Source organism: Oryctolagus cuniculus, chromosome 9, assembly GCF_964237555.1.
Source record: "Oryctolagus cuniculus chromosome 9, mOryCun1.1, whole genome shotgun sequence".
NCBI classification, from domain to species: domain Eukaryota; kingdom Metazoa; phylum Chordata; class Mammalia; order Lagomorpha; family Leporidae; genus Oryctolagus; species Oryctolagus cuniculus.
In genome coordinates, this window is record NC_091440.1 from 11,314,124 (window position 1) to 11,890,839 (window position 576,716).

A 576,716-nucleotide genomic window follows, 5' to 3' on the forward strand; every position below is an offset into this window, starting at 1 on the left:
GAGAGAGGAATGGGGGAGGGGGAGAGAGGGAGAGAGAAAGAGAGCGAGCACAAGCATGAGAGAGCACTTTTAACCACTGGGTCATGCCCCAGATGGCTGCAGCAGCCACTCGGGGCCTGGTTGAAAAGCATGAACTCCGTCCCCATCTCCCATGTGGATGGCAGGGGCCCACTTGGGCCATCAGGTGCAGGTGATGTAAGCAGAGAGCTATGTAAGAAGCAGAGTAGCTGGGACTGGAACTGTCATTCCAATGTGTGATGTGAGGAACACGAGTGCGGCCTAACTTGCTATGCCACAATGCCAGAGGCAAGAGGACCTTTCCTGCCAGCTATCCAAGCATGTTTTATAGAGAAAATGCTTAAACTGGAATATACTGTGTGCACGAGTAGACATCTACATTATACCACAGAAATGATATCTCCAAAATTTACCTTCTAAATTCAATAAACTTTAATGGTTATGGTGGGCTATTTGGTCAACAGTTTTCTTAAAATAAAATTAAATGACTCTTTCACTTGATTCCAAAGCCTAACTAAATTTTAGGTTAAATAAAGATTGGTACAGATTTATAAGTAGAGATATGTTGATAGAAAATACACAAGATAGATGGAATAAAAACAATGTGAAAAATCCCAAAGATGCTGAAGATAGAGCAATAGGTAAAACAGACAGTCTTTCAACTAAATTAACAGTCTATGCTTAGCATGGAGTTGGTCCTCTGTATATAAAGTCAAACTAAAAATGAACCATAATGAAGTAGGAGATGGGAGAGGGAGAGGCAGGTGGGATGGGAGTGGGGAGGGGAGGGTGGGCATGGGGGGAAAGAACCACTGTATTCTAGTCTAGCAGTGCAGACAATGAACAAATAATTGTGTAAAATATAGAGAAGGGGAGGAGCATTTAGCCTGGTGGTTCAGACTCCAAGTGGGATGCCTGTGTCCCATATCAGAGTACTTGGGTTCAAAACCTGGTTCCAGCTCCTGACTCCAGCTTCCTGTTGGTGCAAAACCTGGGGGGATGGGGGCGGGGGAGCAGAGATGGCCGGAGCAGTTCCGTTTCCCCCATCCATGTAGGAAACTAGGACTGAATTCTTCGTGGCTGTCTCTAACCCCGCCAAGGCATAGCTGTTGGAGGTGCAGAGCACTTAGGGGAGTGAAACAGTAGATAAGAGGTGTTTTTTCTCTTTCAAATAAATAAATTATTTTAAAAATTGTAAAAATTATGTGTGAAAAGGTAAGGGATACAACAATTTAAGCTAAGGAATAAGAAGATTAGAAGCAATGAAATTTTAGGTACGGCTCATGGGGAAGTTTCACTGAAGAGATAATATATGGGAAGTGAAGGAATGAGCCCAAAAGACCTCTGAAAGAAGAGTACTCAAGAGCAAAGAGTGAGTGCAAAGGCCCTGAGGTAGAAGCCTCACCTACCAGTAGAAGCAGAAGATAGGATGATTTGGACAGGATCTGACAAGAGCTGAGAGTGTGAGATTAAGTAGCAAAAATGTGGGTTATATTTTCCCAACATTTACTATGAAAAATTTCATAGTAAAACTACAAGAACTGTACAGTATTCTCCCAGACACACACCAGCTCGATGATACCATTAGCAGTTTCCTATACTTGCCCTATTACATACCCATCATTCCTTATATACATTCATCAATCTATTTGGTTTGTGACGTATTTCAAAGTAGCTTGCAGATGTCTATAGCTTTCTACCTAAATAACTCAGCATACATATGAACTAGAGCTCAATTTACAGTTTATTCTTTAAAGTCTGCATAAAGAAATCAGTTAAATATTCAGAACTCCCCAAATCTTCCTCCATGCCCCTTCCCAGCCAATGCCTCCTGTATCTCAGGATGAACCACTGTTTTTATTTTTTTCATCACTAATTTTTCTTGTTCTTAAAAAATGCATATTGATTGAGCCATGCGGTAGTAATGTTTTGTTTAAAAAATACAGTTAAATGATGTAATAGCAGTCAATTATGAAATAACCAGCCTGGAGTTTATAGCATAATTAAAATTCCTTCAGTGTCTTGGACCACAAAAAGTACAACAAAGTTACCATGCCTATGTATTCTCCATTTGCCATCCTGGTGATAATTATTTTTATTATTTTATCAGCTGTTTTATTTATTTCTAAAGGTCTTAAGGAATAAAACCTTACAAAGCAAGGAGGAAGGAGAGGGAAAGGGGGAGGGGGAGAGAGGGTGATTTTAAAGAGTACCAGCCTTAAACGGTAGAGTTAGAAACATACCAGGGGATTCCAATTCAATCCCATCAAGGTGGCATGTACCAATGCCATCTAACTAGTCCAAGTGATCAATTTCTGTTCACAATTGATCATAATGATAGGACTAAGAGCCAAAGGGATCACATAAACAAGAATAGTGTCTGCAAATACTAGCTGATAGAATCAAAAAGGGAGAGAACGACCCAACATGGGAAGCGAGATACACAGCAGACCCATAGAATGGCAGATGTCCTAAACAGCACTCTGGCCTCAGAATCAGCCCTTAAAGCATGTGGATCCAGCTGAAAAGCCCATGAGAGTATTACAGGCATGGAAAGCCAAAACACTCTGGCCAAAAAAAAAAAAAAAACCAACAACAACAACAACAACTAAATCAACTAAATGAAAGACCTCCACGAGTGAGATCCCAGTGGAATGAACAGGTCATCAAAGAAGGAGGTACCTTTCTCTGAAGGGAGGAGAGAACTTCCATTCTGACTACGACCTTGCCAAAATATGATCAGAATCGGTGAACTCAAAAGGCTTCCATAGCCTTGGCAACTCATGACAAGAGCCTAGGGTGATTACTGATGCCATAAACAAGAGTGTCAATTTGTTAAGTCAACAATAGGAGTCACTGTGCACTTACTCCTCATGTAGAATCTCTGTCCTTAATGTGCTGTACAGTGTGATTTAATGCTGTAACTAGTACTCAAACAGTATTTTTCACTTTGTGTTTCTATGTGGGTGCAAACTGTTGAAATCTTTACTTAATGTATGCTAAACTGATCTTCTGTATATAAAGATAATTGAAAATGAATCTTGATGTGAATGGAAGGGGAGAGGGAGAGGGAAAGGGGAGGGTTGCGGGTGGGAGGGAAGTTATGGGGGGGAAGCCATTGTAATCCATATTCTGTACTTTGGAAATTCATATTCATTAAATAAAAGTTAAAAAAAAAAGATTACCAGCCTTGAGACTCCGGGAGCTGAGTTTGGAAGATTCCTAACCCCTAACCGCAGGGATCGGATCCCACGCTCCAGTGCAACCACCTCAACCACGCTGGATGACACAGGGTCTGGTCCCTCAGAGGCATTGGCCTTGTGCAGCTTTGCATTGACTCTGCATCACAAAGGATAAGAAATTGTTTGACAAGGCTTCCGCTGTGAATGAGAGAAAATGAGAGGGAGCCAACACTTTCACTTAGAAGATGATTTCCACACCAAGAGACTAATGTTCAGAAGCCAACTGCCGTGGATGTGCTGTGAACAGGTGTGTTAGAGTAAGACGTCTGCATTTCAAATCTGCTCTAAAGTTGCCCGGCTCTGTGGAGCAGCGACTTGCGAGCTGAATCATACACTACCCGGGAAGTGCTACGCAAGTACCCACTGATGCTAAAAGATCCCGAATGTCTCTCCACGGATTTCATTTCCCTACATAGAAATGCTTTGTTTCTGGTGACCAGATAATCCAATCATCTGATTGGAGGAGTTTGAACGTCTTGTTTCGATCCACATTTACGGTTATCTGGTAGGTAATTGCGAATAAAACTCTTATTTTTATTTGCCTGTTTACATGATGATTTATTTTATTAGAGATCACAGTTTAAGGAAAAAGCCAAAGATCGTTTGAAAAAATCAGTCATTGATGTCAGTTTGTGTGTTTTAGCAAAGGTTAAGCATTCTGCCAGAACACCTGTAGCAGGTGTACAAGCAGACTAGGGCATAGCATGAGTGACTAGGAGATGCCACTTCCATCCTTACTAGTTCTTACAAAAATTGTAGTAATAAAAATACTAAAGGACAAAGTAGCGATGTTGTCAAAATCACTAAGAATTTCAGACATTTTAATTCCACCTTATAGCACATATTAGGCATTGTTCTATTAAATATATTTTTGTCACTAAGTAGAAATGAATCTAGAAGAACTAAACATGTTTTGATGGACCCGGTTAGTGGAGCTATTTAAGACACATGTTGTTTCCCGGGAGAAATCAGTTCAGGCTTTTAGAAGCAGCTATGCAGATATGCTGTAAAAGACAAAAGTTGTGTTCAGTGACCTCTGTTTTTGAGAAACAGGTGGTCCAGGTTTTATACAGTAGCTACTGTTGAAAATAACCATCAAAACTAGACAAAATATGAGAATTAAAAAAAAAATTCTAGGCACACAGCAGGTGAAGCTACCATTTGGGACACTGGAATCCCATTTTGCAGTGCCTATTCGAGCCCTGGGTCTACTGCTAATCCAGGTTCCTGCTAATGCATCCTGGGAGGAGGTAGATGATGGCTCATGGGATTGGGCCACTGCTATTCATGAGAGTGGCCTGGGTGGAATTCCAGGTTCCTTTCTTTGGTCTCTTTCTCTCTCCTCCCTTTCTCTCTCCCCTTTCTCTCACTCTACCTTTCAAGTACATAAAAATAAACAGACATTCAAAAAATATTCTTCCAAAGCATGGCTGGCACTGTGGCATAGCAGGTAAAGCTGCCACCTTCAGTGCCAGCATCCATCATGGGCACCAGTTAGAATCCCAGCTGCTCCACTTCTGAAACAGCTCCCTGCTAATGTGCCTGGGAGAGTGTCGCTCCCCCTCTTCATGGAGGAACGACACTAAGCCCTGCCTAGGCTTCACATCCGAGTCACGGCACCATTATGTCGCTCCCCGTCTTCGTGGAGGAACGACACAGGACCCTGCGCTGTTCTTTTGTCTGCTCGGCCCTCCCCGGGTTTGCTGCTGGTTCTTCCCGGGTTGGCTACCGATCCTTCCACCTCCGTGGAAGGGCGGTTCCCCCTGCCACATTCCCCACTTCCGCGGGGGAGCGGCACACCGCCGGCCGGCTCTCTCGGGGGCTGCACAGGTGTTCCTTCAGCTAGATGTTCCCCTTAGATGTTCCCGGTGCATGTTGTCTCTCTCCTCCTTTATAGTCCTCTTCCGCCAATCCCAACTCTGCTACCCACACACCGAGTACGCTGCTCTCCTCCAATCAGGAGCAGGTCCTGCTGCTTATTGGTTGAACTGGAGGCAGCTGTGTAGAAGCTGTTTCTCCCTTCTCAGCGCCATATTGTGGGAGAGCAGATGCATAGAATAAGTCTTAATTCCAGTAACTTAGTCTAGTCCGAGTTGCTCCCAGTTGCTCCCCACAGGAGAGCAGAGAAGATGGTCCAAGTGCTTGTGCCCCTGTACCCACAGGGAGACACAAAAGAAGCTCCTGGCTCCTGGCTCCTGCTCCTGGCTTTGGCCTGGCCCAGTCCTGGCCCTTGTGGCCAATTGGGGAGTGAACCAGCAGATGGAAGACCTCTCTCTCTCTCTCTGCCTCTCTCTCTCTTTCTCTGCCTCTGCCTCTCTGCAACTCTGCTTTTCAAATGAATAAATAAATCCTTAAAAAAATTCTTCCTAAAGCCATCAAAGAATTGACCATACAGTACTAATCATCAGGCCAAATGCAGATACCAAGAAAGAAACCCATTTCTACCATAAAAGAATTTGCCCATCTGGGTGAAACTGAACTTTTGTTGTCCAGCACACGGGGTAGGAGAGCAGAAAAAGAAGCCTCAGATTTGCCATTGGATTCCTGAAACTTAGGAAGCCAGAGGACCTGGAGGAAAGTTGTCCTGAGTAGGGGGGAAGCACTGTGATCTTGTGCTAGCACAGCGTTGCAGACTAAATGCCTCCCTGTAAGTGATACCAAAAGCTATAAGCCAAGGGGTCGGCATGTGGCATAGCTTTAATGCGTGGGACAGCTGCATCCCCTATCAGAGTGCCTGGGTTCGACTCTCACCTTCTCACCTCTGCTTCTGCCTCTGATCCAGCTTCCTGCTAATGCACACCCTGGGAAGCAGATGGCTCACTTGGGTCCTGTCACCATGTGGGAGACCCAGATGGAGCACCTGGCTCCTGCCTTTGGCCCAGCCCAGCCCTCACTGTGGTGGGCATTTAGGGAGTGAAGCAAGTGCAGTAGCAGATGGAAGACCTCTCTCTCTCCCTCTCTCCCTCTCCCCCCCCCACTCCCTTCAAATGATACAAATGAACTTTAAAAAAATTTTTAATAATCTAGAAGTCATGAATTTTGGTCAAACTTGTACTGTGGACTATTAGTGTCTTTAGATGTTTGACCAAAGCTACCACAAATCCTCTCTGGAGAAATCTTCTTCATTTTAACCTTCAATAATTTTATGAGGAAACTTTTTTCCAGAGAGTTTCTAGTGAAAAAATAACCAAGCTACATGGGGAAAACAAACTCCATGAGAAAGAATTCGCAGAGAAAACAGATGGCAGAAACAGACTTATAAAATTGTCAGATGTTGGAATGATCAGACATATATTGTAAGAGAATTACATTTAATATGTTCAAAGTACAAATGAAGAGCAAGCTAAAAAAAATCTGTTGGAAATAGAAAACTATAACAACTGACCTAGCCATGTAAAAAAAGAATCAAATAATAATTGAAGAACTAAGCAAATAATTAAAAGAAATAAAATCATTGGTGTAATAGTTGATTTGACATAACAAGGTAGAAAAGTGATCTGGAAAACAGGACAACCTTTTCAAATGGTTTCATAAAGAAAAAGAACATAGGCTGTATACATTCAGATGCATACATGAAGAACAATGTATGAGGGGATAATACACATTTAAGTTGCAGTCTCTGAAGGTGAGGAGAAAGACTAGGAAGAATAAGTTAATAACTTTCCATGGATTCCTAAAGTCTAATAAATCTCAAATACAATAAATAAAAAGATATCCACATATAGATCCATCTTGGAAAACAATGTAGAAAACTGAAGATAGAGCCAAAAATTTTAAACAAGCAGAGACAGAAAAGTAGACAGACTTCAACAGAAAAATATCTAAGTGGAAATTATCAGAAGATAGTGGAATATTATATTCAGTGTGCTGAGGTCACATAAGCACTAAGCAAGACTAGTATTTCATGTAACAGAACAGAATTATCATTTTGTTAAAGATTTATTTATTTAAAGTCAGAGTTGGAGATGGGGAGAGAGGGAGAGAGGGAGAGAGAGGACTTCAACTGCTGATTCACTCCCCAGTTGGCTGCAACAGCTGGAGCTGAGCCTATCTGAAGCCAGGAGCCAGGAGCTTCTTCTGGGTCTCCCACGTGGGTGCAGGGGCCCAAGCACTTGAGCCATCTTCTACTGCTTTCCTAGGCCATAGCAGAGATCTGGACTGGAAGTGGAGCAGCTGAGACTAGAACTGGCGCCAATATGGGATGCCGGCACTGCAGGCAAAAAGCATTACTGTATGTAAAGTCACTTTGGACTGACAAGTTTTGTTTCATTGGGGAAATATAGCAATTTTAAATCGTATGCACTTTGTAACATAGCCTTGGATCATATAAAGCAGAAAAAAACAGAAATACAAAAAAAAAAAAAAAAAAAAAAACCTAAATCAAAGTGGGAGGTTTTAAGACAAGTGGACAGAGCAAGCCACCAAAACCTGAGTGAAACTTTGAAACCCTGAACTGCCTGACCCCCAGTCCTGATCTGCGTGATGCAGGTAACACACTGTGATGAGCCATCTAAGGGATCCACAACATTCCTGTCGGATATGTGGAGTTTCGCTTCATCCTGATCCCGCAGGGAGATCTGGAGAGGAATTATGCACAGAGGTGGTTCACCCAGAGACTGGAGGGCTTGCTTGTTATTGACCTCAGACTTCCCTAGCATTGGAATTATATCTTCCCAGGTACAACCTCTCATTCTTGAGGGGTCACTGTCCGAGGAAAGGGACAGTGCTGAGAAGGTGGCAGTAATCCTAACAGTGGCTCCATGACAAGTGCCCTGGCTTAGCAAGGAGCACCCTGGTGGGGTGTCCATAGCACTCAGCACTGTCTGCACCTTGCCTCCAAGGCTACTCACCCCTGCTGCCCCCTCACAGTAACTGTGTATTCTATCAGTGGACGGTTTCCCTAGAAGTCTTGCTGGTCCTGGTTTCTGGGAAATGTAGAAGAGAACTAGTGAGCAACAGCCTTTCCTGCTGCTGGCCCCAAATCCAAATTCTTCTTCTCTTCCCTCCCCTCCTCTCCTCTCACCCCTTCTGAATCCCTCTCTCCCTCAGCACTTTGGGTAACCTGTCTGGTGGAGTTACCCTGCCAATCAATCCTGAGCGCTCTGAGCCCATTAATTACCATGCCTTTACTAAGATATTTTACACAATAAATGAGCTCTTCAAGGTTATTTGTGGAACTCAAAGATTTACTATCTGGTAGCAGCTTCTATTAAGCTGTCAAAATATGCATCATTTTATTACCGAGTGACTCACTGGAAACTTGACCTTTGTCGCGAGAAGTCCACCAGTTCCCCTGGGCAGCTGGTTCAGCTGCTGCCCAGCACAATGAGGCCGCTGTTTGGCTCCCAGAGTTTAATGGGTATCACTGTTTTTTTCCTCCTAAAATCTAGTTTCCTCTGAAAATATAACCCTAAAATAGAACAAACCGATGAGGTAGGAATTTTTTCATTAACTCTGTAAAGAACGGAGTGGGACTCACACTAACTCCTACACCAAATGTTTTTCTAAGCCCAGTGTGTCCAGGGCGTTAACAGGTTACCTTCCCACAAGAGAAATCAATTGCTTTTCTCGCTGCAATGCATTTCTGCCCAGGTTAATAGTCACAGCTCGGGCCAGCACTGTGGCACATCGGCTAAGCCGCCATTTGGGATGCCCACATCCCACTCCGGAATGCCGGTCAGGACCTGGCTGCTCTGCCTCTGATCTGGCTCCCTGCTAATGTGCTTGGGAAACAGAGAATATGAGCTCAAGTACTGGAGTCCCAGAAACCTATATGGGTGACTCAGATGGAGTTTCTGGCTGGTGGCTTTGGCCTAGCCCAGGCCTAGCTGTGTGGGCATTTGGAGAGTAAACCAGAAAATACATCTTTCTTTGTGTCTCTGCCTCTTTGCCACTTTTCCTCTTGAATAAATCAACACATATTTTTCAAGAAATCACAGCTTCTACCTCTGAATTTTAGCATCATCTTTCCATGGACTTATCCTTCTTTCTCTTATTTCCTGCTCATAGGGTATCTTGAAGAGAAAGCCGAACCTACCCCCCAACTGTCACTGGCTCCAGTTCGGGTAGGAGCTACTTGAAACATTAAACGGCCACATGACAACCTTGCAAAGACCTCAGCTCTGAAGCAGCAGATGGCCTTTTACCACCTAGTTGCACTCACACATTTTTAGTGCTTCACATAACACAGCTACAGCGTAAGTGCAGGGTCTACAGGGATTCCAGAACTGGTCCAGTGCTCAGAGAATCACAGAGGCACATGGAACGCGCAGGAGCAGGAAGGGGCAGGCAAGTCCCCTCTGGCCTGTTAGGAAGAGAATGCCTGGGAATGGACAGCACCCACTGGAGCAGTGTCACCCCACGCTGCCCTTGTTTATGAAGACAGGTTCTCCATAGCTGCTTGTAGCACTCCTGAGATAATTAGCACAGGCATATTGAAGATGGCCCGGGTGATTGCTATTATCAGAAAACCGAGACAGCTCCACTTGACTATGAGCTGTCTTCTAAAACTCTGCGATGTTGAAGTTATGAATACATGCTGTGTGTGTGTCTAGAAATACTGACTCATGAGAACCTGAGTCTCAAGGTTTCTATCTAGAGCACTGCTGGCCCATGAAGACCCCCTACCTACAAGCTCCGTTGCCAGGAGAAACTCCTCTCATTGTTCTCTCAAGATCCCAGGCAGGCTAAGTAGGAGGAAGTTGGTCTTCAGGGCTGCAGGCACTAAGCTCTATCTCCTCTGCTTTCTCCTCCTTTTCCTCAGACACATTCAGTATCACGCTCCCTGCTGGCAGGGCTGGGAAGCGAATTCTGATAATTCTCCCCAAACCCTCATCAGATTTATCTCCTCTGCGCACATCAAATTCTGTACTCTGGAATCCATGGTAGCGAGACAGCAAGCAGGAGATGCCTCCTGGTTAGCCTCTTTATAAATGAGTCTTCCAAGGCTTAATTTTCCCCTGTCCAAAATGTCTCTGACAGAGAGTCCACAATATCAACATTTGGAAGCTAGTGAGCCAGGAGCAGTGCATACTGATTAAAGCCAATCTTAACAAGACTCTCAGCCAGCGCTGAGGCTCACTAGGCTAATCCTCCGCCTGTGGCACCGGCACCCTGGGTTCTAGTCCCAGTCGGGGCGCCGGATTCTGTCCCAGTCACTCCTCTACCAGTCCAGCTCCCTGCTGTGGCCTGGGAGTGCAGTGGAGGATGGCCCAGGTCCTTGGGCCCTGCACCTGCATGGGAGACCAGGAGAGGCACCTGGCTCCTGGCTTCGGATCAGCGCAGTGCACCGGCTGCAGTGGCCGTTGGAGGGTGAACCAATGGAAAAGTAAGACCTTTCTCTCTGTATCTCTGTCTACTCTGCCTGTCAAAAAAAAAAAAAAAAAAACTCTCAAAAAATATGAAACCCAGAGTAGTTCCCTGTACATAACCTCCCCATCAATCACATCTAACAAGATCTTGTTGCACAGATTCTTCAAAGTAGAATCTGGTGTCTGCATTTCCATGGAGCATGTGGCACCCGAGGCCCCAAACCCCGTGACTGGCTATTGCCTTCTCAGTCACTCCCTATGCTGTCAAGTGAGTTCTGACGTTAGGCAGAAATAAGTGATAGGAGCAGATGAGTTAGTAAGACATAAACATCCTGTTTTCATTACATTCTAATGTAATTAATTACATTAATTCATTCTAATTCATTACAATCTAACTCACATTTCATAGTTACTTCATTCAAAGCACCAGTTGCACGGATACGGTGTTCTCTCTTCCATAGGTTACCGTGTTGTTGGTAACCTCTTCCATAGGTTACCGTGCCCTGGCTTCAACGTCCATAGAGTAAAGCTCCTTGGATCAACTGCTTCTGTTTGGCAATGCTCCTTCCCCCAGACTTAACTGCGCGGGTTCCCATTTGCAGACAGCTTCCACTAAAGCAGGCTAGGGGCCAGAGGCTGGGTGGGTAGGGGCAGATGGGAAGTATTTACCTGTCTTAAAAAGGTACAGGATGTCTGCACCTGCTCCCTGGCACGTGGCTATTCAAGCCTGGCCTGGCCAGATCTTCCTGCTTTTCAAGATAAACTAAAAATCTCCCAGTCTTCAGATGTTGGTAATTTATCTTGATTTGTCAAAAATGCAGTGCGAGCCGAACAAAACACACCTGTGAGTTTGGTTGACTCCACAGGGCAGCAATTCCCTTTAACTGGATTACAGCAATGGGTGAAGTTCTGGTGTCTGTGGGGCCTGGAAAATATTCTTGCTCATGACCCCTATGTCTACTGTTAAGAAAATAGGTTCGTGATGAACAGGTAGAGGAAGTAAGATGGTATTTCAAATACAAGCATTTGCCTTTTAGGATGATGGTCTACCTTCATATGCAGCCGGGTGAAAGAGCCAAGAGTTCTTGTGTGGTGTGTACGCCAGTGCACAATGGCTTGAGCTGTAAGCAGAAATAACTTTATTGAGTTGCACAAGCCAGGAATGAGAAAGTCTTATGATAAAAAACAGGCTCCCCAGAAAGCCAGGAGGAGCAAGTGCACAGAGCTTGTGTCTAGGGAAGTTATACATAACTAGCTCGCTTTCTGGCAATTTGGGATGGGACGGGACTATTCAAAAGCAATGGGTACACATGCCCACCAAGTCACACACATTGTGTGCGTCCCAGGTCCAGTTGGAGGTGGAGATCTCAGCCCTATAATGAGAGGAGCTGGACTTTTCACATCGAGGGGTGAGCTGAGCGTGCCCTTGCTGCTTGTGTAGATGCGTCCTAAGCTGGACACAGATGCAGGCTCTTGAGAAGAAACGCCAGCCACTGCGCTGTGTCTTCCTTCAGTCCAGCGCCTGGTGCTACCTGCAGCAATGCCTGGTGATGTTGGACTTGGCTTTAGTCACGTTGATTTTATATTTGGAGGTGGAGGGGACACATATCGTGGATTCTTACAGACTCCAGGACGTGTGTGCTGAGCTTCCTTGAAACCCATGGATTCCCCACGCCTGGCTATATTATACATAGGGTATTTGGCTTCCAAGCAGGAATTCACAAAATATATTAAAAATAGGGTAAATATTGCATGTTAAGCACTGTTCAGGCCCAGAGGACATTATCTCACTCAGTCCCACTCTCTAAAAGGTTTACTTAGGCGCTAGTATCCCTACTGGAGTGTTTGCGTTCAAGTCCAAGTTTGGGCTCCTGACTCCAGTATTAATAATGCACCCTGGAGTGGAGTGGTGACGGCTGAAGTAACTGGGGCTCTGCTGCTCATGGGGGAGACCTGGCTTGAGTTCCTGGTCTCAGCCTCCAGCCTGCACAGCTCTGGCTGAGGAGGCATTTGGGATCTTTCTGTCTGCCTGTTTCCATCTCTTCCTCCTCCCTCTCTCTCAAATAAAAACAATATATATGATATATTATTATTAATTGCTAGACCAAATGCCTGCCCTTCCCAAGAATAAACTGCAGATACTTAAGCAGGGGTGGTTACACCGCTGACAAAGCAGGATCTGAGGTGCCTGTTTGGTGGGAGTGATGCTGAGCTCACTAAAAATCATCACCTTTTAAAGCATTTGTAAACATCTCCTGCTTAAATACTTCATTGGTATGATTTTCTGATAACTCTAGCTTAGTGAATTCCAAAGAAGGATATATAGCCACACATCTGAAGATACAAACTGAAATAAACTAGTGTTGACACCAAATCGCTGAGAACAGTGACTTCAGATGATTAAACCAATTGGTAAAGTTTTGTAAACTAGTTGTACATTTACCTTGTTTAAATTATTTGCGATTTTGTGTGCTGTGGACTGATTTAACCATTTGTTTCAAATCTAGCTGCTTAGATAGCCTTTCTGAAATCCAGAGAAATGAAAAAAAAGCCCACATAGTTCTTGATGTCATGAAATCCCAATTCCTTTACAAACTTTGTTTTGGGAGCTGGAGTTTAACCTAGTGGTTATGACAGAGGCTAGGGCACCACAGGCCCTTTCAGATTGCTAGGGTTCAACACCTGGCTTCATGTCTTGGCTCCAGCTCTCTGCTAATGCAGACTTTGGAAGGCAGCTGTAATGGGTCAAGCAATTGAGTTCCTGCCACCCACATGGGAGACCTAGATTGAGCCTTGGCCCCGGCTTCTTCCCTGGTCCAGCCCTGGCTGCGTGGGCATATGGATCGTGAATCACAGGATGGGAGCTCTCTGTGGGTGGCTCTCTCTCTTGCTCTCTCTCTCTCGCTCCCCTTCTCAAATAAGGACAAAAAAAATTTTAAAAAGCGTCTTTTAAACAGAAGAGTGCTAATATGGATTGTGAGTATGAATGGATTGGGAATAGATGTCTTTAGATGGTAACTGAAACATTTGTAACCAGAAAACACATTTCAAAAATTGTGTACAATTTACTTCCACCCCTTGGGGTACAACAGTCGCTGACAACTGTCTAGGAGTTCTCTTTCAGGGGAGCTTCATTCGGCTTTCTCTCTCCCCTAATTCGTGTGTCTCTGCGGGATGTTTGAATCTCTGCTCAGGAGCTCCTCATCGATTTTAATATCTGACTACGGGGCAAGATGCCAGGCCTGAGGCCAACCTTTTAGAGTGGGGCTGAGTGTGAGGGGAGGGCTGTCCCCTAGATCTGAGCTTGGCGTTTAGGAGTCGAGATTTCCCTAAACCCGCCGACCCCCTGAGGCATGGGGTGCCTGACAATCGGGGAGTGGGTTATAAGCCTCATGCACTGAACAGCACCTTTCAATTTTCAGGGAAAACGCAGACACATTTAGAAGGCTTTGCAAGGCAGGCGCTGGCCCGCATCCTGGGGTGCTGCCTCCGGCGGGACCCACGCGCGCACACCGGGCCGGGGCCTCCACGCGGTGGCCTCGCGCGCACCCGCGCACGCCCGGCCCCTGTGCACCGGGCGCCCGGTGAGCCTGAGAGCGCCGGCCCCGCAGCGCCCAGCTGTTGCTGTGACACTGATTTGCCGGTGGCCGCCGGAGAGAGGCCCCGCGGGTTCCGACCCGTGCGCTCGCCGCCAGCTGCAGCGCAGCCTCCTTGGCCTTGCCCTCCGCGCAGCCCTGGGCATCACCGCAGCCCGCGCAGCAAAGCCAACTAAAAAAATCCCTGAACCCCTCAACACCTCGCCGCCCCTCCCCGCCCCGCTCCGGCGGGATTGACTGACGCGCCGAACGCGGCCCGGCCGGGCCGAGCGCGCCGACGGAGCCGCCGTAGGTGAGGGGCCCGCGTCCCCGCCCGCTGTGGGCGCCGCGCCTGGCACGGATCCCGCGCGCCCGCCCGCCCGCCGCAGCCGCCGCCGCCCGCGGGCACCATGACCGCTCTGAGCGCTGGGGTTACAGGTTGGTCACTGCCGCCGGCGCCTGGGAAGCGGCGGTGCGGCCGTGCACCGCGCGGGAGGCCCGGGATGCGCAGGGGCTGGGCCCAGGCGGGGCGGGAACGTTGGGAGTGCGAGAGGGAGCAGGGGGCGCGGGCCCGGCGAGGTGGGGGTGGGGGAGAGGCGCGTCCCCACCCAGCCAGCCCTGTGGCGGAGCGAGGAAGGGGGACCCCGGTGCCGCGGTGCGCCCTCCCTGCTCCTGCGCCCCGGCTGCCGGGGCTCCTGCTGTGGGATGCGCCTCGGTCGGCCTGGGGAGCCAAGGGCCGGCCAGCCCTGGGGCCTGCCTCCCCCGTTGTAGCAGGTGTTGAGGCTGGGGATGAGGGGCAGGTGCCTGGGGTTGAGGAGGATGCGCTGGGCTAACCGCGGCTCCTCGGGCCTGGGCCACTGCCTGGGTAACCTCAGGGCGAACACGCAGGTGCAGGGCGGGGACCAGTGCTACTCCAGCGGGTTCTAGAGGAGCCCTAGGGTTCTGGGGCCTGGCTCTTCCCTGTGCCACCCTCGTGCGCCCAGGGATTGCTGAATATCCCTGGTTTTGTCAGTCGGCCCTGTTGAACAGCTGTCATCAGGGTGGCCGCACAGTAAGCCCGGAGCAGTATCCGGACAAAGCAACACCATTTTGTCACCGAACCTCTGAGGGCCCAGCCTGGACTGCCTGGCTGGAGTCCCGAGGCAGCTAAGGACAGTGACCAAGAGGTTCTAGGGCTGACTCCAACACCCCTCCTTAGGGTGCTGTGATGCCTCCGAGGTCCTGAAACCCCATCGCACAAACCTTCCAGTTAGAGGCACGGTGGGTAAGGGACGGTATCATTAGGGCTCAGGCCTAGGCAGGTCTCCATCTCCTTGGTGTGTGGGGTCATCAGCCAGGCCCGAATTTCCTGGTGATGAAAAAAAATGGGTGAACGGAGGGCTAACGATGCCCGTGTCTGTGGGTGGTATTAAAAATTAACAGGTGGCTGTTCTCACGTTTACGATTCAAGTTTTCATGGCTGCAACTGTGATTTGATGTCGTGTGGGAGCAGAGGTCGTGGACTGCGCCCCTAATGCCAGAAGCAGGTGCATAGGGCCAGGGTGCAGACTGAATATTCACCTCCAAGCGTTCAGCTCCTGTGCTCAGCTCTGCACAACAGCGTCACAATGCCGCTTCCTCAGCGGTTGGCTTGCCTTCTGTATTATGCTGGGTTTATGCTTTCTTATGTTGGGGTTTTCATTCTTCCATAGTGTATTTTAGCCCAGCTATTGCTAAAACCAAATGGTGTGAGGGGGAAAATCGGGTGCTGGAATGAGACTAACAAGTGAAGAAGCCCACTGGACCCTCCTATGTGCTCATAGAAGAAGTGACAGCTTGGTGAATACTTGTCCTGTAACTGATGAGGACCACACTAGAAACTCTACAGAAGTGAGGGGCCGGCGCTGTGGCGCAGTGGGTTAACGCCCTGGCCTGAAGCGCCGGCATCCCATATGGGTGCCGGTTCGAGACCCGGCTGCTCCACATCCGATCCAGCTCTCTCCTGTGGCCTGGGAAAGCAGTGGAAGATGGCCCAAGTCCCTGAACCCCTGCACCCACATGGGAGACCCGGAAGAAGCTCCTGGCTCCTGGCCTCGGATCAGCACAGCTCCAGCTGTTGCGGCCAATTGGGGAGTGAACCAGCAGATGGAAGACCTCTCTCTCTCTACCTCTCCTCTCTCTCTATGTAACTCTTTCAAATAAATAGGCCTAAAAAAAGAGAGAGAGAGAGAGAGAAAGAAAGAAACTACAGAAGTGGAAGAGGGATGGTGGCAGTAAAGTTTTAGCCTTTGTTATGAGATTATTAAAAGAGCAAAAAATGTATTTTCAAAAGAAAGAAGAAAAACCTCTTCAAAAAGTATCATTTGTTTGTAGTTCACCGAAATGACATTTTTAAAAAAGATATATTTACTTATTTGAAAGACAGAGTTACAGAGAGAGAAAGAGAGAGACAGACTTTTCATCCACTGGTTCACTCCCCAAATGGCCACAACAGCCGCAGGTGGGCCAGACAGAAGCCAGGAGCCAGGAGTTTCTTCCAGGTCTCCCAAGTGAGTAGCAGGGACCCCAGCACCTGGGCCGTTAGCAGGGAGCTGGATGGGAAGTGAGCAGCCGGGACATGAACTGGTATCCATATGGGATGCCAGAAGCAGCTTTACCCGCTATGCCACCACAGTGGCCCCCTGAAATGCAATTTTAAGTAGCATTTTCTTCTGCTCTGGGTATAGCATTTCTTGTGTTTTAGTTGCTTCTTTCTCTTTTCTGAATGTGAGTGTTTACGTATGCTTGGGTACCTGTGCACCCATGTGCACATTTGTTTTATAGCATAATCAGCGACACCAGGATGATTTTGGAATTTTGATGAGTGTATAAATTTATCCCAGGGGAAAAGAGTTGCAAATGGATTTCAAGTCTGTGAAGGAAAAAAATCGTGTCTGTACCAAAACCTTAGTATAACCCAAGCACTGAGCTGGGAGTTCAGAGAGAAAAAGAAGTTGACCTGGGCCCTAAAAATCTGTTAGAAAAGACAAATAGGTGAGCAGGTAGATGGATGCACAGTGAGATGTCTCATCTTCTGATTCTGGGTTGGAAACTGTGGTTTTGGCGTTAACGACGCTGAACTGCCTCCCGAAGTGCTGCTGACATCTCTGAGTTAGAGGCTGCAATCCCGTGATTCTTACGTCTCAAAGGACCTGCCCGAGAGGCGTGTACACCTACAAAGCACGTTCCATGAAACAACTTCAGTTTTTAATTTACTTTTGAATTTTAAAATAAGGATCATAGAGTTTTAGAGAAGAGACTACTCACACGTATTTCTGACCACCTAAAACAAATGGCCACATTATTCTGTAGTCTTTTTAAGAACTTGATTTTATTTAGTTGTTGTCAAGGTGTTGTATAATTTTTATACTGGTTTTTTCCATTTAAATTTATCATAAGCACTTTTAATATCTGTATAGTTTTCTTACTTAAACTTTACAGATGGTTATAACACTATTCACAGAGAATATAGCCTCACATATATATCCCTGCTTCTATCATTGAACATTTTCTGCTCTCCTTCCAATTTTTTACCATCCTAAACCGTGTCCTAATAAATTGTTATAGTGATTATGTGTTTCCATTTGATGCTTTTTAAATGCTAAATTGAAATAATATTTCTGAAAAGGAAGTATCTAAATGCTTATGTATAGATTATATGTTTATACATATATGTCCCTATATATCAGTCTTCAAATGGGCTTTCTAAAGAATTCAGATTATAATTTTGAATAATATGCTTAAAATCCTTTAGAAGTAAATTTGCCCCCACACGCTCCCCCCCCCCCCTTTTTTTTAGTATTTCTGGAACACTTTTCCCCTTTACAGGAATAAAAGAAGATAAAATAATAACGTGGGCTTATGACCTTTGCGCTATATAAAGATTTGACCTTTCACAATTGCATCTGAAAAACAGATGATAAAAAGCACCTTTTTAGAGCAAAACCAAAGTAGGAATACTTTAGAAGTTGAAAGCGTAGGGGGGCAAAAAGGAAGTAAATGCCAGATCTTTTAGGGAAGATGGCTGGTTCGTTCAGGAGTTTTATTTTGCTTTTTGCTTTCCTACTTAGACTTCAAATAAAGGATCAAAGCAATTCATGTAGTGAGAAATCTGTACACCCACAGCTAATGGAAGAGCACATTTAGTTCCCAGGCTGTAAAATCCATTGCACTTCTGGTGGATTCCGTGGACCTGGAATTGCACCGATGGGTAAAACTAAGTTTGAGTTCACAGTTTCCTTCCTGTGTGAGTGGCACGGGAGCGCTCCCGACGAACCCCTACCAGCAAGGAGTGAAGGCTGAAGTTGGGCTGGGCTGTGGCTAGCACGGGTGCTGGGTTCAAAAGCATTTTCTGCAGCAGATCCCAGAGCAGTCACAGCTGCACCAGGGGAGGGATTAACCTTGTGCAGAAGCCAAGATCAAGGCAGGGATTGGAGAAAAACTGGAAGTATGAAAGGCCAAAGGCTTCGTATAGTACTGTTGAGGAGCAAGAATTAATTATGCAAAGGAAAAAGATGAAACAGGACTTTGTTTGGGAAGAGGGTGATATGAGTGGAAGACAGCCAACAGACACACAAATAAATGCTCTCCCTAACAGAGAGATCAGAGCACGTGGAACACAGCCATGTTTCAGATGAAAGGAGAGGTCACATTTACTTTTAGATTAAAAAAACCCAGATATACAGATTAGGTTATATGTACCAGGAAAAATTAATAAAGCAGAGCTAACGTCTGGTGAACATTTTGCATTTTAAGAATAATAAAAAGTATTTCATCGGCATCAGACCAAGTGTTTTTAAAAACTTACCTATCCATGAAGGGAAAATATAAACTGATTTCAAACATCCTCTCCAGAATTATCAGGAAACAGTAAAATAATATCTTGAAAATGTGTAGTCCTAAAAAAGTCACAAGCTTATTCTCTGGTGATACTGAATATGAGTCAAAGGTGGAAAATAAAAAGGTGAAGATGCATGTACTAGGCAAAGACTACCAAATCAACAAAGAAAAAGTTGAGGCAAAAAGTAAGTAAATATCAGAACAGCAGTTCAAAAAATAATTAGAGGGAGCTGTCCAGCGTAGTGGTGAAGAAGCTGCCTGGGATCCGTGGATCCCTTGGCAGTTCGAGTCCCAGCTCTGCGACTGATCCTGCTTCCAGCTAAGCAGGTGCCAGGTAATGGCTCAAGTCCTTGGGTCCCTGCCAACTGTGTGGAGACGCAGACTGAGTTCTGGGCTCCTGGCTTCAGTCTGGCCCAGCCCTGGCTGTTGTGGGCATTTGGGGCGTGAACTACTGAATAGAAAATCTCTGTTTGCCTTTCAAACACAATGAAAATAAATACAGATTTTACTATAAATAAATAAACCATACATCTTCTTTGTCAAAATTTTGTAGAATCACATTACAGAATTAAGCAATCGCAAAAAATATCTATCTTTGGTGTTCCGTAACATTTAATTACATAGCAGGCTTTAGAAACCACTGATCTGAACTATCCACTTTCTTTGTCTCACCTTCGCAGATTCATATTACAACATTGAGCGACCACAATAAAATAGATACCTCTTTTTCCAACTTTCCATCATGTTGACAGTAGCAACTCATCAAATAAAACACCCGTCACTGGACTGCTGTGCGAGGAAAACTTTGAAGTCTCCATACTCACGGAGGATGGGCAAAAATTGTAGAGACTGCTCTGAGAGAGGAAATTTAATTTCTTACAAGATCACACCATCGACCTGTGGTGACATTTAACCCTGGCATTCTTAGAAAATTTCCTACACCTCTGTTGTAGCTAGAATAATTCAAAAATATATAAGTGTGTGTCTTTTGTGAACTTGGAGAGAGTGACAAGGGCTTGTTAAGCAGATTGACTTTTCTAAATAGAGTCTGAGAGAGGCTGCTTAACCTATATGCACAACCTGATTACCTCGATTTATAGTCAATACATATCTAAATGGTCAAATGCATAGAAGCAGAGAGTAGAATAGTCATTTCCAGGGGCCAAGGGAGACACAAATCAGTGGGTATAAAGTTCACATTATGCAAGACAAATTCTATTGAGGTGTCCAGTGTGCCTCTAGTTGACAACATTGCATTGTGCACCTAAAAATCTGTTTAAGAGTGTAGCTCTCATGTTAAATGTTCTTACCCCTATGAAATAAAACTCAAATAGTACCAAGATTTAGGTCACAAAAATACAAACACAACCTCATTTGCTGTCCTAGTGTTGGGCCACTTTAGCTTGGGCACAGAAGGTGGGTGACCAGAGGTTACTGGAAAACTGGAGTCCATCCTGTGCTCCTTTTTTTCCCCTTAAGATTTATTTATTTTTTTATTTGAGAGTCAGAGTTTCACAGAGAGAGAAGGAGAGGCAGAGAAGAGAGAGAGAGAGAAAGAGAGGTCTTCCATCCTCTGGTTCACTCCCCAGTTGGCTGCCATGGACAGATCTGTACTGATCCGAAGCCAGGAGCTAGGAGCTTCTTCCGGGTCTCCCACATGGGTGCAGGGGCCCAAGGCCTTGGGCCATCTTCTACTGCTTTCCCAGGCCATAGCAGAGAGCTGGATTGGAAGTGGAGCAGCTGGGACTAGAACTGGTGCCCATATGGGATGCTGGCACTGCAGGCGGCGGCTTTACCTGCTATGCCACAATGCCAGCCCCAATCCTGTGCTCCTTTACAAAGGATTTTTAAAGGTCCAAGAAAACTCCATTTTCCACAATACAAAATGAGACAGAACAGAATCCTTGGCGAAGTAACAACACTGTTTGGGGGTCTTGAAAGAAAGATCCAGCAAAGAGTGACATGCTGCTTTTCTTTGGGTTTTAGAAAACAGGCTCTGTATAAAAAGTGGGAAATCATTTTCTGTTTGTAATCAGGGTGTTGACAAAGGGAAGAGAGAAAAGAGCCCGTTTATGGAGCTGGTCCTTTGAAATGTTCGACTTCCTCTCTGTGGTCACCCCTCTTGTGTGGCCACTGCGGTCCTGCTGGGACAGGGCCCTGCCCACAGGGTTTTGTTTTTGCAAGGCTCCATCTTGGCTCTGTGTGGGCCAGGACAGAGTCGTGCACGTGTCCCAAAAGAAAAGTGACATTCGAAAGAGAGAGAGGAGGAAAAACAATCAGCCCACTCAGGGCGTTTACTTCCATCAGACAGAATCGGCCCCATAATGCTATGACTGCAGAGGAAAAGGAGGCGGCTGTTAGTTGTGGAGACAGACTTCTGACCCTCAGGGGTCAAAATTTCGATGATGTCTTAGTTCTGCTGCTAACATGATGTTCTCTGCTATGTTGCCAAGGGAGACGTAGGACTCCAGGCTGCCTTTAAGAGAGAAAACAACTGAACGGCCTTTCCTCCACGCAGAGGCCAGATTAGAGGGGAAGATGCAGCCGGCCCATTAAAGTTCATAAGCAGGAATCCCCCTGAGACTGCGGCCAGGCTCCCTGGAGAACCCGGAAGAACTGGCATCGCAGGCTTCAGGCAGGTGCGCTCTAATTGAGTTTCATCCCTTAGATGTGGAGAGGCAGGAATTCAGAGACTGCCGTCTCTGTCTCTTTCTGGAAAGGAAGAAGGTCTCGTTTTGCCTTAGAATGATCAGATTGAAAGATGCGGACAGCAGATTATCACGGGGGCAAAAAATCAGAGAGACCAGGCTCCCTCGTGGCTTGCCACAGACCTGTGATGTGAGCCCTTCGAAGGCACCTGCTTTATCCAGACCTCAGTTTCATCCGCAAAATAGGAAAACAGAGACACTGCCTCCTGGGGCATGGGGAGAAGTGGGGATAATAATGAGGCAGAGCTCTTAGCCTCACTCAGGGTAAACCCTCAGTAGATGTCAGGTGTGAGCCGTTTAATCTTAAATTGTTAATATTTTCAGTTCCAAAGACAAATGGTAAGTTGTTGCTCCCCCTCTTCGTGGAGGAATGACACAAAACCCTGCCTAGGCTTCATGTCCGAGTCACGGCACCATTATGTCGCTCCCCGTCTTCGTGGAAGAACGACACTAAACCCTGCATTGTTCTTTCGTCTGCTTGGCCCTCCCCGGGTTTGCTGCTGGTCCTTCCCGGGTTGGCTACCGATCCTTCCACCTCCGTGGAAGGGCGGTTCCCCCTGCCACTTTCCCCACTTCCGCGGGGGAGCGGCACACCGCCGGCCGGCTCTCTCGGGGGCTGCACAGGTGTTCCTTCAGATAGATGTTCCTCTTAGATGTTCCTGGTGCATGTTGTCTCTCTCCTCCTTTATAGTCCTCTTCCACCAATCCCAACTCTGCTACCCACACGCCGAGTACGCTGCTCTCCTCCAATCAGGAGTAGGTCCTGCTGTTTATTGGTTGAACTGGAGGCAGCTGCGTAGAAGCTGTTTCTCCCTTCTCAGCGCCATATTGTGGGAGAGCAGATGCATAGAATAAGTCTTAATTCCAGTAACAGTCTAGTCCGAGTTGCTCCCCACAGTAAGTGAAGCACATGGTCATTGCAAAACATTTGGAAGATATGAACGTTCATAGGGCTAAAAACTAAGAATAAAATTCTCTGCCAGTTCTCTCTGCACTCCCACCCCTTCTTGTCTCCATTCTCCCAACAGAACAAACCTCAGACTTGGATTCTAAACTCGATCCCAACTCACGTGGATCTGGGAATGTCTGCCACGGGCTTTAGCCTATAGTGTAGCTAATATCAAAAACTGTTTCAGAGTGGTGTTAAGTGCTGGGAATAGTTCATGACATGGAGGAGTAAGCTTGCATGAAATGTTTGTTGTCATCTTTCAAGTAAAAAAAAATACTTGCTGCCTGTGCTTGCCTCTGTTCTGCTATGCAGAGTTTATGGACGTCACTCAACCTGGGAGATGATCAAACGCGTAAAGATACAGGCAGCTTCCAGAGCATTAATAAACGTTCCCGCTGGAAGTCAGTCTGCCCTCATTCCTGTGATCTTCCGCGTGTGTGCTCCTCCATTCTGAGGGTATTTCCATTCCTTGGAAAGGAGCTGACGGTGTCTCATGGCAGCCCGACACGTTCTCACCAGCAAGGTTCAGGTTCTGTAGTTGTTTGCAGTGAACAGATAGCCACACCTTAGCACCTTCTGAGTGGTAACATTCATTTGGTCTCTCCTTCCTTGTTGGAAGAGAGGAGAACAGTAGCATAACAAAATGATGATACTGACTGTGGCCTGGGCTTTGGAGTTTGAGTGTGACAGATGGACTGCTCTGAAAAAAATCTGTATCCAATCTCTCTCTCTCTCTCGATAATACATATATATATATATATATATATATACATACACATGCCTTCTTGTTGCCCTAGTACAATCTCTGTTGGAAAAACATATTCTTTTGGCCACATATCATAAATGGAATCTACTCTCTAATTTTCCCATTCTTAATATATTCGGTGGAGAATTTATGGGACTAAAATGAAGTCTATGAAATTAAGAAATCTGTCATTGTAAGAAATGAAGAAATCCATTTCTTTAGTAAATGATGTAGGATTATCATATAGGAGTTAGTTGATGTGTTTTTCTCATTTTTTTAATTTATAGAAAAATGAAAGCATGGTATTTCTAAGATTCACCCTAGGGAAAAGGGTTAAGTGAATGGATAATAGCTCTGGAAAAGTGGAAGGACCATTTAGACAAGGATTTCATGAAATGTTTGAGGATTTCCTGGAAAAAAAATATATACTTTTATAATATGTAGCGAAAAACTATAAAAACTGCAAAATAAATTATGAAATAGAAGTGGATTCAATTTTAGGAGATGAGAAATGCTGTACTATTTTCCCAACCAATAACTGATGCTCAGAGACTTTATCATCACCAGGTTGGATTATTAAAATACATCGAAATGTGTTTTTCCTCTAACAAGAGGAAATTGCATAGTATGTTTGATTTTCCGCTCGATAGTTCTGTAAGCCACACTGTGTGGGTTCACAGGCTGGCTCACTTGTCTCAGTTCCCTCGTCTGTGAAATGATTCTTACAAGGCTTGAGGGAGGTAATGTATTACTTGCTTAAAACAGCCTGGCACATAACAAGCCCCCAAGTAGATGAGTTTAGTGGAAGGCGTCTGTTTCTACCTTGCAGGGAAGAAGGCAACCAATAAGATCGGTGTTTTAGAATGGGCACTTCGGTGCCCCTAAACTTGGTCACGTGTGTATGTATGTGCATATGTGCATGCATGTATACTTGTGTGTTTGTGCTGTTAAAAGTTGGTTTCCTTTAGACAAAGCATTGTGATTAGGGGATAGCTTTCAGTTTCATGCCAGAGTCTGTCTTCAGCATGTTCCCGTAAATGATTTTTGGTTTTTGTTTTTTTCATTGAAAGTCAAAATGCAGTCATGGAGCAGCCATTATACAGGAGACTAAGGGTTGCTGGGCTTTAGTTTGGGATAGTGCTGTGTGTCCCAGTCTGGAGGCTGTGGAGGCTCACACATGACCTCCTGGAAGGAGAGGCAGACTCATCTGGGCTCTGTGCAGGGGTACAGATGATCTGGGCTCAAGGAAGGTGGGTTTCAGCCATTCACGATCCAATGAGAGGACACGTCACCAGGCAGAGAGAGGGAAGGCGTCCAAGGCTCTGATGCTCAATGGTGTCCTGGGGTTCCGGGAGGGTGAGTGAGCCGGAACAATGAGGCGTGGAGCAGGAGAGAGGATACTGGAGAGAAGAAAAGAAGACAAAACTGTAGGGTGGTTTTCCTAATTTGAACTATGGCATACAACGTAAAATGCGTTGCTCATTTGCCCAGAATGGACATGTGTTCTGAGAAGAAATTCAGCAAATGTAGTGAACCGTCTGGCTTTATGAAAACGATGACCTTCTGCTGTGTCTGCATCATGAACGAGCATCCCCTTTGGTTATCAGGTTTGCACTGAGGTGCTCTGACGTATGCTTGGATTTCAACCTTGTACGCAAAACGATAAAGATATCTTTCCATTCCATATTTCCACAAACTTTGTGAAGCCCCCTTGTAGAGAGAGGGAGAAAAGGCAAGATGCTGTTATTGAAATAGATACTAAGGGTTTGCTATTTTGAGTTCTGTGGCCATTTAAGGAAAACAGAGGTGGGCAAAAATACTTGAAATAAGAGCTAAGATCGTAAATCTGAAGTCAACAGATGATAACATCAAATTCAATGGCCTCCCTAAATGTAAGGAGACAACTTGCTCAGATACAAATTAAACATTGTGAACATAATCTGGAAAGATGTGCTTGTATCTGTTTACCTCACAAGACCTTGTACATTAAAGAATGTAAATGATCTTATGCGTGGAAGATAAAGGGAGGGGCACTGATGTTTGAGGGGGTATTTATGTGGATTTTCTGTGCATACATCTTTATTGATGGAGAAGAATGTTCACATGATACTGCAAGATGAAAAGAATCTGGTTACAAAATGATGTGGAAGCAACTATTTAAAAATAAATGTATTCATGGAGAAATGTATATGCCCAGGCATATATATGTACATATACATATACATATACATATATGCCCAGGCAGGTCCTAAAAGAGATTCCATTCATGTCCCATTGGAGAGAAACTTCCCAGCTAAAGAAACTTCCCGGAGGAGAGAGACCATATCTGATCCTTACTTTGTCTGCAGTCCCTTAAACAATGGCTGACACAAAGTATTTGCTCAACAAATGCTTTACAAGAATGATTAATCTTTACAAGTAGAATTCCTGGTGGCTTTCACTTTTCTACAATGAACCAGCATGGTGTTTTTTTTTTTTTTTTTTAAACAGGCAAAGTGGACAGTTGAGAGAGAGAGACAGAGAGAAAGGTCTTCCTTTGCCGTTGGTTCACCCTCCAATGGCCACTGCAGCCGGCGCACCGCGCTGATCGGAAACCAGGAGCCAGGTGCTTTTCCTGGTCTCCCATGGGGTGCAGGGCCCAAGCACTTGGGCCATCCTCCACTGCACTCCCGGGCCACAGCAGAGAGCTGGCCTGGAAGAGGGGCAACCGGGACAGAATCTGGCACCCCGACCAGGACTAGAACCTGGTGTGCTGGTGCCACAAGGTGGAGGATTAGCCTAGTGAGCCGCGGCGCCGGCCCAGCATGGTTTTGTTAATGAAAATAGAATTGTTTCCTTATAATTTGACTTGACGTTAAGGTGTAGGTATTCGAGGTCTCCCAGAGCACCAGTCAGCTGTTCTAGCTTGAGTCAAAAGGTTTATTTTGCCTGATAGAACAGAGGCATGCTGGGACTCAACTGACGCATGTCCCTCACCCACAGAGGTGGTATGGAGCTTGTAATTGGGGAATAAATGAGTAAGAAAACCCCTGGGTGGAAGCCGAAGACTAAGTACATCATGAGAGACTCTCTCCTTTAATTAATTAGTTGCTCTACCTTTAAATTAGACATATTACCTGCCACATTGTAGGAACTGTAGGAAGGAAGTGACCAGATATATTTTGGGCCTTCTTTTATGAAAGCAATTTTGTAAGCATAAATGAATTAAAAACTTATATTAGCAATAGTGGTTGCTCTTCCAAAGACGTGACAGTAAAAGCTTGGAGCAAGCAAGGATATTATTGAACATTTATTTTCTCAATTTTCTTCTCAAATTGTAAAATAGATACTAAGCAATGGTATAAAAAGCCTACCATTAACTGTGTGTGTGTGTTGTGAATAGGACAACAGGTAAACAATTTCATTGGCACTCTTAGCTGTGCCCAGGTGTGATCAGGGGATTGCTTATTGATGTTGCTATGTTGACAACTCTAATGACACCTAATGATCAAAACTAAATCTTGACTTCTGCTGTCCTTGGAGACTTTTTAGAATAAAATAAATGCTATGAGTTTACTTAAATGGTATATTTCTCTTGTTTACACTTCACATCTCAAATATTAAATCTTTAACTCATAACAAGTAAATTACACACAGAGACACAATTTCTCCATGCATTAAATCAGGGAAGAATGAACAAATGAGATGGGATTGGCAGCAGATAACAAAAAGCACACAATTGTAATAAAGGCAAGGAGTAGTTGAGAGAGAGATGGTGAATAATGATACATCCAGCTAATTGGAGTGGAGTATGTGACTATAAATGTCAAAGGAAGTGCAAGTGAAAATCCCTGGGACTTAGTGACCTTGCAATCTAAGGTTAAACAAAGGAGGTCATTTGCGAACTTAAGGATGCCTTTGTTGTTTATTGCTTCATATTCAGCACCTACCACAGTGCCTGATACCATAGTGGGTGCATAATATTTATTGTGTAACTGAATGAATGAATGAGAATGAAAAACAAGATGGTAGGCTGAGGTTTCCTGGATCTCAAGACAGACTGTATCAGAATGTTAGGAGGTTGCTTTTTTCTTTCTTTCTTTTTTTTTTGACAGGCAGAGTGGACAGTGAGAGAGAGAGACAGAGAGAAAGGTCTTCCTTTTGCTGTTGGTTCACCCTTCAATGGCCGCCATGGCCGGCACACTGAGGCTGGTGCACTGCGCTGATCCGAAGCCAGGAGCCAGGTGCTTCTCCTGGTCTCCCATGGGGTGCAGGGCCCAAGCACTTGAGCCATCCTCCACTGCACTCCCTGGCCACAGCAGAGAGCTGGCCTGGAAGAGGGGCAACTGGGACAGAATCTGGCACCCTGACCAGGACTAGAACCCAGTGTGCCGGCGCCTCAAGGTGGAGGATTAGCCTATTGAGCCACGGCGCCGGCCTGGGAGGTTGCTTTTTTTAATAATCATTTTTCTCAATCCATGAACACAGAATATATTTCACTTCCTTATTTCTTCTTCAATTTTGTTTTCAATGTTTTGCTTTCATATAGAAACCTTATGCTTCCTCAATTAAATTTTTCCCTTGTATTTTGGTTTTCTTTGTAGCTACTGAAATGAATGGGATTGTTTTCTCTTTTTTTCTTTATTTTTAGTTATTTCTTATTATTTTTTCAGATAGTTCACTAGTAGTGTATAGAAATGTTGAGGATTTCATACATTGATTTTGTATCCTGCAGCTTCACTGAATTCATTTATTAATTCTAGTGTGTTTTTTTTTATTGAGTCTTTAGGGTTTTATATATGTAAGATCCTGTCATCTGCGAATAAGGGCTATTTAACTTCATCCATTCCAGTTTTGCTGTCCTTTTTTTCTTCTCTCCTGCCTCCTTGTTCTGGCTAGAACTTCCAGTACTTTGTTGAGTAGCTGTGTGGAGAGTAGGGATCCTCGACTTAATCCGTATATTAAAGGAAAAGCTTTCAACTTCTCCCAGTTCAGTATGATGTCAGCTGTGAGTTTGTCTTTTATGGCCTTTATTGTGTTGACACGCATTTTGTCTGTACCTATTGTGTTGAAAGTTTTTTTTTTTTTTTATCACAAAGGGCTGTTGAATTTTGTCAAGTGCTTTTTCTGCATCAACTGAAACGATTATGTGGGAAGTTGAGTTTTATATAAATGAGAGAATGTAAGAGGCATGAGGTCTGTCCTAGAAAGAAACCTTGAAATAGGGGTAAAATGAAAGGGACCATTGTGTTTACATGGAATGAAGAAAAAGTAAAAGTACTCGCTCCTGAGAAACTGTGATGAGAATCTTTTGTGGTCATTTCAGCCACAGGTGGGGGAAGCAATGAGTTCAGGGCAGTAGGTTCTGGCACAGGAGAGGAAGGAATGAAAGTTTTTCCTGTTGTATTTTAAGTAATCATGGTGTGGGTGCAGCACCCCCGTATCCGAGAATCCATGACTCAATAAGAGTAGACACCAACACATGGGAATAGAAACTACCAGAACAGATGATCATTTAAGGGGTTAAATGCAGAGGCGAGACAGCCACAAAAGGACAGGCTGCAAATCAAATTTAGAAGATTCTAAAGACTTTAATAGAGACCCAGAGAGTTGGAAGGATAAGAGATGAGCTATTGTGTTGCAAGCACCTCACAGTTAATGAAAGCTGAACAGAATATTTTCATTCTCGCTTGATCAAGAAGCACTGGGATGAAATAGTAAAGTATCAACATATGTCAGTAGAGACCAAATTGCTATCATAGAATGAAAACCTGGATCTTAACCATTTAAAAGAGAGCAATGAACCAGAATATGTTTTCTCCCTGAGTTGCTATGAGTTGCTTCTGAGTGAAAGATTTATCAATGAACATATTGTAACTGAGCCACTCTCTCCCAATATTGAATTCTTTAAATAGCAGCTACTTTTAATAAGTGTGAAAAAGCTGTTGGGAAGCCACATTTTTCAAACGTAATGCACTGTCTTATCAGGGACACTGCAGTAAACAGAAAAGGCAGCTTATAAATATATAATGGTGATAAGGCAAAGATATACAAAGCCATTTCCTATCAAAATATTGAGCTTACCTAGGAAACTTAAATATCCCTCCTGGTCCCTATCAGGGAATAATAGCTCTTTCAGTGCTCAGTTCTATTGACTCAATATGACAGTGTAAAACAACATTTCTGTGTATATAGGAAAATCATTACAACCACTGCCTCAAACTAATTTTAGATTCCTAATGTCTGTAATTCATTCACTTTACTGTTTGAATACTTTATGTTGTAGTTAGAGTTATTAAATCAGTCAGGATTTCTGTGACTCAGAAGCAATTTTTGTGTTGTAATGTGTGCAAGGATTCACCAGGTTTCCCTGGAGCTTAGGCACATCATTTCATGGACGCTCTGATTTGGTGGCTTCCTGACAGCAGGTCAAGTGAATGACAGCTAATGTCATTCACTGATAGCTGCACTGTTTTGACGGGACAAATATAGCCAAGTGGAGATTTTAAAAATAGATAAAAAATCATGGATGTGTGCTTTTCTCAATGAACAAATCAATAATCAAAGCTCCATTTTGCTTCAAGTGTTATATTGATATTAAGAGGTACATGGTATTCATATACCCATGAGTCTTCATTAGCTTAGTGGAAAGGGGCCTGTGTCCAGGTCTACAACAACTGTAAAATTTTTGAACTCTTTGACTCTTTGGCTTCTTTATCTGTATTATATCATCTTGAAGGATTTCCTAAAGATTTTGCTTTCAGTCTTAGGAGAGTGTCATTCAAGAAGCATCCCAAATTGAGGCCACCAGATGTTTTCTCCCCACAGTAAATCTGATAACTGCGTCATTTGAATACTCTGCATAGAGTGACATAGGATGTCAAGAGTCCCAGACTCCAATTAGGTACATAAATTTAATCAGTGCAACCCAACTGCAAAACCCAGTGTCCAGGGCAATATCAGACTGGGCATACCTGGCACATTGTGAAGCCAGTTGGCCTTGCTTCCTGTCGGAGGGAGCGGCAGCAGCAGCCATCCAGGTGGATCAAGGAACACACAGCAACAGGTAGAGCTGCAAACAGGAAAGTGGACTCGCAGCTGCTTTGTCCCAAGCGTTCTGTGTTCTGTTCTCTTTCCCAGTGAAAACTGCAGTTGCACATATTTGCACATACTACAAACACATTCTTGTTCTTGCACTCCACTGAGGGCTGAGCAGACCCCATTGTCCTTGGTTAGATTTCTCATCTAGATCCATGAAGCTCCAGGAATAGCCTGTGGACCTGTCAGCATCAGAACGTCTGCGTTTTCCTGGCCTGGCATTTCCACTGTTGTGCACTGCCTGAAGGCTGCCATTCTTTGTTACCTGCCTTTGGAAATTCCCCTAATGAGCCTCAGCTCAGCGAGGTCAACTCAAACTCCTTATGCTTTGTAATCAGACAGAGCTTGTTTGAAGTTTCAGTTTTGCTTGCGTGGTCTTGGTCAAGTTCTGACCTGCCTTGCGATCGGAATTTCTTATGCATACATACAAAGACTAGGTATTTTCTGCGTTAGGTCTGTTTTGAAAGTTAAACAAATTATATTTCTAATTGCCCCAAACGTAAAATAAACCTTGAAACGTTAGCTCTTCTCCCTATAAGACTTAATCCAGGTGTTAACCAAAAGGGAAGTCTTTATGTTTTTTTGTTTTTTTTTTTTTTTTTTTTTTATTTGAAAGAGAGAGAGCGAGCTTCCATCTGCTGGTTTACTCCCCAAATGGCTGCAACAGCCAGTGCTGAGCCAGGCTGAAGCAAAGAGCTTCTTCCAGTTCTCTCAAATGGGTACAGAGGCCCAAGGACGTGGGTCATCCTCCACTGCTTTCACAGGACATTAGCATGGAGCTGGATTGGAAGCAGAGCAGCTGAAACTCAAACCAGTGCCTGTATAGGATGCCGGCACTGCAGACAGTGGCTTAACCTGCTGTGCTATAACCCTGACCCCAAGTGGGAAGTCTTAGTGTAGACTCAGAGGTAATCAGACTCCACCTGTCATTGTAACACCTCTTCTCACATTATATTACACTTGGTTGCTATTTGTTTCCTGAAGGACAGACATACAGACAGGCTTCCTCTAACAAATGCTGAATCGCTGAACGTGGTGGCGATAGCTGTTGGGTAGGGACATGTACATCAGACTGTGGATGGCTACAAGTTGTGAGAATTTATTTATTTATTTATTTTTTTATTTATTTTTGAAGATTTATTGGGGCTGGCTTTGTGGCAGAACAGGTTAAGCTGCTGCCTGCATTGCCAGCATCCCATATGGGCACCAGTGCAGGTCCTGGCTGCTCTACCTCCAATTCACTTTCAAGCAAAATAAATTTTTTTAAGTAAACTTACCTTTTTTTAAGATTTCTTTTCTTTTCTTTTTTTTTTTTTTTTTTTTTTGAAAGCCGAGTTACAGAGTTGGGGGAGAGACAGAGAAATCCTCCATCCACTGGTTCACTCGCCAAGTGGCCACAAACACCAGCAGTAGGCGTCTGAAGTCAGGAGCCAGGAGCTTCATCTGGAACTCCCGCATGAGTGGCAGGGGCCCAGACAATTGGGCCATCCTCTGCTGCTTCTCCCAGGCCACCTTCTCCCAGGCAAGCTAGACTGGAAGTGGAGCAGCCAGAACACAAGGCCATATGGCCACTATGCCACAATGCTGGCCCCAGAGTTTTGAAAATTTAGGTCCCAAGTTTGTACATCCTCTTCGTCTTTAGTGGAATTTCACAGATGTACTACACAGTAGCTGGAAATAGTTAATCACAACTTCATCTAGAGGGAGTTCTGTTGCATTCTCTCTGGCCTCCACCCCAATCTGAGAATAATTAGATGAACTTGGGAGCACCATTCAACTAAAAGATGACTGTGAGTGTCTTATTACAATATCAAAAACAACATCCCAGGGGGACCATGGTATTTCATTTGGATCAGTCAGCAGTTTTCTGACATAAGCTATCTTGGAGGGGAGACTGCTGAGGGTATATGGACCTGTATCTCAGACTTCCCTAATAGAGTGTATATCCTAAGAGGCCAAGTACTTTACCTAACTTTTACGCCATTGGGTTGGGAGGGAAAAAATCAAGCTTTTATTAACTTTGACTCCTATTTTTAAAATGTCTATTTACATGCATTTATTTACACAAGAGAGCAGTACGCATGTGTAGACTACAGATGCACAAACCTGCATGGAGGACTCAGTCTCTTTGATAAGGGAAAAGATGGCTGAGGTGACAGACACAACTCTCTCTTTCTTTCTGCAGACTTTGGCTTTGCACTTGCTCCCCCAAGCTAACTTCAGCATGCTCAAAAGGAAGCAGAGTTCCAGGGTGGAAACCCAGCCCGTTGCTGACTTCGGTCCTGATGAGTCTCTGTCAGACAATGCGGACATCCTCTGGATTAACAAGCCAGTAAGTTTCTTTTCTAAAATTACGGAGGAGCACCTGCTGGTAGAAGGGAAATTTGAGTCATAACTTCGAAGATCATAGACCACTGGCTTTGAAATGTCTCTTTGAGCTGTAACGGAATATAGATGAGTCTTGACTACTGGAAGTTGAGAACGATTCGATAAAAGAATGAGTGCCACTGTGAGTTATTCGCATGGGAAGATAGGCCAGGGGGTCTGGTTCCCTCCCCTGCCCATGCTGTGCACGTGTGCTCAGAGGCACACAGTGTAGAGATGTCACTGTGTCCCACTCTGACCACAGATGGTTCCAAGAGGAGCGACCAATTCTTCACAAACATCCTTTGCTTTACTGTCCTTAACAAGCCTGAATCTGCGAGATGATAAGCGCATTTTTGGAATTAAAGGTTTCCTTCTGAGCTACAAGTTTTGGGCAAAAGTAAAGGTTAATGAGATCGTGCATAGTGTCTCTGAAGAACTTTGTCACCTTCTCTGCCTAATTAAGTTGATGAGAACTCGGAGAGGCAGGTCTGCTCTGCTGGGCAGCATTGTTTACCAGGAGGCATAGCAACCAGAACTAAAGGGAAATGGCAAATTCTTCAGTCTTGGAAGCTCAGCTCTGCAACACAAAGTAGGATTGATTTCATTGTTAAACTCCTAGTAGATGTTGAAGGAATGAAACAAAGTAACCTGTTGGCCTCTTGTCAGTGCTGGTCTTTCCCCTACTGTGGCAGAGAATCTGCTGGGCTCTTCCTGCCCTAATCAGTATTTTTCTTTCTTTTTCGTAAGCCTTTTTAATATTAATTCATTTGAGAGACAGAAAGTGGGAAACAGCCAGGCAAACAGACAGAGAGAGCTCTCATTGTTTCAATCCGCCTGCTTCAGCGGCTGTGGCTGGACCCTTGCTGTGGCTTGAAAGCCCAATCAGTTCTCCTATATGGGTGTCAGGAACCCAAGTACTTGATCCATCACTGTTTCCCAGGATCTGCATTGGCAGAGGAGGGTGGGGTTAGGAGCCAGAGCCCAGGATCCAATCCAGGCACTCCCCTTGGGGATAAGGGCTGAACTGCTGTGAGGAACACTTGCTCCCTCTAGTGTGTGTCTAATCTGCCCCTAGGCTGCTTCCCCAGCCTGACACATACCTCTCCCCACATCTCTGTTTGTTCGGTTTCCCTTCTGCTTTGCAATCACTGAAATCTCTCTGCTATCTCCAGCGCAAGTGCAAACCTGTTGACGTGGCATTCCCGGCTCCTTGTACTCTGGCTGTAACCTGGCCGGCCAGCTCACTGCCTCTTTCCTTCTCCCACATCCGCCATCCACTTGAGCCACATCAGCACGCCCCGCTCTTCCAGGTAGCCTGGCTTGTTCACACTGATTTCCTTTGCTCATGCAGTTCCCTGGCCCGGAAGGCCCTTTCCTGTTTGTCCGCTGCTCAGATCCTCCTTGTACACCGGCACTCACCAAGGTGCCACCCCATCTCCATCATCCTCCTCATTCGAACTCCTTACCGCAGACAGCATGGACCTCTTCTCTTTCTACTTCTTTATTTTGTATTTGTATACAAATACCAGTGTGCATCATATATAACACGTACTCTTTATATGTGTATATATATTATATACGTACACACACACACATATAGATACACGTATAGAAACACACACACATTTATAGTCACACTGCAAAGTGGTTGTGGGTCAGAGCTGTGTTTCTTCCATTTTTGTGTCCTTAGAGCTCAGATTTCTCAAGCACGGTGGGCTTACCCTTACAGGGAACCGAACAGACCAGAGAGGAAAGCTCTCGCTTTTTCTGAGTGTTTAGCCCATACCAAGCTGTCTGAAAATTTCTGAAGAAGGTAGCACTTATAAATGTGGCTTCAGAGGACTTAATGAAAGTATCATTTTTTAAAAAAATCTTTCTTCAAATTCAAAATGGAATTGGTGTGGAAGAACCCATCTCTTGTGGTTCTTTTGTGTCTTTAGATTGTTGATGGTAGGGGTCCAGATGGGGCTTAATTCACATACTGATTTTTTGAAGGCCTCCAAATCGCACAAAAAGTAGTACATACATCCTAAAAAGAAAAAAAAAAAGAACATTAACTCATCAGTGACTTGAGTAGTATAGAATTAGCACCACTATGTCTTTATGAAATATTATAACTGTCAGATAAACATTATAACCCACTCATCAGCCGACAAGTGCCTGAGCCTCCTCAAAGTTCTGACACCTTTTCTGCTTCCCATCCTGAGTGGTGCAAGATTGCATAGCTGCAGAACCCTTCTACTGCAAAACTGAAATGCTCTTGGGGACTGGGGTGTATTAAGGAATGAACGTGCCTTGGGGCCAACACTGCGGCACAGCAGGTTAAGTTACCTCCTGCTGCTCAGGCAGCCCATGTCAGTCCTGGTTTGAGTCCATTTCCAATCCAGCACCCTGCTAATGCACCTGGGAAAGCAGAGGAAGATGGTCCACGTGCTTGGGCCCCTACTTCCTACGGGGTGGACCCAGCCGGAGTTTAGGGCTCCTGGATTCAGCCTGGCCCAGCTCCAGCTGTGTGGTTAACTGGGGAGTAAACCCGAGGATGGAAGATGCCTCCTCCCCCTGCTTTCTCTCTCTCTTCCTTCTCCCATCTCTCTGTAACTCTGCCTTTTAAATAAATGATCCTTAAAAAGGAGAGTGAGCATGCCAGCATTTCTATGCAAGACAGTCAATTAATAACATACTAACTATGCTTAAGAATTACATACTGGTTAATTCTCTAACCTTAATTATATGTTTGGCATGTAGATGCAATGAAACAGTTTTTATCCGAGCTATCAGTTTTCATAGTGAAATATTGTATGTGAATGATTACATGACCTGTATATACACACATGGAAATACACACACATCGACTTGTCTTTTTAATTCTTTGTTATTTTAGGGTAAAGCAAAATCCTTAGTCAATAGATGGAGCACACAGAAACTTTTTCTTAACTCTGAAAGAGCTACCTAGGCTAAATTTGTATAAAATGTATTCTCTAAAATAAAGAGTCCATTTATTACCTTTTTAAAATGTAATATGAGTCCAGATTTAAAAAAAAAAGATTTTGTTTAAATACAAACAGAAATCTTCATATATGAGAAGTGCTATATATCAATGGAATTAATTTAAAAAAGTATTTGTGATTTGAAAAAATAAGCCCGTGGGGTAGATCCTGGGGAAGTTTTCTAACTGGAATATGGTCCCTAATTCTAGGTGTTAATCATGTAAAAAAATTTAAAAAGGTAAAAGTAGTAACACAGATTTCTACATGAATAAATTACAAGCATATATTTTATTTGAACCAGAAAATGTTTACACTGTGATTTGATGTTCTGGAAATTGTCAGATTTTTTTAGGATAACCTGGCCCATTTCAGATTTTAGCATTGGCTGTTATTAGTGGGTAACCACAGAAATGCCTCTTAACCCTCCTAAGTCCTGGTGTGATAATTAAGCAAAGTAAATGGTAAAAACGGTTAGCACATTATGTGTGCTTAGCAGATGCTGGTTTGCTCCTTCCCTCCGTGTTAGTGAGACGTTTTGAGCTCGTGTGAAGCTTTGTACAGAGTGTGGTTTGTCAGGGTTGACGATGCGGTGAGCATCACACAGTAACTTGAACCGTTCTTCCAGTGGGTCCACTCTTTGCTGCGCATCTGTGCCATCATCAGCGTCATCTCCGTTTGCATGAACACGCCAATGACCTTCGAGCACTACCCGCCTCTGCAGTATGTCACCTTTACTTTGGATACTCTACTGATGTTTCTCTACACAGCAGAGATGATAGCAAAGATGCACATCCGGGGGATTGTCAAGGTGAGCGGACATCCTAGTCTATTTATGCTTTCATGTGAATTTCAATAAAGCAAAGCAAATCTTTATATTGTCCATTACTTGAAATCCTTTTACAAAGGTCGTAACTTCAGACATTGGTAGAAATAGGTTGCCTAAGAATATTTTTAAAGTTAAAGGAATTTCTTGAGCCGTAGAGCCTTGGCATTTCAGAGAAGAAGCCGGGAAGGCTGACCACTGGTTTGTGAAGTCTGCAGCGGGGTTTTTCCGAGGCTGCGTCCATGACCCAGCACAGTGATCAGCCCGGGGGAAGGACCTCGGCTTGTTGCTTTACAGAATGTGGGATAAACGTTGCACAACAAGTGTAGAACCTTGTGATATTCAGCAGGATTCCATTAACCTGGGTGTTTTGAAAATATAAAAGGGTGGAAAGAAAAGAACGCAGATGGAAGGGGATCTGGGGCACTGTAAGTAGAAGAATGTGCAGCATCGGAAGGTAAAAATCAATTTTAAAAAAATGTAAAAAGGAAAAAAAAAAGACTTTCTTTCATAAGATCTCTCTTTCTTTTGTAGCACAAATGTTTACAGAGGACAAGACTGTGTAGATGGTACTGTCCCTAGAGTGTTTTTCATTGTACCATTTAGGAAGACAGGGCTAAAAGGAAACAGAGTAAGGGCTTAGGTTTGACAAATGACAAATTGGATGCAAATCCTAACTCTTCATTGGAAGTTGGATCAGCAGCTCAGATGAGGGGACATTGGGGGAAGTACTGCATTTGTACAAGGATTTTGAGAATTTCATGAGATAATAAAACAGTTACTGGTCAGCTTCGTCACTTCTTTTCATAGATGGTTTGTTGTGTGCTATCCTCAACAGAGAACACTCCGGGGCATTCAGTTAAGCTGCAGCTTGGGACTCTGCATCCCATATTGCAGCCTAGGGTTGAATCTAGCTTTCACTTCCAAGCCAACTTCTGACTCATGCACCGGGAGGCGGCAGATGCTGCCCCAAGTACTCAGGTCCCTGCCATCTGCGTGCGACACCTGTATCGAGTTCCTGGCTTCTAGCTTGGGCCTGGCCCAGCCCTTGCTATCGTTGGCATTTGGGAAGGGAACCAGAAGATGGAAGATCGTTCTGTCTTTCCCTCTGTCACTCTGCTTTTCAAATAAATAAGTATTTTTTAAATGGAATAATCATACTCAATGTATACAGTGTTCATTTTCAACTTTTTATTATGGATTTTTAAAAATTTACACAGAAATAGATTATAGTACCTAATCCCTATAATTCAGCATCAACAATTATCAACATTTGACCAGTCCTGTTTCATTTTATGGTAAATCTGAGAAATCAAGGCATTTCAGAAGTAAGCCTTGGGACAGGCATTTGACCTTGCAGTTAAAATGCCAGTTGGGATGCCTGTATCCTATAGCATTGGTCTGGTCTCCAAGAAAGGAACACTGAGTAGGTGGGGGTGCCCTATTCATTACTGCTGTAGCACCTTGGTGGATGATTATTGTTATTGTTTGTTTGTGCTTTGCATTCCCCTGCAATCTGCAGCCTCAGCCCCACCCTACCCCAGCAAGGCAAGATTCTACAGAAATGGCCGTTTATTCTCAGGTTCACTTTCTGAGGTTTCTGCTCGGGATCCCACTAGGAATTTCTCTTGGCTCGCAGGAGGGATGGCCACCACCATGACCTCAAATGAAAGGATTTCAAGATGATTCCAAACTTGTCCCTGTCTGCCATAGAGTCAGTTGGCCAGTGTTTCTAAACCCTGGGTTTAGATAAGTGTAGGTTCAGAAAATGGGTAGCTGTCTCAGGAGTTAAAGTTTGGGGGAAAGTTGGTGTTGGGACAGTGCTGAAGTATCTTTTAGGCAACGGTAACTTTGCTCCCTTGGACATTGCCCAGCCCTAGCTTCCATTCTGTGAGTCACAAGGGCCTTGGATGACCCTGTCACTTATGTGTGTTGGTCATCGAGACTAGAACAACTCTGCCCATGCTCTGTAAGATCTGAATATTCCGGGTGGAGCACTTTGTGACTAAAAGCACCACGTGTGTCCTCCTTTAAGGTTCCAATGAAGCCATAAAACATTTTTTAAGTTTAAATGAAACAAACATATTTCCCTGGAATAAATTGTTTCTTAAATCTTTTTGATGAAGATTAGGATTTCATATCATGAAAATCCTACCATTCTGTCATAGTCAAATGATAAAAGGACAGAGATGGACCTAATACAAAAGTTATATATTCATTCTGAATGGAAGAGCACTGAATGGACAGATATTTGAAAACTTTAAATATTGATAATTGAAGCAATAGTTAATTAAGAAAAATTTAATTTATGACCAAGTTGTTTTCAAAAGGCTGTAAAATATCCATATCCAATATTTTCTTATTTCTGTCAATATTTGGATGATAAACTATTTATTGAAGCCAAAAAGGAATAAAAATTAAAATCACACATGTTTTTCCATAATAAATATAATAATTGGATTAAATACATATGTAATGCAAATTTTATTATATTGAATTGTTCTTTTTTAAAAGATTTTATTTCAAAGTCAGAGTTGGAGAGAGAGAGAGAGATCTTCAATCCAATTGTTCGCTCCCCAGAAGGAAGCTGGAAGCCAGGAGCTTCACCCAGGTCTCCCACAAGGGCTTCTACTGCTTTTCCCAGGCCATTAGCAGGGAGCTGGATTGGAAGTGGAGCAGATGAGTCACAAACTGGCACCCTTACAGGATGCCAGCATCACAGGCAGCAGCGTGACCCTCTATGCCACAATGCCAGCCCCAGTAATAGTGAATTGTTGACATTATCTCAGAGTAATCAGCACAGCTGTGTGTCTCATTAAAACTGGTATTCAGTATGGCTACATATGAGGTCTGAACCAAGATTTAAGGGTATGATGTCATTGAATTTTCATCATCATGGTCCATCCTTATGATTAGACCATGACAATTAAAGCAGAGCCCACTGTCATTTTCACAATGTGAAATCCAAGTTATAACTTCATCATTTCTGTCACATGCTTCTTCAGACATGTATGTCATGGCAGACACATATCAAAGACTAAATTGGGCTTGAGATTGCATTTTATGTTTAAAACTCAAACTTTTAATCAGCCTTAGTTTTATCACAGTGTCACCTGTCACATTAAATTTACGTCAACTTAAATCTTAACAGCTTTGTTTTTTTGTATTTGTAAATTTGGTTTTGCTTTAAAAGTTACGTAAGAAATATATACATATTGGAAGTTACATTCTAATAAAAATGCATCAGTCCACATGGGCTTTTTAGAGAACCTCTTCCATTGCTGAAGTTTGAAGGGTTGTGCTGTCATCAGCTAACCCTGCAATATTTTTTAAAAGTTTTAGTAAACACCTGTCTGTTAATAAACTTATATTTTCTACTTTTTCTGCCTTCACATTTTCCAACAGCTCTGAAATCACTTCTTACTTTTTTTTTTGTCTTCACATTCAGCATAATTTATTAGCACATGCTGTGCTCATTCAGTTACAGGACTTTACTTGTGTCTGTTCACACATGTATATGGACCTTATGAATATTTCTATTGGGTCACATACTCTTTGGTGAATTTTCACATTGTTTATTGGAATACAACTGATCAAACATTCAGTATTCAATGTGTCTTGATTTTCGACTAAAATATTTCCAAGATGTGATCAGATTTAGTTATTAAGTGAGCAACACCAGACTGCTGTGTCTACTGTGTGGATGCGTTTGTGTGAGTTCATGTGTGTAGATGTCAATGACTTGAATAATACCAGCCTTTTATTTGTAGAAGGGTGTTTCCCATGCACAAAACTGTAGTATTCCATAAGAAAATATTTAGAGAAGCAAACCAGTGTATCATTGCCCATCCATCATGCAGAGCTGCTTAATGTTATACCTACCCCATTTTGGTAATATTATGGTATACCTAAAATTCATGCCTAATGGTTAAGGCAGTGCTATCTTCTAATAAATAACATAAAATTTCACTGTGGCTTCCCAGTGTTGACTACTAATCGCATCGACATAGTTGTTTTCCTAGTATATTAAAATGTTATATATAAATAGAAAATAGTTAAGATACTAGTAGTTTAAATATATTTATAGTATAATGTAAATATAATAGAGCATTCTACTCTAAGCCCAAGTATAGTTTCCAGGTTTTCCTTTAGTCACTTGGCCACCATTTATTAAACCCTGGCAATGCGCTCATCACTGCCATAGGGGAAGGGAGATGGACAAAACCAAGCAGAGCCTCTGACCAAAGAAATCCCAGCCCACGTTGTGGGATAGGTTTTACAGGAATCCTCATTTTCTCTAAAGAGTATATGGCTGAAAACATTTCGGAGAACACATTGCTAGAAAATAAGAATCTATATTCCATTAATATAAATGGGAAATCTAATAATGTATTACAGGGCAACTGCAAATGTCACTAAGTTACTCCCTTAAGCCTATGTAAAAGTACACCTGTGTATTTCTGCATAATGAAGATCCATTTTTACACCACTCAGGCATTTATACTTATCACACAAATAATTTTATACAATTATTTACTTATAAAATATTTTGTAAAAAAAGAAGCCAAACAACATGTTAAATTACTGCCTACCATATTTCATAAAATTGCTGGTGTCTTCCATGGGGAGAAGAAAACAGCACTGATTTGCAGATTCACAGGTCCTTAAAAAATAGTAAATGCTGTGAATTACACTTCGATTTAAGACTGTAATTGATCACAAGATGCATCCTGAATTAGGAAATGTTAAACTGTATTGGGAATGGGGGGTATGTTTAAGAATCAGTTAGATACACTAAAATGGACCTGGATTGATTGACCCAAGTTCTAGTCTCATGAAAGGCTAACTGAGAAGAAAGGTAGGAAGAAGAGAGTGATGCTTCATTATTAAAGTTTAGTTTAACAATGTAAGATTTAGCCCAGCGGAGAACAGCAGAGACTACTGCGTACTGCCTAAGTTGTCCAGGATTCATGCGCAACTTAAGGTCTCCCCTGGTGCAGATACAGAATCATTATAGTGGCTCTTGTAGTTGCCTAGTGATTTGGGTGCAAATACATTTGCAACTATTGGTATGGTAAGAATCCAGATAATGAACAATAGGCCAGTGTTTTGTGCGAGTGTCTTAATAGTGACCTGTAAAAACTACAGGGGAAGAGAGCACACTCAAAAGAAAGAGAGAAAAATAAGCTTGGGATGTCTTGAAGGAAGAGGAAAGTGAAGTGATGTCTTCAGTGATGAGCCCGTGTGGTCGATGGCAGGGCCGGAGGAAGACCGAGGGGGATTTCACAGAGAGAGAACGAGGATGCTGAGACAACACAGAACTTGGAGCAGCCTGTTCTGGGGAGTGCTGAGTGCTGAGCAGTCAGGAGAAGCAAGTGGGGCGTGCCCAGTGAGCAGCTGGAGAGGACTGGGGAGTACCCTCGGCCCGGTCCTGAATTCATGCTGTGGACAGTTACGTGCATGGGGGACTTCAATCTGAGCATGTTGCAGTCTGATTTATGTTTGAGAAGTTTACTCTGGAGGTGACACGCCTGATGCACTGCTGGAGAGAGAAACTGAAGCAGTAAATCACACCAGCAAGAAACGCCTTTAAACATTTTTTTGTTAGAATTTATTTGTCATAAGAATTTCCCAGCTTATAATATTCCCCAAGTCTGAAGTCATCGTCGATTAATTGCTACTCCCCAGCAATTTGTTTCTAACTGATTTCCGCTGATTCCTTTTCCTGGAAGCATGCTAGCTCCCAAGCTCCCCAGCGGTAAAAATGAACCGTCTGGGTGATGTATGCCTGGGCTGTTGTGGGGCACCCTGTGTCTTTCAGACTGTGGATTCTTCAGACAACTCGCAGTTGTCTATTTTTCACCTGGCAATAGACCGAGGTGGAACACACATCCTTTGAGCACTCCCGAAGACACAAATAATAATGCTAAGACACAGTGACAGATGGGCTGTGGGAATGTGGGGCAGTAAATCGCGGGCTCACAGAACTATTCCAGAACATACCACTTTGTGACTAGATATCGCCCTATGAATGCGTTTGGTTTCTCTACTTCTAAAACTCCTGAATGGCACTTGAAGTTACTCCCTTTTAGCATGTAATTGATTGGCAGGCGCCATGCTTTCACCTTTATAAAAATGGACAGATGGCGCTTGAATGAGAGCTCAGCCAGCAATCAGCTCATTTTTGCCCTTAGCTCAAGCGCCCCTGCCCTCCATTTCTTGTTGATACAACAAATTAAAACCTTCCTTTCATATTTGAGGTGTTGAAATGTCTCAGGTACCACCAGGAATTTGTGTGTGTTAGGTCCTGGTGACAAAGTTTTAGAAGCAGGGAATAGAAATGTTATGATTTGCAAATGTTATAATTCAGTCATACAGCAGGATTTTGAAGGATCTGGAAAGAATTTACAAACTCGATCTTAGCAATTTGCTATCAGTTATGGTTAAGGCCCTTGAAAATAAAAGTGGAAAAAGAGATGATTTAATAAAATGTCAGACACAGAATGTGATCTAAGATTATATTTCAGAGTCCTAGTTTTCAAAGTCTGTTTTCTGTTCATTAGTAAAGAGTATTTAAGCTTATTGAGCCTTCGTGATTATTGGCTATGATTAATATGGTAGTCATTTTAGTTCCTACCAACTCAACTGTATTTCCAGCTTCATTGTAATGCACAAATACATAAGCCTTGAACCTCCTCCTGTTTGGGTGATATTTTCAGGTTTGCATAAACTTTCCCAATCCAGGAAATATCCAAAATCATGCCACAGTCTCATCTGTGGTCTCCCATGACCATATAGGAACAGTGTTTAGTTTATGACATTAACTGGAAGGGTATTACATCCTTCTCTCTTTGCCAGAAGGAAATTATTTTTTTAGAAGCAAGGATAGTTTCCATGGATGGAATATTAAGCATATTAATTGATTTTGTTCTGTATACATTGTAATCTACAGATGTCCTCTGTTTAAGACATTGTCCACGTGCCTAACTAATTTACTTAATGTCTTCTGTGTGACACACAATGTACTATGTGCGCGGAGGATCTTTTTTTTTTTTTTTTTTTTTTTTTTTTTTTGACAGGCAGAGTGGATAGTGAGAGAGAGACAGAGAGAAAAGTCTTTTGCTGTTGGTTCACCCTCCAATGGCCGCCATGGCTAGCGTGCTGCGGCCAGCGCACTGCGCTGATCTGATGGCAGGAGCCAGGTGCTTCTCCTGGTCTCCCATGGGGTGCAGGGCCCAAGCACTTAGGCCATCCTCCACTGCACTCCCTGGCCACAGCAGAGAGCTGGCCTGGAAGGGGGGCAACCGGGACAGAATCCGGTGCCCCGACCGGGACTAGAACCCGGTGTGCCGGCACCGCAGGCGGAGGATTAGCCTAGTGAGCCGTGGTGCCGGCCTGGAGGATCTTTCTAAATTGTCAGTATTAAGGGAGAGATCATAGAAGCTAAGAGAATAGTGGTGGTTGTCAGAGGCTTGGCAGGGACATTGCGGGAGAGTTGGGGAAAGATTAACAGGTACCAAGTTATAGCGAGATGGGAGTTAGGAAATTCAGAGGTCCTATTACACAGTAGGGTGACTATAGGTAGTGATAACATACTGCATATTTCTCTGGAGAATAACTAACAAATAGGATTTTGGATGTTTTTCCACAAAGAAATGTTAAATATTTGAGGAGATAATATATGTACCTTGAGTGGATATTACACAATATATATATATATATATATAAATCAAAACATACAGTATTTCATAGATATGTACAGTTTTGTGCTTGCTAAAATTTTTTTAAATGCTAAAAATGTCTCAAGGTGTCACATGCATTCAGAACAAATACTGACATTTACCATGGGAAATAGACTTTTTGAAGATATAACACTGGAGGATACACTTGGAGAAGATTTAAACGGGAAAGTTGGAGGGACCAGAGCATAAATTCTTGAAGCAAGCATTAGGCATTATGAAGGAGCATCGTGAAACAGACTGATTGTTCTCTGAGTGGTAGATCGTTGCACAGGGTGTGAATTAGGAAGATGATCAGAGTAGACTGTGCTCAGATCAGAGATTGGAGGGAAAAGCTGGCATAAATTTGGGAGAATTTTTCTGAAGGATAGGACAGTGTGGAGAACTGTGAGCACTCAGAGAAAAAAGGGAAAAAAGGGTGGGGAACGCAGTTTGTGACAGCCTTTGCTTCCTGAGACCTTGTACCACTGCTTATTGGTGCTTGGAGACAGGAGTTAAAAAATAATGTGTAAAAGGTATGCCCATATTTTTGCAGGAAAATAAAGAGCAGGCAGTTCTGATTGACTGCTGAATCCCATCTGGTGTGTGGTGGGCTTGTTGGTGCTTGGCAGGGTTGTTGATCGCAGGTAAACACCACTATGAATTCGTGGGCAGTCTAAAGCAGAAAACATTCTGAACAATGCAACCAAAATGACTTCTTAATCTGGAAATACACTTCTAGATAATACCGTAGAGGTGTCATTAAGCATGTTTTCATAACCTGAGCTTGTTTGAAATTAAAATGTTTGTGTGCTTTTATTATAGAGTTCAAAATATAATGTGGGTCAGCTTTGTAATATCCATTTCCTTAGCAAACAAAATTCATATAGTAAACAAAAATTCAGTCACATCTGTTACTGACAAGTTTACACTATAATTTTATAAGGCTCACATTTTTAAAATTTGATGCTATTTTTGCCTGTTGAAGAAGTGATTTCTGTGAAATCTATAATGTTTACATTTTGAAAAATTTAATTTTGAAAATCCATTCTTAAAAATGTATCAGGTTGGGGGCTGGCGCCGTGGCACACTAGATTAATCCTCCACCTGCAGCGCCAGCATCCCATATGGGCGCTGGTTCTAGTCCCGGTTGCCCCTCTTCCAGTCCAGCTCTCTGCTGTGGTCCGGGAGGGCAGTGGAGGATGGCCCAGGTGCTTGGGCCCTGCATCTGCATGGGAAACCAGGAAGAAGCACCTGGCTCCTGGCTTCGGATTGGTGCAGCTCTGGCCTTAGCGGCCATTTGGGGGTGAACCAACGGAAGGAAGACCTTTCTCTCAATCTCTCTCACTGTCTATAACTCTACCTCTCAAATAAATAAATAAAAAATCTTTATAAAAAATGTACCATGTGGAAATTAGGCAAAAAGTTTCAGGATACAATACCAGAAGCAGAACGGTCTTCCACCTCTGCTCCTGGTCACCTGCTTTCCCTCTCAGAAAAATATCCCTGCCTGCCCCCACTTGGTTCATTTTAAATAATCCTCAATATAATGATAAGCTCTCATCCTATATCTTACTGAATTTAGTTTATTACTAAAGCAGTAAAAGAGCTAACTGTATTGATGTTACATATTGTATTTGCAATGACAAAAAATATCAGTACTGTTTTTTTAAAAAATATATAAACTCATCCTATGTGAGTGATTCTATATGATCTTTATTTTTCCTGTCTAACATTTCATTATTAATTGTTCCAGTTTTCAAACAATTCTCTGCTGCATCTGAGAAAATTCCAGCTTTTGTGACTGAAATCCTTTGTGTTTTTTAAAAGGCCACAAGTACATCTAATTCTTAAAGATTAAGAGGTGTTTTTCTTATTTTATCTAACTTGCACATAAAAAACATACCATATTTGATGGTTTAATGAAGGTCAACATGAAAATTTGCATTTTTCTTTTCCTTCATAACACCAATACAGAATACTTACATCATGTGTATTTTACATTTTATTTAATTAACTGAGAAAGTGAGCTACATAGGGCAGCAGTTATTTTTTTCCACGCCTACATTATTGGTTCTTCAATATGGCCTAGATAATAGAGAGGTTCTGTACATTGAATGAATAAATGCCAAGTACAAACTTAAATAACACATAAACCAGTATCTTTTTAAATGCTAAACAAAATTGGTCTCACATGGTATGTATTTAGATTTTGGTTCATTTTGAAATATGAAATTTCACTTTCATATTTGCAATTAATTGTGCAATAAAGAAGCCAAAAATAATGCTTATAGTAAAAGTTGCCCCAGGAAGTTTTGAAAACAGTTATAACACTCTTTACTACCTGTTGCATGTTTAGTATGTGTGTGCATGTTTATATAACTGGCACATCCTATGACAGCGTTTTCCCCTCCTGTGCTACAAGTTACACATGGTAAACAGGACACCTAATGTAATTTGATAGGGTCATTGCCTTGACTACCAGAGCCAAGCCTCAGAATTTAATCTCATATCTCCTGTGAGTCTTATCATATGTCTGGGTCACTAAGTTTGGTTGCTGGTCTTGATCTTGCCACTGATTAAAGCTTTTTGCATACAATCATTTGGGAACTAATGTAGTTTTTTCCTAAACTCTCTGTAGAATTAACCTTCCCATCTTCCTGCCATGTTTATAGCTTTATTAGCCATTAACCTGCCTTATGAATAATGTGAATGTATTCATATTTTTCTACAAAAGAGTGTTGTTGGTGATGTGAGTGTGTGTATTAGCAAGGCATCGTACCTCCTCTTATGGAAAGCACATACTTAGCCAAATTTATTAAGTTGCATTTATACTTCATATCTAGGTCAGCTTTCACTCAGTGTTTTACAATGCTATTGTTTTTGTGAACAATAAGTTATTTCTGAAAACTTCTCAAGGGAATATTTTGATAACCCACTGTTACTTATGGCAGAACATTATGGAAGTTATTTTAGCTTCCTAAATATTCTGAAACCTATCTTACGCAATTTCTTTAAAATCTTGACGTTCTATTCCTATTTGATTTCTTAGCAGGTTCAGAGTTGTAATTATATACGTGACAGAGTTCAGAGTTGAGTTATATACATAAGTATAGAACAAGTGACCTACCAGGATGGTTCTGGGAAAACAAAAAAGCTTTGCTATTTAAGGGCCATAATTCTAATCTCATGAAGGTTTCTTATTCTGTTATTCCAAGGGGAAATGTTTTTGATATTTTCATTTTATTAAAATATGCATTCAAATGACAGGATAGACCCCTTATTTACAACAAAGGTAGTACATCTTTACCTTTCTTTTTCATGAATTTTCCCAACTAAAGTTAAAGGCAGTATACGTTTTCCTTTCAAATTAAGGCAGACTTCTTGAAATTTTTCAGCTTGAGGAGAATTTCTGCTTTCTTTGCCCACCAACGGGTGATTGATCAAGTGGATTTAAAGGCCTTCGTGTTGACGACTGTGCACTTTTGGTTGTTGTAGGAAGAGGCTGGTACAGACGGAACTGGCCTTCCTCTGTTTCTTCAGTGGTAGAACGTATGTGACTAGGACAAAGAAATAGGGCTGTTTTCCCATTCCATTATTTTAAAATTTTACACTCAAAGTTCTGCAGTTGCTTGTGTTCATAAGTTGCGTCCCTTAGGAAGAATGCCTTTTAAATGTTTAAAGTGTTCCTTTTGAAAAACTGTTCAATTATGATGCAGAAATTACAGATAGCTGTTACTGGATTGACACCTGACTATTCCTTCCACAGATTTTTAAAAATATTTGTTTGCCTGAAAATGCCTTGTGATTTTATTTTTAGGGGGATAGTTCCTACGTGAAAGATCGCTGGTGCGTTTTTGATGGATTTATGGTGTTTTGTCTTTGGGTTTCATTGGTGTTACAGGTAATTAAATATTTTTAAACTACAGGGGGGAGTTCTCCAAATGAGTATTGTTTTTCACCGGAAGTCTAAATAGAAATGTTAAAGAATATATATCAAATGTAATTGTGTAATGCCCTACAGCATTATGTTTATTTTAATGGTTGTTGACAGGCAAGTTCAATTTTAATTATTATTGGTTACATTTGTGAATCAGTGTTCAATAGCTGTTGAAAGTCAATGTTACAGGTGATTATTTGTTTTTAAACAGATATATAAAATCTATTCACTGAAATACAGAAAAATGCGAGGTGATATTTCTGTATTTATAAAATAAAAATGGAATTTAAAATTCTAGCCTATTCATGTGACTAAATCCTCATTAAAAGCAGCTAAGTCGATTTAAAATGGGATTCATATTGATCAACATAAAATACTACATTCCAAATGCAACATGGCTTTATAAGAAATGGGGAACATTTCAAATGCTTAAGAGCGGGAGTTTGTTGGAAAATAGTAGAATTTCTTCCCATGCATTCATTTAGGCTTCATTTTGCTCTGAATTTCACCAAAATAAGTATATGTTTTTGATTTGATTTGATTTTGATAAGAAAACTGAATCTGAGATCCACCTTTGTAAAAAATTTTTAAGTGTACGATATGTGAGTGTTGATGGTAGGTACCATGTTACATGGCAGATCTCTAGTGTTTGTGCCTCATTAAATATTCAGAGTGACACACACTCACAGGCTGCCTGCTAGCTCCTCATGGTGTTTGTTCATAAGCTCCTTCCTTATTTTTATAACATTCATCTCTCCAGTGATCTGATTGTGTCCCACCTATTAGTATGTTCATTTTCCATTTAATCATCTTTGTGTTATTGATAAGTATGTTGATTATCATTTTGCCTCTGTCAACAAATGACAAAATTTCTTTTTTTGTCACAGTATTTTCCTATTTTCTCCATTATGGATTTTGAGTTAATGAGGAAGACTTAGTATACTTGCACTTTAGTTGAAGTTACACTTGTTTTTGTATTGAAAGCTGTGCCTCAGTGAATCAGATGAGAGATTAACAAGACGAATGTCCCTTTCATTAGTTTATATATTTCTTTTAAGGTAGCCACAGATTCAAAATGTATGCAAAAGAAACTTAATTTTGGTGGACAGTAATGTAGATTCAGAGCACAGGGTACAAGTCCTTACACTGTTGACTGTATGTTCCAAGACTACAAGCAATAATGCTAAGGGAAAATCTAAACCTGTTCATTTGCACCTTAATTGACAGGTGTTTGAAATTGCTGATCTAGTCGATCAAATGTCACCTTGGAGCATGCTGCGAATCCCCCGGCCTCTAATTATGATCCGGGCATTCCGCATTTACTTCCGATTTGAACTGCCAAGGACCAGAATCACGAATATTTTAAAGTAAGTACTGCTTTTGCCTACACTGGGGCAGGGAGAGCTTCCTGAAAATGTTCTAAGTTTTGTCAACGTTGTCTGCTTTTATCCCTAGGCGATCGGGAGAACAAATATGGAGTGTTTCCATTTTCCTGCTCTTCTTTCTGCTTCTCTATGGGATTTTAGGAGTTCAGATGTTTGGGACATTTACCTATCACTGCGTAGTAAATGACACAAAACCAGGGTAAGTTTGTGAACTGTGATAACATCTGGACGATTAACCAGGGCATTTGAAAATTTTCACAAGTAAAACCTCAGTATCAGAGAGAGAGAGAGAGAGAGAGAGAGAGGAGTGTTTATGTACTCTGTGCTGTGTTTCCTCAGTATTGTTTTGTCCAATTTGTGAAAGACAGGTCTGTAGTCACACCAGATTGAAAAAGGCACCAGATGGGCGAGTAGATGGGGCGCATGCTGAGTATACACTTAGAAAGCCACATCAGTCTGGCAGAAGGGGATACATTGACAAAATTGATGCACCTTTCATGATGTTAGAAGTGGGGTGCATGTTAGAGAAAAAGATCATTTTTATATTTATTGCCTCTGATCATTCTTCCCCAAAATGTTTCCTGAAGGTGTTGTAACCTCATTTCTAGACAGGACATTATGATCAGCTGCATTTCTGTTTTGTACTGTGACCAGGGAAGATACAATGCATTTAGTTAGCTAGTGTTTTTTGTGCAGGGAGAGCCCCTGCTTTTCCTACAAGGCTAACTACTGTTCATGGATGGCACGAGGGGAGGAGTTGTGGAAGGAGGAAGGGAAGGGGTGCTGGCCCCAGGGCACACTGACCGAGTGTCCTCGCAGTGCCTGTTAGAATCTGAGTGAGCACTTACAGGACCACCTAGAGGCACAACAGATGTGGCTCGACCACGTTGTAGGACGTGAGGTTGGAGAGGTGGCAGAATTAATGTTACCTCTGTTTTCAGGCTTTGAGCAGGAATTGGTCTGTTGGTTTACAGGAACTCTTCTATAAATCACAGAAAGAAAATTCTTGATTTGGCTCATAGAAACTAAATAAGAAGCATTTTATTAAGTTCAGTGGAGATTATAAACTGTCATTCATCTTCAAAATATTTTAGTGTGGTTCCTTTACAAACCAATTGAGTATATGAAGATTATTGAGTTTTAAAATCAGTGGAAACTGCTACTTGGTGTTTTCTGTACTTGAAGGTTTTTTTTTTTTTTTTTTTTTGTAAAACATGTATTTCTATGGGGGAAAACTAGGTAAATGGCAGATAATGGCAGATAAAGAATCTTCATATGTTCTTATGAGTATATACATCATGCTAATCTTGGTTCAATTCCGAGTCTTAGTTGTGTGACTTGTATACCTTGTTGAGTTCATTGCTTTGTGAGGTGGGGAGTGTAGCAGCATACAGGAAGGTGAAGTGAGAAAGTGAGCCAAGACATAAGCCCAGTGCCTGGCACACAGGGAAGCCACTCTCTCTATACTGGTTGTCTTGGTTGTCACTCACGCTCATGGTAATTGTAGATTACGTGACTTCTAAGAATATAACGCAATGTCCTGGAGACTACAGATTATGTTTGTTGTTTGCTGTCTCTCTACCCACAAAGGATGTAATTCTAGCTTGATGGAAATTTTTCTCCCCATCTGATTTTTAGCATATGCAAGGTTCTCAGAAAACATGAAAGAATGTAGTGACTTTCAAAATCATTAGGAAAATTTCACTGGTGAAATGTCAACTGCAAAACATTAGGTATTAATCAATGCCCTAATTATTATTTGTTTTATTTGTCTTTGTGAAGTACATGAATGCATGTCAAATATATCAAAAATTATTTTAGGACTGTGAGCAGACACCATGTACTCTTTTATAATATACAGTATTGTGGGGAGCAACTGAAACTAGACTAAATTACTGGAACTAAGACTAACACTATGCATCTGATCTCCCACAATATGGCACTGAGCGACAGCAAACAACTTCTACACAGCTGCCTCGCCAATTTGACTGGTAAGCTGCAGGAGCTGATCCTGCTCCTGATTGGAGGAGAGCAGCGTGCTCGGCGTGTGGGTAGCAGAGCATGGATTGGTGGAAGAGGACTATAAAGGAAGAGAGAGACAATATGCACCGGAAAACATCTGAGGAACATCTGAGCAGCCCCCGAGAGAGCCGGCCAGTTGTGTGCCGACCCTCCACGGAAGCGGGGAAAGTGGTGGGGGTGCTGCCCCTCCGCGGAGGCGGGGGGCCGGCAGCTAACCCGGGACGGCGTCGTTCCTCCGCGAGTGGGGGAACAGCAGCTAACCCGGGAAGGGCCGGGCAAAGAGAACAGCGCAGGGTCCAGTGTCGTTCCTCCGCGAGAGGGGGAGCAACACAGTATCATGTTGAAGTAAAGGACCTCATTTTTTAATCCTTTAATATAATTTTAACTTGGTACCAGGTGAGTGAATTATTTACTTAAAACTATTTTTAAAACAACAACAACCACTACCCCACAGTGCCAGCCCCGATACATTTTGATTTTCAAAGAACTTACTTAGATTTCTAGATTGGAGGGAAGAAATTGTCTAAAAATGTTCTTGCTGATAAGCAGTTTTACTCTTCTGGTCAGACAGCAATTTCTGTAAATCTTCAACATTTAAATTTTTTTTTATCTTTTTGTACTTTTTTTCCTTTTTTTTTTTTTTTTTTTGCTTTCAAACTTTTATTTGATGAATATAAATTTCCAAAGTATAGCTTATGGATTATAATGGCTTCCCACCCATAACGTCCCTCCCACCTGCAACCCTCCCCTTTCTCACTCCCTCTCCCCTTCCATTCACATCAAGATTCATTTTCGTTTCTCTTTATATACAGAAGATCAGTTTAGCATACATTAAGTAAAGATTTCAACAGTTTGCTCCCACACAGAAACTTAAAGTGAAAAATAATGTTTGAGTACTAGTTATAGCATTAAATCTCAATGTACAGCACACTAAGGACAAAGATCCTACATGAGGAGTAAGTGCACAGTGACTCCTGTTGTTGACTTAACAAATTGACACTCTTGTTTATGGCATCAGTAATCACCCTAGGCTCTTGTCATGAGCTGCCAAGGCTATGGAAGCCCCCTGAGTTCACTGACTCTGATCATATTTAGACAAGGCCATGGTCAAAGTGGAAGTTCTCTCCTCCCTTCAGAGAAAGGTACCTCCTTCTTTGATGGACCATTCTTTCCACTGGGACCTCACTCGCTGAGATCTTTCATTGAGGTTTTTTTTTTTTTTTTCCATGCCTGAAATACTCTCATGGGCTTTTCAGCCGGATCCACATGCCTTAAGGGCTGATTCTGAGGCCAGAGTGCTGTTTAGGACATCTGCCATTCTATGGGTCTGCTGTGTATCTCACTTCCCATGTTGGATCATTCTCTCCCTTTTTGATTCTATCAGCTAGTATTTGCAGACAGTATTTTTTTTATGTGATCCCTTTGGTTCTTAGTCCTATCATTATGATCACTTGTGAATAGAAATTGATCACTTGGACTAGTGAGATGGCATTGGTACATGCCACCTTGATGGGATTGAATTGGAATCCCCTGGTATGTTTCTAACTCTACCGTTTGAGGTAAGTCAGCTTGAGCATGTCCCTAATTGCACATCTCTTCCTTCTCTTATTCCCACTCTTATATTTAACAGCGATCACTTTTCAGTTAAGTTTCAGCACTTAAGAAGAATTGTGTATTGATTACAGTATTCAACCAAAAGTATTAAGTAGAACAAACAAAAAAAATACTAAGAGGGATAACATATCAAGTTGCTCATCAACAGTCATGGTGAGGGCTGATCAAGTCACCGTTTCTCATAGTGTTCATTTCACTTTAACAGGTTTCCTTTTTGGTGCTCAGTTAGGTGTCACCTATCAAGGAGAACAAGTGGTATTTGTCCCTTTGGGATTGGCTTATTTCATTCAGCATAATGTTTTCCAAATTCCTAACAGGGATCACGTTTCAGTTAAAATTTAAACACCTAAGAATCATTGTGTGTTAATTACAGAGTTCAACCAATGGTACTAGAACAAAAAAAAATACTAAAATGGATAAAGTATTACATTGTACATCAACCGTCAGGACAAGAGCTGATCAAGTCACTGTTTCTCATAGTGTCCATTTCATTTCAACAAGTTTCCCCTTTGGTGCTCAGTTAGTAGTCGCCGATCAGGGAGAACATATGATATTTGTCCCTTTGGGACTGGCTCAATTCACTCAGCATGATGTTTTCCAAATTCCTCCATCTTGTTGCAAATGACTGGGTTTCATTGTTTTTGACTGCTGTATAGTATTCTATAGAGTACATGTCCCATAATTTCTTTATCCAGTCTACTGTTGATGGGCATTTGGGTTGGTTCCAGGTCTTAGCTATTGTGAATTGAGCTGCAATAAACATTAATGTGCAGACAGCTTGTTTGTTTGCCAATTTCATTTCCTTTGGGTAAATTCCAAGGAGTGGGATGGCTGAGTTGAATGGTAGTGTTATCTTCAGGTTTCTGAGGAATCTCCAGACTGACTTCCATAGTGGCTTAACCAGTTTGCATTCCCAGCAACAGTGGGTTAGTGTCCCTTTTTCCCCACATCCTCTCCAGCATCTGTTGTTGGTAGATTTCTGAATGTGAGCCATTCTAACCGGGGTGAGGTGAAACCTCATTGTGGTTTTGATTTGCATTTCCCTGATTACTAGTGATCTTGAACATTGTTTCATGTGTCTGTTGGCCATTTGGATTTCCTCTTTTGAAAAATGTCTATTGAGGTCCTTGGCCCATCTCTTAAGTGGGTTGTTTGTTTTGATCTTGTGGAGTTTCTTGATCTCTTTGTAGATTCTGGTTATTAACCCTTCATCTGTTGCATAGTTTGCAAATATTTTTTCCCATTTTGTCGGTTGTCTCTTCACTCTCCTGTTTCTTTTGCAGTACAGAAACTTCTCAATTTGATGCAATCCCAATAGTTGATTTTGGCTTTGACTGCCTGTGCTTCTGGGGTGTTTTCCAAGAAGTCATTGCCGGAACCTATATCTTACAGGGTTTTTCCAATGCTCTCTAATAATTTGATGGTGTCAGGTCGTAGATTTAAGTCTTTAATCCATGTTGAGTGAATTTTTGTGTAAGGTGAAAGGTAAGGGTCTTACTTCATGATTCTGCACGTGGAAATCCAATTTTCCCAGCACCATTTATTGAATAGACTGTCCTTGCTCCAGGAATTGGTTTTAGATCCTTGATCAAATATAAGTTGGCTGTAGATGTTTGTGTTGATTTCTGGTGTTTCAATTCTGTTCCACTGGTCTATCCATCTCTTTCTGTACCAGTACCATGCTGTTTTGATTACAACTGCCCTGTAGTATGTCCTGAAATCTGGTATTGAGATGCCTCCGGCTTTGTTTTTGTCGTACAAGATTGCTTTAGCTATTCGAGGTCTCCTGTGTCTCCATATGAATTTCAGCATCATTTTTTCCAGATCTGAGAAGAAGGTCTTCGGTATCTTGATTGGTATTGCATTGAATCTATAAATTGCTTTTGGGAGAATGGACATTTTGATGATATTGATTCTTCCAATCCATGACCATGGAAGATTTTTCCATTTCTTGGTATCCTCTTCTATTTCTTTCTTTAAGGTTTTGTAATTCTCATCGTAGAGATCGTTAACGTCCTTGGTTAAGTTTATTCCAAGGTATTTGATTGTTTTTGTAGCTATTGTGAATGGAATTGATCTTAGAAGTTCTTCCTCAGCCATGGCATTGTCTGTGTATACAAAGGCTGTTGATTTTTGTGCATTGATTTTATAGTCTGCTACTTTGCCAAACTCTTCTGTGAGTTCCAATAATCTCTTAGTAGAGTTCTTTGGGTCCCCTAAATAAAGAATCATATCATCTGCAAAGAAGGATAGTTTGAGTTCTTCCTTCCCAATTTGTATCCCTTTAATTTCTTTTTCTTGCCTAATAGCTCTGGCTAGAACTTCCAGAACTATATTGAATAGCAGTGGTGAGAGTGGGCATCCCTGTCTGGTACCAGATCTCAGTGGAAATGCTTCCAGCTATTCCCCATTCAATAGGATGTTGGCTGTGGGTTTTTCATAGATTGCTTTGATTGTATTGAGGAATGTTCCTTCCAAACCCAGTTTGCTTAGAGTTTTCATCATGAAAGGGTGTTGTATTTTATCAAATGCCTTCTCAGCGTCTATTGAGATAATCATATGGTTTTTCTTCTGCAGTCTGTTAATGTGGTGTATCACATTGATTGTTTTGTGCACATTAAACCATCCCTGCATACCAGGGATAAATCCCACTTGGTCTGGTTGGATGATCTTTCTGAAGTGTTGTTGCATTCTATTGGCGAGAATTTTATTGAGGATTTTTGCATCTATGTTCACCAGGGATATTGGTCTGTAATTCTCTTTCAATGCTGCATCTTTTTCCGTGATGCTGGCTTCATAGAAAGAATTTGGGAGGACTCCCACTTTTTCGATATAGTTTGAGAAGAATTGGAGTCAGTTCTTCTTTAAATGTCTGGTAGAATTCAGCAGTGAATCCATCTGGTCCTGGGCTTTTCTTTGTTGGGAGGGCCTTTATTACTGTTTCAATTTCTGTCTCAGTTCTGGGTCTGTTTAGGTTTTCTGTATCTTCCTGGTTCAATTTAGGTTGGTTGCATGTGTCCAGGAATCTATCCATTTCTGATAGGTTTCCCTGTTTGCTGGAATACAAGTCCTTGTAGTAGTTTCTGATGATTGTTTTTATTTCTGTGGTGTCTGTTGTTATGTTTCCTTTTTCATCTCTGATTTTATTGATTTGGGTCTTTTCTCTTCTTTTTTTAGTTAGTTGGGCCAATGGGGTGTCAATTTTGTTTATTTTTTCAAAAAACCAGCTCCTCGTTTGGCTGATTTTGTAATGTTTTTTGGATTCAATCCTGTTGATTTCTTCTCTGATTTTAATGATTTATCTTCTCCTGCTAGATTCGGGTCTGGTTTGCTGTAGGTTTTCTAGATCCTTGAGGTGAATTGAAAGCTCATCTATTTGGTGCCTTTCCAATTTCTTGATGTAGGCACCTATTGATATAAACTTTCCTCTTAACACTGCTTTTGCTGCGTCCCAAAAGTTTTGGTATGTTGTGCTGTTATCCTCATTTACTTCCAGAAAATTTTTGATTTCTCTTTTAATTTCTTCTATGACCCATTGTTCATTCAGGAGCATGTTGTTCAATCTCCATGTGTTTGCATATGCTCTAGGGATTCCTGAGTTGCTAATTTCCAACTTCATTCCTTTATGGTCTGAGAAGCTGCATGGTATGATTCTAATTCTTTTGAATTTGCTGAGACGTGCTTTATGGCCTAGTATGTGGTCAGTCCTAGAGAAGGTTCCATGTACTGCTGAGAAGAATGTAAAGTCTTTAGCTGTAGGATTGAGAGTTCTGTATATATCTGTTAGATCCATTTGGACTATAGTGTCGTTTAAATCTACTGTATCCTTGTTGATCTTCTGTCCTGTTGATCTGTCTATTTCTGAGAGTGGAGTATTGAAGTCCCCCAGTACTATTGTATTGGGGTCTAAGTGTCCCTTTAAGTCCCTTAACAAATCTTTTAGATAAACCGGTGGCCTGTAGTTTGGTGCATATACATTGATAATTGTTATATCTTCCTGTTGTATTGATCCCTTAATCATGATATAGTGTCCCTCTTTGTCTCTCTTAACAGTTTTTGTGGTAAAGTTTATGTTGTCCGATATTAAGATGGCTACGCCCGCTCTTTTTTCATTTCTGTTGGCATGGTATATCTTTTTCCAGCCTTTCACTTTCAGTCTGTATGGATCTTTGTTGGAAAGATGTGTTTCTTGTAAGCAGCAAATAGATGGGTTTTGTTCCTTAACCCAATCAGCCAATCGGTGTCTTTTAACTGGACAGTTCAGGCCATTCACGTTCAATGTGACTAATATAAGTGGTAACTTTGCCCTGCCATTTGCCAAAGATAAGTTCTAATATATGCTTTGAATTCCCTGTGATCTTTTGCTGTGAGGTTTCCTTCCTTTACCTTCTTTCATATTGATGACCGTGTTTCTGTGTTTCTGTGTGCAACACATCTTTAAGCATCTGTTGCAGGGCCAGACGAGTGGCCACAAAGTCTTTCAATTTCTGTTTGCTATGAAAAGTCTTTATTTCACCTTCATTCACAAATGAGAGCTTTGCAGGATATAATATTCTGGGCTGGCAGTTGTTCTCTCTTAGTACCTGGCCTGTATCTCACCATTCCCTCCTAGCTTGTAGGCTTTCTGATGAGAAGGCAGCTGTGAGTCTGATTGGAGATCCTCTGAGAGTAATCTGACGTTTCTCTCTTGCACTTTTTAGGATCTTTTCTTTATGTTTCACTGTGGAGAGTTTAATTACAACGTGTCGTGGTGAGGGTCTCTTTTGGTCGTGTTTATTAGGGGTTCTGTGAGCTTCCTGTACTAGGATTTCTCTGTCTCTCAAACCTGGGAAATTTTCTGCTAATATCTCACTAAAAAGGCCTTCTAATCCTTTCTCCCTCTCCATGCCTTCAGGAACTCCTAGAACCCGAATGTTGGATTTTTTAATAGTATCCTGAAGATTCCCGACAATATGTTTTAGATTTCTAATTTCCTCTTCTTTTCTTTGGTCTGACTGTATCCTTTCCTGTTCTCTGTCTTCTAAGTCCGATATTCTCTCTTCTGCTTCACCCATTCTGTTTGTAAGGCTCTATAATGTGTTTGTCATTTGATCTATTGAATTCTTCACTTCATTATGATTTCTCGTCACTATCACAGTTTCCTGTTCTACTAGTTGTTTCATTTCATTTTGATTCCTCCTTAATATTTCATTTTCGTGAGAGAGATTTTCTATCTTGTCCATTAAGGATTTCTGTAGTTCCAGAATTTGTTTTTGAGAACTTCTTAATGTTCTTATCAATTTTTTGAGATCTGCTTCTTGCATTTCTTCTAACTCATCATCTTCATAATCTTGAATTGGGGTGTCTTTTTCATTTGGGGGTGTCATAGTGACTTCCTTGTTTTTATTACCTCGGTTTTTGCGTTTGTTATTTGGCATATTGGAGATATTTGGTTTCTTCACTGTGGTGCTTTTTCTTGTTATACTATGACTCTAGATTAAGTGGACTGTCTGTTTTTGATGGAGCCTTAGAGGCTTGAGATGGGTGTGGCCTGAGAGCTCTGTTTGGTGTGCCAAAGGTGACACTCCGAGGTTAGGTGTGGTAGATCTCTCTCTCTTTCTTTCTTTCTTTCTTTTTTTGATTCAAAAGGGAAGCTGAATGAAGTTGGAGGTAGTTAGCAGGCAAATGATACACCCACAGGAGCCAGAGATTGGAAGCTCTTTCCCAAGGACCACGCAGGGAATCTGTTTGGCCCTCAGAGTGGGCTCAAATTCTCCTTCAGTCTCCCACTGGGTTGCCAAAGTTACGGAATTGTAGCATTTCTGGAGAGTACTCACGTGAATTCCGTGAGTTCTCTCCCCCACCGTCTCTTTTTTCACAGTCTCGGTTCAGTAGCACCACAAATTCACTAGGTCCTTATCTCCTGTTAATTCACCCCGCCCAGAGTCAGGTTTTTCTGCTAGGCTCAGGGCCAGTGCAGACCTGAGGTCGCTCTGCTTATGACGTATGTCCAAGATGGCGCCTGCTCTTTGTCTTGCTTGCCTTTGAGAGGTGAGCGGAGAGAGAGAAACCTGTGTCCGTATCAGTCACTTTTGTTTCTCTCTCTCTCTCTCTTCTAGTTAGCCTGGTGAACTTTTCCCCCCGGGGTCGTTCCCTCTAGTCTCCTCTTTCCGCTTGCCTGCCGGCATCTCGGGCTATTGAGGTTCGGCTCACCTCGCGTTCCAGCACTGGTGTGTTGAGTCTGCCGCTGGTGTCCTGAACTGTGGGCTCCCACGCTCTCCACGCAGGTCCACTGTGAATCACGCGTTCCGGAAGAGTTTCTTCTGCTGTTTCCTCCCCTACTCTTCCTTGAACCTGCAGTATCTCCACTTTTATTAAACTGTCTCTCCCCGGACTATCAGTGTGCTCCCTTCCTATTCCACCATCTTGAGAGAACCTGAAGATTTAAAAATTTTTTAAGAATTGCTTTAAGGACCAGTTTCTGGTCTAACTTATTGAGAATCCCATGATAATTTGAGAACAATATGGAGTCTGCAGTTTCTGAGTGTAGGTTTAAATGCCACCACCCATGTTGAGCTGGCTAATAGTGGTATGCTAGATATTTCTATCCTCAGGTTTTATTTGTCTGTTTCATCAATTACTGAGAGAGCTGTGTTAAATTTTTCACATATTGCAAGGAAAAGGAGTACAAATTTGTGCCACCTCACACAGGGCACCAAATATAAGGAAAAGGGTGCACCAAGTGTGAGAGAAAGATCACGGACCAGAGAGGAGACAGAATATGAACTCACAGCCAGACCAAATCGATTCAAAGAAAATAAACTCGCGGAGGTCGACCAGCTGCCAGCATGCACACAGCCCAAACATGGGGCAGAGGGCCAGATCCCAGCAGGCTGGGCCTTTTTATATCTTAGGTGGGCTAGGGGTGGGGGTGGGGGCCAGTAGGCCAAGGTGAGCTTCTCCATACGGCTTCTTCAAGTTTGGGGGCCTTTCAAACCTGGAGAAGAATGCAGGGGTAGAGTGGGGAACAATACAGGGTGTAAGAGGGAACTGGTCTCTTGAAAGAATCCAGGGGTAACAAAGAACCTGAGATGACTTAGGCTTACTATGCTATCACATATCACCAAAATGTTCAGTTTCTCTTTTAGTTCCGTCAGTTTTTATTTTCTATTATTTGCAAACCAAATAATGTTGCATAAACATAAAATGCCATATGTCTCTCTGATGAGCTAACCTTGTCATCATTATACATCTGATTTTTTTTTCTGAAGTAGCTTCTGGGTAGTCATGCTTTGTGATGAATCAAGAACATGACCTTTGAAACCTTTGAAACAAATGCTAACAATAACAATTAGATTTTACAACTCTAAAATAACTAATTTTCATTTAATCAGCTCTTATGAACCCATTGATGTTTTCCTACAATTAATGAAAATTAAGTGTACTTTGGTCCATTCCTATACTGACAATGAAAAGAAGCACATGGCAAATTCTTTTTAGTTTTAAAGCATGAGCTATAGAATTCTGAGACCAGCATGCTGATGATGGAGTTAAACCCATTGACAGGAGCTAAAATGAAGAAGAAATTCAGAAATAGTATTCTAGACTAGTTGATCAGCAACTCTAATTCCACTGTTAAAACCTTGGAGGTTTGTTTGTGCTTGTTTTGGTTTTTTTCAAATAAAGGAAATTAGTCAACGACCCATGAATACTAAATTTTTTTTTCCTCCCAGGCACACTGTGTGAAGGTAGAACTCCTACACAGCTTTGATGAGAGCAGAAAATGGTACAATTCCTTTAAAGGCTGGTTTGGCAGTTTTTTCCAAAAAGCTCAACAGGCACCCACCTCATCTCCCACTCATTCCACACTGGGTGTTTAATCACGGAAAGTGAAAACATATGCCCAAACAAAAATTGACACACAAATGTTCATAGCAGCTTTATTTGTGACAGCCCAAACTGTTGACACCCCAAATTTCCATAAATGGTAAATGGACAAACATTTTGGTATATGTTATATAATGAACCATGTTTAACAATAAGGAAGAATGAACTGTTGATATATATGACATCTTGGATGAATCTCAAAATAATTATGCTGAGTGAATGAAACTAGATAAACATTATGATATATTGTGGGATCCTATTTATGTAAAATGCTAGAAGTGCAAACTCATCTATAATGATAGAAATCAGCGATAACCTGGGAATAAAGGGTGAGAGGGAATAAGGAGTTACAAGGGGCACTAGGAAATCTTTAGCATGGATGGATATATTGATGACCTTGATGTTGGCTTTTTATATATGCCAGAACTTACCAAGCCTGGCACACTCACATGTGCAGTTTATCATATGTCAGGTACACTTACTCACACTGCGTAAAATGTTTCAGTGTGAAGTAGAAATCTAACTTTTCACGTGGTTTAGCAGTTGTTCCAGTATCATTTATCATGTTCTACTGTGTTACCCACTGAGCCACCTTTCACATTTACTGAATCCCTGTCAATACACCAGTCTGTTTTATTGTGCTTGATTGATCTATTTTATTATCCACTTATCAGTATACTCTATAATTGGCCTGCATATATAAGATTGTATTTCCAGCTCTCAGCCGTACATAAGCTCAGGATCCTGCCTTAGGATGTTAAAACCCAGTATTGGGCAGGAAGAAGGATACATGGCCCCCATTCATGCCGCCATTGTGTCAACTCCCATCTCTTCTGGCCCTACTCAAGTACTTCCTTCTCTTCTATGAATTGACATTTTTCAATGTATTTTTATTTATTAGGGCCTAGATCTACATTTTTAAATGCTCTATTTAACCAGTAGATCTAGTGGTAGTGGAAGGAGTAAGATTTAACATGGCTCATCTTGCCAGAATTAGCACTCTAGTACTCACCATCATCCCCCCCTCCCATTTTCTTCCTATACTATGAGGTCGTTGAAGACAGTATGGAGAGGGGCAGAGAGGACATTGTGCTACAATCATTTCTTCTCCCTAGTTCCTAGGACCCTAGCACAGAGTAGGTACCTAGTAACTATCAAATGCATCACTGATAACATTTTATATTTAGATGGATAGTGTAATAATAGGACAAATTGATAAAGAAGCAGAAATAAAAAAGAAGAGAGGAAAGTAAGTAAGTCACTAAATACAGGTGAGGTGCAGTGGTTAAATCATATAAAAGCAATGTTCAAAGCAGAAAAAAAAGGCAGTGAATCAATTCAAATGCAGGATGGGAAAACTGAAGGAGCAGTGAGTAAGGGAGTGACTGTGTGGGTGAAGGAAGAGACAAATGTGTGGAAGAAAATCTGTAGGCAGTTTCTGTTTTATTTTTTAAGTGTATGTAGGCTGTAGAATATGTCTAGATTGTTCCATGAGTGGATATGAAAATTGAAGATATTGTGTGGGTGGAAGACAATGGATTTGGAGGTGAGGAACAGAGGCAATCTGCAGATAAGAAAGTAGCTGTGTTCTCTCTGCAGTGAGCACAGGAAGCTCTTCACTGTTACTGTTTTATTAAAACCTAGTCAGAATGTGTGAATTATGAAACCTGTTAATTCAGCTAGATCAGGCATTGTGCCAGCACACTGACAATGACATTGACACATCAGCTATCAAACAAAGTGAGAAGAGGTACAGAAGTGCCCTCTGAACTCACAGCCCTTGAGGCTCTGCAGTCATAGACTTTGCTAGCTGCATGCCATCTTCAATACTAGAAAATTAATATCACTATGAAAAGGCCTCTTGTACTCTGAATATTGTTCAGGCTCCTTGTACTAAGAGAGAGTTCATCATGAGGAATTTCATCAGTGTTGGCAGAATGCTCAGTTGCTGGAGACATAACAGTTTTGGTGGAATATTTGCATTTTTTCCTCTTTCTCAGTTTCATAAATTCTGCCCAATAACATTCCATATATACATATATTTTGTCTTCTTTGTGTATGATTTTTTTATGATTTGTTTTTTGGTTTTTTGAAAAGCAGAGTTACAGAGAGAGAGGGAGAGACAGACAGACAGATACATACACAATACAGAGAGAGAGAGAGAGAGAGAGAGAGAGAGAAGAAAGGTCTTCCATCTGTTGGCTCTCTCGCCAAATGGCCGCAACAACTGGGGCTGGGCCAAGGCAAAGCCAGGAGCTAGGAGATTCTCCCAGGTCTCCTACATGGGTGTAGGAGCCCAAGGACTTGGGCCATCTTCTACTGCTTTCCCAGGTACATTAGCAGGGAGCTGTATTGGAAGTGGAGCAGCCGGGATTCAGACAGGTACCCATATGGTAGCAGCATAAACCACTCAGCCACAACACCAACCCCACTGCTTATTAATTTATTATTTCAGAAGAAAATAATTCACTAGCCTCATGATAGTAATGTTATTTATAATCAGAATTTTCATAAATTTAATGATTCATTTCAAGAACCAGTCACTTAGAACACTTATCTTTTAATTTACAACTTAATATTACTGTTATAATGTCCCATGCATAAGCAGGAAAAGGTTCCAACAACACTATTTTGCCATTAGTTCTAAGCCAGACATCAATTTCATATTATTTTTAATTATTATTAATTATTTCATATTATTTTAAATTTATTCATATTATTTTTAATTATCCAGACTCAAAACACAGGAAATCTCAATTTTTAAAAAATATCCATTTTTTGTTTCCTTTTATGGCTTCTAAACTGTGAGTTTAAAAAGATCAAAATCCTGTCATTTGCTACAACACGGATGAACTGGAGGACATTGTGTTAAACAAAATAAGACAAACATGGCATGGGATGACTTACCCTTGGGATTTCAGAGGGATCCACAGAAGGCAGGGTAGAGCAGTGCTTAGCGAAGCTAGGGGTAGCCGGGGAGAGGGAGAAAGTGAGAGAAGATGGAGTTTCTGGTTGAAGGGTTCAAAGTTTCTACTGGACAAGAAAATTAAGTTTTGGGATTTAATAGTAGTGTATATTTCAAGATGACTAAATAGGCAAATTCAAAAATATCAACACAAACATGTTAAGTAAGTGAGGTGACGGGTAGATCAGCTTGATCTGATCATTCCACATTGTATGTTTATATCAGAACATTGCTGTGGCATACCATAAATGTCCTACAGGTATGATTTGTGCATCAAAAATAGTATCAACTTTTCCCACAGACATCTCCGAGTCAGATATTAAGTTATGGTGTGGTCGTGGTGTTGCCAGTACTGCTGTGACCTCCTTTCTCTTAGTCATGTCCTTTAGCAATGTCCCAATGTCTGCCTAACTGACTTACACACTCTAGGGGAGTTTTCCAACCAGAAACCTGAACTCATCTTTGAGGCAAACAGGATTGAATAAGAAAGCAACTCAGTGTGTGGGGGTTTTGCTTTTGAATAGAATCTCTTTGGTTTAAGGTATCCAGAAAAGCTTCCTAGGCTGTCTTCAGTAGCGTTACTAGTTAAGCTTTAGACCCCAACTGGGAATGAATGGCAACCCGAGGCAATTATGGGAAGAGTAATGAGATTTGACTAGGCAAAGCAGTTCATTTCCCGAAGAAGGTTGAGAGGAGCAATGGCCTGTGGCAGAAACAGGTGCTGCGAAATACCAAGTGTGAGGGCTCCTGTCTCCCTGGAGCTGAGGAGGAGCCTGCACGCGGGAGCTGGCAGGCGAAATAGAAAAGATGAAGACTCCCTGATACCTTATTATCCTTCCTGGGGAAGCAGGGGACTGCATTCATAGCTTAGTATCAAATAATGGAATCTCATTGCCAAGAGAGAGATAATTAGAATGACTCAAAGGCAAATGTTAAATATGGAGAAGTTTAATAGACACAAAGAGGATTCAGACAGGAGTTCAGGTAAATACGTGTGATGGCAGAGCTGCTACTTCAAGACCGAGATGTGATGTGACCACAAATCCACAGTGCCCAGGACAACCCGAGCTATCCCTGTTTTTCCAGTGATCACGCCTAGCTTCCTTTTCCAACTTCAGGAATCCCAATACAGGCAAAAGATTCTATAGGAACTTGGAGCAGCTTTTAGAAAGTGACCATAACTTATAAAATATCATTGAGGGCTGGATCAGAGCCAGTATGAAATTGGAACTTGGCTGGTTTGCTGTTGGTGGTTCAGATACACTTTTGGTTGACTTCTGATATCCTTGCAAAATAAATGAACTACTGAGTATAAATTCTGTGAACAAAATAATGAGTTTTTTTTTTCTTGACAGAAAGATCAGGAAAAATGAAAAGAAGGAATATAGTAGAATTGAGAGTGTTCGTTTTAAATTAATTCATTGATTAATTACTTTAAAAGGGAAAGAGACAGAGTACTTCCATGCACTTTATTTATTTATTTTTTATTTTTTGTTTTTTGACAGAGTAGACAGCAAGAGAGAGACAGAGAGAAAGGTCTTCCTTTGCTGTCGGTTCACCCTCCAATGGCCGCCGCAGCTGGTGCGCTGCGGCCGGCGCACCACGCTGATCCGAAGGCAGGAGCCAGGTGCTTCTCCTGGTCTCCCATGGGGTGCAGGGCCCAAGCACCTGGGCCATCCTCCACTGCACTCCCTGGTCACAGCAGAGAGCTGGCCTGGAAGAGGGGCAACCAGGACAGAATCCGGTGCCCCGACCGGGACTAGAACTTGGGTTGCCAGCGCCACAAGGTGGAGGATTAGCCTAGTGAGCCACGGCGCCGGCCATCCATCCACTTTTAAGCTCTCCAAATGCCTGCAACAGGTGGGGTGGGCCAGGCCAAACTTAGGAGCTAGGAACTCAGTTGGAATCTTGCATATGGGCGGCAGTAACCCGTTTACTTGAGCCATCACTTCTGCCTCCCAGGATGCACATTAGCCAGAAGCTGCATTGAGAGCAGAACCTAGACTCAAACCCAGGCACACTGACGTGGGTACAGCATCCCAAACAACGTCATAACCGCTGCACCCAATGTCCATCCCTTATTTTTGAGTTTCTCTGGACTTATCAGGAGATAATTTTCTAAAACATGTTAAATCATCAGTGCTTCGAATTCTGCAGTGGTCTATGACATCTTCTTGCTTTAAGTTTAGATTACAAGTTCTTTGGAAAGGATGAAGGGCAAGAGAAACTGCTCCATCTACTTATTGGGCTCATGCACAGTTGCCTGCCAAGTAAGAGACAGGAAAAGATGTTTGCATAACTGCCTGTTGGGAAGACTTTATTTAATTTAGATACAAAAATGTGAGGGGTTTGTGTACTTTCTAATGAAATTGCTAAGCGTATTTGTTGAATATATCTCAGGTATTTTGCATTTATGTCAGTTTTCAGAACAACCAGGAAAATTATTCCTTCTAGTTTTGCAGTCCTAGAGAGGTTAAATAACACATTCAGCTGTTAAGTAGAGAGCCAGGGCTTGAAGTCTAAGTTTCATGCTTTCTTGCTTGTTCTACCATTTGAACAACTCCTGTAATATTTTTTTTTAAATTTATTTATATGAAAGTACAGTTACACAGAGAAAGAAGCAGAGAGAGAGAGGTCTTCCATCCGTTGGTTCACTCCCAAATTGGCCGCAATGGCCAGAGCTGCTCCCATCTGAAGCCAGGAGCCAGGAGCTTCCTCCAGGTCTCCCACATTGGTTCAGGGACCCAAGGACTTAGGCCATCTTCTACTGCTACCCCAGGCCATAGCAGAGAGCTGGATGGGAAGTGGAGCAGCTGGGTCTCTAACCACCACCCATATGGGATGCCGGCACTGCAGGCTAGGGCGTTAACCCACTTGCGCCACAGCACTGGCCCCTCCTGTAATATTTTAATTTGACATCAACAAACCTGTGTGCACATCCAGACCCACACCCATATACATAAACTCCTTATAATAGATATAGAATACTGTCCATGCATAAAAGACAATGTTCCTATAGTACTGGATTCTATCCTTATGCAGAGGCCACATCTAGGGGATTCAGACTCATCTAAATATATGATGTAGTGATAGGTAATACGCATTTAGGACCCCATGTTATCTTTTGCTCTGTGTGTTGATCTCTAAGATGTGAGCCACCTGAGCCACCAGTAAAGTCAATCTTTCATAAATAGTAAGTTTTAATGTAACTATAAGAAAATATTTCAGAATATACTAAACTTTCATATGCAAGTTAATATCAACTTGGTTTGCATCACAATAGCAAAATATTTGTGAGAGTCTTTGGTATAAGAAGAAACCCTTGCAGTCTAAAAGGAATTGAATAGTTTATTTTGATAGATTCAACTATAGCATTACCTTCTTTTAAGATGCATTTTATGTCAGAATTACAGAGATAGACGGAAAGAGGGAGAGAGAGAGATCTTACATCCACTGGTCCACTCCCCAGATGGCCACAATGGTCCAATGGTCCAGCACTGGACCAGGCCAAAGCCAGGATCCTTGAACCTAGAGCTTTATCCAGGTCTCTCACATGGGTGGCAGGAGCCCAAATATTTGGATCATCTTCCACTGCTTTTCCATCCACAAGGAGCTGGATCAGAAGTGGAGCAGCCAGAAGAAAACAAGTGGCACCCGTAAGAGATGCCAGCCTCGTGAGGCCACAGCACTGGCTCCACATCTTTTCTTTTTATCTTAAGTAGATATACTATATTACCTTAGAAGATAAAGTAGTATTACACGTTGCAAAACCTTGATTTATGGTTGTGGTCAGCAACTTTTCTTGAATGATTGTTATTTTATCTTCTCATTTCATTCCATAACAACCTGCTAAGTTGTGTTCTATTATCTTCTACTCTGTGTTATAGCCAAGGAGGGGAAACCCAGTAAGATGAGAGAGATGGCCAAGAGGAAAGAGGTTGAGAGAGCCAGAAGCAGAGATCAACACTGCTGTCCCTGCCACAGATCTCTAAGCATTCAGTCGTAACTATTTCCATAAATGAGATGATCCTCCACATATGTATATCCAAAATGTTTGGGTAAAATATTTAGTTTCCCTTTGATTACAAAGAACACATATTTTGGAGACAAGTTCAAAATGAAGTGCATGAGTAAGTAGTTAAGATTGTTGACATGGGGGCCGGTGCTGTGGAGTAGCCAGTAAAGCCACTGCTTGCAGGCTGGCATTCTATATGGGCAACTGTTTGAGACCTGGCTGCTCCACTTCCTATCCAGCTCTCTTCTGTGGCCTGGGAAAGCAGTGGAAGATGACTCAAGTCATTGGGCCCCTGCAACCACATGAGAAAACCCAGAAGAAGCTCTTGGCTCCTGGCTTTAGATTGCGCAGCTCTGGCCATTGTGGCCAGTTGGAGAGTGAACCAACAGATAGAAAACCTCTCTCTCTCTCTCTCTCTCTCTCTCTCTCTCTCTCTCTGCCTCTCCTTCTCTCTGTGTGTAACTCTGACTTTCAAATAAATAAATCTTAAAAAAATTTAAAAAAAGATTGTTGACATGAAGACTAAATTTGGAAATGATGTACTAGAACTTATGAACATAATTTGTGGATGTGGATTTTTGAAGATTTATTTATTTGTTTGAGAGACTGAGAAACGGAGAGAGGGAGGGAGGGAAGGAGGCAAGGAGAAACAGAGAGAAAGAGAGAGTTCTTCTGTCTACTGGTTCACTCCCTAAACGACTGCAATGGCCAGGGCTGGGCCAAGCTGAAGCCAGGATACCCAGACTCTATCAGTATTCCAAGTACTGATATCAGGTATTCCAAGTGAATGGATGAGGTCCAAGTACTGGGACCATCTTCTGTTGCTTTCTCAGGTGCTTTTGTAGGATTGCAAGCGGAGTAGCCAGGACTTGAACTGGCACTTTGAGATAGGATGCCAGGGTCCCAAGCAACGGGCCTTACCCACTGAGCCACAATGCTGGCCTCATGAGTATGGATGGAAGAGCCCGACCAACTGTGGTCCTCATAAATAATCATTGCTATAGTTGCCTTCCTGGAAATCATATCCAATATAATTTTGGTATTGCAGCTCACCAGCCTGCTTTTCCCCATTATAGAAACCATAATATCATGCAACAACTATTGAAGCACCACCAGTAAATTTTGAAAATTCATTCCCAGGGTAAAATCTCTGGTAGAGGAAAATCACCTGGCAACTTTTAAAACTGATGATTCCAAGCTGCAACCTCCTTGACAGGTGTGGAATTCTGAGAGTGGGCTAGGTTAGAAAACCAGGAAACCCACCAGCGCTGCAGCTCAATAGGCTAATCCTCTGCCTTGTGATGCCGGCACACCGGGTTCTAGTCCTGGTCGGGGCGCCGGATTCTGTCCCAGTTGCCCCTCTTCCAGGCCAGCTCTCTGCTGTGGCCAGGGAGTGAAGTGGAGGATGGCCCAAGTGCTTGGGCCCTGCACCCACATGGGAGACCAGGAGAAGCACCTGGCTCCTGGCTTTGGATCAGCGCGTTGTGCTGGCCGCAGCGCGCCGGCCTCAGCGACCATTGGAGGGTGAACCAACAGCAAAAGGAAGACCTTTGTCTCTGTCTCTCTCTCTCTCACTGTCCACTCTGCCTGTCAAAAAAAAAAAGCCAGGAAACCCATTGAAATGAAATGTACACTATGAGAAACAATGGCTCAATTAGCCCTTGTCCTGACTGTCAAGGAACAGCTTACCATTTTATTCTTTTTAGTATTTTTTTTGTTCTACTTAATACCATTGGTTGAACTCTTTAATTAACACAATTGTTCTTAGGCATTTAAATTTAACTCAAAAGTGATAGCGGGAATAAGGAGGGAGGAGATGTACAGTTTGGCACTTGCTCACACGGACTTACCCCTAATGGTAGAGCTAGAAATGTGCCAGGGGATTCCAATTCAATCGCATCAAGGTGGCATGTACCAATGCCATCTTAATAGTCAAAGTGATCAGTTTAAGTTCTTAATTGATCATACTGATAGGTCTAAGATTCAAAGGGATCACATAAACAAGACTAGTGTCTGCTAATACTAACTGATAGAATTAAAAAGAAGAGAACAATCCAAATTGGGAAGCAGGATACACAGCAGACTCATAGAATGGCAGATGTCCTAAACAGCACTCTGGCCTCAGAATCAGCCCTGAAGGCATTTGGATCTGGATAAAAGCTCATGAGAGTTTCTCAGGCATGGAAAGCCAAGACACTGTGGCAAAACAAAACAAAACAAACCTAAATGAAAGATCTTTGTGAGTGAGATCCCAGTAGAAAGAACAGGCCATCAAAGAAGGAGTACCTTCTCTCTGTCTCTCTCTCTCACTGTACACTCTGCCTGTCCAAAAAAAAAAAAAAAAAAAAAAAAAAAAAAAAAAAAAAAAGGAGGTACCTTTGTCTGAAGGGAGAAGAGAAATTCCACTTTGACTGTGGTCTTGTCTAAATAAAATCAGAGTTTGTCAACTCAAGAGGCTTCCATAGACTTGGCAACTCAAGACAAAAGCCTCTGGTGATTACTGATGTCATAAATAAGAGTGTCAATTGTTAAATCAACAACGGGAGTCACTGTGTACCTACTCCCCATGTAGGATCTCTGTCCTTAATATGTTGTATTATGCAAATTAATGGTAAAGCTACTACTCAAACAGTACTTTGTGTATCTGTGTGGGTGCAAACTGTTGAAATCTTTACTTAGTATATACTAAATTGATCTTCTGTGTATAAAGATAATTGATAAGGAATCTTGATGAAGAATGGGATGGGAGAGGGAGTGGAGATGGAATGGTTGTGGGTGGGAGGGAGGTTATAGGGGAAAAGTTGCTAAAGAAAGTTGTACTTTGGAAATTTATATTTATTAAATCAAAGTTGGGAAAAAGCATTACTTAAAACTGTGGTTTTGTGTTAAACTTCCAAAGATATGTTACAGAGCAGAACACAAAATCTCATGGCTTTTTAGAGGACAGCTCTTGAGTCTTCAAATAAATGTGCTTGCTTCTAGCTGACTGCTTAGGTCTCTGCCTGGGGAAAATTTGAATTTCCTCTTCTACTAAGGCTTTTTCCCTAGAGATGTCTAAGGAACACCAGAGGAAATTAGAGCCACCTGTCATTCTCAAACAAACAAAAACAAAATAACCAAGTTTGTCCATGTGCTCTGGAGACTGTAGGGCAACCTTCTCAAAGTTATTCATCCCAGGGATTTTAGATATTTTTATTTCCAGCTGGTTTGAAGGGCCAGTGGTCTTGATCATTATTTCACATAGGTTGGGAGAGATATCTCTCAGGGTAATGTGAACAACGCTAAGTAGAGGGCTTTATGGCCCTCTTGGTGCAGGGTGGGAGAGATGCCAAGGTGGCTAAGGTTACGAGGGAGGTTTAGGGAGGTGTAGGAGGAGAGAGGCAGTTTTAACTTTGGCTGTTGACTCAGAGCTAATGATGAAATATCTATGAAATGCTCACTTATGGGACCAGAGAATGTAGGCATTGAGGAGACCTGGCAGGTCTGCTTGGTATTCAGTTACCCATCAAAAGACCTGATCCTGTCTGGCTTGCTCATTATAAAACAGAAGAGCCATCAAAAGGGTAGGATAATTTGTTCTGTTGTGAACAGGGAGCTCAGAAGGATGGGATCACCACTCCTTTGCTACTCTTATGGTAAAATTGGAACAGGATGGGGAGGGCCAAAGACCAGTTGGAGGACTAGGGCCAGAGGGTGAAGGCATGGAGACAGCCCCATTCCCAAACTTGCCTTTACTTCTCTGGGAGGAGGGTGTTGGAGAGGATCATTGATAAGGCAGGGGGAGTAGATTTTGAACAAGGTCTGGTTCTGAGATAATGTCGGAAGAGCTTTAGAAGTTAAGAGAACGTGAGCCAGAGAAAGTTTAGAGCTGAGATAGGAGAAAGCTTAGACATAGGAAAATTTTCCACTTTCCCAAATGCTCATAGAAGTGATAAAGATGTTGAATAGTGTCAGGGTCAAATGTGGCCTGGTTGTTGAGGTAGGAGACAACCAAGAGGAGAGTTAGACGGAACACAGGACCGAGAAGCTCCATGGCAACCCAGGGAGGCAGACGGTGGATATTGAGTGTTCCCAAGATCACGGCCATCTGACTCATAGGGTACATGAATAGAAAGTGGGAGTTGTCACCCACGCAGCCACTGGAGCCCCAGGCCTAGAGCTCTTGGAAGGCATAGAGCCTGTGGAAAGCAAAAGATCCGTGGAAGGCAAGAGCCCATGGGAGGTTGTGGTGCCTGGTACCAGGACTTCCAGACAAAGCAGAGTGGATCAACAACCTGTGGTAAAGACCACCTGTTCTGCGTCTTACCTCAGGATTTGAAAAGCCCATGCGTGGATGGAGATCACAGAGCATTCAGTGACGTGAAAGGAGGTCTGGGGGTGTGTTTTGTGACTGACAGAAATCCAGAACCCCAAAGCAATTCAGAGATCCCCGAGGGAGAGCAAGGTCAATGGGGGAGCCTGGATCTGCGTCATGGCACCAATGTAAAGACACTATAAAACACACCAAACACCGGAGTAGGGGAAGGCTTTATTGTTGGGTGGGGAAGCCCGATGGAGGGGAGCAGGGGAGAGGGTGAGAGAGTAAGAGAGAGAAGGAGAGCATAAACGAGAGAGGGTACATGTTCAGAAACAGGTCCCATTAAACCTTTGCCGAGGAGGCAGGAAAGTAGGAACAGCAAATCCCATTAGGGTGAGGGTGGAGCTGACACCAGTGGTTGGGCCATGGGGCTTCAGACCAAAGCCTACTATGCAAGGTGGCAACAGGGGCCAGGGCCCAAGATGGCATCTGGGGCATAGATGGTGCCACAGATAAGACTGTGCCATTTTACTAACTTGGGGAGAGAGTGTTAGGCAGCCCCAGTTTCCAGATTGGAGCTGTTGAGCACACCTTTGGTTCCTGACACCTTACTCCCCTGGTGCTGAGCATGTGTGCCTGTCATTGTCTGCGATCTACTGCCGTCTCCTGGCTCCTGTCAACCTGCACTCTTATCCATATTGACAAAGAGTGCATGACATAAAGGAGTGAACTTGGAGGAAATACATAATTAAAAATAAAACCAAACTACTCAAATACAACAAGATGACAATTTCAAATATTCGTAAAAAGAAAAATCATGCATTGCTATTAAATTTCATAGTCAAAATATTTCAAAAAATTTGAATTTTATCATTTTTGTCCTTATCTATGTTTCTTTATGGATTTGCCTACTCAGTCACTCAGGAATGGGTGAAGGAGTGGAAAAACCATATTAGAATGCTCAGTTTAACAATAAAAATAAATTATTCTCTAGAAAACATGCCAGATTTCACTTGTTTATAAAAAGAAGTGTGATGTCAATGTCATTCCTGCCACAGACAATTTATCTTGTTTTGCAGCCCCACCAAATGTCTAGATAGAACCATTAATAGTTTCCAAAAATCAATAAATAATTTATCTCTGCAAATAAGGTCTTTGCTTTCCAGGGTGGGGTTAGTTCTCTGAAGCATCCAGTACTAGCATCAGCCAGGCCAACTCATGGGCGGTTTTAATTAATCCTGACACGAGGAGGCTAAATAGAGGTGAAAGTGGAGCCAGATGATTTTCTGAAATGAACCTGAAGCAGCCAGAGCAGGTTCTCAGTAGGCACTCACGGTGACAGAGACAGCCTCTCAATTCAGGGCCAGCTCTCAGCAACAAAACCAACCTCATCTTCATGCCTGCCACGACAGGCAAGACAAGTACCACTTAAGGTAGCAGAGGCCGTTTGCACTGTTAGGAAGATTGTGTGTACGGGGGGCAGGAATGGGTGTTGAGAGAGGGAGGGAGGTTTTCTGCCCAATGGCTTTAATTGGAATTTGGCTGTTCTGTTTCCAGTGTCTCCCTAGGACATACAATGTAATCAGAAAGGAAATGCTACTGATGCAATAAAGAAAGTGCTCTTTGAGCTGTGCAGGGTTAGGTGTAGCATGTGGATTTGTTGTGCTCCGTACTTGCTTTGCATCATGAACAATTGCTCACAGATTGCCATCTTCAGAAATATGTGGTAGCTTGGCCTCTCGGAATGTCTTTTCCAATAAATGGATCAAATTTGGCTAATTAAGAGCTCAACATTATTCTGCTTATCTTCAGTTTTTCAAGGAACAAAACAATGTAAATGAAACTGCTGTTGTTATGTACAAATTCCTATCACAGGGACAGTTTGTGAAAATCTACTAAGTACATTTAGTAATAACTTCTTTGGTTTTGATTTTTTTATTGTTGTTTGTTACCTTTTTCATCTTTCTTATAAACTAGGGATAGCTTGTGGCCAGCCAGTCATCTATGGTACATCAGTGCACAGTGTCAGTCTAGGGAAAGCACGTATCCTTGTCTTTATCTCCAATTCGTAAATCTCTGAGAGCAAGGTTCAAAAATTGTTTGATATGGTTACACTTTCTTGTTGACAACTCCCAAGGAAGAAGACACCAAACAGCTGATCCTACTGGTGGGAATGGTGAATCACCCTCCCATATTTACACACAGGCTTTGCAACACTGTGTATCCCATCCTTAGAACGCCTGCTTGTTGATCGTTTAATAACGGTCACTCCAAGCAAGACCAGTGGTTTTCCCAGTGCTCACCATCCACCACCCAGAGTTACATGTCGTGTTTCCACTTTGTGCATCAGTAACCCCGTGACCATGTAGACAGCTCTGAAAGCATGTGTCTTGCTTTCCTGTGGACACTGCTTTCCTATTCTCTCTCTCATGCTGAACAGTGAAGCCCATGGGTTAGAAATACCTGCTTAGGGGCCGGAGCCGTGGCACACTAGGTTAATCTTCCACCTGCAGAGCCGGCTTCCCATATGGGCACTGGGTTCTAGTCCTGGTTGCTCCTCTTCCACTCCAGCTCTCTGCTGTGGCCCGGGAAGGCAGTGGAGGAGGGCCCAAGTGCTTGGGCCCCTGCACCCGCATGGGAGACAGGAAGAGGCACCTGGCTCCTGGCTTCGGATACGCACAGCTCTGGCCATTGTGGCCACTTGGGGAGTGAACCATCAGATGGAAGACCTTTCTCTCTCTCTCTCTCTCTCTCTCTCTCTCTCACTGTATGTAACTCTACATGTTCAATAAATAAATAAATAAATAAATGGATAAGAAATATCTTCTTAGCCATCTCCATTCCCAGTGTGTTGTGTGGTATAGAGTAGGCCTATAGAAATAACTATTTGAGTGAAAGACCAGACATATACATGAAATAAAGTGGTACCACTAAGAACACAGGAAAAGCAGCTTCCAAAAAGAGGCTAAATAATCATAATCATAATCATAATTATGTTCTTTCACAACAGTAATTACAAACTCCATTCAGTAGTTTGATACCATCAGAAAGAGATGACGTGGTGAGTGGCAAAGAGAATTTGAGTGGAAAGACTTGAGCTATTGCATATAGCATTGGTGAGTCTAGCAAATAGACAAAAACTGCACCTCATGAGCTATACGTTGAATTATGAGACACATGGTTTTGCTCCATTTCTTTATTTTATGGAAGTGTGATCAGATCTTTCTTTGAACTATCTTTTAAATAACTGGAAGGTGTCTTTTTTATGTTTGAGGAAACTGAGGCTCAAATGTTCAGAGTGAAATGGCCAAGGTAATTAAGTTGTTTGATCAGTGAGCGGAGATGATTATCTTGTGTTCCAATATACAATTCAATACCCTGTGCCATTACAATTAACCATTAACTTAAAATAAAAAATACTACAAAGTCATGAGATATTATGGGGTTGTTATCATAAAGAATTTTAGCAACAAGATCAGAGCACTTTTTTTTTAAGAAGTAAAAACAAGAAGTATAAACTTTATTTCTCCACTTAAGCTCCATTTGTAAGTGGTTAAATAGCCACTTAGCTCATTCCTAAAGAACTGAAGGTATTTAGAATCTAACATATTCATGTAGTTGTTTTTATATTGTTAAGAAAATGGTTGTCCTTGAAATATTTTTTAAATATTAAGAAAAATAAGTGAGAAAAAAATCCAATCAGAATAAGTTGGATGTCTGATGATTTCTCATTGAAGCTTTTATGCAGTAGCCCTGGTTTGATGTAAGGAATGAGCAGGAACGTTGATGTGGTGGAGGAGGACTTTCAGGCGGAGACGGAGCAATTTTCTGCTGAGGCCTTGGATGGCTTCCTCAAAACACTCTCCTAAATGCAGATGTTAACATTCTTTGTCTTCCAAAAAGGCAACAAGGAAAAATGCCTTGAACAGCACCAAAGCTCCGCTGCCATGACCTTTCCTCTTGGCCGGTCTGCTTTTGCTTTGACTGGATCACGTCCACCTCTTGACAGCCATTGCTTTCACTGTGCTTTGTCTTCAGGATCCTCCTAATTAAGCCATAGTTCATCCGTTGTTCCAGTTCTCTGAAAAAGCATTTCAAATCTTGATTGTAATTCTGAAAAATTTCCAATGAAAGCTCCCCTGTTGTCTTCAGCTGATCTGAGCACAACACTTTGATGCCTATTGAAGACAAAATTGGCTCCACTTTAATTTTTCAGTCAGAATTATGTAAGTCAAGCCGGTTGAGATGGCTAGGGTGTTGGCTGTTCTTTCTGTGACTAACTGTTGCTTCTTTTCAATTAGGGCATTAACACATTACTTTTCTTCTTAGAAATTGATGTTGATGGTCTGCAATTGTAGGCTTCATGTTCAGCGTTGTTTCTTCCCTTTTTAATATGTTATCCATTTGTAAACTATGGATTTCTTTAGAGCATTGTCACCATGATCTTTTATAAGGTGCCATTCTTCCAACCAAGCTGCACCATCAATTTGATGTTTGTTCTTCCTTCAGTTGTAGCAGTTTATGTTACTCTGATGAGGGCTATTTTCAAACTGATATCCTTCATAGTGCCGCAGACCAGATTCTGTTCAGACATGTTAGACCAAGTTAGTGTGACTTTATTTTGATGCAAAAACTATCATGAAATACATACAAAATTTTTTTATGATACACATTTTTCATGATCTTCTTAAAGACACCTTATATACACAACACACACACATATACCTTCTATTGAACTAATTAAAAGACATGAGATAGATAGATAGATAGATGGAAAAAAAAGAAAGAGAAAGAGAAAGAGAGAGAGAGAGAGAGAGAGAGAAAGGAAGGAAGGGAGGGAGGGAGGGAAAGGAAGAAAGAAAGAAAAAATGTATTTTAAGTAATTTGCTGACATGGCTCTGGGGCTTGAAATTCCAAACTCTTTATGACATGCTAGAAATACTGGCAAGCATTGATGTCATGGGCGTAAGTTCAAAGGCAGTCTGGGGGCAGGCCTTCTTCCTCTCTGAGGAACCTCAGTTTTTTTTCCGTCAGGGTCTTCGGCTGATGAAGGAGCTGATGCTCATGGAGGGCCATCTGCTTTACTCAGCGTCTGTTGATTTAGATGTTAATTGTAACTAAAAATGCATTAAGAGCAGCATATGGACTGATGTTTGACCAAATAACTGTGCACCATAGTGTAGCAAGCAAAGTTGGTATAAGATGTTAGGCAAGCAGACACAGAACTGGAGGTTGCCTGAGAGCAGTCGAGTTTGGGATCATCTGATGAAGGTACGGCCATGCAAACATGAATTGCACTTGTTCCATGTGCCAGACACGCAAGGGAGGTACTTTGAGAAGTTAAACCAAGGACATCTAACCCAGACTGAGGGGTCTGTAGTGACTTCCCTGAGAAAGGAACACTCAGGCTAGGGCCTAAGGACTAAAATTGTGGTGAATTGAGAAAAGATTTCCAAGCAGTGGAGAAGATTCTGAAGTAGATGGGAGCAAACCGGGATGAGGAAGAAGACCAACAAGGTCAGAGAGTGGGGAATACCTAGAGGAAGGTGCGCAAAGGGATTCTTACACTGAGGGAGGAACCACATCTTCAGGATCTTGTGGATCTTGTTCAGCTCTGCCACTGTGAAAGTAGGACAGTGGTTATGCAAGGCTCTCTCTCTAGACTTTGTGCTAAGTGGATGGGAAACGCTAAGGGTGGGCTGCAGGGTCCTCAGGAGGCTGGCTGACGGAGAGAGTGGCATTACATCAAAAGATACTTTGGTGGATTATTAGGGGAAAACGATGGCTTCTTATGATGACTAAGGGAGAGGTAGCATCAAGGGTGACTGCCCAGCTTCAAGCTCTCTCAGCCATTTGGATGATGGTGCTGTTTGTTCTGAAATGAAACGTTCACTATGGAGCATACGGAGCTGGCTGTTCCTGTGGTGTAGCCAGCAGGAGAAACTTCACAGGCAGTGGACGTGTAGCTCTTGGACTCCAAAAGAGATGTCTGGGATGAGAGAGAAGTGAAGTTATGAAAGTGGATGATATTTTACAGAGAGAGAGATTGTGAAAAATGAGAAGGCGGCCAAGGACTGAACTCAGAGTGACTCAGTGATAAAGATCAGTCACAGAGGGAGAAAATGGAAGAGCAAGATGACCTGAGAAATGTGGACCAAACCAGCATCTTCAAAGTCAGCATAATTGCATCTTTCTGGATCTTGCTCCTGCGGTCACGTCTCTTTCTCACCACAATTAGTCGAGGTTCTCCACGTTTAAGGACTCATGTGATTACGTGGAGCCCACTTAGATAATCCAGGGTCATCTCTCAAACTCAAGACTTGTGTCTTAATCATGTCTGTAACTTTAGTTCCTTTTCCCATGTAACGTAATATATTCACAAGTTCCAGAGAGCAGGTGTGGACATCTTTAGGGGGCCATTACTCTGCCCCCCATAGAAACAACCGTGCCAAGAGTCAAAGAAGATAAAGCATCTTCCAGGTGGGTGCAGCATATGGAAATAAGCCAGAGTCATTCAGCGGTTTACAGCTCATGTAAGTGGGCTGACAAATTAAATTAGATGGGGTACAAGTGGGTACTTTTCCAAGAAATCTGGGGATGAGAAATGCAGGATTTACAGCCCATTTAAGCACAAGTGCATATTTATTTTGACTGAGAGAATCATTGTCAGCACCTAGGATTTGCCTGGTGGAGCAAGAATTCTACTCTGCCTAATTCCTGAAATCCTCTTGTTCTATCCAGAGGATCTAAGGGAAAATGAATGAGGAAATAATTGTCATTAACAAATCAAAATAAAATCTGGAAGATTCTTGTAAAATGAAAAAATGAAACCAAGGTAAATAGCAGATATATGAGTGCGTATTCTGAAACTCTTGATGCTCATTTCAACTTTAAGAAAATGGTAATGTCCTTGTGGTTTAGAACAGTTAATCACCTAATAAATAGGTCACTAATGAGCATGTGCCAAGTAGTTAAGTTCTTGCCACCTCCATGGGAAACGTGGATGGAACTCCTGGCTCTTGGCTTCAGCCTGGCCAAGCCCTGGCTGTTGCAGCCATTTGGAGAGTGAACCAGCAGATAAAAGATCTCTATCTCTCTCTCTCTCTGTCTCTCTCTCCTCACTCACTCTCACTCTACTTTTCAAATATGTACACAAATGCATACATAAATCTTTTTGTAAAAATGATATGCAAAGCCAATATGAAAGAGAAACAAATGGAATAAAAAAAGAAAAACATACTCTCATATAAAAGTTAATAATTATTGAGTGAATAACTTATTCCGGGTGTCATTCTGAATTGCTTACATTAGCTCATTTAGTTATTACAATACCCCAGAAATTGGTTGTAATAGCTCTAGACATTTTAGGAGTGAAGAACCTGAGGCAGCACACACAGAGCTAAACTTTCACGGAGACAATGTATGAATTTCAAACCATTGATAAGTAACAATGGACAATAAGTACCACTTACTGTGTACAGACTTTGCTTTGCAAGTACCTTTAAGACATTTTCAGTCCTGCCCTATGATGTGGGCACTTTCACTGTGTCTTGCAAATGGCCAGGTCAAGCTGCACCTGTAAGTCATTGAACCAGAGGTTACGCAAGGCAGACTGCCTGCAGGGGCCAGTTTCTTTCCCAAATACCTGAAACATTGACATTTTGGGAACTGTCTCTTAGAGTGTTTTCTCAGACACTTTTTCTCGTGATCGACTTAAACTATTTGAAATGAGAAAAAATGTTAATTTTGACAAATGAGTAAACTTTGCCTTCTCTGAACTTTCACTTGTCTTCTTCAAGTATAAAAGAAATAGGTGGACCTGTGCCACGGCTCAATAGGCTAATCCTCCGCCTGCGGCGCCGGCACACCGGGTTCTAGTCCCGTTCGGGGCGCCGGATTCTGTCCCAGTTGCCCCTCTTCCAGGCTAGCTCTCTGCTGTGGCCCGGGGGGGCAGTGGAGGATGACCCAACTGCTTGGGCCCTGCACCCCATGGGAGACCAGGAGAAGCACCTGGCTCCTGGCTTTGGATCAGTGCAGTGCGCCGGCTGCAGTGTGCTGGCCACGGTGGCCATTGGAGGGTGAACCAACGGCAAAGGAAGACCTTTCTCTCTGTCTCTCTCACTGTCCACTCTGCCTGTCAAAACAAACAAACAAACAAAAAAAATAGGTGAACTATAAAATATATTTCAGCTGCACCATTCTATGAACAAAATGCTTTCAGCATTGCTTGCCAAAATTTCTTCTCTTCACAGTTATTTATTCTTGCATTTGTATATACTGGGACTTATGCTAAATTCTATTATTGCAATAATTAATCATCATTCATAATAACCATTTATTGATACTCACAGCATGTTATGTGCAGCACTTGGTTTATTTCATATAACCACCAAAAAAGCTTCACTTTTAATTGTGATTACTGTTCTTACAAATGAAGAATCTGAGCTTAGAGAGGCTTAGAACTTTATTCAAGTCACAGGACCAGTATGTGGCTAAGCTGTGCCCAAACCCAGAAAGCCTTGCTCTGAAACGGGGCCCACTCTCTTTCCCACTCATTCTGCTCTCTGGTTGCAGATACCATATCTGAATCATTGAGACAATTAGACCTGAGTGAAGATGGATCATTTAGTGTATGTGTGAGAATGTGAAATTAGGAGAAAGTTTGTGGAAAGATAAAACTTGAAGATGAGTTTATTTTGGTGTGAAACTTTTGAAATCTATATAGAATTTTTCATAATACACATTTTCCCTGAATTTTGGAAGACCCCTTGAATATATGATTGGAAAAATTTTTGCACCAAAATAAACTAATCTTTAAATGTGAATTTTTAAAGTACGCTTGTAAGTAATATCTGCCTAAAGTCATCTCTCTGAGCTGCCTAAGTGATGATTTCCATAACTGGGCCTTTTTCAGTGTGTTTTACATGTTGGGTCCAGAGGATCACCTTACAATATGGTTAGAGGAATCAATGGTTTAATCACTTTTTCCCTAAACATTGCAGACACTTTTTAGCAGCTCTTTGGCAGCTAGTAAAGAGAAGAACCCAGTAGGAATAAGCATAGAGTATCTGAATTGTGTGTGAGTCTTGAGCCTTGTTTATGATTGAAAAGGAGCTGATGAGAGATGATCAGGCATAGTACATGGGGAGCCAGGAGTGGGGAAGGGGGCCTAGTGTAAACTGTGTAAGTGGTGACCTAGAACAGCTAAGGGGTTACACAGAAGTTGTATATTATATAGAGGAAGGAAGCAGTAACTGAATGCCAAAGAGAAAGTCACTCACCAAGTCTGCCCCAGTGTGGCCATTGGCTGAAGGAAGCAAGGCTGTGTGCTGGCTGTTCTGCACGTAAGAAACTCCTAGAGCCTAGGGAGGTTTCTGAAGCCATAAACAAGAGTGTCAAATTGTTAAGTCAACAACAGGAGTCACTGTGTACTTACTCCTCATGTGGGATCTGTCCTTAATGTGTTGTCCAATGTGAATTGCTGCTATAACTAGTACTCAAACAGTAATTTACACTTTATGTTCTGTGTGGGTGCCAACTGATGAAATCTTTACTGAATATATATTGAATTGATCTTCTGTATATAAAGATAATTGAAAAAGAATCTTGATGTGAATGGAATGGGAGAGGGAGTGGGAGATGGGAGGGTTGGGGGTGGGAGGGAAGTTATGGGGGGGGGAGCCATTGTAATCCATAAACTGTACTTTGGAAAATTATATTTACTAAATAAAAGTTTTAAAAAATAAAAATAAATAAAAATAGATTGATAAAAAAAAAGAAACTCCTAGAAACACAGGTGCAGTGGCAAATGACTAGAACAAAGTCGTTGGCCTGGAAGGCTTGTGAAGTCATCCAGCCTGCACTCTGGGCTCCACTCTGTGCATATCAGCTACCCTACGTGGCAGTGATGGGGGCCCACTTTTCAGGTTGGCCCAGAATGAGTCTGAAGCCACCAGTCTGGTGATTACCTGCACTTGTCACAAGAAAGCCATGTCTTTTCTAAAACGTTCTACACTTACCTTATCCCCAGCCTGTCCGTAACAAGGATGACAGGCAGGTACGTCACCGTCCCCTAACAGAACTTAAGAGTGCAGAAGCTATTACTCAGTTAGTTACTTTATCATCTCTGTTCTAAATTCAGTTCCTCCAGTTTCTCTTTGGTTTTCTTTCTAAACTGTCAACACAGAAGACTAAATGTCATTTATGAAACTTGCGGCACTTATATCATTCAAAAAATGCAAACATCTCTTAATGTTGCTTAGAAACAGAGAATAAAAAATCATGCCTGTGTTGGGACAGGATGTTGTGAATAACAAGGAATCTCTGGACAAGTCAATTCTTTGAAAATATTTTAAAAATCCCTTCCTTCATTTCTCTAGATCTGTGTTTAATGACAAAAACAGTAGTGATAATAATATTCTCAGGAAGTGCTAGGGTAGACTGAATCGGGTATCATTTGGCAATGCTTACTATGTCATTAGAGTAACAAATACCATCCGCAAATCAGGAGTCTTCAATTGGTGTTCATACATGGCAGTTATTAATGAAAAGTATTACGTCATTCGTTTTAGTCAACATTTATGCTTGTTGAAGTTGTCTAACACTTTTGTATGTTGTTCACAGGAATGTAACCTGGAATAGTTTAGCTATCCCAGATACACACTGCTCACCTGAGCTAGAAGAAGGCTACCAGTGCCCACCAGGATTTAAATGCATGGACCTCGAAGATCTGGGACTTAGCAGGCAAGAGCTGGGCTACAGTGGCTTTAATGAGATAGGTCTGTCTTACTGGTAAAATACATTTTCAATTTTTATTTTATGATGTTTATGAAATGGGGAGAATGAATGTATGATTGAGATTTCATATTATCACTTGCTATGGTATAAAAGAAACACAAACAAATTTTAAATGTATGCCTTTATTATAATATATTCTACCCTATGGTCTGTATCATACGGACTGTGTATGATTCAACAATGTCTGTATGGAGTTAAAGATCTGTATTTGTTTAATACAGTCGGGGTTGACCCAAAGACAAGACTTGGTTTCTTTCCACATGTAACTGTGCATGTAAAGTGAGGTTAAGTCTTAAAATCTGTAACAGTCGGCATGGATGCATATGAGATTTTTTTTTAAGATTTATTTAATTTATTTGAAAGAGTTACAGAGAGAGGTAGAGAAAGAGAGAGAGAGGTCTTTCATATGCTGGTTCACTCCCCAGATGGCCGCAATGGCCAGAGTTGTGCCGATCCAAAGCCAGGAGCCAGGAGCTTCTTCCGGGTCTCCCACGTGGGTGCAGGGGCCCAAGGACCTGGACCATCTTCTACTGCTTTCCCAGGCCATAGCAGAGAGCTGGATTGGAAAAGGAGCAGCTGGGAGTAAAACTGGCACCCATATGGGATACCAGCGCTTTAGGCCAGGGCTTTAACCCACTGTGCCCCAGCGCCGGCCCAGCGTATGAGATCTAAAAAGTGCTCCTGGAACAGAAGGTGGCTAGTGGAATAATTAGTGAGCATACATCAGTGATGTACTAGAGACATGAACTTAACTGTGCATTTTTCTTGACACAACTGTACTTAAATGTGTACATTTCTTCTTGTGCTGTTAAGTCCTGAAAGGTGCCATTACACACATAACCAGAGAAGTCAGCATCTGCCACTTAATTGACATCATTGCATTTATTATATTCCATACAAGTTGCAAATAGTTAATTGCTAAGGCAAAATGACATGGACTTCTAAACAAATGTTTTATTCATTGAGAATTGTGACTAGAATCTTTTTTTTTTTTTTTTTTTTTTTTTTTTTTTTTTTTTTTTGACAGAGTGGACAGTGAGAGAGAGAGAAAGGTCTTCCTTTGCCGTTGGTTCACCCTCCAATGGCCGCCACTGCCGGCGCGCTGCAGCTGGCGCACTGCGCTGATCCAAAGCCAGGAGCCAGGTACTTATCCTGGTCTCCCATGGGGTGCAGGGCCCAAGCACTTGGGCCATCCTCCACTGCACTCCCTGGCCACAGCAGAGAGCTGGCCTGGAAAAGGGGTAACCAGGACAGAATCCGGCGCCCCGACCGGGACTAGAACCCGGTGTGCCGGCGCCGCAGGTGGAAGATTAGCCTAGTGAGCCACGGCGCCAGCCTGTGACTAGAATCATTTTTAAAAAATCAAATTTTCTTTAAAGTTTCAAGATCCAAGGCATTTAAGAGAGTTGTGGATATCTTTTCAATGACTAATATGTGTAATAGGATGGTAGTTGTGTTGTTTTTGGCAGCCAAATTATGTCCTGGTGTTGATGTGGTGTCACATCTCAATGGGCAACTGTACAATGGTGGATCCCATAGCCAGACAAGAACATCAGCCCCTCCCATCCATAGATGGTAACCACTGTGACCCCAGCCAGTTGACCTTCCAGAATCAGAAAAAGTGGATGCTGAATCTTGTTCCCACGTTGCCTTTCAGCCCATAGCAGCTCCAGCATGGTGTGAGGAAACCTCCAAAAGTTTATTTTGAAGTTTTCCTTAATACACATTTTCCATGAACATTTTGAAGGTGCCTTGTATAGGTGGATCTCAAAAATTTTTGCATCAAAATAAATTTATCTCTATTCTATTTTCCCCAAAACGTGGTGAGGTACCCTCATGCTTCCCTGATTTGTTAATTAAACAACAAAGGAACAACTGCTTTTGAACAGAATATTGCACTGAACTTGGACTGAGAACCACAAACATATGATAACCTTTAAGTTCATTTTGAAAATAATATCTTAAACTTTCTTTTGAGCTTTTAAAATATATTTGAGAGGCAGAGAGACAGAGGAGAAAGAGGGAGGTCCCATCTGCTGGCTCACTCCAAAAGCGCACATGGCCAAACTCGAGGGAACTGAGTTCTGAAGCCAAGAGTCAGGTACTCAATCCAGGTCTCTCACATGGGTGACGGGAACTCAGTTACCTGAGTCACCACCACTGCCTCCAGGGTCTGCCAGCAAGAAGTTGGAGTCAGAAGCCTGAGCTGGACATTGAAACCAGATAATGCCAATCTGGGACATGGGAATCTTAACCGTGTCTTGACCACTAGGCTAAATGCCCTTCCCTTAACATTTGTGTTCCTGTATTTCAGCATGCCCTCTTATTGCGTCTCCAGAATTTGTTAGATGATGTTCTTCCATCTCTTTGAACAATAATATTCTTTCCTATTTCATAAAACTTCAGAAGCCAACTGAATGAAGCTTTTCAATTTGTTGTACTCTTAAACTTTATCTGAATTTGCAATTGGTCCTTTCCTATGTCTCAAAAGTACAGAAGCCTCTTAGATTATGACAGTAGCTTTCAGTTGTGAGCAGAAAATCACAAGTGTGATATGGGAGATGATGCATAGAGGCTGCATGGAAGAAGTTCCAGCCATCCTATCAGATAGGCTATGGAGACTGGCCTGTATTCAAGGGGTAGGCTGCCCTTCGACTAAACCATCTCCAATCTTTTGAAATAATGCTAAAGCAAATTACACCCTGGCCATTTAAAATGGAACCATTGTGTCTAAATTCAAAATGCTGCCTTTTATTCAAGTTGGCTAATTTTTTTCTTTACTGTGATATAGAATGACTTAGACTAATATAAGGTACAGTCTCTCCTTGAGAAAGCCTTCTTGCAAAGTCTGTTGGCTTGAGAGGTCCAGTTACAGGATGGCATTGCCCTGAGGGAAATGGGCCTCTGCTAAGGCATTGATACTAGGTAGCTGCACTGTTGATTTGCACATTTATCTCCCTGGGAGTTAAGATTCTTGAAAACAGGAAGTGCGTCTTTCATCTTCATGTCTCCAGGGCCTTCAATGCCTGGCTCATTGCAGCCTCTATAAATATTTACTAATGGATTGAAGAAAGTGTATGTTCTTTGGAATTCACTTGTAACCAGTCATATTTGTGTTAGGAGGAAGGGTCACAATAGAGAATTAGGTTGTTTTCTTGGTGTTCTTTTCCTTGGCTTTGTTTTTGTTGGAGACAGTCACTGCTCTTCATGAGTGTCTTTTCTGTACGAATTGAATGTAGTCTCTTTGCTTCTGTTTCTCAAATGACAATTGAACTCACCATCCTCATATGACTGATGGGTAGATAATGAAATGCTGACTTTGTACTAGAGTCAAAAAGATTTTTAAGTGGACACTGTAGTTTAGATAGAAATTGATAGCTACTTCTTAAGAGTATATAACTGTAGATATACAAATTGGTATATTTTTAGGAGGTTGTTTTTAAACTTCTTATAGAAAAAAAAAAAATAGTGTTTTCCCTAAAATGAGAAAAAGAAATTACCTTTATTAGACATTTGTGATCAGATCTTTATGCGTGTAGTTGAATTTAAAACATAATTAGGTGCCTAATTGTGCACATGAATTTGGCCAACATGATTTTATATGTAAGTTATCATAGTTAGCTAATAAGGAGCATATTTTCTTTTCTTACTAATCAAATTGCTGTAAAAATATTGTCTCAACTCATTTATAAATTTTCTTTTATGAGTAACTTTGCCTCATTAAATTTTAATATTGATTGGATTGAAAAACTCTAGTTTTGAAATACATTGTAAACCAGGATCATTAGGTGGAAAAACATTACAAAGAACCCCTGTTATAAGATTGGGGAGTAAAAACTTCTGTGCCTTTTTTTATGCCTAAAATCATTCAAATACAGACCAAGAAGTCTGAGAAACACACAAGCGATTTCCACTTAAGGACTCTGAAAATCCTGTAAGCACAAACCACACCATCAAAGGGCTGGTGAATACACAGAACTCCCTCGCAGGATTTTGTCTTGCGTGGATCATAGAGCCAACAAGACCCCCATCTGAAATGATGCATGTCCCTGAAAGGCACAGCAGGAATGAAAGAATCCTGCAGCTCCAAGGGGAATCGTAAAGTTGAAGCCCTCCTTCCTCTAAGTGATTGGTAGGTAGATAGAGTAGAGGAGAGACTCAGTTTTGAGGGGCCCCAATGCTAGCAATGGGGGTTGACAACAGCAAGATACAAAGTAAGCAATGGGGCTAGCATTGTGGTGTTGTAGGTTAAGCTACAGCCTGCAGTGCCAGCATCCCACATGGGCAGTGGTTTGTATTCCGGCTGCTCCTCTTCTGATCCAGCACCCTGCTAATGCTCCTGGGAAAGCAGTGGAGGATGGCCCAAGTGTTTGGGTCCCTGCACCGACATGTGAGACCTCAAAGAAGCTCCTTGCTCCTGGCTCTTGGCTTCAGTCTGACCCAGCCCTGACTGCTGGTGGCCATTTGAGGAGTGAACTAAGAGATGGAAGATCTCTATCTTTCTTACTCTGTCTCTCCCTCTCTCTGTAACTCTTTCAACTAAAATGAATCTTTAAAAAAAAAAGTAAGCTAAAAGATTGCAGATCTGACTATATCTTAGGATGTCTTGGGGAGCCTTTTAAAACATACCAATTCCCAAGCACCACTCGTAGGTGAATTAAATCAAAATCTTACAGTGATCCAAGGTATAGGTGTTTTTGAAAAGCTCTCCTGGTGATTGTAATGTGTGTGCATGCAGAATTGTGAGCCACTAGACTCAAGCAATGCATACATCTACACACACACACACACATATATACACACTTCCTTATAAAAACCTTTATGCCATCTGTCATAGTCCATTCCAGCTGTTCTAATAAAATACCAACTGGGTGGCTTGCTAATAGCAGGCTTTTGTTTATCGTTGTTATAGAGGCTGAAAAAGCTAAGATCAAGACACTGGAAGATCGTGTGTCTGTTGAGGGCTCTCCTCCTGGCTTACAGGATGGCACCTTCTTGTTGTGGCCTTGTATGGTGAACAGGTGGTGGGATATCTCTCAGAACTCTATTATAAAAGCATTAATAATGTTCAAGAAGGTCATGTGTTCATAGCATAATCACATCCCCAAACCCCTACCTCCTATTATATCAATGAGGGCTTATGGTTCCAACTTTGCAGCTGGGGAGACTCCAAGCTTTCAATCCATTACATTATCCCACATGACCCAGCTCCTTGCCTATGGAACAGTGACAACATCTGAGCTCATAAAAATAGATTCAAAGGTGAGTAATAATTAAATATAATCAAGGCTGTACATATCTGTATATACTTTTAGGTACACTTAAAACTGAGAAAAAAGCAAAATGCATGCTCATAAAACATGGAGAAACAAGGAACAAAATATACATATTTAGAGGGCACAGCCTGTCTCAGTAAATGAACACAGAGCTGTCAACACTGAAATTTAGCTTGGTAAAGTTGCTGTAATTCAAGGCTGAAGAAAACATCTACTGGGAATCCAGGGAAAGAAACGTTGAAGTTGATTTGTGTGTGTATGTTGGGAGTGTGGGAGTCGGAGATGGGGAGGGGAACATCAAGCTTGAAAGCTTCCACATTCAATTCTGGGATGAAAATGACAAAATGTTTACAAATCCCTTAAGGGAATAATGGGTCAAACTCTTAATTAAAAAAAAAAACAAAACAACAATTCTTTGAGAGGCACAGAAACAAGCTAACAGACAGACAGGTCTCCTTCCACTGATTCACAACCCAAATGCTTACATTGGCCATGGCTGAGGCCAAAGCCAGGAGCCAGGAACACAATCCAGGTACTCACATGAGTGGCAAGAATTTAATAACTTGAACCATCATGTGCTACCTCCAAGAGCGTGTACTGACAGCAAGCTGGAGTTATAAGCCCAAACTGGGATTAGAACCTACTCATTCCAATGTAGGAGGCAGGCATCTTGACTTCTAGACCAAAAGTCCTTTCCTTGTGGAATATTTAAGGGTAAACAAGACCCCATGGACTGTATTTTGCATGAAATCTTCTTAGAGACATTCAGCCAATGAAGAATGACTGGTCATGAGCCTTGTCTCTAGTATCCATTCACTGTAAGTCCGGAGCTAACACATCTGTGGAATTTACAGAATAAATTAAATTTGACAAATGACAGTATGCAGAAGAAAGAAAAAAAAAGGGGGGGGAAGGTAGTATAATGAGGTTTATGTCTTTTTAAAAATATTTACTTATTTATTTGAAAGGCAGAGAGAGATGGAGCGAGGGAGAGATGGAAACAAAGAGATCTTCCATCCGCTGATTCACTCTCCAAATGGCCACAACAGCCAGAGCTGAGCCAGGACAAACCTGGGAGTCAGGAGTTTCATCTGGGTCTCCCACGTGGGTGGAAGAAGCCCAAGCACTCGGGAAGTCTTCTGCTCCTTTTTCCAGGCCATTAGCAGGGAGCTGGATCAGAAATGGAGTACCTGCACCTGCGTAGGAGACCTGGAGGAAGGTCCTAGCTCCTGGCTTTGGATTGGCCCAACTCCAGCTGTTGGGGCCATCTGGGAAGTGAACCAGTGGATGGAAGACCTCTCTCTCTGTCTCTCCCTCTCTCTGCCTGTAACTCTGCCTCTCAAAAACACAAATCGATCTTAAAAAAAATCTAGGGCATACCATACAAAACACGAGAGAAGAGGCTGTGATTTTCTGTAACAGCTCTGAAAATAACAGGAAAGTAGAGCTGAAAAACATAATGTAGTCGTGTGTTTTATTCACACAGCTCTACAAGCGGGGAAACTCTCTGTAAGCAAGCAATGTGAGAGTTATACAGAGACTTACAGCACAGGCAAGGCTAAGCTCCCTCACCAGGACCTGCAGAACCCCACTAGAACATTCTGTCCTCAGCAAGCCTTTTCACCTCAATGTTTATTTAAGAAAATTCAAAGCATACGTTGCAAAGCTTAGTTTTATTGTTAATTTTGCAGTAGATTGTTAGATACCTTTACTGAGATGCTGATGGAAAGACCGCAGCCCAGACAGATGCATTATTCCAGGTAGAGAAAAGCAGCACCACATCCATCATACATGGGAAGAAGTCACAGCAAACACCATTACACTGGCAGTTTATGTGCCAAAATCATTCAAAAGAAGGTAAGACGGATGGTAGAGGAGATAAGTACAAAGCTATTCAGGTGCTGTTTTGAACCTTCCACTGATTTTATGATAAAGTAAATAATACAATTTTCCAGTTTGGATTAAATAACACTATGAGTGTCTTTTGATGATAGAATTCATCCTGCAAAGCCACTTAGGAAGTAAATAGTTGCCAAGCACTGTTTTGTGTCTTTAGAATCATAAGAATAAAAGAAAAAAGCCCAATTTTTAAAAATCCAGAATAAACTAAACCTGATTGAAACAATTTGTATCAAGGGAAGCGCCTATGCCAGATCAATGTGTAGATGAAGACATTCTACAGATAACCAATGGAAAAGATATTCAAATAGTGTATTCTTTCAATGCTAGATATACAGTGGGCTCCTTTGCCTATTTTCTAAATGCAACCATCAAAAGTAAGACCAGTGAATAAGACACTGTGTTCTGGTGACTAATTGTCCAACAGAAAGTGTCTAGTGTTGTCACTATGGTTATCACATACAGCCATTGCTGTCATTTATTGATTGCTTGCTATGTTCTGTCACCGGACAAGTTTTCTATCCTTTGTGTTTTTCATCTTCTAAATAAACCCAGAAGATATCACTGTGAACCCATGAACCAGTGGCAAGAATGAGAGGAGAAGGAGTTAACTTGCTCGGAGTGAGTGGCCTGTGTTCCTGTGGCTTGTCAGGACTGCTGGTGCATCAGAGTTTCATTAGGATCATGGAGGGGTGCATCCCCAACAGAATGACCCACCAGATGTCTTTGCCTTCTTGTCTTCTGCCCGAGTGTTTAGGAAGGAGGGATGGATGAATGGGTGCAGCTGCTGCTGCAAACCAATAGCCCGTCTAAATACCTATAATATAAATATTACTATACAAATAATATAAATATAAGATAGTACAATATTATAATATGTATAACTTTTATACCACTCACACACACCTGGGAGATAACCTAGTTTCCCAAGATACTTTATTGAGCTATTGACAGAAGAATAAGGATTTCAGCAAAAGATTGCAGACAATGGCAATAAAAATGAGTAAATGCTGTTCTTTTTTTTTTTTTTTTCCTTTTCATTTGAGAGGCAGAGAGACAGGGAGGATTCTTATCTGCTAATTTACTCCCCAAATGCCCACAACTTCAGACTGAGCCGGGAGCTGAGAAGGCAGTCCAGGTTCCCACAGGAGGGGCAGGAACCCAAGGATTGCTGCCTTTCCGAGACGCAACAGCAGGCAGCTGGGGTCAGGAGCCAGAACCAGGAGTGAAACCCCGGCACTCTGATGTCAGGTGTGAATGAAGGAATCACTTTTTATAATTCTTATTTATTTACTTTTGCTTTATTTGAAAGGTGTCAGATAGATACAGATCATCCATTCACTGGCTCACTTCCTGAGCTCCTCAAAACAGTCAGGGCTGGTCCAGGCCAACGCTACTCAGTTAGTAAATATTTAAAACATCATCTGTTGTCTCCCATGGTGTACATTAGCAGGAAACTGGATCAGAAGTGGAGTAGCTGAGACTGGAACCAGGCACTTGAATAAGGCATCTTAACCACTATGCCAAATGCCCATCTCAGGATGCTAGCTAGCATCTTTATTGAAATCTTAACTCTAGACTAAACACCCACCCCTACATACTGCTTTTGATACAAAATTAGATAGCAGACATTTACAAATCTGGCTACAGATTTGAGTCAGGTTTACACTTATTTGAACTAAATTCAAAGCACCATTTAAAAATATATGTGGGATATCCAAGAAGTTTACAAAAAGTGTGTATTATGAAAAAATTGATATGGATTTCAAACTTTTTATACCAAAATAAACATTTTAAAAATTTGTATTAATATAAAGAGAAAAAATTTCATGTGTTTCATAGGTACAAAATTCTAAGAAGGTAACCATACTTCCCTTCCTCCCTTTTTCCCTCCCTCAATCCCCCTCCTTGTCCCTTTCTTTGTTTTCTTTAAATTTTGCAAAAACATAATTTCAGTTCTCTCTGTAATCAGAGGCTCAATGCACCACTAATCCTAATATTCAACAAAAAAAGATAAAGTCCACAGTTCCACATGAATATAAACAAAGGATAAAACAATTATAAGATGTCCATTTCATTCTTACACATTTTTTTGTATTCTATATTTACTGCTTCACATCAGAGAAAACATGATATTTGTCTTTTGGGGACTGACTTATTTCACTATGCATAATGGTTTAATTTCCTGTTTTCCTTATCCTTATGAAGTGGCCATATATATGTTTACTGTATGTAATTGATAGCCTCATGCATTTATTTCTTCTATGTGAATTTTGTTTGCTTTTCATTTAAGATGTGAATATTTCATTTCCTTTCTGAGTTCCTGCAAATAAACCAATAATTTTAGCTTAGATAGTTTTAGTAGGGCATATTAGTTATATTTATTACAGCTGTGACAGAATATATGGTATTTGTCCCTTTGGGACTGGCTTATTTCAATACATGATGTTTTTCAGATTCATCCATTATGTTACAAATGACTAGATTTTGTTTTTTCAACTGCTGTGAAATATTCCATATTGTACATACCCCATAATTTTTATCCAGTCTTTGGTTGATTGGCATTTAGGTTGATTCCATGTCTTAGCTATAGTGAATTGAGCTGCAGTAAATGTGGGGGTGCAGATAACTCTTTAATTTACTGATTGCATTTCCCTTGGATAAATCCCCAGGAGTGGGATAGCTGGGTCATATTGTAGGTCTATATTCGTATTTCCTAGGTATCTCCATATAGTCTTCATAGTGGCTTTACCAGTTTACATTCCCACCAACAATGGATTAGGGTACCTTTTTCCTCACATCCTCACCAGCATTTGTTGTTTGTTGATTTCTGTATGAGAGCCATTCTAACAGAGGTGAGATGAAACCTCATTGTGGTTTTGATTTGCATTTCCATGATGGCTAATGATCCTGAGCATTTTTTCATGTGTCTGTTAGCCATTTGGGTTTCCTCTTTTGAAAAATGTCTGTAAAGTACTTTGCCCGTTTCTAAACTTGGTTGTTTGTTTTGTTATTGTGGAGTCTCTTGAGCTCTTTATATATTCTGGTTATTAATCCTTCATCAGTTGCAGAGTTTACAAATAATTTCTCCCATTCTGTTGGTTACCTCTTCACTTTCCTGAGTGTTTCTTTTGCAGTACAGAAGCTTCTCAATTTGATGTCATCCCATTTGTCAATTTTGGCTTTGATTGCTCATGTCTCTGGGGTCTTTTCCAAGAATTCTTTGCCTGTGCCAAAGTCTTGCAGGGTTTCCCCAAGTTCCCTAACAATTTGATGGTGTTGAGTCATAGATTTAGGTATTGAATCCATTTTGAGTGGATTTTAGTGTATGGTATAAGGTAGGGGTCTTGTTTCATACTTCTGCATGTGGAAGTCTTATTTTCCCAGCACCATTTGTTGAAGAAACTGTTCTTGCTCCAGGGATTGGTTTTAGCTCCTTGGTGAAATCTAAGTTGGTTGTAGATACTTGGATTGATTTCTGGCATTTCTATTTTGTTCCATTGGTCTAGCCATCTGTTTTTGTACTAGTACCAGGCTGTTTTGATTATAACTGCCTTTTAGTATACTTTGAAATCTGGTATTGTGATGCCTCCAGCTTTGTTTTTGTTGTGTAAGATTGCTTTAGCTTCGAGGTCTCCTGTGCCTCCACATGAATTTCAGCATCACTTTTTCTAGATCTGAGAAGAATATCTTTGGTATTTTGATTGGGATTGCATTAAATCTGTAAATTGCTTCTGGAAGAATGGACATTTTGATGATATTGATTCTTCCAATCCATGAACATGGAAGATTCTTCCATTTTTTTCATATCTTCTTCTATTTCTTTCTTTAATGTTTTGTCATTCTCATCATAGAGATCTTTGACATCCTTGGTTAAATTTATTTCAAGATATTTTGTAACTGTTCTGAATATGTTCCCTTCCGACTCTGCCATCTTAATTCTTCTCAATAACCTACTTTGTATTTACTTTATATGCACAGGCTTAAAGCTCCATTAAATAAAGAATTCAAAAAGTAAAGAGTAGAAAACCCACTGTTCTGCAGGAATATAGACATGGGCTATCAACAATAATCAAATCATGTGTGTCATTTTCACTCATATACTTTAAGGTTTTATCAGCTACCACAAATCACAGAAAACATGATGTTTGTCTTTCAGTCTGGAATATTTCACTAAGCATAATGCTTTCCAGTTGCATCCATTTGGTTGCGAAAGATAGGATTTCATTCTTTTTCTATGACTGAGTAGTATTCCATCATATATATATGCATGTATATGGTATATATGTGATATATATGGTATATATATGATATATATGCATGCATGCATACATACATACGTAAAAATTTTTAAAACATCATAAAGCCTTCCATATATGTGTATATATCCTCCTTAAATCATTACAGAGAACAACTACAGGTCATCAGCTTCATAGACCTTACAATGTGGATCAGTGATGCTTCTACAAATATAAGGCAATGACTTGTAATGTTTGTAAAATTTCTTCCAGCAATGATAAATTATTTGTGCCTTTCAAGAAAATATAGAAATTTGGAGTGCCTGAACCAGGCACTCTCACCACTGCTGAAGCAGGAGGTCATGGATTTGACATTTTGGACTGCAATTGTTCTCCAAAGGGAAACTTATTTTAGCTGTTAGTTACTTTTGTGGTAGTTTCTTCCTTTAACTTTGGCTGGTATTGACCATAAGATAAGGACTCAGCTCTCTGTACAGGTCATGAATCAGTTTTATTAAATATTGGTGAAAACCATCAGTGACTGATTTCCTCCCTGGTAGAGTTGTTTGCTTGGAACTGTCTCTGTGTCTTGCTGAAATAGGATTCACGATGAATGAACCCGCCTGTACAGGGCTTGTATTTCATTTGTAATGCAGAATTTGCTTGACTTTCAAATTCCTGCCTTATATTTTTTCTGTTGGCATTATATTATTTTTATAATTTGTCCCTTATAACAGTTGATATTAAATGTGGACATAAAATATGATAAAAAAATTACTTTTATTCAAATGATAATGGAATATAAGCTGAACTTTGTTGATGTTGCTGCTGCAAATTGGTTCATCAGATTTCAGTGATGTTCAGCCATATTTCATGTTACCTTGTAAGATATCAGATGAATCTATACAAATGAATATAAATAGAAAACTATTATATATCTATAACTGTGATTTATTTCAGAGTGTACATTTTTATTGCAGATGCATAACAAAGCCACAGTAAAAACTGGTTTGTAAAATATATAATGGAGATTTATAATGCTTTCTGGAAAATAGCAAAGGATTATTTTCCTTGCTTTTGTCTTTATATTTAGCATTGCCACTGGAATTATGTATCAACTTTCATGAAAAATACATATGGAAGAGAGAATACATGGCATAGAATTCAACCAAAGGTGATTAATATAATCTGTGATAATTCTGTATTGAGTCTGTGATAGAATTCCTTTCTTGTGGAATAAGGAAAATCTGACATTTCACAAGAGGAATAGCTGTGAAAACCATTAGTCAAATCAGCAAGAGTTTATCCCTATGGCACAGGGACAATGCTTTCAAGTTATATACTTAGGTATATCTGTGATGGGTTTCAGACTCAGTCTTGGGTTTCATTGGATTGTCCTTCAGGGTCACAGACTAGATTAAAACTGAACTTAGATATACATTCTTCAGAATCCTAGGAAGAAAAAATGTTTAAAGGTTGAAATTCCAAATGTACTTTAAAAAGAAAAACTGGTGTCCAGCCAATGTGCAGCAGTTCTTGTTGAATGGATTCAACAAGACAGCTGCTATAGTGAGTTTTCATCAGACAATAGAAGGAGATTTTTTAAAGTGGAATTTGAGGTCATAAAATGATGATATTTTATATTATATGTAGAAGACAATACTCATTGGAAATATCCAGTGGTGTCTAAGAAATGCCATTTTTAGTTATATTTTAAATATTTATAAATTCCAAAAAATGCTTCAAACAATATGAGAGATGTAATAAATAAATGTAATCTATCTTCTATATATCATGCCTTACTGCTCTCCTTTTAAAAATTATTTATTTATTTATTTGAAAAACAGGATTAAGGAGAGGCAAAGGCAGAGAGAGAGATTTTCCACCTGCTGGTTCACTCCCCAAATGGTTGAAAGGCCAGAGCTGTGCAGATTTGAAGCCAGGAGCTAGGAGTTTCTTCTGAGTCTCCCATAAGGGAGCAAGGGCCCACGAACTTGGGCCATCTTCTACTGCTTTCTCAGGCCATAGCAGAGAGCTATGGATGGGAAGTGGAGCAACCAGGTCTTGAACCGGCACCCATATGGAATGCTGGTGCTTCAGGCCAGGGCGTTAACCCACTGTGCCACAGTGCCGGCCCCCTGAGGCTCTTGACATGAAGTGCCAAGGCTATGGAAGCCTTTTGAGTGCACAATCTCCAGCATTATTTAGACAGGGCCATAAGCAAAATGGAAATTCTCTTCTCCCTTCAGAGAAAAATACATCCTTCTTTAATGGCCCTTTCTTCCCACTAGGGTCTCACTCACAAAGATCCTTCATAGAGATCATTTTTTTGCCACATTTTCTTGGCTTTCCATGCCTGAAATGCTCTCATGGACTTTTTAGCCAGATCAGAATGCCTTAAGGGCTGATTTTGACGTCAGAGTGCTCTTTAGGGCATTTGTCATTCTGTGAGTCTGCTGTCTGGACTGCTTCACGTGCTAGAATATTCTCTCCTTTTTAATTCTATCTATTGTTATCACAGATACTTGGTCCTATTTATGTTATCCCTTTGGCATTTAATCCTATCTATATGATCAATTGCATATTTAATATGATCACTTTGACACATAAGATAGCATTAGTACCATTAGCTTAATGGGATTTAGAATCCCATGGCAAGTTTTTAGCTATACCCTTAGTGATAAGTTCGTGGAAATGTGGGCCAAACTGTACAGTTCCTCCCTCTCTTATCCCCACTCTTATTTTTAACAGTTATCTATTTTAAATTAGATTTATACATCTTTGAATAATTACATGTTAAGTAAAGAGTTTGACCAATGGTATTAAGTAGAAAAAGGAAATAATAAAATAAGACGATAAACTGTTTCTTGACAGTCAAGAAAACCACTGTTCAAGTCATTGTTTCTCATAGTGTCAATTACACTTCTACAGGTTTCCTTTTAGGTCTCTGTTATCACAGATCAGGGAGGACATATGGTATTTGTCACTTTGGGACTGGCTTACTTCACTAAGTGTGATGTTTTCAAGATTCACTCATTTTGTTGCAAATGACTGGATTTTTTTTAAACACTGTGAAGTATTCCATAGAGTACATATCCAATAATTTCTTTATCAAGTCTTCCGTTGAAGCGCATTTAGGTTGATTCCTTGTCTTAGCTATTGTGAATTGAGCTGCAATAAACATGGAGGTGCAGATAGCACTTTGTTTACTGATTTCATTTCCTTTGGGTAAATTCTGAGTAGTGGAATGGCTGGGTGGTTGGTAGGACTATATTCAGTTTCTGAGGTATCTCCAAACTGTCTTCTATAGTGGCTTTACCAGTTTGTATTCCTACCAACAGTGGGTTGGGGTACCTTTTCCCCACATCCTCCCCAAGGTTTGTTGTTTGTTGATTTCTGTATGAAAGCCTTTCTAAACGGGTTGAGGTGAAACCTCATTGTGGTTTTGATTTGCATTTCCCTGACAGCTGGTGATCCAGAACATTTATTGGCCATTTTGATTTCCTCCTTTAAATAATGTCTATTTAAGTCCTTGGCCATCCCTTAACTGTGTTGGTTGTTATGTTGTTTCGGAGTTACTTGATCTCTTTGTAGATTTGGTTATTAATCCTTTATCAATTGCATAGCTTACAAATAATTTCTGCCATTCTGTTGGTTGCCTCTTCACTTTCCTGTTTCTTTGGCCATGAAGAAACCTCTCAATTTGAAGTAATCCCATTTGTTAATTTTGTCTTTGACTGCCTGCACCTCTGGGGTCTTTTCCAAGAACTCTTTGCCTATGCCAATATCTCGCAGGGTTTCCTCAATGTTCTCTAATAATTTGATGGTGTCAGGTCATAGATTTAGATCTTTAATCCACATTGAGTGGATTTTAGTGTACAGTGTAAGGCAGGGGTCTTGCTTAATACTTCTGCATGTGGAAATCAGTTTTCCCAGCACCATTGCTTAAAGATACTTTTCTTGCTCCAGGGATTGGTTTTAGCTCCTTAATCAAATATAAGTTGGTTGTAGATGTTTGGATTGATTTTTGGTGTTTCTGTTCTCTTCTGTTGGTCTGTCCATCTATTTTCATAACAGTATCAGTTAGTTTTGTTTATAACTGCTGGTAGGATGTCTTGAAATCTGGTATTGTGATGCCTCCAGCTTTGTTTTGTGTGTGTGTGTGTGTGTGTAAGATTGCTTTAGCTTCAAAGTCTCCTATGACTCCATATGAATTTCAGCATCATTTTTTCTAAATTTGAGAAGAATGACTTTGGCATTTTCATTGGTATTGCATTGAAACTTAAATTGCTTTTGGAAGAATGGATATTTTGATGATATTGATTCTTCAAACCATGAACATGGAAGAGTTTTCCATTTTTTTGTATCTTCTTATATTTCTTTCTTTAATGTTTTGTAATTCTCATCATAGAGATCTTCGTCATCCCTGGTTAAATTGATTCCAAAGTATTTGATTTCTTTTCGTAGCTATTGTGAATGGGATTGATCTTAGAATTTCTTTTTTTTTTTTTTTGACAGGTAGAGTGGACAGTGAGAGAGAGAGACAGAGATAAAGGTCTTCCTTTTGCTGTTGGTTCACCCTCCAATGGCCGCCACGGCCGGAGCACTGTGGCCGGTGCACTGCACTGATCTGAAGGCAGGAGCCAGGTGCTTCTCCTGATCTCCCATGGGGTGCAGGGCCCAAGCACTTGAGCCATCCTCCACTGCACTCCCTGGCCACAGCCGAGAGCTGGCCTGGAAGAGGGGCAACCGGGACAGAATCCGGCGCCCTGACTGGGACTAGAACCCGGTGTGCCGGTGCCGCAGGTGGAGGATTAGCCTATTGAGCCGCAGCACCAGCCTGAATTTCTTCCTCAGCCATGTCTTTTTCTGTGTATACAGAGGCTGTTAATTTTTGTGTGTTTACTTTTACACACTTGGTCTTAGCCAAAAGGCCGAGAAGCAATTGTGTGTTTATTTTATATCCTGCTACTTTACCAAATTCTTCTATGAGTTCCAATATCCTTTAGTGGAGTCTTTTGGATCCCCTAATATATAGAATCACGTCATCTTCAAATAGGAATATTTGACTTACTCTTTCTCAATTTGTATCCCTTTGATTTTTTTTCTTCTTACCTACTGGCTCTGGCTAAAACTTCCAGAACTAGTTTGAATAGCAATGGTGAGAGTGGGCATCCGCTTCTGGTACAGGATCTCCATGGGAATGCTTCAACCTTTTCCTAATTCATTAGGACTCTAGCTGTGGGTTTGTCATAAATTGCCATGATTCTGTTGAGAAATATTCCTTCTATACCCAGTCTGCTTAGAATTCTCATCATGAAAGGGTGTTGTATTTTATCAAATGCTTTCTCTACATCTCTTGAGATAGTCATATGGTTTTTGTTCAGCAGTTTGTCAATGTGATGTTTCAGATTGATTGATCTGTAAATGTTGAACCATCCCTGCATACCAGGGATAAATCCCACTTGATCTGGGTAGATGATCTTTCTGATGTGTTGTTGGATTTTTTGGATAGATTTTGTTGAGGATTTTTGCATTAATGTTCATCAGGGAAATTGGTCTGTAATTTGCTTTCTCTGTTGCATCTTTTTCAGGTTTAGGAATTAAGGTAATGCTGGCTTCATAGAAAGAATTTGAGATGATTACCTCTATTTGAATTATTTAGAATAACACGAGAAGAATTGGAGTTAGTTCTTCTTGAAATGTCTGGTAGAATTCAGCAGTGAAGCTATCCAGGACTGGGTTTTTCTTTGTTTGGAAGTCCTTTATTACCAATTCAATTTCTGTCTTGGTTATGTGTCAGTTTAGGTTTCCTATGTCTTTATGGCTCAATTTAGGTAGGAAACTATCCATTTCTTTTAGGTTTGTTGCCATGTAGCTCTTTGTAGTAATTTCTGATGATTCTTTTTATTTCTGTGGTGTCTGTTGTTACATTTCCTTTTCATTTCTAATTTTATTGATTTGGGTCTTCTCTCTTTTTTTTGGTTAGTTGGGCCAATGGTGTGTCAATTTTGTTTATTTTTTTCAAAAACCAGCTCTTTGGTTTTTTTATTGAATTTTGTTGATATTCTGTAATTTTCATTATTTCTTTTTTTCCTTCTCGTTTTGGGCTTGGTTTGTTGTTGTTTGTCTAGATTTTGAGATGCATCAATAGCTCATTTATTTGGTGCTTTTCCAATTTCTTGATGTAGGCATTTATTGCTGTAAACTTTCCTATTATCACTGCTTTTAGTGTATCCCATATGTTTTGATATGTTGTGTTGTCATTTTGAATTGTTTCCAGAAATTATTTAATTTCTCTTTTGTTTTCTTCTGTGACCACTGTTTAGTCATGAACATGTTGTTCAGTCTCTGTGTTTGCATTTGCTTTAGAGATTCCTGAGTTGCTGATTTCCAGCTTCATTCCACTGTGGTCTGAGAAGACACAAGTTATGATTTCAATTTTTTTGAATTTGCTGAGACTTGCTTTATGGCCTAGTATCTGGTCAATCCTAGAGGATGTTCCATGCACTGCTGAGAAGAATGTGTATTCTGAAACTGTAGGATGAAAAGTTCTGTAGATTCCTGTTAGCTCTATTTCGTCTATAGTATTGATTAACTCTGTTGTTTCCTTATTGATTTTTGCCTGGTGTGGGGAGCAGGGCCCGTCGCCCGGGAGACAAATAAATACTGAGGACAAATACTGAGATTACCGAGACTAGACTAAACTACTGGAACTGCTAAGACTAACTCTATGCATCTGATCTCCCACCATATGGCGCTGAGAGGAAGTAAACAACTTTCACACAGCTGCCCCACCAATTCGACTAACAAGCTGCAGGAGCTGATCCTGCCCCTGATTGGAGGAGAGCAGCATGCTCAGCGCATGGGGAGAGAACGCCAGCAGAGTTGGGATTGGTGGAAGAGGACTATAAAGGAGGAGAGAGACAACATGCGGAAGGAACATCTGAGGAACCCCTGAGAGAGCTGGCTGGTGGTGTGCCGCTCCTCCGCAGAAGCGGGGGAAGTGGCGGGGGTGCTGCCCCTCCGCAGAGGTGGGGCGGACAGCAGCAAACCCGGGAAGGGCCAGGCAAAGAGAACAGCGCAGGGTCCGGTGTCATTCCTCCACGAGTGGGGGAGCGACAGCCTGGTTGATCTGTCCATTGCTTAAAGTGAGGTATTCACATCCCCCAATACTACTGTTAGAGTTTAAGTCTCCCTTTAAATCCCTTGACCTTTCTTTTAAATAGCCAGGTGCCCTGTATTTAGGTGCATTTACATTCATAATAGTTACATCTTCCTGTGTAATTGATCCTTTAACATTTTATAGTGTGCTTCTTTGTATCTTTTAAGTTTTTGTGTTAAAGTCTATTTTTGTCTGATATTAAAATGGCTACACCAGCTCTTTTTTGGTTTCTGTTGGTTTTAATATCATTTTCCATACTTTCACTTTCAGTCTGCATGCATCTTTGTTGGTGAGATGTGTTTCTTGTAGGCAGCAAAAAGATGGGATTTGTTTTTTAATCCATTCAGCCAGTCTGTGTCTTTTCACTGGAGAGTTGAGGTTATTTACATTCAAGGTGACTATTGATAAGTAATGACATGGTCCTTCCAGTTTTCCAAAAATATTCATATTTTGTACTTTGAATTTCCTTTGAACTTTTACCGAGAGATTTTCTTCCTTTATCTTCTTTCATAGAGATGACTACGTTTCTGTGTTTCTGTGTGTAATACATCCTTAAGCATCTTTTGTATGGCTAGATAGGTGGTGACAAATTCTTTCAATTTTTGTTTGATATGGAAGGTCTTTATTTCACCTTCATTCATAAATGAGAGCTTTGCAGGTCATAATACTCTGGGATGACAGTTTTTTTCTCTTAAAATTTTGACTGTATCTCGCCATTCTCTCCTAGCCTAAAGAGTTTCTGATGAGAATTCTGCTGTGTCTATTTGGAGATCCTCTGGAAGTAACCTGGTGTTTCTCTCGTGAACATTTTAGAATCATCTCTTTATGTTTTAATGTGGTGAGTTTGATTACAGTGTGTTGTGGCAAGGATTCTTCCTGGTCATGTCTGTTTTGAGTTCTATGTGCTTCCTGTACTTGGATGTCTCTTTCTTTCTCCAAACTAGGGAAATTTTCTGTTACTATTCCACTAAAAAGACCTTCTAATCCTTCCTGTCTTTCTATGCCTTCAGTGACTCCTAGAACCTGTTATTGGATCTTTTATAGTATCCTATAGATTCCTAACAGTGTTTTTTGGTTTTCTAATTTCCTCTTCTTGTCTTTGGTCTGACTGCATAATTTCCTGTGCTTTGTCTTCTAAGTCTGATATTCTTTCTTCTGCTTCACCAATTCTGTTGTTGAGGCTTTCCACTGCATTTTTTTTTGTTCTGTTGATTTCTTCTTTTCATTTTGATTTCTCTTTAAGATCTCAATTTCATGGGAGAAATTTTCTTTCATGTCCTGTACAGATTTCAGTAGTTTGTTTATTTGCTTCTGATTACTTCTGTATAATCTTATGATCAATTTTTTAAATTCCATTTCTTGCATTTCTTGTATTTCATCATCTAAACAATCTAGTTTTGAAGTGTTTTGTTCTTTGGGGGTTGTCATGTTGTCTTCCTTATTCTTGTTTCTTGAATTGATGTGTTTATTGTTTAGCATTTGTGGAGTTTGTTTTTTTTTTTTTTTTTTTTTTTTGCTGTGGTTGCTTTTATCTTTGTGCTATGACTCTGTAGAAAAATGGAATGTCTTCTTTCAGTAATTCTCTGGAGGCCTGTAGTGGGTGTGGCCAGAGAGCTCTGTTCAGTTCTCCAAGATTAAGGTTGTTCCTAAGGTGACACACCCAGGTTTGGTGTGATAAATCTTCCCTCTCTCTTTGTTTTTAATCAGAAGGAAAATTTATTCTGATCAGCTGAGTTCCTCTCTTCAATGGAGACCAGTGCCTGAGCACTAGCCCCAGTGGATATAATATTGATCCGCTCTGTCCCAAGGACCACAGAAAGGATCTGGGCAATCCTCAGTGTAAGTTCAGATTCCTCAGCAATGTCTCTTACCAGTTAAACTGGAAGCCCTGAGGGTGTAGTCTCCTACTGTGACTGCCCAAAGTCCCAGCCACACCGTGAGTCCTCCCACACACCCTCAGTATCTTTCACAGTCCCAGTACAGAAGCCTCACATAGTCACAAGGTCCTAGCCCCCTGTTAGTTCTCCCCACCAGAGTCAGGGGTCTCTACTTGGCCGGTTGCCAGGCACAGACACGAGCTGGTGCAGCTGTTATGTATGCCCACAATGGCGCCCACTCTGTTGGCCTGTTACAGGGACTATTGTAAAGTGATTGGGGAGAGAGAAATGTGTCTGTCCCATCATTTTATTTTTTTTTTTCTCTCCTTTAGTTTAGCTGGTACACTTTCCACCACAGGGCTCCAAGCCATGTTCCCTCTAGGCTCTTCCTGCTGCTTTATCGCCAGTGGTTTGGGCTGCTGCCTGCACCTCACTTTCCAATGCTGGTGCATAGGCTCCCAGCTGCTGGAGTCCCAAGCCATGGTGCCCATGCCCTCCACGTAGGTCCACCATGTCCCTCTCCTGTTTTCTCCCTAACTCTTCCCTGAGACTACACTCTCTCCACCTTTTTAAACTATCTTCTCCTGGGGTAGAGCAGTAAGCTCCCTCCCTACTGCACCATCTTGGAACCCTTGTAAGTATTCTTTATTACAGATTCTTAGAGATGATTTGTAGATTAAAGGATATGCACAGTTTTGACATGATAACTGGTGGCTTTTTTTAAAAAAAGATTGTAAGAATTTGGAGTCCCACCCTTATTGTCTGAGAGGCATTTTTTAAAAAGTATTCATTTTAATATGCATAAATATTGAAGGAAAAAGGCATTCTGAATTCTGTACTCTAGTGAACACCAGTAGCTCTTTTTGCTCTTGAATGTGTTCCTCACTTCCTACCTGAAATGCCTGCCTCCTACCCTATCGTCTTAATGAGTCACCTTTCAGAGCCTGCTCACAGTACTTCTCCCAGGACACCGACTCCACTCATGTCTCTTCTCTCTGAACTGTGATGGCAGTGTCTGTGCAGGAAAGTAAGCACTTCTCTCTACTGTGTCCCACACTCATGCTGTGTGTGTGCATGTGCGTGTGTGTGTTTCCACCCAGGTGCTTCTGTGATGTTTAAAGTCTTAAGAACTTCTTTTAGTGTCCTTTCTAACTCTCACTGAACTGAGTCGATATCAAGGAGTGGTTGATCGCGATTAGAAGAACATCATAATAGATACATTAGATATGCTGCCTTTTAAAAATTAATTTTGTGTTCAAAAATTTAGAGAAAATGTAAACACAACTCTAGCATTTCTACTGTTACTTAATTGGTTTCTATGTTAAGGTACAGATCCTTACAGGAAGCAAATGTGGATAAATGAGCACACAGATTTCCTGTGGACAGTCAAGGAATTTTCCCCACTGGTGATGGCAGCCTATGGAATACAAGGCCCTTGACACTCTATGAAATCAAGTCAATGCAGCTCACTAACCAGCTGTCACAAAAAGGAATAATGTCATTTGGGAGGAGCTGAACGCAGCTCTTACCTCAAGGCTAACGGAAGTCAGAGAAGACAGTTCCTTGCTGTCCTAGGCGTCCCCGTTCTAACATGTGAGTCCTGTTTCATCAAAACTGTTCAGGAAAGGAATTCTTCAGGCCTTGAAAAATTCCTCCTAGCATGATCCAAGTGGGGTTATGAAAAATAAGGTTGTATCTGTTCTGCCCTTCCTCAGCAAGCACTGGGTGTGCAGAGCCCTCGTTCTTTCTCTTCGATTCTTCTCTAGCCCTCAGTTCCCACACCAGTGGGGCAAAATATACTAACTATGCTGATGTATTATACAAAAATGAATAGGCCAAATGAACTTAAAACTAAAATCAATATACTAAAATGCATCATAAATGGCTAATAAATATTAGCTGCCACTTTTAAAAATGATAACAAATACAATTGCTACAAAAAGATTAATATTGGTCAGTTTTTCTTTAGATAAATTGGGAAATTAGATCTATATATTTTTATGAGAATGAAGGAAATGAATACTCATAGTAAATAGAAAATGAGATGTATTAAGTATTCAACAAGCATTTATTTTGCATTTACTGTATTTACTGAAAATATAGTGATGGAAATAAGTATAAGCCAGTTTCTGCCCTCAAACAGAAATGACAAAATAAGAAATGAAGACCTGATAGACTCAAAAAAAGGGCTGATTTTTAACTTGTGGAAGATCCATTGGAGTTATTCTCAGTGTTCAATGATTGCCATTACTTGTTTACAGCTGTGTGCCAGATTCAGCAGTGCAGGTCTGAGCGTGGGCACCTGTGTACACTTGCTTTCAAACGCTTCTTGGATATGAATGTGTTAAATTAGAACTTGAACATTTCAGTGCACATTTTCTTACTCACCTGTTTCTTACAACCTATGAAGCACATTCTCTTTCATTAGTACTGGAAATGGAAAGTTCTCGCTCAAGAATGATATTCCACTGTGGTTTCTGTCCTGAGTGCCATCCACAGGGCCCTGATTCCATGCCCAGCTGCATTTTGTTCCTGACCAGGTACCATCCTGCTCTTTTATGCAGTTTTCTGAAGGTGCTTCTACTTTATCTTATTTTTGATTAATAACTTGATTGAATGTATCATTTTCAGTTTATATTTATTTTCCCTAAAACCTTTGAAGTTTTCACTTACATTCTGTAACCTATTATGGTCAGTAATAAGCACCCTTTGGTTTCTAAATTCTTTTTTCTGTTTTTAAACAAATCTGAGTTTTTTTCCTCTGTTAGCTTTTAAGATTTATCTTTTGTCTTTGCTATTTTATGCTATCCTTATGTGTCCAGGTGTGAATCTTTATTTTTCGGCTGCTGGAGACTCATTATTTATACATGTGGTGTGTGCCTTTCTCCCATCTGAAACATGCTTTAAGTGTTCTCTTCTCAGGTCATCTCTCCTCCACTCTCACTGTATTTTGAGTAACGCTGATCAGTTGTTTGTTAACCCTTACTCTAGCGTTGGTGCCTCTAAATCTTCCTTTCTAACTCCCATCTGCTCAGTTTGCTCTCTGGTCCCCTTAGTAGGTGTGTGATGCATCTTATATTATTCTCTGTGTCTCCTAAGTTTTTTGTTTTTTGCATATATTCTGGCTCAACTTCTTTCCTGAATGCTTCATAATTTTCTCTCTTTTTTTAATTTTTTGACAGGCAGAGTGGACAGTGAGAGAGAGAGACAGAGAGAAAGGTCTTCCTTTGCCATTGGTTCACCCTCCAATGGCCGCTGCGGCCGGCGCACTGCGCTGATGCTGATCCAAAGCCAGGAGCCAGGTGCTTCTCCTGGTCTCCCATGCGGGTGCAGGGCCCAAGCACTTGGGCCATCCTCCACTGCACTCCTGGGCCACAGCAGAGAGCTGGCCTGGAAGAGGGGCAACTGGGACAGAATCCGGTGCCCCAACCGGGACTAGAACCCGGTGTGCCAGCGCCACAAGGCGGAGGATTAGCCTATTGAGCCACGGCGCTGGCCTCGTAATTTTCTCTTTTAATATCCAGTACACTTTCCAATTCATTCATTGGATTTTTAACTTCAGCATTATAATTTTCAATTCTGTTTTAAATTTATTTTTATCTGTCCTATTTTTGTCACTGTCTTTCTAATAATTATCTCATTAAACATTGCAAATATGCATATTTTAGAATCTCTTCTGATTGTTCTGTATCTTCTATCTCTCCATAATAGCTCACTTTCTCGAGTGGTTTGTGATGTTTGGCAGTGGGTTCGTTTGTAGCAAGGTTTTCTCTCAGGGGCTCTGTGTCCTGAACTGTCTCGTGTGTTTGCATTTACAGTGAGCTCAAGAATCTCAGCTCCTGGACACTTGTTCTCCTGTTGTCACTGTGATGAGGGAAGGAGAACTGCTCAGAGTGCTAGCTCTGCAGGGCACAGGGCACTGTTAGATGACACAGTTCACCTGGCCCAGGCTTGGCCTTCCAGTTTCTCTTAGGAGAAGCTTGTCTCCCAGGGACCTGGAAGAAGTCAGTCAACTCTGGTTTCCTGAGCTGGAGCGTACCTTCCAGGCGCCATGTAGAATGTAGTGCAGCTAATTGTAAGTTGTGTCTGCACAGAGATACCTCAGGGCCCACCCCAGCACCTTCCCTGCCAGGTAGTGGGAGGCCTTATGGTTTACATGCACACCAAGTATGTGAACCTGTGAACCCTCGTGACCTTGCCCCTGCCCCCAGCTCTGATTTTATGTCCTCTCAAACTCTCTGATTACTGTATCTTTTGCTCAGGCAGTTTTAATTTGTGCATTCAAAAAATTATGCTCTTGTATTTATTGTCTTGTGTCTGGATATGGCATGGGCTGTGTAAACAAAAAGGTGTTTAAATTAGCATAGCCAGGCAAATTGCTGTAAAAGCCTTATTTTATAATTTTCTTATAATGCAGTTTTTGTTTCTTGGACATTACACATTTATGCTTTCATACTCAATGCACGTTATACATTTTTGGCATTAATTCTTAAACTTCAAAACTAAATATTTAAGAGAATTTTTAATTTTATAAGGATTCTGTTTTCTTATTGTTATTATTTTATGCTGAAGAATCGTTTTACTAATCTTTGTGCAGCCAGTATACCAGTAGTTAATCTGTGTAGAAACAAAAAAATAGAGAGACTAGACTATAATAATAAGTAATATCAATTATTAAGCACTGAGAATAATTCTAATGAATTAAGATTCTGTGTGCTTCTTAATATTACTTGCAGCAAATATTCTAAAACTTTCATCCTCCATATTAAGTGCTTAGCAAATAAATAAATAAAACCCCTAATCCAAGAATAACTAAACGTGAAGCATATTTATTTTCTTGGGCAATTTTACTGTATCTAATAAAACAGTACTCTGTATTAGTGCGTGAAGATATATTATTTCATTTACAAACAGTTGTGACTACAAATCTTGACACGACGTGAGGTTGAACTGAATCCAGCTTTCACGTAGTGTGCTAGGTGCAGGGATACTGAGACACAGAGAGCAGAAGTAGCCCCCAGGGGCAGGTTCAGGTCTTAGTGATGGCTGTATTCAGTGTCCCCAGTGCAGAGCCACAGTCCTGGTATTCTGTCGGTGCTCAAGCCCAAATAAAAGAGGACTCTGTTTGAGGACACAGTCAGCATCTTCCTAGATGGGTGCTGTTAGACAAGTTGCTTTACCTCTATCCTGTAAAGTAGGGATAAAAATAATACACATCTCAGAGACTAGTAGGAAGATTAAATAGACTATTCTAATTCTCACACCTAGTGAGTTCTCAGTAAAATTTATAACAATGATTATACTTGTAATCTTTATTAAATATATGTTTATTACATAAGTGAATGAATGGAGTATAGAGAACTCAATCTAGGACGATACACATCAAAAGAGGGGGAGATGTGAGCCAATTCCATACAATATCTGTGATATTTCCACAACATCAGATAATATCCTTTCAGTCATAGGAAAATACTTAGGATCACATACCATGATTTTAAAATATTCTCGCATTTCACTGTGCTCATATATGTTCTGTTTACTAGTATATCCTCCCTTCCAGGGACACTTCCATTGTCAATAAAACATTTAAATACTGTTTCCTGCTTTGAGAGGCTGCCAGCAGATGCTCCCTGAGCTGAGATACTCTGTCCTCACAGGGCTCCCACAGAGATAAGAAATGCTGAAGTTGGGCATTCACCATTGACAAGGGCGGGGACTGGTAAGCATGGCCGGTGGGTCAAATCCTGCTCATGGCCTGTTTTGTAAATACATTTACTGCGACCTTATGCCCATGTGTTCATGCCCAGCCTGTGGCTGCCTTCCTCCAACAACAGCTGAGGCCAGTAGCTCCAAAAGAAACCCCAAGGCAAAGCCCAAGAGACTTACCATGTGACCCTTTAAAGAAAAAGCTAGCCAAGCTCTCAACTGGAGTGAAGGTGGGAAAAGCTACTCGGCCCATATTTCATTTTTATTACTTCTCACAGCTTAGAACTCTTTGCAACCCTTTTCTTTGTCTCTTCTCTGTACCCCGTGGGTCTAGGAGGCTCTGTGGCCACACCATCTCAGATTTTGTCTAGATTCATGAAAATCCAGTGTGACCCACCTTCCCTGAGTCGATGATCCTTAGATTCTTTTTTTTTTTTTTTTTGGACAGGCAGAGTGGATAGTGAGAGAGAGAGACAGAGAGAAAGGTTTTCCTTTTTGCCGTTGGTTCACCCTCCAATGGCTGCCGTGGCTGGCGCACTGCAGCTGGCGTACCACGCAGATCTGATGACAGGAGCCCAAGCACTTGGGCCATCCTCCACTGCACTCCCGGGCCACAGCAGAGAGCTGGACTGGAAGAGGGGCAACCGGGACAGAATCCGGCGCCCTGACTGGGACTAGAACCCCGTGTGCCGGCGCTGCAAGGCGGAGAATTAGCCTATTGAGCCGCGGCGCCGGCGATCCTTAGATTCTAAATAAGAAATTTTTGAAAAGGGTTATCGTGGAAGAACACAACCATGAAAGTCACCACCTTTCTTCTACCTCTCACAAATGCAAAGGCTCTGGCCCTCACATCTGTTATTTGCTTTATCTCAGAATGTGTGAAAACCGGATGATAGGCCAGACACGGAATCTACTGAACCTTGCTTAGAGATTTAATCACATAAATATTCTTTAGTATGGAAGTAACAGCCTAAATCAATGGTTAAAGAAATTCCTCAGAAAATTATAGTCAATTTGTATATTAGCCCTCTAATGCTTTGTTTTAACCCCAAAACGCTGTGAAAATGATTGATAGAGGGGGAGAAAATAACTGTCTTTACAAAAGACTAATGGAAATAAACCAAACTATTGTTGTGTGCCTTCTAGTATTCAAGTAGCCTAATGATTGCTTCCTCTCGTGGATTATTTTCAAGAGTGGAACAAGAATTCTCCCTTTCTGGGAACCGTGCCCCATTTGCCACATGGCTTTGGCTACACTCTTCATTGCTATGAATCTGGCCTCTATTACTTTCTCTGCCCACAAGAGTGTGGATGAGAGGCCTGGTGTAAGTTTTGGAGCCAAGGGTTCCAAAAGGCCCTGTGCTTTTCTCTGCTGTCCATCTGAGTACTACCCAAAGATGACTGTGGAGAGAAGCTGATCTAACTTAGAGGAGAGCAAGGGGCTGCAGGGAACAGAACTCTTGCTTCACTTGACAGGCAGCTCTGAATACCTGAGATATGTGTGAAGTCTCCTCAGACAATACCACCCCGATGTCCTACAACATCCAGCTTAAACCAGCAAAAACCTTACCCATCTGACACTAGACCAAATCACTTCCCATAGAGTTATGACTCAATGTATGGTTATAGTTTTAACCCACTACACTTTGCAGTGGTTTGTCATACAGCAACCTATGATTGAAGTTCCGCTCATTTTACCAGAAGCTGGGGGATCTTGACATTAAGCACATTGGATATAGTCATTCAGGAATTTAGACTCAAGTCAGCTCAATTAAAACTTCATACCCTAAGCCAATGCTCTCTACCACATTCTATATGTCCCCCAAACTAACTGGATTTCAACCATTCTCATCTCAGAAGACAAAGGTCATCTAAGAGATGTGCTTTGCTGATCACTATGTTACACCTATTGGAATTTTTGAATCAAGAATGTTCTGGAAAACCTGAAATGTACAGTCACCATCTCCAAGAAGTGTTTTCAGAGAAGATTGTAGGTAATCCTTTAAAGTTCATTCATTCACACATTCATTCAGCAAGTGGAGACCTATTATATGTTAGGCACTCTCTTTACTGCAGGAAGGCCCCAGACAAGTGCTGATACAATGACTATTTAACTAAAAACTCATTCTTTCCTATAAGTTGATTTTCTTATTAATGACTGACTTGTTTCAGTTTTGGAACATCAAATGGATATTAGTTTTTTGGCTAACCTAAAACATGTTACCAGTTTTTTTAGAAATAAACTGTCAAATACAATTTGCCATTGAGTTTTTTTTTTAAAGGAAACTTATAGGTAAAAGAAAAAATAAAATGAAACATAAACTGTATAATTAATAAGAAAAGATAATGTAGACATCAGCAGAGTTTGATTAAATCTCAAGTCTCAAACAAGTTTCTATAATTAAACTCTTTCTGTGCTAATTTTTCTTACTGGTTGTGAATTGCCGTCTATAAAGCACTATAAAAGGAGGCCAGAGGAATAGAAATTGAGTCAAAAGGATGGATGGTACATCTTATGTATTCCTACCATCTTGTGTCCTGGCCACACTATATTTTAACCCAAGTGGGGCACCTGGATGGGTTAATTAGCTTGCAGCTGTCTGATTACTCTACAAAGGCTACAAAGAAAACCAGTCCTAAGAAAGCAACTAGACAATGACAATGACAATGAACAATGTCATTGGACAATGAACAAAGACATGGAGCAGCTGGTAGGAAAAGCACATTTTGGGCCAGTTTGGATGATGGACAGTACAGCAGCTGACTGCTTTGTGTGAGGGCAAGACTCAGGAGGACTTAGAAATCGTGATAGGCAGTGACCATTCACTAGTGTAGCATGGAAAGAAAAATGAACATTGATTCATTGCCAACCACTGAAGAGGCACTTCCACCCAGGCCAGCTAACAATATACACAGCAACCCTCCAGTGGAAGTGTAGGCCCCTATGGGTCCAGGGTAGCTTGGCAAACAAAAGCACCTCTAGTCATCTCTGTTTCTCCGTTAGTTTGAGACATTTCATAGAATCAGTGAGTGCATCTGTTAATTTATCTATGGTCAGTGCTACTTCATTTACAAGATGTTTGCCTTTCAAGAGAACTGTATTCTAATGTTGATCAGTCCTGTGGAGAGGGTGGTAGAAGCTATGGACAGACAGGCAGCGGTTTGGTGTTGCCTGGAACTTGCTTGCCCAGTTTAATTCCACAAGAAAGTTAAGCACAATGGTAATAATCAAAATAAAAATGTGGTTGGGGAACAAAATGTATGTTTTACATACCTGATAAAAACTTTAAATTCTGGTGATACTAATATTTTTAATGTTGTTTTGTTCTTTTTCCAAAAGAGAAGCCCACAAAAATATAGCTGTGTGATACTTTTTTATTGACCTTCAGCAGAGTTGAATGCTTCCTCAGAGTAGTATGAGTTCTGTATTTACCGTTTACTTCTCTGTAACTTAGCTGGGATCTGTTCATGGAAAAATTATTTGTATTGATAATGACTACAAGTTATAGAATTCAGCAGTCTGTATTACTTGTCCATGACGGTAAACATTTGACACTCTGGTTGCATAATTAAGTAGAATTCTATTTATAGTGCATATTTCCAAGTGTTACTATCATACAAAATTATGAACCAGTTTTACTTCCTTGGGTTTGTTATTGGCGATGTGTTTATTTATTCATTTCCAATATGTGCCTCTGTATCACAGAGAAGCCGCAACAACTCCTTTTCCAATCTGCCACATAATAGCAGAAAGTACTATCTTTTACCAAAGCATAAGGCTTCAGACTGTAGATAGATAGGTAATCCACAGCGTCACTCTCCCAGGAAAGGAATTCCTTGGGTACAGTGTTTGCCTATTAGTGAATGGCTGGTCCCCTCTCCTATCCCTCCTGAACTTGTGTAAATTCATAACCCACTCTCCCTGCTAGATTTCATTATAAAAGCCCTATGTTTTTGTAAGTTATGAATTCTACCAATAATTAAGTTGACTATGTTATGTTGAGGCAGATATAAAGGTTAAGATTTACATATGAGACTCCTGATCTTGCATTGAAATAATCATCGTGAGGGAACACAGTCTTAAAAATAAATTTTGAAGAAAATGGAATAATATCTGGGGGCTGTCGCTCCCCCCCTTCGTGGAGGAACGACACAGGACCCTGCGCTGTTCTTTCGTCTGCTCGGCCCTTCCCGGGCCTGCTGCTGGCTCTTCCCGGGTTGGCTGCCATCCCTTCCACCTCCGTGGAAGGGCGGTTCCCCCTGCCACATTCCCCACTTCCGCGGGGGAGCGGCACACCGCCGGCCAGCTCTCTCGGGGGCTGCACAGGTGTTCCTTCAGATAGATGTTCCCCTTAGATGTTCCTCATGCATGTTGTCTCTCTCCTCCTTTATAGTCCTCCTCCACCAATCCCAACTCTGCTACCCACAACGCCGAGTACACTGCTCTCCTCCAATCAGGAGTAGGTCCTACAGTTTATTGGTTGAACTGGAGGCAGCTGTGTAGAAGCTGTTTTCTCCTCTCCCAGCGCCATATTGTGGGAGAGCAGATGCATAGAATAAGTCTTAATTCCAGTAACTCAGTCCAGTCTGGGTTGCTCCCCACAGATCCCCCTTTCTTTTTATTTTTGGCATTGATACACGCCTGTCTTCGGTGCCCCGCGGCACACACTCTGCTCTGCTTGCTAGAGTTGCCCACAGGTGCTTACAAGTCCTATCAATCAGGCAAACCTAATCCGGGTCCTCTCTTCGCCATGTTGTGAGGAGGTTTTTAGGCGCTGATGCGTGCCTGAGTTCGGTGCCCTGCAGCGCATGCTCTGCTCTGCTAGAACTGCATGCAGGTGCTTACAAGCCCTATCAGGCAGACCGAATCCAAGCCCTCTCGTTGCCGTATTGTGGGGAGACTTATTGATGTTAATTCGTGCCTGTCTTCGGTGACCTGCAGCGCATAAGCTGCTAGCCGCCCGCAGGTGCTCACCACCTCCCTAATCAGGCAGATCGAATCCAAGCTCTCTCATTGCCGTGCTGTGGGGAGGCCTTACTTTTCTCTATTTCTCTATCTCCGGGCATTCCTATCTCTCCTATTTTACTTCTATCTACCAGCATTCCTATTTTTCTCATTTTACTTCTAAATGTCTGTTTCTCTTATCCCTGCGGCTTCCCGGAGCCCGCCCCGAGGCTGGTTCTTGGCGCCTCGCCCCGCGGCGGCGGCTTCCCGGCTCTGAGCCGCTTCAGCCCGCGCTTCTCTCATCTGCGCGGCTTCCCGGCTTCGCGCGCGCACTCCGCGGTCTCCGCGCCCCTTCGCGTCCGCACCACAGCCTCGCACCAGCCCCACGTTCCCTATCTATTCACGCCCCGTGCTCTCTCTGCACGCGGCTGCTTCCGCTTCCGCGAGTCACACAGCGTAGCTTACGTTTCTGCCACTAGCATTCAATCTAAGTTCCCCGGGCTAACCTGGCGAATTCAACCTATAGCTTACGTTTCCGCCTTATGGTTTGGCTTCCCGTCTTTTGCTCCCCGGGCTAATCTGACGGATTCCAACCTGGCTTACGTTTCCGCTTCTGGTTTTAACTTTTCGCCCCTTATTCCCCGGGCTGACTCGACGAATCCCAAGGTAGCTTTCGTCTCCGCCTCAGCCTGCCCCCGCAACTTCATTCTCCCTTTTTTTTTTTCTCTACCTGGTATGTTTCCCTAACTTTTCTTCCAACAACAATATTCCCCTCTCATTTCTCCCGGTTTCTCCCCACAGTCCGCATCCAAGTCCAAGCTTCTTATAGGTTTCACTTTCACTTTCAACCTGCAGTCCGTATCTGAGTCTAAGTTTCTTCTTGCTTTCACTTTAAATCCTAACTTCTTTCCCACAGTCCGTATCCGAGTCTATGCCTAGGCTTTCGATAGCTTCTTCCGGCACCTTTTCTGTCTGGCTTTTCCCTAGGCTCTTTGCTAGTCTCTCTCTCCGGTATTTTCCACTTCTTCCCGTTTCTTCCCTCCTAAGTTTCCTATCTGAGTCACGGCACCATTATGTCGCTCCCCCTCTTCGTGGAGGAACGACACAGGACCCTGCGCTGTTCTTTCGTCTGCTCGGCCCTTCCTGGGCCTGCTGCTGGCTCTTCCCGGATTGGCTGCCGTCCCTTCCACCTCCGTGGAAGGGCGGTTCCCCCTGCCACATTCCCCACTTCCGCGGGGGAGCGGCACACCGCCGGCCAGCTCTCTCGGGGGCTGCACAGGTGTTCCTTCAGATAGATGTTCCCCTTAGATGTTCCTCATGCATGTTGTCTCTCTCCTCCTTTATAGTCCTCCTCCACCAATCCCAACTCTGCTACCCACAACGCCGAGTACGCTCTTCTCCTCCAATCAGGAGTAGGTCCTACAGTTTATTGGTTGAACTGGAGGCAGCTGTGTAGAAGCTGTTTTCTCCTCTCCCAGCGCCATATTGTGGGAGAGCAGATGCATAGAATAAGTCTTAATTCCAGTAACTCAGTCCATTCCGGGTTGCTCCACACAGGGGGCCTTTGGAAATAGCATCCAAGAACATATTGTACTTTTGCTGAATTGGCCAAGTTATTTTATGTTGTCCACATGGAGAGCTGAATGCAGATTGGTTGGTAGTGTCAACAGATTATGTCATTAAATTTGTAATTTGGCAAATCTTGACAACACAGAGACGTTTATTCTAGTTAAGGTGAATGGCTGAGGTCTGTAATTATGACTTACTTAAGGCTTGTCATGTGCTAAGAAATTTGGCAAGTTCATTATTTCTAAGTCTCTTCCTGCTATCCCAAATCTATTATAAACATACTGTGATATAATGATACAACTAAGAGAGAACTCTTTTATGTTAAATAAGCATATGCAATATAAAAGTGCTATTTTTTAGAATTTTAAGATATTCAGCCAAATATTTATCTTTAAAAATGTACACATAATAGAAAATTTTAACTAAATTATTTTGGTAATTTTATAACAGCTAAACAGATGGTTTGTGCATAAATGATAAAGGGTTAGGAATGAAACTAAATGAAAGATTATCAATTTCAACCTTCTGCTAAGACATATTAGAATTAAAAGTCACAAAAATATTAAATGGATGATTTCTTTGATAGTCTATTTAAAGGTAATTAATGAACTGAAAATATTTTTGAATTATTTTTCTTTGCCAATTAGCACAAAAACATACATAATCAAGTAGGGAATTTTACACTGATGCTGATGAAAGTATCAACTATTTACCCTAGTGTTTAAATGTTACATAGTTAATGTACATTGTACATTGTCAGATAATTTTACCACTGTCATATGCACATTTATAGACTTTACATTGTAAAATGTATGTTTGTGCATTGTCAATTGATTAGCACATTGAGAACCAGTTATATAAATATAAATAGATTTGTATTAATTTCCTGTATTTCACATGTGTGCTGTGTACTCCTAGATATACAAACATATTCCATGAAAGTAGATCGAATTAACAAAGTCAATGACATTTATAGATTATTAGAAAAAAATAAGCATATAGCTTTCCTTGGTAATTAAAATCTAAAAATATTTATCATATTTTAATATATTTGACTCTTAAAATTTTAGCAACACAATATCAACTTTACAATCTACATGCTTGTTGAATTTATTTAAAGATTTATTTTATTTTATTTGAAAGAGTTGCAGAGAGAGGGAGAGACAAAGAGACAGAGCTTCAATCTGCAGTTCAGTCTCCAGATGGCCGCATGGCCTGGGTTGGGCCAGGCCAAAGCCAGGAGCCGGAGGCTTCATCTGGGGCTCTGACGTGGGTGACAGGCACCCAAACACTTGGGCCATCCTTGGCTAGATTAGCAGGGAGCTAGATCAGAAGTAAAGCCGCTGGGACAGGAACTGGCTCCCCTATGGGATGCCAGCACTGTGGGTGGTGGTTTTACCCACTACGCCACAATGCCAGCCCCTGCTTTTTGAATTTTAAAAACTGAACTATCTACAAAATAATTTCTTTTCTAAAAAATATTAAAATAGCAAACAAGGTCTTTTTTGATGATTCTCTCCAAGTTTGTCCTCTCTCCCATGTCTCCAGGATAACATTATTATGAGTTTTATCTGTAGCCTTTTAGACTTTTAAACTCATTTCCATGTGCTTTTATATATATATATATATATATATATTTCTTAAGTATTATTCCCATGACTAAGCATGTGTCTAGTTCATTTGGTTTCGCTGATATGCATTTGATCCAGTCCTTTTATGATTGCTGGACATCTTTTCCTTTATGCTTGTGATTACTAACACTGGTATATGAAAGACCATTGCATGAGTCTTCCTGTGGAACATGTGAATTGTTCTCCATGGGAGATATCTGGAAGAACTTCTGGATCTGCCAGAGATTTCCAGACTTTTCCATGTGCTCGCATGTATCTGTTTTAATTTCAGAGTGTCAATATTTTACATTGTCAAACTTCTAAGTTTTAGCCAACCAGATGGATGTGAAACTGTATTTCTTGTAACTCATGAGGTTATAAGCAGGCTAAGCATTTTTTCACGTTTATTGGCTGATTAGAATTTTTCTGCCATGAATTGCCAGTTCATATGTTTTGCTTATTGTGCCCTGGGGTTTTTGTTGTTGTTGTTGTTGTTGTTGTTTATTTGTAAATATGTCTATCTACTTGTTCTGTTATTTGTTTTAATGGTAAATATTTTAGAGTTAATGAAAGATTAAAATGCTTAAAACCTAGAACTCAGAATTATACGGGATTCTGGCTTGTGACAAAAAGAAGGGAGGAGTCATCACATTGAATGGTATTGTTGCCTATATCATAACTAAGAAATTAACAGTGCTTCTCTTTAGACTCACGAATATCAGTGCCCTTTTTTTCCATCCCTAAGTGAGTGCTATCAGAATGGGAAAAAATATGACAAAGGATTTTATTAAGAGGGTATTAGAATCAAATAAAGGGGGAATAGATGTAGTAAGCAGCAGATTTGATGGTTGTCTCCATTCTAAGAATAAAAACATAAATAATAATGGGCAAGTTAATTGTGGGAGCCTGTCAGGAGCAAGGACAGAGCTCTGAAAGCTGACTGCAGTAAGTAACAAAAAACCTTTTGAGACAGATTCTGAGAACCAGAAGGACTGGTAATGGCCCCTTCCATATAATCAGTGTCTTGAAAGGCAGTAAACTCTAATGGCATATAAAAATAGAGCTGTTTTTCTTCCCCCACCCTAATATTCTTCTATAAAAAACTAACTTCACATGGTACTCAAAATAATAGCACACAGCAAGAACTATACTTTGTGGCATTATTGAACATCTCAAGTGTCTAAAAGGTACAAGCTAAAAACCAAATGACTGCAGCATGGAAAATGTCCCAAAAGTGGTGATTTTACTTCTAAAGCAGAAATGTATGGAGGAAAAAAAAAGAAAACCTTAATCCAACATCAAAACTAAAATGACAATCAAAGGTTTTCCAGCTTGTATTTTATTTTATAATGCTTAGGACTTGTAATTTCCTTCATTCTTATTAATTTTAGTGAGTTGTAATTTGTGAAAACTAGGAGTGTTTTCTAAAACCCTTCACAGCTGAGAAGTTGTCACATAAATATAATATTTGCTTGGTTGCTGTAACCTGAGGATAGATTTTAATGCACTCAATAACCGTAGTGTACACTGTGTACTAACAGGTGAAAAACAAAGTTGGAAAATAGAACTTATGAGGGTGTCAAGAATATTCGGCTTATGCAGGAACAAGAGATGAGATGGGCAGAAGGACCAGGATCCACTGCGTATCATGGGAAACATAAAAATAGATTTGGTTTTAGGGACTGTGTATTTGAGATTTATTTTTTAAACACCTGTTTACAAATCCACAAATGCTTAGGGATTATGGTTGCTATTTTTAAGATATCATAAACTTTATGTTGATAAATTTTCATAGCATTGAATATCATATAATTGGAAAATTATAACTTGATATGTTTTCTGAATTAAGACATTTTAAGAGGCATCTAAATCCACCCTTATTTAGTCATTACATATATGAAAACATTTTTCTACATAGCAAGTGAGTATGTATAACATATATATGACTTGTTGATTCACGATGCATTTTGTCATTACAAAATTAAAAGTCATGCATTCCGGGAATGTATAAAAATGTATATATTTGGAAGAAACCACTTTGAAATTACAGTTTATGTATTTTCAAAAAAAAATGAAGTGTAACAATTTGAGGCAGGTAGTGTGAACATGATTGACTCTCTGATTCAGCAGGTAATGTTTTCATTGTGTGAAGTGCAGGGTCCCATCCTGCAGAGGTGTGACTCCCATTCTGAGGGCCTTCATACCATCACCAGGTCTGGTGCAAGGTGACGCAAGCCATCAGACTAAAGGGACAAGAATGACAGACCACAGAGGTCTTTGCTGATGCAGTTCATTGAATTTAGAAAGTTGGACAAGCCCTGTTACAACAGAGAAGAGAGTTTCTGAGCACTCCATGTGCTAGGCTGTACCCTCAGGGCTCCAACCGCCTTAGTCTGGGCTTCTTCCATCGTCCTGCTGAGCGGCCAGCCTATCGTGCCTGACTCATGTTCTACTTGGAGTACATTTGATTTTGACTGCAATGTACCCAGTATATTATTCCCAATCTGCACAACCTATAGCACCTTTCAACAGCACTTTACCCCAGTTCAGTATTTTTTAGGTTTTTATTTCCATGGTACAGCTTTTTAGATTTTGAAGAGTAGGTAGGGATTTTTTTTTCTTAAGGATTACTTGTCAGCTGTGATGAAGTCTTCCTTGTGTGAAAACAATGTTGCTTGACATCCTAATCATTCTGAAAAGGCATAATGTTTAATTGTACCCACAGATTTGTTTAAATTTAAGTATTAGTGTGATTAAATTTTATGGATTTCTTATATCTAGTTACTGAAAACGATAGTACTTTCTAGAAAGGTTCTCTAGTATGGACTTCCTTACTCACTCACAATCCATGCCTGAATATCCTACAATTGATAAAAGGTGTATCAAGTACACATATCTTGGATTTAATTGAAGTTTTTTTCTACTCAAAAGCCAAGTCATTTTAAAAAAATCAATCTCAGCTGGATCTCCCAGAGCTGAGTACTATATGCTTCTTGACATAATGAGATTACCCTAATCAGAAACATTGTTTTCTGATGGCAATGGAACATGCCAAATGCTTCCCTCTTCCAACTATGTTCCTACTTAAGTATTCTTGATTTTTCAAGAAAGGCAAATGGAATGATAGGATGATCATTTTCTATTGTTGATCCCAACATGCTCTTATCCTCCTCTTTATATATGAAGCTATTTGAGAATAGAATCTCGAAACTCCTGCATTAATCAGATGTAGATTGCTTACTGCATGCAAGGTACTGCCCTAAAGATGAGAAGTGGGGAGCTACAATGGAGAGATGAAGGAATAGTGCAGATGAATTCAGAATCTAGTTAGGCAAATGGATTTGTGAATATTGTGTTTCTCATTTTACAAAAGCACAAAAGTGGTTTTTTTTTTTTCCCTCAGCAGAGTCATCCCCCCAAAATTGACATGTCAGTGCATACAATATATCTATGTGGAAGATGGTGGGAGTTAAGCATCATTGTAAAATAGTGTAATAATTTGTATATATAGAAGGAATTAGAGAATATAATATTTATGTCAGTTATGTAGGCAGAGATGAACATAACAATAAAATACTGGTGAGGAGGAAAAGCCTGCTTTAAGCCCAAGCCTCCCCACATGGCCCAAGCAGAGCTGGGGATGGCGTCATTATCTCAGGACTCACAGCCACAGGTCTCTCTAAATGATTAGTCTCATCAGTTTTCTGTAGGGACTCCTGGGGGAAAGGGGAGGATAACAGATCAGCTGAGGCGGGACCTGGAGGCTACAGGGAGAGTAAATTAATCAGGGAGCTCTGGTTACCATTCAATTTGGATTTAAACCAGTGGGGTCTAAAAAGGAGGTGTCAGCTTTCCTGGACAGTGGCCCAGGGGGCTTATGTTTCTTATGTAGATCCGTGTACTCATGCCTAACTGGAATAAATCAGATCAAATTTCTGAACTTTTCAATTCTGTGGCATCCCCAGGATATCTAGACCATGACTAAAATTCTTTGTTTTCATCTCATAAAATTATCCTTACTGCATATGCACTTAAAAGATTTTTCACATCAAATTTACTATTGTTATCAACAATTACATTTCCTTAAAAAGATTTTTTTGGTAAAATAAAATCAGTGGAAACAGACTTACAAGATCCAGGGCACCTTCCTAAATATTTGAGCAATTTCAAGAGATAATAGATGTCTATTCAACTTTCCCAAAGCAAAACTTGATGTTAGTTAATTTGTGGAACTCTCTAAAGTGAGGATAAAAGGAGGAAATACAGTAAGCACTGTGTGTTTCAGTGAAGTTTTTGCCATATAGCTATAAAAATTCAGTTTAAGAATTCAAGGTAGTTACAGCTGAATTTATTTAAAAACTGAGAAAGTATTAAACCATCTGAAAATGACATCAAATATTTCATATTTAGCATCATAAAACTTCCTAATTTTCTGCATCTGTCAGTAGAGCAATTTTTCTTTTAAGCTAGTTCTATGGTAAAATCCAGAATGACATAATTTTAAAATTAGTCACAGTCATAATGGCCACCTTGTCCCAACCTTTGAAATATTTGGCAAACAGGATAACTGAATATTTTTTTCCTCTCTGCCATGTGTGCAAGTAATGAAAATAAGAACTTTCTTGGATACAGGTATAAAAGGATATATTCTTTACAGGATGTACTTCATTTAGTATTACTGACAGGTGGATAAACTTCCATCTAAGAAAAATTTGGAGTTTAAACTTAAGAAAATGGAAAATTCCTTTACTGGACCTCACATAGTTTCTTCAGTGATGATTTAAAGTTAGAAAAGATGAATGTGGGAATAAGATGTTCTTGAAAACATGATTTAAATAGGTAAATCTGAGAAATCACTAAGATATTTCTGCCCAGTTTTTTTTTTTTTTTTTTTTTTTTTTTTGGACAGGCAGAGTGGACAGTGAGAGAGAGAGAGAGAAAGGTCTTCCTTTTGCCATTGGTTCACTCCCCAATGGCCACTGCAGTTGGCACGCTGAGCTGATCCAAAGCCAGGAGCCAGGTGCCTCTCCTGGTCTCCCATTGGGTGCAGGGCTGAAGGACCTGGGCCATCCTCCGCTGCACTCCCGGGCCACAGCAGAGAGGTGGCCTGGAAGGGGGGCAACCGGGACAGAATCCGGCGCCCCGACCGGGACTAGAACCTGGTGTGCCGGCGCTGCAGCGGAGGATGAGCCGTGGCGCCGGCCTCTGCCCAGTTTGATAAGGTAGAGTCCCAGTATTCTTAGTAGATGGAGTAAGTGGAGTAAGTGGAGAATCCTCAGAGGCAGCTACACCCAAATTATCTCTTTCAGTGGTTAGCATGAAATGTCTGGATACTTTCCAAGAGCTCCTCTAGGCAATAGTTGCAGTTCATTGAGATTGAGCGTCCTTTTTTATGGGAATAGAATGGAATTTGAACTGTTATCAGTGTAATGAACTAAAGCATCTATTGAAGTGTTGGAGAGGAAGAGGGTAGGACATAGATTTATTTTTATTTTTATTTTTTTTCAGAAAGCTTTTATTTAATAAATATAAATTCTGTAGGTACAGCTTTAGGAATATAGCAGTTCTTCCTCCCAATACCCGCCCTCTTACCCCTACTCCCATCCCACCTCCTACTCCCTTTCCCATCCATTCTTCATTAAGATTCATTTTTAATTATATGCAGAAAATCAACTCTATACTAACTAAAGATTTCAACAGTTTGCACCCCCCCACACACACAAAATATAAAGTACTGATTGAAGACAAGTTTTACTGTTAATTCTCATAGTACAACTCATTAAGGACAGAGGTCCTGCATGGGGAGCAAGTGCACAGTGACTCCTGTTGTGATTTAAAAATTGACATTCTTCAATTGACACTCTTCTCTTCAATTGACACTCTTAAATCAACAACAGGAGTTGTTATTAGCAGACACTTGGTCTTATTTTTGTGATCCTTTGACACTTATTCCTATCTATATAATCAGTTACACAGTTAAAATGCTATCGCTAACTAGTAAGATGGCATTAGTACCATCCAGCTTCATGGGATGTGGGGTCCCATGACAAGTTTTTTGCGTTAATTTTAGTGGTAAGTTCATGAGAACAAGTGCCAAACTGTACATCTTCTCCCTCTCTTACTCCCACTCTTATTTTTTACTGGGATAAATTTCAATTGGATTTAAACACCTATGAATAATTCTGTGTTAAATAAAGAGTTCAACCAATGATATTAAGCAGAAAAAGAAAATAGTAAAAAAAATATATATATAAGCAGTTCCTCGACAGTCAGGACAAGGGCTGATCGAGTCATTGTTTCTCATAGTGTCAGTTTCACTTCTACAGGGTTCTTTTTAGGTGCTGTTAGATCAGGGAGAACATATGAGAACTGTCCCTTTGGAGGTGGCTTATTTCATTAAGTATGATGTTTTCCAGATTCACTCATTTTGTTGCAAATGACTGGATTTCATTTTTTAATGCTGTGTAGTATTCCATAGAGTACATATCCCATAATTTCTTTATCCAGTCTTCTGTTGATAGGTATTTAGGTTGATTCCATGTCTTAGCTATTGTGAATTGGGCTGCAATAAACATGGAGGTGCAGATAGCACTTTTATTTGCCAATCTTAATTCCCTTGGGTAAATTCTGAGGAGTGGGATGGCTGGGTTGTATGGTAGGGTTATATTCAGATTTCTGGAGTATCTCCAAATTGTCTTCCATAGTGGCTTTACCAGTTTGCATTCCCACTAACAGTGGATTAGTGTATGTTTTCCCCTAGATCCTCACCAGCACTTGTTGTTGGTAGATTTCTGTATGTAAGCCATTCTAACTGGGGTGAGGTGAAACCTTATTGTGGTTTTGATTTGCATTTCCCTGATGGCTAGTAACCCAGAACATTTTTTTCATGTGTCTGTTGGCCATTTGGATTTCCTCTTTTGAAAAATGTCTGTTTAAGTCCTTGGCCATCTCTTAAGTGGGTTGTTTGTTTTGTTGTTGTAGAGTTTCTTGATCTCTTTGTAGACTGTGGTTATTAATCCTTTATCAGTTTCATAGTTTGCAAATAATTTCTCCTATTCTGTCGGTTTCCTCTTCACTTTCCTTACTGTTTCTTTTGCCATACATGAACTTTTCAATTTGATGTAATCCCAGTTGTTAATTTTGGCTTTGGCTGCCTGTGCCTCTAGTTTTTTCCCAAAAAGTCCTTGCCTGTGCCAATATCTTGCAGGGTTTCCCCAATGTTCTCTAATAATTTGATGGTGTCCGGTTGTAGATTTAGATCTTTAATCCATGTTGAATGGATTTTTGTGTACAGTGTAAGGTAGGGGTCTTGCTTTATATTTCTGTGTGTGGAAATCCAGTTTTCCCAGTGCAATTTGTTAAAGATACTGTTCTTATTCCAGGAATTGGTTTTAACTCCTTGATCAAATATAAGTTGGTTGTAGATGTTTGATTTCTGTTGTTTCTATCTGATCCATTAGTCTATCCATCTGTTTTTGTACCAGTAACAGGCTGTTTTTATTATAACTACCCTGTAGTAATGTCTTGAAATCTAGTATTGTGATGGCTCCTGCTTTGTTTTTGTTGTATAAAATTTCTTTAGCTATTCAAAGTCTCCTGTGTCTCCGTATGAATTTCAGCATCATTTTTCTAGATCTGAGAAGAATGTCTGGTAATTTTATTGGTATTGCATTGAAACTTAAATTGCTTTCAGAAGAATGGAGGTTTTGTTGATATTGATTATTCAAACAATGAACATGGAATTTTTTTCTATTGTTTGTATATTCTTCTATTTCTTTAATGTTTTGTAATTCTTATCATAGAGATCTTTGTCATCCTTGTTTAAACTGATTCCAAGGTATTTGATTTCTTTTCGTAGCTATTGTGAATGGGATTGATCTTAGAAGTTCTTTCTCAGCCATGGCATTGTCTGTGTATACAAAGGCTGTTAATTTTTGTGTGTTGATTTTTATATCCTGCTACTTTACCAAACTGTTCTATGAATTCCAATAATCCCTTGGTGGAGTCTTATGGATCCTCTATATAGTATCATGTCATCTGCAAATAGGGGTAGTTTGACTTCCTCCTTCCCAATTTGTATAGCTTGGATTTATTCTTGTTGCCTAAAGGCTCTAGTTAAAACTTCCAGAACTAGACTGAATAACAGTGGTGAAAGTGGGCATACCTTTTTGGTAACGGATCTCCATGAGAATGCTTCCACTTTCTCTCCATTCAATAGGACTCTGGCCATGGGTTTGTTATAAATTGCCTTGATTCTGTTGAGAAATATTCCGTCTATACCCAATTTGTTTAGAATTTTCATCATGAAAGGGTGTTGTATTTTATCAAATGCTTTCTCTACATCTCTTGAGATAATCATGGTTTCTGTTCAACAGTTTGTCAATGTGATGTTTCACATTGATTGATTTGTAAATGTCGAACCATCCTGCATTCCAGGATAAATACCACTTGGTATGGGTGGATGATCTTTCTGATGTGTTGTTGGATTTATTGGCTAGAATTTGTTGAGGATTTTGCATCAGTGTTCATCAGGGACATTGGTCTCTAATTCTCTTTCTCTGTTGCATCTTTTTCAGGTTTAGGAATTAAGGTAATGCTGGCTTCATAGAAAAAAATTTGAGATGATTGCCTCTCTTTGAATTGTTTAGAATAACTTGAGAAGAATTGGAGTTAGTTCTTGAAATGTCTGGTAGAATTCAGCAGTGATGCCATCCAGTCCTGGTCTTTTCTTTTTTGGGAGGGCCTTTATAACTGATTTAATTTCTGTGCTGATTATGGGTCTGTTTAGGGTTTATATGTCTTCATGGCTCAATTTAGGTAGGTAGTATGTGTTCAGGCACCTATCCATTTCTTCTAGGTTTCCCAATTTGTTGGCATACAGCTCTTTGCAGTAATTTCTGATGATTCTTTTTCTATTGTGTCTGTTGTTACATTTCCTTTTTCATCACTAATTTTATTGAATTGGGTCTTTTCTCTCCTTTTTTTGGTTAATTGGGCCAATGGTGTGTCAATTTTGTTTATTTTTTCAAAAAAACTAGCTCTTCTGTTTTTTTTATCTTTGGTATTGTTTTTTTCGGTTGAATTTTGTTGATCTTCTCTAATTTTAATCATTTATTTTCTCCTACTAGTTTTGGGTTTGGTTTGCTGTTGTTTTTCAACAGAGATGCATTGATAGTTCATTTATTTGGTGCCTTTCCCATTTCTTGATGTAGGCATCTATTGCTATAAACTTTCCTCTTAACACTGCTTTTGCTGTATCCCATAAGTCTTGATATGTTGTGTTGTTATCTTCATTTGTTTCTAGCAACTTTTTTATTACTCTTTTGATTTCTTCTGTGACCCACTGTTCATTCAGGAGCATGTTGTTCAGTCTCCTTGTGTTTGCATATGCTCTAGAGATTCCTGTTGCTGATTTCCAGCTTCATTCCATTGTGATCTGAGAAGATGCATGTTATGATTTAGATTTTTCGAATTTGCTGAGACTTGTTTTATGGCCTAGTATCTGGTCAATCCTAGAGAAAGTTCCATGCACTGCTGAGAAGAATGTATTCAGCAACTGTAGGATGAAAAGTTCTGTAGATTCCTGTTAACTCTTTCGTCAATAGTGTTGATTAACACTGTTGTTTGCTTGCTGATTTTCGTTCTGGTTGATCTGCCCTTTGCTTAAAGTGGAGTATTGAAGTCCCCCTATATTATTGTATTGGAGTCTAAGTCTCCCTTTAAATCCCTTAACATTTCTTTTAAATAGCCAGGTGCCCTGTAATTAGGTACATATATATTTATAATAGTTACATCCTTCTGTTGAATTGTTCCCTTAATCATTAGATAGTGCCCTTCTTTGTCTCTTTTAACAGTTTTTGTATTAAAGTCTATTTTGTCTAATATTAAGATGGCTACACCAGCTCCTTATTGGTTTCTGTTGGCATGGAATATTGTTTTCCATCCTTTCACTTTCAGTCTGGATGTGTCTGTTGGTGAGATATGCTGCTTGTAGACAGCAAATAAATGGGTTTTGTTCTTTAATTCATTAAACCAGTCTGTGTTTTTTTTTTTATTTTTATTTTTTGACAGTCAGAGTGGACAGTGAGAGAGAGAGACAGAAAAGTTTTCCTTTACTGTTGGTTCACCCTCCAATGGCCACCATGGCTGGTGCGCTGCAGCCGGCGCACCATGCTGATCTGAAGGCAGGAGCCAGGTGCTTATCCTGGTCTTCCGTGCGGGTGCAGGGCCCAAGCACTTGGGCCATCCTCTACTGCACTCCCTTGCTACAGCAGAGAGCTGGACTGGAAGAGGAGCAACCGGGACAGAATCCGGTGCCCCGACCGGGACTAGAACCCGGGGTGCCAGTTCCGCAGGCAGAGGATTAGCCTATTGAGCCACGGCGCCGGCCTCAGTCTGTGTTTTTTAACTGGGGAGTTGAGGTCACTTACATTCAAGGTGACTATTGATAACTAATGATTTTGTCCTGCCATTTTCTCGAATATATTCCTAATTTTTACTTTGAATTTCCTTTGAACTTTTACTGAGAGATTTTCTTCCTTTGCTTTCTTTCATAGTCTTTATTTCACCTTCATTGACAAACAAGAGCTTTGCAGGGTATAATATTCTGGGATGAGAGGGTTTTTTCTCTTATGATTTTGACTGTATCTCACCATTCTCTGCTAGCCTCTAGTGTTTCTGATGAGAAGTCTATTGTGAATCCAATTGCAGATCCCTTGAAAGTAATCTGATGTTTCTCTAGTGCACATTTTAGAATCTTCTCTTTTATGCTTTACTGTGGTGAGTTTGATTACAGAGTGTCTTTGTGAGGATCTTTCCTGGTCATGTCTATTGGGTGATTCTGTGTGCTTCCTGTACTTGCTTCCTGTACTGTCCCTTTCTTTTTCCAAAGCATGATAGTTTTCTGCTATTATTTCACTAAAAAGGCCTTCTAATCCCTTCTCTCTCTCTCCATACCTTCAGGAACTCCTAGAACCCATATATATATATATATATATATATATATATATATATATATATATATATATTTGTAGTATCCTATAGATTCCCAACAGTATTTTTATTTTCTAATTTCCTCTTCCTATCTTGGGTTTGACTTTATACTTTCTTGTGCTTTGTCTTCTAAGTGTTGCTCCCCCTCTTCATGGAGGAACGACACAGGACTCTGCGCTGTTCTTTTGTCTGCTCGGCCCTTCCTGGGTTTGCTGCTGGTCCTTCCCGGGTTGGCTGCCGATCCTTCCACCTCCATGGAAGGGTGGCTCCCCCTGCCACTTTCCCCACTTCCGCGGGGGAGCGGCACACCACCGGCCAGCTCTCTCGGGGGCTGCTCAGGTGTTCCTTCAGATGTTATTCGGATGTTCCCCTTAGATGTTCCTGGTGCATGTTGTCTCTCTCCTCCTTTATAGTCCTCTTCCACCAATCCCAACTCTGCTACCCACACGCCGAGTACGCTGCTCTCCTCCAATCAGGAGCAGGATCAGCTCCTGCAGGTCATCACTCAAGTTGGCGAGAGGCAGCTGCGTAGAAGTTGTTTACTCCCTTCTCAGCGCCATATTGTGGGAGAGCAGATGCATAGAATAAGTCTTAATTCCAGTAACTTAGTCTAGTCTGAGTTGCTCCCCACACTAAGTCCAATATTCTTTCTTCTGCTTCACTGATTCTGTTGTTAAGGTTCTCACTGCATTTTTTTGTTTGTTCTATTAAATTCTTCTTTTCATTTTGATTTCTCTTTAAGATCTCAATTTCATTTTCTATTGAATTCTTCATTTAATTTTGATTCCTCTTTAAGATCTCAATTTAATGGCAGAAATTTTTTTTCATGTCCTGTATGGATTTCAGTAGTTCATGCATTTGCTTCTGATTATTTCTCTGTAATCTTATGACCAATTTTTTGAATTCCATTTCTTGTATTTATTCTATCTCATCATCTCAATCTAGTATTTGAAGTGTCATGTTCTTTTGTGGGTGTCATGTTGTCTTCCTTATTCTTGTTACTTGAATTGGTGGGTTTGTTGTGTGAAATTTGTGGAGAACATGCCCCCCCCCCCTTTTTTTTTTTTTTTTTTTGCTGTGGAGGCTTTTATCATTGTACTATGACTCTGTAGATAAGTGGAATGTCTGCTTTCAGTAAATCTCTAGAGACTTGTAGTGGGTGTGGCCAGAGAGCTCTGTTCAGTTCTTCAGGGTTAAGTGTGTGCCTAAAGTTACACACTCAGGTTTTGTGTGGTAAATCTTCTCTCTCTTTGTTTTTCATCAGAAGGGAGGTTTATTCTGCTCAGCTGAGCTCTTCTCTTCAGTGGAAACCAGTGCCTGAGCAGTATCCCCAGTGGGTATAATATTCATCTGCTCTGTCCCAAGGACCACAGAAAGGATCTGTTCAGTCCTCAGTGTAAGTTCAGGTTCCCCTGCAATATCTCTCACCAGGTAACCAGGAACCTTCAAGCTTGTGGTGTCTCTCACGGAGACTGCGGAAAGTCCCAGTCACACTGTGAGTCCTACCACACACCCTCAGTTTTTTCCACAGTCCCAGTACAGAAGCCTCATGCAGTCACCAGGTCCTAGCCCCCTGTTGGTTCTCCCCACCAGAGTCAGGAGTCTCCACTCAGCGGGTTGCCAGGCACAGATATGAGCTGGCACAGCTGTTATAAGTGTCCAAAATGGCGCCTCCTCTGTTGGCTGTTACAGGGCACCATTATAAAATGATTGGGAAGAGAGAAAGCTGTCCATTCCATCCTTTTTTTTTCCTCCTCTACTTAGCTGGTACACTTTCCTCCATGGGGTTCCAAGCCGGGTTCCCTCGAGGCTCTTCCTGCAGGTTTTTCACCAGTGGTTTGGCTACTGCGGTCTGGTCTCACCTCACTTTCTAGCCATGATGTAGGCTCTGGGCTGCTGGAGTCCTGATCCATGGGTGCCCACACCCTCCACATAGGTCCACCACGTCCTTCTAATTTCTGTAGTTTCCTCTGCTGTTTTCTCCCTAACTCTTCCCTGAGACAACACTCTTTACACTTTTTCTAAACTATGTTCTCCTGGGCTAAAGTAGTAAACTCCCCCTCTACTCCATCATCTTGGAACCATTCAGTTTTTTTTTTTTTTATATTTTAAATATTTATTTATTTATTTGAAAGGCAGAGCTGGAGAGGGAGAGAGAGAGAGAGAGAGAGAGAGAAAGGTCTTCTGTCTGCTGGTTCACTCCCCAGGTGACTGCAATGTCAGGAGCTGCGCTGATCTGAAGCCAGGAGCCAGGACATTCTTTCTTGTCTCCCACGTGGCTGCAGGGGCCCAAGGTCTTGAGCCATCTTCTACTGCTTTCCCAGGCCATAGCATAGGAGATCAGAAATGGAGCAGCTGGGAATGGGATGCCAGCACTGCAGGTGGTGGCTTTACCTGTTATGCTACAGCTCCGGCCCCAACATACAAGTTTTGGTGAGAACATTTGCAGGTAGCATTTTACACATGGAGAGTGGCTTCCTATACAAATGTAAGTCTACTCTAAAGACTAAGCACATTTAATGAGTGGCAGAGCTACAACTGTAATTTCAGCGTTGGATGGTTTTTGTTCTCTTCCAATTGAAATATACTGCATGACATGGAAAGAGACAAGGAGGGAAATTAAACCCTATCCCATCCATTGGTTATTTCAGTAGAGATGTTGGGGTCCAGGACAGATCAGAGCATATTCAATAAGAACAACAACGGGATTGGTAGCTGAAAAGGAGGGGTCAAGTCTTGCCAACTATGAGCAATTACCTAAGGAGTGAATGTTAATTTTTCTCCTCTTAGAAAGAAACTGGTATTTCTAAGTACATACTTTCTAGTCTACATGTTTATTATATTTAAGAAACATTATCTTTTTCAGTTGATGTTAATTATCGCTTAGTGTTAATCATTGCCAAAGGTTAATTGTTATCACTAGAATCAGTTGAATAGGTAAATAAATTTTATTAAAGGCTTTTTTGGAAGATGATATGTTTGTGGCATGGTATGCATATTGCTGTGGATTCGTTCTGAGAGGAGGAGTGTGGTGGGGGCAAGAGGCATGGAGTCACCACACAGACCCCGGGAGGGAGTCGAGTAAAAGCGGGCCAGAGGCGAGCAGCCCACAGACTTGTTTATTTCAGTTGGTACAGCAGCTTAAATAGCCAAGGCGGCCAATCTGGTCAAGGAGTGGTTTATGCCCTAATCAATCACAGCCTGTTGCTAGGCAGTATCTGAAGCCATCCAATCACAGTCTGTTGCCAGGCAGGCTCTGTTTGCCATGTGGTTTCCAAAGCCATCCAATCGCAGCCTGTTGCCAGGCAGGCTCCATTGCCAGGTGGGTTTCAAAGCCATTCCTGAGTAACTGACGCTCACTTGCCAGCGGCCATCTTGGCATGGCGTTCTCATTCCACCACATATGCACCTTCTTTTTTTTACATCAAAGGAACAATTTATTCCATAAATATTTTAGTGCTTAGTATGTGCCAGACATTTAAGATTTAGGGACATAAAGATGAATACATGACACATACTCTGAACCCTGGAAGAAGTTTCAGTTAAGGAAGGGGAAAGTATTCTTCATCCCACACCGTGACATAGGTACCAATAGAATTCCCAATTTACAGATGAAGCAACAGAGGCCAACAGAATCTAAATGATTTTGCAGAAGCCACACATGATAGAGCTAGGATTCAGTCCCAGACACTCCAATGCTGGTGTCGAGGCTCTCCATTACAGTGGTATATTTCCACTCGGAGTTTTGTCCAGTCCCACTACTGTTCAAAATAGCCAAAATGTGGAATCAACCAAGGTGTCCATCATCAGGTGAATGGATAAAGAAAATGTGTGTGTATGCATATGCACACACATCTACTGTGGAGTATTATTCAGCTATTAAAAAATGAATTCTTATAATTTGTAGCAAAATGGTATGCACGTTCTTATTAAAGCAGTTTTCTTCTATTATATCTTAAATTGATATATGAATTTCTCCTTTAATTTCTATACAGAAACTTAATATAGATATGACTGTTAAATCAACTGTGAATTTATATAGGAAGACCTGTCATCATTTAGGGCAATTTCTCTAACTTTTATAAAGAATTAAATAACTTTATTATAAAGAATAAAAATAACTGGCCGGCGCCGCGGCTCACTAGGCTAATCCTCCGCCTAGCGGCGCCGGCACACCGGGTTCTAGTCCCGGTTGGGGCGCCGGATTCTGTCCCGGTTGCCCCTCTTCCAGGCCAGCCCTCTGCTGTGGCCAGGGAGTGCAGTGGAGGATGGCCCAGGTGCTTGGGCCCTGCACCCCATGGGAGACCAGGAAAAGCACCTGGCTCCTGGCTCCTGCCATCGGATCAGCGCGGTGTGCCGGCCGCAGCGCGCTGGCCGCGGCGGCCATTGGAGGGTGAACCAACGGCAAAAAGGAAGACCTTTCCCTCTGTCTCTCTCTCTCACTGTCCACTCTGCCTGTCAAAAAATAAAAAAAAAAAATAAAATAAAATAAAAAAAAAAGAATAAAAATAACTTCCAGAAAAGCATGTTTGGGAGCAAATATAAGGTCCTCGGTTTCATAACATGTTGACTTTGAGGAATGTGATTAGGTTGAAAATGCTGCAGCTGGTGGAATACTGCTAGATAATCTTTTCAAACAGCAGCAAACTGTCGATCCATACATACATACGTATAGAAACATTTTGAAAGGAGAGTAAGTCAGATTGGAATTAATGCCTCCCAATGAGGCTTTGTCAGCTCTCAGAAGTTTCTAATTTCTTTTCTCAGGCTCTGTAGACTCTTCCTAGAATTCATAATTATTTTATAATTTTGACAAATTCTCAAAGCTAAAAATCACATCGTCTTCTTGTTGGCTTCATAATAATTTTCATTCTTACACATTTTTCTCAAGGATTATAATTAATTTACTTGTCATGAAATGATGACTAAACAGATCAATTAAACAAATAAATAATGATGTATTTTGTATTAAGTTTTCCTCCGTAAAGCCTCTCTCTATCATTCACTCGGTGCCCTTTCCATTTGTGAGGCTCATCCTTTGGGTCTCCTTTGAGGCAGTTTCTGGGTGGTGTTACTTGCGCTCAGATTCAGCACTGTCCTCCCTCCACCAGTGGGAAGTCTATGTGACTAATAAGTACCCCCTTAGATGAGAACTGGGATTCAGACAACTCACAGATCTTCCAGGCATCTGAACAACACATTACACTGAAAGCTCCAAGCATCTGCCTTTGTGCAGGGTTCTGCTGCTGCCGGGTTTAATGGGGCTTGAAGGATGAGCCCAAGCCTGATTAGTGGGAGGATCTTTGATGTGAAATTCACTTTGATCAGTATAATTTGCATTTTGAATTCGGTTGAAAAATTGTTTTGTGCATTTGTTGGAGTAGAGAGCAGAGTGATTCTTGGGTTTCCATGGATGATGTTATAGGAATGGGAGATAGAACAGTGCAGCAACGTCCCTCGTGGTTGAATTTGACGAGAAACTAGAGAACTCGCAGTAGTGACACTATGCAGGCTGGAAATTGCAGACACCATCTGCCAGAGAAAGAACACATTAGGAAAATGCCACCTGCTCCTACGTTAATCTAGCCCTTGCAACAGAATTTTACATGTACTCATGTGTGTTTGTGTTTCTCTGATTTACACAGCCAGCTAATGACTAAGGAGATTTTGTACACATATATACATGAATAGCCTATTGTCTGACTAGTTCTGACTTGATTTCCATTGTATGCGAATGTGATTCTATAACTATTTTTCCACCAGTTCCCCTCCTGCATAGTGATTAATGTGAGAAATATTTTCACTCATTGAATATTCAATAATTATTGAGGGTCTATTCTGTACCAGCCATTTGTTCACAGTTATGAACAATCAAGCCAAAATAAAAGATCTTTGCTTTTCTGGAGCTTACAAGTTTGACAAGAGGTGACAGGTAACAATGGAGACAAATAAGTAAAATAAATAGTGTGCTGTATAGCAATGAGTGTTAAGGAAGGAAAGAGAGCACACAGATGAAGAAGGGATACTGAGAACAAGGACTGTGATTTCAGGTAGATTGGCCATGAGTGTTTTCTTTATGTAAACTCATGATGTTAGTGAAAGAGCAAGGCATGAACCCTCTAGGGGTACAGTGTGCAAAGTAGAGAGGGAAACCCACACATAGGCTCTGGAAGAAGTATTTTCCGTATTCTGCTCCTAGAGGAGGAGGCTGGCTTGTCTTAAAAAAAAAAAGTAAGAAAAGAAAAGGAGAGATCAAAAAGGAATGTGGTCAGAAATGCAACCAGGGACATATGAGGGAGCCCCTTCCTGGCCAAAGTAATGGCCTTGACTTTCGTTTTAAAACGAGATGGGAAGGCTCCGAAGGATGTGAAGTGGTGGAGAGACAGTGCTGATCCTAAGCATTGCTCTCTGGGTACAGAGCAGACTCAAGGGAAGCACAGGGGAGGAGGGGAGCAGTTCAGAACCTGCAGTAATAATCCAGGACAGAGACCCTGGACAGGGACCGTGGTGAGGCAGGTTGACGGGAGAGCCTGAATGCATTGTGCATGTTGAGTCCATGGGATTTACTGATAGACTGGCTGTGTGTTGGAAGAGAGAAATTGTTCCAAAGTTTTTGACCTGCATAATTCGATAGAGTTGCCGTTAACTTTCAGAGGAGCATGTTTGGGAGAAAATATAAGGCCCTCAGTTTCACAACATGTTGATTTTGAGGAGTGTGATTAGATTGAAAATGCTACAGCTGGTAGAATTTTTTTCCCTTACCTTTTTATATTAAAACAGAAAACATGATTGAATAATGAAAAGTACATATGGTTAAATTTAGAGAATTTACTTTCTTTGATTCAACAGTGTGTCAGTGAGACTTGTTTAATTTTTGTCAAATACCAAAGTCAACAATGGCTGTGATGTTTCCTGTGAAATAAAATGATCAAATTTACATCCATTTGGCTACACATTGTGCATTGCACTCAAACCACGTGGCATTACTCTAGAATTAGGAATTCTTTCCTAATAGATACAAATAAATACAAGTTGATTGGTGTGCTGAAGCGTCAATAAGCATGTTTTGATGGAAAGATGTGGAAACACATCCCTAGATGTCATCAAGCTGTGTGGTGTCAGATTTGTATCATTGAGATGGCCGTTCTTACGATCATGGATTGTGAGTTCAATGTGTTTGCAGTTGTTTGCCAAAAGGAATATTTCTCACATTCCCTTGCCTAGAATAATAAGGTGCATGCCTAGTACTCCTTTCAAGTATGTGAAATTTCTGTGGATGTATTTGAATTCAGTTGTGTTAGTTTTTTGTATATGCACAATGGTATGAATGTGTATGTACATTATTATTAGGATTTTGCCTTATTTTAACTTTTATTCAGTAAGAAATATTGCTACTCTTTCACAAGCATTTTAAAGTCTTGAAATGAGATAAAGTGTAGCTCTTATTCTTGAGAAAGAATATGTTGAATCATACCATTAGTCATGAAACTAAAACCATATATTTAAAAAGTAAGCATCTCATGTTTAAAGTATCTCCTTTGAACATGTCAAAGGAGCTTTGCAAGTCTTTGTGTGACATTAAATTGTACTTTTTACCTTGTTATTTTACATCAATGAGGAGAATTCATTCTTTGGGCTAAGAGTTTATGCAAAATGTGAATTCCTGTGGTTCAGCATGCCAGTAACTGGAAGTTAACAGAGTGGTTTTGTGAGTAAGAATTTTGCCTTACTTCATTTCCCTCAACTATCAAATCTACCTCATCTATTTGTATGCTATCCCAGGGTGTCTGTATATTGCTTTATAGTTGCCATAGTTTTCCATGCTGACATCCCTTTGAATACCAGCTGTTTTTGAGACTTCGTCCCAGACCCTAGATACTTTGGATACCTAATGGGTGGGACAGAGTAAGCTTATAGACAAGTCCAGCAAGATACAATGTCTCAAGCAGGATGCAAGTTGACTTCTTCTTGAAGTCATAGTCCTGGGTAGGTGGGGGCACGGCTGAGCTCTGCCTGGTGAAGTCACCCCTACATACGGGCAGGTGCACTGGCTCTGCCTCCTCAACACACATTTTCCAACTTCATCATTGTTTCTCTTTTTCTAGAAGATAGAAGGGAAGGGAACACTAAGTCCAGGGAAGTGGCTTAGGAGACCTGAGAGTTGCCTACATCAGGTGAAACTTTGTCACAAGGCCTTGCCCCTCCCAGGAAATACAGTCTCCCTCTGAGCAGCCACATGTCCAGGAACAAGGGAAGACTGAATAGAGACAACCAGCAAATCTGCCACGGGCTTTATAATAAGCAAAGGTAGTGATCTAACCAACTCCGGTTACACCCTACTTTTGATGAAGTAATTTCTCTATTATTTTAATTCCACTCTCAAATGATGACATTTGTATCGTAGACCATCGCCAGTTAGAATGTCAGTTAGGACTGCTGAATGAGCAGAAGGTTCACTCAAAAACACAACAAGGATAACTTTGGGAGTTTGTGTTGTTCTGGTATATTTGCTACATTAAAGTAAGTCAAGTCTTGCTGTCTTAAATCTGGAGTTTGGGTTAGAGTTCTGGAAATATCTACAACTTGTTAGACAATAATCTGAGGAACGTAGAGGGAGTTGAGAGAAAGCAAGTAAATGTTTTCCCCACACCCAAGGAGAAACACAAAAGGACTCTTGGTAAGCCAGAAATTCCAGGAGGAATTTTCCCCCCGCCCTCCCCTTCCTTGGACTAGTCTGTTTAACTTTAAAACAGAATTTTGCTTTCACAAAGTATACCAGACAGGAATGCATTCAGATTCTTCCAAACCAAGCCAAGGAAAGTTTCAGAAAGTTCAGACATGCCTGGCAAAGTGGAAAGAACATGTCTCTGGAGACGAGCATGGATTCATCCTAACACGGCTGCAGATGTCCTGGGTGAACTTGGGGATGTTCCTTAACTCCATGAACCACAAGCAGTCATCTCATTATTAACATAAGAGTGATAAAAATGAACTAGCAAGTGTGGTTGACAAAAAAAATTAAATTTGTTTAAAAAATAAAATAGAAAAATAAATAGAAAGGGCCCAGCGTTCTGTCTGGTAATCTGAGACAGTCCTGGGAGCTCAAGATTATTTTTCCTTGGGTTCATTGCCAGGAGTGGTTGCTGGTGTCCTGGGTTGGAGCGGTCTACTGGAGCCCATACCACCACTGCTGTGCCCAGAAATGAAGTGTTCTAACTGTGAAGTTCATGGCAACGATAGCCCCAGACAAGTGCTCATGTCTGCTAGCTGTGGCTAATGCACACCAAACAGCATGAACTTTGAGCTTGCGTTATACTCTTCCTGAAAGTGAGGACACCAACAGAGCCCTACACTTTACAGCAGAAACCACAGGAAGGAGCCTGGGTTCTCAGAGGCCAAGAAAATTCTTCTGATAACAGCTCCTCAACCTTCTCCACAAAGGAAAGCCTACTAGGAAAATGGGTCTAAGATGAGAGGGAAGGTCTGGGGTCCCACCAGTGGTGCTGCCATGTGACCTTGGTCAAAGGACTGAACTTGCCTCAGCCTCAATCTTTTCATCTACAAATGGGATTAGCAGTACTCCTAGTAGGATGATTGTGGCAATTAAATGGGTTAAAACCTGGCCCCTATCTTTGCATTCCAGTCTCTGGTTGGGATGCTAAGGTAGAGTGTGACAATTTCCTGCCACCTGAAACCATGCAAATGCTGAAACCATTCAAGGGAAGACTCTAAAGAAACCCAGCATAAAGGAGCCAGATGGACAGAGGCAGGAGGAGGGTGCAGGCTGGGGTAGACTTTTGAGTACTGCCCTGCTGGATCTGAAAAAGTGTACCAACGTGGGCAGCAAAGGGTCACACAAGGCAACAAGTGAATTTGTAGACATAGTGGAAGGCAGAGTTCCAGAGAGAAACAGAGCCAGGAAACCCACAAGGACTGGTACTGTGCAGAGGGAGTTAAGCAACAAACAGACAATAAAGGCAATGCAGCATCCTCAGGTAGGCAGACCAAGCCTGCTGCCTTGGCCATCAGCAGCTCTGGCAGCTCTGGCAGCTGGGGTGGGTCACACACTGGCCTTGGCAACTCTCTCTTCACAGGAATTAGCACAATCATCCACTCCTGGAGTGCCTCCAAAGGTGGCAGATGAGCAGAATGGCCAGCCTTCAAAGTCTGCTGACTGTTGTAACTGTGGCTTGTCGTATTCCCCCACATGGCTTTACCTTTTACCTGTGTTTTATCTTCGAATATTTCCACCCTCCCAGATCTACTCTGCTGTGCGATTTTCATTTGCTTAACTTCTATTTTACGTTTTGTCTAAATTAACTTAATCTCTATATTATATGCCAGGCTCTGTCTTGGGCACTGGGAATGTGATATGAAAAAAACATTGGGGCTTAACTTGTGGAGTTTATAGTCCACAAGGAGAAAGGAAAATATAAACCATGAACTCTGAGCTATAAAACCTGGACAACGATAAAAAATGGTAAGTTGCCCAGCGCCACAGCTCACTAGGCTAATCCTCCGCCTGTGGCGCTGGCACCCCGGGGTTCTAGTCCCGGTTGGGGCGCTGGACTCTGTCCTGGTTGCTCCTCTTCCAGGCCAGCTCTCTGCTGTGGCCCAGGAAGGCAGTGGAGGATGGCCCAAGTGCTTGGGCCCTGCACCCGCATGGGAGACCAGGAGGAAACACCTGGCTCCTGGCTTCGGATCAGCGCACAGCACCAGCTGTAGTGGCCATTTTGGGGGTGAACCAATGGAAGGAAGACCTTTCTCTCTGTCTCTCTCTCTCACTGTCTAACTATGCCTGTCCAAAAAAAAAAAAAAAAAAAAAAGATAAGTAATGGTAGAAGATGTATTGAAATGGATTATTGCATCCCCAAAATAAAACTTTTGGGGAAAACAAGACAAAAGATATTATTGGATACGAATTGTCATGCAGATAAACTTAAACCTTGCAGTAATGAGTAGTCAAGAATTCTAGGTCAAGACATGAAGGTTACATGGCTGGAAAAACTTGAAGTCTTAAGAAAATGCCTTTTCATGAAGACGTCTGTGTACCTGACAAAATGTCCATGTGCTTCCTTAAACTTTAATAATTTGTCCATATAGGCAAGAGCAAGTGTGTTTCAGACAACACAAGTGCTGTAGTTGGTCCTTATTTCCAGTCCTTTTCCATCACTGATGAAAGGCAAAGAGCAGGAAGGCTCACTGAGCAAGAGATTGAGAGAGAACCTCCAACTCGATTCCTTCTCATCTCCCACTAAGAGCTGACTGCTCACCTCCCTGATCTTACTGAACTAATCTGTTGATGCAGGCACATGGAAACCACCTGCCAGTTGAATAGTAATAGCAATTTTTCTTTAAGAATAGCTTTAAATGTTTCCTTATATCTTTAAACAAAGGTTATTATTAAAGCTCAAGCAAGTGACTTACAAGTGATTTGTAAGACACGCACAATGTAAAAAACCAGACATATTTCTCTGTGCTGGACTTTAAATGTCTTCCTTCCTTCCTTCCTTCCTTCCTTCCTTCCTTCCTTCCTTCCTTCCTTCCTTCCTTCCTTTTTCTCCCTCCCCCCTCCCTACTTCCCTCCCTCCCTCCCTCCCTCCCTTCTTTCCTTCCTCTCCTTCCTCTCCTTCCTCTCCTTTTTCTCCTTTCTCTTTATTTAAAATGGGGAGGCTGGGAGAGGTAGTCTCTGCTAGTTCATTCCCTAACCAGGGCTGGGCCACACAGAAGCCAGGATCCCAGAACTCCATGCACATTTCCTACATGGGTGGCAGGGACCCAAGTACTTAAACCATCATCTGCTGTGCTCCAAGGTGCACATTAGCAGGAAATTTGATTAGCTCCAGGAGAGAGACTTGATACCAAGCACTCTGATTTGGAGTGCAGGGGTCCCAGGCACCAGCTTAATTCACTGTCCCACAATGCCCACTCCTCTGTCCTTCAGCTACCATTTGCAGGAATTATTTTTCTCCAGTCTTCCTAGTCATGGATAAAAAATTACTATCACCCTGTCAACCCACAGTGCACATGTCTAGTCTCTTGATGATATTAGCCCAGGTACTTCCTAGTGAGTGGAATTGCTGGCCATGCATAACCCAGCAGACCACAGCTGCCCAAAGCTCTCTGCCTTTGATTAAGTCTGTTCTGCTGTTAGACATGCAATGGGCATTTTAACCATATTCCATAAAACACTGGGCTTCTCTTCCTCTTTCACCATTGTTTTATGATTAATGTATTGTCTGTAATCTTGTCTTAGAATTTATTGTTAAAATTGAGCAGAAAGGTAGGCAGGTATCAATGTATAAGGAGAAATTCACAATTCACAATTCAGTCCTACTTTGTGCTAATGATGGTCTTTTCTTCCCTATGCTGTTACCAGTGGAGAGGACAAATTGAAATCAGGCAGACAAGAATATATATGAGCAGAGAACAATGCCTTCACACACATTAATTTAAAACTCTCATTTAATCAGATGTGTTAATTTATCCATACTATTTCTGATTTGCGACTTAAGTCAATTTTGCCTCAATATGTAAAAGGCTTGGAAGTTGTCAGTCTCGTCCTCTCAAGAGAAAATCTGTACCCACTGAAAGTCGGCTACTCTGAAAATCAGCGGTGCTGCTCAAGTCCAGTGGAGAACAGGGATCACAGGGCAATCCACTGCCTCAGAATTTGGAGGCAGGCAAACATGGAGACTCACAGCTCACCAGAAACAATGTGGAGCTCATTCATTCCTGGAGGCTAATCGTGGGTAGTGTAACAGTTAAAAACTCCTCCAGTCTTAGTGGATCTCTGCTTCCATGTGTTCTACCTCCTGGAGCCCTAGGAACCTACTAGGTTCCTAAAGTAAAATTCAGAGAAAAATTCTGGTATGCTTTCAGCCAGAGGTGAGGGAGGGAAGGAAAATGATGGTTTTTTTTTTTTTTTTTTTTTTTGACAGGCAGAGTGGACAGTGAGAAAGAGAGACAGAGAGAGAAAGGTCTTCCTTTGCCGTTGGTTCACCCTCCAATGGCCGCCGCTGCAGCCGGCGCACCGCGCTGATCCGATGGCAGGAGCCAGGAGCCAGGTGCTTTTCCTGGTCTCCTATGGGGTGCAGGGCCCAAGCACCTGGGCCATCCTCCACTGCACTCCCTGGCCATAGCAGAGAGCTGGCCTGGAAGAGGGGCAACCGGGACAGAATCCGGCGCCCCAACCGGGACTAGAACCCGGTGTGCCGGCGCCGCAAGGTGGAGGATTAGCCTATTGAGCCATGGCGCCGGCTCGAAAATGATGGTTTTGAAATAAGTCGGAGCTCTGTGTGCTCCATGAGCATGTGGTGCTTTCCTAGGAAAACGTCCCCAGAACCTTGTGTGACTCAACATAAAGGCAATCACGTGACTGAAGCTTCCTCTAGTCTTCCTGTCCCCCATAAATTGAGGGAAAAGGGCCAGGAAACTCATCTGACTATCACAGCCCAGGGACTCAGACCCATTTAAAAAATGTTAGATCTAATAATAAGATTATAGGATGCCTGCCCTCCCCAGTACCTTCCCATCACACGAAAGGGCTCCAACATAAAACTGGAGACCCCGAAGACACCGATTCTGTTTAGAAGTACTTTCGAGAGAAACTTGAAGACAACAGCGGAGACAGAAACAGAGGAGATGGAAGCCACCGACATTCACAGATACAGCATACATTAAACACAGCCTAACACCTGGCCAGCGAAACAGAAAGCCTCACACTGAATACCTGTTGACCTCAGTTATTGTTACCCAGTAAAATCATCTCCAGCTGTCAACAAAATATTCCAGGACGTGGTAAAAGCCAAATAAAGTCCAGGAAGAGGCAAACTGAAGAGACAAAACCAGCATCTGAAGCAGACAAAGGTATTTCAGGGATTTTGTAATGATCAAATAATTTGGATTTTGGAATTTAAAATAACTCTGATAAATATCTTAAGTGTTCTAGAGGAAAAGGTAAGAACAGATGGTAATGTAAATAGAGAGATAGAAATTACAAGAAAGAATAAAAAATACTGTAAACAGTAACACCATAACAGAAATGAAAAATTCCTTTGTTGGGCTCATCAATGCACTAGATATTGCTAAGCTTTCTGACATGTCAATAGAACGTCAGAAACTGACACGCAAAGATAAAGAGATTAAAAATGGAATAGAATGCTGAAGAACTGTGGGACAATCACAAAAGGTCTGACGTCAGTCATGAGAATATCAGAGGAGAAAAATGTTAAAAATCGAAGAAATATTTGGATAATGGCCACAAAATGTAAAGTTCACAGTCTACAACCCAGTAAAGATCCATCACCAGAACCAGACCACACTGTCACCCTGCACTTGAACTTCCAGTCTTCATAACTGTAAGAATTAAACATCTGTTGTTTGTAAGTCACTCAGTCTATATCATAGTGTTATATTGCTTAAGACATGTACTATCCATGAAGTGGTACACTGTTACTTGAAAGTGAACGTAGTTTAGTGTTAAATATATATTATAAATTCTAAGACTACCACTAAACACATTTTTAAAGAAGTACAATTAGTATGCTGAGAGTAGAAAAAACAGAATCATATCAAATGTTCAGTTAAAATCAGAGATGTCAGAAAAAGAGAAAACAAAGTAAGTCATGAAGAACAAGTAAAATAAAATAAAATAATATGGTACATATGGATGTAGCTATAAAAACCACTTTGAATGTGACAAATATACCAATCAAAATACAGAGACTAAGAGAGAAAATAAAAAAAATTCAACCATATGTTTTCTACAAGAAACCCACTTTAATTACACAGAATAAACCCAGAGTGATTGGGGAAAGGTATACTGTGCTAACACTAAGGGAAAGAATGTCTAGAGTAGCTATTTACATTTCAGACAATGCTGACTTCAGAACAAGAAACATCATCAGGGAGACAGATTGGGATTACATAAACATCTAGGGACTGCGGCAGACATGATGGCACAGTGTGTAGCCTCCGTTTGGGATGCCCACGTCCTGGATCTGAGGCTAATTGTATTCACTTTTCTGCTAATGCGTTCTTGGAGACAGCAGGTGATGGCCCAAATGCTGGGGCTCCTGCCACGCATGTGGGAGTCCCAGATAGAGTTCTGGCTCCTGGCTTCAGCCTGGTCCAGCACCATCTGTTGCAGCAGTTTGGGGAGTGAACCAACAGATGGAAGGTGTCTCTCTCTCTCTTTCCTTCTCTCTCTCTCCCCACCCCCTTCTTTGTCATTCTGCCTTTTGAATAAATAAAACTTTATAAATAAAATAATCCTTGATGTTGTGCCTATTCTGATGTGACCTAGCCAGGTCTACCTTATAGTTAACATTATTTTTTTTTTATTTTCATTGCTCATACATGATGATGCAGATATGAACTGTATGTATCCTAAAATTGGAAGAAAAGAATGTCTTAGTACTTTTTCCAAATACCTGGTTCTAATTTTTGGTCTGTTCTGAAATTGTTATGTCATAACTGCTAACTCACTGAAAGTGACATGAAGTTCTGCCCTTTCTTCCCTGATTTCCTTCGTAATTTCCAACAAATCTTTCCAAAAAAACGAGAGGCAAAGCTAAAATACGCCAAAAGAAACCAGATTTCTGCTGTGGTATGATTGGTATGTTTTTTTGGGAAAATGTAGAAACTTACAATTAACCCCTTTCTGTGCTTCAGTGGCGAACAATATGTACCGTCACCACCCTTGAGCACCCAGGGACACTGAGAGGCCAGAATGGAACCTGGCCGATCCCAAGTCATGTGGATGAGAAGCCAAGCGCATTTAGTCTGGATGTGATAACCACTGGTAGCCAAGGGTTTTGTGGATTTTTTTTTTTAAGTCAACTAATGGAAAATTAATTTCCAAGAAGCATTTTGTGTCTGAAAAAAACTACTCCTCAAAGGCAGAAGTGGCTCTGGTGTGACTTCTTTGCTGCCTTTGCTCTCAGACCACCTGGCAATGGCCCAGGCCAGCAGGCAGGAGGAGTTTCAGTTGGCCTGTGGGCCCAGCACCCTTGGAACGGCTGTGTTTTGAGACTTCCACTTTGTAGCCAAGGTCAGCCTCTGGCCTTGTCAACACTTCTTTTCCATTTGTGAATACTGTGTCAAGGCTTTCACCTCTCCTTTTCTAGAAGTATTTTCTACCCAGAACTTGGAAGTTCATAGAAGTTTTCTGATTTTGAAGAAATACCTTTCAACTAACAATTTTTCTTACTTTTAAAAAGTTTAATTTAAAAAATATATGTAAACATGTACTTTTTCTGTATGTTTTTTTTATCTTATTTCAAAATGTCAGTGCTACAGACAGGTTTAAGGTGATTTACTGATCTCACCTAAGGCAAGATTGTGTAAAGAAAAATTCATCTCAAAACTATAAGGTTCATAATGTATTTTAAGTGCCTAGTATAAAATAAATTCTGTGTTTGTTCTGTGTTCTGGAATTGCAAATCAAAACTGTTTTCTTGCTTTATTTTGTTACTTTGAAAGCCATGTGGTAGTCTTAAGCTGAGTGTGAGTGGCTAATTAGACGAGCATGTAGAAAATTTGTATTGAAGATTATTATATTCATAAGGTCACATCACTGTCAGAGAAAGTACTTGAGTTCATTGTTATGGAAATATATTTTAGTGGAACTCAGTGTAATTCCAAGAAATAGGAAACATTGTTCATAAGGGTTTTATTCATCAGAATAGTGATATCATCCTAAGTAATTTAATTCTGGCTGGTTTGTTGTTCAATAAATCTCTATAATTCAGGGTGGGTTTTCCTTGCTAATGCCTATCTATTGACATTCTCGTTTTATGTATATGGATATATTCAACCTCAGTGGCAAAGGTTTATTATGTCAAATCCAGATGTGTACCTTAAAAATACACTTCTCTTACTGCTGATTCTTTTTGTATTAGTTCATGACAATAGATTTACTTTATTGTAACTACTGTTGGATCAAATGTGCGGTTACTACATAGCCTACCCTGAGGATCTGAATTATCAGCTCATATGAAGAGGTGAATGTGAAAGTTCTGTGTGGGAAGCGTGGTGGGAGAAAAATACATTAGAAAGTTACTGCGACTCTCACTCTGGAACACTGGCTAAAATATTTTAAGAATATGTGGCTGAAATCCACATAAGAGATGTATCAGAGAGTGGGGAGGTGAGAGGGTTAGAGATACAGAGTTCACCAAAACAAAAATCCCAGTGTGGATTTTAGCAGTAAGTGACCTAAAGCTACACATTACAGCTGAATTAGAGAGAGCCATATAGTTCTGAGTCATCACGCGTTGCTTTGAGTCCATCGTTGAGCTATACCTGTGTGCTCTGAGCTGTTTAGCACATGTGTTTTCAGCATTCTGTTCCATGGTGCAAACAACTAGATTGATAAACACGGATTAAGATTTAGTCTGTTTTCCTCTATGCTCTTCCATGAATATATTAAATATCTCATCTTGATTCAGAAGCAAAATCTGGAAAATTGTGTTTGTAGTTTCTCTTGCTATAAATCAGAAGTAATCGTATAATTTTGTTGAAGATTCTGTACTATTTATTTCATTTAAAATATGTGAATTTGCTTTTCAAAATTTAATTAATATACTTGTAATATATCTCATTCTACAAATGAAGATATCTACCTCCTGGAGTACTGGTTTGTCCCATCATCATATTAAACTTCAGGAATCTTAAAAGAAATAAGCTTTTCTCCTAATATGTAGTTTTTGAAATAAGCATAAATATTCATGTAGTAGGACTACTGATCTATCGACTGTGCAGCAAATATTTTACGCAAAAATAAATGGTGTCTAGTCTTTTAGCCTTGAAAACTCAAGGAAAATGTTCACAAACCTAGCAATTCCTTTCTGCCTTTTCACTTCTCATCAAAATTGGCTGCTGCTTGTCATCCACACAGCAAGAAATGGGGCTGATGTGATCTTGAGCTCTTCCTTTGTTTTGACCATGATTTACTTCGTGTAGAGACATTGCTTTTAATTGCAAAAACAAGTCATGTAGGTTTCTAAAAATACAATGTATTTATACTTTTAAAAAGTCTCCAAAAATGAATACAATGCCAAATTCCAGTACAGGTTGTTATGGCTATAGTAAAAAAAATGCATACATACACGTCTCATTTCACCTCAGATTGTTTACTCTCCAAAGTTTTATCAGCCAATGCAGAAATTTTTATAAATATTACAACTACTCCATTTTCCCCTACACAAATTAGGAGATTCAACTCACTGAAAAATAAATATTTAATACAAATTATATGCTGTGCCCTAAGCTAGACAATGCCAGACAGAAGCTACAGGATCGGACCACAGTGAAAACCATGTGAGACTTTGCAGCAGGTGGAATGGGGCAATGTTGCGGACATTTTTGGTTGTCACACCTTGGGGATTGATAGTGCTGTTGGAATCTGGAGGGAAGAGATCAAGATGCTGCCCCTGCACCCTCCAATGCACAGAACAGCCGCACACAGCAAACCATCCTCCATCCCCCAAAGTCACTAGCATCAACACGTTAGAATGCTAAGGTGGTACTCTAACTCTGGGTAATCTTATTTCATGTTGACAGGATTTAAATAACAGTGACTTTGAACTGCATTTAAACTGACAGTACAATTTACCTTTTGGATGGCTTCAGCGAATTTCCCTTTAAACTATTCAAAGCTCTTTATATCAGTTAAGCAGTTCAAGAGGTATTGCTCTATGGAGCAGTTCCAGGATTTAAAAGTAAATTTTAGTTGGAGAATAAGATAAGTTGTATATAAGCAAAAATATGAAAACCAAGCAAAGCATAGCCCACACATCTTCAACAGGAGAAAGTCAGCATTCACGCTAAGGCCTTGTCTGCCCACCCATTCTAATTCAGCTGTCTCAAGCCTACATCCAACTCCAAGTTTCCAGACGCCTTCACAGTAGGTCAAGTGTCATCATCATTTGAACAGTATCACAGATATTTTGTGTTTGGAGGCAGGTTCAGTGCCAGATTTGTTGTTTTTTCTCGGTTTCCACCATAACTTTATCTCTGTCCTTTGAGAATAGAATGATTTCATGTGATGGTGTAAATTATGACTACAAGAAATAAGAGGGAATATCCCAAAATGCAATTTCTTATTTTTCCTAATGGAAAAAGAGTCAGCATAAGGAGGCAAAGAAACAAATTTAATATTAAAGACAATCAAAATAGTTCAACACTATGAACCTTCCCTCTATTTTGTCTCAATATGGGTAGCCTGTAGAATGTTTCAGGGTTAGTATTGTGTGCTAAAATACAGTGTGTGTTTCTTCTTATACAATGAATTCAAATCATGTAAGGAAGACATCAGAAATAAAGGATCGAATTATAAGAATTGACAAGAGGAGTGTCACTGTGGTAGTACTGATTCTTATGAATAACTGTAAGTTGTGCTTTGAGGATGGGAGGCTGAGGAAGTGGTGCTATTCTGGGAGCTTCCCAAAATTTTCCAAATAGAACTCATTGTTGTCTAGTATGAGAATGCATTATATTGCCAGGCACTACTGTGTAATAATTTTTCATTTATTTTCTTCATTTAACAAAATGTCTTTTTAGCTAGAAATTTAGTTCCATAATTTAAAAATATGGTGTATCAATATGTTTTCTTAGAAATTTCCCACATTGGATCAAACATTGGAGGAAGACATTCCTGGTTATATGTAATGTGTATGTGTGTGTGTGAAATGATTTATGAAAATCAGCAAAATATAGTCCGCTTTTTGGAAAAAAATAGTTCCCTTTGTTTCCAAAACATCTCTGCAATATTCACATTGAGGAGTAATTGATTTAAAAAAAAAAAAAAAAAAACAAAATATTTGCATAGTGCTTTCTAATCCTCAGACTAAATGATCATTGTTTAATTTGCCTCTCAGGGTCTGACACAGAAATGAGAGATCCAGTTTCCACATCAGAGTGCTCAAAACTAGAGAGGGAGGCAAAGAAGGTAATAGGATCTGGTTGTTAAAGGACCTGATGCAGGTGGACATGGGGCTCTCCAAGACTCCAGGGATGGAGCTGAGCTGGGCAGCCACAGAGAATCCTGGGGAGATTCTGGGCTGGAGGAGCCCCTGGGGCAAGCAGAGAGGGTAGGAGGAACCAAGTCAGTTGGAGCACCTTCAGTTTTTCTCAGGATCCTCCACTTCTCACAGAAAATGAGTGGATCGTGTGCTTGATTTTGTATCAGTTTAAATATTGGTCAATGAGGGGGAAATCATTGCAAGGGGGATTTTCTTTTTCCTGTCTCTTGCAAAGCCAGAAATCAGAAAGTAAAGAGAAAAGACTCTTGGTCCATCACCTTTGTCCATGCAACCATGAGTACCATCTTCAAAGCCTTTTCCTAGTGCATTCCACATGGATGGGAAACATTTCTCTCAGGAATAAACATTTTCCTGGGGGAGTATTTTGTTTATATTTTACAGACATCTCACCTCACTGAGGCAACAAATTCTGCTCTTTGATCCGGACTGTGGGTCCTTCTTCTCCTCCCTTTTGACAGATTAGAAAAAAATAAAGTCAAAGTTTCCAGACTGTTTGATGGGCTGCTATCTTTTTTTTTAAACCTCATTTCAAATAACATCTTCCCTTGTAGATGGAATAAAAGAATACCTGGGAGGGGGGATTATTTCTGGTGTTTCTCAAATTTAATCTTATTTTGACCATCCCCATATTTTACCTGAAATTGCTCAAGTGGCACAGCTACTAAACTTTAATGGCAGTTCATTGTGGGTTTCTGTAGCCACTTTTCTGTTTCCATCCAAATACCTGGATGAAAATAAGCAGCACAGATCATTTGCATTAAAATTGCCCCCCTCTAGTGAACAGGAACCAGGAATGTGAGTGGGGCATGCTGTTAGGGTATGTGAGTGATGTATGGGCACAGCCTTGTTTCTGCCGGCTTCTGATTTTGCTTGTGCTGTTTTCCCCAGCATCTTAAAGTCACCATGCACCAGTTCCTCAATATAGCATAAAGAGCCATCACACTCCCTCAGGGGAAAAAAAAAAAAAAAAAGAATGACTTCTCAAATTAAGAGTAATGAGGAAAAAATAATTTCTTTGTTTTAGAGTTTTTTAAATTCAAATAAGCTGAACAGATTTCATGTATTTCTTTTTTTTTTTTTTCTTTTTGACAGGCAGATTTAGACAGTGAGAGGGAGAGAAACAGAGAGAAAGGTCTTCCTTTTTCCATTGGTTCACTCCCAAATGGCTGCTACAGCAGGCACTGAGCTGATCCGAAGCCATGAGCCAGGTGCTTCTTCCTGGTCTCCCATGCAGGTGGAGGGCCCAAGGACTTGGGCCATCCTCCACTCTCTTCCCGGGCCACAGCAGACAGCTGGACTGGAAGAGGAGAAACCGGGATAGAATCTGGCGCCCCAACCGGGACTAGAACCCAGGGTGCTGGCACTGCAGGCAGAGGATTAACCAAGTGAGCCATGGCCGCCACCCTCATGTATTTCATAGATACCGACTTAGGAGCATAGTGGTGCTTGCCACACTCGTCTCCCTCCCACATGCCCACCCTTCCACCCTCCTCCTTCCTTCCTTCCTTCCTTATTCTTTCATTTAATTTTATACTGACATACTTTTAGTTTAATAATCTCACTTGTATCAAGGGAAAATGGTAGTAGTATGGTAATCCATTTAGAAAAAACCATTCCTACATGCATGGTGAGGGGTGTGCAGTTTCTGGTTCTGCCACGCTCCACCTTGGGCAGCTTCTCGTCCTTCTCTGTAAACAGGTTTGATAATAGCCACCCTCACTCCCATATCCCCACCTACCTCCCCACTCAGGCAGATTTCCTCAGCATGTGAGTGGGTAAAAGAATCTTGAAACTGAACGTGCTTTGCAAATACCGGTTGTTATGGCAGTGGCTTACTAATGCTAGAAATATGATTCTGAAAGGGAGATGCCAGGCAAATAGGAAGTGACAGTCCATATAATGTACATTGGCATACATTAGCTTCTCCACAGCCTTCTTTCTCTTGGTTTCTGTTTCTCACTTGTCGCCGTTTGCTGCTAGATCATCCTGCTGATCCGCTGGCTTTGGGGCTGCTTGAAGCTCTGGGTCTTTTTCCTTCGTGCTCAGGCTCAGAGAGAGTGAGTTCCAGCCAACTTTCACACCACCCTTCTTAGTTTGGACATGTGGTCCCACATACATTCTAGCCTTAAATATCTGGGGCTGGGGGTGGGGGCGGGGTTCTTAGCGTAGTGGCTAAAATGCCAGGTAGGATGTTTGCTTCTCATGTCGTACATCAGTTTGATTCCCACTTGCAGACCCTGATTCCAGCCCCAGCTCACAGACCCTGGGAGGAAGCAGGTGATGGCTCTAGCAGTTAGATCCCAGCCATCTGCATGGGAGACCTGGGTTGCACTCCTGGCTCCTACCTGCTGCTCAACTCAGTCCTAACCATTGCAGGCATTTGTAGAATGAATCAGCAAATCAGACCTTTATGTGTTGGGCTGTCTGTCTCTGTCTCTCATTGTTTCTCTGCTCTCAAATAAGTAAATGTGATTGCTGTGTGATTAGAAATATATTGGTGGATATTGACTTTATATTCTAATAATTTAGCTCATTTATAGTAGAATTTACTGAGGTACAAATGTTTACTAGCCTTATGAATAACTATGCACCATATTTATTTTATAAACAACTTTTGGTAGTAATTTTTAATTCTATGTTTTCTCATGAAGTAGTATTGAATAATTATTTTCAATTTCATGATAATAACAATGATAACTAGTGAGGTGGCATTAGTATATGCAACCTTGGTGGGATTGTATTGGAATCCCCTGGCACATTTCTAACTCCACCACTTGGGGTCCAAGTGATCAATTTCAGGTCACAATAGACCATAATGATAGGTCTAAGAGTCAAAGAGATCACATAAACAAGACTATTGTCTGCTAATATTAACTGATAGAATTAAAAAGGGAGAGAATGATCCAACATGGGAAGCGGGATACACAGCAGACTCATAGAATGGCAGTTGTCCTAAACAGCACTCTGGCCTCAGATCAGCCCTTGAGGCATTCAGATCTGGCTGAAGAGCCCATGAGAGTATTTTAGGCATGGCAAGCCAAGACACTCTGGCAAAAAAAAAAAAAAAAAAGGACCTAAATGAAAGATCATTGCGAGTGAGATCCCAGTGGAAAGAACGGGCCATCAAAGAAGGAAGTACCTTTCTCTGAAAGGAGGAGAGAACTTCCACTTTGACTATGGCCTTATCGAAATAAGATCAAAGTCGGCGAGCTCAGGGGGCTTCCATGGCCTTGGCAACTCATGACTAGAGCCTGGGGAGATTGCTGATGCCTTAAACAAGAGTGTCAATTTGTTAAGTCAACAACAACTTACTCCCCATGCAAGGTCTCTGTCATTAATATGTAGTTCAATGTGAATTAATGATATGATTAGTGCTCAAACAGTATTTGGCAATTTGTGTTCTGTGTGGGGGCAAACTGATGAAATCTTTAGTTAATATATACTAAATTGATCTTCTGTATAAAAAGATAATTGAAAATGAATCTTGATGTGAATGGAATGGGAGAGGGAGCAGGAGATGGGAGGGGTGTGAGTAGGAGGGAAATTATGGACGGGGGGAAAAAGCCATTGTTGTGGGTGGGTGGGAAGTTATGGGGGAAAAAAGCCATTGTAATCCATAAACTGTACTTTGGAAATTTATATCTACTAAATGAAAGTTTAAAAAAATAACAATGATAACTGAAAAAACCTGAAGAATTTGCCACATGCCAAGGTTTTATAGAAATGAAATCATCTAATGCTGACAGCACCGTGAGCTTTCTGTTTTTTCTCATGTACAAGACAGGGAAATTAAACTATATAAAGGTTATCAGAGGCAAGAAATCATCACAGTTTAATCACGGGGTCTGGTTCCAGAGTAACGGGTCTGGTTCTAGCTCCTGCAGCTGTTATCTGTGTGCCCTGGGACCAGGTGCTTCACATCCACCTGCTTTAGATCCCCATCTGTAAAGCAGAGCATTGTGTTGTCTGATGGAACCTGCTTTTCCCCCATGGCATTTTAGATATTCTTGTGAGCAGAAGTTCAAAAATCTGTCCACACATTTTTAAACTTTATTTCCATTAACAGAAGTATTTTCAAAGAGACAATTCCAGAAAGTCCAAAATGTTGTTTGGTGATTGCTGCCCTACGTTTTGGCATCCAGTAAACACCATGGACTCTAAAGGCAGACTCCTTTATACTCATGTTAGCTCTGGAGCCTAAGATACTTCACTCTTCCGAGAAAATTACTTCGAATTCAAGCTAATTCTCAGATTTGTTTCATTTTGGTTAAAACTATACCAGGTGCTTTTCAGCCACAAGCGGCAGAGTTAAATTGTATATATTCTCTTTTATTATATCTATAGTGGATTCGACAGTTCCTTTCTTTGTGCTCATTATAGATGCACTTAACGGCCGAAGTTATAACATAAAATTATTCTATTGCTAGAGATTGCGAAGTTATACTAGAGAGAAGTCAGAAATAACTTTATCAAAATCCTAACAATATGAATAAAATGCCTTGTGTAATTTCAATGCCTTTAAAGAGGCTTTTATGATTGAGCAAATGAGCAGATAGAGTCTGGAATCCTTGTACACCATGTTAAGTCACTGCTTGTGATACCAGCAACCCATACTGGAGTGTGTGTTTGAGTCCTGACCTCTCCACTTTCAATCCAACTTCCTGCTATTGCACCTGGGAAGGCAGCTGATTCTGGCCCAACTACCTGGGCCCCTGCCACCCACATGGGAGACCAGGATGGATGTCAAACTCTTGGCTTGTGCCTTGTACAGACCTGGCTGTTTCAGCTAATTGGGTAGGGAGCCATTGGATGGAAGATATTCTTCTCTCTCTCTCTCTCTCTCTCTCTCTCTCTCTTATTCTGCCTTTTAAATAAATGGATGGGCAGAGAGAGAGAGCGAGAGAGAGAGAGAGAGAGAGAGAGGATAAATATTGATTGCTTCTCAAGAAAATTCTTCCTTATTTTGAAAGTCAAGTGTCATTCAACCTGCTCTCGTCTCTCCTGACAGGCACCAGCATATTCACAGTCTATGAGGCCGCCTCTCAGGAAGGCTGGGTGTTCCTCATGTACAGAGCCATTGACAGCTTTCCCCGTTGGCGTTCCTACTTCTACTTCATCACTCTCATTTTCTTCCTTGCTTGGCTTGTCAAGGTACTGTGACGTACTTCTGCAGGAGACTGCCTGCACATCTTGGCTCGTTCTTAGTGGCCCTCTACGTCCTCGTTCCCTCTGTTTGATAAATGGGGTTTGCAATTTTCTTTCAGAACGTGTTTATTGCTGTCATCATCGAAACCTTCGCAGAAATCAGAGTACAATTTCAACAGATGTGGGGATCAAGAAGCAGTACAACTTCAACAGCGACCACGCAGGTACAGTGATGTAAGATGATATTTTAACCTGCTGAGACAGGGACACATCCCCTCCTCACTTTCAGTGGGATCCAAAGCAGCTGTGGTATAATGGGCTTCCGTGATGTGACTCAGTTAGGGAGCTGTCTAAAGATACAGGGGCAGGAGCCCGAACCAAGAACCACCTAACTAGACTCTCAGTTGAGAGTAAGAGCACGTGTATATATATATATGTATATTTTCATAACTCCAGGACAGTTTGGATGCAAAACCAAGATTGCAAGTCACATTTATTGCTTACTTTGATTTGATTCTGACATCACAAGCCCTCATAGGGCTTGCAGATAAAACAGAGCGATTTAGAATTTCCCACTTTTGTATGTATTTGTTTATTGCAAGCCTGTATAATGTCATTTACATATAGGATTATGAATTTTAAAATGAAGACATATTTCATTCAGAAAAACCAATCACAGTTGAGGGAAGGCCTTTCAACTCCAAGAGCAAGCACATGTTTCTTGAGGAATCACTATATACTCAGAATGGTTCCCATAAGCTCCTGAGAAATAGGAGGTGGCCTACGATTTTATGAAATGCATAGAGAACTTATTACCTAGGAAACAATTCAGATGCACTGTCTGTTTTTATTTTTGGTTTTATGTGCTTGTTTTTATGATGGTTGAGAAGAGGAAGAACAGGTTTCTATAGCGTATCTTATAAACAAAAGAAAATAAAAAGTTAAATAAGCAAGTAAGTAAAATAAAAAGAATTAAATGATTTAATGCCTTACAACTATTATTTTAATATAAATTCTAGAAGGATATTAACATAAATTTGTAAATGCTGATATAGATCTGTTGAGACAAGGAATCTGTGAAAAGGTCAAGGAACAAATTTGACTTCAAAAATCTTCAAATTGGACTTTTAATAATCATATGTCCAGGACCGGTGCCGTGGCTCACTTGGCTAATCCTCCACCTGCGGCACTGGCATCCCATATGGGCACTGGGTTCTAGTCCTGGTTGCTCCTCTTCCAGTCCAGCTCTCTGCTGTGGCCTGGGAGGGCAGTGGAGGATGGCCCAACTGCTTGGGCCCTGCACCCCATGGGAGACCAGGAGGAAGCACCTGGCTCCTGGCTTCAGATCGGCACAGTGCCGGCTGTAGCTGCCATTTGAGGGGTGAACCAATGGAAGGAAGACCTTTCTCTCTGTCTCTCTCTCTCTAACTGTCTATAACTATCTGTCAAATAAAAAAATCATATGTCGAAAGGCCACTAAGTATCCTAATATTTGGAGAAGGCCTTCTGTGCTATAATAGAATTTTATCACCAATTCATTACAGATGAAACAGTATTGATGTCATCCAGTTTTGACAAACAGTTATCTAAACTTCCATGAAAGATTTTTACATACTGTGAAGGCTAAATCATAGATGCCTCATAGAAAAGCCTTCGAGGGCTCAACCCCATCAAGCTCCTACCTCTTCTCACGTCTTTTAGTCAACTACGGGAAATAGTAAGTTCCCAAGTCCATTCTGAGGTGACAACCTCTGGAAAGGCTGTTTTCTGTTGCAGACAGGGAAACCTACGTGGAACATACAACTCACCATGTAACTTACATACTGTTGTCCTGGACAATGACCTAACATATCTCTAAAACCCTGTTACATTTATTAGATAACTCCATGTATGAAATGACAGCTGGGAAGGTAGTGTTTGGAAAAGCCAGCAGTTATAACAGAGAACTTAAATGGGAAAAGACCTTGAACAAAGTTACTCAAGATTATTTTGAAGCAAAATTGTACTTGATCAGGAGGCATAAGTCGGTAATTCAGTGGGAATCACACAGAGAATTGTGAAAAACCTTCATTAAGAAAAATGCTGGGGCTGAGGACCTGGTTGCCAAGCAACTGAAGCTCCTGCTGTGGGCCTCTTGATGAAACCCTGGCAGGCAACCTAGCAACGGGCCTTCAGGCCCCGCCCACGCCTCACTATCCCCTTGCTGGTGGCCCAGGAAGCTTTCTTGTGAGTGGAAGGGGGAGAGGCTGGCGGTGAGTCTGCTGCATTTGTAAAATAGGACCAAACCCTGTGACGTGGGCTTTTCCCGAAGTAGTTGGAAACACCAAGTCACAGGTGTCTAATACTAATGAAACAAGCTTTGAGGAAATCAAATAAAGATGGCGATTGTAGTGCAAAGCACACAGCTTTAACAGATATGTAGTACCTTCCTGCCATTCTCCAGAACATGGAAAATCTGCAGTTGTTCGAAGTCATTCTCACTGAAGGGATCTCAGTCCTGCTGGACTTGTTGTCTCTAAGTTTGTAGACTATCTCATGACAGCCATGTATGCAGAAAACATACACATACACACCTTAACAGGGCAAGGACAATAAACAGCTGGCTCTGAACTGATTCTGATACGGACCATGCAGAGGCATAAGAGAATCATAAGGGAGAATTGTTTCTTTAAACTAACAAAGCAACATTTTCCAACTGAATGGTCACAGCATGGACACCCACTGCAGAAAAATCATATTAGGGGCCCTGCAGAGACCATAACACAGTCTGTGGCGGGAGAACATGAGAAATGGCATAGAGCATCTCAGAGGGGTGATCCTGAGTCTGCCTCACCTCCAGAGGGGCCGTGGCCTTCATACCTGCATCAGTCTTAGACACTTAGACTCACATGACTGTTCCACTTGCTCAGTTACGAGTGTGGTCAGAAGGTAGAAGATGCACATCCGTGGGCTAAGGATGCCCTGGATCAGCCCATCAACCGCTCAAGCCACAACTTTTCAGGGGTCTCATCAAAGCATAGCGACCCTCAGATCCAGACTTGTATTCCCATGATTCAGACGCCTGTTATCAGTTCTGAGGGCTTCTGCCCTAGACTGTCTCATGCTAAGGGTGAGCTTACTCCAACGTCGCCTTGAGTAGAACTGAAAGAACTTCGTACTTTTAGGGCCACATGGGGCTGCTTTTCTGCTCCATAGAGCATTAAGAGAGAGAAAGCAGATTTCCGGAAGTCTCGCACAGGCCCACCCTTTGTCAGTGAGTCATGGTCCCATAGGATCATTTTGAAGGTTTGGTACATAAATATTCAGATTCTATGAAGAGAGCAATACTTTCTGGATCAGTTATTATCCCTGATTGAATGCTCTCACTGACACATGCTTTTTGAATTAAAATCCCCTAATTAAGACAGAAAATTCATAAGGATAAAGCAAATGCAAGACAAAAAGGCTCTACCAACATTCTTATTTAAGGGTTCCTACAGTTTCTAAAGCAACCTTTGTATAAAGGTGCAATGCCGAGGGAAAAAAGCAGAAAGGCATAGATGAAAAGACACATAATCAAAAATGGAAAGAATTTCTCCTCCAACAAAGTAAAAAAGACAAAGGACAACTTCATGCTCGAAGATAGTTCTTCAGCAATGATTTGTTGACTGTGTTCCAAGACATGGATTTCCACATGAATATAAATCATTAAACTTGAGAAGACAACTACAGTGAGGAGTGCAGTTCAGGGAAGACCTATTCTAGCGTGGTGTAGTAGTGATCTCCTTCCAACAAGAAGCCGCAGTGAGGGAATAATGCAGTCGTCACAGCAAGTCAAGAGTGAGAATTAAATTCTGTGAGGCTGAGTCATTGAATATATTGTTTAATAATGAAATCAAGCCAGGTGCCCACTCTTCTTACTTTGTGTGATAATGACTACCATCTGTTTTTAAATGATTGATTTACAAAGAAATCAAAAAGCATAAAAATTTCAAAATAAATTTTAGATTTTCTCTGCAAACTGTGCTCTGTGTGTGCCTGCATGTGTGTTTTCATCTTGGGCTTCGAATTTTAATTTAGGTGCAGTTGATTCCCCTTGTTAGCAAGATTTTCTCATCTTCTCCCATTAGATAACTTGTTATTGGTGTTGATAATGATTGTGATCATAGTACATTGACTGTAGTAGATCAATCCAGAAAGCGTTCTTAACTACTTTGTATTCTATATAAGCCATTATAAAACTAGCAGTTGCCAACAGACAAGCCTGAGATCATTCTCAAGGCTGAAATCTCCATGAGTTTCCAAAAGATTGTATTGAGGAGAGTGCTCTAGGAAATCCATTTGTGTTGTTATTGATAATAATCCACTAATTCAAAATCCTTATCACAATCCCTAACATACATTGAGCTGCACTGAGCACTGTGTAACCGCTTTACAACCTGTCTTAGTAAACCTTCACAATAATGTTGTTGAAGGAGGTACTATTATTGTGTCTGCTTTGCTGATTGAAAAATGACAAGGGGTTGGAAAGTCAATTATCTTACCCAGTATCACATAGCAGACAGGTGGCAGAACTAAAGCCAGGCTGCTCAGTGGCAGGAGCCTCCAGTTTTACTCAAATGGAGATCACAGCACCTCTTAATTTAGCAAGCCCCACATCAACCTGATGTCCCTATTCTGGCCCCCTCCTCACTTCTCTTCTCTTAAATGGGTAGCATTGACTGCTGGCTGATAAGGATGTTCTCATACATTGTTACTCAGAGCATAAATGGGAACATCCTTCCCAGAAGATAGTTTGGCAGTATATATCAAAAGATTTAGCTGGCGCCGTGGCTCACTAGGCTAATCCTCCGCCTTGTGGCGCTGGCACACCAGGTTCTAGTCCCGGTTGGGGCGCCGGATTCTGTCCCGGTTGCCCCTCTTCCAGGCCAGCTCTCTACTGTGGCCCGGGAGTGCAGTGGAGGATGGCCCAAGTCCTTGGTCCCTGCACCCCATGGGAGACCAGGAAAAGCACCTGGCTCCTGCCTTCGGATCAGCGTGATGTGCTGGCTGCAGCGGCCATTGGAGGGTGAACCAATGGCAAAGGAAGACCTTTCTCTCTGTCTCTGTCTCTCACTGTCCACTCTGCCTGTCAAAAAAAAAAAAAAAAAAAAAAAGAATTTATTCTTGGAAAGATTTTGAATAGTAGTCAAGGCTGTATATTTGAGAATGTTTATGGATGTGTTTTGGTAAATTTGAAAAAATGGTAACATTTGAATCTCAAGCTGTAATTATTGATTATGTTTCAAAATTGCAATAAATACAAACCTTTAAAGTGGTTGAAATTTATTGACATTCAATATACTCACAATGCAGTAACAGAAAAATAGGATCCCTTGTTTTTTGTGTGTGGTATGTGTGTGACGCGTATCTGTATGTGCTTAAGATACTGGAAAGTTACCTCCAAAATATTTGTAGTGGTTTTCTCTGGGGGATGGGTTGAACATTTCCATTTACAACTCAGCTACTTTTCTAAGTCTTCAACAGTAAACATGTGTAATTATACAAGAAGAGGGAGGAGCTCCATCATTAAAATGAAAACATCTTTGGGTATTCTGCCTGAAACCAGCTGAGATAGTTGAGTTAGCTTTGACTGCAAAAGGCAACAAGCCCAAAATCAATGGCTCAGGTAAGGTAGAATTAGAATTATGTTCTCTCTTATGTGAAGTTGGAGGATGCCATTTGGGTGTTGGGGTGATTGTATATGTTCCCACAAATCCAGATCCCTTCACATCAATATTCCAGGTAGCCAGAGGGAGAAAGTGTAGGAAGACAGAGGTTCCTGCCTACATCCCATAAACCAGCATGTAGTTACATGGTTGAAATGAGCCAGAGAGAGAGAGAGAAAGGGAGAGAGAATGAGTTAGCTTTTTTTTTTCTTCTTTTTTTTAGGGGGTAGCCTAATGGCACCGTTGAAAATTCTCTTACCCTGGAAGACAGGGAGAATAGATATAGATGGACACGTGGCGGCTCTGTTACATTCTCTGCAGGATTTCAGAATTCTCAGCTTCTGCAAAGTAGTTCAACTTCTGTCTTAAAGACTGACTGTTACCATTAACCAATCAAAGTGGTGTTTTATAATTCAGGGCACTAAAGAGAAATTGAACATGTTTGCATTTCATTTATTTTATTTCAGACAACGTAGTGACCTTGAAAGAACACTTTTACTGACAATTAAATTGAATCATTTGATTTTGGTCCACTGGAAAAAAAATTTAACAGAGAAAATGAGTCTGCTACCCATCAAAGCAAAAACTTGCCCCGGGGACTCTTTGTGCCATGATGAGAGAGTTTAGGCTGTATCAACAGAGGTTTCCAGTGACTGACAGGACTGGTTTCGTCCTTTGTCCTTAAAAGGTGACACCCAGAAGTTTTCACAAGGACTTTAAAAGGCAAGTTAGCAGATTTGCATTTCCACAGATGTGTGCATTCTCAGAATGACCTAATTGTGAAGAAGATGCTTGATTCTATCACGAAGAATAACTTTAAAGTTCATTTCAAAGGGAATCAGAATCCTGTAAGAGGTGAGGTAAACAGTTGGCCACTGGCATGTTTGGCCCAAGAATCTTGGTGTAAATGTGCACCTTGATTTTGTCATTTAAAACATGTATGTGGCCTGTGCATTTTGGCCCAGGTCTCTCACCGTCTTACTTATTTCAAGGAGAGCAAGTTCACTTTCCACAGGTGATCTGCCACCATTCCTGATGCGAGTTTTGTAAAATTATGATTATAGATTCTAGGGGATGGTATTCTTGCAACATCTCACTCACATTTCCATCAGCAATTTATCCTGTTCAACACTGGGTCAGGCTGGCGTGGGAGCATAAACAAGGATGGCAGCTGAACTGTTGTGTATTTCACAATCAGGAACCTCAGGGAGGAACAACCCAGGAGTGCTTAGAGGTGGTGCCTTCACTGAGGAGAGTACGAATGCTTAACTTCACCCTGTCCCCCTTACTACACACACACACACGTGCACACACCCCTAAGGAACTTGAAAGAAAATCTTAGAAAATACATAGAAGTGAGATTGCCCTCCAGCTGAGTGTCACATCGACAGAGGCATGGTCTTTGAGATAGAGTGATAGGCAGTGAGACCTAGGCATCCAATTCGATAGATTTTATTTTATTTTAGGAGACCTATAGGATCTGGAGTGTCATCAGTTACATCTTCAAAGCCAAAAGAAACCACTTGTTGCTTCATAAATGTGTTACAAAAAATACCTGTTGAGTGGATTAATTTCACCAGTTAAAATAACCACCTAATGTCTCTCAGGTGATGGCAGTCTCCTACTAGTCTCTTCCTTTGCCATGTGCACATTTCTTAGTTATCCTAAGAATATTTTTGTATTCACTAAATGAGGAATGTCCACTAAATGATCATAAAAGCCTACCGCCTAGAGTAAAAATACACCAGACATCATGTTCTAGAATTCTAATTTTCATTTTCTCCAAATCTGATAATAATTAATGTAATGGGGATAAAATACTTTGTTGAGGAGATTCTTTGAGTAATTTTATGCAAAGTCTATAAGGTAAGGTAGAAAGTGTCTGACACAAAACAATAAATTTACTCAATAAATGTGAGTATTGTCATTGTTCTTGTAATCGTTATTATTCACTTTGGTTTTAGTGTTAAAATGAGCATAATTGAAATGACTCATGTTCCAAATATACACCCAGGAAAAGACAAAATTTGATAGCATCAAACTACAGAATGCTGGAGACAGGAGTTGGAGTTCTCAATGTTCCAGGTTAAATGTCTCTGACTCATCTCCCTCTTTGTCTTGAAGATGTTTCATGAAGATGCTGCTGGTGGCTGGCAGCTGGTAGCTGTGGATGTCAACAAGCCCCAGGGACGCGCCCCAGCCTGCCTCCAGGTGCAGTACGATGCCATTTCTAAAACTCTCCCAGCAAAGGTTTCTGACTTTGACTCTAGAGAAAGAAATCCATGGCTTCCCAGGCTGTAGATTCGCCCTCATTTATGGTCCAGAAGTCAGGGACAATGTAATGCTCAAGCTCACGTTCCAGGTCTCAGCATATTTTGTTAAGATAAATGGTAGAGGTTTTGGAGAGCGTCTGATGACTCCCTGATCAGCAGTATCAAATCAATGGATAATTTTGTTGTGTTAAATCTTGTGAAGTGTTCTTCTACAAGGCCTGAATTATTTGGGGGTGGACAGACTTGGTTGCAATTCAATTTATTACCTTGCCAAGGGCCTGGGGAGGAATATTTCCCCATGCTGTGGTCTGTTGATCTGCATCTACAAGCTTGTAGAGTGACGTCATGTGGAGGTGCTCCCTTCACAAAGTGCACCTGTGGCCAACGAGGTGTTGGTAGCAGTAGTCCTGACAATAGTCTCCTGGTGATGAGATGAGCTACAGGCTCTCATCATCTGCTCTGAGCACCTCAGTAGCCCAGATAAACTCCTGCACTTCTTCGGCAGACCACATGGGCATCTTCTCTTGTTTCATTCCCCTTTCTTGCCCCCAAACATCAGTAACTGAAAGTAATATTAACTTAATTAGAGCAGTGTCCTTGACACTCCGTAGTGTCTTCTCTGTCCATTTTTTTTCTTCTTTTATTAATACTTAGGTAATAGTACATGTATTGACGTTGAAAATTATTCAAGAAATAATTTTACATACCTTATTGAAATACAGTATCAAGAAATGCACATAAATGCACAGATAATTGAGTTTTTTGGCCTGATCACACTCATAACAAACATCCAAATTAAGAACAAAACAGTACTAGTAGCCCAGAATTCATTTCCATCTTCTTAAATGGTGAAAACGATCAAGCAGCCCACTCATGAGTAGATAACTGGCTCTTCCTCCTGGAGTATTTTCTTTACCCTCTGTGGTTTGCAGAGACAAATCTTGCATGTGGCAGTGCCACCCCTATCATTTGGGAAGTGTTTTCTCTCTTTCTTTCTCCAGCACAGAAGGATTGGTATGGGAGAAATGACATTGCGTTTGAACCACTAATACTGAGGGCTACATTTGTGTAGCCATTTTGTATCATAGTTATTTGTTTCCTTTTGTTTCTAGTTGAATAGTCTAATTAAGAAAGAACAAAATATGTCAAAGGTTTAAACATGATAGGATAATCCTCCGCCTGTGGCACCAGCACGCCAGGTTCTAGTCCCAGTTGGGGCGCCAAATTCTGTCCTGGTTGTTCCTATTCCAGTCCAGCTCTCTGCTGTGGCCCGGTAGTGCAGTGAGGGATGGCCCAAGTGCTTGGGCCCTGCACCCGCATGGGAGACCAGGAGGAAACACCTGGCTCCTGGCTTTGGATTGCCGGCTGCAGCGGCCATTTCGGGGGTGAACCAACGGAAGAAAGACCTTTCTGTCTGTCTCTCTCTTACTGTCTAACTCTGCCTGTCAAAAAAAAAAAAAAAAATACACAGTGTGAAATGATTACCACAACCAAGCTAATTAACATATCCATCACCTCACATAGCTGCCTCTGTGTGTGTGTGTGTGTGTGTGCTGTTCCGTAAATCCTCATCTTACAGGATGAGTCATTGTTCAGTCATAGTCGTCTGACAACTGGAAATCAGTTCCCTTCGGGTGACAACTCCCTATTCTAACTTACAACCCTGCCCAAAACAATTACCATTCTACCTTCTGTGACTAATTTTTAGACTCTACACATCAACAGTGGATAGGGAATTTGTCAGTCTGTGCCTGGTTTATTTCACTTAGCATAATGTTTCCCAGGCTCATCCATGTTGCACATAGCAAGATTCCTTCATTTATGGCTTAATAATATTCCACTGTGTGTGTGTGTGTGTGTATACATGTTTTCTTTCCCCATTCAGCTATCTACAGACTCTTGGTTGTTTCTTTAACTTGTTGTGAGTAATGCTGTGATGAGCCTGGGAGTACAGATATCTCTTTGAAATACTGATTTCATTTAATAATTTATTTATATATATATACCATATGTATGTATGTATATATATACATATAAAATTAAGTGGACTGTCCTGGGTACATGGTGCTTTGGCAGCTCTATTCTTTACTTTTTGAAGACCTGCCATACTCTTTTCCATAGGGGCTGTACTGTGTTCCCACAATCCTACTTAATGTCCCTAGTAGTGTACAAAGACTATTGTCTCTTCACATTTTTTCCAACGTTTCTTTTGCCCTCTTATTAATAGTCTTCCTAGCAGGGGTGAAGTGATGATGAGCACCTTTTCAAATATCTTTTGGCCATTCATACGTCCCCTGTGGAGAGAGATCTATTTAAGTCCTTTCCCCCTATTTAAATCATGTCATTTGACTTATTTTTTTTCTATTGAGTTATTTGGGTTCCTTGTATATGTTGGATGGTATTCTCTTTTCAGGCACATGGATTGCATTTATTTTCTCAAGTTCTATAGGTTGCCTTTTTACCTTGTTGCTTATTATTATCTATTTGTAATGTGTTGATAATATTAAACATTATCTCATGGTTCTTCTTCTATTCTGTATCTGATGGTAATGATGTCATTAATATCCAACTACAAGAGACTTTCAAAAAGCTGTGGGAAATGGAAATAAAAAAGTGTATTTTGATGGAAAAAATTTTGGGACTCATGTTTTTCATAATATGCATTTTCCACTAACTTTATGAAATTCTCTTATATTGTAAGTATCTCTACTACTACCATCACTGCTAATAGTAATGCAAATTATTGTTACAGAAGAACCTTCTTGTCTTAGAAGCAATTCCGCTTACGTTATTCATTTGCAGGATACCAACTCTGTGCTAGTCGTGACATTGTCCTGAACAAGACAGTCACAGTCCCTGCCCTCACAAAACGTAGTGGACATGAGGTTGGGAGGGAAAAAGACAGCAGTGAGTCACCATCAACCAGAGAAATAGGGACTTTGAAAGAAGAAATATGAGGTGTGGTAGGAACTTTTAATGTGAAGTTCCCTCTCTCCGTGAGATCAAGGATCTTTATGAAAGAAGAGACTAAAGATGAGGTTTACTACAACTCTGTAATACAGAAAGACTGGTATGCATCAGCAACCACTGACCGAAGGTATTTTGGATATTTTGCAATATTTAATGGAAGAAGTGGAGTCTCCCACACTTAACAAATGGAGAGAGTAAGACCATTATCTGGCATCTTCTGGTTCCAGAGCCATGTTTTATCCAACTGGGAAACCATGAAAGAAATCATGCATTTGTGATAGAAATAATCTACCAGGGCTGCTCTGGGCACCAAATCAGAGTCTTTAGAACTTGGAATACATTGCTTTAAAATCCATTAAATGCTTATTAATAGATGCCTCAAAGTTGCAATCTGGAGTTAGAAGGCAAGTCAGCCCCTTTATCACAAAGATTTTGGAATGGCAAGGGATGCACGGTCCAGTGTGATGGCAAAACTGAGAATATAGCAAAGTCAAGGATGATGTGGAAGGGACAGATGTTGGGCTTGAAGAGTATGAGTGTGGTCCCTGGGAGACCTGTGTGCTAGACATGAGTTATGAATAGGGCAGCACACTTGGTAAGTTTTATAAATGGTGACTCCTGTGGCTAGAAATGAGGGATGAAGGGAAGCAGACAATTGAGCATAAAGGAATTTCCATTCAATCAACTTCATCTGCTTGGTCTAAGTCAAGCTTTCCCAAAGGAACCAGTATTCCTGAGTGCGGATGAAAAGTGAGATGGCCAAGAGATCATCTAATTATGGTGACTAGGAGGACCTGTAAATACATAGACAGTACATTTCCATGTCTGAGTGAAAAATCACTTAATTAAAATTTAACCAAGAGGAAAGAATTAACTAAAAATATATATTCCAGGAAAAATGCTCATGAAATGCTTGCTGGCTTTTAATACTGATTAACACTAGGTAAGAGGAAAAATTTTCACCTGAGCCATCCACTTTCTGTCTTGGTCTATAATGATATCTCACCTCCTAGAACAAACAGTAGCACAGGCCACTTCTTTTAATTTTGAAAACCAGCAAAATATAACTATATTCTCATTTTTTAAGTTGACCAATACAATTTAAAAGAATGATTTGCATCAACTCCTTTTCATCCCTTTTATCATTCCACTTCCAGGAGGGAGCAGGGTGGTGAATATTAAGAGTCAGGTTTTCTCAACCTCCTGCATTTGTGGCTGTGTTCACAAATTTTCTCTCTTCTGCGAAAACACGTCTTCCCCCAGGGGCACTGACATTTCACAGAGCATTTCCTCTTCCAACAACTCTTCTCTCCCACTCACCCTTCAGAACTCGCTCAAACATCACTTCAGGAAAGACGTCTGCATTGTCCTCCAAAAATAGAACCGGCACCTCTGTTACTTGTTTCCATATCATCCTATGCTTTTCTTTTGTGTTTCTCATAATTTTAAGAAAATAGGTTAATAGTTTAATTCATTATTTAATGTCTGTGTCTCCAGCCAGGGGAGCTCCGTGACAGTGCGGTTGTTATCCCTGCTCTGGTCATTGCTAGCACTTGCCTTTCACAGGGCATACATTCCATTCCTGTTTGTCGAATGAGAGATGAAATCAATCCAGGGGAGGAATGGTTTGGCACCATCGTGTCTTAGGAAAGTGCTTATTTGGGCCGGTGCCGTGGCTCATTAGGCTAATCCTCCACCTTGCAGCACCGGCACACCGGGTTCTAGTCCCGGTTGGGGCGCTGGATTCTGTCCCAGTTGCCCCTCTTCCAGGCCAGCTCTCTGCTATGGCCAGGGAGTGCAGTGGAGGATGGCCCAAGTGCTTGGGCCCTGCGCCCCATGGGAGACCAGGAGAAGCACCTGGCTCCTGCCATCGAATCAGTGCTGTGTGCTGGCCGCAGCAGCCATTGGAGGGTGAACCAACGGCAAAGGAAGACCTTTCTCTCTGTCTCTCTCTCTCACTGTCCACTCTGCCTGTCGAAAGAAAGAAAGAGAGAGAGAGAGAGAGAGAGAAAGAAAGAGAAAAAGAGCTTATTTGACCTCTCACTTGAAAGTGGCTCTATTTGTTCTTTTGAGCTAGTCCCCAGGAACTAGAAAGTATATGGACTGTGGCCAGAAAAATGAAACCACCCATTTCTGTAAACATCATTTATTTCTATGTGCATTTGGAGTTTGATTCTAGAAAGTACCTCTCAAAAACTGTGGGATCCTGGGTAAATTTAGGTAGATTTGCCACCATGTTGGCAGAGGCCTGATGGAATATGTCTGTTATATCTCTCAGGACCCTGTTGTCTCCCTCAATGTGTGAAATAAAGATGACAGTGTTTAGAAGCACGGCGTTGGGATCACAGAGCTGAAAGGAAGTCAGGCCAATTCCATCTTAGCAAAACCATTTAGTTTTTTGGGATGAAGCGTTGAAACAGTTATAATTCAATTGAGTTTATAATTTAGCAATTCTTGAAATAAACTGGGAAAATGAAGTATTGGTGAGATCTGAGATACAGAAAAACTGGTGATTCACTGTCCCTATTTGACTGTTGGGAATAGTTGGTTTTGTCCTTAGAGTGGAACCGTTTTTGAATTTGGCCACAATATCATAAACAGAGTGTGTTACACAGAAAAACCATGTAATCTCCTCCTCTTTTAGAATAGAATGACTTGGCATTATTCAACTCTCATTTCTACCTGGCCATCATTGGCGAGAGCTGGGTATTGGTTCCTGCCTTAGAACTGGAACTGTGTGCATTTATTCTTGGGTTCACACATTTATTTTTCTCAGGATAGAAAAGTTATTTATCTGTCCAACAGAGGCAAATATTGGGGGGGATACGTGAAGTCAACAGTGGTTGTCCAGATCTGAGAATGAGAATGGGAATTTATCGCAGGTAGGCATAAGAGGGCTTGTTAGGGTGATGAGGATTGCACAACAAGATAAATTTATTAGTCACTGGATTGTGCACTCAGGATGGGTAGATTTTGTAATACAGGAAATGACCTTTCAATAAAGATGTCATGAGTAAAGAAAAAAAATTATTTCTATTTATCCATGTCTATTGTAGGAAAAGAAATAGTCACTTCATGAATACATACGTGTATAACAACTCAGAAATGCATGCATGAATGAACAGAAAATGTTTGCAAGGCATGCTGTGCTTGAAAAACACGATGGGAAATGAACATGTTTTTGGAAAGGTGAAGGCTGTCTCCATGTGTTTGCTATTTCACTCTGGTCCTTCTGTCTCATTTACATTACCTGCTGAGTAACTCATGAAGGATGTTATGATAATATGACTTTAGATCACACAGATGGTACAATAGTAGGACATAAATTTCAACATTAAATAATACTCTTTCCATAAATTTTGTGTCTAAATTTCTAGATTTTAAAATCATCATTCATCATAAATGTAGACTGGCTCAAATCTTAAAAATAAAGGCATTAGGCCAGCACCGCAGCTCACTAGGCTAATCCTTCGCCTGTGGTCCCAGCACCCAGGGTTCTAGTCCCGGTTGGGGCGCCGGATTCTGTCCCAGTTGCCCCTCTTCCAGGCCAGCTCTCTGCTATGGCCCGGGAGTGCAATGGGGATGGCCCAGGTCCTTGGGCCCTGCACCCACATGGGAGACCAGGAGAAGCACCTGGCTCCTGGCTTCAGATCGGCGCAGTGCACCGGCCGCAACACATCGGTGGTGGCAGCCACTTGGAGAGAGAACCAACTTTTTCTCTGTCTCTCTCTCACTAACTCTGCCTGTCAAAAAAAAAAAAAAAAGGCATCAGAAGCCTTTTTTTTTAATCAGGATAAATTTAGCAATTTATCAGGATAAATTGCTTTGGATTCTTTACCTTTCTTCACTGGTATTCTGTCCTAAATTTTCACTTTTTCTTCTGCTTTCTGTATCTATGTCTAGTTTATTGGTTTTAAACATCTATCTTCTCCACCAACTACAAATAATTAGGTAATTTAAAAAAAATAAGATTACTTGATGTGACTGAATCTTCCCTATCACTGTTAAATTCAATATGTGATGTAACTGATGCTTCTGTGATAATGTTTGTTTTATATGAATAGCTCTGTCTGTCTGCTTTTTTGTCTCACAAATCTATTAGGATTTTATGTATTCCAGAAGCAGTGATTAGGATCAAACAATAGCACCCACTTTTATATTGCATCCCTGCATTTCCCAGTGTACGTGCACATAGCTAACTTTATATCTAATGTTTCAATGGTTGCATGTCTATGCCCTCTTTTCCTATGTTGGTTGAGTATATTAGGCCATGCAGCAATCTGGTAAGTCTTTTACAGAATAATATGCTCTATAGAGCCATTTGTGGAAAAAAAGTAAGCACCTTTAGTCTGTGATTTGAAATTCTACAAGTTCATTTGCATTCCAAGACATGAATTATAATTATAATCATAGCTATAATCATAATGGTAGTCCTATGCAAGCATATGAGGAAAGGGCTCAATTTGTCACCTTTGGAGTGGTCTTTTATATTTTTATAATAATGAAAATACACAGACTCACAGATAAAATTGCACAACCCCAAGTTCAGAGTGGGAGGACTGGCAGAACAGTCCCATTAGCTAGTAGGTTATGTGTGGTGACCTCTTTAATGAGTCTTGTTGAAATTTTTAGTTAACCAACTTAATGTTCATTTTGATAGGACATTCCTCATGTTTATCCAGTTACTAACAGAATTCAAGCCATGTTTAATAAGGCTAAGCTTAATAATATACCTAGCCATGGTCAATATCTGCATTTCCTAACAAATTCATTCCTGTGTTTAAAAACAATGAAGCAAATGTCCCGTAGACCCAGAAATACTCCCTCTCGTCCTTGGTCCTGCCTGGATTGTCTTTGTGCTCTGTGCTCCACTCCCCTGCACACTGCTGATGGAGCGCATCATTCAGAGTTCCCTTCCCCCGTCCTGTTCTGATTCACATTGTGGAGACAAGACAGCTGGTAAGGAGATGGCAAAGCTGAGAAATGCAGATAAGCCAAGCCCCATCCTGTTTTTTTTTTTTTTTCCTTTTTGTGTTACAACTCCTCCAAAACATGTCTCCTAACAGGACCCCACTACCTCCCACACCTGCCTCCCAGAATACAGGCATCCTTATCCTCATTTGATAAAGCAATACCCAGTACAACGTCTTTGTTGAAGGAAAATAAATCAGGCTGTTACCACCATTAAATAGGCTCTGGAGACAGATATGTCTCAGCATGACAACTTATTTAATGATATGACCTTGAACAATTTTGTATAAAATGGGAATCATAGTACCTCTTTCTTGGTTTTATGAGAATTACGTAAGTAATTATGATTTAGTTAAGGATTACACAGTTGTAAAGCACAGACCATTTGCTCAGAGAGACCATTTATGGTAGGTATAATCCTGCTTCTCAGGTGACTATACCTTCTGTGCCACCTCTCACTCTCTGTTTGGGCCACATGATTTTGTATCTTTGTTTCTGTCTATGTACCTGCCTCTCCTCTTTTCTTGAATACTTGCTTTAGTCTGGCTCTCGCAAATTACCCAACATGGCACACTGTGACTAAGTTTGGGGACCTCTCAATTAAGGGCCATGAAGAGACTCACCAGAGTGAAGGTGAACCAAGAAAAAGATACTGATTCATAGTAGACACCCCAAAATGGAAGGCATTGGCCAGAAGCAGTAGGGCATGAGGACTGAAGTGGATGCAACTTGTCCATTTAAGCAAAGTGTTGGGTTTTCCAATACTGTAGGTAAATAGTATAAATCCAAAGTACTTTGAAACCTCCCTTCTTTATTCCCTACTAAAACTTTTCTCCCATCACTGTCTGCTCAAAGCACTAACCAACCAACCTCATCAGGTTCATGGAGTGGGTAAAGAAGGGACATAGCTATGGTAATATTAAATAGTCAGATTTGACCTCAGTAGTTTTAACTCAGGGGTAGTTTCCCCTGTTAAACTTTAAAGTCTTACTGGACTTGATAAGTATCATAAGGGCTAAATAGGCAATCATAGTCTGACTTTAAGGTCAGTCATCCCCTTTAAAATAGTTTCTTTAGGGAAATAATACATAATTTCCACGTATTTACAAAGAACAACTTGTAGATTGATGCCATTTCACAATATATTAAATCATTTCTTTGAATTTTAAAAATATATAATTAAATAATTTAGAAATATAAAGATTATGTGTCTACCATTAGAAGTAATAACAACTAATGTTTATTGAACATCATCTATGTGTCAGGTATATTTTTATTAAATTTAGTAATTTACTATTATTAAAAATTTTCTTTATTTAATGCTCACAACATTGCCATAAATGTAGGTAATAGTAGAATGTGTACTCTATAGATGAGGAGGTTGAGTCACAGAGAGTATAAGTAACTAGAGAAAGGTCACATTGCTAGTTAGACTGGGAACTTAATCTTGGGAAGTCTACCTAATATTTTTAATGGCCTTATTTTCTTTACTATACTTTATCCTACCATAAAATATACCACAATTTGCTTACCACCTAATCATTCATTCGTTTATTCATTCGCCCAGTTGTGGGTGTTGAGTTTCTTTTTTTACTGCTTGACTGTCATGAACATTCTCCACATCTCTTTGTGTACCTGTGTGAGAATTGCTCTAGCCTACGTAGCTGGAAGACCAAGTACTGGCTGAAGGATATGAGCCCCTTCAGCTCTCTGAGATATTGCAAAATAGCTCCCCAGATGATAGTGCCACTTTTTATGCCAACTAGTGACTTGTAAGACACGTCCTTGTCCACACTTAGATATCTTGAGACTTCTACAGCTGAAGCTGTGAAATTGTATCTTGTAATGCTAACTTTGCATCGCCCTGATTATAGCCTATAGATGTTGTACATTTTTATATATTCACAGGCCACTGTAGAGGCATAACCAATCTGCAGATTGCTGATTTATGTCCTTTGTTCACTTTTCTGCTATACCTGTTCAATGATTTTCAAAAAGTTTCTATATTTCTGATGGATATATTGTTTCTACCTAAATAAGAAGGCATAAAAATGTTAGGTATAAAGATAAGTACAAGATATTCATGCTTGACACTTGAGCATGTATTTTGTAGCTTTACTAAGGGAATAAGGCAATTCTGCCGTGTAGAATACTTCTACCCACCCATACCACTTAGAAAGTTTCTACAAAGTGTGCTGAAGTGTGAGTTCCAGAAAAATTATGAAGTTATAATGGACTCTCTTGGCATGAAACCGACCAGTTACACAGTTATTCAAATACAATTTCAGCGGAAGCAATATCTGTAGGCAGGGGTCACTGCAGTGCGTGATAAATAGAACTCCATTAAATTGGAACCTCATTCCTTAGGTGCTCCTGTGACAGCCATTCCCCCCTGCCTCGCAGGTGGTTTCCGTGTCTTGACAATTTGACAGATGTGGCTGCACATTTTAAGCCATCTTCCAACACACACCCAGTGATCTATTATCTTGAAGAAAGGCTGGCAAGGAAATGAGAGTATGCCTGAGAGCTGCATGCTGCAGCTCAGTGCCTCCCTGGTAGCATCTCACTGTGAAGAACAAAGCAAATGGGCTCATAAGTAGGTCAAATCGTGGCACAATTATTCCTGTAGTGAGCTGATGCTTTTTGAGAAAGTTTCCCTTGAAAGCAAGACTGAGAGGAGGTGGACTGTATGATAGGTGCATTTCAAGAGATGAAGTGACACCTCAGGCACTTCTTAAAAATGGCTGTCTTCTTAATGAAGCTTCCTACAAACTGGCAGATTATTTCAATAATGGATGGGACCCATGAGAATTCAGGTTCTTCTACAGTAGAGACCAGGGTGAGAAGACAACGTGCTCCAGCTAAGACAGGGTGGCCGAGGGGCCCCTGGGGTAATTTGCTTAATCGCTCTGCCTGTTTCCTTACTTATAAACAGGATATACGCATCTCCCGGGGTTTTGTAAGAGTTTCCTGGCACAGGTGAGGGTACACGGGCCCTCAACATTGCCTTGCTCTCACAGCCCTTGGCACCATCTCTGGGTCTGCTTGCCTCTGCAGGAAGTGTGCTCTCATGGATGCCCGCAGTACTAGGGCTCCCAGCCTTCTCTTCCTGCTCTGCTCTCTTTCTCTTGTCTTAGAAACATTTTGCTACCATGTTTCCCAGGCCTTATCCTAGACACACCAGCCCTCTCCTCTCAAAAACTAGGCTCCCCCCATCTCTCTTGCTCATCCCACAGATCAAGCATGCCTTTCTTGCATTTCCAGAAACCTGCAGGCAAATGAACCATAGTGTTTCTCTTGTCCTCTCCAAATCTAATCTGCCTTCAAGTCTGCCATGATTTCAGCTTTTGCATTTGTTTTCATCATCTCCTCCTCTCCACTGCATCCAAATATCCTGACCTTCAGAATCAGGTCAGACAGCTTCCTCAGCCAAATGATCTTGACTCCTTGATTCTGTTTGGTTACTTTGGTCTCTGTTACCCCTATGACAGCCTTCACATGGTGGGCACTTAGCAAATTCTTGCTGGGTTCTGTGTATTTGTGCCCCTGCAAAACTACACGGCACACAGATCTTTCCTGTCCCCGTAGGCAGGTGCCAAACATCCCCTCACACACACACATGCACACACACTCACATTACATCATACACAACAGTGCACATACTCTCCCACTCATACACTCGCATACCCTAGGCACACAAGCTCACACATTCACACTTACGCAGACACATGCACACTCATATGCACGCTTGCGTGCATCCTCACACCGACACTCCCATGCACACTCACACATACACTCAAACATACTCACCTTTTCTCAGTTTCCAAAAGCAGAACATAAAACAACTGGCTAGAAGAAAAATGGGGAGATGCATATAAAATAATCATTCTATAATAAGTTAGAATGAGAACTAAAAAGAATCAAAATAAAATAGTTAAATGGAAAGAAGCACAAGAAAAGGTGCAAGAAGATAACTGAAAGACAAACTGAAAAGGCATGTGATAGTCTTGAAACCGGCGATAGACAAATCAACTAAAGCGAGGGATCAAGTATATGAATACTCAGTTCTAAATATCCCACATGTATAAACTTGAATATGTTAATATATAATATAGAAAAAATATACCCAGATTTTACATATATATGCATGTGTCAATTGATAATGACATTCAGAATAGATACCAGGAAACCAGACATAATACATTAAAAATAAGATTAAATTATTCGCTATTTTTTATGGATTGATTTACCTACCTTACTGGCAGTTAAATGGTTTGGTCTCTTAGATTTTTGAGCTTCCCTGGGGAAAAAAAAAAAACATGAAATGCTAAAATTATCATGGTTTTGAGTGTCACCTGTAGAGCAATTCTACTATGGCCCTTTATAACTATTCCTTAAAGTACCAAAAAGGGAATGACAAAGACAGACTCACAATGCTGGACACTAAGATTACAAAAGCATTCCTGTCAAAATCCAGTGAGGCCATCCAGTAAGTGTGGTTAGCAGAGCTCCCATGAGAAAGACACAGCATGTTAGCGCACGCCTCTGGCGTTTCCTTTACACTGAATTGGAATCAGAGGGTCATGAGGAGGGACAGCCCAGTGACTGTCACTGGCAGAGGTTCGTTCCCAGAACATGCCCCAGGAGGCCTCCTTGGCTGACCATCACCCCCAAGCTGCTTCTGCTCATGGCGGAATAGTGCAGCTCCTTGAGATGAACAGATAAGAGATGACATTACTCAAAACAACAGGAGTGCATACACCTACTGCAAAATGCTTGTGGAAAATGCAATTAGACGATAACTTTAATTTAGTGCAAAAAAAAAAAAAGCCCATTGAGATCCGTACATAATTTTTTCATAATGCACACTTCCTTTGAACCTTCGAAGCTCCTCTCCTATCACTTGAACTTTGATGTCCTAATTTGTTTTACTCACTTTGTGTGACAACATCCCAACATTAGGACTTGGGTTGGGAGGGCCTTGGAGGCATCTCCAAGTTTTAGGTGACCCTCTTCCCAGAGTTCTTGCTGAGACTCCTGGGGGAAGCTGCCTGTCAGTCAGCTCTGCTAAGAGGACCAGCGTGGCCTCCCTTTCACACAGAGGATAGAGGGATGAACTGTGAGGATTCCCCGAGGGTACTTTCTTTGGAACAAAGTAGAATATTCATGACCAGTTCAGCACTTGAGGGAAGCCAAGTCACAGCTAAGCTGTTGTTGAGTCCAAGGTGCATCTGCCCGTGTGGAAACTCATGACGAGTTTATAGGAGCACTATTCTGAAAATAATATGGGTGTGTGCTAATTTCCTCATGTCCTACTTTTTCCAGACACGAAGGAAGAGGTGAGGGAAATATTGTGGAAGAATTACTTGGATTTTTATTGATATCCATGTGCATTAAGGGAAGCAAGCGCCACACTTCCCTGCTAAAAAGCCAAGATTTTAACATTTTCCTTCCTAATTATTTTTCCAATCCCAATAATACAGTCATGTGTGGACACTGAATGCTTAGTCCTTAGATTGCAATTTTTTTTTTGACAGGCAGAGTGGACAGTGAGAGAGAGAGACAGAGAGAAAGGTCTTCCTTTGCCGCTGGTTCACCCTCCAATGGCCGCTGCAACCAGCACATCACGCTGATCCGAAGGCAGGAACCAGGTGCTTCTCCTGGTCTCCCATGGGGTGCAGGGACCAAGGACTTGGGCCATCCTCCACTGCACTCCCTGGCCACAGCAGAGAGCTGGCCTGGAAGAGGGTCAATCGGGACAGAATCCGGCGCCCCGACCGGGACTAGAACCCAGTGTGCCGGCGCCGCAAGGCAGAGGATTAGCCTAGTGAGCCGCGTTGCCAGCCCTTAGATTACAATTTACTTAACTAAACGGTGTCTGTTTATCTTCACTGCCTTCTCCTTTCTCCCACCAATCCACAGATGTATGGCCACAGAGTATGAGGAAACGAGACAGGGAGAGGGTGCTGTGAGACAATTAAGATGGTGGATGTCCATTATGACACTGCACTCTGGAAGACACATCGTGCTTTAAACTTCCATAAACAAAATGCACCATGGTTTGAATCAATGCATGGACAGATAATTTTATTGGACAGACAACAGGATATATTCTAAGTATTCCTTAACTCAGCAGTTATGTCCAGAGCCATATGTCTGTCCATGCCCAGAAGTGGCTTTTGTGTGCTTTTGATGCTTAGCAAGGCATCAAGCATTATACATTATGTAAATAGGAAATCAGTGTTCCTTATACTCTTGTATATAGGTGTATCTGGTCCAGCCTAGAATAACAAGCTAAAATGCCTTGAAAGAAGTGGGTAAGTGGTCTTCCTTCCTGTGAGGGTCATTTTTTATGTTTAGAATGGCAGTTTTCAAGGACCCCCATGACAAACCACTGCTCCCTGGAGATGCCAGAAAGCTGGGGAAGCAGCGTGGTTAGCCAGTTTGAAGTGGGGAGTCCTGCCTGCATTTTCTAGTTTCCATGGTGTGATTGCTCCCACCCAGGCCAATTTCACATCGCCAGTACAACACTACTGAATGTGAAACTGCAGTGAGAGGCACCTGAAGCTCCAGCACATCACTCGGGGGCACACTGCATTACCCACCCCCTTTAGTCAGATTGCAAATGCGTGCAGACATATGTGTTTGAACATATTGCAAAGTTCTGCTTGCAAAAACATTATCTTTTGATACCTGCATCTGAAGCACCAAGCCTTCAATGTTATAATTCTGAGAAGATAACAAACTTTCCTCACCCCATCCTAGTAATATAAACTGCTCACATCCACCCATACAGTGCTAATAAGATGACTGGTGTAGTTTAGTTCTGTGCCTCAAATGAGGAAACTAGGCTGGTGGGTATATTAGCATTTGCTAAAGCACAAACACCCTTAAACTTAGTGGCTTTTAAGACACCAATTTTCACTGGTGAATTTATGGATCAGATAAGCAGCCCTGCCATTCTGCACCAGTCTCAGCTGTTCATGGTCGAGTTCATGTACACACCTGTGGTCCACTTCTGGACTGAGATGGCTGTGATGTGAAATGGAGTGATGAGGATGGCAGGACCCATGGCCACCTGCACAAAGCAAGACTGGTGGCTCAGGTTTCTAATAGCAGCAAAAATGCATCCTAACACAGGTATGTTCCAGGTGTCTGTGTACTTCACCTGTGTTCCCATCTTGTCCCAGTGATCAAACAAGGCATGGGCTGTGTCCAGAGTCCCCAGTGTGTATAAAGTCCTCCATCAGAGGCCACTAGGCTCTTCCACTTGGACTAAAGAAATTGTTAAGTAGTCAACTCTGCTCAGTGGCACTCCTGGACCACTAAACCTATAGTTCCTATTAAAATCATGTCTGTGTTGTAAAGTCAGGAGCTGGTGATAGACAATGATAAGAATAATGACAAATGTTGGTCACTGGGTAAGGTGGCATCTGGTCTGCTGCTTCTAGAGTGACATGAACAGCATAGTCAGCCTGGCCAAGACATGAGAGGCTGTGACGAAAGCCTCCTTTGCCTTCCAACAACTTGATTTGCAGATGATCTGCATGCCTTTAATCAACCATCTTTTCCAAGAAAGAGAGCAAACCATGGTCAGGACCTGGCAGTTGCAAGGGTGTCCTCAGGTGTCAGAGTCTCAGTGCTTTGATGGAGAATTGCTCGAGGATTCTCTTCTGTCCTGGCAATCCCAGGACAGGCAGATGGGAAGGGCAGACTGTCTAAGCACACCCGGTAGTTCTGGCTTCATGATTGACATAAACACATTCCCTTTTGGACAGGAAGCCTTTGTGTTGCACAGAGTTACTTGCAATATTGATTGGGGAAGTAATGACTCTCCAGGTGTATTCTAAAAAAGGAAAGCAAAAGCTGTACCCCTTGCCAGTGAGAGGCTTATTTTAGATTTTATGCACTTGCTCTTTGCATTGCACTCCTGCTCTTGTGCTCAGGGCGAAGGTGCAAGATGGTTTCAAAGAATTTCACCTGCAATTATATTTTTCTCCAAATGTATTTATTTTGAAATCCAGTTAAAACACAACTTTTAGTGCATGACTGATACAATGTTCAAGGGATAAAATTTTCCTCAAAGTAAGATGTTTTATTTACCCAAGAAAAAATGTGAGGAAAGAATTGATTTCTGAGTGTCTAATTCATTAAATTAATGTATAGTTATTGTGGTATCTAAAGCCACCATTTTGGCTTGTTGGCTATAGAGTTTGTCTACAGAGTCTTTGGTATCTAGAAGGCATAATTTCCTAGAAAGAAATACATGAGAAATGGAATGTAAAGAGTTCCTGTGAAGTGCCGAAGCATTCATACCACCAAAAATGAAATCACTCCAGACTTTTTTGAAAGTGTGTACATTTTCATGTTCCACCTCAAGAATACTTATCTCTTCCACCTGACTTCTCATGTTACACTACCTTCCTCATGAATAACCAATTGTATCTCTATCTTTAAATCCTTGGGTGGCTTCCAATACAGTAATAGCAAGAGTTATTAAATATAAAATGGCTGCTGTGGGCCTTACACTATTCTAAATAGCTCATTTATATTCATGTGATAGTCTAGGGATGTATGTTATCATACCCATTTTCCAGATGAGAAAACTGTGTTACGGAGAGTAACAGAATCAAAATTTAAGCTTAGTTCTGTCTTCAAATTTGGCTTTCGATTACATCATGGCACTCTTATGATCTTAACGTAAGAAACAGTTTGTGGCTTTCAAATATAGGGTTCATGTATGTGTACCTTCTGTTCAACCACAAACTTTTTTATTTTTTATTTTTTATTTTTGACAGGCAGAGTGGACAGTGAGAGACAGAGACAGAGAGAAAGGTCTTCCTTTGCCGTTGGTTCACCCTCCAATGGCCGCCACGGCCAGCGTGCTGCGGCCGGCGCACTGCGCTGATCCAATGGCAGGAGCCAGGTGCTTCTCCTGGTCTCCCATGGGGTGCAGGGCCCAAGTACTTGGGCCATCCTCCACTGCACTCCCAGGCCACAGCAGAGAGCTGGCCTGGAAGAGGGGCAACCGAGACAGAATCCGGCGCCCCGACCTGGACTAGAACCCGGTGTGCCGGCGCCGCAAGGCGGAGGATTAGCCTAGTGAGCTGCAGCGCCAGCCCCACAAACTCTTGATAAAAGATCTGCTTCTACTCTTCTGAATATGTAAAACAGTCTAAAATGCATTCCTGTCTCCCAGTTGTGGGCAAGAGAAGTCCTGTCTTGGGCCCCGAACATCTAACTCTAAGAGCTTTGATCTACTTATTTCTGAAGATCCTGTTTCCCATATGGAAATTGGAATGGCAGAATACTTATCTTGCAGAGTTTTGAGGATTAAGTGATGTCATTACATCAGCATGGTGTCTGCTCAGAATGAAGTTTGGCACAAATCAAACACAAGAAAACACTGGTTCTTCTTTTGATAATGTATCTTGTTGATGTCCATTTTAATTACAGGAGGAGCTGCACTCATGTTTAGCTTGGACCCCATAGTCTCTTGATAGCTCCCGCAGGATGGCTAGGAGCTAATGTAAGAAAAGTGGCCTCTCTTGTTCCTGCTTGAGACTGGACACGGGATCATTGTTCCAGACCCCTGGTTTCATCACATTTTCTGATACAAAGCAAGATGAAAGCTACAGTTGGTATAATAAATATTAAGTTTATAGTAATACATTTTATAGAGATACCTACTATAAATGACCTACAGTGGAATCCTTGTATGTAGACATTTCATAAGAGCCAACTTGAGCTGAAGCCTGTCATAATCACTCACAATGCTGTATTACTTTGCTACTGCTGCTATATCATTAGTACAAATTGATGACTTAAACAAACATAAATTCATTATATGAGAATTCTGCAGATCAGAAGTACAAAACATGTTTCATTGGGCTGAGAGAAAGATATCAGTAGGGCTGATTTCATCTTGAAAGATCCAGTGAGAAGCCTGTTTCTTTGTCTTTTCCAATTTCTAGAGATGACCAGATGGTTGAAAAATCAACACATACTTTTTGTCTAACAGGTTCAATTGAGTTTTGACCTTGGAATTGGGGTGGGAAGGTGTTGTCATCCTTTTTTGTATTGAGGCATCCTAATATAGTGCCATAATATTCCAGCTGACATGAAATTGTAAAGTTGTAGATAATTTTATAAGTCACCAGTTTAACATACCATGCAAGGAGAATCTTCTATGGTCGTACTTCTCAGACTTCAGGATTCACAAGAATCCCCTGTTACTGGTGCAGATTCTGATTCAGTAGGTATGAGATGGGGCCTAAGACCCTGTACTTCGGGGCCAGCATTATGGCATACTAGGTTAAGCCACTGTCTTCGATGCTGGCATCCCATACAGGTGCCAGTTCGAGTCCTAGCTACTCCACTTCTGATCCAGCTCCCCTGGTGGTGAGCCTGGGAAAGCAGCAGAAAATGGTTCAAGTCCTTGGATCTTGTACCCATGTGGGAGACCCAGATGGAGTGAGCACCTGGCTCCTGGCTTCAGCCTGGCCCAGCCCCAGTCATTGCAGTAATTTGGGGAATGAACTAGGGGGTGGAAGATCTCTCTCTCTCTCTATCTCTCCCTCCCTCTCCCTCCCTCTACCTCCCTCCCTCTCTCCTCTCTCTCTCTCTCTCTCTCTCCCTTTCTCTGTAACTGCCTTTCAAATAAATAAAAATAAATCTTAAAAAAAAGATCCTGCATTTCTAATATGTTCCCAGGTACTGATCCAGGGTTCACACTTTGAATAGTAAGACTTAGAACATTACTGACAGATGAGGCTCCCATAGGGATGATTCTGTCATAGTCTCTTCTGTGTATTTTCATAATTACTACTGTCATGTATACACAAAATTACTTCTTGGATCGAAGACAAATAACATATTCAAAACTTGTCTGATTTTTTTTTAAATGTAAACCATAATGGCATTGCAATTGAACACTAAAATAATGGTGCTTCTGTAGGGTGTGAAAAGGCATATACAAAGTATGTATAAATAGGACTACATATACATATATATGTACATACATATAATACACACACTTATATATGTATACAAATATATGTATATATGCTTCTTGATAAATTGATATATAGATGCAGAGAGAGATTCTACATCTACATAAAATCATGCAGTTATGGAAACCTCAAGTTATATAATATGTTATATCACTGATTTAACTGACATTTCCCATTACATTAGTTTTTAAAAGAAAACAAAAAATTGATGGTACAAAGTTGGACAGTCCTACAGATAAAAGCATGGGTATAAATGTAATGTGGCCAGGCCTTTTCTGGTAAGGAAGTGGGCTGGCAGTTCCAAACGCTGGCTGAACCGAATGGAGTTGAAGTGCTCTATGCGAACAGCAGCAACTCTATGGCTGAAGTTACTGATTTTAATATTTAAATTTAGCTTCCACACATACTTATCACCTTCATTCTTATTTAATATTTGAAAGTTATTACTTTGGAGAAATCCAGCTAAGGATGGTGATTATGGTATATCAAAATCTATTGTGAGTGATTGTTTTAATGAATCTGCACCAACAGGGACATGTAGACATTCAGACAAAAAACAACCTAATTATAATGACAGCACCAAAGTGAAGCTGTGACAGTTACAAAACCAATTTAAAAGTTTTCTTGACAGCCACAGCTAAAAGCTTTGTTTGGACCCTTCAGTAATAACAGTTTACTTAAGACATGAATCCATAGCTAAGAAAAATATAAAGTTGTGGCTTTTCTGTCATGCAGGTAAAATGGAAATCAGTTGAAATGTTTTTAATAGAACATTATGTTGAAAAGAGTAGAGAAAAAGAATAATAGTTATGGAATTTAACTCTCACAATACAGGAAAGACTAAATAACAATAAAAATTCTAATGAGAATAGAATCTTGCCAGCTGATTTGCTTATCTGTATTTTGAAGACCAGCAGTGCCCCCAAGTAAATTGACATGCAAATGAACATGTTGATTGGCAGTTCTGGAATTTGATTTTGTATTACCTATAAAATAAAGTCAATGGTAAATTGATATGAGAATGCATCAGTAGCCATGATGACAGGAAGCCTCACTAAAAATCTGCTTTTCCAATAATGTCTCTAAAGTTATTAGTCCTTTATCATTGTTATTTATCTTGTTTTGTTCCGGGCTCAGTCAGATATGCAACATAATTAATTCTTTGACCTTGGGCAGTGACTTTCTCACTTCTAAGCAGAAAAATGCCTGAATTGCATTTGTTTTCACTGCAAATCCAATACAAAATTTGCCATATATAAGCAGTGTTCTAAGTACTTTACAAAAATTCACTAACTTAATGGCCATCTTTAGGAGCAAGTGCTACTATCTGCACTTTACTGATAGGAAAATTGAGACACAGAGCAGATAAGTAACTCATCCTTTGCCAAAGAGCCAGTATGTGCTGGAGCTTCAAGGCTAGGCAACTTGGCTCAGAGCCCAAGCTGCTAATGACAAGTTTGGGGTCAGGAAAAGTCTGTGAAACACATATGTAAATGCACAGGGACCATGGCAATGCCCAAAGGAGGCAATCTTTTTGCTTATCCACTCTTAGATACTTCTTTGGTTAGGCTATCTTAGTTGCAAAGACTGAAAATTTCTCAGGTCAGGACAAACATTGGCTGAAGACTGGATAAAGAAATTATGGGATATGTACACTATGAACTACTACACAGTGAAAAAAAAAAATAAAGTCCTTTTGTTTACAAAAAATGGATGAAACTGGAAAAGATCATACTTAGTGAAATAAGCCATTCCCAAAAGGACAAATGCCGTATGTTCTCCTCGATCTGAGGTAACTAATAGAGCACCTGAAAGGTAAACTATAGAGATGAACTTGGCACTGTAAGAAGCAGTGACTTTGAGCAGCCCTAGTCTCTACTGTTGAGGAACATTTTTTAGTAATATGTGTTGAACTCTTTACTTAGTACACAGTTAATCGTATGTGTATAAAGTTAATTGAAAATAGATTTTAGTAAAAAATAAGAATGGTAATAGGAGAGGGAGTAGGAGGTATGGGAGTGTGGGTGGGAAGGTGGGTAGGGTAGGAAGAATCACTATATTCCTAAAGTTTTATGTATGAAATGCTTGAAGTTTGGGTACCTTAAATCAGTGGTTTCTGGGAGGAAAAAAGCTTAGATGTGGTAGAAAGGAAAGTGGTGTAAGTATAATTAAGGATTCCAGCAGCTGTGCATATTTCTTCCATTGTCCAAGAACCTTATAACCAAGGTTAAAATTAAAAGGAATTTCTAAATATAACAGCATCTTTCAGTCACTAATATAGTTTCCCTCTCTCTCATATAAACACATATCTTTAAATGTTTGCTTTGAGGAATTAAAGGAAGGAATAAAACTAGTGGGGCCAGTGCTGAGGCATAGCTGGTTAAGCTTCTGCCTACGGTGCTGTCATCCCATATGGGTACTCCAGTTTAAGTCCTGGCTGTTCCACTTCTGATCCAGCTCTCTGCTAAAGAACCTGGGAAGGTAGTGGCAGATGGCCCAAGTTCTTACACCCTAGCACCCACGTGGGAGAACAGGATGCAGCTCTTGGCTCCTGACTTCAGTCTGGCCCAGCTCTGGCCATTGTAGCCACTGGGGAATGAACAAGCAAATGGAAGATCTCTCTCCCTCCTCTCCCTATCCCACTATCCCTCTCCTCTCCCTCTCCCTCTCCCTCTCATTCTCTTTCTCTTTCTCTTTCTCTTTCTCTTTCTCTTTCTCTTTCTCTAACTCTACTTTTCAAATGAAATAAATCTTAATGGGGTTTCTGGTTTCTAGCTTCAGAATGGCCTAGTCCAGGCTGTGACAAGCATTTAGAGTGAACCAGCAGATGAAGGATCTCTCTCTCCTCTCTCTCTCCTCCTCTCTCTTCTTTCCTCTCTCCTTCCACTCTCTCTTTAAACTCTAACTCTCTCTGTGTCACTCTGCATTTCAAATAAGCAAAAATAAGATAAATTGACTTAAAAATATTATCTAACTAGATCCAAATGCCTTAAGGGCTGATTCTGAGGCCAGAGTGCTGTTAGGACATCTGCCATTCTATGAGTCTGCTGTGTATCCAGCTTCCCATGTTGGATTTTTCTCTCCTTTTTAATTCTATCAGTTAGTATTAGCAGACACTAGTCTTGTTCATGTGATCCCTTTGACACTTAATCCTATCATTATGATCAATTCTGAACTGAAACTGATCCCTTTGGCTAGTGAGATGGCATTGGTACATGCCACCTTGATGGGATTGAATTAGAATCCCCCGGCATGTGAGAGTATTTCAGGCATGGAAAGCCAAGACACTCTGGCTAAAGAAAATGGCCTACATGAAAGATCTCTGTGAGTGAGATCCCAGCGGAAAGAATGGGCCATCAAAGAAAGAGGTACCTTTCTCTGAAGGGAGGAGAGAACTTCCATTTTTACTATGACGTTGTCTAAATAAGATTGGAATTGGCGAACTCAAGAGGCTTCCATAGCCTTGGCAGCTCATGACAAGAGCCTTGATTGATTACTGATGTCATAAATAAGAGTGTCAATTGTTAAATCAACAACAGGAGTCACTGTGCACCTACTCCTCATGTAGGATCTCTGTCCTAAATGTGTTGTATTATGTGAATTAATGGTATAACTAGTACTCAAACAGTCCTTTATACTTTGTGTTTCTGTGTGGGAGCAAACTGTTGAAATCTTTACTTCGTATATACTAAATTGATCTTCTTTATATAAAAATAATTGAAAATGAATCTTGATGTGAATGGAATGGGAGAGGGAGCGGGAGATGGGAGGGTTGCGGGTAGGAGGGTGATTATGAGGGAAAAAAGCCGCTATATTCCAAAAGTTGAACTTTGGAAATTTACATTTATAAAATAAAAGTTAAAAAAATACAACTTTTAAAAAATATCATCTACCCAACCACTGACAATGAGATGTGAACTATACACAGATGAAATATGTTTTCCATTTTTAATGCAAAGACTCAGACTACTTCCCAGCCATTTGTTAGCTGTCTGAGGAGAAGGACCCCTCCGCTGGCACTCTCAGTAGTAAGGGACATTGACAAACGTCTTGGTAGCATGGTGGCACACAGCAGCCAATCACGATGATGTGGTCAGTTGAAGTCTGAAAACACTAATGATTTCTGTGGTCCTGAGGGTCGGTTCTTTGTGATGAGCTGATCTGTTTTTGCCTCCCCAGAAAATGATGCGATCGTCTGTGTTCCACATGTTCATCCTGAGCATGGTGACCGTGGATGTGATCGTGGCCGCAAGCAACTACTACAAAGGAGAGAACTTCCGGAGGCAGCACGATGAGTTCTACCTGGCCGAGGTACGCAGCTCCGGGGAGGCGAGGGCGAGGGCAGCCTCGCAGGGCTCACACGGACGTGAAATGCATTGCAGTCTGGGGTTACTCAGTTCCCACCCAAGCTGATCTGTTGCCCTTTCTGTGTGTTTCTTCTGGCCACTGTCTTGCTACCTTCCCCTCCGTGTGTCCTGTTGTCTGGGAACCTTTTTTCCGTGGGCGTTACCCTTCTGATGCTTTCCTCTCCACCTTTGCCTTGTTTCCTGTGAAGTGTAAGCAAGCATGCAGTCAGGGGATTATAAATAAGCAAGTCAGCATGCCAGATCCACATGCCGGGGATTGGGAGGAAGTTTGAAGAGATAATACAATGATTATTGCACTAGCAACTGAAGTGTTACAAGCCACACTAAAGATACCAAATCAATAGCAGGCAGGATTAGAGACTGAGCATCACTGTAGCATCTGGCATAACATAGTAGGGGCTTTTGGAATAGTGCTTCTTATCTGTAAGCTCGTTAATATTTGATTCTTCAGCATTTTAATGATTCCTAGACTCCATTATTTTTTTCCATTGTGGAAAAAATGTCGTATCTAAAATCTAGCTCCAGACTCAATGGCTATAGAAGGCTACTTCAAAAAGTTCATGGAAAATGTATATTATCAAAAAACAATGTACGCATCTTGGCTATTTTTGTACTAATATGAATTTAACTTTTAGTTCTATTTTCCCCACATGTTTTGAGATTCTTCATATGTTTTGTAAAAATCAGGTGACATATAGGAACCCATTTATGTATAGTTGTGCTTTACTCGAAGTATCTAATATCTGAGAAAGCTAACTTAAAAGGCAAAAAAGATCTCAGTTTGATTAATTTTATTATAAAAGCATTGTTTACATTTAAAAATATCAGTTTTCTATACGATTGAGATCTCTTGGATACTCAGATTTCTCCCTGTACATTTAGAAATGGGTGAATTTAGAAATGGATTCGGTATAGGGAAAGGCATTGTGGTACAACTGGCTTAGCCGTCATCTGCATTGCTGGCATCCCATATGGGTGCCAGTTCAAGTCCTGGAGGCTCCACTTTTGATTCAGCTTCCTGCTAACACACCTGGGAAAAGCAGCAGACCACGTGCTTGGGCCCCTGCCACCCATGTGGGAGACCAAGATGGATTTCCTCGCTCTTGGCTTCAGCTTGCATTGGCCTGGGCAGTTGTAGCCATTTGGGTCATACAAAGTGGATGGAAGACATCTCTCATCTCCCTCTCCCTCTCCCTCTTCCTCTCCCTCTCCTCTCCCTCTCCCTCCCCCTCTCCCTCTTTCTCTTTCTAACTCTGCCTTTCAGATAAATAAATAAGTCAAATAAGTCTTTTTTTATTGTTGTTTTTTTTTTTTTTTTTGACAGGCAGAGTAGACAGTGAGAGACAGAGACAGAGAGAAAGGTCTTCCTTTGCCGTTGGTTCACCCTCCAATGGCCGCCACGGCTGGCTCGCTGCCGCCGGCGCACTGCAGCCTGCGCACCGTGCTGATCCGAAGGCAGGAGCCAGGTGCTTCTCCTGGTCTCCCATGGGGTGCAGGGCCCAAGCACTTGGGCCATCCTCCACTGCACTCCCTGGCCACAGCAGAGAGCTGGCCTGGAAGAGGGGCAACCGGGACAGAATTCAGTGCCCTGACTGGGACTAGAACCTGGTGTGCCGGCGCCACAAGGTGGAGGATTAGCCTAGTGAGCTTCAGGGCCGGCCTCAAATAAGTCTTTAAAAAAAAGTTCAATCTACTTATGCTCAAGCTTTTCTGAAAAATAATTAGTTGCATGTCCCTATTGAATGTAAACCTCTGTGTGCATATAGAGAATCTTTGAAGGAGTCAGTTACATATCTCCCTTCTTGGAGGTTTGTTTCTTGCAAGGAAATATCCTTGATAGTAAACTCCCACTAGAGGGAATCTCTGTAATATGACACTTGCCTCATGGCCACCTGGTCTAGGGAATTTACAGTCTATCAAGAGTTTAGGCAAGGGGCCTGTGCTGTGGCATAGCAGGTAAAGCTGCTGCCTGAAGTGCCAGCATCCCATATGGGTACCAGTTTGGGTCTCTCTGCTACAGCCTGGGAAAGCAAAAGAAGATGGCCCAAGTCCCACATGGGAGATCCAGAAGAAGTTCCTGGCTCCTGGCTTCGGATCTGCACAGCTCTGGCCATTGTGGCCAATTGAGGAGTGAACCAATGGAAGGAAGACCTCTCTCGCTCTTACTCTCGCTCTCACTCTCTTCTCTCTCTCTCTCTCTCTCTGCCTCTCCTCTCTCTGGGTAACTCTGATTTCCAAATAAATGAACCAACAGAAAAGGAAGACCTTTCTCTCTGTCTCTCTCTCACTGTCCACTCTGCCTGTCAAAAAAAAAAAAAAAAGAGTTTAGGCAATAAACGGTAACAAGATGTTTATACTGTGTAGAACTAATGACAAGGGGTTACGGAGAAATTATATACAGACCAACACCTGAAAAAAAAGAGTGTAATTTGGCTGTAAATCTAGCACAAAAAGAATGGATTGTTATTGAAAGCCAAGGGAGGCTGGCGCCATGGCTCACTAGGCTCCTCTGCCTGTGGCACCGGTACCCCAGGTTCTAGTCCCGGTCGGGGCGCCGGATTCTTCCTGGTTGCTCCTCTTCCAGCCCAGCTCTCTGCTGTGGCCTGGGAAGGCAGTGGAGGATGGCCCAGGTCCTTGGGCCCTGCACCTGCATGGGAGACCAGGAGGAAGCACCTGACTCCTGGCTTCGGATTGCCGGCCATAGTGGCCATTTGGAGGGTGAACCAACAGAAGGAAGACCTTTCTCTCTCTCTCTCTCTCTCTCTCTCTCTCTCACTCTCTCTCTCTCTGTCTCTCTCTCTCTCTCTCTGTCTAACTCTGCCTGTTTAAAAAAAAAAAAAGATGCAGTGTGGAAAGGTGGGCATTGTGTCACTACAAGTTAAGTTGCTGCTTGGGGATAACCACATCCCATATCAGAGTATCAGTTCAAGACCCAGTTACTCTGCTTCCAATCCAGCTTCCTGCTAATGCATCCCGGCATACAGCAGATGATGGCCCAACTACTTGGGCCCCTGGCACCCACATGGAAGACCCAAATTGAGTCTGACTTCTGGCTTTGGGCTGGGGCAGCCCTGGCTGTATCAGCCATTTGGGGAGTAAACCAATGGATGGAACATACCTTGCTCTTGCTCTCATTTGCCTCTCAAGTAGATGAAAATAAATAAATGAACACTTTTTAAAATGACACAGCAGGAGTTGGTATTTAGTTAGCACCTAAGACTCCAGTTAAGACACCCGTGCTGCAAATCAGGGCAGCTGTGTTTAAGTCCTGACTTCGGCTCCTGATTCCAGCGTTATGCCAGTGACAGACCCTAGGAAAGAGCTGTGATGGTCCATGTAATAGATTCCTGCCATTCATGTGGAAGACCTGGATTGAATTCCGGGTTCCAGACTTTGGCCTGGGCCAGCTCTAGCTGTTGCAGGCATTTGGAAATGAACCAGAAGATGGAAACACATTCTCCCAGTCTGTCTTTTTTTTCTCTAGGTTAAATATGGAAAGAAGGAAAGAAAAGCAGAGAATGGAAGTGCAGATGTGAAGGGTGAAATCTCTCCATATGGTCACAAAACAGATGTGATTGAAGTGGTGAAATAAGAGAGCTAGAAAGTAAGATGGTGATCGGAGAGTGGGATCCAGGACCTCGTAATACCAGAATAATTTTGAGTAATCAAATACACAATCTAGGGTGTTCTGTACCAGTGGGTAGCTTGAAGATAATGATGTAACCAAAGCAGAAATGCCAAGGAACTGTCAAAGCAAAGGTATCGGTTGAATCTTCAGCTGGACACTGACATCACTGAGAGTGAGGACAGTGCTTGGAGCAGAGGGAAGTCGAGGGCAAGGCCGAGGGCAAGCGAAACAGCCTGAAGGAGAAATGAGGAGAGCGTAGCTGCAGGGACTATGTCTCCACAGACTGTCCAAGAGTAACAGGTGGGGTATCATTCCCAAATCCACACGAGGGTCTTCAGCAAGTTCACGAAAATGTGTGTTATGAAAAACACTATTGTGCATAGATTTCAAAATTTTTTTCTACCAAAATAAACATTATTTAAATGAATTTTATAAATATAAGCAATGATCTGAATCTCGGTTTAAGTAATAGAAGAAGGGAGCATTTCCACCAGCATTCTCATTTGCTAAATGAAATATATTAACAATGACAAGAGCTACATTTTTGGAAGCTGACCCTCCAAAGAAGTGCTTGAAAGGGACTTGCCTCACTTAATTATCTCATTTAATCCCCCAAACAGCTATAATAACTGTAATTCAAGGTTATGGACTATTAAAGTATTTTAGGAAATAGCATTATGTAATATTTTAGAAAGTTAATGTTTAAAATAGATCACAAAAGGCCATGACCTGTCAGTTCTTTCTTAAATTGACACATATTCTAAAATAAATCATTTAGAAATCCAAACTAAACCACTCTACCCACCAGGAGACAACTCATAGTCTAAAAAACATCCTTTAAGAATAAATTAAGGGCCGGCGCCGCAGCTCACTAGGCTAATCCTCCGCCTTGCGGCGCCGGCACACGGGGTTCTAGTCCTGGTCGGGGCGCCGGATTCTGTCCCGGTTGCCCCTCTTCCAGGCCAGCTCTCTGCTGTGGCCCGGGAGTGCAGTGGAGGATGGCCCAAGTCCTTGGGCCCTGCACCCCATGGGAGACCAGGATAAGTATCTGGCTCCTGCCATTGGATCAGCACGGTACCCCGGCTGCAGCGCGCCGTCCGCGGCGGCCATTGGGGGGTGACCCAAGGGCAAAAGGAAGACCTTTCTCTCTGTCTCTCTCTCACTGTCCTCTCTGCCTGTCAAAAAATTAAAAAAAAAAAAAAGAATAAATTAAAGCTGCTTAGCTTCTGATGTAAAGTTGGGTACTTGTTTTGTGACTTTAATTAATTAACCTAAATTTAGAATTAGTTAAGAAACAGGAAAATAGTTTCTTTTTTCTAGCCAATACATAAACATAACAGACTGATTTTACTTTGTGAGGGTTTTAATTTTTCATTTTGATCTTAGGGAGCACATTATTATTATACATAAATTAATGTGTTTAGAATGAATATAACTGTACTTCAAAATGCATATTCTTTTCTTTTTTTAAAATATTTATTTTTATTTATTTGAAAGAGTTACAGAGAGAGAGTTCCTCCATCTGCTGGTTCACTCCCCAAATTATGGCCAGAGCTGAGCTGATCCAAAGCCAAAAGCAAGGAACTTCTTCCAGGTCTCTCACATAGGTGTAGGGACCCAAGGACTTGGGCCATCTTCTACTGCTTTCCTGGGCCATAGCAGAGAGCTGGTTCAGAAGTGGAGCAGCTGAGACTCGAACCAGCGCCCATATGGGATGCTGGTACTGCAGGGCAGGGCTTTAATCCACTGTGCCACAATGCTTGCCCGCATTCTTGTTTTCTTAATAACAAAATTTAAGCAGTGTTTTCTCCCTATTGTTATACATAGGCTATACATTTAACAAAATGTATTCAATACATTTAATAAAAATTAGGCAAATGCAGTGTTATGTACAAAAAAAGAACAGTTTTAACAGAATTTGCTTTTTAAGAAACTCCCAAATGTAAGGGAGAGACCCAATAATGGAGCAAGCAAGCACACAGAGCAGCAGAGAAGTCTACTGTTTTATTGCCCAAAGTCAACTCTGTTTGTCCTCCTAACGTTAGTCCCAGGTACACTGCCTTGCTCTGAGTCCACCTGAATTGGGAGCCCAGCCCTCTTCCTGCTTCAGGTATTAAGCTTTAATGTGCATTTACTTATGTAGCCAGAGAAGAGAGAGAAAGGACTCGAACTACATGCCCCACAGGAACATAGCCCACAGAGAGGTGTGTCTTCCTCCAGTGTATCTTTTCCTCCCTCCCAGTCCACCTCTGTATCGTCTCATCTCTGATGCAGGCTGTCCCCTCCCCACTCATGCACAGCAATCCACTCCACACCCAGACTTGCATTCCCTACTTCCTCTTTGCTGTGTCGTTTTAAAAAACACTCATTTATTCATTTTCATCTGCTTGAGAGGCAAGTGACTTGGGCACTCTTAGTGACCTACCCCAGGTATTTCCTCCAAATAGATTCAAAGGCTCCCTGCAAATATTTCACATGAAATTCTTCATCTCATTCCATTATAAAGAGATCAGAAAGAAAGGAGTACCTCAGACCCTTTTTACATGCCAATTGTGCTTGGTAAAGGAAAATCAGAAGTGAATAAAGTGAAAAAGACACAGGAAAAGATTTGTGACTCCAACGACTTCTTTTTAGTTTTACAAATTGTGGTTCCATCAGAGTCTTGAGGGATTATCAGTATTATCCTGGATGCAGATTATACCTTAAATTTATATGAACTAAGTGATTTACCCACTATAGTTCATTGACTATATGAGAAAAACTAGATAAAATGATTCCAAGTTAGTGTTTGCTTCAACAAGCATCTATGTCAACAGTTTCATTTATCAAGTCCATGATTTTAATAAATCTAAAATCATAATTTTTACAGTAGAAAGCTAATGTAATTGTTAAATTTATGTCAGAGGTGATCAGAAATAATCTGTCAAATATACCAGCTCTTTGGAAATGCCTATAATAGGGGAGAATTAATGTTTTTTAAACAAACTATTAAAATATAGTGTACATACCAAGAAATGTATTTAAGTGTACAGATAAGTGAGTTTTGGTCTTCTAAGCATACTAGTAGCCAACACCCAAATTAAGAACAAAGCATTACTAATACCTCAAGAGTCCTCATTATCTACCCCCTACATTTCTTTTTTTTTAACATTGGAAAGAAGACTATATTGTCATTTGCATGGTAAGATTCAGTGAAGCAATATTTATAATTAATACCAAATGATTTGGTGCCCACACAGTTTTTATACTCTCTTTATTAAATTCTACAAGTAAGAGAAAATATGTGATGTTTCTCTTTCTGGGTCTCATTTATTTCATTTAACGTAATGATCTCTACATGCATCCATTTCATTACAAATGTCAGGTTTTCATTCTTTTTATAGCTTGATAATATTCCATAATGTGTGTGTGTGTGTGTGTGTGTGTATATATATATATATATATATATATATATATCTCACATTTTCTTTATCTAAATATCAGTTGATGGGCATCTAGGTTGATTCTATATCTTTGCTATTGTGAACTGAGCTGCTATAAACTTGAGAGTGCATATAGCTCTTTCACATGCTGACTAATTTTCTTTGAATATATTCTAAAATTGGATAGCTGGGTCATATGATATACTTATTTTTTAGTTTTCTGAAGAATCTCTATACTTTTTTCCATAATGGTTATACCAATTAACATTCCTGCCAACAGGGAATTAAAGTACCTTTTTTTCCACATCCTTGACAGCTTTGGATTTTTTGTTTTGTTTTGCTTTTGTTTTTTGGGTTTTTTATTATTATTATTTTTTGGATAATAGCCATTCTAAATGGAATGAGGGGGTACCCCATTGTGTTTTTTGCATTTCCCTAATGGATAGTGATCCTGAGCATCTTTTCATGTGTCTCTTGGCCAATTGTACTTCATTCTTTGAAAAGTGCCTATTTTTATCCTTTGTCCATTTCTTAACTAGATTGTTTGTTTTTATGGAATATCTGGAGCACTTTGTATAATCGAGATATTAATCCCTTATTGGATGCATAGTTTTCAGAGATTTTCTCCTATTCTGTCCATTGCCTCTTCATTTTGTTAATTATATCATTTGCTGGGCAGAAGCTTCTTAGCTTGATGTAATCTCATTTGTCTATGTTTTGCTTTTACCACCTGTGCTTCTGGGACCTTAGCCAAGAAATCTTTGCCTGAGCCCATGTCTTGCAGCATTTCCCTTATGCTTTCCTCTAGTAATTTGATGTTTTCGGTCTTAGCTTTAGATCCTTGATTCATTGTGAGTTTATTATTGAATAAGATGTAAGGATGTCTTGTTTCAAACTTCTGCATGTGGAAATCCAATTTCCCCTACACCATCTGTTTAAGCGACTGTTCTTTCTCCAGGGAGTGTTTTAGCTCACTTTTCAAAAACTAGTTGGTTGCAGATGTAGGAATTAGTTTGCAGAGTTTCTATTTAGTTCCATTGGTCTATACAACCTACTTTTGTGCCAGTACCAAGCTGTTTTGATTATAACAGCTATGTAGTATGTCTTGAAATCTGGTATTGTGATATCTCCAGCTTTTTATTGTTTACAATTGCTTTGTCTGTTGTGTTTTCATAAGAATTTTAGGATTTTTAGATCTGTGAAAATTGCCTTTGGTATCTTGATTAGGATTTCATTGGATCTGTAAATTGCTTTGGGTAATATGGATATCTTGAATTCTTCTAATCCATGAACATGGAAGATTTTTCATTTTTATTTCTTCTATTTCATTAACATTTTGTAATTTTCATTGTATAAATCTTTTACATCCTTAGTTAAATTTTCCCAATATATTTAAATTTTTGTAATTATTGTTAATGGGACTAGTCTTTTTTCCATCAGAGTATTGTTGGTGTATAAGAATGCTATTAATTTTGTGTTTTGATTTTATATCCTGCAATTTGCCAAAATCTCTCAAGAGGTTTTGTCTCTTAGTGGAGTCTTTTGGTTCCCCTATATAAAGGATTATGTCATTTGCTTTCCAATTTGAATCCATTTCATGTACTTTTTCTCTCGCTAAAACTTGTGGAACTGTATTGAATAGAAGTGATGAGAGTGTCAAAAATTCTTGTCTGGTTCTGGATCTTAGTGAAAATACTTCCAGCTTTTCTATTAATTTTGGGTTTGGTTTGTTCTTATTTTTCTAGGTCCTTGAGATGCATTGTTAGATAATTTATTTGATTCCTTTCCAATGTTTGATGTAGGTACTTATTATTATAAATTTTCCCCTTAGCACTGCTTTTGCTGTATCCCTTAAATTTTGATATGTTGTATTTTCATTTTCATTCATTTCAAGGAATTTTTATTACCATTTTTTTTTCATTGTATGACCCATTGTTCATTCAGGAGCATGTTGTTCAGTCTCCATGTGTTTGTATATTTTCTAGATTTATTTGGTTGTTAATTTCCAGCTTTAATCCATTGTGGTCAGAAAAAAAAATACATGACATGATTTCAATTTTTTCAATTTGTTGAGACTTCTTTTTTGGTCTAGTATATGATCTATCCTAGAGAATGTTCCGTGAAGATGAAAAGAATGTGTATTCTGCAGCTGTGGGATGAAATATTCTGTATATATTTTAGGTCCATTTGGTCTATACTTTAGATTAGCTCTGTTGTTTCTTAGATGATTTTTTTGTCTAGTTGATCTGTACATTGGTGAAAATGAGGTGTCAAAGTCCCCCATTATTGTTGTATTGAAGTTAATGTCTCCCTTTAGATCCATTAACACTTGAATTATAAAACTCGGTGCCTTATCATTGGATGCATGTACATTTACCATAGTCATACCTTCTTGTTGAATTGACCCCTTACTCATTACATAATGACCTTCTTTTTCTTTTTTAACAGTTTTTGTCTTAAAATATATTTTTTCTGGTATTTGCATATCTACTCCTGCTTGTATTGTATTCCATTTGCATGGAATAAGTTTTCCATCCTTTCACTTTCAGTCTGTATGTATCTATTGGTGAACAGTGTTTCCCATAGGCAGCATATAGAAAAATATTCTTTTAACCATTCAGCCAGTCTGTACCTTTTCTAAAAAAATTTATTTATTTATTTATTTATTTATTTGAGTGGTTGAGTTAGAGAGAGAGGGAGAGACAGAGAAAGGTCTTCCATCCACTGGTTTACTCCCCAGATGGCCACAGTGGCCAGAGCTGAGCCAATCCAAAGCCAGAAGCCAAGAGCTTCTTCTGGACCTCTCACACAGATGTAGCATCCCAAGTACCTGGGCCATCTTCCACTGCTTTCCTAGGCCATAAGCAGAGAACTGGATCAGAAGAGGAGCAACCAGGACATGAACTGGTGCCCATATGGGATGCTGGCAGCACAGGGGGAGGCCCAGCCTACTATACCACATTACCAACCCCATTTGGAAAGTGGAAAATTTATTCCATTTATATTCAAGTTTATTATTGATAAGTAATGCCTTGGTCTTGTCATTTTTTTCATAAATATTTCTATTGTTTGTTCTGAATTTCTTTTGTTACTTGACTTGACGGATTTCTGCCTTCACATTCTTTCATGATGCGGATTGGCGTTCTCTATTTCTGGGTGCAGTACATCTTTAGGTATCATTTGTAAGACTGGCCAGGTGGTGACAAATTCTTTCAATTTTTGCTTGTCTTAGAATGTCTTTAGTTCATGTTAATTTGTGAATGAGGATTTCACTGAATAAAGTATTCTGGGTTGGTAGTTTTTCTTTCTTTTGGGACTCAGAGAGTATTTCTCCATTCTCTCCTGGCCAATACAGTTTCTGTTGAGAAATCTGCTGTCACTCAGATGGGAGTTCCTTTATATGTGACCTAGCATTTCTGTTCTGCAATTTTAGGGTATTCTCCTTGTGTTTTACTTTTGAACATTTAGCTGTAATGTGTCTTGCTAAGGCTCTTTTCTGATCATGCCTATTGGGGGTTCTGTGGGCTTCCTGTATTCAGATGTCCATATCTTTCTCCCAATTAGAGCAATTTTCTATTTTTATTTCATTGAATAGGTTTTCTTTTTTTTCCTTGATTTTGCCAATTTGGGAAGTTTTTCTTTTCTTTCTTTTTTTCTTAAAGATTTTATTTCTTTATTTGAGAGGCAGAGTCACAAACAGTGAGAGGGAGAGACAGAGAGAAAGGTCTTCCCTCTGCTGGTTCACTCCCCAAATGGCTGCAACAGCTGGAGCCGGGCCTATCCAGAGCCAGAAGCCAGGTGCTTCCTCTTGGTCTCTCATGCGGGTGCAGGGGCCCAAGCACCTGGGCCATCCTCCACTGCTTTTCCAGGCCACAGCAGAGAGCTGGACTGGAAGAGGAGCAGCAAGGACCAGAACCAGCGCCCAGATGGGACACCAGCACCACAGTTGGAGGGTTAACCTTCGGCGCCACAGTGCCAGCCCCTGAACAGGTTTCTAAATCATTGGTTTTTTCCCCATACCTTTAGGAATCCCTAAGACTGACATAATTGGTCATTTTTAGTATCCTATAGAACCCAGACACCATTTTCAGTCTCTCTGATTTTTTCTTCTATTGTATCTGAATGAGATATTTCAAAATACCTGTCTTCTGAGATATTCTGCCTCACCAAGTCTGTTGTTGTTTTTATTTGACTTATCAAATACTGCATTTCCATTATCTCTGGGTTTCTTTTTTTTTTTTTTTCAGTATCTCTATGTGTTTGCTGAGTTTCTCTTCCATGCCATGTGCTTATTTCTTAATTTCATTTAACTGTTTCTCTATATCTCTGAGTAAACTTACAAACTTTGCTTTCAATTATTTTTCAGGCATTTTGCCCATTTCTCTGTCTTCACAGTCCAATATTAATGTATTATTGTCCTTGCAGGGAGGCATGTCGCCTTCCTTGTTCATGTTTGTTATGTTTCTGTGTTGATTTTTGCACATCTGGAGTATCTCTTGTTCTGTCTCTCCTGTGGAATAGTAATAATTACTGCTGTAAATGTACCTCTGGGGCTCAGTGGAACACCTAATGCTTACACCTGAGCTCCAGGTTATGCTAAGTGAGGAAAATGAGCTCTGCCCAGGTTTGTGGGTGGGGCGAGAGAACAGAATGACACCCCAGATGGGTGTGGAAAATGTCTCTGGTTATGGTCAGTGGGAGAGACGGTGTTAGAGCCACCTAGTGTGCCAGGGTGAACCGGCTGATTCACAACTTAGAGTGAGCTCACCATGCCAGCTCACTTCACCCACCCAGGTGTGTGCACCGTCCAGAGCACCGACTCACTCTGTAGTGTGCCCCCCAACCCCTCTGTGAGATCTGTCCCCTCTGCTGTCTGCCCTGCAAGCTGCACTATCCCTGGCTCCGGTGGCCTCTGACAGCAGCAGGACTGTCCACTGTCCCCTAGTGAGAACAGAGTTCAGCAGCAACTCTGCATCAAAATGGGTCTGGCGCTTCAGCGTGGGGAAGGGGGTTGGACAATGCAGCCTCCTTTTGTGGAGAAAAGTAGTTGCTGAGATGCCTGTCAGCTCCACAGGCTGGAACTGAGGCCAGTGGGGATGGTGGACTTCTCCCTCAGTCAGAGCTGCCATTGGTGGTGGCCACCACAGCTTCTTCCTGCCTTGTCTTTGCAAGATTGCATTTCCCAGTCAGGATCCAGTGGGAGGATGGAGAGGTGCTGCTGGCAGTGTGTCTGTCCTCGGTCCTCACTTCCTTCCAGAGTCTCTGTTTTGCTCTGTCCATTCTTCACTCAACATTTCTCTCAGTCAGAGTCCTGGGAACGTGCTTCTTCCCTGGTTTTCCTGGTGTCCTTGTGTGACTGAGGTCAGTACAGCTTCTCACTCTTCATGCGTGTTGGAGCTCACTCTCTGAATTCTCATGTTGTCTCTAACAGATTATTGGTCCAGCAGAAGGTGCTGAGACTAAAATAATTGCATTGATAAGATTTGGACAGGATTGGTTTATTCAGATTAGCCTTAATGAATGACCCATGGTTGCTTTGCCAGACTCTGTTCTATAGTCCTCTTTGCTTTGTCCTTTCATTTGAAGTTTTTATCCTTTGAAGTCCATAAACTTTAAGTTCTTTCCTAAGTATCAGATGTTCCATAAACTCAACATGTAGAGAAAACGGTGCGGTCAACATTTCTGTGCCCACCACTTCACTTTTTCAGAATTTCACAGTTGTTCATGTTTGGTTCTGATTCTCATTTGGAAACAAAATTTCATGAATAGAGATGAAGCTCCCTGAGTACCTCCTCTTAACCTCATCCTTCTCCCTAATCAATAGAGAAGCACATCCATCATTCTAAACCACGAATTATAATAGTGTGAAGTGGCATTATGCAACTAGGTCTGCTTGTTCATCCATCATTTTGTTTAGGAATAGTTGTCATATGTAGCATTCATTTATTCTGTATGTAGTGACAATGGATATTTTGGTTGCTTCCTACCTTTTACTGTTGAAGACAATGCTTCAATAAGATACTCATTTGAGTTTTTTTTTTTTTTAAGATTTATTCATTTATTTGAAAGTCAGAGGTACACAGAGAGAGAAGTAGTGGCAGAGAGAGAGAGGTCTTCCATTTGCTGGTTCACTTTCCAATTGGCTGCAACAGCCAGAGCTCGCCTATCCAAAGCCAGGAGCCAGGAGCCAGGAGCTTCTTCCAGATCTCCACGTGGGTACAGGGGCTCAGGGACTTGGGCCATCTTCTACTGCTCTCCAAGGCCATAGCAGAGAGCCTGACCAGAAGTGGAGCAGCTGGGACTCGAACCAGCACCCATGTGGGATGCTGGCACTGCAACGCATTTGAGTTTTAATACCAGACTTGGGGGAGATTTTCCTACAGCATGTAGTCATAAAACTAGGCCTAACCTTGCTAGATGATATAATACGATCACATTCAACTTTGCCAGATACTGCGAAGTTGCATTTCACAGTACTTCTATCAGTTCACATTCCCACGACAATATATGAGCAGCTGTACTTCATGCTAAACGCTTTCTGTTCATTCCGGATTTTCAGTTTTCTCTCAATCTGATTTAAAAAAGAATGGTTACAGTTTTAATAAGCATTGTCTTGAGTAAGGTGGAGATTTAACTTTTTTTATATTCCGTGTGTCCTCTTCTTTGAATATCTTTCTATCTGGATCCTAACTTTTTTGCAGTTATCCGATGATGTGCAGTGTAGACATCTTCTTCCACCTGCAGCTTGCCTCGCCACTTTTATTTGTCATTTCTTTCATGTCATTAATAGCATAAGATTTAGTAGTGTTTCATTTCCGTCTTGGTGCTTTTGGGTAGTGTCTACATTACAGTCATTAAATATGTCTTCCTGTATTGAGATCTAAAGGTTGTAGAGTTGTGCTCTTCTCCTTTTAGTCTTTAGGACATTTGGCCAAGATTAGATGTCTCATTTTCCCCCCATAGAGGAGCGATCGTCCTCAAATTCATTGAAAAGTTCATCCTCTCTTTATGTATACAGTAACACCTCTGATACAGGTCAGACTAATACATGGGTATGCCTCTCCTGGATGCCTTCATCTGTGTGTCCACACATCTAAGATTTAACTGATAAATGCTCTTATAAGTACTATCCCTACAGTAAGCTTTCCTGTGTTTTAGGGAAAGCCTACTGACACTGTCTTATTCAGATTTGTTTTTCTCTTCTTGGCCTTGCTAATATTATTCTACACTATGAAAATTCGTGTTTTACTATTGAGATTTAATATATACATCAAGGGGCCCGGCACCGTGGCTCACTTGGTTAATCCTTCGCCTGCAGCGCCGGTATCAAATATTGGAAGCGGGTTCTAGTCCCGGTTCTCCTCTTCCAGCCCAGCTCTCTGCTGTGGTCTGGGGAAGGCAGTGGAGGATGGCCCAGGTGCTTGGGCCCTGCACCCGCATGACAGACTGGGAGGAAGCACCTGGCTCCTGGCTTTGGATCAGTGCAGTGCTGGCCATGGCGGCCATTTAGGGGCTGAACCAACGGAAGGAAGACCTTTCTCTCTGTGTCTCTTTCTGTCTGTAACCTCTGACTTTCAAATAAATAAATCTTTTTTAACTTTTATTTGGTAAATATAAATTTCCAAAGTACAGTTTATGGATTACAATGGCTTTTTACCCCCCGCCCATAACTTCCCTCCCACTCGCACCCCTCCAATCTCCCCTCCCTCTCCCATTCCATTCACATCAAGATTCATTTTCAATTATATACAGAAGATCGATTTAGTATACATTAAGTAAAGATTTCATCAGTTTGCACCCACACAGAACATAAAGTGTAAAATACTGTTTCAGTACTAGTTCTAGCATTAATTCACATTGGACAACACGTTAAGCAAAGAGATCCCACATGAGGAGTAAGTACACAGTGACTCCTGTTGTTGACTTAACAATTTGACACTCTTGTTTATGGCGTCAGTAATCTCCCTAGGCTCTAGTCATGAGTTGCCAAGGCTATGGAAGCCTTTTGAGTTCACCAACTTCAATCTTATTCAGACAAGGTCATAGTCAAAGTGGAAGTTCTCTCCTCTGTGGGGAGCAATCCGGACTGGACTAAGTTACTGAAATTAAGACTTATTCTATGCATCTGCTCTCCCACAACATGGCGTTGGGAGAGAAGTAAACAGCTTCCGCACAGCTGCCTCCAGTTCAACTAATAAACTGTAGGACTTGCTCCTGATTGGAGAGCAGCGTACTCGGCGTGTGGGCAGCCGAGTTAGGATTGGCGGAGGAGGACTATAAAGGAGGAGAGAGACGGCATGCACCGGGAACATCTATGGGGAACATCTAAGGGAACCCGTGCAGCCCCCGAGAAAGCCGGCCGGCGGTGTGCCGCTCCCCTGCGGAAGTGGGGAAAGTGGCCAGGGGGAACCGCCCTTCCACGGAGGTGGAAGGGACAGTAGCCAACCCGGGAAGAACCAGCAGCAAACCCGGGGAGGGCCGAGCAGACGAAAGAACAGCGCAGGGTCCTGTGTCGTTCCTTCACGAAGAGGGGGAGCGACATAATGGTGCCGTGACTCGGATAGGAAACCTAACTCGGATAGGAAACCTGACTCGGATAGGAAACCTAGGACGGATAGCAAACTTAGGAGGGAAGAAACGGGAAGAAACGGGAAGAATTGGGAAAATACCGGAGAGAGAGACTAGCAAACAGCCTAGGGAAAAGCCGGACGAAAAGGGTGCCGGAAGAAGCTATTGAAAGCCTAGGCATAGACTCGGATACGGACTACGGGGGGAAGCTGGGAGAAATCTCTAAGGTCGAAAGCAAAAGTGAAAGCTAGAACAAACAGACTCGGACGCGGACTGTGGGGAGAGGCCAGGAGAAATGAGGGAGGAATATCGTTGGAGGAAAGCTTGGGGAAACATACCGGGTAGAGAAAAATGTTAGGGAAATTGAAGCCGCGGGGGGCAGGCCGAGGCGGAAACGGAAGCCACTTTGGGGTTCTCAAGTTAGCCCGGGAATAGGGGGCGAAAAGTTGAAACCAGAAGCTGAAACGTGAGCCAGGTTGGGATCCGTCTGATTAGCCCGGGGAGCAAAGGACGGGAAGCCAAACCGTGGGGCGGAGACGTACGCTGGGTTGAATTCGCCAGGCTAGCCCGGGGAACTTGGATTGAATGCTAGTGGTGGAGACGTGAGCTACGCTGTGTTACTCGCGGAAGCCGCCGCGTGCAGAGAGAGCACGGGGCGTGAATAGATAGGGAACGCTGGCGTAGGCCGTGGTTTAGACGCGAAAGGGTTAAGCGTGGAGACCGCGGAGCGCGCGAAGCCGAGCCTCGCAAAGCCGGGAAGCTGCGCAGATGAGAGAGGCGCGCGGGCTGAAGCGACGAGGTGCCGGGAAGCTGCGGGGATAAGAGAAACAGAAGTTTGGAAGTGAAGTAAAAGAGAAATGGGAATGCTGGAAGATAGAAGTGAAATGGGAGAGGTAGGAATGCCCGGAGATAGAGAAATAGAGAAAAATAAGGCCTCCCCTCAACATGCCAATTAGAAGGCTTGGATTCGGTCTGCCCGATTAGTGAGGCGATGAGCACCTGGGCGGCTAGCCGCAGGTCACCGAAGACAGGCACGAATTAACATCAGTAAAGCTTCCCCACAATGCAACAATTAGGAGGCTTGGATTCGGTCTGCCTGATTTAAGGCGGTAAGCGCCAGCAAAGCTCGACCAGAGTATGAGCTGCAGGTCACCGAAGATAGGCACGAACCAACACTAATAAGTCTCCCCCACAATAAGGCAATGAGAAGGCTTGGATTCGGTTTGCCTGATAGGTTTTGTAAGCCCCTGCAGGCTCGACCAGAGCATGCGCTGCAGGGCACCGAACACAGGCACGCATCAGCGCCTAAAAACCTCCTCACAACATGGCGAAGAGAGGACCCGGATTCGGTTTGCCTGATTGATAGGACTTGTAAGAGCCTGTGGCAACTCTAGCAAGTAGAGCAGAGTGTGTGCCGCGGGACACCGAAGACAGGCGCGTATCAACGCCAAAAAATAAAAAGAAAGGGGGATCTGTGGGGAGCAATCCGGACTGGACTAAGTTACTGAAATTAAGACTTATTCTATGCATCTGCTCTCCCACAACATGGCGTTGGGAAAGAAGTAAACAGCTTCCGCACAGCTGCCTCCAGTTCAACTAATAAACTGTAGGACTTGCTCCTGATTGGAGAGCAGCGTACTCGGCGTGTGGGCAGCCGAGTTAGGATTGGCGGAGGAGGACTATAAAGGAGGAGAGAGACGGCATGCACCGGGAACATCTATGGGGAACATCTAAGGGAACCCGTGCAGCCCCCGAGAAAGCCGGCCGGCGGTGTGCCGCTCCCCTGCGGAAGTGGGGAAAGTGGCCAGGGGGAACCGCCCTTCCACGGAGGTGGAAGGGACAGTAGCCAACCCGGGAAGAACCAGCAGCAAACCCGGGGAGGGCCGAGCAGACGAAAGAACAGCGCAGGGTCCTGTGTCGTTCCTTCACGAAGAGGGGGAGCGACACTCCTCCCTTCAGAGAAAGGTACCTCCTTCTTTGATGGCTCCGTTCTTTCCACTGGGATCTCACGCACAGAGATCTTTTATTTAGGTTTTTTTTTTTTTTTTTTGCCAGAGTGTCTTGGCTTTCCATGCCTAAAATACTCTCACGGGCTCTTCAGCCAGATCCGAATACCTCAAGGGCTGATTCTGAGGCCAGAGTGCTGTTTAGGACATCTGGCATTCTGTGAGTCTGCTGTGTATCCCAGTTCCCATGTTGGATCATTCTCTCCCTTTTTTATTCTATCAGTTAGTATTAGCAGACACTAGTCTTGTTTGTGTGATCCCTTTGACTCTTAGACCTATCAGTGTGATCAATTGTGAACTGAAATTGATCACTTGGACTAGTGAGATGGCATTGGTACATGCAACCTTGATGGGATTGCATTGGTATCCCCTGGCACATTTCTAATTCCACCATTTGGGGCAAGTCCGATTGAGCATGTCCCAAATTGTACATCTCCTCCCTCTCTTATTCCCACTCTTATATTTAACAGGGATCACTTTTCAGTTAAATTTAAACACCTAAGAATAATTGTGTGTTAATTACAGAGTTCATACATCAAGGACATATCTATTTTTTGGATCTTTTTTAAAAATAGCTTATTTAAAAATTTTTTTTGATTCATGTGTGTAATACTTGTATATTTGTATGGGGTCCAGTGCAGTATTTCATACTTACATGTGGTATAAACCGGTCAACTCACACTACCTGACTTAGCATTTCCTTATATCCTTGTGTTTGGAGCCTGCCAGCTCTCCTCCCGTTCTTTACACAGTCTGTTAGCACGTTGTTGTGACGTGTGTCACTGCTCTGTGCTGTGGAATTCTACAACCTACTGCTTCTAGTTCTGGTCCCCGTGATCCAGCCTCCCTGCATCTGCCTTCTCCTCACCCTTTCCAACCTATAGCAATCACTTTTCTAAGTTCAAATCAACATTTTGTTTTGTTTAACTTCCACATATGAAAGGGAACATGGTATTTCTCTTCATGTATTTGGCTTATTTGACTGAACAACGTCCTGTCCCATCCATGTTTCTGCTAGTGTTAGGATTCCATTCTTTGCTATGCCTGAATAACGCTGCATTACATATATGTACCATATTTTCTATATCCCTTCATCCACTGATGGACACCTAGGTTGCTTCCATACCTTGGCTATTGTAAATAGTGCTGCAATGAGTGTGACAGTGCAGAAACCTTTCATATGATGATTTCACTTCCTTTTTGTATTTACCTAGAAATGGGTTGACTGGGGTACATGGTAGATGTATTTTTTAGTGTTTTGGAGAGCCTTCATGCTATTCTCTAAAATGGTTTTATTAATTTGTATTCCCACCAACAGTTTACAAGGGTTCCTTTTTCTCCATATCCTCACTGGCATTTTTTTTTTTTGTCTTTTTGATAATAACCATACCAACTTGGATAAGATGATACTTCATGGTGGTTTTGATTTGCATTTCCCTAGTGGCTGGTAATACTGAGCATTTTTTGATGTATTTGTTGATCTTTTCTATTTCTTTTGGAAACTATCTACTTACATGTTTTACCTATTTCTTAACTGGATGGATTGTTCATTTCATTTTATTTGCTGCTGAGGTATTTCAGTTCCTTGCATGTTTCAGAGAACGAATCCTTTGTCAGATGAATAGTTTGCAAATATTTTCTTCATTCTTTTACTATTATTATTGCATTTTATTATTTTCAATAATGATTTTCTACAAATAGTTATACATCTTTTGTTAAATGTATGCCTAGATATCCTACAATTTATTTTATAAGTGAAATCTTTTTGAATTTTTTTGATTATTTGTTATGTAGGAATGTCATTGACTCTTGTATTTTATCTCATACCCAACAACTTTATTGCAATTTCTTGTTTGTTCTAATCTGTGTATAGTTTCGCTTGGAATTTTTATGTAGACAATCAAATGACCTAAAATTAAGGAGATTCTTTCTCTCCTTTTCTAACTCTTATATTTCTAATATTTTTCTTTCATTATCCTGGCTTGGGTCTCTATTAAAATATTGAATTGAAGCAGTGATAGTGGACATCCTTGGCTTGCTTTTATCTTTTGAAATGAATGCCTATTATCTCATCAATAATGTTGTTTATAGGCTTTCATAGATGCATTTATCATCTTAATAGACTTTTATTCCTAGGTTGGTAAGAGCTTTTCTCCAAGAGAAAAAGTTATTTATCGAAAACTCGACTACATATCTTGAACTATCTGCAGATTTTCTTCTTTAATTTCTTTAAGCCATATATTTTCTGATACCAAACTATTTTAGATTCCCAGACACTTGAATTTGTGACATTGTTTTTAACAAACAAATCCGATTTTCAGAGAGGTTTGCCTTGTTTCCAGCTCTGTGCTGTCTCTTTGCTTTCCTGCTTTTCCTAAGATTGTGATGTGTTCAAAGCAGAGGGCTTCATAGAGCATGGACTTGTTTTGCCATCTTGTAGGAAGTTATCTTCTTTAGAAAAGTAATTTCTGTGGTCCTCAGAAGATATTTGGGTTTATGATATTTCTTTTTTAATCTTCTTTTTTATTCAAGTAAAGAGAACAGAGTTCATGTATTTCAAAGGTGAAGTTCTAAGAAGATAACCATACTTCCTTACTCCTCTTCCCTCCCTTCTTTTCATCAATTTTTGCAAAGACATAACTTTAATCTACTCTAATCACAGGCTTAATTCACCACTAAGCATAATATTCACCAAGTTAAAAGTAGGAAGACCACCGTTCCACAGGAATATAAAAAGGGCTAAAACTACAATCCTATATGATATTCCTTAAAGAGAAGTTATGTAAAAGAGCCATTTATTTTAGTTCCAACAAAATTTCTCATAATTATTTCTAAAGGATATGGGCAGCATTTTGCTAGCTAAAAGGTATTACAGTAATGAAGTCTGAACTATTAACTCATCCATCTCAAATTCTGCTTTTTAACTCTGAAATTCTGATGATACACTTTAGGCAAGGGGTAGGGAGTGTGCAGACAGCTTCAGGTAAGCATTTATGGTGTTATTGAACCTGAATTTCATTTAGGAGAATGGGGTTAGTCAAACTGAGTTTCTTGAGATTTGTGTCTTCTGATCTTCTTTTGTGATAAATATGCCTTCATTTTCTCATGAACATCCATTATGTTTCTTTGAAATCATGAAATAGAGACTGCAACACCAATCTTGTAGAAGAGATTTCCGATACCTTTCTACATATGGGAGGTATCTCTGACATTTTATCTTCACAGACCTGCATGGCACAATCAGCTCGTTTATAATTTGTCACCTATAAATGTTCATACATTATTCATTGCATTAAAAGGGCAGAGCAATTTCCATTGTTCCTCTTGTATTGAGCATGTCATTTTCCTTTCAGTTGTTTTTCTCCTTAGCTTCAGAAATTTGGCAATCATCTTGTTGTTTTACCTGCTGCCCTTACAAATCCAATTACAAGTTCTTCTGGAAAACATGCAGCTAGAACCAATTTCTAGAACTTTTCACAAGTTATGTGCTGCCCTGAAAACAAATATACTGCTACTTCCTTGAACAATAACTATTTTTAATTTTAAATCTACATTTCATTAGTGACAATTTTCTTAAGGACAGGAATATAAGCAATAGAATTTAATGTTCAAAAATTCACAGTACCTGTGTTCCTGAGAGTATTAGTTAAACACTGCTACGTTGATTTCAAACCTGGTAAGCCTATTGGCAGGCATTTTATATATATATATATATATATATATATATATATATATATATATATATATATTTGAGAGGCAGATGGAGAGAGACAGCACTCTCCCACCTGCTGGTTTACTCCCCAAATGTCCACAGTGGCCAGGGCTGGCTGAGGCTAAAGTCAATGGCTGGAAAAACAGTCAAGGTCTCACCGATTGGTGGCAGGAACCCAGTGACTTGAGCAATCACCGCTGCCTCCGAGGGTCTTCACTGCCCGGAAGCTGGAGTCAGGACCCAGAGCTGGGGATAAAACCCAGATGCTGCAATACAGGACACAGGCATTTGACCACTAGGCTCACCACCTGTTCCTTGGCAGGCATTGTCAACAGAGTGAAGACACCCTCAAAGGGTGAAACTTGTTCTTGGTTGGAAGGGGAGGCCTTCTCTTATTATGTATAAAGTAGAGATCCATATTCAGAGTACATAAGAGGACTTCAGAAACTTGATGAAAAATAGAAATAAAAGATAAGCATATTTTGATGGAAAAAGATTTCTGAAATCCACGCAGTTTTTCCATACTACCCATTTCCTATGAACTTCATGAAAATTCTTTATGTAAACAGATATATGTGGGGGGGTATGAAAATTCCAGGTGAGGTATTAATTAGAAATAAATTCTCTAAAAGATTCCTTGGAAGGGATGGGTGATTTAAACATGTGTTGGGAACCCTCTCTCAGGGAATGAGAGGAAGGAAATATTCTTCTTTTTCTATGTATTGGTGTCAAGTTTTTTTTTTTTCCAAGTAATGAAACAAAAATATTTGTGAAAATTTTATTACACTCTTAGAAATCATAACTCGTAAAAGATAAGGTTTGACTGTATGTGCTCACAAATGGTGGGATAGTTTGCAAGGCTACCGTCTTAGTCTCTTTTCTGTTGCTAATAACAGTGTCATGACCAGGTCTGGTAGAGAAAGAAAAGAGGTTTATTTGGGCTCATCATTGTGGCCCAAGACAGCAGCCTGTATCAGATGATGACCTTCTTGTTGGCAGAGCCTGGCAATGAATGGCCCAGATTATCACATGGCATGCAAGATGCATAGCCAATGTGGCTTTTATAGCAGACTCACTCTTGGTGAAAATCCATCAACCACTAATCCATCAGTCACATGACTGGATTGACCCATTCATGAGGGCAGAGCCCTACCACCCCCCTATAAAGTCCCTCCTTGTCCCACCTCTTGCTACCACATAATGGGGATTAAATCTCAATGTGAGGTTTAGAGGAAACAAGCTGTAGTTAAACCATCATGGAAATAAAACAGAGGAAGGGTCCCAGTGAGACCATCTTGGTGCAGAGCTGCAAGCTGAGGGCATCAAGGCCTTGGAAAACTGCCAGTGTAGGAGTGATGAGTGCACAGCCGCCCTGCCACAGGCTACCTGTTGACTGCCTGGTGCTTGCAGGAAGCCCCAAGATGATGCACCTGCTCAGGTGATTTTGTGGGTGTCTTCCCAAGAAACTAGCCTCTGCAGACTGCCCAGTTGGCTTCCTCCTCCTAGGTGGCCAACAGCACGACCCTCACAATTACCTCCCTGTCCAGTTACCGTCAAGGTGAGTTCCGAGCAGAGGTTCCTATAGCTGGCCTCTTTGTTGCTTCCACTCAGGTTTGTCTACATTGACGTACTCTCTGAAGTCTTATACTAAACCCCCACAAACTACACTGAAATATTACAATTCTGTCCTTCTAAATCCTGACATGGTTCTTCTCTCTAACAGGATAACCCATAGTTTCAAGTTTGACATATCTGTATTTATACTGTTTTTCCATAAAACCATATTATTATTTGGAGTACAGTATTGTTTTTCAGAGAGCAAGAATGTGACCTTGTGAAAATTAACCAATGTGTTGAAAGCAAGATGTTTGATCCCAGGAGAATCTGATTTCAGATATTCTGATAGGAAAATCAGTGCGAATAAAGCTGTTTAAATATAATCACATAATAGTGTCCTAAATCTTTTTAGTGCCTTGTAGTGTCTTTAAAGAGAATATCATCTTTCCACTGAGTAAATGATAATGCAAATGGACCTACTTGCATATTTTACTGTGAATTGTGATCATTTAAATAAATCATTGCATCTGTCTTTTTGGTAACAAACACATTTAGTAAAGTGATCAATTGTTTATATATAACTAGATCACAATCTATTAGGATCCATTTCAAGCATTTTTTGGTAGTGTGCTGCTTTTTTTTTTAAGTCATTTTGAAATCAATGAGCACTCTTTCCTTGGGATGGAAAGTCTTGGTGTGAAAGTCCAGGTTGGTGCTGGAGGTGTCTGTCGATACTTCCTCTGCTGGTCCAGCAGCCAGATGGAACAAGGGGGTAGGACCTTCCTGATGCACCTGAGACTCCCCACCGTCTCTAGGTGAGAACACAGTCACACAACTCCCCTGTATTATTGCAGGGCCAGCACTGAGAAGCCAGTGCTGGAGAGCGATGGCTGCTTGCTACCTTGCAGCTTCTGGAGCAAGAAGCAGAGGAGCTGCACCTGTCTGCCCGGGGCTTGTGGTCCAGGAAGAGACTACAGAACCCCCTGGGATCCACGGACCAGGAAGAGCACCTCTTCAGAGGCTACATTACTCCAGGATGGGGAAGGGGGACGGAAGGACTCCCCCTGCCCCTGGGAAATGCTGTCACCAAAACACCTCCACCTGATGTCCAGCCAAGGGCCTGTGGTTTGTAGGTCTGTCAGTGCCAAAAACCATGATGCCTTCTGCAGTCCTGCATTTGCCTCTAAGCAGGATCACATAAGACAAAAAAGTTATGTCAAAAACATATGCCATGGTGAAGCAGAGAAAAATATCCTCCCACAAAGGGACTCAGAAGTGAAGGTAAAACTCAGAAATCCAAGATGGCAACGAGTATAGGAGTTCTCCCATCGAGTAGAATCAATGAAAGACAGAGTGTGTAAGGTTTCCATGTCTCAAGGAGTGGCCTTCCGGGTACAAAACTTTGTGAGACTTTGCCTAAAATTTTCCAAAAGATGAGTTTAAAAAAGGCACACTCACAGAGTGCAGTTGTTAAAATTGGAGATCAAGTTGTGAGGATGGATAGCGATCAGGAAGGAACAGTAAAATAAGCCGGCCAAGTGTGTGTGGAGAGAGGCCCTGAAAAAAAAAAAAAAAGGAGCACATAGGAGAAAAATAATAATAAATGAGAGAAGGAAAAAAAAAGGTCCCAAGAGGAAGAAAAGTGTAAATCTGCAGAGTGAAAGGGCTCGGGAATCTCAGCGACATTAAACTAAGAAGAGATGCTTTCCTAAGTGTGTCCTGGTGACCTCGCCTGATAGCAGACATAAAGAAAAAAACTCTTTTAGCTTGGAACAGGCTTCAGTAACCTGCGGAAGCCAGCGAAATACACTGAACAGTGAGCCTTCATTTAAACACCTTGAAAGGAAAGAACTGCAGCTGAGCATCACATACAGCCCAAACCTGCTCTGCCGGTTCCAAAATGCATCTTCAGTGTGAAGGGATTCACAGTCTACAACGCTTGCTGTTTATTTGAGGAAAGCACTCTAAAGGATGCTAATCATAAGAGAAGTAAATCACAGTCTACATATTATATCCAAGAAGATGAAAGGAAGGGAAAATCGATGGGCATTGAACCCCAGCAGCAAGATCCTTGGGGAAAGGAGATAATTGCATTTCCAGAAAGTAGAAATAAATTTGTAAATTCTCTGTGCAAACGCAGACAGGAGTGGAGACTGGGATGACGAATGTGTCACAGGAAGTGTACTTTTGGCAGAGGTGTGAAAGAGGCCTGAATATAAATTATATACGAGAAAATTTTTATTAAAGAATATAGATAATAGTCCAAGTAAATAGAAAACCATGGTGTTGTTCCTAGATATTAAGAATGGATAGTAATCCTATTGAAGTCCTCTTTTATAGCAAAAAGGTAACAAAAAAGAAAAAAATCATAAAGTTGAAGGAAGACATATATGACCATGTGAAAGTTATATTTGTGGAGCTAACAACATGGAAATTAAAAACCAAACTATTGACTAGGGAAGAAGTAGTTGTAGTACATGTAGCAGACAAAAAATTAATTGTCTCAATATCAACAACTCCAAAAACTGGTAACAAAAAATAGCACCATAGGATATTGACAAATTCATGAACAGCAAATTTTAATTATTTTAAAAAGAAATGAAGCCTGCACGACCAATACAAGAACAGATGAGGAGTAATTAGCAACTTTGAGTACACTGGTGCTGCCCTACATCTGGGACAAGAGAAGGCGGCAAATGTTTTACTACAATATTTTGAAGATGATCTCTCAATATTTTTCTGAAAATAAAGTACACTGACCTCTCCTTGCCCCAGCAATGCCAAGTTGGGACATCCATTTGTAGATCTAAGAGCCTCGGTGAAGTCTGACATGCAGAAGGGTGGTTAGTGCAGCCTTGTTTTTGGAGTAGAAGAGACTGAGCCATCTTCCTGGCGATTCCTTCGAGTACCACCTGGTGATGGACTCCAGTGTTAAATAAATGCTGAGCTCTATAGGGAAATCGTGCAGCTGATAAAAGAGTAGGTAGAACCTACATCCTTTATTGGGAGGCACGTGCCTATTTCTCAGCCAGTGAGCAAAGCGAGCAGCAGAGTGTTAGATAAAGAGCAAGCCCTCTCTCGTGTGACCACGTGTGTCCGGGAGAGCAGAGAGATTGCCAGGGGAAGGATGGACAAAGACCTTAACATACAACGCATGAGACAGGTGGGCAAGCAGCCAACTAGCATCCTCGTTTCCACTCAAGGTTATTTCGGGGTCATCATATATTACTTTCTCACATTTTTTAACAAAGGGAAATGGCAATCAAAGATAAAAAGCCACTAGAATCTACAGATATTGTAGCTTTGAGAAGTTATGCTAATTTCCTTCTCATATCTAAATAAACCTTCTGTATAGGTTGTAATGTTCCTTTCCATAAAGTGCTGTGACTTGGCCTGGGAAAGCAGTGGAAGATGGCCCACGTGCTTGGCCCCCTGCACCCACATGGGAGACCCAGAAGAAGCACCTGGCCCCTGGCTTCAGATCGGTGCAGCTCCAGCCATTGTGGCCATTTGGGGAGTGAACCAGAGGAAAGAAGACCTCTCTCTCTCTCTGTCTCTCCCTCTGTCTGTAACTCTACCTCTCAAATAAGTGAATAAAATCTTAAAAAAAAAGTTCTGTTACTAACTCTGTTCTTTTCCACATCTGCCCAATGTGAGCGCAAGAAAATGCCTTCTGATACTCAGTACTGGCCTAGAGAAAGTGAGCTCTCTCCTTTTTTCCTGCCTTTCTAAAACTTGTGTGATGTCTTCTCAGAAGGATATATTATGACAAATCCCAACACTCGCCCTTCTGCCCTTTAACTGCAAGTTAATCTTATATTGCAGATTTTAATTCCAGTTACAACCTCCTTTATAAAATGAGAATTCTTGCCTGCAGGACCAATAAAGGAAAATACCATGCTGCCTTTATAGGTGTGCTGTGTAAGATTGCTGTTTTCTAACAGTAAATTCATAGAATTTATGTTGGCTATTACAAGGTTGAATCAACTGATACTGTAGCTATTAAGTTTTAATATTAAGATTACATATACTTACGTATGCAGACACACACATGCAAATTGCTAGGTATAGAATCCTAATATCTCCACTTGTCATGTGGCCCAAAGCATGAGGGATACATATTTCAATGTTGTTTTGGTTTCAATTTTTTTATAATATACCATATACATTATATAAATTTAATATTTAGAAAAATGTAGTTTATACTAAAAAAGCAGTCTTTCTAGAAATGCAACAATTTCATATATGGCAATTGCCTATAAATGATAATAAATAGTAGATAATAACAAAACAGTGCCACTCACAATCATTCAAAATGCCACTGCAGACATTCAAAATGTTAACTATTTTTCTATTTAAATAGCATTGGTCTACCAAATTCTTGTTGAAGTGTTTCTAATCCATCTTTAAGTAAAATGTCATTCTTGATTGTATAGGGCTCTTCAGTTCTTACGACAGTAAATAAAATTTATGCACTGACAAATACCTGAAATAATTTGAAGCAACTTGTGGTTTGGATTCCAATGTCAATGTCTCTGTTCCTTCAGGTGGCTTTTACGGTGCTCTTTGATTTGGAAGCACTTCTGAAGATATGGTGTTTGGGATTTACTGGATATATTAGCTCATCTCTCCACAAATTCGAGCTGCTCCTTGTGATTGGAACTACTCTTCATGTGTATCCAGATCTCTATCATTCTCAATTCACGTATTTCCAGGTAACACAAAATAATGTCTATTTATCTTCAAAATTATTTTCTTCCCAGGGTAAATATTAGTCACATTCTGTGACTTTATATAGTGATTATATAAAGTAACTGCCTAGGAAGTACGACTTTAAGAGAGGCCCAGTGACCATTTAAACTTCAGGAATAGTGTAGTTATAAATCATAACAACTGTGTTTAGAGCTCCTGAAAATTCAAGTAATGAGTCCATCTATTTTACATATTAATCCTAAATTAGCAGTACACAGATGTACATATTTATATACCTGTGAGATTATGTATCTGAAGTACATATCAAATCTTAAACTCTGAAAGATGTTGGCACAAACTCTGAAGAAGAGGAAATATGGATTTAATTTCAAGTGTATAGCTCCCTCGCTAAAGCATGCTCAACAATGATTTACGGTGGAAATAATAAGGATTTATGAAGTTTACCATTACAGATTTTAGTTGGGCAAATGGTATTTATAAATGCCTATTATTTTCTGTGTGAGGATTAAATGATACTTATAAATATAATAATTGTATATCTATTTTTTCCAATGTGATATATTGAATGACATTGTTTTCTAGTTATTCAGTAATAGTATTTATTGGTTATATAATTTTTAATTGTTGGATAGTTGCAAGGGATTCATTGCTTTTTTAAAATACTTATCATAGATCCTAATCAAAAGCATCCCAAATATAGTCACTTTTCTGACTCCATTTTGGCCATTTATATAAATTAACATACAGACACCCAAATGTGCATTGTTTTCTTCAGAGATATCTTGAATATTTGGGAAACAACATGGTAGTAGAATTTCAATGAAATCGTTTAGAGAAACAGGACTCAACTCTTTAGAAGAGAGAACATGCATTTCGACTTCACTGGTTTCATGTGTTGGTACCAAAGCTGTCTTCCTCAGAATAGTGTAACTCTGGCTGCTAGATCAGGGCTCAGCTCAGTTCTTCTGCTGCCTAGGGAAAGGACGTGAAAATGTAATTCACCAACCATGAAAGGTAGATACCCCCTCCCCTGCCCAGATGGAAGCCCCGCCTCCAGTTGAGCTTCACAGTCACGCATTGAAGCTGCTGGGGGTTATAGATGGTTCACACTTTCCCTTCCCTGGACAGTTTTGGGCGTAAACTCCTCACTCTTTGTTGGTTTCCATGCTGAGGCATCATTATCTTATGTGAGATGACTGGGGTGGGAGAGACATGCGTTTGGAAGTCTTGCTGCAAACCTGCCTTCCTAGTGTGTGTGTGTCGAGATCTGCTCTTGCATAAGCTGTCTGGCTTCCCGAAATCAGCATGGTCATTTAGTACCCCGCGAAGGGCATCATTCTGCATAATCAAGGAGAACATAGCTGGTGAACAGAGCAGAAAATATCCAGATTACAAACCTGTTCATCCCAATTAAGAAAAATATCACTGCGTATTCCACCAAGCGTACAACATAAAACATGTTGAGGGCCTCAAAATCACTGTATCCTTTGACAGGTGAGTTTTCAGTGAAAAGTTATTGGGTCAAAATTTTCTGTACAAAGGTACCCATTTTAGACTTGTGTATGAGAGTAAAAGTGGGTTAAATTAGTTTAAATTAGCTTAGTATGTCACAATGTAAAGTTGACCCTAAAATGAATATGATAAATTTATAATAACTTAGAAATGTTATTGTTTTATTTAAATGTAAAACATTTTAAAATTATATGTAACCACTTGTCATTACATATACGTATATATGCATGTATATAACATATCTATAAATGAAAATGACTGGAAAGAAATAAACCAACAGAAATTGTTCATTATCTTTAGTTTACTTATCTAAAACTAGCTGAAAATTTGTTCAAACCATTCTATATACATAGATAGATTCTATGTATTTGATTCTAGAAAATAATTCATAACATTTTATGGTTGGGTGATTTTCATCTGTGTCTTTTTTTAAAAAAGATTTATTTATTTATTTGAAAATCAGAGCTACAGAGAGAGAGGAGAGACAGAGAGAGGTCTTCCATCATCTGGTTCACCTCCCAATTGACTGCAATGGCCAGAGCTGCGCCAATCCAAAGGCAGGAGCCAGGAGCTTCTTCTGGGTCTCCCACGTGGGTAGAGGGGCTCAAGGGCTTGGGCTGTCTTCTACTTTCCCAGGCCATAGCAGAGAGCTGGATCAGAATGGAGCAGCTGGGACTCGAACCGGTGCGCATATGGGACTCCAGCACTGCAGGTGGCGGCTTTACCTGCTACGCCACAGCGCCAGCCCCTCATCTGTATCTTGCCATCAGTGGCTATGTTTATATTTTTCTAATGAAATAAATAGAAGTTATTTTGTGGTTAAAAAAAAGGCAATCTCTGGAGAAGGTTAGGCATCAGAAATTTTGTTCAGTCTCACATTTGGAGAACGCGGTCTGGGACAGACTGACCCTTTATGAGTCTACTTTACTCTCTCTTTGCCTTGTTGACCTTCGCATTTCTCATTTCAATTTCTTCCTTGTCTGGCCTCAGGTCTTTCCTAACTCAGTTTCACGTTTTTTTACATTTAAATGAAGTAAACCATTTAGTGCAGAATGTCTTCCTTTAAAATATCAATTAGCTCTGTGACAAGTTATTGATAGTTTTTATTTCATTTATTGAAATGATATTCACTGAGCATATACTGTATGCCAAGCACCACTGCAACTACTGACGACGGAGCAAAGGACAAGACAGAGGAGGGCCCCACCTCTGTAAACTCCAGTTCTAGAGGGCAAACCATTCACCAACAGGTGCACAAAGGAATGTAGAAGGCAAGTCATGGGAGTGCCTAATGGAAGAAGCAAGCTGATAAAAAGGATGGAAAATGTGGGATTGGGCTGCTGCTTTAGATAAGTATGCTCATGGAAGCCCTCTTTACAAAGCAGAGCAAAATTCAGGCAGAGACTGAGTGAAGTCGGGGGGCATACCTTGAGTTGTACTATTGAGAACATTCCAGAAAGAGAGAGAACAACACATTACACACATCCCCGGGTAGGAGCAGGATTGATATGAACCAGAAAGGGCACCAAGGCCAGTGTGGACAGGGGGCACACAATGGACAGGGGGCACACAGGCTTATGAGAAATAGGAAAGTCTTGCAGAATTCTGGGTTCTTCCCTAGGATGATCGTGACGATGTTGGCCAGTGTTTCTTGTGCATCTGCTATTTGCCTGGCACAGTGCTGTGTTCATTAAATGCCATACATGTAAATTGAGATCACAAGACCTGATGAGTTGCCCATGACCACATACCTAATAAATGGTGGGGCTGAAACGTATTCCCAAGATGTTTAGATGCAGAGTTCATATTCTTTACCCTACAATTTCTACAGCATCTCACCATGAATCAACAGTGTGATCTTTAAGAGACCAGGAAGATGTGGTTTGGGAAGAAAGTACAACAGGCTTATGTTTGAGACTATGGTTGACCTTATTGTTGTATTTACGGGATTACTAAATTAAAATCAAAACCTGGCTGCTTCGTAGAGTAGTCCGAGTGAAAAACATACTTATCCCTGACTAAGTGAAAAGATACACTTAGAGTCACTGAAATACATTTTTTTTCCTTTTCAAGGATGCAAGTTTAACCCTATGAAAATGCTGCTCAAATCCCCAGTGTGGTAGCTGTATGAAGTTCTGTTTCTTCAAGTTAATGAAATCTTAATGTATCAGAATTTCTCAAATGTGCAGAGGCCATTTTTACTAGAATCCAGGTTGGGACTCAAAATTACCTAGGCAGTCCTTGAAATACCATTTTAGTACAAGTGAAGAAAGTGCATAATACTGAAATCTGGGCTATGAACCAGTTAAATTGTTCCTATAAACTTGTCTGGAATCAGTTTATTCACAGTTAGATACCAAATCACTTAGATCTTAAAATGGAAGAATCAGATAAAAACGTGAAATCTTTCTAGGTTATTTTCTTGGAGATTAATATGATGTTAATTTTGTCTTGTCCCATGTTTTGAACACCCATAAAAACTCAAAGTTGAGCAAATATATGCCATTTTTGGTAACCTTGAAATAAATATTATGTCATTGAAATAGTCACAAAATTTGGAAGTTTGAGACTTAGTGGGGTAAATATTTTAATAGTTCTCATGATAAAGCTGCTTTCTTCTTATTTGGGAAGATGAGCTGAGTGTAGCCTGTCCTGATTTGGAAATATGTGGAAAGAATTATGGCAGAAGGAAACTGGTCTCTTAACCAGGCAATATGATGATTCATTTAACCAACATGATTTCTCCCATAAAGTTTCTTCTTTAAGTATCAGGTTAAGGTTCTTATTAGAAAATATGCATTTCCATACTTCTTCATTTGTGCCATTAGTTGACTTGATAAATGGCTACCAACCCAACCATCAGTGCCCTGCAAACAATAGTAACAGTGCAGTTCACCCCCGGCCCTAATAATATTTAATCATAGTGTAGGAGAAGCTGTGGCCTCATCAAGGCAAAACCCAGATCATAGAACGGTTTCTGGTTTCCCAGGGGTTCCACTTAGATCTTCACTCACCTTTGCTTTGTGCCGGCTTCTTTCTCAAGCTGCCCTTCTCCATGATGCTCCTAGAAGCCTAAGCTTACGTGATGAGTCCAGCAGTACCTACCAGGAATGAAACCCAACAGACCTCTTGGTCGTGTCCAGCGTAAGACCTGAGGGTGACTCGGGTCCCTCTGAGTGCACTGGCTGGCCCTGGGTCGTGGGGTCTGGGGAGTCCCTCCAGGACCGCATGGACTAAGTGGAGGGGGAGTGATTTGCCAGAGAAAAATCTGGAAGAGTAGGAAACTAGGGACTTTTGAAAAGCAAAAGCAAACATGCAATTTTATATACGTAAAACTGAAAATCTAGTTTCTTAAACACATTTCCTGTTCCTTGCTGTATTCCAAGTATAATACTCATCTGTCACAGACAGCTTAACCTCTTCTTGATATGGAATCATCTCAGCCTACCATCCTACATACCATGTTTAATTTATGGAAGGACACAATTTCCTGTTTTAATACCTCCAGACTTGAAGCTTACCTTATAAGCAGTAATGTGTTACACTTTGATTGGCAGTGTTTATATTTCTTAGAAACACTTAAAAAGAAACTGATGACCTCCTGGGTAAACCTCTTTTAAAATGGTATTTTTCCATCCTACCTTCTCTGGCTTTTACTTAAACACAAGGTAAACTTTTTAATCATTTAGATATGCCCTGAAGAGTGTGCCTTTGTATTCTGGTCCCTTTTTAGTAATAACCATTGAGTAATGTATGTCCCAACCTGTGCTTAGCACCAATCATCAATCAGTATTTTCTAAATGAATGAGTGAATGAATGAATTGTGGGTGAAAATTTTTGCAAAATATATACGTGGATAAATATATATTTGTTACATTTATAATGCACCTATACATTTCTACCTATCTATGGTATAGATAATAAGCACATGTCGTAATGATCCAAAATACTATATTTACCTAATATAGAAGTGTGCTTCTTTGCACCAGTTGGTAGAAATCTCAATGGCTGTGTTTCATTGGTCATTTTGTACCCAGTCTGTTGTTCTGGATCTGTCCTGTCGTATACAAACTCCTATTTCTGGTCCAAAGGGCCACTCCAAATGTTTCCATGTCCCGACCAAAGGAATGTATAAAAACTGTCTCCAGGGAAAGCTGCCAGAAGTGGCACAAATCAGTTGCTTCACATACCTTAGGTTTGAGCCTCATTCACAGGAGGCACATGGCTGTATGTGCAGTGCAAAGCTCTAGATTTAGTCACCTGCTAAGCTAAAAGTCAAGACTTTCCACTATTTAAAGGAAGAAAGAGGAAGTGTTTGGTGGAATATCAGCGTCAGCTACAAGACTTTGTTTACTTTTGATAGAACTTTTTCTATTCTTTATAAATATGTAAAAATGCCTAGAAAAATTTAATTTATGAGACAATATAAATGAAAATATTTTATTACATATTTGAACATTAGAAGAACATCAAGTTTGTTCCGATAATATATACTAGTTAGTTAATACCATTTTGAGTGATGACATAATATGATAAAAACCATTTCCCTCCATTTCGACATTTGAAATTTATTCTTGCTATATGACCAACACTGAGTCAGACTGTTATCTCAGTTATTGTATTGTTATGTGTAGTCTCTAGATGCTCCAATGAAAAGGTGTGATTTTTATAGTGTGTGGCATTTCTGTTTTTGTGTGAGCTTTTTAAGATTCAGTGTAAACGAATCATCAAGTGTGTATGGTTTTCTCTCCTGTGAAAGGTTCTTCGGGTGGTTCGACTCATTAAGATTTCACCTGCATTAGAAGACTTCGTATACAAGATATTCGGTCCAGGAAAAAAGCTTGGGAGTCTGGTTGTGTTTACTGCCAGTCTCCTGATTGTGATGTCAGCAATTAGTTTGCAGATGTTCTGCTTTGTGGAAGAGCTGGACAGATTCACAACTTTCCCAAGGGTAAGAGTAAAAAGTGCACTCGTTTCTTTATTATTCTTACTTTGGTAATAATAATTAACATCAACATAACTTCTTTTTGTTAACTTTTATTTAGTAAATATAAATTTCCAAAGTACAGTTTATGGATTACATTGGCTCCCCCCCGCCATAACTTCCCTCCCACTCGCACCCCTCCCATCTCCCTCTCCCTCCCCCTCCCATTCCATTCACATCAAGACTCATTTTCAATTATCTTTATATGCAGAAGATCGATTTAGTATACATTAAGTAAAGATTTCAACAGTCTGCACCCACACAGAACATAAAGTGTAAAATACTGTTTGAGTACTAGTTCTAGCATTAATTCACATTGGACAACACGTTAAGGACAGATCCCACATGAGGAGTAAGTACACAGTGACTCCTGTTGTTGACTTAACAATTTGGCACTCTTGTTTATGGCATCAGGAATCTCCCTAGGCTCTAGTCAGGAGTTGCCAAGGCTATGGAAGCCTTTTGAGTTCACCGATTTCGATCTTATTCCGACAGGGTCATAGTCAAAGTGGAAGTTCTCTCCTCCCTTGAGAGAAAGGTACCTCCTTCTTTGATGGCCCGTTCTTTCCACTGGGATCTCACTCGCAGAGACCTTTCATTTAGGGTTGTTTGTTTTTGCCAGAGTGTCTTGGCTTTCCATGTCTAAAATACTCTCATGGGCTCTTCAGCCAGATCCGAATCAACATAACTTCACCTGAGCAGTGTTTCAAACTATGGTCATATTTTTGATACCTTGATATAAATTTCAGTATTTAAAGTTGTCTTATTTGGGGTGCAGATGTTTGACTACATTTTCAGCACTGAAATTCAGATTATTCATCAATTCTAAAATTCTGGAATTAAACTAGTAGAATTAGGTACTGAAACCAATAAAAATGGGAGGTAAGATTGTTAGCACCTATCGGTTAAAATAGGGAAGAAGTTTAAAGTTTCTGTTTTGTCTTTGTCTGAGTTAGTATTAAATCTGTTTCACAGTTCATGCATTTTTATGTCAGGCATAATCTAGAAGAAAACTTTTAATTTCCAATATGATAAAAATTCATAGACTCTTCAGCTTTAACATGTCATTAGAGTATCTGTAAGCCTTCTACAGTCTCATCAGAATTCACTTGGGCTAATAATCAATCAATGTATAAGTGGTACACATGTAAAAGAAACAGCCCCCAACCAGACGATCCAGAAATTTAACTCCAAGTGAACTTAGAAATGTAAGCAACTATAATGACCAAGAAAAATACTGTATATGTTTATGTTTTCACCAAAAGTTTAAATATTATACGGAAAGAAAAATTCGGGGTAAAAACAACATACAACACTTTTTTTTTAAGTTAAGCTTTGAGAGCAAGTAAGTCTGTACTCCTACTGGAAAGACTAATATAACTGTGATTATTTTTTAAAGTATTTACTAGATTTGTTACTTTAGCTTCCTATGTGGAAATTCCTCCTTTTTATAATGCAGATTTTTCTACAGTGCTTCCCTAAGCATTTGTTGGGTTTAGCCGACCTAGAGCAGGCAGTTCTGGTGAGCCTGGAGACACAAACACAGTAGAGTGCGCCTCCAGAAATCCTCAGCTGAGACACATGAGGCTCTGCAACCTGTAACGAGGGTAGGCGCCAGGCTCCCTGGGAACCCAGAGGCGGAGCCATGACCAGGAACGGAGAAGTCCAGGAAAGGTTGTTGGAACAGGCAGTTACGGAAGAACAGTTGGTACAAACAACTGAAGTGTAAGAGAGCAGTGTTCCAGGCTGAGGGCAGCAAGGCTGACAGTCTCAGGTGAGCCATTTCTTGTTCTGGAACTAAAAGAACGATCAAGGGTAAGAGGAGGAGAGGAGGCCAAGGACCTCTGAAGTTGCGTGCAGGTGTGATGGTGCTGCAGTGTTGATGAGAGAGAGCAAGCAGAGGGGGGGGTTAAAGACCTATGAGGTCAAGGAACTCTGCCCTAAGATTCTGAGGAGATGGGAGAAGGCAGTGTCCGGCACTGGGACAATGACTGGCCTCAGGTGCTGAACTGCCAGATGTGGGAGTGGGTAAGACAAGCCAAACTGAATGTCATGACCGAACTCTGCTCACTTTCTGTGACCTTGAGTGCGAGAGGCAATTCTAGATCTGGCTCCCCAGTGCTGTGTTTCCCACTGAGTGTCAGCAGACGAGTGAATATTGGAGTGGGTGTGGGGATTATTTCCTTGCTGGGCACTCCTGCATTGAGGCATTTGCACTTGTGTGGCTGTGAAGAGCCAAGGAAGAAAAGTGTAGGGGCCAGGAGCGGCAAAGTGCTGAGGCAGAGTAGGGAGGAGTTGCCCCAGCTGCGTCCTGCCATGCAAGGGGCCCTTCCAGTGGAAGCACCTGGCTGGGCAAGCATAGAAGCAGGGCTGGCAGGGGTCTGAGTCTGTGATTACGGCTGACTGCCAGGACACTGCGAGGCCCTGGCCTGCACCAAGGCTGGCATGAGGAGTGCTGTTTCCTTATCCCAGGGGAGTCCCCTGGATACTGGCCAGGCCAAGCTTTATGATTGCCTATGGTTGGTTCTAAAGTCTCACTCACAGGGTGGTGTTGCCCTTGAGCTGTCTCAACAGGGTGGGGTGGTCAGCTCGCTCTCCAGGGCAGGAGAGTTGCAAGCAATTAAGCCCCCCTTCTCCTAGCCTGCCCCCACTGGGCAAATAAAAAAAAAACAGCAATAGCCATCTCGCACACACTAAGACTGTCGTTACCAAGGTCCATCTTTTAGTCCAGTTGAATTCGGCACACATTCATGAAGGCCCAAGAGTCAGCAACTGTTCTAGGCACCAGGAAGCTAAATGAGGAACAACAAAACCTCAGTTTCCTTCTTCATGTACAGTCTTATCTTGATATAAATCCTCGTCTTTTCCCATGTCTTCCCTTTTCATCTCACTGGTCTGTGTTTCTTACCCAAAACCTCTTTGAGCCAGTTGGCTTTCAGGGTTCAGAATGTTCTAGATATTAAAACGGTATAATACCCCAGCCCAGCACTGTTTGAAATCGTATTATGTAATCAACAGATTAATGTTCAGTAGCAAAACCTCACCCTTTAGTCAAGGAGGAATAAATAAATTTTCAGATCAGATTAGATTTTGTAGTTCAATAAACTACCAAAGTAAAAAAAAATCCTTTGAGAATTTTCAGAATGTTTTTAATTTCAGAGTTGTGAACAAAGGGCCTGAATGACAACCACTGCTGCTATGAGTGCACACTCGTGTCATACGAGGCTTGATCTGCATCACTGCTTCACCACCTTCTTAGCTGTGTCAACCTGTACAAATTATTCTTAAAGCTTCCATTTTTCTCAGCCTCCAAAATAGAGGTTAAAAATGGTATTTTTCTCCTGCATTGTGCATCTTGAATAATACCCAAAACAATACAACTGGCCCTAGGAAGCATTTTTTTAAAAGGCTGGATTACACCCTATTTAATACATTTGGGAGTTGGTGGTAGTATCAGCCACATAAAAGACAAGGCTGCTTTGTAGCTTAGCCCTGACTTCGTCCCTCTAGATTTGCTCTCATTTCCAGCCATAATAGTAATCAAGTAGCATTACATTTTCTGATCTCCAATTACTCAATTTTGCCTTTCTGCCTGATTACTCTGACCATCCTAACAAAAGCAGCCGAGTGCTGACAAGGCCCCTAATCAGTGATTCAGCAGCTGACAAGGTTGACAAGCCAACCATGTGAAGTAGCTGGATGGCGTAGACTTTTCTTTGCATATGGACGTAATTAAAGTTCAATCTCTGAAAAAAAAAAAAAAAGAAATTTTGCAAGAAATGTTCAGTATGACATTGACAAAAAAGTCGTTACCATCCCTAATCAAATCAAGTGCCAGCGACTGGTAGTTGTTTCCTGATGCTGGATTTCTGCTCAGGCCCCCATCCGAGGGTCTCCCTTCCCTCACTTGAGCACAATTCCATTTTTATCTTGTGGTTGAGTTCTCAGTGTCAATTGGCTAATTATAGTCTTAGTCAAAGCACAGCACATGAGGAGAACACATTTTCTATAAGAGAAAAACATATATCCCCAGTGAAATGAAAACTTGTTGATATTATCTTGATTTGAGTCTGGTCATCCCAGAGGCTGGCTACCAGCAACTTGTATAGGGCTGTGGAATGAATGATGCAGGAAAAGAAAATGCAGAAATGTTTGTGAGACTTGGGGAGAGCACTCACCCTGCAGACGGGAGGACTCGGGCAGGGGCAGAAAGAGCCTGGAGTGGAAGGCGGGCTCCGTGTTGCTGCTGGGGAGGTGAATTTCCTATGGCAGTTTCTCCAGTGGGATCTTGACTCAGCCATTAGGGGATGCAGGCTATCTATGAAACTGGAACTAGACATACAATTAAAACAGGTTTGATTAGGAGCTTGGACTCCAGCAACCTACTTTGAAACTCTGGGAGGACTTAACAGACATGTGAGGGCGATTTCCCCATCCAGACTCCGGGAGACTCCAGAGAAGCAAACAGAGCAGCCGCCCAGGCATACAAAGTGACCCTCTAAGGGACTCGCACGTGGAAGACCCAGGTACCCCTGCAATACCAATAGGTAGAAGAATCTTCACGGGAAATGAGGCCGTGAAATTAACCCTATTAGGGAATCAGAAAATCCTATCAGAATTTCACCCAAGTGTTTATACGCCAATACTGTCTAAAGGACCATCAATTTCCCATTTAGTTCATTTCTTTAATATTTTTCATCTCCCTTCTTGTTTTAATGGGAAAACGTGTAGATTTTAGAATCACACTTAAGCACTGTTGACTAAGTAGTCATGGGTGATATTGAATTTGAGCTTCACTTGTTTTTAAAATGGTAATATTTGCCTAATATGATAACTGATAGCACCTGTTAGAGATGGTGAACCAGAGGCTTAGAGGCCTTGAAGGCAGCATCTACAGCTCCTTCCAGCTGTTATCAGGACAGTCATGTGGGCCCTGGCAGACACACTGCAAAGTGGTTGGCTTTTCAGGAAATACTGAGTGTCCAGAATAAAAATGTTTATCAATAAATAACCAGAAAGAATGGTTTCTGGAAGAGTTTATCACAAACTAGTTCTGTGGGACCTAATGAAATTAAGAAGTTGGATGAGGCAATAACATTGTTGGAACCCAGCCGGAGGGTGGCGTCAGGAAATTGTCAGGACCTCAGCTGCACCTGGTGCTCCATGTCCTACTAAAGGTAGGACATTCCGGCAGGCACTGCGGCTCACTAGGCTAATCCTCCGCCTTGCGGCACCGGCACACCGGGTTCTAGTCCCGGTCGGGGCGCTGGATTCTGTCCCGGTTGCCCCTCTTCCAGGCCAGCTCTCTGCTGTGGCCAGGGAGTGCAGTGGAGGATGGCCCAAGTGCTTGGGCCCTGCACCCCATGGGAGACCAGGATAAGTACCTGGCTCCTGCCATCGGATCAGCGCGGTGTGCCGGCCGCAGCAGCCATTGGAGGGTGAACCAACAGCAAGAGGAAGACCTTTCTCTCTGTCTCTCTCTCTCACTCTCCACTCTGCATGTCAAAAAAAAAAAAAAAAAAAAAAAAAAAAGATAGGACATTCCAGGTGACACTGGGTACATAGGACCAGAGTCAGTCCAGTTGTTACCCAGAGGGTGGAACTCTCCTAGGACTCCTTGAAAAAACAAAATGTGAAAATGTGACCAATAGATGGTGCACTATATTGGCCTTGGACAAATAGAGATTGACAGATATGTAGGGGCATTTCAAAAATAATAGAGAACTAATCAAGTGGAAACAATGAAAGAATTATTAACTCTCACAAATAGAATGTTCACCTCTACTGGAAATAAGCCACAATCCTAAACTCAACTTATCTCAGTGTTGAATGTGATTTCCACAGTCGCAATGATGTCAATGCTGACTGCTCTTGTGGGGAAAATGTGAAAAGGAGTTCAGAAGTGGTGATGTGATGCTAGCAAGCTTCAATCCTCATCTACTATATCAAAACTCACCATTTTCCCAAAACAAACCACTGCTCTGTCAGTGTTCCTTCTTGTAAAGCAAAGTACCAGCATTTCCTTAGTTGCTTTTTAAGAAGCTTTTTAAGGAATCTCCCCTGCCTCCAATTCCCCTCTCATCTGCTGCCCCCCACCCCCAATCCAGGTAATCTTTGAGTCTTAGCAGGGTTACATCTTTCACATCTTCCAACCTTGTATAGTCAAGCCACCCTCAGGGCCACCACCCTAGCTCAGACCAACATTCTCTCTCACCATCGGTCTCCCTTCCTCTATCGTGATTCAGTGCAACCTCTATCTACAGTAAGAATGACGCCTCTAAAAAGTGAATTGTCTCATGGTGCTCTCCTGTTTAAAATGTTTCCAAGTTCTCCATTCCCTTCAGGCAAAGAACAGACAGATTTGATGAGAATATCCTTTTCAATATCTTTTTTCCTTCTCTGATACTTTTTTCCCTCTTTTTTTTTTTTTTTTTTTTTTTGGACAGGCAGAGTTAGAGACAGAGAAAAAGGTCTTCCTTTTTCCATTGGCTCACCCCCCAAGTGTGGCGCGTTGCAGCCGGTGCACTGTGGTGCGTTGCAGCCGGTGCACTGCGCCGATCTGAAGCCAGGAGCCAGGTGCTTCCTCCTGGTCTCCCATGCAGGTGCGGGGCCCAAGGACATGGGCCATCCTCCACTGCACCCCCGGGTCACAGCAGAGAGCTGGACTGGAAGAGGGGCAACCAGGACAGACTCCAGCGCCCCAACCGGGACTAGAACCTGAGGTGCCAGCGCCGCGGGTGGATGATTAGCCTAGTGAGCCACGGTGCCAGCCACTTTTTCCCCTCTGTAGGCTTGTATTTCCCCCAACACCGCCTTTAAACACAGACAAGGTGTCTGTCTTGCTCATTGAATCCTCAGTGTTTAGTACAATCCTTGCCACAAGTAGATAGTGCGTAGGTTTTTAAATGAAGAATGAATAATGACAGTGTGCCCAAACTGACGTCTATGATCCTTCCACAAAGCAGCTGGCTCAGTGTACCAGACCTCTCTTTCCTTAGTTGTTCACTCCTGCAGGACACCTAATATCCTCCCTGTCATTGTCTTTGCCTTTATCCCATCAAAAAAGCCTACAGAAAAAAGCCTACAGGATTTTGTCCAAGATATGTGGCTCCAACTGGCTTAAACAGTAAGATTTATCCCCCAAAATTAAAGAGATTGGGTAAGTTTCAGGAAGGCAGGTTTCTTTTGGAATGCATAGTGTCCCCCAAAAAAGATATGTTGAAATATTTTTTAAAAATTATTTATTTGAGAGGCAGAGTTACAGAGAAAGAGCAAGAGGGACACAGAGAGAGGTCTTCCATCCGCTGGTTCACTCCCCAGATGGCTGCAATGGCTGGAGCAGGGCTGATCCAAAACCAGGAGCCAGGAGCTTCTTCTGGGCCTTCCACGTGCATGCAGGGACCCAAGCACTTGGGCCATCTTCTGCTTTTCCAGGCCATTAACAGGGAGCTGGGTCAGAAATGGAGCAACCAGGACTCAAGCCAGTGCCCATGTGGGATGCCAGCACCACAGGCAGAGGCTTAACCTCCTATGCAACAGTGCCAGCCCCATGTTGGAATCTTAACCACCAGTACCTCAAAATGTGACTGTATAATGTAATGACATTAAAATGAGTTTCTCAGGTGGACAATATGACTTGAGACTCTTAGAAAAGGTGTCATTTCGACAGAGGCAGGCATGCACAGGGGGAAGATGTAAGTGAAGACAGACTGGGAGATGGCCATGCTTGTGATTGGACTGGCATCTATGAGCTAGGGAACACCAAGCAAGTCTGATAAATGCCCAAGCTAAAATCCCCAAAGGGAGATTTTTCTCTTGTGTTATCAGAGAAAGTATGGCCCTTTGAACACCTTCACTTCAGACTTCTGATCTTTAAACAATGAGTTTCCGTTCTTAGCCTCTCTGAGTGGTTCTTGGTTACCACAGCCCTAGTAAGCCAATAGAGTTGCTTTCTCTATGTGTTAGCAAAAGGGATGTATCGTGTCCAGGCTTCGTGATGATATCTTGAGGATTCAGTGGGTCCTCTTTCCAGGCCACCTCCGTAGGGCCAAGAACACCTTTCCCAGTTTATCCTCTTTGCCTGACTAGCAAACTTGTTCCATGCCTCATTGGCAGGATGTGGTAGTGTTGTCATCCTTAATCCCTGGCAAAATGACAGCAATGATAATGACTGGCTTAGTTTAATCATTTGGGAGGAAGTAGGTGTTGGAAAGACAGCCATAGTAAACACTATAATCGTCAGAAGCAGAGAGAACTTGCACAAGATTTCTCCGCTCTTCCCTCTCCCCTCATCTCCATAGCCCCAATGTGCCCTATATGTGCAGAGTGTGTAAATTCATATGTGATTGAAAGAGGGCTGGAGTTTAATTCCTTGTACAAAAGTGTTTGGTCCTCAGCTCCTCCCACAATGCTTAGATGGCTCCCTGCACAGCAGCCAGCTCACTGTCAGGCATGGAGTAGATGAAGTGAGGATTTCTGCTCCCCTGTTTGTACGGCACTGGCCACTTGCTGTCACACATCATCGACATTTCTGCCCTGGTGTTTTTGAGGTTGGAGGCACTAACCATGTCTTAAATCTCCCAAAGACCTTAACAGTGTGCCATGGGATCAGTAAGTAGGGGAGACAGTAGCACTCAATCCCATGAGACAGAGAAGGCAGGCTTTGATTTTTATGTATTGATATAATTTAGTAAAACAGCTTTGTCTTCTCAAGCCAGTCACTTTCTATGCTAGTTTGGACCTAACAGAGAAACACGTTGCTAAAGAGGAGTGACAAGCAAGATCAAGTCCTGCTGTGAGCCATCATCCAGCAGAGGGGTTTTGTTGGGATGACCGGATGATGTTATGAGCACAGTTTAGATGAGCTTTTCATGAAGGAACAGGCCACTCACGATTGTAAAACAGATGGGCATAAACAAGAGCTCTCTCTCTAACAAAACCAGAAAAATAGATGGCAAGTTTTCCCCTGACAAAAGCATTTTTAAGCTTAGTATTTGATTTATTATTTTGCAAGGTAAGATTTTTTAAAGATTTATTTATTTGAAAGGCAGAGTTACAGAGAGGCAGAGAGAGAGGTCTTCCATCCACTGGTTCACTCCCCAATTGGCCGCAATGTCTGAAGCTGTGCCAATCCAAGCCAGGAGCCAGGAGCTTCTTCTGGGTCTCCCACGTGGGTGCAGGGGCCCGAGGACTTGGGTCATCTTCTACTGCTTTCCCAGGCCATAGCAGAGAGCTGGATCAGAAGTGGAGCAGCCGGGACTTGAACCGATGCCCATATGGGATGCTGGCATGCAGGCGGCAGCTTTACCTGCTATGCCACAGCGCTGGCCAAGATAACATTTTAATTTGCATTATCATCTAAGGCTTAATGCTCCACTAAACAAATAGTTCAACAAAAAAAAGACTGTAGTACAGCTGGAAGGTAGCCAAGGGCTATGCACAATTATCAAAAGATGTACAACTTCACATTAACACCATAGTAGTATGATGAACTCTTAGGAGCAGTCCTGTTAGGATTTTACCATTTACCCTCCATTTATTATATAAAGCAGCTGCCTTGGAGTTATTGAAATAAATGCACTAAAATTCACTATACATCTTTATCAATTCAGTATCTTTATTCTTTCCAGTTTCTTCTATATTCTAAATTAACAGGCCTCATTTGTTTGGGAGTTACTCAAAAGAGGATAGTTTTTATTTAACAAGTAATATACTCACCTCCATAATAAAAATATTTAAGAATTGTTTATTTGATACAGCTTTTCTTAATTTGCATTCTCTAAATCTAATTACTTGCTCTATTGAATTTTCACTTCTAAACTCATGTCCAAAAAAGTAATTATACAATAGAAGCAATAAATGCTATAAAACACTTAATTACAAATTAATTTATTTGCTGCTTCTCACCACCAAATGAGTAATCAAGATTTCCTGCTTTTAGATGTATGGAAAGAATTACTGAGAAATTTGAAGGAACAACCTGCTCCTTAATTTTTTTTATTTACCAGACAGAGTTACATTTTTAATAAATCCAAGAATTATTTCTTCATGGAAAGTATTAGTTGAATTAATACAGCCAACACCTTTGGTGATTTTTGTCTGGTTTTCTATGTTTTAATTTTTTCCTGAAATATTTCAGACATACAAAAAGACATAAAGATTAATAAAATACATTCTCCATGGCCACACCCAGCTTACCAAGCACAAAGTTAGCAGTGGACCTGAACCCTGGGGTGCCTGTTTTCTCACCACTCTCTTCTCGCTTTCTGCCACACAGAACTATTCTTCCAAATTGGATGTTGACAATATTAGGATGCATTCTTTTTATTTATTTATTTTTATTTTTTTGACAGGCAGAGCGGACAGAGAGAGAGAGAGAAAGGTCTTCCTTTTGCCGTTGGTTCACCCTCCAATGGCTGCCGCGGCCGGCGCACCACGCTGATCCGATGGCAGGAGCCAGGTACTCATCCTGGTCTCCCATGGGGTGCAGGGCCCAAACACTTGGGCCATCCTCCACTGCACTCCCGGGCCACAGCAGAGAGCTGGCCTGGAAGAGGGGCAACCGGGATTGAATCTGGTGCCCCGACCGGGACTAGAACCCGGTGTGCCGGCGCTGCAAGGCGGAGGATTAGCCTAGTGAGCCGCGGCGGCGGCCAGGATGCGTTCTTTATGTTTTTTATGTTTATATAAACACCAACTGAAAAGGATATATTTTTGCATAATTTAAATTTGTTTTAAATGGCTCAGGTTGCCCTACTTCTCACTTTTATTGCTCAGCATTGTAAGATTTACCAAATGAGTTCACATAGATCTATTTCATTCATTGTCAATGCTAAAATGAAACTACATATTATATGCCTAGTACACAATTTAGTCTCCTGTATAGAAGATGAATTCTAAGATGATCCTGCCATACCCGTCTTTAGTGTACACACCTTGCGGAATGCCCTCTCACTGGATATAGGCAGGACTTGTGAATGTGATGGGATTTGACTCCTGTGAGCAGGTTGCTCATCTTGTAATGTTGAGTCAATGAAAAGATTATCTTGGGTGGACCTGACTTAATCAGAGGCCCTGGAGGGAGATTTGAAGTGAGAGAGGGTCTTCTGTTGGCTTTGAAGGAATGAGTGCCCACACTGTGAGATACCTACATGGCAAGGGCTGAGAGTGACCTCAGGGGCTGTGAGACACCCCTAATTGGCAGCCATCAAGAAGTCAAAGCCCTCAGTCCTACAACCACAAGGAACTATATTCCTCCAAACCAAATACGGTTAAAAGAAGACCCCAAGCTCCAGGTGAGAGCGAAGTCCCCACTAAAGCCTTGGTTTCAGTCTTCAGAGGCTCCGAGCAGAGAGCACAGCCAGACTGTGCCCACGCTTCTGACCTACAGAGACCATGAGGTGTTCAATGAGTGTTACCTGAAGCTGCTAGATATGTGGTGATTTGCTACACTTCAGTAGAGAGTAAGTGCATCCAGGTGTTGGATGCTTGTTTCTAAATTTGTGAACCAAATAATGCCATTCTGGATATTCTTGTAGATTGTAAATATATATATGAAGTTAATTTTTAGAGTAAGTAGCTAGGATTATAATTATTCTTTAGAATAAATGTCTTTTCAGCTCTAATAGATAATGATAAACTTGCATTCCAAAGTAGTGATGCTAATGTTTCCACTGCCAAGAGCATATGAGAGGGTTGTCTACTGCACGACTCAGCAACACCTGTCTTTTCAGGCCAAGTGCACATATTAGCCCTTCATTTAACCTCATTTAACCTGAATTAATCTGGGGAGCTTCTGTGACACAGGACAGCTTTATTTTGGTTTGGATAACCAGTTCTCTAGTCTGTTCATTCCCTGTGGTTCTGTGTGCTATTTGTGTCCTAAAATGATTCCATTTGTGAGGGCCCACAAGTCACACAAGCTCCTGTCACCTCCTCTGCCGTTGAATTCTTGTTCTGGTCTCATTCCTCTCTCCGAGTCAACACCAGCAAGTACCCAGCTTTCTGCGTGTATCTGTTACCCATCCCACCTTTCCAGTGTTGGTGGCTTTGCCCTTTTCCCTGAGGCAACATTTAAAACCAAAAGTAGCAGAGATCAAAAATTCTCTGGGGAAGTTGACTTTTCTTTTCTCACTAAGTCTTTAGGCTCCAGAGCTTTCATTCCAGGTTGAATATCTCTGATTCAAAATGCTTGGGACCAGAAGGATTTGGATTTTTTTTTTCAGACTTTGCAATATTTGCATATACATAATGAGATAGCTTGGGTATGGAACCCAATTCTCAACATAAATTCATTTAAGTTTCATGTACTTCCTGCACACATAGCCTGAAGGTAACTTTAAATGGTGCTTTAAGTCCACTTGTGTTTTGATTGTAATCAGTCATGTGAGGTCAGATGTGGAATTTTCCACTCATGGTATTACATCAGTTCTCAAAAAGGTTTAGATTTTGGAACATTTCTGATTTGGGATTCTCAGATTATAGACCATCCATATTTTCCTGGGATCTTACATAGGCCTTTAAAAGAATATTTGTTGCATTTTTATCCAGAACCTCTTGGGTTTCTTTTAAAAATTCATTTTTTTCCACCCATGATCAGAAACTGAAGATCACTAATATATTTTGAACAAAACAAAAGTGGCCTCTCTGCATGTCTTTCGGTTGGGTAGACGTTCCCTCTAAGCACAACCTGAGGTGAGCCATCCTAATACTGTGCATCACTATTAGCAGCTTCACGTTTCTTTGCCCTCAGTTGCATTAAGGATTCTGTCTCCTCATTGGCTCTTGTGTCCTCATGGTTATGCCTCCCTAATGGGATAGTCCACTGCAAACCATTTTTACAAAGTGTGACTCATCTGTGTACAACGAAGGGCAAGTGAATCATGCTGAATTTTTGCTGTTATATTGTTAATGTCCTTTACATGGAGCCATGAGGTGGACAGATGCAAACAATGTAGTAAGCAACCACTTTAACTGGAGCATATTCAAGAACCTAAGGGAAAACTCAACTTATTTCTGAGTAGAAAGCATAATAAAGAACTCAAATACGTCAAGAGGTGGAATATGGTATCATACATGTACTCGAGTCTGAAGGGGTAGCAACGATGTTCTGGATGATAATTACAAATTCTGAACACTTGCTATATGCAAGCACTGGTGCTGCCGATTATCTGGTTAAACAAGAGGAGGTGACTGCTTCTAGGGAAGTAAGTTTGCAGAGCTTTATCAAGTCTTGTCTTCGGGAGTGAATGTGTCAGCACAGCAGGTATGGATCTTGGTAATGGTGTTAGATGAGGGCCATCTATTTATAAGCAAAATCTGCAGGAACACTAGAGGAAGACATTACAGTACCGGCCAGAGCATCTTGATGGGTAGAATTATGACATGGGGGGAGTGAGAGAGATGGGGGCGAGTGTCATTGAAGATTTTTGCTTGTTTCTTATTTCTTTTCCAGAAGAACAGCAGAAAAGCTATTTTGGGGAAGGTTACACTGGAAAATGTTATTTCTCTGAGGGGATATTTTCATTGAACAAAATTCATTTTTATTGACCAAAGACCAAAATTTATGACTGGTTGAGAAATTTCAGGTATCTTTGAGGCCTTTCGTTTTATGTTTTCCTGTGAGGCTGTTACTTTGTCAGAGCTTTCACAGTCTCATAAACTTGAGTCCCATCTTGAGTTGTCAGGACAAATTGTTGTCCACGCCTGAACGTGACTGTGCAGTGGAAACTTGCAATGTGTTTTACATTTTGTAGGAATGCCACAAGAATAGCTTAATGTAACTGTCTCCCAAAAAATGTCTTTAAAATTTATTTCCTTTCCGCTGTAACATCAGCTATTTGTTTTGCTCCTATTTGAATCTGTTTTCGTGGTGACTCATCAATGACAGGTGATAAAATAATATCCTGTGTATCGCCTTTTAGGGGACGATATTAATGCTGTATGAGTCACACAGAGATGGTTGCCTTTTCCTGTTTTCTGTGGGTATCATTGATTGGCTGAACTACAATCATCACTTCCATGAATCAAGTGTCCTTATATTCTTAGTCTGTCCCCAGACATGCACTCTCTCAGGAAAGATGTTTTTGTACTTTTCCATGTATTGGCAGTTTTCCACCAATCTTTTTATATCCAGTTCCCCATGTTACATTAACATCTTAATAATCAATTTACTCCGCTGTACCAATGTCAACAGTAAATGAGAGTCATTATTGAGAGTTGTCAATGTCTTAGTCAAATAGGATGAGTTTCTATAAGTTTTCACTGATGAAAAAGTTATTTCTTAAATATTTTGTTGAGTCTTATCTAAGAAAAATAGAGCCTTTCTTCACATTTTTCAAGTATTCTCTTATGACTACCTATAATTGTTCATCAATACAAAAAGGGTAATGGCCGGCGCCGCGGCTCACTAGGCTAATCCTCCGCCTAGCGGCGCCGGCACACCGGGTTCTAGTCCCGGTTGGGGCGCTGGATTCTGTCCCGGTTGCCCCTCTTCCAGGCCAGCTCTCTGCTGTGGCCCGGGAGTGCAGTGGAGGATGGCCCAGGTGCTTGGGCCCTGCACCCCATGGGAGACCAGGAGAAGCACCTGGCTCCTGGCTCCTGCCATCGGATCAGCGCGGTGCGCCGGCCGCGGCAGCCATTGGAGGGTGAACCAACGGCAAAAGGAAGACCTTTCTCTCTGTCTCTCTCTCTCTCACTGTCCACTCTGCCTGTAAAAAAAAAAAAAAAAGGGTAATAATACACAAGTTAGAGGATTGTTAGGATGGTTCAAGGTGATAATAAATGCACATTACACTGTGCCTGCTGTGTAACAGGCAATTAACAACTAGTAGTGACTAGTGTCATTTTTTTAAGATTTATTTATTTATTTGAAAGGCAGAGTTACAGAGAAGCGCAGAGAGAGAGAGGTCTTCCATATGCTGGTTCATTCCCCAAATGGCTGCAACGACCAGAGCTATGCCAATCCGAAGCCAGGAGCTTCTTCTGGGTCTCCCACATGGGTGCAGGGGTCCAAGCACTTGGGCCATCTTCCAGTGCTTTCTCAGGCCATAGCAGAGAGCTGGATAGGAAGCCAAACTCTTTTTTTTTTTTTTTTTTTTGACATGCAGAGTGGAGAGTGAGAGAGAGAGACAGAGAGAAAGGTCTTCCTTTGCCGTTGGTTCACCCTCCAATGGCCGCCGCGGCCGGTGCGCTGCGGCTGACGCACCGCGCTGATCCGAAGGCAGGAGCCAGGTGCTTCTCCTGGTCTCCCATGGGGTGCAGGGCCCAAGCACTTGGGCCATCCTCCACTGCACTCCCTGGCCACAGCAGAGAGCTGGCCTGGAAGAGGGGCAACCGGGACAGAATCCGGCACCCCGACCGGGACTAGAACCTGGTGTGCCGGTGCCGCAAGGCAGAGGGTTAGCCTATTGAGCCACAGCACTGGCCGGAAGCCAAACTCTTAACATGACTAAATTCCCAGCTATAATCAGACAACCCAATATTGAACGGCCTCTCACAAGTGATTGAGGAATTAACTGTACAGTGGATGCTCAGCATTCTGCATTTTAGAGCAAGGTTAAACTTTAATAGTATATTCTTTTCAAACAGTTCTTTGCAACTTTGCACAAAATGCAAAGGATTAAAAATGATTCTATCTCACAAAAGTAAGATAAACTGGCAGATCAATATCAAGATCTGAAGTAGCTTATCAGTAGCCATTTCCTACACAGAGCTAATCAACGGTCTATTTATTGAATGATATATGGACTCATTCCTGCCTCACATCACTTGGATATAACAGAGCCTTACTGAACTGAGTTGGTGAGCTGCCCACTCTCTGCAGGGACTGTCTCTGACGTCTCTAGAAATCACTTTTAAACCTTCGTTTCCCGGAGCATGATGGGATACAGTGTGCGTGCACATATGGGTGAGCGTGCAGGTAGCTGAGCACAGGTACATGCAGGTGGAGGGTGGCGGATATGGGAGCCTCCAGGCTAATGGAAGCTTAGAGTTTGCATCCTATAATCTCACACTGAGCAGCACACAAGGGAAGCAACATCAGGAGCTGGATGTGGACAGAACAGTGGGGGCGAGTTCAGACTTGGGGCTGTGCTGCTGCTACTGTGGTCTTTGTCCTTGCTTGCTTCTGTTGTTGTTTTAGTTTCCCATGGGCGACCCATTCAGAAACCCTGAGAGAAAAGCAGCAGGCAAAGGACAAGAACCCCACACAAATGTACATGATGAACTTCCTGAGCAAAATGACGCATTTTAAATAAAGTATGCCAACCAGAAAGAGAACTGAGTTAACAGTCTAGACACATGTCCTATCCTGGCTCTTAGAATATATCAAGTCATTTCAGGCTGAGGAAAGAGAGGACTTAAAACCACCAGAGGGACTATAGAGAAAGATGGGGGGTGGGGGGGACACCATGCCGGCGAGGGAGGAGGAGCGGTTCTCTGTATTACTCAGCTAGATGAAAGCATTTCATCATATCTTATAGTCTGCCTTGTTCCAGACAGAATATGATGTGTACAATAAGGATTATACCCAAATTTAGCCAGCATTTAAAATAACCTAAAGGGGGAAATAAAAACAAAAGTAAGCTGAAAACAGAAACAAAATCCCAAACCCACAAACCTCACATCTGCGTTTCCTGCTGTTTGGACACAAGCGTGACTGGTTTTTCTAGCAGAGATACTCAGGTAGGTAAGTGTGTTCATGTGTGTTCCACAGTGATATGAAGGGCAGAGGACTTTCTGGAGAGCATAATTATTACTAATAAAGTCTAGAAAGACATTTCTCCAACAGCCATTATTGTTCATGGCAGTTACTGTATATGAGTATTTTTATGTGTGAGGTCCTATTCTAAGAACTTTGCATGGACAGAGTGAGAGGGGAGACAGAGATCATGCTTACATATGTAGATATCCTCACACTTCTAAAGTAATTCTCAAAACAACTCTATTAAGGAATGTTAGACATAAAAAAGACGAGTTAAGGAACATCACTAATAATTGGTGAGAACCAACGAGAAAGCATACAAGTACACAGTAATTTAAAGAGTTAGAGTTAACTAACAAATAAAAGTGCAAACTCTTCTATTCAGTATATTCAACAAAATAACATATTGCAAATAAATTATCACAATGAATGATTAAAGACTAGTGATTATCGGAGAACATTTGTTGACGACTCTAGGGCCCCCTCATGCTATGTACTGAAATATCTTCCTGATGAATTAGAGCAAGGATGCTTAAAGGCTATAAATGTGGGGAGCCAACAGAAAATACAGTATTTATTCTTGAATGGTGAAAGGCTGTCTAGACCTAAAAGAATGAAATAAATTACAAAGAAGAAAGCTAAATTTGAATTTTAAAACAAATAAAAACCAACCACCATAAATATCTTCTAAGGGAAATAGGAAGATGCAACCTTCATTTACTATTCATGTCAGGAGGAAGACGTTAAATGGACAAAGATTCTCTTTTTGTTTTATGTTAGTGATAATGTATACTGATAGCAAGAAATCACAGACAGCCTCATGTATTGCATGTAGCAGTGAAAATTTGTGTCATTTTTCTGGGAATCAGTGTTTCATTATATGTCAAGACACTATAAAGCATTTTTACACTTTGATGTAGTAACTGCATTTCTAGAAATCTATCATCAGGAAAAAAAAATGCATACAAAGATTGACCAAAAAGTGTTCTTTGCATTGTTTTCCTATGATGAAACTGTTGAAACAACTTTAATGCACAGTCATAATGGGATAGAGTAGTGTTTTAGGCAAGGGTACTTCAAAAAGTTCATGGAAAATGGAGTTCGAAGATAAGCTTCTTTTGGTGAAAAAATTTTAAATACATGCATAAAAGTAGTCTTCAAAACCTTCATGGAAAATGCATATTATGAAACTTTACATGGATTTCAAAAATTTTTGTAACAAAATAAACATTTTAACTTTGATTTTCTACCAACTTTTTGAAGTGCCCTCATACTTTTCTCAAAATTGTTTTTACAGAATAATCAATGAGGTAAGTCATGAGTAAGCTAAATTATGCTAGTAAGACATTGTCCTGCAAAGCATGGTATGAAACTATATTTACAGCTGAATTCAGTTTTGTCTCAAGGACATATATATGCCTAGGAAAAGACCTGGTAGGATACCCAAATTCTAGAACAAATTATTAAAAATACACACAATCTGTTTAGATTATGAGTAACTTAATAATACATTTTGATATTTTCAGTTTTTCTACAGTAAATGACTTATTTGTTTAAGAATGGAAATAAGTGGAAGGTAGATAAAGATATAAAACCGTGGTTTGTAATCACACATCAGTAAGAAAATTTTTTTTAAAAAATGGCAAGCATATGAAGAGGTAAAATGTTGAAAGAAAATATATAAGTATACACACATGAACATATGCTAATTGTATTAATAGTAAGATTAACTTAATTTTTGACTTGTAAAATCAGGTTCATTACAGAAAATAATTCAGTTAAACATTTATAAACAACTATCAAGTTTATTTTCAAGGCGTTAAAGTATTGATAAACACAGTCCAGAGAGAAGCACAGCCTTGACATTTATGTTTGTAACAGAAGAGACCAGACAATATAATTGTCACTAACGCTCCTTTTCTGGTGACCTTAGGGAAGAGAAATGAAAAATGAAACAGGATGTTTTTCACATTATTAAAAACAAAATCTCAGATTTTAAAAATGAAGCATAGTTTTTTATGGAACATAAGGACGTGAGCAGAGAAAATAGTAGTTGTGTTTCTATATTTGTCAATACAGGAAGCAATAGGCAAGGCCCATGTCTAAAAAGTAGTTCATTTGCAAAAATGCCAACATTTCACTGACCAAAGTTTCCATATAAAGTTTAATAGAAAAATCTTATTGTTGGCCATAATTACATAAGCAGAGAGGAAGACTAAACAGTGGCTTTCCTAGTGAACCCTCGGGGCATTTTCATTATCAAAATCTTCTTAATAAATTTTCAGTTTGTCTAACAACAGGGCAGACATCTGTTCCAGGAGCACTGTCTATTTTGTGCATGTCACTAAATTACTACTGCAGCAAGAGTAAAATACCAACTTTCATCTGGAGTTCTGCAGCACATATCTGCCAATGAAATGCATCATTTAAATTATGAAAATGTAATGTGATTGACATTAGCAAAATCACTAATTAAGAAATAGGGCATAAATACTCCAAGAAACTTGAGAGTCTGTTCTGTGAAGAAAATTAATTCAGAAGTCCCCTATTTGCATAAATCTCCAGGTCTCATTTGCACAGCTGTTTGTTCTGTCAGCTAGAAGGTTACTTTTCAAAATTATTCTAACATAACCGGTGGGAAGTATATTTAAACCAAAAATATGCTCCGTAAGAATGGTGGGGGAGAACTGTAAGTTCATTGAGTTCATCTTGATATCTTGCTTTAAATGTTTTTAACAGAAATTTTAACATTTGAAGTCTTAACTGACTAAAATATTTCTGTGACTTAAATATATCTTGTAACTTCAGATCACCATAAAAATGAAAAGCTTATGTCTTTTTCGTATGTAAAAATGCTAATGATTGGAGCTTATTTTCACAAAGAATGAAGAATATTGACTATATCTGTTTTTTATTCATCAGTAGAGTATCCTGTGGACCTCCACATATGTGCCCAGTACTGTGCTAGATAAAAGTGATCAACCTGCTTACACATTGCTCAGAATAGACAAGGTCTTTGCTGGTTTTAGTGACTTAGATGGTGGCAAGGGATCAGTAATTATTATGTCTCAAAACATCTTCTCTCTGCAGTTTCTCAAAGGGCAGCAGAAATCTGAGGTCTGCACCCAGCAACACCGTTTGCTACCTGTAAGCTTGATTAGTCTGTGAACCTCAGCACTTTAATTCCATGGCTGAGATGGGCTGTGATACCTACAGTAACTAGTTCGCAGGATTTTTGCTAAGATTACAGTAAACAATAGGCAAGGAAGTGGTTTGCAAGTTGCAAAACACCATGCACAGTGCACATGCTATTCCTGGCTCATAACATTTAATCTTAGCAGAAAATAAATCCCAGAGGACTACACCAATGTATGGTCTTATATACAATTTCTGTTATGATGTTATATGTAGAAAGATAAACATGACCAAGAAAAGAGATGATTGGATACACCCACATATATTTTCATAACTAGAAAAAGACTCACTGGTTTGTGTAAATGAGCTTCTGACATTTTTTTCCTTTTACTCTGGAAATTATATTTAAGTGTAGATGCTACTTAAAGTAATTTGCTGCTGGAATGAGCATAATGTTCTGATGTCTGCTTTGCTTCTAATTACGTTCAAGCTCATTTTGACATTTCAGGCCAATTACATTAGTCTAGATTTGCTAAGGCTTTTCCTTAGTCATCTAAAATTTGACCAGTAAACAGTCTTTTGCCTTCCTCTCCTTTTATTCATTTAAGTGGAATGCTTGGCAACAAGCATATTTTGGGAATTGTGGAAGCAAAATGAACAATGTGGACTAAGTTTAAAAAAAATGCTGGGCTTTTTTGCCAACATAAAAAGGCAGCCATGGGATTAATTGAAACCAAAGTTTCAACTTTATTACTCTCTAAATCATCTAGAATAAAGCATAATTATTTTACAGAGATACTGGTATTTTAAATGTTTTACCTCCATGAAATAAAAGTGACTTATTTCAACAGATCTCTAATTTCAAAAGAATTTACATATAGAGACATATACATGGTTCCAAAAGTCTTATCCTATAAATGTCCTTGATGAGTAAACTCTCCAGGAAGAGCCCTATGACAAAATTAGTGTTCCTTTGTGATTAAAGATTCCAGTTTATTATGACTTTAGATAGAGCAAAGTACCTATTTCACACAGCTCTTTATTTTCATCCCACTAGCAGTAGAAGTTTTAATGTTTGTTTCACTGTACAGTCTGGAAAAATTACAACACCAAAAGGCAATTATTTATTGGTAATAAAGCATTCACTGTATGACCTTTTTCTATCATTTTATTGGTGACTCTTGGCCTGGGAAAACAGACTGGAAAGTGTAGTCTCTAAAAAAAAAATTGTCCAAATGAATGCCATTATCTATTAATCATAAAATGGTAGATACTTATAGCTAGAAGATATCTTTTGAATCATTGAATTCAAAGATGAAATGAAACAATGCCATCAAAACATTCAAACTGTCCAAAACATGTATCTGAAGAAAGTATTTTATTAAAATACTTTATATCGTTTTTAAGCTCTGTAATGTTAGAGTTCAATATTTTATGTGACATAAGAAGTTTAAGTCATGAGAATATGTGGTAAATTTTAGCCCGTGTAATAGAAAATTGTTTCCTTGGGACCATATATTTAAGACAGATCTTAAATTATCACTTAAAAGGTTATTTGTATAATACTTTATGCAGTATTCACACATACTTTGATTCAAAAACAACCGTCAAAGACTGACAAAATGATGGTATATTTTGGCCTCAGAGTGCCTCAGAGTTTTACGGAAGTAACACACTCAGCACTGTGGCTGCAGAGGGTGAGCTCTTGAGACCTGTTTGCGCCAGTGCTTCACAGGGTGCCCTGGTCTTTACTCTCAGCCCATTCGCTCGCTCTCTGACACAGAAGCCCTTCACCTGTGCCTTCTCTTTTGTTGTGAGAGCAGAGATCCAGTGGCCAAAGTTAGATCAGAAGTCTGGAAATGTTTCTGGCTAATAACACACTACAATTTGAATACAGCTGTAACTGAAACTCTCTCAGCAATTTCATCCCTAAAGTCTTATGTGAGTGCTGTCAGGAGAGGAAATTTAATCTTACTATGATGATTGGAGGTGGGGTCTTTGGGGTGGTGCACTATGATTGAATCCTGAAGGCTTTGTAAGGAGAGGGAGAAAGACAATTTATGCTTCCTGTGTCTTGCCATATGTTGCTCTGTGCCACCTCCCGATCTGCCAGTCTGAAGACCATCACCAGGTGTGTTATTTTATGATAGTGGTAAAAAGCTGACACATGCTACATTGATCACAAAGGCTAGCCAGATAATGTTGGAGGCTGTGGGGGATGAGTGTACCTTCCCCCACAGTCTGCCATTCTCTGTGATCCACCTGGACTGGTAGGTACAGCCGTGAAAGTTCTCCTGGGATTGATATTTTCTTCTGAGAGTTTGGCAAAAAGATGAGAATTGAGAAGAATGTGATTGAATTGATAGACCGTGGAATTCCATCTAAACCAGATAAGGAAGAAGTTGGAGTGAAGAAATGGCTACTGTAAATGGCTGTAACATTTCAGTACGGTGCTCTTATTCCAGATCTCAAATCCACCGTGTTTGTATTTATGTACAATTCAGTTTAGTCACAGTAAGTGGTGTCTCTCGGAGATCTACTTACTGTAGGTTTTAGATATATTTAATGCCATTTTTATCAGTTTTTCACAACCCCAATTTTCTATTAACTTTGATCTTTTCAGTTATGACTGCCCATCAATGCAATTTTTAGAAATTAAACTCCAACAGTAGATAGATCCAACATTTACTATATGCATTGCTATCATTTAAAATATTGTTAAAGCTCAGCCTTTGTATACACAAGTAATGCCATGACTGAGAAAGAACTGCTAAGATCAATCCCATTCACAATAGCTACAAAAACAATCAAATACCTTGGAATAAACTTAACCAAGGACGTTAAAGATCTCTACGATGAAAATTACAAAACCTTAAAGAAAGAAATAGAAGAGGATACCAAAAAATGGAAAAATCTTCCATGCTCATGGATTGGAAGAATCAACATCATCAAAATGTCCATTCTCCCAAAAGCAATTTATAGATTCAATGCAATCCCAATCAAGATACCAAAGACATTCTTCGCAGATCTAGAAAAAATGATGCTGAAATTCATATGGAGGCACAAGAGACCTCGAATAGCTAAAGCAATCTTGTACAACAAAAACAAAGCCGGAGGCATCACAATACCAGACTTCAGGACATACTACAGGGCAGTTGTAATCAAAACAGCATGGTACTGGTACAGAAACAGATGGATAGACCAATGGAACAGAATTGAAACACCAGAAATCAACCCAAACATCTACAGCCAACTTATATTTGATCAAGGATCTAAAACCAATTCCTGGAGCAAGGACAGTCTATTCAATAAATGGTGCTGGGAAAACTGGATTTCCACGTGCAGAAGCATGAAGCAAGACCCCTACCTTACACCTTACACAAAAATCCACTCAACGTGGATTAAAGACCTAAATCTACGTCCTGACACCATTAAGTTATTAGAGAACATTGGAGAAACCCTTCAAGATATTGGCACAGGCAAAGAATTTCTGGAAAAGACCCGGGAGGCACAGACAGTCAAAGCCAAAATCAACTATTGGGATTGCATCAAATTGAGAAGTTTCTGTACTGCAAAAGAAACAGTCAGGAGAGTGAAGAGACAACCGACAGAATGGGAAAAAATATTTGCAAACTATGCAACAGATAAAGGGTTAATAACCAGAATCTACAAAGAGATCAAGAAACTCCACAAAAACAAAACCAACAACCCACTTAAGAGATGGGCCAAGGACTTCAATAGACATTTTTCAAAAGAGGAAATCCAAATGGCCAACAGGCACATGAAAAAATGTTCAAGGTCACTAGCAATCAGGGAAATGCAAATCAAAAGCACAATGAGGTTTCACCTCACCCCGGTTAGAATGGCTCACATACAGAAATCTACCAACAACAGATGCTGGAGAGGATGTGGGGAAAAAGGGACACTAACCCACTGTTGGTGGGAATGCAAACTGGTCAAGCCACTATGGAAATCAGTCTGGAGATTCCTCAGAAACCTGAAGATAACCCTACCGTTCGACCCAGCCATCCCACTCCTTGGAATTTACCCAAAGGAGTTTAAATTGATAAAGAAAAAAGCGGTCTGCACCCTAATGTTTATTGCAGCACAATTCGCAATAGCCAAGACCTGGAACCAACATAAATGCCCATCAACGGTAGACTGGATAAAGAAATTATGGGATATGTATTCTTTAGAATACTATACCGCAGTAAGAAACAACGAAATCCAGTCATTTGTAACAAAATGGAGGAATCTGGAACACATCATGCTGAGTGAAGTAAGCCAGTCCCAAAGGGACAAATACCATATGTTCTCCCTGATCGGTGACAACTGACTGAACACCAAAAAGGAAACCTCCTGAAGTGAAATGGACACTATGAGAAATGGTGACTTGATCAGCATAGCCCTGACTGCTAATGGACAACTTAATACATTATCCCTCATAGTATTTTTTTTTTGTCTGTTCTACTTAATATGACTGGTTTAATTCTGTAATTATCACACAGTTATTCTTAAGTGTTGAAAATTAACTGAAATGTGATCCCTGTTAAACATAAAAGTGGGAATAAGAGAGGGAAGAGATGTATAATTTGGGGCATGCTCGGGCTGACTTGCCCCAATTGGTAGAGTTGGAAACATACCAGGGGATTCCAATTCAATCCCATCAAGGTGGCAGGTGCCAATGCCATCTCACTATTCCAAGTGATCAATTTCAGTTCACAATTGATCATAATGAAAGGACTAAGAGTCAAAGGGAGCACATAAACAAGTCTAGTATCTGCTAACACTAACCGATAGAATAAATAAAGGGGAGAGTGATCCAACATGGGAAGTGAGATACTCAGCAGACTCATAGAATGGCGGATGTCCTAAATAGCACTCTGGCCTCAGAATCAGCCCTAAAGGCACTCGGATCTGGCTGAAAAGCCCATGAGAGTATTTCAGGCATGGAAAGCCAAGACACTCTGGCAAAAAGATCTCTGTGAGTGAGATCCCAGTGGAAAGAACAGGTCTTCAAAGAGGGAGGTGCCTTTCTCTGAAGGGAGGAGAGAACCTCCACTTTGACTATGACCTTGTCTAAACAAGATAAGAGTCGGAGAACTCAAGGGGCTTCCATAGCCTTGGAAACTCATGACTGGTGCATAGGGAGATTACTGATGCCATAAACAGGAGTGTCAATTTGTAAAGTCAACAACAGGAGTCACTGTGCACTTACTCCTCATGTAGGATCTCTGTCCTTAATGTGCTGTACACTGAGGCTTAATGCTATAACGAGTACTCAAACAGTATATTTCACTTTGTGTTTCTATGGGGGTGCAAACGATTGAAATCTTTACTTAATGTACACTAAACTGATCTTCTGTAAAAAAAAAAAAAAAAAAAAAAAGAAATTAGCAATTCCCAACTTGACTCTCACTGGGATTAAACATGACAATAGGTCTAATCTGATTTCATCATCATTTAAAAAAAAAATCATCTATTATTTTTCACTTTATGTTTCTGTGTGGGAACAAACTGTTGAAATCCTTACTTAAGGTATACTAAGCTGATCTTCTGTATATTAAGATAATCGAAAATGAATCTTGATGTGAATGGAAGGGGAGAGGGAGTGGGAAAGGGGAGGGTTGTGGGTGGGAGGGACGGTATGGGGGGGAAAGCCATTGTAACCCATGAGTCGTACTTTGGAAATTTATATTCATTAAATAAAAGATAAAATAAAATAAAATAAAATAAAATATTGTTAAAGCTTTGAATAGTTGACTGATACAAGAAAAGGAAATTTACACCAAAAATATTAAAGGATTATGAGATCACTGGATTTTTCAGAAGATAACATTCCCCTACAAATTCTTTCCATTTGAGTTGGAAGGAGAAAGGAGGAAATTGAGTAGGTGAATAATTGAGGCAATTAAAGCCAAAGGAGGTGTCACTTTGGCATTCCATGAATGCCATCAAGGTAAGTCTATTTTAGGGCTGTCTAGGAGTAAGACACAGCAGGGACTCTCTCAGTAAAAAGGCTGAGCTATGTTAGTTGTCAAGTGCATTTCATTCTGAAAGTGATTCTTTTGAAGAGAAAGAGTTCTTAAGATCAGCTAAAGATAAAACAGGTGCAAGTTATATTATAGAATGAAATTTGCACATGGATGATAGAAGTTTTATTCCTCACCATGTTTTCAGTTTCTAAGTTTGTATACTTTCAAAAGTAAAAGATGATTTTACATGTTTTTCACATAACTAATAAAACACATTGAGTAAATGTAATTTTACACACATGTCCATACTATAACTTGGACACCAATGTTCACAACAACATTGTGTATAATAGCAGCAAATATATACAACCTAACTATTAATCAACTATGGATAGGTAAAATGTAGGCTTTCCACACCATGAACTATTATGTTCAATAAAAGAGAATGAAGTGCTGATATATATGCTGCAAAATAGATGAAGCTTGACCAAGTATGATGTGATTCCATTTATAGGAATCTAGAAATAGAAAGTGTGTTATTCGTTACCAAATGCCGGAGGATAATGAGTATACATAGTTGCATTTTGGTATGATAAGAGTTCTGAAATTGAATGATAGTAATAGTTACACAATTCTAAATAAACTAAGAATTATATGCTTTAAAGGGTGAAGTTTATGGTATGTGAATTATCTTTCTCATACTTTAGTTAAATATCCATATCTACTTATATCTATCCACAAATATGTGTGTATGAGTGTGCATATTTTGATGTGTTACTTTTAAAAGTCTTTTTAAAAAATATTTACGCACTTCCCTCATTCGTTAATCCTTTCCATTCCTCAGTTATAAGGTTTATTGAATATGCTTTCAAGCAGTATACACAAAAACATATCTACATTTCTATATTTCAAATGAAATCTCACCGTATATTCTACTTGCTATATATGTTTATCAAAATGTAAGGTATTTATCTGTTCTACATTTTAAAATATTTGACTATGTATTAATATAAATTGATGTCCTCATTCCGAAAAAAATCTCAAAATGTGCATCAGGTCATCAAATTTCAATAATCATTTATGATGCTTTTTTTAAGTTGTGCTTTGCAAAGTCTGGATAAACACCTTCAAGCGACTTGTTTCAGCATAGTAGAAAACCATTGCTTTGTAGTCACCAAACTCTAAGAAGATTCATGAGAGAGATTTGGGGTCAGAAATGAATCCTTGAAACTCAAAGAACAAGAGTTTCTGTTCTCAGTGGTCTAGCTTCTGCCATGGGCTCTCCTTGGGCCTGAGAGAAACATGGTCTAAGAGACTTTGCCCAGCCCACCTAGATCAGTGTTTAAAGGGTGTTAAAAACAAAAGAAAAGCACTGAGAATACCTATTTATTCCCTTTCTCCCCTTTTTGGTGTTATTTTTTATTCAAATCCCCCCCCAATCTGTTTAAAACCAGAAAATACAGCACCAACATACAGAACCACTTAGGGGGAAATGATCAGCTGTTTTAGTAGTGATGTCAAACAATAGTGAGGACAGCTGCAGAACTGAGACCAAGAACCGAACTGGATTTTCAGGCTCCTGCTAGATCAGGTGAAGGTGAGGGAATGAGAAGGACCCGGACATTGCCTGAATGACCTGGGGAAAGGGCTGGTCACCTGCTGAGATCACAGGAGGGACAGGTTTGGAAATAGAAGTTGGAGTTTAAGTTGAATCATCGCATACTTGAAACTCCCGCTAGATGTCAAGGACACGTCTTGTGGAGGTGGAGCTGGAACTATCATGTTGGAATCATCATCAGTACGTGGGTGGAATTTGAGGGTATTAGGATTGCTGAGATCAACCAGTTATGTTGAAGAAAAATATCTGAGAATCAGGCTCTGGACCTCTGCAGATGCAGAGATTGGAGAATTGAGGAGACACCAGGAAAAGAGGCTGGCAGAGGCCTCGGGGGCTCTCCTGCGATGCTCTGGCCCTTGTTCTCGGCTCTTAGAGGTGTGTTCTCTGGTAACATCCCTGTGGCAACTCCCTTCTGCATACTGTCTCTTCTGGCTTTCACTTCTGCACCCTGGCTCTCACCCTGTGCTTTGCACTCACGTACTCAAGAGATACGAGTCAGATTAGAAACAGGGAGACACTAAGCTAGACTTGTAGACTGTTTGCTGAATGTTGGGTGAGAATCACTGCAGTCTCTTTATTCAATACATTTTCTTTCCACTGAACTTGTGTTCATTCAGAGGTTTGCTTCCTCGAAACATCAAGGTGCGAGTAACTGTGACGTCATAATATCCCTTTCATCCCTACTCAACTGCGTGACCAGTCTCCATCCATTCATTCACCTCCAAACCCTACTGGTAACAATGCGATTTTTCCCTGTAGCCTCCACGTTCATTAGAGATGGTTTTGATTATAATTCTCCCCTGTTGAGATAGAGTACCTTGTTCCAGATCATCTCATATTCAAACTGGACCATTCTAGGTTAACTGCTCAGCCCTTGTTCAATTAGCATCATTAGCAGGGATGGTTGATCTCAACAAGTGTTCAGTATGTGATTATGTCATTAGTCATAAAAAGGAAAAGCATTTAATGAAGTTGTTTACCACTGTTTATATCTGTAGGTGTGGACTTGAGAGATAAAAATAGAAAAATCACAGGCTCTCCTTTCCTAAAATCTAAGAAAATGAATAGAACAATGATCAGCTTTGAAACATTACACCAGCATAACTCCATTTAGGAAAAGCTACAGTTTCACATGGTTTTCTTTGAATCGTAGCTACTAGTACAGCAAGGGCAGGGAACAAGGGAGGGAGGGAGGAGGAATGTGAAAGAACAGTGCCTCAGGCTCATCCCATAGGCCTGTATTGTGCAAGAAGTTAAGAAATAAAGTTGGAAAAGCAAATCCTGTAGTGTATGCTCATGCCCCTCAGTGTGGGAAGATTGCAACAAGGGAGTGTGCAGAACTCTGGAAAAAAGACAAGAATGTCTGAGTGTCCAAGCCACTTGCTCCAGAGGCAAGATACATTGCCAGCTCTTCAACATGTTCATTTTCCAAAGCTAAGGAGAAAGCTTAAGCACGGAGGCCAGATTTTATAATTTCTTAGAAGTTAATCTCTCATACAATAAACAACGGCACATCATGAAATTAGGAAAAGAGAGAAACAGAAACCTCCAGGGCAGGAGCCCCAGGACAGAGAAGAATGAGGAGATCTCTGGGAGCTGTGCTGTGTCCCCTCACAGGACTCGGGAACCAAGAGTATCCTGTTGGTGCCCCGCCTGGAGCCTGTGGAACGACAGTGATGGCTTACAAGAGGCCTGGGAGTGACTGGCTCTGGCTGCAGTAGAGGTTCCAGAATGGCTCAGATATCCAAAGCCTGATAGTTCAAGCTTGATTGCCCGTCAAGTTGGCTGGCACTTTGGCCCCTGCACACCACCCCTGCTCATGCAGAGAGAGCCAAGTACGGAGGAGAACCCAGCTGACAGATAGCAACAAGCCTGTGGTCACCAGGCTGAGCCTCTGGGAGCCTAGGAGATCGAAGCAAGAAGGTCAGGAAATGGAATTACAGCTATAGCACGGGCCCAGGAAGCAGGAGTCCCTGTTAGAACAAGGAGAGAGGCACTGCAAGGGAACTATCTATGATGGGAAGAATCTAATGGTTTCTGGGCAATTGAAGGGTTCAGGAAGAGCCTCAGTGTCAATAGTAATTGGATTGATTCTGTACAATAGGCAAAATGTGTGATCTGGAAGCTCTCTCAGGAAGATGGAAGAAAGAATATCTTTTCACAGTGAGACATATAAAAAATAATCAGAAAATCCCAAAAAATAAAATCAAAAGTTGTATAAGAAAGCTAAGATTCAAATAATGCAAACCAAACTGGGCCCATTTCGGGACTCTGAAAGAAGGGAATCCATTTATCCTTGAATATTTCCCTTCTCTAAATGTGTATGTCCTCATATCGGAGGTCAGAGGAGGAAGTATTATTTTGAAACATGACCTTGCTCAACTGTGAGTAGTATTGTCATAGAAATCTTCCTGTGTATTGATTATCAACTTGCTGAGATGGATGGAAAGCCTAATTATGGAAAACCAGGGTGTAAGTATTGTCAGACTTGAGATGTAAATGTACACGTGGAGGGTGGAAAGTGAAAGTGGACAGGAGGGAACAGGATGGGCGGAAGTGCTAATACCTTCACCATCCACAGTGAGGCATCAGCCCTTCTAGTGCATTGCAGTAAGAAACAGATTTGTATATACAATTTGGGAGTGGTCAAGATAAGCAGGGGGCGGGGGGGGGGGAGTGATGTTATGCCTGAATTAAATCTTCATATATCAGAGCAGAAGTCCACATCTAAGGAGAAAATCTAGAAATACCCAGTAGGGCTATGGATGGAACCACTACAAGTGAAGCACAAAAAAAGTGGTGGCCACAAGAAAGTAAAACCAGCATACTTAGGCCTAAGACAGTTGGTAAGGGTTCTTTACTACTTAATGTTTCAACTGTATCATAACAACTTAAGATTAAGACTTTGAAAAATAATAACATTGATCATAACAAGAGATGTGCACAACTATATAACAATTCTTTGTTTAGACTCATGAAGTTGTAGATGGGGATGGATATTTGGCCTAGTGGTTAGGACACTGGTGAAGAGGTCACTTAATTAGGGTTTGTAGCCCTTGCGTATATTCCCACTGAATAGTTCTTTTTACTTGGTGAACTCTTTAGCTAGTGGGTTATTAAAGCTTTGACTATCATGTTAATTTAAAATGTTGTCGTAACAGCTGGGAAGAAAAAGGCAGAGGGAGAGAAAGAGGAAGGAATGCAGGGAGTAAGAAAGGGAAACGTTAGTCTTAGAATAGTATCTTCAAGCTACAATGAATCTGTTCTCTTTGTGTTGATAGCAGATTAACATGAGAATCCTATATGGGGGTACCTGGGTTGGCTATCCAGCCCTGACTCCTGACTACAGCTTCCTGTTAATACAGACCCTAGCAGGTGACAGTGATAGCTCAAGTCATTGGATTCCACCTCAATGGGAGGATGAATTGAGTTGCTGTCTGCTGATTCCAGCCCCGTCTAGATAGCTGTTGTGGGCATTTAGGGAGTGAACCAGTATATGGGAACACGCTCTCTTTCTTACACTTGCTTGTGTGTGCTCCCTCCCATGCCCCACTCTGCCCACCCCCTGCAGTAAAACAAGTTATTTAAGCAAAATAAAAGAATTTTACCACACAGAAATTTAAATTTTATTTTGAAAACATATCATAAATGGGTAGGGAAAACTATGTTAAACATATACTACAGATAAGATATTGGTGTTCCTAGTTTATAAAAAGTTGGTTGAAACCATAAGGAAAAAGAAGATCGACAGGGTAGGATAACAAGATACTACATGAAGAGGTGGTACAGAGAAAAGAAATAGCCTGTGCTGGGCCTTTGTTCACCACAGCCCACTCCAGTGCTGAAAACCTGCTCATCTTTATTGCAAAAAGTCAATTGCCAAGCATTTTCCCAAAGTTGTTCTTGACACCCAAGAGGAACAAACTGGTCCTTCCAAGTACCTCCTGGGTAACTCACCAATGCACCATGCTTTTTTTTCTTCAATGCACCATGCTTTTCTTTTTTTTAGAGCTGGCCATGTACATCTTTTCCTGTCCTTCCTGATAATAAATTTCTTTACTGATCTCAATACCAACACATCAAACTTGTAGTAGATTTTAATAATGCTTGTTTGGATAAAGCTGAGCAGGTTCCTCAAGGAAAACAGATCTAATACACAATACTTGTATAAGTCAGTAAGAGTACTTGATTCACAATCTCAAATGTTAATTGAATTTAAATTTCTGGATAATATTGCAACAAAACCTAAGCACCCTTCAAGCAAGAGACAAATTAATTTTTAGTTTCCAATAAAAGTATTTAATGGCACTGCCTCTTGTTGATTTATTCATGTAAGCAGCTATAAACACACAAATCCCATCGTAATACAAAGCTTTGCTCTAAAATATAATTCACAGCATCTAAAATATGAGCTTTCAGGTGGTTGGACTGTGTGGAAATTTGATTTTTTTTTCCTTCTCAGATTCTGAAGAGTAGACGCTAACACATTTTCTTGTCCACACTGCTTATCTCACAGCAACAGATTGGCATCCCATAGCTCCTCAGTTCTGAGCATTTAATGAACACAAAATAGCTGAGTATTCATGAAAGGTAATACAGTGAATGCAAACAAATCAATTTGGTTTGGACTCAAGACAGCTGAAAGGTACACCTGAGTTTTTGGTCTCTAAGTACTAAGAATGTTGGGCTGAATCACCTGCTTTTCTGTCACTTTTGGGGAAAGAAAGCCATGTCCAATCACATTCTGTTGAGTTTACAGTGGTGGATATTTTGACTCTTCACCTGTTACAGTTGAATCTTTAGGATGTATAAGCCATGCTTTTGCACTGGTGACATATTTGTCAAAATAACAGCAATGTGATATTCTTGTGTGTGAATCACTTTATTTTTTTTAAAGATTCATTTATTTGAATCTGATGATTCAGTCCCCAAATGACTATAACAGCCTTGAAGCCAGGAGCTTGTTCCAAGTCTCCTATGTGGGTTTAGGGGCCAAGCACTTGAGCCGTCTTCTGCTGCTTACCCAGGCACATCAGCAGGGAGCTGGATCAGAAGTGGAGCAGCTGGGACTTCAGTCATTGCCCATATGGGATGCCGGCACTTCAGGTCAAGGCTTTAACCTGCTGCACCACAGTGCCGGCCCAGTGAATCACTTTTAGAACTTGGGTTCCTTGCCTTTGGATGTGATAAATATTCAAGAGAAAACAGAAACAGGGGACAAGTAATTCCCTCCATGATGAATTCTGGCATACCTAGGCTATTATATGATGTGTTAAAAAAATTCTCTCAAGCATTTATAGAATGTTTCTGGTGAGTTGCCTTCGTTTTAGGCACCCTGGCAAGGAGATTATTGTACTGCTATTGGTGACAAAGCAGTCAAGTATCAGAAATAGCGTGTTTCATCCTTTTATGAACAAAGCATTCTCAAGGATAGTGAGGTTATGGAAGATTAACTCCAGGAGAAGTGAAGTGCTTCACACATGGACAAAGTTTAAGTGGCAAAACATATCTGCTAGTTCAAGATTCCCATAATAATAAATTGCTCCCTTAGTCTCATGGGACCACTATGTTCTGAGCAGTGGGAGCTGTACTTCTAAAAAAGTTAATTGTCCTTGAAAAAGTCAAGATGCTAAGAGATTGCTTTGTGACTAGGCCTAGGAAGTGGAAAATCCAAGACTTCACTGAACACAGGATGCTACCACTTGGAAAGTACTTGTTTTAGAGCCAGAGTGCCAGGGTGCTATTTCTGTTGGAGGCACAAACTGATGGAGTGACTTTGGGCTAATCACTTATCTTGAGCCTCATTTTCTTATCTTCAAAAAGAAAGAATCCTGATTAGCTTATCTTCAGGACCCCATTTGGCTCTAAGATCCTATCAGTGTCGCAGGGCTTTTATCTTGAGCTCAGTCCACCTTTCTATTAACCTGGACTTTATTTTCTTGGAATCTCAATACCTGTTCATTCAATTTATGATTTCAATGCACTGAAGATGAAAGACTTTTAAAAGAGTCACTAGGCTCCAAATGTCAACTTACTCTGGACATTGTGGTAGAGTATCACTAAGAAGCAACTATTGGCCACGGATATTCACAGGATACATGAGTCAGGGACAGACATATAGTCATATATGTAACTAGAACAACATGTAAACAGGGGACTACAGAGAGCAGGAGCTCTTTAGCTTCACTTCTGTTGGAATGCTCTACTTTTTTTAGTTCTTGGCTTCTTCCCTGCTCTTGACTCTGTGCCTTGAAAACTTTTTAGAAATCATGAAAAAATGTGTTTGTACTAAGTTGCTGTGCATGGCAATATCATTTAGAGATAATTCTTTTTTATTTAAAGAGTCACATGTTTTTAATATGATAACTGAAATAATTTGGTAGGTATGTACTGCAAAAATATTAAGACTGTTATTCTCTTATATGCTTTAGATAATCAAATGTATCTGATTATAGAAATTTATTTCTCTTAGTTGCACTAGCAAAAAATAAAAAGTTATCTTAGAAATATTAACTGTAGGCTTGTTGGAAGGATAAAAACTGGAAGGCAAATGAAGATTCTAAGTATTTCTGTTTTTTTTTTTTTTTTCTAATTTGCTCAGCAGTATTTACCAGAAGTCTGATATTAATTCAGGGTGATTATTTTAGTGTTCCACACCAAATAGTTATATATAACACTTTAATTTTTTTTTAAGATTTATTTTATTTTATTTGAAAGAGTTACAGAGAGAGGTAGAGACAGAGAGAGGTCTTCCATCCGCTGGTTTGCTCCCCAGATGGCCACAATGGCCGGAGCTGCACCGTACTGAAGCCAGGAGCTTCTTCCAGGTCTCCCACATGGGTGCAGGGGCCCAAGGACTTGGACCATCTTCTACTGCTTTCCCAGGCCATAGCAGAGAGCTGGATTGCAAGAGGAGCAGCTGGGACTAGAACCGGCGCCCATATGGGATGCCAGCGCTTCAGGACAGGGTGTTAACCTACTGGGCCGTAGTGCCAGCCCTTAGATATAACACTTTTAAGATGTTTGTTCTCCACTCTTTCCCATCTGTTGACTCAATACTGATCTCTGATCACTCATGTGACAGTAATTTTGAGGTCAGTCCTCAAACACCATAAACTAATTTTAAATTGAATGCAAGCCTAAAGCTGTTTTTTTCCATTTTCTTCCTCCGTAGGCATTTATGTCCATGTTCCAGATCCTCACCCAGGAAGGATGGGTGGATGTAATGGACCAGACACTAAACGCTGTGGGGCACATGTGGGCACCTGTGGTTGCCATCTATTTCATTCTCTATCATCTCTTTGCCACACTGGTGAGTTCAGCATTTCTTTTCAATTATATCTTGAAATTCAGAATGAGATACACATCAACAGGTATTTGGCCAAGTGTCAATTTTCAAATGAGAGCCAAGGGCAAATGCAGCACAGTCTGGTTGGATAAAACCTCTTAAATTCCAACTTTCTACAAATCAAGTTAACTAGATTTCAGATTTACTCAGTTAAACTTGCCTCTGCCAGGTACAGGTGTTGCAGGAAAAGACACAACAAAATGAGATTCCCACAATCACATACCAATTTAACTATCCCAAAGCATGCATGCTTAGATGATCGAAGGATCAAAGCAGAACTATTTTATCATTTTTTATCATGTAGAGATGTTCTCTGCAATTTCGCCATATCCTCTTCACAACTGTAATTAAACTGAAGACAGAAGCTGGAGACCTCAAGGTACAGTGAGTTAATTAAAAATCAGCACAGTGTTTTTGTGCAATGTGTGACTGCAGAAGCACACGGGAGAAAACGAAACATCGCCACTTTACTGTAAAAGCACAAGGGAACAAAAGACTGAAATCTAGGAAGATGAACTTCTGTCACACAAGCAGATTTTTGCTAAAAACCAGAAAGTTGTGGAGAAGGGATATAACTCTGATTTTTCTAATACCAGATGTACATCTCCAAATAATGGATGTACTCACATGGACTCTAATATTATGTTAGAAGTTACAAGTACCCAAATATTGCCCTTTTCAGGAACACATGAATTAGAAACAGCTAAATATGTAATAAATTCCATTTGTTGACTGACAAACTGTCCTACAATTTTATTCCTAATCCTTAGAACAACCAAGTTAGGTAGTATTCCCAAATAACAGATGATACAACTGAGAATCCAGGAGTGTAGTTATCTGCCTGATGTCCACCAAGTGTAAGTGTGAGAGCCAGAATGTTCCCACATCTCTCTGGTCTCAAAAACTGTAATCTTGCAACTATCTACTGCTTTCCTAGATAAGGGAGCTTAGAATTGTCCATGAAAATGTCTCTGTCAGGTCAAACCAGTAAGAGTCACTAAAATAAAACAAGTGACATAGTATGTCTTCAGGCCCCTCAGCTCTGGATTTCTATGAATTAAATGAGTGCATGAGAAACTAGATGTGCTAACTTAGAAGTTGCATCTGATGTTGACAGTGGTTTTCAAAACTCAGATGTGCCCATCAAAAACCTCATGAGGATAGGTTGTTAAGTGGTGGAAAGTTGTGGGTTCAAACAGTAGAAATAGTTATGGCATTTTTCCCACGCCATAACTTTTTCAAATATTCACAAAAGAGAAAAAAATTGGGGCAGTGGGAATGGAGATCTGGATTCCAGGGTCGATCGGGTTTGCACTGCCATTGCTTGTACAAAACTCAGCCCTGGGATCTGTGCCTCCTCTCAGCCAGGACCTTTAGGACTGTGTCAATCATTCATTCACTTACCCTTTCCTTCCTTCATTCCTGAATTCAGCTAGTGTGCATTAAACCTACTGTGTGTTCAAGTCACTCTGACACTAAAACAGCTTAGAGACTATTGAAGGCCTAAATGCAGGGTAGATTTGACTGAAATCATCCATATAAATGAATAATCATTCTAATTGTTTTCTAGTAATTAATCTAATTTTTCCTATTAAAACTGTGTAATTATTCTCTTTGTTGCAGGCTTTTCATACTTAGTTGTAGATTTGATTCTTAAGTCAGAGTCACAAAATATAAAATCTGGAAGAAAAACTAGCCTAGTAAATCTCTAAGTAAAATAACATTTTTTGAACTGAAATTCATTCTAAGATCATTCATATACTGAAATACAGTATTAAACCTGGTGGGTAATCTTCCTGGACAGTCTAAACCTGCTTTATAGGCCAAAAGCATGGCTTTGATTATGGAATATCTAAGTACATCCAAGGACTCCTGGGGTCCACCTGAAGCTTTCAGAATCCAGGGAGCACAACTGGCATACCCGCTCTATTGTCACCTCTTTGTCCTGCTAATCTAAGTATTTACACAAACTACCTATCAAAATTCTTTCCATTGTGATTCTCAGATATAATAATAAATTAAAACTAAAAACTGAAATCATTTGCTATTTCCTTCAGTTTTTAATCTGTTAATAAGAATTTAAAAGTCTACATATCAGAACAATTTGTATGGTGCAAAGATAGGAATTAAGTCCAGAAATGTAGACTTCAATTCTAGCTCTACTTGTTACTAGAATCATGAGTTTGGAAGAATTGCATAACTTCCCTCACCCCTATGTTTTGTTATATCTGAAAGTAGCCATAGCAGTGCCCAACACACCTAGTTTCCAAGATTGGCGTGTACTTGGGTCTTAATGGTGTGTTTTTGAGGATGTTTTTGCCAGGGTTATAAGAGGATAATCTTAACTATCACCAAAACTGAGCTCCTTTAAGTTTAAATAAGATGGTGTGTGTGTTTAAAGCTATAACGATATATTGTTACATTGATTTATGTATTTTTAATTTATGTAAGTCAGGTATCATAGATCAAGGGCATCACATTGGCCCTTAGCTGAACCAATTCTGTCTCTCTCTTCCTTCCTTCAACCCCTTCACCCAAGCAACAACCATGACAAATTTAGTATGAATCCCTCTTCCAGTTCTTGCATTATAGTTCACTAGATTTAACATGCTCCAATGATAAGAAGACTTGTTTTGTGTAACACTAAGGGCAAAATACAAACTCTACACATAGATAATACAAGTGCATTCCTACTTCAGAGTTGTTGAAACATAAAAGTGTATCTTAAAAATCAATGAGTCTCTGCAGAGACTTCCCACACGTACATGTATTATGAAAAATAAATAGCATTTAAATTTAAGGTTGTCATCCACAAATTTTGACTATCAACATTAGTACTTTCAGTCTGGGAAGCACTGCCCCAGAGCACTTCTGGCCATTTCTGGGGCCGTTTTCTGGCTTATGGATAACTTCTCTCCTTGTAAATCCAAACTGCATGCCAAAGCCAAGTGATATTTATTCATATGTTTCCCTCCTTACAAATCGATAGCAGCAGCAATTTTCAGAATATGTGATGTCAAACTCTCCATATAGTCTGCAGAGTTCACCAAATATTGTTATTTATATCTTACTATCATAATACGTATGAAGCTAACTGGGTCAGTAGTACATACTCACATGATAGCACACTGACTGATTATGCCATATTTATTACTTCCCTTCCTGTTGAGTATTTAGATTATGTTCCAATGTTTTAATCCTTGATGCCGCAATACATTTAGCTATTGTGCCCACTCATGTGAGAATTTCTTTATGTATTTATTTAATGAAAAGAGCAATAGAGAAAGAGGGTTCTTCCATCTGCTGGTTCACTCCCCAGATGGCTGCAACAGGCAGGACTGGGCCAAAGCCAGGAGCCAGTCACTCCATCTGCATCTCCCACGTGGGAAGTGCTTGAGCTATCTTCCACTGCCTTCCCAGGTACATTAGCAGGAATCTGGGATTCGAACCCTCACTCTAGTATGAGATGCCCGATTCACAAGAAGCACCTAACTCACCGTGCCACAGTGCCAGTCTCTGCTCTTGTGAGTGTCTTGAGCTTCTGGATCAGAAAGGATACTTCCTGGTCCCGGATGCCACCCAAATTGCTGTGTGCCAGGTGTCTGCAAACTTAGATACAAAATCTGACCTGTCCCTGTGTTACTGCAGCCTGTGATCTATGCATGGTTGGTACATCTTACATTTTTTTCCTTTTAACTGATGCATAAAAATTGCAGGTATTTGTGGTGTACCAGGTGGTACTTCAGTACAGGTGTAAATTGCATCATGCTCAAACCAAGGTCAGCATATCTATCTCCTCAAGTGTTTCTCACTTCTTTGTGGTGAAAACATCTGAAATCTTCCAGGTTTTATTAAATATACAGTAAACGTACAGTATCGTTATCTCTTCAGGAGAGCAGTGGATGCAGAACATGCTGCTGCTGCTGCTCCTTGACTGTAACTTGGTACCCACTGACCAACCTCCCCCACCCCATTTATGCACTTTAGATGGTTGTGGAAGAAACTGCTCATACAGTATCTGGGCTGTTGCCTTGTGGTTCCCAATGCCTAAAATATTCATTGACTTTAAGGAAAGCTTGTCTCTAGGGAAACTGTACTGCTTTATCCTGCCAGTGTAGTGGCTGAGAATCCTTGTGTTCTTACATTCCCACTTACACGTGATACTGCTTGATTTTGAAGGTGTTGGCAGCCTTCTGAGTCCGTGGTGGCAGCAATAGCCTTCTCATATTTGTTCATTCCCACAACTGTTAACCAAGGAGTGTTACAGAATCTCCAAACCTTGGGTCCACTCACCGGATGGTACAAGCTAAGCACAGACGCTAGGGGCATTTATTTGCCAAGCACAGAGCCAGGAGGCAGGCAACTAGCACTGAATCCTTAAGCTCCTGGAGAAGTTAATGAGGAGACTGGTGCTAGGGGCATGACAGGTGCATGTTCAGCTCACATGCAGGTCGCTGATTGGTCCACAGTGCTCATGGTCTCCTTTTGATTGGTCAGTGATGTTGTGTACTTTGGGGAAACATTTTGATTGATGGCAAAGTGGATCTCCATCAGCCTGCATGCTCCATGCAGGTGGTAGCTGCTTTTTGCTCAGAGCCTGGGGTTCCTGGAAAAGCCCTGGAGACAAGATGGACCATCAAGGCATTATCTAAAGAGGAGGTGACCTTGCAAGTCTTGTGATCTGGAACTCAGTGCGGCCAGTTGTTGATGTGCAAAGAAACTTTAAGGGAGGGAGGGAGGAGGGGAGACAGAGAGACCACAAGAGACTGGGGCCTGAGAAGATCCAGCATTGCAGACACCGTGTAGGGGCCAGGTTCCAGAAGTGCCTCTTCATGTGCTTGTTGGCCATTGTCTTTGTGACTTCATCATTCACACTACTTTTCTAAAAGGTAGTTTGCACTTATAAGTCCATTGGTTGGAGTGACTGATACAAATACCTAGAATTCATATTTTGGAAAATAATCCTTGTGCTTCTATATACAAGAGGTATTCCAAAAGTTTGTGGAAAGTATGCCTTATCTCTTAATTCCATTTTCTACTAACCATTAACTTTTTGAAATACCCTAGTGTTGTTTAAAATATCCTATCTTAGGCAGTAGCTTTTTTTTAAAGATCTATTTATTTGAAAGGCAGAGTTACAGAGAGGTAGAGGTAGAGGGTAGAGGGTAGAGGGTACAGGGTAGAGAGAGGTCTTCCATCTGCTTGTTTACTTCCCAGATGGCCACAATGGCCAAAGCTGTACCTATCTGAAGCCAGAGCTTCTTTTGGATCTAACACAAGGGTGCAGGGGACCAATGACTTCAGCTGTCTTCTGCTTTCTCAGGCCATAGCAGAGCGCTGGATCATAAGTGAAGCAGCTGGGACTCCAACAGGTGCCCATATGGGATGCTGGCACTGCAGGTGGCGGCTTTACCATCTGTGCCAAAGCGCCGGCCCCTTAGGCAGTGTTTTATCACTCTGATTTGTCTATGATGTTTTTTGACATTATATTTTGATTTTCCAGACTCACCTGATGTGAAATTCTAAAAATGCAGTAAAACTGCTAGAGATGGTTTATGGGCCAACATGTACATACATGCCTGATGTAGCAGGCCAGTGTTCCATACACATGATATAGCCTATGTTAACCATTAAAAATCTCAAATCCAGGGATGGGCATTGTGGTGCAGCAGGTTAAGCCACCACTTGCCTGGTTTGAGTCCCTGCTACTCCACTTCCAATCCCACTTCCTGCCAATGCATCCTGGGAGGCAGCAAATGATGGTTCAAGTGCTTGGGCCCCTGCCACCCATGGAGGAGAGCAGGATGAAGTTGTGGGCTCTTGACTTAAGCCTGGCCCAGGCATGGGTATTGCAGGCATTTGGGGAGTGAAGCCACAGAGAGAAGATATATTCTGTTAGTGTCTCTGTCTCTGTCTCTGTCTCTCTCTCTCTCCCTCTCCCTCCCTCCCTCCCTCCCTCCCTCCCTCCCTCCCTCTCCTTTTCAGGTAGATTTGCATAAATGTTTTTAAAATTTTAATCTTTAAGTCTAACTTTAGGCTTGATTTTACTGTAGGATGAAGATTTATTTAAATTGTATGTTTCTTTAAAAAACACAAAGCACTTTAGCCCATATTCGGGCGGCGGGGTCAGGAGGCAAGCCGTGATTGGTCCTCTGTCCTCACTGACCAGCAGCACCACGCTGCCTGGGGAGCCTCTGATTGAGTCTTCTCAGGGACAGGCAGGTGCCAAGCAGAAAAGAAAAAAGGAAGTTTGGCTGCAGCTTGTTCTGGAATAAAACACAGCAGGCCATTTCATCACTCCTAGGGGCACCAATTTGTCAGTCCACAAAGAAAATCAAGCTTGAGTGTATAGCAAATGCATATTCATAACCATTATCTATTGTCTCTAAAATCTCTCTGTTCTCCAGGTATGTAGTCTGTGTTTCTGTCCTGGCTTATTGCAGTTTTCAGTACTCTTGTTCAGTTCTTCTCCCCCTCCTCCGCCCCCCCCACTTTTGCCAATGATTTGGGGATAAGGACTATGGAAGATTTAACCAGCTGAGAGACTCCATGCTTTTTCTTCATGCTCTTTCTTTCATTATTGTTTCAAAGGAAAGCTCTGTGATGTGAATACTGAAAAGAGAGAAAATGTAATTAAGCGTTCATTGTGGATAGTCTTTTTGTTACCTTTGAAGTGTTGAAATTAACACAGCAATCTCCTGATTTTGCCTTGGGAGCGGGAGCTGGCTGAGAATAGTCATATTTTGCTGACAGTAATGGGCATTCCAAAGTGTAAATTAAATATGTTACAAAATTCATTTAAAAGTGCAGTTGTGTTGAAGGGATCCCATGTTACATTGCTCTGATTACACTCAACTTTTTGTTGACCCATATAAAAAATGAAATTGTTTGATGCTATAGGCTGCAAGATGGCTTAGGATAGTGGGATTACAAATGTTAAAAAAAAGAAAAAGTAAGATTGATCAGATTCCTGCTGTGCTGCATTTGTATACTTGAGAATAATTTAAAAAATAGAAATAGTTCATAGTAGCAAAAAAGATTAAAGGTGATATTTTAGTGAAGGTGAGCTTTCAACTAAAGGGCCATCCCTAAGCTATGTATATGGAAAAGAAAATAGTGAAACTAAATGTTATGAAAAGAAAATGGGAAGTTGAGATACTGTCTATGCAGTTAGAATGCAAAATAGACTATGTTGTCACAATGATAGAAACTCTCATCCAGGAAAATCCAGTAATAACAAGGCCATGCTCTTGCAAAACCAGAAGCGGTCCCTTTGAGCAGTCTGAAATGCTCTAACCCCAAAGCGGGTCTTAGGCAGAGAGAAGGCAGTCCAGTGTGTGGAGCAGATGGTTGAAGAAGTCGCTACACTTGTAAACACCACCCCTTCAGTCCTTGATTGAATTCCACCGACATTCATTCTGGAAGTATGAAGAGTATGCCTGTGGTGGCCGAGCTTATAAAATCAAAACACAGCAGATACCTAGTGAGCCCTTAGCTTGGCTGAGTCCAGGCTTTCTCAAGACAGGGGGCAAAGTGGGAGGATGAAAAGGGCAGGTGGTAGAAGAGAAGCCTCCTATAGGAGCCATGGGAACCATACACCACCCAGCACCAGGCAGGAGCCTCAGGGAACTGGGAAAGTGCCAGCCAACGGGAAGGTGAGCCTCACATCAACAATATTGCACCCATCAACGTTCAAAGAGAGAGATTTCTCAGGATACCAGAGACCTGATGGCGTGGCATTTCCCACACCAAACGCACTGGCAATGTTAGAAGTAGCTTGCAACTAACTGTGCATTGTCATCTAAGGAAGAGAGAATTGGGTGTGTGGGACACTTTGTTATTCCCCACCTCTTCATGAAATCGCTGACTGCTGATGTCTAGGTATTGATCCCAAAGTAGAGGGGTTGGGTCATTGTGGAGCTGTGTAGGGCTTGGTAGAAAGGTTGCTGTGTTGCATGTCAGCATCCTCACGTGCTCTGACCTATTGAAAGTGGTAAGTAGTCCAGGCAGGAAGAAGCAGGGTATACAAGGAAAAGGTTCTTGGAAAATGGAAGTAAAAATATATTTTGGTGCAAAAATCTTTGAAATCCACACATCATTTTCTTGCACTGTGCATGCTCCATGAACTTTTAGAAGGCCTTTGTTATACGTGAATCCCTTTTCGCAAAGTGTTGCACAAAGCGCGTATCTCCATGCTAAAAGTCTACACGTGCTTGAGCTGAGGGCAAGAGGAGAACATGAACATTTCCCCTGATACAAATAGTGAGGTAGTACATTGTGCCAGCTTTTTTTTTTTTTTTGACAGGTAGAGTTATATATATAGAGAAAGACAGAGACAGAATGAAAGGTCTTTCTTCTGTTGGTTCGCTCCCAAATGGCCACTACGGCCGGCACTGCACCAATCTGAAGCCAGGAGCCAGGTGCTTCCTCCTGGTCTCCCATGCAGGTGCAGGGCCCAAGCACTTGGGCCATCCTCCACTGCCTTCCTGGGCCACAGCAGAGAGCTGGACTGGAAGAGGAGCAGCCGGGACTAGAACTCGGTGCCCATATGGGATGCCGGCACTGCATTGTGCCATCTTATAAATTGAAATACTATGTAAATCTTAGGCAGAAATTGCTTCATTTAGGGCTGGTCCACTGTAAAAGTGAAAGTGATTCAAGTACATGAGGAAACGTGATTCAGTGTGGCAAGGCCCTGTTAAAATTGCTTGTTGTATCAAGCACATCTTTATATACACCTGTGAACCCCACACAATGGCTCTGGAAAACCTTTGGGCTCAGCACCTGTGGTGCTGACCGTAGGTTTGCATCAACTGAAAGTAAGAGGCAGACACTGGTGAGGCTCGGATGATGAATGTTACTTCAGCTTCCTGTAAGAACAGAGCAAGCAAGAGCATCCGGCAAACTGAGCGGGGGCTTTGCTTCAGACTTAGTCTTTGTCACCCACACCTAGGACATTTGGTGCTGGCCTGCTCCATAAGTCCGATCACACACAGCATTGAGTTCATAAGAAAATGATGGAACATTAGCAATGTAAATAAAATATGCTGGGGGCCAAGCTGCCAGCCTCCCTCCCTCCTGTTTCCAGAGCACAGTGGCCACTGTGACCTTCTGAGAGTCTGAGCAAAGAACCACAAAGTTCTCACCTCCTGCAGTCGGCAGAGACCTCCCGGTGGCTCCTGGACGTTTCCTGCCAGTTCTGAGACAGGAGACGGTCACTGCTCCCTCACTTTGAGTTCCAGGCCATACCTGTCACGGTGCCCTGCATGCTGGGGACATGGGACAAGAACCAACCAAACTCCATGTCCAGAAAGAGCTTTAGGAGTTGTCTCAAGCTTCGCATGCATTTTTAACTAGTTTGTTTTAAATCACTTGTCTCTGCCATCCTATTGTCATGCTGCCCTGGGGAGAGAAAGGGCCTGATAGTTCCCCAAAGTCCATATCTCCCTCACTTTCTAACGGACTGGCAGAACTCCCAAACTGCCTTGCGAGCTATGAGCTGGAATGTCCAGGGTAGGAACAACAACCCACGCCAAAGCCAAGAACATAATGAGTTGAGTGGGAGCCCCAAAAGTGTATGTCTGTGTCTTAACCCCTGTGATGTGTGACTGTGACTTTAATTGGCAAAGGGGCCTTTGCAGATGTCATTCAATGAAGGAGCATGTGATGGGCTTATCCTGGATCATTAGGGTGGACCCTAAAATTCCGTGACAAGTGTCCTGCTAAGAGATTTTGTAAAGATGGAGTCAGAGACTAGAGATGAGCAGGCCTTGGCCCAGTGCCCAGCATCGCTGCATTGCTAACAGGGCCCCTGGGGGGTGGGACTTGGCTTGTGATTGGGGTCTTTGTGGATTACAGAGGCAAGCATCTGAAACTTAAGATTTCTGTTTCCTTCTGTGTTCTTCATTGCTCATCTCTAAAAACTCAAAAAGCCACATCTGTGAGATCCCTCTGCGGGGTCTGGGGACCATCTTGTAATTTTTGGAGTGTGACGGATATCTGGAGCTGACTGGGACATAAACGCCGGAATTTAAATACAGCCGTCCCTCTGGGGAATTGGGATCGGTGTTATTATCACTGCCTCTGTAAGGCGGGACATAAATAGAGCAGGATTTTCGTTGGGTTCTTTGGTAACCTCTCAGATCTTCTCATAATTAACCTGTTTACGGCTGTTCTCATCCTTAGCCGCTAGCAGGCATGAGATCATGTGGTCTCGGGCCTGTAGCCCGGGGTCCCAGGTTGGTAAGTCCAATCCGGGTTAGGGTTGGCTCTGGGGACAGCTCGAGCTGCCTCTGGGGGTCTGTCTGGGGCCTGGCGGTGCATCTCATCTACATGTTGCTCAGTCAGAAGGGCACAGAGACCCTAACCGGACCTTCCACTCCAGCCACCGCCTTCAAGGGTTGCATGGTTCAGGACCGAGTGAGAGGAGGAGGTAGGGTTAGGGGAGGAGGTGAGGTGGGAGGGGTAGGGTGGCAGGAGGAGGCAGGGTGGGATCCAGTGGAGGGTTAGGTGGGTCAGAGAGGAGTCCAGAAATTGAGGCTCCAGAATTCCTTGGGATGGGGGTTCGGGTGGGGATCACCAGTAGGGTCAGGGTCAAGAGCGGATGAGACGAGGGAGGGAATGGCGATGGGGTGGAAGACGTACAATGAGTGTTTTCTTCTCTGGGAGAGCTGGGTAAAGGGAATCCAGCATAGAAGAGGGCGGAATGGCAGCACCTGCCCTGGCTGCCGGGGGCGGGGGGCGGGGTGGGGGCAAGACGGAGGTAACGGTGGAGTGAGCAAAGGGGCAGGTACCTGGGGTGCCGGCTTCTCAGCTGGGGGGAGAGAAGGGAGGGGTGAGGAGGTAGAAGGCTTAAGGGAGGGAGCCAAGCCTTCTTCCTCTGAGAACTTGGAGTGAGGAAAATTGACCCCAAGGAGGAAGAAAGCTTGGACATAAGAGAGTTCTGACCGCTTCCCCTTTCTCTGTAAAATGTCGCGGAGAATTTGGAAATTAAAAATGCCAACTTCTGGCCTTTTTGAGCCACTGTTTAATTTATATTGAGGCCAAATTTTAGTGCAGAGGTTAATGAGTCACTCCCGTTTTATCTCTCCCTTTAGGCCTAGCTTGTGCAAGCTTTTTAAGAGGCAGGCCAAAGGGGAGTTAGGTGAAATGTGAGAAATGTTGGAACCCATGAATTAGGCAAAATACAGCCTGAGGGAAGGGGTCCTTACACAGGCATCGCCCAGGAAAGGGTTATCCCAACCGAGAACCGAAGTTCTGAGTCCTCCTAAGGAGAGAGAGCAAGAAATCCCGAACTTAGACCAGCATCCTGGTTCTAAGTGAGGGAAACCGACCCAACACCCCAGGACCTACCGGGGGGGATGAACCAGTCACAGGCATTGCCCCAGCGTGCTGGAGGTGACAGAGGCCTCTCTTACCAGTCCAATGAGTCGAGAATGAGATCCGATGTTGTGTGCAGCAGTGAGATCTGGCAAAGGGCTCTGGCTGTTTATTCCTCGGGAAATGAGAAGTGCAAGCAGGAGTGAGGGGCATCTCTCAGGGCCACTTGGGTCAGTAGGGACAAAGGTGATTGTAGGAAAGAGAAGGTGAGGGGTGAGGGGTGGGAAGAAGAGGCAGTAAAAAGTGGAAAGAGTGGCCGGCGCCATGGCTCACTAGGCTAATCCTCCGCCTTGTGGTGCCGGCACACCGGGTTCTAGTCCCGGTCGGAGCGCCGGATTCTGTCCCAGTTGCCCCTCTTCCAGGCCAGCTCTCTGCTGTGGCCAGGGAGTGCAGTGGAGGATGGCCCAAGTGCTTGGGCCCTGCACCCCATGGGAGACCAGGATAAGTACCTGGCTCCTGCCATCGGATCAGTGCGGTGCGCCGGCCACAGCATGCCAGCCACGGCAGCCATTGGAGGGTGAACCAACGGCAAAGGAAGACCTTTCTCTCTGTCTCTCTCTCTCACTGTCCACTCTGCCTGTAAAAAAAAAAAAAAAAAAAAAAAAAAAAAAAAAGGAAGGAGTTTAGAAAAGAGTTCAGAGGAAGGGTGGGTGATCAAAACTCTTACCCAGAGAATGCGGCTGGTTTGGACAAGATGCTGATTCCTTGCTCCCCTCCTCCCATAGGGCACCATAAATGTTAGGAAAAGAGGTGCAGAATAGAGAAGAGGCAGTGTACGAATTTACAGCCAGACTGAATTTATTCAGAGAAAACAAATTCGCAGAGGTGGGTGACCAATTGCCACCATGCACATTGATGGAAAACATTGCAGAAGGCCTTGGGCCTTTTTGTATTTTAGGGGGCCAAGTGATGGGGCGTGGTCTCCCAGCTCACAAACCTAATCTAATGGAAGGTAGAGGTGAATTGCTGAAACTGGCTGGGGTCTGGGGAGCCTGGAAAAGAATGCGGGGGCGGGGGGGTATGAAGGCAATAGGGTGTGAGACCCAGTTGAGATTCAAGGGCAAGGAATGCATTCCAATGTTTATCGATCTTTTGGGCAGTGAGCAAGAATGGATGAGGCTTATGTCTTTGTTCCATCACAAACAGTCTGTAAAGGGCACTGAAATGCACTAGTAGTTGCCACATAGCTCACAACTGGCAGAGTCTGTTTGCTAACCCAGGGCTCTTTGTCTAAGCACAATGCTCTTTCCTACAACCCTACTCAGCTATGTCTGGTGAACTCAACTCTCAGCTTCCTAGAGGTGAGTGCCCAGTTATATTTGGAGTCCTAACCATGCAGTTCCTGGTACATCAATGGAGTCCAACCATTTGTCAAATTCAAGTAGGCAGGCATACAGGTCAAAATTGATTAGGTTTGTGAGCTGGGAGACCACGCCTTTGCCACGCCCCTGTGTGACCTCATCCCCCTATCTGGCCACATCTGAGTGCCCACCAGCCAATCAGGTTAATTAACCACTCCCCTTTGGAAGTGGGTTGAAAGCCTGGGACATGGTGTGTCCAGCCCCTCCTCTTCTGTTTCCTGGCCTCTTGCCAGGAGGGGGCTTGCTGTAGCCCAGTGCCTCCAGGGCACATGGCCTTTGGGCCATGCGCCCTAGGCTTCCAGGCCTGGATGCTCCACCATGTGGCTGGTTCCTGGTGCTCTGTATGAACCCCTGTTTACCTCTCTCTCAAATAAAGCTCTCACCCTTCTATGCATCGTTCTCACTAAATAAAAGCTTAAAATGTGCCATGCTGCCTCGTTTATCTGTGCCATTATTTAGAATTCTTCTCTAAATATTAGGCAAGAACCCTCTCGGGCTTATTAATATTGGAGATTTATTAATAAGCTCATGGTGAAATCGTGTGGTACCCCAAATTCTGGTAGCACATGTGGCACCCCAGATGCCACTTCTGGGAAACTTTAAAGGACCACATTTCAGTATAGATTTTAGGGGGTCATGTCTGATTTCAAAATTAATCAAATATCATAACCTCACTGTCCTTATGTAGCCTGCCAGCTGACTAGTGTTAGAGAAATAATTAAAAATGAAACCTCCTGCCAACCCATAAAGATAGAAGAGAAAGAAAACAATTTTATGGTTAAATAAGCACTAACCAGACTGCAATGTACATTGCATGAGACTTTCTAAACAGACTACAAAGAAAGAAGTCCTGCCCTGTTAGAATGACGCATCCCATACCTGTTCTCAAGTGAGCAGACGTGACAGCACCTTTTGTTAAATACAGTTCATCCTAAATTCACCAGGTAATTGCCATGGTCATCTGTGGCAGCCGATTGTCTTTATCCAAAGGAAAATAAAACTCAAACCTCCAAGACAGGTGGGTAGTTCTGAGATTGGAAATGAACCCCTAAAATCTATAGGAAATAAGCCCCTTAAAGTTCCCCAGAAGTGCCATCTGGAATGCCACATATGTTACTGGAATTTGGGGTGCCATATGCTATCACCATTTATTAATAAATCCCCAATATTAATAAGCCCGAGAGGGTTCTTGCCTAATATTTAGAGAAGAAATCTAAATACCGGCATCAATAAACGAGGCAGCATGGCACATTTTAAGCTTTTACTCAGTGAGAGAAATCATAGGAGAGTGAGAACTTTATCTAATGTCGCTCCCTTGCCTGCAAAGGAACGACACTGCTCCCAGCTGATGGGTCTTCAGTAGACTTTTATTTAAACAGGATAGAAAAAGAAACCCTTGAGCAAGGGGAGCTCCGAAAGAAAGGGGAAGCTCCCGTACCATATCACAAACAGCTTATATAGTATAACATTGCAGAAGCATGTAATGCAAGCTTAGTCCATGCTACAGTCCATGTGGCGGTGCTCCAATTGGGTGCCTGATCACGCACAGTCCATGCACTCCTTGTCCAACCATAAAGGTGATCACGTGTCTTCATCCAATCAAGCTCCTGGTCACGTAGCAGGCGACTTGGGTGCTAACAACCAGCTTCCACCTGGTGTTTTCTCAGCCTTGGTCAGTGGGAAAAGAAGTACAGGAAGCCCCAAGGCCATGGTTATTTTGACTCTAGCCTGGGGTTATGAAACGGTCCCAATATCGCAGCTCAACAGAAACCATAAACATCCACACAGCAGTAACTATTGCAAACGGTCAGCAAGCTAAGCCTTAGCATGTGGGCCCATGGCCGGCTCATGGGTCCCCACAATCTAAGAGACAGAGGTAAATCTGGGTTCATACCAAGCAGCAGGAACCAGCCACGTGGAATAGAATCTAGGGCAGGAAGCCTACGGTGGGTGGCCTGAAGGCCAGGCACTCTGGGAGCGCAGGGCTACAGCAAGCCCCCTCCTGGCAAGAGGCCAGGAAACAGAAGAGGAGGGGCTGGACACACCATGTCCCAGGCTTTCAACCCACTTCCAAAGGGGAGTGGTTAAGTAACCTGATTGGCTGGTGGGCACTTGGATGTGGCCAGGTAGGGGCATGAAGTCACACAGGGGCGTGACAAAGGTATCAGGTAGGGTGTGAGGTCACACAGGGGCCTGGTGAAGGCGTGGTCTCCCAGCTCACAAACCTGATCAATTTTAACCTATATGCCTGCCTACTTCAGTTCTACCTGTGTGTAGGTTGAGCTCTCACCTTCCCACCCAGAAGGGGAGAAAGTTTTTGCATTTCAAAGACCAAGCCCCCAGGCCCTGAAGGAAAACATTTCTGACTTGAGAAACTGCTGAAAGGCTTAGTTGGCTTTTTAAAAAGATTTAAATACATCTAATACATCTCGGAAGGAAAAAGAATTTATAATTACACATTTTCTAAAGAAAGTACTCTGAAAAAGAAGGGAAATGGTCTCTTCTTGTTTTTATATCAAGGACTTTTTTTGTTTGTTTGATTAAATGTGTGTTTGCACTTTTCCAGGAGAGAAAGAGGAAACCTGATTAAATTAGAACACAAAGCAGGATCTGCTCAAGGGCCGATGAACGGGACCAGAGGTGTAGGAAAACCCCTGATGTCCAGAGTCTCAGGTGGACAAATCGAGACTTGGGTTGAGGAAGTGTTATGGAGTGATGAAGGCAATCTCGGTTCCTGTCTCACATCAGCATTTCCACATGGACAGGGACAGTGAGCAATGTGAGATTTATTGAAGTGAGAAACCTGCCGCAGCAGTCAGGAGGGCGGCTTCCAGGAAGGAGTTGCCCAGGAAGCTTGTGGGTACTGGCTCTTTTACACACAAAAGTGGATAGCTAGGTTTAACCAACCAGGCAGGAGGAGAATAACAGTTAACACCCCATCCCGAGTCAGAGAGTACCTATCAGAGGACTGTTATTAGCAATCCTGTCTAGCCTATTCTCATGATAAAGCTAAGAAGGGGGCACTTTATCCACTCTTAAAGGGACTCTGCACCTTTTCTCATTCCTACGGGGAACTGACCAATCTGCCTATTAGCCTGTCTGACTCCTCATCCACTGTTACTTTGTAACATCAAGTTCATGGGAAAGAGGCCAAACTTGAACTGTGAGGTGTCCAGTTTAGAACAATGTCTGCATTAGAGTAAGCCAGATGCCAGAGGTGTAGCAAAAATGGTGTGGTCCAGAGAAGTCTCTGGTCTAGACTACTCTGTGTCCTCTTTAAGTTCTGGGCAGATGCCAAAGGATGTGACTATTAAAAAGAAGAGTGTTCCCAAGCCAAGCATTTCCTGTTACTATTTTAATAATATTTAGAGCCTTTTTTCCCCCTTGTCCTGGTCTCATGAAAATTGGAGAGGAGCAGACATTAACTTCTGCATAGTAATTATTTTTCTAGTACTTGAGAGTCAGAGCTAACCTGCCTCAACTTTCTCACCTTCATACTTCACCATCTAATACTAACAACTGCAAATAAGTGGTTAAGAGGGAAATTGAAAGACAGAATATACATTAAGAATGAAAAGGACAATCAAATGAATTTAAGAGTTCAGGGAGAAGAAGGACTGGAAATTAATTTTTACTGTTTTCTTGTTGCTTCTCTCAATTTACCTGTTCTAAAACAAAAGCATATCTTTTTTTTTCTCCTTAATTTAGGAAATGTCATGAAATACTAAAATGTGGGAGGTGGCAGGGAGGAGGCAGGAGGAAGGCATTATTCTGCGACAGAAAAATAACCATTAACACTTCCAAAATACAGGCTTCTAGCATTTTCTCCATTCCTTTTTATACATAATTGAGCTATATAGACTCTTATTTGATAGTGTAATGTCTTATTTGATAGTATAACGAAGCATTTTTCAGTACTGTAAAACTCATGAGTGGATAGTCATCTGTTGCTTTGCAACAAATTGCGTGCATGTATGAAGCTTACCAGCGAGTAAATAATTATCCAACTTAATTCCTGTGAGTCGAAAATCTGAGACAGACGTGGCTGGTATTTCTAGTTCAGTGTCTTATGAGGCTACAGTCAAGATGGGGCCTTGAGGAGCCAGTGTTGTGGTGTCACAGGTAACGCTGCCACCTGTGATGCCAGCATGCCATATCAGCACCGATTTGTGACCTGGCTGCTCCACTTCCGGTCCAGCTACTGGGACAGCAGTGGCAGATGGGCCAAGTGATTGGGCCCCTGCTCCCCATGTGAGAGACCTGGCTCCTGGCGTCAGTCTCATCCGGACTTGGCCACTGCAGCAATGTGGAGAGTGAACCAGTGGATAAATCTCTCCCTCTCTCTCTAATCCTACTTTTCAAATTAATTCATAAATCTTTAAAAAATAAAAAATACAGTGGCCTGGGCTGCAGTCACTTAAGAAAGGTATAGTGCAGCTGAAGCATCCGATTCCAAGGTAGGCCACTTGCAGGCTATGGCAGGTGGCCTCATTCCATTGTCACATGGGCTTCTCTGCAGGGCTGCTTGAGTCTCCTCACAACATGGCACCTGACTTCTGCCAGAGCAGGTGACCCGAGAGAGAGTACAGTGAAAGCTACAGTGTCTTGTGTTGCCTCTTAAGCCACATGCAATCATTTCTGTAACCTCCTAGTTACACAGGCCAGCAATATTCAGTGTGGAAGGGGCCTACGCAGGACTGGGATCACCAGAGACCAAGAGAAATGCTGGCGACCCTCTTAGAGGCTTGCTACCACAAGTTTTCTTTTCTTTAATATGTAGTTTAAGGCAGAATGACAGGGAGAGGGAGATCTTCCATCCACTGGTTTATTCTCCAAGTGGCTGCAACAGTCATGGCTGGAGCAGGCTGGAGCTGGAAGCCTGGAATGCCATCAGGGCCTCCTCCCTGGGTGGAAGGGGCCCAAGTGTGTGGGCCATCATCTTCTGCCTCCCGGGTCCATTGACAGGAAGCTGCATAGGAAGCAGAGCAGCTTAACCAGATGCAACACACCACCAGCCCCCACAATGGGAGTTCTTAGTGGTTGCAGGAATCTTGTCACATTGCTCTGTAACTGTATTCCTGGCTTATACAGGTTGGGTATTGTTTCCAGTAATTCACTGTAACAAATAACCCTCTACCAAGCACCTTTGTATATTAAACTTTTTTTTTTTTGACAGGCAGAGTGGACAGTGAGAGAGAGACAGGGAGAAAGGTCTTCCTTTACCGTTGGTTCACCCTCCAGTGGCTGCTGCAGCTGGCGTGCTGCGGCCGGCGCACCGCGCTGATCCGAAGGCAGGAGCCAGGTGCTTCTCCTGGTCTCCCATGGGGTGCAGGGCCCAAGGACTTGGGCCATCCTCTACTGCACTCCCTGGCCACAGCAGAGAGCTGGCCTGGAAGAGGGGCATCCCGGACAGAATCCGGCGCCCCGACTGGGACTAGAACCCAGTGTGCCGGCACCGCAGGCGGAGGACTAGCCCATTGAGCTGCGGCGCCAGCCATATATTAAAGTTTTCATCAATACTTCACATGACCTCCTTACAACGTGGTCTCAGAAGTGAGATTGTTGAGTTAAAACAACTTTTAGTTTCCTTTTATATTGTCTTCAGAAAGCAAATTATAGTTTTATATTGCTCATTTCGGTTAATATATCCTTTTCCTTTTATGTGCTCTGGTAAATGCCTTAACTATCTAGGCATTGATTCATCACTGAATGTTTATTTTTCATAGAATGAATTCTCTCTCTAATATATGTTGAGTAGATACTCTGTTTCACATAACTAATAATGTTTTACTACTTATGGCATGTGGGTTTTCTCATTGTTGTGTAACCATTTTGTTGTAGATCCTCCTGAGTTTGTTTGTTGCTGTAATTTTGGACAACTTAGAACTTGATGAAGATCTAAAGAAGCTAAAACAAGTAAGTAACATTGGGGATTTTTTAAACCTGCATTTTAAAAAATAAGAGCAAAATGTGCTTATAGGAAATGCTGAGTTTGAGCTTCAAAATAAAAATAATAGAACTTAATAAATTAAGACAAAATGAGTTGTCAGAATGGTATTCTTTTAGCTATTATCTAATATAAACAAGAGAAATGTTCTATTGCTCTATGAATAATCCTAGAGATAGTTTTATGTTACTGAATACAAATGAGATCAGAATAACAGTATATTGGATTTGGAGATCATTTTTTTGCCATTAAATGAATGTTGTTGGCAATTAAATGCTTAGGGCCAGATTGCCGTTTTGCCTAATTGTGTGTTATAATATTTTGTTTTGTTTTGTTTTGTTTTGTTTTGTTTTTCTGTTTTTGTTTTTTGACAGGCAGAGTTAGACAGTGAGAGAGAGAGACAGAGAGAAAGGTCTTCCTTTGCCGTTGGTTCACCCCCCAAGTGGCTGCTACAGCCAGTGTGTTGCGGCTGGCGTGCTGCGCTGATCCAAGGCCAGGAGCCAGGTGCTTCCTCCTGGTCTCCCATGCAGGTGCAGGGCCCAAGCACTTGGGCCATCCTCCACTGCCTTCCCGGGCCACAGCAGAGAGCTGGACTGGAAGAGGAGCAACCAGGACAGAATCCGGCACCTCGACTGGGACTAGAACCCAGGGTGCCGGCGTCACAGGCGGAGGATTAGCCTAGTGAGCAGGGCGCTGGCTTCATACTCTTGATCCTTGATATAAACACATTCAACATTAACTTACCTGACCTCTAGGTACTGAAAGAGAATTTAGTCTGGATGTCCGTTGTGATTGCAAGCCATTAGATAAAATAAATGATCAGATGTGTGCCTAGTGAAGTATGAAGACAGAATGGCTCCCAGGGCAGCAATGACTCTCCCCCCAGAATGGAAATGGACATGGGTGAAGGTTATGTTTTTAATGAAAGAAAAAACACAGGCAGACTTACCATGCCCTGGTTGCTCAAATCTTTGGCTCTTTCAAAGATTCTGGTCTCTATGATAAGTAGAGTTGGTGTGGAAGGGAACACTCCTTAGACATTGCAAGGGTAGTTGGGATGTTAGCAGATAGAAATGAGGCTCTACAAGAATTCTGTCTGGAATCTATATGAAGGCCCTAAATGTTCAGAATTTTCAATAGCTGTCTATATTTTAATAAAAAATAGAACCTATTGAATTTTTTTATATTTGTTTTTAGATATCTAATGGTCACTTTAGACATTTCATTTTATTATTATTTTCTCCAAAGCCTATGCATTTAACCAAGGATACTAATAAGGAAAAAAAGTATTTAATATAAAGGTTCTAATGATGAGAAACTAAGATTTTGAGTTCTTTAATGTCTTGCAGCTACACAGACAAAGAGGTATCTGGTGGGTGGAGATGGCTTCTTCCAGATCTTTTCACTTTGTGTTGGAAAAAAATGGATTCTTCAAACCAGAGTTAGGAGTGCTTTGATGGCATAAATTCATTGTAGGAAAAAACATGTGATATGTGGGTTCAGCATTGAAACTCATCAATAGTAAAATTAGACATCACCAATACAAATCTTTTGGTGTGTATCCATATTAAATCATACTTGACAAATCTTTATACATGTGGATTTTCCTTTGTACCATATTCATTATGCATTGAATTTGAATGTCATCTGATAGAGTACATTAAAATATATACTCTACACATAAAATGAAAATATTCTATTGTTTCTGTGTGTTACTGTCAGGTTCATTATGGTTTTAGAATACCTTTTGCCAAGTAAAACGCTATGCAATTCCAACCCATATTTGTAAAATAGTTTTTTTTAAAAATCAGAAAAATAAATTTATATGTAGCAATTTTTTTCAAATTCATGAAGTCAAACGTGAAAATATTTTCCAGTGTTTTTTCAATATTTTAATTTATTTTTATATAAAAATATATACATATAACTTTATAAAAAAATTTTTTCATTTATCTAAGGATCTATCTAAGGATCACTTTAGGTTTCATTTAATTTTTATCAAGTAAAAAGCTTAGGGCTTGACTTGGAATCTAACTTATTTTCTGGACTATAAAGTGTTAATAAAGTACATGGTGCGTTGAGTATATCATTAACTATAAATGGTTTTCATTTAATCACTTGTTAGATATTAGTGATGCTTTGTTTTTAGAAATTCTGGATTATCCAATTGTACTAACCTGCAGTTTTGAGTGTCTTTGAATATTTAGAAAGACTTCAGCACTGACAACTCCAATCACACATACAGCAGCAATTTCATTTTCATTAGTACTTTTCACATTGTTCTTTATTCATGATTGGACTGAAACTGCCTACCTGTTAAATTCATCTATCAATTTCACACTTGAAATTTGTTGGAACACGTATTGTTATACAAAGTTAAAATATTCCTAGTTTATGTTATTTTATTTTAATATAAGAATGTTTTTATTTTCTCTAGTTATTAGTAACTAATGTACCTGGTTTCCTTAACTCCAGTGAACTTTGCCTAGAGGTAGGGTTCATTTACCTAATTCTCAGAACATGCACACACCAACACATACACATTTGCATGCAATTTTATACATACATGTGTATAATAATGTGGGTACATGAAATTTTACAATGCTTCTGTGTAAAATTTTTTTCTTTTAAACTTCCATTAAAAATGATACCTGAATTAATTGTTTATTTGCTTTCCATATACCAATCCAACCTTTAAGATTTAAATACATATCCTCTATTTTTATTGTTCCCAGATAGAGAATAGAATAGAGGAAATATAAGGGGGAAAAAGAATTTAGTTTTTCTAAACTTTCAAGCTCTAGGAAGCTGTAAGTATTCCAAATTCGTTCTTCATTCAGATCAAACCTTTATTTGCCTTATACTCATTTCTGTCAACGAGTGTATAGGGTATTATGGCTACCAGTAGTACTGTTGAATACTTCCTCATGCAAGGCACTTTATACCTTTTTTTTATTAACAAATATACCTTATTTTATTACATGCCATCTACTGTCTAGAATCTATGGATTCAAAGATGAATAAGATAATTTTTTCTTGATGAGTTTATACTAGCATACACTTTTTAAATTTATTTTTTAATTTTTTAAGGAATACAAATTTCATAAGTATGGCTTTAGGAATATGGTTACTCTTCCCATCATACCAGCCCTCCCACCCACACTCTTACCCCTTCCCCCTCTCCCATTGCCAGTCCAATTCTCCATTAAGATTCAATTTCAATTAACTTTGTACACAGAAGAATAACTCTATGCTAAATAAAGATTACAAGAATTTGCACACACACACAAAAGAAAGAAACTGAGAACTAGTTTTACAGTTAACTCTAAATACAATTCATTGGGGACAGAGATCCCACATGGGGAGTTTAGTGCACAGTGACTCCTATTTAATTTAACAATTAACACTCTTATGTATGATGCCAGTGACCAGCCAAGGCTCTTGACATGAGCTGCCTAGGCTATGGGAGTCTATTGAGTCTACAAACTCTGTCATTGTTTAGACAAGGCCATAAGCAAAGTGGAAGTTCTCTCCTCCCTTTGGAGAAAAATACATCCTTCTTTGAGGACCACTTTTTCTACTGGGGTCTCTTTCACAGAGATCCTTCATGTAGAATATTTTTTGCCACAGTGTCTTGGTTTTCCGTGCCAGAAATGCTCTCACAGGCTTTTCAGGCAGACAGGAAGTCTTAAGGGCTGATTCTGAGGTCAGAATGTTATTGGAAGCGATTGTCATTGTATGAGTCTGCTTCTCATGTTGGACATAATCTCATTTTTAAATCTATCTATTGTTATTACCAGGCACTTGATCCTTGTTATATGATATCTTTAACACTTAATCCTATCTATATGTTCACCTTAACCCTTAATATGATCACTTTAACAATTAAGATGGCATTTTTGCCATCAAGCTTAATGGGATTTGGAGTCCCATGACAATTTTCTAAACTGTACCCTTAGAAGTAAGTCCATAGGAATGTATGCAGAACTATACAGCTTTACAGTTATAAACTTCCTCCTTCCTCTCTTATTCCTACTCTTATTTTTTACAGAGATCTATTTTCAATTGAATTTATACACAAATGATTAATTCTATGGATAAAGACTTCAACAAAGATTATGCAGAACAAAAAGATAAAGAAAATGAAACGGGCCAGCGCCACGGCTCACTAGGCTAATCCTCCGCCTTGCAGCGCCAGCACACCGGGTTCTAGTCCCAGTCGGGGCGCTGGATTCTGTCCCGGTTGCCCTTCTTCCAGGCCAGCTCTCTGCTGTGGCCAGGGAGTGCAGTGGAGGATGGCCCAAGTGCTTGGGCCCTGCACCCCATGGGAGACCAGGAGAAGCACCTGGCTCCTGCCATCGGATCAGCACGGTGTGCCGGCTGCAGCACACTGGCCGCAGCGGCCATTGGAGGGTAAACCAACGGCAAAAGGAAGACCTTTCTCTCTGTCTCTCTCTCTCACTGTCTAACTCTGCCTGTCAAAAAAAAAAAAAAAAAAAAAAAAAAAAAAGAAAGAAACTGTTACTTAATAGTCAAGACAAGGGTAACTCAAATCACCCCTTTTCGAAGTGTCAATTTCACTACTACAGATTTCATTTTAGATCCTCTATTAGTTCTCACAGATCAATGAGAACATAAGGTATTTGTCCCTTTGGGACTGGCTTATTTCACTAAGTATGATGTTTTCCAGATTCCTCCATGTTGTTGCAAATAGCCAGATTTCATTTTTTTTTACTGCTGTGTAGTATTCCATATTGTGCACAGCCCATAATGTCTTTATCCAGTTCAGTTGATGGGCATTTAGGTTGATTCCATGTCTTAGCTTTGTGAATTGAGCTACAATAAATCTGAAGGTACAAATAGCTCTTTTATTTGCGAATTTAATTTCCCTTGGGTAAATTCCAAGGAGAGGGATGGCTGGCTCATATGGTAGGTCTATATTAAGATTTCTGAGGTATTTCCAAACTGTCTTCCATAGTGGCTTTAACAGTCTACAATCCCACCAACAGTGGATTAGGGTAACTTTTTCCCCAGATCTTGCCAGCATTTATTGTTTGTTGATGTCTGTATGTAAGCCATTCTAAATGGGGTGAGGTGAAACCTCATTGTGGTTTTGATTTGCATTTCCATGATTGCTAGTGATCTTGAACATTTTTTCATGTGTCTGTTGGCCATTTGGATTTCCTCTTTTGAAAAATGTCTATTTAAGTCTTTGGCCCATCTGTTAACTGGGTTGTTCGTTTTGTTGTGGAATTTCTTGATCTCTTTGTAGATCTATGTAATTTTATTATCAATTTTTTGAATCCCATTTCTTGCATTTCTTCTATCTCATCATCTTCACAATCAAGTGTTGAAGTGTTGTGTTCTTTTGAGGGCATCATGTTGTCTTCCTTATTCTTATTTCTTGAATTGGTGTGTGTGTTGTTTGGCATTTGATTTCTTTTTTTTTTTTTCCCTGTGGATACTTTTATGTTTGTACTATGACTCTGTAGATAAGTGGAGTATCTACTTTCAGTGACTATCTAGAGGCTTGTAGTGGATGTGGCCAAGGAGCTCTGTTCAATTCTCCAAAGTTAATGGTGTGCCTAAAGTGGTACACCCAAGTTTGACAAGGTGTTTGGCATCTCTTCTTCTTCTTTTTTAATCAGAAGGGAAGTTTTATTCTCATCTGAGCTCTTCCCCTCAAAGGAGACCAGTACCTGAGTGCTAGCCCCAGTGGGTATAATATTTTTCCACTCTGTCCCAAGGACCACACAAAGGATCTGTGCAGTCTTCAGTGTAAATTCAGATTCCCCAGCAATGACTCTCACCAGGCAACCAGGAAGCCCTGAGCGTGTGGCCTCTCCCATTGTGACTGCCCAAAGTCCCAGCCACACCATGAGTCTTCCCACAAACCCTCAGTTTTTTTCATAGTCCTGGCACAGAAGCCTCCCACAGTCATAGGCTCCAAGCCCCCCAGTTAGTTCTCCCCACCAGAGTCAGGAGTCTACACTCAGCTGGTTGCTGGGCACAGACACGAGCTGGCACAGCTGTTACATATGTCCAAAATGGCACCTGCTCTATCGGCTTGTTACAGGATGCCATTGTAAAATGATCAGAGAGAAAGAAACGTGTCTGTCCTTTTTTTTTCTCCTCTAGTTTGGCAGGTACACTATCCTCCATGGAGCTCCAAGCCAGGTTCCTCTAGGCTCTTCCTGCAGCTTTATTGCCAGTGGCTTGGGCTGCTGTGGTCTGGTCTCACCTTACCGTCCAATGCTGGTGCGTAGGCTCTAGGCTGTTGGTGTCCTGAATTGTGGGTGTCCACGCTCTCCAGGTAGGTCCACCGTGTCCCTCTAATTTTGATAGATTTTTCTCTGCCATTTTCTCCCTAACTCTTCCCTGAGACTGCACTCTGTCCACTTTTTTTAAACTATCTTCTTCTAGACTAGAGCATTAAGCTCCCTCCCTACTCCACATCTTGTGTACTAGCATCCTAAGTGCTTTATACTTTAACTTAGTTCTCAGAACAACTATTCAGTGCAAGTATTATTGTGATATCCATGTTATAGACAATTTAAATCACTGGCACAAGGCCACACAGCCAAGTCAAGGCAAGAATTCAGGTCCAGGCAATGTAGACCAAAATCACAGCTTCTCACCCTATAAACCATAGTGAATCAAGTGACAGCAGCATTGACTTCAAGCATGAGCCGTGTGTGTTGTGTAAGCTCACTCAGCAGACTGCTAATTATTTCTAAATAACAGTGCTGTACATGGCAGAGGCCTCCTTGTAGTCACCAAGTAACTGTTGGAGTGAGGTTCCTTTTTCTGAGAAGTGGGGATGCCTTAAGCAAGTCAGTTATTAGAGCTATTCAAAAAAGTTCTTGGCTGGCACCATGGCTCACTTGGCTAATCCTCCACCTGTGGCACCGGCACCCTGGGTTCTAGTCCCAGTTGGGGCACTGGATTCTGTCCTGGTTGTTCCTCTTCCAGTCCAGCTCTCTGCTGTGGCCTGGGAAGACAGTGAAGGATGGCCCAAGTGCTTGGGACCTGCACCCACATGGGAGACCAGGAGGAAGCACCTGGCTCCTGGCTTTGGATCAGCATAGTTCCAGCCGTAGTGGCCATTTGGGGGGTGAACCAACGGAAGGAAGACCTTTCTCCCTGTCTCTCCCTCACTGTCTAACTCTGCCTGTCAAAAATAATAATAATAATAAAAAGTTCTTTGTTTCACCTCAAAATTCATATGGTGTGATCAGAGTCCCTGGAGTTATGACTCCTCCATGTGCTAGCAAATGCTGCCCAAGGTGCCCCTGGGAGAACTGGTCCCTCTTAGACACAGGCATAGTACTCTGGCCACACTTCAGCCTTTCCGTGAGGCATCCAGAGACTTTTCATGCACTTTACTCTGCATGTGCTAAAAACGCTGGTGTTACATTTGGAACTTGGTCCACAGTCATTTTTCAAGAGCAGTAGAAGCCACATTTGGAACTTGGTCCACAGTCATTTTTCAAGAGCAGCAGAAGCCAGAGCCAGTTACTTCTGAAAACACAGCAAACTGAAGCCACAGAGGAGGAGAAAGCAGTACTGATGCCTCGGGGAGGAAGTGCCCCCGTCAGGCTGCCCCGGATGTGAGGTGAGGGTAGGAAGCCTGAAAGGATGAGGGCCAAATTAGAGTGGAAGAGGGAGAGAAAGGAAAGGAAGGCATAGAACCATTATTGGAAGCAGTATGTGATGAAGGGGAAATGATATGAGCAAATCCAGAGATAGGAAGATGACCAGGTCCAGAGGCCAAATGTCAAAGGTCACAGGAGCCGTTCGGGTCATTTGAAGTTCCATGAAGACAGAGATGCTGTGTGTCACCAGTCATGTTCTCCTCTGGTAGAGACAGGACACTGGTACCTCTTCCTACTCTCCTCTGTGCCCTCCTTGTTTTAGGCAGTAGGTTCCAGCCACTGTCCTCATGAGAAGCTGTGCAGCCTAACACTTCGGGAGGGCTAAGGAGAGTCTTGCACTCACAGAATACAAGGCCACACGTGCTAAGCAGAATGCCAGGCTTCATATTCCTGGCCAACAGTCTGCAAGTTGTAGATGGCAGTGCTGTTTGCTTAATTCTGAAGCTCTGAAGTCCCTGCATATTGGCCTTCCTTTAAGAAGAAGAAAGGCAACAGTGAATTTCTCATTGCCTCAAAGCATTTTGGTGCGAAAAAATAGGACTTTTTTGAAGATAGGGCTCACAGGGGAAATAAAAGGGGATGAATTTCAACATCACTGCATATCCCCACCACGTCTTCTCCAGTATATCACCAGTGTGTGCTGTGCTGACCACTAATGCGGCTTTCCTTTTGTCACTCTTCAAAATAAATCATTCAAAAAGCCACCCCAATCAGGGGTCCCCATAAAAATTCCTGTTAAGATACGGTTGATTCTGAGCAGCAATACAGCAGTGGCAATCTCCTGACAGCTGCCCTATAGCCTGTTCAAGAGGCCAGACTTCTGGCTGGCACCATGGCTCACTAGGCTAATCCTCTGCCTACGGCGCCAGAACCCCAGGTTCTAGTCCCGGTTGGGGTGCTGGGTTCTGTCCTGGTTGCTCCTCTTCCAGTCCAGCTTTCTGCTGTGGTCCAGGGAAGCAGTGGAGGATGGCCCAAGAGTTTGAGCCCTGCACCCGCGTGGGAGACCAGGAGGAAGCACCTGGCTGTCAAAAAGCACTCTGCCTGTCAAAAAGAAAAAAAAAAAAAAAAGACCAGACTTCTCCTTTAAGCATTCCCTAAACCCAGTACAAGACCTGGAAAATATATATCTTTAAATGACTTTTTGCATGGTATTGTCTGTGAATGCATAATGGTGGTGAGCTGCTGAGAGGCCAATTCAGTGGGTAGGGGCTTAAAAAAAATAACTCCTGACCTAAAACGGTCCTGTGCACAGAGGTAAGAGATGAAGGTCTAGAAGCTCTGTGGAGTAGGAATAATACTGGGGAATGGAGATGGTGCTTTGTAAACTTTGAATATGAGAATTCTTGCAGCTTTAATGATTTTTGCAAATTCAGTGCAAGACAGATAGAAAGGGTTTTCTTTTAAGCAGTAGAAAATTCATTAAACGATGAGGGGGGAAGAAAAAAACCCACAGAGAAGCCTCGGGGAAAGAATTGTTGAAAAGGGAAGTATAGATAGTCTTTTTAGATTAAAGTCAAAGCTGTGAAATTAAAAGCCGTTTCTCTGGCTTTCTCTCCAATCTCATTTGAATCCCAGTTCAGACTTGATGAAGTGTGGTCTTTGATGGAGTCCAGTGCAGTGGTGGATAGATGGATACAGAAGCTTCTGTCTCTGTTTGACAGTAATTTTTTAAATAAAAACAGCAAAATCTTATATCCCTTTTTTGACAACTCATGAGCTTAGATTTAGTGTTTTTATTCACTCTCACCCTGTGTATGTTGGTGTCACATATCGAGCAGGCTGGTCTAAGGGATCATCACACTGCTGGCCAAATATTGTGTCTGTGTGGGTCTGCAGGGTATTTGCAGAAGGGAATAGCATTTGCATTGAGTAAGGCAGATCCCCTTCCCCAGTGGAGCTGAGCATTAACTCCTTTGAGGGTCCAAATAGAACAAAAGGATGAAAGAAAGTTGAATCCACTCTGCCTGATGGCTTGGGCTGGGTATGGGAGCTCCTGCCCCCAGGACTCTCGGTTTGGAAGCTTCCATATCCAGACTGAAACTTAACACCATCTGATCACGTGCTCTCGGGCATTCAACCCGCAGTGCTGGCTGTCTTAGGTGTCCAGCTTGCAGATGGAAGCTTGTAAGACTCCGTGATCTCCATACCATGAAAGACAAGACCTTCTAATAAATATTTATAGACATACTATTGGTTCTGAATCTCTGGCTAATCCTGACTGATACAACCTGGAGCTTTCGTTCATATTCAGCTACTTCATTCATATTAAGAAGCATATCTAGAAAGTAGATTAAATGAGTAGCTTATCTAATTGATAGATCAGTGTATTATCTCCTTGTGAGTGTATAGGCAGGGAGCCAAATTATAATCAGAGTACAGCTTTGTGAGCCAGGAATCAGTATGGGGGAGAGAGGGGAAATGTGTTTCAAATATGTAATGGTATAGAAGACCATCTGAGATATCCTTTGTACAGTTGATATGTTACTGACCCAGAGACTGAACAAACTCATTTTTTAAGCCTGAGATCTGGATACTGCAGGAATTGTGTTGGGGGCAAGGGACATGTAGTGACCAGGACAGTGTCCCTACCCTCATCTTGTGAGGCACAGGGAGAAAGTGATAGGCAAACATTTTTGATTGAGGGATGATCATTGTAAGAAGTTTTAGAGGCACCCAAGAAGCATACTGAATGCAAACTATAAAATCAGATATATTCTCACAAGTATAGACTGAAATCTAGAAGTTGAGTGATGCTGATCTAGATGAAGGGAGTTAGAGGAAGATGACCTGAAGGGAAGCACTTGAGACCAAGCGAGCAACAAAGTGTGGTGTCTTTCTGGATACTAGTTCACTGTGACTCAGATGTCAAGCAGGTGAGAAAACAGCTGTAAAAATAAGCAGACAAGACGCTGTGGGCGACACTCAGCATTTAAGCCACAACATAATCAGACCTTCATTCTTGCTTCAGTGTGCCATGAAGAGGAGGGCACCTGGAGGCAAGTGGTGATGGCAGCCTGAACTAAGGAGACAAAGATTCCAGAATTCCGGAGAGGTAGAATGCAGAGGAGAGGATTTGGTAACTAGATGGATGGAGGAAGTGAGGAAAGGCAGGAGACAAGGCGATCGCCCGGGTTTCTGAATTCTCCTAGGTGCGCTGAGCATGCAGGAGAAAGAGGAATGGGCACTTTGTTTCCTTTGAGGCATGGCTGTGATCCTATTTTCCATGAGATGACTGGGTTGCATCTATGAGACAATCTCTATGGATAGATTAAAAAAAAATTTAAAGCTTGAGTGGAATATCAGGGCTAAAATTAGTATTGTAAAGGAAAATAAAATCAATGTTCAGATGGTAATTTAAACCATTGGAGAGCATGAGGTCAGCACTGGAAAATGGGTCCCTTTGGGACAACAAATGGATGGTCTGAGCTGGTGAGGAAGACCTCAGGATGTGACTGAGACGTCACAGCAGAGCCAAATGTTTGCCATCAAAACCAAAACTGAAAGTGTTTCATGAGGGAGATTATGATCATCACCCGGAAAGAGTTCAGGCAGGTCCAAGATGGTTACCATGGAAAACAATTCCATGTATAATAGTATGAAAAAGAATAAAATATTCAGAAATAAACTTAACCAATGAGGCAAAAGACATCTATACCAAAAACCAGAAAACACTGATGAGAGAAATTAAAGAAGTCTCCGTTAAATGGAAAGACGTCCAGTGTTCATGGATTGGAGACTTTATTTATTTATTTATTTATTTATTTATTTATTTTTGACAGAGTGGACAGTGAGAGAGAGAGAGAGACAGAGAGAAAGGTTTTCCTTTTGCCGTTGGTTCACCCTCCAATGGCCGCCGCGGCTGGCGCACTGCGGCCGACGCACCACGCCTATCCAAAGGCAGGAGCCAGGTGCTTCTCCTGGTCTCCAATGGGGTGCAGGACCCAAGCACTTGGGCCATCCTCCACTGCACTCCCTGGCCACAGCAGAGAGCTGGCCTGGAAGAGGGGCATCCGGGACAGAATCCGGCACCCCGACCGGGACTAGAACCCGGTGTGCCAGCGCCGCAAGGCGGAGAATTAGCCTACTGAGCTGTGGTGCCAATGGAGACTTTAATATTGTTAAAATGTCCATACTACCCAGATCCATTACAAACTACTACAAATCCATTACAACCCCCATCAAAATCCCAGTGGCATATTTTTGAGATATAGAAGAAAAAGTTTTAATTTATATGGAATCACAGGTATAACAAATTATCAAAATAGTTTTGACCAAAAACCAAACAAAACAAAATTGGAGGCCTCACACTTCCTGGCTTTAGAACATTACAAAGCTGTAGTAACAAAATAATATGGCACTGACATAAAGACAGACCTGTGGAACAGAATTGAGGCTGGGGCTGGCGTTGTGGCACAGCAGCTTAAGCCACTGCTTGCAATGCCAGCATCCCGTATGGGTACCAATTCAAGTCCTGGCTGCTCCGCTTCTAATCCAGCTTCTTGCTTATGTGCCTGACAAAGCAGTAGAAGACGGCCCAAGAACTAGGGCTCCTGCCACCCACATGGGAGACCAAGATGGAGTTTTAGACTCCAGGCTTTGGCCTTGTCCAGCCCTACCATTGCTGTAATTTTGGGAGTGAACTAGGAGTGGACCAGCAGATGGAAGATCTCTCCATCTCTCCCTCTCTCTCTGTAACTCTGCATTTCAAATAAATATATCCTTAAAAAAATAAAGGGTTGAGGGCACACACATACACCCTTACATACACGGCCAAATGCTCTTCCATGAGGGGTCAAGGACACACAATGGGGAAAGGATAATGCACTGGATGTCCATATGCAAAATGTTGAAGTTGGATCCTTACCTTACACCATATACAAAAATTAACACAAAGTAGATAATATAAACCTTATGACACCAAAAGCACAGGCAACAAAAGCAAATCTATGGGAGTGAGTTAGACTTAAAAACTTTAATTCATTAGAGGAAAATAATCTATCATGAAAAGCCGACCATGGAATTGCAAAAAATAATTGTAAATCATAGTAAGCAGTTGATATCAAGAATATATGAAGAGCTCCCTTATATAAAGAGCTCAACTACAAAAAAAAGTTTTAAAAATAGTCAAAGGACTTGAATAGACATTTCTATGAAGATGATGTACAAAAGACCATCAAATAATCAAATATATCAATATTTGTTATCAAATAATAAAATGTTATCAAATAATAAAATAGATGGTCAGTGTCACTAACCATTGAAGATGAAGAAATGCAAATCAAAACCACAATGAGATATCATTTGATCTCTATTAGAGCAGCCAATATTTTTAAAAAGTTAAATAAAAGGTTTGTCAATGATATGAAGAAATTGGGACATTTGTTCAATAATGGTGAGAATGTTAAATGGTACTACCACTATGGAAAACAGTATGGCAGTTTGTTAAAAAGTATACAATGAAATTACCATATGATATGATAGACTTCTGGGTATATATCCAAAAGAATTGAAATTAGAATATTTCAAGGAGGTATTTGCATACTCATTGTAATTACAGCTTTATTCATGTGGCCAAAAGGTGGAAGCAATCCAAATTGCCCATCAATTAGTGAATAAACTAATGTATCTACACACAACAGAATATTATTCAGCCAGAAAAAGGATAGAAATTCTGACCTAAGCTAAATCATGAATGTACCTTGAGTTCATCATAATAAGTGAAATAACAAGGCACAAAAAGGCAAATACTGTATGATTCCACTTAGGTATCTAAAGTTATCAAAATATACACACAGAAGTAGGGAGATGAGTACAGGGACTAGGGAAAAGGAATAAAGGGAGTTAATCAATAGGTTCAGAGTTTTGGTTTTGCAAGATGAAAAATTTTGTATACCTCTTCAAACCAAAATGTGATTATTGCTAACACTGCTAAACTGCAACGCTTAAAAATGGCTAAGATGCTCAATTGTATGTTATGTGCCTTTTTACCACATTTTTTAAATGCTTACAATGATCACCATATTAACATTAAGGAGATGGCTGGTGATGGCAGTAAGGGCAGGCGTGGGGGCTTTGATGGTGCAGAGTTGATTTGCAGCGGATGAGGAGTGAATGACAGGAAAGGAGGCAAAGACGATTTGCCAACCTTTCCTTGCAGACTTACAAGTTTCCAGACAGCACACCTAGTTACTGCTGGATTCTTCATTTCCTTAGGTATGTTAACATCCTTTACCACAGTGCTATCCAACCTTCTGTGCCTGTGGTATGCATAAAGAATGCTATTTGTACAGCATGTTGAGGTCAACAGGTAGCAGCTCACACAGCTGGAGGCAGCAGAGAGCTAGGATTCCTGCTGCTCCAGGAAACACTGTGCTGCCCAAAGAGGTAGAGAATCAATATCCTGAAGAACATAGAAGTCATTAGTGTCTGGTGGTCAGGAACCTCTATGTTTTACTCAGATCTGTGGATGCTGCCCAACTCCGCTTGAAGCCACTCTCAATCTTTTGGCCAGAGAGGATTCTTTGGTTGTCAATTTACTTTTGAGGGTACTAGGAAAAGTTCATGGAAATGGAATTCAAAAGCAAGTTTCTGTTGGTGCAAACTGTTTTGAAATCCACACATTGCTTTTTTTATAATCTGAGTTTCTGTGAGCTTTTTGATGACCCTTGCATCACTGCTCATAACTTTCCATAATATAAGTCTACAAAGAACATCTTTTATGGCACTTGATCTACTTCTGAAATAGCTCCATCCATGTTAGACTTATTTTTTTATAATAAGCTCTTAATGTCACCCAGAGGCATGAGCAGCAGTAGGATTGGTTTAAAGAAATGAAGTATCTAAGAGTGAAAGATCAAGATTTGAGCAAAGAGGTCATAGCAGAGGCTCAGAATTTGGGAAAATCAATTAGCAGCATCAAAACAACCTGGAAGTCAATGTTAAAAAAAAAAAAAAAAAGGAAATAGCCAATTGGATTTTTGGATTCAAATAGGTGAAAGTTGGATATTCAGGAAGTCCCATCAGAAGAGATAGAGGTTAGAATAAATATCTTCCTGATAGGAGTTGAACTGTATACCTTAAAACGATATTCTGAAGCCCTAATTCCCAGTACCTGTGAATGTGACTCAATTTGAAATGGGGTCTTTGCAGTCATAATCTAAAGATGAGCTCATTAGAGCAGACCCAGATCCAATATCATGACTAGTGTCCTTGTGAGAAGAGACACAGACCCAGAGGGAGATGCCACGTGGTGATGGAGAGACTGGGGTGATGCATGTATAAGGAACAGCAAGGACCGCTTGTGTCACCAGGAGAGACCCGGGGCATAGACCTCTTCCCCAGCTCAGAACTTCACAAGGGATCTACCCTGCTGGCATTTGGATCTTAGATGAGTCTGCAGAACTATGGATCACCAGGTTACTCTTCTTTTAAGCCACCCAATTTTTGCTTTGTTGGGGCAGCCCTCTCTGGAAGAAGAAACAAAGCTGTTCTCTGTCGTAAAGAAGAAATGATTCCTTTGGGAACATGAAAAGTCACACAGCTAAGAACTGGGAACCACAGGAACCATGAGTGCCCTTCTAGAATTCCAGACCAGTCCCAAGCAACCTGGAGCAGCTTTCTCAGCACTTGGAGTCATTTTCCTCTATGGCTGGTCAGAGAAATCCCATGTTAATAGGAAGCTTTTAGGGAAAGGGTCTCTTTGTGTCCTTCCAAATTTCCCCTCTGTGTAGGACTGAGATGAACAAGATCACTTTAGAGAATTTTGATTTAGAAAACTAATTCTTTGCCTCATGCACTGGGTGTTAGGAAATCTTTTGATGTTAGCTTAAGTCTTTCTCATCATTGAATAAACAAGAAACTGCACACCTATGACTATGTGTGTTTAGTTTGGTGAGTTGTGGGGTGTATTGTATTGAATTGTGCTAGTTCAGAATCACTAGAGAACTTCACAAAGGTTGTGTACAAATGGAATTACAAGGTGTTTATTTTGGTATAAGCAAATTGGCAATCCATGTGTAGCTTTTGAATAATATGAATTTCCATGAACTTTTTGAAGATCCCTCATACTTTTATTATTTCTTGCTCAGTGCTCTGCAAGATAACTCTTCAAGTGAACAAAATCAAAGTGAGGTTTCTAGGGAAAATGTGCCCGAGCCAGGAGAGAAAATCAAACTTCAACTCTACCAAGTACAGCCCATGGCTCAGCTACCAGGAGGCTCTTTCATTTTACTTCCTTTAGTCATGAGAATAAAAATATTAAGAATAGTGAACTTACTGCACTGTCCTATTAAAAGCAGCAATGGTGATCATGAGGAGTGACTTAATCACTCTTTTTCCCCCAGCTCTTAGACAATGGGAAACTCAGTTGTTATGATACTAGGAAAACAAGTGCAGCAGTTGGGTTTGTTTTATGCAGCATCTGACAGTTGCTGAATCACAAAAAGACAATTTCATAGCTACGTTAAGAAATGATGAAGAGATAGAAAAGTGATTTTTACCTGTGCAGACCTAAATACTAACATGAACACATTCGTGACACTGTCTCTGCCTCGATCCCTGTTGGGCTGTTTATGCAGCCTGCTTGATTGTTTTTTAGTGAGTGGTGGATATACTTTTCCAAGCCACTGGATTAGACCAGGTGGGATAATTGCTAGAAGAAGGTGACATCTTCCTTCTGAAGAATGGTGAGGATGGGAGCAGCATAAACAGGTCCAAGTGCGGCCTTAAGAAATCTGGAGATGAGCCGGCGCCGCGGCTCACTAGGCTAATCCTCCACCTTGCGGTGCTGGCACACCGGGTTCTAGTCCCGGTCAGGGCGCCGGATTCTGTCCCGGTTGCCCCTCTTCCAGGCCAGCTCTCTGCTGTGGCCAGGGAGTGCAGTGGAGGATGGCCCAAGTACTTGAGCCCTGCACCCCATGGGAGACCAGGATAAGTACCTGGCTCCTGCCATCGGATCAGTGCGGTGCGCCGGCCACAGCGCGCCGGCCGTGGTGGCCATTGGAGGGTGAACCAACGGCAAAAGGAAGACCTTTCTCTCTGTCTCTCTCTCTCTCTCACTGTCCACTCTGCCTGTCAAAAAAAAAAAAAAATCTGAAGATGAAGGCCAACCAGAGCATGCCTTCTTAGTTTTCAGGGGCTGTCAAGAAAAATCTGAGATTAATACTTTAGGGACCCCACCCTTTCCCTAGGGCAGTGCAAAGGGGTCTGTCAGTGGCTCCCATGACAGATGACAGAGGATGACGGGAGCCAGAGAGATGCTGAGACAGAGACCACACATAGAGATGCTGCAACCAGAGAGGGATGTAGGAGAATGGCCCAGGGAAGGCAACATTCCCTTTCTCTTAGGAAGCCTTTGGCTTAAATAGATCAAGACTAACAGAAAAGGATCACCATTACATGTGTTGGCTTTGTGGGATCCTACCTTCTTTTCCTGACTGAACTGCACTGGACTACTTTGTAATAAAGTTAACCAAAAATTTTAGAGTTTACCTAATAATAGTGACTAGTCATTTTTCTTTGTTCATAATCCAGCTTTCCAGTCATGGAGCATTAATGGTTTTGCTGTTGGCCTTTTGGTAGGTTCTACTTGGTGCACCTGCTCATGTGAGGTGCAGGAGGAGATGTGAATCCCTGGCATTCTCATGCCCAGCCACATAATTATTGAATATTTTGTGCTCTGATACTAACCAAAGAGTTACTTAGTTTGTTTATAGGAAATGAGAAATGTAATCCCTATGTCCATGTTGTTTTTCATAAAACATGTTGATAAATGGAAATTTTCACAGTGCGCCCAATAAACCCTATTATCAAGGTACACAAAATTTAACAATTTTACAGTCAGCCACAGCATGCTTAGGAGTCACACTTGGAAATGCATGATTCTTGCCAGAAAAGGAATTACTGAAGGGGACAGAGCACTGTTGGGGTCCATGATCTCAATGCAGAGTGTATATCTTCCTATACCTCTAATTTAAAGTGTCCTTTTTGTGTTATGTTAAACACTATTACCTACACATTACCCAAAAGCACTTCAAAAAGTTTGTGGAAAATGAATTAAAAGACAAATTTATTTAATGCAAGAATTTTATAATCTATGCATTTTTTTCATAATATACATTTTCCATTAACTTTTTGAAGATACTTTGTATGTACCAAGGTACAACAAATAAGGAAACTTACCATAAATAATGAAAACCAGTTTCATACTGTCACAAATAGAAGTACAACTAAGCAGAAGGAGATGCTCCAAGGAGGTCCTTGGAGTAGGAGTGTTGGCGTGAACTCACCTTATTTTAAGCTAGGTACACATATAAATACATAGGTATGGTTCTATGATTATGTAAGATGCACAAATACATACATACGTAGGTAAATATATACAAAACAAAGTATAGATATGTGGCGTGTACATGGGTTTATATTCATACATACATTTCCTAGCTCTTTCAACTGAGTGAGGCCAGAAACACCAGTACAGTAGTCTCCCTTTATTTGTAGTTTCACTTTCCTTGTTTTTGGTTTTTATCTGCAGTCAATTATGGTCTAAAAATAGAAGATAGAAAATTCCAGAAATAGTTCTGAGTACCATGATGAAAACTCACACCATTCCATTCCTCCTAACCAGGACCTGAATCATCCCTTTGTTCAGTGTATCCACACTGTATGAGCTACACACTCATTAGTCATCAAATATATTGTCTTGGTATTGCAGTGTTTGTGTTCAAGGATCCATTACTTTACTTAATTATGACCCCTAAGTGCAGGAGTAGTGGTGTTGGCAACTTGGATATGCCAAAGAAAAGCTGCAAGATGCTTCCTTTGAAAAAATATGATAAAGTATTTTGAGAGATAGAGAAACCATTCACATAACTTTTAGAATAGTACATTAAAATTGTTGTATTTTATTATTACTGATTGTGCCTAATTTATGAATTAAGGTCATTAAAACAAGGAAAATTTGAGAAATTATACAGCAAAAAGGAGCATAAAAATGTGTGGCAAAAAAGCCTTTGCCATTGTGAGCATTGGGGGAGTGAACCAGCAGACAGGAATCTCTCTCCCTCCTTCCTTCACCCCCCCCCCCATGTAAATAAAAAGGATACGGCAATGAAGTATGATGTGGCATCATGGGTGACATCCTGGAAAAGAAAAAGAGTTTTCATGTAGTAACTCTAGTCTTCCAAATAATTTCTGCACTGTAGTTAAAAGTATTTAGCCAAGGTTAATTTCTTAGTGTTGCTAAATGGTCTCTGGTTGTGTTAGATGTCACCACAAGCTATATCTGGGTCAAGGGTGTTCAAGAACTCTGTACTATCTTTGCAACTCTTACATAAGTCTAAAATTACTTTGAAATGCAGTGTATCTTTGTAATGGAATAAGAATCTTCTATAGCAAACTCTAATAGCACAATGTATAAATTGCCCACTGTGGTGCCTTGTTCAAAGATGCACTCATCTATGGGGTGTATATCATAAATAAGTTGTATGGAGGTTAGTTAATTGGCCCATTTTGATCTTTAAAAAGTTAGGAGCACACACTTCATCTGGAGCCAAGTGTTTTTTATTATTGTGTTTGCAATAGAAAATTCAGCGTCACTTGGCATCTCTCCTCTTCCATCTTCCCCACTAGTAGAACTCATCACAAACGGGAAGAACCGCTTGTGCTGACTCATATGGCTGAGTCCACACGGTAGAGAACATAGGAAAAGAGTAGCAAGGGATGAGAAGTACCCTCCACCATCCCCTTCAGCCTGTTAAGGAGACTGCGTTGACATTTGCATGGTTTGTACATGTTGTCACTTGAAGTATGTCAATGTCCCATGGGAGGCCACTCAGAGTGCTGTCCTCAATTACGGTTTTGACATGGAGGAAAGACACAAGTCATTAGAAAGCTCTTCGCAGGTGCTGAGCACCAGGGTGGAGAAAACACAGGTTGTCCGGGGGAGATGTGCCTGATTCAGATTAGGGACAGGTCTCCTGGCAGATGTGTCAACAACAAGCGGAGTTCTGTAAGGAAAGTGGGAGAAAACGTTCCATGCGAAAGAAACAGCAGGCACAAGATCGCAGATGTAAGGACATCTATTGCTTGAAAACATTGCTTTCAGTGAGGCAACATAAAAGGATTTTTAGGAGCGCAGGCCCTAAATTCAGAGTCTTCAGAAAAATAAACCAATGAGCAGAGTCAAGAGGATGAAGCTGGAGAGTAGGAGCAGCTGAGCTGGTCCCAGACCAGACGCAGGAGCGGGGCTCGCAGCACATGGGTGCCGTCACGTACCCTGGCCCCAGTGCTCAGATGAATTCATTTTCTTGTGGAGCTGCAGTTCCTGCAGTGTAGCGATAACTCGGGTTCTATAGCACATCTCCCCTGAGTGCTGCAAATTGCAGGCAGTGTGCTATCTCACTTAGATGTCTGGCATTATTAGAAAAAGCGAATGTCCTCATCTTTCATTATGAATGCTGAAATCCAGAGAGCTTAAGAGCTTATAAAACTGGACAAAAACTTAAAACCATGTCTTCTTACTGTTTTTACTGGTTTATCTTTGTTTATTTCCCTTTGGTATGGGCATTTTACCTATGACTTCCTGAATATTCAACCCACCATGTGAACCAAGGATCTTGTTTTCATTGAATGTTAATATGATTTTGTCTGAAGCAGAGCAAAAAATGCATTTTTCATCAAAATGATCATTTGTCTATGACTCAGTACAATCCCTAATGGAACAACTGTCTACATCGAATAACACAAGAGAGGTACAATGGAAAATACAGAGGTTTAGGCCACAAGAAATGAAAACATAGAACAGGAATCTTTATTCATCACCACCGTCTCTAAAAAATAATAATAATGGAATTTTAAGGGGAAATAATATAAGAAAAACTTATTCAATACGATTAGATACGCTAGTTTTTTATAAGATTTATTTATTTATTTATTTATTTATTTATTTGAAAAGCAGAGTTACAGAGAGGGAGAGAGAGGTCTTCCATCTGATGGTTCACTCCACAAATGGCTATAATGGCCAGAGCTGCACCACTCTAAAGCCAGGAGCCAGGGGCTTCTTCTGGGTCCCCCACATGGATGCAGCGGCCCAAGGACTTGGTCCATCTTCTACTGTTTTCTTAGGCCATAACAGAGAGCTGGAGCGAAAATGGAGCAGCCAGGATTAGAACTGGCGCCCATATGAGATGCTGGCACTGCAGGTAGTGGCTTTACCCATTTTGCCTCTGTGACGGCCCCTTCCAACAGAGAGCTCCCATCCATTGGTTCCCTCCCAAATGCACACAGCAGCCGGAACCAGACCAAGGCAGAAGCCTGGAGCTAGGAAGAAAGCCAGGGCTCGCACATGGGTGACAGGAACACTAGTACAGGCTTACAGATAAAGGGGTAGCAGATCAGAATCTGCTGAGAGAGGGAGAGAAGGCAAGACCATGTACTCATAACTGAGATTATGAATTACTTGGAACATTTTCTGGTGCCAGCCATCATATAAAAATGGGACCTTTATGGCCCAGAGGCTAAACAATAAATGAGTTCTTCAATTTACATGGATAGCTGGAGTAAAGTGTCTAAGAAATGGAAAAGCCATTGGCTTTGGAAATCCTGGATTTATTAAATATTTTTGTAAAAAGTGTGGGGAGAATTAAGCACTTCTCAAAGGAAACCCTTTTAAGGTGTCCAGGGCTGTTTGTGCAGGCATGTGAGCCGGCCACTCTCTTCCCACAGCAAAAAAAGGAAGGCTTGCCCCTCCCTGCAACCCATCCCCCACCCCGTCACCAGAAGGACTCTGGGATCACAGGCTGGTGAGGACGGTCTGTCTGTATGTGGAGGTTTTATATTAACACAGGGATGTTTAAAAAAATGTTTGATCATTATTCCAGATAGCCCATCTATTTTAACCCACAAGCTGTGCCATTCGGGTTGCAAAAGACCATCTATAAATTAGCAAAAGAAAGTTCTTGGAAAAACACTAGTTTAGGCACTAGGGAGATTCTGTGTTCTCAGCTGCTGTGTCATGTTTAGATCCAAAAAGAGCAGCAAAGAGAAGTCATCCTTAATTTCCCCACATAACAAAGAAGTCCTCTTTTCTTACCCAACATACTGTGGTCATTTTTCATGTACTATACAATCCAAATATGCTCCAGTTACAGGAGCCTGCAAAGCTATACACATTTTTCAAGCTAGCAAGGACTTGAATTTCAAATGAGACTCTTTCCCAAGCCTGAATGCTTTTTAAATTGTTTTCTTTTCAAGAAAGCACACCAAAAATTACAAAAATTTGTAGTTAATGTTATCCTTCAATTCAGTTATTTGTCACAGTGTTCAGAAAGGGAGTGAGATGGCGTGATGTTTGAATGTTTTAATGGAAGAAAGCAGCGGCTGAGATAGGGAAGACGTAAGCTATCAGGCAGAGCAGGGCATGTATCACGCAGGGCAATTACACCCGAACTCTCTTGAGAAGCCCACGGAGAGCTGTGAGCTTTCAACCACCCATGTGTCGTGGTATCTCCGTGAGGCAGATGTGGAGCCAGAGACTGGCGCTGGGCTCAGATGATTTATGTGTTTTCAAAGTCCAAGGTTTGAAATTTGTTTCTTTGATTCTCAATTCCCCCTTTTTTTTTTTTTTGCAAATGGGTGGCTTATTTTTTTTCCACATGTGAATGTTAGAAAACTATCATCTGATCTACCAGTTATAGCCAGACTTCATGCTCAGTTAAAGCCATGATAAACTCCTTCCTTTGTACTGTTCTTTATAGTAGGTTTCTCAATATGAGGGATAAAACCTTAGGATTCTCTGCCTTCAAGAATCATGATCTTTGAAATATTTTTAAGTGGACAGTTACAATTATAATTACCGTATATTAGAAGGTCTACTTTTGGTGGGAGAGATTATGATGATCTGAATTCATATCCAGTTCTGATGGTCCATACGACTCACTTATTTGTATCAAAGTAAATTTTATCTTGGAATAATCTGTGCTTCAGTGCATGAACGAAGAGACTTTGAATGAAAGGTCGGATCCCAATTTGTTACGTTTTAAAGAAACTTCACACTGGCTTCAACATACATGAAGCACTTTTATTTATGCCAGTGTCCTCCTCCTCGCCTGTGCTGTCCTGTAGACATGCATGCCCAGCTCTCGTGTTCCCCTTTCTTCTTTTTCCACTGTTTGTATCTTGGCCAGGATCACGGGCTGGCAAGGAGAAATGGTCAAGGTTAAGTTGATCGATGGTGATGGAGTAAGAATTAAATGATGTTGCTCAGCTGCGTCATCGGCCCATTTAAAAACCCTTTTCTGAACATAACACCTATTGCTGAAATCTGACAAAATGACACATCCAGCACCCAGGCCAAGACATACTGACTGTGCACTAGCAGCTGCCTCTTGTCACACTTTGGCCACCCTGGGCTGACTCAGCCGCATAGACCAGTGTTGGTGCATTTTGCTTAAGATCAGTGGAACCTCCCAGTACACTGCAGTACCATTGTGTTCTGTGCAGCTTCCTCCACTCAAAGTCATGTTGTGAATTTTACCTGCATCCCCTGTTGACTTGTAGTTAACTCGCTTGAATCTTTAAATAAGCCGCTGCTGATGGGTGCTTGGATGGTTTCCAGTTTGGTCCTCTTCCCAATGGTGCTACTCTGGGCATGCGAGGGCTTGGCTGTAGTGTGGGTATCACCCATTCTGGGGAGGTGTGTACTGCAGGGAGGATTTGCAGGGCCCCGAGTGTGTGACTTGATGCTGCCTCTCTGTGAGCTCTGCAGTAGGAAGCCCCTCCTGGGGTCAGCATTGTGGCACACTGGGTTAAGCCACCACTTGTGACACAGGTATCCCACACCAGCATGGTTTGAGTCCTGGCCTCTCTGCTTCTGATCCAGCTCTCTGATAATGTGCCTGGGAAGGGAGCAGAGGATGGCCCAAATGTTTGGGCCCCTGCCTCCCACGTGGGAAACTTGGGTGGGGTCCAACTCCTGGCTTCACCTTGGTCCAGCGTTGGCCATTGCGGTCTTTTTGGGAATGAATCAAGTGAACCAGCAGGAGGAACCTCCTGAGTCATTAGAAAGAGCTCCTCATTTGCTCCTGGGCGTTTTACGGCACGATGGCTCACTGGTGAGATCTAAGTGACTCACGAACCTTTATTACAATTCTTCTCCCTGAAAGGTGCTGTGAAAGGGCATGTAACATGGAATCTCGCCACCAGGGGGCTTCCTAGCTTTGAGGAGTGTCAATATCGCTAATACAAGTGGAATAAGCTCCACTTAAATCCCTGTAAGCAGGGGCGAGCATTTGACCTGGTAGTTCAGATGCTACTTGGGCTGCCCACATCCCATAGTGGACATTTGAGGTCAAGTGCAGGCTTCTCCCAAGTCCACCTTCCAGCTAAAGCACACCCTGCAAAACCAGGTGATGGCTCAGAGACTTGTCTGCTACCTACACGGGAAACCAAGATGAGTTCCAAGCCTCTGGCTTTAGCCTCACTCAGCCTCCCTTGCCTGTTGTGGACATTTAGGGTGTGAATCAGCACATGAGAGCTTATTTGTTCATTTGTGTTCTCTCTCTTTCTCTCTCTCAAATAAATTAAAAAATATATAATTTTGAACACATGTAAACAAGGTGATTATTTAATATCACTAAGCCTATATATGCTAGATATTACATTATGTGATAATTGATGAAATATAATTTACCACATCCTGAAATGTCCCTTTACAAAATTTTACACCATCTCAACTTAGTCTGCCGAGTCATCAGTTCATGAGCAACACACGTTGGTTCAGGTGTGTCGCAAGAGTGATTTATTCCATTCTGTGAGTCTGTGAGCACCAGAAGTCCACATCCAACACTTATGCCATCAGTCAGTCGATGTTTTATGCTTATCTCTCTACCTTTCAGGATATACCTAAATTCTCTTTAATTTTCCAGTTGTCTGCTAAAGAGTTTAGTTCTGCCACCTGATTCACACAATGACTCAACAAACATTTTCTTAGCTTCCTTTGTATTGACTCAAAGTATTGTGCCAGCTACTGGCTATGGGATGTTGAATAAAATCCCACACAGTCTCAACCCTCACAGAGATTTCTAGTCTTAGGGAAAAGGTATGTATGACATACCATTTCAAATGCTGATGTGTGTGATGGCATTAATAGAGTCCGTCAAATTCATGAGCCAGAACCTCTTCAAGAGACTTTTGGAAATTAGGTCTTTGCAGAGGTGACCAGTTAATTATCCTGGGTTGGGGACAGGTCCTAAATCCAATAACTGATGTCTTTATAAAAAAAAAGAAGAAGAAGAAATTCAGCTACAAAGGCACAGAAACACCCAGGGAAGAGGCCATAAAACGGAGATAGAGCCAGAGGGGCAGAGCTGCGAGTCAAGGACTCCCGGAGCCAGGAACAGGCCAGGAGGGATTCTGCCGACACCTGGGCTTTGGACTTCCAGCCTGCAGAAAGCTACAAGAACACATTTCCCTAGTTTTGAGCTGCAAATCTTGTAGTCATCCGCTGCAGCAGTCATAGGAATCTAATACAATTTATGTTAGGTCGAGCTGAAGAAATTGCCCACTCACTGCTCTGACCCACGTAGACAGCAGTAGGGTATGGTTCACCCTCACTTGTCACGAACGTGTAAGAGGAAGACCTTGTTGTTCAGAGAAGCCTGCTCTGAGGAGTTGTGGGTGGAACTGGAATCTGGAGAGCAAGTAGAAGCTAGTGAAGCTCAAGAGGGAAGGAGAAGGGTCCCCCGCAGAGGGCACAGCAGGTGCAAAGGTCCTGAGGCAGAGGATCTGGAGCATGGCAGAGGCGTTGGCAAGCTGAGGCTGGACACAACCAGGCTGTGGTGTTCAGGCTGCCTATTTCAGATTTTAAGAGGAGTAGCATTCCACGGAAGGGTTTTATTCCAGAAAGCGGGATTGCCGTAACAATATGGGATGGAGAACAGACTGGAAGGCACCCAAACAGATGGGGAGAATGGAACAGGAGCAGAAGGCTGGGTGGTGTCTTGGCCTAGGGAGGCACTGCTGGGAGATGGCCCCTCAGGGGACCAAGAGGTGATCAGGAAAGAGCTCCATCTTGTCATTTTGTGCCATGTCCCTCTGGCCCTTGGTGTCTGTCTGAAGTCATGGGATTCTCATAAAATCTGCGAGCCTGTCCTGGCGCATCGAGAATCCTCAGGTCACTATCATTGCCGCGCGTAGCCATTCAGCTGCTCCAGAAAGCTCCTGGAGAAGTGTGCCTTCGTTTTCTCCCTTCGCCCCTTGCTCTGCGTTCCCAAGCACTCTGTTTCTGCCTCGGCCAGAGCAGGCATAGTATTTTATCATCATCGTCTGTTTCTAGAACCATCTGCTTGGCTACAATACAGCAACTTATTTTCTTTTTTCCCAGAACTGAGCTAGGAACCTGGTGTATGGGGTTGTATTTATAAATGACAGTGTTGGCTGGCACCACGGCTCACTTGGCTAATCCTCCACCTGCGGTACCGGCACACCGGGTTCTAGTCCCGGTTGGGGTGCCGGTTATGTCCCGGTTGCCCCTCTTCCTGTCCAGCTCTCTGCTGTGGCCCGGGAGTGCAGTGGAGGATGGCCCAAGTGCTTGGGCCCTGCACCCCATGGGAGACCAGGATAAGTACCTGGCTCCTAGCTTCGGATCAGCGCAGCGCGCCAGCCATAGCGACCATTTAGGGGGTGAACCAACGGAAAAAGGAAGACCTTTCTCTCTGTTTCTCTCTCCCTCACTGTCTAACTCTGCCTGTCAAAAAAAAAAAAAAAATGACAGTGTTGATGTACAAACAAATGACTGGACAAATGCGTGAATTAACACGTACTTATTTCTGCTCCATCTTATCATGCTGGGTTTGGCCTGAGAGAGCAAATTGCCTTAATTTCTAGTGTGCCTTAGGTTAACTGATTTCTTTTTCTGCATGTTCTACTTACCACTGCCAAAGATTGTTGTACTTGTATCAATGAGCTTTGAGAGGACAAGTCTCATAAACCTCTCTGCTTGCGTGTGAAGTCATTTTTTCTGATGGCCACATCTTTTGGAGGAGCTGGTGGTTTTGTGACATTGAGACCTAAGTTTTGATTGTGGTCGTTGTCCTGATTCTCATCAGATAATGGGGAACGGCCATTGTGCACACATCCAGGAGGGAGGAAGGCAGTGAACAGACCGCTTCCTCCTCTAAATTAGATTATTCTCTAAGAAAGCCAGAAGCCGCCCATCTCATAAAGGCAGCTAAGGGCTACTGTAAAATATTCATGTCATACAGCACAGAATGTCAGAGCAATTTCTACTACCCGATGAGAAACCCAGAAATCGAGGTGTAGACTCTCCCCATGACCCCCCGACCCAGCTGGACTGTATGGGAGTTGGGATGCCTCCCAGTGCTGCACTCATGGCCTTCTATACAGAGGGGAAGGGCTGCTGCCTCTCTCCCTGTTATCAAAGCTCTCTGGCTTCCCAGGTAAATTTTTCCACAACCCCAAGAAAAATTGCAATTCCAAAATAAAAGCCGCCCCAACAAGGGCATGATGAGCCAAGCTAAGGATCCTGGAAAGCTACCTCCCTAACACCCCCGAAGGCTGCCTGCACTCCAGGCACTCTTGGAAGGGAATCAGTACTGGAGATGCAAATGGGAAGATGGGACAGAGCAGGCCTGGAGAGAGGTCCCAGAGCAGAGTTCAGGAGGGGCTGCAAGGGAGGCTACAGGGGAAGGGAAAGGCCAGGGTGAGAGAGTGTGGGAGGAATTCCGTCCTTCTGAGCCCCCGCCTCCCTGAGGGGCAGTCTGCAGAAATGCAGATATGGGGTCTGCAGCCAGTCAGTGAGTTCACTCACTTGCCTCCCATTTCTCACGTCTCCCTGGCGTTTCAAGTTCATAATGCCCGGGCATCTTTACAACCAAACAGAACACTCTTGCTTTATGGACCTAATATATGGCTTCTGTGTTGAGCTTTTCTTTTGACTCTGCCAAGATCACACGACCAGTTTTCTTGGTAGCAGTCAGTCACTCTTTCTAAATATCACCACTCGGCAGGATGCTGTAGCTTACATTTTTAGGTGATATTCTTTGGATTTCTAGTTCTAGCATAAAAATATGTGTAAAACAGTTTTAGTGTTAAATTAAGTGATAGTAAGCTATACAAAGTAATATGTGGGATGAATAGAGATTTATGTTTGGGAATATATTACAACTTTTGGTTCTCTTCTGGTTTCATTTTTCGGGCAGTTTTGGTTTTGTGTTTGTTTCCCCATAACTCACAAGTTTTGCAAGGCAAGCACACGTGGCACCAGGAGACATGTACTTAGTGGGCCTTTGCTGCCCTCCACTGGTCCTTTATGGAATTGCTCACTGTCAGCTTCAATTCTAAAGCTTGAGTTTTCTATCACTTGTGCCATAATGTAGTTTCTCCATTTTACTCCTGTTTTTTCTTTAGTTAAAGCAAAGTGAAGCGAATGCAGACACCAAAGAGAAGCTCCCTTTGCGCCTGCGAATCTTTGAAAAATTTCCAAACAGACCACAGATGGTGAAAATCTCCAAGCTCCCTTCAGATTTTACAGTTCCTAAGATCAGGTATTGAAGTTTTCTTTAGTTGTATATCTGAAATGTATTGTAAACTATGCATCCCGATATGATTCTGCCCTTTTTTCAAACTCATGTGGGTTTGTTTCCATTGTGAAGGTATTGCCTGTATTTCTACTCTCTCTTCCTCTCTTTTAATAATCATGGGAGCAGTTCCTTCCAGTAGAGACAATTTTGCAGTAGCAGTAGCCCCAGAAAGAAGGCTGCTGGGGGTGGGTGGGGCTTCTCCCTGGAATGCGGTTCCTCTGGATCTTGACTTCCTGGGTACCCCTGGGACAGAGGTGCCTCCTGCCACAGGAATACCCCGGGAATGGTCAGCCTCTGGCCTGAGGCCATGTGAGGGTGCAAGGGCGCATTTTTCATGAAATACAGAGATCACACCTGCCAGGTCTCTGTGATACTCCAGCGTATTTTGGAGACAGCCATGAGCAGGTCCAGTAGACATGAGCCTTCCACATCTCACAGAAGACTCCTGGCATTTCCGCTCATATTTGTTGGATTTTTCCGACAGCTTTGCCTTCTGGTTATACAAGTACATAGAAGATGCTTTAAAGCATTAAAGGAAATTCTTCTATTTGTAACTCAACAAACTACAAATAGAGTCAGCATAATATAAAATTTTAAAATTATAATAGTTCTAGGAGGAGGTATCAAAGCAGGACAGAATCCAGTGCCATAGTATTTGAATTAAAATTGCTATATCCTTGCATTTCTGATTTTTTAAAAAGCAAAAGTAATGGAATTTGGTTATTTGAATGGCTGTTACTTGACTTCTCATTATCCTTTAGTGATCAGATGAAGCTCACTTTAAGACACCTTGAAATATAAAAGGGTCCCTCACAGAGTCTTATGATGAATGGAAATTTGGAAAGGAACTAATTCTTTTGATTCTTACAGGGGAAAGTGTCTTGTTACCACAGCCGGATTAAAAATGCATCAAAGTTATTTCAGGGGTACCAATTTATTTGTCTAAACAGGAGTCACTGTGGACTCGGGAAGCTTCCTTGAAATTCAGTGTTCTGGTAACTGGATGTGAACACCACTCTCCCTAGTCGTCTCTGTGGTCTCTTGTCGCTGCTGTGTCATAGCTCAAGCAAACGCATCATTGTAGGATGTCGCTGTTATTGATACTGCCTGATGTGTGTGTGCTTCACTCGCAAAGGGAGAGCTTTATGAAGCAGTTTATCGATCGCCAGCAACAGGATACCTGCTGCCTCTTCCGGATCCTCCCTTCGGCCTCCTCCTCTTCCTGCGATCACCCCAAACGGTCAGCCATCGAGGACAACAAATACATTGATCAAAAAGTAAGGACCCGTGTCTTCAGTGACCAGACTTGTTAAGAGTACGTGTGTCATAGACAAGAATCACGTGGCTATTTGGGGGCCTGAAACCCAAGGCATCAACAGAATAATGAAGGGAACGATTTTATCCCTGGGCAAGTTCCCTAAGCCTAACTTTTAATGTGTTTTAAAGATTTGTTTGTTTGTTTAATTGAAAGGGAGATAGAGGGAGAGACAGAGAGAGATCTTCATCCAGTGATTCAATTCTTAAATGGCTGCTATAGCCAGCTGTTCTTCCATGTGGGTGGCAGGAGCCCAGGTGACTGTGCTGTCTTCTACTGCCTTCCCAGGTGCGTTAGCAGGCAGCCAGACTGGAAGCTGGAGAACCAGCACTTGAACCTGCACTGCAATAGGGGTTGCCAGTGTCCCAAGCAGCAGCTTAACCCACTGTGCCACCTTGCGGGCCCCAATGGAGCATTTTTAAATCATCAATGCTTTTGAATTTTGCTTTGCTACAAGTCAACTTTTGGGCTGTGCCACGTGGTGGCCACATCACTTTGAATCCTTGGAGAGCCCCCCAGTGTCCAGTCCAGGCTGCAGGATGGCGCACCTGTCCCCTCTGCAGGCTATCAAGCTATGTGCAGTTCCTACATCAGGCAGAGAAACTACGGGAGCTGTCTCAAAGAATCTCTCAAGATAAGCCCCTTTACGGAGCGCTTAGTATGTGACAGGAATTCCTCCTGGGTACATCACCTCATTCACGTTTCCTTTTTACCTTTCTCTGTAGCATCTGAAAAGTAGATAAGAAAATGTTTCGCTCAGATTCCACAGTAAAACACGAGGGGAGAACCACAAGCGTACCAAAAAAAAAAAAAAAAATTGGTTAACAGTCTTAAGGCAATGTAATTTTCCCCTTGTTAACATTTAAAAATGACTTAAGACACAAAATGCATTGTCTAGGTGCCACGTATGTGGGGATGTGGGTGTGTGTGTACGTTACACTGTCAGGATGCTGTTTGCAGTAAGGTAGCACGTAATAACAAATCAGGGAAAGATGGGCCGTGAGTACCACGGTGGTCCCATAAAACTCTATTGCCTCACTTCATCAGAGCTGTCTCAGTTTGTGTAAGTGCCCGCCGTGATGGTCACACGATGACAGAATGACCTCGCCGTGCATGTCTCAGACTGCATCCCTGTTGTCAAGGGACACAGGACTATATGTCCGTTCAATCACGTAATCTTCATCCATTTACTAAATCAGCCAGAAAATGACAGATCCACAATAAAGTTTGCAACACAGTGATTGAACCTTAGAGTTTGCAAAAGCATCCAATTCAATTGCATTATTTCACTTTGGAATCCCTAGTTTATTTTCAGTTTCTTAAATCATCACTGCCCTTGTGCTGTTGGTTATAATGAAACCTGCACTGCTCTCTCATCTTGTGAAAATAAAAATGCAGCTCTCATCATTCAGGACCCTGTCTTTCCCTCCATTCTCCCCCACCCCCAGGGACCCAGCGTGGCGTGTTCCCTGCCTCTCCCCCCCCCGCCTCCCTCTCCCCCACCTGAGCCCTGTGACACACCCCCTATTTCTTGCCTCTGCGTCTCCCCCACATCTGAGGTTCTCTGCTGTAGTTCATTTTGTTCTAGATTAGGATGGTGTTTCCCTTGATAACATGCTTCTCCTTTCTCAAGGATTCTCACCTACTTCTTTTCTTTCAGTCTGTGCAGAAGTTACTCCTCTGTCTTACACAATCTGGAGTTCTAGGTGACAAATCTGATGCCAATGTGGGTTGTGTGTGTGTGTATTTTGTTGTTGTTTGTGTGTGTGTATGTGTGGTCATTTCAAAGCAATGAAATTTTTTGGTAGACCAACCTAGATGTTTATGGAAGCTTACAGACTTTTTTTTTCTATCTTTCAAATTCAGAAATTTTATGTTTTTTATCTTTTCTTATCAGAACTGCCCAGACTGGGAGTCAGCTTACAGACTATTTGCTTAGAAACATTTCCATTCTTTATGTGTTCCATTACTACTTTTCTACCTTAGGATTTTCCATCTCCTTCTCTTGTCTCTTAAGATAAACATTCATATCTCTCTCTCTCTCTCTCTCTCTCCCTCCCTCCCTCCCTCCCTCCTTCTCCCCCCCCCCCCCCCGCCCAGCTTTGAGATTTTGAGATTTTTTTTTCTGTGCTTGGTATTCCAGCTAAGATCAATCTTTCCTTTTAAACTTTCAGTGAAAAATTATGAAATATAGGTATGACTCTTAAGTCTCCTTAAAAGGCATTTCCTCTCACTGTTTGGCTAAATGCATCAGCTCTCTTCTGCACAGTTAGAATTCACTCAACACCAAGCACGGGGCATGGGAGCAAAGGTTCAGATGTCAGTGGGCACACACGTGGGAGGAGCAGGACTAAGAATGGAATCTGCAAACTAGGACCCGGGTGGTTTTTGCTTCGCTTTGTTTCTTGGTCCATTTCCTGTGTTCCAGACTATCTGAGACTGGGTGACTGGTAGAGAACAGAAGTTTATTTGACTCCAATTTCTGGAAGCTTCAGGTCCAGTAGCACGGCACCAGTATGTGCTGGGCTGCACGTGAGGCTGACCTGCTGGGCCCCGATAGGACATAGAGCATCTCTTGGCAAGACAGAGCGAACCTGCCAGACACGGCTGCTTTACTCACAAAGCCACTCCCTTGAAAGCTCAACCCATGAATCCACAGGTGACCCCACTTCCGGCTTCCACATACCAATCACCCCCAAGAGCCCACCTGTGAACACCATCCGCAGATGAACATGGGGACACAGTCTCCCACACATGGTGTTTCGAGGACACATTCAACACCGCAGTTTCCATAGAAGACTGAGCTGGCAGTGGGAGAGAACCCCAAGTCTGGCCTGTGTAGTGACCCCCTAACTCCAAGAGCTGATGTCCTTGATGTCCAGAGTGGCAAAACCACAAGTAACCGTGTCCCACCGGAAACTCAGCTTTGAACTGTTAGATCAGGAAAGTTTGTTGTCTCTCTCAAAGGAAATGTGATATTGCTCACAATTCCTGAACAGTGGATTTTGGTTTGGTGAAGAAAAATAAACAGAATCTTGGCAGGTGCGTGTAGGGGAAGGAGTCTAAGTGCCATCCCTGTGTGCACACTTCACCCCTCCTCCATGAACTCTTTGTGGGGCCAGCTTCACAGAATTTAAAATGCCATGTCTGAGCTCTTAAAAGTCCTTATTTTTTGTGGCTCCTTTTAATCTCATCACAACAATTATGTGTAGCTAAATGAAAGATAGCAATTATAGTACACTCTGTAATCTTATACATGCATCTCTTGTAATCTTCTGAAATACAGCAAAGCACTGCTTGGTTGTATCCAAGTTATTTAGTGTCCAAAAGAAGTGAGAACTTTTGGAAGATTGCAGTCAGTCGCTCATCCACACCCAGATCATGGTAAATGATGCCTGGGTCACCCTTCATTCTGTAGTGGCTTAGTTGGCTGTCTATAGATAAGCTACGGATGGGATGGTAGTTTTTTAAAAAGATTTACTTGTTTATTTGAAAGGCAGAGTTACAGAGGGGGAAGGAGAGAGAGAGAGAGAGAGAGAGAGAGAGAGAGAGAGAGAGAGAAAGGAAGGAAGGAAGGAAGGAAGGAAGGAAGGAAGGAAGGAAGGAAGGAAGGAAGGAAGGAAGGAAAAAAATCTTTCACCTGCTGGTTCACTCCCCAAATGGCCACAATAGCCAGGGCTGAGTCAGACCAAAGCCAGGAGCTTCATCAGGGTCTCCCACATAGGTGGTAGTGACCCAAGCACTGAGCTGTGGGGAGCAACTGGGAGCAACTCGGACTAGACTAAGTTACTGGAATTAAGACTTATTCTATGCATCTGCTCTCCCACAATATGGCGCTGGGAGAGGAGGAAACAGCTTCTACACAGCTGCCTCCAGTTCAACCAATAAGCAGCAGGACCTGCTCCTGATTGGAGGAGAGCAGCGTACTCGGCGTGTGGGTAGCAGAGTTGGGATTGGCGGAAGAGGACTATAAAGGAGGAGAGAGACAACATGCACCAGGAACATCTAAGGGGAACATCTATCTGAAGGAACACCTGTGCAGCCCCCGAGAGACCCGGCTGGCGGTGTGCCGCTCCCCCGCGGAAGTGGGGAATGTGGCAGGGGGAACCGCCCTTCCACAGAGGTGGAAGGGTCGGTAGCCAACCCGGGAAGAACCAGCAGCAGACCCGGGGAGGGCCGAGCAGACAAAAGAACAGCGCAGGGTCCTGTGTCGTTCCTCCACGAAGACAGGGAGCGACATAATGGTGCCGTGACTCGGATAGGAAGCCTAGGCAGGGTTTAGTGTCGTTCCTCCGCGAAGAGGGGGAGCGACACTGAGCTCATCTTCTGTGGACTTATCACACACATTAGCAGGGAGCTGGATTGGAAGTGGAGTAGCCAGGACTCCAACTGGCACCCTTAAGTGGCTTTACCCACTATGCCACAATGCTGGCCCTGGAATAGTAATATTTACCCCTATGTATTTGATGTTAAAAAAAATTTATGGGAAAAATGGAATTAAAAGGCAAATTTACTTAGATACAAATTTTTTTTTTGAAATCTGTGCAGTTTTTACATAATGTGCATTTTCTATGAATCATTGAAGACCCTTATATGCATGGATTTCAAATTTTTTTGTACCAAAATAAGCTTCTCTTTTGATTTGACTTCCCACGAACTTTTTGAAACATCCTCTTCGCTTTCGTCATCTAGGCCTGTGCTCCAGCACGGGAGTGGAATGTGGAGAGTGCACCTGCTCGCCCCTCAGCACCAGGGCATCCAGCCAGGGGAGCAGCCTAAGGATATTAACCCTGTTACCATCTATTCTCTCCCAAAGTTTCAACTTCACTTAGGTCCTCAGGAAAGCAGAGGCGATTCCTCTCAGGGCCCACTTGTCTCCAGTTTTAGCTCCTACCAGGTCCCAGCATTCTTCACGCATCCATAGGGTTTGACCTTCCTATTGGGTGCCCCTGGGCCAGGGGAACCTGAAACAGGAAATCCTTTGTAAGTGGATTCCAGTGATGAGGGTTCCGTGTCAGCACACAGGGAAGAGAACGCCCCTGGCATTTGTGTTTTAAATAGGGCAGGCCTTTTCCATTTCTTGTAAGAAACCCTAAGCCCACTGAGAAGCAAGGTTCATATAGGCAAGGAGCAGAAGTCCAGAACAGCTGTTAGCTCCCCTTAAGTAGCAGTTTTCAGGGATTCAGAGATGTCCATTTAAATCCCAGCAGACCCTGTAAGGTGGTGGGCCTGTAGTTCTTCACCCTTCAAGGAAAACACCATCCAAGCAACCATGCAAACTGAGGCTGTATTCCCTTGAAGAGTGGTGAGAAAGGCCTAGATAATGAGGGACAACTTATCAGTGATTCTCACAACATCACCAAAGGCACAGCAAAATAAAATGCTCCTAGACTCATTAAGGAGAAACCGCTGGCTCCACTCTGCTAGCAGGAATCGCCTTTGTCTTGTCATGGTAAACAGAGTCCCCAACCTGCAGATAACAAGACAGGCAGAAGAAACCACTGACAGTGACCACCAAAGGGAGTTTGCTCTGCACTGCAGAAACAGGGAAGCTCGTGTTAGGCAAGACCTTGGCTTTGAACAGGGATAGGCAGTTCCCAGGGCAACCTCTACTTGGCAGAGACTATTTTAAAAAATAGCCCTGTGTGATACATTTAGATCACAGAGTTTCAATAGCTATTCTTTCCCAGTAGACGACAGGCAAACACAAATGTGAACTCGCTTAGCCTTTGTTGGGGCTTGCCCAGGTCCTACAGACAGAAAGGATTCAGACTGAGTGTCCAGATGCCGTGGAAATGACATCCGCGCGAGGCGGTTCCCACGCTCTCTTCCTGCTCCCCAGCTCCCGTGGGTTACTGAGAAAGCATCCTATTCCTGTCCCTGAAAGGAACCACCTGCACATCGTGAGCAGGGCTCATCTAGTTTCTGAGTAGAAAGAAACCAACCAATAACCTTTGCTCACCTTTTTTTTTTTCCTCCTCCTCAATGACGTGAAGCTCTAGTTTCCTGGAGCAGAGCTCTTGTTAATGAACTGAGCTGTGAACTTGGCTTTCTGGGAAGCTGGTAACAAAGCAGCCCACCAGTCCTAGAAGTGAGTCATCCCCTCAAGGGCGAGGTCTTTGGCCTGCGTTCCCTTGGCTTGTGTGAAATCAACACACTAGAACCTCCCAGAACCGTATCAGCCTGAGATACAGGGAGGGGCGGGGCCATCCCCCCCACCCCACCTGCTGCCCTGCACTTCTGCCATTGTGTGTGACAGCCCACATGAGACTGGACAGCAGCTGTATCTCCAAAACAGGACAGTGTCTGCTGGTACCTTTCTGGGCTTCCTTTTTGTTAAGCAGATAAGCTGTTTCCTTCACAACCCAACTCATGTCCCACATGTAGAGGAAAATGTGAATAGAATCACTGGTGTTTTTACCCTTTGTGTTTCCTTAAGTCTCAGCACTCATTCAGCCATTCAGCAAATAGTTAAGGAGCACTTGGAATCCACCCACCACTCTCCTGAGTGGTGGGAATTCAGCAGTGAGCAAGACCTGAATCGGTATGATTGGATGCAAGTGCAAAGTCTTTACAGGACCCCCTATATCCTTGCAGAAGGAGAGCTGGAACAGGGAGGTGCCCTGATCCAGGCAGAGGGTAACCCATGGAAAGGCAGAGGAGGCATGGTGTGCTTGGTGTAACCGTGTGGGAGAAGCAGGCACAACAGTGATGATGTAAGGCAAGTTCTAGTCCTCAGCTATGACATAGCGATAACTCCTATTTTCAGTTTGTTAAAAGAAATACTGGCATATATGTTAAATACCTAGCTCTGCACCTGCCATCACATAAGGTAAGTTGCCCTCAAACCGGGTGAGAAAAGTTACTGGAATGAAACCATCCCCATGAAACCAGTCTCAGCAAATGGACTTCTAGCACCATCAAAGAGAAATAAATGCCTTCTACTTACACAGATTTGACCTTCAGATCTAACCGTCTGATTGATCACCAGATTTTAATTGCCGGTTTTTGTTTTCCTCGTTGGGCATGAGGCTGGTTTGTATCTGAGTTTGATTTTTGTTGGTATTCCGATGCCCCATCGTTCAGTCCGTATCCCAGACTCTCAAGAAGTAAATCAAATTGTTCTAGAAAGATTCACTTTTCACAAAGCCTTGCTGATTGCCACATGTAATTTTCTCTGTGATTATAGCGTGTTGGATGATTTGTTCTAGTAACTGCACACATAGCGAGTTACTCAGCCTGGTCTATAATTTCCAGGATGAACGTTGACTTACTTAAAAGGGGGGGTGGGAGAGAAAGAGAGGAGGAGAACAGCCTGTTTCATCTTTAAGGCTTTTTCTTTCCTGAAAGGATTTTCTGAAATATCAGCATCGTGTCTCCACAATACCATTCGAGGCACACTCCCTGGGGAAGAGTGGGAGATTATGAGAGATACGTGTAACCAGGTGCTGTGTCTCAAAGACACAAAGTCATGTGGCCCCAGGAGGGGGGAATTGATGCTCATCCAGACAGAGACATCCTGAGCATTTTTCTCTTCAACTGCCTTCATAGAAATTGCTCGCTCATTTAGCCGCAGTAAGAGCAAATAAAAAGGTGCATAATGTAAAATCCAAAATAAAAAATTGCACTGATCTTTGCAGTGAATTTTTGAACTCAAAATGTAACTATATATGTGTACTCTTTCATTTCATTTTTTAAAATACTTATTTATTCATTCAAAATAGTGACACAGAGTGGGAGGCAGAGATCTTCTATGTGCTGGTTTACTTCCCAGATGGCAGCAAGAGCCAGGGCTGAGCCAGACCAAAGGCTGGAGCCCAGAACTCTACCCAGCTGTCCCACATGAGTTGCAGGGAGCCAAGTACTTGGGCCATCTTCTGCTGATTTCCCAAGCCATGAGCAGGGAGCTGGAAGTAGAGCGGCCAGGACTTGAACCAGCTCTCAGATACGGGCTGCTCGGATCATCTCAAGCAGGAGCTCAACGCACTGCACCAGGACACCAGCCCCCTCATTCTCATTTTTTCTTGCTTGCTTTCTCCCTCCCTCCCTCCCTCCCTCCCTCCCTCCCTCTCTCCCTCTTCCTCCCTTCCTCCCTTCCTTCCTCCCTTCCTCCCTTCCTCCCTTCCTCCCTTCCTCCCTTCCTCCTTCCTTCCCTCCTTCCCTCCTTCCCTCCTTCCCTCCTTCCCTCCTTCCCTCTTCCTTCCTTCCCTCCCTCCTTCCTTCCTTCCCTCCCTCCTTCCTTCCTTCCCTCCCTCCTTTCCTTCCCTCCCTCCTTTCCTTCCTTCCTTCCCTCCCTCCCTCCCTCCCTCCCTCCCTCCCTCCCTCCCTCCCTTCCTTCCTTCCTTCCTTCCTTCCTTCCTTCCTTTTTTTTGTTGAGGACAGTTGTATGCAAACCGTGTGCTGAGTCCTGGTGAAAAATATATTTTTCTATCTTCCACTAATGTGAGAGTAGCAGTTCCCGATCAGTGATTGTTTTTGCAGAGTATTGAATTGTGTAATCATTTTCTGTCTGGGATTATGTATAATGTGCTCACTGGCAATCAATAGTAAACCAGTCTAGGACTGAGACTCTCCTTGGAGTAATAGGGAAGATTTTTAATCTGGTGTCTGCACTGCCTCCAATACAGTAATCAAAGAGCCGAAGCTGCTGCTCACTCTATTGTTAAAATGTACATTTGCTCTTCTTTTTAAACTTTTTTGAGTACAGTTTTACTTATAAGTTTCTCACTACATGTTATACCAGTCTCAAGGCGCTGCACCTGCCACTGAATGATGATGCTCCTGTTATTTGTCCCTGAAGTTCAAATGCAATTTCAACATAATTAGAGTCCGAGGCTGCTTCCCTGTACTACCGGAGCGCCATGCATTTTAAGTTCACAAACAGCCGCACGGTTAAAAGCATCTGACATTTTCTCTGGAATGGTGAATCCACTCATCGCTTTGTCTCTGCATATATTCAGTCTGTCTGTTTATATGAGCTAGAACCATAAAGTAGTTTTTGTTTTTTCTGTAATTAAAATCTGTGTAGCCTATATCTGCAGTTTCTTTCCATTAAGCACTGCATATTAAACCCATCTAATTTTTAAAAATAATTGAAGATACTGATTTTCCCTGGTTCTGTGGATCATCAGTCATCATTACTGTAGACTGGCGAATGGGTGAAGCATTGGAAATTTGGCTAACTCTGTAGCAATGCCCAGCTGCGACCTTCCTGACTTTGTCACAGAGTTCAAGCACAGAAAGAATCGAAGCCAATTAACTTTCCAGTCATCGAGTTTCCAGTTTTGCAAGGTTTTCCAGTGTATCTAGCAAGTTCACTGATTTCAGAATGGGCAGTTCTCCTTCATAATGTTTATTACCTCACTCACATTCGTTATTTCAAGGATTAACTTTGTGAGGGAAAAAATGGAGAGCAGAAAAGAGAGTAAAGAGGATAAGTAACCTTTAATGTGAGATTGATCCATTCCTCAAATAGATTTGGAGCACCAGCTACGCACAGGGCTCAAGAGTGGGGGGAAATGGAGCAGGTGAGGAAGACCCTGTGCTTACCACATGGAGCAAGGATCTAGTGCAGTCAGAGGAAACAATGCGTTCCACTCAGAGCACGGGGTCCCTTAATGCTAGATGTCCAAAAGGCCATTTGCACAGATGGACTCATATCTGCATAGTTTAACTCTTGTGCCTGGAGTTGTCACAGGATTATGAATTCATAATGTTGAAATGACTTCAGATTAAAAAAAAAAAAACTTGACCCTCATCTAAAACTCCCTTTTCATTAATTCATATTTTAAGGCATATTTCAGAGCTTCATGACATATTATAATGATGCTCACCTTTTTCTACATTTTTGTAAGACTATGTTGATCTCGCTGCCACCTACAGAAATCACCTTTTAAGTTCTTTCTTTCCAAGTGTAATGTCAGTTCCATAAAAAATCTATTTTATAGACGCCTCCTGCCATACATGTGATCTGTCATATGCACTTTGGGATTAACTTTCAGTTCATGGTTGCATGAAAAATTCAAATACAGTCAAATGAAGTACCCCTTTCAACACATGTAATTTAAAGCAATTGCTTATTTCCAACTACTTTATTCCATATGGGAGACTTGGTCAATAAAGTGAATCATTACAATAATCCCAGGACACCTTGCTAGCAGAAATAGCATCCGTCAAGCACTATTCGTGGCAGTTTTGTGTTTTGTAATCATATGTTTTATAACCACTTTCCCATTTATTATTAATCTGTTTAACATTTGCAAAGTTAAAGTCAGAAAAGTAAGGCCTCTCAAACTTCTTCCCAGTTAGAAACAAATATATTTTTAATGCTTCAAACCAAACCTGTTGTCTACTATTAGCAATGTTTGTGCAGTTCTTTATCCTGTTGCTAACAATGAATTCATTCTGAAGATGGTTACCTGGGACGAGCTGATCTCAGCATTGCAGCCTCCTTGAGGAATCTAGTACAACCCCAGTAGGTTCTATGGTTAATTCCAAGGGGCTGCACAATTGAATTAATGTTCTGATTAATTGAATATTGAATACGGTGATGCATCCTTGACTTCAAGGAATCACTAAATGCAAAACATAAATACTGTGCCGGCTCTAGCTTTACTAAGAAAATGTATTGCTCTCTTTTAGTACTTCAGGGATATTATTCTGCAAATCAGTTATACATGGGGAGAGCAAAGCAAAATGGTTGGTTGGTTTAGGTTTTGCATTAGGATTTGAAATAAGCAAGAGTTTGTAATATGCACAGATCTGTGCAATGTGCACAAATCTTTCACCTCCAGCAGTCATTCTGTTACAGCATAGCTCAGGAAATGTCTCTAATATTGCCAGGCGAGTGAAACTTTACAGAGACATCAAGATGTAGATTTGAACATGGAAAATGTATGATCCACAGTTCTAATAATTGTGCAATTTGTTCTTTGGTGAACTTAGACAACCTAATTTTTATGAATCTCAGATTTCTCGTCTGTAAGACATAATCCTCCTGTAAGAATTAGTTTGACGCTTAAATTTAATATATATATATCCATAAAACCAAAAACAGACTTTTAAAAAGCCAAAAAATTATAAAAAGAATGTAGAGATTTTGAAATATCCATGTGATGGAAATTTATACAGTTTTTATTTAGTGACTTGACAATGATATTCTAGATCAAGAATACAGAAATGGTTTACAAACCTTAACCTTTTGTTGCACCATAAAGGATTAGTAAACATACACCAAAATCAATATCCTGGAGAAGACAATATTTGACCAAATGTAATGAAATTAAAAACCCAATAACAAGAAAGTAAAAACCACCAAAAAAAACTCCTACACATTTGGAAACTTAAAAATGACTTTGAAGCATCTAATGGAGCAAAAAGCTACAATAGAAACAAGAAAATATAACTGGAAACTGAAGATCATACTGTATATCCAGGTTGTGGGAAATGGTAACAACATTTTTAGAGAAAAAAGTAGCTTTCAATGTATATCTGATAAAGGAATAAAGGCTTAATGTAATTAATTTTCCAAGCAATTTATTTAAAAAACACCAATAAAACTAAGATGGCCAAATGAAATAAATAGTAAAGATAAAAGCAGATATTAATCAAATCAAAGGAAAGTGGCAATAAATAGTATGAGAAACTGGAATTTCTTCCTTGAAAATACTAAGAAAAGTTACAAGTCAACATTAAAATTCACACAAAAAAATGAAGTCTTCTGGAAAGATTACAGAGACGCACACCTTGGTTTTGATCTTGAATTTTCACACACACAGGAAGGCCATATAACAAAACCCCAAATCTCTATATATAACTCTTAAAGTTAGGCAATCCACAAACCCCCAGATCAAAGTAGTTATGGACAAACTGGTAGCCACAGGATTTTCATGGTGTTGATATCCGCAGGTAGAAACCAAGGCTAATGGCAGTGTCCAGTGAAAGAAGCAGAAACCACTGCAAATTTTCTCTGCAGAAAAACACCCAGCAGCGGAATCAAAGTGGAACAGACCAGGGACAAGAGTACCAAGGAACAGAGCAAATCCAGATAAAACTGAGGGGGTGGGGGAAGATGGGGCTGGGAATCAGAGCTGGAAAATCCAGATAGAAAGCTGCATAGTTGACTGTACTGGTCCACTTTCTGTGGCTGTAACAAAATCCTGAGGCTGGAAATTTCATGGAGAAAACAGATTTCTTTGGCTCACAGTTTTGGGAGCTGGAAGTCTGGGGTCGGGCGGTTCCTTAGGTTTGGCCTCTGGTGAGAGCCTCATGACAGGTGGCATCCTGGTGGCAGGAGCACATGCAGTTGAGACCACACAGAAGCCAGAGAGATGCAGGGCCAGGCCTGGTCTTTTGCAGCACCTCATTCTGTTGTCCCTAACCAGGGCTTGGCCCTGGTGACCTAAGGGCCTTCCCTAGGCCCCAACTCAAAGATTCCAACTCTCCAACACTGCCACTCCGGGAACCAAGCCTCCAGTAAAGGAAGCTTTTGGGGGACAGGGTTGGTGCAAACCTCAACACTGATCATGTCACCTCTGAAATTAGAAATACTGAGGGGCCAGCATTGTCCCAGCTGCTCCACTTCCAATTCAGCTCCCTGCTATGGTCTTGGAAAAGCAGTGGAGGGTGGCCCAAGTATCTGGACTCCTGCCACCCACGTGGGAGAGCCGGGGGAAACTTCTGGTTCCTGGCTTTGGCCTGACCCAGACCTGGCCGTTGTTGCCATCTGCAGAGCAAACCAGCAGATGGAAGATTCTCCCCCTCCCCCTCCCCCTCCCCCTCCCCCTCCCTCTCCCTTAAGAAATCTTAAGAAAAGAAGTGCTGAACTGTTTGGGAAAGTTAAATCTGCATAAAAATAAGCAAGAGAAAGTTACCAAAGCTGAATTCCCTGCAAAAAGTATTACAAGAACAAAACAATCTGTCTCTGTAGACAATGAGAACATGCCAAAGTCATGCCCACCAACAGCCCAAGGCATGCATACTACTGCAAAATTAAGCACTTTAAAAATTATCGATAGTTGACATAGTGACATAAATAAGAATTAGAAAACTCGGAATGAGATGCTGAACTTGGGAGAGTTATGAATAGAAACAGCAAAAGAACATAAAGGGACTAGATACAGCTAATGATGCCTTAAGAGAAATAGAAAGTGGAAAAGAGGAAATTTTTTAAAGTAGAAAAAAAAATTAAGAGATACAAGGGGCTGTCTGCAGTGTTGGCATCCCATGTGGGTGCCAGTTCAAGTCCTGGCTGCTCCACTTCTGATACTGCTCCCTGCTAGTGTGCCTGGGAAAGTCAGTGGAGGCTGGCCCAAGTGTTTGGGTGCCTGTGCCCATATGGGAGACCTGGAAGAAGCTCCTGCCTCCTGGCTTCAGATTGGCTCAGCTCCAGCCAAGTGAGCCAGTGGATGGAAGACCTTTCTCTCTGTCTCTACCTCTCTCTGTAACTCTTTCAAATAAGGTAAAGGGGGGGGGGGCAAATGACTTGCAAGAAAATGACATAAAGAAAATTAGGTCCAAAGTCTACATTTTAGGAGTCCCTAAAAAAGAGCATCAAAGCAAGACATCAGAACAAGCGTAAAACTCTTCCAAAACAGCAGAATATTTGAAACTACAAATGTAGAACAGGAAAATGTCAGCCATGAGTGACCACCACCAAGACTCAGACCAGACAAATTTCAGGACTTTAAACTTGAAAGCAAATTCTCCTGGCGTCTATAAAAAGCACACATGCCTGACGAAAGAAAGGACAGTGGATTATCCTCGGGCTTCCCAGTCCCAGTGCTCTGTGCCGGCAGGAAAGAGAGTCTTATATAGGGGTGCCCAGGGAAGGAATGTGCTGGCCAGGTTCTTTGTAGCCAGGAAAACAACTCTCAAGCTTAAAGGGACAGAGCAATGGTTTTCAAGCTGTCATCAGACACACACTGTGGTATGCAGGTAACATTGTTCCCATGATCCTTTCCTAAGGAGATTACTCTAAAGTACGCTTCAGACAACCCAGTAAACTCCAGAATTGGCTCTACAACATTCATAACAGCTGGGGGCAAACATTCTTTTTTTGTTGTTGTTTTTTAAAGATTTATTTATTTGAAAGGCAGAGTTACAGAGAGGGATCTTCTGTCTGCTGGTTCACTCCACAAATGGCCTCAACAGCCAGGGTCAGGCTGGGCTGAAAAGCCAGGAGCCAAGAGCTTCTCCCAAGTATTCCACATGGGTGCAGGGGCCAAGCGCTTGGGCCATCTTCTGCTGCTTTCCCAGGCCATAGCAGAGAGCTGGATCAGAAATAGAGTATATGGGACTGGAACTGGTGCCCATATGGGATGCCGGCACTGCAGGCAGTGACTTAACCTGGTACACCCCAATGGCAGCCCCAAACATTCTTCCATAATAATTAAGACTATGGAAAAGTACTTCAAAAAATTTTTTTTGAAATCCTCATATGTGAAGAGTCCTGGAAAAGATTGTGGAAAATGAGTATTATGAGAAAACAGTGCATGGGTTTCAAAAACTTTACACACCAAAGTAACTCACCTTCTAATTCTATTTTCTACAACCTATTTGAAGCACTCCCACATGAAGATTGATGTAAGGAGTGTACTGTGTTCTGACTGTTGGCTTTGGCAACATGAGCACAGCACAAATAAACAAATGCAGAGAATGGGAAGAATTCCTTTAAAATAGTAGCTAGTTGTCTTGGTTGTGTTAGGCATTGTTATTCGGAGACCATCATATAGGAAATAAAACTGAGTAATTATGAGATCGTTTAATTCTACTTTCCTTGTGTCCCCAATAATCCAGAGTGTGACGTGTTTGGTGAGGGAGAAAAAGATGTCACACTGAAGACCTTAGGTTGGTCTTGTGGCCTGAACTTAATCTGTCAGATTAAACTCAATGGCCTCAACTCCACGACCCACTCAGCAGTAGTGAGCATTGCTGGAATACAGATATTTCTGGGAACACCACTTCCCAGTAACCATTCCAGGGCTTCTGGGAGATTGTTGATTTGGAACGCGGAGTACACAGAATGACCTTGAAGCATCTGTGGTGCCTGAGATTAAGGAAGCTTTGCCAATAACTGTCAGCGTCATGTCAAAAAAAAAAAACAACAATAGGCCAACTTGACAAGGCTCACCATGCACACTTGAGATCATTTGACCCACAAAAAAATCCACCACATGGGCTTACTGACATTTTAAAAATAGTTGATCACCTGAGGAGGATGAAAATGAGCCATGTAAAAACTGATAAGCCAAGGTGCAGGTAGAAGCATTTATCTTGTGTTTTTCCATATGAATTGTACCACTATGTAATCAAATGACAGAGGAGAGAAAATCCCTCCTTAAAAAATAACTGCATCTGATGAATGAAAAGGGAATGACAGGTTTGCAAACTGAATGGATGAGTGAAGGTGCCTAAGCAGGGACCACTGTTGACTTGGCAACGAGAGACACCCAGAGAGTGCATGCCAGGTTGTGGGGAGATAATATGTGATTGAATAACACCATGGTGTGCACTTAGCAAAACGCAGACTCCCAGGAGCTACTGGGAGAATGGCCCAGGTCCTTCAGTTCTAAGAAGGAAAAAGGGGAACCTGTGGATTGAAAGCCTTTTTAAAAAACGATTTATTTATTTGAGAGTTCCAGAGAGAAGGGGAGAGACACAGAAAGATCTTCCATCCACTGGTTCACTCCCCTGATGGCCGCATGGCTCACTTTGCCACATGCTGACACCTAGATTGAAAGATTTAAAAGACAGAGTTAAAAAATCAGCATGATCCATCCATTGGTGTGTGCTTCAGGTCTATCAAGTAAAATAACTCTATATAAATTGAGGTGACTCTCCAGGATCTTGAGTTCTGTCTTAAAGTGCTCAATTCTGGAAACATCTCTTGAATTCGAAATTTAAGACTGAAAGGTGTTACTGTTGTACTGTTTCAACATGTAAAATGATTTGTTCTTGATCATTAGCTCAGAGAGTTGTTACCTGGTAGTGTTGAATATTTTAGGTTTACAAACAAATCCACAAAGAAGTCTTTTTCAACTAATCCAGTTTGCCTTTAATTTTAAAGGCAAACTCTATGTGTCACTCATACAATTTTTAATAACTATATATACATATTACATGTTTGGATCCAGAATGATCAATAATTATTGACTTGGCATATAGCTGTAATTTGCAGTTTCAGATCTGAAAGTACGTTATGATTAGCTGGATCTTCTGTGTTTTGGTAATTATTTCAAGCAGTTGTCAGTTTCTTTTGCAGCCACAAGAGGGCACTGCAGAGCAGTGCAGCACTGAAATCTTTGACTCACTCGTGGTCTGTCTTTTGCTAAAATACATACTCAGAGCTTTACAAAAGAGAGAAGAAAAAAAATGAAAGGTAACTACATCGTCCCCATAGGCTTTCTCATTTACTGGAAAAATGGTCAGCTAAAATATATGTGTATTTTGTGAATATACACATATAATATATACACATATTATATGTGTATATTCACATATAATATGTGTATATTATTTATATAATATAATAAATAATTATAATATAATAAATATACCTAAGTGCATGTCTAGGGTATCAGATCTGTGTCCATCCCAACCCTGAATCTGAAGTTCTCCTGCTGTAGTTTTTATTCTGCTGTTGGCTGTAGACACTCTTCTCAAGCACTGATCCATCCCGTACGGTATTTGCTGGCGTTCAAGATGAAAGAGACCTGGGGCCTTTCAGCAGTCATGCTTAGAGAAGGTGTTCAGGAGACGACGCAGGAGATAGGAGCCCACAGGGAGTCCTCACCAGAGGGGTCTGCTGTAAGCTCCAGCTGCCCAGCTGCACAGGCAGTGGGTAGGTGACTGAATTCCTGACTCCTTACAGTCAGGGGAAGCCGACCAAAGCCTGCCATAGTCGTTTAACCGAATCCTGTCCTGACTCTTGCTATTGGGGCACCTGTGTCGACCGTGTGTGTGCGTGTGTAGGTGTCGGTCAAGCCGATTGGGGTCCCTCACTGAGTCCTCAGTTGCCAAAGCCACTCCACGTGGCATTCCTCAGGAGGTGCCCCATGCACTCGGGGAAGTCGATCAATAGCACGCGTCGTCGACGTTGGAGGTGTCTCATGGAGCATCTTCGTGACTGATTTTCTGTGCTACTGTGAAACTGTAAATAAATGACATCACCTTCATCCCGCACGTGAATTCACTCTCCTGAGAGTTAGTGGTTCAGTTCCTCTGTTGAAAAAGGCGAGTGTGCGACTGACTGTCCCCTGGGGCGGGGCGGGGGTGGAGGCTGCCAGGGTGTTCAGTGCCCTTCACGAGGGACCTGCTGTGAAACGTGGCTCTGGGGCTGGCCCTGTGTAGGTGGACCCTTGTGGCTACGATTCTGCTGCTTTTCTCAGGGCGTTTGTTTACAATTTTTTGTAGGTTGAGGCTCTGGGGCTTTGCATCTCAACGTATCTAATGCTTGCTGAAAAGAAATTAGGTGGTCTGTTCTCTCTGAATACAGGGTGGTCTGTCCCCTGCTTTCATTTTTCCCTCCCTGGGCTTTGTTTGAAGCCTTGCTGTGTTTCGTCCCCTGGCCTCACTTAGGGGCCCAGGCAGGACAGCACTGATACAGGTAGCTTGCACCAAGTTAACTTGCCAGTGCATGTGGTTCCAACTTCATGTTTAACCCACTATTGCCTTTTCTATAAAAATCTTTACCATCCTTCAAGGCCAATGCAATGTCCACCTCTTCAGTGAAGTCATTGTTAACTATTCCAGATGTCCTGTTTCCCCTCACCCCAAGTACAACAGCCTCTGTCACCTCTTCTGCCGCATAGATGGTTCTGCATTTCCCCATCGACTCTACGACACTTTTCACTCATGATCTCGTGTCCTAACCCTGCCTGCTGATCTGGCCCACTCAAGTGAGAAACCAAGAATGGGGTCTATCTCTGGGGTCCACAACATCATGCTGGGTCTCCAGCAAATCTAATCTGGTCTGTCGACCCAAATGAAGAGGTCGTTCTTCCCGTGTCATCTCAACTCTACCAGAGTTATGCTTCCTACTTATTTCTACTGTGAATCTCCCCACAGTGATGTACCTCTCTGTTCTCTCTCTGCCTTGTTCTGCCCACGCCTGCTCCCTGTACACACGTCAGCAATCTAAATCCCGCCCCTAGCACGTGAGACAGAGCTGAGTTTGGGCCTCTTGTGGTTTATACTCAGCCTCCAGGGTTTTATTTTTTTTTTCTTAGTCTTCCTCTGTGAGGTCATTTTATCATCACTGCACCACTAGGAACCCTGAACACCCTCTATTGTATCCTTATGACTGAAGACAACACAGCTCCCAAAGTTGTCATTCAGATTAGTATTGAGTCAGAGACAAGGACCTGCAGCACACGTAACGTGAATGAGAAAGCATGTCTCTGAACAGCGATGGATGATGAGGCCAACACCCATTTCAGCCTGAAGTTCTTTGGAAACAGTAGGCCAGTTCACATGAAGAATGGTGACGTCACCCGTGAGGCACAGCCCGAGTATCTTCCAGAGAGTGATGTGAAGTGCCACGAGTTTATCTGCAGTTCTCCCAAGTAGAAGTAAAAATAGAAAAGAGTATAAAAGAACAGAAATGGTCGTTTGATGATGCTTTGTGAAAAGCGTTCACATTTGATGATTGAATAATGTTATTCATTTAAATGTTTTTTGGTTTACGATTCCTTTGCAACCCGACTAAAGCCACACTTTTATCGTTTTCAGCTTCGCAAGTCTGTTTTCAGCATCAGGGCAAGGAATCTTCTGGAAAAGGAGACAGCAGTCACTAAAATCTTAAGGTAACACCAACAAACATTGTGTGTTTAGACACACAAAGGGGACTATATTAAGCAAAGAAGGAAATGTTTTAAGTGAACTAAATTTCTGGGCATCACCATATACTTTCTACTAGAAAGTAGACTTCAGTATAGATGTGTTTATAAGAATGTCAAAATTATTCATGTTTTCTGAAAGTAATAACTTATTTATTTTATTTTCATGTACTTAAATTATAAACATCTACGAAAGCTGAAAATAACTTACTACAATTCTTAAAAGTTTTCTATACTTTCTAATAGCTAAAGAAAAAATCATAATCTAAAGGAAAATAGTAAAAAGAGCAAGCTTTTTTGAAGTCATTATGATTCTATTACAATAAATTTACTAACAGTTTATTAAGAGTAAAAAACACACACATCCTGGAATACTTACGGAAAGATTGAAGTTTAATGCTACTTCCTATGACATGCCTTGAAATGAAGTATCAGTAAAGAGAATTAAGCTGCTGTTTGAGAGTATTTTGTTAGACTGTGTCACGAGAGGATATAGAATGTTGTTTGGGGGCCCATATTACACTGACGTGTGAATGACACAAGCAGACCAGGGGCACTGGGGGTCGGACGCCTGCCAAAGCGAACAGACAAGGTCATCTCCAAAGGTGGAGTCAGTGGAGGGAGCTGTGTCCTCTCCTCCCCGATTCCTGGCTGGGAGTACTCATTAAAGCATCCTCCGCAGGATGTATATTACTATAGCTTGGAAAACTGGTAAAGCTAAGTATATGTAATTTTAGAAACTGCTTTTACTTTGTAATGCTCTCTGAACTTTGTGTGCAGAAGACAGTTCCTAACTAATTCAGACTGTCTACTAGGAATCCGCTGTCTGTGTTGGCTGGCAGTCATTCCCAGAGTTGGACATGGGTTGGGCTAGCTCTAACGCGCTGAGAATACAGATTTCTGGGGCTTGTGTATTATCACCCCTAAATATGGTAAGACAAACATAAAGCCTTGCTGACATAAGCAACCTGCACCCCTGCTGGGGCTGGCTCTGACTGGCTGGTCTCTCTAGCCTGATAGGACTGGGAGTTTTGTCACAGGCCTCGCCTGGAAGACCTCCCGGCACTTTGTGATCATCATGGAAGCTGCAGCTGTACCACACAAGTTCACGGTGGCGTCCTACGGAGATGCTGATCCACCTCCTAGGAAGACAAATTCTCCCTCAACCCAGAAGCAGCTGCCCACTGAGGAGGACAGTGCTCTGTGCCTGTGCAGAGAATCTACTGCCAACCCAGGAACAGAAATGACTGCACCCAGAGCAGCTGCCCTCCGGGGACTGGGACTTTGCCCTCAGGGCACCCAGAGATTTCCCAGGCAGAAGCAGAATGGATACTTACAAGGAAGCCCCTCACTTCCCCACACGCTCCCCCCCCCCTTTTTTTTCTTAAGATTTATTTATTTAGGCCGGTGCCGTGGCTCACTAGGCTAATCCTCCGCCTTGCAGCGCCGGCACACTGGGTTCTAGTCCCGGTCGGGGCGCCGGATTCTGTCCCGGTTGCCCCTCTTCCAGGCCAGCTCTCTGCTGTGGCCCAGGAGTGCAGTGGAGGATGGCCCAAGTGCTTGGGCCCTGCACCCCATGGGAGACCAGGAGAAGCACCTGGCTCCTGCCTTCGGATCAGCGCGGTGCGCTGGCTGCAGCACACCGGCCACAGTGGCCATTGAAGGTTGAACTAACGGTGAAGGAAGACCTTTCTCTCTGTCTCTCTTTCTCTAACTGTCCACTCTGCCTGTAAAAAAAAAAAATATTATTTATGTGAAAGTCAGAGTTACACAGAGAAAGGAGAGGCAGAGAGAGAGAGGTCTTCTATCCGCTGGTTCACTCCCCAATTGGCCGCAATGGCTGGAGCTGTGCTGATCTGAAGCCAGGAGCCTCTTCTGGGTCTCCCACACGGGTGCAGGGGCCCAAGGACTTGGGCCATCTTCTACTGCTTTCCCAGGCCATAGCAGAGAGCTGGATCAGCAGAGGAGTAGACAGGACTAGAACCAGCGCCCATATGGGATGCCAGTGCTTCAGACCAGGGCATTGAGCCACTGAGCCACAGCACCGGCCCCCACACGCTCCTTCTTAAAACTACTCTGTTACTTTTCCTCTTCCGTGAACGCTTTTCCTTCTCTGCTCCTCTCTGTTTTCAGAAGAACGGTGAAACTCGCCCACCCGGAAACGTGGGCACGCATCGACCTGGGCTGCAGAGGCTTCTGGGCCGCTGCAGAGATCATGCTCTTGGTGCTTCCTCCAGGGGGCAGGGTCTCTCAGGGCAACACCTTGTCATCCATCCAGCTGATAACTCTTTGGAAACTCTCCTTCCGAAAATTCACGCCCCTTAGCGTTTGGCCTTTGAAATACCAGGGTTGTCACAGGGCGCGTGTTCACATGTTCTTTTAATTGAAAAATCAAGTCAGGCTCTTTCTTATTTATTTATTTATTTATTTATTTATTTAGACAGGCAGAGTGGACAGTGAGAAAGAGAGACAGAGAGAAAGGTCTAACTTTGCTGTTGGTTCACCCTCCAATGGCTGCCACGGCCGGTGCGCTGCAGCCGGCGCACTGCGCTGATCCGATGGCAGGAGCCAGGTGCTTATCCTGGTCTCCCATGGGGTGCAGGGCCCAAGCACTTGGGCCATCCTCCACTGCACTCCCTGGCCACAGCAGAGAGCTGGCCTGGAAGAGGGGCAACCGGGACAGAATCCGGCGCCCCGACCGGGACTAGAACCCGGTGTGCCGGCGCCGCAAGGCGGAGGATTAGCCTAGTGAGCCGCGGCGCCGGCCTCAGGCTGTTTCTAGCACATTCAGCTGAATGCTTGGACAGTGCAAACCGACCGGGTGCACCGTGTCATCCGGCTGCCTGAACTGATGGATGAGACCTCCCGTGCTCCCCAGAGCTTCTGCTCAAGCTCATACCCAGTCGTGCCAGTGCTGCCGTTCAGCGTGGTCAGGGGAAAAATCTGTTGCTTCTTGAATGCATAGAAGTAGTTTCAAAAAATAACTTATGCTGTGTAGGAGCAAAAAAGCATTGTCAGGTTTGTAAGACTATTCAGGAATACGGGCCCTCTCATCGTTGCCCCACCAGTGGGCATCTTGAATAGTGTTTTGCTAAAGCCCAGCCCTCCACAAAACAAGCTGGAGCACCTCGGAAGCATGTGAGTGATGGAGCCCTGTGAACATCGGGAAGTGGCACAGGTACAATTTGAAAACCTGTATATTTCCTAAAATATAAACTTGATATTTAGAAAAGCCATTTTTCTTTGGTAAAAATAGTTTCTACATTGCTGCTGCTCTATATGCTGTGTGAATTAAGGACACAGGCAAAGATATCAAACTGATACTTTCTTTGGGTGCATTTATGTTTTCTTCACTCATAATAGTAGTAGTAAAAAATAAAAATAGGCCGGTGCCACAGCTCAATAGGCTAATCCTACACCTAGCAGCGCTGGCACACCGGGTTCTAGTCCCAGTCGGGGCGCCGGATTCTGTCCCGGTTGCCCCTCTTCCAGGCCAGCTCTCTGCTGTGGCCAGGGAAGGCAGTGGAGGATGGCCCAAGTGCTTGGGCCCTGCAGCCCATGGGAGACCAGGAGAAGCACCTGGCTCCTGCCTTCGGATCAGCGCGGTGCGCCGGCCACAGCGCGCCAGCCGTGGCGGCCATTGGAGGGTGAACCAACGGCAAAAGGAAGACCTTTCTCTCTGTCTCTCTCTCACTATCCACTCTGCCTGTCAAAAAATAAAAGTAATATGGGGCCCAGCATTGTGGGGAAGCAGGTTAAGCCACGGGTTGCGTTGTTGGCATTCCATATCAGAGTGCTGGTTTGAGTCCCAGCTATGCTGCTTCCAGTCCAGCTTCCTGCTAATGTGCCTGGGAAGGCAGCAGAGAATAGACCCCATCACAGTGATGGAGTTCCTGGCTCCTGACTTTGGTGTAGCACAGACCTGCTGGCTGTTGCAACTATTTGGAGAATAAATTGAATGATGGGTGATTTTTCTCTGTCTCTGTCGCTCTCTGTCTCTCTGTCTCTCTCCCTCTCTCTCCCTGTCTCTCCCTGTCTCTCTCTCTCTCCCTCTCTCCCTCTCCTTCTCCCCTTCCCTCCCTCCCAAATAAATATCTACACCTTTAAAAAATAAATAACACAATCTTGCTCACATTGTAATGCAATCCTTTAGTTCAAAAGTGAAGAACAGATTGGGTTTGTGTCTCTGGGTTCATGGACATCGTGCTATGCTGTTTTGCAAAGAACAACAGCAGAAGAAGAAGTTGAGAGAAAGAAACTCAAGCCAAAGATGAGGAAAATATTCATGGAAGCCTCAAGGCCATTGACTCAAACAGCCCCCTTTGCAGAATGGGGAAGTAGAAACAGTTGCCCCCTCTCTCCTGGCATCTTCTCAGGCCCTCTGAGCAGTGCTGTGCCTCCACTGCGACCTTTCTCTCTGTTAACTAAACCCAGCCAGGGGCCTCAGCTGATGTAGAAGGGGCCCCTCCCTCTGCCCTTTGGAAGGCTTCCAAAGAAGGAAAGACGTAAAGACAAGGCATGCAGACTTGGCCTTGTGTAGATGAGCCAGCCTCGGTAGCACAGTTGGGTGGACTGTGGCAGGCTCCATCATTCGTGACTTGGCAAGGATTTTCCGGTTTTCCTAGAATTATTGTCTTTAGTCTTCTCTGAGAGGTTCTGCACAAGAGGCTCAAGTAAAACAAAGTATAGGGAGATAGCAAGGACATCACAGGTTGGCTCTGTCCTGATTTGGATGTGGTTAGAAAGCATGTAAACTGTGATGTAATGGGAGATGGAAGAAGAAGATACAGTGCAGTATTAATGTCTTGGGAATAACTTCCAAAAAAATTGCAAAGACTTGTGAATCTCAGACATGAGGGACGTGGAAGCCTGGCTGTGTGGACAGGCGATTGACTGTCAGCTCTCTCCTTCCTTCAGTGGGAGATGACAGGCAGGGACCTCCACTTCCAACAGGGGATCCTGGATCTACTTCTACCCCCTCTAAAACCCAGAGCAACTCACTCACTCATGGGGCCCTCGGCTTTCTCCCCTGCCTTTGACTGCTCAGAAGGGCCATGGTACAAGGTCATTTGCCCGAGCCAAGAGGAACTGCGCCTTTGTCCAGTGAGGGAGACCACCACCCCCAGTCTTGAAGGGACAAGTCAGGGTGGCTATTCCTAAGTGTCACACCTGATGGAGGTTGGACAGACTTCTTGATGTAAGAGTTTGGGACTGAGCAGCATGCAGAACTGGGAGCAGGTGCTGTCCTGGGGAGGTCCGCGCGTGGCTGTGACAAGACCAGACGGCACACCTGGCCCCTCTGCACCTTCTCTGCCCTCCCCCGTGCTCGGCCTGACGGTTCGGTGTTCACTCACCCAGAGGGAGCCCGCCTTCTGTTGCCCACATTCCTCCTTGATTTGGGTGATTTCTGAGAAGAGGGAACAACCAGTGGTGACTTTGTGCTGACCTCTTCCCGTGTGGGATTTCTGTGGATGTGTGAGTGTGTGTCCTTGGGATTTTTAATGATATACATGGATCACGTTTTGGAAACAAATATCACTGATCTTTGGAAACAGCATTAATAACAGATTGGGGATGGTGTGCGGGGACTTGGCCGGAATCATCATGAATGCTGGTTGTCTGGGTGGCTGCTTTGCCCTGCTGAGTGACCTGTTGTCTCAACAAGGGGCTGGTCCAGTAGTGTGCAGTGCACAGCAATGAAGTTAGGGGAAGACCTGAAGCTGACAATGAAGTTGTTGACTGGTTAACAGCCTTGCCCACCTGGACAGGTAAAGTCCTGGCCATTTAGCTGTGGAACCATCTGTGCTCTCAGGGGACCTGTGTTCCCGAATTCTTCCAACTGAAACGGGATCATCCGCAGAACTCCAGCAAAAAGTGTGCTGGAGGCATTGCCACATGCAGGAAACTCCAGCACCCAGAGGGAAAAGTCTCAGAGAAGCAACTATGGGAATCACATGGAGCCATCCCTTTCTTTGCGTAATCATCTTTAATTTGCGTTCTTGTGCTGCTTTTTCTTAAATTAAGACATTTTGGAAAATAGAAATGAATTCAGAGTACATTTGAGACCTCCTTGATGAGAAACCGAAAGTGGGCCATTTCGACAAATTGTGCTTAAATCCAGGTAACTCTCCGGGCACAAGCAGCCTCTGTGTTGTGTGTTTCAAGACTTTTTTGAAGAGGATTGCATGGGAAACGATGTTCTACTCCCTCAATTATAAAATACGAGGTTGCTATTCAATTTGCCGGTGTTCTGCCTTAGGCAGTCATCGGGCTCCACGCAGAAAGCTGCTTTTCAAGGGGCAGTGACCTTTCTGTGCGTCAGATGAAATAAAAAACAAACAGCAATGGGTTTTCAAAGCATCGCCAGCTCTACTGAGACTCTCTCTAATTCAAAGCCCCGAAACTGAGCAAAAATGTAGTATCATTCCTGCTAGGCTGAATGAATAGGGAAATGTCAAAAGAAAATAATTAAACATTTTACATGATTTTAGAAAGTTCCATCCTTTTGTGGTTTGCTAGGAGTACCTCATTAGCCAGGACTGTATCTTTATAAACCTTTTTTAAATGCTCACTCTATATTAACATTTTCATTTTGATATTTTGATTTATGGCATCATTTTCTTTATCATGCACTTGCATGAATATATTTTCAAAAGTCTAAGGGATAGTCTTTAGTTGAGTGCTATTTGCTACTAAAAGCAAATATTTTCAATGAAATATGTAGGACTGGATTTTAGCTATCATTTTAAGATATTTTTATTGACTACTAATAGAACTTTACAAAGGTACTTCAAAATATTTACAGAAAATGGAATTAAAAGATGTTTGTTTTGGTACAGAAACATTTTTGAAATCCAGGCTTAGTTTTTTCATAACAGGCCTTTATTTATTGAAAGCTTTTATTTAATAAATATAAATTTCGTAAGTATAACTTTTGGATTATAGTGGTTCTTCCCCCCATACCCACCCTCCCACCCGCAAACCATCCCATCTCCTACTCTATCTCCCACCCCATTCTTCATTTAGATTCATTTTTAATTATTTTTATATACAGAAGATCAACTCTATACTAAGTAAAGATTTCAACAGTTTGCACCCACACAGACACACAAAGTGTAAAGTACTGTTTGAGTAATAGTTTTACCATTAATTCACATAGTACAACACATTAAGGACAGAGGTCCTACATGGGGAGTAAGTGCACAGTGACTCCTTTTATTGATTTAACAATTGATACTCTTATTTCTGACGTCAGTAATCACCCGAGGCTCTTGTCATGAGCTGCCAAGGCTATGGAAACCTCTTGAGTTCACAAATTCCGACCATATTTAGACAGGGCCATAATCAAAGTGAAAGTTCTCTCCTCCCTTCAGAAAAAGGTACCTCCTCCTTTGATGGCCCCTTCTTTCCACTGGAATCTCGCTAACAGAGATCTTTCATGTAGGTCATTTTTTGTATAATAGGCATTTTCATGAATTTCTTGAAGATCCCTCAAATACGTGGATTTCAAAATAAGTTTTGCACCAAAATACACTTATTTTTCATTCCATCTTCCACCACCTTCTTGAAGTACCATTGATACTGCTTAAGTGAATAGACAATCACTACACATTAGTAAACTACGATTTTTAAAAATGAGATTAACTGGATCATCTTCCTCACCATAAGACAGTCATTCTTTTGCTGAAGGAACGTTTCTCTAGCATCTTCCACATCCCAGGCATTTTGCCCTGTTTGCGTTTAGCAGCCTTGGATGTGGTCTGTTTGTCCTGCAGCCCCATATTCCAAGCATGACCAGCAAGAGGCCTCTTGCCCCAGCGCGGGGGCCCGTGTATGCGGCATCAGCATTGGACCTCAGACCCGGAGGCAGACCCACCTCCTGCCCAGGGATCATGAAGAGTGTGTGGGTGGGAGGGGGCGCTGGAGGAGCCTGCCTTTCGAGGAAGGACCTGCACCTTTTAAGTCACAATGGGGGCCACCTCTTTAGACAGCAGTGGTTTCTAATGACCAGCACTTGACAGCAGCAACTCAGTTTTAAGGCAAAAAAAAAAGAAGAAAAAACTGGGATTGAATGTCATAAAGACTTATCTTTGTGGCTGTATTAAGGCTGCTTGGTTGTTGATTGTCCTGCCATTTAAGAACTCCTGTAAGTGAGTGGAAGGACCATTTGGAGAAAAATAAGCTGAGGAAAGAGGTGAAAAGCAAGTGTATTCAAAGGACTATACCCTCCAAAGATAAGATCTGTGAATATATGCATTTGTATAAAATAGGAAAGATTTCAAAGTGGCAAAATATAATGGCAGTAGCCCCCATACCTTATTTGCAAATTGCTTTCTGCATTGTCAGGTAACTACAGTCAACTATGGTCTGAAAATATTGCATGGAAAATTCTAGAAATAAGTATGTCACAAGTTTTACATTGCACGTTGTTCTGAGCAGTGTGAGGAAATCTCTTGCTGTCCTGGCTGAGGTGTGAATCACCTCTTTGTCCAGCAGGTCTGTCCTGTACATGCAGCCTGTCTGCCGTCCCCTTAGCCATCACTCAGTTGCTGCCGTGGTATCACAGTGCTTAGGTTCACGAAAACCCTATTTCCCTTAACAATGGCCAAAAACAAGAGAAGTACTGCAAAGGAAACACCAAGCAGGAACCGTGGCAGGACTTCAGGGCCTACGTGAGAAAGCACAGTACTATAGGGTTTGGTATTCTCCAGAGTTAAGCATCCCCTGCGGGTCTTGGGACATATCCCCTGTGACTAAGCCAGGACTATTCTAAATTTAACTAAAAATGTGTTCTAAAGGGATTTTCTTAGATCGCATCTGACTTGACATCAAAATATATTATGTTTTTGATAGTATGATTTTTAGGAAAACTCAAAAGTGATTGTAATAGTGCTACAGATCAAGAAGCCTACTATTGAATTTTAGAGACATGCAGACTTGAGAGAGGTATACAGATTTCTCATCTGTCCCATGTCCCCACATGTGTTTGGTCCAGGTGATGAGCTGCAGTGACATGCCATGATCACACAGGGTCCGAGGTTTACGTTAGGACTGCTTGTGGTGTTGTAGAGTCTCTGTGTGAGCAGCTGTGCCGTGGTGCGCATCTATTGTTACAGCATCATGCAGAGTAGTTTCACTGCCCCACAAATCCTCTCTGCTCTGCTTAACACCTCTCCGTTTCTGGCAGCTACTGTAAACACAGGGAAACTGTCTCCATCGATGTGTAAATACACATGTTGTCTTCATGGACATACATATATGTTCATAGCAGCTTTCTTCATGCGTTGTCAAAACTTAGAAGAAACTGAGATGGAATGGGAAGATATTTTGCAAGACCTTTCTGTTACTATTTTATCATTGGGGTGTAAAGTAATCAGTAATAGAGGAAAATAAAATGCATGCCCATGGAACATTTGGTTAGTATAGTTGCTGCAGTATTTGTGAAATTTCACCTTGATCCTAGTGAAAAGTTTAATCTTTGCATTATAATTCATATATTCCTAAGACAGTGATGGAATTACTAAATTTGAGCCCCAGTGAATAGTGTGGGACTTCAATCACTTGCTGAGTTTTAATAGATGCATCAAAAAAGCATGGGTTTCATATGAGTTAATGTTCTTTTTTGTTTATAATACATGCAAAGAGAAAGACACTCAATGTTTCTTTGATTTTATTTTTAGTTTAAGGTGAGGTTCTCATCACCCATGCATTTACATGGCTGTCTGTGAAAACATTTTTTATGAATAAGGCAAGATTGGAAAGAACTAACCCGCTGTTGCTATCAAAGAGCCATATCCATTTACTCGGGACTAGGCTGTTCAAAGGGGAATGGGGTATTCACCAGGAAACAAATGCAGCTTTTCCCCATCTCAGCAAGAGGCCATTACAGAGAGGCTCACCCATCACCATCCACGGTGGTCTCTGCTTTGGATGATCAGATTGGCACTCTAGTGGAGGCAGGTAAGAGCCACTTCCAGGAATACTCATTACCTAGTCTCTTGCATACAGCCTTACAGTCACAGTTTTACATAATTACCACTGAAGGACTATTTTCCTGTTGTCTGCTGATGTGATTACATTACATTAACGAACATCAGATAATACTTTAAAATGCATTACTTTGTGGGCTCGAGATTTCAGTAAAATCCCTTAAATGTAATGCTCTACAAAGTTAGATTGTAGCTCCTTTGCATGGCAATTACCTTTAATACCAGATGGAATCGTGCATTCGAACTATTCTATAAGTGAAAATAATTTGAAGACTCATAGGTGTTTGCCTCCCTCCCTCCCTCTCCTTCCCTGACTCCTTCCTTCCCTCTCCCTCCTTTCCTTCCTCTCCTCCCTTTTTCTCTCTCTTGCCCTCCTCCCCCCCCTCATTACAGCACGGTAAGGCCTTTCCCACACCCTGTTCTGGAACATTAAGAAACAGACATGGAGACAAAGAAAGGAACCAAGGACCCCCTGCCACTCTGTCTATAAACAACTCATGGTGTTTAAAGGCTAATAAAGCTCCAAAGATCCCTCTTCCAACCATAATATGTGGGCCAATTTAAAAATATTTGAGTTGGAAAAATATCAAGAAAAATAGAGACAATTGCTTAAGACGTGATTCTCTCCCCTGGACCTCCGTAAAAGATAATATATACTCATGTATGGCAGTCATATGAGGGGTGATGGAAATTCCACAGCACAAAGGCAATGCAGGGAGGAAAAAAAAAGACATCAATCTTTCATATTTTTTTTTCAAAGACTTGGCAAGAAACCGAGGGTCATATTTTTGCAACTGGGAGTGTGTGTTTGCCGAAGAACATTCCCACATTCGAATCATCATCAGGGGTCCTCTCTTGCTGTACTTTCAAAGGTAGAGAGGGCATAACATTAACCCCGACTGGGAAAAGGAGAAGGCTGCACTGTAATTCTCCTCCAGGGAGCAGGGATAAAGGGATTACATGTGCCCGCATAATGGAGAATTTCCTCGCTCACCCAAGACAAAAGCCTTCATTATTTTTCACCAGACACTTGAAGCCTTATGCTTCCAGCTTCCAGAAGCTAAGCAGGCAGACCAATTTGTTTTTTATATTAAGCCACTAGATGGAGTTCCTAAGAAACTGGCTTTCCAACACTGGCCGTTACGGAGAGACACAGGAAGATGCTGGGGACTTGGACGCTGGAACCCAGTCAGTCTGCCCCACGAGAAGCAAGACCATTCCTGAAGATCACAGTGTGGTTTTCAGTGTCATCAGCTTTGGTTTCTCTCTGGACAGAAAGTAAATGAACATACTTCTTTTACCCTTGGGAGGCCTGAAGGCATCTAAATCCTTACAAAAATCCAAAGGTGCAGAATGGAACTTAATTGAACATTCATGGACTTCTTCTGGGAGAGTGTATCACTCACTGAGTAGCATTAATGATACAGGTGCCTCTCACCTCATAGGTGAACTATTAGCAGTCTCCTATTCATCTGAAGAGCTTGCCAGTAGATTCCCAGAAGGTAAGCTCCGTGCAGGCCACACCCCCAGTGTTGGATCAGATCTCTGGCTTAAGAAAAGGAAATGAGTTCAGCTGTCAGAGTGTGCTAGGCTCCATCCATATTGGCTTCCTGGTTTCCCAGAAAGCTTCCCATACAACACAGATCAAGACTTGCACATCTGCCGTTGAAAGAAGCAATGTCTGATTGTTTTTTCATTGCTGTCTCAGGATCTCATCTACTCGAGGGGCACAGCCCATTCATCTTGAGTGGCATGGTATTCCAACTTGAGAAAATTTTAAATTATTTAAGGTCCCCTTGCAAAAGCATGTTTTAAACACATTCTGTTTTGTTTGTGATCACTTTCATGCTTCAAAAACATAAAGTGATCAAACAGGAAATGAAAATATTTGATCTTCACAGAATGTCAAGGTTTATTCATTCAACAAATGTTTATTGAGCACCTACTGTGTACAAGAGCTAGGAAATAACAGTTTTAAAGGCAGCCCCTGCTCCCTTAGAGCTCTTTGGAGCATGGCTTATGTGAGGAACCAGAGACATAAGGAGATAGCATAGAGAGCATGAGGTCCCTTCTGGTCAAAGAAGAGACTAAAAAGAGAGATTTGTGGAAGATACACAGGACTTGCAAGCCATACTGAGCCTTTCTCTTAGTCTTTTTCTGAAACACAGTAGGAAGAATAATAACTAAATTAGTTAGCCCTTGCTGCATGACAAATGACAGATTATTGTACAACTTACATGAGTTAAACAACACGCTTTCCCTCAGCAGTTACAGTCTAGAATCTGAGCATCGCGTAGCTGGGTCTCAGCTTTAGGTCTGTCACAAGCTGCATGCATTTGGACTGGAAGGGGACGAATGCCCTTTCATGGTTCGGATTTGGTTCCTTGGGAGCTTTATTTTTTTTTTTTTTTTTTTTTTTTTTTTGACAGGCAGAGTGGACAGTGAGAGAGAGAGACAGAGAGAGAAAGGTCTTCCTTTTTGCCGTTGGTTCACCCTCTAATGGCCGCCGCTGCAGCCGGCGCACCGCGCTGATCCTGGCAGGAGCCAGGAGCCAGGTGCTTTTCCTGGTCTCCCATGGGGTGCAGGGCCCAAGCACCTGGGCCATCCTCCACTGCACTCCCTGGCCATAGCAGAGAGCTGGCCTGGAAGAGGGGCAACCGGGACAGAATCCGGCGCCCCAACCGGGACTCGAACCCGGTGTGCCGGCGCCGCAAGGTGGAGGATTAGCCTATTGAGCCACGGCGCCGGCTCTCCTTGGGAGCTTTAGACTCAGGTGCACCTGAGCTGGTAGCTGGAGGCTTCCCTTTGTTCCTCAATGAGCAGATCTTTCCATAAATCTCCTCTTGGAGTGAGAGAGCAAGAACAAGAGAGTGTTCCAGGAAGAAAGAAGTTACAGTCTTTTATAACCTGTCCCATCACAAGGGCATGCAACCCACAAGGCCGGGATGACTGGGGGCCACCTTAGAACCCTGCCTATCACAGTAACATCACCAACATCTAGTTCAGAAGACACTTGGCTTGGGCTCATTGTACAACACATGCCGCAGAGTGCGTGCTTGAAGACCAGTGAAGAGGCTGTGACACTGGTCCCTGGTGGGCGTCACTGTGGATCAGTCAGGCCAGGAAAGCCTCACTTTCCACGGTGAGCTCTGCCAAACCTGCTGCCCACACCCTGAACTGTGAGGGCCAGCACTGTGGCACTGCAGGGTAACCCACCACCTGTAATGCAGGCATCCCATATGAGTGCCAATTCAGGTCCCAGCTGCTCCACTTCCAACCCAGCTCCCTGCTAATGTGCCTGGGAAAGCAGCCAAAGATGGGCCAGGTGCTTGGGCCCCTGCAGCCCAGATAGTGTTCCTAGCTCCTGGGTCCATTCTGTCCCAGCCCTGACCATTGTCGCCATTTGGGGAGTGAACCAGTTGATTGAAGATGTGTGTGTGTGTGTGTGTGTGTGTGTGTGTGTCTTTCTCTCTATAACTCTGCCTTTCAAATAAATAAATAAATATTTTAAAAACCCTGTACTGTAGAATTTTAACAACCATGACACAGAATACAGAAAAGGAAATAATAGCATCTAAAATTACATTTAAAGTGTCAGTGTTTCCAGAACTCTTTCCCATTTGTAATCATGCTGGTGTCTTCCAGTGCCCTGGGACGTAAGCAGGGAAGGTATTATTATTCTCCACGGTTTACGTGTGGAGGGCAGAGGCTCAGAGAAGGTGTGCCATTTTCCTGAGGTCCCACATGGAGTAAAAGCTGAGGTCAGAAGTGCATATTTCTAAACCTTGTGCTTTCTCAACTCTTCTTCTCCACTGAGTTTCCAGGTGAAAGTAGACCTTTCTATCCATAGCCACCTTGCTGGGATTTGAAATTGTAAACCCACTGGGCTACTGGAAACATTGAAATCTAGCAAGTTCTGAACCAGCACAAAAAGTCCCTTCCCCCTTTCTCTCCTCTCACCCTGGCATTTTCTTTAGTCATTCTGTCCTTCGGGCACTCGGCTGCTGAGCACTGAGCTTCCTGGGAAGATGCTGATGAATGATAAACTGGTCCCTGAAGAGCTTGCGCTCTCGATCGAGGGGTATAATTAATGATGACAAAGTGCCATAGCCTAGAGCCAGCCTGGTGAGTCTCAGGCTTCAAGAATACGCACTGTGCAAGAAATCATGTTTTCTGAGCTTTCACATGGGTGAGATAGCTGTATCTCGCTTTATTTACTTACCAGAGCCCTTTAAGTCAAGCTTGGATTGCACTATGCACATCAGAACATGATTTGGTGGTTCATGGTTTGGGTTACTCTATTTGTATATAAGAAAGTTGTATTGCCTTTAAAAATAATAAAACAAACTTGCACTTTTGTATGAAGCTTGGCACATTGTATTGGAGTCTTTGTAACCTCTCAGGAATTCAGGTCACACCCACTTGATGTTACTAACTTTGCACCAATGCCATTGTTTTCCAAGATAGCAAAATATGTTGCATGACCGGGCCGGCGCCGTGGCTCACTAGGCTAATCCTCCGCCTAGCGGCGCCGGCACACCAGATTCTAGTCCCGGTCGGGGCGCCAGATTCTGTCCCGGTTGCCCCTCTTCCAGGCCAGCTCTCTGCTGTGGCCAGGGAGTGCAGTGGAGGATGGCCCAAGTGCTTGGGCCCTGCACCCCATGGGAGACCAGGAAAAGCACCTGGCTCCTGGCTCCTGCCATCGGATCAGCGCGGTGCGCTGGCCGCAGCGCGCCAGCCGCGGCGGCCATTGGAGGGTGAACCAACGGCAAAGGAAGACCTTTCTCTCTGTCTCTCTCTCTCACTGTCCACTCTGCCTGTCAAAAAAAAAAAAAATATGTTGCATGACCAAAGACTGTGACAGTTTAGGGATGAGGCTGTTTTATTTAAGCAGAAATATTCTGATGTGATGCTCTTTCTACACCTCTACACATGTTTTGATGTCTGGGAAGTTTCAAGAAGCCCATTTCCCACCCCCATGCTCCCATCATCCTCTCCTATCCCAGGATTGCATTCTCCCATCTGAGGTCCTCCTGTTACCCTGGGTTTCTGCTTGTCCCTGCGTAGAATGTAGTTAGGTTCCATCTTAGGCTTTCTTTAGATGAATGTGAATGCCTGTATCTATAGAAAACTTGATTCATCTGTATCATCACCTATTTTTGTAGGAAAATTATTATAAGTAGGCTGGTTATTAACTGTAATGGATGCAGTGCCTAGAAGTGGCATTTTCTTTATGGTCTTAACAATATCCCACCTCTGTACTCAGTAGGGTGAGAAGCCTCTTGGACCTTTCAGATGAACTTCTAGTCACGTGCCACTCCCCACTGCCTACATGCAAGTATTTATTTAGCAATTTTTCTAAGTAAATATAGCCCTTAATTTTCAGCTAAGAAACCCCAGCATTTGCTTGTGGAGTTTCTTAGATCCAAGCCATGGGCACACTCAAAGGAAAGAATGAGATATCAGAGCTCATGGTCCAAGAACAGACATAACAAAACACTGACCATTGAACGTGGGGACGTTTGCCTTTTACTGATCATGGTTATGGAAGAGGAGGCCCAGGTGGGGGCCAGCACAGGAGATTAGAGGAAGTAGAATAGGCAGCCCAGAGTACCAACCGTGACCTCCTAATCCTGAAGTTAGGTGGCCTGACTTCCCTGTGCTCAGATTCTGTGGGTGCCTTTAGGACCCCAGATAGCAAGAAGGAGTGCATACCCCTTCATTCAGGGGACAGGAGGGCTGTGGCAGTGCCTTGTCACTGAGAAACTCTGAGTCATACGTTTGACTCACACGGAGCTCTGTAATCACAGGTTATGAGTTTAGCTGCTGTTAATTTGCAAGTCCAGAGTTACTGAACGTTTTCTTCTTGTTTCCATGATTATCCAGTTTGAAATCATCCTAGCAAACAGTGCAGAAAGAGAAAGGAGAGAAAATGACAGCGGCTGTTTTTGTGTATTGCCACACATTTAAGTAGGACTATGTTAGTGTTTGCTGATGGCTTAGCAAGGTGGAGCTGAAAACCAGTCCCTCCTCCCCCAAAGGAGTGGGTCATATAGAGAACAATGCACAGTGAAAATCCCAGCCTGTTGTGATAGTATTTTCTGAATTCTGTAAAGGAAGCAAATGCCTCTGAGCCAAAGAGGAAAAGGTGATTTTCTCTCCACCATCCCTTTAGCCAGGCTCTTGGAAGAAGAAAAATGGAGCCAGGGTGGGGGTCTTCCCAACAGCTGTGGTTTCTATAGAAACCTGCCTGCCCTCCTTAGCTGCAGAGTCCACCCCAGGGGGCCTGGGCATGGCGCACTGACCTGGGTGCCAGGAGATGCAGTCAGGCTCTGGAGCCAGCAGGTGTAGTCGGAGCCCTTCTCCATCAGCAGACCCAGGCCTGTCCCGGCTGGACAGGTGGAGAAATCAGTAGCAAGCCTCACAACACGCAGCCCACAGCCAGTGGCATGCTCCACTTCCAGCATAGCAGACACACTCACACTCACACTCACACTCACATGGGCTGTTATAATCTAGGTGGATGTATTTTGTTCCTAAGGTCTTTAGGTCTCAATCACTTTATGGAAGAGTCTTGTGAGAAAAACATCAGAGTTGCTAAGATAAAAGCCAAAGGACACTCTTGGTGGTTTACACAAATAGCAGGGGACCTGGATATCCATGCTAGAATAAGTTTGTTCTGAATGGATTTTCAAATGATGTCAACATACTTTTCAGTCCATTGTTCAAAAATCAACCCTGAATGTACATAAGGAGAATCTGCTTTGCTTTTGTCAGCTCCTCTGCACTTAGGAATGTGTCTTCCTGGGTGACGTTATTCTAGAGTCTATATAATATCTCTGTCATCACTGTGTTAAATCTTGGTGTTCAATAAAATTTGACTTGGGTTTATCTGTTGCTTGCTAAACTAAAACTGGTCATTGTTTGGCCTTGATTTCTAGCAATACACTTAAGTTTATTGAACGTGCATGATTTTTTCATGGATCTGCATCATACTTACCTTTATCCACATCCAAAGCACACTGGAGTGCATAAGCATACGCGATGTGTAGGAGCTGCAGTTTTGGGTATGGTTGGAGGTACACACCCCTTTCTCAAAGCTCTTAGCTCTGAGACAGGTGGTACCAACTCAAAGCTATGGTAGAAATGTATTTTAAATGTAAATATGGGAGTGTTAAGAGAAGCAATGGTACAAGTGTTGAGATGTTGAACAAATATGGGATCATTAGATTTTCATATAATGAAATCATTGGTCAGTGATGCTCTACCCAGCTGGCTAGGGATAGTCTCCGTCTGGCACATGGGCCTTTTGACCTCTGTATTGCTTTCTTTCTGCTTGACTTCTGCCTCAGTGGAATTCCTGCCATTCCCAGTTGGACAGAGCCTTCTGGAAAACAAATTTTGCTTTCTCACCAAAATCATTCACACCACAGGTTTTGGGTCACCCAGTCATCTTCACACGTTAGTAAATCTGACATTGACAGCAGCCTGGTGATGATCTAAAAGAGAGCATGTTTTTTAAAAGTCTTCATGATTTTGAGAGTACAAAGTGGTAACTGGTTATCATTAAACCATAAGCTTTACGTAATGATTCCAGACTTTTTAAGTTGATGAAAACAAAAACCAAGTAACATAAAATTTATAGCCTTCACCATTTCTAAGTGTGCAGTTCAGTAGTGTTAAGTGTGTTCACCTTATTATGGATCATTCCAGCTTCAGTTACTTCTCTCAATGGCTCATTTTTGCCTCCAGCTTTATGCTTTCCTATTTTCCTAAAGTTCTGCAAGACCTTGTTGGAACATGTGTGTTATTCCTCCAGGGGCCTGGATGCCCAAATCCTTCCCTAAGGGCTTTTCTTAGCAACTTCCTTGTTTAAACTCAAAACCAACATCAGGACTGCCTGTGGGTAGTCTGGCCTTGTGGCTCACACAATCCTCCTAGAAGCGCTACCATTTTGTATTGGGGAAGGGAGTAAAGGGTCAGGAAGGGACCTTTCTATTTATTCTAGCTCCTCTTCATAGCTGTAACACTTTGCTTTGCACATGTGCTTGACACAGCTTAAGGCTCATTTTCCTTGATCATCACATGTCCCTTGCCACATCATTGGAGTTTCCTTAAAAATAAGAAGAGTAATGAGCAGTTATGTATTATTCATCCCAAGTGTACAAATCAGGCACGTATCTCAGGCTCTCTTTCTCTTCTAGAGCTTGCACTCGACAGCGCATGCTGAGTGGATCATTTGAGGGGCAACCAGCCAAGGAGCGGTCAATCCTCAGTGTGCAGCATCATATTCGCCAAGAGCGCAGGTAACTGCTCCAGGAAGATGGGCTACAGGGACACCAGAAAGGGAGTTTTGTAGGAAGTTCTCACCGTCCACAGCCAACGCCACCAGCCCTTGCTGGCCAGACAGGCACCGACAAGGAGCTGAGCAATAATGTCATTCACAATCAGATTCCAAGCTTTTTTTTTTTTTTTAACCTTTACTTCAAACACCTTTTCCCTGGTGGTGACCAAATTCCCACTTTTGAGATTAGAAGGAAAAAGTTTGAATCTTGTTAGAAGGTTTCCAAGACATTTGAGTGGACTATAAACTTTAGCTCTAGAAGACATGATAGGCTTTTGTAACACTGTACCAGAACAATTGTTGTATTTTATGTCATGGTCGTTGCCTAGGCATCAAAACCTGATGTTGAGTTGTATTGACCAGTTGGTTGTGGTTGCCCTAGGTCACTAAGACACGGATCAAACAGCCAGAGGATCAGCAGGGGGAAGTCTCTTGAAACTTTGACTCAAGACGTAAGTCCTCAACAATGCTTTGAAATTGGGAAATGTGATGATTTACGAAAATGCATTCCAGTGAGTGCTTAGACGATTCCAGCGTCTGCATCTTTTCTGTCGTATTGCCAGCTCTCCTAAGACTTCAAACCACGGGGAATCCGCAAATGCAGGAAACAAATGACATAGCTTCTACCAAAATGTGTCCATTAACTGTAGAAAAATCCAGACATTCCACACAAAGCACATGGCTTAGTTAAAATAGTACCACAAAAATAATATATCAGTTGTATTTGACTGCAAGTTAAAAAGACATGGAAAGCATGTGTAGGGATTATTTGCATCACTAACTTTGACTATTCACTAACTCCAAAATATTCTAGAATATAGATTGAAAGAATTTTTCTGCCAGGAGCTACATAGGATTTCCCAAGAGTTGCTTTGTTTTTAGACTCCAAGTCATGCATACATTTACTTACTGATTTAATAAATGTTTATGCAGTATGTGTTCTGTGCCAGATCATGTTCTGAGTGATGAGGAGTAGCAAGGAAACAAGACAGACTCACTGCCTGCCTGGAGCATGCATTCTGGTTAAGGAGACAAATGACAAGCAAGTCACCAGATAGTGGGGTTTCTGGGACTGATTTCTTTTTATGTTCTGTAGTCTTGTTACTGCTGTGACAGGATTGCCTTGTAAAGTGGAATAAAGTCATGTAAAGCAGTATCACAGGCAGAGATCTGGGGGTAGGGAATTTCGGACAGGATGGTACTGGGATCTGAACAGGCTGTGGTATCAGAATCATGCAGGTGTTTAATCCCCAAAGTCGTAAGTTCATGGTAGCAAGAGAGTGGAGACAGAATCCAGTTGGGGTGCTTCGGTGCCTTGGGTATCGTGGGAAGTCTTTAGATCATTAGGGGTGTGCCACTGGGAGGCGGTTCTCATGAGAGCGTTGCTTATAAAAGTCTACCTGGGCCTTACAGCTCTCTCTGCTCCTTGACTCACTCCACACTCACCTCTGTGGCCCTCAGCAGAGACCCAACCCATAGGGCTGCCTGTTCTTGGACTGTGAACCTCCACAACCATGAGCCCCAAGAGCCTCCTTTTCCTTGATAAAGTTAGTTTCTCTCAGGCATATCACTGGGCTAACAAAAAGCTGACTAGCACACATAGTTTGGGAAGACCCTTCTTCATCAGCCCAGAGATTTAAATCAAGGAGCAAGCCCTGAGAAAACCCAGAGAAGCTAAGGGTTGGCAAACCAGCCATCCTATGCTAAGATTATGTTGGAAGAGTCTCAAAGTACATATTAAATAGGTATCATTTTGTAGAGCCTTGATTGAAAAACAGACTTTAATTTGAATTTAGATATATATCTGAGAAAGCAGTCTTGAATGTTCAGAGCCTGGGGTGGCCCTTGAGAAGAGAAGGCTAACAAGGGAGTGTTAGCAAAGCCACAGCCACTGGGATTTTTCTGTGTGTCTTTTTTTTTTTTTTACCACTTATCTATTATTTTTAAAGAGTTTGTCCGGCATTCAGTATACCACATCTGTTTTCAATCTGCAAAAACTGTTGTGAGGAGACTGTAAACTGTGGAAAATGGAATTAAAAGATAAATTTATTTTGGTGCAAAAAATATTTTGAGACCCTTGCATAGTTTTTAAATAATACACATTGTCCATGAATTTGTTGAAGACACTCATATTTCAATCCAAGTAGAATGACCCTATTAAGTGCTTCAGGTAAAACTGGGAACTAGAAGAAGTTGGTGAAAAGACATTTGACTTCCCCATTACCTGATTGGTGTGGTTCTAACTGGTACAGAGCTGTGTAACCACCACGATTTTTAATACTCAGAGCTCCACCTGATTGGCCACCATGTTTTCAACATGGATCCAACATGTGGCTTCTGTGCTTGTAATCTTGATTTGAGTCAGGTAGATTATATGGAGAAAACATCCAGGTGAACATTCAAACTTCCATGCAGAACTCTGTCCTTCAGGGTGATTCTGTAGAAATGTACAGTGTAAGAATCAGATTAAGGCCGGCGCCGCGGCTCACTAGGCTAATCCTCCACCTTGCGGCGCCGGCACACTAGGTTCTAGTCCCGGTCGGGGTGCCGGATTCTGTCCCGGTTGCCCCTCTTCCAGGCCAGTTCTCTGCTGTGGCCCAGGAGTGCAGTGGATGTTGGCCCAAGTGCTTGGGCCCTGCACCCCATGGGAGACCAGGAGAAGTACCTGGCTCCTGCCATCGGATCAGTGCGGTGTGCCGGCCGCGGCGGCCATTGGAGGGTGAACCAACGGCAAAGGAAGACCTTTCTCTCTGTCTCTCTCTCTCACTGTCCACTCTGCCTGTCAAAAAAAAAAAAAAAGAATCAGATTAAAATGTGGCTTTGAAAATATGTGTTGAAACATACATAACAACAGCTGTGTTTGTATGAAAGTCTCAACCCCAGGGGTGCGCCTCTTCAAAGCTTTCTTACTGTTGCTCCTATAACCCTAGGACAAAATCCATCCTCACTGTTCTCCATAGCAAATGTCATGGGCTCTGGTCACTTCAGAAGACAGCCATATAATTCGTCTCTTCTTACATCACGGGACACATTTAAATTAGACAATTTCAGTCTTCTCAATTACTCCAAATGATAGAGGATACAGATCATTAAGTCCAAGAAATGTTTTCTGTTCAGTTTGTCGAGTTGTTGGAACAGCAACTCCGGCTGGTCAGGACCTGCAGGACCTGCCCCCGCTACCCGCCAGCCTTGCATTTGCCACCCAGTTCCTTGCTCTCTCAGCTCTGCACACACTGGCATCATGGCTACTCCTCAGGCCTACCTCACCTCTGAAAGAACAGGTTCCTACACCTGTTGGGTGGCCTGCACCCTCACCTCTTTTGAGTTTTGGAAAACTTCATCCTGAGATCTATGCTGACCCATGGATTTAGAAGCACAGTTGTCTGCCTCTCTCCTGCTGTGTTTTTAATCAGAACACCATGCATACCCTCACACACTTGCTTATTCTGACCGACTTTTCATCCATCCCCCTCCCCAACCCCAATCCTAACTGGAGCATCAACTCCACAAGAACAGGGATTTTGTCTTTTTTTTCCCCCTACCTCTTGCCAAATCCTCAGCACCAGAAAAGCACCAACACCTGGCACATAAGAGGAGCTCAATAAATACATGGAGGCTTCAAAAACTTTGTGAAATTACAGAATTATGTGATAAATTTATTTTGGTGCAAAAGAATTGTGAAATCCATGCAAAAGTTAATGAAAATGCACATTATGAAAAGTCTGCATGGATTTCAAAATGTTTGCACCAAAGGAAGATTCACTTTTAATTCCATTTTCCCATGAGCTATTTCAAGTACCCTTGTAATAACTTAAATTAAAATATGGTTGCTAAGATGATTGTGGCCATTAAACTGTACATGGGTGTATATGGAAAATAAAGTCAGTGATCTCAATGTTTTAAATGATACTGTTTCTGGCCTTCAAAAAAGCTGTCATGGTGATATGCCTCCTTTTCATTTCCTTCCAGCATTCCAATACAGTGAGATACAGGAACGCGCAGCGAGAAGACAGTGAGATAAAGATGATTCAGGAAAAGAAGGAGCAAGCAGAAATGAAAAGGTAAAGCACGGCAGCGCCCCCTGGAGACCCTGGGGAGCAGGACTTTCCCCTTAGCCTTCCTCTCCTTTCCCTTCCCCTTCCAGGAAAGTGCAAGAGGAGGAACTGAGGGAGAACCACCCGTACTTCGATAAGCCGCTGTTCATTGTCGGCCGGGAGCACAGGTTCAGAAACTTCTGCCGCGTGGTGGTCCGAGCTCGCTTCAACGCGTAAGTACTCTCATTCCAGCCAGGTTTCTGGCCCCGCTCGTGCAGACAGCAGGGGGTTCGTCACAGGAAGAGGGAGGAACATGTACTCCTAATGGGGTCACGCGGAAACCCTGGGTTAATTAATCACGCTGCTCCACCTTGCCTGCCGAGCACCTGACCAGGCTGAAAGCAAGCGAAGGTTGAAAGTAGTTAACATTTCTAGGAAACGCATGTGGCTACAGTGCATAACAGCCTTTCTTTGTGCGTTTTTTGCAGTCGCCTAATGCTTGTGTATCAGTGTTACTAACTCCAGTATTTATGCAGAAAATATATAAGCAAAGGGGGACTAAATGACAGGTGAAGATCACTGTCTGTGTCTTCTATCAGACTTGTAGTTTCTTTACGAGCAAAATGCCCCCAATTGGTTTATTCTAGAATAATGTGAAGTAGAAAGTAAGTTGACTAGTGCTTCTATTACTACCTGTTAGGAGAAGAAAGCTCACTGGCCACTGCTTCTGTGTACTGAGGTATACAAAAGATAAACTAAATTTGCTTTTCTGGAGACCCTAGCCAATGGATGAAGTGAATGTAGGTCAAGAACAACTTTAAGTAGGTATCCTCAAGACATTAAGAATTCTGGAGGAAGTGCAAAAACTCTCCACTTTTCTTTCTTTTTTTAAAAAAGATTTATTTATTTATTTTAAAGTTAGAGTTGCACAGAGAAAGAAGGAGAGGCAGGGACAGAGAGACAGGGGTCTTCCATCTGCTGATTCACTCCCCAGTTGGCCAAAACAGCCAGAGCTGTGCCAATCCGAAGCCAGGAGCCAGCAGCTTCCTCTCGGTCTCCCACATGGGTGCAGGGGCCTAAGGACTTGGGCCATCCTCTACTGCTTTCCCAGGCCATAGCAGAGAGCTGGATCAGAAGTGGAGCAACCAGGTCTTGAACCGGCACCCATATGGGATGTTGGCACTGCAGGTGGCAGCTTAACCCACTATGCCACAGCGCCGGCCCCTCCACATTTCTTTATGTAGCTGGCCATCAGTTAAGTAAAAATTTGATCTCCATTGTTGGAGCCAGCATTGTGGCATAGCAGGTAAAGCCGCCTCCTGCAATGCTGGCATCCAGTATGGGTGCCAGTTTGTGTCCCAGCTGCTCTACTTCCAATCCAGCTGCCTGCTGATGGCCTGGGTAAAGCCTGGAAGATGGCCTAAGTATTTGGGGCTCCTACCATCCATGTGGGAGACCCAGATAAAGCTCCTGGCTTCCAACTGACTCAGCCCTGGCCATTTCAGCCACTTGGGAAGTGAACCAGTGAATGGAAGATCTCTGTGTGTCTCTCCCTCTGTCTCTGTAACTCGGACTTGCAAATAAATCTTTTTTTAAAAGAAAATAATTTAATCAGTAGCTTGTGATAATCACTATCTGTTATGAGCTGAATTGCTCCCTCCCAAAGTCCATATGTTGAAGTCCTAACCCCCAGTAGTCAGGATGTAACTACATCTGGAGACAGGAACTTTAAAGAGGTGATGGAATTAAAGTGAGGACATCCAACCTGACTGGTTTCTGCATTAGAAGAGGAAGTGTGTGGGGCGCCAGATTCTGTTCCGGTTGCCCCTCTTCCAGGCCAGCTCTCTGCTATGGCCCGGGAGTGCAGTGGGGCATGGCCCAGGTCCTTGGGCCTTGCACCTGCATGGGAGACCAGGAGAAGCACCTGGCTCCTGGTTTCGGATCAGCGCGAGGCGCCGGCCGTAGCGCGCCGGCCGTGGCAGCCATTGGAGGGTGAACCAATGGCAAAAAGGAAGACCTTTCTCTCTGTCTCTCTCTCTCTCTCACTGTCCACTCTGCCTGTAAAAAAAAAAAAAAAAAAGAAAAAGAAAAAAAAAAAAAGAGGAAGTGTGGACACATGCGAACTGAAGGAAGACCACGGCAGCATGTCGGGAGATGCCAACCACAAGTCAGCTGGGCAAACCTGCAGCAATCCTTCCCTGGCAGTTCTCAGGATGATCCAACCCTTGACTGCCCAGCCTCTGGAGCTTAAGCAACCCGGGCTGTGGTGCCTTTTTCCAGAGCTCTAGGAAGCTCAGACACACTCTTAGGACATTTCAGACCTGGAGAGGGTCGGAGAGAGCACAGACTATCATCTCTACAACCCTCCTTCAAAAGAATAAAACAGTTAGCTCTGTGGATGTGGAGGGGTTTGCTGGAGAATCCCAGCAGGTGTGTGGCTGTGTCCTGACCACCAGTCCCATTCTCTCTGCTGTTCAGGAAGGCCCTTCACAATCTCAAATGCCTGAAAAGTAATCGTTAAAAACTCCCCTGTGTTCTCACAAAGGAAGACAGCAGGATAGACCTGATTGGCTTCTGAAATGGGTTTTCCATATTGAATTACCTTGTTGGCTACCTCCATGTGAACTTCTGGTTACATATTCCCTCTTTGTTTTGTGTGACTTGGTTCTCTTTCGCCAGCTACATAGCTGAGGGGGAATTGGATGATGAAAGAAACACACACAAAGCCTGTCAGGGACCTCACCCATCATGCTTCACAGACTTCCTGAAAGTCAAAGTTATGAATCCCCCGACCCAGAAACTTACCTTAAATCATTCCATGAGACTACAGTTAAATGCAGGCTGAAAGATTATAGACTCTATTTAATTTATGGAAAATTTAATTAAAGAATTATGAAGAGCTTCCTAGAACTACTAAGGCATAGTTTTCAATGAATATTTTGAAGTAAAAGTCAAAATTTAATTTTGTAATACCCATGTAAGAAATTTTGAATGGAGCCATGAATTCTAAAACCAAGTATTTCGAGTAATCTAAAACTTTACTTTCCTAAGCACCAACTGCAAATTCTTTTTATTTTTCTTTCCTCTAATGTTCTCTGTCTTCCAAAACCACACACAGTTGACACATTCTATGGCAGTCATTATGTAGAGGATGTAGAGATTGCACGTAGGTGTGATGTTTGTTTATACGACCTGGCCACACTCACCTGGCCATACTCTAACATTCTTGCTACATTGCATGATTTCATTTGCCTCTCCCTCTTACAGATCTAAAACGGACCCTGTCACAGGAGCTGTGAAGAATACAAAGTATCATCAACTGTAGTAAGTCTCACAAACCCCACTCACCATGCCCGTTTGAAGTTTTCACGTACTATTTTGTGCTGCATAAAAATATCAAAATTCCCTTTTGTTTTCTTGCTAAGTATAGTGCTATAAAGTTAGATGACTGGAATTTATTTAAAAGAAATGGCAGTGGTGTTCAGAAAGCCACAGACACTAACATCTCTGACTGTTAGCAGCCTTTCCTACAGCATTTCTGTTTCTCCGTCGTGTTCACTCTCTGGCAGTGATTTGCTGGGACTGGTCACCTACCTGGACTGGGTCATGATCATCGTAACCATCTGCTCTTGCATTTCCATGATGTTCGAATCCCCCTTTCGAAGAGTCATGCACGCACCTACTTTGCAGGTACTGCTGCCCCATCTCAGCTCTCAGCCAGCGGGTAAAACACTGACCTGCAATTTTCCCGGTCATTGTGACCAAAGTGCTTCTGCCCATTTCAGATTGCTGAGTACGTCTTTGTGATATTCATGAGCATTGAGCTTAATCTGAAGATTATGGCAGATGGCTTATTTTTCACTCCAACTGCTGTCATCAGGGACTTTGGAGGAGTGATGGACATATTTATATATCTAGTAAGTCTTTGGTTATTTCCTAAATGTAAAATGTGATGGTCTTGTAAAATCTCCTGTATCTCTTACTACAAGAGTGAGGTGTTTGAGTTCCAGAGGCTTTGATGTCAAAGCGAGTTCTTAAATACACTATGAATAGTAGTCATTATATGCACATAAGGCACATGCATGTCATATCTTAACAAAAAAAGCATTGTAACTATCCATTCTTGTTTATAATGATCAAGTGCAATTTTGTGTATGAATGAGACAGGGTTAATTAGGTCTGAAATAGCAAATTTACTTTACCCCGCACAATTCTTTGTGGCTTTTATACTTAAAATATGTGTATCATATAAACCATATTATTGATCATTGAGCCCCTTATTGTTAAAAAGCAAACGAAAGCAATTGTCATTATACCTCTGCCTTGATTCCAGTGCGCAAAATATGTGGCTGTAGCAAGTGCCCATTCAACTGTTCAAATCAGTTGGAAAATTGTAAAAGTAGACTCCAAGAAATTTTACTTTTTGTAATTGTCCAAGAAGGGATGAAGTTAGTGTGCTTTGCTGGTACAAACAGAAGTGTGATCATTACCAGGTGCCATGTGGCAGATCGTTAATAAAATAATAATGATCTTGATGAAGGAATTCCAATGTCATTGACCTTGGCAGAGCTCAAGAGAAGGGACAGAAAAGTGGAGACACAAGACACACAGGGCTCCCCCATTTCATTCCTGTGCACATGCGTTAACCTCCCTTTGAGGCTTCCAACAGGTCAGGATTAGGTACATTCATTAGAGTTAACAGACTCAGTACACAGTCGTGAGTCGTCCCACGTAACACGTGGCATCTCTGCCAAATGGACAGGTGTGGCCAGGTGATTTCAGCAAATGTAGCTAGTCCAGGGTAAATTGTATAAGCTCCAGAGAGATTTCTTTCCTCCTCTAGGTGAGCCTGATATTTCTTTGTTGGATGCCTCAAAATGTGCCGGCTGAATCTGGAGCTCAGCTCCTAATGGTTCTTCGGTGCCTGAGACCTCTTCGGATATTCAAATTGGTGCCCCAGATGAGGAAAGTTGTTCGAGAACTTTTCAGCGGCTTCAAGGAAATTTTTTTGGTACGTTACAGTTACTGTTTGCTTCCAGTTTTCCTTAGTCCATCTCTGCTGTGGTGCTAATGAGGGGGTAGAGTCTTGTTTCTCAAGGTCAAGTCTGTAACTTTGCTTATGGCACCAGCTGAAAACAATGCACACTTTAAAATTTCACCCATGAAAGTTTCTATCTTATTAGCTCATTTAATTCAATGAATATTTTTAGAGAACTGAAGTGAAACTCTGGGAAATACATAAACAGAGAATCCAAAGAAGATTCACTGCTAAATCATTCTTTCCTCTTTATCCTAATTTCCACTCTACATTTTAGCTTCCCATTTGGAAATTAAGGATAAGACGACTCAACACCGTGTACTTCATAAATGTGATTGTGAATTGATGCATTGGGGCTCACATTCTGTATGTCCCCTAAAGCATACAACTTAGAATTTGTGTCTGGATCTTGGGAGTAGTCAAATAAAACACATTTCAACTGGGACACATAGGTATACCCTACTTTAAGTGACTTCATTATACAATAATGAATAGTTAAAGATATGATTGAAAAGAAAAGATTCTTTTAAGTTGGGCAAACATTGATTTAGGACCTTCTAAGAACAGGGCTGGAGATAAAAGAATGAATAAGAGTCTCACTGCTCACAATCTGTTAGAGAGGGATCATTGCCTTACAAAACAGTGATCAAAGCATTCCTTTTATTAGTGATGAATTCTTGTGCATGAAAAGCATGAACTAATTTACATAAGCTTGTTTTGTGTTTTGCTTTCTACAAACACCCCTGGTGAGACAATGCTATAGCTGTAGTTGACCCAGGGGTATTTTAAAGATACTGCAATATTACAATTTTTGTGCCTAATATTTTTTTAAAGATGTGTTTAAAAAGTCCTTATTTGTTCTCTTGTTGCCCACATCTGTAACACTGTGACTTTTCACACAGCTGGAATTGAGGGAAAACAAAATGTCACCTGGGCGTTGATCTAGATGAACCTTTTGATCACAGATTTTAGAAGAGAATCTGTGCCTTTCTCTGTAATTTTAGTATGGCTAAATCAGCTGTTTCAATTCTTCCGCGGTGCTGTTCCGTAGCTTGTTCTGTCATTGCCCCTTTTCTCTGCAAGTCAAAGTCGTCAGCCAGCAGAGGGAGCACAAGTTAATTAACACACTGGCTTTTCAGGACTGAATTAATGACATCCTCTGTGCGTGCATAATACATGCTCTAACACACTAGAAGGCAAAGCCACTGTTGCTGTAATGTCTCCTCTGCTAATGACGATATGCATCCATTTTGGGCAAATGGGCAGAATACAGTTAGTAAGCATTTTCCATTGTTCCATGGACTGCAATAGAGCAGAGTGTTGATTTTAAAGTCAGATACTCCCAAATTATATTTAAAAAATACTGCGTCTTGTTTTCTTATATGAAAGTCATTAAGTTTTCATTTTAAAAATTCAAAGGCTTTTGTTAATTTCCTCCTACTGGCATTTCAGTGAGGCTAACTGAAAGACCTAGGGTGGGGAATTTAAAAGATACTATCAAGCCCAGCAAATTCTGCACAGTGTTATCTGGAAAGCCCCTGTCTATATACTGAATAAGCCAAATCTGATGTTCAGTGTGAAATGAGAGATTTACTAACTCAACAATTTCTTCCAGGTCTCCATTCTCTTGCTGACATTAATGCTTGTCTTTGCAAGCTTTGGAGTTCAGCTTTTTGCTGGAAAACTGGCCAAGTGCAATGATCCCAACATCATCCGAAGGGTATGGTGCCCCTTTCAATCTTTTCAAGTGAAAATTGCAGTGGCTTCCATCCCTTAGGGAGCAGGTGGGGCCAGTGGTAACCAAGGCTGAGGATTCTTTGACCAGACTGAAAATTCTCTTCCCACAGACTCCTTACTGAGAACATACACTCTGCCTCTTCTGGCCTGTACAGGTTTGTCAGGTTGCAATGCCCCTCAGGGACTCCTCCTCTTGTCTCCAATTTCAGGCTCATCTGTGGTGGAGAGATCAGGCGTAGTCACCCAAGATTGCAGATGTTTATAGCTGTGAGCCCTGGACACTTTCCTTTCAGTTCTTCCCTACCTTGACCATCCCTCCCATCAGCCAAAGACTCATCTGAGCAAGCAGCCCGTGCAAAAAGATGCAAGACTCACACCAGCAAGCAGCCCTTACAAGAGACACAGTAGCAAGCAGCCCATGCGAAAAAGATACAAGGGGGGAGTCTGATTCCCACATCCCCTTCCCCTTACATCTGTAGGCTCAACTTCTCCCCTGAGGCAGCCGACCCCTCCATGCGCGCGCTTACCTGCCCAGCGGCTTCCCCTTTATGAAAACCACAGAAACCCCCGCAGAGACCAAGCTGGAACACTTTCACCACAGCCTTTCCGGTTCTTTGCTCTTCAGTCAGTGCTGTGCAGAGGAGGTCAGCTGCTGTAGCAGCCCCATGATGGCAGTAGCTTGGCAGACTGTGGTGTCTGGATTGCACAGCTCTCCTGCACACCACTGCTCAGGGTCTCAGATTTGTCTGTCTTCTCCCCCCACTCTGTGCTGTGTCTTGAGTCTTCCCCCTTTAGCCAGCAGGTACCTCAGAGGGCTGTGGGCTCTGCGTAAAAGGGGCACACCTCACATCAACCTGCATTCCATGGGACGGAACTCAGCATTCCAGGACAGAGGGAGGCTGGGAAGGGTGCTTTAGTGGTGCACGTTGGAGGAAAAACACACAGTCAGGGTAATAGCATGCCAGTCTCTGTTAAAGGATCCAGAGTCCTATTCCCTTAAGCTTCTTTCTTGTTTTTTAAGTAGATTAATAAGAAAAACCCAATACTGCTATTATATAAAATAGTAAAAGTATTTTCTCTTCGATTCAATTAAAATAATGCCTTAATTTCAGTAAAATGTGTGTCTCCAGAGGGCATAAATGCAGCTGAACTACAATATTACATATTTCTAGTAAAAATGGCTAATATAGATCTTATGAAAACATTAGCCATTATTATAAAATGTGAATACAGATAGCATTTGTCTAGTCAAAATACATTCATTATAAATTATGTTAATATGAAGTTTTTCGGGAAGTGCCAGGTAGGAAGAGACATTCCAGAAACCTAAGAAGACATAATAAGGAACATGGTATGAAGGTCATGATGATCCAAATTAACAAATGAAGAGAGTGATACAGAGGACGTTTCAGTCCACAAGTTTGTGTAAGGAAACAAGAGTTATTTTAGATCCACACTGAATAGAAGCCAAAAAGATAATAACAGCATTTCACGACGAAGCCTGCTATGAATCCTGGATAACTCAGTGTACTAATAGTGGCCTAAGAGCGTGATGAGTTTACAGTATGTGCTCATCCCCAGCCCAAGCTGAAGACTGGTGACCCACGTGGGAACAGAACGCCCTGTGGATGAGCAGACTCACAGATATGATGCATTTATTCTCTTTCCTGGAGCAGTGGGATCTGCAGGAAGCTCCTAAGGAGAGCCGAAGGGGACTTGGCCTTTGCAGAGAGAATCAGCACCATGCAGAAATTGTTGGGAAGAAATTTATAAAAAGAGCAGTAATCTGAGTGTTTACATCTTATCTGATCCCAATTAATAAGAGGCTGAGGCCAAGAACGCCATGTGAATGAAGAGGACATCGGTTGTAGCCCTGAGCTTCAGGCCATCTTTCTAAAAGAAGAAAACCCAGGGTCCAGGGGAGACCAGCTACACCAGTGTTGGGATCCGACAGCCTGTGTTGAAATGCCACGAGCCTCGTGCTGTGGGGGCCAAGCTGTCCTGGTGGGAGACTGCCGTATTGTCTCGGTGTTTGCCTTTGCTCTTTCTCCTCTGCTTGTGTTTTAAAACTTGACAGCAGATGTCTTGAGATCAATATAGAGAGGGATACAGAGTCCAGAGCTTAGTCACCAAAGCTCTGTAAAGTAGCTCTGAGGATGCCTCTGACAAATCATTATTCCATAATACCAGCTCTATCCAAGGTACCATGATGGGAGAAATAAAATCAAACCTATAGAAGGCTGTTTGCAACATTCTCTGTCTAGTCAGAACATACGTTTCATGTTCAAGTTGCTGTAATATAGTCTGCAGTTAGAGAGCACATAAGAAGCAGAAATAATGTGCAATCTGATTTTTGTATGGGAACTCGGGTTTCTAACTGCAAGTACCACGCTGGGAAGCCTGTGGTGGGGAGCTAGGACTGGAGGAGAACAGGAGGGGACCTCACAAGGGAAGCAGGCAGCATGAAGACAGACACGGAGCATGCAAAAGTCGTGGTGCGGAAGCAGAGTAGAGGAGGAAGGACACGGGCTTTGGAATCCGGGCGTCCCAGACAAGCACGCTACTTTAGTAGCTGTGATGGCTTGGTCTGGGCACTTAATCTCTCTGGAGCTCTTTCTCTAAAGAAGTCCCACACAATGACACTATGAAGACTCGATGAGCTCACTGGTATAGCCTTCTTAACCCAATCTCCAGCAGTCAGTGTCAAGCTCAGTCACCTCCTATGTAGAGAAGAATTGAACAAGACCAGGGATGTTGGATAGGGAGAGACCCTTGGGAGCCTGGAATGCCAGACCAGGGGCTTGGGATTTCTTGGATGAGAAATGAGAAGCCATGGATTGTCTTAAAAGGAATCCAGCACTTACTAGTGCTCACAAACTGCAAGGCTCTGTCTCTAGGAATTTTTAACCACTCACTGATGAGGAAAACAGGTGCAGAAAGATTACAACTCTTACCCAAGGTCACCCACCTAGTAAGTGAGGAAGCTGGGATTCCTGTCCAAGCAACCTGGTCCCACAGTCTCTGCATTTAACCAGGATGCCAAGCTGCTTCACCCCATCAAAGGTGGGGTCAGAAAGACAGCTTTGTCTTGGCAGTAAGCCAAATATGTCATGGGATACCTTTGAGAATAGTGCCACAGATAAATAAGTATGGTTATGAAAAGATAATTGCAATATATTTCAACACAAAAAAATGAACCATGGAAGGACAAAAACTGTATGATCTTGTGTATGCATAAGAATATATGTGAAACTATTAATTATGTTTGCTTCTGGGTAACTATAAGTTTCTTGCCTTTTGTTTATGCCTTAGAAGTTAAAGATATATTATTTGTGTTACAAGATTTTTATTTTGAAGAATTTTCTTGACAACCCAGAAACAGGTGGTGTTGGCATTGGGATGAGAATGGAGACATGGACCCTGGGGGTGGGGAAGGCCCAGACTTCTCTGAGGTGCAGATGCTGGGTGCTGGCAGCCTATAGGTCCATGGCCAGAAGTGAGGAAGCCAGGAGGAGACATATTTTAGGGATAAAATTGAATTGCAGTTGAGACATCCAGGTGGCTATCAAGAAACCCCGAATGAAGTTAGATTGAAAAAATGATAATCATTGCCAAAGAACTCAAGTTAACAATAACCAAAAGGAAAGTAGGAAATGAGTCAAAAACCTCACAGTCATATTTCATTTTTAAAACATTTTTGACAGCTTTGTTCTAGAGACAATCACATACTGAAGAACTCACTGCCTTCACGAAGGCGCATGCTTTAGTAGCGTAATTAGAATTCTGTAACCATTAAGCATTTACTTGCAAAGTGTTTCCATCACCTGAGAAAGAAATTCTTTTCTTTCCTCATCCCTTTATCACCCACCCACCTACCTCTACCCCTAAGCAACCAATAATCTATTTTTTATCTCTGTGAAGTTTTAAATTACTGGATTCCTATATGAATGGAGTCATCTAACATACAATCTTTTGTGACTGCTTTTTCGTCTGGCGTAATGTTTTCAATGTAGCATATGTCAATACTTCATCCCTTTTGATAGCTGCATCATATCCTATTGAGTGAATGTACCACTTTTGCTTTGCCGTTTGTCCCGTAATCGACAGGTGAGTTGTTCCCACCTTTTGGCTGTTATGAATCGTGCAGGTGTAAATATTTGTGTACATCTTTCTGTGCACATGCACTTTCTCTTGGGTAGATAGCTGTGAGCTGAATTGATGGGTCATGTGGTGACCCTTATTTAGTCATTTAAGCAATGCTGGGCAATTTTCCAAAGTGGCTGTACTATTCTACATTCTTGCCCCAGCATATGAGGTTCCAGTGTGATGATTCTGATTACCTGGCATGCCTGCCACTGCTTATTGTTACAGTAGCCCTATTATCCATGGGAGCTACATCCTGAGATGTTACATGAGTGTGTGAGACCACAGAAAGTACCAGTCCCTACTACAATGTTTTCTCCTGTACCTGTGTACCAATGCTAAGGCTTAATGTATAATGTATGCCCAGTAAGAGATTGACAACAACAACAGCTAATAATAGAACAATTATAACTGTACACCATCATCAAACTTAAGAATTATTCATTTCTTGAATTTTCCATTTAATATGGCCATTTGAGAGTCTCCTTTGGAGAAACGTCTATTCAGATCCTTGGTCCACCTGCTAATGTTTTCAGCATCAGCTTTTACTGCCGATGTTCAGTCTTTGTCGCCACTTGCTGGGTAGGTGTTCTCGTCTCTACTGTTCATTAAAGAGCCTTTGCTACTCCATGTAAGAACTGTCTCTAGCTTTTATCTTTTCTGAGTTCATTTTCTCATTTTCTTTTTCCCCCTCCTTTAGGAAGATTGCAATGGTATATTCAGAATCAATGTCAGTGTTTCCAAGAATTTAAATTTAAAATTAAGACCTGGAGAGAAAAAGCCTGGTTTCTGGGTACCCCGTGTCTGGTAAGCATATCCAAAGAAAATTCCTGAAGAACGTTATAGTTGTCGGTATAAGTTTGAAAATCAGGATAACATGGAAAGGAATTCTGCTAGAGATATTAAAATGATTTTAAGGGGCCGGAGCCATGGCTCACTTGGTTAATCCTCCACCTGTGGCGCTGGCATCCCATATGGGCACCGGGTTCTAATTCCGGATGCTCCTCTTCCAGCCCAGCTCTCTGCTGTGGCCCAGGAGTGCAGTGGAGGATGGCCCAAGTGCTTGGGCCCCCTGCCCCCGCATGGGAGACCAGGAGGAGGCACCTGGCTCCTGGCTTCGGATGGGTGTAGCTCTGGCCATAGCGCCCATTTTGGGGGCTAACCAATGGAAGGAAGATCTTTCTCTCTGTCTCTCTCTCTCACACTGTCTAACTCTGTCAAATAAAAAAACTGATTTTAAGTAATGCGGGACAAAGCACTGGTCTACAATAGGATACAAAAATAACATCAACAAGCCTCATAAACCTGTTAAATAGTACCTCAGTATTTGTCTAGCACTTTTAAAGTATATATGTGAATTCAAATTACTTTTAAAAGTGAGGTTTTTTTAAAATGATTTTCTGCTAAATCAAAACCAAACTCATCCTGAGTTTGTACTATTAAGGGTGAATCTCATTTGTAACAGTCATACAGAACCTAAAATCATAAAATAATTTCAATTTTAAAGCCTACTCACATGGAAAGCTCTCCATGATTGGAATTCTGGAAAGGAATAATCAGTAACACAGTTGTTAATATCTAATTCTGTCTTAAAAATTCATTTTTTCCTGATGTTCCACAAGCATTTCTATCAAAGCCAAAAGTACCTAGGGCCTTCTTTCTCCCCTATTTTTGTTAGTGACTATGAACAGAATCTCCCAGTCTGCTTCGTTGATGAACTGAGTGTTCCATCAACTTCATTTATATCCTTATTGTTATCTATTTTTAAAATTTCTTTTTGGCTCTTAGAATAAGACATGAACGCCAGTGCCTCTGCTTTTGTCACAATTCATGGTTTCTTCTCCATGTCCAAACTCTTTCACAGGAATAGCATTTCACCCACCAAACTGTACGACTCGCTATTTATTACCTTGTCTTGGCACTTCTTTAATACGAAGTTTACTTTTATAAAAAGTGGCTATGCTTTGTATTGAGATTTTACTATTTTACAATGCCTGAGAACTATAAAACAAGATGAATTTTGGATCTGTGGGTGAAGAAATACAATATATGGGGATGCCATCTTTCTCATGCTAGCTGGAAAAGCAGTCTGATTTCCATTAAAGTAAAACAGTAAAGAAGAATTAAAGTGTATTTTTGTCAAATGAAACTACGTTATATCATAAATAATTATGTCAGGGCATCAAGCAGAATTTTTCTGATGTTTTGGAACCTTGGATAAAGCCACAAAGCGAGGTCACTAGCGGATAGAGTATCTTTACATTCCAAAGAAAGCAACTAGAGCAATCCCAGAAGGACTTAGTACAAGATTATCTGCCTCTATCACCCAGTTCTGGTTTATACAAGAAAGCACTACATTTAAAGATAGGGTCCTGGAAGTAACTGAAGTCGGGCATAGGGAGTGCCATGGTTGAGGATGCTTCCTGCTCCAGGAGGGTCATTTCTGGTCAGATATTGGCAAGACAAGAACAGGCCACCTTGCTCTTCACCATATGCAGGACAAGGTTATCTGGCATCCCAGGAGAGTGACACAGTCATCGCCTAGGGCCACCTGCCTGGCCAAGGGTTGTGTGCAGGGGACAGTTGCCTGGAGACAGCACGCTCATCATGGGAATGACACAGTGGAGCACTCCATGCTGAGGAGGGTTCTGGAATTGGTAGAAAATCTGAGCTAGAGGAAGGCCAACAGACCGGGTGACAACTGCCATCAAAAAGGTGGTTCCTCACTCTTCCCAACAGGAGGGGTCACACCACACTATGAAGGCCCCCACAGGGAAGACCAAGGTTGGTCACCAGACAGGCAGAGGCAGAGAACTGTGGTGAAACCTGTATTATGGTTTCCTGGGGCAAGAACAGGGAGGGAGTCAGGCCAAGTAGGCTTGGGGTTGGGCAGCTTGAACAGTTTCCAGCAGGCTCAGGGGCATAGGAGCTGTCCCTCATTGGCTGGTACTTGGTCATGGTGTGGTTAGGGCAGGTGTAGAGTGGCTTGTCACGCGAAAGCCTCACAAAGTAGGTGTTTGGGGCTGTGCACTCTGCGTGGGTTAGTTGGTATTTGAAAGCACACCTCCAGGAGGGAGTCTCCTGCCAGGGATGGGGAGCAGTTGATCAGCAAGGCAGGAGGTTGAGGCAAGGTGACAGTCCAGAACAAGGTGGCTCAATAGGCTAACCCTCCACCTGTGCCGCTAGCACACCGGGTTCTAGTCCCAGTCAGGGCACCAGATTCTGTCCTAGTTGCTCCTCTTCCTGTCCAGCTCTCTGCTGTGGCCCGGGAGTGCAGTGGAGGATGGTCCAAGTCCTTGGGCCCTGCACCCGCATGGGAGACCAGGAGAAGCACCTGGCTCCTGGCTTCAGATCAGCGCGGTGCGCCAGCCACAGCGGCCGTTGAGGGGTGAACCAACGGTAAAGGAAGACCTTTCTCTCTCTCTCTCACTGTCCACTCTGCCTGTCAAAAAAAAAAAAAAAAAAAAAAAGAAAGAAAGAAAGAAAAACCAAAAACGTGCATGTGGGACAGATGTTACAGAAGCTAGGAACATGGTAAAGACAGGGAGTGTTTCTTAGGAGCACACAAGTTCACTGCATGAGAGAGTGACGTCCGCCATGATGAGAGGATCCGTGGCCACAGTCCTGTAGCATCAGGTACACAGTGCTTCCACCCCATGTCTTCAACTCCACTCCTTCCCACCCTAGTCAGGTAATTATGGCCTGGAGAGGAGGAGTGGATCAGAGAGCATGGCCAGCACTCTTCCTCCCCTCAGCCCACGGGTCAGGCCTGAGTGGCTGCAGAGGGTTCTTGTACAGGTTATGAGACCACAGATGTGATGACAAATGGAGTTGACTTTTTTTTTTTTTTTTGACAGAGTGGATAGTGTGAGAGAGAGACAGAGAGAAAGGTCTTCCTTTGCCGTTGGTTCACCCTCCAATGGCAGCTGCTGCCGGTGCGCTGCAGCCGGCGCACCACGCTGATCCGAAGGCAGGAGCCAGGTGCTTATCAACGTGGCTCAATAGGCTAATCCTTGCAGCGCCGGCACACAGGGTTCTAGTCCCGGTCGGGGCACCGGATTCTGTCCTGGTTGCCCCTCTTCCAGGCCAGCTCTCTGCTGTGGCCAGGGAGTGCAGTGGAGGATGGCCCAGGTGCTTGGGCCCTGCACCCCATGGGAGACCAGGAGAAGCACCTGGAGTTGACTTTTAAACTGAGATTCACCTTGAGTCTGAAAAGAGCCTCAGGTCCACCCCCAAGATGTCTGGGAGAAGCTGGAACACGTTGCAAGGCAATGTTCAGAGAAGAGCATACCCACCCTGTGGTGTACCAAAGCCAGCGAAATATAATTTTTAAATCAAAGTTAATTTAAATGGGTTATTTTATGGGAGATCTCACTGGGGATTTCAAGGTTAATGAAATTTTAAAACCGTGAGTATCCATGGAACATTGCTTCCATCCATTTGTCCTGGAAGTTGTGACCTGGATTAGTTGTAATGAAACAAAAATCTTTAGTCTAGTAAATGTCAATTGTAACAATAACTGTGTTTACATTTTCCTTCTTTAATAAGCTAATCAGGCAGAATAACTTTGTAATTTTATATTGGCTAAATTATAATGAAGAACACAGTTTATATCTGGGAATATGCCTAGAGGAATGCTTTGGTAATTAGAAAATAAATATGTACTATCTAATTCAGGAGACGGTCTAGTTTCTATATTCTATCTTGAGATGAATACATTCATTTTCTTCTGAATCACTCAGACTTGATGAGATAAAAAGCACTCTGTAAAATGATTAAACATATCATATATTGTGAATATTGGTGTTGCATTTCAAGCAGAGGTCTGGGATATAGGAAAATAGCCTGCCTGACACAAAATTCAACAGAGTACAATGTTCAGTTTCAAAACATGTGTGGAGTGCTTGCCAGGCAGCAGGAATTATGCTGTCACTGTGACACAGCTTGGTTACACTATGGCCCCTGCCCATCTTGGAGCTCGATGTCTAGGAAAATAAAAAATGAAATAACATGATTTCATAAATGTGGTAGAACACAAATAGGCCCCTATGCCTCCAGAAAAGGTGGCACTTAAATAACCTTGCCTCTCAATTCAAGGAAGTGTGCTATGTAAAATGACAACCGTGGAGTATGTTTGAGATTTATTGAAGTCATCCGTTATTACAGATAAGGTCTCTAACTTTTTGCTAGCATGAGCAAAACATAAATAACCATCATATATTATTAAAACTAAGAAAAGCACTTTTTAAAAATATATATGTGATATATATTTTCAACTATTTAGCTCTATGAGACTACATTTTTGTTTTTCTTGGTTTAGCCTTAAAGTGTATTTGCAAGTCATTCTAACTTCTAAGGAACAAGGTGCGTGGAAGTAGTTTATGTTGCTACAAATGCAGCTAAAAAAGCACTTTTACATAATGAAAATGGATGAGTGAGGAAGTTCAACATCAGAGCTGAAAAATGCCTCACTTGGCTTAAAAACTCCATATTCAAGCAAATTGTGGCAACTGTCAAATCTTGAAATTTCTATCTTCTGTAAAATATATGAGACTTCATTGAAATCCCTCAAGGGACAGGTTGCTGACAAAATCTAAAAGAATATATATTTGGACCTTCATATAGAAATATTAATCAGAATTCCAAAATGTGAATTTCTGAGTGGGGCTGATGTACAATATAGAAAATATCTCCACCAATCAGCCTTAAACCCTTAGATGTTTTAGTTTTGTGTTTTTTCTCTTATTAGATCTCTATCCATTTAGTATTAAAGAAATTCCTACAACAGTACATCTCATGATTGTCTCTGTAGTTTAAAAAGCATAAAAGATGATAGAAAAATACTAACTCAGAATCTTCCTCCAGCTCTTTCTGAATGTTGCTTTTCATGAGTTAAATTTTGATCAATGAGACAGCAGCAGGAAATGATTAACATAGAATTTTGATAGGCACCAATTGTTCATTAGATTCAGGGAATAGATATAGTATTATAGTATAATTTTTTCAGTGTGCAGTTCTAGAAACCTTTTAATTGTTGAAAATATCCTCTAATAATGAAGAAAGGGAGGGAAACACTGAAAGTCTCTTTTCTTAACAACACAAATGTTGACTAACACTGTAATGTTGAAAGAAGAGGCAACAGAGTAGAAAGGATCACTTTTGTAGACGGGAAGAAAAAGTCGAAACCTTCCAGGGAAACCAGAAAGGAGACATCCCCATAGTTAATAGTAACACCGAGATATTTCGAGAGTCAGCTGTGGGGACCATAGGGAGGCTCTGTTGAGAACACTTGGAGTTAGAGAAAAAACTCACTGGGAGAGAATGATTGGGACACACACAGCCTCAGCAAACACTTCTTACTATCTCAGTGACCTCCAAATACATCACTAACGTATAGGATCAAGTTCACAGTGATGACACAAAATGGCCAAATTCTACTCTTTTTACATTTTCTACACGAAGGCAGGAAATTACAATTTATGCCTTTAGGGTTTGCAATTATAAAACTATTTCCAAAGTCACATCCAAAATCCAGTGCTCCTTTGTACAAACCTCTGAAATCATCTTTCCCATCCTCCATGTCATCAGAACAAGGTGGAAACGGGCAGAGGTTCTGGAGCTAAAACTAGAGTTGCTTAGCATTTAAAATGGAGTTGTAAAGGGAGAACACCCCATGGTTACCTAAGGAACATAATTAATAAATTGTTACACATTACTGCATCCTTGTGATTTCCACATACGGATTCTGTATAGCCCCCCTTCCCACACACAGACTGTTCCTACCCCCACCCCCCAGTACCCAGGGTTGGAAAGAGCTGGAGATATTTGCCTTAGGGTGCATCTCATTGGCATTTCACAGGACATTCCTCTTTCTGAATTGCAGGGCGAATCCTCGGAACTTTAATTTTGACAACGTGGGCAATGCGATGCTGGCATTGTTTGAAGTTCTCTCCTTGAAAGGCTGGGTGGAAGTGAGGGATGTTATTATTCATCGTGTGGGGCCGGTAAGCAAGTGCATGGAATCTTTTGAATGCTTCAAGAGCAGCTTTCCTTGGCTTTGATGAATAACCCTCGTTCTCATTTATGCAGATCCATGGAATCTATATTCATGTTTTTGTATTCCTGGGTTGTATGATTGGACTGACCCTTTTTGTTGGAGTTGTTATTGCTAATTTCAATGAAAACAAGGTAAGAATTCTCCGTCTGAACACCACCGGGTTTCTTCTTCTCTAGCCTCTCTCTCTGAGCTCTTTTTTTCCCCACACACGGCATGAAGTCACATTAAACTCTAAGGTGACTGATGTAAATAATCTCCGGGACTATTTTACAAGCTACCTCCTTGCTGCCTTTCAGGCATATGATTTAAGAGTACAATTCTCTTGCTAAATTTACGCTTTTGGTAACAGTGTCATTAATTCACCCACAACTGAGAAGCGCATCCCCCATTGTTCAGATTGAAAGGATGCGAAGCAAGTTATTAAAGTACAGTAGATGAAAGGGATTCACTGATTGCAGGTAATATCACTGTCACAAAATGTAAATTATACGCTTCTTTGTTACTCAGTGGGTGAACTCAGAATTTTGATGGGGTGCAGGGGACAGTACAATTTTAAAATCCTAATTCAAAGCATAAAAAGAGTTTCTAATTTCATGTAAAGTTTACAAACTTCCTGAACTCAGGAAGCACAGAGTCCATAACAGCTCTCATCAACGCAAGGGCTCACGAATGGGAAAACAGCAATGGAGTGTCCTGTGAAAACGTGAGTTCAGGAAAGAACATTCTATTAGCACTCTTTGGAGTGGTGCTTGTGTTTCTGGGCACAGCTGATGTGGCATCTGTTGTACAAGACTCAGTCTTTTAGAGTTATAATCACTGAAATGCAAACAACTTTTGAGAACTTACTGTGGATTAAGATTTGACATATGCTACTATCAGTTCTCACAACTCTGAAATGCACGGTTGGAAAAGCAGCAATCACATCTCTCAAGCTTTTTTTTTTTTTTTTTAAGATTATTTATTTGAGAGGCAGAGTTACAGACAGAGAAAGGAAGAGACAGAAGATCTTCTTCCATCTACTGGTTCACTCCCCAAATGGCCACAAGGGCCGGAGCTGAGCAGATCCAAAACCAGGAGCCAGGAGTTTCCCCCAGGTCTCCCACATGGGCACAGGGGCCCAAGTACCTGGGCCATCTCCCACTGCTTTCCCAGGCCATAAACAGAGAGCTGCATCACAAGAGGAGCACCCGAGATTCAAACCAGCACTCATATGGGATGCCAGTGCTGCAGGCAGAAGCCTAGCTTAGTATGCCACAGTGTCTCAACCTTTTAAGGAGTAAAAACTGGCGTCAGAATTCAGAATCAGTGCATAGTGTGCAGGGTCTCTGACTTCCCCAAGGCGAGCGTAGAAAGATGTCGACTGTTGCTCTGCACTGAATTAAAGCTAGATTGGCCCACAAAGCTCTGCGCTGTTTCACGTCATTAATGGCAAGGCCTGATTCCCATGCATACACCAGAGCCCTCTGGTTTGTGTGGCCACACATGGGACTCTACGTGTGTGGTACCACTTACTCAGTAGTCAATGGCCACCTTTGATGTGCGCCTAATGAGTATGTCATTTCATTCAGGCTTCCAGAGGGTGCAGTTCACAAAACCCTCTTTGGGCACAATGCCACTCCTGCCCACAGAAATACAGAAGCACAGTAGTGAGGGTGACACCCAGCCCCTCTATTTTACTTCCTAATACTCTTACACAATGAGATTTTTTTTGAGTCCCACAGTGTGTTCAGTCTAATACCAAGCAGAAAGAGGAATATGGGTCTTTCTACATGCCTTTGAGCCTTGCCACATGGAGTAGACACTGGGAATTCCAGACCGAGAGCAGAGGTGAATCAGCCAGTTAACAGGAGTGTTGGGCACTGCTTGCTTAGAGCCCATCCAAGGCGCTGTGGCAGGCGCACATGTCAGGGGACTGGGGTCCTGTGGCTGCCTACAGCTCAGCAACATAACGCAGCAACATGAAGTGGTCAGTAACTGGAAGAGGGCACAGTGAACTTAGAGTTCTGGCTGGGTCCGCAGAGCGTCAGGGAGGTCCACTTCCATCACTGCTTGTTCTGAAGGAGGCAGGACGCGAGGGACTGTTTGCAGTGCATGGTCGGTCTGCTAAACAGGAGCTGGGAGAAAGGGGGAAATGAGAAGTCCTCCAGCAGACACCAAGGACTCAATTAGTTTGTTGGATGTAGAAATTCTAAATTGTGTGAACCTTTTAGAGAAGATTTTGTTTCTGTGAGTTTTTTAAAGTGAGTTGCTAGATAAGAGCATTTATTTGTTATTCAATCATTCAACAGGCTGACTGAGCACCTGCCAGGTGGGAGACACTGGTCCTTGCATTAAGGACATAACAGACTAAACTACACACTAAACACACAGAGATGTGTGCCCTCTGGGAGTACCTGTCTTAATGGCCATACCCAAGGATAAAAAAATGAGTTCTCGTTATGGAGGAATAGAGATACAGATGTGGAGTAAGGAAAACTGTGGGGGTAATGCTTTTAGGATTCAGAGTTGTCCAAAAATAGGTCTTCCTCAGAAATGGAAGCCTTTTCACAAAGCTCCAAATGAATATCAGTAATTTGGTTTTTCTTTTCTGATTTCCCTACAGTGAGACCTTATGTTTGAGTAATACACTTAATTTCACATCAATACACTTGAAATAATAAAAATGAGATCTAATGGACATAAAAAGAACCCTGATCCCCACAATTTAGAAATATATATTATTTTCAAGTATAAAATGTATTCTCCAAAAGGCAATAAAACAATAATTACCCAAGAACTGATAATGTACGGAGTATATTCTCTTAGTATCATAAAAGATACCCAAATACCTCATAACTTGGAAATATTAAGACAACATTCTGAGGCTGGCACTGTGGCACAGCAGGTTAAAGCCCTGGCCTGCAGCACCTGCATCCCATATGAGCACCAGTTCAAGTCCTGGCTGCTCCACTTCTGATCTAGCTCTCTGCTATGGCCTGGGATAGCAGTAGAAGATGGACCAAGTCCTTGGGCCTCTGTACCTGCATGGGAGACCCAGAAGAAGCTCCTGGCTCTTGGCTTCAGATCAGTTCAGTTCTGGCCATTGCAGCCATTTGTTGAGTAAAACCAGCAAATGGAAGACCTCTCTCTCTCACTCTCACACTCACTCTGGCTGTACATCTCTCTGTAACTGTCTTTCAAATAAAAAAAATAATTTTTTAAAAAAAGATATCATTCCAACTTATTTACAACTTAAAGAAGAATTAATAGAAAACCATAAAACATTTAGAGGTAAATCTTTAAAATATCACATAAAAATTCTCAAGGTATAGATAAATCAGTATCTAGAGAGAAATTTATCACTTTAAGTGTATAAATTAGAGAAAAATCAAAGGTTAAATGTTAATATGTGAAATATCTCAATAAGGTATACTAAGGATAGCAAAGTAAAAATGAAGAAAGGAGGAGATAGAAGAAAGTCACAAAGATTTGGATGAAAATTAATGGTACAGACAATGAAGAATATTCTATAAAGTTCAAGAGTAACAAAAGCTGTAACTGTCCTTTAAGAAAGGCAGATTGATAGGGTAAGAACACAAATGTGGAAAAGGAGATAAAACAAGCTATAGTAATTAAAATAGCATCAGTATTGGGATGATAGAAAATTAGACATATCCTAGACAGCCCCAAGAGGGACTTGCCTATGTACAATCAGAAGTAGACCTAAGTCAGTGGAGACAAATGAGACAAAGAGTAGGAGATGTCAGGAGCACTCACTCTCGGGGCATAGAAAGCTAAACTGAACCCCCAAACCTCTGCCACCAGCATGCTCAAAATTGAATGCAGAGAACTCAAACCTAGATATGATAAGCAAAATTTAAACCATTTTAAGATTATGTAAGCATTTATTTTTTTACCCTGGAATAGTTCTATATATGTTGATATTATCCACTAAGATCTATAAAGGGAAAAACTAGAAAATTAATTTCTAAATGATAAAAATCACTCTAAATAAAATAAAAATATAACTGAGAATATACTGTATTTACATTTACAAGTCACATAACTGACAATTCTAAATAATTTCTATAGAACATTAGAGTAAATATCAAAATACAAAAATGAGCAAAGAATATGAATAGGCAATTCATGTAGAAAGACTAGAATCACCATTTATCCACTCAATAAAAAAGCCTCATCTCTTTAATATTAAAACTTATTTGGAGCCGGCGCCGCGGCTCACTAGGCTAATCCTCCGCCTAGCGGCGCCGGCACACCGGGTTCTAGTCCCGGTCGGGGCGCCGGATTCTGTCCCTGTTGCCCCTCTTCCAGGCCAGCCCTCTGCTGTGGCCCAGGAGTGCAGTGGAGGATGGCCCAGGTGCTTGGGCCCTGCACCCCATGGGAGACCAGGAAAAGCACCTGGCTCCTGGCTCCTGCCATCGGATCAGCGCGGTGCGCCGGCCGCATCGCGCTGGCCGCGGCGGCCATTGGAGGGTGAACCAACGGCAAAGGAAGACCTTTCTCTCTGTCTCTCTCTCTCACTGTCCACTCTGCCTGTCAAAAAAAAAAAAAAACTTATTTGGAAACATTTCATATCCACCTTAAAGGATAAATTAAAAGTGTGATATTGTCAGAATATAAGGAAATGAGATTACTTTTGTATATTGCTAGGGAGAAATTGTTTTGGTTACTTCTCTTTGAGGATAGCAATATGCCATATCTGATGAATTTAAAGTCTCTTAAAGTCCAGTAGTCCTTTTCCTAGAGCTTTACAATAGAGACACTCTCATTGATGTCTACAGCAAGACAGTCAATAGCTACATGGTGTATAGTCCATAAATCCAAAATGAGTGTCTTCCAATGTTTGTACAGTAGACTACAACATGAGTAATTAACAGATTAGATCCAGTCATCCAGATGTGTGGAAAACACCATTCAATGAAGATAAAGATGAACGGCATCGATAAACACATGCTGGATGCCCCTTATATAAATTATACAAATTCAAAGCCAATGCATTCTGATGTATTTGTCCATACCTAAGTACAAAGGCTGGAAACCTAGTAAGGGGATACACCCCCTCAGAACAGCTGTGAGCCCAGAGAAAGGAAGGGGAGAGTGGGCACAAGGGTAAGATTTGTTTTCCAGTTTCTTGAATTATACATCTGCGTTTATAATAAAATATAATACAGTATAATACATGATTTATGTGCATTTTAATTATGTAATCTATTGTGTCCAACAGAATATTCCCATCCCATTTTTATCCAGCTATCACAGCACTGATTTCCTAAAGACTTAAATCCTATGACTTCACACCTATTAAAATCAGCTTTGTGATTGTACATATGAGAACGTACAAAATACCTATCCACAAGCGATAATTTTGCTTCTGTGACAGGAAACAAAAGCACTGTTAGTTGAACTCCCCTCTTCAAAGGGTAACGCTGTAGAGTGTCACACATCTTCCAAGATACAAACTGGAGGCTGCTTAACGCTTTCTGAAACACAGTCGTCATTTTGGGGAACTCTCTTAAGATGGGCTTTGCGAAATCTGACTGTTTCTGTCACATTCTTGGTATTTGAAGAACATCTTTCTTGTAAGCTCCCACGTCGGTCCTGTTTGTATCACCACCCCGTCTGCTATGTTCTCTTCCTTTTCCTTTGCCTGCTGTCCTTTGTTTGTCCAGGGGACGGCTTTGCTGACCGTGGATCAGAGACGATGGGAAGACCTCAAGAGCAGACTGAAGATCGCTCAGCCCCTTCATCTCCCACCTCGCCCGGGTATCAAAGATGCTCTCATTTTATTCATGTTGGGCACTAGTGTTCATGATTCCCCAGGAGTCTCAGATTTAAATTAAAATAATAATTGTGAGGCCACTGGGAGACTGTGCATAAGTTAATACAGAAACAGGCTCCAAACTACAGAGCTCTCCACCAGGCTATTAAAATCAACCACCCAAAGGCTGTGCTTCAGTGCTCTTAGAATAAGCCTTAATGAAAAAATGAATTCTTAAATAAAATGTATTTGTGCTTGCCTTTTAAAAAATATGAGTGAAATGTATTAGGCTGACAGAAATTGAACGAAGCACTTCTCCCTGCAATGTGGCTGGTGTCACGCACTGTCGTTTTAAATATTCAGAGCCAGTCTTTGCTGCAAAACACTTCACAATAGATTGAACTGTGGGGGAAAAGATGTAATGGGTTTTAAGATGAGCATTAAAGAAAATGAAAGACAAGAAAGTAAATGTGACCCATGTCTAAGATGCCCTTGCCTAAACCTTTCTTTTCCAGATAATGATGGCTTCAGAGCTAAAATGTATGACATAACCCAGCATCCATTTTTCAAGAGGACAATTGCATTACTTGTTTTGGCCCAGTCGGTGTTGCTCTCGGTCAAGGTACTTCATTTCACCTGAGGCTCTGGGAGTGCATTTTGCATTCTTTGGGACATCTAAGAATATCGCAAGCTGCTGCATCCATTTGCAGTCTCTGTTCTTGAGTATGAAAACTAAGGCCGTGGTCCTGTGAAGCTGGGCGGGGTGGGGGAAGGGCTGTTGGGTAGCCTTGGGTGCTGGCAGACGTGTGTGCTGTTTCTGTTACAGTGGGATGTCGAGGACCCTGTGACTGTCCCTTTGGCAACGATGTCCGTTGTTTTCACCTTCATCTTTGTTCTAGAGGTACAGTGGATGAGTCGGTGGACTCTGGGGGCAAAGTAAACCAGGTCTCCCTTTGGAGGCACTTATTTTCAGGCCTGAGGTCCATTTTGGGGTGGAGGTGAGGGGTATCGTGCTCTTAGCATGTGTTCTTTGTGGTTCTTTTGCTTAAATGGATCAAAGATTTCACTGTACGGTCCAGTTTCTCTTGCTACAAAAACGCTACTGTCAATTGATATATGAACGGTGGCCTACCTGCTCCTGGGAGCAGACTACACAAGCCACTGTCATTCGGCGACTCATTACAAGGTGGTGGCAAAGCCAGTGGGCCCAGCCAAGCCTGTTTCCCTATGTGGCCCATATAACATCACTTTCCAGGGTGATCTTCAACACAAGCAGATTCTCATGTCACCCTATACTGATTGATGTTTCCCCAAAACTATGGACTTTTACTGGAGGATGGAAAATGTCCTGTTATTCAAACTAATCATGAAACGGGAAGAAAAAAAATGTGAAGAATATAGATTCGGGACCTACTTAGCTTTAAAATCAAATACAAATATCTTGGCAATTAACGTCTTCTTTTTGCTGACTACATATTTTAAGAATACCATATCGGGCCGGCGCCGCGGCTCACTAGGCTAATCCTCCGCCTTGCGGCGCTGGCACACCGGGTTCTACTCCCGGTCGGGGCACCGGATTCTGTCCCGGTTGCCCCTCTTCCAGGCCAGCTCTCTGCTGTGGCCCAGGAGTGCAGTGGAGGATGGCCCAAGTGCTTAGGCCCTGCACCCCATGGGAGACCAGGAGAAGTACCTGGCTCCTGCCATCAGATCAGCGTGGTGCGCCGGCCGCAGCTCGCCGGCCGCGGTGGCCATTGGAGGGTGAACCAACGGCAAAAGGAAGACCTTTCTCTCTGTCTCTCTCTCTCACTGTCCACTCTGCCTGTCAAAAAAAAAAAAAAAAAAAAGAAAGAAAGAAAGAAAGAAAGAAAAAAGAATACCATATCGGAAGCGTATTTGGCCTAGCACTTAAAACGCAGGTTAAGATGCCCGCATCCCATATCACAACACCTGGATTCCATACCCAGCTTGGCTCTTGGTTCCAGCTTCCTGCCTGTGCAGACCCTGGGGGGCAGCAGTGATGGCTCAAGTAGTTTGGCTCCTGCCAGCCACAAAAGAGACCTGGATTGAGTTTCCACCTCCTTGCTTTGCTCCTGGCCCAACACCTGTTCTTATGAATATTTAGAGAATGAACAAGAAAATGGGAGTGATCGGTCTCTTTCTCACTCCATTGGAGTAAATAAATAAGTAAAAATATACGTCTCAGGTTAGCAGGTTTAAGTAGGCACTAAACATCTGTTTCCTATGTATTCTCTTCATTGTTTTTTGCCCAGGTCACAATGAAGATCATAGCAATGTCGCCTGCTGGCTTCTGGCAAAGCAGGAGGAACCGATATGATCTCCTGGTGACCTCCCTCGGTGTGGTGTGGGTGGTACTTCACTTTGCTCTCCTGGTAAGAACGTAACAAAACTTTGAGTTGATCATGTCAGTGCCGCTCGGTTCCATCTCACCTCCAGTCCTGTACTCTGTGTCAGCCTGCTCTTGTGGGTGTTAGAGGAAGCTCCCTAAAGTCCAGCTTAGATAGTGACTGCCTTACACACACACACATGGCACACACTGTTCACACAGGCAAACCTCCCTCTTCCAAGCCCTATAGTGTGCAAGCCAGAAAGAGAAGGATCTTAAAATCTCCAGGGTTATCCCATCATTTTACCAAGAAGTAAAATGAGAGAGGGAGGAATACTGAAACACATTAAAGGAACTGTCTGAATTCAGGTGAGAGGGTTGTGTCAGGTGCCCCAGGCTCTGTGCTCTGAGCTGGAGTATAGCATCACCTTCACTGTATTCTCATGGGCATTCCATGATGGGATTCTCAGGGGCTCCCACTGCCGTGTTCTCTACTACACAGCTAGCTGCTGTTTCTCTAAAGCACATCATCCCCCTGTCTACTCTGGATTCTCACCATTGTGCCTAAAATGCCATCATACTCCATTTAGTCTGAAATCTGGCTTGAAATTTACAACTCTGGGTGTTGTTGACTGTAATCTAGAGCTGTGTTGCCCAATGGAAATAAAATGTGGCCAAAGATGTCATTTAAAAATTTCCAGAAACCCCTTAAAATCAAAAAAAGAAACAGTGACATTAATCTAATCATGTATTTTAACCTACTACATACAGTATATTATTCCAACACATAAGCAGTATTTAATATTTATCAGTGAGATGGGTTGCATCCTTTTCAGTAGGACATCTCTGCACTTTATACTCACTGCACATTTCCATTTTGATTGACCGCATATCAAGCATACAATAACGCAGGTGATTGTTGATTCAACTATTGGGCAGTGCAGTTCTGGATGGTTGAGTCCTAGATTGGCTACAGCATTTCCCAGTCTTCACTGGCTTGTTTGTCTTAGGAAATCCTTTGTTTCCTGCTCTAACCTGGGGATATAACTTCATAATCCACCTATTTCATATGTGCCTTGTGAAGATCAAGTGAGCTCATACATGGAATCTTTCTCAAACTATAAAAATTAGAGCTTATATTATATCAGGCATTACAGATGCCCTGACTCACAACAGGATTATGTCCTGATATACCCATCCTAACTTGGAAATATCATTAGGTCAAAAATGCATTGGTGGGGCCGGCACTATGGTGTAGCAGGTAAAGCTGCTGCCTGCAGTACCAGCATCCCATATGGGTGCTGGTTCGAGTCCTGGCTGCTCCACTTCTGATCCAGCTCTCTCTCTGGCCTGGGAAAGCAGCAGAAGATGGCCCAAGTCCTTGGGCCTGTGCACCCACGTGGGAGACCTGGAGGAATCTCCTGTCTCCTGGCTTCAGAGTGGTGCAGCTCCAGCTGTTGAGGCCATCTGAGGAATGAACCAGATACATATATACATATACATATATACACACACATATGTATATGTGTATATACACATATATACACACATACACATACACACATATATATAATTGTATAGATATAGATATCTGCCTATACCTCTCTGCCTTTCAAATAAATAAATAAATCTTTTATAAAAATGTGTTGAGCACAGTTAACCTACTGAACAACTTAGCCTCAGTGTGCTCTCCCCTCATGGTGGCACAGCTGGGCTGCCCAGGAGCTGTACCCACAGCTGTCCACAGCTATAGCCCAGTATCACAAAAAAGGGTCAGAATACATATTGGGAGCCCTGGAAAAGATCAAATCCAATACTGGCAGCCCAGTGTCTACTGAATGCGTTATTGCTTTCTCACCATTGTAAAGTACAAAAAAAAACCCTACATCAAGGACTACCTGTGTTAAAATTAGAGCTGTTCCTTTCTCCTATGAGAGATGAGTTCCAAGATGTTCCACAGATGCTTGAAACCATGGAAGGTACTGAGCCCTGTGTACACTGTCTTACACACACCTGTGATAGAGCATCATTTATAAATCAGGCAGAGTTACAGCAAAAATAAAAATGACAATGTATTATAATAAGAGCTTTTTAAATTGATGGATTATTTAAAGAGTTTTCCATTTAATACTTTCAGACCATAGTTGATAGTAACTAAAACAATAGAAAGTAAAACTGGATAATGCAGGACTATGGAATTTTTGGATTTTGACCCAGAGTAGTAGTGTCAGTTTTCCCCTGTCCCTATCAAATATTTTTAATGGCAGAGGCATACTGAGAAGTGGCCATAATACATTAACCCCATTCGCTCATCATCAAGGGCTTGCTTTAGTCCGCGGGTGCTTTGCTTGGGAACATATTGAGTGTTCTCCTTAAACTAGAGTCACCTTCAGTACCAGAGGCTGCTTGGGGCATAGGTGAGCTCTCAGTCACCCTCATTTATTTTCTCAAACAATTAATGACGTTGCAAAAGATGTGCCAGGTACTGTGCTAGAATTGAGACAAACGTAGCAAGAAAAGCCAAGGCCGTCACTGCTCTATTGAACCTTACAGCCTGGGATGCTGGCTAAAAATTCACAAATCAATCAGAACTATGGTCACAGTGTAGGGGGAGACAAAGGAGAGTTCCTGGGACAACAAACGGTGACAGAGGCTTCACCAGAGAAGTCTTGGAAGGCAGCCCTGAGAGAGTGATGGTTGGGTTCCTTGCATCAGCTGCGGGGGGAACATTTCAGGCAGGTGTCCGTCGGGAGCTAGAAGGCGGCAAGATTGTGTGTCAAGTAGGAGTGAGAGTGGCACAGTACAGGGTTCAGAAGGGTAGTGAGGTATCGGGCCTCTCGGGACCTCACAGTCCAGGTAAAGAGTTCGGGTCATTACCCTAGAAGCTGTTGGCTGCCATTACTTCCAGCACATGTGGGGTGAAGGTCGTGAGCTAAGGTGGAAGACAAGGCCAGGGTTCTTTGTTTCTGAAAGTTACTCAGTGCAAGCTGAGTAGTAGAGGAGACTTCCTGATCCCCGGTGTCCCAGGGGAGGACATTCCAAATCAGAAAGACCAGCCTGCCTGTTCTGCCTGCCTGCTTTTGGTCAACTCTAAGAACTGCATCTCCTGCATCTACCACATTTTGCAGTGGGCCAATAGGAAGGAAGGTGCAGTCCTTGTCCTGCATCCAAGATGCCGTGTACACACATTCTCTACTTGTAGCTCACCAAGGATCTCGCTGGACCCCCTAACCAGGGGCCCATCTGTGGCTGTTGTCATTTGGCGAGGCGAGCTCCTCTAGATAGAACATTCTCGCCTTGGCACCTGCTGAATGTCAGAGCTGTTGCTGCAGTGAGAGCCGGTGGGATCTTTGTCTCCCAGTGACGCTTTCTTAGTCATGCAGCACAGAAGCATCTCTTGTTGCTGCTAGCCATACACTTGCAGAAAGAGCTGGGTGTGTGCCGCTGGGCCAAGGGCACCCTAGAGAACATGTGGCTGGTGTGCAGAGTTCTCGGGACCTTCAGAGAGAAGGATCCAGACCTTGGCCATCTTTTCCATCACCAGCCCTTCCTCTGCCAGGATTCCTTTGTCTCCCATCTCCCTCAGCTTTATCCTGTTGCGTTATTATCCTGTGTTCTTTTCTCATGCCATTGTCCTCCAAGGAGCTGATCACCATTTTATGTAAAATAAATTTCAAAATGTGGACTTCAGCTGAGCAAAACAGAACCTTAAGTTTCATGTGAGATTTGAATTTTACATCTAATATTCATGAGTTTTGGCAGTGACCTTTTCAGCACCTTTTTTAGATTAAAAGAAATTTATAGGAATTTTCACATTTTATTAAACTAATTATTCAGTAGGCTTCCCAGAAGACTTATGAAAAATGGAACTGTAACAAGATCTTCTGTGCAAATGACAAGCCGCTGTCTTCTGTTTGTATTTCAGAATGCATACACCTACATGATGGGCGCCTGCGTGATTGTGTTTAGGTTTTTCTCCATCTGTGGAAAGCATGTGAGTGTGCTGGGAAGAATTTCTCCAAGGCTACACACACACTGAAGAGCAGGCCTCTGGCAGATTGACCTCAGCCGGCCTCTGGGTGTTCAGGGCTGTGCTCAGCAACTTACCAGACATCATAAGTCAGGATTAACAAATAATAAATATCAAAATGCAGCAGAAACCATCATCTGATGATTTGTTTCCTGCCATTTATGTTATTTATTCTTTATATTTGCTAAGTGAACTCAACCACCCATAAAAGAAAGCATACCAGCCATGAAAGCAAAAAAAAAAAAAATGATCTAGTGTATGTTTACTTTTGTTATCTTTATTTTTAGAAGTAATGGTACCACCAAAATATCCTTAATGCACAGCATGGTTTCATAATTCCGTATTTCCTTCTTTGTTAGTATATGTTCATGTATCTCTTCCACCTATATTTTTTTAAAAATTTTCCTTTGTTATTACTAACATTATTTCCCATATGCCTTCTGTGTAGCCATAAAAATCAATATATTTAATATTTATTTATTATTTAGTATTATACTGTTTAGTTTTGTCTTTGTGAAAATCTGTGTGTTATAGAAACTTGAATCCACTCATTCTAGGTAACAAATTTGTAGCCCTTATTACAGAAGTTGGGGAGCAGGAGAAGACCAGACAGAAACCAAACAGGGTATCTTTTTATTAATTTGGCTGGAGAGATTGAATAGTTTGAGATACGAATGGAATTTCTCAATGCTGATGGTTCTGGAATAATATTGAGATTTCATACCTAGTAAGAACCAACTTTTAAATGCCACAGAGTCACTGTGTAGGCAACCGCTTCCAAGTTATTCACTGCCCGGGCCTTGCATGGAGTAGTGCATGGATCTTCTGTCCCCATGGCCCTGTCCCCAGGTGACACTGAAGATGCTTCTCCTGACCGTGGTGGTCAGCATGTACAAGAGCTTCTTCATCATCGTGGGCATGTTCCTCCTGCTGCTGTGCTACGCTTTTGCGGGAGTCGTTTTATTTGGGACTGTGAAGTACGGAGAGAACATTAACAGGTGAGTGCACACTTGGCTCTCATTCGTGTATCAGAGGTTACTCATTCCAAGTAAGATTATTAAAACTTAAAGTGCTGTCTTTTAAAGACTGAGGGAACCAACTGGCTTGGAATTTAAATAACCAAAATGTAAATGGCTTTTCTCCAATTGAAAAAGGGATGCTTATTTACTTTTGAATCCTTAGAAAATTTAGAAATAAAACACAAAAAATCTATAATTCCCGTGACATTCAGGCATAAAACTCCTCCTAATTCTAGCATATTTTCTATCTGCATATCACCAGAAATTATATGTCACTTCCTAGGTGAAACAGTTTTGAGATTGCATTTTTTTTTTAATAAAATATGAGGAATTGGAACCTCCAAAATGGTGGCTATATATGACAGGCATTTTTCAATGATGATCCTTTATTTAAAAGAAGCATCTTACAGTTTTGTTTTTATTTGTTAAAAATCCTGACATAGCCAAGTATCTACAAATGTATCCGAAGTACTTACTTGTCACGTCACACATCGCTGCTCTACCTTTTATAACACAACAGAAGCAAAGGAAAGAATCGTTTTCAACCACCAAATTGAGTACTCATTCAATCAAGATTCGTGGCAATAAGCTGCCTTGTGAGAGTTGGCTTGTCCCATCAGCGATCCTTGCAGGCCAATATCAATGACAAATAAGAGGGAAAAACCTTTGGAAGTAGTCACTTAGCAACCAAAACGGCTGCAAAACCCACCGGTTTTGACAGTGACCAAGGGTAGCACTACATGACAACCCATACTATTCATTATTCATATCCTATTCATTTTTTCCCTTAAATTAGGCATGCAAATTTTTCCTCAGCTGGCAAAGCTATCACCGTTCTGTTCCGAATTGTCACAGGTGAAGACTGGAACAAGATTATGCATGACTGTATGGTAAGTATCTCCCATCACTAACGACGCCTCCACTTAGGGTACTCAGAACTCTCGGGCAATGCAGTATTGGCAGCATCACCCTTGTTAGCGTCAAGATTGTGTATGCAAATATATATCCTGACCTTTTAGTCCCTAAAATTGCATTAAAATGTATAACTCTTCAGGGCAAAGTATTCCATTATCCCAACTTGAGCTATTGTGGTTCCATTCGACAAACATAGAGTCTTCCCCACAATGCACTTTTAACATTTTGGCAAACAGGGGATCCCCCACATCTATGACTTAGTCTTCAACAGATGTTCACTGAGCCCCTGGTTTCTCCTGGGCATGTGGCGGCTGCTGGGTCCTCATCAATCCCAAGACATCCTCCGAGGGTGTGCCAAGGCCTCTGAGCTGCTCTTCCTTTGCTAATTCCCTATCAGCCTTCTGATCACAGTTTAAGCATCAGTTCTGCCTGTTATTTTCCCCCAAGTTAAGACTGACAGTTCCGTGTTCTTACAGATCTCTGTATTTCTCCTTGTGGCATAAATTACGACTGTAGTACATTATTAGCTTGAATTGGTCCATGCCATCTCCCTCGAATGCTCTCCTATAGAAATATCTGCAATGATGGAAATTGGTACTGTCCAGTTCAGGAGCCACCAGCCACATGTGGTCGATGAACATTTGAAATATGACTAGTGCAATGGAGGAACTGCCCTTCAGATTTTGTTTAATTTATTTAATGTTAATTAAATTTCAATCACCACATGGGACATGTGGCCATCATGTTAGACTGCCCAACTCCAGACTATCAGCAGCATGGGGGTGGGAGGACAGGCCCATGTCTTTCTCACCACTCTGTCCCCACACTTGGCATCTACCTAGCACATGGTAGGAACTAGAGAACACAAATAAATGTGGTCAGAATTACCAAATTAAGTATAACTTAAGGCAGAATTAAATACATTCCCAAAGAAAGTACATACCTAATACTACTCCATCCACTGGTTCACTTCCCAAATGGCCATGATGGCTGAGGTCCGGCTGGGTCAAAGCCAGGAGTCAGGAACTCCATCCCTGTCTCCTATGTGAGTGGCAGGGTCCAAGCACTTAGGCCATCTTCCGATGCTTTCCCATGTGCACTAGCAGGGAGCTGGATCAGAAGTGGAGTAGCCAGGACTCAAGCAGGTGTTCATATGGGATGCCGGTGTTGCAGGCGGTAGATTAACCTGCTGCACCACAACGTTGGTATTTTATTGGGCCTCTGAAGAATGGTAGGGCTGGGGCTTCCTGACTTTGGCCTGGCCATTTGGGGAGTAAACCAGTGGATGGAAGATCCTTCTCTCTCTTTGTTTCTCCCTCTCTGTTTATCTTAAGCACACAAAAGAACCTGAGTTTTGTTCCATAACATCCCTTCACAGGCTCCAGGAACTGAGATTACTCCTTATACAATTTCAATGTGGATTTGCTGTTGAATCCATCTTACTAAATCTTAACCCATTACTTAAGTCAGAGAAAAATTAATTTTTGAGGGCTCACATTTTTCACTTATTATTTTTATGTTAATGTGATATTAATACAAAAAGAACAGATTCATTGCAGTTTGTAGATACAATTCTAAGAATACAAGTGTTTATGTTGACCCTCTGTAGTTCGCATTCTAGTGGTTACTTATCCCTTGGGGCACGTGAGGGTGGCAGAAAGAGAATCTGATGGAGGCAAACAGTTTTCTTTGCGCCTCTAAAACTGGCAGTGAACTTGGCATTCTACAAGACGAAAAGCACAGCATAAATGAAATATTCCTTTTGATTTTTGCTCTAGCTGATGTTCCCAATGTATGCGGCTTTGGAAAAGTTACTTTGAAGTTTATTCTATATGGTTAGGGATATGCTCACTAACTACAGAAATTATTCTCTGTGCTCATCATCGCCTCCCTCTCCCCAAACCCCAACACCCCAAAGGTGCAGCCTCCTTTCTGCACTCCAGATGAATTTACATACTGGGCGACAGACTGTGGGAATTATGCCGGAGCACTCATGTATTTCTGTTCCTTTTATGTCATCATTGCCTACATCATGTTAAATCTGCTCGTAGGTAGGTGATATTCATTGAATATGTTTTCATCTCTTTAAACTCAGGTACTTAGATAATTATGTACAATTTTCAAATAATTAGCTTGGATTGCTTGGGGTGGGTATTTCACAGCATGAATTATAAATGGTTGCCTTCCAACCTAGAAGCTGGAAAGACCTTTGAGAGGCATGTAAATGACAGTTGATTGCAATTTTAAGAATCGTACTCTTTATCATAATTATTAATTTCCAAAGAGCTCTTCCCATGGATTGAGCTGAACAAATATGAGACAGGGCCACTGTCAGCCTTGAAATACTGCATTTGTGTTTTTGAAGGATACATGTTGTTCACCAGCTGTATGACCACACACAATTCAATCTGACCTTTAAAAGCTGCCCTGGAACTCTCCACTAAGAGCTAAAGCCAGCTGGCATCAGTGTCATCTACACAGAGTGTGTGTGTGTGTTCATGACCCTCATGTTTTGGAAAGGCGGAAGCTGGATGAATAGCTCAGTCCAAGTATAAAACATGCCAACTTGGAAGCCATAGTAAAAGCACTTTAAAAATTTGTTCTTATAATGTAGATGATAAAATCCATTATGTATAATAGGGGTTTTTACTTTTCCTAAAAAAGCGACAGCTTAGCATGATTGTCTGACTTCTGAATTTTTTTCAGCCATAATTGTAGAGAATTTCTCCTTGTTTTACTCTACTGAGGAAGACCAGCTCCTAAGTTACAACGATCTTCGCCACTTCCAGATCATATGGAATATGGTGGATGACAAAAGAGAGGTAGGAGAACGACGCGTTTCATGCTGCACCCCAAGAGATCTGCTGACGTAGCTCAAAATTTACCTGGCTTTGTGGCTGGCAGTGGACTTACATGGAATGACCACTGGTGAATTGCAGAAAGCTGTTGTTGACAATTCTGCAGAATGTGTGAGGAGGAGAAAGGACAGAGGAGTTCTTCCTCTTACCCTTTCCAGCCATCGACAACCTCTTCCTCCAACTTGCGTGAGGTCAGCAGGGACCGGAAGTCAAAGCAGCTCAGAAGGAATCCACTGTGGGCTCAGGGCGGGAAAAGGGGGAGACTGAAGCTAGCAAAGGGACAGCAGATAAGCAGGCTCATGATCACAACTTGGAGCAGCACTGCTGATTAAAGCTACAAACACATTATTTAAGGTTATCTCAAAGGGTGTTTTGATCCATTTCTGAGTTATTACTTGAAGGTTTTGACCCTGAAGCTTACTGGTTCTCTAGCGTTAGCCAAAGCAGCAGCAGTTTCTTCTTCCTCATCATCATCCCACTCCTTTCACTTTTCTTCCTTCTTTGTCATAACACACACTCGAGCACATTCTAGACACTGAAGATGGAGAACAAGACAGACAGGCCCTGGGAGTCACACAGCTTATGTCCTACAAGGATTAGCCATAGTAGTAGCACAGTTTGAGCATCACTAATCCAAAGATTTGAAATCTGAAACGTTTCCAAATCTGAAACTGTTTGAGCACCCATGTGGTGAGTAGAGAATTCTGCACCTATGTGACAAGTCTCAGTCAAAAACAGGCACACTAAAAATAGTGATCAGACCAACTTCAGGCTATGTATAGAAGGTAAATAATTTTTGTTTAGGCTCAGTTCCCATCCCAAGACATATTATTATGTATATGCAAATATTCTAAAACCTGGGGGAAAATATGAAATCCAAAATACTTCTTACTACCTACCTATTCCAAGAAGTTTGTTAAGACACCATTTGGGACATGCACATCCTCTATAGAGTATCTGGGTTTAAGTCCTGGCTCCACTCTGATTTCAGCTTCCTGCTAATGCACACCCTAGAAGGCAGTACGTTATGACTGAAGTAGCTGGGTCCCTGCCACCCACGTAGGAGATCTGGACTGAGCTCCCAGTTTCAGCCTGGCCCAGCTCCAGCCATTGTGGGCACTTGGAGAGTGAACCAGCAGATATGAGATTTCTCTGTGTGTTTCCTTATCTAACAAATTTTATTTTAAAAAATAAGCTGTAAGTATTTTATAGAAGGTAAAATGATAGAGTGTGGTTGGGGTCACAGAGACTTCTTCAGCAGGGATGGTGATGGAGTATGGAGAGGAGATAATTGACCTAACATCTAACAGACAAGAATTCAGCCATGGAGGGTCTGAGGGAAGGTCCATAAACAGTGCCAGGAAGAGCCAGTGGAGGGTGCAGAGACCAAGGAGCCAGTGAAGGTGTTGCAGCTCAGGGGTCCTGGCCTTGAGCAGGACCTTCCCTCTCTACCCCACTTTGCTCTTCCTCCCCTCATTGAAGATTCATTCTTTCAGAATTTCTCCCCCAAGATAATGACCTGTAGGAAGAGTACCTGGTCTAACTCTTTCATCTCCTCTGGATCCACTTGAAACTTCCATGGCTGCTGCCTTTAGGAGCCTACTTCCACGCAATACACACAGGGAAACCCATATCACCATTCACACTGAGAGGTTAGCAGCCGACAGGAAGTCACGGCCACCAGTGTTATCCAAAGACACCCAGGGCTGGCAGGGTAGGTGGTGACGCCTTTGAGATTCCTCAGGGTCTGGAACTGTTCCGATCCAGAAAGGAGGAGGAGCCGGGAGCCCAGTTCTCTTGTCTATACTTGTTGTAATCTTGGGGAAGAACTAGAGAGCAGCTAGCCTCCCATGGAAGAGCAACTTGTAACAGATACTACGAAGCATGTAGCATTTGGAGTACCTGAAGGAGGGCTATGCTAGAGTGCGAATGGGTGATTGGAGCCCCAGTGGGGGCTTAGTCAATGGAACGAGCTGCATGAGCCTTACCTGTTGGTTCCAGGGAAGCCCAGGGGAGCTTACCACCCTCCTTGGCTCCAAACACAGATCCCATTGGAACAGAAGAGCACGGCTTAGCTTTTTGTCACACACTGCCTTGGCACACATCTGTGCCCCAGCCTCCAGGGCAGTGTGCTTTGGCTTGGTTGGTTGTGAGAAGGGCAGCCCCAGCGTGTCCCTCCGGCCTCTGACGGCTCGCTCTGCCCACAGGGGGTGATCCCCACGTTCCGGGTGAAGTTCCTGCTGCGGCTGCTGCGCGGGAGGCTGGAGGTGGACCTGGACAAGGACAAGCTCCTGTTTAAGCACATGTGCTACGAGATGGAGCGGCTGCACAATGGCGGTGACGTCACCTTCCACGACGTCCTGAGGTGGGAAGCCTGGGAAATACAGCTCAGAGCAAGGCTGTTCTCCAAAAACGCCAGGTCCACCGCCCTTACAAAGCACAAGTGGCCTTTCTCACCGTCCTGTAGGGATGCCTTCTGAGAGGGGTGGGCAACGGAGGGCTGACATCCGGAGTGGGTGCAGTAGGAGGGTCTGGGGGCACAGCCACCACTTCCTGTTGGGAACAGGGCCATGAAGAGCTACGTGATGGTCCAGGCTCCTGGGCAAAACTGGGATTAAAACCCAGGTCCTCTCTGATAAGAATGCACCTGGCTTGCTTTGGGGCGCTTGGGCCCCCTGCTGGCTCAAACACATTTTCCTAGTATTTCCTGAGCATGCAGACAGAACACAGGGTCAGACGGAGGCTGTGCCATTCCTTTCTGGGAGAGGCATCCATATCAGTTAGCCAGGGCTGCTGTCCCAGTGTCCCACAGAGACAGGGGCCTGGCAATCAGGAATATACTGCCTCCCACTTAACAGGGAGTCTGAGATCAGGGTGGGGGAAGGAGGGGCACTGGCTCCTTCTGAGAGGCCGGAGGCAGAATCTAATCCAGGCCACTCCCGAGTTTGTGGTTGCCGCCAGTGTGTGGCTTGTGGACGTGCCACCCCGATCTCTGCCCTCACCGTCACAGGATATCCTTCCTGTGTGTATCTCTGGGTATGTGTGTTGGTGCACACACTCACGCTCAAATCCCTCCTTTTGTAAGGACACCAGTCCTCCTCACGCCTCTAGTCCGGGCGATCTCATCTTGACTAATTACACTACAGTAACTCTTGGGGTCCCTCTCCGGGGTGCCAGGGGCCAGGACTCCAACATACCTTTTTTGAAGGAAAAGCATTCAAATCATTTGAGCTTCTTCAACAGGAGCCCATGGATGAAATGCAGAGGGAACAGCGACATCTTCCTTTTCCCAAATCGCTCTCCAAATATGCAGCGTTTTCTTCCGTACGGAACGTGGGCCACCATCCACAGTGGCGTTAACAGTGCCTGCGACTTTGCACCAGGAGAAATCACAGGCATTAGCAGATCACATTCTGGACTGCCCCGGCTGCTGTGCGAAAATATCACTTAGGCTCGCCAGTACTCCAGAGTTACAGCAGTCATTTAGCTTCAGCTAGAGGTTATTAATGGAATAATGAAGAAGTACGTAGGTTACTCTATCATCACCTTTTCAAGGAAAATAATTTGAGAACCGTAGTTCCTATCAACGGGTTTCCTTTATTATAATGTGCATGACATTTTATACATTCAAAAGTCTTCTAAGAAATGGCTCGGGCCGTTAAGGGTCCTCGACTAGAAGCAGTTATTTTAATCAACTTACGAATACCTGACAAGTTAAGTGTTGGCTATTTTGTCACAAATTTCAGGAGCACTCAAGTGTACAGAAATACATTGTGGCTTGAGGTTGAAATACGTAACATCAAAATAAAAAGAACCTGGGAAAAGTTCTGTCAAGTTACCAGTCTTCCCTCCCATTAGTCACACCTTCCAGGAACAAGCTAAAAATCAGAATAGGAGGGGATAGAAAATCTGTCTGCCTAGCAAAGGATGTCACTTCCCTCTGAATGTCTTTTCTCCTAGTGACACCTGTTTTTTTCAGGTTGGACATGAGGCACACAGACATGGTGTTATCAGCAGTAATCAATGATCAGTCTCTTTGGAGCATAGGGGTGCATGTCATAAAGATGGACCCAGGCAAAGTCGTTGGGGTCCTGTGGCCCAGTGTAGGATCAAAACAGTTAAACAGATTCTCAACGCATCACAGAGGAAAGGAAGAGCAAATGCATTGTTTTCCTCCATGGTGGGAAGAGATATAGCAGAGGAGAGAAGGCTAAGTCCCCAGCACTCCTGCAAGCTAGGATTTGAGCTCTAGTGGTGTTCCTGAGTTCCAGCAGAGGTCAGACAGGGGGCTGAGTGAGTGAGAACCTGGGACCCTGAGACTACGCCAGGGCTCCCCTAGCTGCCAGTTGGTCTCGTTGCCCCTTTGACTGTGGGCCCATTGGCCCTGTGAGTGGCCTTAATGTCATGCTCCGGAACACATCATCAGTGTTAGCTTCATTTCAACACTGTTTGGGCCTGACATACCAATGAATCTTCAGGTCTGGCTTTGCGGCCTTTGGAGTTCATAAGAAAGGCACGGGAACAGAGAGGAGAAACAGGAATCCGGTAGAGGCATGTGTGACACGGAGCTCAGCGTGGGAGCTATCTTCCTTCTGCAGAGGAAGTTCCAGAGTCTATGCTGTTGCAGCTGGCACTGTGCATCATGGCCCAGCGTTGGTCTGTTTTTGTTTAAACACTTAGATGGCACTTACTAATTTAAGTGCCTCACATATGTTAACTTTCATAAGGTAGGTACCATGAATATGCCCATTTTGCAGGCTAGGAAATGGAGACCCAGAGGTGACATAACCAAACCTTTGTCACTTAGCTCTTAGTTTCCAAACACTACAGCCACTGGGTTGAGTGTCGTCTCCTCTCCAAATGTTGAAACACCTGCAAATTTAAATCCCAGGTGATTGGGAGCTGTGCTTGCTTTTGTACCCCCTAGCATGCTTTCATACCGGTCCGTTGATATCCGGAAAAGTCTGCAGTTGGAGGAGCTCCTGGCACGGGAGCAGCTGGAATACACCATAGAGGAAGAGGTGGCCAAGCAGACCATCCGCATGTGGCTGAAGAAGTGCCTCAAGCGCATCAGAGCCGTAAGTGTGCTTGAACTTGAACTCTTTAAAGGAGGGACAAGAGAGGGCGCCACATGGGTAGTGGGAAGAGATCCTACCATGACTGACCTCATGTCACTTTCAATTACATCTGTGTCATCCCTTTGCAGTGGCCAGAGGATGTTCACACCCTGCCCTCTTCAGCTCTGATCATGATACGTTCAGTAGATTTACCTGTTTATAATATCACATAAAGGTACTCAAAAGCAGTCTGTTGAAATATTTAGGATCTCCATTTATTAAACTCAACTGCACAAAATTCCAAAAATCTTTACATATCAACTAGCAAATGAATTCACAGAACCAGCTTCATTTGCCACTGCAACTGCCAACCTACTGTGATGAGGTTGCTTGGTCTGTAACAAGAGACCACCATCTCCTGGGAGTTGAAGGATCTATTTGCTGCTTCCTGAACTCTAAGATCCTCTAGCCCATAAATTAATGCGTGTATCCTGTGTTGGCATATACTATTCCCAGCGAGTATTTCTATTCGCTATTTACGTTTATGAATGCTTTTGACTTATGCTTCATACAAAGGGAAAAAAAATCCAAGGAATCACTAAATACTGAAGGAGAGCATATTTTTTTTATCCTGTTTCTCAGAACAGCATCAACTGTAGAAACACATCTTTCTATTGGGGGCAGAAAAGCTCCAAGAGAAAAGAAACCCCCCAACCACCTATAGCAAGGCTGTCTGGGCCCCTGTGCCACTGCTGGCTCCAAGAAGCAAATCTATGGAGAGAGAGAGTGCAGGAGCCTGGCTTCAGTGTATGCCAACACAGGCCAGTCTGCTGGAATCCACAGCCCAGACAAGGGTAAAGGTTTGCTCGCCCACTTGAGGCTTTCTGCTTCTTAGAACTTGCAGTCAGTGCCGTGGCTCACTAGGCTAATCCTCTGCCTGCGGCACCAGCACACGGGGTTCTAGTCCCGGTCGGGGCACCGGATTCTGTTCTGGTTGCCCCTCTTCCAGGCCAGCTCTCTACTGTGTCCAGGGAGTGCAGTGGAGGATGGCCCAAGTGCTTGGGCCCTGCACCCCATGGGAGACCAGGAGAAGCACCTGGCTCCTGCCATCGGATCAGGTGCGGCCATTGGAGGGTGAACCAACGGCAAAAGGAAGACCTTTCTCTCTGTCTCTCTCTCTCTCTCTCTCTCTCACTGTCCACTCTGCCTGTCAAAAAAAAAAAAAAAAAAAAAACTTGCAAGAAAGAGTCCTGGTGTGGGCTGGGAGAACTGCCTTGGTTTAATAAGCACAGGTTAACGTGAAAAGGGGAAAAAATAGCACAGCCACTTTCTTAATTTTCAAGAAAACACAGGCTAGTATCAGCACAGTAGCCCCACTGTTACACAAATGCCAACGGAAGAGAAAGGCAGTCTCAGTGCCCACCCCCTGCAACGGTCTAACTTTTCAAGGAAATTCCTGAGAGGTCACCCATCCTGCAGGTCTTTGCAGAGAGGAGAAGAAAATGTGATTTGAGTGGCAGAGCTGGGGGCGAAGGGGAGGTTGAACTCTCGTCTGTGACTGAAGGATGATCCTATTTCCATAGAAACAGCAGCAGTCCTGTAGCATCATCCACAGCCTGAGAGAGAGCCAGCAGCAAGAGCTGAGCCGGTTCCTGAACCCTCCCAGCATCGAGACCACCCAGCCAAGTGAGGACGCCAACGCCAACAGCCAGGACCCTAACACGCAGCCTGAGGTGGGTGTGGCCTCTGCCCACAGATTCTCTGAGGCTCTCTTTTTCACAACAAAACCCAGTGCTGTTCCCAGGGATGTTCCAAACAAGGTGACCCTGTTCTGATAGGAATTGTTTTCAGTGCAAAAGAAAACAATGGGAACATGTGCATCCAGGTTCTGTTTGTGTCTTTGCCATGCAGGACTCAGCAGAGGTGATTATGTGAGACTGATGGGTATGAATAGCCAGACTTTGTGAATGTCCGGAACTCGATAGTGCTGCTGTTTTATTGTCTAACAAGTCAGCATCATGGATAACAAACACCCCAACATCAGGTCTAGGGTTTGGCTTTGAGTCATTTACACAATTTAGGAGAGTGTGTTTTATGTGAAGCTGTTTCCTAGGTGTTTTCTTCCCCTCTGAAAGTCAAAGAGATGTGCAATCAAATCAGAAAAAAATGTTTTCAATAGGTTCTCCACCCCTTTAAACCATCAGAGTCATTGAGGATTTGTCCTTCCTTCTCGAGCATTGGAAAAGCAAATGGGATTCAGGGGAGTGGTGCCAGGAGCATCCCTTTACTAAGACACAGCATATTTTCATTGCCAAACTCCACCTGCACATCTGTTTGAAATATGCAGAGAGCGATCAGAATCCTGGAGAGCCCTGTGTTGGGAGAGGCAGCTGGCAGGAGGGCCTGCCCCTTTAGGGGCTGTAGTTATGAGCTGAGGGAACAACGTGGAGCCCACCCAGCGTGCTGTGCTGAGGCCCCGGCAGCCACAGAGACCAGGGAAGGATTCTGAAGCTCAGGGCTCCACGGCCCACTAGGGTGCTCCAAGAGGCACTCTCATCTCCCTTCCCCAAAAAGCCCATTCTGGGTTGGGTTCATTTGTTGGCTCCCCAGCCTGTGAGACTCCCCTGCCACTGGCTGCAGGGCTTTGTCAGTAATGGCAGGGAGGGGAAGTGGGCACAGGGGCCCTGCTGTTGGTCTGCTCTCAGGATGGATGGTGGATGGCTCCTGTGTGAAGTCAGAATGAGGTCAGGACAGATAACTAGAGGGAGCCAGGCAGGCAGGGGAAAGTGAGGGTTGTTGATGAACTCTGTGATTAAAGATCCCAAGAGGTGATCAAGAAAACTAAGAGGGGATATGGAAGCAACACGAAGGCCAAGGCCCTGGGTAGGAAAGTGAAAGGTGACGGACCGAAGAACCAGAGAATGGGTAAACTGTGCAGGAAGCTTCTGCTCTCACAGTGTCATCAGCTTGGTCTGCCCTGGGTCCATCATAGAGCTGTGCCTGCTGACCTCCAGGTGGACAGCAGGCTACGGTGTCCAAACCAGCCAGTCCCCGCCACTGTCCCTTCCTGCAATGCCAGCATCCCTGCCCCATTGCACAAGCCCAGATAAGAGAGGACAACAAGATGTCCTCAGGCATGGAGGGAATGAGGGGTGGGGAATACCCAGAGTGCTCAAGGAGAGGTGCCACTTAGAAGCTGTGTCTGCTTGGTGCCGTGTGCCACATGGGGTATTTGGTCCCCTTGACTCCTTGAACCTGTTCTGTCCCTTTTCCCTGGAGTGGACACTGAGCATCCATGCTGCTCCTCCTGTTGGCTGTCCTGATCCTTCCTGGTTATGGGAAGATCCAGACCAGTGCAGAGGAGGAGAACAGTGTTAAGAAAGAGCCTTGACCGCTTGCCATTTGCCACTCGCAGACAAGCAGCCAGCAGCAGCTCCTGAGCCCCACGCTGTCCGACAGAGGAGGAAGCCGGCAGGACGCAGCCGATGCTGGGAAACCCCAGAGGAAGTTTGGGCAGTGGCGCTTGCCCTCTGGTAGGTACACCCATTGCTGCACTGCTGGAGGCACAAAGACTGCTTTCTCTGTGTGCATGTCCGAATGTATTCTCCCTCACTTTCAGCTCCGACAGCTGAGAAGGCAACATCTACTAGGAAAATGTGACACCACAGCCAAGATCCAGAGAGAAAAGAGGGGATTGCCAAGGGCCGCCTGTGTGCATTCAGGGCATCTCAAATACAAGCACAGTTGAGGACGGACATGGTCATTCAGAATATACCACAGAGCTTGCAAAGACAGCACAGGCTCCTGCATGTCTCAGTAGATGGTGTGTAGCTGCACTGGCCGCCATCCTGGCACAACTTGCACTTAGAATAGTGACTGGAATACAGAAGTACTACCTAAGTGCATTCCATGTGTTCTCTCATTTCGTCTCCCTAAAGCTGTTATTTTGCACCTTTCGCTGAGTCAGTAAGACAATGTCTTTCTAGAGCAATAGCTTGGAAAGCCAGGATAACCCCATTAAGGGCACTGAAGGATGGAGCTCAGCAATGTCATTCGTGTCCCAGTGTCCTCCCTAAGTGTGCAGAACCAAGGCCAGAGTAGAGTAGGGGCTTCACAATGCCTCTAACTGTGCCCCACCTTCAGCCCAACCCAAGTGACAGGACAGATGCAGACTTTTCTGTAACAGGTTTGTCCCACAAGTACACGACAGGGTAGCCTACATTTCAAGGCTAGAGATGTTGAGTCGATCATAATTAATGCTACCCCTGAGGCAAATATCGTGTTGCATGTCTTGGAATTTGTTATTTAAGGATCAGAGAGGTCCTAGCTTTTTCCTGGATCAAGCAAAGCCTAGAGTGGCAGGAAACAAGACTGAGTAGTTGGTGGGGCCAGGTCATGAAAATCCTTAAATAAGAAGCTGAGCCCCTTCCACTGCATCCATGAGCCAGGAATGATTTCTAAGCCAGAAAGGACATTTGGAATCTGTGCTGCAGGAGGATTCATTTGGTGACAATAGAGAGTGAACAGTCACCTGCTGTACCTGGAGCCAGGCTACAAACCGGAAAGTGTGAGAGTGGGTTGTCCAGCCCTCATCGTCAGGTCACAGGGGCATGGACCATGCTGCAGGGACAAATAGGAAAGACCATCTGGGGGATAATGAACCATCCTTGGTATTCGCTTAAATGGATAAATGCAGGGATATTGTTAGAAGTGGCCCCAGTGGGTTGTGCCTATGGAACCCCAGTGTCAAAGGGGCATGCTACTAGCACACATCAAGTTTGAGAGGAAAAGAGAAGAGAACATTTTAAGAGGGCTCTAGCAATGTGCCTGGTATCATGCAGTGCACTTGTCTTAGGTCATAGTCCAGTGAAAATTTTTGCGTTCTCATTTTATATGCAGGTAACTCAGAATATTTTCTACTTTTTGTACTTTCTTCAAAATGAAAGGTGTAAGTGGCAGATTTTGCCAGTGGTACTATTGGTTCTCCCTGTGCATAATTTAAGGCAATATTAGAGGGTGGTGAGTGTTTGAACTCTTGATTCAGATGCCGCTAGGAATGCCTAAGTCCCACATCAGAGTACCTGAGTTCAAGTCCCAGTTCTTCTGCATATTCCAGCTTCCTGCTAATGTGCACCCTGGGAGGGAGCAGATGATGGCTCAAGTGATGGCGTCCCTGTCACTTATGTAGGAGACCTGGATACTGAGCTCCTGGCTTCAACCATGGGCCAGTCTTGGCCATTGGGCATATTTGGGGAGGACAGCAGAAGATAGGACCTCTCTCTCATTCTCATCTCTTCATGTTTGTCTCTCTCAAATTAAATAAATAAGCAAGCAAGTAATATATAATGAAAATAAAGAATCAAGTCCTGAAATGTTTGTTGGTTAACATTTATGGCTAGGACTTGGGAGCCAAAAGCATTACTGATGGGAATATGATGGTTGTTCAGGAATGATTTATGTTGAAGCAACACCAAGTTTCTCATAAGACTCTTGTCAATTCCACAGCACCAAAACCAATAAGCCACTCAGTGTCTTCAGTCAACTTACGGTTTGGAGGGAGGACGACGATGAAATCTGTAGTGTGCAAGATGAACCCCATGACGGATGCAGCTTCCTGTGGTTCTGAGGTGAAGAAGTGGTGGACGAGGCAACTGACCGTGGAGAGTGATGAAAGTGGAGATGACCTTCTGGACATTTAGGTGGAAATCAAAGCAGGTGCAGGTCTAGTGGTGAAAACCATTTTCTAGGATTTTTCTTGATCGTCCAGTGAATAGTCTGTAATCGATACATAATTCAAACCCAATGTGGCACAAGAATTTTTTTTAAGTGACTTTTGTCCTGCCATAGGAAGGCATAATAATTGGTCTGTCCAAGTTGTGGCTATGATGGGCTATTGTCATGTGTTCAAGGACAGTTGAGCGATGGCAGTATTGATGATGTTAGCAACCACATCAACAGTAGATGTGGACCACTCAGAAATTCCCCCGCACTGTGTTCTGTGTCAGTGAACTAAGGTGTACCTTCATCTGTGCTCTTCTGCATTATTGTCAGCCTCAGAGTGCTAAGCCAGAGTGGCTGATATTTATGGTATAGGAGCTGTAGCTTTAGTTTCCTTCTTTCCCATCCACCAGAAATACTTCTCTTGGGAGAATTTATTATTTATGATTGATCTGAAAAGGTCAGCGCTGTGCTCATGCTAAAATGATAGTAGTTTTACAAACTACAGATCCTGAATTTTTACTATTATATTTCTTTTCTTGTTTTATTTTTAAAAATGGGTACAAGATCATTTGGAGATCAGAGCAAGTTAACTTCTGTCCTTAGTTCCTCTAATGAAACTGTTGCCTGCATAAAAATAAGTACACACAGGGAACAGGAAATGATACTGGTCCAAGGAGCTAATTGATTCCAAACAAATCTGTAGTTGCTCACTGGAGAGACATAGTTATGCAAAAATGTTGAGTTTCTTTAAAACCCATTTAATTACTGAGTTTAGAAAAAATAAGACAACTTTTTTTTTTAAAGTGCATGTGTGAAGTTGTCATAGGCTTCATTTCTTACTCAAAGTATGTCCATTTTGTCATAAATCGCAGATTCCCAACACACACTCACTTTGTTAGATTCCAAAGGACTCCCTTGCTACCAGAATCCCCTAGGGGAATAATGGTTTCTGCAGAACCTTTCTCTGAACTCACAGATTAGGTCTCCCACAACTCCACTGTAGTTTTTGCACACATCATTGGTTCGTGTCCTCTGGGAAAATTAGAAAAGCAAAATGACTGAAAGTACTTTCAGACCCTTTGTGCTGGGTCAACGGAGTAGTTGTGGGTTTGAGCTTTTAACTATTACCATTGGTTGTTTAAAAAAAGAATCTAAAGAGCATATCTCCAGAGTGGTTATCTCATACTGCTGGGACTCTAGGTTGCTTTATGGCCTCTTTTTCTTTATTTAACATTCCTCAGTTAGCCAAACACCACATTCCTCTGTATCACAAATAAAATGTTGTGGTGTCAGTCTGTATGATTCATTTTGACTGTGAGATAGATCATGGACAGTTCAAGTCAGTGCAGCTGAAAGGATTTTTTTTTTGTTCACTTGTAGTTTACTTTTTGTATATAAAAAAATAAAGATTGGATTTGTAAAAGAATTTACATTGAAGATCATTTTTCAGTCCTTTTTGTGAGTGTGTGGTGGGACAGAGGGTGGCACTAGACAGCTGGCACTTTGCAGATCTTCTCCTGAATATTCAGTCCATAATTAGTTGCCAGAAACTCTGTCCCTGGTCTTTGTTTCTGCTCCGTTCCCTGAGCCGGAATGTTCCATGTACATCAGTGCCGATTAGGCGGAAGGAACACCATGTGCTTTGCAAGCTACAATGGAGCAGAAAAGATATTTACATGTCCAGGGTACCCGCCTGCACTAGTGCTCATAAAAACAAAGTTTTGGGTTTTTTATTTTATTTAATTTTGGGGGGCTCATTACACTTGAGTAGGACAGCTTCATTCTCACAAAACCACTGAGCCCTTCCTGAAACGTCAGCAATTCACGCTCAGCAGAACATCATTGTCGTTCATGCTGCAGTGGAGCAAGGGGCAGGATAGCCATGTGTTTAAGCCACAGCACCCTACATTTTCAATGAAGTGAAACAAACACTTCCAGAGGGACCCAGCTGTATGGTTTCTCCCGAAGCAAGTAGAGCAGGCATCAGGCTGGAGAAGAAAAGTGCCACCCCCTTTTAGATTTTATCCCGCAATACGTGAACATGAACAACCAGTTCTAGAGTTGGGAAAAGTTGGGCCACAGTGTTGCCTGGTCCTTAGGGAGCCAGACACGGATACTAGTCCTGTCGTCATACCACCCACTGCCTGTAATTCAGGGATGCTGTCAGTTCCAAGGACACCAGAAAGCATATGGGGGGGGGGAATAGTTGATGAGGAGTCACAGAGAGCAGACCACACATGCACTGCCCACATGGCCATTCAAGGGGGCTCAATGGGAACAAGCAGGGACAGAATGGCCAGGCTGCTGCCATTCACTGTATTCTGAGTGGTGGCTCCAGCCCAGTGCCCAGGCTGAATGCAGAAGAAAATCCATCATTGTAAAGCCTGGCGTGAAAACAGTCTCTAAGCCAGCTGAATGTGTGTGTGCCTATTTCTCTTGAGGAAGTGGCTTTCTGTAGATGGGTGATTTTCAATAACCTATCTAGCCATGGCATTCTTTCTCAAACCAAGACTTTCAGGGATCCCAGCACTTCAACCAGGCAAAAACAGGGCAGTTCTAGTGGAGTCTGGAGTGAAAATAAGAACCTCACCCACATAGCCTCCTCTTAACCACTATTTTGGGTTGCATTGCATCCCTCACAAAATGTAAGTTGAAAGGCTGGCATTGTACTGCAGCGGTTAAGCTTCCGCCTGCAATGCTGGCATCCTGTATGGGCACCGGTTTGAGTCCAGCTGCTCCACTTCTGATGCAGCTCCTGCTAATGAACTTGGGAAAGCAGTGGAAGATGGCCCAGGTACTTGGGCCCCTGCCATCCATGTGGCAGACCCACATGAAGTTCCTGGCTCCTGGCTTTGACCTGGCCCAACCCCAGCCATTGCAGCCATTTAGGAAATGAACCAGTGGATCAAAGATCTCTTTTCTCTCCCTCTCCATATTTCCCTCTCTCTAACTCTGCCTTTCAAATAAATAAATAAATCTTTTTTAAAAAAAGAAAAAAGGTAAGCTGAAATACTAACTGCTGGTAAGTGCTAACTTATTTGGAAACAGGGTCTTTGAAGAGGTAATTTGTTACGATGAGGTCATCCTGGACCAGGGTGGACCCTTAATCCAATATGACTGATGCTCTTATGAGAAGAAGAGAGAGGCACACAGGGAGGATCTGGCCATGTGAAGACATGCAAGAAGGTGGTCATGTGATAAAGAAGGCTGAGATTGGAGTGATGTTGCCACAAGCCAAGGAATGCCTGAGGCTTCTGGAAGCTGCAAGAGGCTAGGAAGGATCCTTCTCAGACGCCTCAGAGGATGCCTGGAGCTGTCAACATTTTCATTTTAGACTTCACGCCTCCAGAACTGTGAGAGAATAAATCTGTTGTTGTTAATCACGTGTTTTGTGAGCCTTTTGTTATATAGCCCTAGGAAACACAGGGTCTTCCTCCTGGTCCCAGACACTCCAGCCCCCACAAAGATGGCCCAATCCAACCTCATGCACAAAGGAATCCAATTTGAAAGATACTAGTAGAGATCAAGGATCATGCACTGTGGAGATTCTCAAGTCCCAGATTAACTCTTCCCCTCTCTGGCCCAAAGTTCAACACCTTGCTTGCTAAGAAAGTAGAAAGAGGAATTTGTTGATTTCATTGACTTGAGATGTTCACAGAATCCACTGGATGGACTTGATCTGCACTGACTTGCTACACATCCTGAGTCAGTAACTGGCTGTCTAAGCTCCCTACCAGAATTCTCAGCTGAACAGTTGGTAAGCTTCCGTTGTCTCTGCTAAAGTTGCAACGATGCTTGAAAACTGTCTCAGGCCAAGATTGTAATGACAATTTGATTTGGGGATGGCTCTTTTCTTTGGTGCCAATTTCCCCAAGAGATTTTCTTGTTTTTTAATAAAATGACTTTTTGGAACCACTCCAAAAGTAGGTCCAAGTAATTCTTGGTATGAATTCTCAATCTCTTCTTGCATTTCTCCTCCTGCACTTAGCTTCCCCACAGGATAACATCTGGGTAAAGAGATAGCTTTGTTCAAAGGAAGTGCCCTGAAACCTCAGCTTTCAATATACTTTATGAATCTTCCAAGTCATTCACAGTGAACCCACCTCAAAACAAAATAAACTATAGGCTTGGGGATGGGAGAAACAAAGTGCAGATGACAAGTGCAATGCTGTAGCAGTTCTGCCCTGGAAGGGGTTTTGGTGAGAGAGTGTCCCAGCTCCTACAGCGTTTCTCCTGGCTGGACATCTGTCAGAGGCTCAGCAACCCAGGGAGTCCATGAGGCACACTCAGGTCAGGGGGTTCTCAGCCTGCATTTTTCCCAGACTTTGCCCATGCTAGAAGTTTCCTCAGAACTCACTCCCCATGATACCAGCGCGAGCATCTCAGCTGGCAATGGGCCACCTCACCTCCCTCCAGCTTCCTGTCAATCCAGCTTCTGCCCTTGCACCTCCCAGATGAACATTTCCCACTGACTCAGAGAAGCGATAGGCCTCCCCTGTAACACCGAGACTGCCACCTGCAGTCCCGTTCCTTCCTGGTCCGTCTCACCTATCATGGAAACAGCTACCACATCCACTCCTCCTGTCTCCAACACAGCCTCTACTGCTCTTCCTGCTTCAGAGATTTCCTCCTGCAGACACCAGTTATACTAGGTTAGGGACCACCCATATTACCTTATTTTATCTTCATTACCTGTTTAAAGCACCTATCTCCAAATATAATCACATTCTTTGGTACTATGTGTTAGGACTACAACCTATAGATTTGAGGGAGGACACAGTCCAGCACATAACAGGGTCCCTGGCAGATCTCCCTGGCAAGAATGTTCTTTCAGAGGGTGGAGAAGGTGAGCCTGAGCCTGCTATGTTAGGTAGTCAAGATGCACAACTCTGACTTTCCTCCTTTGCCACATGCCCCAAATCACACAAGATCTATGTTCACAGAGCAGACAAAGAGGCCATGTTTCTATGTCAATTTGTGGCAAGAGATAGCCACTGAATGTTGACATCTGAAGTCCTCATGGGCAGCCTAGAAACTCACAGCCAGAAACCCATTCCCCCAGTCAGCTCAGCTCATACGTTACTATTAGGTACATGGCTTCCACATTGCTACCTCTACTAGACAAGAATTGTCCCCATTAAAAAGTGGCACCATAGCCTCACATTCTTTAGGACGCTCCTAACCAAAAACAAAACAAGAAGAAGGAAATAAATAATATTATTGAGGATGCGAACAAAGTAGAACCCTTGTTCCTTGCTCATGTTGGTGAGAATATAATGGCGCAGTCACAGTGGAAAGCTGCATGGTAGTTCTTAAAAATATTAAAGATAGAATTAACATATGACCCACCTCTCTCATACATCCAAAAGAATTGAAAGCAGGATCTCAAACAGAGATTTGTATGCCCTTGTTTATGACAGAATTATTCATAAAGGCGGAAGCAGCCCAAATGTCCACCCATGGATGAATGGACAGACACAATAAGGTCTAGGTACCAATGCAATAGTATTCAGTCTTCAAAAGGAAGCAAATTCTGACACACACACTACAATGTGGATGACACTTGGAGGCACTACACCAAGCAAAGTAAGCCACTCAGAAAAAGACAAATATGATGTGATCTCATTAATGAAGTGTGAAGAACAGTAAAATTCACAGAAATAGAAGGTAAAATGGTGGTTGCCAGGGGCTAGGGGAAGCTGTTAAATGGGTATAGAGATTCAGTTTATAAAATGAATAAGTGCTGGAGATGTTTGCCTAACAATATAAATATGATTAATACGATTGACCTACACACTTAAAGCAGCTAATGTGGGGAACTTCTTGTTATGTGTACTTTATCACAATTTCTAAATAAAAAAATTTTAAATATACTCTTCTAATCCCAAAAGCTAATGTTCCAAAAAAATTTTAAAAATAACAAAACAAGGCCAACACTAGCCTTCAAATATGATTACACTTTCATGTCTCCCTGCATTTTATCCTGGATTAGTTTACCTGATTTAAATGCTATATCATAGTCTATCAGCTGAAAAGACTCCTGCAATGGTAGTTTATTATTTTGCTTCAGTGCTGTTCAACTGAAAATCCCCCTGCAGTGTGCTAGTAAATATCTAAATTCCATCTGAACTCTAGAGGGCTGACAGCTCCACCCATGGATTAAACCATGGATGGTTTGTTTCGAGGCAGAGTTAAAGTTGTTTCTCATTCTTTGTCACAGGTTAATGTCCATTTTTAAATCTTGGTTACAGAATCAACTAACTTACAATGCTCAAATTGGCATTTGTCACTCCATTTCCTCTGTGATGTGGATGGTGACCCCCAAATAACCCTAATTGGAGACACATGTATTGACCCATTTTACTGGTAGCATTCCTAATGCCTGACCAGCCACTGAGGTGTTTAGCATTTAAATGAGATCAAACCCATCTGTGGATATAGAAATGGGCTAATGCCTGTGAGTTTTGTGCAAATAAATGCATATTAAAAGAGCATACTTTTACATTCTCAGCTTGTCAAACCCATCCAAAATAGTAAATTAGCAACCTGACCAAGGACTGCCAGGAATAGCAGAAAATGAGTACCCAGTATCCTCTTTTTTAGCCATGATCTCAAGAAAAAAGTTGTAGTCATAAATTTCGTCAAACAAAGGAGGCTTTTTGGTTTGAATTACCTACATATTCTCGATGCTCTGTTATTTTGACTACAGAGATGTAAGAGGATAGGAGGAGGTAACACTCCAGTAGTATAAGAGTAGGTTGGAAAGATTAAGGATGAGGATAGGGGAAGGGAGGTGGGAGAAAGGATAAGTAAGACTCTCTAACTCTCCATTTCTGAAAACAGATTATGCTCCTTCCTGCCTGCAGGTAGCTATCATAGAGTTTAGCCAAAGGGTCTGGCCAGGGAGTGCAGATTAGCCAGGTTCTCCAGAAAACTGCACACACACACACACACACACACTTCAATTCAAAGAATTAGCACATGCCATTGTGAGTTCAGTGACCCGTTTGGAATCTGTAAGGCAAGCTGGCAGCCTGGAAATTCTGGCCTGAGTTGATGTGGTCTTAAGACCAAATCTGTAGTCAGAGTTTTTTTGTTACAGCCTTGAGGCAGGATTCTTTCTTCTAGAAGTCCCATCAGCTGATGGCTGATAGGATGAGGCCCACACATTATGGAGGGTGACGTCCACCCAATGCCAACTGGTTGAAATTAATCCTATCCAACAAACACCTTCACAATAACTTCAAGATTAGTATCAGGCCAAACAACAGGGTACCATGGCCTGGCCAAGGTGATGCATAGCATCAACCACACAGTGACTACCACTTCACTACCTGTAGTCACTGGCTAGTGACTTAGCTATGGTCACTCATCTGCCATGGAACCCAGCCAATCCTGTTTTCCCCAGGAAAGAAGCCAGGAGCAGGGAGCTGATTTTATTCCCCCAACTTCTTGCACCTTATCTCTCCAAGGAAGAAAGGAAAGCAGTTTAGGAAAAGGTACAGTGGCACTGCCTTCTCTTCCATATGCTCCTTTGCTGTCAAAGTGCTAATCCTAATGCACAAGGCAGTGTGAGTGTACTTCAGGGACTTCTTGCAGGGCACCCTTTGGACTGCTTCTGTCTCACTGGCTCAGGACCGTTAGGAAAGTCATCACAGAGTACACAGACTTGAGGCACTGTCTTCTCTTTCACTGTACATTTCATGTTAGAAACATCAAATAGGTCCAACTCAAGGAAACATCAGAAGCACAACAAAGTGTTCAACTTCGAGACTTCAAGCTTGTAACAGGTGATCATGTATTTCACGTACCACAGGGAAAGCTGTCACCCTGAGCTTAGTTCTATTCTCTGACACCAGAGGACACTCTGGGGTAGGATTTCCCATGCACAAAAGAGCACAAGGATTCTTTATGTTCACCTTGGGTCAAGAGACATGGATGAGGGAAGGAGTCCTCAGGCTCTGGGCTCCATTGGTGGGACTTGCAGGTTAATGGAAATATCTCTTAGGGATTCATTGCAAGGGCCATGCTGGCCTTGTCTCAAAAACCATCTCTTGCTGATCTCTGATCAGGGACCAGACTGCCTGTCCCAAAAGCCTGCCTTAGCTTCCATGTGCCAGATGATTCTGGGTCCTCTCACACTCTCTGGCTAAAAAGATGCCTTACTTCTGTGTTCTGCCAGCTTCGCTTCAGAGCCAAACCTATGCTGGATATCAAATTTGGTGTTCTTTCTTATCCATTGACTCTCTTTTTGGTGCAATGAAAAGGGGCCTTCCTCAGGGCCAGGTCAAAAGATAATTGGGAATTTTGCAGAGCCCTAATGAGCACAGCCTTGAGGTCCTGGCTGTGTTCTCACTTCCTATCACCACTGTGCAATGACACATCACACCACTGGGACTGAATCTCCTATCCAGGGGTCTCCCAGCACAGGCAGGGTCTCCACTCCCCTTCTGCAATTGCCTCACACTCTTGTCTAACTGTTAATTAGATGCCTCATTTCTTGGCATGTGTATGGGCTGGAGCCATCTGCTTATTGATCGCATCTTTCAGAATATATTGGATTGCAGGAAACCCAACCACAAAAACAGGTCGTGTTGCAGGTGGTCCACTGAGATGGTTTCTCCAGAGCAAACTTGAGAGTGTATGATGCGCAGTGACCCAGAGCCCCACACACAAATTCACGAGCTACAGACACTGTCTGCCAAGCTCATATTCTGTCCTATTAGAAAGTGGTGTAGAACCCCGGGTTCTAGTCCCGGTTGGGGCGCCGGATTCTGTCCCGGTTGCCCCTCTTCCAGGTCAGCTCTCTGCTGTGGCCAGGGAAGGCAGTGGAGGATGGCCCTAGTGCTTGGGCCCTGCACCCCATGGGAGACCAGGATAAGTACCTGGCTCCTGCCATTGGATCAGCACGGTGCGCCGGCCACAGCGCGCCACTGCGGCGGCCATTGGAGGGTGAACCAACGTCAAAGGAAGACCTTTCTCTCTCTCTCTCTCACTGTCCACTCTGCCTGTCAAAAAATTAAAAAAAAATAAAATAAAAAAAGAAAGTGGTGTAGAACCAAGAATAAAAATTCATACTTGAAGTCCTTCCACTACAGTTGATGATGCACAAAAGAAAAATGCATCGAGTAAGCCAACAAGCTACAGTCACTAAGACCGCCACACAAGTACTAAACAGTTATTCCCTAGCATGCAGACAATGCTCACACTTGCTTTTCCAACTCACATCACATGTCTGACCCCGCCTCTAGACCTCAGAGCCTTTGTGGGCAGGAACATGCTGTCACCTCCAGCATCTTCAAATGGCATGTTGGCTCTTAAATTGTCCTCAGCTGCTGCCTCTAAACTGAAAAGTAGAAATGCTTTGAATTCTTTAAAACTCAACTTTTTTAATGTCTCATAACCCTGACATTCACTGAAAACGGAAAGAAAACTATTGGCAAGATCCCTCATGTTCCTGTCCTGAATCCCTGTTCCATCATTCCCTGTTTTTTGTTGTTGTTGTTGTTTTTTGCTGATCACAGATGACTTGTTCTCTGTGGGTTAAAACTCCAGCATGAGCAAAGCACGGGAAACTTCCCTGAGCAGGAATGAGATTTTTCTTCAGTTCTTTTCAAAGAGCTTCAAGTCAGAGGCACCAACAGGATGCAATGTTGTGAGAACACAGAGATCAAGCCTGGAGACACAGCTTGGAATAAGCAGAGCCTGGAGTTGAGTTGAAATCGTAACTCAATGACTACCCAGCAAGTATGGCCACCAGGCCATGTGGGTGACCACAGCTGAGTCACAGGAGGCCACTTTGATCCTTAACCTGTGCTCTATGCTACATCAAAAACAATTTTCAACTTCAGTAAGGAAGGAACTCTATTCTAAAAAATGATTGTACTATCTTGATGAAAGGTTGATATTTCAAACTTTGAAACAAGGCAAGCATGCAGGTTGGTGTGTGCATACGGAGAAGTTCCACAAACCATTCATGTGCCAAAGAACAGGCATTTGAAGGATCCATATCTAACTCAGACCTAGGTAAGCATGGGGTCACCTGTGAAGTTTCTTCAAGTCATAGAAGAAGGGCTGTATTCAGTAGTTAGCCATTTCTCAGAACACAGAAAGTTAGAGGGAATTCTTGACCAAAGCTGTTTTCCATGAATGCAAGGCTCAGGTCAGATTGAGCATTGTTGGACCCCTTGGGGATCCTCTTTCTGCACAATGAGATTAGTAATGGTACCTGCCCTACCTGCCTCTAAAGAAGATGGTGAGGCTCAAAGGAGCTTGTGTTTGTGCACATCTTTTATAGCCAGTAAATCCATATTGATGAAGTCAGCTGTCTTCATCTCTGATTGTGGCTGCTGGACTTTTATGCACGTTGGTTTCATGAGCTCACCCTGGCTGGTGTTATCGTCATAACATCTCCAAACTTCACACCCTGGCTGGTGTTATCGTCATAACATCTCCAAACTTCACACCCAGAGGCCACATGTTGTCTGTGTGTGAAGCAGTGTCCAGGGGGGCGCTCTATGAAGATGCTGAACCTATTTCCCAGTTCATACAGTCAGTGAAAGAGTTAATCTGTGGGTGTAATGCAGCCACAGAAAAGTACTTCATCAGTCCCAAAAACAACTTAGCTGCTTGCACCTCAGTGTAGATGCTCTCAGAAGGTACCACCAGGCTCTGTGACAAATGAAGTAGGCACCCACGAAGGGCCTCACATCCTCAGAAATCAGTGTTCTTAAGTCATTCTTCCTTCAAAGGCTTCCACAGATCATGCCAGAATTCTGGCTGCTGTCATTCGGAGGAAGGAACAGAGGAGCAACTCCCAGCAGGTGCACCGAGGGCAAGGCCACGGGAGAAGAGTGAATGATGCTTTGGTCAGCAATCCACATAAAGATGCCGGCAAAACAAAGCTTTTTCAGAAACCCAAGGAAGAAAATCAATGTTGCTGGAAGGGAGAGCGGGAGCAAATCTATATGAAAAGGAAGTGAATGATATATAATGCAATTTGAAGATTTTTTTGCTCCCCTCACACAGCTGAACTCAATATAAAGTGAAACCTAAAAACCTGTAGTTGGAAAAATGAAAGCTAAACTAGCAAGAGGCAGTGGGCTTTGGTATTGACTAGCTGCTGGATCCCTGAGCCTGTTTTTTGTTTCTTGTTGTTGTTTTCTGATTTATAAGATTAGAGCTGCTATGGACCTTCCAAAAATAAGACATCAAGCTCAGATTTGGAAAGAATGCTGTCACCTTGTTAATTCTTCTTCCTACTATGAATAAAGCCTAAATAAATGTGACAGTTATTGTCTTTGACTTCATGAGTGACTGCAGGGAATGGTTTTCCAATAGTCTTGAACACCAATCTTCAACCTCCAGAAGCAATTGTAGAAACACTGTAGAGAGACTATCCATTTTTGCCTTTGTTTAAATGATTGTGATTGAGATATCGATGGCCTGTCCTAAATCATCAAATCTAGAAGATCGATCTATCATTATTATTGATGGAGGAAGCTACGTCTTGATTATCTTAGCTGCCCACTAGTAAGAGTGGATCAATTCATTCTCAATCATGAAATAGCATCACCAACTGTGATAGACAACCAATCACTCTGGGTCCCTTCTCCTTCCGCATCCACATCCACATTGTTTTTACAATGTATTTCCCATCAAATTTATGATTGAAAAAAATAAGATACCAGTTGCTTCCAATCGGTCAGAATCATCTTGAGTTTGAGCTGTTTTCAGATTTTGGAATATCTTAATACATACAATGAGATAACTTGGGGATGGAACCCAAGTCAAAAAACGAAATTCATGTATGTTTCATAAATACCTTATACACACAGCCTAAAGATAACGCCATACAACTCTTCAGCATGCATGTTGACTGTGGCCTGTCCCATGAGGTCTGTGGAAATTTCCACTTGTGGTATCATATCAGTACTCAGAATGCTTCATATTTCTAGTTCTTGTATTAGGGATCATCAACCCTTATTGTCTAACCAACATAAAGTGCACACAATGGCTTCCTCCTCCTGTTCTTCCCTAACATTTGCCTGTCTTTCTGCCTGTGAGACTACAGAAATGACAGAGATATAGTGCACTCTGTTAAGCATTCTAGAAATGTTCTCCAAGGAAAGACTATACCAGAAATGGCAGAGTGAATGTTGATGTTTGTTACTAATGTTTACTATTAAAATGACCCACCTTATGAAAAACAAAGGGAGAAACCTCTGGCTCAATGGATGTAATAAGTGTCCCACATGTGAAAACTGCGTGCTTATCCTTCCACATCTCTTCAAATCAACTGAAAAGAGCAATGTCAGGAGTTGGAGAAGGGAATAATGGGTTTCTCCATATCACTTTGATTGTTTTTTCATCAACCAACAACCCTGGAGGTTAACCTTTCACTTGAATTCATTGATCTTCTAAGAGCTGAAGACCTTTAATAAAAGACTTTTAATAAAATTGACCTGACCAAGGCTATATAAATATATATATATGTATGTGTGTGTGTATATATATATAGAGAGAGAGAGAGACAGACAGACAGAGAGAGAGAGTTTACATCACAAACTGTATCCCAGACTGTATTAGAACTCTTTACATCTATAATGATGACAAGGAAATAAGCCCAAAATATTATTGCATTTATGGCAGTTTTCACTTGATCAAAACTCTTTTTAAGCATAAAATCACTTCTGAACTGGCTGTATAGGGAGTGTCTCACTAGATATTTTCTCACTTTTGCCCCACATGGAAAGGAAAATGACTAAATCATCATGGGGCTCAGGTGAGAGAAACTCCATAGGTTAGCTTCCTAGTTGTCCATGCCATGAAAAACCCTAACCCACGCTGTCATCCTGAACTTTACAATAATCTTAACTTCTTATATTAGGTACGTTTCATCAGAGTACATTGGTTTCTTTGCATTAAAAACAGAAAGAGAATGAGTCAGAAGACAGTCTCCAGAACAGTAGGATATTTCTAGGATCTCTTAAGCTTTCCTTATGGGGTGCATTAACTCCCTTGGTACAAACTAAAATGCATCTACTGTCTGCCAATACTTCCTGTTATCTCTCAAAAATAATTACATGATCAGCTTGTAATTCTGTAAAAATGATGTGCTTTATGAATCGCTTATTTTCTAAATTATATTGAAAAATTCAGGACTGTCTTCTATATGAGCAATAATTTTCAAAAGCTGATTGGGGCATTTCTCTGCATTTGAGCAGAAGTCTTCTTTCAGCTCATGTAACAGAGGGACCCATTTTCTATACAGGGCCCATGGTAACATCCAAACATTTGCATCACATTTTTAACTACTCTGCTTCATCCTTTATTCTGTCCTGCTACATTCATTTCCCAGTTAGATAAGGAGACCGATCTCAACAAGACCTTAGGGAACAGTGGTGATGTGAGGGGAAGAGTATGGGATTTGGAATCAGGAAACTATTCTTCAATCTTGAATTTGCTATCTTTTCTCTAGAGGATCTTGAACAAATCAACATTCTCAATCCTCTCATTAGTCATCAAAAAGGAATAACAGTCCCTCACAAGAGTTTTTGATGAAGCCAAATAATGCAGCAATGTGAAAGATTTCTGACAACTATAAAGTCATAACATTTCTCTGTAACACATTTGTTTTTACCTCTAAGAGAAAAGTTAGTGAAAATGTGTTAATATGAGCTTTTGGGGCCCACAAACCTAGATTCCAAATCTGGTTATAAGATTGATTTGCAAGCTGTGTGGTTTGGGGTGACAAGGTGGACAGAATTTTTAAATGCCCTCTCTGCCCCCAAGACCTTCAGTCCTAATCCCTGGGAATATGGAGAATCGGGGAATATGGGGGGCGGGGGCATCACACCAGAGCAAAGGGGATTTTGCAGTTTGATCTGGAATTAGTAAAAATGAAGATGATGGGGCTGTGTCTAACCTAATCATGTGAGAGCTCTAAAAGCAAGAGATTTTCTTGAGTTTGGTAGCAGATGGGGAAATCAGATTGGAAGTTTGAGAAGGATTTGACACATGGCTGCACCTTGAAGGTGAGGGGGACCATGTAAAAGGGAATTCAGTCTGTAGACGAGGAGAGCAACTCCTGACTGACCTCCCATGGGAAAATTGGCGCCTCCATCCCTCAAGTGCAAGGGGCTGGATTCTGCCGACAACCTAAAAGAACTTCCAAGTGAACATTTCCCTGGAGCTCCAGGTGGGAGCCCAGCCTATCCAAACACCTCAGTGTAGTCTGGGAGACCCTGAACATAAAGTCCAATGGCTTGCTCTGACTCCAATCTACAGAACTGTGGGATAACAGGTGGGGTGTTACTTTCAGTACTATTTTTACATAAGTTTGTTAAGGCAACAGTAAAATACTTAGGCAGGCAACTTTCAGGTAAGTAAGTAAAGTAGTCCACCCAGTATGTGGAGTGAAGAGAGAAGAGAGGAATTTCTAAAAGTTCATCCCATCCCTTCCTTTAGGGCTCCATTTCTCCAACCATATGGTGGTCTTGAATCACCTGGGGCTCTGGGTGCAATGGGGATTCTGATTCAGGAGGTTGAGGTAGAGCAGGAGATAATGCATTTCTTTCTAATTTTTTAAAATTATTTTTTGTATATTGCATGCTCCCATCCACTTGTTCCCTTCCAAACTGGCTGCTATAGCTAAGGCTGGGCCAGGGTGAAGCCAGGAGCCAGGATCTCAATCCAGGTCTTCATGTGGGTGATAGGGACCCACTTAGTTGAGCCACCACTGCTGCCTCTAAGGACCTGCATTGGTGGAAAGCTGGAGTCAGGTGCCACAACCTAGTACTGAACCCAAGCACTCCATTTATCCACTAGGCTAAATACTTACCCCCAGATACCATATTTCAGGCCAGTTCCCGGATAATATTGCTGCTGCTGCTCTGGAAATCACAACCAGAAAGCCCTGGCACTCCTGCCCCCACGGTGAATCTTAACCCTGGACTCTACTTGGGGAACTTCTAAAATACTCAGAAGCCTGTATTTTACTTCAATTTAATTGCTGTCTGGTAGAGCAGTGGCATCTGTTTTTTTTTTCACATGGAGTCTCCTCTGCAGCCCAGGATGAGAGTAATCTGGAAGTTGCTGGCCCAACCACACAGCTTGTCCTGCGAGCATGTTAGAAATGCAAAGACCACCCCCTTCCCTGGCAAAAAGAAAAGAAATGCAAAGCCCCCTTCCAGACCTTTTGGTTGAGTGCAATCTCTGGAAAATCTAATACTTAAAAATTCCAGTTACAACTCCCCCTGTCCTAGTCCATGACCTTACAACTTGAGGTCCACCATGGGGAACTCCTGTCTCCTCTACAGCTCTGGAAACAAGACTTTGTCTCCCAGCAACAATGGGGAAGACACAGTGGCTGCTGCCTTCCTCTGACCTCCTGGGTACCGCTGAGACTCATTAGATGTCTTTATCCTAGGTAGCACTTACTGCTGTGGGCATTTATATAATCTGAGAAACAAACTCTTTTCAAAGGAATGGTTTAGAAAGGCAATGTGGAAAATGTGACAACCAATTACTGCATGAAACTCCCTGCTCTTTCCCCCCTCTTTGACTTATCTCATTAAATCAGGCAGTTGATACACAGAATCTTCCATTTTTTAATGAATTATAAATGCCTTGAAGGTACTGAAGCCATGAGCATTCACCAGACTACACAACCAGACAAAACCAGGAAGACTGCTGACTTTCCCAGCAAGGAAACTTCATGTCCCAATTATCTTTCTTAGGCAAATTATGGATCTAAATATTGCACATCCTAACCTTTGCCATTTTTCTACAGGACTGCTGCATCAATGCTTTGATCTCTTGATTTTTCTCTCCTGCTCCAGGAAACAGGGATTGGTAAGGGTGATCTAGATGCTTGTCAAACAAGACATTGCTGCATTAAAAGGGAATGCATACAACGTCCCTAACCAGCATCACTGAGGGCAAGTGGGAGGGCTTGCACTCCCGGAGCCTGCAATACGAGGAGACAATTAATTACTCTTTCTGAGCTGCAACCCTTGAAGCAGCATCCCTGAGTGGGCTGCCTGTGGATGACTCACAGGAAGCCCAACTTGTTATCTCAGGGTGATGCTGACTGACAGAGCAGGGAGCCTCAGTAAACATCATGTTTACAGCAGCTGCTGAGAGCCTTTGGGGCAGGGCAGGAATGGTCTACTTCCCCAGGGGAGGATTCGCAAGCTGCTGGGCTTCAGGGTGGAACCCAGCAACCACTGAGCATGGATAACCTCTCTCCTGGCCCTTAGGGTCAATCTCCCTTCTCAACCCAAACCCTGACCAACACCACCCTGGACATTTCCAACAGCCAGTCCTAAAGGTAACTTTCCCTTATAAAATCCAGTGCTGTCTCGCCTGGCTCCTCAATCGTTTCACGTTCCCTGTACAATCAAGCAAACCATTTAAGGTCTGTCAAACCCCTCCACAAGGTACTTCGTCTCTGAACTCCCTCTATCCACCTCCTTCATGCCCATCACTTTCTTTTCTTTCACCTTTCCTGATGCTTTGAGATTGTGTTGTAGCTTTGAATCTGTTTCTGCCAACACGTTTGTATTTATACTCTGGACTTTTGCATCATGTTATGGGGTTGACTTATACTCCTAGGACCACAAAATTCCTACACTGAAGTCCTAACTCCCCAGTACCTCCAATGTGACTTTATTTGGAAGCAGGATCTTCGAAGAACTAATGCATTTGAATGAGGCCATGGGGTTGGGCGCCAATCCAACATTATGATGCCCTTATGAGAAGAGAGGATTAGGACATGGACATACAGAGAGGAAAGACCATGTGAGGACACAGGGAAAAGATGGCATCTATCAGCCAAGGAGAAAGGCTCCAGGAGGAAACCAATCCGCCAACATCTGCCCAATCTGTCCAATCTGCCAGAACTCAGGCTTCCAGCCCCCAGCACTGTGAGGAAATAAATTTCTGTTGCTCAAGGCAACCAGTGTCTATGATGTACTTCATCATAGCAACCCCCACCAACGAATCACCTCCACACCCTTCTAAGACACCACTTCTCTTTTGTGTTGTTCTTTCTACTGCCACTCCAGCAGACTTTGAGAGGGAACATCCCCACAATGCCATGGTTGCTTCGAAGTATGGGTTATATTTAGCATGGTTATAGCATGCTCACTGTCCAATAACACTTACTTCACAGCGATGGAGTCACCATTACCAGTTAGGAAGTGGCCAGTAGATGAAGGGATACAGAGGAGATGATGGTGGTGGCAGGTGGGAGAGGGGCTCTAATGGGAAGGGTCTGGTGGTTGAAGGTATTTATCATAGAAGTATATTAGAATGTTTGTAGCCTACACAAATTCCTATCCAAATCAGTTGAGCATCAGTTCTCTTGGTCCAGGCAACTGAGCAGAGATGGGTACCCCATATTATCTCTTCCTCTGATAGGAAAGAGTCAATATCTCATGCTTACTTCAGCAGGTACTAGAAACTTCCACATCACCTTTGATTCTTCCTTCTCCCTTGCATAATTGGAATCACTTCTTACCATTCCTGTTACTGAACTTTTCCCTTGCCCCCATTTAACTTGTCCATTAAATGTCATGTGCACCATGTGATGGTTACTAATTGGTTGTATCTTCCATCCCATCTAATCTTGGCTCTCATTCAAGACCTATCATGCGAAAGCATGATGGAATTACCTGCCCCCTCGAAAATACAAGAAGCTCCCTATAAGCTAAGATTTGTATTTGGTTTGAATGTTCCCCAAGGGTTTATATTTGGTAGCCTTGGTTCCCAAGGCGCCAGTGCTGGGAGATGGTATAAACCTTGAAGAGGTGGGCCTAGTAGGGCTACTGCTCTCAGAAGGTCATACGTGTTGTCTGGAATAAATTTTTGCAAGAGCAAGTTGTTATAAAATCCTGAACTTCACCTCATCCAGCTCTCTCTTTTTTTCCTGGTTCAAAACATAATCAATTCTCCTGCACATGGTCTTGTCATTGCCACAGGCCATGAGGAGACACAGTCAATGGGAACCCTTAACCAGAACCTGTGCTATGCTGTTTGGACTTTGAACCTCCAAAACTGCGAACTAAATAAACCTCCTTTCTTATTAAGTTAGCCCGTTACTGGTATTTCATCATAGCAATGAAAAGATGACACACATTGTTACATACCCAGTGAAATGGAAAATACATGAATCTATTTTTCAGGATCACCCAGAAGCAAAGCACAACCCATCTTTCATTCAATTCATTCATTCCATAAATATTATTCAACTCCACCAAGTGACATGTCTTGGGCTAGGCATTGGAAGTGCAGTGGTGAATGACATATGGCCTCTGTACTGATAATCCTAACATGTTAGTGGAGCAGAAAAGACTGCAGTACAAAATGAGAAAAGTACTATAGTTGGGAGAAATACAGTATTCTGTGTGAACAAAGAGATAGTGCTTCTAACTGAACTCAGTCATGACACCTGAGCTTGTTCCTCAAGAACCAGAAAAGGGGGACAGTTCAAGGCAGAGAGCTCGGACTGAACAAAAGCCAACAGATTGTCGATTTTGTTAATCACAAGGGACTTGGTACAGTTGTGGGGTTAACCACAAGTAGAAGAATATTAAGACTTCAACAGATAGTTCTCAAAAGAAATACGAATGGCCAAGAAATATATGGGAAAACATTCAACATCACTAGGCATCAGGGAAATGCAAATCAAAACACCAATGAGAACCACTTTATCCCTGTCAGAATGGCTGAAATCCAAAACAGAGAGTAACAAATGCTGAGAGGATGTGGACAAAGGGGAACACTTATACACTATTAGTGGGAATATAAATCAATGCAGCCACTGTGGAAAACAGTGTGGAGATTTCTTAAAAAAAAAAATAGAAATAGACATGCCAGATGATCCAGCAGTCCCACTACCGGGTGTACACCCAAAAGACTTGAACACAATGTATCAGAGACACCTGCACCACCATGTATATGGCAGCACTGTTCACAATAGCCAAAATTTGGAATCAATCAAGTTGTCCATCATCAGGTAAATGGCTAAAGAAAATGTGGTATATACATACAATGGGATATTATTCAGCTACAAAAAGCAAATGAAATTCTACCATTTGCAGCAAAATGGACACAGCTGGAGGACATCATGTTCAGTGAAATAAGCTGGATCCAGAAAGACAAATACTGCAGGTTCTCTCTTATATATGAGAACATTTTTAAAACAAACAAAAAAGAAAAAAGAAAGAAATGTCTGAGTATAGCAGTACTGTGGCAAATGCAGTTTTATAAGACTTCATTTTATTCCTTTGTCAAACTAATGGTTAAGAATGTTATACCACTATAGTTTTAATGATCTATGATTACTTTAAAATTTGCTGTATATGGTGAGAAGGTCATTTTTCCATTCAATTATTGTTCATAGCTATTGTCTGTATTCCCACTAAACTAGGGTCTTTTTGCTTTTTACTTGTTAAACTTATTTGGTCAAGTATTTTTACTGTAATGTAAATTTAAAATTTTATCTCAAAAACTAAAAAAAAGAGAGAGAGAAGAAAGGAGGGGAGGAAGGGAGGAAGGAAATATTATTATGCTCTTAAAATTGTATCCACAAAGCATGTTGAATCTGTTAAAAACAAAGTAATTTTAAAAAGAAATGATCTAGTACTAGCAAGGCAAGTGAAGCTCATTCTCAATGGAAACTGTGACTCAGACTAAAGGGTGTGGAGTCCCCTGTAAGCAGTGTGAACCACTGGAGCATCCCAGAAGGAACAGAACTTGGCTGGACCAACATTCTGGAAGGAGCACCTGGCCTCAGTCAGGTGCAGGGACTGGAGGATGCTAAGACTGAAGGGCATGGATGTAGACAAGAAGACTTTGATTACGGAGGTAGTAGTGAAGAGTTGGGTTGTGGTTAGATTCTCTCTCTTGTAGGAGGTACAGGGAGCAGGATTTGGAGGTTGATTACACTTTGAGGAGTCGAGATAGAGAAGACTTCCTGAGTTCTGACTTTAGTGATGGAGTGGGAGAAGATGCCATTTTCTGGTCAAAAAGACTCAGGTAAGAAAGCTGTTTTGGTGGGGGAACACGATGAGTTCAGTACAGAGCATGTTAAGTTTGAGATGGAATCATCCAGAGGTAGATCTACGGACTGGAGCTTAAAGGAAAGATTTGAGCTGCAGTTATAACTTGAAGAGTCATCAGCAGAGAGCAGGATCCACCAGCCTCACTCCTGCTACAACTTTCTAATTCCATACCTGCAGTCCAGCCACAGACCATCCCCATGTCCCCCAGGCACACCAGGCTCTGCCTTCCAGCACTCCCCTTAGCTCTACAGCTCTTCTGCAAAGAATCACTAGCACCATTTCCTTGCTTTGCCTGAGTCTTTACTTGGTAAAATTCTACTCATCCTTTGATACTGCCTTTTCTATGAAGCCTTATGAAAGTCCACTGTTTGTTCCAGACTTTTTTGGGGGAAAAAATACCTCTTTATCTCACTAGAATATCTGTTTCTTAAAGATGCTTATTTTCCTTTCCAGCTCCTCTCATCATAATGCCCACAGAGAATAGATGAACAATCAATCTCAGTGGAATGCTGGGATAAGCCTGCAAAAACCAAGGGCCCGTGATTTATGGTGTGGACAGAAAAAGAGCAATTGCTTGTATCACATTTTTATACAAGAAATTTGTTGCATATGTGAAGAAAAAAAACTGAGAAGCCAAAAGGGGATGGTGAGGCAGCCCAGAAATTATTGACAGAAGACAGTCTCTGCTGTTTTTATGTGCCAGAAACTAAAGCAGTGTTACAGGATCCCAGGAACTGGACTCAGCCAGTAGGTACTGGAACTACAGAGGACCAACCCTTCATAGCCATACCAGAAGCTGGATCCCCGCAAGAGTTCCAGCCAGAGAGAAGACAGCTGCTGTTAGAGAGGCCAGGCAAGGCAGAGAGAGCCAGAGAAATTCCTTAGATTTTCCCTTTATATCCTCTGCATATCTCCCACCAATATCTTCCATCGGCCAAACCAGAAGGAATCCAGTTGACATGGGGCTTGTGAAATCCACCCTGCAGGATCTGGTCTCTGTTAGAGGATAAAGGACAACAGAGGAAGAGTGAGGCATGAATCTGAAGACAGACAGGCCATGGCCAGGCCAGCCCAGAGCCAGTTCATCCCAGAGCTCAGGTTCCCCTTGGACCCTATGGACTGCGGTAAGCAGAGTTTTTTTCCTTTCCCATATAAACATTCAACAGCAGCAGGATTGCAGAAGGGCAGAAAGTGTGTTTGCTTTCTTGAGTCAGGACAGCCCTCAATATAACTCCTCCTGGTGTTCTGTCTGTGTCACACCATACTCCTGTAAGCAAGAGGGCTCCTTGGGTAGGTTGACATCCTCCCTCACTCCAAGCCAAGCCCATTCGCACTTCCTGGCTGCAGTTATCCCCATGAGCACACGGGCTCCCCTATGGAGGAGAACAGCATTACCACCACTACCACCCATAAGAGCAATTTTCCAGCCTTCTCCTATGATCACCATCACACTTAGGACAAATTACTGTTTGGTATGCTTAGTCATCATTTCCTCCTTCATCCCCCAGGACTTAGCATTTCCACAAATTTCTTATCATCCCAAGAGGAGAGGAGCATCAAGACCCCTGCTGACCAGTGAGCTGCAGCCTCATGCAGCTCTGTGCAGGTGGCCAAGGGGCGAGACCTCTACTCTAATTCACATCGGAGATCACCCAGGCATCACCAAAGCTGAGAAGTTCATTGTTAACGTGAAAACAAAAGTCAGCAGCATTTCATTGTTGATGCATTAATTCTCTCACCAGCTAAGAAACAGGACTTTGAATGTTCTGAGATCACCCTGTGTAGGTAAGCCTCCTCCCATTCAGGTGTTGCTGAATGGACAATATGAAAAACGTCCTTTAGAAATGGTATATATTTTGGCTACAGGTATGTCCTCTTCTGTCACAGACAGCAGGGTCAACCCATTTGGGAACACAATTTTAGTCTCAGTATTAAAGAATTAAAGGAAATAAATACTTGCACCACCTTTTCTAAAGAGAAATCAATGGGGAGGCCGGCGCCGCGGCTCACTAGGCTAATCCTCTGCTTGTGGCACAAGCACACCAGGTTCTAGTCCCGGTCGGGGCACCGGATTCTGTCCCGGTTGCCCCTCTTCCAGGCCAGCTCTCTGCTGTGGCCGGGGAGTGCAGTGGAGGATGGCCCAAGTGCTTGGGCCCTTTGCACCCCATGGGAGACCAGGAGAAGCACCTGGCTCCTGCCATTGAATCAGCGTGGTGCGCCGGCCGCAGCGCGCCGGCCGCAGCGGGCATTGGAGGGTGAACCAATGGCAAAGGTAGACCTTTCTCTCCGTCTCTCTCTCTCACTCCGTCTCTCTCTCTCACTGTGCACTCTGCCTGTCGAAAGGAAGAAAGGAAGAAAGGAAGAAAGGAAGGAAGGAAGGAAGGAAGGAAGGAAGGAAGGAAGAAGAAAGGAAGGAAGGAAGGAAGGAAGGAAGGAAGGAAGGAAGGAAGGAAGGAAGGAAGGAAGGAAGGAAGGAAGGAAGGAAGGAAGGAAAAAAGAAAGAAAGAAAGAAAGAAAGAAAGAAAGAAAGAAAGAAAGAAAGAAAGAAAGAAAGAAAGAAAGAAAGAAAGAAATGGGGAAACTTATAAAAGCTTTATTTTTATTGTCTGGTTTGACTCTTTCCTGAGAGGGATATTGTTATTATTATGCAATTACATCATCACTTTCCTTCAAGATTGATGATTACTACTAAATGCATCCCTTGTTGCTGTGGGTTCAGGGTTCTCCTGTGAAATTCATAAGTAGTTGTGTCCGTGCAGGAAACCTGCAAGTGTTCAGAGGATCTCGTTGGAGAGAGCTGTTGAAAGCCCCATGATTTTTTTCTGATTCTCAGAAATACACTTTCTTTGCCCTGCAAACATCTAAAGGCATCTGCCTTTGGAATACAGGTAACTAAAATTATTTTGGCACATTCTGGATCTGTACCTCATTTATTCTTGGGTGGTATTTCTATTGCTGCATTCTCATTCAAGAGCTATAGTTCCTTCCTTTCCCCGATAGACAGATGCAGTTTTGCTATTTGGCATGGATCTCAAAAACTATATCTGTATACGCAAGCATTTTCCAGGGGGCTCACTCCAAGTGCAATGTTTTGGAAAACTAGAATATTCATATGTGGAATGCCAGCAGAAGAATGCAGGCTTCGAGTCAAGGTAGTACAGAGCAAAGCAGCAACTGAGGGAAAAATTGAAAAATGTAATTCCATGGACAATTTTATGTGAAAATAGAACATCATATTGAGACACAGGACAAATTTAAATGACGAAAAAGAAAAAGACTCTTGGGGTTTTGTTGGTGTTTGGTTGTTTATTTACGGAATAGGAAAGTCAACCGGGGAATGAACAAAAGCAGTATAATCAACGTAAGAATTTTAACCCTGAAGAACCAAACAGAGCTCTCTGGCCACACCCATCACAAGCCTCTAAGGATCCATCAAAAGCAGACAACCCACTTAATCTGGAGTCATAGTATAATGAGAAAAACCACTACAGCAAAGAAACCAAAGAATATTTCCTCAATGCCAAGCAACAAATGCAGAAACCGAGGAAACAAGAACAAGGAAGACACTATGATGCCCCAAAATGAACAAGACACCCCAATTCAAGATTATGAAGATGATGAGATAGAAGAAATGCAAGAAACAGATCTCAAAAATTGATAAGAACATTAAGAAGTTCTCAAAAACAAATTCTTGAACTACAGAAATCCTTACTGGACAGGATAGAAAATCTCTCTCATGAAAATGAAATCATAAGGAGGAATCAAAATGAAATGAAGAAACTAGTAGAACATGAAATTGTGATAGTGAAGAGAAATCAAAATGAATTGAAGAATTCAATAGATCAAATGACAAACTCATTAGAGAGCCTTAAAAACAGAATCAGTGAAACAGAAGAGATAATATCAGACTTAGAAGACAGAGCACAGGAAAGGATACAGTCAAACCAAAGAAAAGAAGGGGAAATTAGAAATTAAAAAATATTATTGGGAATCTACAGGATACTATTAAAAAACCCAACATTCGGGTTCTAGGACTTCCTGAAGGCATGGAGAGAGAGAAAGGATTAGAAGGCCTTTTTAGTGAGATACTAGTAGAGAACTTCCCGGGTTTGGAGAAGGACAGAGACATCATAGTACAGGAAGCTCAAGGAACCCCTATAAACATGACCAAAAGAGATCCTCACCACGACACGTTGTAATAAAACTCACCACAGTGAAACATAAAGAAAAGATTCTAAAATGTGCAAGAGAGAAACGTCAGATTACTCTCAGAGGATCTCCAATTAGACTCACAGCAGACTTCTCATCAGAAACCCTACAAGCTAGGAGGGAATGGTGAGACATAGTCCAGGTACTAAGAAAGAAAAACTGCCAGCCCAGAATATTATATCCTGCGAAGTTCTCATTTGTGAATGAAGGTGAAACAAAGACCTTTCATAGCAAACAGAAATTGAAAGAATTTGTCGCCACTCGTCCAGCCCTGCAAAAGATGCTTAAAAATGTGTTACACACAGAAACACAGAAACACGGTCATCAATATGAAAGATGGTAAAGGAAGAAAACCTTACAGTAAATGATCACAGGAAGTTAAAAGCATATATTAGAAAATATCTTTGGCAAATGTCAGGGCAAAGTTACTACTTATCAATAGTCACATTGAACGTTAATGGCCTCAACTCTCCAGTTAAAAGACACAGACTGGCTGAATGGATTAAAGAACAAAACCTATCTATTTGCTGCTTACAAGAAACACATCTTTCCAATAAAGATGCATGCTGACTGAAAGTGAAAGGTTGGAAAAAGATATTCCATGCCAACAGAAATGAAAAAAGAGCATGTGTAGCCATCGTAATATCAGACAAAATAAACTTTAACACAAAAATGGTTAAGAGAGACAAAGAGGGGCACTATATAATGATTAAGGGATCAAATCAACAGGAAGATGTAACTATTATCAACGCATATGCACCTAATTACAGGGCACTGGTTTATTTAAAAGATATGTTAAGGGACTTAAAGGGAGATGTAGACTCCAATACAATAGTACTGGGGAACTTCAATACTCCATTCTCAGGAAAAGACAGATCAACAGGACAGGAGATCAACAAGGATTCAGTAGATTTAAACGACACTATAGCCCAAATGGATCTGACAGATATCTACAGAACTTTTAATCCTGCATCTAAAGATTTTACATTCTTCTCAGCAGTGCATGGAACCTTCTCTAGGATTGACCACATACTAGGCCATAAAGCAAGTCTCAGCAAATTCAAAAGAATTAGAATCATACGATACAGCTTCTCAGGCCACAGTGGAATGAAGTTGGAAATTAGCAACTCAGGAATCCCTAGAGTGTATGCAAACACATGGAGATTGAACAACATGCTCCTGAATGAACAATGGGTCATAGAAGAAATCAAAAAAATCAAGAAGGTAAAAGGAGCTTCAATTATGAATACAGAACAGAAATATAAAGCAAGTAAATATTTGAATGGTTTTTGGTCTGATTAAAACTACAGGACACAGAACTTAGAGAAGATTTGCAGAACAGAATTAATTTTTGGATTTGTTATTCATTTGGGAGATGTTTATGGTAGGGGGTGGAGTTTGTAGTTGATCCATGTATGAGAGTACTTCAAAGGGTTTATGGAAGATGGGATTAAAATATGTTTATTGATCCAAATGGCCAACAGACACATGATAAAATGCTCAGGATCACTAGCCATCAGAGCAATGTAAATTAAAACCATAATGAGGTTTCACCACACCCTGGTTAAAGTGGCTTTCATACAAGAGCCCATGAGAGTATTTTAGGCATGGAAAGCCAAGACATTCTGGCAAAAAAAAAAAAAAAAAAAAAAAACACCCTACATGAAAGATCTCTGTGAGTGAGATCCCAGTGGAAAGAACGGGGCTATCAAAGAAGGAGGTACCTTTCTCTGAAGGGAGGAGAGAACTTCCACTTTGACTACGACCCTGTCTGAAGAAGATTGAAGTCAGCAAACTCAAAAGGCTTCCATAGCCTTGGCAACTCATGACTAGAGCCTAGGGAGATTACTGACGCCATAAACAAGAGTGTCAAATTGTTAAGTCAACAACAGGAGTCACTGTGTACTTACTTCTCATGTGGGATCTGTCCTTAATGTGTTGTCCAATGTGAAGTAATGCTATAACTAGTACTGAAACAGTATTTTTACACTTTGTGTTTCTGTGTGGGTGCAAACTGATGAAATCTTTACTTAATATATACTGAATCGATCTTCTGTATATAAAGATAATTGAAAATGAATCTTGATGTGAATGGAATGGGAGAGGGAGTAGGAGATGGGAGGGGTACAAGTGGGAGGGAAATTATGGGGGGGCAATGTAATCCATAAACTGTACTTTGGCAATTTATATTTACTAAATAAAAAAAAAAGTGAAAAAAAATGGCTTTCATACAGAAATCAACAAACAACAAATGCTGGTAAGTATGTGGGGGAAATGTACCCTAATCCACTGTTGGTGGGAATGCAAACTGGTAAAGTCACTATGGAGGACATTTTGGAGATACCTCAGAAATTTGAATATAGCCCTATGACACAACTCAGCCATCCCACTCCTCAGAATTTACCCAAAGGAAATGAAATCAGCATATAAAAGAGCTATTTGCATCTCTATGTTTATTGCAGCTCAATTCACAATAGCTAAGACATGGAATCAGCCGAAATGCCTGTCAATGGAAGACTGGATAAAGAAATTATGGGATATGTACTCTATGGAATACTACAGAGCAGAAAAAAAAAAACAAAACCGAAATCCAGCCATTTGCAACAAAATGGATGAATCTGGAAAGCATCATTCTTAGTGAAATAAGCCAGTCCCAAAGGGACAAATATCATATGTTCTCCCTGATCTGTGCCAACTAACAGAGAACCTGAAAGGAAACCAGTAGAAATGAAAATGACACTATGAGAAGCAATGACTTGATCAGCCCTTGTCCTGTCAACAAACAGCTTACTATTTTATTTTTTTAGTATTTTTTCTACTTAATACCATTGGTTGAACTCTTTACTTAACATAGAATTATTCATAGGTGTTTAAATCCAATTGAAAATAGATTCCTGTAAAAAATAAGAGTTGGGGGGCCGGTGCCATGGCTCACTTGGATAATCTCCGCCTGCAGTGCTGGCATCCCATATGGGTGCCGGGTTCTAGTCCTGCTTGCTCATCTTCCAGTCCAGCTCTCTGCTGTGGCCCGGTAAGGCAGTGGAGGATGCCCAAGTGCTTGGGCACCTGCATCCGCATGGGAAACCAGGAAGAAGCACCTGGCTCCTGGCTTTGGATCAGCACAGCACCGGCTGTAGTGGCCATTTGGGGAAGGAACCAACGGAAGGAAGACCTTTCTCTCTGTCTCTCTCTCTCACTGTCTATAATTATACCTGTCAAAAAAATAAGAGTTGGAATAAGAGAGGGAGGAGATGTATAGTTCAGCACACATTTCCTTGGACTTACCCCTAAGGCTAAAGCTAAAAACTTGTCATGGAACTCCAGATCCCATTAAGCTGGGTGGTACCAATGCCATCTTACATATTAAAGTGATCATAATAAGTGTGTAACTGATCCTATAAATAGGATTTAGTGTCAAATGGATCACATAAATAAGACCAAAGCTAAAAATTTGCCATGAGACTCCAAATCCCATTAAGCAGGGTGGTACCAATGCTTCATACTTGTTAAAATGATCATATAGATCATATAGATCCTATAGATAGGATTTAGTGCCAAAAGGATCACATAAATAAAACCAAATGTATGGTAATAACAATAGATAGAATTAAAAAGAAGAGCATGATCCAACATGGGAAGCAGGCTGCACAGTAGACTCATAGAATGACAAATGCCCTAAATAGCATTCTGACCTCAGAATCATCCCTTAAAGCATTTGGATCTGTCTGAAAAGCCCATGACAGCATTTCAGGCATGGAAAGCCAAGACACTGTGGCAAAAATAATCTACATGAAGGATCTCTGTGAGTGAGACCCCAGTGGAAAGAAGGGGCCATCAAAGAAGGATGTACTTTTCTCTGAAGGGAACAAAGAACTTCCACTTTGCTTATGGCCCTGTCGAAATAAGATTGGAATTTGTGAACTCAAGAGGCTTCCATAGCCTTGGCAGCTCATGACAAGAGCCTTGGGTGATTATTGACGTCATAAATAAGAGTGTCAATGGTTAAATCAGAAGCAGGAGTCATTGTGCATTTACTCCCCATGTGGGACCTCTGTTCTTAATGAGTTGTACTATGAGAATTAATGGTAAAACTTGTCTTCGAACTGTACTCTATACTTTGTGTGTCTGTGTGGGTGCAAACTGTTGAAATCTTTATTTAGTATAGAGTTGGTCTTCTGTATATAAAGATAATAAAAAATGAATTGTAATGAAAATGGCATGGGAGAGGGAGTAGGAGATAAGACAGGACTTGGCGAGGGGGGTAGGCAGGTGTGGGGGGAAGAACCACTATATTCCTAAAGCTGTGCCTATGAATTTTGTATTCATTAAAAAAAAGAGCTTTCTTAAAATGAGTTTATGGAAGATGGGATTAAATGTTTATTGTGGTGCAAAAGCATTTTAAAATCCATAGTTTTTAAATAATATGTATTTTCCATGAAGATTTTGAAGATCTCTTGTATGAACTAAACCAAAGGCCAATGCCACACCAACCTGTCCATTCTGTGTTGATATCTGCTCTAGCAGAGACAGCAGAAAAACAGAATGAAATTCAAAATATACCAGTTAGTAGAGATGCGGCTCTCAAGTCTGTGGAAAAATGAGAAACTGCCTCTTTGTTAATTTTCCCTGTCCCTTTGCAAGCTTCTCTTTTGGTCTTTCTGTTAATTCATGCCCAGATTCTGTATAGGTGAGCCTATTTCCTGAGACCACTGAAGAAAAGCCTTAATGGAAAAAGCAAAATCACAGGTAGCTGATCAGAGTTTATACAGGATTAAAGTTCCGTGACCCCAAACTATGTCACCCTGTGTGACAAAGCACCACACACCTACATCTCAACACCATATCCTGGGGGCATGCCAACAAACATTTCTCATTTTAAATTCCATGTAAGTTTCTTCCAACCCCTTGGTGTATAGACGCCATGAAGACTTCAATACTTTTGAAACACGCATTTACCTTTATTATCCTTAATAAGAGGCAACAACTTATCAACTGTTTTGTTCTCCGATTTGATCTACTAACCTGTAACTAGTTTTTAAATGCCTACAGATGAACTATACCCCATAAGTCACACTGTGGTGAGCAAATGAAATGCATGACCATAATTTTACATAATATTAGTATGTAAAAGATGGATACATCTTTCACAAACACATAATTTCATAGACTGTTCTAATAATACACTGGGGAATTTAAATGAATTACACAGTATCAGTTTCAAAGTCCATACAAAATAAAAGTAAATATAGTCTATTGAATTAATAAGCAAAATAGAATTTAAAATTCTTAATGCTGTTTTGTCCAAGAGATTCCCCCCATCTCTCACAGTAGGGTACAAAGAACGATAAATTGATTCTGCATAAAGATTGGACAAAGAGAATTAATCTGAAATTAACATAAAGGTATCATACCATGTAAAGGAGCATATTGTAGGGAAGAAATGGGAGCATCTATGGTTAAGAATTCTGAACACCTGCATAATACCACGCTCAAGCTAGTACTGAATGTAATTCGTGAGACAGTTTCATTATTGTTCAAAAGGAAGTACCATCCTTCTTTCCCAGTCACATGAAATAAGTTCTGATGAGAGTGTTAATCCATGCCTCCAAAATGTCCTCTGGCCAAGGCCAACCACACAACCTGTGCATTCTCCTGGGTTTTAGTTTAGCTTTATTTGTATGTGTTGTAATATATCTTCCCTGACTATCCTATAAATTCCCAATTTTCAATATCATCAGTGTTATAAACCTACTATGATTAGGCAAGGAAATTATACTATGTACTAGATCAATTTGGCTATCCCTATGAAAAAAACTTTAGCCTTCACCCCTACTTCATAGTGGTAGCTTTGGGTTCTCTAATAATGACTCTGTCCTTTGTTCTAGACCCTGTCTAGCCCACTTGGGTCTCATTCCTTTGTAATAATAGCCTCTACTCTAACATCAGTGGCTCTGCTCCCAACCTGTGTGTACTGATGGTCCTCTCCTCCACTTAATTTGTATGATTATTCAGAATTTCTCTACAGACAAACCCCACTACCTGCAAAAGTTGAGTGGCCTTTCTCCTGGTCTTGGCTGGGATCAGATTTAAACCATGTCCATCAAACAATCGTCACAAGGATCCAGAGACTCCCCTCATTTCCTCTCCTCTATGAAATCCTCTCATTACCTGGTTAATGCCACTCTTAGGATCATTGGTTGCTATTCTCACCCTGACTTGTATACTACAGCGCCTGTTTAAGTGTTTACAGCAGGTGATAATGGAATGAACCGAGGCATCCAGCAACCAGGCAGTCAACCAGATGCTGCTCCATCCATACATGCCTGACCCTGCGGAGCCCCAAGATACCTGCAGTGGGCCCCTGTAGACGACGTCCCCAGTCAGCAGGAAGTAGCCAGAGAGGCTATCGTCGCCCCCTTTCCTATCATCAAAAGGTCGGGATGGTAGCTTTGGAATCCGCAAGGGCGGAAGGCCTACACTTCTGGGAATGAAGAATTCCTACCTGTACTTCCAGGGAAGAACAGTCCTTGTCAAGGTCCCCGCAGGTGCCTAAAGGTCAACCAATGAGGATCAGACCCGCCTCAACCTTTAACTCCCATGCCCTGAATCTATAAAAGGAGCTCTCCCAATCTCTGATGCGCGACTTCCCCGGCCCCCGCTCTGTTGCTCTGTTGGGACCGGGGAACCTCGCCCGGGAGCGGAACCCCAATAAAAGCTGTGAATTAATTGATTTGTCTGCCTGGGAAGATTTGTTATGCGCCAGACACCTTGCACATAGCATACACAAAAATCAATCCCTTAGATCCAAATATTAAAGGTAAAATTTTAGAATTCCAGGAGGTTGTTGGGGTAACCAAGACTTCCTAAACAGATGCTTAAAACCACCAACCCTAAAGAAAAACACTGACAAACATGACTATACCAAAATTAGAAGCTTCTGTGTATCAAAGCTCAATATTACATAAATAAAGACACAATACAAATGGGAGAAGGCATTTGCAATAGAAATAACTGGACAATAACTTAAATCCTATTGAAGTCATAGTATAAAGAAAGGTAATAGAAAAATTGGACGAAAGACCCAAATAGGCATTTTACAAGAGGGCATGCAAATTGGCAATAGATAGGAAAAGGTGTTCAACCTCACTAGTAGTCAGGACAATGACAATTAAAACCAAAGTGATGTCTCACAACACACTTTTCAGAATGAGAAAAATTCCAAAATACTGTTAGAATATCAAAGGTTGGCAAGAACATAGGATAACCCAAACTGTCATATAATTAATGCTGGTAGGAGTCTAAGATACAGATGCTTTGGAAAACTCTTAAATAGTATCTACCAAAGCTGAATGGGTGGCTCTCTAGGATTCAGCAATTCCACTTTTGAATATATATCCAACACAGAGGTATATGCATAAATGACATATCCACCAATAATAGAATGAGGTTTAACATTGTGGCATATTCATTCAAGAGGATATGACAACATAAACATGTTGCATCAATCTCAAAAATGAAAGTGGATATGTACAGAATATTACATGATTCCATTCACAGCAATTATAAAAATAAGCAGTTATCGCTGGCATTATAAATTGGGATAGTGGCTATCTTTGGGAAACAGTAGTTAGAAAGGCTTAGTAGGAGGGCTGCTGGTTGCTAACACTGTTTCTTTATATCAGTTGTGAACACATAAATGTGTTCACTTTATGGGAATTCACCAGACTATGCTCTTATACCACAGAAATTTTTCTAGACGTATGCTATACATGAATTTTGATGTGAATGGAATGGGAAAGGGAGTGGGAGTTGAAACAGTTGTGGGCGGGAGGGAAGTTATGGGGAGGAAAGCCATTGTAATCCATAAGCTGTACTTTGGAAATTTATATTTGCTAAATAAAAGTTAAAAAAAACTTGCATTTTTAAACGCTGTATGGCAACTGCCCATATTTAAAATGTAGAAAATAAATTCCCAGAACCTCAGGGTAATGATATTGACATTGATTGCAGAGGGAAAACTGTCAATCTAAGTGAAACCTGATTTTATTTGGTTAAATGCCTTTAACCCAAGATATTTTCTACTGGAGTCTGAATATGTTCCTAAAGACTGTCCCATTTTTAATGGCATTATAAAGCCAAAAACTAGCTAAGGGTAAGGAAAAGAATTAGTTTAATTTATGTAACAGGGTGCACTGAACTCTAAATTCCTGTACTACCTTAACTTAGAAGTTAACGCCAAGAGGGACCCAGACCAGCTGAGATGTGTGAAGAATGGAGAAGAACAAGGCGTTAGAATACACATCCTGCCTCATATGGGTCAAATCCACCTCACTGCCAACTATCGTCAAATACAGCTGCTTTGAATGTGTGCTGTATTTTCTGTATATTTCTTTTATTAGTTGCAGGATAACTAACGAAAGGAAGAAGGAATTGTCACACAAGACATCCAATACCCTTTGCCATGTGGAACTGTCAGGAAGGAAAACCCAGGACACCTCACACAGGAAAATCAATCGTGCTAGACTGGAGTTGTGGAGCTCCCTCACCCCACCCCTCTCTTTCTACAAAGGTAGATGACAAATAGAATACGGGACTAGAGACTGAAATAGACAATTAATGAAGATGGGGTAGGGGACAAAGGCTGGAGCACTCAAGGGTTCCTGGGAGGGGGACATGAGAGAAGGGGGCCCCTTGGTAGGGTTCAGGCCTTGACTACTGGAAGAACCTGCACATAGGAATATGGTGTGCATATTTTAAATGCAGGGATATCTGATGTTGAGAGCTTTCATTTTCCCTCATTCCTAATTTCCTTTGGCTGTCCTCCAAGCTCCAGCAGCAAATGCTAGCTAGTCCGTGAGCCCTCCCAGAGCACAGGAGCAGAGGGTGACTTCCCAACATGTGCAACACAAGCTCACATTGGACTGTTCCCATTGGCAACAGATGAGGCTGGGGACCTGAGATCTATATTTGTAAGGAGTCTTGCACATAGCAGGTTCCTGAAACCAGTAACTGCTATCACTTAGTTCATCCAACGAAATGTCAGGAAACCTTCATAATTCAATTCAAAGTGGAACCGTCTAAAGGAACATGCACAACCATGATCAGAAAACAATCTGAATTAGAAGCATCTTACAGTTTAGAAATGGTGATATCCCAAGGAAAATTGCTATTTTAAAAATAAGACAAAAGGCTGGAGAGTTTTTTAAGGGAAATGCAGGTGGGGACTGGGGAGAATTTCTGCTCCATTTCTGATCTGGCTCTCTGCTGGTGAGTCTGGAAAGGCAGCCGGGGAAGGCCCACGTCCTTGGGACCTGCACCCATGTGGGAGACCCAGAGGAAGCTCCTGGCTCCTGGCTCCTGGCTTTGGCCTGGTCTAGCCCCTGCCATTGTGGCCATTTGGGGAGTGAACAGTGGATGGGGGACCTCTCTCTTTTTCTCCATCTCTCTCTATAACTATGCCTTTAAAAATTAATTAATTAATATATTTTTAAGAAATGGATGCAACTATCAAAAAGAGTCTGATAATCTTTTGCAACATGAAAGTGTCAGGAAGGAAAATGTATGACTTGTTATCCAACTTTTTGATAGTTTTACCAATTTCTTCCAAGCAAACACAAACACCTTACTCCACACATGGTTTGTTGTGCTATGTCATGGGGTAGAAACATTTCATTAAGTGTGTCAGCACCATGGTCACGGGATGAGTAGAGACATATACAATATTCCACAAAGTGCTTATGAGGCGAGTTCTAAGTAGGATGCATTCCATGAAGGGAGCGGAGTATGCTTGAGGGTCTAGTAAGTTGTACTCAACTGTATTTAGATGAATTCTACAAGAGAGCAAGGACTGTGGGAGGCTACTGGCCAAATTGAAGGAAGGGCAGAGTTTCTAAGTGTGGCCAGATAACAGTGACAGCCTCATAATCTGGAAACATATCCATGCAGCTTTTTTTTTAAGATTTATTTATTTATTTGAAAGGCACAGTTACAGAGAGGCAGAGGCATAGAGAGGTCTTCCATCTGATGGTTCACTCCCCAGTTGGCTGCAACAGCTGGAGCTGTGCGGATCCGAAGCCAGGAGCCAGGAGCTTCCTCTGGGTCTCCCATGTGAGTGCAGGGGTCCAAGGACTTGGGCCATCTTCTACTGCTATCCCAGGTCATAGCAGAGAGCTGGATCAGAAGAGGAGCAGCCAGGACTAGAACCAGCGCCAATATGGGATGCCGGTGCGTTAGGCCAGGGCATTAACCCACTGCGCCACAGCACCAGCACCATCTATGCAGCTTTAAAACATCAGAGAGGAATACACTTGAATACGTCTTGGGGAGTGGCCTGGAGGTATAGTGCAAGTGAGAATTATCAGCATTATGAGTGATCTCACTACTCATCTTCTGTTACCAGATCCATTATGGTAATGTGGATTTGCAAAATAAAATTTAAAAACCTCTTCAAATGGCTTGCATTGGAGTGTTCAAGTATTCCCTGTGCTGCCTGGTGCCACTGACGGCATCGTGCTGGAGAAGGGTGTACTGCTCCGTGAGTGATAGGTAATGAACACACCAGGAAGATCTGCTTTGGTGAGGTCAGGGATTTGCTGACCTGTAGGAGATGCCCCCATCTGTAGCCTCAACATCCACCCAGACTCATGCCTGGGATTCTATACATGGAAGTGTTGCTCCACTTGCCACTTGGGATGCTCCTTGCTCATTCAACTTTGCCTTCATTGAATCACTTGGAAGCCTAGTTTTCTACATTCACGATCTCATGGAAGATGCACGCACTCTAGCCCATGGAAAGTAGCATCACTCTTTTGGCGAAGAAATGACTTGGGATAAGCCAGTCTCTGAAATTTTTTTTAGCAGTACTTTGTCCTTATGCCTTCTAAAACACTTTCAGAAGATTCTGTGTGTTTCCTTATTAATTAGGTAATATTAGTTACATACTAACTCACTATGACAATAGTAATTACTACTGAAGTTGCTATTTTTATGGTGCCTTTGATAATTTGAGTTATATTACTTCTATTATAAGGAGTAGTAATAACATCTACTACTTTACTACTGTCATGAATGATCATGAATTTCATGCAACACAACATAGAAAATACTACATAGATTTTTGAGCAAATCTTGAATTTAGAAAGGTAAAAATATTGCTGTAGTTTGCTAAACAGTCTAGATATGACAGAGAGAGACCTCTCACTTGGGGTTTGTTTTGGGGTTACATTAAAATGGCCTAAAAATAGAGACAGCAGAGAAAGAATCTGGTTACAAGATAAATATTCAGAGTGAGTTTCTGTTTAAACAACTCATATAAGTTAGGGATACAAATCAAGATAACACAAGTGATAATCAGTGACAGCTAAGAGTTGAAATAAAGAAATATTAGATTGTTACTTAGCCTTTTATCTTTTACATTTAACAAGGATTTCCTGGAAATCTTTGGGTCTGGGACAAGCATAAGGCCCTCAAAATGAACAAAGTATAATCTCCATCTTGCAGATACTAAAAAGAAAGAGGAAGTGGGGCGAATGGATCAGACACATAGATTTTATAGATATGCAGGAAACCTCTTGCATGTGAAATATATTTAATGTAAAGTAAATGTAAAGCAAAAGGAGCAGAAAAAAGACGCAAACTTTCAGGACATCAATTTTACTTTTTTTCTCCAATAGCCATAATCCATACTTAGCAGAAACATGCTCGAATTACAGGATTTAGAAGTATTCCTTGGCTAAGTAGGATTCTATTCAAGTGGCAGACTGGGTATATTCACTTGCTCCTTAGCAGCCTTGAACTGCAAATAGTTCTGTTTGTTGACTTCTAGAAATGTGTTCAATTTCTTGTTTTATGCCATTTCCTGCTTCTATTTTTAGTTATTTTGCAGGTATATGTTTAAAATAAAAGCCATGCTGTTTTATTAACTTCTTAACAGAGTCTTGGAGCCAGTCTTTGTGCTGGGACATCTCTATGATCAGAATTGCTGGTGCAGCCAACAGCATGAGCAAGCAAGGACATTCACTAATGGCCTGTACGGGAAATGGCTGAGAACCAGCACCCCATGTCCAGAGTGTGCTGTGGACCAGATAGTTACCTATAAATGATACAGAAAATTTTCTTCTCTAAAGAAATAAACTGTGAAGGAGTAACTAAAATGGTTAAGGCCTGGCCTTGTGGCGTCATGGGTTACGCTGCCACCTGCAAAACAGGAATCCCATATGGGTGTCTGTTCGACTCCCAGCTGCTCTACTGCTGATCCAGCTCCCTGCTAATGGCCTGGGGAAGCAGAAGTTGGCTCGAGTGCTTGGGTCCCTGCCACCCATGTAGGAGATGCAGATGAGGATCCTGGCTCCTGGCTTTGGCTTGGCCCAGCCCCAGCATCACAGCATCAGGATAATCTAATCACCAGGTTTCCATTTTTCAAAGATAATTCCTGGACTTGACAAAGTCCACCAGGGAAAAGAGCTGATCAGTTTCCCCATGGCCTTGGTCTAAATGTGACTGAGGAAGGAGCTGAGAAAAGCTGCCACGACAGATCACGTGGACCAGCTCATCCCAGGTGAGAAGGAGGTGAGCTTGCAAACCCTTCTCATTGCTGTGGGAGTTAATATTAATGAGATCATTACTCTGAGAATTTGTTACATCCAGAAAAGAAGGAAAGGGAAGAGCAAAGGCACAGGAGAGAAGAGATCTTATGAAAAAAGAATAATTGTTTAAAACTCATGCTACTTTTCCATTTGTCTAATATTTGGTCCATACCTACTACTGTTGTGTTTGTTTCCTTTAATAGAGAATGAGAAAACCAAATCAAGTTGAATATTCTTCCATAATCTTCCATATGGAAGATCTATTTTTAATGTGCCACATTTTTTAAGAATTTTATTTAAGGTATACAAATTTCATATATTTCATGTATACAGATTTAGGAACATAGTGATACTTCTCTCCCTACCCTCCCTCCTGCCCTTGCTCCCACCATTCCTCCTCCTTCCTCTCCTATTCCTCTCAATTTTTACAATGATTTTTTCTCAGGTTACTTTATACTCATAAGATTAACCCTATACTTAGTAAATAGTTCAACAAATTGTATAAAAAGAACATTATTGGGGCAGGCACTGTGACACAATGGGTTAAAGCTCCAGCCTGCAGCACCGGCATCCCCGTATGGGTGTCAATTCCACTCCTGGCAGCTCCACTTCCTATCCAGCTCTCTGTTATGGACTGGGAAAGCAGTTGAAGATGTCCCAAGTCCTTGCGTCCCTGCACCCATGTGGGAGACCTAGAAGAAGCTCCTGGCTCCTGGCTTTGGATCAGCACAGCTCCAGCCATTGCAGCCATCTGGGGAGTGAACCAGTGGAATGGAAGATCTCTCTGTCTCTGTCTCTAGCTCTCTCTGTAAGTCTGTCTTTCAGATAAATAAAATTAAAAAAACACTATTATTCAAAAGTAGAGACAAAGACTGTAACAATCATCAAAGCTCAAAATGTCAATTTCTCTCTTATACATTACATTTTTGGTACTCCATTAGTTACCACAGATCAGGGAAAATATATGGTATTTGTCTTTTTGGGACTGGATTATTTTACTAAGTATAATGGTTTCCAGCTGTATCTATTTTGTTGCAAAAGATGGGATATTGTTCTTTTTTGTGGTTGAGTAGAATTCCATGGTGTATATATACCATAATTTCTTTATCCAATAATCAACTGATGAACATCTGGATTGATTCCAAATCTTAGTTATCGTGAATTGAGCTGCAGTAAACATGGGGGAACAGGAACTCTTTCATATATTGATTACATTTCCCTTTGGTAATGAAATTCCCAGGAGTGGGACTGCTGGGTCATATGGTATATCTATTCCCATATTGTCTTCCACAATGGCTGCCCAGTCTCCATTGCCACCAACAGTGATTTAGGGTACATTTTCCCCCTACATTCTCACCAGCATTTATTATTTGTTGATTTCTGTATGAGAGCCATTCTAACTGGGGTAAGGTGAAATCTCATTGTGGTTTTGATTGCATTTCCCTGATGGCAGTGATCCTGAGCATTTTTTCATGTATCTATTGGCCATTTGAATTTGTTATTTTGAGAAATTCCTGTTCAAGTACTTTGCCTGTTTCTTAACTGAATTATTCATTTTGTTGTTGTTGACTTTCTTGGGGTCTTTATAGATTCTAGATATTAATCCTTAACAGTTGCATAGTTTGCAAATATTTTCTCCCATTCTGTCAGTTGCCTCTTTACCTTACTGAGTGTTTCTTTTGCAGTGCAGAAGCCTCTCAGATTGGTATAATCCCATTTGTCTATTTGTCTTTCATTTCCTGTGCTTCTGTTTTTTTTTTTCCAAGAAGTCTTAGCTTATGCCAATGTCTTGCAGAGATTCCCCCAGTGTTCTCCTCTAGTAATTTGATGGTATCAGGTCATAGATTCAGATCCTTGATCCACTTTGAGTTGATTTTTGTGTAGTGTGTAAGGTAAGGGTATTGTTTCATACTTCTGCATGCAGAAAGTCAATTTTCCCAGCACAATTTGGTAAATAGACTGTCCTTTATCCAAGGATTGAATTTAGTTCCTTTACAAAGATTAGTTGATTGTAGATGTGTGGATTGATTTCTGGAGTTTCTATTCTGTTCCATTTGTTTGTATTTCTATTTTTGTACAAGTTTCAGGTCATTTTGATTATAACTTTCCAGTAGTATGTAATGGGGGGCTTCAACACCCCACTTACATCAATGGACAGATCAATCAGACAGAAAATCAGCAAAGAAACAACAGAGCTAATCAACTCTATGGACCAAATGGACCTAATTGATATCTACAGAACCTTGCATCCCACAATTGCAGAATACACATTCTTCTCATCAGTACCTGGAACTTCCTCTAGGATAGACCATATGCTAAGCCATAAAGCAAGTCTCAGCAAATTCAAAAAATTTTAACTCATACCATGCATCTTCTCGGTCCAAAATGGAATGAAGCTGGAAATCAACAACTCAAAAATCTCTAGAAAATATGTAACACATGGAGACTGAACAACATGTTCCTGAGTGAACAGTGGGTCTTAGAAGAAGTAAAAAGGGAAATAAAAAAAATCTGGAAATGACTGAAGATGGTAATACAACCTATCAAAATTTATGGGATATAGAAAAAGCAATGTTAAGAGAGAAGTTTATAACAATTGGTGCTTACAACAAGAAATTGGAAAGGCACTAAATAAATGAGCTATCAATGCATCTTAAGGACCTAGAAAAACAACAACAAATCAAACCCAAAATTAGGAGGAGGAAAGAATTAAAGAATAAATAAAATTGAAACAAAAAATATAAAAGATCAGAGAAATAAAGAGCTGGTTTTTTTGAAAAAATAAATAAAATTAACACACCATTGGCCCTACTAACCAAAGGGGGGGGGGGAGAAGATCCAAATTAATAAAATCAGAAATGAAAAAAGAAATATAACAATAGAAAACACAGAAATAAAAAGAATCATCAGCAATTACTACAAAGAGCTGCATGCCAACAAAATGGAAAATCTCAAAGAAATAGATAGATTCCTGGATACAATCTACCAAAATTGAGTCATGAAGACATAAAATATATTAACAGTCCAATAACAAAGACAGAGATTCAATCAGTAATAAAGACCTCCCAATAAAGAAAAGCAGCCTAGGACCAGATGGCTTCACTGCTGAATTCTACCAGACTTTAAAAGAAGAACTAAATCCAATTCTTCTCAAGCTATTCAAAACAATTGAAAGGAAGGGAATCCTCCCAAACTCCTTCTATGAGGCTAGCCTCACCTTAACTTCTAAACAAAAAAAAAAAAAAAAGAGAGAGACAACAGAGAAAGAGAGCTATAGAACAATATCCCTAGTGAACATAGATGCAAAAATTCTCGATTAAATAACAGCTAATAAAATCCAACAATACATCAGAAAGATTATTCACTCAGGCCAAGTGAGATTTATCCCTGATATACAGGGATGGATCAACATTTGCAAATCAATAAGTGTGATACATCACATTAACTAACTGAAGAATAAAAACCATATACTTATCTCAATAGATGCAGGAATAGTATTTGAAAAAAATATAGCATCCTTTCATGATGAAAACATTAAGCAAATTGGGTGTAAAAGAATTTTCCTCAACACAATCAAGGCAATATATGACAAACCCATAGCCAGTATCTTACTGAATGGGGAAAAGTTGGGAGCATTCTGCTAAGGTTCAGAACCAGACAGGGATGCCCACTTTCACCATTGCTATTAAATATAGCCCTAGGAGTTTTAGCCAGAGCCATTAGGCAGGAAAAGAAATCAAAATAATATAACTTGTAAAGGAAGAAGTCAACTTATCTCTATTTGCAGATGGCATCATTTGTATATAGGGGAATCAAAAAGACTCCACTAAAATGACCCAATTATTTGGGTCCAGCCACTAATGTGAGACACTCTGATGAAGCTCCTGGCTTCAGCCTGTCCCAGCCCCAGCTACTGCAGCCATCTGGGGAGTGAACCAGCAAATGAAGGATCTCTCTCACTCTATATCTCCCCCTCTTTCTAACTCTGACTTTCAAATAAATAATTAAATCTTTAAAGAAAGTTACTTGATTCTCTATTCGCAGTAAACAATATTGTTATAACCATAATAAAAATTTTTCATATTCTATTCAACAAATATTTATCTAATATGTGTCAAGCATCATATAGACATGTGGACTACATCAGTGAACAAGAAACAATACAAGCAAGTCTCCCAGTGTGAGCTACATTCCAGAGGAGACAAATAATACATTGCAGATAACCAATGAGTAAAATATTGGGTTAAGTACATTGGAGAAATGAAAAGCACAGGAGTCAGTAAAATTAGCTGCAGAGATGTCGTTTAAGGAAGACTTGAATCTGGTGGGGGTTAGCCTTATGATAGCAAAGGAACAGCCTTTGGTGCCAAGGCTATCTACCCAGCAAAAAGCCAGAGTGTCTGTCCCAGAGCAAATGTTGTAGCAGGAAGGGGGGAGTAGATGAGAGCAGAGCCACTTAGGGGGATGTGGGAAGGTTGTGCAATGTTTTCTAGATCTGTAGAAGGAATTTGGCTTTCATTTGAGTGAATTGAGGCCACTGTATGGAATGGGACCAGAGTGACATGATCTCTAACAAGATCATTCAGGCTGCTGCATTGAGAACAGACTGGAAAAGACAGAGGTAGAAGCAGAGTGATCAGTTTTTGCAGGCTGTTGCAGTTTATTGTTCTTAATCACTCTCTATCCAAAGCATAGGAGGCATCATCGTGATTAAAACCCTGATTTTCATTGTTGGCAACCTGGCAAAATGACAATAGATGAAGAGCCCCTGAAGCTGGGAGAGTAGGTGGGGAGCAGACCATGACTAGGGACAGAGCTTTTCATTCATTCAAAATCCTTTCAAAGTCTCCAGGATTTTCACTACAGAGATGAATAAGATTTTAAAATGTAGGGCAAGTATGCCAACTTCAGTCCAGAAAGCAGTCACAGTAAGGGCCAAATCAATAATATCCAAATTGCTTCTTTTGAGCACTGGAGGCAGAGTGTGTTCTCTACAGTAGCTTTCCAATGATTTTAAAACATTCATCATCTCCTTCCAGTAATATCAGCATTTTCTGCCAGCCTCATTTATACATCTGCAATAGCCAGTACTACATAGCTGACATAACAGTGCAAAGCAAGGAACTTGCCAGTCTTAAATATGCCGCATGACATGGCAGGGAAAACTGCCACTTAAGAACCATATTTGGGAAAATCTTCCTAAATATCCCTGAATGTGAGTAAAATAAGCATAAGATAAATGTTGAGCCCGAGAGTTGTTTTACATGCTCAACAAGCTAGCTGATAGGAAACATTTTTAGAAATAAAAGGTGCTAAGCGTAAGCATTTTTTACATTTATATAGTGAATGTCGCATATGCCACTGATTATTAATGCATTGCACAGTACTTCATACATTCTCCACTTCTTACTCTTCCTTAATTCTCTATAATAGCTGTTAGAGTGTGCCAGTAAGTCAAACAGCAGTTACCTTTAACTTTGATTCAAGTGTGACAGGTGACTGGTCCCATCAGTCACTTTGTGATGCTTCAAATCCAATTTCATCCTCTCCCAATTTTAGGTATACATCATTTCTATAATCAACCCTTCATAGTCAAAGGAAACGTTTTGAAGAACTTTATTCTTATTCTGTGCAAAATCATTCTTATGCAAATAACTTCACTTTTATCATATAACTTGGGTGCTGGACGTTATGGCATAATAGTTTGACATGCATTTGAAATTTAAAGGAAATCCATTCAATTACTGTGAAACTTCTCTGCTTACATCTTAAGTAAGCAGCTCCCCAAAGTCAGAATGCATGTGTGCAAAGAATAAATCATCCTTCCAACACTTTAGTTTTTTATAATATTGGGTCACTGAATGTTTAGAAAACAAGCTTTTGTTAGCTTGAAATCATATAATCAGTGGGTTAGCTGATAACAAGCATTTTAACTAGAAATATTAATGAGAAAGTAAGAAAGATGGCTTCACATGTTCCCTAAACTCTATTATGGTGCTAATCTTTCAACCAGAAATGGCATTTCAGAAATGCCACACGCATTTTAACTCTTATCCTAGCAACTAAAGGCAAAGGGGACACAAAAAGGTAGACAGACTCTCATCATTAGCCATTTGATAGCCTCATTTTCCACTCAAGCCAGTGCCATTGTCTTTTCAAGGTACTGCAAGAAATGTTGGTTTCAATCACTGTCACTGACCACTAATCTGGATGAGAACTGAAGCATCCAATGTGTTCAACATTTGGAACTGCTGAGGTTTTAAGCTCAAGGGCTCCATTCTATTAGATAAACAAATGCATTCTTTTTTACTTTTTTCATGGAATTAGAGTACCCTGGAAGACTAATTTATGAAGCCCTCTAGGGACCTCATCTCCAGTATCTGCCTGTCTCTCTTTTCTTAATCTTCTTATCAAGATGATCAGCAGGAACTGCTCCTATCATCATCTCTCAGCTCAAATTCACATACCAAAAAATCAAGAATAGAACATTTTTTCTCATCCACAAATACCTCTTCAAAACATTTTCAGATTCTAAAAAGAGAACAAATTTTCTTATTGATTTCAGTCTGAAGAACATTCTACAGGCAAGATAATCCATCCTATTAGACCATATGGATTGGAAAAGAAGTAATTAAAGTGCAGTTAATGAGTAGGAAGGAAGGAAGCAAATAATTCATAGGCAAGAAGGCCTGTTGCTGAATTATACAGATTAGCCAAGTCAACCCTGACTACTAAACCAGATGAGAGATGAAGCTTCCAATGTGGTCAATCAACATTTGGAACTGCCAAGCTTTCAACCTCAAGAGCTCAATTCTATCAAATAAACAAATGCATCTGATTTTTGCATTCATCAAATACCAGTTGCCACCTGCCATATGAGTATTTCCTGTGAAACATGTCTGTAGGTGGTAGAAATAGCCGTAAACAGGAGAACAAGTCATTGCCCTCGTGGGGCTCCTGTCCCTGATGGAGATTAGACATAAAAAGTAGAGTAGGAGAGTTTGGGGGCACCTAGTGTTGGGAAGAAGTTGTCATTTTATATGTGATGGCAAAAGATACTGTCTCTGATAAAATGGATTTTGGTAAAAACCTAAATGAAGGGAGAGAGTAAGCATGTGAAAATGAATTCAGAGCACATATGATTCCTTACTTTTAAAATATGATGCTCCATCATTTACATTTATATTGTTTTGATATGGGAAAGAGCGATTAAGCAAAATAGTTATTGTTTTCTTTCTATAACATAAACTTTTAACTTTTAGAAGCTAATTAGCATCTTCTCACTTCTAAGTTACCTCCTAGTTCATCATATACAGAATTAGTAGCCCATAGTCTCAGTCTTTGAGGGAACATGCAGTCAAAAGCAATGTGGACCTTGTGCAGTGTACTCCAGTGGGAAGGTTCGATAGGAAATGGGTCCTCACATGTAACAGGAGACAAAAGAGCTCATTGGATCATCCTCACACTTTCCTTGAAGCCTGTTTCTATAGATCATCTGTTTTGTGGCATCCTATATCACTCATACATAGCAGAAGCAGGGATAACACTCCATGATACTTTTAGGAGCCAAAACAACTGCTTTAATTTCTTTTAAAAACTTAGAAAATATGTAGGTTTAATTTAAAATATTTGTCATTATACTGATGTCTGTGGGGAAATTAGGCACAGGAGGCAATTCAAAGATGGTGGCTGAAGGGAAATTAGGCACACGTGGCAATTCAAAGATGGCACCCAAAGGAAGTAAGGTTGGCGGTACCCAAAGTCGTTTACCACCAAAGCTGATTGGCTGCACAGCATCAGGGGAGGTGACAACTGATAACGAGTGTACAGACATATGGCTGGTCCTGTAAAAAGTCGCCCTGTAAAATGACCTTTTAAGTAATTGGTAGGTCCTTAAGCCCTGACCCAGTAATCATGTGGTCTTGTGCTTTAAAAGGCTTTGCCATGCCAATAAACGGAGTTCTTGCTTGCTTGACTTGACTCCCCGCTGCGTCTGATTGTCTCCGGGATCAGGAGGCTAGGGAACGGGCAAGCGGCGCACTTACCTTTCTTCAGACCCAGTCCATCCTCGTTCGGGTGGACTAAGACCCAGCACTAATGTAGTAGTAAAGTATAATTCTTAATATTTTATGTAGGGATGGAGCCCACAAAAATCATAATCTAGGGGCCAGTGTTCAGTGCAATGGTTAAAACACCACTTGGGATGCCCACATTCCATAGCAGAGTGCATGGGTGTAAGCCCCAGCTCCATCTCTTGATACCAGATTCCTCCTAATGCATACACTAGGTGACAACAGATGATAGCTCAAGTAGTTGGGTCTTTGTCACCCATGTGGGAGACCTGGATTGAGTTTTTAGCTCCTGGCTTCAACCTGGCCCAGCTATTGTAGACTTTGGGGGAGTTAACCAGCAAATGGAAGCCCTCACTTGCATCTTCTCTCCTCCCACACACACATCTTTCTTGAAACATTTTTTTAAAAGACCCGATATGGCCCTGGGACCAGGTTCATGGCTATACAACTTGCACAGTGTCACAGTCTAAAAAGGGCTCTATACTTGGTTTAACTTTATACTTGGTTTATACTTGTTCTCAGTTTCATACTGAACTTGTGGTTTGTATAGGAAGTCTGATATGTGTGAACAGATGAATATGCACAGAAGTGTTTATACCATGGCCTCATGTTTCCTGGTTCACATATTGTCTCTACGATGCTCCATATGAACAGAATTCCCATGAGTCTCATGGATGCTCATGAGACTCAAAGCAAGAATGACTAAGTAAGCAAGACCCCTGGAAGCCCCCACAGGGCACACTTTTGATTCCAACTAGCACTTGCCTTGAGCGCAGAAAGGCAGTGGCCTTCCAAGAAACTCAAATGACCAAGGAATATTTCATAGTCTTTCTTATCTGTTCCCTTCCTGAATTGGCCAACCACTTATGCTAAAATGTTGAGGTAGAAGAGAAAGAGAAAGATGAGGCAACCATTGTCTTCTTCTTGTCAATCCCTCCTTGGTCGTCAGTAGCAAAAGATAGTTTGTTAAAATGTGTTCATATCAAGACAGGAAATAAAAACAGTTGGATGAGTTTTAAGCAGGATCCCCACTATTCTGGTAAGAACAGAATCATGTCTTTAAGAGCTGATAAACACAAATTGTGTAGTTTCAGTAATTCCGTATGTTCTAATAGTTTCATTTAACATTGGCATTGTACAACATAAAGATGAACAGTAAAATTCATGCTAAAAATATAAGGTACTTTTTTAGAATAGAACTGGATAGGAAACAAAACACCCTGACCTAAGATGACTAATCTTTTGGAAAGTCAATCCAGACACAGACTCTGTGCAGAAAGGGTAATAATACAGTGTACAAGGATACTTTAGAATGCTTATGGAAACCTATGCATATGAGGATCTTCAACAAGTTCATGGGCCATGCATATTATATGAAAGTGAGCATGGATTTCACTTTGTTCACCAAAATAAACTCATCTTTTAACTCCATTTTCCACAAAATTTTAGGTACTCCTATGTAATTTCCAAATCCTGACTTGAATTATGCTTTTAGCCTTAAAATCTGTTTTGCCTGAAATTGAAACAACCACTCCAGCATTCTTTTGATTACTATGTACCTGAAATAACCATCAACCTTTTATTTTCAATCATTTTGTAGTTCATATTTTAGGGGTTCCTCTAGCAAATAGCATTTATAGTTACTCAGAAAAATATTTATTCATTGGTTATTAGGTACCATGCACAGTCCTAAGCAAAAGCAAAAAAGTTGTGAACTCAACAAAATCCCTGCAATCAAGGAGTTCACACTATGCTGGGGGTAGGTAAAGTGAAAGTAGGGTAGAGGGAGAAGACAATACACAAACACAGTAATGAAAAGGCATACACAGGAAAACAGAGTCAGGGAATGGGAAGAGTTGCTTTTTGTAGAGTAGAATCAGCGCAGGATCCACGAATAAAGTAGATTTTATTTTGAGGCACAATCTAAAGGAAATCAGGAACAAGCCAGGCAAATACCTGGAAAAATGGATCCTAGGCATATGGTAGAGAAAACAACAAGGCTGGGGTCAAGGGCAGGCTTGGCACACTTGAGGGACAGCACATGACCCAACTCATGGAAGTAGACGGAGCAGAGGGCCCAAGGGAGAACGTCAGGAGAGGAGATGAGACCGGAACTGGGCCCACAGGGTGAAGGCACAGATCCCAGAAGACCTTGTAGATGACAATGCAGACTTTCCTCTGAGGGAAATGAGTAAACTGGAGTGGAGTGATGTGATCTGATTTGCATTTGCAAAAGGTCATTATAATTGTCTAAGAAGAATAGATTATTTCAATACTATGGCTAAGGAATGGTGACAGCTTGACCCAGCAGTTGAAAGTGTAAGAAAACATTCAGATTCTAGACATGTTTGAAAGTCAGAGCTGAAAGGATTTGCTGTGGGTTAGATGTAAAATATGATGGTCAAAACAAATATGCATGACTGTAAAGGATGATCCCAAGGCAATTAGAAGAAACAAATATCCTCCTTCCCCCTTATTTGAGATGATTGCAAGAGGAGCAAAGTAAGGAGGAAAACCAAAGCTATGGTTTTGACATTGTTGGCATGGCAAAAAAAATTAACATCTCAATTATGGTTTCTGATTTGAAACCAGTGGATTCTGGAATCAAGCAGAGAGATATCGCCTTTTGAACTAAAGAAGCTGTGTGGAAAGGAGAGTGTGGCTGGTTTGTGAGGGCCCATGGGCTGGCTCACTTTTTGCCTCCACTTTGTTTTTTTGTTTTTTTGTTTTTTGTTTTTTTCGGTTTTTATTTGACATGTAGAGTTATAGATAATGAGAGAGACAGAGAGAAAGGTCTTCCTTCTGTTGGTTCACTCCCCAAATGGCCGCCACGGCAGGTGCTGCACCGATCTGAAACCAGGAGCTAGGTGCCTCCTCCTGGTCTCCCATTCGGGTGCAGGGGCCCAAGCACTTAGGCCATCTTCCACTGCCCTTCTGGGCCACAGTAGAGAGCTGGACTGGAAGAGGAACAACCGGGACTAGAACCCGGAGCTCATATAGGATACTGGCTCCGCAGGTGGAGGATTAACCAAGTGAGCCACGGTGCCAGCCCCTTGCCTCCACTTTGTATTAAGACTTTGGAAGAGAATACCCATGGAAAAGTTGAAATCTGTAGGAAGACACACTCATCCATCATTGCATAGAAGAGAGAAAAAAGAGTGGATTCCAACTCTCTTTTGAGAGTTGCAACATTTTACTAAATTAATTCTACTCAGTCTGGAAACTCCTGGACCACTGGCTGTACAAAGAAATCAAGGAAAGTAGGACCAGACACCAGAAATATCACCGTAGGAGACATCCTTCCACATGGTACATGAAAAACAGCGGAATAAGTTTTGCTTACTGAATTGTAAATGCCCATTAGACCTACAAGTGTATCAATTTGATTCTGTCTTCAAAAATAGCAAGTAGAGCTTATTCACATATGTGTTAATGGATATTTAAGTTTTATCATATTTTCTCCTTTATTTTTAGAAAATGATTGATTTAAAAGTTAGAGCAACATAGAAGAGGGAGAGAGAGAGATCTTCCATTTGTTGGTTTACTCCCAAAATGACTACAACATCCAAGGGCTGGGCAGGCTAAAGCCAGGAGCCAGAACTCCATCTTGCTCCTCTACATGGGTAGCAGAGACCCAAGTACTGGGGTCATTTTCTGTTGCTTTCCCAGATACACTAGCAAGGGACTAGATCAGAAGCACAGCATCCAGGTCTGGGAACCAGCCCTCCCATATGGGACGCCGGCTTTACAGCAGACAGCTTACCCTGCTGCAGCTCGAGCTGGCTCAGCCTACTTACTACGTTCTATTTGATCTTTTTGGTTTTTCTTTTGATCTACACTGCATTAGCCAAGTTTTCCTTATTGCTTTTTTTAACCTCTAACAGTTTGTAAGTTTTATTTTTTAGTGTTACCTTTAACAACCTGCTCACCTGACATAAAATCGAATCAACAGCTCAGTTCCCCTCCCCATCCCAGGAAATGCAAGAAATTTTTTTTTGAACTTTGGTCATCTCCCTATTATTTTATACATCATTATTGCTAATAATGTAGATTTTGTTTTTATAATCCCAGATATATATTTTTGTTGTTCTTCTACACAGTGATTACTTGGTTAGATTTTTCCAGTCATCAGCTCCACCCTCACTGTAGGATTTCACAGCTCACTTAATTTTCTTCTTCCAGAAAGACATTCACTGAAAGAGCATTTTAGAGCCTGGTGATTGAAAACCCTGAAGAAAAATGTTTATTATCACTTGAATGATAGTTTAGCTATGTAGCATGACAGTAATTTTTTCTCAGTATTTTGAAAATGCTAAGTCCCTTGAGTTTTAATTTTTGCGGTTGAGAAGTCAATCATCAACCTAACTGACATTAAATTCATCTGTTTTCCTTTCTAGTTGCATTTCAGATGGCAGAGGTGTTTGGCTCTTCAGTTTCTCTCAGAGACATCCAAGCCAATTTTCACTTGTGTTCACTCTTCTCAAAGTCCTCTAGGTTTCCAAAGGTACAGATTCACACTGCTCACCAAATCGGAAGAACTATCAGCTTTTTATTTTCCAAATATGGTGTCTCTCCCCAATTTTTCTGTGTTCTTTCACCTTCGTCCTCTAGACAAACACTAGAGCATTTCATTCTTTTCTTCACGTCTATTAGCCTGTCTCTTCTCTCACTTTATCACTCTTTGCTACCTTCTACAATTTGCATTCTTTCACCTTCTAGTTCATCAATTATCTCCCTAACTGGCCTTAAATATTGATGATCCTTAAAATTGTGTCTAACTCATATACTGTCTCTGAATTGGAACCACCTATGGCAAAATAAGAACAAATAAACCCGACACCTACACTTGGACGTGAAATTCGTGTATCAGTCTTCTATGTCCACAAATAAATCTTCCCTCACAAACTAGCACTTCCCATGATGCTACTCCTCTAACTAAATGGCAGCTTTCCAATTGCTCCAGCCAGAAACAAGGAGTCACCTTTGTCTTTCTTCCTAAAACTGATTAGCCACTCCCTGATGAGTTCTTTCTAATTCACAGCCAAATTCTGTTGCTTGTATCTTAAAACACATCCAGAACCTGTCCACGTCTCATCATTCCACCAGGAAGCATGTGGACCAAGCATCTATAATCTTTCACTGGGGTATCACAGTGCCCTCATAATGATCTTCCTGTTTCTACCCTTGCACCTACAGTCAATTCAGCACACATCCAGAGTGGCCCTTTGGAAACATAATCAAGATCAAGTCACTCCTTTGTTCAAAACACTTTCCATGGCTTCCCATCTCATCAGAGTACAAGTTGGATTCCTTACAATTATCTATAATCCCACCTCATTTCCAAAACCTAAGCTCATCTCCTCCCATTCCCCCTTCACTCACTCTGTTCCCTACCAAGCCTCACCCTTGTACATACTGGACACACTCTTACCATTGCAGGTCTCTTAGGAAAAAAAAGTTAAAATATTTGTGACCAAACAGCCACATCCAAGACAAGATTTTACTAATTGCATGTTTTAGTTTACCTGCAGACTATCAGACAGCTTTCCCCTGCCACTGCAGTGTTGTTCACCAACCTCCTAAGAAATGCGGGTGGTGGAGCAAGGGTGGAGGCAACACATGGCCCCTCATCCAGGTTAATCTGTCTTCTGCCTCTGCTTAATGCTTGAATTTCCAGCTAACAATTTTTATTTTCAGACCCATGGTGTTGATGCGATAGCACCTCCCAGGAGCCCTGACAGAGTTTGATTATGTTGGATCCTGTCCATCTTGCTAAAATTGATGCATTCAGAATTTGACTATGGTGGTCCTACCTTCTACTAACACATTTCACTATCTCCTGGCTTCTTCTAACACTATCATCCTTTTTTTCCTAAATGTCTTATGGCGCCTCTCAAATTCCATAGAAGAGGCAAAACTGATGGCACTAGCTCATCTTTTTTTTCTAAGATTATTTATTTTTTTGAGAGGTAGAGTTACAGACAGTGAAAGGGAGAGACAGAGAGAAAGGTCTTCCTTCTATTGGTTCACTCCCCAATTGGCCGCAAAGGCCAGAGCTGCGCCGATCTGAAGCCAGGAGCCAGGTGCCTCTTCCCAGTCTCCAATGTGGGTTCAGGGGCGCAAGGACTTGGGCCATCTTCTACTGCTTTCCCAGGCCACAGCAGAGAGCTGGATTGGAAGTGGAGCAGCTGGAACTCAAACCAGCACCCATATAGGATGCCGGCACCACAGGCAGAGGATTAACCTACTGCACCACTGCACTGGCCCCACTAGCTCATCTTATTCTGTCTCTTTAATCCCATGTCAGCAGAAGTTTCTTGAAGTCTCATTTTGTGCCAGCCAGCATCAGTGTGCTCTCCTGAACTGGGGAGAGTAATCTCTGAACCAGTGACCAAGAGATGGAACACTTGCTCAAACAGAGAGACTCATACACTCAAGAATTTTTCCCCTTGCCAACTCAATGGCTTCCTGAGAAAAGTAATCCCTAGAAACACACCAACTAGGAACACACCAACCAACGGTTCCAATGAATTGGAAGGGGAGCTTGCCTCTGGGCCATGTCAGCCTCCTCATGGCATCAGGTAGAAAAGCAATGGAGCACTGAATGAGGTGATTGATCAGGACCATCCAGGGCAAGGAGATATGGTATATACAGAGGTCAGGAGGGCATGCAGTTGGAAAACTTCAGTCTGTTATGTCCAGTTGCACAGACAATGTAAGACCACCACACGTTGACGCAGGAGAATCCAGCCAAGGCTCTGGTCCCATGGCAGTGAAGACATGCGTCACTCTAGTAGATCAAGAACCTCCGTCCAGGCAGGTGTTGGCTATTAGAAAAGAGCCAATCATGTAATAGAGTAGTGGAGAAATTCAATAACACTGGCCTTGTGACTGGATTGCATCTCCTTTTTTTTGTGACATTATTATATATGGGATATGTTGGTGATTCCTAAGTTGCAGTTTAACAGTATAGCAAGAGTCCTTCTGCCAGAGAAGGAATAGGTATCCACACAGTTCAGAATTTAAGTTGGATTCAATAACCAGTGGGGCTTCATTTCTTCGTGAGGAAGGAATGAGCACATTTTTAGTTGTTGACAGATGTTACATTCCATTAACTAGGAATACTTTTCCTCCTTTGGAAAGTTAAATAGGAAGAAATGCATGTATATGTTGAACAAGCAATCAATGTGGGAGTTTTTTATGATGTTTTCTTCTTTTTCAGTTATGGAACATTGCTGATTACATGGAGGTTTCTGGGATGCAGAGTTCAACCTCCTACCAGAAAGACGGAAGTTTCAGATTATAGGTGGGATCTGAGATGAGATGGTCCTATGAAAGAATGATACAAGGAAGCAGAATATATTCATGGCTCAATACTGAACATCTAATAGGACAGAGCCTGGAGTACAATGGTGGCAGCAGTGAGTGCCACTAATCGTCCCATCCTGAACAGACTGTTTGGTGACATCATCTTGCTGCCCTGCGTTGGATTTCTTTGTCACTACGCTTTTGCCAAGCCTCCAATTTAGTCTGTGAACTATGTAATATCATTCAGTAAGTTCCTTTTCTGCCTAAGTTAGCTGAACAAGAACACCGATGACTGAGAATTCTTGGGTAGGCAACAATCTGTGAGGCTGGTAGGCAATCTGAACTTGGCCATCCTTCCTACTCCACTCATCCCCATTCCAGGATGTAATTCAACGAGTTATCCAGAATTTGCTAACTTATGGCAGCATTGCTAAGGAACTCTAGTCTCACCTACCTTTGGGACTCTAGCAGATTGTTTCAAAATCTGGAGTGGGTACAAGAGGAATCATTATGGCACTTTATTTTAGTCTCATTCCCATGCCAACCAAATACATTTCTCATCATTTAATTTTCCATGAGCCTCTCCAACAGGAAAAGTTTGCTGTTATCAGAGATGCAGGAACACCTGGTCCTAATCATCTTTTTAAGGTTAAATTAGGAAATTGGTATTCTGTTCGATAAACATCAATATCTTACAATCTCAATGAGCAGGAGGCCCCTCCCTGAGTTCACTGACATGATTTTTCTGATGGCTAAGGCTAAGACCAGACCATGAGCCATGGTGAAGTCATGGAAATGGTTTCATATTGTGAGGCCAGAAGGAAATTTCCCCCTTGGCTTCAAAACTTTTACACAATGACAACAATGAGGTCAAAGTAATGAACTTCTTAGGACAGGAAAGCTGAGTACCCCCATGGTTCAACAGTTACATATAAGCTTCTAATAAAGCACCTCTTATATGTGAATCGCTTTATTTGACATCAGCAATTGCTGCTATGCTTAGCACACTAAAGCAGGATTCTTCTGTATGTCAAAGTCTTCTTTTCACTTGGACCTTTGCTTATCAAAACAAATCGACCGGTGCTGCAGCTCAATAGGCTAATCCTCCACCTTGCGGCGCCGGCACACCAGGTTCTAGTCCCGGTCGGGGCACCGGATTCTGTCCCGGTTGCTCCTCTTCCACGCCAGCTCTCTGCTGTGGCCCGGGAGGGCAGTGGAGCATGGCCCAAGTGCTTGGGCCCTGCACCTGCATGGGAGACCAGGAGAAGCACCTGGCTCCCGGCTTCGGATCAGCGCAGTGCACCGGCCGCAGCGTGCCGGCCACAGTGGCCATTGGAGGGTGAACTAATGGTAAAGGAAGACCTTTTTCTCTGTCTGTCTGTCTCTCTCTCACTGTCCACTCTATCTGTCAAAAATAAAAAATAAAAAAGTAGAAAATCCAAAAAAAAAAAAAAACTTATCAAGTCATCGAGCTCCTGTCATAGAGATGCACAATAGTAGTGAAAAATATGCAACTTGGGAAACCAGAGAACAAAGTCTGTCACCAAAGGTGTAGATCTCAGGGCACTTAAGAAAAAGTAGCCTTTGCCACAGAATGGATGCCCTTTCAGCAGAAAAGGCACTTTTGCTATTGGCCAACACAAGTCAGTTGTGAACTTTGAAAATATATGAGCTCTGCCTCATTTTCATAGTATGTGCCTCTTGTTTCCATGCAAAGCTTCCACATTGAAGGGAACAGACTGAATATGTACTAAATGCCTATGGCATCTATGACTGGGACCATGACAGGTGTTTGATGTACTTTTCTCAAACAATTCTTGCCATTGTCATGTGAGATAATTCTTCGTGTTTTCCTTTCATGAGGGAAATGTGTGTTGGAGATGGTAGCAACATTGCATGAATAGTAAATGACAAAACTATGAGCTGGACTCAAGATCAAGGGATGCAAAAGCCCACCTTATTCATGCTTTTCCCATGGAGTAACAAAACAAGAAGGTGCCACAATAATGACCCTAACAAAACAGTTCCCCTTACTGGTCACTGAGCTTCCTCCATTGCTGCACAGAGCAGTGACACATTCACTCCCAATGGCTTCCAGGCTCTCCATCTGTCAATGCCTTTCTCTTTCTGCAGAATGAAGTTTGACTCTTGACCACAGCCTGCAGGGCCCTGTTAATCTCACCCAACTACAGCTTGGCATTACTTCATCTCACACTGGCTTCATGCACTCTTTTCAGCCACTCAGCTAAATTTACTCTTCCTGGAAGGAAAAAAAGACAGCCTTCTCCATCTCTGTGCATGCCTTACCCTCACCTCTTTCTGGAGCAACTGGCCCTGTGTTCCTTCGGGTGATGATGTGCCTAGCTTAATCTGGGTTTCTACCCCATTGCCATCTTCTGGGAAGGTCTTTCCAGAGGAACTAACTAAGAGCAGCGCCAGCTCTGCACTGTGGCCCACCTGCCTCTCCCATCCTTCACCCCAAGTGATAACACATAGTGTATTTTTCTGCTTTCACCATAAAGTAGAAGTCTCACAAGGGCAGGACTTGCCCCTTTGCTGCACAACTGCCACGGGACCTGGTGTTGCACTGGAAAGGATACAGTCTTGTTATATGCACGATGTTGATTCAAAGGAATGGCAGGATTTTCTTCTGGTCTTACAGCTCTCTCCCAGCCCTGTTTTTGCCAGAGCTATTGCTAATTCTTTTACATGTAACCTTGTTCTTTGGCTTTTAAGAAAAGCCAGCCAGCATCTGCTTTGTGTCTTCTCTTTCTTGGCTGTGTCATGGCCCACGAGGCCACCCCTCTGAGGATCTGTCCTTTCACTGAAGTATCACTTTAGCATTCCTTTTTAAGCTCACTGGGTACTCACAAAAAGGTGCTATTTCTGGATCAAAGGGGATGACGTTTTGGGTTTTTCTGGTACTATATCACATTTGGGCTTTAAACAGTATCCATTTTCCAGTTTCTTCTTTGAAGAACCAAACTACATCAAATTCTCAGATCCATTAGTTACTCCTGAAGTTATCACATAATGGTATACAAGACCTGAGGAAACCTGTACAGTCTTTGCTTTGTCTTTAAATAATGTTTGTTGGGTCTGTAAAAAATACATGGGAACTGGATAAAGAAAGAAGAACATGAGCTCAGAAACCGGACAACCTAGGAAATGTCTCAGGCTCAGCACTACTGACAGTTGTCTTGGTTAACTGCTCATTGCAGGGGCTGCTCTGTATATTATGGGATGTTCTGCTTCTGCCTGGACCTCTACTTCTGAGATGCCAGTAGCACCCCAGTAGCACCCCCACTACCACCCATGTTGGGACAACCATCTCCAGACATTGCCCAATGTCCCCTGGGAAGACGTGGGGTGCAGGGGTCATCCCCAGTTGAGAGCATGTGACCTAGGAGCTCAAGCTCCAATTCTATCACTTACAAGTTGAATGGCATCACACAAAATGACCTTCCTGTGCCACAGTTTCCTCTTCAATGCCATTGGAATCAATGGCACCTTCTTCCTTTGATGGATTATGTGAAGATTGAATGAATAATACATGTAAAGTGCTTATCACAGTGCCTGGCTCATCATAAGCTTTTAGTAAGTGAGGTTTTCTCTGAGTATAGTGCTCCAAAATACAACTCTAGGCTGATGGAGCTCATCTAATGAAAAAGATATCTCTCAAACAGAGCTAAGACTGTCACACAGAGCTTTATGTACAGGGTGAATTATGCAAAGGAACTAAGCCAATGTCTGGCAAAAAAAAAAAAAAATCGCATGAGTCTACAAAGAGAACCATAATAGGTAACACTTTTTTTCTTTTTGACAGGCAGAGTTCGACAGTGAGAGAGACAGAGAGAAAGGTCTTCCTTCTGTTGGTTTACCCCCCAAATGGCCACTATGGCCGGCGCTGTGCAGATCCAAAGCCAGGTGCTTCCTCCTGGTCTCCCATTCAGGTGCAGGGCCCAAGCACTTGGGCCACCCTCCACTGCCCTCCCGGGCCACAGCAGAGAGCTGGACTGGAAGAGGAGCAACCAGGACAGAATCCAGCACCCCAACCGGGACTAGAACCCGGGGTGCCGGCGGCACAGGCCAAGTGAGCCGTGGCGCCGGCCAACACATTTTTTTGAATGCCTACTAGATGCCAGGTTCCTTGCTAAGGGCATCACATATTTTCTCATTTTCTTCTGAAAACAAAGTAGGAAACAGATTATTTTAGTCCCACTTTTCAGGGCAGGGAACTCAGATTTAGGAGCATCAGGTAACTTGTCCAAATTCACCCAGTGACGGAGCCAAGTGAACCCACGCCTGCCCAAGGCTGAAGCCTATGCTTGTGCGTGTTACATCCTCTTAAAGCAAGACAGGGGCATGTTTTGAGATGTACAAACTGAGGCCTAGAGATGTTAGTGACTCGTTTAAATGCAGTCAGAGGCCCAGAAGTTAAGGAATGCTTGCCATTGGCCTGTCGCCTTTGTCATGCCATTTTGTTCCTAAATGTCCATATCCCAGTAAATGTGCCAAGGCCATCACTTCTAAAGCACCACCTGGGGTCTCTTCATTCAAGGGTGTCAGTTGTGAGGCTACAGAGTCCCAGTGTCCCGTTCATATGCAGACAATGCCAAAGGATGCAGAGATGCTGAGGGTTCTCTGCAGCCATTCACATCTCAAGGACAAGGCTAGCTGCCTCTGTCTATAGCCAACCGATGTCTCCAAAGATTACCTGAAGTAGGTCCTTACATTAAAAACCAAACAAGAAGAATTACTTCCAACTGACAATCCACTCCAAAGGACATTTAAGGACGCAAAGCAAGAAGAAACAGGCTACTGCACTGAGGATTTTCACTGCTACTTCTGCAAAAGTAGTCACAAGAAGCTGCTAAAGAAGACTCCCCCTGCATATGCGAACAACACTGCATTTGCACTTGAATGTATCTCCATAAACTCGACCCTGCATATGTCTCTCTGCACTGGAAACTTTTAGGCAAGAATTTTTAAAAATTGCCAAATTTCTGAAATACTTGCTTATCACAATTTCTGGAAGGACTCCCCTCCCCGCTGTGAGCTTTGACACATCATGAACTAATTCTGAGAGTAATATTTTGTATACTCAGGATTTAAGGGACCTATGTAGGTGTAGAAAATTTACATTTAGATATTATTTCTGGATCACTCAGGAGAGGGTAAAGCAAGGATTCAGCCCTGGCACACTGCTACTTGGCATTCCAATATCCAGCCTGTCTATACTTTCTTTCTAATAGAATCTCAAATTTGATCAGGTTTGCCATGTACCCAGCTAAAAATGCCCGTTGAAACGTAAGTGAACTGTTCTGGAAAGCCAATGCTGATCTGATCTAAACACCATTCTCTTCTTTTCCCTCTCCTCTCTCTCCTTTTTTTTTTTTTTTTTTTTTTTTTTGCCTGGAATGCTGACACAACAGGAGTAGGAGCAGTCATGATGTATCTCCAACCAAAGACCAAATCACACACTAAAAATGTAGAAAGAGACTAAGAAAATTCAGCGAGTCTGGCCTGCCACATGTGGCTAGACAGCCTGTGAGAAAGGCTGATACATTTTTTAAGGGTTGGCAGAACATCAAAAGAAGAATGATATTTCATGCCATGTAAAATTACGTGAAGTTCAAATTTCGTTGTCTATAAATAAAGTCGGGTTATTATGTAGTCAAACTCGTTTGTTGTCTACAAGTTGTCTGGGTCTGCTCCAGGGGCAGAATGGGGCAACTACAACAGAGTCTGCACAGCCCACACCATCAAAAATTCTTACTCTGACCTTTTACACAGTTTTCCAACTCCTCCCAAATATCTTTGATCACCCAACTCCAGGCTTTGCTGTCTGAGAAAAACAAACCCTTTGCTTATATAATCCACTATTTTTCAGGTTTTATATCACTTGCAGCCAAAATCAGTCTAATTAGTGTGCAGCTAAATGAGACTCGATGAACTGGAAGAAGAACCAGGGTGGGGCCGGGAGGGGGTAATGAGGATGCTCTGCCAGTGTCAAGGTTATTCATCTCTGTTCCCATCATTTCACAGGGACTTCCAAGCTTTCATTGGAATAGGCTGAAGCTACAAGAGTAGCGAGGAGGGAAAAGGTGAAAACCTTAAAGGACAAACCCCTACAAGACTCTGCAGCCCAGTAGAAAGACAGCACAGAGGAGCAGGTGCAGCCCAACAATAATGTGGCAATGCATTAGCTATCTATTGCTGCAGAACAAGCGCTCCCACTCCACGGCATTTGTCATTGTACACTCCCTGTAACTTGGCAAGATGGGCATGGTGTGGCTGGGCCCTCTGCTCTGGGTCTGGCACCAGCTGTAATCAAGGTGACAGTGGGCTGCAGCCATATCAAGGCACCCCAGGAAAAGGAGCCACATCCAAGCTCACTCACAGGTGGTTCTTGGGATTCTGTGCTTTGCAGCTTGCTGGACTGAGAGCCTCAGCTCTTACTGGCTGTTGGCCATAGGCTGCCCTTTCCATTCCTTGCCATGTGGGCCTCCCTGTAGGGCAGCTCACGGTATGGCAGCTGCTTCATCCCAGTAGGCGAGTGAGAGGACAAGAAAGAGAAGGAGCGAGCAGATGCAAGTCACGGCGAACGGTATAGAGTAGCATGTATGTAGGAGAAACAGGAGCCAAGATCCAACCTAGGACGGAAGGGCCAGAGTTCACAGCTGTGTATTGTCAGTGAACAGAGCATATCTGCTCTTGCCACTCGTGGGAAAGAGGGGTAGCTGTGTGAGATGATAGGTATGTTTATTTGTTCCGCATATGGGAGCCATTTTACCATATGTGTGTGTGTCTTGTAGCTCACTGTACTCGGATACCTTAAATATACACAGTAAAATCCCACATACTAGAAGTGAGTTCTGCAGTCCAGCCCACACACAGAGAGAGAAGGGACTGAGCAAAGAAAGGCCCCGAGCCAGGAAGGGAACACTGGAGGCTGCCAGGGAAACCCAAAGCCCCAGCTGAGTTCCCATTCAAAGCATCCCAGAGTTATTTATCCCTGGGTCATCTTTGCTGTCATTCTTGGGGCCTGTTGTGAAAAGTCAAGGAGGGCCCAGGGACAGTGGAGGACAGTAGGACTCTCCCTGTGTGGAGACCCCCTACCTCCCTCAGACACACGCAGGACCCAATCTACCCTCCCCACTCTGTCCTTCCGAGTTCCACTCCTTAGCTGAACAAGTAAGAACAGAACTCCAACCCTGCCCCTGTAATCCAGACTTCTGGAAAAGCATTTCCCAGGGGTCAGTGTCCACTTTGCCTGTTGTCTTAAAATCGTTTCTTGGGTTTCCCATGATTGGAGGTCAGACACACAGCAGGCTTTCTCCCGAGTGCCTGCCTGCCAGTCAAGGCAGGTCCCTTGGCTTAGCTCTTTCTGACTGCTGCCTTTCAGCTCTCGCTCACTCTCCTTCCTCCTCCAAAAGAGGGCCCCCTCACTTCACGGTCCCTTCTCTCCTCCAGAAGCACTTTCTGGAACAAAGAAGCCCCTGCCAGGCCCCAAGATGCTCAAGTGGCCACTTCTCACCAAACAGGCTTCAAGTAGGTGAGACAGCCGTGGAGGGTCCTGGAGTCACTCTAACATGTACAGCACTGCTTCCATCTTGGCAGACCGCCACTCACCCCTTTGTCTAAGCAGACACTTCATCTTCCCTTTGCAGAGCTGAATCAGAGTTAATCAGCTCCTGAAAAAGTCTCAGGGGATTGCAAACACGGCCATGCCCCACCTGCCCACTTTGTACCATTAAGAACCCTGGGCGTCCCACAAGCTGATCCTTGAGGGTCTTCTAACCACCTAAAATACGAAGTGGCCTGGGCATTGCTGTTGTTACACTACAGCAGCCGAAAGGCAAGCATGAGAAGTGACTGACTCCCTTGCTGTAGCAAAATGTGAATAAATACTTTAGCTTTTCTCATTTGGATCCTCTTTGACTATTTCCACACAAGCAGCCTGAAAGGGCTAAGATGTATTTCGGGAACCCAAAGGAAAGATCTCTATCCAGGGAACATCTGGGTGAGGTCAAGCATGAAAATGCAGTCACCATAAACCATATCCCAGAGTGCCCCCTAAGCCTGAAGCAGCCTCAGAAGAAAGTAAATCAAATCAGGAGTGAGCGTCCAGCCTAGCAGTTAAGACACCCACATCCCACATCAGAGTGCCAGGTTCAATTTCCAGCTCCAGGTCCTGACTCCAGCTTCCTGCTAATAGAGTCCGTGGGAGGCAGAGTGATAACTCAAGTACTTGAGTTTCTGCTACCCACGTGGAAGAACTGCATTGGGAACCAACCTCCTGGCTTTGGGCATTGTTGGCACTTGGTAACAAACCACCAGATGGGAACTCACTTGCTCACTCTGTCTCTCAAGTAGACAGAAAATGATAAGAATTTTAAAAATCTATTCAGCTCCATGAATTCAAGCACTGATTCTTCACCAGAGTACGCTCCTGGCTTAACGCATCCTTGGTAAGTCTCGAAACTTGCCAGTCCCTCTCTTGATAATTCTTCTTGAGCTCTGAATGTTAACTACCCAGTGCATGTACTTTATTTATTCATCCTGTTTTCACAGGTTAAGCAACATATTTTCGAAGGTTTATGCTCCCTCCTTAATTACAGCCTTCATTGATCTTCATCTACGACTACCATCGACCCCCAGTACCTTGGAGAGCATTTTGTCCACTGAGGCATTCTGATGACTAATATTAACCGACTTTCAGAAATCTCTTGTCTTACAAGGATTGGACATAAATGACTCTTGCAAATGCAAACAGCTTTATTAGTTTTTAAAAAGAGAAATCTAAGATTTCTTGCCAGAGTGAGTCAAAATAGTTTCAATATATACTACATTTAGGGGTATTTGGGTTCAGTATTTTCACTAAGGAAGAAGTAAGGAGGCCAGAGCCACGGCTCACTAGGCTAATCCTCCGCCTGTGGGGCCGGCACCCCGGGTTCTAGTCCCAGTCAGGGCACTGGATTCTGTCCTGGTTGCCCCTCTTCCAGGCCAGCTCTCTGCTGTGGCCCGGGAGTGCAGTGGAGGATGGCCCAAGTACTTGGGCCCTGCACCTGCATGGGAGACCAGGAGAAGTACCTGGCTCCTGGCTTCAGATCGGCGCAGTGGGCCGGCTGCAGCACGCCAGCCGTGGTGGCCATTTGGGGGGTGAACCAACGGACAAAGGAAGACCTTTCTCTCTGTCTCTCTCTCTCTCTCACTGTCTACCTCTGCCTGTCAAAAAAAAAAAAAAAAAAAACTAAGGATGCAACAGATCAAATGTTAAATATCACTAGCATTAGAGAACACGAACCCAGGTTGCCCCTTTAGTTGGGATTTCTCTTCACACTCCCAAAACTCAAAGTGCCCTCCTCCCCTTTCTTCCCTGAAACTCTCTTCCCTATGCTTTAACAACAGGCACCACCCATAAAGGTCTGATTATATTAAGGATTTCGTTATGTACAGGCATAGAACATCCAATTGTCAACTTTGGATGACCTCAGCTGAAACCAGCCCCCTCTGTAATGCCTCTGACACAGATGCCAGGTACCATTTGGTCTTAGTCTGCCCTGAACTCCAATCTCCCTCCCTTAACTTAAAGGTCTTTCACCCCAATTGTATGATACCAAGTCAATCTCATACTAACATTAATTCACTGAATTGAGGGAGTGGTGTAGCTGGCCCTTTAGGGCTCCTGATCACAAGACTCAAGAGGTCTTTTACCTCCTCTATAAACAACATCTTGAAGTTCAGTCTTATTTTGGGGGGGGCAGGTTTATCCCAGGAGCCCCAGGTTCTGAGCAAGCAGTAACTACCACCGGCATGTAGCCTTAGACTGATGCACACTTTACCATCATCAGAATTAACAAGTCAATATGATTTTTTTTCTTTTTTTTTTCTTTTCTTCTTTTGTTTTTTTTTTTTTTTCTTTTTCAACAAGTCAATATGATTTTGTCAACTGAGAGAAACGAGCATTGTGAACCAACCAGGGCACTGCACAATGATTTGAACACCCATCTCCCAACCCAACTTCAGTCTGTAAGAAGCCTTATGTTACACATCAAGGAGCCCAGAATTAAGCCATAGCTGCTGAGCTCCTTGCTCTGCCCTCTACAATAAACATCGACTTTATTGCACCACTCTGATGTCAGTGATTGGCTGACTGCCTGTCGGGCAAGCAAACTCAGGTTTTGGAGGCGTTACAACACAACCAAGGTCAGAACCAAAAGTTTAACTTTCAACAAAATTATCTGGCACTGCGTTAGTAGTAGATACTCCAAGGCCAATGGACTGTTGTAGAATGGACTCAAAAGGAAGACTAATTAAGACTTGTCTTGCAATCTTCTCTGTCTCTTCTTTACACCCCCAAAATTGCCATAGGATCGTTTTTCCAATGGAGACTGGCTGAGGAGGCAGATTTGAGTCATTGCATGGCTAGCAATAATGCTTTTCTCCTTTCAACATTCCAGAGTCACAGATTATTTTATTGTGGAAACCTACTTTTTGCATAGCAAATGAATGTTTATTTTGTTCACAGCCAGGTTTTTCCCAATCAGAGGGCCTGCACCCTCCATGCAGTGACTCAGGGACCCAGGAATTTTCTATCTATGGTTCTGCAGAAGAATAAAATATCACACCTGATGCTCTTATTTGAGCAGATTTTGTGTTGACCATTCAGTAACTGCAGACTTCTGTAGACACAGGAATGGCTCAGAAAGGCTGCCTTTTTTTTTTTTTTTTTTTTTGTAAAAGGTTACATCTATAAAGGAAATCTTCACCAATGGATGTAAACTGGTTTCTCTATTGGAAATCCCTCTTTCCACCTAAGAATGTCTTTTCACAAAAAGAGAGCAGACACTGGGGTGAGACAGAGGGTCCCAGAGGGGGCAGTTACTTGGGACACTTCAAAATCTACAAAACAAGAAAGCCTTGCTCACTGTGCATCTCCTTCCCTTAGACTCCCATGGCCTATGTCCCCTCCCTTCCCCCAGGAAACCCTAACCCCCATCTGTTTAGCTGTCTATAAGTGTGGGAGATCCTGTGCCTGACTGGGAGACTGCCTACCTAGCCCATGCAGGAGGTTAAGGGTGCATGGCACACCAGGCCTCCCTGGAAGGTCCCTGTGACCTGACTGCTGGCAGGTGGCAGGAACCCCAGGCATATTTCTCCAACCCTCGCTTCCCTGTTGAAGGGCTTTGTAGTTGTCAATCAGATAAACAGCTCACGGTGTGTCCCAGACCCATAAGGACTACCTGGAAGGCTATGTCGGCTACGTAACCTTCAAGCTGATTGGAGAAGCATAGCGGCACCAATATCAGCTTTATCCTATAGAATTAGTGTTGCCCTGAACTAGCTATGCCCCCTCTGCCTGCCCTTTAAAAACTTGTGGCTGACTGTTAATAAATGGACATGTTCACCGAAACTTGTCTCCGGTGCTTCTTGTCAAAGAACACCATTGCCCACCATCCCAAACGTGTGGACCTCACAGAACAAGTCCACATATAAGCTTCAGCTATCTAACCCTCCTTTGAGACTCATATCTTGTGTATCACTCCCATGCTGTGATTTTTTTCTTCCTGTGCACATTAATAAACGTGCATGTTCTTTTTCCTGTTAATCTGTTGTCAGTTTATTCCATTATCTAAAATTATTTAAACCTCAGAGGGAAAAGAGTATGTAAAACTTGCCTATAGTCTCATCATCTTCAATGCTTATCTGCTTCAATCCAGAGGGGAAAGACCACGGAGGGTTATGTGTAGGAGGTTTTATGGGCCAGGCTGAGAGATATGCATGTGACTTCTAGTACATTCCATCAGCCAATTCTCAGTCACGTGGCCATACAAAACCAACCACGGGGGGCTGGAACATGTGATCTACCTCTGGGCTCAGAGGCAGGAGAGGTAGGTTTGGTTAAGGGCTTCTGTTTCAGCTACACTTTCCAAGGCAAAAAAAATTTGTGTTATGAGGACTGCCTTGCAAATGTCACTCCAGTGCCCAATGGCCGGCTTAGTCTCTGGAAAACATGAACAGGCTGAGGACTAAATTGAATTCTTCATACATCAAAGGGTACAGCAAAGCTCTGGAGAGTCCGGCTTCGCAAACATGAAGGACGGCTAACAAGGAGGGCAGGAACAACACAAGGTCCTGCCAATTTCCCTGCCCTTTCAAAGAGTGTTGGGCTATAATTTTATTGCTTCTAGAAGCATTGCAGCTTTCATGAGCCAGTGAACTAGCTAATTGGCTACAGTAATAACTGGGTCTTGGAAGGTGGCGCTTAGCCAGACAAATATCAAGAAACTGCGATTCCCTGCAGAATGAGCTTTCAAGGGTGAAGGGAGTGTCGTGGATCAACGTGATACCACCATGACAGCTGAGGACAAGGGAGAAAATGACATTTTAGGAAGGGAAAGACTTTCCAAGTGGAAATGGTGCGATGTAAACACTCAGATTCAGAATCGTTAAGACCATAAGCTCCTACGTAGCTGCTTATCTTGCTGCAATATAAAAAAGGAAACAATTTCTTTGCTGACATTCTATGTCTGCCCTTTTTCCCATTCATTTGTTTCAGCTCAAGTAAAGCTGATTAAAAACAAAGATGGAGATTTCAATTCTAATGCAGATCTAGACTGATTTTGACTTATTCACAGGATCTAGCAAAAGGATCCATGCCTTGCTACAGAAATGAGATGTCAAGATGCAAAGAATGCTGCATGCCATCAATAGCTAGCCAATGCCTGTCTCCAGCCATCTCACAGGGGCATCCTTCAAGGGCACTCAAGGTCTGAGCCCACTCATCAGACTGACATCTGCCGAGCTTCATGTCCATTCCTATAGGAGTAGAAGTTGACATCTAGACAGAATTTAAATTTTCCCTGGAGTTCAGCAAAACAAAAGTAAGATATACTTTTAGGTGATTCATAGAAAGATGACTCATAGAGTGAAAATAGTGTAGCAATTTTTTAAATGAGAAAATAAACAAGATATGTGAACGTGGCTCAGAGAGATCCGTTTCCCATTGTAGCTGGCTGCAAATCCGCTCTCAGCTTTCTCCTTGTATTGTTTAACACAGCTTGCTCTGCTCTGCTGCTGACTTTCTCTGCCCACGTAATTTTTGCTCCACCCCTTCTTTTGTCCTGGGTTGCCGAATATTCTAGTTGAATTGCTAAATTATTAGGGCAAATATTTATAGAATTCCTAATATCTAAAAAGACTGTGTGCCTATATTGCCTTCCCCCTACACTTACCTTGTATTATTTGCTATCTTGAAATTCTGTGCCTCCTCTTCCCTTCATTAGCACTGATAAATTGCAGTAGATTATAGTTCAGGTCCTTTTCTGATGGGTTAAGTGCAATAAAATGAACAGAAAAGTAGCAAACAAGGCCTTGGGGTGACATCAACACCCTGTAATGGCTTATTTTTACCTCTAGTATTTTCACCAATTCTGCCTGAAATTCTCCAATTTGGGGTAATGATGCTGAAAGTGTGTTAAGTGAGAATTTGGAATAGAAGCAACAGATGATGCCAATGATGATGATGGTGATGACCATGACAACAGGGTTCTATATGTGTGGAATAGCCCTGTGTGAAGGGCTGGTCAGGGCTAATAGCCCAACAGCTGGGTTTCAATTCAATGCCTCCATTAGTGAAAAGATTAGGTTTTGAGGTTTACAATAGAAAAGAGAAGAGCAACTGTTAAGAGTATATTTCAAAATGAGGAACCCAACACCTGGGTGAAGAAAACCTTCATGCACCACTCTTGAGTGGCACAGGGTTATTTTACATGGAGCATACACTTCTTAGCAATCTCCTTTTGCAACAGAATAAACTAATGTCTTGGAGGCTCCTGGGGCTCAGGGGCTGTCCAGATGGGGTGCCATGTGCATCCAACTATGATGACCACTGCTGGATGAGCAAACTGCAAAAACTTTATGGAAAACGGATTCAAAAGATAAGTTTGGTGCAAATGAATCTGGAAATCCTCACATAATTTTACCACAACATACGTTTTGCACAGCTTTTCGAAATTCCCTGTAGAACACAAGGGGCCCATCTGTTTGTTTTTAGAATATTTTTGTTTCTAAAGGGGCTTTATAAAGAGAAGTTATGGCCTCAATAAAATGTTCACTCTGGAATGGGGGCAATAAGACAATTGAAACTAAGGGAGGGACACAAGCTTGACTCGGCATCTCTCGTCTTCCCCTGCATAGACAACACCCGATGGCACAGAATCCCAACCCTTACTCTCTTGGGTGCTCTCTAATCTGATATTGTATACCCCACTGTGTTTAATTAAGCCCTGCCCAAAGACTCTGGTGCTTCCTAACGCCCTGACCCACTCACCTGTTCAAGCTTTGTTTATGCCCAACCTTGGCTGGGTGACTTTTTACTCTTTTCCTTCCATTAAAACCTGAATACCAAAAACTGAGCCATAAAATCACAATAGCATAATTATGGAGCCCCTAAAGATTCATGCAATTTTTAAATTTTAACAGACACATATCAATTGTACGTATTTCTGGGGTATAGTGTGATAGCTTAATATAAGTATATCCTGTATAATGATCAAATCAGGGTAACTAGCATTTCTACCTCTACAAAAATGTATCATTGTGTTGGGAACCTTGGAACTCCACTCTTTGTTTTTCGTAAATATACAATAAGTCATTGTAAACTGTAGTCATCCTAGTATGCTGGAGAGCACTAGAATTTATTCCTCTTAGTGATATTTTGGTAAATATTACCTCAGACTAATCCCCTCAACCTTCCTAGTCTCTGTCCTACTCTCTACTGCAAAGAAACCAGCATTTTTTAAGCTTCCACATAGGAGAACATGGCACATCCACTTCTCTGTGCCTGACCCATTTCACATAACATAACATCCTCCAGTTCATCGATTTTGCCACAAACGAGAGGATTTCATTCGTTTTATGGCTCAGTAACACTCTATCTTGTCGATATGGGTTTATCTCATTTCTTCACCCATTCATGTGCCATTGGATGCCCAGGCTGAATCCATACCTCGGCTATTGGGAATAGTGCTGCAATAAATGTGGGCATGCAAGCATCACACTGATACACTGATTTCATTTCCTTCAGAAATATACCTAGTAGTGGTGAAACTAGACCATGTGGCATTTCTGTTTTTTTTTTTTTTTTTTGTGGAATTATCATACTGTTTTCCACAGTGGCTATACTGTTACATTCCCAACAATAGTGTATAAGAGCTCTCCTTTCTCCATATCCTTGCCAGCATTTGTATTTTTTTTTCTATTGGAACCAAGCAATTGTTATCTCTAACATCTCATTATGGCTTTCACTTGCATTGCTTTGATGGCGATATTGAGCAATTTTTAATCTATTTTTACTCCTCTCTTGTCCCCTAAGTATGTTCCCTGTAGACCTTATTACTAACTTCTCACTCTTTTCAAGACCCATTCCCACACTCACCTCTCACACTCTAATCTCCTAAATGGACAGACACCTACAAGAGTTTCAATATCCTCCCTCACATCACCACCATCTCTAAGGAAGACTTGAGCTGTTTCTAAGGTTCCCACTGCTGACCTTTGCCCCTGATCCCATCCTCACACTTTCCCTGGGATTTGGCTTCAGAGTCCTTCCTGTCCCACACCTCAAACTTCTCCCTCCTTGATGCCTCCCTGTTCTTAAATAAAAACAAATAAAATGAAATGAAATACAATGTTTTCCGTAAGTACACTTAAGTTGCAGTTTTTTTATTCCACCTCTGACCTAGACACCAAGCCTCCTATCTCACCCCTATCCCACCAACAAAATTATAGTTCATCCTCTCTGAAGAAATTATCTATCCAACATCAATATTTTTTAAATGTTCCTAGGCAAGATTATCAGAACAGTGTATCACCTAATTACTGAGCCTTGATTACTTTCTGAAAATTGAAGTGCAATACACATGCAGCAAAGTGCATAAATCATATGGGAAAAGTTCAATGAATATGTGCAAACTGAACACACTTAGATATCAGAATCCCAACCAAGGAAAAGAATATTACCAGAGTTCCAGCCTTCCCTTTCAGGTCACCTCTCAGTACTACCCAAGGTTTCTCTCCAACAGGTTAACTGCTATCATGACTTCTGAAACCATAGAATCATATTGATGTTTCAAGTCTATATCCTCTATGGAAACATACAGCATGCATATTCCTCCATCTTCTCTCTTCTAACATGTGACTGTGTGTTTGTCTGTGCTGTTGTGTATAGTTGTATTTCATTCATTCGCATTCCTGTAAGTTTTCCATTGTGTGACTATAACTAGAATTGTTTCTGTACTTCCTGTTGATAGACACTTGGGACGCTTTCAGCTCAAGGATTTTATGAATAGTTGTACACACACACACACACACACAAAGGGTACTTGAAAAAGCTTGTGGGAATGTGCATTACTTTTTAATTCCATTTGTCCATGGACTTTTTAAAGTATTCTTTGAACAAATGTACATGTGCATTCCTGTTGGATATGTACCTGCAGCTGGATTTGAAGGCCAGGATATCCATACCTTCTTTTAATAGTACCGATACTGTCAGTTTCCAGAGTGCCAATTTATACTCCCACTAGCATTGCAAGATAATTCTAATTGTTCCACATCCTCATCAACACTTGGTATTTTATTATCTTTTGCCTTATTGGCCTTTTTTAGAGTATGAATCAGTGATTTCAATTTATTTACTTCAATAGCCTTGTATGTCTTCAATTTTTAGCATAATAGACTCCATCTCTCACATCAAACTCAGCCCTTCTCCAGGTATAACGAACACTGGTCTTCAACACTTCTCCTCACTTCTCTTACCTCTCCCAACCTGCAGTCTTTTTCTCTTTCCCTGGTCATATCAATTACTGCAGCTTCAATTGGCTGCTCTGTAAAGATCTTCCCTTAAGTTCTGATTTTTTTTCAAGCCTTGATGATTAGAGCAGTCCTCCATCTTACAATTCATTTATTCACCCATCTATTTGATCCTTTCTTAAGTTTGTGATTGCCTAATAGGGTACCAAGCACTCTGATAGGAAGGAAAGATAAGAATTCTAATTTTAAAAAAAATACCTCTGCCCTCAAATAGCTTACTGTCTCAGGAAGACAAAAAATAAATCAACATTTTTACCATGTTTATGAAATACACAGGATAGGGGTTTAGAGTGGTAGCAGGAGGCATAGAGAAAGTACCAAGAGCAAAGAATTACACAAGAAAACTATGCAAGAAGTTTTCCTTTGTGGTGTGATATCAAAACTAAGTCTAGAAGAATTAGCAGAGATATTTGAGTAAGGAGCATATGGAGATGAGCCTACACATGCAGAAATATGGCTGTCACATTGCATCCAGTGAGACGAGGCAGTTCAGGATGGAAGAAGGTAGGCTATGAGAGAGAAGAGAATCAAAAAAGGAGCCTGGGGGCCGGCATTGGCATCCCATATGGGCACTGGTTCTAGTCCCGGCTGCTCCACTTCCAATCCAGCTCTCTGCTATGGTCTGGGAAAGCAGTAGAAGGTGGCCCAAGTCCTTGGGGCCCTGCACTCATGTGGGAGACTGGGAAGAAGCTTCTGACTCCTGTCTTAGCTCGGCGCAGCTCCAGCCATTGTGGCCATTGAGGAGTGAACCATTGGATGAAGACCTTTCTCTCTGTCTCTCCCTCTCTGCCTCTCCTTCTCTCTGTTAACTCTGACTTTCAAATAAATAAATGAGTCTTTAAAATAATAGAGGAGGCTGGAAACATATACTAGGGGTCTCTATACCTTGCTAGTAAATGATTCAGTCAATAAAACAAGCAATTCTGAATGTATCAGGGTAATATTATTCAATATACTGAAAATATGTCTGAGTAAGGGATCCTACTTCAGTAGCAAAAATAAGGCAGCCATATGTCCTAGCTTTTCCAGAAGTCTATCAATTTAAAACATTTTGCCTTATCAGCTCATGTATCAGAACATAACCTAATTTTGGATCAGGCAGGTTTTATTTCCATAACCTTAGACCATCCCACACACCACATTGTTTTCCAAATCAGTGTTGACATTGTTTCTGGGTGGTATTGTATCAGAAAATCATCCTGACATGTAAGCTTGCAATTCATTCTTAGGAATGTTCAAATGCACAACTCCAATTACAGGAAAAACCAAAAACCTGAGCTACAGACAATGAAAATATTCTTCCCATGACTACATTTCTTTAGTATTAGGTTGTAGCCTGGAGGCTTAAGAATTAATATTTTGTTGCCGGCGCCGCGGCTCACTAGGCTAATCCTCTGCCTAGCGGCGCCGGCACACCGGGTTCTAGTCCCGGTCAGGGCGCCGGATTCTGTCCCGGTTGCCCCTCTTCCAGGCCAGCTCTCTGCTGTGGCCAGGGAGTGCAGTGGAGGATGGCCCAGGTGCTTGGGCCCTGCACCCCATGGGAGACCAGGAAAAGCACCTGGCTCCTGGCTCCTGCCATCGGATCAGCGGGGTGCGCCGGCCGCAGCGCGCCGGCCGGGGCGGCCATTGGAGGGTGAACCAACGGCAAAGGAAGACCTTTCTCTCTGTCTCTCTCTCTCACTGTCCACTCTGCCTGTCAAAAAATAAAAAAAAAAGAATTAATATTTTGTTGTTATCTTGCCTCTAATTAAGCTTGTTTACTTTTTACTAAAGTAACTTTTTACTAAAGTATTGTGGACTTAGCTAAATAAATAGCAGAAAATTTGGCTTCTTTTGCCAATTCACTGATATATAAGGGCTTTGGCTAATTCATTGTCTATAAGCAGTCAAATGTCAAGAAACCCAATCCAGTCACAGGGAATATAAAGGTCCAGCATCGTGCCAAAGTGAGCTAACCTGCTGTCTGGGACGCCAGCATCCCTTCTCAGAGACCCAGTTCGAGTCCCAGCTGTTCTGCTTCCAATCGAGCTCCCCTACCCCAGTGCTCCTGGGAAGGCAGCAAAAGACAGCCCAGGTATGGGAGCCCTTGCCCCCCACGTGGGAGACCTGCATGAAGTTGCTGGGTCCTGGTTTTGGCCTGACCTAGTCCCACCTTTGTGGCCATTAAGAAAGTGAACCACAGGATGGAAGATCGCTTGCTCGCTTGCTCGCTCTGTCTCTCTCTCTCGTCTCTCTCCCCCCAAAGAGGAATTTAAGAGGAATCCAAATGCCAGGATTCCCCAAGAATGATGAGCAGAGCAGGTCCAGCTCACGCCTGCCGCAACCGCCCTCCCCAACACTCCTGTCCCCGGTGTCTTCTTGCAGGCTCCGACTGTTCCAGCGCCTCCCCCGCCAGCCTCCTCCACTCCCCTCTCCTAGCTCCTTATTATGACAAAGGTCCTAGTTCTTGGCTTCCTCAGGATGTGCCTCTGCCTGTTTCCTGAATTCTCCATCACAACAGACAAGTGGAAAACGTTTCCATCTCTCTCCCACTGCTGGCTTCTATTCCTCTACTCGCTCTCCTAACTGGGGTCAGGACACACTCCCTACACACACACACCTTGGCACATGAGACTACAGCAACTGCAGGCCACAGAAACTAGGGGGAACTCCCCTCTCCCTCCTCTGAAGCAGGCCATAAAGCTTCTCTTGGGCTTCCCTGGGGAGTAGATCATGAGCGTCTCATTCCAGAGGAACAAGGTCAGAAAAGCAATGTCTTTGCCCCTGGGAACACCAAAGCACAGAGGGGAACCTGAACACTCAGTCCTTGCCACGTACACCTCTTTTGTTACCGTCAGATCACACCCTGCTGGCCTCCAATCCTGCTTCTGCATGACTGTCCATCACAATGCGTTGTTACCACAATCATGTTACCACCTGGTCCGGCATCCCGCTTCTCAGGTTTATCCAAAAAAAAAAAAAAAAAAAAAGATAGCAGGCTCTCAAACAGAGAGTTGTACACCACTGTTCATAGCTTTGTTCCCAGTGGCCAGAATGTGGAAAAGTCCCGAACGTCTACTGAGAAATGAACAGGTAAGTAAAAATATGTTACTGACATCTATTGGAATATCACTCAGTCACAAAAGAAAGGAAATTCTAACATGTGCTACAACTTGGATGAACCTTGAAAGCATTATGCTGAGTGAAAGAGACCAGCCACAAAGAACAAATATGTGAGGTAGCTAGGACAGGCAATGATGGACAAAAGTGGAATAGTAGTTACTAGGCCTGAGGAAGGAAGAGGTGTGAAATTACTGTTCAGATGGGCACAGTTTCATTTTGGGAAGACAAAGAACTTCTACAGATGGATAGCAGTGATTGGGAATGTACTCAATGCCACTGAATTGGACACATAAAAATGGCTAAAATGGTAAAATTGTCTTCACACAATAAAATAAAGTTGTTTTTTAAAAAAAATAGCTAGTGAGAAAGAGAAGGAAGGTTGTTGATAGTCTCCTGATGGTACAGAAAACTTTTGGTGGGAGTGAAATGCGGTGTTGACCCAAAGTCTCTGTTGGGTCTATTCTTCATTACTGCCACTAGAATATCTGAGAGGAACTTCTTAAGAGGCAAAGAGAGGAGCTGGCTCATGGTCCAAGACCTGGTGGCCCTACCGGGCTGGCAATGGTGGGACGTGTGTAGAAGAATGCTCACATGACAAGCCAGCTGGCGGAGACACAGAGAGCACACTCTTCCTCTACCCCCTCTGTGGGCTCTCGTCATAAATCCATTGTGAGTATAGCATGGGCAACCTAATCAAATCCAATCACTGCCAGTCACCAAGAATCCTCCAGCTACTAGGATTAATCCATTAACCATTACATGAAACTTTGAGCTTGAAACATCTACATGGGGTTGGGGAGCCAAATCATGCTCTGGGCACAGCAGTGAGAACGCTGCTTAGCTATTGTGAAAACATCTGAAAATGTTGATCGTCACCTATGACAACATATAACCTCCTTATTCATAATTTATTTCACTGGTGATCGTTTCCATACTGGTGTGTTTTTCAATCACTTTTGTTCACATTTATAACAGGTTTCCGAAGTGTAACATTCTGGAAGAAACTTAGAGGAATGATGTAAATAGTATTTTGCCTCCATTTCCATCCACAACTGCAAAAATTCAACCCCTTCTGGAAACATACTCCAAAGTGCCTGCCACTAGAATTCTTGGTTTCGCTCATCAGAACTTATAACCATCATTTTCCTCCCTTTATATTCCAGCTGTTGGAGTGATAACATCTATAGCTATAGAACCTACCTGTGTTCCCATTCCACATGTTCCATGGAAGCAAGACGTCCTCTCCTGGCTCACTGTTCCCTGTGAAAGAAGATGCGCTGTTTGTGCAGGCAGAGTTGTGAAATTCCAAGGCTTCTGTATGTGACACTGGATTCTCCCTTGAGTGGATCGTCTCATTCTTTGCTCTTAAATGTGATCTGCCACAGACCATCTTAACTGTGAAAAGAACATTGAAAGATTTCCTTTTTATGTTCAGTCTTCGATAGAACCTTAGTAAAAAACAAGTTGGAAAGCCCAGAGTTGATCTTTATTGCACAAGTATAGATTCCACTAATCATAATAAATGTGAAGTCCTATATGAATGTGAATAGGTTACAAACCATTTCCTGGGAAGGAAATTAGAGGCAAATACTTTATAGCAACTCATAATTCCTTGATCTAAATCTTCACCTCCCAGTATATTCCAGACTAATATGATTATTTCCAAATGCTACAAAGAGAATGTCTATTTTTATTTTCTTACAGCAAGTCATAAGCTTCTCTAGAATCACTTGGCAGGCAATCATTATAAATAAGTTCAACTTAATAAGAAACAGAGAAGTTTAAATGAATTTTAAAAGAATTCTGTGTAAAATATATTACACACTTCTGCACACAAATCTTACACACAAGTGGAGGAGAAATAGAACTGGGAAAGACTAATGGATTCAGTGACTATGTCACAGTACCTCTGACACCATCCTTTCAGGATGAGGAGAATGGATTAAAAATACTATGCAGCAAATGAGAAATGGGGACGAAAGAAAGGTTAGTGGTACCTAAACTTTTTTTTTTCAGAATTGACTTTTAATATGATTTAATTGCTGCATCTTTTTTTGTGTGTGTGCTTTCAAACTTTTATTTAATGAATATAAATTTCCAAAGTACAGCTTATGGATTACAATGGCTTCCCCCCCATAACGTCCCTCCCACCCACAACCCTCCCCTTTCCCACTCCCTCCCCCCTTCCATTCATATCAATTCATTTTCAATTCTCTTTATATACAGAAGATCAGTTTAGCATACATTAAGTAAAGATTTCAACAGTTTGCTCCCACACAGAAACATAAAGTGAAAAATACTGTTTGAGTACTAGTTATAGCATTAAATCTCAATGTACAGCACACTAAGGACAAAGATCCTACATGAGGAGTAAGTGCACCTAAACTTTTAAGATTTAAGCTCCAGATGGGTCCAGTTTAAACGTTAATAAAAACAGTCAAGTACTCACTTAAGAATCTAAGGACAAAAAGAGGTTTCTTTTTGTGGAATAATAATAATAATACATAGAATACCAGTAGAATGAAAGGAAGCAACAAAGTAGCAAAAATGCAGTAAAGATGTACAAAGTGGCCAAAGATTAAGTGAATAACTAACTCTCCTTCACTCCTCTGCGATTCTTATTAGCAAGTCCTATCCATTCGATCAACTTTACATTTTAATCAAAGTTTCTATCACCTCTCAATCACTATTGCTCAAAACTTCACAGTTTAGGGACCATTGTAGTGGTATAGTAGGTAAAGCCATCTTCTGCAATGTCAGCATCCCATATGGGAGCTGGTTCCAGTCCTGGCTGCTCCACTTCCAATGCCGCTGCCTGCTAATGCATCTTGAAAGCAACAGATGATGGCCCAAGTCCTTGGGCCCCCACTACTCATGTGGGAGACCCAGAAGAAGCTCCTGACTCCTGGCTTTGGTCTGGTCCATCACTGGGCATTGCAGCCATTTAGAGAGTGAACCAGCAGATGAAGATCTCTCTTTGTCTCTCTCTAACTCCACCTTTCAACTAAAATAAGCTTTACAAAATAGATATTGCAGTTTATAATTTTTACCACTGCACCTCATCTAGCAAGTCAACAATTCTTGCCAATAATTCCAAGAGGTTCTGAAACACAGCCCTTTCTTAAGTATCACTGGCCAGTTTCAATCCCTTCCTACTTTTCTCTCAGTTACTAAAATAGCTATTAATTCTGTCTTTACTAATTTTCTTCCTAATTTAAGTGATTTTATAAACATTTTTACTAATTTTTGGAGACATAATTTGCATATATTTAAATATATAATTGAATGAACTTTGACATAAACACCCAAGGGTTAACTCAGTCAACACATGGAACTAACTACCCTGTCTTTTTCTCTCTACTCCTTTGAGTCCCAGGAAAGCAATAATCTGCTTTCTGTCACTACACAAAAGTGTTCTCTTTCTATCATTTTATGTAAATGGAGTCACCTAGAATATGCTGTGTGTGAAACACTGCCAAACTGAAAGGGAGCTCCTGGTGGCCTCCTGTGTGCCCACTATTTTTATGGATCGACATAAACTTTCTGGAGCTCCAGTAGAAATGCTATGTTCCACTAAGTTAGAAAAAAAAATCCCCTTTTATCAGATAATGGAGATAATATCACGCTATGAATGTGTGGGAGGACATGAGAGGGCCAGCAGATGGTTTTAACTCAGCTGTTGTCATTGGGATGGGACACCGTGGGAGACGCTGTCACGAATTATCTGCAGTGGGTGGAAGGTGAAGGTATGTTGATGGATTATAAGGGAATTTTCAAAAGGCAAATAGACTGGAAACTTATCTGCTGCCAGAAAGAAAGAAAACAAAATAACCACCACCAAAAAAAAGTACAACTGGGGGAGGAGGTCAACCTGCCAGCGAGACACACACGTGCACTCACATACACGCGAAGGGCGGGAGTTGAGGACTCAGCAAGAGATAAACCGCAATCTGCTTTCTTTTTCTGCCTAAAAGCATGCAAGGCCTCCTGGAGGATCTCAGTACTCCAGATTCTAGAATGCATGTGCTTCCCTGGACCCCTCAGAAATAGCAAAAATACACAAGATCAAAACCTCAGGGATGATGAAAGACACCACACCCCTGGTCAGTGAGCAGCTCATCCAGAGACCCTCCCCATGTCATAGCAAAGTGAGAGAAGGCAAACACCTTTCTAGAAATCATGACTAGGCTTAACTAGGCATGTTTTAGTTTATCCATCACCTACTCACTTACTGCCTTAGAATAGTCTAGGAAGCTGGATGTTGGCTTGGAAAGATCACGGGTTTTGGTATCAGAAAGACCTGGATTCGAGTTCTAGATCTGAATGTACAAGCGAGACTGTATCGTCATCTACATCGACTAAACTCAATTTAGCCATTCATAAGTGCAAGCTAAATTATGTCTACTTGGTAGGATTCTTGAGAGCAATAAAGAAATTCAGATTCGTTCCTTGTGCCCCAGCTTCTCCTCGCTCTAATGAGAATGTTCTCTGGGAATGTCATGCCTTTTGATACATCACAAATTCCTAAGTCACAAGCAGAGAGGTTTAGCCATATTTCATAAACTTCAGAAAATATCTAATTCAACGCATATGTATTTTTGCCTGAGCTTCTAAGACACCCTGAGATTAAAAAATAAATTCACAATTTGGGTCCATTTATTTTCTTCCTAACCAGATAATAGCTTCCATTTTCTACATTTTTGTAAATATGCCAGCACCAAACTAAATACTTTAATCATCATAATATCCCCAGGTATCATTGCCATTTCATTTTATACACACAAGAGTAGGGCTGCATAATTTTCCTAGGGGATGTAATTTCAAAGCCTGTTGTTTTCAATATAATGCTTTTATTATATACTTTCCAATTTCTGACTTACAGTCTGTGTGTGTGTGTGTGTGTGTATGTGTGACACGCACAATCCCTGTCTCTCCTTTTTAAAGACTTTTTTAAAAGTTTATTTATTTGAAAGACAGTGTAACAGAGGAGTGGGGAGCAGAGAGATAAAGAGATCTTCCATCCACTGGTTCACTCCTCAAATGCCTGTAACAGACAGAGCTGAGCCAAGCTGAAGCCAGGAGCCAAGAACTCCAATAGGATCTCCCACCTGAGTGGCAGAAACACAAGTACTTAGGCCATCATCATCTGATGCCTCCCAGGCACATTAGTGGGAAGCTGGATCAGAAGCTGAGTAACCAAGACTCCGTCTGGTCAAGCGCTGGTTTAATCTACAGTGACATGACACCCACCTCTTGACTTATATTTTTAAAAGATTATTGTTACTATGACTTTTACTGTGTAGTGTTGAAATCCTGTTGGAAAATTTAAGTAAAATCAATTACAAATAAATATTTCCAAGACCAAGGATTTATCAGAAACCAACAAATCAAACTTGGGGCAGGGGAACAAGACAATGAATGGACCAGCCCTGGATAATAGTAGCATTTATATGAAAATACAACTTATAGATACAATTCCCAAATGCCTGATGTTCACTCCACAAACTGTCTTATTTATGGAAAATAATGTAGGACCAACTTTCCTAGCCAAAATAGTATGTATGGTTCATATCAGATGCCTAGGAAAGAGATCATAGAAAAGAGACTTGAGATTGGAGGGGCCGGTGCTGAGCCGAAGTGGGTTAATGCCTTGGCCTGAAGCACCGGCATCCCATATGGGCACCAGTTCGAGATCTGGCTGCTCCACTTCTGATCCAGCTCTCTGCTATGGCCTGGGAAAGCAATAGAGGATGGCCCAAGTCCTTGGGCCCCTGCACCCATGTAGGAGACCCAGAAGAAGCTCCCGGCTTCAGATCGGCACAGCTCTGGCTGTTGTGGCCATCTGGGGATTGATATGGAAGACCTCTCTCTCTGGCTCTCCTTCTCTCTCTCTGTAACTCTTTCAAATTAATAAATAAATATTAAATAAAAAAAATAAAGATTGGAAATAGCTCCAAGATTCTGTCTTGTGCTATGGTACTACCTAGAAAGTTGATCTGCCTTATCTGTACTCTTCCTTGAGTGATACCAAAAATGGTATAACCTCACTTCTTCAGCTTAAGACCCTGAATCCTTCTGAAATACTAGTAGTCCCGGGAAGGCTGAGAAAGTTCATTCATCACTGCAAATTTCATTGTGATCACGTTCTCTCCCTCATAACAGCAGGACCAAAAGAAGGAATGACTGATTTTCTGCCTCATTGGATAAAGAGGGAAGAACCTCTTCGCAGCTCCCTGGAGTAAGCTTGGGAACACCTTTTGTACTGGTCCAGGTGACATTCAGGCTCAGAGATTCCAGGAAAAGGGCCACCAAACACTGAGCCAAAGTGTTCTTTTTGCACAGCCAAGTGTTGCAAATAACCTCATCTGCAGGCAGAATGGTCACTGTGGGTTTACTTTTCTTCTGCGGTATATCAGTGGGAATTTTGAGAACTGACTAGAAAGGGCGATTCTACAGTGATGCCCACAGATATCATTGCCCTAACTTCTGCTACAGTAGGCTCAAAAACAAGTTTACTAAATGACAGGACAAACGCACTGTGTACATTTCTTTAGAGCAAGCTTTAGGTGAGTTTCATGCAAAATTGGGTTTTTTGCAAGAAAAAAGAAACAGTCGAAAGATAATACATTAAAATATGTGAAAGGAATAAAATAATTAGAATATAGATTCATGAACTTCTACCAAGAGAACCAGCAGATTCATGAATTAAAAAAAAAGAAACATATTTTTCTTAATTCATTGATAACTAGTGTGGTTGCATTTACACAGTATTACTGGAAAATGATGGGAATAATCCAGGAAGGCAAAAGTTGGCTCCTAAGGGCATTTAAGACATTCTAGTAAATATAGTGCCCAGGTCTGAGTCCCTGCTCTGCTTCTTCCTGCTAATGTGCACTCTAGGAGGTAGAAAGCAGACGATGGCTCAACTATTTGGATCCCTGGAACCCATGTGGAGACCGCGACTGAGTTCTCAGCTCACAGATTTGGCCTGGCACAGACCTAAGTGTTGTGGACATTTGGTTAGGGAGACAGCTGGTTCTTTCTTCAATTCTCCTTTCTCCTCCCTCTCTCTCTGCCACTGAAGCAGATAAAGTATTTATTAAGAAGAAAAAACTGGGGAGGATTTCCGGCAAGATGGCGGAATAGGAAGGGAGCACACTGATAGTCTGGGGAGAGATAGTTTAATAAAAGTGGAGATACTGCAGGTTCAAGGAAGAGTAGGGGAGGAAACAGCAGAAGAAACTCTTCCGGAACGCGTGACTCACAGCGGACCTGCGTGGAGAGCGTAGGAGCCCACAGTTCGGGACATCAGCGGCAGACTCAACACACCAGCGCTGGAACGCGAGGTGAGCCAAACCTCAATAGCCCGAGACACCGGCAGGCAAGCGGAGAGAGGAGACTAGAGGGAACGACCCCCGGGGGGGGGAAGTTCACAAGGCTAACTGGAAGAGAGAGAGAGAGAGAGAAAAGGGTGACTAGTACGGACACGGGTTTCTCTCTCTCCGCTCACCTCTCAAGGGCGAGCAAGACAAAGAGCAGGCGCCATCTTGGACATACGTCATAAGCAGAGCGACCTCAGGTCTGCACCGGCCCTGAGCCTAGCAGAAAAACCTGACTCTGGGCGGGGCGAATTAACAGGAGATTAGGAGCTAGTAAATTTGTGGTGCTACTGAACTGAGACTGTGAAAAAAGAGACGGTGGGGGAGAGAACTCACGGAATTCACGTGAGCACTCTCCAGAGACGCTACAATTCCGTAACTTTGGCAACCCAGTGGGAGGCTGAAGGAGAATTTGAGCCCACTCTGAGGGCCGAACAGATTCCCTGTGGGGATCTTGGGAAAGAGCTTCCGATCTCTGGCTCCTGTGGGTATATCATTTGCCTGCTAACTACCTCCAACTTCGTTCAGCTGTGCGGAATTACTTCCCTTTTGAATCAAAAAAAAAAGAGAGAGACAGAGAGAGATTTACCACGCCTAACCTGGGAGTGTCACCTTTGGCACACCAAACAGAGCTCTCAGGCCACACCCATCTCAAGCCCTAAGGCTCCATCAAAAACAGATAGTCCACTTAATCTAGAGTCATAGTATAACAAGAAAAAGCACCACAGTGAAGAAACCAAATATCTCCAATATGCCAAATAACAAACGCAAAAACCGAGGTAATAAAAACAAGAAAGTCACCATGACGCCCTCAAATGAAAAAGACACCCCAATTCAAGATTATGAAGATGATGACATAGAAGAAATGCAAGAAGCAGATCTCAAAAAATTGATAAGAACATTAAGAAGTTCTCAAAAACAAATTCTGGAACTACACAAATCCTTAATGGACAAGATAGAAAATCTCTCTCGCGAAAATGAAATATTAAGGAGGAATCAAAATGAAACGAAACAACTAGTACAACAGGAAACTGTGATAGTGACTGAAGTGAAGAATTCAATAGATCAAATGAAAAACACAATAGAGAGCCTTACAAACAGAATGGGTGAAGCAGAAGAGAGAATATCGGACTTAGAAGACAGAGAACAGGAAAGGATACAGTCAGACCAAAGAAAAGAAGAGGAAATTAGAAATCTGAAACATATTGTCGGGAATCTTCAGGATACTATTAAAAAACCCAACATTCGGGTTCTAGGAGTTCCTGAAGGCATGGAGAGGGAGAAAGGATTAGAAGGCCTTTTTAGTGAGATATTAGCAGAAAATTTCCCAGGTTTGGAGAAGGACAGAGAAATCCTAGTACAGGAAGCCCACAGAACCCCTAATAAACACGACCAAAAGAGATCCTCACCACGACACGTTGTAATTAAACTCTCCACAGTGAAACATAAAGAAAAGATCCTAAAATGTGCAAGAGAGAAACGTCAGATTACTCTCAGAGGATCTCCAATCAGACTCACAGCTGATTTCTCATCAGAAACTCTACAAGCTAGGAGAGAATGGCGAGATATAGCCCAGGTACTAAGAGAGAACAACTGCCAGCCCAGAATATTATATCCTGCAAAGCTATCATTTGTGAATGAAGGTGAAATAAAGACTTTTCATTGCAAACAGAAATTGAAAGAATTTGTTGCCACTCGTCCAGCCCTGCAAAAGATGCTTAAAGATGTGTTACACACAGAAACACAGAAACACGGTCATCAATATGAAAGAAGGTAAAGGAAGGAAACCAAGGAAGGAAACCTCACAGCAAAAGATCACAGGGAATTCAAAGCATATATTAGAACTTATCTTTGGCAAATGGCAGGGCAAAGTTACCACTTATCATTAGTCACATTGAACGTGAATGGCCTGAACTGTCCAGTTAAAAGACACCGATTGGCTGATTGGGTTAAGGAACAAAACCCATCTATTTGCTGCTTACAAGAAACACATCTTTCCAACAAAGATCCATACAGACTGAAAGTGAAAGGCTGGAAAAAGATATACCATGCCAACAGAAATGAAAAAAGAGCGGGCGTAGCCATCTTAATATCGGACAACATAAACTTTACCACAAAAACTGTTAAGAGAGACAAAGAGGGACACTATATCATGATTAAGGGATCACTTCAACAGGAAGATATAACAACTATCAATGTATATGCACCTAACTACAGGGCACCAGTTTATCTAAAAGATTTATTAACGGACTTAAAGGGAGACTTAGACCCCAATACAGTAGTACTGGGGGACTTCAATACTCCACTCTCAGAAATAGACAGATCATCCGGTCAGAAGATCAACAAGGATACAGTAGATTTAAACGACACTATAGCCCAAATGGATCTAACAGATATATACAGAACTTTCAATCCTACAGCTAAAGATTTTACATTCTTCTCAGCAGTACATGGAAGCTTCTCTAGGATTGACCACATACTAGGCCATAAAGCGAGTCTCAGCAAATTCAAAAGAATTAGAATCATACCATGCAGCTTCTCAGACCATAAAGGAATGAAGTTGGAAATTACCAACTCAGGAATCCCTAGAGCATACGCAAACACATGGAGATTGAACAACATGCTCCTGAATCAACAATGGGTCATAGAAGAAATCAAAAGAGAAATCAAAAACTTTCTGGAAGTAAATGAGGATAACAGCACAACATACCAAAACTTATGGGACACAGCAAAAGCAGTGTTAAGAGGAAAGTTTATATCAATAGGTGCCTACATCAAGAAATTGGAAAGACACCAAATAGATGAGCTTTCAATTCACCTCAAGGATCTAGAAAACCTACAGCAAATCAGACCCAAATCTAGTAGGAGAAGAGAAATAATTAAAATCAGAGAAGAAATCAACAGGATTGAATCAAGAAAAACATTACAAAAAATCAGCCAAATGAAGAGCTGGTTTTTTGAAAAAATAAACAAAATTGACACCCCATTGGCCCAACTAACTAAAAAAAGAAGAGAAAAGACCCAAATCAATAAAATCAGAGATGAAAAAGGAAATGTAACAACAGACACCACAGAAATAAAAAGAATCATCAGAAATTACTACAAGGACTTGTATGCCAGCAAACAGGGAAACCTATCAGAAATGGATAGATTCCTGGACACATGCAACCTGCCTAAATTGAACCAGGAAGACATCGAAAACCTAAACAGACCCATAACTGAGACAGAAATTGAAACAGTAATAAAGGCCCTCCCAACAAAGAAAAGCCCAGGACCAGATGGATTCACTGCTGAATTCTACCAGACGTTTAAAGAAGAACTAACTCCAATTCTTCTCAAACTATTCAGAACAATCGAAGAAGAGGGAATCCTCCCAAATTCTTTCTATGAAGCCAGCATCACCTTAATTCCTAAGCCGGAAAAAGATGCAGCACTGAAAGAGAATTACAGACCAATATCCCTGATGAACATAGATGCAAAAATCCTCAATAAAATTCTCGCCAATAGAATGCAACAACACATCAGAAAGATCATCCACCCAGACCAAGTGGGATTCATCCCTGGTATGCAGGGATGGTTTAATGTGCGCAAGACAATCAATGTGATACACCACATTAACAGACTGCAGAAGAAAAACCATATGATTATCTCAATAGATGCCGAGAAAGCATTTGATAAAATACAACACCCGTTCATGATGAAAACTCTAAGCAAACTGGGTTTGGAAGGAACATTCCTCAATACAATCAAAGCAATCTATGAAAAACCCACAGCCAACATCCTATTGAATGGGGAAAAGTTGGAAGCATTTCCACTGAGATCTGGAACCAGACAGGGATGCCCACTCTCACCACTGCTATTCAATATAGTTCTGGAGGTTCTAGCCAGAGCTATTAGGCAAGAAAAAGAAATTAAAGGGATACAAATTGGGAAGGAAGAGCTCAAACTATCCCTCTTTGCAGATGACATGATTCTTTATTTAGAGGACCCAAAGAACTCTACTAAGAGACTATTGGAACTCATAGAAGAGTTTGGCAAAGTAGCAGGGTATAAAATCAATGCACAAAAATCAACAGCCTTTGTATACACAGACAATGCCATGGCTGAGGAAGAACTTCTAAGATCAATCCCATTCACAATAGCTACAAAAACAATCAAATACCTTGGAATAAACTTAACCAAAGACGTTAAAAATCTCTACGATGAGAATTACAAAACCTTAAAGAAAGAAATAGAAGAGGATACCAAGAAATGGAAAAATCTTCCATGCTCATGGATTGGAAGAATCAATATCATCAAAATGTCCATTCTCCCAAAAGCAATTTACAGATTCAATGCAATACCAATCAAGATACCGAAGACCTTCTTCTCAGATCTGGAAAAAATGGTGCTGAAATTTATATGGAGGCACAAGAGACCTCGAATAGCTAAAGCAATCTTGTACAACAAAAACAAAGCCGGAGGCATCACAATACCAGATTTCAGGACATACTACAGGGCAGTTGTAATTAAAACAGCATGGTACTGGTACAGAAACAGATGGATAGACCAATGGAACAGAATTGAAACACCAGAAATCAACCCAAACATCTACAGCCAACTTATATTTGATCAAGGATCTAAAACTAATTCCTGGAGCAAGGACAGTCTATTCAATAAATGGTGCTGGGAAAATTGGATTTCCACGTGCAGAATCATGAAGCAAGACCCCTACCTTACACCTTACACAAAAATCCACTCCACATGGATTAAAGACCTAAATCTACGACCTGACACCATCAAGTTACTAGAGAACATTGGAGAAACCCTTCAAGATATTGGCACAGGCAAAGAATTTCTGGAAAAGACCCGGGAGGCACAGGCAGTCAAAGCCAAAATCAACTATTAGGATTGCATCAAATTGAGAAGTTTCTGTACTGCAAAAGAAACAGTGAGGAGAGTGAAAAGACAACCGACAGAATGGGAAAAAATATTTGCAAACTATGCAACAGACAAAGGGTTAATAACCAGAATCTACAAAGAGATCAAGAAACTCCACAAAAACAAAACCAACAACCCACTTAAGAGATGGGCCAAGGACCTCAATAGACATTTTTCAAAAGAGGAAATCCAAATGGCCAACAGGCACATGAAAAAATGTTCAAGGTCATTAGCAATCAGGGAAATGCAAATCAAAACCACAATGAGGTTTCACCTCACCCCGGTTAGAATGGCTCACATGCAGAAATCTACCAACAACAGATGCTGGCGAGGATGTGGGGAAAAAGGGACACTAACCCACTGTTGGTGGGAATGCAAACTGGTCAAGCCACTATGGAAGTCAGTCTGGAGATTCCTCAGAAACCTGAAGATAACCCTACCGTTCGACCCAGCCATCCCACTCCTTGGAATTTACCCAAAGGAATTTAAATTGGCAAACAAAAAAGAGGTCTGCACCCTAATGTTTATTGCAGCTCAATTCACAATAGCTAAGACCTGGAACCAACCTAAATGCCCATCAACGATAGACTGGATAAAGAAATTATGGGATATGTACTCTTTAGAATACTATACCACAGTAAGAAACAACGAAATCCAGTCATTTGCAACAAAATGGAGGAATCTGGAACACATCATGCTGAGTGAAATAAGCCAGTCCCAAAGGGACAAATACCATATGTTCTCCCTGATCGGTGACGACTGACTGAACACCAAGAGGGAAACCTGTTGGAGTGAGGTGGACACTATGGGAAATGGTGGCTTGATCAGCATAGCCCTGACTGTTAATGAACAACTAAATACATTATCCCTCTTAGTAGTTTTTTTAATCTGTTCTACTTAATATGACTGGTTTAATTCTGTAATTGATGCACAGTTATTCTTAAGTGTTGAAAATTAACTGAAATGTGATCCCTGTTGAACATGGTGGTGGGAATGGGAGAGGGAAGAGATGTATAATTTGGGACATGCTCAGACTGACTTGCCCCAAGTGGTGGAGTTGGAAGCATACCAGGGGATTCCAATTCAATCCCATCGAGGTGGCATGTACCAATGCCATCTCACTGTTCCAGGTGATCAGTTTCAGTTCACAGTTGGTCATGGTGAAGGGACTGGGAGTCAAAGGGAGCACATAGACAAGTCTAGTACCTGCTAACGCTAACTGATGGAGTAAATAAAGGGGAGAGTGATCCAACATGGGAAGTGAGAATCTCAGCAGACTCATAGAATGGCAGATGTCCTAAATAGCACTCTGGCCTCAGAATCAGCCCTAAAGGCATTCGGAGCTGGCTGAAAAGCTCATGAGAGTGTTTCAGGCATGGAAAGCCAAGACACTCTGGCAAAAGATCTCTGCGAGTGAGATCCCAGTGGAAAGAACAGGCCATCAAAGAAGGAGGTACCTTTCTCTGAAGGGAGGAGAGAACCTCCACTTTGACTATGAGCTTGTCTAAACAAGATAAGAATCGGAGAACTCAGAGGGCTTCCATAGCCTTGGAAACTCATGACTGGAGCATAGGGAGATTACTGATGCCATAGACAGGAGTGTCAATTGGTAAAGTCAACAACAGGAGTCACTGTGCACTTACTCCTCATGTAGGATCTCTATCCTTAATGTGCTGTACATTGAGATTTAATGCTATAACGAGTACTCAAACAATATATTTCACTTTGTGTTTCTATGGGGGTGCAAACTGTTGAAATCCTTACTTAATGCATACTAAACTGATCCTCTGTTAAAAAAAAAAAAAAAAAGAAATTATCAATTCCCAACTTGACTCTCACTGGGATTAAACATGACAATAGGTCTGCTCTGATTTCATCATCATTTTAAAAAATCATCTATTATTTTTCACTTTATGTTTCTGTGTGGGAGCAAACTGTTGAAATCCATACTTAATGTATACTAAGCTGATCTTCTGTATATTAAGATAATCGAAAATGAATCTTGATGTGAATGGAAGGGGAGAGGGAGTGGGAAAGGGGAGGGTTGTGGGTGGGAGGGACGGTATGGGGGGAAAGCCATTGTAATCCATAAGTCATACTTTGGAAATTTATATGCATTAAATAAAAGTTTAAAAAAAAAAAAGAAGAAGAAAAAACTTTGGTTCTATGGAAAGATCAGCAAAATTGACAAAATTTTAACTACACTAAGAAAAAATGAGAGAAACAAAAATAACTAAATTATACATGAAATTCATACCATTACTACTTTTAATTACAGAAGTTAGGAATTTTTAACATACTCCTAAGAATGATTATATTCCATTGAATTAAAAATCTAGACAAAAGAGAAATAAGATATCTGAATTTGAATATGATGATTCCATATTCATAAAATCCAAAAACCTACACACACACACAGTTACTACTAATTCCAATACAGAACGCAAGCAAAATGCAGGGTACAGGATCAATCTACAAAATCAGTGTTTTTCTATATATTAACAATGAGCAATCTGAAAGATAAATTTTAAAAATTCTATTTACACTATTAACTAGTTACATACTTAAGCATAAATTTAACTAAGGAAGTATAAGACTTGTCCACACTGAAGCCTTCCAAAAAAAAAAACAAACAAACTGCTGAACGAAATTAAAGAACACTTAATTACATGGAAAGTCACACCACATAAAAACTTAATATTGTTTAGATGCTGATGTATTTCCCAAAAGGGATATACAGACTCAATGCCATCCCATTCAAAATCCCAATGAACTTCTTTGGAGAAATGGAAAGGCAACCCTCAAATTTATATAAAATTCCAAGGTACTCAGAATAGCCAAAATAATCTCCAAGAAAAAAAAAAAGAGAGAAAAAAGCTTGAGGACTTACCTCAAAACTTACTACAGGCCAGCGCCGTGGCTCAATAGGCTAATCCTCCACCTTGTGGCGCCGGCACATCGGGTTCTAGTCCCGGTTGGGGTGCCGGATTCTGTCCCAGTTGCCCCTCTTCCAGGCCAGCTCTCTGCTGTGGCCCGGGAGTGCAGTGGAGGATGGCCCAAGTGCTTGGCCCTGCACCTCATAGGAGACCAGGAGAAGCACCTGGCTCCTGCCTTCGGATCAGCGTGGTGCGCCAGCCGCAGTGCGCCGGCCGCGGCGGCCATTGGACAGCAAAGGAAGACCTTTCTCTCTGTCTCTTTCTCACTGTCCACTCTGCCTGTCAAAAAAAAAAAAAAAAACTTATTACAAAAGTACAGTAATCAAGGGCCTGCCCTGTTGTGTAGCAGGTAAAACCACTGCCTGTGATGCCAGCTTCTGATATGGGCACTAGTTCAACTGCTCCAAAAAAAAAAAAAAAAAAACTTATTACAAAAGTACAGTAATCAAGGGCCTGCCCTGTTGTGTAGCAGGTAAAACCACTGCCTGTGATGCCAGCTTCTGATATGGGCACTAGTTCAACTGCTCCACATACAATCCAGCTCCCTGCTAATGGCCTGGAAAAAGCAGCAGAAGCTGGCCCACCTGCTTGGGCTTCTACCACCCATGTTGGAGAACCAAATAAAGTTCCTGGCTCCTTGCTTTGGCCTGGCTCAGTCCTGGCTATTTTGTATCTTGTGAGTAAGCTGATAGATGGAAGTTACCTCTCTCTCCCCATGTGTGCGTGTGCGTGTGCATGTGCGTGTACATGTGTGTGTGTGTGTGTGTGATCTTCTCTAACTCTTTCAAATAAACAAATGTTTTAAAAAAATAAAAGTGGCAGTAATGGGATAGGGTGGTACTAGCATAAAGATGGAGATAAAGTCCAAGAGAATAGAACTGGCAGTCCAGAAACCCAGCATCTTTGGCCAATTGACTGTTGACAGAGGTTGCAAACACTGAAAGGGGAAAGAATAATCTCGTTATTTTTTAAAGAATAGTCTCTTCAACAAACGGTCTGTCACAAATGGATTGTCACAAGCAAAAGGATGGACGTGGACTCTTCTCTCATGCCATATATAAAAACTAATGCCAAATGAGTCAGTAGTCTAAGTATAAGAGCTAAAACTACTAAAAGAAGAGTAAAATTTCATGACAGATGTAGCAATGGATTCTTACATTTGAAATCAAAAGCAAAAAGAGAAAAATAGATAAATTTGACTTTAGATAAAAAATGGATAAAATTACTATTGTCAAGAAATTGACAGACAACCTACAAAATGGAATAAAATATCTGCAAACCTCATGTCTTATTAGGGGCTTATTATTATATTGTTAACTATTATATTATGATAATATATAATAGCATATTATTCTAATAGTATAATAGTAGATTATTAGGGGCTTGTTATCCAGAATATATAAAGAACACTTACAGTACAAGATAAGACAAATATTCCAATTAAAATAGGGCAATGGACATGAACAGACCCATTTCCCAAAAGACATACAAATGGCCAAAAAGCACATGGAAAAATGTTCAACGTCATTGGATTTCAACATCACTGCATTTAGGAAACACAAATGGAAGCCACAATGATATCACTTCACTCACACAGGGATGCAATAATGATAATAATCACAAATTAACAAAAATGGCAAGGAAGTGGAGAAACAGGCACCCTTACATGTTACCGGTGATAATGTGAAATGGTACGGGCATGTAGAAACAGTTTAGCAGTTCCTCAAAAAGTTCAAAATAAAATTATCTTATGATTCAACAATTCCACTCCTAGGTATATATCCAAGAGAAATGAAAACACATGTCTATAAAGAAACCTAAACATGCATGGTTATAGTAGCATTTTTTTTACAGAAGCCAGAAGTTTAAAACCATCCACAAGTCCTTGAGTAGATAAATGGCTGGACAAATTGTGGTATAGACATACAGTGGTGTGTTGTTCAGCCATAAAAAGGAATAGAGCATGGATGCATGCTACAATTTGGATGAATCTTGAAAACATTATGCTACATGAAAGAATTCAGACAATATAAATCACAATTTTCATGATTCTTTTTGTCTGAAAAGTCTAGAATAGGCCAATCCACAAACAAAGCATATTAGTAAAAATATAGAAAGAATCACAGTTTCCAGAAGAGTGAGCAAGAGGAAAATTGGAGTGTGTGATGACCGGAAAGGTACAGGTGTCCTGGAGTGATCAGAAAGCTTTGAAACGAGAGAAAGGCAATAGATGCACAACGCTGTGAATGCACTAAATTCCACTGAACTGCACACTTTCAAATGGTTAATCATGTGTTCTTTGAACTTCATCTCTATTAAAAAAAAACAATGAATCAGGAAACAGTAATATCATGTTGTTTGCATTTTACTCTCTTGCTTGAAACCTTTCAATGATTTGTCTTATTCTTCAAATATTCCAAAATTCTTCACTGCAGCTTACTAGGCTCCAGATGATCTGACCCTGTGTGATTTCCTGCCTTTCTCCTTGTTGGTTTTCTTCTCAATCCTGCTTACCCCAGGATCTTCGCACATGCTGTTCCTGTGCCCTAGAATGCTCACCCTCCTCCTAAGCACCTGCCCCTGGCTTCATCTGGCTGAGCTCTTCAAGCCCCAGATAGAGGGGCACTTCTTGTGGGGAGATTTGGCCACGCGCTTCCTTACCTAGGCTGGATCTCCTGCTGTCCAGTCTCCTTTTCCTGCACAATGCTTAGCCCCATTGCAATTCCATTGTGTTTAAGCATTTGGTTTCTTTATTTCTCCCCTAGGCTATGCACTCCATGAATAAGGCAAGGATGGGAAGCATGTGTGAGCCACTCTTTCTCCATCCCTTAACCCAGGATTTGGTGTATAGTACATACATCATAGTGGAAAGGAGGAAGGAGAAGTAGGAATCATTTTCTTTTAGAAAAAGCTTGTTTTTAAAGCTGAATATCATTCTATGAGTCTGCTGTGTATCTTGTACTCATAGAATGGCAGATGTCCTAAACAGCACTCTGGCCTCAGAATCAGCCATTAAGGCTTTCGGATCTGGCTGAAGAGCCCATGAGAGTATTTTAGGCATGGAAAGCCAAGACACTCTGGGAAAAAAAAAAGAAGAAGACCTAAATGAAAGATCTCTGCGAGTGAGATCCCAGTGGAAAGAATGGGGCCATCAAAGAAGGAGGTACCTTTCTCTGAAGGGAGGAGAGAACTTCCACTTTGGCTATGACCCTGTCTGAATAAGATTGAAGTCGGCGAACTCAAAAGGCTTCCATAGCCTTGGCAACTCATGACTAGAGCCTAGGGAGATTACCGATGCCATAAACAAGAGTGTCAAATTGTTAAGTCAACAACAGGAGTCACTGTGTACTTACTCCTCGTGTGGGATCTGTCCTTAATGTGTTATCCAATGTGAAGTAATGCTATAACTAGTACTGAAACAGAATTTTACACTTTGTGTTTCTGTGTGGGTGCAAACTGATGAAATCTTTACTTAATATATACTGAATTGATCTTCTGTATATAAAGATAATTGAAAATGAATCTTGATGTGAATGGAATGGGAGAGGGAGCGGGAGATGGGAGGGTTGCCAGTGGGATGGAAGTTATGGGGAGGGAACGCTGTTGTAATCCATAAACTGTACTTTGGAAATTTATATTTACTAAATAAAAGTTTTAAAAAAGCTGAATGTCTACTATTGCAAGTGAAATTTTAAACATTTTTATTGACAATAATTGCATATATTTATGGGCTGCAGTGTGGTACTTCAACACATGTATACCATGTGCACTAATCAAAACAGGTCATCACCATTCCCCCTCTGTAACACCACTTTATGACTGGAGACTGGGAGCTGTTCCTGCTATGTGTTCATATGGTATCTCCTAGGTTGTTCTGAACTATAGTCTTAATTAGGATGAATCAAATCACATATCACAATGCCTAAAGGTAGGAAACTCATTAAAAATGAAGAATACTTTAAAGTTGAATTCTCACAGATCTATGCACCGGTGTATCTGCTCCAATTACAAACCACCAGTTTGAAAAAATGACAAGTGAGTCTGATGTAAGAATTTTTAATAAAGAACTCATTAAAAAATTTCAAAACCTGTGGAAACAATTTTTTTAACTTCAGAGTACAATCACATCATTAAGACAGGGTAGGGACAGAAAGCCTACAGTAATTTGAAGTGTGGTTTTAAATAATTCAAGGAGCTAAAGCTGTCATTCTGGTCAGTCTCAGAATGCTACACATGTAAAGCAAAATAGCAAGTTTCCATAGCAATGGCTTTTTATCAAGAGCATTTACCATTACAAATCCCATGTCTTTCCATGGTCCAAATTTTTTCTGGTTCATTCAGACTGCAGTGGCACATTAGCCCTGAGCTAGAACTGGACAAGGCTTTGTGATAATAGTTCTTCAGAGCCACAGTACTGAGCATGGGCGCTCACAACTAGGGCAGCCCCAGGTTTGAGCATTAGTGCAGAGTATGCCATGCACATATGTCCTTTTGCCACACTACACATGCATGGTGAGATCTACTTTCTGGAATGTTTTCATGACAATCAGAGTCACTGAGAAGTCAGGAATTTGGAGGGCAGAAACTAGCCTCACCTGTGCATAAAAACCAGATTTACAGAGATCCAAGTGTCTCACCCCAGGTCCCACGATATCAATTTTAGATCTAGAACCAATCTCTAGCTTATTCATGCATTAAACTAGTATGTAATGAGTGCCTCTTGTATGGCTCTGTTGAAAGTTCTTGCTGATGCATCAGGTTTTTTTTTTCTTTTGTCATAAATAAAATCATTATTTTTAAGCTCCATGAAAACAGATTCTAGCAGAAAAATATACAGGTTGTAGCTTTCAATAAATAGTCAGTATACACCTCTTTAAGAGGAAGACATTTAAGAGGTGAGAGAATGGCCTTGTCAGGGTTTCCAGGTGGTGAACCTGTTCAGAGCTGTAAGGATGTACTTCAGACATAAATCATCTAGGAAGAAATGGAGTTGCCAGTAGAGAGCAATGAGCTGCCCCTGGTTTGACCCAGGCTGCTAGGTTGATGATAACCCATCCAGGACAAGCACGAGACAGGCAATGAACTAGCAGGCAGCTGAGGAAGTCCAGCATGAGAAGATGGCAGCTTGGACCAACATGTTGGCCAGAAGTAATTAGAATCTGAATGCATTGCGTGCTGTGCTAATGGGCTCGATGTCTAGTGTGAGACAGGAAACATGAATAGCACTCAAGCTTTGGGCCTGAGCAGTGGAAGCACAGCACTGCCGAATGCTGAGAGGGAGGGGTAGATACTGGTGTTTGGGGAGATCAATTGTAGACACATTTGGGCTGCCCATCTGAGAGAACACCACATTGAGGATGCTACAGGAAGTGTGAGTCAGGCTTCAGCAGACGTTCTGTGACTGAGCTGTAAAGTGCTGGTGCAGTGCCCATCCCAGCTCACTGTACTTCCCTGTAGCAAGGGCTTGCACTCCTCCAAATGAGAAACACAGTGGTGAAGGTGAATCCTCTTGTTGCGCTGAGGTCTGCACTGGTCTTTACTCCACAAAAAAGAACCCACCCCATGCATTGTACCCACCCTCAACCAGGGACCCCGCCCAACTGAGCGTGATAGCACTTCTTGACAACGACTGAGACACAGTGCAGGGTGGAGCTTTATAAACTGGTATCGTAATTGAAGATGGTACCATTTCTCCAATGCCTATAATATAATCACTTTCCTACTTTATCAGGAGACTGCAACTTGGTTTTCATGTCTTCGTGGGACTAATTTTTAAAATCCCAGGGAAGATCACAAGCAGCTGAATTGATCCAAATGTGCCACGCTGGATGCACTGAAATAACCACATCTTTGAGTCACTGCCAGAGACGTGATTGCATTTCCCAGCTCTTCCTGTAAAGATGGCATACGCGTGCCCATGTGTCAGCATCCTCTCTGCCGAAAACAGTTCTGTGAATGACAAGTTGATTGGCCCCAATTTGAAAAGCACAGTGTATAAAACATAATTTCAGGGTGGCCAACATTATGACAGATTCTATATTCTGCTCATACACAGAACTGGTTTGAACAGTTTGGAGAATTCTGATCATCTGTGAATGCTTGCAGCAAAGGAAATTGGCCAGATAGCAGAAGAAGAAAGGGAAGAAATGGAATTAACCACTGTTGGACAACTGTTACCAGCCATGCATTGCTTGAAAGAAAATGATGGAGCAAGAGTATTGATTGATAATCATTGTTTTTACCACCAAAGGAACAGCATGATGCAGACAGCAAGAATGTGGGTTTTCAAGGGCAGACCCTCAGTGCAAATCCACTAACCATGAGACATCAAACAAATTATGTCACTTCTCAGACCTTCAGCCTTTGCTTTTGTGAAGGATAACAATAGAACCTTTCCATGTGGGAGGGAGACTTGAATCAGCTTGTATTTGTGCATACACAAGCACATACAATGAGCTTATTTCCAAGTTTGCTCTATAACAAGTGGTGCATTAGGTAAACTCCACTATGATGGGAATGGTGTGGTATGATGTGAAAGAGATCTGTACCTTCCAGAGGGCACATGCCTCAGCTTAGACAGCCAAGGAATAAAGGCCTGTCACTGATGCCAAGGTGTTGTGCACAAGGTCTTGCTCACTCAGCAGTTTAAAGATTTGAAAGGATAAAGAGAACCCCACACAAAGCCCTCTCCCCTACACAACGTCAGCCACCTCCGGACCTTCTCTTGTAGCCTGTAATGAGTTTTTCTCAAAAGTTATGGCCTTAACAGTTTACAAGCCACCAAAGAAAATTCTGATGGAAAAGGAGGTATAGTCATGGAAAAGTTTCCTGATTATTTGGAGGACTTCAGGGCAGAAAGCAGAGTTTCTATTCATGTGCACATGGTCCGATATCAAGGAGAAGCACCTATGAGAGAGGTTTGTTCTGCAAAGGGCCACTCACTCACAAGGGATTTGGATGCCATTGTCACTTTTACTTTGTTCAACCTGCTGTGAAGGATAGTAAGGATAAGAGTCAGTTCCAAAACCTGGATCACAATGCAAAGTCCAGAAAAGTGGACAGCACACAAGGCTGAAGATGAAGCAGGAATGTGGGGTGGCAGTAAGAATAAAACACCAGAGAGAAAGCAAGGAGGTGGACCCAACATGAGGCAAGGCTGACTTTCCAGCTGGATCTCTGGGGACCTGAACTTTCCAGTGAGAATAATGCCTCTAACTTGCTCTTTGCACAAATATCGATTGGGTTTTCAGATGGGCTTTAACATAAACAGTTACATGGATCTCGGTTCAAAGCCAGAGTGGCTAGATCAGCTCTTTTTCAATTGAATTTACTGTTAAGCCAGACAAAGAAATAAGCAAGAACAAGTTAAGGATAGAAGAGTAATTGTATTTCTTTTTAGTTTTCTTTTTTAACAGTAGTCTTCTCTTGCATAACATCTCAAGAAGTGGCATCTGTTTGCAGGGGAATTAAAGCATCTCAAAATATGGAATTGCAGCATACAAGCTAAATATGAAGAGCATTCGTTTTTTCCAAAATCTAAGCTGCAAAGTTGAAGCTCACTAGGGAAGATAGGTCAGATCACATGAGACAGATTATGCAGGAGAAGGAGGACCTCTACCATGACCCCTGAACAGGAGAGCTCAAAGCCACATGCAGACACAGGCAGGGCAGGTGCGTGCCAGAGGATGGACGTCCGGTCTAAACAGCGGCACCACTAGGGACTGCAGCTTCAGTCATGACCGAAGTCCCAAACCCAGCCTCCTCCTGGAAAGGTCTCTGCCGTTGGAGCATGGCCTCAAACTGCCTCCAGCCTGGGAGAAGGCCTTTGCCCGCGGAGCCCTTTTCCTCGGGTTTACATTTTCCTGCCTCTTCTTGTTGTTGGAGGGCTAAGTCTGAAGGGTTAGGCCAGGAGAGAATAAAGGGAAGATGAGCCACATTTAGCAAAGGCCCTGTGGCAGACAGAGAAGAATAATCCCTGTGATGTACTTGTCCTCTATCCCTGCTCCCCAGGGCCCTCAACATGGGTGGACCAACCCCAGGGGCTGTGGGGGAATCTTCAAAATTCCTGAGGGGATTTCTCTTAGCAGGGAGATCTGGGGGTATGTGCTTCTCACCTAGAAGACTGTTTGAACATGCACACACACACATGCACACACACATTCTGGGCTCCCCACATGTTCTGCTGCGAGCATATCATTTGGAACTCATCCAAGAAATGCACCATAAAATGAAGATCAAGACTTAAAATATTTAAAATCCAAAGTCTCTCAGCCAACCATACTCCACGATTTTTCAGATTAGACTCTCCCTCTGTTGCTGAGATCTGAATCATTCAACAAACGAATGCACTCACAGCTCATTGTGAAATATTCACTTACTGGATTACAGAGCACATGCAACTCATCTAAATATTAGCAACCCCCTGCTCCGGATCAATGGGAAGTCACCACCTGGTTGCTTTTATTCAACCTCCTTGAACCTTCTTTATGCAGCTTTCCAAAATTACTGCTCTGGGTTTTAAAACGTACACACGGGTATGTACCCAGATGGATTGAAGGCAAAGATCTCCAAGACAGATATTTGTGTATCCATGTGCATAGCAGATTATTAACCACAGCCAAAAGGTGCAACTAACTTAAGTATCCATCAAATGTCAGCTAAACTATGGTAGATATATATAAGCCAATTTACTCAGCTTTAAAAGGGAATGAAATTCTGACACATGCTACAGCATCACATACCTAGACCATATGACCAGACAGAAAGCCAGAGGTCAGAGAGCGTCCAGGCTTACTCATTTTCTAACAAGTCACTCTTGTGGGAAAGAATCCACTCTTACACATCACTACTCCCATGACACAGCATGGCTGCATTCATGAGCTCCTGTGTCCTAATTACCTTCCATAGGGCTCCATCCCCTAATGTTTTACCCCAACAAAACTGGCAGAATGGGGACCAAGTCCCCAGCACAGGAACTTCAGATGTTAAAGCCCATCTGAAAACCCAATCAATATTTGTGCAAAGAGCAAATTAGAGGCATTAGGTTCCCATGCTAAGTGAAAAGAGCCAGTCACAAAAAGACAAATAGTATGATCCACACACATGAGCTGCTATAGTTTGGAAGTAGCTTCTTCCCCCAAGAACCCTTGGGAAATGGGGCCTACTAGGAGGTCTTTAGGTCATTGAGAATGGGAGATAGTTCTCATGCAACCACTTGAGTTTTAGCAAGGAGACGTATAGTAGGAGCCTGGGCCTGGTCACTCTCTCCTCTCTATTCCCTGAAGAGGCAAGCACTTGCTTACTCCTGCACACTCTCCCACCATCGCTCTTCACACCACGAGGTGACACAGTCATGGAGCAGGCCTTGCAGAGCATGAACTATCGCCATTTGGACTTGGAACTTCCAGAACCGTGAGCTAAATCAGCCTCTTTCCTCCAAAAGTAGCTTGTCTCCGGTGGTTCATTAGAGTAACAAAAAAGCTGACTAATACAAAGGAGAATTAAGTACTTTTGATAATAGATGCAGGTTTCGATTCTGCAATATGAAAAGAATTCTGGAGAATTACTGAACTGCAGTTACAAATGGTTAAGACTGTAAATTCCATGATATATGTTATTTACCATTAAAATTTTTACAGATTAATGTACAATCAATATATGAAATGAAAAAGACCCTAAGGAAGAAGCGACATTTCAGCAGTTCATCCTTGATGGAGTGCAGTTGGGGGACTTAGTCTAGGGAACAGAATTAGGGGCCAAGGGAGTAGCACCCGTGTGGAAATGCCTCTGTTGGATTTTTGATGGACTGAAGAATGCCCCTTGGGCTGGGGGCATCCTCATGTGAACACAGAATGCTGGGTGGACCTGAGGGTGAAAAGCACTTGAGGGGAGATAAGGGACGGCCTTGGCTGTGGCTGGACTTGAAAGGCAATAGCGAGCCACCGTGGGGGTTTGATTAGAGAGGTGACAGCGTAGAGCAGCGGGTGAGAAGAACGGATTTGGCAGCTGCATGAAGGATGGACTGCAGGGGAGCCAGGCTGGGAGCAGGAAAGCCAGTGAGGAATGGGCTGTAATTATTGGTCTTGGAACACAAGCATTTCCTTGCCATTAAATTGATCTTACCACAATAAGTCACAGTGTTTACCCAGTCCTACAATAAAGTAGCTTAGTATTTTACAGTAACAAGTCTCCAAGGAAACCCCAACATTAGAGTCCCAGCAGATGCAAAAGGAAAATATTGAAGAAAGGGAGCCTTAAAGGAGGAAAAATATGGAGGAGAAACATAAAGATGAACGTATTGGGGAAATAAATTACAAAACCAAGTGATTTGTATTGAAGAACTAGCATTCCTTTCTTTAAAAATAGCTGGGTTATGGCTCTCTAGTGAAAAGCAATTTATTAACAGTTCACACACTGATGAGTATTTCTTCCTAAGACCATTGTATAACCAAAAGCCAGAAGAAGAAAGAAGTGTGTAAACACACACAAAATGCATGGAAGAAAGCATTGAACATTATGAAATCGTAATGGTGCCATTCCCGGTGGAGCATGTGATATGAATGAGATTCTGGTGGCAGAAGTGGATGTGTGTGTACATACGCACATGTGTGTGCACATGCAAGCACAGAGTGTATGTGCTGAAAAATGAATGACACAGAAAAATGCAGGACAGCGCCAAACATACCAAGACAAAGTATGTAGGTACTGATTTCCATGTAGACTTGTCAAAAATGTTCACTGAGAAGAATACACTATGAAAGAGCATGGATGTGGCTAAAAATAAACATATTTTAACACCAGTTGAGGATATTTTTGGTACACTTTGGACAGGGAACTCAAGAAACCTCAATAAATCCCTGCCTACAATCATATGAACACACTTAATGAAAGGGTTTAAAGGACTAGGAATAATGTAAGCAGGATACTAGAAATAGTTCTAGACACAGTAGATGACAAATCACAGTGACTGTAGTGAAAATAGTTATGTATATTTACATTATTTTATATTTAATGAAAATGTATAAAGTGTTATTATTTCAATTTACCTTGATTGTTTGAAATTTACCTACTCAACAACTTTTACAACAAACATCTTGAGCATCTAACACATGACTATTAGATACTAAAGAAAATGCCTTTAACAAGATGTACCTCTGCCTTTAACGAGGTGAAAATATAGTGTGATGGTTTAAACTATGAACTATCTAGAGTCTATGGCTGGCATTGTGGTACAGCAGGTTAAGCCACCACCTATGACATTGGCATCCTACATGAGCTCTGATGTCTGAGGCAGCTCCCTGCTCAAGTGCCCAGAAGGCAACAGAAGCAGGCCCAAGTACTTGGGACCCTGCCACCCATGTGGGAGGCCCAAATGAAGTTCTAGGCTCATGGCTTCTTCCTTGCGCAGCCCCAGTCCTTGTGGCCATTTGTAAAGTGAACCAGCAAATGGAAAATCTCTCTGTAGCTCCCACTTTCAAGTAAATAAATAAATCTTTACCAAAAAAAATTCTCTGTGGTTTCCTACGTTAGTATGAAGAGAGTCAGGGGCACAGTTGAAAAATGGAGGCACTCTGGTCACTGCCCACCACAGTGCCAGGCCATGGTGCTGGTCATGTCATTCTGCGGAAGTTCGGTGCTGCCCCCTACTGGAAAGGAGGACTTGAAGCCCAAGGCATCCCAGCACTTTCAGGGTCTGAGTCGCACTGCTCTAGATCCCACAGTCACGGTCCTTCTGAAAGTAGGAAAGCAGAAAGGCTACGTGGAAAAGAGCAGTTTTAGCTGAGGTAGGGGCAACAGGCTGGCCTGGACCAGAAGGGGTCTGTTGGCCTCCACTGGCAGTGTGGTCAAATCCCAAACCCTCAGGTAGCCCTGGCAAAACAAAGAGTCACAGCCCTGGGGGTTGCTATCACCACAGTGAGAGGACTGGTGTAGAGAACACGTGAGCCTGTCCACCCCACAGCCCACAGCACTGACTTTGCTCTCACATTGCAAACCACCAGAGGCCAATCATACGGACTGCTGTCCATCCCACCAGAAATCTCCATGTCCACCCCAATGTGGCAGACGCCCCACGTTCATGGGAATGGGCACGCTATAGACACAGAACCACATGGGATGCCACCTGTCTGCTCGGGGGATACTGACATAAAGCTATGCACCAAGGAAAGTCACATGAGGCTGATGCAGCTTCAAAGAGGCCTCTAAAGATAGTCCTCCAAGCTTAGGGACAGGAATGGCGAGGGCCGCAGTGAGGGCCCTGGGTTCCTGTGAAAGAGGAGGGGAGAGAGAACAGCTCAGGTCAGGACTAGTTCTCAGAGACAGCCAACGCCAGAATCTCTCTGTACAGGGTGGGAGTGTTGTTTGGGCCGTTGGCATTCAGAAAGTAGAAACTGAAGCAGTCCCAATTCTGCTGCAGCAGAATTCTCCCTTCCATCCCCTCCCCTAAGGCATGTCCTCTTCTGCTTCATGAATTCGTGCCTCCCCTAATGACACCGTCCCCACTAGTCCTCCCTTCACGGATGGTGGGGGCCATCCTTCCCTCCTCCCTGTCACTGGCCTCCTCCATCTGAACTCCCCAAACTGCCTTCCCCAGATGGTGCGACAGGTCCCGCTCTCCTCTCCATCCCTGCCCTGCTCTCTAAGTCAGGTCTGCATCCTCTCTTGGTCTTTTTACCTCCATTTTAACATCCCTCCGTTTACCCTCCCAACTGCTACCAAGTCAATTACTCTCAAGTTCAAAGACAAACCTGCTGCCGCCTATCCACACTACTTTACCAACTCCACTTTGCTTTCACAGGGAGTCCTTGGTTTGTCAGGAGACCCTTCATGATCCACTGCTTCCGTACCTCCTTGGTTGCATCTCCGGTTCTCACCACCCCCCCCCAAACAACTCGTTCTCCAGCCTTATCAAACTGTCTGTTATCCCTTATCCTTACCCGAGGCCAGGCCGTTTCCTGCCTCAGCACCTCTGCACATGCTGTTCCAGCTTCGTGGACCTTTATCCCGCTCCCTACGTGTTACTTAACTACACAGCAAATATTCATGCACTTCTGAAGACAGGAATCAGGCACACTCATCGGCTGTCACCTGAGACTCTGACAGCTCAGGCCAATCTCAGTTCCTCCATCTCCCCCTTCCTTATAGCACATTTCATACAGGCTAAACCTGCGGACTCAGACATCCGTTTTCCACAGTGGACTGGGAAGCCGCCAATAGCAGGCCCTGTTTTATGCAGCCCTAAGTACCCAGTACCTATCATAGTGCTTCCTTCGTATGGATATTTAAAACTTGTGCTGCACTTATTGTATGAATAATATAAGCAAATGATAAAAGAAAAAAAATCTTGGCCAGACAGAACAAAGCTCAGAACGCTTGAATCCTTATAACCTGAACTTCTCTCTAAATGGAAAGTTTCAGAAGCAAAATTGAGTCATAATCTGAATGAAGTTTCACTGAAGTCCACGGGACTCAGTACATCATGCACAGCCACTTCTAGGGTGAGATGATGAAGGTGGTGGGGTGAGCGTTGTGGAGCAGCAGGTAACGCCACGGCCTGTGACACCAGCATCCCATATGGATGTTGGTTCGAATCTCGGCTGCTGGACTTATGATCCAACTCCCTGCTAATGGCCTGAGAAAGCAGTGGAAGGTGGCCCAAGTGTTGAGGCCCCTGATACCCATGTGGGAGACACAGATGAAGTCCCTGGCTCCTGGCTTCAGCCTGGCACAGTGCCGGTCATTGTGGCAATCTGGGGAATGAACCAGTTGACAGAAGTCCTTGCTCTCTCCTTGTAGCTCCCCCTAACTCAGACTTTCAAATAAATGTTTTAAAATGAGAAAGGTGAAATTACACATATCCTAACATATATGAGTTGGTTTCATTCTGCTCATACCTGTGACGTTGAGATTAGCACAGAGTTACTGAGGTAGCCAGGTATTTCAGTTTGGCATCAATGAGGAAGTGGAAGTTATTTTGCAAGTGATCCATTACCTGCCCTGACTTTCATTTGGCCACACTGGTGCCCCCATTGAGCCCTTGTTCCCACCACTGTCACCAAATCCCTGCCCATGCTTGGGCGTGAGAACAACAACAGAATGTCAAGACAGACCTTCCCTACCACGCCAGGTGCAGAGCTGTCCTGTTATCCTTACAGAGCCAAAGGGCTCCCTGGATCGCTTCAAGTGCTTCCAAATGAGCCCAGAAAGACAAGTGGAGGACAAACCGAACAGAAACATGCACCTGTAAAAATAGCCCTGTAATAACAGCCACCCAAGAGCTAGGTAGAAGGGGTAACAGATGGCGACGTCTGTCTAATTTTCCAATCCCTGAGGTTGTACCTTTCGGCTTCCCTTCCATCTCCTCTCCTGGAACAGGGTTTTGGCAGGCACAGGGTCCCTTGGATTCCACAGTATCCTTCAAAGTCATTCCAGAATCACATCTCAAGCAAAGCCACCTACATGCCATGCAGAGTCAAAAATTCCGGTTTACAAGCAAGAGCCAGGCCTAAAATAAGCTAGTGACCTCATTAGGATGTTATTGGATTTTAGCAAAGTGTGTTCATGGATGATCAAGGTCCCTTTGAGAGTAAAGACACAGCAAATTGGACTCAGCCAAAAGTCAAGAGGTATTTAGGCCGTGTTACTCGCCAATCCCCAACTGAGCGACTGGGCTCAGATGGGCCACGCTGCCCTAATTACCACGGTGTTGACTCATGTCTGACCTCCAGGAGGCATTACCTGCACCAATCTGTCTCCTCACTTAGGAGAGTCTGCAAGTTTGGATAAAACTGACTCAAGCAGGTCTTTCTAACTGGTACTCCCCAGAACACGCTCATGCTGCCGAGCGTTGCTAATGTTCATAAATATTCAACATGATGTTTTCAAGTTCAAAATGTAATGTTCCCCCAAATCTCTCAAACTTATTTTTTGAATTCTATTTTATGGTATCCTCTGTAAGCTTCATGAGTCATGAAAAAGGTTATGTTTTTAAGTATTTCAGAAATAAAATGTTTACTATGTTTTTCAATATTTTCCTTATCACATTGTAAAGGATAAAGACCCCATTTTTTCCCACCAAATCCTACCGGATACCCTTCAAATACCATTCAAGTGATCCTAGTTTGCACACAAGGATTCTCACTTCTCATGAGCACCTGATATGAACAAATTGGGGAGGTGATGGGTTAAGGAATTTGGACTTTCTGTGTCAACCTGGACTGAGTACTTACTAAACACTGTGCCAGACCCTGTTCTGCAGGTAACAGTGTCAGTCCTGCCTCCCAGAGCTTTCCATGCGCTGAGGGAGATGTCTGGTTATTCTCTGGTGAAGCTGGGGGCAGGAGGCAGAGGTGAGCTTCAGGCGCATGCACAGATGTTAGTATTTCCCATCTCTGTCCTCATCACAGCCCTCTCATTATCACCATTCCAAAAGATGGGCAAACTGAGCCTCAGGGAAAGGACACAGCCAACATCACATGGACTAAATCACCCATTCTCCATGAGCCCAAGACTGCTGGGCTCTATGAGTCAAACAGCTCTTTCTCCTAACTGAACATGATAGTTCTCAATGAAAGTAGTAACGTGAAATGCTGGGGTGATGGAGTAAGATGGAGATATCCATCCCAGTAGGGTTTCTGGTACAGGCATCAGAGAGGGCTTCATGGCAGAAAATGCCTTTGAAGAGTAAGAGTTCAGTAAGGGGGCCCGGTGTTGTAGCATAGCAGATAAAGCCACCACCTGCAGTGCCAGCATCCCATATGGGTGCCAGTTTGAGTCCCAGCTGCTCCACTTCTGATCCAGCTCTCTGCTAATGGCCTGGGGAAAGCAGTGGAAGATGGCTCTATTGCTTGGGCCCCTGCATCTGCGTGGGAGACCTGGAAGACGCTCCTGGCTCTTGGCTTCAGGTCAGCTCAACTCTGGCCATTGCGGCCTTTTGGGGAGTAAACTAGTAGATGGAAGACCTCTGTCTCTCTCTGCCTCAATATCCTTGTAACTCTTCCTATCAAATAAATAAATAAATCTTTGGGAAAAAAGAGTTCAGTAGGGAATCCATGCAGCAGTGACTTCCCCACTAAGGAATCCAGGGTGGTGTCAAGTTACTGGGCTAGCTATTAGTAGGATGTGGCTTTGAAATGTAGGGAACATGGACCTATGGAGACTAGCACAGGCACACTGCACACAATGGGCATACCAGGTAGGTACGCTCATCCTTGTTACCCCTTTACTGTGGGTTTTCCTCTAGCTATTTACACCACTAACTGCTCTCTATTCTCTTTCCTAAATAATTACTTCTTGTTCTTCCTTCTCATTCCAAGAAGACTTAATGAATGATTTGAAAATCAGAAAACTTTAAAAAAAAAAAAGAATTCAGTTGAGCTTGCCCAGTGTTTTTGTCTCCAAGCTACTGAGAAACATCTGTCTGCCTCTAACCATCTGCATCAGATGCTTCCCAACTCCTAGAGCGGCAGCTTGGGACACTGTGACCTCTGTTCTTTTCATGAGACACACAGGGAGCCAGACAACCTGGAAACCCACCCAAGAGACGGGAACAGGAGTCAGCTTTACAGTTACAAAGGACTAGGGACCCAGACACAAGAGCAACCGCTATGCTTAGGTCACCAGTCAATGGGGAAGAACCAAACCACACTTTCTCCTTGTCTTCTTCCAAGGCCTAGATTATTCCCACAGAAACAGGAGGGACGGTTCTAGTGAGGCAGACCATACCGTGTGCCCCACATGGAACAGCAAACAGATGGGGGTAGAAAGGGTATGAATTGAGGCTGCATTGTGGCATAGCAGGTTGGGAGGCTGCCTGCAATGCCAGCATCCCATATGGATGTGAACCAGCAGACAGAAGTGTGCTTGCTCACTCACTCACTCTTCCCATAATTCTGCCTTTCAAATAAATAAAATTGATGTTTTTCAATTAATGAGTTGTAAGGTACCCCTTGTAAGTGATGCCAGCCAAAAGATATTGGTATAAGAAGGTTAGGAATTAGTGATAATTCTGTATCATTATTCACCACCTGGTTTCTTAGGAGAAAAACAGATGACCCCAGTGAGGGGATGAGGTACAAATAAATGGAAGAGGCTGTTTGCCTCTCCCATCCTCTAAAGAATGGAGCTAAAGCAGTGGTCCACACTTCCTGACACCTAAGACAAAAATTCTTCATCAGTATAACATAATAAGGACCTAGAAGAGAGGGGTTTCTTGGTGTAGTGAGGGAGAAATGAGATTGCAGAGGGCTATGGTTCAAAGGAGAGGGGAGGAATTCAGTAAAAACTGCATAGAAAATTGCAATGAACAGGATAAGACAGAATTTAAAAGAAATGTGGGTGAAAGGGTGGCTTCGTGTTTTCTTTAGCTCATTTTTTCCAGTTCTGGAGAGATTTGATGTTTAAACATTGATGGCAAAGACCTAGCAAGAAGAGAGAAGGGAAGCTATGGGAACAAGTCTAGTTGACTGAGGGAGGTCCCTAAGAGATGAGAGAACATAGTGGGTGATGTGTGCTTATATCAGAGAAAAGAGAATTCTACCCACACTGCAATGAAGGGAGGATGTGAGAATGAATGAAGGCAAGAGTCAGGGAAGTGGGACTGTTGAGGTCATTCACCCCAGGTGGCTTCTGTTTTTCTAGGTGGGTTCAGGGGGCTTGGAAAAGTGAGAAACCCTTGAAGCAACTATGGTGGCAAATGAAAGAGATGACCAAGGATCACAGGAGGATTGCTGCCCTCTCTTGAGGTTGAAGGTCACGGACTGGCGCCAGCTACATTCCAACCATTGCACCATTTTCTCCAACAATGCTCAACAGGCTGGGTACGAGCAAGAAGGACAGAGGCAGATTGGCCAAGATTGGCCTTTTGGTGGGTGGATGGTGGAGAAGCTAAAGGATGGGGGTGTTGTTTTGCTCAATGTAAGAGAATGTGCTCGTTCAACCAATGTTTACCTTATGCCTCATAGTCTAAGCATGAGATGCCCCATGGTGAACTGTACAGCACCTACTGTTGGTGGTTTTGTGCAGTGGAGACAAACAGGAAACAAGTAGCTGAGCAAGTAGCAGAATTTTTGATGCTGGGAAACAGTGTGATGTAATGGAGTCTGCTGTGTTTGGGGAATCTGGGAAGTTCTCTCTATGGAGGCAGAAGTGATCACCCAGAGGTTCTAGGTAGGGTCAAGGATCAAAGGAAGACTCCAGAGACTGGTGGATGGGAAGACAAGGTCTGGCAGGGGTGGAGGTGAGGTCATTGGAGGACTGGGAAGCCTAAGCCAACGTCTTGCATTAAGTCACAGTTTCAGAGTCTGAGCAGCTCCTGTCAGGTTGCAAGCACTTTCAGGTTGACACTGGTGCTCAGCGAGTTTTTCCTGCTTTTCTCAGAGCTGCAACTAAGATCTAGAGCCGAGCCCACGAATCCTTAGAGCTTCACATTTCAGGTTCAGGGACACTTCCAGTTCTGGGACAGCCACCTCCCCATCAGGCTTGCTGATAGGGATCCTTGCCTAAGGAAGAAGAACAAAGTCCAGAGAAACCAACAACCTTGACACCCACTAGCAATCCAGCATGAAACGTGTCCATGTTCACCTTCACAGTAAAGGTTCACTCGGCCCCTCTCCACAGGGAGTGAAGACACAGGAGAACAGAAATATACTCCCCTGCATTCCTCACCAGGACTGGAGTCACAAGCTGGCCTGCACCAGGCTAGATCAGAGGTAAACGTTCAGAAAGGATAAGGCCAGAATGAGCCTAAGACCCGAGAATGACTATAACTCAATGACAGTCAAGCCAAGTAAACGGGGAGAAGGTCCTCTCTGTAGGTTAGCACCATGAGGAGGAGAACTTAACTGCCGTGTCTCTACCCCAGCAAATTGAGACTCCACCAAAACTTGTTTTACAGTGTTAGGACGAAGTACCTTAGTCTGTTTTCTGTTCTACAGCAAAACACCTGAGGAACAGAGGTTTACTTGGCTTGCTATTCTGATGACTGGACAGTCTAATCAGCATGGCCCCAGTGTCTGGTGAGAGCCCCGTGTCTGCATCATCACATGGAAGATGATTGCACTGCAGGGGCAGGTGCCACCGTGGCAAAGAGCATTGCAGGAGAGACACTCAGGGTGGGCGTCAGGCTCACCTTTGTAAACCTATTCTCACAAGTACTGACAGAGTCCCAGGAGAGTAGAACTCTCGTGGGATAGTAATTAAGCCCTTCCAAAGATGGTGCCCATAGTGATCTATTTACCTCCCCTGAGGCCCCACTGCTTCTCAGCCTTGCTGCCCTAGGAGCCAAGTTCCAGCACGTGAACCTTCTGGGTATGATCCACATCCACACTACAGTGCCCAGTGACTTTTGAAGAGAAAATCATGATGCTAGTGCCTTCATTCACCCCATCCATGCTTACTGAGCCTAGAGGATGCACTCAGCTCAGCTCCTGGAGCTTGGGAGAGCTGAGTGAGCAAGATCAGCAAACCCCTGCCTCCAAGGCACCTGATGGAGAAAGGAGACCCTGAGCACCCACAGGGACAGTGTAATTCGGGTCCTGAAGGGATCAGTGTCAGGGCTGAGTGTGGTGGTGGAGACAGGAGCAGGAGAGGTGGGGGCTGTTGTAGATAAAGTGACTAGGGAGGGCTTTCTGCAGAGTTGACATCTGGGCGAGGAACAGACTGGAGCAGGCCATCAGGAAGAGGAGTGATGGGGCAGAGACTGTGAGGAGGTAAAGAGTTTGACGGCAGCAGCTGAGAAGAGTGGAGTGGTAGCAGATGACATGAGAGAGATGAGCAAGGGTGACCCCGGAGGGCTTTCCTGGCCATGGAGAACTTTGCTTTCTCAGTTCACAACTCAGCCCCTAGAGGGCTTTAGTCGGCTTGTGACATGGTGCGCTATGTTGAGAGGTTTGTCTGGAAGGCAAAATATAGGGTTAAGAGGAGAAACAGGAGAAGAAGCTGATTTACCGGGCTGTGGAGGCCTGGGTGAGGCAGAAGTAAGGTGGCAGGAAGAAGTGGCTGGCTTGGGCAGGTATCAGGATGCTGGATCCTACTAGGTTCCGTGTCTGTCAAGGAAGAAGAGAAGAGCCTAGGGAGGCAGGAGGGTTACAGACACCAGAGATGCTGAGACTGACAGCAAACGCAGGGACTTCCTGAAACAGGGGGTGTGACCAGAAAATACAGAAGGAGCAAAGATTTGTGAGTTGCCCTAGCCCCAGTGAGAGGTCCACCGGAAAGTCTTCAGTGAAATCCAGGAATCGATAAAGGACTCTGAAAAGACTAAGAGTGCAGGTGAAATCGTTTGCCCCTGACTGGGTGCTGAGAGTGCAGGGGTAAGTTTAGGAGGGAGGAGCGATGCTGACATGCAGTTCAGAGAGAAGGAAACAGAGGCATAGGAGGAAGAGGTGACCAAAGCCAATGTTCTGCTCGATGGAAACAAGGATGAACCAAGGGGAAAATGAGAAGCCTAGAAAGTTCCACATTCCACAGAACTGGACCCTGGCATCCCTGATGGACTGGAAGACTCGAAAATGCCGGCTGCTTCTGGAAACCCTGGGCCAGGTGGGCTGGCGAAAGGACTGGTGTGTTACTAGGAGCCACACCGAGCTCTGGAAATAGCGTCAGCTCCAGATGGCTGCGACACCTTGCTGGACAGAATCCTCGACAGCTTGTCTTAACCAAGATTCCAAGGAATAACTGGAAAGTGGCCTGCTTGCCTTGAAAATAACTCGAGGCCAGAGCTGTTCGTACGCTGTTTCCTTTCGCTCAACTCTCAGCCACTTTCCACCCCTCAGAGATTTGATTTCTGCCCTCTACGTTTCACCTAAGCAGTCCTTCCCGCGCTCACCATGGCTTGACCCAACCTGCATCTTCCGGCGTGATCATTTGGCTTGATCCAACCTGCATCTTCCGGCTCTCATTCCTCCTAACATCTCAGACCTCCGTGCCACACCCTTCTTTGCAAGTCACTGCCTTCCTGTGGATTTCCTCGGCGGCGGCAATGCCCTTCCTGACTGCGCCCCTGCCCTTCGGTGAGACTCCTGCTCTGTGTTCATTCAGGTAGGGCTGAAATGTTGGAGCACCTCCTTATCTGCTGTCTCTAGGCTGTCTCACGGAGAGCTGTGCTTTCAGCTGCTTTATATAATAGAGACCTGTTACGTGCTGCAGGAGTGGCCACAGGCCCCTGATAAAGGCGTGTGGCAGGTGGTTTGAGTCCTTGCTATTCAAAGGTAAATGCAGCCTTCAGGTGAAAATGAATCAGCCTAAGGAGGATGCACATAGGAAAAAGAGAACCCAAGTTAGACCTTTGGGAAAAACTGTTCACCAGATGGGAAAATAAATAGGCATTAATAAATTTAAAGTGTCTGCTGTTATGATGCAGCACAATTACCATTATTCTACAAGGTAAACCTTTGTCTATACATTTCAAGTCCTGTGTTCATTACTTACGCATGAACTTGCATTAGCATTCCCTACATTTATCCAAAATAGACACGCCCACTTTTCACTCAGTGTACCACCAATCTGTGGTTCATCAATTCAATCCATCATCTTAATTTTTATTGACTGCCTTTAAGATGTATGGTGATATTTAAAGCACTTTAATCCATCTCTATCACCAGAAACCTTGATGGAGTATGGTAATAACTCAACTACTTATTGTTGTCAGCTGTCACATCAGCATCAATTAGGAAAGACACAAAGGAACTATATGCTTATCAATTATTTTATCAAGGGAACAGATACAAATGCATCTCTTGGAAGTGATCAACAATTATTACCACATACAGCTAAAAAGAGCATGCTTCATTTTTTTTTTTTTACTCCATAATATAACCAACTCTCATGGGCACCCAAAATAGTTTATCATGATGTCTATGGCAACACTGCTACCCAGCTTATTGATCTGCCCCAATGAATTACTTTCTCTGTTGACATCTGCACTCTGCAATTCCACATTAATTGCACATTTATTTGATACCCTGCCTCCCCATTTCCATTTCTTCTGTGTTTGTCTGCTGTAAAGGTGGTAGCACTCACCTTGGAATCCAAAGTTCTGCTTAGTCATGCTCATCTCATTTTTCTCATCTCTATATTTATGTGAATATATACACACACACATCACACAATCACCACCACCACAACCCCTTCCACAAAACAGGTTACAAAAAGCTTTGGCAAACAAACACTTTTGTCATTGTCCTTGCTTGGTGGAAAGTTTGAGAGTTATCACTTCTCAGGAGTTTGGATTGTAGGGAATGGCCTCATGGAAGCCACCATTAGTCTGTTACATTTTATTTACATAATATTAGATGCAGCCAGGGTTGAGTTTAAACCTGAAGAGTGTTCCTTCCATTAGATTCTCAATTAAGGGTGAGAGAAGCAGGGCAGGTGCTATTGTTGACATTTTGCAAACAAGAGAAGGGAGGCTGAAAGTTTAACAAACTGACCAAGATCACAAAGTTGGGGCCTGGGCTGTGGCGCAATGGGTTAAAACCCTGGCCTGAAGCGCCAGCATCCAATATGGGCGCTGGTTCTAGTTCCGGCTGCTCCTCTTCCAATCTAGCTCTCTGCTATGGCCTGGGACAGCAGTTGAAGATGGCCCAAGTCCTTGGGCCCCTGCACCTACATGGGAGACCCTGAAGAAGCTCCTGGCCCCTGTTGGGCACAGCTTTGGCTGTTGCGGCCATTTGGGGAGTGAACCAGCGGATGGAAGACCTCTCTCTCTCTGTCTCTACCTCTCTCTGTAACTCTGTCTTTCAAATAAATAAAATAAATCTTCAAAAAAAAAAAAACACAGTAAAGTCAGGAATCAATTTCTCAAACTATTTCCTAGCTCCCCAACTTTCAGCACCTCAACAGGAAGCGAGAAAGCATAGGTCAAGTCTCTTAGGCCACGAAGCATGATATGAACTCTAGAGAGTTAATGTCCCTCCAAAAAACAATGCACTGAACATATCCAGCTCATTCAAAATTTTCACAGATTTGTTTATAACAATCAGGAGAATGTTCATTAAGCTTCACCTATGCGACAAAAATAATAACAGTATACATTCCAACATATCTTCACATTTTGTAATTATTGACAATAAACAATTCAGAATTTATTTCATAAATGGCTGGAGGGCTATTATAATTACTTCACAACACAAAACACCTAGACAGGCTTTTGTTTTATTGCATAGGTGTGGGGTTTTTTTTTAAGATTTATTTCTTGAACAGCACTGCGGCTCAATAGGCTAATCCTCCGCCTGCGGCACTGGCACCCCAGGTTCTAGTCCCAGTCGAGGCACCGGATTCTGTCCCGGTTGCTCCTCTTCCAGTCCAGCTCTCTGCTGTGGCCTGGGAGTGCAGTGGAGGATGGTCCATGTCCTTGGGCCCTGCACCCACATGGGAGACTAGGAGAATCACTTGGCTCCTGGCTTTGGATCAGCGCGGTGTGCTGGCTGCAGCGCGCTGGTCGCAGCGGCCATTGGAAGGTGAACCAAAGGTAAAGGAAGACCTTTCTCCCTGTCTCTCTCTCTCTCTCTCACTGTCTACTCTGCCTGTCAAAAAAAAGAAAAAAAAGATTTATTTCTTTATTTAAAAGGCTGAGTTAGAGAGAAAGAGATCTATCAGCTGGTTCACTCCCCAAATGGCTACAACAGCCATGGCAAAGCCAGGCAACACCATCTGGTGTTGGGTGCAGGAGGCCAAAACATTTGGGCCATCTTCTGCTGCTTTCCCTAGTGCATTAGCAGGGAGCTAGATCAGATGTGGAGCAACCAGAGCTGGAACCAATGCTCATATGGGATGCTGGAGTCACAGGTAGTAGCCTAATCCTCTGTGCCACAATGCTGGCCCCCCGTTTTAAATATGTTTTAAATATCAAGCTAACACTACCACTATAAATGTGCAGAGTTCCAAGCCTTGTTTGGGAGCGATGTGTTCTTGAAGTTTTATGCATCTAACTTGCAGAATGCTTCAATAAGTTATTCTCTCTAAATGGCTCACATGGCCAGAGGTCACACACAGGTGCAGCAGCTTAGCTGTAGGCTGTACACTAGCCATTTCCATGTTAAGACACAGAGGACTCAATAGTCATGACAGTTAAACATTGACAAGTCCTTGGATCCAGTGAAACAAAACATTGCAGACCCCAGTTTCAATTCTTTGCAAATTTCCAGGGAGAGAAATAATTCTAAAGCATCCTATTACAGGTATTCATGTGAACATAGAAGACATCAGCTAGTCTGACACAACTGTGGGGCCTGCAAGGCAATGGATGACCAGAGAATTCTGGTTGTGCAAAGTGGTGTGGGCCAAAAGCCACCAAGGCTAAGTTCCTTCCACATGGCTTGCCAGGTCTTTGCTGTAACTAGCTGATTTTTGTGAGGGTTAAGTTCAACAAATGAATAGATCCAAGCCCACAGTTTCGATTACAAAATGCTTCTCCCTCCCCACAATCAGATTTTTATTCACTACAGCACTGAAAAAAAAAAAGTGTCATCACCACCATCCCTCGCAGCTTGTGTTTCCACGTCAATACATACCCTGAAGATGGGAAGTCACATTAACAGCTTTGTGGCCTATCAAGTTGCCTTCACCCGAAAAACAGCTGCAATGCTTATCTAATTAAACCCCAGCACCAAACTGTGAGCTTCTGCATCCATCATTAATATTGTATTCTGGATCACTTTAAATTCTGACTGGGGGTAGACGGCTTCCTGCACACTGGTCTCTGAAGGAGATTTTTCAGATAATCTTTGAGCGGCACTGAAAAATAAAACAAGCTGCCTGCTGTTCACCCAGGCTCCACTATCCTGCTGCACCCTGATTAGCTGCTAACACTAATTGAGAAATGAACATTGCTTATTCCAAACATGTAAAAGACTTATTTTTTATTAGAAGAAAGAAAATACAGTTCTCTTTGCCTAAAAAATCTGTCAGTGGCTTCTTATTCAAATTGCAAACAGCACCCAAAAATGGCAGTTCCTGGGTCTCTTGCTTATCGCTCACAGTGGTTATTCTGAATCATTTCTTCAAACGGCTGTCCACAAGAGAGTGACCTATGATTTTGTGATCTCCCTGTGGGATTTGCACATGTGTGCACTGTATCAGGACCATGGAGAGCTCATCAAAGCATTCTGATGGCCCAGAAGCATTTATGTAAATCTCTGTCCTGGTGAGACACGTGTTGATGCACTTAGGATTAAGCTCATAAACCAAGAGGAACTGCTCCCTACATCCCTATTCTAATAGGCTAAAGCCAACAGGCCGAGCCAAATGGGACAATTTAGACAAAGAGAGACTGGCAGAAATCAAATGAATGTCTGCTTCCTTCTAGCATTCTAGGAAAAATACCAAGCAGCTGTGCCAAAGCACACTGCTCTTCTTTGTTAGGTAAATACTCTATCTGCTCAAAATCAGGGGAATGAGTGCACTCTGGGTACAAAAAAAAAAAAAAAAAAAAAAAAAAAAAAAAGATGTGTTCAAGAGAGATTTCCTACCAAGCCACAAATGACTGCAGACACACAGCATGTATCTAGCTCAGCATAAATACAGCTTAAGAATCATCAGAAAAATAGGACAATGCCTATGAACCACAAAGTTCTGATTCTCATTCTCATAAGGCAAGACTGGCTGAGCCTTTGCCAGGCACTTTGCGTGGCACTCAGCCACACCAGCTAAAGAGAGGAGGAACCTAGGGGAATACAACTAAGAGAAAGAAGATGATCCTAGAATAGCCAAAATATGAAAAATATACATTTTAAGATGGCAACCAAGGGAGAAGAGAGAATGAAAGATTTAGGATTGGTCTGAAAGCCTATATGAAGGATCACTGTGAAGGACATAGTGAGAGGCATCTCTGACATCTGAACGGGTCAGGACAGACCAAGATGGGGATTTGGATTCTGCTAACTTAGCTAGGCTGACACTACATTTCCCAGAATCCCTGTGCCTGCATAATTGGAGTTGGCACAAGGGACAAAAGGCATTTTGTATCTCATATATATGATCCATCCCTGCCTGAAACAGCATTATGTGCCATGACTGGCACATACAGTTTAGATCTACTACATACATATACACACACAATTATAGCTGCCTAACCTGTAGCTGGGAAGCAAGGGTAAAAATCTCACATTCTTCCCAGCTTCAAAATTGAATTTTGGAAAGTGGAATTAAGAGGCACACTATTGCTTTTCAGGCTTTGAAGCCTGGATCAGGGCAAGAGCCTTTTGCCTCTCTGCTGCTTACCTCACTGCCTGCAGCAACTCCAGCTCCTGCTGAATCCCCTTCTTGGACTGTTGTGACTCTGAGATCAAGAGAGTGTCTACCTCAGTAACAAAAGTTTCCAGCTGCTCCTGCGAGACTGTCCCCACCCTCGGCATTGGGGGTTAGGAAGCCATGAGAAGCCGACAAAGATTTCAACCCTTCCTCATGATGTCTAGCTAGTACCCAAGGGCTCCAGCTGATCCTTCATTTCCCCATACCAAATCCATCTTCCCAACCCCAGAGGGCCTTCTCTGACCACACTTAGAAAGAAGAGCGATATTCTGTTATCTGTAATGGGTTAATTCTGCCATATAACAGATAACACATCATGTGACTCTGTGGGGACTGGAGGTTGGGAACGAGTGATAAGCAGCTCTTTGAGGAATAAAGTTTCTGATCTGGAGACACACACATACGTACACACACAAGTAATGAAACCATGATAGAATTCTGTAAAAGTGCTAAAAGAATTGTTGTAAGATGATGGAAAATTGGTGACCCACATAACTACAATAGCGAACTATGCATCTTGGATGATAGAAAATGTCCCTGATGAATTCTGGCCTTGAACAGAGAATATAGAAGCATCAGCTCCACCAATTTGGAAAAAGAAACTGTATTTTTTATCTCCATCTTTTTATACCATTAAAGAAATTCTCACATCAAGGCATGGCCATGAGTAAAGACAAATTAAGGGTGTATTTGCAAGACCATTTGTTAAGACATCTGGGTAGTTAAGGTGGCATCTCACAGACTCATAAGTGAACAAAACAGCTTTCAAGATTCCTAAGGACATTATCCCACAGCAACACTCAATGCACAGAACATCAGGGATTTAAAATGTAATTAAATATATTTAGAGAAGTACATATCCAGAGACTTGGCTGTATAAAGTACATTGACTAAAATGAACCAAGACCATTAGGAATGAAAGGGAAAGAAAGACAGGGAAACGGAAAGGGAAGAAAACAAGGTTTTCTGCATTCCCAACTTTCTATGAGTGAGAAGCAGGCTGTGAGAATTGTTCAAAGGCAAAATCTTGCATCTTTCTCCAGGAGCGCCAAAGGAGATGGGAAAATAAGGATATCTCAGAGGGCAGAGACAAGAATTGTGGGAAATAATGACTTGGAAGCCACTCAGAGAGCAGATTTGAGGCCCAATCAGAGGGTACTCCCTTCTCTCAAAGTGGGCTTGGACTGGGACTTGATTTGGTCGATGGATATTAATAATTATGGTGCAAAGCCCTGGAAATCACTTGTGCATGGGTGCTTGCTCACTTGTGCCCTCTTCCGTCATCATGAGAATATGCCTGGGATGACCTGCTGCAAGATAACAGACATGTGAACCAGCACAGGGCTCCCCGGTCATCCCACAGAAACCCAGTCTGCGTCAGCTGACAGCTAGTCAGCCACCAAACATGTGAGTTATAAGATTTCAGGTGGTTTGTTGTGCCCCATAACTGAGAAATAAGTAACTGACAGCCCATTGCACATGGTTCCACCTGCCTTCCCTATGGTCAAAGTCTCAATATGCCTCTCTTCTATAGACCTTTTCTTCATGACTGATTTTAATCAGCAGCCTCACATCTGTCCACAGTAATTTTGTTATTGATCATCTATGCATGTTTGATATATAGTCCCACCTATGCCACCTTGCTGTCATGAGAGATGTTTTCTGTAATCAAAGCCCACTCCTCTCTGCGGCCTCTCCCTTGCCTCCACACTCTAAACGGGTGTCCAGTGCCAGACAGCTATGAGACCAAGCTCTTGGTGGAGCTCTCTAAATCTCATTTTTTCCACCCATGCAAAATAAGAATACTGGGACATATTTAGACACAGTTCACATTCATTTAGCACTACTCCTGTGTCATGTTAGATGTGTTTTTATACATGTTCTCTTGTCCTAAAATAGGATGAAATGAATGTTGTTATTTCAAGGCCATAATATTTTCCCAAAGCTCTCACAGTCATCCAGAAAGCCAGCACACAATCAAAGGCTACTTCTCCTTGCCAAAACCCCGTAAAATAAACCATAACCAAAAATAATCTAAAGTGCTGCAACAGGAAGAAGTCCAAATTTAATTTATCTTGTTGGAAATTAAGGACAATTTGTAATATTTAGCAGAAATGAATATAATATGCTTGAAATATAATAGACTTGGGAGGTATAATAGGAAAAGCCTTACTTGTAAATGACCATATTTTGTGGATTATGAATTTTTTTCCAACACCAGTAATTGAAACTGTGAAGTTAGCAAACAATTATTTTACACCAAGCATTGCTCTTTTACTTAGTTGTTCATTCAACACAAACATCTATTGATTCATGTCTATGCGCCAGACATTGTGCACACAGTTTGCCAGGTTTGCAGTGTAGAGCCAGGCAGTCTGGTATCTGAGCAGTTAAGGCCAAGAATCAAATGCTTATGTCTGGCATTTTCTAATTAAGTAAGACATTTTTGTGCAATAATTGCAGTATAACATCTCAAAAAAAAAATTTGTTGACAAGCTGACTGGACTCAAATAGAAGATGCTATGGGGTTTCCACAAAGGTCTTAGAGGAAATAGTCCCCAAGTCTAATTTTTCACTCTTGTGAGGTTGGGTACCAAGCACAGTACCTGAACCACAGCAGGCTGTTCACTTTCCCCACTTGCTATGCATTTGAATCTCCCAGGGAACTCTTTTAAAAGAGGCTCCCAACAACTTTCTCCCCTCCAGGAGATGTTTATGTAGTGGGTGGGTGTGGGGGAAAGTTGTCTATATTTTTAAGAACTCCACAGGTGATTCTTCTACTTCGCCAAGGATGAGAACTTCCCAGTGTGAGCTCTATACATATTTTTCAATGTGTGAAAAATGAAGGAACAAATATTATTGAAGTCAATGGATATCATAGTCTTTAAAATTATCTGACACACTGCTGGGTAAAAATTCTAAAGGCAAGAACAGGATTGGAAGAAATGTTGTGTTAGCATTATGTATGCTATGCAGTCAATACAATATAACATAAGATACAAATATTACTAAAAGAGAAATATCATGGACCCTCTTTGGTTGGAAACAAGGACCCTTTTGACACTTTTTAACATTAAAACATTTCTTCCACTCTTATAAAACAATGTTTATACTTTTATTATCTTCTTACTATTGTAATACACAAAAGTACATTTCTTTGAATTTGGTAATGTTTTGTATATTAGAATCTTATTCAGAAACTATCTGATATAGAACAACTCAGAAATATTTTCTCTGAGTAGGATTAAATTTAACATAATGTCTGGAGGGACATGACAGAGAATCAAAATCACTCAGTTATTGAATTTGAGGAAAAATCCTACCAGTTGGTAACCCATTTGGTAACCCATTACAGATAACAAAATGCTTGAGACCAGGAGTGCTTCAGGTGTGAGATTTTTTTCAGATTCTTGAATGGTTGCACATACATAATGATGTATCATTTATATCTAAATAGCAAATTCATTTGTTTCATATACATCTGATATGCCTATGGTGTAAAAATTATTATTGTTAACCATTATTTATTTTGTGTGAGGAGTTAAGTTTCATGCTATCACATTTCCATATGTGGCATTGTGTCAGCACTCAATAAGTTACAGATTATGGTGCACTTTGGGATTTGGATTTTCATATTAAGGATGCTCAATTTTACTATAAGATAATAGCATTGATTAGGGAAATAATATCAAATGTACAGCAGGAAAAAGTGAAAAACCAAAATCCCATTTGAAGCCATAAGATCATTTTTTTAAATTTATTGAAAAGATAGGGGAAAATATAAGCCCAAGATCAATATTAAAAAGGGGGTTTTAAAATAGAAACTCTTTATCTTAATGGGTAAAACACAAGAAGCTATCAGGAAAAGAAGAAAATAGGCACCTGATTATTGACTGGATAAGCTGCTGGTTCATAGAGCTCACAGTAGGTCAACATGTAGGACTGTTGTAGCCTCCTTTTGTTCTCATGCTTTGAGCACTGCCCTGAGCTGTTCTGAGGATATGACAAGACTAGAGAAATGCACACCATGGGAAGACTAGGGTTCAGAAATCCCCATGGCTCTCATACCGCAATCATACCTTTTGTCCATACACACCTCATGACACACTATGTCGTCTAATATGGATTACCTCATTTTAAAGGGACATATTGAACCTCCTATAATATGAGGGTATCTTCAAAATAGTTGTGGAAAAATGTATGTTATGAAAAAACAATGCATGCATTTCAAAAGCTGTTGCACCAAAACAAACTGACCTTTTCATTCCAATTCCCATGACCTTTTTGAATTCCCCTAATATATTTCTATTTATATAGAGTCCACACAACCAAAATTCTTCAGCAATAAGAATGGTCCTCATCTTCTCTTCAGTAACATTCCCTGAAGTCTGTTCCTCTTAATCTTGGTCAAAATATTACTCCAAAAAAGGTCGGAGGAGGAACTTTGTGATCGAATAGTGAATATCTTAAAGATACTGCGAAATTGTACATTTCAAACATGTGTTTCGCCTGTTTATTCTAATTGCTTTTCGTATTGATTGACCTGACCTCAGCTCCCCTTTATCATTGTAATATTTGTTAGAATTCCACAGAAATAGCCTCCTATACCACAACATTTAGAAAATCTTACTGGTAATTACCCTAAAACACTTTTAAATATACCCATTTAATCAACAAATTAATGAGTTGCTGAATAATGGGGACACATGCTGAGAAATGCATCATTAGGCAACTCCGTCCTTGTGTGAACACCACAGAGTATGCTAGCACTAACCTAGATAGTAAAGCCTACTACACACCTAGAGTGAGTGGTATACACAATCATTTATACAGTTCATCCTTGACCAGAATGATGACAGCCGGCCCCAACTATACACATATACTGGGCTTCAACCACCTGCTGGGAATTCAGTCTAGCTAACACAATGGGCATGCTGCCCAAGTCCCCATACAGCTCACTTTCTAGCGTGTAATGGAGTATGTGTACCTGATGCTTTCTTTAAAAAGATATTTTATTTGAAAGGGAGTAACAGAGAGAAGGAGAGGGATCACCCACCCACTGGTTCACTCTCCCAGAAATGGCCCCACCAGTCAGAGGCTAGACCAGGCTGAAGGCAAGAGCTAGAAAATCTCTCCAGTTTCCAGTGTGGGTGGCAGGAACTTAGGTGCTTGAGTCATCATCCGCTGTTTCCCAGCTGCACCAGCAAGGAGCTGAATCAGAAGTGGAGTAGCAGGGACCCAAGCCAGCACTGCAATATGGGATGCAGGTGTCCCAAGCTATTGTTTAACCTGCTGTACCGCATACCTGATACTATGAGATGGTGTCTGGCAGCAGTTACTTGGATGCAGATGTGTAGGTGCCTTTGGAGAGAATAGGAAGAGAAAGCTTTTCTCCAGAGGCAATGTTTGAGACCACACCCCAAAACTATTCACTGTCCTCTGAACTAAACGTATTTTTCTAATTGTTTGAAAATTAATGATTAAAAAGTAGTTCCAAGAATATTGCTTTCGGAATTTTCTGTTAACGAAAAAAATCAATTAAATAGACTATTCATTCTCCATCCATTCCATTTAAACAAACCTGGGCTTGTATCTTGGTTAAAAATTTGTACCTCTTTTTATCTCATATTCTCTTATCAAATCAGGTACTTTAAGAACCTCTCTGATCCACTGCATTAAGTGGCAAAACAGAGTTTCTGACCCAAACCATAAGCCTGTCCACTCTTTGAGCACTGAAATCATTCCATCTTTTACTCGTCTCTGAACAAGAGGCACACTCTTAATGGACATCAGAAAACTTCCCCATGGAAAACTGACAAAGGATGATCATCCTAGTGGCTTGTAATTAAGGAGAGTGATAATGTGGAGAAGTTAACTTTGATGGTACTTAACTAAGAAACACTTTCCACTAGCTTCAACTCCTGCTGATTGCTTATTAACACAACTCCCAAAACTCTTGGGAAAGCAACATGGAAGCTGCGTAAATGCTTTTGTATTGTGGAGAAACCCTTTAATGAAACACTTCTTTCCCACAGCAATCGACATGTTCTACAATACAGGAAAATGCTTTTAATAAATTGCTTTTTGTAGTAATCTTCACAATGATCATCATGTTATTGGTTGTAATGGTGTTGAATAATAGAACCTCAAAAAAAGCTCTGAAAGATAAGGAAAATTCAAAAGATTGTTGTGTTGTTTTTAATTCCACCATGTTTCTGAGAAATCCACTTAAACATTTGCAATAATAATAGAAAATCTTTAAGTAGATGAATGAAAATTTTCTTCCTATTGTATTTTGAGTAGTCAAATTGCACCCAGTATTGTAAAAATCAAAGTGCTTTGTTGCTAGGCAATTTCATGAATCATCCCAAATCAGGTTTTAACTAGACTGATAAAAGTATTGCTCCCTAATTTGTTTTTTCACTAGAACACAGTTTTCGCTTGAGCAATAAAGTATTTGAACTGATCATACAGGAACAGAATTCTGTGTAGCAATAAAAAATCTCCCCCTTAACACTAATGTTTCATGATGTGCATAATTGCTGCTGTAATGCAGAAGAATGAAATAGGAGTGGTATAAAGCACCAGCAGTGATTTCTCTTGATTTCATGTTAACATTACAGATAAAAGTAGCTTTGGAATCAACAGGGGAGAAGAAAGCAGAGGAAGGAGCTGCTCTGAACTGCTCCAGAAACGTCTTGATCCACATCAAAGGCAGCAGCTGTTGGATCGCCCAGATTTGAGAAGTGGCATCACTATCGGCCCACATTGCCCACGGAGACAATACTGAAGGAGGTAACATTCAACGGGTTTTGGAATCCCAATACATTTTTTAAAGATTTCATTTATTTATTTGAGAGACAGAAAGGTCTTCCATTCCCTGGTTCACTTCCCAAATGGCTGCAACAGCTGGAGCTGCGTCAATCCCAAGCCAGAAGCCAGGAGCTTCTTCCAGGTCTCCCATGTAGGTTCAGGGGCCAAGCACTTGGGCCATTTTCCACTGTTTTCCCAGGCCATAGCAGAGAGCTGGATTGAAAGAAGAGCAAGCCAGGACTCAAACCAGTGCCCATATGGGATGCTGGTGCCACAGGCAGAGGATTAAATTACTGTGCCACAGTGCCAGCCCCACTTCTAATCTATTTGTTAATTTCCTCTATCATACAATAAGAAGCTCATGCTTGTGTTGTTATTTAATAAAACAGTAAACAAAAATTTAATCACACTGGATTCAAAGAGAATAAATGCGAGTGTAAGTGATCTATCCTAGTATTCTTCACTGCCTGTCTGCAGTGTTGATGTGTTTATTTGGAATGGGGATATGAGAGATTCAGCAAACAAGAGCTGTACACTGAACAACAGTTTTCAGTCTCTAAACCATGTATACACTATTATAAATGCATCATGTAATATTATTCCTACTGTTAACGTGTTTATGTCACATATCTCCTGTAAGTGATTGGTGAGTCAGAAATCCACTTTTGTAGAGACACTTCCTTGCTGGTGATACAAATGAGAACACGGTAGACTGTATTGCCATTCTCCTAAAAAGCAAAGTGAAGCCTTCAGATAGGCTCTCACACTGGATTTTAGGTGGATTTGGGTTTTAACTCCTAGTGTCTGTGAGCAATAAAGGAAAACTAGAGCAGAACATTTCCAAGGATATTAGGGGATTTAATGAACAAGAATCACATTTAAGGGAAGAGGGAGAAAGAGGACAGAAAACTAACGCCTCTCTGCTCTGTCCTGTGAGCCCTTGTAATTACACAAGTATCTTAATTAAAATCACATATTCAAAAAAATCACATATTCATGTTTTACATTTTCCGTTGGGCTTATAGAATTAAAACTACAACATATTTGATGTATTTATCTTTTTTCCCCCAAAGAAACCTTTTATTTAAGGAGTACAAATTTCCTAAGTACAACTTTAGGAATATAGCCATTCTTCCCACCATACCCACCCTCCCACCCCTACTCCCAACCCACCACCTCCTCCCTCTCCCCTTCCCAGTCCCACACTCCACTAAGATTCATTTCAATCACCTTTATACACAGGATACCAACTCTATACTAAGTAAAGATTTCAACAATTTGCACTCCCCCCAACACATACAAAGAAACTGTTTACAGTTAATTCTCATAATAAAACTCATTGAGGATAGAAGTACTGCATAGGAAGTAAGTGCACAGTGACTCTTATTGTTAATTTAAAAACTAACACTCTTATCTATGGTGTCAGTGATCACCAGAGGCTCTTGACATGAGCTGTCAAGGCTATGCAAGCCTTTTAAATTCATCAGTATTTAGACATGGCCATAAGCAAAGTACAAGTTCTCTCCTTCCTTCAGAGAAAAGCATGATGTATTTATCTTTATAGCTACATGGTTATGTTAACGTTCATGTCTTCCATGCTTAAAAATGACAAGAAACATGAAGAACATTTCTTTAAATTGTCTTTCCAGAAAGTCAATCTACAGATACAAAATTCAATGACCATGTGTAATGAAAACAAAACAGATCTGAGATCAATAGTCATAGCCTTAAATGTTAGGCCCAAACATCCTGATCCTCATCTAAAACATGCTTCAAGTCGAAATTTCATCACAAATCCAAACTGTTTTTTAGGAGACAATCTACAGACATACACCAAAAACTGGAATGAATCACAGGTCTCATAAGAGATCTTATAAGAGATTCCTCGCTAACCTCAATGAATTGACAGGAGATGATCCTATCTCCTCAAGCTATAATCACTGAGCCTAAAACTCCAAATCTATCATTTAAAAAAATATACTACAACAAGAAAGAGCTCAAGTTACAAGGTCAGAGAGTTTTCTTCTGATTGTAAAACATGGTGACAAATTAAATGCCTATTCAATTCAGCGAGAAATGTTTTTGTATAATTCTCAATAAGGGAATCATAAAAACTATCACTTTAGAATATAAAAATGTGTGCTGGGAATAGCAGTCACTGACTCTGGTGTATGGCTTGGCTGTGTGGAGGTGTTTCATATGGGAGATCTCCTGGACAAACCTCTAACTCTTTGCTAGTACTGTACATTAACTAATTAATTAATGTTAATTAGGTTCCTTCTGCCCCACTCCCTCACAAAGTATGCTGGAGTCTGAACCCCCATATGACTTTATCTGGAAATAGGGTCAACCTATTTTTTTGAGGAAAAACCCAAGTATCTTTGTCATTCTCACGCTCAACATAGAACCTCTGTAACCACTTTTTACGTACAGTGGGGAAGGTTCACCACACACCAAGCAGTTCTCCAGCACATACCAGCTGGGTGTCCCACAATTCAATCTCATTCTGATGTTGTCTACCTGGAGATAGCATCTGAACCCACAGATTGGGCTTCAATCTTGCATGACTGCCCCCAGTTCAGATGCCAGTCACAAGTCTCAGTCTATACCCGTGCTTCTGACCCCCAGGCTCTAAACCTCCTTCTCAGGCTTGATTACTGTCTCGGGCCACTCACAGAACTCAGTGTAATCAGCCCATTTATTGTAAAGGAGATTACCAAGAACACAAAGGAACAGCCAGACAGAAAGAATGCTTAGGATAAGACACGTGAAAGGGATACAAGCTTCCAGCACCTCCAAGAATTCAGCAACCTGGAAGCTCTCCAAACCTTGTTCTTTGGGGTTATTATGGAAGCTTCATGAATCAATGCTAATTGACTCAACCTTCAGCTCCCTTTCCTCCCCAAAGTTCAGGTGGGACTGAAAATCTCAAGGCTAATAATTGCCACAGCCGGCAACCAGTTAACCAGTCTCAAACCTAAGGATACCCAGGAGCCCCTCGCCATCAATCATCTCATTGATGTATAAAAAGACAGTTTTCACTTTGAGAAGTCCAAGAGTTTTAGATATTGGGAGCCAGGAAACTAGGAAACATTCAAATATGTATTTCTTATTATAAATCATAATATTAGAGTCATTGAAATGCAATCAGTTAAGATGAAGGTATAGTGGAATAGGTTGGATCCTTAATACAATATGGCTAGTACATAGATGGAAATTTAGGACACACAAGGAGACACACAGGAAGAACACTGGTTGGAGAAGGAGGCACAAATTGGAATGATCAATGTATAAACCAAGGAATGCCAAGTGTTGCCAGCAACATTAGAAGCTAATGCAAGTGGCAAAGAAGGCTCCTCCTCCCCTGTCTTCAGGAGGAAAGCAGCAGCCCTACCAATATCTTGACTTCAGATGTCTAGCCTTCATAACGCCAAGAGGAAGTCTGTAGTTTTAAAGCACTCTATTGCATTTCATCTATAATTCAAGCTCACAAACTGTCAAAGAACTTCATTTGGGCTCTCAGGAATTGCAATTCAGCAAACAAAGATGTGGATAGTTCAGAATGAGCTGAGACCGCACAGCACTTTTAAAGGCAAGGAGAAGTGAAAGACAAAGGGCTTTCCTGTCAACCTCTACAAGTCACTTGCCAAGGAAGGTAAGTGGACAAAGGATCCTAACACTAGGCTCTCTCTGACGGTTAGTCCTATCTCTAAGTTTAAAGGTTCATTTGTGATAGTTGGAGTGGCGATATTCATTAAAGGATGATACTGGCTTTTACATACTTGGCCTGGTACAGTTCACTCTCCTAAGCCCCTTGTCAAGGTTTCCCATTTCTCCAGCAGCAGCTGGGGACATGAAAAAGTCCCAGTCCCCTATATGGCTCCCCAATTCCACTTTGAAATGTTCTTTCCCTTTACTTTTCATCACAATTTCCTTCTGGATTTCACAACTTTGGTATGACAGCTCTGATGGAACTTGGAAATCTATCTTCTCAGAGTTTCACCTTGTACCCATATACTACAAGCTGTGTGAATCAATGTCTTGATTTTTTTTAGGAAATTCAAGAAGCTTGGGTTCTGGACACCGTATAAACCACCTTTTCCCTTTGTTCTCAAAGGACAGGCTTGAGGAAAATGTTCTTGCTGAGCTTGTCCTACTGTGCTAAAATCACTCATAGGACTGCCTATAAGCTGGCCAGACCTGAGCCACAGGAGCCAGGACATGGTGCTCACCGCCCCCTGTCTCTCACAACAGGGCAGACCTAGACCAGATCATGAAGCAGTGTCTGGCGGCCTTTTCTGACTCACACTCCAGGTCTGAGGGAAACTGTTCTGTGACCTGACAAAAAGAAAATATTCAAAATGAATACTGGTTCACGTTCATTAGTACAGATGTGCAGACTGAGAGCATGACCTGAAAATGCAAATCCAAAGAAGCCACACACCCTACTTGACTAGCATAAATGGAAACCAATGTGCTATTTGCCCAACTGGTCATCAGCACCTCTCCTAGAAGCCATTCTGCAAGGCCATCCCATCTACACATCAGGAATCTTTAACTTCATTGGTCACATACCTCTAGAAGCTACTTTGAAACTCTATGTGCCCCTTGTACACTTTTTTAAATTATTTCTTCATAAGCTTTTGAAATAGTTATGAAGAACGTGATTTCTAGTAGATTATAAATGTTGAGGTCTAAAAATGAAAGTTTACAATGGAGTCTAAACTGAATGAGGGTTTGAAAGCCACCTATTGGGAAACAGTGGCCTCGTCTTCTGACCTCTGCTCCAATGATGAGGGTATCCTGCAGAAGCCAGGGTCCTTCAGCACACGGTAAACATGCACACCTGGCCTAGGAGGCAGAGAAGCAAAAGGATCCAAAGAGAAGTGGGCTATATCAGGCCCAGTGCTACCTCACACTAGCAAGGTGGATCACTAGATCAGGAACAATGTGTGGGCTACAAAACGACTGCTCCTTCCTTTTTGCCCTGTGCATCTCCCACTTTAACCAGAAACATACAAGAAAGGGAATTCTGGGAAATGTAGTCTGACTCTGGCACGTGTAGACACATTATAAAGCCAAGTATGGGGAATCAGGACAAACATGAATTCATGCTGCCTTCTGAATGATGCTATCTTTTGGCTCTGACACAGGGACCTGATGCCTCCTACCAGCACCCATGAAACTGCTGCAAGCTAGCTTGCTAGGCTGAAAGGATGGAAATTTGAGATTCCTTGCAGTCCTGTTATCCCTAGTATCAATTTTACAGTAGAACAACAAGCTCTTTCTTAGCTTTAGAAAGGTTTCCATTTCCATTCCTTCCTTTTATTTGTACTCTCATTACTCTTCCTTCAGACCTGTGTTCTAATATAATGTATATTAATACTTGGAGGAAGTCTCCTGTGGATCTCATCACCACATTCTATTTAAGAAAAATATTTATAGAATTTAAATTTTGTAACTTGCTGCATTTCCTATGATTATAGTTTTCTAAGTATTAAAATTCTTCAATGGTGTATAATCATTAAGATCATTATTGGTAAGCGCTAGATCAAAAATATAAATAAATTTCAATTTGATTAATTAGTATTATTAGAGAAAATATTTTATTGGAATTTAATAACCTTTAAATGCAATACAACTAAAAATCAATTCAGAAGCTATGATATATTCTGTTTATAAGAGATTCAAAATATTTAACATCTTTAAACATGAAGATTCAGACTGATTTTTTTTAACTTTTATTTAATGAATATAAATTTCCAAAGTACAGCTTATGGATTACAATGGCTTCCCCCCCATAACGTCCCTCCCACCTGCAACCCTCCCCTTTCCCACTCTCTCTCCCCTTCCATTCACATGAGGATTCATTTTCGATTCTCTTTATATACAGAAGATCAGTTTAACATACATTAAGTAAAGATTTCAACAGTTTGCTCCCACACAGAAACATAAAGTGAAAAATAATAGATGATTTTTTAACTGATGATGAAATCAGATCAGACCTATTGTCATGTTTAATCCCAGTGAGAGTCAAGTTGGGAATTGATAATTTCTTTTTTTTTCTTAAGTATTTTATTGTATGAAAGTGATAAAATAATTTTAAATACCTAATTAGACAATACATTCTGAATTTAAAAGAAATCACATGAAGAGTTTAGCTAAGGGTTTTCTATGATGTATGCACAAATTCTTGGTAGTTCTAGAAGTATTCTGTTTAATGTTTAAAGGATTCTGCAACACAAACGTGCTGTCAGGTTATTCGAGATTTCTCCTTTTCAGCTAATAAAACAGACTAAGAATGAACACTAAGAATAGTGGAAAGGAACTGCTTGCAGCAAAATATATGAAAAAGATCATTTTCACACTCACTATTTCTGAGAGTGTGCTTTGAGTTCACAGGATTTTACATGTTTTGCCAAAAGGAGGGGGATGGAAGAGATGTAGTCATTAAACAAAAATTATTGTAACTCCTCATTATTCCTGCATCTGAGCCAGTAGACTCCAAGCCAGGCCCAAAATACCAACTTTCACCCGGAGGAGAAGAAGTCATTAAGACAGAGAAATACAGAAATCCCCAGGGGTTCACTGTGTCTTTTCCGATGGTTCAAGGAGGCTTCCCTTTGTTGGAGGCCCAGGAGGTTTTCACCCCTCCCATCTAAGGGTAAGATTAGGCATGGCTGAGGGGTCTGTTTCTTGTTCACCAAACAAGGAGGACAGTTGTGGCCTCAGGCAAAACTCTAGGAATAAGTGTTTAAAAGGAGAACCTATGGACTCTAAGACTCTGAACTTGGATTCCCTTAAAGCTCTCCATGTTCTGATACACTCTGAAAAGCACATCCCTGAGTAGGTAGGTCATTGCTGTAAACGCCCTGAAGCCTGCACCAAAATGAAGCTCCCCTTCGCTGTCATGGGACCTGCATCCCTTGGAGTGAAGTTTCTACTGTTCTCAGTATCTGCACATCACAGAAAGAGACGGCTAGAAAGGCAAAGAAGGATCTGGAAGAGGACATACAAAAATGATGACTGTGGTAGAGACTAGAACTGGGGAGATTGGTGCAGGAGCTTCCTCTCACCATTTCTGCCACCAGGGTGTACTCATGCATTGTTTGACTTAAAATAAGAAAATATAGGAAACACAAAGGAAAAAATTCACAATTGGAAAAAAAAAAAAAAAAAAACCTGCTGAGGGCCAGGGATTGGAGTTGAGATAAAACACAGCATAGAAGAAAAAAATTTTAAAAAGAACCCTGTAGAGGTTCATGGCGTTGACGGAGCTCCAGAGCTGAGGCTGAGCAAGCCTACACCAGAGGAATTATTTCTCCAGGGGTTTTTCTCAACATTTTCCTCAAATTTCTATTTTTGACCCACTGTCACTAATCTCATTTACTTAAAAAATTTGAGTTCTGCTCAACCACAAAACCAGCTCAAAGCCATTTCCATGAGGACACCTTGTCTTGTTGCATGATAAAGCAAAGAAAGAAATGGCAGTATTCTGAGGGGGCTTGGAGTGATGTGGATTTATTCTGTGTCTTTGGGTTCTGGAGGGAATCCAAGCAAAAAAAGTGCCAGTATTTTCTCCCTTGTCCTCATGCTCTCAAGTCCCACCAGCTCTAGCATTCTGTTCTTGGTCATTAGACTCATAACCTCCAGATGTGTGCCACCTGCTAGCTCTTTGACACATTATCTGCTCCCCGTCAGAGATTTTAAAAGGAGCATCCATTCCCTCACTCATTCATCAGGACTGGAAAGCCTTCTCTGACTTCTGTCTTTGGTCAGGTCTCCAAGAAGCAAAGCCTGAGGTGAAGACTCTTACTAGAATGGTTTGTGGGGCGATAGAGCTCAAAGGAGGAAAATGAGAATACAATAGAACAAAAGAATACAGTTAACAAGGATGCAGCCAGCCAAAGGCAGTATGGGTGGCTCTGTTAGCCAAGGGCTGCTGTGAGCTGTGAGCAGGTGCACTGGCCTGGTAGATGGTTCTTTCAGGGACCTCAGAAGAGCCGACTGCACACCCATGCCCTGGGCTCAGTGCCAAAGATGCAGATCCAGGACCCAGTCCGTGCCTTCCAGATGCAGTCAGGCAAAGGATGGATGCATGGGAAGAAATTATTCTCCTTTGAGGTTTTGGAAAACAGTGCTCCTTCCAGTGCTTTGGAAGAGCAGGGAGTACATCTTCCATGTCATTCAATAAACATCTGTCCATCCCACTGTTCGCTGAATGCTATGCTCAGAGCTAGGAAATAATCCTAAGGGGACACAGGTAGAAAAAGGAACAAAGAGAGCATTCCCATCCCAAGTCATCTTACCCATTGCCTGCAGTGCCTTGCACGATGTCCCATGCCTCATCAACGTTCATTAATACTTGTTCACCTGCCTGTTGTTTTTTTTTCTATTCATATAAACATATTATAGTAAAAGATGTACATAACACAAAATTCAGTTTCAATCATTTTTAGGTAACCAAGTCTTGTTTACTCCTTCCAAAAGCAGTGTTACTTTCTACCAAGAATAGGACATGTAAAATCATGAGAGTTAGATGGCCCTAGCTTTGACCACTGGGGGAAAAAAAATTCCTTGAGCTCCAAGTCCTTACTACAAACCATGCTTTCTGCTCTGCTCCTGGATATGACATTTGGTCCTGCTACCTCAGGCATTCAGCAGAGGGGGGAAAATGAAATCACCCCCTCTCTGGGCTAACAACCTTGGCATTGCATTTTGATCCTCCAATCTTCGCACATGCTATCATCCACAACAGACGGGGGTTCCGTTTGCTGATAGAATATAAATAATTAAAATCCTGCAGGGAGCAGGTTTTTATTTACAGGGCTCCATTGTCATTCTTGTACCTGGTGGGAGAAAGGCAAAATTACATGAGTTTATTAAAAAACAAAAATTGATGGTTCCAGCTCCTTTCCTCTACCCCATGGCATGAGATCAAATAGCAGCTGCACAGAAGCAAGAGCTGTCAGTATTTAAAGAGCTATCATCGGAAGGAGGAGGGAGCTAACCAGCGTTTGGGGGAATGAGCTGTCTGAGGCAGGAACTCCCCATTGTGCCTAGGGCTTCCAGATATCGCCACACCTCGGAGTTCAGATGTTCATGCTATGAAATGCTTCCAGGGCCAACCTTCGCCCTTGTTGGCTGTTGGGTCTCGTCGCTCCCTCTTTATTTATGATTCCCCACATTTCTTGAGATAAAAGCTTACACTGCAGAAACAGTCTAAAGCATACCCCCCACATACAAACTGATCTCCAGATTTCCAGTGAAATTGCTGCCTTTGTATACTTATGGACTGACGTGATAACTGAAAATAACTTCCATTAGCACTATAAAAACTCCAGCTGATACCAAATGAATTTCATTTGATACCAGCAGAGAAAAATATTGGCTACTGAGATATTCTTTGTTCATGGTTATTTACAGTTAGCTAGAATCCATGTACGATTCAGGCAGCCAGACTTCCCAAATGATTTCTTTTCTTTCCTTCAGGACCTTGTGTGGAAGACTTGTGAGCAAAAGACTGGCTCACCTTGATTGTCACAATACCAGGACCATGCACCTGGTCCAACACAATCCATGGAAATGCCCAGTGCTTGCTTTCCTCGGAGTAACAAGAACGTGAGTAGATATTTGAGAGCTGAACAGTGGCATCTCGACTCTACCCTCCCTGCTCCCTGCCTCCCCCCACAGCCAACCTATTTTATAAATTTCAGAATAAAACCAATGAGATAATCAGGAAATTCCCCCAAATCCTGGGACCAGTGGTTTTTAAATGCAAATGTAGTGATTAGAAATGCATCATTAAGCAATTTCGCCATGGTGTGACCATCACAGAGTGCACTTACACAGACTAGATGGTACAACCTTGTATACCACGTAGGCTATGGCCACACACCCACCGTCACGTATACACTGTCAATGACCAAATCAGCTCTGTGCAGTGCACGGCTATCTCAAGTGTCCATTGCACCACCAGTAAGAATTAAGTGTGTTTTATGTTTTCCCAAGAATTTTTTTAATAAACTTCAGTTAAAACGGAGGCCCTTTTTGGGCTCCCTATATCTCCAGTTGGAATGATCTTGAAATCGTTTGCGTCCTGTTCATTCAAGAGATATACTTTTTTAAAAAATAAATTGAATCTCCAATTTTTATTGTTATTTTGGATTTTTCATAGGGAAAATGCCATGCACAGCATTCTGTTTTTTTTTTTTTTTTAATTTTAAGTTATACAAGTTTCACGTATTTCACATATACAGATTTAGGAACATATCCTAAAACATATAGGAACATATCCATCCTCTCTCCCGCCATGCTGCAACTCTTCCTCCTCCTCCCTCTCACATTCCCACTTTTGATTTTTACAAATATCTATTTTCAGTTTACTGAATGATCTGATATAGCTAACTCTACACTAAGTAAAAGAGTTCAACAAACAGTTTGAAGAGAAAAAAATAAACACTGTTCTTCAACAGAAGAGACATGGGTTGTAAATGCATATATTTGTATCCAAAACGCTGTTAAAGATTTGATTTATTTTGAAAGCAAGGTGTGAGTATGAAAGAGAGCGAGCTCATCCATCCATTGGTTCATTCCCCAAATGTGCACAACAGCTGGGGCTGAGCTAAGCCCAAGTCACAGACCAGGCACTCTACCCTGGTCTCCCATGTGGGTGGGGACCCCAAGTACTTGGGCCATCATCTGCTGCTTCTCAGGTGTATTAGCAGGAAGTCAAGTGGGAGCAGAAGCAGAACTCCATCCCAGACACTCTGACATGGGATGCAGATGTCCCAAGCAGCAGCTTAACCTGCCGTGACACAACACCTGCCCCAGAGACAGCTGTAAGTTCTTCAGAGAGCATATTTACCTTGCTACAAATTGTTTTCTTCATTTGATATTATAGATGTAAAACCTATCACTTCTTGGCCTTTTGGCTGAGAGCAAGAATAGATTTAGAGCCTACCTATTATAAATACACATAATATATGTCATTTAACTTTTTGTGGTATGAAGTATAGTTATAATGTTGTGTGACCATCAGTATCTGTTTGCAGAACTTTTCCATTACTCTAAACAGAAACTCTTTACCCACTAACAGTATTCCCAAATTCTTCCCTCTGCTTGCCCCTGGCTCCCCCCATCCTAACTTCTGTCTATGAATTTGGCTACCCCCAGTAGTTTTTGTTTTTGTTTTTGTTTGTTTTTTTTTGTTTTTTTTTTTTTTTTGACAGGCAGAGTTAGACAGAGAGAGAGAGACAGAGAGAAAGGTACTTCCTTCCGTTGGTTAACCCCCAAAATGGCCGCTATGAATGGCGCTGTGCCGATCCGAAGCCGGGAGCCAGGTGCTTCCTCCTGGTCTCCCATGCTGGTGCAGGGCTCAAGCACTTGGGCCATCCTCCACTGCCTTCCTGGGCCACAGCAGAGAGCTGGACTGGAAGAGGAGCCACCGAGACAGAACCAGTGCCCCAACCAGGACTAGAACCTGGTGTGCTGGCGCCGCAGGCGGAGGATTAGCCTAGTGAACCAAGGCGCCGGCCCACCCCCAGTATTTCAAATAAGGGAAATCATACAATATGTGTCCTCTTCTGTCTTGTATATTTCATTTAACATATCAGCATGTTTTTACATCAACACACTAATATAGATCATTCATCTTAGATATTATATAGGGCCTCGTGTTGTGGTGCAGCTGTTTAAGCCACCACTCACAATGCTGGCATCCTGTATCAGAACACTGGTTTCAGTCCCAGCTGCTGCACTTCTAATCCTGTTCCCTGCTAACACACCTTGGAACTCAGCAGAGGATGGCCCAGGTACGTGGGCCGCTGTCACTCACATGAGAGACTAGGATGGAGTTCCTGGTTCCTGGCTCCAGTCTGGCCCCACACTGGCTATTACAGCTGTTGGGGAGTGAACTAGCAGGTATAATCAATCAATCAATCAATCTCTCTCTCTCTCTCTCTCTCTCTCTCTCTCCCACTCTGCCATTCTGTCTTTCAAGTAAATCTTTTTTTAATTAAATACTATATGTATTCCAGTGTGTTATAGACGAATTTATCCATCACTCCATTGATGGACACTTAAATTCTAGTCTTTTTCTATTACAAAAACAATTTCGGCCGTGAACATTGGAGGTGCGTACCTGGAAGTAGAGGGGCTGGCTGTGACACCCTCAGCTCTACCAGAGAGCTGACAAATTGCTCCCTCAGGTCGTCGTGCAGATTAATATTCCCACCAGTGGTGGATCTGAGCTCCTGCTCCCCTGTGTCCTTATTTGTCCTGAAGATCATCTTTAATTTTGGATAATTTGATGGATGTGAGACAGAACCTTTCCTTAGCATTTGAGTAATTTAAGCTGAGCGTCTTTTCACGTTTATTAAACTTATAATGCTTGCTCACAACCTTTGCTCCCTTTTATAATACATTTTGTTTGAATTGTAAAGGAAATAACTAGATAGATATTTGTCATTCTAATCACTTGGCTGGAATATAAGTTTTAGTTTTGCTAATCACCTCTGTCATTCTCTTTGCTTTCTAGTTCATTAACTTCTGAATCTATCATTTATTTTCTCTTTTACTTTGATTTACTCTGTGTTTCTTTTTCCATTCTCCTTATTTGTACATGTACTTGTTCTGTTTTTCTTGTGTTTTAATTCATGTGCACAAGGCTACAAGTTTTTCCCTAAGTATATTGTCTCACCCCACAAGCACTGACATGTAGTGCTTTACTTTAAAAGACTATTCAACGTCCCTTCTACTAAAGTATAGCCGGAATCAGAAGTGAAGCCATAACTCAACCTCAGGCACTCCAATATGGGATTTGGGTGTCTCAAGTGGTGGCTTAAGGTTGCACCAGGTGCTTGCCACTGTCTATGATTTATCTTTTGAGCATAACTTTGATGCATCTGCAGACACTCTTTGTGTTTTTTTTTTTTTAATGCTTTAGGACTGAATGTTTCTTTAACCTGAGAATTTACATCTTTCCTCTGGGTGGAATATTCTCCCCATTGTGTCTCTCCTCCATTCTTTCTACTGTGGCATTTGGGATGGTCTACAAGGATATATCAAACCGTTCATGCAAAACTTGAAATAAAAGATGTTTAGTTTGCTGTAAAAATAAATCTCTTGAAATGAATGCGTGTCTTTTTCATAATACACATTTTCCACAAACTTTCTGAAGGCTCCTTACAAACAGCATGAAAAATCCCAGAAGTAAACCACAGTGAGTTGACTTGCATAACAAGCAATTCAATTTGTAAGTAGAATGTAATTTCATAGTGTGCTCTGTCATACGTGATACTGACAAGACAGCATACTTATAACCAGGATAATTTGCAGCAGTTTAATTAGAAAGCCTGCTTCCCAAGGCCTGGCCCAGGAGGAAGGGAACAATCAGAGGCAACATAGTGACTGGTGTTAATAATCCTGGCACTATTATGATGCCCCGGCCAAGGGGGTGAATGAGGCAAGTAGTTACATGTACCTGGAAGGAAAGGGCTGTGTTGAAGTCGCCTTGAAATGTGCAAGGTGCAGCCAGCCAGAAGCCACCCACAGCAAGTGAATCAGGGGTAAAATAAAATTATACTGACCTCATTCTCCTGTCTCCCTTCAATCTCCTGCCAGGATTTCTCTTGGTTGACCCCAAGTGGAGCCAGGGGACACAGAAGTCCTGATACTATAGCTACAGCCTCACAGTCCAGGGCAGAGAGGGTAATAGCTAAGTGGAAGACCAATCTGGAAGAATAGATTGAAAATACGCATTATTGTAGTCATTTTCATCTCCTTGAAATTGATGAAGCTCCCAAAGACATTTGAAAACTATCTAGTGTCTATGAATTTGTAATCAGGAAAATTAAAAGCTAATTTCCATATCTTTATTTTCCATCCCTGAGCACATGTGAACTCAGGTCATATCTTACAGCTTTAGAAGGACACAGGAAATGCTGTATTTGGTTGAACCAATTACCCACTGATCTTGGCAAGTTTCAGATTGCATGGCTTGGGCTCTGGGGTCCTCCTGCTTATGTATTTGTATGTGGTCTCACTCTCCTTGAAAACTCCTGGGAGTCAATCATAAGGGCTCTACCCTAATGACCTAACCCAGTCTAATCAGTTCCCAAAGACCCCTCCTTCAAATACCATAATTAGAGTAAGTTTTTATTCTCTTGGTACCACTAACAAGAGTTTGGGAGCTAAACTTCTACATGAGTTCAGGGAGACAATAATCAAACTACACACTACCCAGTCATCCATGGCACTAATTAACGACTCTGTCTTCAGTTTTTGTCTTCTGAGTCATGGAATGCAATCAACTGGTTTTGTTAGATAAATTAATAGATAATTTTTTTGACAGGCAGAGTGGACAGTGAGAGAGAGAGACAGAGAGAAAGGTCTTCCTTTTTGCCGTTGGTTCACCCTCCAATGGCCTTCATGGCTGGCACGCTGCGGCCGGCACATCACACTGATCCGAAGCCAGGAGCCAGGTGCTTCTCCTGGTCTCCTATGCGGGTGCAGGGCCCAAGGACTGGGGCCATCCTCCACTGCGCTTCCAGGCCACAGCAGAGAGTTGGCCTGGAAGAGGGGCAACCGGGACAGAACCCGGCATCCCGACCAGGACTAGAACCCGCTGTGCCAGCGCCGCAAGGCAGAGGATTAGCCTAGTGAGCTGTGGAGCCAGCCAAATTAATAGATAATTTTAAGAAATCCTGCTCACCCCTGATCCCAGTGGATCATCCTTAATACCCAGGTATTCCCAACATGGCCAAGAAGAATGAGAAACCCAAGGACCCAGAGAAAATTCATTGCCTAATTTGTATGTGTGTTTAGGAGGCCAACGTGGTAGTGCAGTGGGTTAAGTTGTTACCTGAGATGCCTGAATCCTATATGTGTGCCAGTTTGTCATGTCTCAGATGTTCCACTTCCCATCCAGCTCTCTGCTAATGTGTCTGAGAAAGCGGCAGGACATGGCCAAAGTACTCAGGGCCTATCTCTCACATGGGAGACCCAATTGGAGTGCCAGGGTCCTGGCTTCGACCTGGCCCAGCCTCAGCAGTAGGGGTATTTTGTATTTCTTCCAAATTTCCCACTCTCTGAAGCAGCAGTAGCATTCTTCCCAAAATTTTCTTGTCTGGTTAATTGATATTGGGTGATTTATGTCTCTCCCAGAATTATGGCCCAGCACTCTGTCACCTTAAATTAGTAACTGAAGTATGAGCAAGAAGGTATATTTGCTTCTCATTATTTCCCTAAAAATTATTATAATGATATTCTGGAAACTCTGATTTTGAGAGTGTGCAATTTGTTCAATTCCCTGAAGCCAGCATATTATGGTATAATGTTCTCATAAAAAGTGATCTGTGCTTCCAATTCTGCACATCCTTAATGAAGTATATGAAACTATAAAATAAAAAAAATCACGAATTGATAAAAAAACTATACATATATAAAAAATTGACTCAATTTCTTAGCTAAGGTGAATGGGAAAAGTGCAAATAACCAACTATTTGGGGCTAAGAGGCTCAAAAAGGATATTGCCTATAGCCTTCCATTGAGAGGATTTCTACTCTGAAACATTTATACATTCCAACATCAGTTCTTGCACTATAGTGAGGGGACAATTAGATGCATCTATGCTCTCAAGGTACTAACAATGCAGACAGCAATACAAAAAGCACTAGTAGAAACAAAATGTCTGATGGCATGCAAAGATTAGTACTATGAACAGCAAATGCATAGCCACTTGGTGGAGACAGGACATCCCAGGGATGGAGCCGAAGTAAAGGCATGGTGTGGCAAAGAGAAGGTCTTCCTGACACTTGCTAAAGAATTATAATGCAAACTTCACTGAGGACCACTCCAGTAAGTGTGAGGACCCCTGCAATGGTGAGAGAGAGCTTGAGTCCAACTCTGGATTTAAGGAAAAGTAGAAATGTATAGCCAAGGAGAATGGTGGGGGTCAACAGATGGAAACCACAAAGAGGAGACATCAGGCCTAAGGAGGGAGTTCTGGCTAACCCAAGATAGCAGGCGACAGTGACCAGACATCACCTATGGGTTGGTGGTAGATGAGGACTCCATCACACATCAAGGATGGTCAGACATGGAGAGTAAGGGATACCAGCCAGACTGATGTAGCAGCGTTCTCAACAACACTGGACAACGCAGAGATGAAAGTCAGGGTCTGGTAGGGAAGAGAGTTCAGAAGAGCACGGTAGTTTGGCCAAGGAGACCCTTTGTCAGGAGTCAGGAATGAGCATGGCACTTTGGGAAGCTGAGGAGGGCACTAAACAAGGGGGACAGTAGAGGGGGAAGAGTTGGGGGGTGGGGGTGTGGAGGGATGCATGGTCAACCTGGAGGCTGAGAGTGGTGCCTTTGTCTGCAGGAAGGATTTGAGCAGGGAAATAAGCAAACTTCAAGCTAGAAGGAGGTATTTCCACACACATAGCAGATAAAATATATACCCCAAATATGTCAGGAACTCCTTCAACTCAACAACAAGAAGACAGTGAATTTATTCTGATGGGTCAAAGACTCAACCTGGCACCTCACAAAAGAAATACACAGGCACACAGGGAGCCAGTGGTCACATGAAAACATGCTCCACGTCATTAGACACAGGGATATGTAAATTTAGAGAACAATGAGATGTCTCTAAGCCCTCACAGAATGGTCAAAATGAACACTTGACAATACCAAGTGTTGGCGAGTGCTGTGCAGCCACTGGAATGCTCCCACACTGCTGATGGAGATGGGGAATCAGAAAGCCACTTTGGGAAACCAAGTGTCTATTTCCTATGAAGTTAAATGTGCACTTACATTCCAGGGATATTCTGCTACTGGCAATTATTTTTTTAAAAAAGAAAGGAAGAAAACATATGTTCAGAAAAAAATTTCATGTGAATGTTTCTGGTGATTTTATGAATCATACACTAAAACTGGAAACAATTCAGACTTTCATCAGCTAGAGGATGAATAATGAGGATATATCTGTATAAGAGAATATACATATCAAAAAAGAAACTAAAATAGGACAATTTCAAAGGTATTGTGCTCAGCAAAAGAAAACGAGGGCGAGATTTCCCTTATCAACAGTTTGATGATGCCTTTGGGATTGGATTTTCCCGTCTGCTTCACCACCCTTCAACTCTTATTCTCATGAGCACAAAATGGCTGTGTACCTCCACATACCATCTCCATGTAAAAGGCAGGAGAAAAGGAGGCAGGGGCAGTACCAGCTTCACCTGTCTACTTCTTTCCAGATGTCTACTCACATGTATATTTGGCCAGAAGGAGATATTTGGAGCCAGAATGAAGAATTGTTCCATCTGAAACGCTTCTTACCATATGTTAGTGCTCAACAGCAAAGACAGCATTCAATCAGCGAGGCAGATGGAGGGACAGATGCCAAGTGCACAAGTTACAGCATCAACCATACGACTCTGAAGTCAAGACAAATCAGTCTAAATTTCTTGGGCTTGAGTCAAGGACCAAATGGAGATGGAGAGGCCAAATGGCTTCAGCCATGATAGAGAAATTGGCAATAAGTAAAGCTCCCTTCTCTTGGACACAGACTAAGAAATTCATCCCATCCCAGAGGAAGAAAACAAATGTCAAAGCCCAATAAGAGCTTCTGAAACCATTTCTGGCAAAGGACAAGCAAGGATTAAGACACTAGCATCCCCAATGCCATTCACTGGCAGGAAGAAAAAGTCAGATGCAAGAATTTCTTTGTTTTTTTTTTTTTATTTTTTTAGAAAACTTTTATTTAATACATATAAATTTCGAAAGTACAACTTTTGGGGGCAGGTGCTGTGGCATAGCAGGTTAACGCCCTGGCCTGAAGAGCCAGCATCCCATATGGGCACCGGTTCGAGACCCAGCTGCTCCACTTCCTGTCCAGCTCTCTGCTGTGGCCTGGGAAGGCAGTGGAGGATGGCCCAAGTCCTTGGGCCCCTGCACCTGTGTGGGAGACCAGGAGGAAGGAAGCTCCTGGCTCCTGGCTTCAGATCAGCACAGCTCTGGCCATTGCAGCCAATTGGGGAGTGAATCATCGGATGGAAGAGCGCTCTCACCCTCTCTCTCTCTCTCTGCCTCTCCTCTCTGTGTAACTCTGACTTTCAAGTAAAATAAATAAATCTTCAAAAAAAAAAAAAAAGGAAGTACAACTTTTGGATTATAGCAGTTTTCCCCCCATAACCACACTCCTACCGGCAAACCATCCCATTTCCTACTCCCTCTCCCATCCCATTCTTCATTAAGATTCATTTTTAATTATCTGTATATACAGAAGATCAACTTAGTATATACTAAGTAAAGATTTCAACAGATAGCACCCACACAGACACACCCAGTATAAAGTACTGTTTGAATACAAGTTTTACTGTTAATTAGCATAGTGTAACACATTAAGGACAGAGATCCTACATGGGGAGTAAGTGCACAGTGACTCCTGTTGTTGATTTAACAATTGAAACTCTTCAAGATGGAAAACAAGGGTGTGTTAGCTTGGGCTGCCATATCAAAGTGTCTGAATGTGGTATTTTAAACATCAGACATTTATCTCTCACAGCTCTGGAGGCTGACAAGTCCAAGATCAATGTACTGATGCTGGTTAGAGTGTTGCTGCATTGCCCATGGCCAGCTTCTTGCTGTGTCCTCACACAGAAGAGAGCACTGGTGTTGCTTCCTCTTTTCACAACGCCACATCCTCATGGCCTCTGTCTTCATGCTCATCATCTCACAAGCCCTGTCTTCCAATCCAATCACACTGGGGGTAAGGCTTCCAACATAAACACTGAGTCCATACCAAAGGATCGACAAGTGACTATTTAGGGGGCTTCAAATGAACCCATGATCTTGGACATAGGACGTTTCTCCGACTTGAACTTGTACTTCTGTTGAGAGAAAAACCACGACAACAGCACTAGGGATGAAATAAACCCCAAGGTTCTGTTCTCCAGTGGAGTTACCAGGCTCCTTTGGAGAGACGGCCCTGTTTGCTTCAGTCACTCCGAGAAAACCAGCCCCAGCCGGCGGCTGCAGATGAGTTGTTTAGCAACAAAACACGTGGGCTGGCCTATGGCAGCTGTGATTAAGTTAATGACAAAGTGCTGCTGTAAGGTGGCAAATATCTGAAATCCACCTATCTTGCATGCTATCATTTGGATCCATAAATGTTTAGACAGCTGGTGGAAGTTTGCCCTGACACTGGCGTTAAAATGCACAGTGCATTCTTAGCAGCCAAGATTCTTTGTCCTCTCTCATGGGTGAGAAACACAGATCTGCTGTTCTGAGGCAGAGCCACCCAGGGATCAACCCCTGGGCTCCCCGAGCCGTAGTCTGTGTTCCATACAATGAAAATACAATAATTTCCCCTTCATTATGGCCTCATGAGGAAGAACATGGACACACTTTAGTGGAACAAGATTTTAATAATCGTCTAGACCAGCGGTGTTCAAATTCCCATTAACAGAAGAATGCTGTTTGCAAATGAAATATTCCGCAAAGTCCCAGTAATTAAAAGAGATAAAGTAGCACAGCTTTGCTAAAGCACAGATCCAGGCAATTCTCCACCCCCAGGAGGCCCTAAAAGCCTTTGTAATTCCCAAGATCTCTAAAGAGCCAGGCTTGGAAACTGTTTCTCTGATCTGCAATTCTGAGATTATTGTATTTATTTACTTATTTATTCATTTATTTATTGAGAGGTGTGGAGAGAGAGAGAGGAGGGGAGAGGGGAGGGGAGGGAAGAGGGGAGGGAAGGAGAGGGGAGGGAAGGAGAGGGGAGGGAAGGGGAGGGGAGGGGAAGGGACAGAAGGGGAGGGGAGGGGAGGGGAAGGGAGAGGAGAGAAGAGAGGGAAGGAGAGGGGAGAGGGGAGGGGAGGAGAGGGGAGAAGGGAGAGGGGAGGGGAGGAGAGGGGAGAAGGGAGAGGGGAGGGAAGGAGAGGGGAGGGGAGGAGAGGGGAGGGGAGGGAGACTGATAGGGCTCCCATCTGCTGGTCCACCCTCAAGTGCCCACAAGGGCTGGGGTTGGGCTGGGCCACAGTAGAGAGCCAGGAACTCAATCCAGGTCTCCCACGTAGTTATCAGGAACCCAATTACTTGATCCATCAGTGCTGCCTCCCAGGTTCTGTACTGGCAGGAGGCTGGAGTCAGAAGCCAAAACCAGGAATCGAATCCAGGTTCTCTGATAGCAGATGTGGGCTTCTTAACTGAAGTCTTAACTACTAGGTCAAATGCCTTACCCTGATTCTGAGATTTCTTGATCCTCTTTTGACTCTACTTCTTGAGAGATAGAATCAGACTCTTCCTGCTAACCTTCATAATCAGGAATCTGGTAGGAAGGTGTGCAAAAAGAATTAAGACCAAAGAGTCTCCCTCTTAGCTGAAATAAGTTGTGAAATCTGTATGCTAATATAGTTGAAGAGAAAAGTAGAACCTACCTCTCCCAAGGAGGAGATGAGCATTGAATTTTTTTTCAAATAAGATAGGTATCAATGGATCACTGGCTAAGATGTAGTAGGAGTGAAGCCAGGTTGGAATGCAGAGAGGTAGCTGGCTGAATGAGGGCAGGAAGAGGCCTGGGGTCCTGTTCCCCGGCCATCTGCCTATTCCCACCCATCAGGAGTGGAAGTCTCAGAAGCAGCTCCACAGAACACTCATTGAAATCCACACTCAACATGAACACCCGGATAATGATGGGTACTATAAGTTTCTGGTAAGAGATAATGCTTCTTAGTAGAGCAATCCATTATGACTCAAATCAGGTGTGTCTCTAGTCTTCTGCCCCTATACCTACTCCCTAAACACACTCTCTCCTGCCAAGGAGAAAGGCTGCCAAGTGAACCCATTCATGCTATCACAGGGAGCAATGATGGCTCTTTCTTGAAGGTCCATTCCAGAGACACCAGAGAAAAGATAGGAGCCCTTAAAGCAAGTAACTAATGGACACATGGAGAGATTAGACACACCAGAGAGTGGGACAGCTCACAGTTCTTCTCAAGTGTGAACCTAGGGGGACAGACCTCCTTCAGCTACAGGTAAGGCAGAGCACTGGAAGATGCTGTGAAACATCTTCAGAGTAATCTTTCCCAGTAGATCTCTACGTAGCTATAACTTAATCAATACTTCACCCACCGTTTATTAAACACCTACTAGATAGAAAGCATTCTATCTAGCACTGGGGATAGAGACATAAAGGACTTCCTTAAATAAACTCAAAATGAATCCTTAAATGATATCAAAATCCAATGAAAGGAGTGGCCAATGAACAAGTTATCAAAGGTGAAAAAGGCAGATATATTCCTAAAGAGAGACAGACTAACTCGGTTGGGGAGGAGAGAGAGTTCAAGCTTTCCAATGGAGGGAAGCCTAAGGAGCAGATCAGATGAGAAATGAAGGCTTTCCCACTGACTGAGAAAGTTTATTTTGGGTCCAAACGCACGAGTGACTTGCTGTGATCCATGCAGACCTATTATCCCTGCAGAATGTGGACAGTGTATTTGGGAGGGTGGGAGTAACCCAAAGTACAAGAAACCTGGCTGTGGAGCTGAGTTAATTGTATGGGCGAGTCAGTAGCAGAGGAATTGCCTTTAAGATATATTTAAGAGACACACTGTAAAGAAATTGATGACCAAGAAGGAATGGGTGGCAGGGAACTTGAAAATATCCCATGGGTATCTCACTCATTTTCCATCACAGCAAATTGCTTGTATCTGTGTATGTGAGTGAGTATGAGTGGGTGTGAGTATGTGTGAGGTGGGGGGTGTCTCTGTCTTCATGTGGGCACCATCACTAACACACGTGCCCTCACTTCCACATGTACCCACTCGCCCCTCCACTCTTCTGCCATGAGTTGACACACCACGAGACCTTTACCGGACATGGACGCCTGGTCTTAGACTTTGAGTTTCCAGAAGTGTGAGCCAAAATAAGCTTCTTTTTGGCTTAAGGTACCCGGCCTCGGGTATTTTATTCCAGCAATGCAACATGGACAAAGAAAGGAGGTCACACAAGGAGGTTTCTAAGGTACTGGTGTTCATTTTCTTATGATTCTTGAACCTGTGCATAAATGTTTCATTGTGCTCTCACTTTGATGTATGTAGGTTGTGTAAGTAAACCATGTCATCTTCAATTACAAAGAGAATTAGCATAAGCATTTCTCTGAAATAAATTATCAAATATGTACTAGCATATCAACAACTTCAAAGGATTTTCTGGGCTGTCTGATGCTTCCAAGAACAATGTCTTCTGCTGACATTATCTGACTGCGAGTAGCCACAGGAAACCATTGAGTTCCACAGCAAGGATGACCATGTCCTCAATGGTGGCTGCTCTCTTCCTAGAGCAGGTGATGGGGCTATGGAAACCTGACCCACAACCTCATCCCTGCTCCATCACGACCTTGCCAGATGCTTCTGCAAGACTGGTAAGGCTCCTCTCTCTTTCTCATATTTCCTTAGTAGTCATCTTACTAATCTGTCTACCCTGTGAGGAAAAACAAAACCTTCTACCATCAACAGCCCAGACATTGTATACTTATTTGACACAAAGGGATCTCAAATATAAGTCAGGTATGTTAGGGTTTTCTTTTGACTAGTTTGTTGAGTTTAGGTGAACTAAAGAAACAATAAAATAGCATGATCTTTCAAATCAATCACAGACTCCCTGAACATCTGTTGACTTTTTGTCAGAATTCATTATTGGATGTCCTAATGGACTGTGTAATCTTTCTTCACCTTTTCATCAGAACTTATTGGCACATTTCCACTAGGTAATTTCAAAAGTTTCTCCCCCAACCAGAAAGAAGCAGCTGTTTTCCTTCAAGAAAGAATCAAAATTTTAGTGTTTTTAACATTTTGATTCCTAATGAAAACTATTGGTGGGTCCCTTCTTTGTGTGGTGTTATTTGGAAACCCTACTTAGTAACATAATTAGGAAGTATTATTATATATTCAGGTTCTTTTCAGCAGTAATTAATTACTAGTAGGAACATAACCAGAAGCGTGATAATAGTATCTAACATTATCAACAAGACACAGAGTAGCAAATGCTGGCAAGGTTGTGAAAAAGGGGAACACATATATACTGTTGGTGGAAATGTAAATTAATGCAGCCACTGTGAAAAACGGATATTACTTTTTGAAACTAGAAGTGGAACTGCCATGTGGTCCAGCAATCCCACTACTGGGTATACACCCAGTAGTGTATCAGAGAGATACCTGTGCCACCATATTTGTACCCAAAATGTCCAATATCAGATGAAGGGATAAAGAGAATGTGATACACACAAGTGCATGTGCGCACACACACACACACACACACACACTGGAACATTATTCAGCTATAAAAAATAATAAAATCCTATAATTTGTAGCAAAAAGATGGAACTGGTGGACATCTTGTTGAGTCAAATAAGGCAGACACAGAAAGACAGATATCTCCCTTAAGTGTGAGAGCTAAAAAAGAAACAAAACAACCTCTATCTGAATACAGAATGTCCATTACTAGATGTTGGGAGTGGTAGGAGAGATAAAAGATTTGGGGATTAAAAAATAGGGAAGCTGGGTGTGGGTCACTAATTGTGAGAAAGATACTAATAGGGGATATTAATAGGAGAAATGGGTGAGGGGCATGGGGAACACTTTGTTTTACTACCTCACAAATTAGTAAGTACAGCATATCAAGATTTGTGTGATACAGCAAAAGCAGTATGAAAAGGGAAATTTCATGAGTCCAGCATCACTCAGATACCAAAACCAAAGACGAAACAAGGAAAGAAAAGATACAGACCTATGTCCTTGATGAACACACATGCACAAATTCTCAATAGAATACTAGAAAACTGTATCAAACATCATATCAACACCGATTTGGGATTTAAAAAACTCCACAGACTAAATATAGAAGGAAAATACTTTAAAAGTATAAAGGCTATATTATGACAAATCAATAGTCAAGACCATACTGAATGAGGAAAAGCTAAAAGCATTTTCCCTCAGATCTGGAATAAGACAAGTGTATCTACTTTGAACATTCTTATTCAATATAGTATTGGAAGTATCAGCAAGAGCAGTTAGGGAGCAGAAATAAATAAATGGCATCAAAAGCGGGAAGGAGGAAGTCAAAATAGTCATGTTTACAGACGACATGATATTGTACATGGAAAAAAATAAACACTCCACACACACACACACACACACACACAAACACAGTGAACTTGCCAAAAGAGAAAACCTATCAACCTATCACAATATCCACCAAAAAAAGTCACAAAACATTGGGAATAAATTTAAGTAAAGAAGTGAAATGTCTCAACGATTAAAGTTATAAAACATTGATGAAGGAAACCACCAAGGACACACAAACAAATTCAGACACTCCTCTCCAAGGACTGGAAGATTTACTGTAATTAAAATGTTTGTCCTCCTAAAGCAATCTACATACTCAATACAAATACCAAAGACATTCTTCAGAAAATAAAAAAATCTAAAATCCATATGGAATCACAAAAGACCCAGAATAGCCAGAGCAATCCTGAGGGGGAAAAAAATCAAACTGGAAGCATCACGTATCTGACTTCAAAGTACACTCCAAAGCTATAGTAATTAAAACAGCATGGTACAGACATAAAAATCAACCAACATATAGATCAATGGAACAGGACAGCCCAGAAATGATTCCATGTACATTTAGCCAACTGATTGACAGAAGTACTCACACCGTATACTGGAGAAAGTATAATCTTTTCAACAAATTGTGCTAGCGAACCTTGATGTATATGTAGAATAATAAATAGATCCCTACCTACCACCATATGCAAAAATCAACTCAAGATGAATTAAAAACCTAAATTTAAAACCTAAAACTATGAAGTTATCAGAAGAAAATATAGGGGAAACACTTCAAGAAATTGATGTAGGCAATGATTTCTTGGACAAGACCCCCAAAGCACAGGAAACAAAAGCAAACTCCAACAAATGGGATTATATCAAACTCGAAAGCTTCTGCACATCAAAGGAAACAATCACGTTTGCTAGCTCCTTATCTGACAAAGGACAGAATATAGCAGTGACGCAAAAAACTCAACAACAACCACAGATACAGCCAGTCCAATTAAGAAACTAATAAAGGGCATGAATAGACAGATATAAAAAGAAGAAAGACAAATAGCCAACAAATACATGAAAAAAATGCTCAACATCACTAGCATCAGGGAAATGCAAATCAAAACCACAATACCGCTACACCCTATCAGAATACTACTATCCAAAAGACAGAGTGCGACAAATGCTGGCAAGGATGTAGAGAAAGAGGAACTCTTATATACTGTTGGCGGGAATGGAAATGAATACAGCCACTGTGGAAAGCAATATGGAGATTTCTGACAAAAAACACAACTAGAAATAGCATTGCCATATGACCCTGGAATCCCACAGCTCAGTATATATGCAAAAGACATGAATACACTGTATCAAAGAGATACCTGCACTACCATGTTTATAGCAGCATTGTTCACATAAGCCAAAATATGGAATCAGCCAAGGTGTCCATCATCAGATGATAAAATACACATACAACACACATAATGGAATATTACTTAGCTATAAAAAGAATAAAAGCCTACCATTTGCATCAAAATGGATGTAACTAGAGGACATCATGTTGAGTGAAACAACCCAGACACGGAAGGCCTTATGCTAGCATCCTGTATGAGAGTGCTGATTAGAGTCCCAGCTTCTCTGCTGTGCTTCCAGTCCAGCTTCCTGCTAATGTGTGTGGGAAGACAGTGGATGATTGCCCAAGTGCTTGGGCCCCTGCCACCCATGTGGGAGACACAAATAGGTTTCCTGGTTCCTGGCTTCATTCTGATCCAGATCTGTCTGTTATGGCCATCTGGAAATTGAACCAGTCTCTCTCTCTCTCTCTCTCTGCATTTTAAATAAATAAATAATTGATTAAAAAAAGAGAAAAATCTGATTTTCTAGAATGCTAAATATCAAATTATCCATGACCCTGGCTTTTATTTAATTCCAAAGGTTGTGGACTTTCCTGGTTGTGTTACATTATATTTTTGTCAGTTGTGAAATGACGTTTTATTCATGACCTTCTGTTCTTCCGTGTCTAGCCTTTGAGTTTTGATTTTTGATTATTGCATATATGACTCATTACTTTTTTTTTTCTTTTGACAGGCAGAGTGGATAGTGAGAGAGAGAGACAGAGAGAAAGGTCTTCCTTTGCCGTTGGTTCACCCTCTAATGGCCGCCACGGCCAGCGCACTGCTGCCGGTGCACCGCGCTGATCCGATGGCAGGAGCCAGGTGCTTATCCTGGTCTCCCATGGGGTGCAGGGCCCAAGCACTCGGGCCATCCTCCACTGCACTCCCTGGCCACAGCAGAGAGCTGGCCTGGAAGAGGGGCAACCGGGACAGAATCCGGCGCCCTGACCGAGACTAGGACCTGGTGTGCTGGCACCGCAAGGCGGAGGATTAGCCTGTTGAGCCACGGCACCGGCCGGACTCATTACTTTTAAATGTTATGGAAATCATTACTCTATGTGTAGAATGTATAGTTTAGATATACTGTCAGGGGATATAATTTTGTGTTAAAATTTGCAGTGATAATTTTCTTCTTCATTTTTAATTATTTCTATATTTTTTCAATTTCCTCTCCAAAAGAATAGAACTTAGCTTTGATAGGAAATCATGTGTTATTTTGTTAAGGATTTTAGTATTCCCCTTCTGAATGTATTGTGTAGTTGCTGGTATTTTTCTGAAGGCAGATAAACCATGCTTTTCTCACTCTGTTGGAGGTTTTGGTTGGGAGCTGCCTGCTCTAATCTGGTGGCACTAACCATATGTGACTATTTAACATTTAAATGTGGCCAATAGGAATTGAGATGTTCTGTAAATGTAAAATATACTACATCTGTAGAAGACTTCATGCTAAGAAAGAGGATATAAAATATTTCAATAGCTTTTATATTGATTACATTAAAATGATAGCATTTTAGGTATTTTGGGTTAAATAAAATGTCCTCAAAACTAATTTCATCAATTTATTTTTACTTTGTTAAAATGGCTACTAGAAAATTTTAAGTCACATATGTGGTACGCACTATGCTTCTGTGGAATAGCTGTTGTTCAGAGGATAAAGCAAATGTGTTTGAGATTATTTCAGACACCAAGATAAAAGCTCATGAATCCATCTTCTAAATGTGGAGCATGCACTTCACTGGCGTGTTTCGTTGGTGAGATGAATAGTGGTGAAGAGGAAATTCTAATAAAGGAAAGTGACTTAAAAAAATTGTTATCCCTATTAAAAAAAGAAAAAGTTGGGCCAGCGCTATGGCACAGTGGGTTAAAGCCCCGATCTATAGTGCCAGCATTCCATATGGGTGCCAATTTGAGTCCTGGCTGCTCCACTTCCTATCCAGCTCCCTGCTATTGCATCTGGGAAAGTTGTAGAGGCCTTGCACTGTGTGGGAGATGCAGAAGAAGCTCCTTTCTCCTGGCTTCGGATCAGCACAGCTCCGGCTGTTGCAGACATTTGGGGAGTGAACCAGTGTATGGAATATCTCTCTGTCTCTACCTGTCTCTGTAACTATGTCTTTCAAATAAATAAAATAAACCTTTAAAAAAAAGCAAAATTTAACTGAAAAGTGATCTCTGTTAAATATAAGAGTGGGAATAAGAGAGGGAGGAGATGTACAATTTGGGACATGCTCAATCGGACTTGCCCCAAACAGTAGAGTTAGAAACATACCAGGGGATTCCAATTCAATCCCACCAAGGTGGCATGTACCAATGCCATCTCACTACTCCAAGTGATCAGTTTCAGTTCACAATTGATCACACTGATAGGTCTAAGAGTCAAAGGGATCACATAAACAAGACTAGTGGGTGCTAATACTAACTGATAAAATCAAAAAGGGAGAGAACAATCCTGTGGGGACACATGAGCCGGTCATGGGCCCACATGCTAAGGCTTGGCTTGCTGACCATTGGCATTAGTTACTGCTGTGTGGATGTTTATGGTTTCTGTTGAGCTGTGATATCGGACTGTTTCATAACCCCAGGCTAGAGTCAAAACAACTATGGCCTTGGGGCTTCCTGTACTTCTTTTCCCACTGACCAAGGCTGAGAAAACACCAGGTGGAAGCTTGTTGTTAGCACCCGAGTCGCCTGCTACGTGACCAGGAGCTTGATTGGATGAAGACACGTGATCACCTTTATGGTTGGACAAGGAGTGCATGGACTGTGCGTGATTAGGCACCCGATTGGAGCACCGCCGCATGGACTGTAGCATGGACTAAGCTTGCATTACATGCTTCTGCAATGATATACTATATAAGCCGTTTGTGGAATAGTAACGGGAGCTTCCCCTTTCTTTCGGAGCTCCCCTTGCTCAAGGGTTTCTTTTTCTATCCTGTTTAAATAAAAGTCTACTGAAGACCGATCAGTTGGGAGCAGTGTCGTTCCTTTGTGGGCAAGGGAGTGACAAATCCAACATGGGAAGCAGGATACACAACAGACTCATAGAATGGCAGATGTCCTAAATAGCACTCTGGACTCAGAATCAGCCCTTAAGGCATGCGGATCTGGCTGAAGAGTCCATGAGAGTATTTCAGGCATGGAAAGCCAAGGCACTCTGGCAAAAAAAAAAAAAAAAAAAAAAAAAAAAAAAAAAAAAAAAAAAAAACAAAACCACAAACCTAAATGAAAGATCTCTGCGAGTGAGATCCCAGTAGAAAGAATGGGTCATCAAAGAAGGAGGTGCCTTTCTCTGAAGGGAGGAGTGAACTTCCACTTTGACTATGACCTTGTCTAAATAAGATCAAAGCCAGGGAACTCAAAAGGCTTCCATGGCCTTGGCAACTCATGACAAGAGCCTAGCGTGATTACTGATGCCATAAACAAGAGTGACAATTTGTTAAGTCAACAACAGGAGTCAGTGTGCACTTACTCCTCATGTAGGATCTCTGCCCTTAATGTGTTGTTCAATGTGAATTAATGCTATAACTAGTACTCAAACAGTATTTTACATTTTATGTTCTGTGTGGGTGCAAACTGTTGAAATCTTTACTTAATATATACTAAATTGCTCTTCTGTATATAATTGAAAATGAAAAAAGCAACAGAAAAATCAAAAAACATCAAAAAAGAGAAAGAAATGTATTGCTGAAAGTATAGTTTTGTCAAACTTTTTTTTCTTTGTCACAGAAATAGTTAAGAATGATATACTACTACAGTTTTAATGAACTGTGATCACCTTACAATGCACTGTACCTGAGTGAAATTGACATCTTTTCATTTGAGCATTATTTATAGCCTTTCCTACGTTCCTGCTGAACTATGATCTTACTTTTTGCTTGTTGAACTCTTGATTTAGTGGAGTGTTAAGCTTCTGACTGTAATGTAAATTAAAAATGTTATCTCAACAATTAAAGAGAGAGAGTGATGGAGGGAAGTATTATATTCTCAGAATTGTATCTATGAACTACATTAAATCTATTCTCTTTATATTGTAAATAAACAAATAAAATGCACACAAGGTGTAGTAGGGGTACCACATACTGGATGTTTTAAACCTCAGCAAAATCCAAAACTGCATTGCTCATCACTTTCATCTTCAATCATTTTTCCTTTGATCTACACTTCCACTGTCTTTTGTTATCTAAAGCTGGTTTATAACAGAATGCTTTCTGTTAAATGGAAAATAAAATGTGATCCAACTGTTAAAAGAACTAAAAGACCCACTGGGATGGTTAATTTTATTCAACATGCTTGGACCTCAGTGCCCAAATATGTGGGCAAACGTTATTCTGGGTGTTTCGGTTGAAGGTGTTTTGGGGTGCAATTAGTATTCAATCTGTGGCTTGAGTATAGCAGGATGCCTCCCTGATGTGGTGAGTCCCATCCAATCAGCTGAAGGCCTGAGTAGATTGTTATAGGTCAAAGGCTGAACTCTGGACAAGAGCAATAGTGCCACCTTCACACACCAACTGCAGCATCAGCCCTTCCTAGGACTCCAGTCTGATGAACCATCCTATAGCTTTTGAACTTACCAGTTTCCACATACCAATTCCTTATACTAAGTCTCTTTATACACACATACACACACACATACACACACACACACACACACTGATGGTTCTGTTTTTCTGGAAAACAAATACAGCCATTCTGGACTCTGTTAGCATCACAAGGGCAATGGCCCACAATACTTCAAGTCAGATGGCAGCACTGGGGTTCCAGGGGCTCAGGATGGGAGGACAGAGGAGGCATCCAGTCTCCTGGAGTGCCAACACGAAACTGGAGAACTAACAGGGACAGTGAAGGATCCTGGAATTATGAATGGATCTGGCCAGGAAGAAGCTCTGAAGGGCCAGGTGGCTCCAGCTTGTGTACTTAGGCTGCTGCTCACTTCCTGTGGTCTAAACCAGCTCATGAAATGGGCAGGAGTAACGCCAGGGATAAAGGACTCTGTGACTTAGACCAGAAGGGTAAGGAAGGGTAGAAATTGGCCTTTGGTAGGGGTGGGTGGAGAAATTCTTTTGTTGTTTAACATCTTGGAGAAGGGAAGTTTTGAAACTTAATGTGTCAAGAAAACACTTCCAAGGTGGTGGGATCTGTAGACCTCATTCCCCTCCCTCTGAGCACAGGAAGGGTGGAGATACCCTCCAAACCCATCCTAGTCCCCAGCAATCTACAGAGCAGGCTTTGGGAGAACACTGCCTCAATCTCAAATAAAGCAGTAGCTCTCAGAACTAGTTTTAATTCTCAGAAATGTTCACAACAATGAATGTCCATTGACTCCCTCCATATTTCCCAAGTCCACCTGGCATCCCTTAAAAACCTCCAAAGCATTCATGTAAATGATTTTCCTAGTCCTTAAGTGATATGCATTCTAAACATGGAAAAAATACAAATATTATCAGTTGTAAATATTAATACTTTCGAAGACCAACCCAAAATCCATCTGGAAGATGTTCCCTTGAGTGCTCTGATCATCACAGCCTTGTATTTATGCTTTGTGTTAAGTGTTCTTTCATTTAATTAGCACATTTTATGAATACTCTCTAAGTTACGCATATTTCTGGGGTGAGTTTAACAGTTTCTTGTTTCCAGATAAGAAAAGCCATCTCCAGAAACATTAGCCAACCTGCCCAAGGTCATGCGATCAGAAAGGTCAAGGCTGGGTGAATGTCCCAGTTCTCTGACTCTGTTGCTTATGTCCTGCTCTTTCCAGCAGACAACACTTCCTCACCCAGGAAAAATCTCTTCCAGTGGAATTGAGATTGGCTCCCACACCCACTCCCACTCTCCACACTCTGCTTCAGCATGTGGCCATTTGCTCTATATCCAGCTACCACCACTCATAACTTTGGTGTGACTGTACAACCTTTTTAGGGGGGAGGTCCTTTAAAAAAACACTGATAAAGCCGTTATATCTTGCTTAAGACATAAACATGATACATAACACATCAGGATGTCTGTGGAGCTTCAGAAGGAAACATACTGGATTTCTTCAATTGTGGCATATTCATTCTGACATCACACCCTTCTGGTCTGGTGTGTCATTCCATTTTAATCTCCACATAAATCATAATGTCACAAACCACAGAAGGTGTGAAATTCTGAACCTGCCATGGAAATATGACTCCTGATGCATGTCAGAAGAAATTGGCCAAATCCAGCAGAATTTATTCCAAGGGAAACTTTGCATTTTCAGTGTATTGTTTTCACCTCCATATCAATAGCAATGAACATAACATTATGAGGTAATGGTTACTTTTACCTCTTTTCATTAAACATGTGCCATTTACCTATCTGTGCATGACTTTGGGTTAAGGAAATCAGCTCTATTCAAGAGTCTCTTTCCATTACATGTGACAAATTGTGAAATTTGACATTTTTGCTGTGACGATACCATAAAATCTATTGCCTTTTTCTGTAATTTCCATTCTTCCTTCCTGTTTTATAAATGAGACAGATTTTTCTTAGAAATATCAGTTGGATCAGTAGAACAATTCATAATATTTCTTTGGAAAAGGAAAAAGGTTAAAATGGGGAAATGAAGATATTTCTCTTCCCATTAAGATGGATTGGCTCTGGGTGAGGGAAAAATATCATTGCTTTATAAGATATACACTCAGATCAACCTTAGAGTTCCCAAGAAATCCCAGGATCCAGTAGCCAATGAAACTCCAATGGCTCCTAGCCATTTGCAGCAGCTGAAGCTGATTTGTTCTCAAGACTACTGATACACATATCCCAGTTATGAAGAGCTGCCTCTAGGATGCTTTTGCCTTATCAGATGCAGTGCTCATATCAGACATAGACCTTAGCCTTCAAAGCAACCCCACAGGCATGAGCACTATGACACAGCAGGTTCCATCCTCACCTGGGAAACCCACATCCCATATCGGAGTGCTGGTTTGAGTCCCAGCTTCTTCACTTCTGATTCAGCTTCCTGCCAATTCATCCTAAGAGACAACAGGAATCTCAAATGCTTCTTCCCCTGCTGCCCACAGGAGACCCATATGGGATCCTAGCTCCTGGCTTTGATCTGGCCCAGCCCTGACTTTTGCAGGCATTTGTGGAGTGAGCCAGCTGATGGTTCACTAGCTATCTGCCTACCAACCTACCTACCTATCTTTTGCTCTTTCAAGTATATGAAATTAAATAAACAGCTACCAATAAATAAGTCAACCCCATAGCTTTCAATGAGTGACTCCCCAGTGGTGCTATTCCTGAGATGAAAACTCAGGTCTCTTCATCTCTATTATAATAAATGCTCAGGATAAGTTATCATTTCTGTCATCTCTCTTATTTAGAAAATGGTTTGAAGCCAGCTAGAACCTTTATTCCCATCACCATTTTCCCTTTATTTGTAGGGGGAAAAAAAGGACATTTCCTTTCAATTTCATGGGGAAATGAAGGTGGAAAACCAGCGAGGTGATGTGGGATTCAGTCAGAACTAGAGCTAGGATTAGGATGTAATTGTTGGTTGATCAGTACTCTGTACCCATAAGCTGCTCAAAATCATATCAGCCCCAGTCAAGGTAATGGAAAGAGCAAGAAGTCAATAGGGGAAAAGCACATAGCTCACCATCCCCTGACAACATAGATAAGATAATTGCAACCCAGTCTGTATTGCAAGGGAGGCTAAGTCTCCTCTACCCATCCTAGTCTTTATGGGGATACCACTAGCATAAGATGGGTTAACAAGAGAAAAACAGACAAAGTTCTTAAACATGAAGTAGTCATTGTGTGGCAGAAACCCCAGAGTGGGGTCTAGAACCCAGGCTCAATGACCATTTTCAACAAAGAACAACGACTCTGTGGGGAAAGGATGCGTAAGGGTGGAGGGTGTAAATCCAAACCCATGGGAAGAAATTCACGCCTGCAGATTCCTCTGGGGACCCCTCTCGGGGTTGATAGGGGTCTGGAGGTGCCTCTGGGGAGAGAATCTACGTCCTGTCGTTGGGCAGAAAAGCGGGAAGTCTAGAGACTGCTTCTTCTGTTGGATGCTTCTTAATTACCTTTATACCAACATAACTTTTACATCAAGGAAGATGAAAGTCTGGTTTCCTTAAGGGAGCTGGCAGTTCCTCTAGATCAGGAGTCTTCAGTCTTCCCAAACTAGAGCCCTCTACTCTAGTTGCTAAGCTAATGTAGGATCTTGGGTGCCTTCTTGTCAGAGTCTGGGTAACAGTTGTTCCTTGTGCCTGGAAGGCTGTTAAGTTGCAACTGTTGACCTTGTGCTGTTATCAGCAGCACCCCTACCCCTTCTCTCAAAAGTGAATATTGTCAAAAATGTTTGGGCAATATATATAGTCACCTGAATAATTACAGACATCAACTCTGAGTCTATCCTGTAAGAGATTTAAATTCTCTAAACCATTATAAGAATTTAGAAAAGGCATTCAATGTGCGTATGGAAAAATACAAACTGCTCTGCCTCATGCAGTCATGAGGCCTGGCACTCAGTCTAACGGTGAGTATGAAAATGTGTAAGACCATGGTCCGTGTTCTTTCCATGAGTTTAGCCAAACTTATCCTAGCTCTGAAATCTCATTGTCTCGCATCTATCTTTCCTGCCTGTCTGTTCCAAAACCCAAATTCTTGGGAGTTTGTTTATTATGAGGCTTTGAAACCTCTGTATTTCTGCTCCTATGGCCTCATATCTGCTCTTAGTCTCTTTTTCTAACTTGCGGTGGTGGGGATCCTCTGTGAAGACCCCCTATACCTTTGCTTTCTTTCTCTTGCAGTATTCACACCCTTGCTTAAGCTTCTCCTCTTGAGAGCTCACTGGACTTAGCAACTCCCCTCTAAGGAAAACATGGCAGAGGTTGCAAGGCAGAATCTGAGAGACTAGGTTACAAAAGACCAGCTTGCTCTCACATTCTCACGGTGGGGGAACCTAGCTGCTCTATGGAGAGGCCCGTTGACCAGCAATTCAGAGAATGATTCAGCCAACAGCCAGCAAGCAACAAGCCCTCATTTCAACAGCCCATAAGAAACCAACTCAGTTCAATCCCATGTAGGAGTTTGGAGGCAGATTTCCCATGAGCCAAACCTTCAGTTGAGCCTGCAGCTTCATCTGGCACTCTGATTCCAGCTCTTGGGAAAACCCAGTGCCAAGATGCCCAGATAAGCTACATCCAGATTAGGAGATAATAAATGTTTGTTGCTTTTAGTAATACCCTTGATCCTTGTTTTGTCCCATACCAGACTCGGGCTTCTCACCATCCCAGTTCTGTCCTTATTCCAGCTCCCAGTGTAGGTTACTAAACCTTGACAGGCACCTCCCATATTACTCTGTCCTCCAAAAAAAAAAAAAAAAAAAAAAAACTGAAGATAACCAAGGAAGCTTCCATGGCACAGCAAATCAGTTACCGAATCGCTCCCCTCTCTCTCGCAGACTCGAGATTCCGGTGCCAGTTCTGGGGCTCAGTCCAGCCACCAGGGCTAGTGAACCAAGGCCCTCCTGGATTCCTTCACTTCCCTGTTTCACCCTCATGAAAAGCTGGGTCTGAAACCCATCTCCTGTGTCCTCTTATTGTTCCTAAGGCAAGTTCTCTTGCAAGGCTGGAGTTTCAAATGCAATTCCTGGCAGCTTTTTCTTGAAGGTGAATGAAAAGTAGTTGTTCATTTCTGTGATGCTATGGTAAACACAATCCAAGTACCTAGGAAAGATACCATTGTTTTATTCAGGAGTTAATGTTCTTCTGAAATAAATAAACCAAAGGACAGTACAACAAAGAGAAAACAGTGACCTGCAAGGAGACAGCCCCACAGGAAGAACAGAAGCCAGACCTATAGAAGTCACCACTCTGCGGCTGTTGGCATTGGCAGGCTTCATACTACTGACTAGACCAGTTTCTCTGATGAACAGTACATGTTGTCCTCCTGTGAGAACAACTCTCCAACTGTATAATAGTGTTTCTGCATCCATTAACACCTCGTCCTGAAAAGCCAGACTACGACAGAGGGAAAGGCTGAAATCCTGTCTCACCCCAACTCAGCCTGCTTAGCTAGAAATCAGAAAACTGAGAATGCCCTTCACGAGGGCCCAAGGATAGCTTTTTATGCTCTTATGTAATAGCAGAAGTACACAGAAGAAGATGCCCTTCGGGAAAATGAGGTTTTTTACACAACCATCATAAACGATTCTAAATACCTGGTCAGGCTCCTCCTTCCATCCAAGACCCAGACAGGGAGTCATTAAGAGCCATCCACAAGAGTGAGAAGAGAGTGACTCTAAAAAAGGAATAAAACAACATTTTCCATTCTGTGTACTGTATTCCCATGGGAGAGCTAAGGCAACTCTTTCCTGACAATATGTTATTACACAATCTTTATCAGACACAATATGCCTATACCTAAGAGCCAGGTGACAGCCTGACTCCTTGTATTGTGTTTTGTTTTATTTTATGCTAGAGGGATGGGGGTGGAGGGAGGGAGGGAAAGAGAGGGAGAGGGAGAGAAATGGAGAGGAAAAGAAAGTTCCCACCACTGGTTCACTATCCAAATGCCTGCATTAGCAGGACTGGGCCAGGCTGACATTGGGAACTAGGAACTCAATCCAGGTCTCCCATGTGGGAGGCAGGAACCCAATTATTTGATCCACCACTGCTGCTTTCCAGGGTATGCATTAACAGGCAGCTGGAGTCAGAAGCTGGAGCAGGACATCAAACCTAGGCATTCCATTGTGGAACATGAGTGTCTTAACCACCAGGCTAAACACCCACCACCTGTTCCTTCTAGAAGTCACATCCAGTGGGCAGAGACAGCCACCACTGAAACGCATGTCCATTTCTCGATGTTTTGGTGGATCTGAGATTGGGAAGAGGCAATGACAAAACAGTGTCCAAACCTCAGACTATTCTGAAGTTCCATCCTTGGGATACTGAAAGGAAAGAAGGCAGCTTACAGAGATGGTCGTTGCTATTCCTTAGTGGGTGGCCCTGCCCACCCAGGTTTGCTGTTCCTTCAAGACCTTCCAACAGTGTGTTCTCTCCTTGCTCATCTCACTCATCCCCATCACCCTGATACTCACTCTCACAAAAGCCTCGTAGCCTCTTCCCAATTCTCTGCTATTTCAGTTCATACCCGGTCAAAATGAAATGTGCCTTTCGCATGTCTAGCAACACAGGTGCAGCACCCTGCAACTCATATTCACACCAGACACAAGGAAATATGAGTCACTGTTTTCAATTCCCAATCACCCAATCAGGCTACAATGTTTATTCAATTAATCTCTAAATAGTCCTTGAAAGCAGAGACTCAGCCAATAAACTAAAATAGTCAATCGCTTTGTCCCCCAGTATTTGTGTGTCCCTTTGCACATGGGCTCAAAAGGCAGCCATGTTCTCCCAGGTTCCATGTCATGGCCTCACCATTTGGAGGCACTTCTGAGACCATCCTTAAAGAGGATGAATACAAATCAAATATAACTCAGACTCCAACATGGTCTGTGCAGCTCCAGTCAGAAGTGTTCAAACGAAGCCAACATCCTTAAAGTACACAGACTGTGACCTCTTAGAAAAAAAATAGTGGCTGGCTATGTGGCATAACAGGTGAAGTCACTGCCTACGATGCCAGTATACCGTATGGCACTGGTTCAGGTCCTGGCTGCTCCACTTCTGATCCAGCTCCCTGTTAATGGTCTGGGAAAGCAGCAGCAGATGGCCCAGGTGTTTGAGCCTCCACAATCCACGTGGGAGACCCAGATGAAGCTTCTAGCTCCTGGCATTGGCCTGGCTCAGCCCTGGCTTAAACAGCCATTTGAGGAGTGAATCAACAGAAGAAAGATTCTGTCTGTCTGTAACTCTGACTTTCAAATAAGTGAGCAAGTTCTTAAAAAGGAAAGAAAGAAAGATTGGAAGGAAGGAAGGAAGGAAGGAAGGAAGGAAGGAAGGAAGGAAGGAAAGAAAGAAAGAAAGAGAGATAAAATGCAGAAATCCATCTGGGCTGTGGGGAGGCAGCATGGCTCAGTGGTGAGAGGTGAGACAGAGCAGAAGCAGAGCCCACTAAATAAAACCTCTCGAACACGCCACATGCGCATCTCCTGATGTGAGTTTGTATCCAGCTCCAGCCCAGGGCTAATGGGAAAAGACTCCCTGATGGCCAGTTATGGACTTGCCCAACCTACATGGGTGCCCAGAACTGCCCAATACAATTGGTACATGACATTCCTGGGGAGGTGTAGGGAACACTGCCATTTTGAGTATGTCACACGGGGGGAAAAAAGCTACACAGAAAAATGATGGGTAAACCAAAGCGCAGTGTGCCAAGGAGAAAGGGCCAGAGCCAAAACGGGCATGGCCATGCCTCCCCAGCCTGATCAAAGACAGCTGGCGGAACCTCTTCCCACTCCCTCGTTTTGAGCATAAGCACCTGTTGGCCTCTTTCCATTTCTATCACAAGGGACTCAGTACCAGGGGCATGTGTCTTGAATCAGACAAAGTTTCGTTGCGATCACAAGCCTACCACTACCTCACGGTGTGAACTTGGATAACATACTTCACCTTTCTGAGGCCAGTTTCTTCATCTGTAAATGGTGGGAAATCGAGCTCTTATGAGGATTAAGTGAGAAAATGCACAGGCAATCATGGGCCCTCCCCGCCGTGTGCTAAGAGCTCAATCAGTGACTCAGCATCGATGCCTCTCTGAAGCTTTGACCTTGACAGAACACGAAGAGAGTAATCTCTCGGAATACTATAAATGTCAGTTCTTATAGTTTACAAGCAGTTCAGCATCAAAAGAACACCAGGCATCACAGGTTGAAGGTATCTTGGATGAATTATGAATGGTTCTGATGACAGACTCATAAGTTAAATGTGATACTTTTGAGAATAAACTGATGTAATGGTCTCAATAAATTTTTACAACTTTTTCAAGAGGTATTGGAAATTGACAGATAGCCTTTGATTGTAAACCCACTTAGGTCCTAAATCCCTAGCACCTCAACCATCATGCCTTATTGGGTCATGGCTCACAGTTTATTGGATGAAATCAGATTTCTTCTCTAGCTCCCTCTACCAAAAGTGGAGAATTATTTCTGCCTATCAAAGGGGAAGATCTTGCCCCTGACTTTTTCCTTATCTTATGGATTTTCTGATGCTGCTCTTCTTGCCACTCTGCACAGTGCAGTCTAGCAAACAAGATAATCCAAAGGCAGGAGAGAATGTTACTAAGGGAGAAGGAAATGCAAAGGCACAAACTCCTTAAAGTAACATCATGAGTGACACACAGAAGTGCCCCGGTGTTCTCCACCTGACCTTGAGTGGACTCAATGGCATCTGACAGTGGGTAGCACTTGAGCATATCTTGCACTCACACTTATATTTCTGGGTTAAGCTTCTTCTAGATGGTTGCCCACCCCATTCCTATTCTGGTTTCTGAAGTAATATGGATAAATGAGGTTTGAGTATCTAGGAAACTGCCTGTCTGACCTCCTCCTTAATCCAGAGAGACTTTGTATCAAGTCAAAGAGTTTGGTTTATCGAAGTACCACCGTAGTACAAAGTGCATGAATGAATTCTTATTGGGTGCTGGGTGGGAAAGATTGGAGCAAAAAAAACCCTCAAAACTCACCTGGCCTGTGCTTCAGTGAAGTCTGTCCTGGATCACTGCCCAGCCTTTTAAATCCTAAGATGATGAAGAAATGAAATGATGGGGAAAGACCACTACACTCCGAGAGGGTTTAGGGATGTGATAGGCAAGAAAGAACCACAGTAGAAGATTGGTCTGGCCTGGCAACAGCATTCATGCTACAGCCTGGGAGACAAGCACCATGAGGGATGGGAGGACTTGGGGAGAACTAGAGGACCCACAAACCCACTATTGGAACCTAGCTCTGGGGAGAGCCTTAGGTCTTCAGTCCACATTTCCAGGCTGGTCAACCCTAGAGAAACACAAGTGTCAGCAGCCAGATGGTGCCACGTACAAGGAGGAACTGAGCATGTCAATGTTACAAGCAGCAGCTTAACCCGCTGTACCACAATGTCCCCAAGTGGCTTGGCCTCTGTGTAGATGCGCCGCCATGTTGCAGACTGCATCTAGATCTCACTCCTCTGGAGCCAGTGTCAATGGAGACCAGCATCAGAGTCACCAGAGGAGCTTTTCCAACCCACAGGTATCCACACCCCACCCCAGACCTATGGAATCAACAACTCTGGGGATGGGGCCAAGCAGTCCAGGTTTAACAGGCCTTCCAGGTGATTCTGAAGTTCATTCAAGTATGAGAACCACCGCTTCAGAGCAATCATTTAAACCTGTAGCAGCTCCCACAGGACCAATGCCTGGGTCTCATCCCAGAGAATGGAATTTTCTTAAACTATCTAGATGGTAAGAACTCCCTGAAATGTTGTGTAAAATTAGGTGTATATTCACCGTATTTTTCTAGAAAAGTATCCATAGCTTTCATAAAATTCTCGAATGAGTCTATTATCTCCAAAGCAAATAATAAAATAAGAGGTTGAGAGAGAGAAAGAGAAAGAAAGGGAGAAGTCCTCTTATATACTTAGTAACAGGGAGACTTCATGGAGAAAATGGTCTAAATATTAACCAATGCCAGAGGTGCTAAATTCATATGAATTAGCCTTTTTCCAATCAATAACAATACAGTTTCATGTAAGGAGAGGGGATGAAAGATAGCCGTTATTTCCACTGGACTCTATCATTGTCATCATTGGAACTGACTCAGCCATTTGGAGAGTGAGCCAGAAGATAGAAGATTCTCTCTGTGTGTTTCCCCGCCCTCTTTCTCTGTTACTTTTTCAAATAAATAAATCTTAAAAAACAAACAAACATGGAGTCAATGTGCACTTTCTCCCCATGTAGGACCTCTGTCCTTAATGTGTTGTACTATGAGAATTAACAGTAAAACTAATCTTCAAACAGTACTTTATACTTTGTGTGTCTGTGTGGGTGCAAACTGTTGAAATCTTTACCCAGTATAGAGTTGCTCTTCTGTATATAAAGATAATTAAAAATGAATCTTAATGAAGAATGTGATAGGAGAAGGAGTAGGAGATGGGATGGTTTGCAGGTGGGAGGGTGTTTATGGGGAGAACTGCTATAATCCAAAAGTTGTACTTTTGAAATTTATATTAAATAAAAGTAAAAAAATGTAAAAACAAACAAACTCTGACCCAAAACTACAGCAGCCCACTATAAACAACAAAAGAACTGGTTTTTCTCTAAGTTGTAGTTTGGAGAAGCCAAATCATTAACTCTGGTTATAATCTAAAAATAACAACAGTAACTTCTGCAACTATTGACCTCAAATGGCCAGAACTTGATTGACAACTGACAGCTTCTTTAATTTTTATTCCTACTGTTGACTTAACAGCCAACAAAAGAAAACAAAACATTTCTCCCAACCAATCACCCAGGCTGTTCTGCTTCTGGTTAGCCACCACCAACTTGCCCACACCAAAAGCCTACAACCAGGGCTTACCTAAGGCATGTTTTTCTTCCACTCTACAGTTCCCCTCCTCTGCCTGCTTTTGAGTCTACATAAAAACAAATGATAGTCACTGACTGCTTTGCTGTAGAAAGCTTTGAATAAGTAGCCTTTGCTTTTCTCATTTGGTAAGTCTTCATTTATTTCCATAGCTATCACTACAGGCTTGCCCTTGGAGGTTTCAAAAGCAATGAATATCACTAACAACCGAACAGTGTGTGTATCTTCATGCTGGTGCACTGATTTTTTTTTTTTTTTTTGACAGGCAGAGTGGACAGTGAGAAAGAGAGAGAGACAGAGAGAAAGGTCTTCCTTTACCATTGGTTCACCCTCCAATGGCCGCCGCGGCCAGCGCACCGCGCTGATCCGATTGCAGGAGCCAGGTGCTTCTCCTGGTCTCCCATGGGGTGCAGGGCCCAAGCACTCAGGCCATCCTCCACTGCACTCCCGGGCCACAGCAGAGAGCTGGCCTGGAAGAGGGGCAACCAGGACAGAATCCGGCGCCCCAACCGGGACTAGAACCCGGTGTGCCGGCGCCGCAAGGTGGAGGATTAGCCTAGTGAGCCGCGGCACCAGCCATACTGGTGCACAGATAACACGATCTCTTTTCAAGTCAACCCAGGGTAAGGTATTGCTCAAAGAATTTCTATAGATTCTACCAGGATGTGAGTCAATACAGTGGATAGATAAATGGACTAGATCCTCCCCCAAAGGGGCTACCAGACTGAGGATCTAAGTTAGACATAGAATGCATATTTTTAACAGCTTTTAAAATATAATGCAAAAATATGAGAGGGAAAAGGGAAAGAATAAAGCAAATGTGGTTAAAATATAACATTGGGAATTCTGTGCTATCCTTGCAACTTTTCAGTCTGGAAATAGCCAAAATGAAAAAAGAAGCAATTACCTTGCAACTCATCCCAGCATTCCACTAAATGAGCAGAATCCACAAGATAAGAGAAGATGGAACACAAGACCCTTCATTAGCAACAAGTTGCACACAGCCCCCTAGAGTGACCGTAATACCATACTGGGTGTGATTCCAGTGTTTTAAAGAACAAATTTCTGGAGTAAAGCTATTTTCAAATTTTTACACATGATTTCTGTTATATATTTCATAGCAACACTTATAGAAACAAAATGTTGTGGTTGTAAACCACTGTGCCCCACAGTTCCAGCAAGAGTTAAGATTTTCTTTTTTTATTTGCTTTTTTTCTTATGCAAAGTGAACAGACTTCATATATTTTGTGTATATAGTTTTTTTTATAAATTATTTTTTTTTTTATTTTTTGACAAGCAGAGTGGACAGTGAAAGAGAGAGACAGAGAGAAAGGTCTTCTTTACCGTTGGTTCACCCCTCAAAGGCCGCTGCAGCTGGCACACTGCGGCCGGCATACCGCGCTGATCCGAAGCCAGGAGCCAGGTGCTTCTCCTGGTCTCCCATACGGGTGCAGGGCCTAGTGAGCTGCGGCGCTGGCCTTGTATATATAGTTTTAAAAGCATAATGATGCCTCCTACCTTCCCATCCCTCCTCCTTCCTTCCTTATTTTTTTGTTGAGTTTTATAATCACATATTTTCAATTTAGTTTGTAATCACAAGATTAATCTTCCACTAAATAAAGCAAGCAACTAATAAGTAGAAAATCCACTGTTTCTCAAGAGGATAGACAAGAGCTATAAATAATAATCAAATTTCAAAATGTCAGTTTCTCTCATATACATTACTTGTTTTGTACACTCTATACTAGTTACCACAAATCAGGGGAAAACGAATGCTACTTCTCTTTTCAGGACTGGTTTATTTCACTTAGTAAAATAGTCTCCAATGGCATCCATTTTGTTGTGAAACACAGGATTTTCATTTTTTTACAGTTGAGTGGTATTCCATCATGTATATATACCAAAATTTATTCATCCAGTAATAGGTTGATGGACATTTGGGTTGATTCTGTATCTTAGCTATTGTGAGCTGAGCTGTTACAAACATGGGAGTACAGGTAACTCTTTCATATACTGATTTCATTTGCTTTGGGTAAATTCCATGAGCGGAATAGCTGGGTCATATAATAGATCTATTTTCAAATCTCTGAGGAATCTCCCTACTATCCTCCTTAATGGTTGTACCACTTTACATTCCTACCAGCAGTGGATTAGGATACTTTTTTCCCAAATCCTCACCAGAATTTATTGTTTGTTAATTTCTTTACAGAAGCCATTCTAACAGGGGTGAGGTGAAACATCATTGTGGTTTTTATTTGCATTTTCCTGATGGCTAGTGATCCTGAACATTTATGTTTGAATTTCTTCTCTTGAAAATGCCTGTTCAAGTCCTTTGCCCATTTCTTAACCAGATTATATGTTTTGTTGTTCTTTAGTTTCTTGAGTTCTTTGGGGATTCTGGATATTAATCCTTTATCAGTTGCATAGTTTACAAATATTTTCTTCCATTCTATTGATTGCCTCTTTGTTGAGTTTTTCCTTTACAGTGCATAAGCTTCTTAGCTTGATGTAATTATTTGTGTATTTTGGCTTTTATTGCCTGTGATTCCGCAATATCTTCTAAGAAGTCTTTGTCTATGCAATGTCTTACAGAGTTTCACCAATGTTTTCCTTTAGTAATTTGAGAGTATCAGGTTGTATATCTAAATCCTTGATCTATTTTGAGATGATTCTCATGTAAAGTGTAAGGCACGGGGTCTTGTTTCATACTTCTGCATGTACAGATTCAATTTTTCCAGCACCATTTGTTTAAGAGACTGTCCTTTCTCCAAGGATTGCTTTTAGATCCTTTGACAAGATTAGTTGGATGTGGATTCATGGATTGATATGTGGGGTTGCTATTCTGTTCTATTGGACTACATGTCTATTTTTGTGCCAGTCCAGGTTGCTTTGATTATAACTTCCCTGTAGTATGTCTTGAAGTATGGTATTGTGATGCCTCCAGCTTTGTTTTTGTTGTTTAAGATTACTTTAGCTATTCAGGGTCTCTTGTGTTTGCATATGAATTTTAGCATCATTTTTTAGATACGAGAAGAACGTCACTGATTTTCTTATCAAAGACAACTTTTATTTAAGGAATACAAACTTCATGCATTTCAGAAGTACAAATTTAGGAATATAACGATTCTTCCAAACATACCCACCCTCCCACCCACACTCCCACCCCTCCTCCTCCACTCTCTCCCATTCCCAGTCCCACTCTCCACTAAGATCCATTTTCAGTTAACTTTATACACAGAAGGCAAACTCTATACTAAGTAAAGAGTTCAACAATTTGCATTGAACAATTTGTGAAGACAACAGCTGTTCAAAGTTATTGCAACTTGAAGTTAACTTCACTACTTTTTTTTAGAAACTTAATTAACTTTAAAGAGACACTCAAGAATGATATATATTTTGCAGGCACTTAGACACAATTATAATAAAACTCTTTGAGGACAGAGGTCCTGCATGGGAAGTTAGTTCACAGTGACTCCTGTTGTTAATTTCTTTTTTTGACAGGCAGAGTGGACAGTGAGAGAGAGAGAGACAGAGAGAAAGGTCTTCCTTTACCGTTGGTTCACCCTCCAATGGCCGCCGCGGCCAGCGCACTGCGGCCGGAACATCGCGCTGATCTGAAGCCAGGAGCCAGGTGCTTCTCCTGGTCTCCCATGGGGTGCAGGGCCCAAGCACTTGGGCCATCCTCCACTGCACTCCCGGGCCACAGCAGAGAGCTGGCCTGGAAGAGGAGCAACCGGGACAGAATCCGGCGCCCCGACTGGGACTAGAACCCGGTGTGCTGGCACCGCAAGGTGGAGGATTAGCCTAGTGAGCCGCGGCGCCGGCCTCCTGTGGTTAATTTAACAATTAACACTCTTGTATCATGTCAGTGATCACCCGTGGTTCTTGACATGAGAACTGCCTAGGCTGTGGAAGCTTTTTGAATCCACAAACTCCTTCAATATTTAGACAAGGCCATAAGCAAAGTGGAAGTTCTTTCCTGCCTTGAAAGAAAAGTACTTCCTTCTTTGATGACCACTTCTTCCCATGGGGGTCTCACCGAGGAACTTCATGTAGGACACATTTTGCCACAGTATCTTGCTTTTTCCTGCCTGATATTCTCTTGTGGGATTTTTGCCAGACCAGAATGCCTTAAGACTGATTCTGAGGTTAGAGTGCTACTTAAAGTGATTGTCATTCTACAAGTCTGCTGTGTGGACTGCTTCCCATGTTTGCACATTCACTCCTTTTTAATTCTATCTATTATTATTACCAGAGACTTAATCCTATCCATATGATCACATTAATACTTAAGATTAAGATTAAGGGGATTTGGAGTCCCATGGAAACTTTTTAAACTGTACCCTTAGAAGTAAGTCCACACCAGTGCTGCGGCTCACTAGGCTAATCCTCCACCTTGTGGCGCCGGCACACTGGGTTCTAGTCCTGGTCGGGGCGCCAGATTCTGTCCTGGTTGCTCCTCTTCCAGGCCAGCTCTCTGCTGTGGCCAGGGAGTGCAGTGGAGGATGGCCCAAGTGCTTGGGCCCTGCACCCCATGGGAGACCAGGAGAAATACCTGGCCTCTGCCATCAGATCAGCGTGGTGCACTGGCCACAGCACGCCAGCCGAGGCAGCCATTGGAGGGTGAACCAACGGCAAAAGGAAGACCTTTCTCTCTGTCTCTCTCTCACTGTCCACTCTGCCTGTCAAAAAAATAAATAAATAAAAATTTTAAAAAATATAAAAAAGAAGTAAGTCCATAGGAATGTATGCAGAATTATACATTTTTACAGTTAGAAACTTCATACATTTCATGATCACAATTTTAGGATCATGGTGATTCTTTCCACTGTGCCCACCCTCCCACCTATAATCCCTCTTCCTCCACCCTCTCTTGTTCCCACTCTTATTTTTTACTAAGATCTATTTTCAGTTGACTTATATATATATGTTTAACTCTATGTTAAGTAAAATTCAACAAATAATATGAAAAACACTAAACTGTTCCTCAGCAGTCAAGACAAGGGCTGATCAAGTCACTGCTTCTCAAAGTGACGATTTCACTTCTACAGATTGCCTTTTAGGTGCTCTATTAGTTATGTCAAGTCAGGGAGAATATATGGCATTTGTCTGTTAAGCACTGGCTTATTTCACTAAGTATGATGTTTTCCAGATTCATCCATTTGGTTGAAAATGACTGGATTTCATTTTTTAACACTGTGTAGTATTCCATAATGTACATATCCCATAATTTCTTTATGCAGTCTTCAGTTGACAGGCATTTGGGTTGAATCCATGTCTTGGCTATTGTGAATTGAGCTACAATAAACATGGGTATTCAGAAAACTCTTTCATATCCTGATTTCATTTCCCTTGGGTAAATTCCCAGGAGTGGGATGGCTGGGTCATATGGTAGGTCTATATTCAAAGTTCTGAAGTATCTCCATACTGTCTTCCATAATAGCTGTACCAGTTTATATTCCCATCTACAGTGGATTAAGTTACCATTTTATGCACATCCTCACCAGCATTTGTTGTTTCTTGATTTTTGTATGAAAGCCATTTTTTAAAGATTTATTTTATTTATTTGAATAACAGAGAGAGAGAGAGAGGAGAGAGAGAGAGAGAGGTCTTCCATCCACTGGTTCACTCCCCAAATGGCCACAACAGCTATAGCTGAGCTGCTCTGAAGCCAGGAGTCAGGAGCTTCTTCCAGGTCTCCTGGGTGGCTGCAGGGGCCCAAGAACTTGGGCCATCTTCCATTGCTTTCCCATGCCATAGCAGAGAGCTGGATTGGTAGTGGAGCAGCTGAGACTTGAACTGGAGCCCATATGGGATGCTCTCACGCCAGGCTGGGGCTTTAAACTGTGCCACAGTGCCAGCCCCATGGAAGCCATTTTAAATTGGGTGAGGTGAAACCTCATTGTGGTTTTGATTTGCATTACCTGATGGCTAGTGATTCCTGAGTATGTTTTCATGTGTCTGTTAGCCATTTGGATTTCCTCTTTTGAAAAATGTCTAAGTCCTTTGCCCATTTCTTAACTGGGTGATTTGCTTCACTGTTGTGGTGTTTCTTGATTTCTTAATATATTCTGGTTACTAATCCTTTATCAGTTGCATAGTTTACAAATAATTTCTCACATTCTGTTGTTGCATCTTCACTTACTTGAGTGTTTCTTTTGCAACACAGAAGCTTCCCAATTTTATGTAATCCCATTTGTTAATTTTAGCTTTTATTGCCTGTGCCTCGGGGGTCTTTTCCAAGAGCTCTTTGCCTGTGCCAATGTCCCCAGGGTTTCCCTAATGTTCTCTAATAATTTGATGGTATCAAGTCATAAATTTAGGTCCTTAAAACATTTTGAGTGGAATTTTGTGTAACATGTAAGGTAGGGGTCTTGCTTCATGCTTCTGCATGTGGAAATCCAGTTTTCACAGCACCATTTGTTGAAGAGACTGTCTTTGCTCTAGGAGTTGGGTTTAACTCCTTGGTCAAACCTAAGTTGGTTTTAGGTGATTGGATTGATTTCTGACATTTCTATTCTGTTCCATTGGTCTATCCATCTGTTTTTGAACCAGTACCAGGCTGTTTTGATTATAATTTCCTGGCAGTATGTCTTGAAAACTGGTATTGTGATGCCTACAGCTTTGTTTTTCTTGTGTAAGATTACTTTAGCTATTCGGGGTCTCCTGTTTCTCCATATAAATTTCAGCATCAATTTTTCTATATCTGAGAAGAATGTCCTTGGTATTTGATTGGTTATTGCATTGAATCTGTAAATTGCTCTCAGCAGTATGGACATCTTCCAATCCATTAACATGGAAGATTTTTCCATTTTTTTGGTATCTTCTATTTCTTTCCTTAATGTTTTATAATTCTCATAGTAGAGGTCTTTGACATCATTGGTTAAATTTATTCCAAGGTATATTTTTGTGGCTATCATGAATGGGATTGATCTTTAAAGTTCTTTCTCAGCCATGGCATTGTCTGTGTATATAAAAGTTGTTGGTGTTTGTGTATTGATTTTATATCCTGCTGCTTTACCAAACTCTTCTATGAGTTCCAATAGTCTCTTAGTGAAGTCTTTTGGATCCCCTATATAGATAGAATCACATCATCTGCAAATAGGGACAATTTGACTTCCTTCTTTCCAATCTGTATCCCTTAGATTTCTTTTTCTTGCCTAATGGCTCTGGCTAAAGCTTCCAGGACTATATTTAATAGCAACAGTGAGAGTGGGCATCCTTATCTGGTTCCAGATCTCAGTAGGAACGCTTCCAACTTTTCTCCATTCAAAATTATGCTGACTGCAAGTTTGTTATAGAGCGCCTTGATTGCATTGAGGAATGTTCCTTTTTGCTTAGAGTTTTCATCATTAAAGGGTGTTGTATTTTATCAAATGCTTTATCTGCACCTATTAAGATAATCATGGTTTTTGCCCTTCAGTTTGTTAATGTGATGTATAACATTGATTGATTTGCAAATGTTGAACCATCCCTGCATATAAGGGATAAATTCAACTTGGTCTGGGTGAATGAAGTGTTGCTGAAGTATTGTTGGATTCAATTGGCTAGAATTTTTTTGAGGATTTTTGTGTCTATATTTGCCAGGGAAATTGGTCTGTAGTTCTCTTTATTGCATCTTTTTCAGGTTCATAATTGTGATGCTGGATTCAGAGAAAGAATTTAGGAGGATTCCCTCCCTTTTAATTGTTTTGAATAACTTTAGAAGAATTGGAGTTAGTTCTTCTTTAAATGTCTCATAAAATTCAGCAGTGAAGCCATCCAGTCATGGGGTTTTCTTTGTTGGGAGGGTCCTTGTTACTGATTCAATTTCCATCTTAGTTATGGGTCTGTTTAGGTTTTCTGTGTCTTCATGGCTCAATGTAGGTAGGTTATATGTGTCCAGGAATCTACTCATTTCTTCAGAGTTTCCCAGTTTGCTGTCAAACAGCACTTTATAATAATTTCTGATGATTCTTTTTATTTCTGTGGTGTCTGTTCTTACATGTTCCTTCTCATCTCTAATTTTATTTATTTGTGTCTTCTTTCTCCTTTTTTTGGCTAGTTGACCAATGGTGTGTCAATTTTGTTTTTTCTCTTTTAAAAAATAGCTCGTTGTTAATTTCTTTGGTCCTAATTTTGTTGACTTCTTCTCTAATTTTAATTATTTCTTTTCTCCTACTAGTTTTGGGTTTGGCTTGCTATTGTTTTTCTAGATCTTTGAGATGAATTGATAGTTCATCTATATGGTGCCTTTCCAATTTCTTGATGTATACACCAATTGCTATAGACTTTCCTCTTATGTTGTATTGTCCTCTTCATTTGTTTCCAGAATTTTTTAATTTCTCTTTTGATTTCGTCAATGACACACTGTTCATTCAGGAGCATGTTGTTCAGTCTTCATGCGTTTGTAATGTTCTAGAGATTCCTGAGTTGCTAATTTCCAGCTTTATTCCACTGTGGTCTGAGAAGATGCATGGTTTGATATTGATTTTTTTTTTGAATTTGCTGAGACTTGCTTTATAGCTTAGCATGTGGTCAATCCCAGATAAAGTTCCATGCACTGTTGAAAAGAATGTGTATTCTGCAACTGTAAGATGAAAAGTTCTGCAGATATCCCTTAGGTCCACTTGGTCTATAGTGTCAATTAACTTGGTTGATCTCTTACTGATTTACTGTCTGGTTGATCTGTCCATTGCTAAAAGCAAGGTATTGACATTCCCTGTTACTACTGTATTTGAGTCTATGCCTCCCTTTAGATCTATTAACATTTCTTTTAAATAGCCAGGAACCCTGTAATTAGGTGCTTATATGTTTATAATAGTCACATCTTCCTGTTGAATTGATCTCTTATTCATTACATAGTGCCTATCTTTGTCTCTTAGACCATTTTTGTGTTAAAGTATATTTTTTCCTGTAGTAGGATGGCTACACCAGCTCTTTTTTGGTTTCCATTAGCATGGAATACTTTTTCTACCCTTTCACTTTCAGTCTGCAGGTGTCTTTGTTGGTGAGATGTGTTTCTTGTAAGCAGCAAATAAATGGGTTTTATTTTTTAATTCATTCAGCCAGTCTGTATCTTTTAACTGGAGAGTTGAGGCCATTTACAGTCAAGGTGAATTTTTTTTTTTTTGAAGAGTTTCTTTTTTTTTTTTTAAACTTTTATTTAATGCATATAAATTTCCAAAGTACGACTTATGGATTACAATGGCTTCCCCCCCATACCGTCCCTCCCACCCCCAACCCTCCCCTTTCCCACTCCCTCTCCCCTTCCATTCACATCAAGATTCATTTTCGATTATCTTAATATACAGAAGATCAGCTTAGTATACATTAAGTATGGATTTCAACAGTTTGCTCCCACACAGAAACATAAAGTGAAAAATAATAGATGATTTTTTTTTAAATGATGATGAAATCAGAGCAGACCTATTGTCTGCTGCAGTCTGGTCTCACCTCACTCTCCAAAGCTGGTCCATGTGGAGGCTCTCAGTTGAGAGCCTGAGTTGTGCATATCCACACCCTCCATGTAAGTCCACTCTGTCCCTCTTATTTGCATGTGTTTCCTCTGCCATTTTCTTCCTAACTCTTCCCTGAGACTGCTCTCTCCACATTTTTTTTTTAAACTATCTTCTCCTAGACTTAAGCATTAAGTTCCCTCCCTACTCTGTCATCTTAATCCCTCCCCATGATTTGTCATTGATATTTTGATTGGATTCACATCAAATCTGTTTCTGGTAGTTTTTTCCAAATTTTGCTTTTTGTAGTATGGATGTTTTCATGATATTAATTCTCTAATCCACAGACATGGGTGCTTTCTCTAATTTTTTTTGTCTTCTTCTGTTTTTTTCTTAATGTTTTGTAATTTTCATTGTAGAGATTTTTACATTCTTGAGCAAATTAATTGTAAGGTATTTAAATTGTTGTAGATATTGTGAATATTACTGATCTTACAAGTGTTTTATCAGATATGGTATTGTCTGTGTATACAAAGGCTATTGATTTTTGTGTATTGATTCTAAATCTTACAAATTTATAAAACTTTCTTATAGATGTCACTGAAGATATTCCCTCAAAGATATTGTGTACCTCACCTCTGTTTATTCCTTGTTCCTGTTGGAATTATGTCCATTTGCTTACACATGAACTTCTGCCATAATGTACCACCATTTGCTGACCTCACCAGAAGACAAAACAATGAGCCTTTTCACACCCCAACTGGATCTCAAACTATGAACCTCCAAAACCATGGGTTAAAGAAGCCATTTCTCTTTATAAGGTAGGTGTTGATGTTTCTCATAGTAATACTATGTAATTAGTAATACTGACTAATACATTGGCAAAAGGTGACTATGGAGTGAAGAAATGAAAACTGAGCAGTATCTCCATCAGTGCACAGTCCCTGTGTGCTTACGTTTTCTCATTTGAACATCCCCCCTTTTATTTCTACCATGCAGCCTGTTTGCTTTCCCTTGTACATGACTATTACTTTGCAGTTTTTACTTTTTCTGAAATTTTCCTTAACCATGAATGACATTTTATAGGCAAAAAAAAAATTAGTTAAAAATTACCCATCTCTTACTATAATACTCAAGATTACAGTGTTATATCTATGCCCAAGATAAGCTAGCTCTGGATCAGCATGACAGCTTTTCCTTGTGCCTTGTAACTCCTACTCCACTGAACATTTGTGTACGCTACCACTGATGAACTCTTTTGGTAGAGAGCTAGACAACCAATTTTTAGGCTTTGTGGATTAGTCTCTCCTCCAACTATGCAACTCTGATGTTGTATTTCAAAAGCAAAATAAACAACATGAGAACAGTTGGGCAGCTAGATTCCAATAAAATTTCTTTGCAAAATCAGGAAATGAGCCAGATTTGGTCCAAGGACCAGTTTGTCAACCAAATATCTTGAATGGTATTGTAGCCACTAATCATAATTAGCTGTTCAAAGTTAAATTAATTGAAAAAAATGAAATTTAAAAGCCACTTCCTTGGTTACAATGTGTATCTCCCTCTCTTCACAAGGGAATTACAAGTAGGCAATAAAGAGAGTTGCACCAGCTACACTTCAAGTGCTCGGTGACTGATCTACAGAGGGGCTGCATGTCTGGTTAGTGGCTACCATACTGGACAACACAAATATAGAACATTTCAACCATCACAGCACAGTTACACTCATATCTCAAGATCTTCAAGCTACATTAAAATTCTTTAGATCAAAGTTTGTTAAAAAGCATTTTATTCCCCTAGCTACTAAATTCTAGTCATTTTTGACACTTACTCAATATGAATGATTTATAATAGCATCAAGTAGTGTGAAAGTTTCATATTCTACACTAAATTGCCATGGTGTGATTTTAAGCAACATTTTGATTTGCAACAGAGATGTGGTGTTAAAGACTCATGTGGAATTTTTATTAGAAGATTTAAGAATCAAAAACCAAAACTATCTATCCAGTAAAGATTACGGGGTTGACCTCCATTTTTTAGAAAATATGTTCTGAAACTGAAGTCCAAAATGCAATCATTTTAAATATACCCAAAGCCAACAAGGAGGGGATAAGATACAAAGATATCTCATATAAACATATCTAGGAAAGCATCATTTAGAACTACCATATGGTTTCAGAAGGGAGGGAGGGATTGTATCTAATTGCTACTTCATATTGTAGGCCCAAACTCCCATCCTAAGAGCTCAGTCTGGGTTGTTTCAAGCTTAGAGTCCAAGAGAGAGGCAACTGGGACAGGCACACATACTTTTTAAAATTGTGAGCTATGAGAGGTGCCAAGTGATGACCATGAAGCTTGCAAAGTAAAACATGGTATGAAGAATACAGAGAAGGACTGTAAGAAAAAAAAAGCACGTAGCATTTCCTGTTTGCTCATCAGACTTTCACAGCTAGCAGGTTCCCCATGTGTTTCTTGGTAGCATAGGTGGATAGACTACATTGCATATCAGCAATACCCTTCTGTACAGAGAGAGCACACATTCCAAGGAGAAGAGTTGAATACAACCAATGGCTGGAGAGAAGCAACTGACATTCAGCTAACCACCTCGCAGCCATGTGAAGTTTGTCTTCTCATAACCCATTGGAAGGTGGCTATGGAAGTGGCTGGCCACAGCAACAGCAATCAACATTTGTTCTCAAATTTACGACTGCCAAGGACAGAAGGGAAGGCTCAGGAGCCTGAGAGCGAGGAGTTGGCTTATTGATTTGGAAGCCCACACAGAGTAACACGTGTTCAGTTGAACTTGGCAGAGAGGAGCTTACCCGCACATTCTGATTGGCCTCATTTTATAATTAAAGTTCAGGGCAGCCAAAATAAGTAGAACGACATTCATCACATCCTAAAAATGCCAGTGTACAAATCACTTGCTCTCTGCCGGCGCCATGGCTCAACAGGCTAATCCTCCACCTTGCGGCAACGGCACACCAGGTTCTAGTCCCGGTCGGGGTGCTGGATTCTGTCCCGGTTGCCCCTCTTCCAGGCCAGCTCTCTGCTATAGCCCGGGAGTGCAGTGGAGGACGGCCCAAGTGCTTGGGCCCTGCACCCCATGGGAGACCAGGAGAAGCACCTGGCTCCTGGCTTCGGATCAGCGCGATGTGCCAGCCGCAGTGCTCCGGCCGTGGCGGCCCTTGGAGGGTGAATCAATGGCAAAGGAAGACATTTCTCTGTCTCTCTCTCTCACTGTCCACTCTGCCTGTCCAAAAAAAAAAAAAATCACTTGCTCTCATTGCAAAGGAATGTTGACACCCTACAAAGGGCATCATCCTGTGCAAATGACACCACTCTATCCTGTTGAATTAGCTCAGGTAGTAAAAGGCTGATGTGGCTCCAATGGGAATCCTGATGATACCTGTGGTGACAGCTGCATGGATGTGATTTTGGTACGAAATAGATATCATATCAATAGATATGTAATTCTGTATGTAATAGATCTCATCCCCATACCCCCAGCAACTCCCCCTTCACTCTGCAACTCAGTTTTTCTTTATCAAAAAGGCCAATACCTTAGTGCCATCACAGGAACCTGGAGATAGAATGTGGTCTCCGAAGACGCCTTAAGGCAAATGCAGTGGATTTATTATGAATGGAATAAAGTGAATTGTGGTTTTCAAAAAGCAGATCTTCTCCCACTTCAGTGGGATACACATCACTGGGAGAGCTGGTTAAAATCAGACTCGGGAGGCCTAGGGGAGCCCCAAGATTCTGCATTTGTCACAAGCTTCCAAGTGGCCGTGAGGCTGTGCTGGTCCACAGACCACCCTTCAGGTAGCAAAGCTGGGAGCACATTAGCTCTCCATGAGTAAGGGACGGTCCTGAGGCCTGAAGCCAATGGAGGGGATTAGTCTTTAAATGGAAAATTGCAAAATGTGGTGTGACATGGAAACAAAGAGATTAGCAAGAATAAACTTCCATTTTTAAGAATTTTAAGACTGCTAAAGGGACTCACCCATAGTCACACCCACACAGAGCTGTGGCAGTTTCTGGGTCTGACTTCTTTCAACAGCCCCAGGAGCACATTTCTCAAATCCTGCATGAGAGAAAATGTGCATTACTCGGACAGAGAAGCAACAAAGGGGAGTGATCTATTTCTCACACATCTGCATTAAAAAAAAAGCCTGGCTTGTGACTTCAAGAACCATCCGAAAGAGCTGAAGGGCTAACACAGCTCCATTAATGCCATCTAACCCACAAAGGTTTTTTCACTTCTGTCCAGTCTTTTCCTTGTAATCCATATTAGCACATTCTAGAAAACCAGACGGTTTTGATCCCATCTTGCTGCCTAGCAAAAGTCTTCTTCCTCTTTACCAAAGAGGAAAGAAACAGACTAAACAGCACCTGCTCTATGCCTATCGTGTTACTAGTTTCTTCAGATATGGCATCATATTCAATTTTTGCAACAATCTGGGAAACAGGTAGAATTACCCCTGTTGTTTAGATGAGAACAGTGAATTTGAAAGGAGTTGGTGGCTGGCGCCGCGGCTCAATAGGCTAATCCTCCACCTTGCGGCGCCGGCACACCGGGTTCTAGTCCCGGTTGCCCCTCTTCCAGCCCAGCTCTCTTCTGTGGCCTGGGAAGGCAGTGGAGGATGGCCCAAGTGCTTGGGTCCTGCACCCCATGGGAGACCAGGAGAAGCACCTGGCTCCTGCCTTCGGATCAGCGCGGTGCACTGGCCGCAGCGCGCCAGCTGTGGCAGCCATTGGAGGGTGAACCAACAGCAAATAGGAAGACCTTTCTCTCTGTCTCTCTCTCTATCCACTCTGCCTGTCAAAAAAAAAAAAAAAAAAAAAGGAGTTGGTACCATGTTAATGGTCATACAGCTGGCAAGAGGCTTAGCTGAGATCCAGAGTCGTGGCTGTCAACCCCACATCTGAACTATGTCCTTGCTTGCCTATCACCACATCAGGCCAAGAGCTTACACTAATTTGTAATTAGTCTCCAACTCTATGCAACTTTCATTCTCAAACATTGTTAGTATTATTTCCACAGGAAGTTTCCTGTCCCATATTTGATCAGCTTGTGAATCTAGGATATTAAAGAGAAGCTCAACTCTACCTTTCAAACCCTCCAGACCACAAAAATGACCTCAGCTTTGAGTGCTTCGGGGCCATTTCTGTGACAGCTGATGAAAAATTTAAACTCACCAAGAACCACCACCAAACATGCAATGAAGGAATCCATTCCAGAGACAGGGGAAAAAAAATGTGCCATTGCATGTCTGCAAATGCAGGACCCTTGGGCAGAAGAATTGGATGGACAGCTTCCAAGACACGTGTGTGTAGCACTAACAGCGGCAGACCGTACATGTCAGCTTGGGTTGTCTGAGAGCACAAACAGATCATTCTGGTGACAGCCCATCCACAGAAGGAAATGTGCCTCCCATCCTCTCTGGGAGAAGCATGGAGACCACAGGGATGGTTCTGTCTGTGCACAGGGATGGTTCAGAGTCTCCAGGGGGGCTTCTGCAGGACCAAGCAAGGCAGAGCAGCTTGCTCAAGGTCTTGCAGCAAATTTTTGTTTTCCTTTAGGGTCTAGGAATAGAGATTTGTATTAAGTATACTTCTGAATGAAGAGTATATTATACTAATCGCCATTTTGTTTGGTTTTAGTTCCCAACCCTCCTTCCCACAGGCTTCCACCAGGGCTTGCTGGAGATGCATCTTCGGATGGGTTCACAGATATATGCAAGTGATTACGTGTATGAATGATACTGCATTGTTGGTTTGCTTACACAAATACTCTCCAAAGAAGATGCTCATTTACTCCTGCAAATATCAGCATTTTAATTGTGCAAGTGAATCTGAAGAGAAGCAGAGAGAGGGTGTCACTCAACAGTGAGGAGTAGAGGGAAGGGGAGTTAATTTCCCTGATACCCACTTTTTCCAGGTCCTCCAGGGAGAAAGCTCATCCCAAGACTCCCCAGGGATGGCCCAGACCCTGGACACAGCCAGTGGAAAACCTGACAGGGACCCAGACATTATGTCCATGCCCACAATTCAGGCATGACAAATCATGACAGATTGATTTAACCCATCTATTTTTTTTTTGTTTTTTTTTAATACCTCTAATATTCATAGCACGAGAGCTAAGTATGATTTTATCTCTTTCTTCCTAAGTGAAAGTCCATTTTAAAAACCAGAGTCATAGAAAACAGGTAACTAGATCAGAAGGCTCTAAGACCTCAAGAGCCCAGTCAACTTTTCCCTCAAAGCCTACTATCATGGAAATAACAAAATAGAAACTGAAGCAATGTGTGAACACTTCTTTTTCCATAGCTTTCAAGACATCCAAATGGAAGAAGGCAAGTGGGCTTCTCCAGTGTGAGCTGGGCTGTTAGCTCTCACACTTGAACTAGCATAAGCGCAAACTGTTGAAATCTTTACTTAATGTATACTAAGCTGATCTTCTGTATATTAAGATAATTGAAAATGAATCTTGATGTGAATGGAAAGGGAGAGGGAGTGGGAAAGGGGAGGGTTGTGGGTGGGAGGGACGTTATGGGGGGGAAGCCATTGTAATCCATAAGTCGTACTTTGGAAATTTATATTCATTAAATAAAAGTTAAAAAAAAAAGAACTAGCATCAGCAGTTCCTATGGGGTTCTTTTTCTTTTTTCAAAAAAAAATATTTATTCATTTGAAAGACAGAGTGAGGGTGGGAGGAATCTTCTATCCACTGGCTCACTTCCCAGAAGCCCACAATGGCTAGGACAGGAACTACTTCATGTGGGTCTCCCATGTGGGTGGCAGGGACTCATGTTCTTAAGCCATCACAGGCTGCCTCGTGGGGTGGGGGTATGGGGAGTGCAACAGCTCAGCACAATAGCTGAGGCTCTGATCCCTGACACTTCAGATAAGGAATGCAAGGACTTCAAGGGGCGGGGCGACTCACCCTATTGCACCACAACAGGAACTTGTACAGGGCTTCTTAAAGCTGGGGCAGCCCTGGAGACGCTGACTCAGTAAGTCTGGATGGAGCCTAGGGGTCTGCACTGCTAACAAGTCCCCAGGTGATGCCAGTGCAACCGGTACAGGGCTTGCACGTCGAACACCACTGCTCTGTGCTGAGTAAGGCAGGATCCAGATGCTGTGAATGGTTACAAGACGGACTGAGTTGCTCAACCGGCTCTTCATGCCTCCATGGCACAGACAGGGTGTGTGCCTGTTTTATTGTTCCCAGTTAGGTCCCCTTGTTTACCAAACGCTCAGGATCCTCTCAATAAATATTCACTCAGTGTCCAAGAAAACCTGTTATGGGTCTTTATGTACCCTGTCACCTCGTTTTTCATCTACTTGATCTTTCAGTTTCTGAGAAAGGAATGTTAAAATGCCTTGCTACAAATATAGATTTTCAATTTAGCCTTATATTTTTATATGTCAAATCTGTAATGAAAAATCCTAATTGCTTTATGATTTTTTATCTTCTTGGTAAGTTTTTTTATTAATGAGTCTTTTTCTTCCTTTTTACTGCTCTTGAGTTTTTATTTCGTCACTTGAGCGCTATTACTCCTATTTTCACTTTATTAACATTTGCCTCATAAAGAGTTTTACTTCTCTTTATTGCCAACCTTTCTGCATCATTTGGTTTTGTGGCAGCTTCTTGTAAAACAGTGCATAAGTGGGCTTTTGATTCCATCTGAGAGTCGTGTCATTCACATGGGCTGGGACTCTTGATGAGTTTCTGTTGGCAACCTACCCTTGATTTTCTATTATGCATCCTTTTTACTTTTTTTCTCATCTCCTGTGGATAAAACTTTCTTTCCACTTTTCTCCTCTGATTACCTGGAAATTACACCTATCACTTCGATTTTTTTAAATAATTACCTTTAAAATGCTAGCACAAATGCTTAAACTATCTCCTCAAGCTAAAATTCAGCAAACACTCAATGCCCACCTGGGGTGGGGTGGGCAATGATGGAATGAAGTTGGGGACAGTTTTGAGTCTGAGATCTCTGCATACATCCCAGTAAGATGATGAGTGTGCAGTCAGATAAGGACCTGAGATCAGGAGGCAGCCGCACTAGACATAAACATTCATACCAAAAACAGAGCCTTGGGACAGAGAATACACAGAGGTCAGGCAAAGGAAGACAAACTGGGAAAAATACGAAAAGAATGATAGAGAAAACAGCCCAGCCAGAATGAGAACAGGAAGATCAGACAGGGGCATGTGCTGCAAGCCAGGGAGAACCAGTGTCTATCAGAGGGAAGTCAAAATCTACACATAGGTCAGGCCACATGAAGCCAGACACTGGCTGCTGGATTTAGTGATGTCACCAACATCTGTCCCAAGAATAGTTTCAATGGAGGCAAAGACTTGTTTGGAGTGTTTGCTAGAGAGAATGGAGAGAAGAGAGGTGGGAGGCAATGCAAACAACACTGGGACAGTTTTGCAACAAAGGGCAATAAGGAAGGTAAGCCACTGGTAGCCAGGTGAGTTTCTATATGCTCACTAAGGCCCCAGAAATGAACAAATCAGCAATGAACCCTAAAGTAAGCTTCCGGGTGGGCAGAGAACCTCTGCCCCAATACAGAAATCTACGTGACACTCCTTCTCCTACAACACCAAGATGGAGAATTCAGTAGAAAAGCATGAGTTTCTGTTAAAAGTAAGCTTTTGAACACCTGCAGTTATTTATAAGATTGAGTTGGAATGAGACCAAAATATGATTTCTTGAAATAAATAGAATGTAGATTTCCCATTTAAAGCAGTTGTCATGCCTAGAGACAATTCTCCATAGAAAAAAGCCATACATGGGCAACCATGCTGCAGTGGATTGGGATTGTTCTTCTCACTTGAGAGTTTTCAGACATGGTCATTAAATCCCAACTGTTAATAAGAAAGCTGAAGCTACGAGAGGCCAAGGAAGACTATCATCAGACAGACAGTGAGATCCTGTCCATATCAGGTTCTCTTCTTTGGGTCTGGGGACAATAGGGACAGATATGGGTACTTTTAAGTTGTTTGGCCAGAAGTGGCAAAGCTCCTTCTCTCAGACAACCCCTTTCCGTAATGATTAAGGAAATGTGTTCCCCGGATGAGTGTGCAGAGCCCAGACGCAAGCTGTGGTGACTGAACTAAACAAAACCAAGTGGCCTGTGTGAGGGTCAGATCATGGCTTCTTTGGGGGGCTCTCTACAATGAACCGGCCTGCCGAGCCATCTAATTCTAATCAAAATCAAAAAAGGGGGTGCTTTTCTTGCCTGTTGTCCATTGCACACAGGATGTGGAAACCATTTTAGTGAGTATCACGTTGTTTCTGATTAGACAGCATAGAATCTGAGGAAGCAACAAGCTTCCAAATTTATTAGAAAATTAATGAAACCAAAGGGAGTAAAAAAAAGATACAGACAATGTAACAGGATCATTTCTGTGCAGTAGCTGAGGATTTCTGGGGCCTGTGGGTTTCTTGTCTTTTTCTCCAGGCTAATAGTAATTGCTAATATGCAATCAGGAGTTATTTTCGCACCCTCACATTAAGAAGCAGAAAATTCATAAATATTTACCAGATTGTTGGATGTGACACATAATTTCTTCTCTCCCCATAAATTATGGATGCGTTTGCACATCTAGTGGGGGAAACCATGGCAAGACAACAAAAAGGGTAGCCTGCCTGACTTTTCCCCCACAAAACCCCACTACAGAAAAAGAAAGATTTTCAAGAAAGGCACTAGCTCAGATTCAATACCCACAAGCTGCAGCTGAGTGAGTCGGGTGACTTTCTGCACACACACTGAGGCCACAGCAATCAACCCATCAGCAAGGATCCCTAAGCTAAGCTTCTGGGTGGGCAGAGCCGTGCTTTCAAGTTTCCACCCCAATACAGAAATCTACATGGCATTCCTCTCCTACACAGCGCTACCTCCAACATCCAAAGCCCAAATAATCAAGATCAGAGCACAGATAAATAAATAAATAACCAAGAATGACTAAAATCCTGGTCCTTAAGGGTGCACGGCCTGGATACCACACCACGAGAGATCCAGGAGCACTCTGGTGAAAGACCACCTACAAGCAGGTACTTCTACCTCACAGAGTGTTCTAAAGTTTTTAGTGAATTGCCAACACTTATAAGGGGAGATTTCCTGTAAGTTTACTTTTATGGTTCATCCTCCAAATTTGGAAAATCTGGCAAAACTAGATATGGGGATTCTCCTGGGGCTCCATATTGCAAAGGCCTTACCACGCCCAATTGTCCTTCCACTCATTCACTTTGTAAGGCATTTGAGCTTGCAATCCTTTCTCAAATGTAATATTTACCCAAATGCAGCTTTTTCCATTACAGAGGAATCTTGCAGACCTAAGTAGCAATATCTCAATTTTTTTTTAATTTTATTTAGTCATTCATTGACCCATTCTAACAGTAGCTTGTGCTAGTCCCTTAGACTACAATGATTAAAACCTTTGTGGATACTCCATTATGCCCATATATCTAGTCGAATGGCTAACATCAAAAAAACTGACACCACCAAGTATCAGCAAGGATGTGGAACAAGAGGAGCTGGGAGGCCGGTGCCGCGGCTCACTAGGCTAATCCTCCACCTAGCGGCGCCGGCACACCGGGTTCTAGTCCCGGCCGGGGTGCTGGATTCTGTCCCGGTTGCCCCTCTTCCAGGCCAGTTCTCTGCTATGGCCCGGGAGGACAGTGGAGGATGGCCCAAGTGCTTGGGCCCTGCACCCGCATGGCAGACCAGGAGAAGCACCTGGTTCCTGCCTTCGGATCAGCGCAGTGCACCGGCTGCAGCAAGCCGGCCGCGGCGGCCATTGGAAGGTGAACCAACAGCAAATAGGAAGACCTTTCTCTCTGTCTCTCTCTCTCACTGTCCACTCTGCCTGTAAAAAAAAAAAAAAAAAAAAAAAAAAAGAGGAGCTGGGAGAAACTCAAAAAGGGAGCAACCACTTTGGAAGACAGTTTGGCAGTTTCTTATGGAGGTAAATTGAGACTTACTTGGCAGAGACCTAGCAGTGAATCTAGCTCCTAGGTGATGGACAGTAATTATTTTTGGAAGGCAAGAAGGAAGGAAAGAATAGGAGAGAGGATAGGAAGGAAAAGGGGAATGAAGGCAGCAGGGAAATGTATTGCAGTTAAGCAACTCGTACCAGATGAGGCTCCAACTGTGCAAGAATGGAACCTCCAAAAAGTTACATCTGAAATCAGACTTGAAAAATAAATGGGAATAAGGCAGTCTTACTAGGTGCTTACTAAAGACTTTCCTGGGCACTCAACTATTCAGATTTGCTTGCAGTTAGATTCAAGTGGCTGAGTTTGGCGACCAGAATATAAGCAGCCAGGAGGGTGAATCACCACTCTGTTTTGCCCAAGAGTTTTTGGCTTTAGCGCTGAAAATCTCATTTCTATAAAACCTCTCTTGAGGACACAGAAAGTTCTGATTTTTGGCAATGAGTGCAGAAGTTTGAGGAGAAAAGGTCAAATCTTTGATGGTAGTCCAAAAAAAAAAAAATGGCTGCAGGGAGGGGGGCTGAAAGCAACAGTATGTTGAGTGCCTAATGGACGTGGCCAAGATTATCAGCCTTTCACAGCTGCTGCCACTGTTTCTTCCCCCACCCACTGATTCGACGACCTGATATGTGGTTCACATGAATGAGTCCTCCACTTTTTATCATTCCAAGTGACACAACTCAAGTGTGCTGTGACAGTGAGCCTTTGTGTGGCTTGCCTGTGGGTTACCCAGTGTGCCTTTTAAAAGATGGTGCTAGTTTAATATTAAACACTCTGAGTATTGTGATGAGGACCAGAATTAGCTAGTCCTTTTGTTGTGAGTGGAGCTTTCTAAGAGTTCAGGTGATGAAAGTGAGAACTATTACAACATGCACCCCGGCATGACCCAGACATAGCTCAGCAAGAACCCTCAACGACTGTCTTCTTTTCATCGCAGTTGGAAGACCCACATAACTGGATTTCATATGTAAATAGCCAAAAGATAGTTTCATCCCATGAATGCATATTTGGAGACCGCATCTGGCAAGTTCAGAATGAGACAGGCAAGAATTTCTAAATCAAAATGTTCTCATCTCTCAAAACAACACCAATGCTCAGTCAGAAAATGTAGCTACTAGCCGTACTCCTGGTGTGAGGAAGTCTGTTCTTAGGAGCGTTGGTCTCCCAGGCTTTTTTTTTTTTTTTTCCAATAACAGGCAGAGTGGACAGTGAGAGAGAAAGAGAGACAGAGAGAAAGGTCTTTCTTTTCCGTTGGTTCACCCTCCAATGGCCACCGCAGCTGGCGCACTGTGGCCAACGCATTGTGCTGATCCGAAGCCAGGAGCCAGGTGCTTCTCCTGGTCTCCCATGCGGGTGCAGGGCCCAAGCACTTGGGCCATCCTCCACTGTCCTCCCAGGCCACAGCAGAGAGCTGGCCTGAAAGAGGGACAGAATCCAACTGAGACAGAATCCAGCGCCCCAACTGGGACTAGAACCCGGTGTGTCAGTGCCACAGGCGGAGGATTAGCCTATTGAACCACAGCACCGGCCTCTCCCAGGCTTTCATCTTGCTAATGTATGCTGACCAAAATGTACCAGTATAGCTCTTTCCCATCAAGCCAATCGGGTGTTTCTGGTTAACACACTGGCAGCTCGTGTTGCTTCCTGTGCCATCTGTAACTCTGGAAATGCCCACCATTTCCCCCTCTTAGGCTTGGGAGTTGAATTTTCTGGTTTCCCTGATTGTTTTAGGCATCTCATTAAAATGAGATCAAGAAGAAGTGAACCATTTTCTTGAATGAAATTAGCACTGTGGCTTTTGAAGGCCCCAAGTAAACAACTTAATTGGACCTTTTCCTTGCATATTCTAGAACCCAGAAGAATTGCTGTTTATCCTGCTGTCAATGATGCAAGACCATCAACAAGACTTATTGGGAAACTAATCCTAGTGGTGGGGGATGGGATGAGTGTGATACATCTGGTGTCTTTCATCAATGTCCGTACCTAAATTGCCTCAGTATGTGATCTAAGCAGTTGATGAAGATGTGCCAGGCCTAAGTTAAATGTGAAAACCTGCTTAACTGTTGTCTTCCTTGGTAGTTTCAATCAGCTTTGCTTTAATTTTGGCTCAAGGAGCTCTTAAACATGGCTGTTAACCTGACTTAGCAGTAAAACACTGCATTAAAATGTGCCAAGTTGTGAGATAATTAATTAGGTTCCTTGGCTACAGAGTTAACCCGTCAGAAAATGTTACTCTTATACTGTAAAGCGTTGTGAAATCAGATTACTTTAAGTTGACGTATTGCAAAGTCATGGGAAAACAGTGTGGGTATGGATGCCCAGGGCTTCTATCTCAGGTGTATCATGCTGAATATGGGAACAAGCTGGCTTTGTGGCACAGTGGGTGAAGGTGCATCCCATACAAGAGCACCAGTACAAATCCAACCTACCGCACTTCTGACCCAGCTCCCTGCTCATGTGCCTAGGGAGGAAGCAGATGATGACCCAAGTACTTGGGTCCCTGCCATCCTCATGAGAGACCTGGATGGAGTTTTGGGCTTCCGGATTTGGCTCACCCAGCCCCAGCTATTGCAGCATTTGGGGAGTGAGCCAATGGGTAGAAGAACTGTCTTTCTCCTGTCCCTGCCAAATAAATCTTTTTCAAAAACAAGTAAATAAATATGGGAACAATGTTTTCACTCATCTATAAAATGAAGCTAACACTCTCTAGCTTGTCTGGTTATTAAAAATTATGCAAAAATAGCAGTGAAGTTAGAGTTCTTTATAAATAAAGTTTTCATTAAAAGAAAAATGTAACCACTGATGAGCTTGGGCATATCACAGAGAGGAACACACACATCGCTGCACATCTCCCATGATTGCTGTATGATATTAAGTTTCCTGATTCAGACTTAAAATGACCATGCTCTATGGATGAGCCAAAAAATAGCATTTTGATAACAGCTATGTTGGCCTATTACAGCTTGGTCTCTTCAGATCTTGCCAGTGATCACATTTTTGATAGTAAATTAAGGGATTTGTGCAAAACTATCCTCTTAGATCTTACATAATTTGATTTGAAAAAATGGAGTTTCTAATCAACTTGATTTCTGTAGATTTTATTGGAGCCACAGAAAATACAAATCAGATGATTGTTGATTGTTAATGTCTTGTCCAAACACAAGCTAGACTTTGCTCATGTGTCTGCACATTCAGGACACAGTGCAAATGTCAATGTCGGCAAATTCCATGTGGTCTATAAAGAAATGAGGTCTTGGAGCTCCATATCCAGCCTATGCAGTTGGCCACAGCACTGAGAGAGCTGGTGGTGGCTCACCCGCAATGTTGAGGCTTTCCTAATAAAGGCCTTTTGTCATTTCTCAATTTACTCAAAATGTGCAGAAATATTTGAGAGATTTCTGACTTTGTAGAAAAGTGGAAGGAGATTTCCTCCTAAAACAAGTCCTCTAAGAGCGCTCTTTTTTGTTGCTAACCATAAAGAAAATGATGTTAAATGTTGGCCCACCATAAAACCGCATTTTTAGCAGTGGAAACAGCTGTATGTCCTTGTCTAATTTGGAAATACACGAGGAAGAGAATGGGGAGCAGGGTGACAGTAAGACAGGCAATATGTACCATCTCTCCAAAACTGTGATGGTAGCTGAAGAGCCGGGGGAACCTGGGAAGGGATGAACTAACTGTGCCTCAGTTGTTCGATGTCACGTGTAAGTTTTAATAAAAATACACACACACACACACACACAAAAAAAAAAAGCGTTTTCTTTTCCAAATAGGATTGCTTCTGAACTGAGGAGGGGAAAAGTCACAAGAAAAGAACAGCCAAATTAAACAAAACTTCTCAATGTCTTTTCTAAAATTGTCACCTGTTTGGAATTTAACTTCAGTTTCATAGGTTCAATCACATCTCTGTTTCAAAAGCATTTTCCCTGGGAAAGAGCAGATGAACTGATGGTGGCCTCCAGTGTGCTTCGGGGTGTTGTGAAATGTCACACTTCTGGGCCATGGGTGGCCCATAGGATGAATGTATAGCTGCAAAGGGACTCCCCAGCAACCTAAAGATCTGAAGGGAGAGCAGAAAAGGAATTGCTCTAAGTTTGAAAAACTACCTTCCTTGTAAGCAAAACCCTGAGAGTTTTGTTCGACTCTGGGGGTCAGAGCAGATCAAACCTGGCCACAGCAGAGCAGAACAGGGAACTCTGTGTCCTACGCATTCAGTTTTAGGATGTTCTAAAGGCTGTGGGCAGATTGCAAAAGTACCCAAAGGAAATGAAATCAGCATAAGTACTGCTATCAAAGAAAAGAGTGGAAGTAAAAACAGAGCAGGTGTTGGCCCTAGCTGTAAAGATGCCATTTGGGATACTGGCATCCTAATCAGAATGCCTGGGATACGGTCCCAGCTCTGACCTGATTCCAGCTTCCTGCAAATGTACACCCTGGGAGGCCGCAGGTGATGGCTCACGGACTTGGGTCTCTGCCACCCTCTTGGGAGACCCAGATGGGGTTCTGGGCTCCTGCCTTCAGCCTATTCCAGCAGCCCTGGTTATTGTGGGCATTAACCACAATATTTGTATTATTACAAATAATAATTATTATTATTTGTAGAATGAACCAGTGAGTAGGAGATATCTCTCTCTCTCTCTCTCTCTCTTGCTCAGTCTTTCAAATAAACAAACAAAATTTAAGTGAAAATAATCTACTATTCCATGGAACAGAAAGCAGTTTTTCATTAGCTTTTCTTAAATAATCGTAATATCTGATTAGTCCTATTATATTCTTCTTTAAAAAATGTTACTTTTATGTGTATTAATAATACACCATAGCATATCCTGAAAATTTTTAATATTTATTTATTTAGATAAAGGCAGAGTGACAGAGAGAGGAAGAGACAAAGAGGGTTATCTTCCATTCTCTGGTTCACCCCCTCAATGGTCACAACAGCTAGGGCTGGGCCAGGCCAAAGCCAGTAGCGGGGAACTCCTGCTGGTATTCCACAAGAGTGTGAGGGACCCAAGTTCTTGGACCATCTTCCTTTGCCTTCCCAGGCAGATGAGTAGGGAGCTGCAGCAGAGACCAAGCAGCTGGAACTCAGTTCAGCACTCTGATATATGATGCTGGCACCACTAGCGGCAGACTAACCACAGCACCACAACACCAGCCCTTAGCCTTGCATTATCTAATATCCAGTAAAGAGTTTAAGAACAGTTAAAATATAATGTTGTAACATAGGACAAAAACTTTTTTTTAAATTGTTATATTTTCCTTACATGTAATTTTTTAATTAGCCCAGCCATTAATATAGCTAATTACCACTCCGAACTAGTCCTATTGTTGTTTTGTTTAAATTACACAATCTATAATAACAGAACAGTAGAGGATGTAAAATAATATAACATTTCAAGTGCATATTCATTTCACATGTGCATAATGAAGTAGCACATATATGCATATAGTGACTCGCATCCTACATCCAAGGGCTAGTTTGGAGTGCCAGCTACTGTGCTTCTGATCCAGCTTCCTGCCAGTGCACACCCTGCAAGACAACAGAAGATGACCCAAGCACTCAGGTCCCTGTCACCCACGTGAAGGACTCAGATTGAGTTCCTGGTTCCCAATTTTTACTTGACTTAGTCCTGGCTGTTGCGAGCAGTAGGGAAGAGAACTCACACTCTCACTCTCTCTCTCTCCCTCTCTCACTCTCTCTCTCTCTTTCTCTCTCCCCTCTCTCCCTCCCTC

The 576,716-nt window shown here is 42.1% G+C and overlaps 1 protein-coding gene and 1 long non-coding RNA gene across 3 annotated transcripts; one reads left to right on the top strand and one right to left on the bottom strand.

Moving 5' to 3' along the window:
* The first annotated feature begins 14,154 nt into the window (after nt 1-14,154).
* NALCN (sodium leak channel, non-selective) lies at nt 14,155-389,679 on the top strand. Of its 2 annotated transcripts, XM_051849987.2 has the most exons (44): nt 14,155-14,583; nt 32,667-32,813; nt 36,461-36,643; nt 48,197-48,280; nt 49,544-49,683; nt 49,772-49,900; nt 83,104-83,258; nt 153,611-153,753; nt 153,867-153,971; nt 161,559-161,645; nt 184,840-184,971; nt 212,468-212,635; nt 218,905-219,096; nt 253,734-253,871; nt 272,489-272,563; nt 300,674-300,810; nt 301,982-302,123; nt 320,891-320,964; nt 339,191-339,292; nt 339,713-339,782; nt 343,300-343,391; nt 343,475-343,597; nt 346,632-346,688; nt 346,934-347,054; nt 347,150-347,281; nt 348,208-348,375; nt 350,018-350,122; nt 354,983-355,089; nt 361,166-361,286; nt 361,372-361,470; nt 367,009-367,102; nt 367,613-367,719; nt 367,924-367,998; nt 369,368-369,487; nt 373,367-373,435; nt 374,321-374,469; nt 375,287-375,380; nt 377,324-377,456; nt 378,112-378,227; nt 380,471-380,628; nt 383,191-383,341; nt 384,904-385,053; nt 386,736-386,853; nt 388,826-389,679. In XM_051849987.2, exons 2-44 carry the CDS (start codon nt 32,706-32,708, stop codon nt 389,017-389,019), a joined length of 5,217 nt encoding a protein of 1,738 aa, XP_051705947.1. In that variant the 5' UTR covers nt 14,155-14,583; nt 32,667-32,705; the 3' UTR covers nt 389,020-389,679. The 2 variants fall into 2 exon arrangements, with proteins under 2 accessions (XP_051705947.1, XP_051705948.1); XM_051849988.2 differs by lacking the exons at nt 14,155-14,583; nt 32,667-32,813; nt 36,461-36,643; ... (1 more) ...; nt 49,544-49,683; nt 49,772-49,900 and having other exon boundaries at nt 83,105-83,223.
* Nucleotides 388,967-476,762, bottom strand: LOC138843753 (uncharacterized). The gene is made up of 3 exons (XR_011378716.1): nt 476,453-476,762; nt 462,464-462,658; nt 388,967-389,095 (listed from the first exon to the last, which is right to left on the bottom strand). It is a non-coding gene; the product is annotated as an uncharacterized lncRNA (long non-coding RNA).
* Nucleotides 476,763-576,716: the final 99,954 nt, after the last annotated feature.

What these genes read in the sequence shown, in the direction of transcription:
- NALCN (XM_051849987.2), top strand. Translation starts at nt 32,706, where the DNA reads ATGCTCAAAAGGAAGCAGAGTTCCAGGGTGGAAACCCAGCCCGTTGCT. An exon ending in TCTCCATCTGTGGAAAGCAT is followed by an intron (nt 373,436 to 374,320) that starts GTGAGTGTGCTG and finishes CCCTGTCCCCAG; the next exon opens with GTGACACTGAAGATGCTTCT. An exon ending in TACGGAGAGAACATTAACAG is followed by an intron (nt 374,470 to 375,286) that starts GTGAGTGCACAC and finishes CCCTTAAATTAG; the next exon opens with GCATGCAAATTTTTCCTCAG.